At 36.6% G+C, this 559,333-nt stretch overlaps 16 protein-coding genes and 1 long non-coding RNA gene across 25 annotated transcripts; 6 read left to right on the top strand and 11 right to left on the bottom strand.

The window, feature by feature from the left end:
• Window positions 1-6,217: 6,217 nt before the first annotated feature.
• On the bottom strand, window positions 6,218-106,710 carry gbe1b (glucan (1,4-alpha-), branching enzyme 1b). Its single transcript, XM_055027793.1, has 16 exons — window positions 106,527-106,710; window positions 94,345-94,514; window positions 90,603-90,718; window positions 87,410-87,535; window positions 84,046-84,181; window positions 79,765-79,855; window positions 78,225-78,434; window positions 65,627-65,742; window positions 64,107-64,234; window positions 63,754-63,852; window positions 56,573-56,683; window positions 56,313-56,484; window positions 39,049-39,233; window positions 33,168-33,298; window positions 19,955-20,072; window positions 6,218-6,897 (listed from the first exon to the last, which is right to left on the bottom strand). The coding sequence occupies exons 1-16, from the start codon at window positions 106,622-106,624 to the stop codon at window positions 6,835-6,837; spliced, it is 2,070 nt and encodes a 689-aa protein (XP_054883768.1). The 5' UTR covers window positions 106,625-106,710; the 3' UTR covers window positions 6,218-6,834.
• Window positions 106,711-131,709: 24,999 nt separating this feature from the next.
• On the top strand, window positions 131,710-276,418 carry cadm2b (cell adhesion molecule 2b). 3 transcript variants are annotated; one of them, XM_055028763.1, is made up of 11 exons: window positions 131,710-132,003; window positions 225,910-225,936; window positions 241,093-241,242; window positions 252,872-253,024; window positions 253,437-253,574; window positions 258,838-258,996; window positions 259,300-259,390; window positions 259,557-259,735; window positions 267,470-267,496; window positions 272,921-273,043; window positions 273,142-276,418. In XM_055028763.1, exons 1-11 carry the CDS (start codon window positions 131,943-131,945, stop codon window positions 273,258-273,260), a joined length of 1,227 nt encoding a protein of 408 aa, XP_054884738.1. In that variant the 5' UTR covers window positions 131,710-131,942; the 3' UTR covers window positions 273,261-276,418. The 3 variants fall into 3 exon arrangements, with proteins under 3 accessions (XP_054884738.1, XP_054884740.1, XP_054884739.1); XM_055028765.1 differs by lacking the exon at window positions 225,910-225,936; XM_055028764.1 differs by lacking the exon at window positions 267,470-267,496.
• An 8,437-nt stretch (window positions 276,419-284,855) lies between these two features.
• On the bottom strand, window positions 284,856-288,551 carry rwdd2b (RWD domain containing 2B). The gene is made up of 4 exons (XM_055028250.1): window positions 288,217-288,551; window positions 288,065-288,132; window positions 287,211-287,579; window positions 284,856-287,126 (listed from the first exon to the last, which is right to left on the bottom strand). The coding sequence occupies exons 1-4, from the start codon at window positions 288,427-288,429 to the stop codon at window positions 286,874-286,876; spliced, it is 903 nt and encodes a 300-aa protein (XP_054884225.1). The 5' UTR covers window positions 288,430-288,551; the 3' UTR covers window positions 284,856-286,873.
• A 397-nt stretch (window positions 288,552-288,948) lies between these two features.
• Window positions 288,949-294,682, top strand: usp16 (ubiquitin specific peptidase 16). 3 transcript variants are annotated; one of them, XM_055028248.1, is made up of 18 exons: window positions 288,949-289,132; window positions 289,269-289,356; window positions 289,437-289,627; window positions 289,710-289,813; window positions 289,901-290,013; window positions 290,551-290,783; window positions 290,860-290,955; window positions 291,040-291,170; window positions 291,260-291,347; window positions 291,500-291,581; window positions 291,688-291,779; window positions 292,202-292,255; window positions 292,349-292,519; window positions 292,625-293,279; window positions 293,388-293,482; window positions 293,569-293,655; window positions 293,734-293,875; window positions 294,276-294,682. In XM_055028248.1, the coding sequence occupies exons 2-18, from the start codon at window positions 289,296-289,298 to the stop codon at window positions 294,395-294,397; spliced, it is 2,517 nt and encodes an 838-aa protein (XP_054884223.1). In that variant the 5' UTR covers window positions 288,949-289,132; window positions 289,269-289,295; the 3' UTR covers window positions 294,398-294,682. The 3 variants fall into 3 exon arrangements, with proteins under 3 accessions (XP_054884223.1, XP_054884222.1, XP_054884221.1); XM_055028247.1 differs by having other exon boundaries at window positions 289,214-289,356; XM_055028246.1 differs by having other exon boundaries at window positions 288,949-289,160.
• A 32-nt stretch (window positions 294,683-294,714) lies between these two features.
• On the top strand, window positions 294,715-301,099 carry LOC129358959 (transcription regulator protein BACH1-like). The gene is given in 6 exon segments (XM_055028249.1): window positions 294,715-294,848; window positions 296,545-296,802; window positions 297,959-298,238; window positions 298,241-299,115; window positions 299,197-299,403; window positions 299,959-301,099. Coding segments are annotated over 6 exon segments (2,109 nt in total). The 5' UTR covers window positions 294,715-294,722; the 3' UTR covers window positions 300,322-301,099.
• A 4,316-nt stretch (window positions 301,100-305,415) lies between these two features.
• LOC129358933 (glutamate receptor ionotropic, kainate 1) lies at window positions 305,416-326,128 on the bottom strand. 2 transcript variants are annotated; one of them, XM_055028205.1, is made up of 16 exons: window positions 325,708-326,128; window positions 318,455-318,622; window positions 318,103-318,360; window positions 315,076-315,257; window positions 314,642-314,695; window positions 314,256-314,429; window positions 312,802-312,945; window positions 311,135-311,242; window positions 310,419-310,457; window positions 309,205-309,318; window positions 308,908-309,111; window positions 308,596-308,819; window positions 308,225-308,343; window positions 307,494-307,711; window positions 307,126-307,351; window positions 305,416-306,816 (listed from the first exon to the last, which is right to left on the bottom strand). In XM_055028205.1, the coding sequence occupies exons 1-16, from the start codon at window positions 325,790-325,792 to the stop codon at window positions 306,527-306,529; spliced, it is 2,607 nt and encodes an 868-aa protein (XP_054884180.1). In that variant the 5' UTR covers window positions 325,793-326,128; the 3' UTR covers window positions 305,416-306,526. The 2 variants fall into 2 exon arrangements, with proteins under 2 accessions (XP_054884180.1, XP_054884181.1); XM_055028206.1 differs by lacking the exon at window positions 310,419-310,457.
• Window positions 316,219-367,938, top strand: LOC129358957 (uncharacterized). The gene is made up of 5 exons (XR_008605852.1): window positions 316,219-316,415; window positions 316,774-316,849; window positions 358,527-358,687; window positions 360,646-360,866; window positions 367,849-367,938. It is a non-coding gene; the product is annotated as an uncharacterized LOC129358957 (long non-coding RNA).
• LOC129358952 (claudin-8-like) lies at window positions 327,806-328,828 on the bottom strand. Its single transcript, XM_055028240.1, has one exon. The coding sequence runs from the start codon at window positions 328,826-328,828 to the stop codon at window positions 327,989-327,991; it is 840 nt and encodes a 279-aa protein (XP_054884215.1). The 3' UTR covers window positions 327,806-327,988.
• Window positions 331,082-332,422, bottom strand: LOC129358948 (claudin-8-like). The gene has a single exon (XM_055028235.1). It carries the CDS (start codon window positions 332,405-332,407, stop codon window positions 331,319-331,321), a length of 1,089 nt encoding a protein of 362 aa, XP_054884210.1. The 5' UTR covers window positions 332,408-332,422; the 3' UTR covers window positions 331,082-331,318.
• Window positions 332,759-334,944, bottom strand: cldn8.1 (claudin 8.1). The gene has a single exon (XM_055028241.1). It carries the CDS (start codon window positions 334,808-334,810, stop codon window positions 334,034-334,036), a length of 777 nt encoding a protein of 258 aa, XP_054884216.1. The 5' UTR covers window positions 334,811-334,944; the 3' UTR covers window positions 332,759-334,033.
• LOC129358951 (claudin-8-like) lies at window positions 336,999-338,372 on the bottom strand. The gene has a single exon (XM_055028239.1). It carries the CDS (start codon window positions 338,312-338,314, stop codon window positions 337,415-337,417), a length of 900 nt encoding a protein of 299 aa, XP_054884214.1. The 5' UTR covers window positions 338,315-338,372; the 3' UTR covers window positions 336,999-337,414.
• Window positions 340,299-341,323, bottom strand: LOC129358954 (claudin-8-like). The gene has a single exon (XM_055028242.1). It carries the CDS (start codon window positions 341,275-341,277, stop codon window positions 340,588-340,590), a length of 690 nt encoding a protein of 229 aa, XP_054884217.1. The 5' UTR covers window positions 341,278-341,323; the 3' UTR covers window positions 340,299-340,587.
• tiam1b (TIAM Rac1 associated GEF 1b) lies at window positions 345,251-393,331 on the bottom strand. Of its 3 annotated transcripts, none has more exons than XM_055028193.1 (27): window positions 393,213-393,331; window positions 372,921-373,007; window positions 371,918-372,833; window positions 369,793-370,252; window positions 368,626-368,798; window positions 367,747-367,971; window positions 366,081-366,266; window positions 365,047-365,193; window positions 364,838-364,912; window positions 364,089-364,259; window positions 363,824-363,928; window positions 363,367-363,448; window positions 363,141-363,227; window positions 362,219-362,431; window positions 360,727-360,827; window positions 352,936-353,121; window positions 351,849-351,917; window positions 351,442-351,567; window positions 351,233-351,341; window positions 349,750-349,929; window positions 349,515-349,633; window positions 349,321-349,429; window positions 348,324-348,382; window positions 348,135-348,240; window positions 347,964-348,051; window positions 347,681-347,853; window positions 345,251-346,848 (listed from the first exon to the last, which is right to left on the bottom strand). In XM_055028193.1, exons 3-27 carry the CDS (start codon window positions 372,821-372,823, stop codon window positions 346,313-346,315), a joined length of 4,791 nt encoding a protein of 1,596 aa, XP_054884168.1. In that variant the 5' UTR covers window positions 372,824-372,833; window positions 372,921-373,007; window positions 393,213-393,331; the 3' UTR covers window positions 345,251-346,312. The 3 variants fall into 3 exon arrangements, with proteins under 3 accessions (XP_054884168.1, XP_054884170.1, XP_054884169.1); XM_055028195.1 differs by lacking the exon at window positions 393,213-393,331 and adding an exon at window positions 392,644-393,071; XM_055028194.1 differs by lacking the exon at window positions 393,213-393,331 and adding an exon at window positions 382,692-382,795.
• Window positions 393,332-394,353: 1,022 nt separating this feature from the next.
• Window positions 394,354-419,328, bottom strand: LOC129358936 (SR-related and CTD-associated factor 4-like). 2 transcript variants are annotated; one of them, XM_055028208.1, is made up of 18 exons: window positions 419,113-419,328; window positions 417,221-417,304; window positions 416,969-417,013; window positions 416,474-416,635; window positions 416,266-416,383; window positions 416,019-416,146; window positions 415,796-415,942; window positions 415,632-415,705; window positions 415,131-415,218; window positions 414,920-414,997; window positions 414,697-414,776; window positions 410,046-410,227; window positions 408,501-408,601; window positions 408,288-408,401; window positions 408,037-408,193; window positions 407,842-407,933; window positions 395,605-395,743; window positions 394,354-395,413 (listed from the first exon to the last, which is right to left on the bottom strand). In XM_055028208.1, exons 1-18 carry the CDS (start codon window positions 419,140-419,142, stop codon window positions 394,836-394,838), a joined length of 2,397 nt encoding a protein of 798 aa, XP_054884183.1. In that variant the 5' UTR covers window positions 419,143-419,328; the 3' UTR covers window positions 394,354-394,835. The 2 variants fall into 2 exon arrangements, with proteins under 2 accessions (XP_054884183.1, XP_054884185.1); XM_055028210.1 differs by having other exon boundaries at window positions 416,019-416,125.
• A 1,229-nt stretch (window positions 419,329-420,557) lies between these two features.
• LOC129358956 (melanocortin-2 receptor accessory protein-like) lies at window positions 420,558-421,698 on the top strand. The gene is made up of 4 exons (XM_055028245.1): window positions 420,558-420,836; window positions 420,918-421,014; window positions 421,123-421,190; window positions 421,611-421,698. Exons 1-4 carry the CDS (start codon window positions 420,662-420,664, stop codon window positions 421,640-421,642), a joined length of 372 nt encoding a protein of 123 aa, XP_054884220.1. The 5' UTR covers window positions 420,558-420,661; the 3' UTR covers window positions 421,643-421,698.
• On the bottom strand, window positions 421,406-438,503 carry urb1 (URB1 ribosome biogenesis homolog). Its single transcript, XM_055028192.1, has 39 exons — window positions 438,307-438,503; window positions 438,103-438,242; window positions 437,871-438,022; window positions 437,213-437,339; window positions 437,027-437,123; window positions 436,855-436,940; window positions 436,650-436,775; window positions 436,433-436,563; window positions 436,151-436,346; window positions 435,709-435,846; window positions 435,448-435,621; window positions 435,248-435,368; window positions 434,216-434,338; window positions 434,020-434,132; window positions 433,821-433,940; window positions 432,673-432,789; window positions 432,318-432,456; window positions 432,078-432,236; window positions 431,693-431,889; window positions 430,507-430,728; window positions 430,245-430,430; window positions 429,326-430,160; window positions 429,016-429,220; window positions 428,371-428,557; window positions 428,234-428,292; window positions 427,948-428,135; window positions 427,742-427,852; window positions 427,590-427,653; window positions 427,327-427,495; window positions 427,100-427,202; window positions 426,040-426,200; window positions 425,853-425,964; window positions 425,554-425,660; window positions 425,178-425,321; window positions 424,892-425,001; window positions 423,986-424,192; window positions 423,631-423,872; window positions 422,464-423,018; window positions 421,406-421,770 (listed from the first exon to the last, which is right to left on the bottom strand). Exons 1-39 carry the CDS (start codon window positions 438,431-438,433, stop codon window positions 421,580-421,582), a joined length of 6,741 nt encoding a protein of 2,246 aa, XP_054884167.1. The 5' UTR covers window positions 438,434-438,503; the 3' UTR covers window positions 421,406-421,579.
• A 19,249-nt stretch (window positions 438,504-457,752) lies between these two features.
• Window positions 457,753-549,358, top strand: LOC129358922 (protocadherin-16-like). The gene is made up of 21 exons (XM_055028181.1): window positions 457,753-458,185; window positions 466,182-468,002; window positions 525,275-525,463; window positions 527,874-528,105; window positions 528,192-528,428; window positions 528,984-530,012; window positions 530,706-530,893; window positions 530,991-531,087; window positions 534,281-534,438; window positions 535,695-536,544; window positions 538,916-539,155; window positions 539,732-539,854; window positions 540,866-541,075; window positions 541,173-542,039; window positions 542,123-542,236; window positions 542,326-542,537; window positions 543,190-543,341; window positions 543,591-543,721; window positions 544,011-544,297; window positions 544,417-544,558; window positions 545,302-549,358. The coding sequence occupies exons 2-21, from the start codon at window positions 466,203-466,205 to the stop codon at window positions 547,884-547,886; spliced, it is 9,843 nt and encodes a 3,280-aa protein (XP_054884156.1). The 5' UTR covers window positions 457,753-458,185; window positions 466,182-466,202; the 3' UTR covers window positions 547,887-549,358.
• Window positions 549,359-559,333: the final 9,975 nt, after the last annotated feature.

The raw sequence follows: 559,333 nt of genomic DNA, 5'->3' as shown, positions 1-559,333 counted from the left end.
GGTACAGCAAGCAACCTGTATACAGATACTATTAGTTCTCATTGCAGTTGCAGTTGGTTCGATTCCTGACCTAGTGACCTTTGCTGATTATCTTCCTGTCTAAATATTGCAAATAAAACTGAATGATTCTCATAACTGCAGAGAATGGTGTCCGTGCTGAAAGATCGACTTTACTCTTTTAAAAATAAAGATGCAGAAAAATGATTCCAAACAATCTATACAAGTGAGTCTGGATTTCAGATGTGGTCCTCTGTGGACACCTAATTGTTTTTTGCTAGCATTTTTTCAAACATTAACAGATTTTGCAAGATGACATTTAGAAATGCTCTGGAGGAAGTAAGCTGCGTCTAAGCAGATTTTTCAGGCACTAGGTGTTCCCTGCTGCTTGGACTGTATTATCCTGCAGAGAAAGGGGAGCTGTAGGATAGCGTACAAAGTGCAAACCCCTTTCATCACTCCATTCGGTGACATCTGCCATTGGATGAAACTGTGTTTGAGCAGCAGCAGTTTGCACAGTGAAAAACACTCTCTGACTGGTGCAGTCTCATGGGCTAGACAGATACCATCCCCTCGTGTCTGTCACACCTCCCAGTTTTGATGACATGACTCCTGTTTAGAAATTTATATTCATGAGGGCAAATAAGGAATGCAATTCAACAAAGTGTTACAACACAGAACCCCCGCTACAACCTCCTGTGTGAAGTCTCCTCATGCACTGTACTGCATAGTTTATACAGTACGACATGCATTTTTCATGGCACAGATTCCTACAGGGAGCGCAGTCAATAACACAAACACCTGTAAAATTCAGTGTTTCAGAAAGGTGGTTATTGCTCTCAGGTAAGCGTTGAGGCCATTGATGTATTTTCTTTGCAGCATGTTTGGAGCATTGTCTACACTGTCGACACGGTTACCCCATTTGTATTTCTGCACCCTCTCAGGTCAAACATACAGCGCATTGGAAAGATACTCAACCACCTCCAACCTTTTCACATTTCATCATGCCACAACTGAAAACCTGAAATCTGGTGCACATCAACATAATGAGGCACATAATTGTGAAACCGAATACAAATAAAAGGGGTTTTCAAGCTGTTTTAGTTGTACTTTGATACATTGAAATAAAATCCGAATGGATTCCAACTGGGTGTAATTTAGAGAGAAAGCAGCTTCATTAAGAACAAGAACAACAGTAGACAGGTCTGGAATGAACCTGTGAAGAAGTTTACAGATGAGTTTGATTATAAATCAGTAGTCTTTGGACCTCTCTGAGCACTTTGTAACATATCACTTGAAGAGAGTACAGACATGGATGCCCACCGAAAATGACAGGTGAACATCAATCAGTGAAGTAACCATGGCGACTCAGGAGCTAAAATGCTCTACATGTCAGGAAAGACAATCTGTTGGCAGTACAACTTTCAGTTGTTAATCTGGCCTTTACAGAAGACTGGCAAAAATACACCCAGTGCCACGAGGGAATTGTTCAAGTATTTTCATTTGTTTCAGTAGTCCAAAATCCAGACTATTATCCAATTGAGAATATTTCTGTCACAGACACTAATTTGGCTGAGTTTGAGCTATTTTACAAAAAGGAAGTTTTTTTTATTTCTTTTTTGTTGTGCAAAATATCGACTCAGGCAGGTTGAGAATATAGTAAAACTGGTGTGAACTTTAATCAGAGGTGGATTTTGATGTGGGCTAAATGGGAAGTTGCCCAAAGCGGTATAAGAAAGGGATGGACCTCCCAAGAACTAGAAAATTATATATATAGCTTATCTGCCAGTTGTGCCTTCAAGAAGTTTACAGTTACTCATATCTGTATGCAGTGGAATGTGTTTTCCTTGCTTGTTGCCTAGTACTGGGAGACTGGGTTGTCTTCTGCTGGGGGAAAAAAGAAAAGAAAAAATGGGTTCTTGCTTGAATTTCATTTGGTTGGGGTGGGTGGAAGAAGGAGGGCAGCATTCCTGCTAGAACGAACTGGGACAACTGTGAAAAAGTTACCGGGTTGAGAATATGTTTAGAGGACAAAAACACATTGGACAACAATAGCTGGAAACTACCAACTTTGCAAGGACATGCAGATTCAAGGTTGTTTTTTTAAATATTTGTCAATACTTGACAGTGCAGACAGTAAAAATTTGGGTGAGACCTGTGATGCTGCTCAAAAACAATCCAAACCAATTACTTCTTAGATGAGGCCATTTGATCCAATAGCTGAATCTTCTGAGAGAAACAAGAAAAATCCATAGAAAAGAGTTAACTATAGAAAAGAAAACAATACAGAAAACAATAAAAAATCCCCATAAGAATTGAATCTACACCTTTGTGAGACAGCCTCAACAAAAGCTATTGTGATCTTCCCTTCCCTCCTATTCATGCTACAGTTGCTATTAAGAGGCTTACACAGACGCCTGTGCACAAAGACTCATAATCTGGTGTAAGTAGAACAAAGTGTGGGGGGCCAGGAAATGGAAATTAAAATATTACAGTCTGATGAGCTGTCTTTCACCCTCCTTGCATCATGTCGTAGGGAATCACTTGCGGTGATTTCTTCCGTGCAGTCATGTGGCAGCATTTCACAGCTTTTCTTGTCACCAAATGGAAAATGAAAGTTTTATGTGCTGCAGCACAGAGTGTAAAGTAGATTCCTTCCTTTGTCGTCAGAGAGATTTCAGGGCTCTTTCTGCAGTCGACGGCAATATCCGAGCACACAAAACAAACACGCAAACTATCTGGGGAGAGATATTTTGATTGAAAGCTGCAGCATTGTTTATGTTTACACTAAAATGTGCAGTTGTTTTAAAATGCCTCAGGAATTAAAAGTGCATCATGTTTTAAATAGCAAATTAAAGATACATATTGCTAGTTTTAACTTGTAGATGAATATTTTGTCAAACATTCCAACTGCAAAAGACAGCAAAACATTGCAAACTGAATTTCAGAAAAATTATGAACAAAAACATGTTAATGTTTAAAGTAAAAAATCCTCAAACTGTAAAATGTAGGACTCTTACTGGTATCATGGTTTTAAAAAGCTGTAGTTTAGAAATCGCAAAAATTTACCATCACATTATTTCTACGGTTATATTGAGAAGCCTGGGAAAGTGTTGGAGTTTTCTCAGCAGCTTGTCTCAACTGTCACTGTACACTGCCAGTCAGCTGGCTGAAGGAGGTCACTCCAGTTTTTCTTCACTTACAAGAAAGACAAATTTAGAAATAGTCCAGTTCAAGAAACAAATGTTGGAAAATTTAGGACGATCCACCATTCACTCTAAAACTGGCATGATATGCATAGTATCTCTCTTCTAATGCTTGAGACACTTATAATTACATATTTCAAACACAAAATATACATCAGTGTGCACAGTGGAAACCACCTTAGCAAAACTGCAGACTAATATCTACAGCAGGGCTCTATAACATGTTAAAATTGGACAAATCCTCTAACCCAGATAGATTAAAGATGTGATTTGCCAGTTCAAACAGGGTTAAGTTTGGTTTTCTGTTATCAATTTTACATAAACTCTGCATTGCTGGTTTAGTATGCCAAATATTAATATTTTTTATTATTGTAGGAATTTAAATATTATTAATTTTTAATTTCTAAAGCTTAGAAATTAAAAAAGTTTTGTGTTTTTCCTAGGAAAACCATGGACTGAGCCACTTGGAGATGATTTTTGAGCTGCATGCTTCCACTGAGCCGCCATTTGAAGAGATCTGGTCTTGAGGGTACAGCCAATTAGCACCAAAGGAATTAATTGGCAGCTCTGCAACCAATCCAGGAAATAGCATTGCACCAAAGTTTTCCAGCTTCTCAGGCTGCATCTCTCAAAAAATAGGCATATTTTCTATTGAATAATTTAAAGTCAAGTTCCGGAGAAAAATGACTGGAGAATACTGATGAATGAACGGAGACTACGGAATGTCAAGTTCACTCTACCTCCTTTTCAATATAATTATTTAATCAATGTTAGATCATTTTGCAAGAGAACTCAAAAACCACTTGTTGCTTCTCTGTTTTAAATAACATAAAGGCAATTTAGATGATCCAATGTGTTACTTTTTGTAAATATATTATTGTAAAATCGGCATGTTTTTACTTGAGGTGACAATCTGATTTCATCAGCATGCCAAAAGTCACCCCCACCCTCTCACACATACACACACCTTCCTCCGTCCTATCTCAAGGATGCACTCTCTACTGCTGAACCCACTAGAGAGGGTTCAGCAGTCCAGACATCCACGTTATTCACATTGCTTTGGTTTGACAGACTGTGATTTTTTTTCATCTTCATTAGCAATGAAAGAGAAACGCTAAAACAGTTACAGTCTATCAGACATCAGACGTTCTTTAGAGAACAAAAGAGGACGATTGGTTGTGGCAGCAACAAAATGACAGTGACACTGGGTCAGATACAGGGTGATTAAAGGCTCTAATTCAGGTGCACAACCTTGTCGCTTATAATGTATGCAAAGTGATCCTCTGAGCAATTTAAGAGGTGGAGAAAGTTCTTTCTTTTTGAATACTTAAACAGAAGCAATGACATGTTCATGATACTTCTGACTAAATAGAGGAAAATCGTGTTGAATTTGAATGCGTTCTTTAAGCTGCGGGGAAGGCAGATCAAAAGCCACCATATGCTACAGTACACACCTTAAATGACAGATTCTGAACCAATTCAAAAGGTGTGGATCATAATAATCTGAAAATTTGCATTTATTTGCAAATATAAAAATATTTTTATCCCTTTATTCATTCAACTTGGAAGCCATCCAAAAGCAACATGGAACTCCAAAGAGATTCAAAATGAAGCGAATATACAGACTGGCAGGAGATCTGTTATCACAGTTATTATCACAACATACTTTGTGACATTTTGTAAGTGTGCGTGTGTGTCAGCAGTCAGCATCAGCGATGTTCCTCAGTTTATTTAAGTTAATCAATAACCTTCTCACACAACAGCTCTGCAGCGCTCCTAGAGCTGTTCGATAATCAAGCAAGTTGAGACAAAAGTCACAAAAGTCACAACTAATTGAAAGATTCACGTCGCTCTCTGTGTGAATTTCCCTTTTTTTTTTTCGGGAACGATCCCAGGGGAATGCGACAGCACCTAATGAGCACAGTGTACATAAATCACACACAGCTTGTAAGTCACACATGTGTGACTTACAAGTATGTGAGCCACACATGTAATACTGTCTTCTGTTTCACGCTGGTGTATGCCGAGAGATGGCGTCAATGTTTTGAAGTGGGATTCAGTTTGAGAATTCTACACTAAAATGACAGCAGAAAACTTCATGCAAAGGGAAAAATTGGGTAATTTCAGCAAAAGCGTTGCTGGTCTTTATGCAAAAACTGAACAAATTGATTTTTAAAATGGCAAACTGATGACTATTTATAAATGAAGTGGTCAATAAATCGGTACAACATCCGAGGAATATGAAGTGGATTTGAATGTCTCTTAGATCCAATCCAACATCTAATCATAATTTGCATGGTATGTGATTTATATACACCGTATTCATTAAGTACTGGCAGAGAACACACCATCCTCACTGTAAAATATGGCAGTGGCAGCATCATGCTTCAGGGATAATTGTATGAAAGGGGGAAAGTGAACTGTGATAGATGGAGCGAAATAGAAGGAAGTCATGAACAAAAAAAAACTTGATATATAAAAAAGACTTGGAGGTCAGGACAAGCTGCCACCTAAATTAACAGATGTCCAGATCAAAGCCTAATTGTGTGACAGAATGGTTTAGTCAAAGTCTGAGGCTAAATCCATCTGAGAATCTTTGGTAAGACTTAAAAATGTATTTTTATTGACATACTAAAATCTAAAATATGGCAAAATTGGAAACTTTGAAAAAAAAAAAGGGAAATGTTTCAGTAAATATGCAAACTTGGTGGAGACGTAACCCTAAAGATTTACGTACTGTAAATGCAGCTAAAGTGTTTTTACAAAGCATTGACACACAATGTATGCCACATTTTTCACATTACTATGTGCAACATTTTGAAAACAATGTGTAATTTTCCCAGAACTTCAAAATTACTTCGAATTTTGTCTGGTTCTGAATTCAAATTCCAACAGAATGCATTGAGGTGCATCACTGTAATATGTCAAAATGTGAAAAGGCTCATAGTGCATGAAAAAACAGATTGTTTATATACATTGAGTAGCTCTAAAAAACAACAATATACAAGACAAAATGATTTATCAATTCATTATTTAGTGCGGGAGACTTTTTATTTGTAGACAGAAATGTTGAACACAGACGGGTCACAGGTGGTTACATACACGCACATTTTGGTGTCTCTTTCTGTATTTTATTTTAATACAAAATGAATCCAAACAAATCACTTCTGTTTCAGCACATCTAACAGTCTGAAATACTCTTTATTTTCTTTGATCTTTTTTTATGTTTGAATAAATGAGTGCTGGCTCTGTCACAGTTGCTGGTCGTGTTTTTCAGATGACAAGCCAAATGCAACCAAGCCGAGAAATAGCTGCTGGCGAGTGTCGGATGGACTCGGCAGGGTTTTTGATTTTTAGCATCTCGCTGCTCGGATAGGTTGGACACTTCCCAAATGGACCGATCTGAAGTAAATGGGGTTACACACCGTCTAAGGTTACAGATGGTATTTTGAAAGCACACAATTTTAAGACGCCTTACTTTCACCCCTTCATTCAGAAAAAGGCTCAGAGACAAAAAAGTAGGTTTTGGCCGGTGTGCAAGGTTGACACTTTAAGATGAAGGTGATTGTTAACACTCAGTTTGAGCTTGGAATCTGTTCTCAATCCTGGTCTCTGTGGAGACAATCATCCTCTAATAACAGTAATCTATCTCCTCGTTGGCCAGGACAATAGCTGTTCTGCAGGGGATGTAGACCTGAGGAAGGAAGAGACAGGGAGAAAGAAAGAAAAGTGAGACAACTGAAGATTAACGATGTTAACAAGATCACCAATTTGGAGATTACCAAATCTTCAAGTTTATTGTATATGCTTTTTTTAGAAGTGACACATAGACATTTGGTAGTGCCTCATGATGAGGCGTAGACACTTTTTTTGTCCTTTTTAACCAAGGTTGAAGTGTCAGCTGGGGAAGGATGAGGAGGAGGAAAAAGACAAAGAGGTGTATTCACATGTGAGCAAAAAAGTAAGTCCTGATAGGAGACAAACGCCACAGCTTTGATCAAAGTGAACCGTCAAGGTTAGGAAGGTATAATTAATGTGACAGTGATGCAGCTCCTCGGCCTCACTAGAGTCGGAAAACTGAGCAAAAAGGTGTTAAAGCCCAAATCCCACTGCTGCTCCCTCCTCGACAACATTTCGGATATTTTTGGTTGGGGAATGCAACGCTGAAGCGTCTCACAAAAAAAAAAAAAAAACAATAACCCCAACAAACAAACAGATAAAACTAATACAGCAACGTTAATCAAACGTTGCTGAAGGTTGTGTCGGGAATGCAGACCCAGGGTCAAAAACCAAACCACCTCATGGCTTCCCACATTAGACTCAGTGCAAAGATTTTAGAAGTAGAGATGATGACTATGTTAAATTATTTAAGACAAGGGAAGGGGTGCAGCCACACATACACGAGAAGATTACCCACCTGCTGAGCGACCACAATGCAAAAGCACAATATTGAAAGGGCAACCGAAATTTGTGTGCTGCGTAGCATTTCTACCAATTCCAGTGACTTATTGCTCGATCGAAGCAGTTCTTAGAAAGATGTTGAGTAGTGAAGTTCAAGTTATTTCTGGCTTTCACATTTGACTCAAAACTGAATGTGCTGCAAGTGTAGTTTCTGGGGGGGAAAAAAACTTTGGCCTTAAGGCTACAGGAAAGCTTCTTTGTGTAAAGGCTTGACAATTTGTTATTATAGTACTTGAAGCAATTCAAAGAGGATTAGGGAGGTTTGGAAATTCAAGGCATGTTCTGTTGCTTTTTTTTCTGCTCCACGCACTATGACAGGAAGTAGTGCTTTTGTCGAACAATTGAATAACCTTTTGATAATGTAAGAAAGATTATACACTAACCAACCACTTAAGCAATTTGTGTTCACCATATTTAGGCGCATATGCAATGAGTTGCTGCTAAGTTATTGGCTGAAATGCAGTTCAAAGAAATTGAATAGGTATACCTAATAAAGTGGACGATCATATATATGTACATATATATACACACGCACCCGTTTCAAGATCTATCATAGTTACTGAACATGAACTGGGGTGGAGATAAAATTAATATAGGAATTTACACCAAAAGCTTATCTTAGCACATTGAAAATACCATAGTAAATATTTTATCATGACTTTTGCTAATAAATGGAGAAAAACTTGATAGCTGTGTTTCATGATATGTACTGCCTGGAGGAAAAATAAACCATTAACCTTGCAAATGTATCCTTGAATTATATTTGGTCTGACAATATGAAAGGAAACTGCAAAATATGTGCTTTTAGCTAGTTCAAATATGTTACAATATAACAAAAACATAATGAAAAAACAAAAACGAAAATACTTTAATTAACTGCTTCATCAGAGAGCTCCTCCATCATCATCTTGCAGGGAAAAAAGAATATTTCATATCTTTTTTTTGTCTGCACTTAGATCTTACATCCATTTCTTTAAACAATTTAGGGACAGCTGTTTTTAGAACTTTCAATTGTTCAGTTAATTTGGTTAAAATTGTTTTTTGTTTGTTTGTTTGTTTGTTTTTTTAATCCAAAGGAATTCCATTCACAAAAGAGGAATTGTGGATGAATTGGGATGCCCCGTCTTCTAAAATGTTAATTTCCAAATTCTCCAATCAATGCAATAACTGTTTCTCATTATCTCCCAAATACTGGCTGTGCATCTATTGTAAATATGGGCTTGTGTGAAGAAGCACAATCTGCCACTGGGCATAAACTGATATAAAAGAAGCTCTGTGGACGAGGCAGGAAAAACAAACAAAGCTTGTAAATGTCAGATTCCCTAAATATATATAGTACAAAGAGTCGGCCTAGTGAGGGCCTCATTTTCAAGCTGTGTGGCTAATAAAGCCTTTGATCAATTCTTTTGATATTCACAGTGTCATTTGGAGGCGAGAAGCCATCGTGTATCATTTGTCACTTCAGATTCATGCCAAAGGAAAAGCAAGACAGACATAAATGATGCGATATTTCCCCAACAGAACACTAAAAAAAGTGAGCAGAGTTGTAAACAGTTCAATCACCCCGCTGAACTCTCCCAGCCGCCCCTCAGCATCAGTAGATCTGAGCTCGCCGTGGATGCGTTTCTTTGGCAACAGTTTGTCATTGAGGGAGTCGAGCAGCCCGCCGCTGAAACACTGACACAGACATTGGTGCCTAATTAAACAGTCACAGTGGGAGAGTCTGCATGCAAAGGCACCACAGAGGGAAGAAAAGCCAGAATGAATCGCTGCACCTGTTCAGACAAAAGCTACCACTGCGCCAAACCTGGAGTATGTCAACAGCTTTTATTTCCACTAAACGGATAGTGTGACAAACAGTGACAAATTCTGAATGAAATGGAAAATGTAGAGAAGCGAGGAATACATTCAAATTAACAAATTACTTCAAACATACATTCTGACAAACACAGCTAAAGACTTCCATCTGCTGACATAACTCAAATGTTACAGGATTCCCTCCACAATCCAAAGATTCAATATAACGAAATACTAAAGTCCTTAATAAATAATTCAGTATTCAGTAAAAGCTGCTCAAAAAGAAAGTCTGGCATTTCTTCTAGTTAAACTGAGCATAAAACTGCAGCAATATGTCAAGAAGCATCTCATAAGGTGCATATAGCACCTATAGTACCATGCAAACATTTTTAATTGCTCTTAATTCAGTTTTTAATCTTTCTCTCTTTTTTTTTACAACTTTGTGGGTTTTTTTTCTTTTTTGTACTTTCTCACACCTGACTATGCTAGAGTGTTGTAACCTTTGAAACAAACCTACAGCAGATGAGTATTAACACAAACAGTTTGTGGTTTCTCCCGAATTCACAAACACAAATTTAATAGTATTGAACACTATTATGAATTAAATTATAAAAATAAGACAGAAACGTACAAAAAAATGTGAGTGCATATAAATCGACACACATATATATATATATATATATATATATATATATATATATATATATATATATATATATATATATATATATATATGTATATATATATATATATATATATATATATATATATATATATATATATATATATATATATATATATATATATAAAGAACACACACATAATGAATAGATTTAATTTTGAATGTAAATGGAGCAAACCATTTGTAGTCACTTCACATTCCAGTAGTTTTTTTTTTTTTTTTCTTTAATTGTTTACAAAACTTCTATCTTGACTCAAACAATAATCACTGGACTTGGATATTCATGCTTTTGGTTTATTTTGCTTAATTACTGGTGCATAATTGATAACTTACTTCATAAAAACCTTATCAATCTTTTTGATTGATTAGGTATGGACAGTCAATACAAACATTTAACATTGGGTTAAGTAGATTTTGCACCTCTAGACACGTTATTCACCAGGAGCCGAATAAAAATCATTACTTTATATGATAAAAGTTGCTGACCACTGTGCAAGTGCCAAGAACTAGTTTCTAACAAGATATTAAAAATTTGTTTCCTGCTAATGAATAACAGTAGAGAGTGTGTGTAAAACGGTTTCACAAACGCATCATCTGTGATAACCCTGCTGATATTCCATGCTAATGACTTCACATCCCCGGTTAAACAATGTGGGGGATTTATGAATCATCATTCCCATCCGCTCACTCCATATTCAAATGAATTACTCAGAAATATTGGACTTAATTCTCTTCAATGCATTACTGTTTTTTCGTCGGGGCAAACTGTCCTCTGGGATTTGTTTGAATATGTCTGCAAAGCCTCTGCTGCCTCTGATTACTCATTAGGAGTAGGTGTTTACTACTTCAGCTGCTCTCAAAGCACATTTCATTCCCACACTCATAAGGAACATCTCATATCTAAGCAACAGCAGGCTCTTCTAACCGTCGGATCAAACAGCATTTACTGTAGAACAAAAAAACGTATCTCCACTTTACTCCATCACAGGTGCACGATTTAATGAGATGTGAGAAAAGCAAAGTAGATTTCGCTTTTAAATATTGGATTAGCTGAAATTTTGCCGACACACTTTGTCCTTTTTTTTGCCTCCTTTTGTTTCGCGGATGATCTTTTGTTGCCTCATTGCGTGCTCACATGAGAGAATTTGGATTTTGCACTTCCCTCAAGAGCTGAGTCCAGCCTTTGGGCTAATACTCAATCTGATCAATGTTCAAACACACTGATAAAGGATTCATGAGGCGCTGCGCTGGAACATCCACTCTCCACTCTCCAGACCCCAGCTGCTTGTGAACGCATTGCCTGACTTTCTGTGCTCTTTAACTCTCCAGACATGTCTCTGTTTGGCTCCATTACTCACTTAACAAGAATCAACCCGCTGTAAGCACTTCTGTAGACAACATGTAGTTTGTATATTAGGCAGACAAAGAATCTGGCAGGGTAACAATTCAAAATCTGCCTTGGAGATTGGCTAAGCTTTGGATTTAGAGGATTATATGCTCCCAGGAAGGGTTACTAGATTGTCAAGCTAAAACATTCCATTCTGATGAATTTTATTTTAATCTTGAAAAGGAAAAAGTTGAAATCAATATACTATTTTCCATTCAGTGAACTTGCAGTTTGGAGTATGAATTACATAAAAATTCTAGTCATTTTGTCACATAGTGACCACAACCTAATTGCATTTTATTACAGTTTGTAATAAAAGTTAGCTCAAAATTGTTGAAATTACACATGGCTTACGATGGTGGAAGGTTTAGTGTCCATTTGTACTAAGACTTGTTCATTCTGATTCCTACATGTCAAATAAAGTGAAACCAAATTATTTCTAAAGTCTTTTCATTAATAAAGTGCATATATATATATATATAAGTTACATTTACATGTGTAAATGTAACTTTCTAGGCCACATGGAAATTGACAGACTGACCTTGTCTATCACCCTCAACACATCATCACTATGGAGAAACATGGTGCATCATCAGCATCATGCTGCAGGATGTACAGCACGGATGGATGGAACTATTTATGCAGCAGTAAAGAAAGAAAACATTTCTTTATTTCCCCTCTATGAAGTAAAACCCCTAAAACCACAGAGGTTTGCTTGGTGGCCAGTCTAGCTAACGTAACAAAAAACTTTATGTTTTCTTGAATTTTTGACTTATAATCAATTTGATGAGATTGTTATTGAAAAAGCATAGTTAAAAGTACAGAAAAACTTTATTTTTTTTTAACTATCTAAAAAAAAAGTTCAGCCATATTGGATTTTGAGAACTGGTGTGAAACCCTCAACCTTCCAATTCTGCTTTCTGACTTCAAAGGACCTTTTTCTTAAGTTTTCCAATCTGGATATTTAAACAATTTGACTGAAATAAACCTCCAAACAGAGATCGCTGATAGATTATTTGTTTTTCTTTAAATGACTGCTGAATCTTGCTAGCATAGCCTTTGTGCAGCAAGCTTCTTGTCGATCTACTTGGAGTCTGCATGTTCTTCCTGACCTGTACAGTTAATCACTCTTTTTTTCTAGAGGGTGCAGAAGATAGGCACAAGCAACAGTAACTGGATTACAGTAGTATAATAGACAGACATTGTTAACAGATAGATAGACATTGTTGACAGTTTTTGGACAATATATATCATTTTTTCTTTCACAGTTCTGCACTACTTTCTGTAGGTCGATCACATTAAACTACATTTAATATAGTAATGTTTAGGCTTGCAATTGATATGTGAAAAACTAGACTTTTGTTATGCAGTGCAAAGAGGTGTGAGAGGATTTAACAGCACTCTGTTGGATATTATATATGTATGTAAAAGTACGAAGAAGGTCCTTTGCTTGCTGTCACAGTTTTATTCTGTTAGTTCATACCTCCTCATCAACGTCAGGTCTTAGATCTGCGCCACGGAAATGAACGGCTTTTGATCATTTGCCACAAGCCTGCTACATTTCTCTTCACTTTCCTTCTCCTTCGTATTTCAGATTAATTTCTTTTTGAGAAACTGTCACAGGAGACAACCCCCTTTGATGCATGCAAAGTTTATCAAAAGGTTTCAGAGCAGCTAATTATTCTTCACACTTTCTTAGCATTACATTTTTGACATTAGAACACTCAAACAAAACTGTACATGTGACACAAACTCCGAGAAGGATAGCCGGAAATTTCCTCACTGAGGGAGTTTTTATTCTCAGAGTATTTAAAACTTTCTGTCAAGTTAAATTAAAAACACGTAATTGTTCAAAAGTAGTTCTTGATGTACAAAAGCCTCATAAAAGGCTCCCCAGAGGAGATCAAACTGTCAGTTCTCTTAGACAAAGAAAGTTGAAGGATTTTTATCTAGATAAAGAGAATGAGAGCATTTATCTGTATTCATTTACATATTGCCCTTAATGAGGCAAACTGCTGATCTAAACTGCCATGATTAACAAAGGTTTCACAAAAACATGGTTATAGACAATGGATGGATGGTATTATGTGTTCCTTAAATGTCAGCATCTTTGGCACATAGATAAAACTAACAAATGTGCAAAAAGTTTAATATAAAACAAACAAACAAAAATCTTGAGCTGGGCTGGGAGAAATTATATTGTAGCCTCGTGTAGTGCAGTGAAAATATGACAATTGAAAGATGATTTAATTCATTAAAAGGAAAAAAAAAAGATATTCACACTAAACTGTCCATTTGTGAAAGCATTAATGTTCTACTTGTAAAATAATAAATAAGCCAAATTTTCTTTATCTTTAAAATGAAACATCCAGGTCTGATTACCGTGAGACCCGTGGATTCAAGAAATTGCTGAAATTGTAGATATCTTACAAAGACATGTCAAAAACTAACATTGGAGAATCTATTAGTTGTTTACTTTTACGCTTAAATCAAAAGAAGGTCTAAAAATGTAGCTTTTCATGCAACATGTTAATGTGTGTGGAAACAACAATAAATGCAAGTTGGACTTAAAGTGTTATATGTATTGGAGTCACATTAGCACAGTATCTTACAGTAGACTATAATTAGATTACAGATGACTAATTAAAAGTATCAGTTGTTGTATCTGGTACTAAATGGCCTATAGAGGTAGGTATAAAAAACCCTGCTGTTTTACACATAAGGTAAAAGAGAAGGAAAGAACTACAAATGTACAAAATAGTGCTGGGCTTTAATGCAAATCTCCTCTCCAAGCAGCTTTAAAAAAAATATGGTTGCTTAAAAAGGTCACCTTATTTCAATGCACGGCTGCCATTCTGTTGTAGTTTTATTGAAAATTGTATTCAAATGTTTTCTTTAAGATTTCTCTGTTATAAATCAGGCAAAATTGCCACATCAGTAATGAAAGGCTATTCAACTCTACTCCATAAAACAACCCCCAAACATCCACTACATTTTGAACACATGTCACAATGAGGTCTTTATGGCCTTTGATGAAACAGTATGTTTCTCATTCAAACACGCTCAATGGTCTGGTCATTTTCCTGTCTCAAACTTCCACCCATCTTGTTCAGTCACAAAAAAGGTCTTTGAAAAGGTCCTTTATCAGATTCCCTGGGTTCTTTTGAAACCTTTCCTATTAAACACCTTGCTAACAGAGCAATCCATGTTGGGTTACCAAAGCCAAAAGCACAATGGTCAATTTCTTAAAAGGTGCACAATTTGATTTCTACAATTCAAACTCTTTTTGTGATGTTTTCCAATAAAAAACATCACAATAAAGTTTTCTGGAAACTTTTTTTTAGAAAACAAAGAGCTTCCAAAAACTTTCTCTCTTTTTTTCTTACCCTGACAGATGCTGGGTGATGGTAATGGCACTTTTTAACCACATGACTTCAAATCAAATCTGTTTTTTTTAAGAGCTCAATGTAAATGTATATATGTTTTAATTTGCTTATTCAAAACAACTCGTTATTTGTTCAGTCAGAAAAATGGCACTCCCATATTTTTGAATGAATATGTTTCTTATCAGTTCACAATGACGCACTAGTTTAAGTTTGAATAAAACACATTACGGTTTGTGGTTGTAATGTGGCAAAATGTGGAAAGGTTTGCAATGCACTGTGTGTACAATCTATAAGCTCTTTTAGGATCTATGTTGGTAATTTCCTTTGTTTGTTTTGAGGAGTTGGATCTGTTTTATTTTTATTGATTTCTTTGATAATGTAGAAAAGGATCCCACAAACAGGCCTAAATAGATTAGAGTAAGCCCTGACCAGATTTGCAAACACTGGGTGTCAGGGTTACATAGTGTTCTCCAGAGCCTACCAGGATACAAGGATGCTCCTGACTTTTCCTCCTTGATCTAATTATGTGCACTCACAGGCTGCAGTGTGATGCGTTCTTGGAAAATATAGAGTTTTTTACCGCTCTGTAACGAGGAAGCTTGAGAACAGTCAGACACATTAAAAAGGCGGGAGAAAAGAAGTTTGAGCAGACTTTGAAAGCATTAGTTGTTAAATAAAACATGGATGATGTGGGCACCTTACTGCATCCCCCGCAGTGGCTTTTGTCTGATTATTCTTGTCATTACCCAGTAGGTGTGAAGAGGAGGAGAAAAAGTAGCTTTATTCCAGACTACATTCTTATTGTCAAATCTCTATGAAGCTGCCTTTAAAGGAGATTGGGTGCCGAGTGTGTAGAAGGGTCCCCGCTTGCCTCCATCCTTTTCTCCCTGTCGGCTCCTTCCCTTTCTCTTCCCCTCATTCTCCCCATTAATTTGCTCTAGTGCCAAAATTAGCAGATGACTAGCTAACTAAACTTCACATTTTAGCCAGGAGGGACATGAGTGAAGAACTTGTGTTTAAATTAATAAGACTCAGAAAAAAAAGTTAACAGATTGGAGAAACTATGTCATCAAGTGATGAAACCTAAGCTAATATGATAGCGGATCAGAGTCTGCATGAAAAAGGAAGAACCTTTGAAATAAAGTCGACAAAATATCTCTGGAATGATGTGTTCAGGAATGGCTGAAGATTGCAAAAGAAATTCATGGCAGTTTGAAGTTCACAGCCCAACACCTGATATTGAATTATATCCTCCACCCATTTACAGCAACACTTTCAGTATTGATCCAGAGGTTCAAGTGAAGTTCAAATGAACAAGCAACCCACCAAGTGCAATGTCAAATAAGGTACAAATATAAAGGGACAGTTCCCTTTATATTTGTAAAGGCTCTGTTGAAGACAGAGCCTTTAACAGTGGCTCTGTCAAGAAATCAACAATTAATATATTAAGTGCAGCAAATACTGACAGCTAGCAGCTTCATCTGAAATTTGGTGTAAAATTGATGCAAAATATTAGCATGAAAAATTAAGAGTTTATCTGCCTTGAATGGCAATGCGGTGCCAATTTCAAGAGTACATAACTTTTCACCCAAACCACTATTATGTTTCTAAAACCAGAGTTTAGTTCAAGGGATTCGATTTCCAATTTTTTTTTGTCAATCTCCCAGATTTCTCCCAGCGACATATATTGATTTGTATTAAACAAAGAAGATTTGTGTACTGCAGTCATGATATTAAATGCCTATAACCTTTAGATAGAACTTTACAAATTCTGAACTTTCTCTTTAAATAATTTAGACACAACCATAAACTATTTAGGAAGCACAAGAACAACAAAGCAAACATAAAAAAACAAAAAAAAAATCTAAGCATCACTTCATCATTACATCTAAACTGGATTAAACATAAAGCAGGTAACCATCTGAGTACATCTGGACATCTGTGGAGCAAACATGACAAAATGTACACTTTTAAAAGCAATCCTATTTGATCGTATGAGCCTGAAGAGCTTCTCATGATGGAGGACCAGCGGTTCGTTGTTTCAGGTAGTTTACATCCCTGCATGGTGCTGTGCAGGTTTAAAAGGGATGCACATGAAAAGGTAAGTTTTGATGCCATGAATAATGCACATTGTTTGCTGGGGAGACTGAAAGAACCACAGATATCAGATTCCCATGACGCACAATAACTTCAGGGTAACTGCCAAGCTTGTGCAGAAGAAAATGCAGAGAAGGCAAATCTGATATTCACAAACAAAATCTAATGCAAAGGAGACCAGATACAGTACTTTTCTTCCCCCTGATGGATGGATCTAGCCTTGATGCATGTAGCCACATTTGATCATTTCTTTATCTGAGATTAAAAGCTTGAGAGGAAGCTGGTAAATTATGGGGCTGTTGTTAGGCTGAGAGTCCCAGACCAGGGAGATAGTGGCACTTTGCCAGGAAAGCAGCCCTCTTTCATGCCAGCACACTTAAACCTCATTAGAATGGCTTTAAAACATTCTCTCACTGCAAACCCCATTTCAGGCCAATTAAGCTGATTTGAGAAATCAAACATTCAAAATAAAAAAGGAGAAAACATTAATGTGCTGACAGCTATTTCATCAGACTTTGTTTCTCCTGGCAGCACTTACAAAATTACTTTGCAACGGTAAAACTGTGAGAGTAAAATAGTTAAAGAGATGCATATCCGCTCAGTAAGGGTGGGGTGAAGGCATACATGTTTGAGAAAAGAAAAGCAAGCAACCTCTCTCCTGCCAAGAAGAAGAAAAAAGACAGCAGTCTCATTCCGACTGCATAAGAATAAACCCCTTCATTAAAGCTATTCTGATTTATTGAGCAAAGAAGAAAAGGAAACAGATGATGGATATCAATGATAGCTGTCATCAATTAAAGTCACATCTTTTAAAACAATGCTGTGAATTTATTCTCAAAAGCTAAAAACACTCCAATCCTCGAGATTCATCAATCACATTAAAAGTTGCATGAGCAAGCTGTCAGGTTAGTATATATATTTCTACATAACACTTTAGGCTGTAGCCCAAACTTCACCGAGTGTCACTGCATAAAGCAACATTATTATTGTTTCAGTCCATAATATATATATATATATATATATATATATATATATATATATATATATATATATATATATATATATATATATATATATATATATATATATATATATATATATTCTCGAGAAGAGGTGTGCCAATCGATCGGCCACCGATCATAATCGGCCGATTTTTGTGAAAAAGTGTGCACACGCAGGCTCACTTCTTCTCTTTCCTTCACACTGCGCAAGCATAAGGCAACATATCCTGTCACAGACTTTAACGCTCTGAGTGAATGGGGAAGTTTGCGTGTTGTGACAGAGAAGCACGTCAAAATGCATCAACACAATGAATCTAATATGATATTTAAAAAACAAGCACTTGACAGAGTTTGTCTACATTGAGGCTCAATACAAGAAAAAAAGGACATCCGGAGCAGCCAGATACCAGGTGAAGCAGTGCACAGCTAACAACACTCATCCGGATTAGCATCATGGTCAGAAAGCTAAACAAATAACCAGAAACTAATTCAAGTCTTTGAGTCAGCGGTGTAAGACGCTTTTAATTTTGCCAGATCACATTTATACCTAACGCAAAAACTCAACAACCAATTCAGATTATCGGCAGAGATCAGCCTCATGTGTGATTGGTATCGAAATCAGCAGCAAAAAACCTGATCTTAGCATCCCCATTCTAGACTTATTATGGTATTATTCTGTATTCATCTGATAAAAGAGAAAATATTTAAAGAGATGGAAGATGTACAAAAAGTGCTCAAATCATCAACATGATGTGTATTTAAGTAAGAAAACCCATCTCTCAGTGTTTTGGATTTTAAAAGTGGGTCACTGGGAATACAAAACATGAAAGCAAACAAAAAAGCAGGTGATGGTGGCAATCTACATCCATACTGCTGAATCAGGATTCAGCATCAATAATGTGGTTAACTGGGACTAATGCAAAGGGTCAAGCAATTTGCACCCACTTAAAATAATTAAATGTACACTGCCTGGCAACAATATTTTTTCCCTTGAAAACTATATGTATTTTATTGAGATTTAATAGGAAAAACCTCATATTAGCACATGCTTACGGAGAGAAAAAAAACCAGACAGTTTTCTGACAGTTACATGTTTTTTTTTCAAAATTGCTTACAAAGACAAAATAAATGCGGTCTGGCTTTGGTATTTAGCCTCTTGGGCTATCTTAATCAATATTACTTTTCATAAAACAGCAACTAATTCTAAGCTCAGTTTTGTAGACTCAAAAACAATCTGACGGACAAGTTACTGACCTTAGCTTGGTGAAATCTTTATTGCAAATAGAATGAGGAAAACATTTCTGTATATATTTCTAGATTAAGATGTATTAAGGATCAAGAGTAAAAACAAAGAAAATTGGTAATAAAGGTAATCAATAATTAAATATTAATCCCACAAAGAAGAATTTAAGTAAAAAAAAAAAGAAGAAAACCAAAAATTCTGACACAGAACTGCTAAAAATCTAATATTTATGAAGAATTTGTCTCTCTCTAAAGGTTTAGTTGAGAGCAAAAGTTACTTTTCCAAACTTCTGTTAAATGTTTTTCTGGCCATTTCCAGAGCCGTCTCATCAACGCCCACAATTCCTTTTGATGCTTTTCAGCTGTGACCAACATTTGTTTACTGCTATGTGGTACAATAGTGTCTATCAACAGCACACTACGTCCTCATTTAGTATGCATGCTGACATTTTTGAGCCTGCTTAATTTTGCCTCTTCTTCAGTGTGAATATACAACAACCTCCCAAATCATACTCAAATTAGTATGCAGAATACGATGTTGATACAGCATTGGTTCCGAGAAAAGTGGCCATAGACTCAACAACAACAGCTCCGAATCTGTAATTGTAGAGTGCTCCAAAGCTAGGACTCACTGACATTCAACAAAAAAACAAAACTGTGATCTGATGAGTCAAAAGTATCATGTTGGAAATATTTACCAGCATGGAGTTGGAGCGTCCGTTGAAGGGTTGGGGCTCAGTGAAGAAATCAGTGTTGTGGTCGAGCCGTCCGTGCCCTCCATACTGAACCTCGTCTGAATCCAGCTTGATTTTGTATCTGACAAAGATCAGGGTTAAGGTGCAATAATGGTGGGAAACTAGCTTAAGAGCTTGAAGACAAAAGAAGATAAAAAAGGAAAGGTTTTATCATCGGTGCCGACTTGGTTTAGTAGTGCTCAGGTGGTGTATACTTTCTGAAATCCTCCCATCTATTAGCATTCAAAATGTGACAGTGAGAAACCAAAATACTAATGCTGCCTTACATGAACTGAATAAATTAGTTGATGCTTAACCATACAATCAGATAATTTTGTCAAATAGGCTGGATAAATAGTGTTTGATGATAAACTTAAATAGGTGGTGACAGATGTTTATTTTATTTATTTGAATATTTGACCACTTTTTATATCATAAATGGTAGAGCTAATTTGAACAAATAGATTTTTAAGTACTGATGCTGCTTTGAGGCATAAATGTGCATAAGCTTTAAAAAGGGTTGAAACTGCAGTTGTTACAGCAGTTTTCAACGTTCCACTGTTGCTTTTTGAGGTGAGGTTGAAAAATGTGGATAATCCTAATTCTTCATTCTTTATTTCACTTTGTTCTGGAATTGAAAGCATGATGGAGCAACCACCATGTTTGTTAAACTTCTCTGATAGACATTCTTCCTGCCATTGTCTAAGTAACAATAGCTTAATCTCATCTCCAACGTATCTGCTTTAACTGTGTGGAGAGCTGCACATTTTGTCTTTGGAGAAGTGCTGCTTCACTGGTCAGAACCCTCTAGATATATACTGATGTTATACTTGTTTGGGTAGCAAAGTTTTTGTTAAATCCAAAGATCCATGTTAGTGTTCTGCAGAAAGAGTGATTTAAAATTTGATTTCATGCCTGAAAATAATTAAAGTGTTTCTGTTTATCGTTATTTGCTTCAATTTATTGGTAGAATAAGGTGCTGCATATTTCTAACAGTTAATGCCATCATCAATTATGTCTAAAGACCATTGATGAACAGAAGTCTGATCTAGTTTGTGGAAGAAGACCAAGCTAACGGATGAACAGTTAAACTCTTTTTGTTTCATCTCCTTATTTATACTGGGTCTTTTTTTTTTTAGTACTCATGTAAAAAGAGTGCTTCGTTTAGAGCAATATTTATCCAGAAAGATGAGCATCTGCTAACTTCAAAGGACAACTGCACTTGAAGGCATCCATATGCTTTAGTTTGATATAATTCAAACAAGCACTACATCAGTTTTGTGGATCTAAACACCACAACTATCCCTATAATCCCCACATGAACGCTGTCTTAACTGTATGTCAAATGAAATGTGTTCTGTTAATTATACATGATGAGATTTATATTTGACATTTCATTCATTATCTGCTCTTTTGTGTCAGGAACAGGCTAAATAGCTGTGAAGGTTTGCAGGTATAAGACAGTTGAATAATGAAGAGAAAATGTGATGCCTTTGATCAGGTGTGGAGAAGCTTTATGTACTGTATGTGAGGAAGGGGGAGGAAGGCAATCCCACGTACTGTCACTTTTTTCCCCCTGTACTGTCTCTCCTCTGAGCATCTGAATGAGGATGCAGAGATACTGAAGAGCAGGCCGATGGCAGCTCCCATTATGAGGCTCCCATGAATTGTGTGTATTCTGAAAAAGGGACCACAATAGAAAGACACGCCATGAAATATGTAAATCACGCCATATGCTGAGGCTCCGGGATGTATCCACCTTTCGTAAGAGAGCCCAGTTCTGTCCTTCAGCTGGCTCATGCGACCTAGCTGGAAGAGCTATTTTCCAAGGACATTTTCAGAAAACTAGCACAAGAGTGCTTGGCATTAGAGTAGTTACACATCTTCTGTCTTAAGGAAAAGAATGGGTGTAAGAATCAGTTAAAGGATTGGTATAATGTCAGAGAAAATATATAGGAGACTAAAAACCCAAAGTGCCATAAAGTGAGACTTAAAAATTCAGAAATCCTTGAGAAGGACGATTACTGGTTGGACATTTTACTCATTTTCATTTCCAAATAATCCAACCAAAAGTTGTTGGCTTATTAATATTATGCATTTATCAGGCACATAGTGCCATTTTATAGCACAAACATGTAACTATGTTGCCTTAAGTTGATATAAAAATAGTATAAATATTATATTTGTATTGAAAGAAATTTGACTTCACAATGTGATGCCTTGAAATTACCCTCTTTTTTTAAAAAAATTAAGAATGTTTTTTTGGCAAAAATAATAATCTGACAGGAAGCAGTGGAGTGAGAAGGGGGTAAAGACATGCAACACAGTCACCAAGGACGGGAGTCAAACTCGGGACCATACATGAGGTGTTCGCTGTAACTACTGTGCCATGCCTGAGATCAGGGAAGTTTGACAGTAAAGCAACACTTTAAGTTGTTTCCCTTTCCAAACTTGCTTTGCTGTGATGGAAAGAACGAGAATTAAGGGGGCCCTTCTCTGGGTTCTGATACTAATTTTTTCCCTGTCTGGATTATAGCTTTAAAGAATCAGCACGGCAGCTCTTCTGTGATTACACAGGTAAGTGTTTGCTCTTAAAAGCACTGGGTGCACATGTCCCCATCATTGGACCTCTCCAGTCTTTTGCAGGAACTAACCACTGCATTTGGACACATTTCCCAGGTTCTGCCTCCTGTGGAGCTGTGCTCATCCACTAGTCAAGAAATCCCGATCAGGCCCTTGTTAAAGTCATTCATTTTTACTCCAGACTATTTTCCATGCTTTCAGCACATCAAATTCAAAATGCTGAGTGAGTTTTCAGAAATATATCCCACCCCTTGACAGGTACTACTTTAATGAAATAATCAATGTTATTCACTCTATCTGTCAGTAGTTTTAATATTGAAGCTGACTAGTCTGTATGTGTGCGTGTTACACAGAAAGTCCTGGGAATGAGGCACAGTTACAGTAATTTAGAGTTCCCTATCAAACTCTTCTGCAAGGAAGTGAGAACCAGCACAAATTGGTAGTTGGAAGTGTTTGAGCGATTACGTCTTTGTTAGTAGCTACAGACGGCTGCAGAGACAGCTTGCAGTTCAGCTGGGAGACTCTGTGATCAATACAGCCTTTGTGAATAAAAAGGAAGATTAAAGAACACAATCAGTTTTACCAAATGACTAGAAAGAAAAGACGGCAGACCAAAAGCTTGAAGATTAGAGTCATTGATGACCTGAAAACAATCATGGCATGACCACAATTTCAGCCCCAGCCACCACTCAGTTTCTCCGCAAGCTCATTGTTGCTTTTTTCTACCTGTATGGAGGTAATAGCATGCCACCATGGGTAAACAAGAGTTAAGTGAGCTCTGTGCACACATCGAAAGAATGTGCATGGCCTTTTAAGTGTTATAAATGCCATGTCAAGTCTTTTTATAGTCAATGTCACCTCACGTTCTGATTTGAGTTACATAAGAGAGGAACACATGGTCGAGTTAATTTCTATCATGGAAAAAAAGAAGAGACATAATAATGTAAAATAAATCAATTTTCTGCAGTGACTGACTTTAAAGAAGTGCTAACAAATTGTTAGAAATAAAGCAAGATTTTAAGCACATTGCTTCAATCAAAGAATACAAGCAGATTTATCGCAATGATTAAATGAGATTTTAAGTGACAAGGGAAAAATTCAACCTTTGATTGAATATATTCAGCTGAAAATCCCACAGAAATAAAAATAATAAAAAATAAGGCACAGTCACTTCTGCTGAAGGTTACGTCACTTCCACTGCAGCTTTTGTATTTCTGTTGCAGGTATTTTATTTGTGTTGGGCCTACTGTATTTGACCTGAGACCTCTGGGCCACCATACCTGGCTCTTGTCTAATGAAACAAAACTGAAGAAAACCCTGCACATCTGGTAAAAAAAAAAATTGTTTCAATTCAACTTATTCAAAATTAATAAAAATAAGAAAAAGGAATTGTCCACATTAACACCTTTGCTCGTAAATACTCTCCAGAGATAAGCAGAATAGTGAAGCGGCATTTTATCTACGCACCTTTTGGTGAACTTTTACCACATCAAGATGTATCAACTATCATGTAACCAATTTTAACAATCTGATAAATGCACAAACTTCCTGTTAAAATCCCAGTGGTGTTTAGCAACCCTGCACACATGTAAGTTTGAGAGGAAAGCAGACTGTAAATATGAATAAGTTTTAAAAAGCAGCTATTTTCTCATGGTTTTACTTTTAACTTAAAAAAAAATCTGTAAATACCTGCCTTCCCTAAAGGGCATGTGCACAGATGTCCCTAATTCAGGATGGCTGTGTCAAATCATATTTGTATCTCCAGAAAAAAAAGTTTTATAAATTGCTTCATTAAAAGTTCTCAGAGACCCTGCAGACAATAAATGTGAAAATTAAAAATACTTTGAAAATAGGGTCTTTATTTTTGATGGTGACATTACGCTGCTAAAACAAAAGCTTAATGTATTTTAAAGTTGAAAAGACATTAAAAGTGCTGAGTATGTAAAACTAACATTAAGCATTAACAATATTAATATTTTCAGATTCTGATAACTAATTTAACAAAGCTCCATTATTTTGTACAGCTGGTAAAAGGCAGGTTATATAATGATGAAAACAGTCAGAAAAATCACAACCACCTACACCAAGGCCAAACAAAAGTTCAGCTACATTATAGCAATACCTGAGGCTTTTTGTTACACTGACTTGTCAATTAAATCCTTCAGATTCAGATTTCTTTTCTTTTTTTATGGTCTTGTAAAATACACTTTTATATCCACAAATAAAATACCGTTCCATCTTAATTTTTTCTCATATTCCCTATTTAACAAGGCCCAGCATTCCAGATAATTTTGCTTCTAAACTTCAAATACTGCATCAGTTTGATTCAAGCTGGGTTAAAAAAATTAATATTTTAAGGAATCATAGAAAAATCTGAATATTTGAGTCTGTAGCCTTAAAGGCCAGATGTTATTATAATTTAGAGCCAGACACCCTAAAAAACAACTTGCAAGTTGAAAAACTTAATCACAATAAAAAATAAAATAAAAAAAAATAAATAATTCTGATAATTTAAAATTTAAACTTTCATAACCAAAAAAATTGCCTTTTGAGTCAGACTTTCAAAAGTCACATATGCTTTTTTCACGTATGGACAATGATATAAAATTTGAAACAATTTAATATATTTGTAATATTAATAAATAGAGAAGCCCGTCATATCCAAAATGTTACACATTTTGTAACAGTAAAATGTTTAACGGATGTTTGGTCACTGAATGACAATGTAGGAAAATGATGCGGTAAACAATTTTGTGACAAAGATAACTTAAGGAAGTTTGGTTAGTTTCGTGAAATTAAAGCGGTGAACAGAATCATTATCTAACGATAGACTAAAGACGTTCCTCACTGGACACCTTTTGCTGCTGAACAACAAAACAATCTTGGTTCTGAGAGAAAGAGCAACATAAATCTGAAGGAGGGAATACAAACAGGTTATGCCAATCTAATGATAATAACTTAAGCAGGACGTAAGCAGCCAGAACAAGGAGACAACTGTGGGTAAAGTTAATAAGGTAAGAGGCCATAACAAACTGTAGTAGAGAAACCAGCTGTGGACAGAGTTCTCGAGTTTTAATGTGGCCATGTGAGGATTCCAAGCTTCTCCTCTACATAACATTTTATCTGAGTTCTTCGTCCTCGCCAGACAATTTTTGAAGTCGAACTGGAAACCTTTCCATCAATAATGTCTTGGGTGAACAACATGTTATGCTTGATGTCTGAATTCAATAATATTATCACTCTATGGAAACATTGAGCTCCCATCTCAACTGCCTTGTGCTCCTTTTTTCTTTCACGCTTTTATGCTTGTCTTTCCAATTTCAGTCTTTAAAAAAAAGGATATAGCTACACGCTTGAAAAACATGAAAGATTTTGACGACATATGCCATTTAAAACACAAAAAGCTAAGTTGAAACAACCTTGCATATTTTGTATAAATTTATTCACTAACAAACAAATCAAATGGAATCTTCTTCCTTTTAAATCGTTTGTATGGTCAACATTCAGAGGCTACAGGCACTACAAGTTGCATATAGAGTAATTATGTGTGGAGTCATATTCATATACATTGGAGCACTTTGCTATGAGCAAAGCTTAGAAAAAAAAAAAAGATTATATTTTTTCCTTTACTTACTTCATCCAAAAACTGATCATTTTTGGAAATATTGTCTATACACTGTAGTGCTTACTTTGATCAAAATTCTAGTGAGTAAGTGACACCACATCTACAGTTGAATTATTCTACTCAGCAGCCCAGGAAACGCTCAGACAGAAAGGGAGAATGATAACCTGACACAATCGCAACTGCCTATTGGCACAGTGTAAATCAAAGACCAATCTGCCCCTACAGGTACAGCTTTCATGACGGAATCCAGCTGGGATTTCAAATACTCTAACCAGGCAGATAAAGACCACTGTCTGAAGATTGTGTCCACCATGAGATGGCGAGAAAATAATAAAAGACACTGATGGGAGACAGCCCACTGAAAACCTAACGGCCGCTGCATTTTAATGAGCAACGTATTTTGTTGAGGGGCCTTGCTCAACTTTTTTCTCTTTTTCGTCAAAAAGAAAGATAAAAACAGACACATATCAAGATAAGCCTGTCAGTGAGCATAAAGAGGCCAAACTCTCACTGAATGTGTGACTCCTGAGGGACACATTCTTGTGATATTTGTTTTGAAGTAAAAATGTACAGAGTTTTGGGTTTTAATTGCAGCTCATTTAATTCTGCTCAGAACTGCTACATCTCGGATTCCCTGAAGATTAAGCAATGAAAATGAACTACAGAGCCAGCTGCACGTATTAAAACCAATGGTAAAGGCTGTAATGTAAATTTTTAAGTTTCTAGCTGGGTGAATCAAGTGAAAGTCCTGACGTTGTGATGCTATGCTAAAGTTTTGCCTGACAATGGAGCTATTTACCTTACAGCTCAGAGTATAACACCTCCGACTCTCAACCTGACACATGCATTGCAGTAAAGCCTTTGATCAATCCTCACACTCTGACACAAAATCTCTGCAGTCACAGACTTTCATGCTTATTATCTCTACCTTCATCATTGTAATGTATATAGGATTCCTTTTTGCAAGGAAGGAAGTCACTATGTGACATAATGCCTAGAGTTGTCTATAAAGGACCAAAATGTTTTTTCCTTCTTTTGCAGACTGCATGATGCTTTGACTGCCTTTCTGTATGATGATTGACCTGGTTTGTAAAGAATAAGGACTGATTATAGTTTTTGACTTACTTTCATGCTTACATACATTGGTTCTCAAAAAAGGTAGTTTAATTACATGAAATGCGCAAGAGGAAGATGTGTAACAACACTATCAGCTCATGACAGCAGCTAAAAATGCACAATATTACGTTGACGACAGCAAAATGAGATTTTGGAGAAAAGAAGGTGTGAAAAAAGATATGCACAAGCTGGGTCTCAAAGAACTTGGAATTGTTGAAGAATACTCTGATCCAGGTTTAACCAGTCCATATATTGCAATGTTGTTTATCAATAAATGTTCTAAATATTTGACAAATTGTGTCCACCATGAGATATTCCTGACTCACATCCTATCAGAATCAGACTTATAGGTTACGTAAAAATAATTTTAGATCTAAAACTGTCAAAGCTATGAATACTTTAGGGCATAACTTTAGATAAAACAAAGCCCATAACAATGGCTTAGACTTACTTCATTAGAGAAAGTAATGCTGACAACACAGACTTCACTTTAATGAGAAATATTGTGACAATTTAATATCTTGAGATCTCATTACAACCCGAGTAAAAAGTCTTTAAATAAATTATTTTTTTATTGCAGTAGCATTATCTCACACTGAACAATTTTCTGCTATTCTCTAAAAGTAAACTTGGGATATGCATTTACCTTCCTTATCCTCCTCTCCACTGTGCACTGCAGCAACATAAGCTTGAGTTCTTGTTTAGCTTTTTTTAATTAGTTTTTGTTTTATCATCTCATTTTTTGGTATCGGGTTTTATTTATAGTTTTTTTCTCCACTCAGAACAGGGGCAGAGAGTAAAGGGCGGAAAAAACATGCAGAAAAACTTCTTGGTTTGGGAGTTTGTCTCTGGGCGGACGCATCGGAGAGTAATGACCTCTGTATATGGGATGCCAACGCTTCCCAGCTTTTTGTAGTTCTCTGCAGTTGTAGTTGTTAAAAACGTTTTAAATTATTGCTGTCTCAGAGACGATATTTTCAAAAATAACTTACTTTACTGATCAAATAAGGGCTACATAAATACATTGTACTCTTTTTCTAGTTTTGAGAAGCTGCTAAGACAAATGAGCTTGTGTCACACCATATCATACAAGCTATGCATTTCTGTTTAAAGATCTCTACACCATCTCAGCAACTCAAATTAGAAATGTAGCAAAAAAGTTTTGCTACATTTATATGATCGCCAACTATGATGGAAAAAAAAAAAGTTTCTCTGCAAGGGATTTTTTTCCACTCTGCACCTTTCCCAAATTAAAGGCTGTGTTTACCTAAAAAAAAAAATTCAGACGATTATGTAACTGCACAATAGGATGAAGGCATTGCAAGTTTTTTTTCCCTCATTTTCACCAGAAGACTTGCACTTTTTAACCAAAAAGTTTTTGTACACATAAACAACTCTCCATTTGGCGACACCTTTCTTACGCTGCTGAATAATTAACTGCAGAAGCGCCGCAGGTGAGAAATAACACCTGGAGACCTGCGTTAAAAAAGAAGGCCGCATCCAACATGTGACAGAAAGCAACAAAAAGAACATCAGTGATGTTTTCTTCTTTTCTGTGATAGGGACGCTCAGTTATTGTACAATACTTGCCAAAGGAAACATTATTCCTTGGTGGGTCAATTTTCAGCGGCACACAGCATGGTCAGCTTCATTTAGCTATTAGTTCCAGATATGGCTGCAGAGTAGAGCTCCACTGCGACATCCTGACCCTCATACAGGTAGAAGAAAGTTTAAGTATATGACAGCTGAGTGTAATGAAAAAGCACTTTTGGACTCTTTGAGCTTGTCTTGTTTACCTCCACTGCCTCTGAGTGGCACTTTCATCTGTCTTCTCCCCTAATTGGATCCTCTGCACACATTCCCATCGGAGGATCTGCATCTCCTCATACACGAGGCGCATTTACCTTGCTCACACACACAGCACATTTGCCTTTATGTGTTTACCGCCTCTCTGTATAATGACAGCCGGAGCTTTGCCCTCACATTTATTTGCATTTCCTCTCAACCCACACCCAGTGTCTGAGACCTCTCCTTAAACATCAAAAGAAGCACCAGGAGGAAAATATGTGGTTCAATCTAAATGAAAATAAATCCTCAAAAACGATGTTAGAGACACTCTGCAGCTTGGCTATTAGCGCTTTGCCCAAAATTCACCCTCTCGACATCGAGCTAATAGCACGAGGCAAAAAGTACAATTATCCCACATCAAACAAACTTACAAAGTATCAACCAATGCCAAGGAAAACTATTTACATCCCTTGAAGTTTAGTTTTGTTACATTAAAATCACAAATGTCAGTGTTTTTATGGGCATTTTATCCAATAGAGCACCAGAAAGTGTATAATTATGTAATGAAGAAAAATAAATACAGGGCTGTTATTTTTTGTACCTCTCTGTTTTTTAATAAATAAAAATATAAGTATGGAAAGCATTTGTCTTCATTCCTTGGTAGAACTACTTTCTGCTGCAATTGCAGATAGACCCCAAATTGCATTTTTGCTGCATCCTCTACATGGGACTTCTTTTAGGATTCTATCAGCAATCACTACATAAAGAACATTGCACAATGATGGATCTCTAGAACTCATCCAATGTTACCACTGACTTCTTGGTAACTTCAGTGCATGATTAAATGCTCTTCTTGTCTGACATGCATCATTTTCCTTCCACCTCAAAATACAGCAGATTTTGTTGGTCTATTCGATGCAATCCTCGTTGAAAATACTGAAGTTTGGGGTTGTGACAGAAATAAAACATGAACGCTATACGTTAGCATTTAATTAGTTTCTGCTTTATGGAGTGATACTAATCTAATTACCTTTAATCCAACTTTCAGAAAATATATTAAATGCCTGCTTGAGATCATTTACGTTTTCACATGCATTTTGAAGCTTTTGTTATGGCATCGTTAGAAAGGAGGAAAAAAGAGATACTTTTGCTTGCGACATCATCCTAACTCATCATGGATTAGATTGAGATTTTAACAGCCAGCATCCAGAAAAAAAACAAACTTGGGTTGCATTCTAATTCATTATCACTGTATTTTAATCACAACCAAAGAAGCGGCACTGCCTCCTGTCCACCAGGGAAACTGATGGTGTGAGATGTAGTCGGCCTCATAAGGGAGCAATGTCCGCGATGAAAAATAAGGATCTGTCAGCTTCCTGTCCCCCTACACATTCCTGATCATTACGCCTGCTGCAATAACAACTGGGGGACTCATTAAATTCCTGACAGCCAATGTTGCTAAACAGAGTCTTTCTGAATCAGTGGGCTCTGATATTATTTCTCTCTAACAGCATAACAACAATGCAATAAACAACCAACTCATATTCCCCCTCAACAATTACGACACAAAGTGCCAACCTCGGAGATGGGGGAGGGGAGGGTGGGAAAGTCATTAAAACCGTGCGTCTTTACAAGTCTCGTTTATTTTTAACAGGGCTCCCGCAGAGTGCTTAAATCTCTGATCCACTTCTCAGCCTAGAGTCTTCTCAGGGGACATTTTTAGTACCCTAAAATGTCTTGTGCCCCTGTCAAAATGTAGGAGTTTAATTAAGAGACAAGTCAAGCCCTTAAGATCATCAAGAGTGAATGTGAAGATTAAAGGGGATCTTGATGCAAATCTGAGGAAGGAGCACAAAGTAAATAAAATAAATCAAAATCATGGAAGTTTTGTCTGAGAATAATTAGTAGGGAAGAGTTTATAGTAATAGAAAAAAAAAAAACACAATCTTCATGTGTTCAACTCTTTTACATTTCTGTACATAATAAAAATGTTCCGCTCTTTAGGTTAGATCTGACAATATCTATAAGTGCAGAAAAAAACAAACATAGTAAAATCTAAATTTTACTATGTCTTTGTGGATGCACTGACAGTTCTTAATCTGTTGGGTTTTGCACACTTTAAGTTAGCATTTTCTATATAATAAATAAAACCAAGAATTAAAGGATGGTTCACATTCTTTTTCACATAACCGGTTTTAGCATCTAGCAAGGAACGAAACTATGATGATTGACACATTGTTGTTGCAAGCATTTCTTGGAGAGTGCTGACAATAAGAGAAGTGAAGTCTGTATCAGCTGCTACATTAGCAATTCTGTAGCATTTCCCAATGCAGCTGATATAAGTGGAATGAGGTTATTACTTTAAATGTATATTATATGTATAATGAGGCATCATTATCTGGGGACTTGCATACAGTTTTCACTAAGCCACAGAGTTCCTTAGGTGTACAATAATATTTTCTAGCAAGTTAAGGAGTCCACTTCTCTGTGTGTAGATTGTTCATTCGCAGCTTTCCAATTTTCTGTCCCCTTTTATTATCTTGGCAAAATACTGTTAGCAATTTTCACGGATAGGAAAGAAATACAATAAACAAAAAAGGTGTCACAAATATAATGCATTAAAAGAGGTAAGTCAAAAGCAGTGACATTCACAAGTCACTTTTTTCCAAACCCAATCCAGACCTCAAGTCCATAATATGAGAAGTGTCTCTTCATCTGTAATCTCTTTGGCCAAAAATACGGAATCATTGTAGCTTAGGAATTGAAATTATTATTGCTAAGTTCAGTTATATGCAAAATCTCTAGAATTTTCAGAGCATGCAATTAAATGTGTAAAACCTTATCAATTGCTATGAATTATTTAGAATAGAACTGGAAGATTTTACATTAAAATAATATATGCCCTACTAATAATCTGCAATTACTACCAAGGTATAGTATGTATTTGAGTTTTTATTAAAATAAAATAAAAAAACAGGTTCAACAATCATTATTGTTAAACTTCTAGAAGACACGGACATGACTCGATTGAGTTCAGAAATTTATTATTTTTTCGCAATAATATTGTTTACACTAGTCCTCCACATTATATAAAATTAATAAAAAAAAATTCCCTCCTTATTTTGAGTGCAAAGATTTGCAAGATTAGGAATCTATTTACCAAGTTTGTATTTAAAACCATTTCTTTCACTTCTGAAAAGTCAACCTGTCTGAAAGTGTACCAACAAATTATCAAATGGAGCATGACACAATCAGGGAATACTGAATTTCTAAAAGAAGTGCTTTTATTTTGGAAAAACTGAAAGTATTATAACGGCACTCACCTAACAGAGAAAGATGTTGAAGGCATGCTAAGCTTATTTCCCCAAGCTATTGAATACAGAGTTTAGCTCAAAAGATATTCATGAGATCATTATGAATTAGGTTATTAAAGGCAACATTTCACAGACATCCCTCATTAATAAAATAAAACTCACCCTTTATCAGGAGAATTTGTGCGTCTGCGTTACAGTTGCAGTCTGTATTAAGCGGCTGCTCACTCAATGCTGGGATTAAATACAAATAAAAAAAGGTAGACCCAAGCGTTACCATGACAACCTGTCATATGTTGACTCCACAGTAACTCAGAATGGACACATTAATTATTTACTCAAATGATTTACCCTTACGGTCTCACTCTGTAAGGGTAACTGCATGATATAAATATTGTTTATGATATTCTGGTCCCAGAAATCAGAAGTCAAGTTCAAAGGGCAAATCTAAGGCAAATCTCAAGTGTTCAGAGCATCAGTCTATTGTACCTGAATACAAATATAAATTATGTCCCGAAACATTGAAGGACAGAATGAAGACAAGCCTCAAGTCTTGAGAGCATGGGTTACATCTTGAGTCTTTTAAGCACAAGTTTAAGTCAAGTTTGACATTTTCTTTCTGCAATTCAACTAAGCTCCAGACTCCAATCACTATCTCTGGTAAGAAGTTAGTAACATTAGATTGTGTGAAAGGAAATTCAGTGTCTGAAAAGAAAGCAGCCACGACATGGCATATCAGAATAAAAAAGGATACTTTCCTGGTGCTTCTACACCCACTCTGTAGTCCTGGAAGCTCTTGTTGGGGTGGAAGTTGAAGATAAAGAGCACATTTGCCCTATCAAACACAATGACCTTGTCCCCTTCATGCTTGGCACTGACGTAGGCCTGGAGGAGGAAAAGCGAAGGGAAAATTAAAGTTAAGTATTTCTTCATGAATAGTCATTACCTCTCTCATACTGGATTTAAACAGTTGTAATGGGTCACATTATATCAGGGGAGCACAGATATGCAAAAAAGAATGAGACGCACTCCCACATCAAAATTTCAGGTGGCTCTCATCAGCGGAAAGCAGCGGCCCTGATGGTGTGAGGCAGACGCTGTCAGCTTTAGACAGCTGCGTGTGATAAAGGCGCCTCTCTCTCCTCTGGAGCAAGCCATGGCTAACGTGTCATTAGCAGAGATTATCAATGTCACCCAACCTCCTATTTTTGGTGCCTTGTTCCCCAAGCCAATTTCAGGGCAGCATATTCACGGCTGAACGAGATGATAAGCACCCCTGCAACTGGACCGGCAGACAGGATGGAGGTTAAAGAAATGAGCTGACAGTCTGGAGTCGCTCCATTTCTCCAAGAGCTCTGAAGTAATGCCAACTTCGTCTGGCTTACAGCGACTGCTTTGGAATTGCGAAATAAAATTTAGCTTGCACCTAGCAAGCAGTGGTCAAATAAACCCATGTGATTCAGTTTTACATACATGTAAAAAAAAAAAAAGCATGTGAATCATCCACGCTGCTGTTCAGACCAGTAGCAAATATATGTAGAATCTCTTGTTGTTTGCTTACAAAATCCAAATTATGCATTAGATTTCCACAGCAATGTCCCCATGAGATAAACAAACATATGTTTGCCTGATATCAAAGTGAGAAATTCTAGTCTGGAGTTAGGTCTCAGAGACAGTCGAGTTTCTGTTTTTGTCACCGCCTGCAGCGCCACACTGACCTCGAACAGTTCTGAGTCAATCTTAGCCATGGAAAGAGAGCAGGATAAATCCCCATTTGTGAAGTCAGCACTCTCAGGAAGATTTTCGTTTTTTCGGGCAGGGGAAGGAAATGGCTCAAAGAATGTCCACAACCCTTCAGTCTACTTCCTTTACTGTGACAAAAATTTGGTCAACTGCAGATGCTCCAAGTTTACCGAGAGAGATTATGATAGGAAACTTAGTAAGACTTTTTTAGGACATTTCAAAACATATCAGTTATTTTAACAGCTGTTAAAATAATAATGTGGTTTGATGCATTTGTTATTTGACTGTGTTTGGAGTAAAGCATTAAAAGCCCCACAATTTTGCTAATTTTCTCACCCAATCTGCATGATTTTAGGATTTTTTTGATGGTATGTGAAATTATCTAGAAAGGAGCTGATTATCTAATTACAATGAGAGATCTCCAGATGAAATGTCAGGCTAATGTTGTCATCACGATAATTTAACTGGGTGATTATCTTGAAATGCGACTTTTAGCGATCTGTTTCAATTACAACTTCATTATATCATGTTTGGATGGTAAAATTTTGATAATGCTTCAAAATAACACATCAAGTTTGGTTGCAAAAGCTGTTTAGTCATCTAATTTTTAAAAGTTGTCTTACATTCTTGACCTAACAGACAAATACATTGACTTCAACGAGATTCTCCTTAAAAGGACATATTAAAGCCAGATTAGAGTTTGAAAATGCACACAGGAACAAAGGCCTTCATTGTTTAAAAGAAAATAAAAAAGCCATGTGGTTTGATGAATTTAAAGTGGAACTTTTCAGCCGCAATGAAAATCATTGTATTTGTTTTGGTTGTATTCATTGGGAATATAAAAAAACTGGGATCACCATTTCAATTGTAAAATTTGAAAATACATTTTCAAGCGAGGCAGTCTACAAACCGGACTGTTCTGCCGGTTCTTCCTAGTTCTGACACCAGGAAGAATGGTGTCAGAGCTTCAACAGACTTTTGTGAGAAGTTTGAGGCAGGAAGCCCGAGAGGTTTGACACAAGTCATACAGTAAAAAGAAAATGATACCAAATACTGAGGACAATTAAGTAAACCATCAATAATAAATAACTCTGACATATTCTTCCTCTCATCATTGCATTTAGCAAAAAGAAATCCTTTTGGTAATTCTAACTGACTTAAAACATGAGAGACTTGGTCTGATTTAACTTCAGACGGTGAGAAAAAGGTCTCAGCCCGTCCAATGTGGATGCTAGAGTCCATTTTTCATGGTGTTCTGGTTTTTATTGGCATTTTTTTCCTTTGTTATAAATCCAGCACTGGTATTGCTGCATTGACGGGAGTTTCAGTTCACATCCACAGTTTGAGACTTTGAAGCTCTCCATCTCTGATGTTTCCACAAATCACAAAGACTCCCTGCATGTTTCCATTTCCCCTCAGTTCATTTGCACCTGAGACAAAGTGAAAAGAAAAAAAAAACTGCTGACAAATCATTCCGTGCTCCTCCTTTCAACTACAAAATGTCCTTGGATCACGCTGGCACTGAAATATTGAACCAGCTGAGCTATAGAATGTATCTAATAAATGCAATTACCTTGGCAATGTCATTGATAAGCCCTGCAGAGGATTCAGACTTATCTGGTTATTACAGCTGAATCTCTGAACATTATTGGCATTATCTGTGAATGATGTTCGACAAAGTCTTTTTCTGGTATCGTATTAGCCCCTGAATAAATGAATAAGACTTTTCTCAGCAGCTGCTCTGCAGAGTTTGACACAAAGGGTCAGTTACAGGAGCTACGGCAATAGAAATATTATCTCCCGCTGTAGTTTGGTCTTCAGATAATTCATTTAGTCTGTTATTTGTATGTGCTGTAATATTTCCCAAGAGTCCACTTTAATAGCACAATCTTAAAGCTATAAAGGTAGAATGTTTTGAATTATTCATTCTAATGTATTAGCTTATGAAAAGATTATTAGATCAGATTTGTTTTGCATTTCAAAACAAGCTATGTAATTCTTTTGATGCATTACTATAGGATTTTTTTTTATATATCTTGAGGGCATACAATACTAAACTAGAGTTGAGCAATTCTACTTTGGAATAGCAGGACAGTAATTACAGTGTCTACATCAGAGTTTAACACAGAGTATCCTTTACAATTATTTGCCCCCTTTATGACCTATTAAAGCAGTAATTATGATTTTTTTGGGGGGTATGAATATAATGTGAGAGAATATGTCTGCAAAGGAAGACAGAGGTGCGTAGTCATCTAAAACCTAATTAAATATTTACTCTCTTTTTTTTTCATTTCTCTCAGCGTTCCATACAAGAGAAGATAACATTCAAGTAAAGTAAATGTAAATTGATCCCCTTAAATAAGGGAAAAACTATAAGTATGCACTTAAATTACACTTAAATCAATAGTTATATTGTTTAGAATGGCAGGGACAGTGACTAGACTGGAAAAGGAATAAGTTTATTATGTAACCACGCAGGACAAAAAAAGCTCACCATTAGTCCTGTGGCATTCTGGGTCACAAAGTCTTGAGAACCTCTAGTATATTGGCTTTGAACATGTATTTTCAGATTTTACAACTGGAATGCTCTACTGGCTTTGACCAACAGACCAGTGGTCAAAACACCAGTCTATTGACCGGTGTTTTGTATGATTTTTTTTCTGTCTATTTACACCTTCAGTCAGTCACAGCAGAAGACTGCTCATCCAAAGCTTGACTTGTGTCTTTCCTTTCCACTGTTACCACATGTTTAATAATAATCGGAAAACTATTCAGCTATTCTCAGATTTGAACAATAAATCATTACAAACAGGTTAAAGTTATCAAGAAAAACATTCCAGGTTTCAGCATACTTCACTAAACTTTCTTTATAAGAGTCTCTGGCTCTAATTTCCAGGTCATTTCTGAAGAACCAAATGGCCCTGCTCTTTGTTCCACTACAATATGTCTTTAGCACAAGCTGTGTCTGCTCTGCTTCCCTCTGTTTAGCAACAATAGTAAATATCGCATCTGCAGTTACGTTTTCCACAGCCCAATAACCCTGCTGGGCATTAAAAACAGCTTCGGGGTCGACATTAAATTGAACTAAATTTACTTTGATTTGCAGTTTGATTTGGACAACTGCCCCGCTGTTTGAAGAATCAACATGAATTTCTTTTTCACTGCCTTTAGTCGGCTGAGGTGTCAATAAAATGACTAGGAGACATTTTGCTTGTGATGTACCACCCTGCTCTCCCCCAGATCCCTGAGCTTCACACACAAAAGCACCTAAAGGCAATTACAGTCATACACTGTTACTATATAATTTGGCAATTATTTTACACATGCCACTTGTTTTACAGATGGTGACATCTTAAAGGTGTATTGTGGACCTGTCAATTACTGAACCATTTTACACTGAAAACACAGAAAGAGCCAAGAAAAACAGCCTCCAGTATGTAGCAGGTCAGCATTCGTGCCAATGATATTTGTCTTCTTTGCCAGGAGCGTCCTCTGGGAACAGCATTTCATATCACTCTCCCAAAAGGCTCCTTTTCCTCTCCCTCACATCCAAAGTTCCGTCTCATTTACTTCCATGACATGTAAGAAGATGCACTGTTTAATGTCAGAGGAAAATTTTGAAATAATTCCTCTGATCTAAGCATGTGTGTAATTATGCTGTGGGATATTTCTCAGCCTCTGCTGCTTTTAATCCATCTGCAGGTCAGCATGAAACATCAAAAGGTAGATTTTGTTTTGAGGACCGTTTCCGAGGTATGTTAGGGGTGTTTTGTTTTCCAGTCTCATCTAAAACCTGTTAGATATGATTTTCATCTGTTTTATTTCTTTGTCTTCACACTACTTCAAGAATTAAACCTTTCTTCTCTCTCAATTATAGGTAAAGATAGGAGTTAAAAAATGCAAATGCAATCCATTTCTGCTCAAGAACAGAACTACGAGAAGATGCAAGAAAAACAAGTCATTTCACAAAACGAGCTCCATTTTTGAAGCTTTTCTTTCTGCATGCTATCTGAAGAATACATTTGTTTGTAGACAAATGTTTTTTAAGAGTCTTAATCTCTAAATAACATTTAAGCCTTTAAATTTGTTTTGTGTGTCACTAAAGGAGGAAATTCATTATATGTTATTACCAAACAATCTAAAAATATTCAAAGTAAATCACAACCAGAATTTTTATTTGCGTTTTTTCAAAACATAATTTTAAGACACACTTTTCTGACTCAGAGCCACAAATCTCTAAATTAAAAGGCAATACTGTACATGACTCATGATATTTTAGGTGGAATCATACAGTCCCATCGACACTAGCAAAAAAAGTCTACTCAGAAGAAATAGCTAATGGTACAAATGGTCGAGATTACAAAATAAATTGGTGAAAATGGCAAGGTTGTCTTCTCCCACCACAATCAGTCTTTGTTCAATACATTTTTTTTTTGTAGCAGGATTTTGAAACAACTAGAACCATATCTTCAAAAGAAGGAATAATCCAAAGCTAACAAGGACACAACAAAGTGTACAAAATTACCAGAATTCGGCTATATATGAAATTTTTTTATGCAAATGAATGTCACAAGCAGCCGTTTAACACTGGGGCAAATAATAGCCTGATTGGATTTTCCAAACAGTGTTTTAAACAACTGGACATGGTAAAGTTGTTTAAACACTTGTCTTTCTTCTCATCACTGAAAACCCAACCATGTTAATATCCATTTCTTGAATTAATGTTAAAGCGCTAATCCCTGTGTTTAGTGTTAATGCCTGTGTTTAATGTTTTGTACACATCACTAAACAGGGTTCAGATGCCTTTCTTCATGACATATTTTGTCAAATTCTGTGATTTTATGATTTAAGCCTGCATAAAAATTCGAAAGGTCAGTGTGTGTTGTCCTTACAGGTTGAGCCGCCAGCCAGCCGTACTTGTCTTCTGTGCGGTTCATGTCCCGGTCAAAGGCGTAGAGCTGACAGTAGCGGAGATGATCCATATCCACCAGGTTAAACTGCCGCCGGGCGTAGTGGTAGCTCTGATTGTTGCCTTCTCTGGGGAAATCCAGCCACTCAGGATGGCCAAACTCATTTCCTGCAACACAGAGAGTGTTATTAAAGAGCGCACGTAATGAAGGGAAAGGCGAGTTGGCTCGGAATTAGCATACTCTCGTGTCATGCTTTATGAGGTTCTTATTCCTCTGAGGTTTTGTGAAATTTTAACAAGAGCGAAATAAAAAAGGGATGAGATCAAACACACAAAAGTGGCAGAAAGTTTCTGACCTTTTTATCACCCCCAGAGGTTAAAAAATCCCATAAAGAAATGAAAAAAATGTGACAGTCTTGATGCAACTTTAGATCTTGTCCTCACTCGGCCCAAACTGAAAAGGAAAACTACAAAAAACAGAAACATTTAATTAGAGCTACTGTACATGTACCAAACAAAACCTATCCTCTGTATATATTGTAATAAATTTAGATATATTTTTGCAAAGCTGAGTAAAGATAAAGTCTGTGTTGCAAATTAGGAGATACCCTAAAGAACACTGCTGTTTACGTTAAAACTACTGGCACAAAGAAATAAAAATTTCCTCCAGAGAACAGCTTTGGGTTAATTCAAAGAATCTTAAGAAAACTCTTACATTTTCTACCACTTCCCAGGAGCTCATTGGTTTTTCTAAAAATCTGGTAATTAGGAGAAAAGGAAAGCTAAGCTTGTGAATAAAACCTTCAGGAATGGTTTCATTATTTCCTAAATCTAGATGCACACTGTGAAGGTATGCGAAACCATCCTGTCATGCGAAGAGATGAGATAATGAATCCGTCAGTGAATGTCATGAAACATCATAAAACATTGGTTGGGATAATTGAATTCCCAGTAGAGGAAGAAACAGACAATAGATGGAGGAGGATGCAACCACAGTAAATAAATAAATGAAAATGAAATAAGAAAAACACTGTAATCGGATGGAGTGGAACTGACGGGTACTGACAGCAAATTCTAATGAAAAACATTATGAAGGTGTTAAAGAAGTGGCAAACAATAAAAAAAAAAAAAAAAAAAAAAAATGGACTGCCGACAGAACAAGCGCGCTCTGCCGCCGTCGCCTCGAAATTAGGACAGCGAAATTGTGAAGGAGACAGACATGAGGAGGAGAAGAGAGTAAGGAGGAAGGAGAGAGAGCCATTTTTTGTGACATGTGCATGAATAAAAAGCCTCCCACACAACCTGAACGTGGAGTTACACCTCAACTCCAGCGCCTAAAATCTAGACTTCCTCCTTTCACTCTCTTCATCAGATGATTGTGTTCATCATATAGTCTGGCATCCGTGTGAATATTTAACATGAAATAGACCAAAGGACCTCTGTACACTATAAATAAATGAGCAATTTTTCTGAAGCCTAGACATTTTATTTAAGAGGAAAAAACAGAGACAAAATTATTTAACAGCAAAAAAATACTTTATTAAAACTGTTGTAAGATAAAGAATAGTATGGAATAATTATGTATGCCATCTCAACATGAACTCACTTCCCAGGAAACATTTTTATATTACATGCACAGTTTGTACATTTGTTTTTTTGTGCTACTTATTTGGACATTTTTTTTCAGAACTTGAATATGTTTTATACAGTCTTATTTCTTAGTATTTTTCAACAGAGATGTAGGATAAGAAATTTTAATTATGTAAAATGTTCTGTTTTTATACAGTGACCTTAAAAAAACATACAATAACAATAATAATAATAAAAATATATGCAAGTTGTTTTAGGCAACTATTTGGCTCAAGCTTCATGTCAATACAGTCACTGTCTCACAAACACAAATACTGCAGTTAGAAAACAGACATGTTGAAATGCGCTTCTCTGGAATACCAGTTACAAAGAGAGAAGTGACTTTGTTGTCTACATTCCACCAAGTAAAAGCATCGTCACAATAAATTCAAAGAGTAATCACGATGATGAAAATGTTCATGACAACAATAAATGACACGATAAACACCCTTCCATATTCGCTGTTGTCCATTATATTTTACCTTTGTGTGACTCTCCAAGCTTCCTTTTGATAGTCACTTTGCTGCTGGTACAACTGAATTTCCCCACTGAGTGAAAATAAAGGATATTTTCTATTGCAACAGTGCATATTCTTTCCCTCCAATCATCCATAATGCATTAGCTTTAGTTGACAGTAACCTTGTGTTGTTTTGTTCATGTGTGCCAGCGTTATTTTGTTAAGCATTAGAGTTAAAACTGTAGGTAGTTCAAAACAGGCATGTTTCTTTTCCATTTTCCAGAATAGCAATTTTATATTTCGATCCTTATTTTTTTTTTCTTTTAACATACAATTCAGGTAATTTTTCATGTCAACCAGATAGATGCCTCATCGGATTTAAAGTCTGCAGGACTCCAGTTTTGCCATCGATTAGCACACGTGCAAGACTACAGCACAACAAATCTGCAAACTGATTTTATTATTTCAATTATTATAATGGGCACATGTTAATTCAAATGCAAAGTCAAAACTCAACTGACCTTTCCTGCTTTCCTGCTAACAGAAAAGCACAATTGTTTTTTCTTTGTAATGATCACAGTGTTGGAGAACAAAAATTTAATCAAAAATGCTGGAGAGTCAGCAACTTTTGTGACTTTCCTACAATCAAACTATGTGGTGCACTCTTAATGTTTGGACTCGCACCAAACCATGAATTGCACTTGTTAGTAAATCAATGCGTAAATAGGTGGTAATTGTTATGGGACCTGGTCAAAGTTGTTTTTGCAGAATGAAGAAGCCCCACTCAATATAAGGCTGACGGTAATTACAGTTGGGCTCTAAAAAGAAAAACAACTAAGACAAAATATATAGATTCTACAAACAAAGGAAGGATTATACCATTTTCTCTTGTTGCATCAACACAAAATTAGTGAGCCAAGAGAATCCAGTGGGATTTTTCCTCCTCAGTTATAAATACATGTGGTCATCTCGGTGCCCATCAGATTCATGTCTGGAGGTTCTCACAGTATCTGGTAGGAAGGATGCTCTTCATTATAATAGGAAAGTCATTTCAGCTGTTCCCATAGCTGAAATTACATATCTACAACATAAAGACACACATTTGCCATCAGACATCAAGTCAGATTCAAGTTTTGCTGTTTTAGGTCAGTTATGATAAATTTATTTGTTAGTGGCACCACAGCGGTGCAGTTGTTAGCATGAATACAGTACATAATAGGCAGTGTGGCACGTGTCAGCATGCCTCATCTGCTTTGTTTGTCACAGTTCAAGCTGTTTAAATCTTTTGCAAATCATTGCTCCTAGTGTGTTGTTATTGGAAGTGATTATGCAGACATCTACAGTACATACAATTATAGTAATTTTATGTTTCATGATGACTTTAATTTGTCTCTCATTTGAAAGACATGGTCTCTTGTCTTTTCCACTTCGGAGAGAGGCTAAGGGAATTAGGTCATTTAAACTTTTATCGTCAAGGGAAGCCATGGGTGATGGATTAGAAAGAGGTTTCTAGAAATTATAACTTTAAATTACAAAAAAGGAGTTGTATTTATTTTATGAAAATTGTTAGTGATTCCAATAACTTGTGGTCTTGTAATTATTCAGGACATAGAGATGTTACTGCAAAAAATATTTTATTTGAAGACTTTCACACCTTTGTACCAGAGATGTCAATAAATAAAATGTAATTGGAGCTATACAGTGCGTTATTACATGCATATATTAAGACACAACTTAGTAATTGCTATGACTGCAGAAATAGTACAAAGAAAAGGGAAATACCAAATAAAAACTTTATGTATGTTATGGCATGTTTTTGAGAACCCAAAATAATAGAGCCATCATTAAAGTCTTCATTTTCAGACCAAAAGAGCCTTTGTCTCCTCACTAGTCAAACCAATATTCCATCCAACAAAAACATCCAAAATTGTTTCGCAGCAATGTATTTTCAACTGAGCAGATTGAACTAAGTGCTGATATGCACGGCTTGATTTTCGCTGCCCCTGCAATATATATTTGAAACGACTTTGAGTTATATGGAAATGACAGTGCTGTAGATTGCGCTGTGACAGACAAGCCCAGGCAGTGGAGGAAATTGTTACAGGCCGGTGGTGCAACTGGCGTATCTGTGCTGCACAAGGTACATCAGGAGGCTGGAGATGGAGACTTAATATGTGAAAGTTTTACAAAATTGATCTACTGGACGGCTGATATGGCTGCTGCATTTTGGCCACAGCAAGCACAACCCTCACCTGCCTGTGTCATTTCAGAATGCAAAATCAGTTTAGTGTAGTCTGCTGGTTTTCTTGTGAACATGTGCCTGGTAATTTCACTTACACCCAAATACAATAGAAATGAAGTTGCAACAATGTTTTTCAAAATAAGGGAAAATTTGTGACGCGTGTCTTCTCAAAATCCAATTTTCTCACCGTTGGTTTCATACTTGCATCTTACCTTTAGAAAAGTAGAAGTGCAGGTGATCAAAGAAGTTTAAAATCTTAAAGAACGATGATTGGTGCATAGTCATCAAGAAAATTACATCTCTGAAGCAAGCACCAGCTCTGCTCAATCTTTCAAAAAATTTTGAAAGTAATGCATACTTTCATAACTTCCTATAATGGCAACGGTTAGGCTTTCACAAGTTGCATACCGATGGTGCAAAATGCTGCTGCTCTATTTTTTTTTTTTTTTAAACTGGAACAAGTAAACCTGAACACATTTCTCCAGCCTTGGCTTTGTTTCACTTCACTGGCTCCTAGTTCATTTCAGAATCCATTTTATAATTCTTCCATTAGTTTTTTAAGTCTTTTAATAATTTTCCTCCTCCTTATCTTTCTGAACTGCTGGATCCACATATACCTTCTCATTCCCTCGTGTCAGTAAACCAGTTGCTTTTAACCGTTCCAAAGGCAAACTTAGAGATGACAAAGCTTTTGCTGAGGGAGAACCAAAATTGAACAATTCTTTGCCTGTCAGCCTGGCAGCTTCTCTTGTTGTTTTTTAAATCTTGTTTAAAAACACATTTTTATTCCCTGACTTTCAACCCAGTGCGAGACGCCTCCTTTGACCTCAAAGTTTTTACATTCGTTGCTTTTGATGCTTCTTTTTTCTATAGCATTATTTGCACACCTCTTGTTCTCTGGCCTCTGTTAGCCTTTTATGTTTAGCTTTGTTGTGTTATTATTACACTTTGGTCAATCTTGCTGTTATTTTAGATTGCATTATGAATCACATAGCATGGTATGTAATCTTTTGGCATTGTTGTGAGTGAAGTAAGGTCAAACTCCATTTAGATTTATTCAAGTTCTGAATGTAAAATTAATGTTTACAGCAAGTATATACATGTAATTTTGTAACAGAGTTACCACCTGTACTGTTATCATATAGTTTTATCTTGAAAACGACAGTTAAATCTTTGCTTTAAGCAAAGGGAAGTTCACGTGGGTTTGTTGTGATACTATGTGTCCAACTATAGTATGATATTTTTTTGTCATTCAAATATTTATTGAATTTTTATTGAGCATCAACACTGCAGTAAGCAACTTAAAAAAAAAAACAAAAAAGAACTTTTTTTCTTTTTTACATATTTCTTGAAACTGTCACTATGTCGTGACAATATGGCATGAGGCACGTAATCTGTGAAAAAAATTCAACGCCTCTGCCTTCTCCTGGTGCTAACTAGAAACAACCAATAAGAGCCAGGAGGAGGGTTTAGAGCTGTCAATCACGTGTCAGTCCTCAGCTTAGTTATTATGGCCAATGATGATGATGATGGCAGGCAAACCGTCTTCCTGTAAAGGTAAGTTGTTTCTCCGCCATTTGCACATTTAGCAGTGAGAACATGAGGTAGATGGACAGTGCTAAGACCCTCCTCCTGACTCTGATTGGTTGTTTTTGCTTGTCTTGGCAAACCAGGAGCAATGGCTCTCTTCAGACGACAATAGTAGCTCAGGGAGGAGGTGAAGATCATCTATTTCATAACGTGCTACCACGTTTTAACAAACATGTAAATAACAGATATTTAAATAAAAGTTACATACTGCACCTTTGAAACAAATCAATTTCTGTTAAAATAATCTCATTTTACATTTGGAGAAGTAAACACTCTTGAGTATCAAGATTGTGATCACAGAAGGTCAAGATAAAGTAACTTATCCTTCTACTACTGAGCTAAATTTATTTTAAATTAAGAAACATGAATCAACGTATTCAGTAGATATCGCAATAGATTTGATTTCTGTGTAAAGAACACAAGAAACTCGTCTGTTTTCCTCTCTTCAAATCTGAGAACTAGAGTCAGACAATACTACTCTGTTTACTCTGCATAACAACTTGAAAATGCAAGGAAGAGAAAACTATATTCTTTTAAAAAATGATAATACTTTTTCTAATCGAATAATGCCAGTCAAAGTAAGCATTGTTTTCTTTGGCCTGAGAAGGTTTTTACATACACCAAAACACAAAGACAGGCAGAGAATAATGCTTTCAAGCTCTGTTCTAGATTCTCCACTCACAGTAATACAATAAAAATGAAGTATACAATCACCTCAGGGAACTCTGCCAAAAAACATACACTCAGATGTCAAACATCAATATGAGGTGTTTAATGCATATTTCATAACTTTACTGCATCCTCTATCACACTGGCTTGTAAATATCTACAGTATGTTTGAGTTCCTACATTTCCCAGTATTACTTTCAGCATGCCCTAGGGAAATGGGTCTCTGTGTTGCACTGAGTTGCACATGGTACATCTCGAAGTGAGAGCTACCACAAAGGCATTGTCCTTTTTTTAGAAAGAGAAGCAAGAATAAAATGGATCAGTTCTGTGGTGTGTAACTCAAACTACAAAAAAAAAGCTATCACAAAGTGACTTTACATAGCACTGATGAAACTCCAACAGAAACGCAAGGCACAAATGCATTATACAGGTATTCAAACATTTTCCATAAATATGAAGGCCATCTGGGGTCTATTCATTTGTGATGCAATTCAGAGCAACTTCTGAACATGAGGTCCTCTCAAAATTGCTAAATTATCAAAGATTATGTACTATTGAGAAATCCCTATAAGACATTGCAGCCCTACAGGTCAAGGAAGGAAGCATGATACCCCTGCACATACACAACTCATTTTACTGGGATTTTATTTATTGTCATTGACCAATAGAAATGTGAATGTTTCATTTGTCCAGCGAAATAGTTAAAAGTCAAAATGCATAAATTACTTAATGGTAACTAAACATTACCTCTCTGCTACAAGACTTTGTATTTTAGCAAAGCTATTTCTCTAAAAATGCTGGCTGAATTGGCATGCAGTGTGCTGCAGGTGTTTATTTACCCGTGAGAGAAAATTTGGTGCCATCATTATCTGGGCCAAAACTTTTTTTCCCCCTCTTGACCTGTAAATGTACTGACATTCTCATCTGTTTTCATAATGCACACATGCACTAAGATACCTGAAAAGGTTTCAGAAGGATTATATCTGGTTGATGTACACAATTCACAGCTCAGTGAAGCAATTTTACTGGTGATCAGAGCAGGAAATAATGCAATCATACAGCAGGAACAAGAATGTTGATTAGTGCATCTTCCATCCCTACATATTAAGTCAAGATACTGCTATGTAGGCCAAATTTAACAATCATTAACAATAATCTCTTTCCAAACATTTATCTCAATAGTTAAAAAATAAAATGTATTAAGTGGTGAATCTTCAGAGTCAAGTATTCTTATATTTACTGTACGAGAAAAGAAAGACCTGACCAGAAACATGGATCAGCAAACAATAAAATCTCACTGAATATTTGCAATGAATATTATTTGCAGTAACTGTGGAAATAAATAAGAGGTTGGTTTTTGCACAGTGCTGCATTGCATGAAACTGCTGCATGAGGGATTTTCCTTTAATTAGTTAGTAGCGGTCCTTGTCATATAAATTTTTTTCTGCCATAAAAGGCAAAAGGAAGCCAGACACACACAACACGCACAAATTCAGGAAGAAAAACAAAAAGGTTTAAGACAGGAAAAAAAAATCATTTTGCAAAAAACACAAAGCTAAGATATAGGCCAGAGCACTGATAAGCAGCTCTTTAAAAAGCTACACTTCATTAACAGCACATGTACGCCGAGTTCTTTCGTCTGTTTCAATTTTCAGATGTTGTACTTCCTAAAGTCTAGCCAAGATGATTGCTTTGCTTCAGAAGTTGATACGCAACCCATGGAAGCCTTTGACTCCTTTTTTGATTTCAGCTTTAAAGAACTACATCTGACACACCTCCATTAGGCAATCATTTCCTTCTTCGCTACAATAACATGGCACAGTTCCTCCCATCTGCCTGCATTAATCACCGTAATAATCACCTTCTTCTGCCTGCCCAGAGCAGAAATAAAGCAGACAGTGTATTATGCTGTCCAGGAAGAAGCTGTGATGGATTCTCACCCTGATGTACACATAAATAAAGCCAACATTAGATATGACTAGCATTGCCACCAGCCATATAACACCAGGTGTTTTAGTGTGATATAAAATGATTGTTTGTGATCATTAAAATATCATTCTAGCTTTGTTGCATCTTCCCAAAACAAATACGTGCAAGTCTGTTATTGCTCAGTAGAATTTTGTTATCAGTTTTATTGTCTTTTCAAGCAAACCTGAGGAATTGTTTCTGACAGCTCATGTTCTTGTCAAAGTACTAAGTTTGTATTTATTTTGGAGCTTACCTACAAAGAAATTCAATAAAAAACAGTGTGTCTTTGTTTGTACTAAAACATCTTTTGGGACAAACCTAGACCTAGAATCATCTGACAACTTCAGGGGAGATACAGATAGACATTAAGATTGGGTAGCATTTTATCACAGGGTTAAGAGCCCATTTAAGTAAACATGTCTAAATCAAATTTAAGAATAAGGAGCTTTGTCTACATAGGCAGTGCTTTTGTGGTAGCAAAAAGCTCACATAAAGCTCAAAAAGTCAATTTTACTTAATAACTCCCTCTAAACCAAAGCCAAGAGTTGCCTTCAATTAAAATGAACTGGAACATCATTACTTTTTGTCTGCATTCCAACTTTTAATTACTTTTCTTCATTATGCCAAAAACATGTAATTTATTTGGTTTTGTCGTTTTATATTGTCATCATTTAAAGCACTTTGAGTTGCCTTGTTCCTGAAATGTGCTTTGCAAATAAACTTGCCTTGCTATGTTGTACCTAACATTTTCCATTGTAACTTTAAAATACAACACACGGCATAACAAAAGTAAACTGCTAATTAGAATTTCTGTCAATTTGTATTGAACATAATAGCTAAATGTGCGTTACTACCTGTTTTTATGAAAATGTTTATAATTTCCAAATCAATGCTCAGATTTATAATAAACTGAATAGAACATTTATTGACTCAGTCTTTCAACAGCTTTTTATTCTCATCTTACTTCAAGATAAAACTCTCCCAGACAGGATGCAAAGTATATAGCACTCCTTTATATGCAGTGTCTGGAGTATTTGCTTCTTCTTTACTTGACAAAATGAACTCCTGACATCAGCTGAATAGTACACATTGTCAGGACAAATATCACTTTGACAGGGACAAGTATTCCAATGTCCCCCGAGTTAATAATACTCTAAAACAACCTCTCCGATGAACAATTGAAAACTGCCTTAATAAAGATTTTTTGTTTTTTTTCAAACCAATGAAAATTTGCAAAATAGACCTGTTGGACTAATTAGATTTTTTTTTTGTCATTTTCAATAAGGATCAAAATAATTATGCTATTACAGGTAGAACCAGTTATGCCTCCACATAGTTACGTCAGACAGCATTTCAGCTGGCATGTCCCATTACTTGTCTGCACAGCCCTGCATCAGTTAACCACCTGACAGTGACACAGTCCCCTCAGTAATTAGCAGCACAAGAAGGAGCCAAGGATCAATGTGTTTTCCATTGGAGGGATTCTGGCAAAGGAAGATCAATGAGGGGATGAGAGGGCAAGAGTCACAACAGGTTTTAGATGCAGTGCAAAACAACAACAAAAAAAAGAAGCTGCAGATGTCATACTCAGATTATTATGAGTTGTTTTAGATTTATCTCATGTTTTTATGATAATGTCTCTTCCACTCCCAGTTTGCACATTAAAAAACTGTTCCTGGTTAAACAGCGGAGGCGGGACGGGCACACTCATCCGAATCCCCGAGCAAGCAAGAATAGTCAGCCCTAAGAGGGATTATACATTTGAAATGTATGAGAAAGAAGTGCCGGTTTTCAATTCACTCTTCAAGGCTGCAATATAATGGCTGCCTGTTGCACTGAAGTCCTCTGTGAATGCAAAGAGGTGGGAGAAGTTTCAGCTCAGAGACTTAGACTGTAAATCTGCAAGGTTATCTTAAGTCTCTGTGAGCTCTGAAAGTCAGGAAGTGAGAGCACTTTCATTTTGTCCCTGCTGATGTAATGATAAACCCACTGAAGCATTTCATTAGCGCCACGCCACTTGGTGCTTTAATGTCATTGACGCTCCAACATCTTTTACTGTATCCATCCAGCAGCACACAGAGTGGGAGCACTCCCTTTGTCCTCTTGCTCTGTGGTGTTTGCTAGTGGTCATGAGTAAATGAATGGTTTTTCTAGGCTATGCACTTCAAATTGATTTGCTAGCTCAAACAATTTGCTCTTGCTCAGCACAGGCTAAATGACTCCGCCATTATTGATCCAGTGACATGCCAGGTCATCTTAGATTTACTTGATTTTCTTATGTTTTTTCCCCTAAAGTATTTCCCCAAACACTCTCGCAATGGCCTAAACTTGGAAACATTTCAAGAGCGATTTTAAGCATATATTAACTCTTCAGTTCTCTGATTTAATATTGTTCAGGATGAAATACCTATATCCTTATCTTAATAAGATAGCAGCATTATATTTGTAAGTCAGAATGCATTCCAATTAGAAAAAATTAAATTATTAGCTCCAGTTGTGCATCTTTACACTTTGATAAAATATACATCAGTTCTCAACAGTGCTTTAATTAATTGGGGAAAAAAGTGCCAGTATTTCTCTTAATGTCATCCAAATATGGAATAGAAACATGTGAGATGTATTTATATAGATCTGTCTATTAATCTGTAGGGCAATACTTTTCTTGTACATAAATGACCAAAAACAAAGCTAGTTTTTAATCAAACCCATAACTTGTTAAGTTTATAGCTTCATGGCTTTAACATTAACATTGACATGAAAAATAACAGAAAAATGTTTTTTTTTTTTCTTAAAACACAAAGAAGTGACAAATCCTTTGTTACTTTTATGGTCTGTAAAGTTTATTTTTCTCAGTATTTGGTCTGGCCTAGACCAGCCCATGGCACATTAGCAATATCCTCTTACCCATTATGTAAAAAAAATATATAAATAAATATCCATTTATCTATCTAGATGGATGTATATGTGACAGAACACTATTTTGTGTTTACTTGGATGTTTGAGCTTTCACAGTTGTACCATAAGTGTTTTGTGTTTGAGTTTTTGACTTTTGGTTTGATTGTTTCTTATGGATGATTGATGCTTCATAGTTTCCCAATTCTTTCTTTGAGGTGTATTTCATAGCTAATTGTTGTGTTTCCCTCCCTGAATATTTATTTCTCTCACATGATGTTCTGTGTTTCATTTCAGTTTTCTCTTGCCATGTTTTGTTCAGTCCCATACATTAATCATGAATAGGTCTTGCCATATATGTTCATTCTTTTTTATGTAGTTTTAGTTTGTTCATAAATTTTGTCCTGTGTTAGCACACTTTATTATGTCCTCTTTAGTTTCTCTCCTGTCATTAGTCCAACTCCCGTTTCTATTGTATTCACGTTCACCAGTAATAATCACTTGTGTCATTCACCTGTCTCATCATCCCCACGTTTCACTGGGTCTACCAATCATATAAGCCTCTGATTTTCTATTATTGTGTGATGGATTTTCTGTTTTTATGCCCTGAATCACATCTACTTCTTTGTTCTGTTCCCTGTCCCATTTTTTTCAGTTTCTGAGTTTTGTAAGTCTTGTTTATCACATTTTTCGACAATACCTCCCAAAAGAGGCTGTCTGCAAAAGCCAAGACTACTGGTGTCACATACAGGTTTTTGCTGCTTACACAGGTGGAGCTGTGGGGGGTGAACATACTGCTGGGGTAACACAGACCTGTTAACACCTGTTATAACACTGGAAAAAGTCCCAGTACACACTGACCTCTGGAAAATAGCGGGGTAAAATTTAAAAGTGCTGGTAGTGTGTACCAGTGCATAATAGTACTTGTTCTAGATATTCTTAAAATTCAAACATTAGAAAATAGAAAAGAGTGAACCCAAATGGTCTTGAAAAATGATCAACATTAATTTACTTAGGTTAATTCTGAAAATGCATCTTGTGCTTGGAGACTTCACAGAATGCTACCCAATCAAAAATCTTAAAAGCTCTGCTTTGCTGTAATTTTCCACAAACATGAGTCCAATTTGTGATATTAACTAAAGAAAGCAATGGAAGGCCAATCAGGATAAATTTATGTTTAATCATTTTACATCTGTTTGCAAAATTGAATAATAATGAAATGCGGGAATTAACACAGAAGTGGTATGAATAAAGGTAGCAGAATTATTTAGTTACATCTCAGATTTAGGAAGAATCTCAACATGCTATGATTCAAAGGGCCTTTTCCTTTGATTACATGTTAGCCAACATGTGAGTGAAAACCGTTCCGCAGTCCTGAAAGGGTGGGGATGACATTTACTTCAAGAGTAGTTCAAGCCTCTAAAAGTTCTTTCCAACCTCTTAAGCAATCATTGTGCTTTTGAAATCATCTATGAAATGCACCTTTTTATATTGAGAGGGGTAACATTATGACTTTGTCAGGGTGAGGTGTCATTTTAAAAAGGACACTGTATCTATCATCAGATACAATTTTTGTAAATGCTATTAAATACATCTTTAAATGTAATTAAAGTTGTAGAAGTTTGAGATTAGTTCAAATGGGTGCAACTTCATAGTTTGTTTTATGGAAATTCAGTGGACTTAATCAGATCATTGTCAAATAAACTTTGAAGGTATTCATCACTCATCTCTTCATCATTCTGAATCTGTAATGATTAACTGAAAATGAATGTGGCACAGAAATCCGTGGGGGAGTCAAAGCACCAAGAGAGCAGCAGAGAGTGCCTTTCAGCAACGCTTTCGCCAAAGAATCAGATATAATTACTTTCAACTGTCCTTCAGCAACCCACATGGGGTCAATCCTCTGACATTCTAATCATTAAAAGCTGTCCAGTTAGAGCTATCCAAAGAGAAAAGCTGTTTTGATTGTCCTCTCTCCAAACCTCCTCAACGTGTACATCCAAGTAGCAGAAAATCTTACAGTAACACACACCACCACCCAGGGGAACAGAGACTTGTGCTGAGATCCAGTCAGGTAAAAATATCTGTCTGAACTACAAAGTTCAGTCAAGACCAGGGGCCCAAATCCTCTGGCGGATGGAAAGAAATCTCCAATCTAGGGTCCATTTCTATCTACAATATTGTCCCTCCATAAAATCTCATGCAACATACTGCCTTCAGTAGTCAGACACAGCAATAAATCCCATGGTTACTCTAGAGTAGAGTTTAGATTTATGACTAAAGTCCAAATCAGAAAAAAAAAATTCAAGCTTGATAAAAATTGAAAATTGTTTGCATGTTGATTGAGTCAGGCGAAGGTTTCTGCGGTGTATTTAATAAGCCTACAATAAATACAGAAAGGAGAAAACGACAATACGCAGTATAAAGTTGTTATTAAATAGAGGATTTGGATACTAATTCATTTGAGGAAGAAAGTCAGGTGCAGAAGTTCTTTAAACTGCACAGGAACACGGCACTGCAGTAAATGCACTGTAAATGTGAACGCAACTCCGCTCCTATCACTCACACACCCCAAGTAATTTGCAATTTCTCACCCTGTGGCTACTACAAGCCAAAATAGAGACAAAATGGAGCTGAAAGGTTTTAGCAAAAGCTAAAAACTGTAGAAGTTACACTGCTGGATTTTGTCGGATAGAGATTGTACACAGAGCCAATGTGCAGAGTCTGGTTTTTTAGGTTTGATCTGAACTCTCCTGCAGAGGAGTATCCATGGAAGTTTTGTGGTTTACAAATGCTGCTATCATGCAAGAGTGGCAAATAGAAAGTCATTGTTTAATTGAGTGTTTCCCAGCAGGAAAATGATCATGAACAAAAGTTGTAATGGAATGGTTCCTGTGACAGAAAGACCAGGTCCAAATTCTAATCCCAACTTAATTCCCAGATGCACCACACACAGAATAGGTAAAAATTTTAATTTAAAGACTTATAACATTACACACCACAAGACTTGCAGATTTAAAAGGAGCAAAAGTTGATTCTCCTAAGCATTGTCTCAAGGAGACACACCTTTTTAAATGTGTATTTGCTAAAAACCAGGAATTATTTTTGTTCAACACAATTATGTTATAATTTGTGCTGGTCTATTACCTAAGACTACCACCAGATTTAAAATTTGGTTAGTAATGAGACAAAATATCAAGGAAAGTTCAAGGAGTGTGAATATTTTTGCAATGCATTCAAAGGTGCATTACAATTTACGTTAAATCTGAGTGTTTCAAAATCAAGGAACTGCATTCCTTGCAGTCAAGGTCAACTTCCCACGGTATGTAATTAATTATGACTTTATTATCTTTACCAGCAGGAGCAGATAAAGTCATGCTCCGGTTCAGATGATGAGTTGCAAATGAGGTGCATCTCAATAGTGACTGCAGAGCGGATCCATTTAGGGAATAAAAACAATCTATCTGATTTTTGTCCCATAATTCATAATCAGTTCAGGAAAGTGGGGTCAACTCGACTTCAAAGAGGTTCTTGTGATTCCAATCAGCTCTTCCACACACACATTTTATGAAAAGGAAACAACAAATTAGACAAGTGCATTTTCTTTTAAATTATTATGGGACTGAATAAAATTCATCTTTTAATGCAACGAATCTTGAAATTAAACAACTAATGACAAATACAAAAACACTAATTAAAATACATTGCTCACAAAAAGAAGCACTCATATATACAATCTCCATATAAGCCGTTGAACTATTTATTCTGAAGGAATGTTTGTTTGCTCTTCCCTGTGCAGCAGCTTGTCTCAAACCGCCTGCTTGCCAGTGAAAGACAGGAGAGTAAATGTATTTTTCTATCTGTTCATTGAACACTTAGGGGAGCGTTGTGTCTGCCTGGGGGCAAATGCTCAAATGCAGCTGGATTACAGTGCATGACAGGGATCCAAAAGCATTTTCCTCGCCTGTTTTAATAGAGGAAAAAAAGTGCGAGCTGCCATGTAGTGACCTTGATCACCTCTTCAGCATTTTAATGTCACCTGAACAACACAAATATGTGCCCTGATTGTAAAACATGACCTAATTAGGGAGGGCGACATCAAAGTTCACTGCAGAATGATTCGTTGTGTCGGCTCACACAATGAATGAGACAAAATGCAATAACGGTGCAAACTTTAAATATTTACACTAGATGTATTCTAAAACTGATAAAGTGTTGTTCCTTCACCTTTAATCTTAAAAAAATTGTCTACAATAACACACTGAAAACATGTTTTGGATAATTTAGGAAAGTATAAAACCCTTTAATTTTGAACACAATAGATTATATTAAGTATTAAGAACCATTGCTATTACTCAATTATCATCCTTGAGACAATCTTGCAAGTTTAGCTGATTTAAATTCAGTCAACTGAACAGGATTTGGAGCTGTTCAAACTTCTTGTGAAAGTTAGCATATCAGAATAAAAACCAAGCAATAAAGTCAAAGAAACTGCTACCTTCAGAATTTGATTGTTTAAAAGCACAAATTGGGACAATGGTACAAAAAAGATGCAGCATCACTGTCCCAAAAATCTCTCTTATCTCCATTACTAATAAATACAAAAGTGTGAAAACATAGAGATGCTCCGTAGATTAGAGAAGATTCATTTCTAAAGAAAATCAGGCCAATTTCATTACCTGGCTGACACCAGTATTACTGTTAATTATGTAGGCAGCAGCACCTTGTTTTGGTTTATCTTTAGTTCATTTCTTAAAAAAATGTTAGACTAAAAAAAAATATTAAATGCTGCCCTTCAGTTTTTTTTTATTGAGTAGATGTGAAAATCCACAAGCCAGATCTTTCCCTTCAGGACAATAGTGTTGGTGGTAATGCAGTTCTTTTTTTGTGTTTTTTTTTCAATCTGTCAAATTGTTCTTGCATTACAACATTTCTTACGTAAGAAAATCACCAGATGACAGTAACTTATATGGCTGCAAAATTGTGCAATAGTTGCATTTCGAAAAGTATTCAAAGCTGTACAAATACCTTGATTTTTTATTTCAGTTTATATTTTGGCTTCAATCGATCACAAAAAAAAAAAAAAAAAAACAACATCAAGGAAAGACACTGAATAAGATTATTCAGACACAATTCATTCAACAAGTACTTCCCTATCTTATTCTTTAGGCGCATCAAAAATGTTATGTTTCTAAATTTAAAGAAATCATGGTAGATAAGCAGACTGATTAAACATAGTGATTCTATATTTTAATTCTCAAATCAATCACCATCCAGCTCACAAACCTCAAATCAAAAAGTAAAAGAAAATAAATACAAGTAAGCCTTATTAATGCCAACAGATGCAGGGAATTTAAGCATCTATGCTACTGAAGCTTCACAGACAGTGGGATTATCGGAGAGCGGAGCAGGTTGAGAAATTACTCTCTGCTGTAGAAAATGATGCGGGGAAGAGCCGTGCAGAGTAGAACTGTGCTGTAGCATGTAATGGGAAGCCACTAGTAAATGTGCATGTCAGACAAGCTATTATCATGCTGTGCACAGGAAGTGCTTTTTGAAATAAAAGTAATCAGGCCTCATTCTTTATAACATGGTGCAGCAAAAAAAAAAAATTGTTTGTCTTATCAGTAGTTATTTTCCAGCATTTTTTAATTGGACATTCCCTCTATTTGCAGCAGTAACACAAATATCCTCATAAAAGACACAATGAAAACATGCCACAATTAGATTTTTTTTTTCAAAAAGTGCAACTCATACACCCCTGAAACTAAAGATTCTCTGTGTTACATTGATGACTCACCCATAAAGTTCAGGTATCCCTCTCCACCTAAGCCATGTGTGAGGAGGCGGATCATCTTATGCAGCTGCATTCCACGGTCGATGATGTGCGACATGGGAACCAGGGAACTCATATTGGTGTACATCTCTTTGTCCATTAGCCAGAAGGCCAAGGTCTTATCACCAACTAGGGCCTGAAAATGTGTGTGATATTTCATTATTCACAGCAGAAATAGATGCTGACTGCATGCAGTGTAAAGTGAGATAGGATTAAATGAGTACCTGGTCGTGGCTTTCTGCATATGCGATGCACTTCTCTCCATACCGCCTGTTGGTCAGCGTGAAGACAATATTGCCCATGTCCCACTCTTCATCCTTTAACTCCTTCAGGATCTACACAATGACAGAGAGGGCTTATTGAAAAAGGGGTATGATCGATGTATAGCTGAAAGATCTTTTCAGACTGACTGATGCCTTCAGCTCAGTATTTCAGTTCCGGCAGTCTTTCTACCTTTCCCAAGTTTTCTCTGGGTTACACTTCTTACGAAGATCAATCTCTGTTTTGACATCTCTATATCCGCACTGTGAGTTATGTCTACCTATAAATGGTGGTAATGGAGTTTTTAATAACTGCACTACAGCCCATGGGTAGTAAGGCATCAGCTCTCCAAACCCAAGATGGGCAAGGTCAGAACCTCTCATCCAATGGAAGGATTCAACAATAAATCCAACCGGTGGCACTGCACTGGCAAGTCAACATACTCGCTTACTGCCAATTGAGTCATTTTCAAAAGGTCAGGTGAAGATAAGAGGTCATGAAAGCATGCATTCAAGGCACGTCTTTCAAGACCGCATCAGAATAAAGAATTTGTTCAAACGCTGTATACAAAAAGTATACAAAAGCAACAACAAAGTAAGGGGGTGGGGAAAAAAAGATCATGTAAGCACACAGAGAACAAAAATAATTCAATCAAGACAAGGAAGTCTGGAAACCCACAGAATCATTAGGAATATGACAAAAAAAAATGTCCTCCAAGAATCCTTGGCAATTGACATGCAGCTGTCTGAGAGGTGGGTGACTCGGCAAACCCATTTCAGAGACAGGCTGAAGTCTGCTCAGTGGAATTGGCAGTGACAGCTGATTGACACGTCAGGAAACCTTTATATTACTCTACAGAGCCATAATCCTCTGAGTAAAGAGAGTAAATTGTGCCGATCAATATGTCTGAGATGAACTGACTGGTCCCCCTAAATAAAGGCAATACGCCTCTCTATATCACCATCTGTTCACATTCAATTTTCTTCACCTTTGCCTTGTGTGGCTATAGTCATTGCCATTGCCACCAAAGATATTTACTGAGGCAATTCTTTTTATACTTGCAACAGAATCTCAGAGGTTTTAACACCTTGGAGAGCTGACACATTTTCAGATCCTAGAGCTACACACTTAGAAACGCTTTAAGATAAGATCAATATGAAATATCAACACTAACATGTAAAAAACACAAACAATCTGACTATTTAAAAATAGGCAACTAATTGCTTGTTCCATGTTTCTCTTCAGAGCAATTCTATACCAAATATTGAAATTCTTGAATTAGAATAGACTAACAAAAGACTGGCTGTTTTTGGATTGACCAAAAAATTAAGACACATTTTCCAAAAAGTGAATGCAGCAAAACTAGGCATGGAAAGCTGTGAAATATAGTTCCTATAGAAAAAAAAATTAAATGGCTAAAATCGATATTGTAAATTAGTTTGTAAATTATAGTGTCAGTATGTGTCTATCCTTCACAATTGTTCCATTGAAAATTCACAATAAAGAAAGAACCACAAACTGTTTAATAAGCCATTTTAAATAACATAAATAAGCTTATGCCATGCATAAGCTTATTTATTATGCATGACATAATAAATGTCATGCATTTATTATGTCATTTCTGTGTTTGTAAAACAATACAAACACAGAAATACAAATTTCTGTGTTTGTATTGTTATAAAGTACATAATATTTCTACTCACAACATTGAATTATTAATATGTAGTTATACACAAAAACAAAATACACAAATGTAGTTAAAAAAAAAAAACATAACTGATAAAATTTTATGTCTTCTCAAGGCCTTTCTTGAGCAAATGAATCTACCAGCAGTCCCCGAGAGATCATCACGGCTGCCTCCACATGTACGTACAATCAGACATTTTACACTTCTTTATGAATCATTACAATTCAATTCAACCGCAAAAGTGGTCTGGGAGCAATTAATTTTGGAGTGGGACTGTCGGAGCAGAGACAGAAGTGAACGGGTTGATGACTTCCCTACCACCAGCTCACCCGCATCAGCCCCGGCCAGCCGAGCTTCCTGGCACTGCTGACACTCCACTTCATCAATGATAATGAGCAGTGCACAAATCTTACTTTACAAGCCTGCTGTCAGGAGCCAACCAGAGTGCCCAGATTAATTAGACAGAGCTAGAAATAAAATAATAATAAAATAAAAAAAAGTCTTGCCGTGCAGGATGAGGTCATTTTGCTGCCACTGGCATGCTGTGACTGATTTAAGAGGCTCTCACACAGAGCTGGAAAGAATTTAATGGCAGAGAAAGGTTTAGCTTTTAGCCCCATTTTCCATTTTTAGGTTGATCTGAGCAGCAGTTTTTTCTTCTATGCGGACATCTCATAATACCATACAAACACTGCCACTCCTACATTGTGAATGCTCCGTGAGCTGTTATACATTGTGACATTTCAGGTCAAACACATTTAAATATAAAACCAAGATACTAAAAAACATTTTTAAAAATTTTTTTGTAGAAAATATATTTCAGTCAAAGAAAAAATGCTATCTGCCTCTTATTGAATGAATGAATATACTTTATTAAACACAGAGGGAAATACATTTTTTTAATTAATTATTGGCTGGAAATGGTGTTTTGCTGAGTTTAAAAAAGATAAATTCTATGTCCAAGCATGCAACAGAACATTTAATTTTAATGTTTAGAAATATACTATTTTAAGTTCAGTTTCTTGGACTAGAACTCAAACCCAAGTAGATCATCAAAAATAATCTTCCTCTCAACTTTTAAAGTTTAATCAGGAAATCCGTGAAAAGTCACTTTAACTGGTTGGGCGACATTAAAAAAAGATCCAAAAAACTAGGCACCGCTTCATCCTCCAAAACAAACGTCCAAATAATTTCACTGCTTAACAAAAGGTTTTGCCAACAGAAACATCATTGGACTTTGCTCAGCTAAAAAGGCCCACTTTGGCTCATGTCATAGTTTCTGCTATAAAAAGCCTTGCCGAAAGCCTGTTAACGCCATGCAGAGGTGGCCTCAAAGTGCAATTAAGCTGGACAAAACTGAAAAGCTGCTGCTGTTAAGAGCAGGCGTGCGGAGGGCGACACCAGCCGAGCAGGTCGGAGCGAAAAGGCTGGCGATAAAGCCCGCGGCATGTTTACGTAAACAAGCCGAGCTCCATCATCGCTCGCCAGCAGCCTGAATTTTATTAAGTCATATTAATTGAAAGTGTTTCTGGCATGATGGACAGAGCGGAGTGACTCAGAGAAGAAATAGATTTTTTTTCTTTCCCTTTCCCTCCCCTGAAACTAATAAGGGGGAGCTGTTCAGACTGATATTTTCATTCAATTAAAATAAATGGAGGAACAGAAGCAAAAATTGAGACAATTGACTCGGAGGTCATTCAAGTTGAACAGCCGGGAGAAGCGGAGGGATGCCTGCGCATTCTCAGCATCAACCTCTCATCTCCTAGCCGCCACCATGGACCCCTCTTTCTCCTCTGCCTCTAATTGTTTCAATTACATCTCAATCTATTGTAGCTTGAGGGAAGGGTGCTTGTTAAATTAGAGGGCTTTGTAACATTATCCATTAGGAGTGACAGCATTTTATGGTCATAATCAGATCGAATCATCCCAACTTGTGCCACCGCGCCTTATCTGGTCCTTCTCATTAGGACATCTTAATTTTTCACAGTCTGTTGGTCCTAACAGCCTTCTGCAGCCAGTAAATGAGTCATATCAATCAGTCATGCTGAGGACAAAACGCAGCATGGGGGCCCCAGCAGAGGAACTGAAAGAGATTCATCCGTACACACATGTGAATCTATAAATAAGCTCGCAGCTCTGTTGCTCTGCGTCTTTGTTTCTCTTTCCTTCTGTTTCCTCCTGTCTCGCCCTCCCTTCCAGCTCCAATTCTCCTTTTCTGCAACATATACCTCACTGGAGGCTCCACTTCAGTCCATTCAAATCCCTCCCTAATTGACACTCTGTGAGAAGAGGCAAGGCTAGCCCTGAATGCACTTCACTGACTATACCACAGCATGTTCATATGAATGCTTCCCTGCACAGATATGGAGAACATTTTGCTCTGCCTCCAGCATCCACTCTCCTTAGGGAGGTTACAAATTTAATTAAAACATGTAACAATAAGTAGCATCAAAACAAACACCAAACAAACAAAAAAAAGGCTTGCAATGCAGTAACTAAATGCAAGAGAAACCTCTCAAAAAGGGTTCTCGGGAAAATTGAGCAAAGCCTCGAAGGTACAAGCTCTGCAGGCTGCACAGCTACTTCCAGCATCACAGAGGAAGGTCAAGTCGTGAACTAGATCTCTCACCTCCTTTTCTCCTCCCTTCAAACCCGACGCTGAGTAAAACCAACCGCTGTGAGAGACAGACTTGATTAACGATGCATTGACTCCCCCCATTGGGAAACACAAGAAGCCGTAGAGCATGCATGCTGAGCTGAGGTCATACTCTCCATCTTGTTCTCCAACCCTCCCCACCCCGAAAATATGAGTAAATATTTTAAAATTCGCTGTGGACCCATAGCAAAGAAATATGCTTTCCATAAAAACGTTACAACAGCCAACCTTTTTAGCTATTCTGCAATCAACGCGTTTCTTCAAGCGAAGGAAAACGGCCTCTACGTTCTTCAAACAAACACACTCACGGAATAATCTTCACTCATCCGGCAGCCAAACCCATACACATATGTCCCTATATAACTTTCTCCCCGACTATATTTTTATATAGTCAGGGAGAAACGCAACTACACAAAATATTTGGTGATTTAAAAACAACAACAAAAAACAGTTTTAAAGCGACAATAAATCGGTGGCATTTTTTTTATCAAAACAGCCTTTGTCAGAACACAAACATTCTGATAGTGTGTCAGTTCATCTAGAAACAGCAGGAGGAAGATTTGAGATAAACAGCTTTATCTGTGCATGAAGGATTGGGTGTGCATGTTAAATCCCTCCACCTCCATCCAGCTCCCTCCCTTCGCTACTTGGCTTTACCATCACAAAGTTATGGACCTGATGACTGAACAGTTATAAACAATGTTTTCCCATTGTGGGCTATTAAGCACTTTCACAGTGGCAGTTCGGACTGAAGTGTCCAACTAAAGGGTGCTTCAACAGTTGTTGTGGAGGATTTGTGAACGTTTGGTGCCCATTATTTCCCCTGCAGACAGATGCACTGTTGAGTGGTAACGTGCTGAATAATCTTGTAATTTTTTGACAGTGCTCCTGTCATGTAAAAAAAAAAAAAGAAAAAATAATATGTTTGATTGCAAAGGAAGAGCGGATCATTAATTAAAATAAAATTATTGGAATAAAGTGAAAACGTTTATAAAACAGGTCTTAAACCTACTTCAATAGTGGGCATAATAGTATAACTTAATTAACAAATTTAATTAGAAAGGTAAATTTCATAAATTTTATAGACTCATTAGACATATTTCAATCACTTGTTTCCATTAATTTTGAGAACTACATCTTGCAGGTGATAAAAAAGGAGTTTTGATATATTATTTTTGTAGTATTGCCGACATGTTTGCAAGGAAGACAGCTGACATAATAATTGTCCAGCAGAGAATGACTGACACCCTCAAAAAGGACAGTAAGATACTTAAGGTCATTGATATCGAAGCTAACTGTTCACAGAGTGCTGTTCTAAACATATTAATGAAAACCTGGGTGAAAGAAAAAAGTGTTGTGGAAAAAAGCATTGACTGCTGTAAATAATTGGTGCTGCAATTTTGAAATAAAGTGGAAAATCGGCTCAAGTTTCTAATCAAGAACAAATTTAATGAAAGAAAATCATTTAAAAATACCAGGTGTATAAATGTAGATCGAGCTGTACTTAAAACCCTGTAAAAACAATAATCTTTTCACTGCAAGCCATTGCTAAGAAAACAAAGTTTTCACATGGTTTCCAATACACAGCAGTTTTTTAAGACCAATCGAGATTTATCTGACCTCCCAATGGAAATGAATAAAGTTCATATTATAAGTCAATATGAACATATTGACAATGAATAAAGAATGTATTTTCAGAATGTTCCTATTCAGTGTCCTTTAATAACGATGCTCTTCACAATGTTCTATCTTATGAACACAAGCTATTATAAAAGGTCACTGGCTTCAGTGGTGTTCATAGAGAAAAAAACAATTTGTGCTCAAGATCTCTGAAGAGAAGCATGGGAAGTAGGCTGATCTGTGTAAAAGTAAAACAAACTGCATCTCTCTGAAGATTCTGCAGGAATGTGCAAAAAAAAAGGGAGATTATGATCTTTATGAATATACTGTTTAGATAAATATGATATTAATAATATTCTGTTTGAACAGTGCATGAGGCAAAGCCACATTAGGATACATTACAAGTTAATACATGAGATGACAGCCTGCCTTTCTACAAGTTCCAATAAAGAAGCCTGGAAGTTGACCTTTATGTTAAAATAATTAAGTTTATCTTTATTCCTCTTCCCACAAAATTACAGGTATGCAAAGTCAGAAATTACTGATCAAACAATGATGACTGCGTCTTTTTATTTTTTCATAACTGCATGCGTCACACATTTATTCACAGCTGTGTCTCTGCTGGATAAAAAATGTTAGAGCACAGCAGGGAGAATCATGGGAGAATAAAGAAAAATAAATTAGCAAAGCTTTGAGAAGAGTAAACACTTTAAGTTTCTTTCGGCCATACTCAACACAAGACTCCGTTTCACATCACCTGTTTTATAAAATCAACCTATAAAGTGTGAGACTTGAATATTTCTACTCTCAAAAGTACATCCAACCTGAATTTTCTTGAGTCTGTAAAGCAAACTGAGCAAAAATTTCAATCTCTACAAGTGGAAAGCTGGAAGTGAACTCCAAAACACTGAAGTCAAAGACAAACGGATTCTCACTTATAATAAAAATTGAAAGCCACGCATAATTTTTTTTTGCCTCAAATAATTATAATCTACTTTGTGTTGATCTTCCACAGAAAATCACAATAAAATTAATTATCCAAATGTGACAAATTCTTGAATGTTGCTATTGTAGAAATGTAATGTTTATACCATTGGATTTAACAGTGTTAATTTCTAGAATTTGTAACTGATGATTTGGTTTGTGCAAACAATACATTCAAGTGAACAAAACCCTCCTACCTGAATCCATTTGTCAGGAATCGCCATCGCCAGTCGATAATCGAAGCCCAGTCCTCCCTCCTTCACTCTTCTGCAGAGGGCAGGCATCCCAGACACTTCCTGCAGAGACGTCTTACTGTGTAAAACTACTTTTCAGTGTAAACCCAAATCCCATCACGACAGGCCGCATAATTTATGTGTTGAGCTAGAAAAATGCCCAAAAATTACTGATCCAGATCACTATTTTTACATTAACTTTTAATTACAACACCAGAAAAAAAAATAAGTAGGATATGCCTGTCTAATAAGTGCTTTAATTAATAATAGCTACAGGCAGTGCATTTTGCAAAACGTGGGCTGATGTGAGTTTTTACCTCTGCAATAGTGATGCAGTCCGGATAAAGACTATGGAGGATGTGATTGGAAAGCATCAGGTACACCAAAGCTTCTTCATCAACTTGTAGGCCAAAGTACTCATTGTAGTCCCCCGAGAAGCCAGTGCCTGAAGGGTAAACACCCACACAGTGAACACTCATCATGCTTTCCACCCCAACTTCCAAACTGACCAGATCTATTTTTCCAAGTGATACAACTATTTTCACTCCTTCCTTTGTCAAATGTTACCTCCAGCATATTGGACTGGATGCGTTAAACTAAATTCTCAGTTCAAGTGGAACTGCTTAATACTGCTTTTAAAAAAGTATTAATGCCCTTTGACCTTTTTCTCATTAGTAAGTTTTCAATTCTAACGGAACTGGATTACACTGCATTGAAAAAGTATTCATACATTTTGACCTTTTTCTCATTCCTACCACAAACTTTAATGTATTTTACTGGGATCTTGCGAGATGGACCAACACAAACTAATACACAGTGAAAGACAAATGATCAAATGTTCATATTATTTTAAGAAAACAAGCATCTGGAAAAGTTATGAGTATACATTTTTATGACGATTCTCTGAATATGAAGTTTTGCCTTAAAAAATCCAATTCCAAATTGGATTTTTGGCTGAACTTCTATTTTTGATTATTTTACGATATGAAGACACTTTTATCTAAAGTATCAAACTGTAGCACTGACTATAGGGTTTCTGTCCTGCTAGAAGTTCCAATCAATTCTGACCACCTTCCTTGTCTCTGAAAAAAACCATTCGCACTATATCATGTCGCATTACTATATTTACCTACAGGGATGTCGTGTTAAGTATGCAGTGATAGTTTTATATCACACATTGTGCTTCTGCCTGTAAGATGAAAAGCTTAGGCTTTGACATTTTTTTGACTCAAGCAACTTCCTCAACTTGTCTGCTTTGTCACCAACCTGTCTTTCAACAAACTATGGTTTCTTTCAGCAACAACTTTATATTACCACTTCTTCACAAAACATGCATAGACAGCATGACTAATGGTTGTCCCACCTGACAACCTCTAATATATGCCTGGTCTGTCAGTTTAGGTGGACAACTAAATAGTGATATCTTGTGGATTCAATTTGATTTCTGGGTTTTACAGTGAAAAGCATTCACTGTGCTTTTTATACAGTGAGTGGGAAAAGCACAGTGACTAATTAAAATCTCTTTAGATTTTAATTAGTCAAAAACTTAAATCAGGGCATCTTTTTCCACCCTATTTTCTACAGTCATGCATTAGTTTAAGCTGATCTTTCACAAAAAATTTCCAACCTAAGGAAGTTTATGATTGTAAAAGACAACTGTGAAAAACTTTCTATTATTCTTTTCTTTTAAAACTGAGGCATTTTCCTCAACTCTATGTTAGATAAGTCAGTTTTCCAAGTCTGCTTTCCAACTCTATGCATTCTGAAGTAAAAACTGCACCGTTGTTACAGAGGAAAGCAAGTCTCCAATGTGTATGCACAGATCAACCAATCTTACCGATGCCATGGTGATGGTACAGCATGGAGGTAATGCCGTCGAACCTGAAGCCATCAAAGCAGTACTCCTCCATCCACCAGCGCAGGTTTGACAGCAGGAAGCGCAGCACTTCCCAGCTAGTTGTGTGCACACACAAATGGCACAAACACACAAACAAAAACAATTCAAGGTCAGATAAGCAAGAGGCTGTGAATTATTCACATATCTCATCATGAATTTTAGTCACCAGAGATTAATTTTCCCCTGAAAGCAGGACATTCACATATTGACAACTGAAGCTCCATTATGTTGGGAAGGGAGTGGCGGTGACAGCAGACGCCGCTTATATTAACAATAGATGGAACTATGTCTTTCACATCTTAAGATGTCATGATGAAAAATTGGTGGCTTTCTGATTTCCATCATCCAGCAGAGCAAATATTATGTACATCTAGGCATCCTGGTGTATTTAAATTGATGGGATTACAATTCCACACTTGGACAGCAGAATTAAGCCCTCTTACTTGAAAATGGGACAAATCATTTGTCTTCAGGCTTCATGTATAATGGGTTACAGTGTTTGCCATTCAAGAGGGTAAATACCCTTAAAAAAAGTGTACATAAACTGAATAAACTACCTAAATATTAAATGCAACTTGCCATAGTTTACAGCCGTCAATGTGTCACGTAGCACACAAATGTGCTGTGGCTGTTGGCTGCAGGCTGGAGGAGGTGGATTCCATAAATGGCCTCCGTCCTCTATCCTGACTGGAAGAGTCGTACAGTTCTATACAGTCACTCAAGGCAAAGTACACCGTGCACCTCAGTTCTTTCCATTCGGTGGCGTATCGCCATGGAAACATCAGCAAAAACTCAATATTTGGTCGTCTCCATGCAGTGCGCGTAATGAGCACCAAATGAAACACTGTATTCGGATGCAGCGCTGTAGGGCAAAAGCAAAGCACCAAGGATGTGAGACGAATGACACATTCAAGATGCTGATTAAGTGTGAACCGCTGCCTCTGCTGAGGCTGAAAGACCCAACTCAGATCTACAGTGTGCTCTCAGTTCCCAACAGTAATTATACTGACGCGTTGAATTTATTTATGGGTGAAAACATGCAAAAACATATTGTTTTTAGTTTTTTTCTTTATAGTTTTATATCAAATGCATGCAAAATATGTTTATTATTTACACCTGAATTGTGTATATAATTCTAAAGTATAACATGAAAAAAGTTTAGAGAAAAGTACTATTAAAAATTACATTTCTGTATGTTTACCAAAACTCAAATAATATACTTTTTCTATTTTTTATCAGCAGCTTATGTCACCAGTTGCAACTTACTGATATTTTTGGTAAAATGTGTAAGAAAAAAAACAAAAAGTCAACAAATGAATCTTTTATTGCTGTAGTTTAAATTTGCATTGTCTTTAGAGTACAAGTACTCAACAGGGGGGAAAAAATCCTATTAGAAATTTCTGGGTCTTTCGGCTGATTAAAAGTAAAACTATTTCTGCAGCAGTCCGTGTCTGTTCTCATATGGTGTCAATATGAGAATATTGTTTTCCAAATATTTTACTACATATCGCATTACAATCAGAGTATCATATATTGCCTCATACCATGAGATTATTGTATTGCTTCACCTCTATATGCAATGATTCAACAATTTCTCCCTTGAATGATGCTGAGTTAAAAAAAAGTCAGCTCAGCAATAAAAAGATTAATTTTTAACAAACTCAGTAATATTTTAAGTTGTAAAACCTTCAATAAAACAACACAAACCTAATCTTGTTCTCAATACTTTCACTTTAGAAAATGTTTCAATTCATCCCCATCACTCACTTACTGAGGAATATATTCTATATGTCACAAGAGAGAATCTGAGTTTCTTTAGAAAAAGAAAGCCATGACAAAAAATAGATTTAAATGTTTTCCCTCCTGTGCTCCACTCCTCGGGGATGACCAGCACCAGCGCTGTTTGACAGGTGTGAAGTCGCATGTTACATCTGCGCTTCCTTCTTCCCTGGAGGAGCAGAACAAGGGAGCCTGGTATGATCCGATATAGCAGCCTGGCTGGGTGGTCACGCAGACCCTGTGATAAATAGATTAGGTCCTCCACTTCGGTGCACAGAGCCAACAAAGGCTCAGACACAGTGTATCCTCACGGGATGGAGATAATAGCCAGTGAGAGCCAGGGGCCCCGAGATGAAACCATACTGCCACATTAAGGCCCACAACGCCATTCATCATCAGGTCCAATTACAGTGTGAAAGGTAGATCTCTATACCAGATGCAACACATCGCTTATCTATGCAGTTCCGTGAAGTTATCAGATGGTCTGTGGTGTTAATATAAAAGCAAATTGCACATTACAGCATCCTTAGATTAAAGTGTAGCAGTGACAGTGAAACCTAGTTAGGGAGCACTAATAGAGTAAAGCTCTAATATTGCTGCTTGTAATGAAAGAGAGGATAATCTGTCATGTTTTCCTGTTTTACCTGCAAGCACACACACACACGGAGGAGAAATACCTCAAGTTAATTCAAAAGAAAATTTTCCCCACTCAAATTTAATGATCGTTAACGGAGCTCATTTTTTTCCTCGCTCAGGCCGAAACTGTGGCTCAAATCAGAAAAATCTTTTTCTCTCCATTTGTAGCTCAGCTGGCTTTAAACTGTGCATACTTCTTGACCTTTTTCCACATTTGGTTGCCTTACAGCTAAGAACTTAAACACATTTTACGGTCATTTGCAGATATCCACAGGACAAATGTTTGTCATACACCACAAAGATGTGGCTTAAGAAGAAATACTTTGTTAAAAGAGAGCCATAAGAAGCCTGATTTGAGGTGTCATCTGCAGCTCTCAAATAAGTCTTGACAAGAAGCAAAAATATAACAGTTTGGCCTGCATGCAAAGATGTGTACTTGGTGGACAACCAATAGTATTCATGCTAAGAGCATTGTGCCCAGATGTAAAGGATGTTGCTGGGAAGTTTTTCTTTAGGAAAATTGGAAAGGAGGGAAACATTGATGGGAGAGTGGACGGAGATAAATGGAGGGCATTAATAGAAAACAACTATTAGGTGCTCATTAGGTTTATCTTTCAACAGGATCGTAAACATGCAGCCAAAGAAACGATGGAGTAGTTTGGATCAAACCATATTTGTGTGTTTGACTAGTCCAGTGAAAGTCGACACCTCAATCTAATTTTAAATCTCTCGCAACACCAAAAATTGGTGTGCACAAGGCCTAACCAGCCAAAATGATTGTGCTAATCTTAATGAGATGAATTATGAAAAAGGCTTAAAGGGTGCCAATACTTTCAGAAGGCACTGTGGTTAAAAATAAAACATTGAAACATGGGTGTTCAGATGTCAATTCTCCATAAAGGATTGTGGCAACATGTCTTCAAAAGGGAGAAAAAAGAGATTTAAGTTCTTGTTTTCCCAACGTCACAGGTAAGCTGCAGATAAGAACAAATAAATTCAGGAGGCTGACAGGTAATTCAAGAGGAAGTGTGATGCTCAAACGACGACACAATGACATGCGTGATGGATGGTGAGCATTTGTAGAAACAAAAAGGGACAAATGGGCTGCCTCTTCTGACGCATTTCAAACGTCCATAATCTCTTCAGCTGGCACAGGATGACGACTTTGATACAACTCTCAAACAGAAGCAGTTCACTTTTTTTGTATTAAAAGTTTATCAATTCGTTAATGATTCTTTTTATCCCCTTTTCTAATACAATGGTTCTCATTGATTATCTTTTTGTAATGTAGGTATAGTTACAAATTTGAGCGAGTCAAATATGTGTTGTATGCTGAACTAAAGAAACAAATGTTACATGTAACAGCAGAAATCATGTAACGCTAGGGTCCTCTTTGGCACAACTCTCACTGAGATGTCGATGCTTTGCTGAGCTTTGTGTTAGATATCGGCTGTTTTTCTGGCTTTCTTTAAACTGCCTGGCAGCTACCTGCTCTTGCTTGGCATCCTAAAAGGAATCCTCTATTGTCACTGAGAATATATGTCTGGCAACCTGTAATTAGGATCATTTTGTATTTGCTATCCTTTAGAAATCAGTGGCAGCTTGTTGTTCCTTTTGTACTTTTTTTTTATCCTTTTTTTTTTTTTTGGAGTGTTATCGAACTCTCCCAAAAAATATGCAGGAGGGGTTTTCTAAAAATAAAAAAAAAAGTAATTATTTTAATACTCTGTCCATCTGATTAAAAAGGCCCACAATAGAAAACTTTTTTTTTTTTTATAAAATCTACAAAAACTCTTAACAAATAGAATTGCTATTTGAACATTTCCTTTTGAATTTACTTTTAAATCCATAACCTGAGGCATAAATGTAAAACATCAGCTCAATAACCCCTCCTCTAACTAGGAAAGATAAGAGACCAACCCATAGAAAAAAAACATGTTGAATGATCTTTATGAATGAAGAAATGGCTAAGAAAAAAATGTTATTAGCTTAAACCTGGCAATAAGAGCAGTAATTAAAACAACTAGAACTGGGCCTGAATGAGGATCCAAGTTTAACCACAAATAGTGAAGGGAAAGGCTAAAAGGAATAAAAAAATAGCCACAGAACTGGAGAATAACAACCTTTTATTCTAAGAGTAATGCCCACATAATACCCAGATAACCAAGGACTATAAAATATGTCAAAGACAGGTTTCCATAAAATTTTTAATTAGTTACTTTGTTTAGTGTCTTATTGCTGCAAAATCTAGAGGAAGGGAGTAACATTCTGTTCTAAAAAATTTCATCACATATAAAGTTTTATTGGTAAATGGCACTTGATTTTTATTAACCTCCATAACTCCACCAGAAATATTTGATCTCAAAGCACATGCCTCGTGATTGTTCAAAGAATTTTCTGTTGAATAACTGAAGGCCAAGCCTTTGGTTTTATGGTTGCTGTTCTGTGGAACCAGGTTCCAGTCAGTAACCAAGACGGAAGGCTCACTATCTTCAAAATAAGACTTTACGGTTATGAAAGTCTTATTTTGTGGACATGTGGCTATTTGGAGTACAGACATTTCTGATGAACTCGTTGCCAAAGTATTTGTGGAAAATTCATCTATTTTTAGATTTTTCTCATAGATAGTAGCCACAGTCCTAGTTAACATTTTTTGGCAGGCAAATCAGTCAACACAGGAGTTTCCACTGTGCCCATTACTACAAGTTAAGGTATATTTTGTGTTTGAGCTATTGAAACAAAGAATTACAAGTATTTATAAACTTTAGGTCATTATGGGAGGCTGTAGTTCCAAATCCTAATCAATCTCAAGGGTCCACTCTAGCCAGTTTCATCTCAGATATTGTGAAGCAATAAATAATGCATTTTACTACTCTAAAATATGTTTTGTTGACAAACTGATGTCAGAGGTTGTTTTATTGTTCAGTTGTATTTGTTGAGTGCATCATTTGATTGTGTATGTCTTGAAGATGACGTCTAAGATGCGTTCAAATGAGCAGAGGCAAAAGGCCAAAATGAAGCCAGCAGACCAACAACTGACCATTTAGAAATGCTAAAACAAATTACACCTCAGTATTGTGTGAAGCAGCAGGTCTGACAGTGACATGACTACATCAACCCAATTTTCAAAATACAAGCACAAAATAAGGTCTTTATTCTCATGTTAAATTGTGTAACAGGTGTGTAATTTCTATAGCTAGGGAATGTGTTTTACACATCACTGCTATGAGACTTTATTCTGTTTTCCATACACATTTCTAAAGGTGGGGTGCAAGCGGTGAGGGTGTTAAACTACATCTTTCCAGCACAAAGTAGAAGCACAACAAGCAGCTTCAACAAGCCACCATTTACAACTACTGCTAAGCTCAGCTAATTAGCTGAAGACTAACAGAGGGGAAAACCACTTTTCTCTTTCAACGTGATTTCAGGGTGCAAAAGAAAAGGTGCTGAATACTAAAACTGGAATGAACTAACTTTCCAAGTTTGACTTTACTGAATGATCAAACAGAACTTAGACTTGATGTGACCCAAAGTTTGTCCAAGTATGTAAAGGTACATTGAAAGAGGAAATAGACCGTTTTTTCCTAATTGTCTAACATTTTCTGCAGACTGAAATTAAATTAATTATTGTTTTGAAGACTCCATTATCCACAAAATAAGTACTCTATGTCCTTCCACTTTGTTTGTGCTTTCAAGCCATAAAACAAACTGTCCTGCTGCCAATTTCAAAACATAATAGGCCTTGTTAAAAGCAGTTGGTTTGGGAGTTAGAAGCAGAAACAGAAGGAATCCTTCTCATCACTTTATTGAAAAAGGTAGACCTTTATTAACACATCTGAGTGGAATAAAGTCCACATATTGAAAAATCTTGTAAAAGAAATATTTTAACTGGGACCTCAAAGGCATGGCTGATCTCTCAGCGTGAGAACATGAAGAAGAGTTTAAAAAGTCTTAAAAAGGCTGGCCCTGGGCCTATTTTTCATATCTTAAGAAGTCACACAAAGATTGATGAAAACTGGATGCAAATGATCCTCCGAGATGTGGAGGATTATAGAAAAAGCCCACATCAAGCTCCTCAGAATGCTCAGTTCTCACCAGTCAAAGCACTGATCTGCAAAAAGGCTAAGCTCCTTTGGTTGCCAACCCGCTACTTAGAAAACCGTAGGCTCCATTCACTCGGTCATCATGTCAAGGTTACTTGACGTCGTCTTTGAAGGAAATGACTTTTGACTGAACCATGCATATTTCTGCTAACTTCTTCCCACTCAAATAGAGCGGAAAAGAGTCTAGTGTGGATGTAAATCATACATTCTGATTGGTCTAATAGCTTAAGTCAACAAGCAGGCCAATGTACTGTGAACCAGTACAGTACGTTGGCATGAATGTACAAACTTCTATAACAACTAATTCAACTTTTTAAGAAATGTACCATCAAGAAAAGCATACCAATTAAAGAAACGTGCCCCAAGCTACAAACTGCACAAACTCAAGCAAGTAAAGCTTTTTCACAATACGCACTGAAATTTTCAGTAGGGCTTGACTAGTGACTGACTCGAGTTGCACTGGTTCAGGAGAGACATCCAGACAGCCCCGACTCCAATCTATTATTTTGATAATAAACTTGAATGGTAACTCTGGTTATTCGTTTGTGTGTGATTATATATACAATCTATTTCACTTATTTCAGTATCTATGCTCAAACAGGTGTCTTAAGACTTTGTTCTTCTATGTAATGACTTGCAACTCTTGCTTCTCCACACTCCCTCCAATATTAGCACCTGGGATCCAGGGAACATTGAGGTCATTGAAGACAAACATGTTGAAATAAAAAGGTAAGGTATAATCTTAAAAACAAGCTTTCACTGCTTGCAGCAAGGCTTCATTGCTGTCCTGGAAAATAAATTCTTGTACCGAAAGAGCTGACTGAAACTCCAGCTTGACTTCTTAGAGAGAATCCAGGTCACATGCGGAATTTACACATTTATGCACTCTTTCTATCAGTAACGACAGGACAAAAGACAACTCAACTGAAAAAGAGGATTGTGAAACTTCTGTTGCAGAAGCATCAGTGAAGAAAAGAAAGAAAAGACCGAATGCCAAAAGAGAAAGGGCGCTTGTGCTCATACATTTTAGCTTGTTTGGACTTAATCAGTTCTGTCTTGATTTATTTCTTTTTGTTAAAAAAATATCTCAAATCTTAATTGTCAGGAGAAAAAGATATCTCTCTTTATTTAGGAATTTTTTTTTGAAAGCTGACAAAATACCACTCCTAAAAGATGTCCCTATTGATTCCAAGTATTTCACAAGCCAAGTATCAACTCGTCTAATACATTGAATAAATTAAGAGTTGACCAGAACTGGCCGATTTTCAAGTTGGACCTTGATTGGTGTCTTGCCAGTCAAGTCAAAAATCCACTCTTACTTTGGCCAGTGAATGTACCCAGGAGCACTTCAAGAATGAGTTGTTGAAAAGTCATAATGTACTCACAGTAGCAATTTAAATAACTCAAAACCACAGTGCTTTAATTAACCACAAAGTGTTTGAACTTAAGGGAGGTACAAGAAAATCTAATCAGTCCAAACAAAATACAAATTTTGACAGCACTGTGCACTGTAGGCAAGGTAATTATTCATGAGATTGTAATAAAATCACTTTTAAAAATGTATTTTTATATTTACTTACAAAATTTATGTTTCTGTTGCTTGGACAATGAGAAGAACTGAAGCAGAGCCTGATGGAAAATAATCTCCATAAGCTCCCAAAATACAGTCAGATGCAAAACAACCATATAATTTGCCAATCCCTCCCAAGCTCTAAACCTCATCTGTTCCTCTATAACACAAATATTTCCAGACTGCAAAAAGGTGAAAGTGACATTAAAGTTGCAGTTTTATAAACAATATGTTTTTTTGTTTTTTACATAGTTGTTAAAGCTGTCACTTAATAAAGTAACATGAAACACAAAGTTTGAAAAAATGTTTCCTTGTCTGGCTTTTCCCTGTAGTCCCACTGCCATCTACAGACATGCACCACTCAGCCAGAAACAATCAATCAGAGCCACTCTTTTTGCTCTTATGACCCAAGTCAAAGAAAAGATTACGAAAGGAGTGCAACTTTAAAACCCAGGTATGTGAGTGATTTTTGCGTAGCGATTCAACCCTAATGAACACTAAAGCTTAAAACCAGCAAGTGCATCCTGCAATGGTCTAGATGTTCTTGGTTCTTTTGTGTCCTTCTGGATGAGTTAATGTTGCACCTTGGGAGTAATTTTGGTCAGATGGACACTCCTGGGAAGGTTAATAACATTTCCATGTTTTTTCCATTTCTGGATAATGACTCTGATTGGGGTTTGCTGAAGTCCAAAAGCCCTAGAAAAGGCTTTCTAACACTTTCCCAAATTGTGATGACAGTTACAAAGTTTCAATTTTGTTCTCACATTTCTCTAAATGGGACATGGTATGTTGCTTTTTGAGCTATTTTAACCTACTTCAAGTTATTAGATTGTGGCCTCTTGACTGTAAAGGTCAAGCAGAAATCAGGCCTGACTTTGGTTTGTGAAACTGTCATTTGGTTTCTGATTTATGATGGTGAATTAATTTGACTGGTTGGCTTAAAAATCTTTTTGAAATAAATAAAATCACCATTTAAAAACTGATTATGTTTGTTTTGGAAACAGTTTATGACTATACCACATCTTCTCTCTAACACCCATGCTTACTTGTTAAAACAAAGTTTTGTACTGTTTGAATCCCTCCCCTGTAAGTTGGTATTCACCAGCAGCATAACTAATTCTAGCATTTCTCTCGCCTGGAACCAATGCCTGCAAAGCGAGACGTTTATAATGCTGAATGTCGATGCATTTGACTCAGAGGCAACGCAAGTTAACAAATTGGATGGCTGGCATCTATCTAAACAGCATTTTCCCAGGACTGCGTTGAATGTTTTATGAGGAAAAGCTAAAGTGGAACGCAGACTAGAACGATAAAAAAGAAGGTGTCTGGATGAAAATGCAGCAGCAAAGGCAGAGTAAAACAGACAGCAAAAATGGACATAAGGACGACAGTCTGCATCAGTCAGCCTCTGTCATCCTAATAAGAACATCATGGTCAGAGTGCTGTGGCTCATAGATAGAATGTTTGATTAAAAACACACCGTTTCACGCTGAGTTCACAGTTTGCCTCTGAGGTTCATTTCCCTCTAAAGTGAGTTACAGAATGCTTGACACAAACGACACGTCCAAACATCCTCTGACAAGTAAAGAAGACAAATGAACTGGTTATGACACTGCAGTGGTCCTTTGGGTTTTTACAAATGACTCTTCACATGCCTCCTAGTCGCAGCATATGTCTGCACCCTGTCTAATGAGGGCTTCTGATATGAGGACGGTTCAATAACTTATGAAAGGAGAACCTTGTTCTCTTATTATAGCCCACACGACTGACACTAAGCATTGTATAATGTATTGGAAACTACTGCACAGTGACACACACTTATTAAAAATTGAGTTCAAAAAGGCATTTGATAGACTCAACAGTGCCTCCCAAATGTGCACTGGGATTATTTTCTGGGTGCAAAAGCAAGAGAGACGTCTAATTAATGGGGCCAACAACAACAGCAACCACCAATGTTGTCGTACATTGGATTTTGGAAGCGGTAGAAAATTCATGAAATATCATTTCTTGACAAGTTCAATTTTGCCAATTTGGTATAAGAAGTGATTTTTCATGGTAGATTAAAATCAGCACCTGCCATGTCAGAGGTTTAATAGGTAACAATCAAAATAACCGGAAAATTCCCCCTTAACATCCTATTTTGTGAATTATGTGTGTCAGATAGACAGCTGGCTGGATTTCCTGAGCATGTTGCTGTGTGTTGCAACGTGCCATCTCTGTGATCACATCATGCTTCTGACCTTCAACATATCATTCTGCATCAGACAGTCTGAGTGGTATGTCAGCTCCCATTTGGCCTCATTTATCAGCCTGTTTAAATATTGCTCATGTTCATTTTACATCATGAACCACAGTAAAACCACTGCACTCATTTATACATCTGATGTAACCAGGGAAGTTTTTTAAATATCCCTCATGAGCTGAATGTGATGGGTAACATTAGGATGCTGCTCTTAATCTGCCCCAGCAAGAACATAAATGAGGAGTCAAAAATGCAGCAATCCAAAGGCTGTTTTCTTGCCTTAATATTGCACTAAGGCTGAGTTTATTCAGCAGGTGTTAATGCTCAATTCTGATCTTTTGCTGAAATTTGACATGTAAGGTTTTTTTTTTTTTTTTGCATGGTTGTTCATAATCATGAATTCAATCAAAATTCTGTGCACATTAAAAGAGAGATTGTATTGGATGCTGCAGATCTCAGGTGTCTCATGCGACCTCTTTGTGCACAACGCTCAGAGAGCTGTCAGTGTACGTGAAAGATGCACAGAAAGCAGCTGAAAGGTACTCATTAAAGTTTAAGACAATAAAAATAATAAAGACACTCTCTGCAAGGATTTACTGAAACAATATTAAAAAAAATGTATCAATGAATTGTGGAACAGTTACATCAAAACATGCTAGAGGCCTACGACCATATCAAACTGCTCTGAATTAAATCAACATCAGCAGGACCAAGACGCCAGTTAGTGTGTGTGATGAATCAGATATAGTTTTAGAAAAGCAAGTTTCCCCTGCAGAAACCACAATTTGAACAAAGTATCTGTCAGTGTCTAGAGAAACTGAAACTGTTGCATCTGGAATGTAATTAGTGAGTGAGCTAAGTAGGACATACTCACGAAGGGATTTTTTTCCCCAGTGTCCTGTCTTGGCATTTTAGGCACATTCATAATGATAGTAAGTAATGTAACAAAAATGGAAAATTGCCTGTTAATTGGACTGTATTCTTCAAAATTCAGAATCATCAGTCATAGCAATGAAGTATCAGTCTAAGAAAGGGACAGTCAATAAAAATTGGCTGTCCCAATGTTTTAATTAATAATTTAATTAAAACATTAAAACATCAATGTTTTAATGTAAAAACATTAAAACAGCTTTTACTGTTTTAATGTTAAATGTTATTGGTGCAAAAAAGCTGATGTTAGAGGAAATGCGGATACCAGACAGCTTAAGAAAAGAAGGTTTCATCAAGACATTGTAATCACAATATAACTCCACTAATTAGTGGAACTACTGTAATACTTCATAATACACATAATATTCAGCAAGTCATCTTCTTCATATGTTGACCTTACTGGCTATGTACCTTAAGAGCACAATCATTCAATACACGAGGTTGAATGTTGTTATAAGCAGCTAAAAAGCACCCACAAAGAGAAGCCTAGTCTCCCTTTAAATTTCAGTTGGGTTTTATTTGAAAGAAAAAAAGAACAAATGCAAAACAAAATCTGTTTTTTGGTCAGGCAGCAAAGTGGCTCTACACTGTGAAAAGAGGCTGAAAATTTGGGATATAATGGCCCTCAAACAGCCTTTGTCAGGCTGGATTACTGCTATTTGTAAGTGATATTGTTACCGTTACCCCACTCATCTTTTTAAAAATGTAACATTTTGCCAAAGCTTTATGTACAAGGTTTTAGTTGAGAAAATTCTTAATATAAAAGTTGTGCTCGTATTTCAGTTCAAACAAAAATGAATGCATGTCAACACCAAAACAATAGTTTTATGTTTGGTCTCATGAGCGATACGATAAGGACATATTCAAACCTGATGTGCAATTATATTAAAGGGAATTACTCACAGCATGTGAAAAACCCCCCCATTACTTTTACCATTTACATTTATTTATTACAAATGGCTGCAGTGTTTCCTAATTCAAGCATCTAATCCAGTTAAACAGCCAATATTAAAGACTTAGATTTAGTTTACTGCTTTAATTCGAGTCATATGGATAGAAGAAAACAACATAATGTCACTCAATGTCACTCATAAATTATCACCATATCAAAATTGTTACTCTACATTATGCATTATTTTAATTATTAATAGGTATTTCTACTTTTCAATTGTGAATAAAATTATATTTAGTAATTCTATTAAGGAATTGGTGCTGATTTTAATGAGAATGATTTGGTAATAAAGATGAATTAGTTACTGGTGCTGTGGAGTGAAATACCTGGCGTAGTTAAAGAGGCGGCTGTCCCACAGAGTGTGTTCCCCTCTCGGCGGTGAGTGGAAGAAGCAGGAGTCGGACCCGTCAAAGGCATTAAGGCCATCCTCCGTGTTCTTGGACGCATGACTGTGGACAACGTCCAGCAGCACCACAATGCCCATTGAATGAGCGACATCAATCAGCTCTTTCAGCTCATCTGGGGTACCATAACGACTACGAGGACAAAAGACAGACAAAGATTGAATAAATTAAAATATTTAAATTAGGATTTATTTTTTTAAATAGAGCTGACCTAAACTCCATCAAATCACTAGTAAGTCAGTGTCTAAAGGAGGAACATAAGACACATCACAACCATTATTTCCTGTATTACAGATCAGAGGACTAAAATGGATGTTTACAGCACTTTGTGCCAATTTGACTGAACTTTCAGTAAAAATAGACAAAAAATAAATAAATCTCTCTACATTTGTAAAGCTTTAGAGACGTACTTCAAAAAGACTTGGAATCAAAGGTAGTACTAACACAGCGGATGGAGTACTAATGTGGTACTGAACGTTGTATGTTGCTGAAAAGTTTGGGTTTTATGAATGGAAGTGTAGCTACATTAGTAAAAAAAAAAAAAAAAAGCAACTAAACAGTCATCTGTAAACATTCAGGCCGTCCTGCATATTTTATTCTACACATCTGCAAAATGTTTTCAAATATATTTATGTCATTTTATGTGATGATTTCTTCTTAAACTAGAAACACATTATAAACAGTCTTTGCATGAACCTGAAAGATTCTCTCTATCCTCCCAGACTTGTCAGTGAACAGGCAAATTCACCCCTTATCTGTATACAAATTCTAACGTTTTAAATTTGACTATCAGACAATCAAAGGTTGAAAGTGCAATATATACACTACCCTGAATGATGCAGTATAAACAGAAGGAATAAGCATCTCTGAAAGACGATAAAGACTCTGGTCTATCTTTATCTATGAATCCCCCCACTCTATGGATTAACAGCGAACGTGTTTACAGAGAGATTATTGATGGTTCCAGACTGCCTAACCTTGATTTGAGGTGACTGTGCTGAAGCGGCTCACTCAGTTTACAACAGAGTGCAGTTATAGATACTACATGGAGTGGATAAAACTGTATGAATAGGGAAACTCTGCGACAAATACGCCTTTGAGTTCTAATCCTTCATAGTTCACTCCCGGCTGATTTGTTAACACCTGTGGTTACTGAAGCAGGTCATGAATCTCTATACTGGAAGCTGAACAAATGTGGCTCAGAGGATTCATCTCACTGTATTTATTTATTTTATTTACTTTATTTCAGTTTTTGGTCAGCACATGACAGGGGAGTGTGGTTCAGCATGACAATTTCTGAATTAATGCGCAAATACTGTCTGCAGAAGGATATGAAATGTGCATATGGATGAGCTTCTGCATGTAATCCTATTTCCAAACAATAACCCGATACATATTACATCTATTGCTGTTTAAACAATGCAGACAAAATATTGCAACATTTATTAAAATTAAGCTGTACCTGGAAGCAGCAAAGAAACTTGTAATCTGATATCCAAAGCTTGCATAGTAGGCATGTTCCATGATTGCCATCAACTGAATGCAATTGTAACCTGAATGAAGAAGAAATTGAGATAAAAAAAACATTAACTTTTTATAATTTGCATTGCCTTACACAAGTATTCATTCCACTTTAACTTTTTTTATAGTTTCTGAACTTATAAAGTCAATATAAAGATAATTTATCAAGACTTTATGTCACCAATTAACAGTATCATTCACAGTTGTAAATTGAAGTTAATGATCTGCATGACACATTGTTTACATGCAATAAGACATGTGCAGTTGAAAACCAACACTGTACAACATAATGTACCAACATAGTGTTGGCAGCATCATGCTATAGAAAAGTTTTTCGTCATAATTGACAGGGATGTTGAATTACAGGAGAATTCTGGGAAGAAAAAAAAAATCTGACAATCTGTGTCTGTGAGACTTCATATATTTTTAGTTTAGGGAGCTTTACTTTTTATTTTATGTGATCGTCAACTGTTTTTTTTTTTTTACTTTAACAAAGTCAGAGTTGTGACATGTATTTGTATTCTGCCTGTCTAAGTAAATAATTCGATCAAGGTCATAAACATAATAACTACCGCAATAATTTTGTCCATTTTAAATGTAATGAAGTCAATAATGTAATAACTTATCACCGTAACGTATTTTGATTGTCTGACAGTAACTTAATAACAGTTCAGAAAATCTAATTACTGCACCTAATAATGGTCTCACATAAGCAGGACTGTAAGTAGTTCCAGATCAGTCTAATTGGATGGACATTATGGGGATACATATTTCTAAGTCTAGCCTCCAATTCTCAATAAGTTACAGGTCTGGACTTTGACTAGGCCATTTCAAAATCCTCAAACTGCATGTTTAGAGTAGTTGTACTGGTGGAAAGAATCCATCAGAGGTGTGATTTTCTTTGCCTTCAGATGTCTGAGAAAATCATCTTTGTTTGATAAGAATCTTAGCAAGGCTGCCACATTCAGAGGCTGTAACAGATTTTTATTTATTTTTTTGCCTGTGCAGTTCCACTCTGAGTCCTTCTCAGAGTGCGCATGCTAATATCGATTTAATTAACAATGTGCAGCCGCCTCAGTATCTCTACATGTCTTAGACAAAGTCTTAGACAAAACTTGACTATTTTATGTTTATTAATTGTTGTTCTAACCTTCATTATGTATGGACTAAAAGCACACTACCGCCACCATCTGGATGACATTATACAATAGAATTATAATGTTTATACATTATATTATGCTTACACAATATATTATCATGTTTGTACATCATAATTACGCTGTAACAGGACACTGTTCAAAAACTTTCTTACAGTACATCAATACACTTCAGTGGTTGACTAAACGAAATTTAATAATTATTTTTTCCTCCCTGCAAGTGACAAGCAAATGGCAAAGAGTTCCTGATGCAAATCAGATGTTTTCCATCTGATACGGCCAATTCTAGCTTCATTAGATGTAACCACACAGGTTTGTTAAGCACCTTTTTTCTCATAAAAATGTTGGATCAGTAAACCAATGCCGTTATATTTCCGGTCTTGAAACGGAGATGAGCTTGTTTCATCAGCAACAGCGCAAAATCTCTGCATCTCAATTTTTAAAGGACGATTTGATGGTGCTTACTGCTTTATGCAGCTTCCCCTCCAGCAGTTCAGAGAAAGTTTAAAATCAGGTCAAACTCAGTTCATGCTGCAGAGGCTGTGTGAGTTCATGATTTGGTGATTATATTGCAACGTTTTTTTGAAGCAGCTGTGCTTCAAAGTTATACTATATTATTAAAATGCATACATAACTTCCAACTTTAAATGTGAAGTATTGGCATCAATTAGCACTTTAAATTGTTATTTCATCAAAGCTCTGCCTGAATTCATGATTATTACATCTAGCAATACTGTCTCACTAAAGCATCTCGCCATCTTGTTTCTGGTTGCCACATAAAAAATATGGGAAAAATAAATCACAGGGGATTGAACAATTTTGCAAAGCACTGTATGCACAATTGGATCCAGATAAGAGTTGAATACGTTTTGACAGAAAGGAAGTGTTGCTTAATATTTTGATGCTTTTTTGTTACTAAGAGCATTGCATCATGTCTATTTGGACAGTTCAAGATGGTGGGGGGCATCAGTCCTGTCAGCGCCTCCTTTCATATGATTCATTTGACAGGCACCCGCTGCTTGAATCGTTCCCAAAACAAGAATGCAATAAATTGGCCGTGCGGCACAAGAAAGGAAAGCATTGCAAAACTAGTATGAAAGTGTCTTGAGTACTGTATGACAGTTTCCTTTTTTTTTTTTTTTTGGATGCACTTAGCTGCAATAATTGCAAGAGACATTTGAAACCTATAGTTTCTTTTCCTTCTTCAAACCCTGATTTTATGTGACCTGTGCCAGTCGAAGTGTACTAATGAGCTCCAGGCATTTCCTCTTTGACACCAGCTCTAGCACCTTTGTACAAGCTCAGGCAAAAGGGAAACACCGACTATTAGAGTTAGGAGGTCATGTACGACATTTCAAAAAGACCTAGAAAAACTGTGTATGGATAAGAGAACAACAGGCTTCTAAAGTGCCGCTGAGCACTCCAGTGGGAGGCCCCAAGGTTTTTCATTGTTGTCTGGAGCAAATTTATTTATATATATCTTTTCAGGCAAAGGGAGAAAGAGAGAAAACTTTACCTCTGAAGCAGTGTGACAAAGCACTGGGGTGAGAGGAAGTTTCTCTTTTTTATATTTATATATGTACACTCTCCTCAGTCAAGAAAATGAAATGGCAGGCAGAGTCAGCCATCACTGGAGACGATGAAATTTAGCCTCCTAGTGAATCCTATTGTGCAAAATCCCTGAGCTGTTGCAGGTGGATTCTTTGACAGCATTTAATCTGGCAGTTTCTTTACCCGCTAAACAAGATGACACAAGCAGGAAAACAGCATTTATCACAAGTCTCCTGGTGTGCTGCACCAGTCATACTGGCGCCTTTTAATAAAGCGACGGCAAGAAGGTATGCGCTTACATACAAAATAATGCAAAATGATACCAATGGTGAATTTAACTATTGATATTTAAAGTTTGGTTTAGATAAATGCACTAATTGGTTGTTTAATAAGGTACAAGACCCAACATATTAATAAAAGTACAGCTAAACTACTGTTTAAAAAGATTTATATTTGATCTATGTCATAATAATGAGCAATAGATTTTTAGTTTTACTTTCCACAAAGTTTGTCCACAAATTTTCTGACAAGGTATGGATTTGAGACATGAAGACTTTTCAGAGCTTCTCGCAATAGTTTGCGGACAATTGGGTCCATTACATCAGATAGAATTTATTGGCTGATAGTTTGAGTTATTGCTTCAATATTTCCACAAAACACCATTTGGTCACGACGCCATCTATGTTGAGAAGTGAACCAGTCACTCATGCAGCCAAATATCCACACAACATGATGCTGCCACCACCATACTTCACAGCTGGGAAGCTGCTGTCAAGGCTTACAGGCTTCCACCTTCTTCTTTCAATTGTAGCAAGAGTCAGTATAGCTAAACTCTTCAACTATAGCTTTATTATACACAAGAATTAAGGTACTTTATCACACAGTCATTTTTGAAGCTATTATCTAATTCATATTGTTGATGCTGGTGAAGCAATGGTTTCTTCCTTGCTGAATGACGTTTTAGCTCATATCTACAATACATGTTTCACTGCAAATAATGAAGGTCCTTTACCAGCTTCAGCTAGCATGTTTACAGGTATATCCTTTAAATCACCAGTTTTACTGTGACTTAAGATCGGAAGGCCTCTTTACAAAACACTACCTGATGGCCAGAGATCCCTTTAGGTCGTGTCAGTACACAGGATGCTTAGGTGACTTTTTGCACAGGGAATGTGACAGGTCTGCCACGGAGAAATACTGCTCCTGCAGGAACTGTGGCACTCACTGCAGTAAAGCTTGTCTCCTGTGTTATGGGCCAGTGCTGATAGAAATACCTTCAGCTATTTATATAAAAAGGACAAACAAGAAAAAGTGGGAATTTCTTTGTTTTCTTGGCAAATCATAGAGTCCAAATTGTGTATGTGAAAAGAGGTATACAACCACTGTTTTACATTCACCTCGTCGCTGGCTGTACAATGTGTGATGCTTTTTGGATGAATTTAAGATCAGTCTGAACCACATGAAGACAACATAATAAATAAAAGACCTAAGAAGGGAAATAATCCCTGTCTTACCTAAATCTTTTATTCGAGGAAGCACGTTGTGTGTGAAGTTTTTGTACGAGGCGACCTTCGGCTCTGGGGATGCGATGCCAACATGGGCTTCGTAAATTCTCAGGCTCTTGGGTTTCTTTGGGCGAGGATGGATGTGCTGCAAATGCCAAAAACAGTATGATAAACGATGAAAATAACAGAGTACACTTTCAGAGAAATAAAAATACAATAAATGAAAATGACATGTGCATCTTTGCTTAAACATTTTTACAAGGAATGAATCACTTTAACCTTCAAAAAATATTCACAATGTTTGAATAACTTCAAACTTTGTCATGTTACAGCCACAAACCTTCATGAAAGTATTGACTTTTTATGTCAAAGACCAATACAAAGTAGTGCTTAATTCTAAAGTGAAGGTAAAAATTATATCTCAATCTTCACAAATAAAAATAAATGCAAATACATTTTTAAAAAGTATGTTGTGCGTATGTATTGAGTACACCTTACTGTCATATTCCAAATAAAATTGCATAAAACCAACTGCTTTCAGAAGTCAACTAATAAATTGGTAAATTACGTTTATCTGTGTATGGGTGAACCGCATCTGTTCTTTAAGGCTTTAGATGTTTAGCAAAGACATAGCATCATGTAGACCACAGGTGTCAAACTCCAGTCCTCAAGGGCTGGTGTCCTGCAGGTTTTAGATGTGCCACAGGTACAAAAAACTGGAATGAAATGGCTTAATTACGTCCTCCTTGTGTAGATAAGTTCTCCAGAGCCTTGCTAATGACCTAATTATTCTATTCAGGTGTAGCAGAGGCACATCTAAAAGATGCAGGATACCAGCCCTTGAGGACTGGAGTTTGACACGTGTGGCTTGTGGAGACATATATTTGCTTTGGACAAATTGTCAGAAAAAAATCTTCTTGTTTTCAGCTTATGGCACTTTGGATTGGTCTCAGCATATTAAACCCTGTATTTTGAAAAATATGTATGAATACCTTTGCGAGGCACTGTCCCAATAGTTCCCTTAATCTCTAATAAAAAAAGGCGAAGGGCTTGTTTTATATATAGACAAAATTTCCTGAGTGCTACCCACAGGGCCTTCAACCCACTAGCTAAAGTACATGATTGAGGCACTTGTAAATAAAACAAATATAGCACCAGTGAGAAGCCCCAACTAATTAAAATGGTGCCAAATAACCAACGATAAGGAAAGCAAGGTGGACGCTAATAGCCTCTTAGTGTTTGTCCCTTGTTCACTCTTGAGCTAAGAACATCAAGTAGTACTGAGAAACATTGAGAGCCTTTGAAAAATCTATTTTTATCTATAAACTATTCAAGAATAAAGCAACAAGCTCCCATGAAAGGTTCACTTAAAATGAAGGAGCATGTTATTCAATGTAAGAGCAAGGGAAACACATCACGATCTAGTTTCAGATGCACAAATTCAAAATGATGCATTTTGATGTGGCACCAAACTATCAAAGCCGCAATGAGGCTTTTAACAATGAAATGGAAAAACAACTAATTAATTATTAAAGATTAGCTTTTAATCTAATTTTTAATAGATTAAAAGCTATTAAGCCAGAAGCGTAAACAGTTACACTTCTGGCAGACGGCACTTTAGACAATCCTGATAAAAGTTTCAGAGCAGGGAAGAAAGTTACAAGTTTTAGAATTTCAACCTGCTAGCACGCAACAGGGTTGAAAGTTGAGCATAAAAACACAAAAAGAAGAAACAAGAATAGAAGTAAAAAGATGCAGAATAATCAAATTATAACAGACAACATGCAACCCGAGACTTACGATAGATCTGCCCCCAAAGAAAAACCTAAAAAAAAACTTTTTTCTCAAAGAAAAACTTTCTTCTTTCTTTCAATGTCCAATGTATAATGGTCCCTTGCAAAGTGTAAATGAATACGTTGTGGACAGGGAGAAGACGTGACCGTTTTTGTTCTTCAAGTTCTTTCACAGATGCCATATTGTAGTTAATGGGCTCCAGTCAGCATGCATGGGCCTTAATTTGGGCTAAGGATCTGGCTGTGTCTTTACCGACAGCCCGTCAGATCCTTCAGCTCAGTGCAAGTGAAATTTCTTTGGTCTATCCCATAACTTTCTCATCCAACCGTCATCAAATTTCTTTTAAGAAATTTGAAGTGACTGTCTTTCTGTGTCCGACCTCTGCATTGACGGCATGTTGCAAGAGGCCTTGCTTGTGAAGCTCTTTAATGCAGCCATGTTCAAAGACAGAAAGTAATTTTTGCCTTTTTCCCTCAGGGTGTGAGGAGTGTGTGTGTCTGACAGAAAATGACAAAAAAGCTAGATTTATTAACAGATTTTGACATTTTACAATTATAGTCTTAAACTTCATTCAGAGGTGGATTTGCTGTAGATCACTGCACACAAAAAATTTGGCAATCAAGATGTAGTTATTGTAAAATATTGTAGTTCCCAAAACTACAATAGTAACTTGTCAGCTAAATCTGACAAGTTACTTTGCTCCCATTGTTGAATAAACCTTTCATCATAAACCCTCCTGAGAGGGTCAAACTGATGTCTAATGGCTGAATTACATACATTTTGAATAGACCTTCCAGCTCTCTACTTTGCAGCACAAAATGTATAACTCTGTATCTTTCTCAGAGAAACCAAGGCGAAAACTGCAAAGTAATAACAATATTTTGGTAGTTCCCTGTCTTTTTAAGATTTGTAGGTCAATGCTACTGTATTCAGACAGGTTCTGCTAAATTGCTTATTTGATTCTATATGTTATCAGGCCTGGATGTGGCTAGTGAAAATGAAACAAATAATTTGATTATCGTAATCACGGCAATTCATAAATTAAAATTACTTTTCACAAAACTCCAAGTTGGCTTAGATGGCATAAAGATAAACTAAAGCATTTTTTATCTGACATTGTCTGACATCAAAATGTAATCTCATATTTTAAAGTATGACAAAAACAGTTCAATTGAAAGCAACTGCATGGACAAACAATTTTTAAAGGCATGTGAAAAGGTTTTATTATTTGATATTATAAGACAAAGATAAAGAATACACAATAATTGGTCTAGTGACTAGTCAAATTTGGTCTGGAATATTCTGAACTCAAAATATTAAAACCCAATTTGTGATCTGAGAAACATTTACAAGTGAAAAAAAGGATTATTGGTTTCTCCCATTATATTGCCAAAGTCTTTCTCATGTCGTTCTTGTGAAACAAGTAAGGTGAATCACCTCATATTGTGGATTGGATGTTTTGTTCCACTCACTAGTCATCAACATTTAAATAAAACAAGATGCCAAATACATAATTAAGACAAAAATAAAAGTAGCAAAGTAAATAAACAATTTAACCATTCATAAAATTCTTGCTTACAACATAAGGCTGAGGGGGATCCCAGTGAACCCAGTCATAGATGACAGATTTCTCCTCCCTGGTCACATATTTTGCCCAAGGCGAGATCCTGTAGAGGCGCCCACCATCCTTAGTGTGAACTACCACCTGGGGAAATAAGATAAATGAGTGTTATGTTAAAGCAAGGACACCTTGAGTGATAGAAAGTGGACTCAAAAACAGCCACTACAGTCAGTTAGCATATGGTTAGACTTTGCATTGCCTGATGAGATGGAATGATAATGAACAATTCAAACCCAAAATGAGCCCAAGATTTGCAAGACGTAAAATGTTCAAAGTTAAACACTTAAATGCAGATAAGAACAGAAAATCTTTGAAAGTAATCAAAGGCTTCCATCGCTGAGGCTCCTGCGCATATCTTCCTCTCGATGTTTATGATTTTACAGCCTGCACTTATTTACGCCTTCCAGCCATGAAATGCTTACATCATAAAACTGAGACATTTGTCTCTTTCCATTACACAGAGAGATTGTGCAGACTGTTCAACCAATAAACTAAACATTTTTTAGAAACCTTTCATCATAAACACACACTTCTGTTCCAGTTCTCTACTTTGCAGCACAAAATGTATAACTCTGTATCTTTCTCAGAGAAACCAAGGCGACAACTGCAAAAGTATTGACCAGAACACTAAGTGAACCTGGATTTGATGGTGATTATGTTGCATTCTATTTTCCTGCATGGGGCGACACTGATTGGTTTAAAAAAAAAAGCAACTTACTGGCTTATCTCAAGAAGGGATTTGAGCCAGGGAGCAAATTAGAAAAAAAAACAAAACACGACAATTCCCCCAGCCCCCTCCAAAAAAATCAGGACGTCTAAATCATTATTCCTTGCCTTTCATCCATTATGTCATGCAATTGGGGTTTGGATGGGGCTAAAATAAACACACTTTGGAAATCTGACAAGTTACTTTGCTGCCATTGTCGAATAATAAAGGAGAAAAGCAGTGTGGGAGCTGGGAAAAACCCACCAAGAAATCGACGTATTACCCACAGTATGTGTTCGCCCTATTTTGTCCCCTGCAGAAACGGGCATTAGAACTCAAGTAAATCTGGCCGCTGTTGTGAAGTAATGACCGCTCCAATGCCACCTGCCTGTGAGCCGGTAGCCAGACTCCCCTCTAGGGTTTTTTCATTATGGGCAGGCCACCTAGGAGTTAGCTGCCTGGTTCCCAGTATGACAAGCTTCATAGTTTATAGGATTAGGAAAAGATAGTTAGATAAATGGACTGGCACAAAGCCTGACAGAGTACCGGTCCTTCAGACAAATTGGCCAGAATTAGGAACATTAGAGAAAATGTTGACTGCTGGGCAAACTGAAACACTGCCTGAGCCAGAAAAAAAACCAAAAAAACTTGGAGCTCGGCAGTGTGCAAGAAGTAAAGTGAGGCTAAAACATAAAGATATTTGTTTCATCACTTCAGCTGCTGATTTGCTGTTTGCATACAGTCACTGTTTTTGACGGAGGTTTACAGAATGACACAATACAACAAACATCTTCTAAGACAAGACATGCGATTTGTGCAGAAGTCTGCAGATTTACTGTGATCCTGAGAGGGTCAAACTGATGTCTAATGGCTGAATTACATACATTTTGAATAGACCTTCTTATGTAAAACAGTTTTATTATTTTTTTGTAAACACCAACAACCCTTTGGCATAATTGTAGCTGGACTTTTGGCACCAGCTCATTTAAAATCGGTTCGTAGATTCTGTTGTTGAGAATGAGCTATCATCTTTTTTCAACAGGGTTAAAGCCTTAATGTTTCATCTTGTGTATTCCAAATCCAGTTGCAATGCACCATTGTCCTTTTGGAAAACCAAGTTATGTCCAAATTCAATAACTTGTTGCTTCAAAGTGAAGTTCAGGAATCTGGGGTTGCTTCTCTGTCACCTGCATAATGGGAGTGCTAGCATAGTTGTAAAGACACACCCAGCTGTACAAATCAAATATCGATTCCTATAAACTTTCTTCTTGTCATTATTGTCAGGTGTTCAAGCAGTTGGGTTATAAACTGGATTGTTTTGGGTGGTCCTCCACGAAAATTATTTCAAACACGTGTTGACTAAGGCTTGGAATGGACACGGCAAGAGACTAAGGTCAAGATCACCACGTTGAAAACGAACTCATGACTAATCAAAGTGTGTGTGTGAAATTTTGAACCGATGCAGACAAGAATTCTCCTTATGTAATTGTTGTATAATCCACCTGGAAAAAATAAATTAAGTATGTCACTAAAAGCCAGAAATAAATAGGACATTGATGCCACTAATAAGTACGTTTATACCTCAAACCAGCATTAAAATAGAATTTTTGCATTTTCTATGCCAAAGCAACCCCCACAAAGGGACAAAACCCGTTTATGAAGAAAAATTAGGCCTCGAACAAAGGGGATGGGAGGGCAAACCGCTCTCCATGAGAGTGATCGGAGGTAGGCTTTTGCATCCACGAGGGAGAGCTGTGGAACTAATTCCAAAGTGGAGCTCACAGCAAGACTGCTATTCATCGGCAGCAGGGGTGCACAAGGAAAGGCCAGGTGCCAGCATTTCCATCTGCTTCTTATCGTCCTTAGACTGACCTCTGCAGACAATGGGAGTTGGGCATGCGGTCCGGGGCGCGGGAGTGTGCCAGCGATGACCCGTTCCCAAGGAGAGAGTCCATAGCGATGCCATCCTCTCCTCGTCTGGCATCACAATTTTTGGGTTATTTCTCATGCATGCTGAGACAATACATAAGGGGAGGTGCATCTTTTGCATTTAACCCTGAGGAATTATTTACTGAAGCTTAAAACTAATCATGTACTTGGACTGTGGGGTGCATTTTGAACTGGGAGGGGGAAAAAAAGGAAGAAAAGAAAAGAGAGCACAGCCCTGAGGTATTTCTCACAGTGCGCAGATGGAAGCTGAAATCATAGCCATCAGATGGGGCTCTTCAGGTGTATCTGCTCTCCACTGTGCAGTCTGTGTACATATAGCAATCTCACTTCTGCCCTGTGATTATGACATGTTGTTGATGGCGACATGCCAGGTTTCCCCTCAGTTCATAAGACACCGCACACGACAGCTTGAAAGTGACAACTGTCTGCTCCGTCACGGCGAGACGTCACCCACTGAGGGCGTGAAAAGAAGCATGAAGATGTTCTGTTCTTTACCTTCAGCTTGGTGAGATGATCCACAGCTGGAGAGTTGTCTGACTTAGGTGGAATAGTCAATTCCCACTTGCCAAACTCTTTCTTGGAGTAAGGGTGAGAGAATTTGTTCCAGTCATCTATGGGGAAACAAACAGTATTTAAACACTTAAATTAAGTTTATTTACAAATTTCAATATTTTGATCAGGTCCTGATGACAAAAAATGCATGAGTTAGATAAGTGGATTAAAGAAAGTAACTGTTTTTCTTGGTAGGTCTCTGCATTTATTAAGAAACATGCAGCTGTGATTCTTCAGATGACAGTAATTAAAACCATATTCCCATTACTCATCTCTATCTTTTCCTTTGTGATCACAAGAATGCATAACAAATTTTACACTACAAACATTCCAAATTTAAAAGTCATTAAAAAAAATTTCATATTATTTTGAAGAGAAACACAAAAAATAGATTCTTTTAAAGCCTATTCATGCAATTGGTGTTTATTTTCCATACCATCCAATATTTGAGTCTAGAAACATTTTAATGTTAATTTTAATATCAGAGTAAGGCAGTGCAAAAACCTATCTGCTGTGGTTAGCGCACCTCCTCTAATGCACTAATAGCAGAGTTAATTTTTCATTTTTGAAAATATTTAGCGCACAGCTTCCTCTAAACTACTTTTTTCCAAATAAATCTTAAAGCTTAAATTTACTTGTCACTTTTCCAAAACCAAGTAAATCCATTTCTTTCGTGAAAGCTAAATTCCACGCTGGTATTTGCCTGTATTATTTACAGAACTAATGCTGAATGATCATTTCCTTGGAGTTGGCACAATCAACTTTTTAGTTAGCTGTGTCCACCACTGACTAGTGGCAACAATGGTTTTCCCATCCCACAAATGGAAATGGGTACATTAAAAATACATGAGAAAATTTCTTCTGAAGAAAAAAAGTAACATTCAGAAATTTTCAAAATAAAAAACTGCAACTGGAGTGTGTCTAAATAATGCATGCTGAATGTGAATCTCTCCATTCACTCCTCACATGAAAAGGGGGAAAAAAAGTCATAAAATATTACAATTCTCCAGAAACTGCACAATTTGGCCAAATCATATTGCCCTTCCAGGAAATAAAATTCAAAAGAGACAAAAGAAAATTAAGGTACTGAAAAGTGCAAACACAAGTAACAGTTCATTTCTGTTCCACCTTTCTTTCTGACTTCTATGATCTATTTTCACAAAAAAGCGCTCTTACATAACCCCTTGCTGTTGTGTTTGATCTCTCTACTGATCTTTGGGTCATGTGACTATTGCAACAGAGAATAAAGCAGAGGCCCCCAACATCCAAAAAAGAAGAGAAAAAAAACGATCAGACTACGTCGTAAATTCTATATTTAAAGCCAACACCATCCCCAGTTGTCTACAACTGACAGAACACAAAACATTTATTATAAAGTGACCACCCTGGCCTGTCAATTTAAGATGTTTTCATTCTGCAACGCATATCTGCTTGCTATTCATGAGTGGATACAAGGCAAGGATAGAAAATGAATCACAGGAGATGCTCTAGAAGTGTTGGGGCGCAACCCCAGCACTTTTCACAGGTAGGAAGTCATATTTTTTCACTATTTATTTATCTCCCTTAGCCTAAACTCGACTGGGAAAAAAACCAAACAAACAAAAAAAGGAAACAGTGTATTATGCGTCCAACCTGCACCATATTCATGACTAGGGCTGCTGGGCTGTTTCCACATTTGCTATGAAATTGAAATCAAATAATATGACTGAGCCGTGTCAAAATGTAATCTCTCACAGAATTGAATGTTGGAATTGAGCTGCTGCCCAAGGTCCTGGGAAGATAATTAAAAAGGAGAAGGAAGTGTAGGAATACAGAAAGAGGAAAGCACAGACATGGAACTAACTAGCACAAAAATGAACAAAAAACAAATTGATACATTTCCACTTTTGCACACAGAATCAATCTGAGGGTATTAACATTTCCACTAATGCCAATAATATCGTTTTCACTGTAGCTAAGAGATAAGAGTTGTAACGTCCTGTTGCCTTCTGGGGAGAACTTGGTCTTCCAATGTGGTTTTAAAAATATTCCAGAAAAAACTATCTTGAACATTAAACTTCTGTTGAAGACATTTTTTGGATGTTAGCCATCACAGATTTTCTGAAAAATATCCTCAAAAAAAGAGGAATAAGTTTCAAATGATTGCCTATTAGCCAAAAATCATTTATCAATTTAAAAAAATTAAATAGATATGACAGATGCTCCATCAAATAAGTATTTTCAACAGAATAATGTGTTTTGTTATCGAGAGTGATGCACAAATATACTGTCATCTTTGATCAGGATGTGTAAAAAGTCCCAAATGGATAGATTTATTTTTGCTGAGCACATTTTCATAAAGTGTCATTGTTAATTTTAAAAATGTTCATTTAAAACAATTGTCTTGCACAATTTATTAACAAAAACACTGGTGGGATTACTATGTGTACTTTCTCCTCTCATCTCCTAAAGAATATTTTTATTCTTTCAGAACATGATATCCTGTCTGGAAAACTGAATTTAACCACACCAGGAAAATTATTATTAAATGCCGTAGTTTTCCTGAGCTGCAAACCATGCATGTTTTCTGTCAAACAAAAAGAGTTCGAGATTATTGGTTTAGTCATTCAATCGTTTCTAGTCTCTTAACTGCGTGCTTGTTTCTTTCAGTTCCGTGTGATAGTCTGATGCCTTTGCTCTGCTGCTCTCCTCTTTGTCGCATCTGTATGTCACTGCAAAGTCCCTCTACATTTTGCTGTAAGAGCAGCTGGACAGATGAATGTGTGCCTCTGTAACGCATGCAGAACTGCAACTTTGAAGCAGCTCCAGGTGTAAGCACACCATTGAGTGTGTCAGCACACCATGGGCTCTGGGTGCTTTTCTTTGTGACCATGACTAGAGCCATCAAAGCTCTGCACAATCGATGCAGTGACACACCAAAGAGTTCTGCTGAAGCCTTGACAGCTCTGTCGCAGGACGCAGTCACAAGTTGCAGAGGTTGTGGGGGAAAGTCTTGGTTGAGTAGCACCTTCTGCCATCTGTCAATGTTTCGAGATTATAATGTTTTGTTGTGAAAAAAGGAAATGGACAAAGAGCTCTCCCACCACTCTGGAGAGAATCACCAGAACAGTAAAAACAACTGAGTCATGAAAGAGCTCATTCATTTTAACAACACACAATTAGCAAAGGCTTAATCGTGCTTGTTAATTATTTTTTTCATTTCTCTGCAAGCTCCAGAAAAAAAAAATAACATCCAAAAGTATTGACCTAAAATTATTTTCAAGTTCAAGAACTGGGAAAAAATAAAGATTTCCTTAAAAACATAGTGGTTGCACTCTTTCAACAACTTTCTAACCAATGATGAAATAACCAGCAACTGAAATATTAACATAAATACTCCAAATTTAACGTCTTGAATATGCAAGGAATGCATACTGTGTACTCAACATTTCTTACATTCCTTTCACCCTGGAGGGCTGTTTGAACAAGACAACGCCCTCTTAGTGCTTTATGCTGACCTTTTTCTTACAGATTTAATCAGCTTAGAGGTTCGTGTTTTCTACCTAAATCACCATAAAAGACACGCCATGATATTTCAGGATATATTTAATATAACAGAAAACAATACAAAATTTCAATAATCTGGTGTTAATTAGAGAAAACAAGTTCATCTGTTAGGCAAAAGAACAAAACTCATACTACTTACTGAATTCACCAGTAAGAAAAAGGGCCTCAGCAGCAGGAGCCCATTCTTTGAAAAACAGGCTGTTGTCGGGCAATCGGTGCACACCAAAGCTGCGATAGCTGCGTGTGAACTGGTCAACACCTCCCTCTGCCTCCTCCAGCAGAAGGACCTGCTTCCTTAGCATGTCATACCTTTCAACCAAACAGAAAAGATAAACTCATGAAATGAAAATTCAACATCACATTACAATTCTTATGGCTACATTCAAAGTTCTACAATATAAAAGAGGGAAAATTCAAGGCTTAGTTCCAGTATTTTGAGTGTCTTCATTTCTAAATGTTCCCGAGTCTTTGGGAGACAAATAGGTGGTTGGCTGGTGACCACAATCAAACAATTTTCAGGTGACCAGCTGGTCAGAAATGGAGAAATCTGTTTTTTTACCAATCAGTGCTTGATGTTAAAAGTTGAGCAACCAGCAACACTCTTGAGTGTGGAAGTTTTATTGCAAGGAGATGCCACAAAGCTTGCCATTTCGGGTGTCAATTCATCAATCAGATTCTATCTGATTGATGAAATCAGAGCAAGCACAAACACATAACTACAACCGTCTACACAGAAACTTACTGCTCAGGGGAAGCTTCGAGAATCAAGTTAAAATAGCCTCGCAGTTCTCTCTTTATTGGCAGAAATCCCCAGAATGCACAGAGAGAATGTAGAAACTTCATGTAGAAAGACCCGAGGCCAGCATTTGAGCCCAAGGCATTCTTACTGCAAGGCAACAACTGCTCCACCATGCAGAGTTCGACAGAAACCATTAAGGGTGAAAGTTTAATAGTCTGTTTAAGTTTCTTAACTTTGGTCGTGAAGCATGCTGGATTGGAAACCTTTGGCAACTTTTTGGAGACATAACTCATTTATTGTTTTGCCTGAGTAATGACAAAAAAAGAAGGCATTTGAACTATTTCCAACATGATGCAAATGTTTGACTGGTACGGTGTTTGCATATCTAAATTGTTAGCAACAGTAAAAATAGATTTCCTAATTTTCCTTTTAATCGTCAGTGTAACAAACAATTGCAAAGGCAAAACAGCGTTCAAGCGTTCCGCAGTCATGCATGGGAAAAGTTCGATTTCCTTTATCATGATAACATTTCTCGAAGCATTTCAAAAACATTCGAGCACAAGCAGCTCATGGTGCCTTATTTTTTTCTGCACCTTCTTTTTTTTAATCTTTTTGAGGTTCTACCTCCAGATGAAAACCTGCCTCTCTGCCTTCAGAATGTATGACTACAGGCATTTCCTAACAGATAAACGTCTGTCTATTACCTTGAACTGCAAAAGACAGACTAACTAGTTTACAATTTATCTCACTTTCGTTTCTGCAGGCAAGCTGGTGTCCATATCAGATTCCCCGGCCACATAGTGCCTCTCTCAGCCAGGAGAGTTAAGTGTACTCTGTCCCCTATAGCCCTGAACCAAAGCTGAGGCTCGCCTGTGAATGCCCTGGGGTTTAATGATGATTTCTCAGCAGCTGCTTCCCGACTTAAGCATGCTGGATGCAGGCAGTGGTTACCAAATGGAAACCTTTAAAGTCTGACCAATGCTGCCACATGCCTCCTATAGCACTTTGTCACAATTTTGAGAATATGCTGAAAGGAAAGGGAGCACAAAAACGAAGTGACCCAGAGTTACAATATTTAAACCCATAAAAATTCTGTCAATGACTTTAAATAAGGTAAGTCAACATAATTCAGTCTTTTATGAAAACACTGTCTTCGACTAGCAGTGTTGTAAACATGTATTGATTTATTCTGAAACATTTAATTGTTTCATATAAAACCAATGTTATATCAGACAAAGGATAACTAAAGTACTTATGAAAAAAATTAATTATGAATTCATTTCTGTATGGAAAATCTAATTAAACATCCTGGACCTATGTTGAACCATAGAATAACTAAACCACCACATCTGTAGGACAGTTGCGCTTCTACTCTGGACACACCCAGGTTTAAGAAATCAGTTAAATTGAACCTGTCTGAACAACATGAAGTAAGCCAGATGAAATGATAAAGCAGCATGTTCTAAACTAAAGAAAGCTTCAAAAAAAAGATATAAAAATGAGAATATCATTTTTGAAAGCTTTACGTCCCTTTTGAACAAACTCGTTTTTTTAAGGTCATATTTAGAGCAGAAATGGGCAGAGAGAAGGGGGAAGGTCTCAGGCCTAGGACCTTTGCTGAATACCTTCAGCAAATACCAGACTCATGTGTCACTAACAGCCTCTGTAAATGGGGCACCCAATCTATGTTTGCATTCACAAAATGAAGAAAAATATTCAATTAAAGCCATGTTGAACCTTCCCATGTGTGGCAAACAACTAAATCAACACCTCATTCAGGAAGTCAAAGAACAATGTAAAACAACAGCTAAAGGTCTGCAGACATCAAGATAAGATCAGAGTTCATGATTCAAATGCCAATGACATTTCGGTTCATGGTGTCATTATTAATGACATCATGAACTCTGCTCAGGACATCCTGGTACACAGCAGGATGGTCCAGAAATGGTCAGAGACAATAATATGAAGCATACCACAATGTCCACATCCAAATAATTTAAAGTTAAAAAGATTAATATGTAAAATAGGTCTTGGAGTGGTCTAGTCAAAGTCCAGATTTAAATCTCATCCCGTTGTATAGTTTTTATTTTTGCTCAAAACCCTCCAATGTGGCCAATAAAAAAAAAATCTTAAAAGAGCAGTGGGTAAACATTTCTTTGCAGTCTTATAAAAGATTAATTGTCACTTTCATACAAACTTCTGGGTTTAGGGAGAAATGATATTTTTAGCTACTTTCAGCTCATTGTGATATCTTTCTTCTCCTTCATAAATAAAATAAATGTTAGAATGCTGGTTGTTTAATTTTATTTTGGGTTATCTTTGCCTTATATACTATATATTTTTGATGATCTGAAGCAATTAGGTATGTCAAAATAATCATAAACAGCAGAAATCTGGAAGCAGGCAAATATTTTTCATAGTACTGCATATTCTGTTTTAATCATGATGTGAATCAGAACACAATGATATAGAGAGTGAGATACATGACAAAATGTACCTCTGAAATTTATTCCTTCAACATAGTTTTTTTTATAAAATGTCTTGACAAATTATGTGTTTTATTATTACAAAATTCATGCAGCTTCACATGAGACTCTGAGGCAGCATTTGGTTCGATGACACCCGCACATAAAGCAGCAAAGAGCAGCAGCTTCGGCCATCTTATCACATATGGCAACCCATTTTTTTTTTCATGGGAGTGCTGCTCCTGAATTCCAAATGCAGTGAAGTCGGTATTAAAACTGCAGAATTGTGGTTCACCTCATGACTAGTTTCTTCTCTCTGCATTCACCTGAAACCTTCCCGGTTCTCTGTGGATTTTTATTATGTGTTGACATTTTATGTTATCATACAATCTGTGAGTTATTGAGGCACTACAAACAGAAGCTAAGGGAAGGTTTTCAGACCGACCCAGTCCTGTTTTTCACAGTGAGTAAACCTTCAGCTTCAACTTGAGTGAATCTTTCTTTAACTGCTCATTACACATAATTTGAGCATGTTGTAATCCATTCATCTATGTAAACAAACTATACATTATAATCCTTCCTCTCAACAAGGGTGTCCAAAGTGTGGCCCAGGGGCTCATTTGCAGTTCTTTTACAATTAAATCTGTCAATATGCTTTGCAAAGGAAAATACCAGTGCTTATTTATCTAGTAGAAGATGCTGAAAACCTTTTTAAATATTTAAACTATAGCTGCTTTAAATTATGGAAGGTGAAAAAATATTGACTTTTGTTAATATTACATAGAGCAAAATAGGAGTTCCTAAAATATTACAAAAACTTGTAGAGGAAAAGATTGTAGTTGGGGCTTTGTCAGTTCACCTTTTCATCAGGGAGTTTCACACCAGAAAAAAACAAAAACTTCTGTTGAAAAACAATGGATAAAAGTTGATAAAATATTTTTTTTTCTAACTTTTTTAATCCCCATTTCTAAACCAGTCTTTTTAGATGGCTACAGAAGGTAAACATTGCCTTCTGCCTGGTTCTAAAACAAAACTATAAACTAGAGGGGAGAAAAGTTTAAATAGTATAACGTAGTCCAAAAATGAATACGCTTTCAAATAAATTTAGATTGTTCACAGCTCTCATATTCAATCTCAAAAAACTGCTGGATGCCACAGCGGAGCAGCACAATCTCACTCCAAAAGAAGAAGAAAAAAAAGTGGGCCCCTAAGCCAGCACTTTATAGAGCCCTCCTCCTCATGGAAACCGACTGATCTTATCCTCTACTTCTTATGATGCTTTTAAGTCTAAGAATGTGGTTTTTAAAGCAGAGAAAACTTTTGAGGTTTGCCTACTTCGTACTGCACAGCAGGGGCTCACATTCAGCAACATAGTGAACTGGCTCCCACAAGAACACAAGTGCTCAGGTTGCAACATGCAAGAGGAAGACTGCACTTTCTGTTAGGAAAATCTTTTCACTGCTTCACTGACACACTACAAATACCTGATTGCTGCTGAAATTCAGTTTAAAAAAGGGGTCAACTTGTTAAATGCCCAACTTGAGTGAATCAAGTTGTGTCTATTGCATCAGTTTTTTGTTTTTTTTATATATTTTTAAGTAACCAAATGTTTGTGTAAAGACCCATCAGGTCTTTACTTGTTCATGCAGATTTCTTGTGTACCTTAAGGTCTGACAATTCCAAAGGACAGGGACACACAGCCTCCTTTTCTTTTCTTTTTTTTTTTTTTTTGCAACAAACATTGACAAAAACAAGAGACAGAAATGAGGTGCAGGTTTGTTGAACTAGGTAGTTTTAAACCCAACAGGTTAGCTCAGCACTGTTGGGATTGGAAGAATAGAGTATCTGGTAAATTATTATCTGAAATTAATGCACATCAAATTTGAACATGATTCTCTTAGGTAATCGCGCATTAAACATTCCTAACAAAATATTTTTAAAATATAAATATTTTTAAATGTATTTATTGTTCGAACATTTTTTTTCTTTTACTTGGATTATAAAAAAAATATCTCTCATCTCAATGCCAACTATACAAACTTTAAGCAGATTTGACACTCCCTGCCATTTAACTCACTGAACAAAATACATACAGTAAAATAAAGTTAAAAGCATAGTATTACTGCTATTTTTTGTAATAGAATTTTAAAGTAAATGCATCACAGTCCTTTGCAAAACTATCAATTGGGCTTTTTCATACCACCAATTGTAAATCCAGAGCATGCAGCATATTATTCAATCCAGATGATGGATTGAATAGGGGACGTCCACAGCTTGGAATAACCTATTTGCTTCAAACTTCCTTACAAATTCATTCCTAACCTGTCTGATGTGTTCCTTAGTCTTCATGGTGTTGCTTGTCCACTAATGGTCACTAGCCAGCCTCTCAGAGCTTCACAGAGCTTAATTTATTCTACGATTAGATTACAAACACATATTCGATTAGATGACTTCTGAACTCCATTTAGAGGCCTCAGTAAAGAGGGCTTAGTTCAAATAAATGCAACAATTTGGAGTGCTTTATTTGAACAAAAGATGTTTTTGAAAGAATTGGGTTGGACTATCATGTCAAATTAAAAAATAAATAAGTTGAAATTTGAACCACAGAGTTTTAGTTTTTATATTCTCATCCCTTTAGTGACGAGAATAAAAAGTTATAATATCATGAGAATAAAGTCTTAAAATCACCAGAATAAAGATGCAATATTACCAGAAGAAAGTAATAACAATAAAAGACAAAAAGCTGATAGTCATCAATATCAGGATTACTGCAACATGCAGTTACAGTCATAAAGATGCTGAAAAAAGACACTTTCATTTTTATGGCAATAAAAATGAAACCGAAAATATCATGACACAATTTTACATTCATATTGCTCAGCCTTACACAGAGGGGTTTAATTCTTCTCCAGACCCAGAAGATGTTCCTTCTACAGAGCCACAGAAGTGTGAAAAACAAAGTGAGCAGAGAAAGATCCAGTCTGGGGTGATTTGGAGAAAAAGTGAAAAGCTCCTACCAAATCTGGCAGCAGCCGTGGAGCAGTTCTGCTGTACTATTTGTGGCCGAGGATCATTCTTTGACTTTACTCTCTGGAGATTCTGTCTCACTTACACTTCATTAGGAAAACTGGCCTGTGTGGGCTTTGTACCAGTTCTGGTTCAAAGTGTCCGCTGCTAGTTCTTGAAGTGAATGTAGGACAAAAGCTTAGTTCCCCACTGACAAAACGAGCCAGCTTCAAAGAGCTTTGAATTAAATAAATACGACACATGTATTTACCTACAACAGCATTGGGTGGTTCAGAAAGAGTTGAATTATTTATGAAAACATCTGTACAGATGGAAATTAAAGTCTTGACAGTTAAGAAAAATGGTAATTTTACCTAAAATTACTTTCATATTGGTGGCAAAACAATCCAAACTGCAAGATGAGGAAGATTTTATACAAGAATAATTTAGCATCAGACCTTCATTTTCTGATTTTGGTCATCCATCTAATGTCACAAAGCAGCTTACATTTTATAACCACAGAGTAACAAGCTCAGAATTTAGACATATTTAGAAGATTTACAGTCCATTCACCAGTTTTCATGTAAACAAAAGCCCTTTTTAGATTATTTAATTTCCTTTTTCAAAGAGAAACACTCATTTTGGTCGATGCAATTTTCTTTGAGGTCTACCCTGAAGAATAATTTAATTTTTAGAACAAGGACACTCAAATGCGGAAACATGTGCTAAATATGTTTTGATGAAAAGTGTTGCTTTAAATATAGTCCGAAAAAAAGGAATTGTTTCTATCTGTGGGAAAACATCACAAACCTTTATCTGACTTTTGATAAAGTTAAAAAAAAAGTTTATTATTATTATTTGCTGTCCTTAGCATTGATTACAGCATAGTATGGTAAAATTGATAGATCTTCTGCTCTGATTATTTGACTTGTGCATCCCTTGACGTCCCCACTCCAACATATATGTATGACACCCACTGAAATAAACCACAGAATAAACCCATAAACCCACTACATAAACATATTTAGTGTTTTGCTCTAAAGAATAACAATGTAATATCTCCAGGGGAAGCCAGCCTATCAAAAGCTGTTTAACACACACGCCAGTCCTAGCTTGGTAACTCTTTAACACAGTTTTCTTAAACAGAGGGATTGGTTTAGCGCTAAGTGATGGCCGTCTTTCAGCCAGCCTTTCAATGCCAAACAATGAAAGGCGAACTGCTTAGTCTATGTTAGTTTATGCCCACTCCAGCACCTTTCCTGGTGAATTATAAACCTTAGACAATGAAGAATGGAAAAAAATAAAAAAATAAATAAACAATACAACTTTTACAAACCTTTGTATACCACACAGGGCTGTACATTATAATGTACATTAAGAAGCTGCATTTTAAATTATGGCAAGCATTTTATGCTTTTGCTACAAAATTACAAATCTCAATGAGCTAAAAATCGTTTATATATAGGTCTGCTTTGAGATCAACTACCCCATACAGAGTCCTGTCCAGCAAAGCTCCCACAGCTTATTCTTAATTGTTTAAGTGGTCTTTTTTTTAAAATCATTTTACAGTATTTGTGAACACAATCCATTATATTTATATGCAAGTTCTTATTGCGACTTGGATAAAAAATAAATAAAAAATATTTCTTAAATAACTTGAAATCCAACTAAGTTTAGTTTTTTTGTTCTTTTCTTTATTGGTAATTATTGGTAATGAGAAACTTATTCAGTAAAGATATAGAAGTAATCGCTTTATATTTCTAATCAAATTCAGCATTTTTTATTTTATTAAATAGCTTTGTATTTTAACAAAATTTTCAGTATTTAAAATACCATCTGTATCAATCTTTGGGAAAGAGCTGAACTCTGTGTCAGGTTAACACACTCCTGGTTGCAAAATGTGAAAACCTAAATATAGAGTGATCGGTTCTGTCGTGATGCGTTGCGTGAGTGATGGTGACAGCTGAAGCACAGTGGTGTCGAGTCCATCCAGATCACATGAAGACACACATGAGAAAGCTGTTCAACCGCTGATCTTAGATCGTATTGGGGTTTACGTCAGGTCATCAGTAAGGAGTGTTTGAAATAACATCCTTTTGGCTGAGGATCGAGGAAGCAAAGGAAATGGAAATAGCTTAGTATCTGAACAGAAGTCCATTGCCAAAAAACGAACTTTTTTGAAGTATTGTGACAAAGTGGTAACTAACTGATGTCACTCAACTCAAAACAATTACTCTCACTGAAATTGAACTGGCAGAAAATGTATTCACTTTTTACAGCCAAATTTAATCAACCAATCAATTCACATGTTCCTTCTGATGTGCTTTTGTGTGTTCATATAATTACTACAGTAAGCCCTCGCCTATTTGCTGTTCAGTATTTGTCAATTCACCATTTACACATTTTTCCCTGTAACAACTCCAATTTGTTCATAAAAAAATTTGCCTAGCCGTGAAGCACACAAGCAAAAAGCTGAAATATGTAAGTACAATGTTATTTGGCACGCTATTGGCTGGTATTTGCAAAGCAGCCAGTCCAGCAGCAGAATTCATTTTCATGGCGTTGACTGGTTGAATGGAGACAAGGAAGATTGCATCCATTAGCTTTTTCTTAATTTTTCTTGGGATTTTATCTGTTAATATGTGGATGTGATATTTAACCCCTTTGAATAATAGGAGTCCACTTTACTTAACAAAACTGTGCTAATAATGAAAATAATAATCAGTTTTGCTCCAAACACACTGTATTACCATTACAAGCAAGTTAATATTAATTGCTAGGTTTTTAGGTTTTGCTGAAAGCCCTTTGCTTGTATTTGGAGTCCAGTTATGGAGGGAATGTTAAATACAGTATGTGAAATAAACCAAGATGAAGGCAAAATGTAAAAACTTTTTGTGGTTCATGATTTAGTAACTTTTGGACCCACATTGATCAGCAACACCTGAAAAATAAAAACACATTTGTCTTTAGAACACCTTTTTATACAGATCAGTGTAAAAAGGTGTTCTGACTGCAAGATGCCCAGGCCCAGAAACTGCAAGACATTTCTCCTCCACCACTGTGCTGAGAAGTCTGAGGTTTCTGTGGTGATTCGCCTCACCAGACAAATGACCTAATTACAAAAACCTGGGAAAGACAGTGACCAGTCCAAGCAAACCCAAAGGCAAGTCTTCCATACTCTAGATACTACACAAGCTAAAAGTGTACAAATCCTGAACTTGAGATGAACTGGTCCAATTTTAAGTTTCTGAACTCTAAAAGTGAAGAGACATGCACTTTTTTTTTTATTGCGTCATTTTAAGATATAAATTGTACTGCAGTTAAAAAAAAATCACTTCTCAACCCTTCCTGCAGAATTGTGCAAGAGGAAGGTTAAATATTGACACATGTCAACAGAACTCTGCACATTCTAGCAATAGCATGCAAACAGCCCCAGCAGCAGGTTTTATAATCCCTTTCAAAAACCGCATCCCAGTGAAATTAAACAAGAGGAGAAACAAGCAACCACAAAAACTAATTGGGATGAGAGAGTTCTCCTGGAATCATATTAACTGTGCAGAACGTCTCTGTGTGACATGAAAGTTGATTAGACCTGAAAAATGGGCAGCTCTGATCCCTGGGTTGGTGGTGAAATCCAAAGAATCAATCTTTGTGGTCATAGGTCTCCTTCTGATAACGCTGCTAAATTCTTGCCACTGGGACTCAGCATGCCACAGCAGCTCAAAAAAAAAAAGAAAAGGAGATTTTGATTTCAGCTTGTGTTTGTGTTATGGTGTTTGGTCTCTGGGGATGAGAACACTGGGAGCTTATCAAGAATTAACCTTGACACAGCAGCAATTCTATATGTAAAATACTTTATGTGCAGCGTTTATCAGCAGGACAGGTGTTGGAGACATGTCTAGTGTGCAGTGAAGCCTAGAAATCCCAAGCTGTGTCTTAGATGGAACTGACATGCTCATCTCTCTGCGAGGCTACAGCCCTGATCGCTGGCTCCAAATACTAAGCAGGTGGTCCCTTACCTGCCACATTAGAAACGAGATCTGACACGGTAATGAAAACACATGAAACTATGTGGTCCCTTAGTGGAGTTTTGAGGCTTAGTTTCACTGAAGGATGACCCAAAATGAGCAGATGCCTCTCTGGGTTATTATTACTGTCATCTTCTGACTGAGAAACGGGACATCATCAGAAGAGGGTGATTTAACATGAACTGGAAATTAAGTGAAACAACTTCAATGCAATGAGATGAGATAGAACCATTTCTATTTAATAAAGTGTCTAAGGTGCGATAATAAGCAGCACAGAATTAAATATCCACCACAGTTTTCGCACAGGTTTTTACAGACAAGCAAATGGTGAGCAATGAACAAATCATTTAATGTAAAAACGTATCAGTAAAAATGTAATAAAAATTGTTTGTAAAGAATATATTTATTCACAGTGCTGTTTTAAAAATACATTTTTCCATTGTTAAAGAAAATAAACTCACATCTAATTGTATTTCTGCTAATGTAAAACTTTGCTAATGTTCTGGTCAACATAACCTATAGCATGAGTTGAAGTAAATGCCAAAATGTTTTCTCCTTTAGAGCGCACACAGATGTACATATTAAGGATTTATGATTAATGTTTTTAAAAAAAGTGCATTTGATCTTTTTTGACTTCTCTTGTTATTTTGACTGATTTACATCTCTCATTTCATAATTCATTGTGATTCTGATGCTTCACATTGAATCATAATTTGGAAATCTATAAAATAAAAATGAAAATTTGCTTATCAAGCAACAGTACTGTCATGAAATATGAATGCATAGTGATTTTCAAATCTATTTATAGAAAATCCTCATTCACCCTTTGCAAAAAGTCACGATTGTACCAATCAGTAGAGCTAGTCACCTCTAACAATTTTAACCCATTGGATTAATTTCAAAAGCACACTTGCTTTTAAACAAAAAATTCTAACTAACCAGTCTCATTAGGTAGAAGAATAGTTTTTAAGGTGAATAATTTGAGAAGTTGGTTTTGACACAAGTTTGATGGGTGTTAAATGGGTTGAGAAAGGTAACACACAATTCTAAGGCAAACATTTCCAGGGATTTGCAGAACAACAAAGTTCTATTTTTCATGCAATTATTCAGGGCTATCATAGTGAAGAGGGACTAAATACAAATGCACACCACACCTTTCAGATTTTTTGTAAAGAAACAAACACATGCAATGCTTTACTTTCACACTTAAACACTACTTTGTGATAATTAACCAGCAAAAATAACAGCAAAATATAATGCAATTTGAGAGCTTGACAGGAGAAAATGCAAAAGTGATAATAAACAAAAAACTGCAGGACTTTTTAAGACATCTGAGAAAGACGAGCAACTGACGCCATGAAATAATTGCTAAATATTGCCAAACAGCCTGTCAGTTGAGCTTAATCCAAACAGTCTTCCACTTCATGCATGAGTCCAAGTCTAAATTTGTTTCAATGTCAACTCTGGGTTAAAGGGAGCAAATTGTGTAACACACTCTGCAGAGGTCAGTAGGAATGCAGGATCTACTACACTGCAAGTGTCTGCAGCTGCATACTCAAAACTCTGCACAGCAATTCGATGTTTTCGTTCACACATAAAAAAACAAAACAAACATCAGACACACAGGCAGCAGGGTGAACTTCAGCGCCGCCTCAGCGCATCGAATGACTGAAGCACGTCGGACCCTTAAGCTGTCACACACAGGAAGTTTAAACGACTTGCGTTTTCCTGCTGCAACCTGTCACGCAAAATGTGGCTTTTCTGGCAGTTTTTCATGACTTTCCTATGGGCTGCAATCATATCTGAATGCCAGCTGGTAGGACCAGAGTGATGAAGAGGGGGAGGGTTGAAAGGTTAGCCCACTGTGCATGAGTGGGAATGGTGCTCTGTGCTTCTCCTCATTCGTTCCGTGGCCACAGAAGGAGACGCTCTATTGCACAACGATCGAGTTTTGAATGTCAGGTGTGTTTTATGTGTTTCAAGACACGGATGCAAGGTAAGCGTGGCTCTTTCCTCGCTTTAGCGGGGGTCTTGGCTTTGACACGCTGTGCACGGAAACCGAAGTGTGAGTCGGTTGGTTTACCTCCTCCTGAAGTCGTTCTCGTACTTTTTGAGGTGAGGGTCCGTCTGGAGAAGGTTGTTGAATTCGGGAATTGAGACATTATCTTCATGGTCTTCCATGGTTTCTGCAGCCAGACGAAACCAATCGAGCACCGACCGCTCCGGTGATGACAGTGACAGAAAGGGAAAGAGAGGGGAGGGGGGGATGTGTTTCGGGCTTCGAGCAACCGGAGCCCCGCAGCGAATCACGCTGCTCCTCTGCCTGAGCCCGTCCCACCGCACCGGGCCGAGTTTACAACACACCAGAAGCCTGACAGCTGATCCGTTTCTGATGTGCTGCTCTGTGCCTTTAAGGAGCCACTCCAAAGGAATATAAGTCGATGTATTGACTCCTTTGCAACGGATCTGATTATTATTATTATTATTATAAACTACAGTACCGAAACTTTAAAAAGTCATCCAGCTACAGATAAATACGACATACTTAGTAGCAAATTAAACATTGTTACACATTAGCATAACAATTCAAATTGTATCCTCAAGATTGGCATTGAACATCACAGAATAGGAAAATTACAAAAGTGTAGAATAGAACAATTATTCACAGGTGCATCTTAATAAATCAGAATATCATAACTGATATCAACAATTTGTGTCAAAACAGTGAAATTCATTTATTGGGACCTGACATAGCAGAGCATAGGAGAGCGTTGAAATGCCTCCATGCATTTACTCTACACCTCAAAATGACTGCCGTTCATCTGCGCACACCACGCTATAATATCGAACCTGCGGCTGCTGGCGGGCTATTACTGATATTGGCATATGGAGTAACCACGGCGACGTAATTGGCAAAAAAAAAAAAAGCGAGGCAAATTCAAATCAAAACAAATTCTAAGAAAAAACAATTCTTAAGTTGTAAGTAGTGTAAGATAAGTATTGTTTCAAAAGAGCATAAGAAATCCTATGTTTTTTTTTAACAATAATATTTGTATATCTGTTTCTAAGAGATGAGTGTGTAACTAAGTGCCACGAAGTTAAATCTTGTCTAAGAAGAATATCAAAAAAATTTATGTTTCATAAGCAAATTACCTATTAATTTGCTATTGAGATTAGCGGGTTTTTTTCTAGTAACACACTGCCACGAAATACAAAGATCTTTACTTTCGCGATTAATGTCTGTTTTATGATATATTCACCACCAATGACAAAAAAAAAATGAGTCACTGTGATAAAAAATTCACCAACTGCACAGTTTTTAGTAATATTTTAAAAGACCAGAAGAAATCTTACATTTTTTGAACAATAACAATATTTGTTGTTAATCTGTTGCCAAGAGATGAGCGCGTTTTCTCGTAACCAAGTACCACAAAGTAAACATCTGATTTTTACTTTTGGAAAATTTACCAATTGTACATTTCAGTTTAGCTTATGTTTTATAAGCACTAATTAATTTGGTGTTAAGAGATGAGCAATTTTTTTCTGGTAACAAGCTGCCACGAAGCATAAATCAGATTTTTACATTTGCGTTTGTCTGTTTAATAATATATTTACCACCAATGACAAAAAAAAACAAAAATCACTTTTCTGCAAAAATTCGTAAGATAAGTAGTATTTCAAAAGATCATAAGAAATCTTATGATTTTTGAACAATAACAATATTTGTTAATCTTTTGCTAAGAGACGAGTGCGTTTCCAAAATTTACCAGCTGCAAATTTCTTGTGTGTGAGATAAGCAGTATGTCAAAAGAGTGTTTTATATACAATTTGGTGTTAAGAGATGAGTGTTTTGGGTTTTTTTCTTGTAACAAAAAAATCTGATTTTTATTTTTGCTTTGAATGGCAGCATTTGGGCTAACATTTGCATTTTGACTAATTTCAGCTCCAAGAGCCAGCACACACATCAAACAAAACCATTTACAAACTATTTGTAAATGATTTGGTGTGTCAAGCAGTCATTGGGCGAGAGGAGGATACACCTTGCACTGGTAAACAGTCCATCACAGGGCAACACACAACTCAAACAACCATACAGGGAATACACAATTAAATTAAAAGGCATTGCACCACTGGAAGAAGTTGGTGTTTCATGAGAAAACCCTGTATGCACGGCGAGAGGATCTGAGAGCAAACTCTACTACAACTGTTGGATACTTGCAGCTAAATGTGATTTGGAGATATGTTATGATCAATTGAGTGCATTTATTATTTTATTTATACCCCAATGAAACAATGTTTCATCTAAGACTCAACTTGATATTCTTTAAGCTATTAGTCTAATAAAGCAACCCCATTCAGCCTCATTTTTTAATTTAATCATTTAGAAATATTGTACATATTTTAAAAACAGACATCTCAATGATGAAATGAGGAAGCTACTTTGCAACATTGATTAAATGTCTTTACCTGTATATTTTTCTAGTTCCTGGTATAAATTAGTTGCTAAACAGTACATTATAGGGTATTTTACACTTATTTGTTCAAATACATTATTTATTTTCATCTCTGTAATAGGAAATCATTATGTGCACTGTCTGTTGTTAATCTTTCAAAAAAAGTTCTGTTTTTTTTTTGTTTTTCTATTTAATGATGTATTCATGCCCATGTAATGTATGAACATTTCAGGACTTTATGGACGTATGTCATGTGCAAAAGTAATGTGAAGAAAAATTAATGTAAAGAAAAAGAGAAGAAAGCCACTCTGAACCACATTTAGACACTTCTAAGTTTATGTAATAAAATGTTGCTGGAGATAGATTTAAAGAGTTAACATTTTCCTTCATATATCTGACTTGTGAGCCATTTCATGCATCCGATAATATCTATGGAAAACCAGCAACATTGATTTGTTCAAAGTTTACCTTAAGAAATGTTTGTTCAGTGTCAAAGTTGACCATTATGTAACTGGGTAAAGTGGACTGTAACATAGAGCTGACATGGACGCCTGTTTAGTACAGAATATCATCTACAAATCCATTGAATAAATGGTCTTAATATGTTTGTTCTTAAAAGTCAAGTCTTAAAATTCAGCAGCTACTCTATTGTCCCTTCCTCCTATTACTGTTCTGAGAGGCACATATTTCCAAACTGACTGCTCAAATTATTCTAATCTTATTCTTTATTGCCACAAACCTCTTCAGAATTGAGATGACAAAGTTATTGAATTCAAGATGATAACCTTGCAATAATTTAGATGAAGTCCCTCTTTGGAGGAGGCTGATAAATATGCATGCTGCCTGAAGACACAGAGCAGCTCCTGAGGAGTGTTGTCCTTGTCACAAAATGAAACCGTCCTAGCTAAAGGTCAGAAAGTGAGTGTCATTCTAAAGAGCCATCTGTTGGTAATAGATGGAACAAGGGTGTAGCTGTCCGCCACAGAAGGTTGTGCCAATAAATGCTGTCTCTTTGATTCACGGCTAAATAACAAATGTTTACAAGTAAATGTGAAAAAGCACAGAAGCCAAGGACAATGACTGACAAAAATGTTAGATTTAGCTGAAGGATCATAACCTGAGAAGATGTGGCAAGGAAGTGCTGATTTTTTTTTCTTTTTTTTTTGTTACTGAGAAAAACTAAACTTTTCTCAGTTTAGTTTTCCACATATAATAAAGTCTACAATCCTAAAAAGGTACATATCTCTGACTTCAGATGTCTCAAACTTAATCAGCACCTTTTACACCTTCCCTTCTTACACAGAAAAAATATTTAATTGATATTAACCCACATATTAAAGCTGACTGGCTATTATTTTTGTAATAGATTATTTCCAATAATTAAATAAAACGATAAATCCAACATTTTAATATATGTTTAAAATGTCCTTTATTAATGATGGTAGGTGCCTTGCTGTCGTGGTGCTGCTGGACCGCATGACTTTTGACTCTTGATCAGTCCGTCCTTCTGTCTTGTTTAGACCACTAGGTTTGGATTCCTATCTTAGCACTTCAAGGATTTAAGTCTTATTTAAAACATTTAAATAAGGCATTTGTGTGTTTTCTTCTGGGACTCCTCTGTCTGTTGGGTGCCACAGGGTTTCATTCTTGGTCTGCTCTTTTTCCTCTTTAGCTGCTGCCACTTAAAGCAGCTGCATCACTTTTCCTTTTACTGCTACGCAAACGATCTGCAGACCTAACTGTCTTTGAAACGTCACAATAGTGACTTTGAGCACTCCCTTTCTGTTTGTAGAGGTACAGCCACTGCATGCCTCTTGCAGTGGCTGTACCTATGCTGAGATCAACTTAATTAAAATAGCATCCACATCTGGCCTCCACACTTGCACTAAACACCAGATTAGAACAGAATGCATAGAATTTAGGTCTGTTTTATTGATTTTTCACCAGGGGTCAGATGATGATGTGTTATTTGGTAGACGTTCAAATATTATGATCTGGATAATTCTCTGTGGTGTTCCAGTGAATCTTGACACCATTTCCAGCATCCCTCCGCCCTCAAACCAAGAAATTATTGCTTTCCAAAAATGTTTACAAAACATTTTCGGAAAGCAGTTCTTCAGCATTTCTCTATTCTAAAGAACTGAGACGTGCATTTGAGAATTAGCCCCATTGGAGTTGATGTTTTGAGCACATCCAATTCGTGGTACTGAACTGTACACCCACAGCGGCAGTCAGAGAGGCATATCAGACATGCAAAACACAGCCAAAATGCCATATCTGTGTGACTTAATAGGAGCTGACACAATCCACCTTCTCATTCAACTAAAGTGACACTAGTACACAAACACGCTACACTGATGTCATTTGTAATAAAGAAAATATAATTAGTTCTTCAATACCTGTAATTATTTATGAAAGCATTATTGTTCGCCCAGGCTGAGAGAATTACTTTCCAGAGTGTTCAGCAAATATGAGGCCCCTCCAAGGCAAATAAGTAATAGCTGCTAGAAGATTTAGCAGGCGGATGTCAATAAGTGTCATAAATATTTCAAAAAGTACTTGCTTTCATAAAATAGTTATATGAATTGACTCAAAAATAATACACAACTAAACAATTATTTATTTTGGAAAACAACAGAGACAAGAAGTCAAGTGTTATAGGCCAAAAGAAGAGAAATATGAGATGAAATTGAGATGGTATTCCTTGCTTTTTCTATCTTTCTGAAAAGCGGTCAAAATACAAACTACACTCAAGTTTCACCACATTCGACCTTTAGTTAAAGTTTCCTTTTTCTAAATGTTAGCAAAACACATCTTTAATTAATTGAAATTCCATTTACAGACAAAAGACTTCTTACGTGTAAGGGATGAATCCCTGCTTTCAAAAATCGTTTCAAACCCAGCGGTGACAGTTTGATGTGATTAAAAAATGCAAAACTCTTTGAAAGGACAAATGTGAAAGTAAAAAAATCTGTTAGGAAGAAAAAGGAAGAATATTCAAATTATTCTAAAATCAAATAACATTCAAAAGTGTTTTTTTTTTTTTTTTGGTATTTACCACAACTGAACATGTGCTGCACAACAAGACCAGATTTACAGGGAAAGCCATCGTGGAATGGTCTAGACGTGTTACAATGGCCTCGTCATATCTACAGAAAACTGTAAACATGGACTTTTAAAATGTTGCTCTGCTACATAATTAGTGGCTGCGTATGGCACTATAAGTAAAATACCTGTCCCAGAACTATCCTTTTTTTTTAGCTATAACACTATATGTACAGAGAACATGATTTGAGGATGTCTATGAGTTGGCATCCCAGATGTTCGCAGCTGAATATTTTATTCAGGGAGCAGCTTTTCCAGGCACGCAACATCTTCAGACTCCAGCTGTCATACAGAAGTTGAGTCAGCTCCTCTGTTTGTGAGCTGGTTGAAAAAAACGAAAAACTACAGGATGCGAATCACCACAAAATACATCAGTTGAACTAAGCATAGGCATAAGGAAGTGGCTCTGTAATTGCAAACATCCGGCAGCGTGATTAGTTTTCATTCTCTGTATCTCAAATTGCTTCTGAATTGAAAAGCTGTGGAACAGTTGGACATATTACCTAAATCCTCATTATGTTTCTGAGTGGTTTGTGGTTTACAGTGCAAGAAAGTCTAAAAAAATATGCATGTAACAGCTTATTTTTTCTGTATCAACTGCTTTAAAATAGAATGACATAAAACTGCTTAAAGGTTTCAGTGACATGTTAAAATGCTTTGTTAAAGTGTTCATACCCTTAAAACCATAACACATTTTGTCAGCAATCACAAACTTTAACAAATTTCATAGGGATTTAATGTGATGAACGAACTCATCGCAGTGTATTATTATTAATTCTTCACCTGAACTCATTATTCAGTGTGTGCACAGCAGGAGATGTTAAGGTCTGATAGGAATGCAACCAGAATTTCTCTGTCTTGGCAGTGAGTCCCTGTGTGGAAGGCCAATCAACATAAAATCAAACCTAATTAAATATGTGAATTACAAACTGCAGAGGTCGAAGGCCAGGTCAACAATGACCACCATTGGTGCTGCTAATCGACAGGGTGATGGTGGAATTTGGACTACTATTGGTCTACAGAGGAGGAAATGGAGATTTTCTCATACAAAATTTCGTAATGGTCTGATGATATCTGGATTATTATTTATCTCATCATCACTGCCAAGTTGTTCCTATATTTTATCTTTAAATGTCTGGAAGTGAATAAACTTATTTGTTTCATTAACAATAGATCCACACTTTATTTCTATTAGTAATACTTGGTGATGATGATCTTGAGCTGACTGAAAATACTATGATTGTGACCATTCCCCATGAAGATAAAAAAAATCTGTCAACTAATAAACACCTTTGTTGATTGTTAAATATAGGAGACTAATTTATTGATTGATTAGAGAATGATATTTATTTACAACACAAAATGGACTGAACTTATATTATACTTTTCTAGTCATTCTGACCACTGAAATTGCTTTATACTAGAGTTATATTCACCCATTTGCACTCAAACATTCATACACCGATAAGTAGGCAATGCGGGGTTAAGTGCCTTGCCCAAAGGCACATTGACATGTGGTAGGAGGCAGCTGGAATCACACCCACAACCTTCCGATTCCAAGACAACAACTTTAGCCACAGTTGCCCCACTACCATAACACCAACACAATTTTCCAATCACCTTGCTAGTTATGCGCTGGTCAAGTAAAATCCTTTCAAAAACACAACTGTGAAGTTTGGGAGTCAATGTTATTAAATGATGTTAAAAAATGAGGAAAAGTTAATGATGTATGAGTACTTTTGCGTGGCACTGTGTGTCAGTGTGATGTTGGTCTCCATTTGCTGGTAATAAAATCAGATGTCAGCCATTAGTGTGCTGAAATACTGTGATCTGCATAGTTTCTTTGAAAGGTGGACAGCCGTCCTCAATGAATGCCACCAAGTGAGAAGGTTAACACAGAGCAATAAATGGAACCAGAGAGATTGGAAATGAAGCTAATGAGAGGCGATAAGATTCACTCCAGTCTTCAATTTCAAGCATGGAGTAGCTGGATCTCAGAAAGGACAAGAGACAGACACGAGGATGGAGATCTTTAATGGGAGACATTTACAGAGGGCAAAAGAGATACTGGTGTGTCAGGCAGAACAAAAAGCCCACGCTGACAATAATTTCTGATTCTGTGAAGTATTACTTTGAGGAGTTTAAACGTTCCAAATGATATGTCATGCTGTTACATGCAAAGACTAATCTGAATAATTCAAAATCGTGGATATGGCTAATGAAAAAAAAGGAAATAATGCCCCAGTGAGTGGTCTTCGTTGACGTCATACTCACTGATATAGGATGAGGCCCCACAGAAGTAAGCAGAACTCATAGTCGGATTGAGGATTTTATTTTTTATTTTTTTGCAAAACTCATTTATGAATTTCAGACTCGTCAGCCCCCTGAGAAGAAGGGAATTGTTAACACCTGACCTCACAATATAAAAGGGCCGAATGGTTTAAATCAAGCAGAAGGGGCTCTGGGGACGGCGTCAAAGGAAGAGGGTGAAAAGGGACGAATTTCAACTTGGTCTCAGAAAGGGGAAGTCATGACTTTTTTTAAACAGAAACAAGGACAATAAAAAAACAAGGTTAGGACAAAAATAATTACACTCGCCTTTAAGTTTCAGGGAAATCACAATTTTTGTATGTGCTGTGGATTTGACAAGGTTGCACTGCACAAAGTAAGAATAAAGCCTCCCTCGCAACGTGTGATTAATTGCAAATAAAGTAACATTTGAGGTCAATCTATGGAGCAACATATTGTTCAGGTAAGGACAATCGTTTAAGTGTTGTTCAAAACTAGACAAGAAAACAATCTTTTCAAGTACAAACTGTAAAAGATGGAGATTATATAAGACCAGAGAGTCAGAGCTGTTTTATACAACAGCAATGTAGATATATCATTGCATATTGCTTCCTCCACACTTATTGGAACCCCTAGTGAAGTTTGTCAAAAGAAATATATTCACCTTTATTCCATTAGCATAATCTCTTTTCATCAACTGTTCAAAAAGTACATCATTACGACCAATAAATAAGGCAAGGCAGCTTATTATTATTTACTAAAGCTAAATGCATTTCAGTAAATATAAGATGTTGTTGTTCAATAAGAAGTTTATCTGTGGTTCAGCGAGCAACAGTTTCCAGCTGGCCACAGGGGTCAAAGCTCAATCACTAAAAGCTTCCAACATAAGACGCTTCCATTAACAACTGACTTGTAACTTTTATACTGTCACTACATGGTGATACTTTTAATAAATATTTAAATAAAGATTTTGACAATAAAAGTTACCTACTGCTGATTTAAACAGGAGAAATGGCAAACATTGTTCAATATTACTACAACTAAAGTGTGCAAATGCATCATCTTACCTGGTCTCCTGCTGCTCATTTGCTTCTCCTCGAAGGGGCGAGTTGACACAGAGCCAGGCAGAGAAGCAACACAGGCTATATTTGTTTATAAACTGAAATGAACTTATGCGTTTAATTATCTCCATGTGCGCTCCATGAAAGCGCTTTTGCGGCCATGGATGCAGAATAATCGTACAAAGCAGAACAGGTCTGTTCTTAGTGGCGTCACAGAGTCTGTGATTTCTGGCCCACTTCTTCGAGGGGGTGACTTTTCTAAAATGCTAAAGTAATAATCTGTAATCACTTTAAATGTTTTCATTGCTAGATTAACAGAATTACAAAAAAAAAAAGAAAGAGGAAGACGAAACAGCTTCAAACGTTTCACTTCAGTACTGTACAAATTTAAGGAAAGAACATGAAAGGATTCTGGTTAAAATCAGAATGACAAAATAACCATATCTGTAAAAACAGCTTTGGAATAAAATATTAGGAATTCCAAATATACATGTTAGTATCAGCAGCAGAAACACTAACATCAGATGTCCTCTAACTAGAAACAAAAAGAGAGGGATATTTGACCAACGACTGTCAGACAAAGAGAAGGTGTTTAACAGAAATTACGTATTTCAGTTGTGGTATATTTTAAACAAATTCTCCTTCTTAACATAGGATTTATTTACCCTTTGAGCAAATGTGCCAGTGGTGCCACAACAACTAGAAACCAAAAATGTCAGTATGTGATTTTGGTCTGATCTGACCATAAAACCCTCAAGTCTCATTGAAATTTACAATAAATAATAATTCCATCCATCCACTCATTATATAGACTCACTTGTCCTTTCTGGCTCTAAGAGGAGATGGCTCCTAACTCCAACAGCCAATATTATACTGCAACAAACATTTTAATTTTAGGCCTTTTTTTATTTTTACCAGAGGTGCCAACCAGTGCAGAAGGTGCTGCTGTACTGCTACAGATAGACCAAAACACATGCGCAAAAATACAAACTTAAAATTGATCCACAGAAACATCCATGATTTAAAAGTGGTTACATCTGGGTTTTATATACGGGACGAAATAGAGAAAATAAATGCTGGAAATGTTGTTGTAAATGTATCTGCAGAATCAGCATTGTGCTGCATTTGTGCTAAATATTATACAGCTGGTAAATTAAAACCAGCTGTGTATAATCTATATAATCTGTATCACCAAAAAAAATCTTTGTGATGTCATGATGGGATTAGAATACAACATTCCTGATAATACATCATAAGGAGGTCAAGTTATGCACCAAAGACAAATCAACCTAGTTTACCTGGTTAAAACTGAGAGTTTAAGAATAATGTTGACATATTTCCATATGAAAGACTGAAATGGCAAATCAGGGATAATAGTAGCATTCTTTTCTTTGAAAAGAAACGTTTTAATGAAACTGAAACTCAACTAAAGAGCTCTAATTACATCCTTTGCATCAAAATTAAGAGTCATCAGTCTAAAATTTTTTATTATTTAACTAAATATATGATAATACATGGAAAAACATGAAACTGAAAAAAATCTCTGGCCAGAAACCCAATTTTCATGTTTTGTAGATTTGATTGACCAAATAATGAGCCCTTAGAGCAGCTGCGGCCACAATGGTTAAGTACAAGGTTTGTTTCTCTCAAGGTGATGCAAGAATTATGATAAGTCTTTCATTAAGAGGCAAAAAGTGGTTTAATAACCATCCATTCATGTTCTTTTCTTGCTCTCACACTTTAATGACCTCTTGTGAGGCCTGAGCCCACATTTGAAATTTGTCGAGCTGCTTTGAAAGAGGTCCATTACAGAATCATATATGATTATCTCCACAAGTCTCAACTTTACAATTTGCACAGGGTGAATAATTTGTCATTTCGTCTTCACGCTCAGAATCACTGAACACTGCCATGCCAGCCACTTCAAATTTCTACAGTGTTTGGCCTCCAGGTTCGCAGACAGAGTTTAAGAATATGTGGTGAGAGTGTTTTCAATTTTAAATCAGAAAAATCATCAGTTAGAAAAATACCTCTGTGTATCTCCTTTTGGTTTTTTATTCCTGTTTTATTCCTAAGGTTAAGAATGTATTTGCAAATGTGCGCCCACATACACTGAAAGCAAAATGTATTTTTAATGATTTTATGATTCCGAAGGAAAAAACAAAACTTTTCATACTTTTCCAATTTTTTTGTGTCTATATTCCCAGATATGTGATGAAAAACAGAAAATTTCCATCTACTGTACTGCATATCAAATCAATACCAGGTCAGGCCTTCTTTTGCATTAAATGCTGCATCCATGTGCTGTGGTATGGAGCCGATCACTGGTTCTGCTGATGTTCCAAGATGGCGTCTTGCTTAGATGTTTCTTATCTTTCTCTTGACAACATTTCTTGTAAATTCTCAACAGAGGAGAACATTAAGGGCTCTAAAATTTCCTAAATGGCTCCACGGAGTTCAAACTTGATAAACACAACGGACTAGAAAATTATGACTGACTGTAAAAATGTCACACTATTTTTTTTTTTTTATTAAAAAACACTAATCCTTAAAAAAATGGAACTGAAGCCCTCTTCTACATTTTACTGTTTTGTAAGCATGAGCAGCATCTCAGAATTATAAATTAATATTCTGTGTATAAAAATGGTAGAAAGGCCCATTTCTTTTACCTATTCTTCAAAATGGGAAAGACAAAAAAATATGTCATTGAAAAGCTATAAGGTCTATCTGTAACCAAGAAAAATATTTCCCTGATACCATGTTGCCAAATTTAAGTCAGTGTTACTTCTCTCAAAACATTAGTGTTATATACATAACTGTTTCTCATTATCGCATCGCCTTTGCAATCATTGTTACTTTGTTGGAAAATTTGAATAAAGGGTTTTAAACCACCAGCTTGCAAATTTTTCCTGTTGGTTCCAGTTTATTAAGGATAAAAATAGTTTCATCAGAATTAATGGCAGACATGCACTGACACATTTCTATACTGATTCTGGCAGGGTATACAAATTGTATCTCCATACCACTTAGTTAGGAGATATGAGTGCATATAAGCCATACACAAACTCTATTGCCTAACTTTGAAGAGCTTGACATTATATTATTATCACTTTTTAATATTTCACCACAGTAGTCATTGTCAGACGCTGTCACTGTCAGATGTGCCAACAGTGTTTGCCAATCATACAGACTGATCGAATTCAACTGTCAATCAGAAGCCAGTCAAGTTGTTTTCTTGACTTCAAAAAGCTTCTTTTGGAAATCATGACAAAAGATTCTCATCTTAAATTTAAAATCCCTCTGGGTGACAGTTGTTTAGACAGAACAACTGGTTGTGATTTAGAAAAAAAAAAGAGACAAAACACTTTTGAAACATTCGGTATGACTTTCAAAAGAACATCTCATTGCATAGAAATAAATAATCTATTCTCAAAATGGGGATATGTGAGGAAACATTTTTGCATGTACGTTTGTCTGTGCGGGTGTGCATCTTTGCTAAAAGTGAATAATGCTGATGGCATCGCTGTGAAGATGAGGTGAAAGCAGCCTATTATATGTCAGTCTGCCTTTGCCTCCCCCTCCTGGTGCCCTGATAGGGCTCTTCTCATTCAGACCTGCTTTGGAGTAATGCCACAGATGGTGATGAGCCTGTGTAATCCCCGTAGATTTCCACGGTTTATAAACAGCAAGACAAGCAGCAGGTCCCGCCGATCTGAACAAACACTTCCAAATCAGGAGGTGTTTATCATGCCTGTTTGGGGTGGAGGTTGTAATTATTGCAAACAAGAGCAAACATGCAAAGAGAAATGGATTTCACAGATCTAATTGATTGTGGGAGAAACAGGAAATGTGGCTGCTGTTAAGCCATTGCATTCCCCATCAGGTGATTGTAGAGAGTTTAAAATTTATCATATTTTACAGCACCTAAAGTATTTTCAATTTCAAATGAGGTGCAATCAGAGTGAGCAGTTAAAAGTTAATTTCCAAAAAAAAATATGACTAAATACTGCATTTTATAATGGTGTAAGGCAGCAATGTTGATCAAGGTTTTATTTAAAGCAGAGAATACACATATTTTAATTTTGTTTCTACACACATTTTTGCACATTGTATTATATTTGAAAATTTCCCAACTTAAATGATTTGCTTGGCAGAATTTTACGTTTCCAGAAGAAACTTTTATTGGTGACAGATTGACGAACAAGACAGAAATGTGTAAGCACTGCAAGTTAGGAGGCAGAAAGCGTTGCAATGAAGGCCAATAGCCGGACATCAGTGGGTACATTGAACTGCGTCATATTAACAGTGTATCAACTGGAGAGTAGTAGAAGTGCTGTAGGCCTACGCCATGCAATTCCTCAGACCCAAGAAAACACGGAGAGCTTGCAGTAGATTCGTATTTACTTCGTTCGAAACCAAGTTTACTTAAGTGCTCCAAATACACCGTGAAAACTAAAAGAAAAGAAAATAGATTTGCATAAGTCATTTTGTCTGACACAAAACGTGAATACGTTCATAATCACGCCAACTTCTCAAACTCTCTAAACATGTACCTGCAAAGTTTATGGCGGTAAGGTCCGTGTTGTGCTGCCTTCAGCCGTGTTCTAAAGAACGTGCGCTACTGTCCAGAATCATAAAGATGAAGAATATCCTCCAAAGTCCAAAGTGCTGACTGACAGGGGACTAGCAACACTTCCTCTTATTATATTGTTTAAATGAAGGCACTAACTCAATGTGAACCAAACTAGAGCTCCCCCTTCTGGGTACTACAGGTAGCAACCTCCAATTAGCATATAAACATGGAACGGGCATTTACACCTTACATATTAGAAGCACTGTCCACAGAGTCAAAGAAGGTCAAGAAATCAGAAAAAGAAAGATCAGTTTTTTTCTGTTTTTCTCTTCCCATTATGTTTTTAGAATTATACAGCACAGTATTTGTTATTTCTAGGCAAGGTCATGGACATCTGGTATCCATATCCATATTGGGAAAGTCCTCTTTGTTTGTGTGAAGCGCTTGAAGGATGAGTTTGCCAATATCTAGAAGGATTTAATGATGAGACCTCCTCTTTATGAATTGATAAACACAGAAAAGCAGTAAGCTAAACATAACGCTAAAATGACTGTCTTTATTTATACATGGATTTATTGAGTGTTGATATAATGTCCTTGCCTTTCTTTTGATATCAGTAGCATTTTGCTTCTACTTATGTTAGCAGTGTGTGTTCACTTCTAGCTCCTTAAGGTAGAAACCATGCTGCGTGTCTTGAATAGTTTTATGACACAAAGTTGACATTATTTTGCCATTCTTGTCTTGGGAAGCAGATGACCCAAATGCTGTCAGTGATGATTCTGTGCCGGTAAATAATCATATCTCTGCTCTCGGACTACAAAAGTCGCCAAAGGGTGGTGAGTTGAATGTTCTGCTATCTGGATGGGGGTGAAGTGCCTCAGTTGCATTTAAAGAGACAGCATCAAAACACACCTGTTAGACACACCTCAGAGCAGAGGTAGAGGAGGGGCCTGTGGAGCTGCAACAACCAGGAATTCAGACCAGAGCAGTTCCACTTTATACAGACAACAACTAAAAGATTTAGAAGGGGAAAAGAACATTTTTAAAGCATGATATGTTCACTTTAAATCAAAGCTGTCAGTTTGAAAACCTGAAACATATGTTCAAGGTTTATACGCATACTGTTTCTTGGAGTAATAATACCTGAAGGATGTTTTTTTTTTAATGGTTGTTTTGTGTCTGTTGCTTTACTGTGGAACAAAGGTGTGAAAATAACTAATTTGACAGTTGTACATGTAATGTTGAAATAAATTTGCATATTCTTTCTGTGAAGTGCTTTGAAAAAAGATGTATGTTAAGCACTCTTTTGTTTTTGTGTTTCACCTTGTTTTAATGCAACCAGAGAGTTGTCTAAAATTAGCGGCACAGTTTGAGAAACAGCAGGTACAGCGCACCGTGCTAATAGACTCTGGAGGTGAATAAGCCATTAACTGAAAAGGCTAATTCACCTCTAAACCAGATGTCTTTGTAAAAATGGAAAAGAGTGGAACTGTAAATACAACACTGAGAGAGGTGTTGAGAGACATATTTAAAGTGTTTGTGCAACTGCTTAGAATTCAACCCTGACTGCAATTAAATTAAACTGATCAGAAATAGAGTATGAGCATCAAATATCAATAACATGAAATAATTTGTGGTTTTCTAAAACTAAATGTAGAAGTTGAATTCATCACATTGAAGTTTAACTCATTGCATTTAGTTGTGATTCTCTACTTACTATGGAAAAAGAAATGTCAGTTTGTCACATTTGGTCAGGTTTCAGCAAAACAAATTTCAACATAGTTTAGTGTATATCATAGAACACAAATAATCATATAATTTTGATGAAAGCATGTTCTGTACAGTTGCCCAGTCAAGGTCCAGACCTAAAGTCCAGATAAGAGACGTATTCCAAAAGGCCTTCATGTATATTGACTATTAAACCTCGTATCCTCTCCTTTCCACTTCAGTTAGTGGGAACATTGTGTTGGCCTATTAAATAATGTAACATTTAACATTACAACATTAAAAGCTTATCACGGGTTGTGAATTTTTTAAAAAAATTAAAAAAGTTCTGTATCTTTCATTTGCAGATCAAAGCAAAGCGCAGAAAAATCTTCAAACGAACAAGTGAATCATGCTGTTTTTGTTTGTCTTTTTTGAGCAAAAACATAAAACTTGGTCCACAAAAAAACATGAGGGTACTTTCAAACCCAAGTTAGGTGAAGAAAGTTGAAGCTCAGTCGACTTTTAATAGTTGATTGGTATATTTTCCTTGAGCTAAAATATCATTATAAACATTTGGATTTTTGTGCTTCCAATAGCCTGAATCTGTTTCCTTTCATACCATCACTTATTTATTTCAGTTTATTTCACTTTGATGTGAGCAATGCTTGTAATTGCATGTACCTCAGTCATCATGTTTCCTTGATGAAATTTTTATCTGTAAATAAATTATGCATTAGTACTGCATAATGTATTGATGGAATTCCACTTTTTCTACAAAACAGGACTTTTTAAAGTTTATTTTCTTAATTTAAATTTCTCTCGGTGGTAACCAAATGTCTGATGCTTATGTTTTGCAAGCTCAAGGAGCCCCATTTTAAAAACATCATTACAACATTTGCAAACACTAATGATCACCATGATGCATTTTAAACAGACCTCAATTTTATAGAGGTCTTTAAGGGGTTTTGCAGTGAATGCATTGGTCATTTGCTTAAAACCTTAGATGGGCAGAGGAACTCCTAAAATACCTGCAGTGGATTCCAGCCATTACATCTAGAAGAAACTATAGGAGTAATATGATAAAATATAGGCAAAGTCCAACAGGTACTTTAGCAAAACTTCTGACATCTGAAAATTTGTGAGTGACATCTTGAAAAGTATTGAAAATAAATGGATACCTCAATTAATTTAACAAATAGTAAATGAGAAGGTAAATGAAGCTTTTTTAAAGTTTTTATTTTACTTCGTCATTAGGATAGTGGTGTGTTTGAGAACTGACTTTAGTGAGTAAATACTTTCTGTATCCCTGGTCACTCACCATGATGTAAGAACTGGTTTCTCATAGTCATTCTTCAAAATTAGAAACACAGGAGAGCATGCTTTTCCATAATCCAGATAGAAGCATGTTCATCTTCTTGAGTTGGAGGAAGGGACATAGGAAAATATATGCTCTCCTATGCCCATATATCTACTCAGATCAATAATTCAACAGCTTACAAAAACTAGAACTATGAGAAACTAGGATAGAAAAAGGTTTGCCACCAAAAAAACGAAATCCCCAAAGCTCATTGTTAGACAACTGGAGCAAAGATATGCATCTTGGTGGTGACAATGTGTTCATAACAACAACACATACACTTCAGATTTCTTTTGTGTTTGAGAGGTAAAGCAGAGAGGAAAAGGTATCAGTACCAAGATGTACCAAGTGGAAAGGTGATATAGAGGCAGAAGCTGGCACATTCAAAAGATTGGCAGCAGGAAACAGATGGTCAGGAGGAGAAAGGAAACATGGCCAGGATGTGTAGTTATGCAAAGATAAGCAAAGGAGGTGCAGGGAGTGCTGATAAGCTCTGAGACACTGGCATCCTAATTCTCCGTATAATAGAGCTTTACAAGTATCAAAACTTCTGGTAGAAGCAGGCAGCAAAAGACGTTGCAGAGTGTCCCAAGTTATATCTGTTCCATTAGATAGCAGCTGTTACAACATTTTTCTATCTTGATTCTCGGAGCTGTTTGGGCTTCATATATGCTAAATTCAGACTGATATAAATTCTAGAAATGACTGATACAAGCAACAGGGACGCCATACACACCCCTCCTAAAATGTCAGGTTTTTGCGACATTAAAATTACCCCATGATAAATCGTATAAAAAACCTTTCCCATCTTTAGTGGGACAAAAATATTCTATACACTTCATCTGAAAGACAAACTCATTTTCTTATTTCTAATCCTGTCTTGGAAGCACCTTTTGCTTCTCACTTCAGCTTTTAATCCATTCATTAAAATGAATGTGATCAACCCAATATAAGGCTGCCCTAGATGAATTTGCATGCCATTTCCTCACTAGGATTTAGCTAGAGCCTTAATTTGCAGATATTTTGCAGATCTCAAAACGATCTCACTGTACAAAATTATCAGTCAAGAGAAGGATCTAAATGATTCTACAGAAGACCATGACACATGAAACCAAATTGGAGCTTTTTAAGCCATAATTCTAGTATGTTTACCCAAAACAGTATATACACTGTGAAACATTGTACAGTATGTATCGCACTCTGAGTTAATTATGCTAATTTCTGACCCAATCTTTCTCTTCCGACAATCTTAAGGATTGTCATGATGCCTCTGAAAATAATCTCAGGAGTGATATAGTCTGATAGGATAAACATTGGGACCATTCCAACCTCAAATCAGGGATATCCAACATGTCGGCGTGATATCCCAGCCGTTGTGGTGCTGCAAGGACAAATGAGCATGAGACTTAGAGCCAATCAGAAAGTGAGTTGACGGAAACAGAGGGGAATCCAAAATACAAAAGACAAAACAACGGTCATGGCACAGAAGAGAGTCCGGTGTACGTTGACAAAATCTTCTTGCATTGTTTTATTCAGTTAAAAAAATAGCCCATGAACTATTGCCTCTTCCTTGTCTGCCATTTTGAGAGGGTTAGCAAAACATCTGACATCTGAATATTTGTGAGTGAAATCTGTTCACGTGTGGTGTGTTGTTTTTGCCCTGTGGCTGCACATTACACACTGTAGGACCACTGTAGGAGTTTTTGTAGACAAGATCAGGTCAGAAATCTCTCAGATTTTGAAAATAAGCCAACAATTTGTAAATCTTTCCATTTGAACCACAGGCTTAAGGTGGAAAATGAAGAGTGGTTTCATGTCAGCAACACCTTGAGTCTGAGCATACATCCAATTCAGCCAAATAACTAAACACTGAAATGTTAAAGTTTTTAAAGGCCAAGCCAGAGTCCAAACTAAGTCAGATAGAAGATCTGTTGGTTCATGTGAAGAGGCCTGAGGGGAGCAGATGTCCACACAGTTTGACTGATTTAGAGATGCTTTGCAAAGCAGAGACGGCAGATATTGCCAAGCTAGATGTGGGATGCTAATAGAATCCTACCAAAGAACAGATAGATATTTCAAAAAAGGATTAGTGGAAAAACTTTTGCATTTTTTTACCCCCCAAATCTGTTGTTTTAACCTCCGTGGGCAAATTTTTAGAATCCAAGCTCTGCGTCGCAGATTTGAAACTTTGACCTGATTCGGTGTGTTGCACTGATGTTGCTGTTTGAAGAAGCGTGCTACATTCTTCCAGCGTGTAAAAACAGGAGCATTTGTGGTTGAATCCTCAGTTCAAAGTAAACGCTGAACAGCTGCGCACTAATGATCTTGCTTTATTAAAACTCAAAATGAATCCTACGAACTGCGAAATTGACCAGCGTGCTAACAAATCGGAGACTTGGGGGCTTCAAATCTCTGTTTTAATCTTATGCAATTCCATAACTAAGTGGTTCTGGCCCTGATAATTGGCGAGTGAAAAATCCACCACGGGCAGCTAAATCCTAAAATCAGCCCATTTTCCATGCAGTGGTCTGTGAGAACACCAGCTGCCGGAGCGCCATCATCTATGCGAGCCCCAGCACAAAGCACTTCACTCTGCGTAGGGCGCTGGGTTCTGTTAGTGTCGGTATGGATGGGGAGATGGAGGAGGGAGATTGAATATGCATTTACGCTGGTCCCAAAGGGATGGTGCGTGTCCTTGAAAACATCCTTTTGTTTGTGAAGTTAAAACAAAAGGCCAACATTGGTTCAGTTATTACAGCTCTTTGCTTCCAGCACTGTGCTGTAAAGATGCAGTCATTACCTCAGATCTTCCCTGACCTAAAGATGACTCATTCTTTAGTGGAAGCCTCAGTAGATAATAAAATACATCTTGATTGTGTTATCAAGAAGATTTAGTTTTTCATTTGAAGTTGTTGAGTCAGGGTAAATATGAGAAAAATGTCACTGCAATGTGAACCATTCACCCATCCTTGTAAACATTTCTTCAGTTAATGATGCTGCAGCATTCCTACATCACCAGTAAAACTGTGCCACGCACATCCGGTAAAATTTATAGTCAGTTTAATCTGTAACTAAGTAAATAATTAATTTCTTCATATATTGTGGATTTTGCTCTTTGTCTTGAAGAAGAATGAAGTCCAACTTAAGTTCCACAGGGTGAGGGGTGAAAAACAGGTCAACAGTCCATCACGGAGACAAATTAGGCAATCATGCTCACTGGCACTCACACCTTTAATCAATTTGGAAGCCCCATTTAACCTAACCTGCTTGTTTTAGGACTGAGGGGAAAACTGTTGGGAGTACATGCAAATTTCACACAAAGAGGTTCCTACTAAGACTTAAAATGGAAACATTCTTCCTGTGAGGCAATTTGCAGAACACCATTCATACACAAGGTAATTGCTTTACTGGGAAATAAAGGAACAGATATTAAAAAAAATCAAATGGCATGAAAAGGCATGAAAGATGCAAAGACACACCAAAACTCAGAAATGTTGAAATAGTGATCAGTAGCAAATAATTATCCAATAAATTATTTTAAAAAAGTTATAAGGTCAACTCTGACCTTTAGATGACATGCTTTTGTAAGCAGCTACTGCATGATCTTAGTCCTGATTTAATGAAGCCACATGTCATGTTTTTTAGTGCCATGTGCAGGTAAAGGGAGCAGATAAACCAAAAGCTGCCTGCGCTGGTTTAGTTGTGGTCCTAGGAACACTGAGTTTACAGATCTTCAACCTCAGGGGAATTCATGGTTCATTCCTAACAAGTAACTCTCAGATCTATTTAGGCCTAAGGCCATGCAGGGCTTAATAGATCAGCGAGATTTTAAAATATCCTTTTACAAACAAGAAGCCAGTGCAGTAATATAAAGACTGATTTGATGTGATTCCTTATCCTGGTGTTGGTCTGGGCTCCACATCTTAGAGCAGCCACTGATTCTTTGGTTTGTTTTTTTGACATATTTGACTTTCTTTCTTACTTTTTTATAGAGACATAAAGATACCACTACAAAAATCGAGCCTACTAAAAATAAATGCATGTCACAGTCTTTTGTGTCCTGTTTTGAAGGAAAAGCCTTTAATCTGCCAATGTTTAAAGAAGGCAAGACGACTGATTTAAACAGGATCTCCTGTTGCGATCCTAGATCTCAGTTACAAGAAACCAAAGTCTGTTTAGAAATAAACTTTGCAAGGTTGTCAAAATTCAGATATCAACTCACGTCAGCACCTGCATTTCTTGCATTCCTGTGTTTTTAATCTTACCTGAAGCATACTGAGCACTGATCTCTAATCTTACAACTTTAGAACTTGGGGGGAATTATTAGACTTGAAATAAAAGTAGTACCTGATGCAAATGTTAACTTTGTTTGATCAAATCAAGTCTGCCAAATAACTCAATGTCCGCCATTTAAGATCTGAACCAATCAAGCACAGCACCAGACATTTTCATCTAATTTACAGTCGGTATTTTATCATCAATCTTCTCAAACACAGGGTTGTGTCGGGATATTGGGTTGTTTTAGTTTGCTTTGGGTTTGTTAATATTTGTGTTCCTTAGTTCTTTCTATTAATTCTGCCTTGTTTCTATTTTTACTTCTGTTCCTTGTTAGTGATTCTGTGTATTTCTTGTGTCTCGCCCTTTTTCTTAGTTACTGTAGTTTTTATTGTTTATGTCCAGTTATTTTGTTAAGATTCATTTCTTAGTCCCCAATGTGGACTCCCTCACTGCCTGTGTCACTTTTTTCTCTCCTCACCTGGTACCAATTAGTTCATCAGCTCAGGTCTTTAGTTCAGCATTGAACCTCTCAGCGCCTCATTCTCAGACATCCCTGCTCGTTCCTACCGTCTCTTTCCTATTTTACCCAGTGTGGTCCCTGTTTTAACCATTCTTGCTGTTTTTTTTTTTTTTGATTTTGTCCTCTCTGTGGATGTTTTTTGTTCTGTCCTGTGAGTTTGTGTTTTCATTAAATCTTCAAATTCACTTTGCACCTCCCACGCATCCATTACAATGTCCACCAATCTTGACAGATTGAGATCTAATGGTGTCAAGACGGACCATCTAAATTTACCTATTAGAATTTTTTAAAGGTTTTATTGACTCTGGCTGTCTTTATTTGAGAGTATTTATTCAGGAAAGTAGGTAATGAGAGAAGGGCCAAGACATGCGGCAAAGGTCACCAGGCCGGGAATCGAACCTGTGATTGAGGACTAAGGCAGCCTATTAGAATTTAAATCATTTCATTTACTCAGGTGAAACAGAAAGGTACTGAAATGTTTAATATAAATATTACAGGTAGAAAGTGGTATATAGTTAAGTTTCCTTAACTGTTTAGATGACACAAATGCATAAAGCTGCATGGCTGTTGGTTATTCTTCAGCTTTTTGGCAATGCAGCATTTATAAGGTGAGACAACTGTCAAAATGAGACCAGTATATTTACACTTTTATTGGAAAATAGTAACCACAACATGCAATACACAAGATGTCTGGGTGATTATTTCTAATTTAACAATATATACAGAAATGTTCATACAGTCCTGACTTGCAGTGACCCATGAATAAAGCAATAAACAGATGAAATTGTATTCCCACTCGCCATCAATAACAAGCATTGCTCCTGGGGTAAGAAAAAAAAAAAAATCCAAGAAGCATATAACACTCTCAGCACACTGTCCAATTTCAGACTTTACAAAGCTTGAGAGAGCAGCTGTTATTTCCCAGAGGAACACTGACAAGAAAAAAGAAAACATGTACGTGTCTGACACATTGAATTATAAAATTCTATTTCCAAAAAATTTTGAATAGCTTTTTTTTCACTGCAGTGCAGGAGTTAGTTGACAAAAAGTTATCAAACTGTGTCCCAATACAATGTTTTACTGACAATCATTTATCTAGAAAATTCTGTCACAAATGTAAAATGCATTGAGCAATATGTGTCTGGAATAGCTGCTTAGATCAGTGAGGTGGTTGAAATCCTATCGTTCATGGATTAATGCATATTAATGAGTCACCACTGCTTTTCCTTTTGTCTCGCAGTTTGTTTTGATTTCTTTTGTACGTTTCGGAGGCTTCTTCTGAAATAACTTGAACCATTTTCAAATTGTTTTGTGTCACAATAGGTAGTTGGGATTCTGATGTGCGTCTTGTAACCTCGTTAAATCTGGTCGTGCACATGACGGAGAATTTCAAATTATACAAAGCAAGGAACAGAATGTGATGAAAGACCCACAGAGAATGTGCTCCCCTGCATCACAGATCTGTGTCAGCACCCCAAGCTTTTCTGCTGAACACAGATAGTCAATAAATTCCCGGTGTTAAGAAGGTGCATGAGTTGAATTCTACTGTCAAAGATCTAATGAAATGACGAGAAACTGACCTTCAGGACACATGGGATTGATTCTTAACCCCCATCCTCTTGGTAATTGGCTTTGTATAGTTCTGCTTCGAATTATAAGTGAGTTGTAAAGATAATGCATGTCAGACAAGAGCACTCAGTCCTTCAAGGTTTACAGTTTAGAAAGGCATCAATAGCTCCACCGGGAGAAGAGATGTGCATATAGTTCCAACTTTAAAAAGGCTAAAATGCAGCCTCAGCACATCTAAGTAAAAGGTTCCCTTTCGGATCATTTTGATTAAAAGCATAATTGATTACAACATGAAAATATACTGCGTTCATTTCTGTTTTGCCGATGAAGATTAGTGGTCCGACCGAATGTTTAAATTATGAATTTCGCGTCTGCTGTTTTCCTAGTGAGAGAGAAGCCAAGGCTGTAAAAAGCCTGGACTACATTTTCAGCCCCACATCTTTTCTCAGGTTGTTCGCTCAGGTCAGCGATTTGATTTGAAGTGGGAGTGGCATGGAGGACCACTGAGAAAAATTGAACCAAATTTGCCAAGCAGAATGTTAAACCATGTGTAAAATCCTTGCGATCGGCTTAGCGAACGATCCCTGGCTGAAGCTGCCATTTCCCCTTCTCACCTCTGTCTTTGAGAACGGCCACACTCATTTCTCTGCGCCTCTCGTGGGAACCCTTTGAAAGAAAGGAGGATGTCCAGGAGCCCATTTACCTCCCCTGTGTATGTGCAGTCATTCCTGACATGCACCCAGACTCGGGGTTACCACCTCTGGAAAGCAACTGTCTTTTCACACAACATGAGCAGGTCTTTCCATCATCACCACATGCTGTCCCTTTCAGACCTCTAAAAACACATGACATGCAGTAATGCATGAGGTGTCAGTTTGGTTAAATCTAGTTACTTGTGTTAATTCCTGTCTTATTTGCTGTTTTGGATCTGAAAGCGTTAATTTATAGTGCCTTGTAAAAATGTTCACAACCTGTTCCCATCTATTGCCACATTCCAGCCACAAACCTAAATGGGTTTTATAAGGATATTATGTACTAGACTAGCACAAAGGAGCACACAGTAGTGAAAGGAAAGTTATGCTCTTAATATTTTCTCTACATATTGTAATGAAACATGTTAAACCGCCTTTATTTTGATTGCTTTAAACAAATCCGTTGCAATCAGTTGCATTCATCAGGGAAATGGAAATAGTATGGAATGATGGCAGACCTTTGTAGCAAGCAGCATCAAATTTACAAGGGTATGAAATTCTGCACTATTTTGGTGCCCTGTCCAGAAAGAAAAAATATTTTACTAATACAAATTACAGTACATTAATAGAAAGTCCCATACATCATCAGATTTGAATTGATGCATGGTGGGTTTAGTACATTCCATAACTAATAACTCCATATTGTTCCCAAAGAAAACAACTAAAACCTCATAATTTTCAAATATTTTAATATTCAAATATTCATCCAACTATTTTTGGCCTAGGATTTTAGATGAAGTAAAATCTATGCAAAGCAGGCATTCATTAGAAAAATCTTTGCTCCCCATATCCCTTCAAAAAAAAAAGTATGGCCCTGTGTCTTGTAAGCAATCGGGTGAAGGTAGTACCACATGGTTGTCTCTTTAAACTGAGAAAGGAAAGCATTGGCCAGAGATGGATGGAGACATGGTCAGAGCTAATGGGATGGTTCAGATCAAAGATTGCTTGAATTTTAGAATGGCTCAGTCAAAGTTCAAACTAAAATCCAATTGAACAGCTGTGGCTGGTTTTGAAAAATTACCATGATTTGCAAAGTTGGTGGAGGGAAAACAAAACACAAATCAAGCTGCAACAGAAGGTTGCACAAGAAGAGCACGCTGCGTTTTTCAGATTTTTTGAAAAAAAAAAAAAACATTTCCATAATTTCACAATCCTGAGTCAAACACTAAACTGACATTGCCACAAAACGCAAGACTGAAATTATGATCATGATAGAACTCATCTGGACTCATATGATCTTACTATGTATTTCACTTATTTATTTATTTATTTATTTTATTTTATTGTTTTGTGAAGAAGACATTCAGCTACATAGTCATATTTCTGCAGAAGCTTTTGGAAATCTTTGCACTAATCATTCTTTTTTTTTTTTTAACAAAACAAGAATCTAATAAAAAATACATTTTAAAAATCGGTCCCGCGTTCGAAACCGATATAACAAAGTAACCGTGTACTCTGCTGAAATTGTTTACCGGAGATCCGAAGTATGTCTAGGTGTTTTTCATTGGCGACGCGTCTTCATTAGTCAAAAGGCGTGGGCGGGACTCTAGCTCTCTGCAGCGAGTCAAAGTGAGAGCAATAAAGGGAAGCAGGAGCTGCACTTTGCCGACGAGCATCTCTGCCGTCCTGCTTCTCCACAGTCATCACTGCCCCCTCTGATCAGCGAGAACACACAGGGACTCCTGCAGAAACGGCAGAGTTCGTCAATGTAACTCGGGTCAGTCAGAAACTGCGCCGTTCAGCTGGATAAGTCCAATCTTGGCAGAAGAGAGAGGGGGGGAAAAAAAGAGAGAGTGGAGTGTTGGCGTAAAATTGTGCAGGAAAAGAGAAGAATATGATGCTCAAGCAGCACTTGATCTTCATCCTCTACAGCCTCTGCGCGAGCGTCTTTAAAGGTGAGCCCCCTTGGAGGGATGTTGCTGTTGTGCAGACGGGCGTGGTGGTGCGGGGAGGTGGAGGCTGCGTGGAGTGTAAAAGATCATTTGTGTTTTTGTGACACGTGAGGGCAAGTTGTTCTATTCAGCGCAGACACGAGAAAAGGGGGAGAGTTGGCTCGCCTCTAAAACGGCGCAGCTCCGGCTGCAGCAGTGCGCGGCTGCCGCTGTCTGCCTGTCAGAGCCAAGTGTGCTGGAATGCCTGGAAGTTGAATTGTGCGGCGCAGTGAGGAGCAGAATGCGACTACACAAGTTTCTGTGTCGGGGGGACAACTTGGATGTCGCCTCAGTGACCGTTAAAAGCTGCGGATTAGTTCTCTGAAGCCTTCTGTGTCTGTGTTCATTCAGCTGGGCATGTGTCTCCTGAAACTGATACAGGATGCAGGCGAGGTGGCTGGTGTCTTGTTTGCTGAGTCCGGTGTCATTGAGTAGATATTTACAACCACAGGCTGCGCTTAGGTTCATTTTATGGGATTTAGCAAATCCATGTAAAACAACGAATTTGTGAAGATTAAAAAAAGAAAAGAAAAAGCCCTCTATGCATTTCGTTAGGTTTTACATTGTGGTCACTGTTTGAAGTGTAGCCTATACGTGTGCATCTCCAACAGTGACGGTAACACATTTTAGGACCAGCGTCGTGCACTGCTCTGCCGCCGGAGACGCAGGTGAGGTTGCGTGACTTGAAGCCAATCTGCAGCTGGGTTTAGACGTCGCCTCATGACAATAGCCGTTCTCCCCGCAGACCGTCCCGCTCCTGGACATGCCTGCGCAGCCACCGCCCTATAGGCGACCGGCGTTCTGAACCCCCACCCCTCCAGAGGAGCTGCTGCTGGTGCCATCACAGTGCTCCACATGACAAATGACCAAATTAATCCGCCTTCCTCTTTTAATAATAATAAAAATCCATAAGACATTAATGACATTGTCAGTGCAGATTTAGTGTAAGGTATTGTATAATGAAAGTGATTAGAGAAATTTTAACGTAAAAGAATGAATGATTTATACCAATTCCACTCAGGATCACTGTTCCCCTTATTTGATCCTGAGAAACAAAAAGTTGATACCTGGAGGATCTTTGTTTACTTGGAAGTCCCGCATATTTATTTTTTTAAAATACATTGAATTATGGAATTAACATAACATAAGTTTTAGATTTTCAGAAGAATCCCACCACATGCCCAGGGGCACCAGAAAGTTTTCAAAAGGGTGGTCAGATTGGACACCACAAAACCAAGACCCTGCTGTTAAACAGGGATGAACATTCAAAAGTAGGGCTATGAAAGACAAAACAAATAACCACATAAATATATAGATTAATTTCATCATCAGTTAATCAAAATATTGCAACTCACTAACGCTTTTACTTTCTTTAAACTCTTTCTTCCACATTTGTAAAATATTAAGAATAAAACAGTGTTTAATCAAGGGAGGCAGCAGTCCTACAGGAGTAGGCATTACCCTGCCCCCACCATGTCTGATTTCACACACATGTAAATGCCTAGAATTAGTCCCAGTTAAGCTTAAATCTTTGAGAGTGGATTGGCAATAAGTCACAGTCTAGATCGACCAGATTGCTGTTAAAAATCACAAAATATTTATATAATTTGCCTTAATGAATGCTCTGTTTTTGGATAGTTGCTGTCAGCAAGTCTTGCCTCATCTAACAGAGCTGTCCAACTTGAAATGCCATCATCTGTTATGCACAGCTGTGACCCGAAAAGACATCCAACCACATCCACAGTCAGAGCTTGCCTAGAGACATGCCCCTTTTGGAGAGGATTATGGTTTGAGTTAAATAACCTTGGATGATTTATTAACCTCAAAATGTTCTCATAACTTCTAACTGAAAATGCTGTCTATCTGTCTGCGACCATGTCTGTCCGTCTGCCCGTCTCCCTGTCTGTCTGCCTGGTCTGGAGTAAAAATAACATGTTCTTGTTTTGCACACTACAGACAAATCAAATGTGCCGCAGTTTGGCTTCTGAAAAATATTTGAACAAGTGAACTACATTATAAAACTAGTCACTGAAATGCATTTTGAAAATTAGAATCACCTGTTTAGTTCTTCTCTAGTAACACAATCTCCTCACGGAGCTCTTGTGCAACAAAGTGCAAATAAATGTACAGACAAAGTGATCTGTGATTGCTGACAGAATGAAAACATAAACCACCCAGGTCCTGGAGTTTGATGCAAAAGTAGAAGAATAGTAGATGAATGCGGACCTTAAATATTTGTTCAATGAAAACCCATGATATGCTGGGAGTGGCGATACTGTATATGGTGAAAAGAATCCACTGACTTTATGATTAATAATGCATGAACATTACAATAGTCTTAAAGGGTTAGGAATACTGATATTAAAAAGGTTACTCAGCAGTGTAAAGACTAGTGAGTGCAGCCGTTGCGGCAGGTAAAAAGGGATCATTTTAGTTTTTTGTCAGGTAGAGTGAAAGATCTGTCTTGTAGTTTTCAAAGCTCAACAGATAATAAAAACGGCTATTCATTCTTCATATCTGAAAAAACGATGGCTGGACTAATTTAACAGATAAATTTAATTTAAAATAAGCCCCATTTGTGGGACTGTTTTTATCACCCTTACAATGCAGCTGGTGCTGTCCAGTTCCACTCAATGGAAATCCCTCACCACATTAAACAGCCTGCCCTTTGTATTTCTATGCAGTAGTTGTCTTTGATTGGTATTTCAAATGTTTGGTATTATACAGCTGTGATCAAATTTTATTCTCCTTTGTCTATAAAAACATTTTTTCTAAACAGCCACCAGGAAGCACCAAAAATTGCTATGTCCTGCACATCCTTTTGTCTTTATGGGGCTTATTAAGATCAAAAGCTTTAACAAAAGTTGTGCCAGTTTTGAGGTTAAAAATAGTCAACAGAAAGCTAGCCTACTTGGCACCAGATTTTGGTTCATGAGAGGAGAGAGAAAGAACAGGGCATAGAAAATGTGTCTTGTCCAGAGGCTGTTCTGAGGTAGTGCCCACTTCAAGGGCTACTTAAAATATTTAAAATACGAGGGTAAAGTTTAGATGCATGAGGTGCCAAGGCCAGTGCTCCAAAAGTACAAATCGTATGTTACTTTGTAAAGATGTGAAAAGTCAAACAACGAACCAAAAAAATAAATAACAAAATAGTCGTTAAACAAAGCTTTGCATTGAGAAAAGGGCTGCACAATCAGCCAAACATGTCATCAAAATTATTTGAATTTTTAATCTGCTTCAATTGCGGACTCGTCTGCAAACATTTGAGCAATTCAATGATATGACTTAGGAAAGAACTATTCGGATTTTTGTTTAAGTGAAGCAGTTAGTGCTCTGTACAATCCTGCGGGAGTAAAAGCTTAAAATATTAGCAGTAAAATGTATTTCTCCTACGGCCAAGTCTTTTTCAAGCTTTGCTTTTAGAGTGCATAAGAAAACTGCTTGTGCCTCTTCTGGATAGTTCAAACTGTTTATACATCATTTTTGTGAATACATGTATCTTTTTCAAATAAAGTTAAAGGGAAAAATGAGAAAAAAAATCTTAAGTAGATTTTGCAGTGCCTGTTTGGGGAAGAATATATAAACAGTTCTATTCAGGGACATTATAGAACTATTAAATATGTTCATCATTCATATAGCTAATCTACACATAATTAAATAAATGATAACAAACAATTTTGGTAATTAAGACTTCTCTTTTTTCTCTCTAGTTTGATTTCAAATAGGTTATGTACAATGTATAACAAATGACTATGAATTGAGAAGTTTAGTGGAGAAAAAAAATATCTCTTAGATCAGTACACTTTATGGTCTGTAGCATCTCCTGTTTCCTCTGAAGTCATGAGCAATTTTCTGAGAAACCATCCTCTCTAACAGGCAAACAAACAAATGGGACTGAAAACATAACCTCTTCAGCGCAGGTATAAGGGAGCGGAATCTACTGAGCGTTTACGGCCTAATCGACAGTTAAATTGCAGTGCACCAGATCACATACTGCAGCGATTCTGTAGACAAGACTTCAGCCTCAGCAGCTCTGTTCATGCACCATAATGTTGTGAGTCATTTCACACAGACTCATCCTATTTTTTTCCCCCTTTGTCGAAGAAATACGCTTGCTATTTTTGCTTATGTGAAATGCTGAAATCCTGTTTATTACTTTAGCCCATGGGGTGGGTTGCTGTCTAAATGTTTAAAATGACTGTTTGGCTATATATACATATTTTGTTGCCAGGTGAGGGTTTTCAATGAAAGGTGCTGTTGTTGCACCCATACATGCACAAGTGGGAACTTTACCAGTCTGTGAAGTGTTGAGGTATCACAACACCATCAGAGCATATTTCACCAAAGGCAGCTAATGAAGACAGCAGACAGACTTGTCATCTTACCTGATAAGAGAGTTATCAGGTAAGATGGCAGGCAGGCTAGTAATGCTAATTAGCCATGTGGTGCAGCCATACCCAGGCTCTTCGCAAACCCCTAGACTGGTTGTAACATGAATGTATGTCTTATGATCTGCACATATCTTTGTTGGACTGAGTCTTTGTGATTTCCCTCCTTCTCAAGTGTTTCATCACTTTCCGTCTTACTGAGCCCAGAAATCTCCCACACCACCAGGGGAACTTGTCTTTTGTTTGAGCACGGCATCTTTCATCATGGTTTATCTCATCAGACACGTTGACTAGAATAGCCTGGCAGGTGACATTTGGGTGTGCCTTTGACTGTGATGTGTGGGGGCAATAATGAAGTTAATGGAGGACAAATAAAAGGTGAAAGTATCAAATAAGCAGATGTTTAAAAGCAAGGTAAGGCGGTACACAACGGGTATACCTTTATAACACAAATTAAAAATTTCCTTTTTGCAAAATACAAAACCAGGAAGGGAAGGTTTTTTAAATATTTGGGTGTGTGTAAAGTTTGCCAAAAAGTTCTTATGAATTGTGATTCAAATTTACTACAATTCAGAATAGATCTAAAATGTACCTTATCAGTTTTTTAAAAAATTAAAAGAAATCTGCTGACTATTGACCTCCATTTTGTAACACCACAGGATGTGATGTCCTGATGTCACCATGAAGCCGGTAATGAAACGTACACAACAATAGAAAGTACCAAAACAAAAAGCAAAGATTTGGACTCACTTAGTCCCTGGAATGAGGGAACTTGATGTGAGTTTCGCAGTCTGCAAAGTTTGTAAAATATAGATTATATCCCATGAATGCACTGAGACAATCTACAGAGGAGCCAATCTCCCATACAGAGCTGAGCGGTGTGATGCGTGATTGGTCAGAAGTTTGGGGACGTGTTTTATGTAGAAACGCACTTAGAAAGCAATGTCGATATTTTGCTGTAATTAGTTCAATTCCACTATCCAGTTTTTGAGGTTTGTACCCGCAGACAATGAGATTATTTTTGCAACCTTGTTTGAAATTATGCACATTCGCACAATTCTTCACTAAATAACTTAAAAAACTGTCAAATAGCTAAAAACTCCTGGATGGAAATTGTGATGTCGTTGTCCACTGACAAGGCTGTCTGTGTGACATTCATTCTGTGTCTGTCTTGTAAAAGCAAAACAGAGAATGACAGGAGGAAGTCGGAAAGACTCTAATGTCTCCATTTGTCATTCTGTTTTAGACCAGAGTAAATCATGAGGATCCTTTGCACACCTATAGATTAAAGCAAAAATCATAATCTTTTTGAATCAAACATTGATTTTAAATCAAATTTTGCCACCAAAAATTAGAATAAAATCATATTGTTAGATACTAAAAGATTTACCCCTATGAGAAAGATCCACACATTTTTTGAGGTTGTAAAGACTTCCCATTATATATATATATATATATATATATTATATATATATATATATATATATATATATATATATATATATATATATATATTTTTTTACTTCATCATAAAAAGAAACTGAGCCAAAACTACTGTCTGCTCTTAGCAGACTATTGTTTCACGCAGCCTTCATAGCACAGACAACTATGAGAATGAGCTATTTTGCTCTAGCAGTAAATTACAGTTATACATTAAAATGATTTTTTCCCCTCTAAATCCATGCTTAATGCCTTCTTCATATTTGAACAGACTGCTTCAGAGCACACCATTTGATTCATAAATCTATTTGGGACCAGATCTACTTTTACAGGTTTAGAACTGGAGTGACACGTATACTTCATTTTCTCTTGACGTTTAGCAACTGGTGTTTTCCCACTAAAAAGCCTTTCTTTAAAATTAAAAAATGCAGCATTAAGGTATTTCTAAAGTCAAAGACTGGCTGACAAAATATCACTGACTTTTAATCATCTTAAGTATTAATTTCGCACATTTTAATTTAAGCTGGCAAAGAAAGTTTTGCTTTATTTGGTGATACGACTGAGATATGCAGTTTGCACACTCACACTTTAATCAGCCTAACAACAGTACAAACTGTTCAATCTGCAGAAAGAAGTCAAGAGGATCAGAATTAAATCAAGCGTCGCCTCTTAGTGTTCTTGTTTAAGCAACAGTTGAGTGGTTTAGAAGCTTATTGTTGAATATACTGAGAAGCTGTCACTCTCACCATTAGGCTGCTCGATTCAAACAGGATTTTAACTCTTCTACAATCACCATAAATATAAAAAGTACCGACTGTCTTGGTTGTTCACTTAAACTACCATATTGGGCATACTTTCAGACTAAAACTGGTGTACCAGACTTTTTTTTATTTCTTTTTTTTTTGCTCTTCTCTTTCTCTCTTACTTTTGGAAAGTGAGTTCTATTGCAGCTCGAATCTGATTCCAGCCAATGTGAACTACAAAATGCCAGACTGTAAGACACAGGGAGCCTGTGAGATGTGTGGCTGAGCACATCTCCTGTGGGTTAGAAAAATCAGTCAGCAGGAATAAGCTGGCTGAGTTGACGACAAGGTATGGTGGAGAAGGGAGGTTTACGTTCAAGGATACCCTTTCCCCACTGCTGAGGGTTAGCTTATCCCTGCAGAATGTCTCCCAGCTGCCAAGTGCTGGCTCTGGCTCTATATGCAGCATGCCACTGCAAATGATAATCCAGTAAAAAGAACCAATATGCTGCAAAAGAGTCAGTGTTGCCCTGTTGGCTCTCTGTTGACAGATATACATCTGTGGGGATAAACCCCAAACTGGAGGCAAATGTGCTCAGACAAGTGGGGAAGGGGCTTTGAGATTAGCTGTTCACCGCCTCAGCGTCTTACTGTGTGATGTCAGACCCCCCCTTGCCCTGCTCTTTGTCATCCCACGTTTTCACACTATGCACCATTTGAGTGGCTGTAAGCTCAGCAATGAATCTAAAGGAATCCAAAGGTATTACACTATGAAAGACTATTTTTGCCCAATTCCTGGAGGAAGATGGTTAGAAAGCAGCCATGAAGCCTTTATACCTGATACCTCTTGATAAGCTTCAGGCTTTACTTGACCCTTGTGAAAAGTAGCTAAAGCAGTGTTTATCTCAAGAAGGTTTCACAGATCATCATTGCGCATCAAGGTAAAATGACATGTTTGCCTGGTAATCTCAATTAGTTCAGTCAACAATTGTGTTGCAGCAAAAGATTTTTATATTTGTGCTTGAAATGATCAAATATACATGCCAAGATAAAACAAATTTTTATGCAAACCATAAAACCATACAGTAAAATTCTCTGCTATGATTATATTCAAGTCATTTAAACTGTTAATAATAAACGTCATTTTGTTATGGCATGATAAAAGCACAATTTACTCTGACATGTTTAAAGTGATTTGAAAAATGGAAATATCAGAATATGTGAATTTTCGATGCAGGTCCTGGTGTGAAGCTCGGTAGTAGGCGTGTGTTCTGTGAGAGGTTTGTGCGTTCCCGACATTACAGTATTGTGTCTGAAATGAAGCCTATACTTCATTTCATTGCTGTTTGCAGAGTTGACCTTTACCATTCTCTCTTGGCCTTCATATCTGTTGAAGTGGGCTATTGCCCGACTACGGATGAGCCTGTGAATCTCATTTACTCTGTGCAATGATCTCCCTTTTCTCCTTTTGCTGCAGTCGCTGAACAAAGTTAATATTTTTTCTACTGAAATTGCATCAGTATACTAGTCTTTGACCCAACAGACCGGTAATCTTTTAGGTTATTTTTATCACAGTGGGTGTTGTGCTGCAAAGAAGTTAAACAACTAAAGTTGTCTGTTTTCAAGCCTGAAAACAGTTCTAAGAAAAGAGGTATGTCTTTGAATTTATACCAAAAAACGTTTAGAACATCAACATCAATGCTTGTTTTTGAATTGTACTGGATTGATCTGTGAACGGACAAATGATGCTGGATGTTGTCTTTTTTGTCTTCTTCCTGGAAGATTTCCAACAAGAAATCCAAAATGACATTGTAAAACTGTTTTGCAATTCCCCCTATTCTAAGGGAGACAGAAGCATTTCTTAATTTGTTTCCGAGTGCTCCTTCTCTCTGTTTGTGAGGTGTCAGTTTTCTCATTCAACGCCACTGCATCATCAGATGCAATTTTGTATTTTTTTTACTCTCTGGGAAAATGGATGTGTGGTGTAAGAAAGCATTTAACGTGTGATCTGCAGGAGTCTCAATGAATACGAGTTTGGAGCTTTGTATTGATAAAGACCAGAAGATAATGCATCATTGTATCAATGTTATGGCTTAATTTCAGATTGTGAAACAGACACAATAGAAGAAAGTTTAAATGTGTTCACATGAACACCAAAATTACACAAAAGTTACTTTTGTTGTGGCACAACAGAAAAATGCTGTGTTTAGGTAGTAGTTGTTATTTGTGTCGAGAGAAATGTTTTGGATGTGTCAGAAAACTGTTCGACAAGAATATTTTCTTGCATTCACTTCTGTATAGGTTTGAATAAAATGTGCCACTTCTCAGTTATCACAGCATTTAATGTTGCTTGCAGCCTTTGTGGTTGTGCTCAGTTGAGGAATGGTGTGACATTGCAGCAAAGTAAAGTAAGCAGCTATACTGCTCGAAATTTAACAAAGAACATAGCTCTATGTTCTTTGTAATTCTCAATTCACATTTGTTTATTTTGTAAACAATAAATATCTGTTTATTGAGAATGATACTAAATTTGAATTAACAGCTAGCAGATTTAGCAGAGATCACATAAAAGGTTTTAAAATGCTTAACATCTAAATTTAAGATTTATTTGGCAAGCTTATTTTGTGTAAAGAATAATATTCATAGCTTGTTTTGTTACCATAGCCACAACCTGATGGAATGAGTTTAATTATTGTGTTTGAGCTCAGTTTCTTCACAAATACTTCTTGGCAAATAACCAATTTGCTTTTAAGCTTGGCCAATCAAACTGGGCCCCCTCTCTCAGATCCCACCAATTCCATGTTGAACTGCAGCTATGGTGGTGATATTCTTGGTGGTGAAGCGGGGCCCCTAAATCATATTCAACTGAAGGCCCCATGCCTCCTATGAGCCAGAGCCACTGTTCACTGGCATCTCTCTGAGGGGCGCAAGAGACAAACAGGGAAATTTAATTGATGCGGTACTAGTAGGACAAGGTTTTTCCATTCCAAGACAGTTGTTTATTTTAATAAGTGCCACAGAGACTTTTCTAGGCCAACCTTTATAGGACAGATTTTTCTGATTTCCTTCATTGTCAGCCAGCTGGCCCTGTGGCCCTTGTTCACATGTTTACAGGTCCACTCTGTAGCCCCGAAAACAACAGCGTTCTACAGGACTGCTGAGGAGCGCAAAAACAAAACCGCGGGGCCACTAACCCAGCGGCTCACCGGGAAAATTCCCATATGAAAGTCTGCCCCTGTTCTTCACGCTGTTGTTTTAACATGAGGATGGACATGCAAACATGTTTATACGTCTCTTCCAGCAAGAACGTGGAAAATGTATCTACTGAATAATGCATCTTTTTCAGTTCTAAAGACTTCACCAACAGCAATCTGCATCTGAATGATAATGAAATGCTTGAAATGCACCAATCAGACGTTTGTGTCTGATTTGCGGTTGTTGCCTATCTTTGACATGCCATTGCTGATCTTAGCTATAAATAATTAATTATAATGAAGGGCATTCAAAATAATTTTCCAGTCGTTTTGTCCTTAACGATCACTAATAATTTATGTTAGAAGTACAGGCAACATTTTTTGAAGAGACAAGATGCAGCAAATCAGTTTAAAAGAAAACAAGAAATATATGTTATGGAGAAAAGTTTTAAGCTTTATTTAGCACAATGTAATAGATATTAGTATGGTTAGTATTAATAATCATCTCCTTTCCCTGGAGACTGGTTAGGGCTGGTCAAGCTGAAAATCAAACCGTTCTGGTCTACTGTTTATTCCTTGGTTCAGCTTTAGGTCAAACTGTAATGACAATATTTGTTTTGCTACTGCTAAAGTATTATTATTATTATTTTTTTATTGTTTCATTGCATTTATGGACAATCTCATAATTGTAGTAAAGCGTTAAGTACAAATATGAAATCTACATGTACTTAACTTTGCAAAATTACATTTTACACTTTTTTTTTGTACCAAAGCAGCATGATAAAATGATGTGAAGGTTTATGATTATTTACCCTTTAACATGAAATTTGTGCAAACCTGATTCAGTAATGTCAACAATATTCTATCCTAAAGTTTTAAAACATGTGAATCTGTTTCCTTTATCAGCTTTTTTTAAGTACAGTATTAACACAGAAAGTCCATCAGTTTCACATAGGCAGCCGGATTTTGCATCACTGACTTTCTGTGCTCATAAAGGCCCTTCAGTCAAGCAGTCAGGGTGGATGAGCTCCAGATAAAAAGACTCTACTGCACTATCTTTGGAAAATTGATAGCTCGCTGGAATAAGTAACACATTTTCAGGGACTTGTAAGCAGCAAATCATAGGCAATGTAGTTCCTCATTGCAGGGTGAGAATTTGAGTATCGGTATTAGGATTTGATATGCTTGGCAGTTCTTGACACGGTATAGTAACAAGAAGGTTTGGCAAAAACATTGAATACTTCACGGCCTTACTTGCAGAGTATGTAAGCAATGTTAACCGTATCAACACTAGGTATGGGTCGGCATCAGATTCTCACTGGAGTAAAAGCAGGTTAAACTTAGACTTAAAACAAAATCTAAGTAATTTAAAACACGTTGCCAACCAGCTTATCCCTCCCGAACTGCTGTGTTCATAAAGTGCCATCTTAATAAGTAGTGACTAGAGAGTGAGATTCATTGTTACACAATTGTGTGTCAACCACTAATATTTCACAAAAAATAGTCTTTGCTGTAACTGTAAATAAAATAGCAGCCTTGATTCAGCCAGGTGATCAGTAGTGAAGAAAATACTGATCACTCAACAACTTGTTCTGCACCTAATTAAACAAACTTTTAGCATTATGAATGACGCAATGTAAAATTAACAATTAACCTAATGATTCTAAAAATGTGGACCTGAAAGGTTATTGTAAAGAGTTTTTTTTTGTTGTTTTTTTTTCCAACCCCCATTGCACAGCTTATAGGGATCTGGAAAGCATTCACACCTAACAAATAAGGCAAGTAACATAATGACCACTCATTTTTTGTGGAATATAGCTTCACTTTTTCATACCTGAAGCTTATGTGGCTTATGCCATCCCAGTTGGACACAGGAGCCAGTGCAGCCGTACACCATCCTCTGTCCTAACAACTGTGTTGGCATACTCATTATCACGACCTGTCAACTGTTGTTTTAAATCCACAGGATATTCTACATTACAGCTGCTTCTTACAGCTGTGTTCGCCTCTGGGCCTGTGTCCCCAACCCAACATCTTCAGCCTTGGGCAACCTTTGGTTTGTTTTCTGTTTTCTCTGCAGTAGCTTATGGATAGATATTTTTAAAAACAAAAACAATTGTTGTAACTGTTGAAGATATGTCAGACTCATGCTCTTCAGCCAAAAAACATCCTTTAAACTAATGTCGAGAATTCTGCTAGGTAATTATTGATGTAGCAGGCTATGAGTCAAGGAAAATCCAAGCCTGTATACTTTTTGCTCTATCCTAAATTTTGTCTTTAATAATGCTACATGTCTCTGTGGGTAACAAATACACACAGACATAAATTATGCTTTTACTTCAGTGAATTGGGAGGACAATTATTTTTCTCCAAAACCGGTTTAAGTGAGATGCCATCCCTATAAAAAAAAAAAAACTAACTTTAGGATAAAGACTCAAAAAGCACAAGCTTAAGCTCTTGCATGTTTATACCCTTTTATTGACTTCCTCTTTAAAGGCTTCCCACAAGTCTCAGCTAAAGCTGGAGTTCAGATACTGAATGCAGGCATATTTGCAAGTGAAGGTGGGGATAAAAGCGTTGAAACTCATGTCCTCATAAAGAGAGATCAGCAGTGTGTACGGGGGCTGCATACCGATGCAAGAGATGCCAATGCTCAGAGCCAGAGAGCATGCTATGCTGAAAAAAAAAAGCCTTAAGCTAAGAGCAGAGGGATAAGGAAGGAGAAGGTGAGAGGCAGAGGCACACAAACTGTGTAAATCCAAGGATGTGTCATTATGTAAGTTATCTGCCACTTCACTTACCTGCTGTGATTTGAAAATGCAAAAGGGGTTATTGCAATTATATGTGAAAGGTTAACTATTTCATGTGGCATTATGGATCTACCTTCTGAGCACTTATTTCTGATCTGAGTAGCCTGATGTGATTGTTCCTTCACAGGTGTGTGCATACATGTGTTTACAGACATGTAAGATCTTGGGAAATTAAACATCTTTTAGTGAGTTATTTGCTTGTTGCCAAGAAAACCTGGAGAGCAGCAAAGACTTGGAGCATTTTCTTGCAGCAGTATTGTGACATTTAGAGGACAGGTACACAGCAAATATCTGTGATTTTTTTATTTATTTATTTATTTATTTTACTCTTAAGGGCCAATTTGTACCGGATGCACTCAGAGACAACGGCAACAATAGACCTCTTGTTATTCTTATTGTGTCATGTTACAGTTAATATCCACCAACATGAAAGTGTTCTTTTACACATGCATTTTGTAACAGATGCATGATGAAAATAATCCTTTGGAGTTTTGGACAAATTTTAGACGAGTTTGTGTTTTTGTGAGTTATCTAGCCTGCGTATTAAATTAGAAATGAAAATCAAGATGCACTGATTAGACTTTGTGGAGGATTTATAATCTCCGATTTCAGTCAAGCTTTGATAGACTGATATCAATTTGAGGAATTTTTTTATTTCTCTTTAGGAAATATCTGAAGACTGGTTTTGTCCAGCCTATCAGGTTACACTACTGGCTAGTATAGATGTATAGGTATGCAGTATATATTGGCAGAGGCATTTACTTGCCTGCCATCAAACACTAAAGAACTTGTGTGATATATGTTTCTAAATCTGTAGCATTTCATATGATCTAGATCTTCCCTGTGCAGACATAATAGCTCTCTTGGGAAAGCTTCTCTCAAGGTTTAGGGGCTTATGGGAAGTTTTGTGCATTCCTCCAGAAACGCAATCGTGAGGTGAGACACTCGCGTTGGACAAAATGGCCTGGTTTGCTGTTTCATTAAAGATGGTTTTATGGGTGGAGGTCAGGACTCTGTGCAGGCTAGTCATGTTCTTCAACAGCTGAAGAACATGCAAATGTTGAATAGACTACTTCTGCTTAAACTTGTATTTCAATTGTCTTTACAGCAATTTATATTACAATATATTGTGGAACATGCACTTTTTGCCATCCATGACTTTTACTCCTTTTTTTTTATTAATAATGGACTTTGAATTTGTATTTAAAGCCCATGTTGGATGCTCATAATTCTATTAACAAAAGCATATCAGAAAGGATCCATTAAAAAAAGCAGAAAATACACTTAAATAATCACTAAATAGATTCGTACTAATGATGCAAATCTATTTCGCATCACTAATACGATGCAAAATCATTTCAAAAATCAGTTTAATCATTTATTTTTTGAATGATTAAATTATTCAAAGATGTTAACCATTAGGCTACTCTTTAATCCACTTTCTTAAAGTTTGAAAGCTAGGTTGAGGATATACCCTCTGATGCGTAGAAAGAAGTAATCTTGTAATTACTTCTCACTGTTGGATTTGAAATGATCTCTATCAAAGAGCCTAAATATTATTTTTTTTCATCTTTCATGTGTTACAATTCTTAGAATAAATTAGGATAAGTAAAGCTCAAAGTCTGCAGACCAGTCAATAAATAAATCTGTCACTGGACAGAAAAAGCCTGAACACTGTGTTACCATTCCCTCTAGATATGAATAATTTGCATATTGAGAAGTTGTTTTACCTTCATGAGTAGATACAACTTTATTGTAGTTTTATGCCTATCTATTGCTAATAAGTTTTGAATGTATTTGCATCAAATACCAAATTTCAGACTGTCTAATATGAAGACATTGGAAACAATATTCTCAAATGTAGAAACTGCACCTGCTACAGAAACAGAGTGAACTTTGGTGTCAATAACAGGCTTGCCTTTCCCATTGTCAGCTATATCTGCTATATTTCACAAATCACAAAGAGAAAGACATGGTTTTTAAGGATTGTACTGCTGAAATAGCAGGATATGAAGTTGAGATGGAGGCTACAATAAGCCGCTATAATGGCCAGTCTGGATAGACCCTGGACTCTATGGACTCTGGGATGATTATACATTTAGTATCCTCAAGAGTGAGGACATCCAGTGTGCATCAAGTGACCTTAACCACTAGAGCTGTATAACATCCCCCAGATAATGACTATTCTGAACCCCAGGAGCAGGCCTCATCACCCCATAAATACAGGGAACATACAGACTCGCAGTGGAAAGCTACGCGGTGTAACTTTTCAAATGCACTCGAACTTGTTGAGGGGAATGTGCTGCAGAAAAAAACAGAACTGGTTGGCATTCAGTGGTTAATGAGAACTTTGTTGTTTTGGGCGCTGTACTTTAATTATTCTGGTCTAAATGACAAAGGATTTGCTAATAGTAATACCTACAGTGACGTACTGTATACAGAGCATGGACAATTATCTTGGATTAAAAAAACTCTTTTCGGCAACTTTGAGCAGAATTTATGTTTTCTAACAAGATAATCTCTACAAATTATTGTGAAATATACATTTTATTAGTTCATCCAGAAAAAAAAAATTGTAAAAGCTAATTTAACAAGGTCCTGCTGATAAGTCAGTGAACCTGGAGAAGATTTCTTTTACAACAAATGTGATGGAGCTGATGTGAAATGTCTTTTTCAGGTTGGAATTAAACATAAAAAATTTAGAAGCTCTTTTTTTCTCAGGGGTAGCATAGTACAAAAAGGTTTCCCGATTCAATAGTTTCACTCCTGCCCGAATTGTCACTGTGGGGCCCCACTTTTCACTCAATGCAGAAGTGGGCCCTCTGGACACAATTGCTCTCCGTGGTGCTGACAAACTAACCACTTCTGTTGTGCAGAGCTCCAAGCCTCTATGTCGTCTATGTATAATCTGAATACAAACTCAGAACTGCAGACTTTTTTTTTCCATATGTGTCATTTTGACTAACATATTGTGTGCCTTGCAAAAACTGTTTATATCACTAACTCTTCCAACTGTTCCCTTGGTTTAACTACAAACGTCAATGAATTTAATGGAGATTTATGTGGCAGATGAACAGTGGCACAAAAAATGTGAAAGTAATATTCTGAAACATTGGACATTTCTATTTTGCCCATTTTTTCTTCAGTACTCTAAAAAATACAAAATCTTACACAGCTAATTACCTTCTGAAAGTACCAAACTAAACTGAGTGTGTGCAATTAATCATAGTATCAATTCAACATTCATTTGAATACGTATGAACTGAACTCACTCAGACTTCTGTTAAATAACATAAGGGAACAAACATCTTCAGTAAGATAAAAGAACACCATACACAGGTTAGGGGGGAGATCGTGAAGGGTTTTAAAGGTCAAATTTTAAAACCATCTATGAATTAAACAAAACTGGAAGCAGTGTTTCACAGGTTGATAGTGACTCTGGAAGAGCTGCAGAGATCTGAAGCTCAGGTGGGAGAATTGCTGGCAGGACATCTTTATGGGCTGCTTTGCCTGTTTTGGTGTTTGTGTCAGTGTTATGCTAAAACAGTGTTTATTATATTTTTAAATGTAACTTTTAATGTAAAATATCTGTTCTTTAGTAAAGTAACATTGAAAAAGTGCTTTGAACTTTTCAGTGCAGAAGTCAGTGTTACTTATGAACTTCTTTGCAAAATTTGGGAAGCTCAGATCATTTCTTAAGGAAAAGATTTTCTTCTGAAAGACCTAGTTGTGTAAGTCTGGTTTCCTCTCCACATGGTGAGTGTTATTCATTCTGTCAAACAAAATGTTCTTACAAACAAATAAATAGTGTTTGTAGGAAATAAAGTGACTTCACAGTGTGGTGAACTGTAACTTTTTAAAAAAGTATTTTCTCAAAAAAATGACATCAAAAGTCAAAATAGATTTTGATTTTCAGCAATAATGCTCTTAAAGTAGTGAGATTAAACACAGCTTTATCTCAAAGGGGCCACAGCTCAAAGCAAAAGAAGTTCATGTTTCAAAATTCCATGTCATTAAATAAAAATAGGGTTGGTAAAAATAAGCCAGGTATAGGGCAGTTTAATACAAATATGGTTGCTTTGAAAAAAAAAAAGTATAGATGTTTACACAAATGTTTAAGTATGTAATAAGAAGTGAACAGACATTTTTCCAAATAGCCGTATTTGCCTTTTTTGAAAGTGAGGTGAAAGGGGGGGAAGAGCGGGGTGGTCATTTTTGAGAAATCTGATCCGTAGGCAGCAACATGTTGGGGGTGAGGGGACACCATTCAATTTTATGTTTCTGGTATCCCATTAAAAGAAAGGACTGCAACCAAAGAATATAACCAATAATCATTTAAGCTGAGCAAATGAATTAAGACAGCTGATGTTTCTTTCTGTTTTTGAAAAAGAACAATTCTAGAAAACACACTTGAAAATTGCAAGGTATTCTAAATACTTCACTGGACAGATTCTGAATTACTCATGCTTTTTTGTGGCAGCAGAAGAGCAGCAACCGGAAATGTGGGGTTTAAGATATTTTTGGCTCTGCACAGGCTTTACAAATTTATCCCAGACCTATGAGCTTCAGCTGAGAGTTTTACATTTAGAAGTAGCACTGAAAATGAAATTTCTTCACTGAAATACTGACTTTAACTCAAAAAATGATGCAGAATATGAAAGACAAGGAATCGACTGACTATAAGTCCCTTGAAGATGACTGCCAAGCTAGATAATGATATGACTTTTCAATATTATATAACACATTATATAGATTAAACCCACACAGACTGATGTTTCTCTATCTATTAATTATAATGTTCTGCCTGCAGCTAATGAAAAAAAAAAAGATTTGAATCACACCAATAAAACAAACTTTTATATTTCAAAAATATGATCTCAAGTGGAGTGTTACACAAAATTTAGTTTGGTAAGCTCTATTTTAGGGTACAATGCTATTCCCTCATCAAACATATAATCAGATTTATTTTGACTCGTTCATGCACATTTAAGGAATCCTTGATTCTCCAGTGGTAGCCAGTGGCATACCACTGAACAAAAAAAAAAACTCTTTTAATGAAGATTAACTTTAATACCTGCTTAAAGATTGCTGTTTTCCAAAACTACTTTTTGTGTGACAAGCAAGCATTACAGGAACACATAATTTATATATAAGTATAGCAGCTATGTATCTGGATATAAGCATATTTTATCTTGTTGTTGTTATTTTAATTAGTATCAACGTTACTGTTTAAGTGTTGCAAATGCTAGTCCTAAAATAGTGTAATTAATTAATTGCCTTTTTGACAATTGTAAACAGTTGTTATTCTTCATTTAAAACAGGCCCCACTAGGACATAAATGGATTTTTAGTTCTCCAATCTTCAGACTGCATTTCATTTAAGTGGTTTGAGTTTTCATTCTAAATTGCATTACTGGGCAGAGAAGTATTTCTCAGAGCAAAGTGGCTGCATGTAAGTGGAATATTAAGGTTGTTGACTGATCCTTCCAGTAACAGACACCCAGCTGTTTGGTATGCCTTACAAAGGTGTGACATTTATGGGGAGATCATTTCATTCGCATTATAAAACCTTAACACATTTTTAACGTGTGTAACGTCAAGAAGGAGCAATTCTGTGTGCTCCTCATTGTTTGGCCTTTAGAAATTGGTAAAGGGTTTAAAGTTCCTTTCTTTAAAGGGGAGTAAGTGGGCGCATTATTACTGTGAATTAATGGATACCATGGGAACGGCACTTGCAATATGCTTTCTTTAAAATGCCTTTTCTGAGAAAAGTTTTTTTAGGTATTGGCTCAAAGCTTCAGATTGCATCACATCTGAACAAAGAACAATCACAAAGTCATTTGAATGAATTGTTCTCTTGAAATATGCCACCATTTTAATTTATTTATGTTTTTTTTTAACTTTTATGCATTAGTTTATTTTGGTTCATTGTTTTAAAAATATATAAAATTTACATAGAGATTTTTTTTTTGACACAGCTCACACGCCTTTTAGTGAATGAGCAGTGATTGAAATTGATAAATCTGTAAATCCGCAGAAGGTAAAAATGTGAATTGTTTTCATAAATGATATTCAGCTGAACATGGACAGAATGCAGCAGATCCTCAGAAGTCTCTCTTAGAAATTCAGGCAAACTCATAAACTCACTCCTACACATCGACAGAACATGTTTAGCTTTATGAAAGTGATTAAAGTTATACTGTAGAGAGTGAGATGCATTTTAATCGCTGACTTTATCTTGAAAAGTAACAAATATGGTTACTTCATTAGTGACACCAAATTATAACAAAAAAGATTTTAACACTTTTGTTTTTCCAATTTACTGATTGTCTAACCAAACTTATGAGCATCTGAAGTGAGTGTAATTAATGCAAATTCATCTCTTGCTGGTACAGTTGGCTCTCTAAATTCATCCACCATGCTGAGTTAAGTGTAACAGCAGTGGGTCGGTAAGGCGCTCATTTGTACATCATGATATCATACGAGATTAATCACTCAAGTTCAGAGGGGAGAGGAAGTTTTTTTCATTTACCATCAAGTCAATTTACTTTATATTTAAATCAATTTTAATTTCTTAGTACGATCTGTGTTAATGGAATTTCACAACATATTTTTTTTGAATTTACATTCTAATTTAGGAGCGATACTGTCATGTTTTGGTATGCAACATTTTGGCATGATGATGTTTTTATTGTTATTTTGTATGAATGGCTCCTGATCAGCACATGGTTGAATGAACTAATTATTATCAACTGACAACGCACTTTGTGTGATAAATGCCTTGTATATATCCCATTCTGATGTGAGTTTTAATTTTCTGGAAAAATAATTTTGTGATGAAACAATCCAGCATCCTCTTTAATGCTTAGTCATTCACACATAATCTGTGAAATATGTTTTTTTTTAATTGTTTCATTTTATGTTTTTAAACTGTGAATCAAGAGGCTTTTCATTTGTTTCAAACAAATCTTTTATGAAAGCATTGATAAAGCACAATAAGTATTGCTCCTTTTCATTTATATAATTCAGTACGGGAAAGAATTATCTCAGATAATAATTGTTTTTGTGTTAAATGTGAACATTTGTTTGAAATTGGCTGATATATGAACAGATATTACAGTTAAACCTTTGCTTGTAATTGTTGACCTGCTTTGCACATCATCTTTAGGGAATTTCTACTTAGTTTTGTTTACATCGCTGCTAATTTTCGTTGGTATTGTTTCTACATGATAAAGACTGGCATTTAACATGACTTGGATTTTTTAGAAATGAATTTCCAAGATCGAGTTTGTTGGAATAATCTCTTATGTTCTAAGAAACCCTGATTCTGTCATTTTCTTTTGTGAAAATAATTCATACAAATTGTTGGGTACTTTCTTCATTGACTTCATGCCATTGAAGCTCAGGCTGAACAAATAATTACAAACTGCTCTTTCGAGTCAAACTGATATGTGAGCGAAGGTAACAAACTTGATTGGATTTCATAAAAGGCAGTATTTACAAAAGTTTGAAATAGTGAGCTTAGAAACCAACTCATGCCGTTTTTAGTAATCAAGTAATCTATTGATTAGTCTTACGATTGATTGAGTAATCGGAAAAAAAAAAGATACAGTAAAATATTGGTAAATCTAATATAACTGCAGACAGTCCAATTTTTCACATTTAAGCTTCCCTAAGAATAACTTTTTGTCAAGACTCTGGGTTTTTGGGTTGGTTTTGCTTCTCATTTTATTTAATTTTGTGTTTTAGTTCACTTTAGTGTTGCCCTTTATAGTCCTTTTGATATTATTATCTGAGGTATTTAATAAATAAGAAATGTCTTATTGCTTTCTTTACTTTTCGGTCTTTTATAGTGTTTCTAGGTTATTCTTTAGTCTGAGTTCATGTCAAGCCTTCTTTTATGATTATAGTTTAATTCTATTTTGTCGTAGTTATTTTTTATTTCAGCGTCCCTGGCGTGTTTCTAGTAATGTTTATTTCCAGGTTTGATTATGTTTTTTTCTGATATCTTTCTCTCTTAGTTCATCAGGTTTTCCTTACTCTTAGTGTCTTTGGGTATTAGTAGTATTTTTCAGTTGCACATTTCCTCCCTTTTGTGTTCCCAGCAGATCGACTTAGTTTCCCTGTGCCACCTTCTCCCCACCCCTCAGCCAGCTCATGTGCCTATTACTCACACCTGCAATCACTCTTTTCATCTAGCTTGATCATTGTTTCGTTTACTTCTTCCCAATACTTAAGCCCTTCTATCCCAGTCACAATTTGCCAGTCTGACTCGTCATCCTGATTGTTACTACCATGCTTCCCTTCCTGGATTACCTATTGTTGCCTCATGTTTCCAGTTTGTTTTGTTTTTCTGGATTTTCTTGTACCCCTTGGATTTTGGAATTTTTGTTGGTTGGTTTTCTTCATTAAAACATCAATTTAGATCTATGCCCTCCGCCACACCACATCGTGATGCTTTTCTGTAGTTTAGATTAACCTGTAACAATAATAGCTCACTTTTCAAGTTAACCTGAAGAAAAGTTATTACATTCAATTCAATAACAAAGAGGCAGGCTCACAAATGTGCTTATAAAAATGTCTATAGTCCAGTTTTTTGTTTATGCGTTTTTGTAGCGATAGGATTTGACACCTTCGTTCACCACACAGAATCATCTACCAGCTATGTACTGCCACGAAGCACATCGCCACCCATTTGTTGAGACCGGGATGATATGAAATAAAATTTACGATTCGTCCATAAAGCTACACTTACATTAATTATCTAATGCATGGTGTGCAGTCTATCCGCTCACCTGTATAAATACACCTGGAGCACACCTCCCCGCCATTCGCTCTGAACCACCACCAGGCAGCAGCTCCGGAAGTCACTCCATTCGTCACTCCCGTTGTTATTACAATTATTATTCCCCCGAAAAAGAAAAAACTCAAAGATATACATAATTTTCCTTCTTCTGTTATTTCAGTAGAACTAATTAGTGACAGTAGAATTGTTCATTGTAGTGTTCTCAAATTTTCCTTTATGCATGGTAGGTACAATATTAAATTGAGCATGAATTTCTTTTTTTATTATATTCTGACATGAATATAATAAAGGAAATTATAACAAAAGAGATTTATGTTATTTACTGCTAAGCCACTAAAATATAACTGATGTCTCTTTTTGTCAGTTATGGTACTATTGATTTTGACACCTTTTCTCACTTGATCAACTACTCATTAGAATGTACGATAAACAAAATCGGGAATTGGAAAAAAAAAAAACACCGTAGATGTTCAAAGTTTAGCTTTCAAATAAAAATCCCAACTTTTCCATAAATCTAAGATCATTAGTTTGAAAAGTTGAACAACAGCAGCCCCACATGTTCAGCAGTTATGTAACTGGTCTGAACATTCATTAGCCATGTAGTAAATAAAATAGTACTGAAAGGATTGTCGTGATTAAATCTCTAAAAAACTCAAATATATTAAGTTTTAATTGACAGGCTTTCTCAAACATATTGCAAATTATACACACTTTTTTTATTTCATATCACAATAAATAGTTGTTCATTCCATTGCTCCATCATAAGCAACAACTGAAATCTGTGTCAAAGGGCACAGAAGGGCTCGAAGCATTGTCCATTTTGTGTGCATGCTCATTACTGCCACTGTTCTGCACTATAGGAATTTGCCTCTCCTTTTATCAAAGAGTGAATTATCAAGCATGACATAATCAGCCATAATTAGACCATCAATCAAGTAAATTAGTTATGGATTATCTTTCTGCAATTGACCCTTTTTTTGTGATATGGCTCCAAAGTGACACATTACCAAGATTTAAAAACCGAGATGCCACCGCTCTTATGCTTTCCGTCTTGCCTTTTTGTAGTTTTATTTAGATCCACTGATTCCCAACTTCAACAAAATGGTTTGCCTTCCAAACTGCTGCTGTCTTAGCAGTGACTTGTCTATATGCTTTTCAAACCTTAGATTGAAAAGATAATTGATTAATTGTGGCTTTTTACAAAGGAAATTAAACAAATTACCTATTGGAAAAATTAAATGTGATATATCATAGTTGAATGAGGGGATATTTATACAACTAGCAAATAATCAAATGTTACAATTTCAACTCTCTTCCTTCTGTTGTGACAGGCCTTGGTGTGTTTAACCATTTCAGACACTGTCACACAAATCTGCGTCATTCAGCCCATACCATCTGATCAAAGGTGATGTTTAACAGTTTTTGCCTGTTTGACATGTCCAGAATGCGTGAAACCAAACTTCTTCTAGTTAGGCTTGAGATGCTTAAATGAAATTGACGTACAGTATCAGTGGAGACCCCAACAAAAGAGCTACCAATGTGTGGAAGTGATTTGCACTGAGTCGCTTGTGGGCCTTCAGCGATAGCTGAGTGAGCTCTCAGACAGGCTTCCAGACTCTTTGTTGGAGCAAGCAGAAAGTCTGCCGTTGTGACATCTTGAGACGCAAAGCTGTTCAAGAGGTGGGACAGCTGTGTGTGTTACTCTATCCTCGGTACACACCTAAAAGGGTGTGACTGTTGCTTGAAAACTCACTTGATCATATCGGAGAGCGAAAAAGAGATGAATGAATAATGTAAGAGTCGGTATGTTGCAGTTTTCATTGTGATATTATATCAAAGAAGACAGGGCAATATAGTACAATGCATTGCCAAACAATTATTGCTGAAATTATTAATCATATTAATTATGAATTGGTTATTAAAATAATTGTCAACTAATTTAGCAATTGATTAACAGATGACGCAAAACATTTTGCTGAAAGCACAACATACTCTGAGCATTAATTAAGACAAAATTGAACAAAAAATTTAATTATTTTGCATTTGAGAACTTCTGAAGAGGCATAGTTATAGTATCACCTGGTTCAAATTCTGTAAAAGAAAAAAGAAGAAAAAAAAAGACTATTAGGGATTTTTTGCTATTCAATTATTAATTGGTCAATAAATAAAATAGTCAGAAGATTAGTAATAAACTGTACTGATATTAAGTCGAGCAGAAAGGGCTAAGCTTGTCACACGTTGATGTCACCCTTTGCTACAAATGATCAAGTGTTCCCAAAAAAAATGATGTTATTAGATGTTTTTGTTATTTAAAAATAATTTTAATTGTTTGTTTATTTGGATTTTTGTATGTGTTTCTAATATTTCATTAAAAAAGCTTTAGTTGTTAAGTGAAAAATATGCGGATTGTGTCATTTTCGTTATCCGAATAATTGATTATTAATATGTTGAAACATGATACGGTGCAGTACAACACGACATAATTCAATACAGTATAAACAATACAAAGTGTGACAAACTTTTGTTAGGAACAGGAATGCATCAGAGTACTAATTTAATTTTTAGATACAGCTATGTTCAAGGTTAACAACCCATGATTGAACAAACAGAATAGGACATTTCCAGGATCAACTGTGACATTTATTAGGCCAAGATTTCCTCCAAGCTGAGCAGACCATGCTGAACTTTATGTGCAGCCCGCTGGGAGTTAAGGTCAAAGATATCATACACAAAGCACAACACTTGAAAAGAGCCCTGTATTCTTGTTTTCTAAGGTGTCAAAACCCACTGTTGAGCCAGTGATGTCTCAGAGAAACACACAAAGTATCTTTTGTTGTCAGAGCTTTAAAGGACCAACCATGACAATATTGACCAATGAAAAATCTGTTTTCCTGAATACATTTCTTTATTTCCTCAGTGGAATTTAAAGCTTATCTGACAGAAAGTCCCAAAAAATTCATGAGTGACACTTCAGACCAGTTTTAAGCATGTTTTTATATTTTCTAAAGAGTAATCAGTTGTTGAAAAAGATATTTGCAAGCAGAACTTTTTGATAATTCAAGTCTGGTGAAGAAAATACAACCTAATATTTGTCTCCTCTTAGACCTCAATTTGAAACAAATAACAGTGCAAAAGCAAATCATTTCCTTTAAAAAATAACCAACAGGGATTTTTTTATACGTCTGCAATGCAATTTATTTCAGATAAAACCTGCTAATGACAAAGACTGATGACACTCAAGAAAAATAGCATTTCATACCCGACTTTCTTCTCTAACTGTGCAAATTTTGTTGTGTGACCTATTTTCTGTTTCTCCCTGTATTCATTGTATCATATAGTAATTGTGGAGTAAAGTGTCTGCAGTACTGAGTATTTGCTGCCCTCTGTTCCAGTTGTGTGTGTGTGTGTTTGTGAAGGAGCATGCAGGGAAGGCTCATGCTGAGGATATCTGTCACTCCACTACTCCAAAGAGCTTATCACAGAGGGAACACTTTATGCCTCAGCAGTTATATGAATTTGGATTCTTTCTGTGCAGCGTGTCTGTGAAATACAGATTTCTAAGGGATGACACTGGTGGTCTGAAGGTGTAACCTTACAGTGTCTTGCTAAAGCATTCAGAGTCACTGAATGTTTGAACTTTTTGCCATGTTGTAGGCACAAAGTTCAGTGCACTAGTAGGGTAATGCCTCACAGTTTTATGTAAGAGCACAAAATTGACCCCCGTCATGCTCAAATATTAATCCCCTTGTTTCTCATCTTCTGTTTTCTTAAAGGTCTTTGGATGGGGCATGATGTATTGCTTTTTGAGATGTTTGAACTTTTGAATTGTAAGTTCAGAAAGGTTTTATTTTAGTGAATGCTTTTTTTTTTACAGGTTAGGCAGTAATAAGGCCTAATCTAGCTAATAAAATTCACCCAAAAAGATGCGGTTAATCACAGTTATTCATGATTCAACAATAGTGGATATCATGTTTTCACATAAGGTCAAGTTGATTGAGATATATGTAAAATATACATTATTTGGTAATTACTATATTTGTTTGATCAATTTTTTGTCTGAATTAGAATTTAGTTGACAATGTGAAACCTTCAGGTGTGACAAGAAGAAAAAAAAACGTAAGAGGGGCAATTCTTCATAAGCAAACTGTTCATATTACAGTACGTTTTACCCTATATTGGTTTATAACATAAAAGTCTATTTTTTTAAATGACAAAATTGAGAAATGGATACTTTTGTAAAATATTCTACTGCTTTAAAATATGAAATATTAGATTAAAACTGGTTTAATATATGAATATTAAATTCTCCACTGGTTGTTGTGAAGGGAAATGGATAAATAAATTATTTCAAATACACTATTTTGTGCATTTAACATGTTCAAACTTTTGAAACCATTTATTTCTCTAATTACTGAACTAAATAAATCTTCATTCTTTTATTCTCAGTGGAATTGTGCCACAGCTATGGATGAACTGTTTTCTATGTATCGGTTCAGCGTTCTCACAGTAGGCATTAATGTCAAACACACAATGAAGCAGATGGCAAAATGATGCCTCGAGTAAAAGTCCTTTCAAGGCATCTGCTAATTGTTTTTGAAGATGAATAAAAGTTGATGCATTATGCAGACACAGTTGTGAGACAGAAATGTTCCCATTCTGATCAATATTTTTAATACATGCTGTCCTTTAAAGCAGACATGGACTGGAGATTGTTATGTCTGTAAAGACAGAGGTTTATCAAAAAATTCATGGATTAGTTTTCTAATATTTATTCTGTAGAACAAAGTATTGCCAGGAATGAATAACTCTTACAGTTCCTCTCATTTTTGTTCTCTTCTTTAAAAGCCATAAACCATTGAAGAGTAGATTATGTTCTAACCAGAAATAACTAAACTGTTTCTTTTGAGATGTTGAAAGACTTTTAATTTCAGTTATCTCCAATAGGCTGTATGAAATTACCTTGACCATAGCCTAGCAACCATACAAAAATAATATGAAAAATAAATTAACTGGAAATTTAGTGTCTGCAGGAATGTTAAATAATAGTAATAATAAAACATAATTCATCCTAGGATAACATCAGTGTACGTACCTACATGTATCCAACAAAAATATTGAAAATAGTCACATAATGTCAAGCAAAAGATATTACAAAACCTGAAACTTTTTGTTTTTCACATTTTGTCCCTTTATGCCAACAAACATTGTATTGTACTGGGATATTGTGTGATAGAAACCTCAAAAGTAGTGCCTAATTCTGAAGTAGAAAGAAGACTATACCTAGTTTCAAATTATTTTACAAGATTTAACATGTTAAATGCACATATGCTCTGGGGGTCATATGTATTCGGCCCCCCTAAGTAAAAACTTTATAGTACCATGTTTTAACAATTGTTCTTTTTGTTGCACTTCATAATTATGAACTACTGCCTCATGTAATTGCACAAAAAATCCTCTAAGGTTTATTATTGGAAGGCAAAAAAAAAGTGAAAAAAAAATCAATTGTACATTGCCTAAAATCTATTAATTTTAGAAAATGTACATGCAAAAGTCAGAATAAAACTATTAAAGAAAGTAGAACACTTGATTTCTTGTACTGCAGGTTCTTCATTATTCTGTCTTTCTGTTTTAGCCTTCTTCCCCATTTACTTGCGGTCCAGATAAACTACAACAATATTCATGTAAGCACTGAGCAGTCAACGCTTTGCCAATAAACATAAAACGCACCGATCAAACATGGTGAATGATTCTGACTCATAAGATCATTGTGTCAGTTTGAAGAAATGTCAGACTTTATATATGCCAGTGCAGTTGCAACACTTATGCTTGATAGATGTTAGGCAAATAAAATAAAATAAATGTCCAACTTGATCTTGACATTCCTGTTTTTTTTCTCCCCCATGCTGTTTAAATTCATTACCTGCCTCACATTGATTTGCCCTCTGTGTGCCCTGGCGATCCCCATTCTAATTCGCTGAGGAAGATATTCAGTCATTGCCCTTTTTAACAGCCCAAAGTTTCCCGACAAACTTCGCGGTAATAACCAATCAGCCCCAGAGTCTGCCGTTGTGTTGTTGCCTGGAATTTATTTGTCCTCCTATAAATTATTCAGTATTTTGCATCGACTAACTGCCATACCTTTAAGGTTGTGGATCCAAGACCTTGGCACACCTTGCATGTTAATATGGCCAAACACACAAGGTGAGAGACAAATCAAAAATGACCAGGGTTTTATTTGGATTTTTTTTTTAACAGGAGCAACTTCTCCCATGCCTCTACATTGTTTGCCATTTTTATCTAACAGAGCTTTCTGAATATATATTTTTAGGCTGTACTGTAAACTGCATGCTAAGCCTGTTGATATCTGAATGATGCAGTAACAGCTTGTTGGGCTGAGCATCAGATTATTGCACAGTGGAGGCCTCCTTTGTTGTCGGGCCAACATAGTGTGAGGTACTGTGGTCTGTCACCATCAGAATGTCAATGCAGATCCCCAGTCCATCTGTCTATAGACATCTACTGTGAGGGCACACCCCATCCCCTCCGACACCCAGTGCAATTACAAGTGCCTGGCAGCGTTACGCAGCTTGTAGCTAAGCTAATACACGCTCCCAGTGAACCTTGCTGCTCACATTCCATCTCAGTATTAGTCAGGAAATTAAGCTGAACCCATGCATGACAGCAGTATTGTTGTTGAGGGCACTCCAGATAACCATCATTCCTCTAACCGTCAATACATTTTTCGGCTTTTTCTTTTTTATTTTATTAGAGAAAGGTCAAGACTGCTTGGCCTTTTGTGTTGTGTTAGTTGGTAACGCAACTAAAGAGAGAGGTGTTAGAGTATCTAATAGACTTGAAAAAAAATAATTTATAATTTAGATCTCACACTGTCTGTGTGAGATATAACTTGACTTTGGAAAAAAGCACTAACTAAAATACATCACTTGTATCCTATGCTGTTCCACTATCAGCTATTTAAAAAATGCAAAGTTTAAGGGATTTTACATTTACTTATGTTCTGTCAGTGGGCAAAATAAGGTATTCAGATTTACAGATGTTGAAATGTGCATTTCCTGCTGTCAGCTGTGGCGAAGGTGAGGTTGTATATTACTGGTAAAGTCATCAAAGGTTAATGATTGCCTTGGGGGGGAAGGATCTTTGCAGAAGACTAGGCTAAATATTCAACCTGGTGCACTTTCATGTCAGTTATAATTGTGAATGTGATAAAGGAAGGTGAGGCGTTGAGGTATAAAAAGTTCAAGGAAATAACACTTTGTTGTTTTTCCACGGTGTTGCACCTTACACCTGATACACAGCTCCTCACATAGTTACGTTTAAAGAAATTATTTTCTAAAGAGTTGAGTGGTGGAACAGTGTTAGGTATGTTGTTTGTGTCATTTGTTCTTATTTATATTGCGTGAAAAGGTGAACGATAAAGCATGAATATTTGAAATTTAAAACAACTCCCTGTCATATAGAAACAAACAGACCCAATCCATGTGTAATTGTAAAAATATACAAAACATATTGGTTAAGATACAATTGCATATTATGCAGTTTGGTGGAACAAAGCAGTAAAGTCAGATGTAAAGCTGATTCATAGAAAGTTATTTATCAAAGGAAGGCCAAAGACAAATATGCTGACTGGTCTATATAATATACTGACTGGTCAAACATAGACTGAAATATTCTACACAAATTATAAGTAATACACAGTTTCCTGTGCAGAACTGTCTAAATCACAAGAACTAAATATTACAGTATATATCATCTTGTGAGCCCAATGTGCCTATTGCAGCCCATTTAACGGCCTGCTATTATAGAAATTCATGTTTTGCATGTTTCTGTACTACCAAATGGATAGGTTCAGCTTCTAGAAGCAGTCCAAAAGTAAAAACAAACAAAAGAAAAACCCAAATATATAAAAATGTCACATTTGCGAAAAAAAAAAAAAGGTAATTGGGCTGAATTATTGTGCTGATGGACTTTACCTGGTGGACTTCATGCATGGCACACTGCCCTGAAGCAAAGTATAGTAATCAGTTTGAATTAATAATAAAATAAATGTGTGTCAGATCTGCAGCGTTTAATCCTTCAGTGTTTGTGGCTTGACGGCTGTTCAGGCAGCTAAACTTCTTCTGCTTCTGGGTCAAAGCTCTACTATGTGCATCTGCTTGTTTTCATTTTCACGTGTCTGAGGTGCTAATGTAAACACAAGTTAGGAGGGCTGGGCCTGCAGCAGCTCAGCTGCATAATTGTGATGTAGTTCCCTAATGAGCTCAAACTGGCAGAACTGATCGGGTAAAATCTCAATATCTGAGAATAATTTTATGTATTAAATGTAGTGAACATTTTTTGTATAGCTCACGTTTGTATTATAGTTTGATTCTATCCAAGCGTAATAGTGGACTTTTAAAGAATTGATCAGACAAGCAGATAAGAGGCTAATGGTAGCTGAGGTAGCTCTGGAGGAGCTGCAGCGCTGAATCACACTTTTAGACAGACTTTAGCCCACTAAGTGTATACACAGGGTTTTAATCAGGGGGTCCAGATCAAGGCATATTTTTAATAGAATGGCTCATGTCACCATGTTGTGCTGGGTTCAATTCCTGGTCTTGAGCAATTTGTTGTATATCATTCCTCTCTCTTGTCTCCCTGCTTCTTGTCCATTTACTGTTCAATAAAGGCCTGTAAATATTGGAAAAATATGGTGACAAAATTAATCATTAATATTTCTTATTACTATTAATCTAAGCTTGAGATGTTTTGCAAAAAATTAATAAATGTTTTAGTCTCTAAATGTGTAAAGCTCTTCAAGACAAATCCCAATGGGTCCTTAAAGCATAAACTGAATTCAAATGCATGTTATGCTTTTATTTACTTGTAAAAGATTTTTGAAATCATGTTTTTTCCCCCTCTGCTTCACAGTTATACACTGCATTGTGTTAATAAAGTAAATAGAAGTTTGTGATTTTAATATGACAAAATGTGAATACATTCAAGGGGTATGAATTGTTTTGCACGGTACTTTAGCAGCTGTACCAGGAGACGTAGATATAAAGCTTAATGAGTTACCACATTAAAAAGTATTCTTAAATTTAAAAATTAGTTTGAACCTCATATACAAAAGACTTAATCTTAAAAAACTGTAACTTGTATGTGTTAAATTTACATGGCAAAAAGAGAACACGCATCATAAATTAAAATTAGCACTCCGTATGATGCAAGAGAAAGCAAAATACCTAAACAAACTAACCTAAGACAATTTCAGAAAAAAAAGGAATTGTTCCCTAACAAATCTAAAACATGTCTAAATCTAAGACATGCAAAGTTAATTGCAAGAATAACAGCGCTGTCTGTTGTAGTAGCTTCTAAAATTGAATTTTAGGTTGCAACTGTAGTATTTCAGATTTTTATTTTGAGTGGCCATCACTGGAGTCTGAAATCTTTGCAGTCTTACCCCCAAGGAATTTTGTTATCTAACCAGCCTCCGTTCCTGTGTCCTGACATTAGCATCTATTTTCTTTAAACCTGCTCTTGCAGGTTAGTGCTGATGTTGTAGCTGCAAGCAAGTCATCTTTTTTTCATACAAATTTATTCCTGCAGGGATGTGCTAGTCCCACACGATCAAACCTCACTCTCTTCATACGGCAGATTCAAAGTAAAACAACTCATGCGAACTTCCCAAAGCGCTGATCACCGAGCGGTTGCTCTGGAGTGGATGAAGGTTACGTGGTTTGCTTAGAGGCAGCCTTAAGGTAATCATGAAGCAGACTTTCCCAGATGGAAAAGAAGATTCCCAGATTGGATTTAAATGGCTTACCTTCTGTTCATAAGTCTTTGTTGGCTTACTGAAATTATGTGTACATACAACTTCAAGAAAAGCTGGGAAGCTTTAGCCATTTTGTTTCACATATCCCTCAACAAGCACTAGTAAACAAAAGCTTTCTGTTTCTTCAGTTATATTTATTTTTTGTGAAAAAGTACAAAAATTTAAAATTTTGTGGCAAAAAAAATAGAAATATTTCATAGGAAATAAAATCCCTCTTTGATCCATGCAGCTCCTCCAGAGGTACCATGAGCCTTTTGGGTGTTTTCCTAATGATCTTCCTGCTCGGCCTGTTTGCTTAGAGGGTTGATCATATCCTCTCAGCTTTGCAGTTCTTCCATAATCTATTTATGGTCTACTAAACAGTGCTCTGTGGGATGTTATCTAACAAACATCTTAAAAGAACAGCCTAATTCATACCAAAAGCAATTCTCACACTCTGTATTTAGTTCCTTCTGTATGCAGTTGGTAATCACAATTGGTTGTGCTGCATTTTTTAGGGGTATCACTGTAATCGTAACTAAGATAAAATTATTTTTATTTGTAAGAATTTTTTTTTTGGTCAGTCCCATATGATCCCAATACATATTACATGCATTACAAAGAAGTAGATGTAAAAAAAAAAAAAAAAAAAAAAAAAAAAAAAGATAAAAGATTAGTAGGTTTAAATAACTTTTCAAAGCATTTCTCCATATAGAATGTGCCGGCACTTGGGATGTGGCGCCTTTGCATGCCTTGCATTGTCAGCTTGGTAAATGTGTTAAATGAGATAATCAACATTCAAATCTAAATAATCACTGAGTGACACAAGAACGGGGCAAAGAAACGCACTTACTCTGATAAAAGGAGCTGTCAGAAAGGATGAGAGAATTATCAGTCCAGTCTAATCTCCCTCTTTCAGTCATTACGCATCAGTATGTTGAGTGTCTGCGTCCTCTTGCACAGTTCATGTTAGAATCACTTAAATTCAATCACTCTTTGCCAGTTTGGATGTAAGGAGCCTTATAACAGACAATTACGCTGTAAAATGTGACATTTTCAACAACGAGGAAAATTGCAGCGGCTATGTCCAACCAGCAAGCCTGAATAGTTGAATTTGAAAAATTTATAAACAATCTGGAGAACTTGAGAAACTAAATGCAATTATTTATTTTTTTTGCAAGTACAGCACTTATCTCAACATACCTAACCTTGAAAGCTTAATGGATTGAGACTTGCTTTTATTTTTGTTTGCAGTGGGTTCTTTCTGTTCATTGTGCTGCTCTAAATGTGAGTTGAGGAGTTTGTGCAGCTAAACAACAAAGTTTGTTAGAACAAACACTCGACATCTTAATAAACCTAGAGATACTGCCAATGAGACATGGCAGTATCTATTGGCAGTTTCATATTTAAACAAGAGTGACCTCCAGACATATGATGAGAGTTGGTGTCTAGCTGAAGAGTTTTATCCAACCACCAGTAGCCTTTGTTTTCAACAATATAAGTAATTAACAGTATTGGATGTCTTTGACTTGATGATGTTATCAGCTTTGAATTTGATGCGATGCAAAGTCAAGCCAGCCATGTTTACCTGAACAGCATCATTCAAATAAATATCATTCATGCATAAAATAATTCAAAGAACTTTAAATAAAAAATATTTGGCCTTTATGGGAAAGCTTCAGTATACAGTCCTGATTTAAATAACTTGTGGGTTCCTGGATAGTCAGGGAGATAGTTTTTGGACTAAATGCCACCTTCACCAGTTTAGTTCTCTTCCTGAGAACACTAAGCAAACATAACAAGACCCAAGATTCAGACCCAACAGGTCTAAATGTTTGATACGAGACAAGAAACTCGGTGACTGACGCAGTTGTGATTTTACTGAAGGTAGAACAGCTGTGAAATCGAACACAGTCAAAGTAACAAAATGGAGGAAATCAAGACGCAAATAAAACACAATGAGTACAAGAAGTGAGATTACAACAAATAACAAATGTTCCAATCTGATTGTGGTTTACATTGGAACCAATCTTTTTTTAATCTCCTTTATTTTACTAGGTGAACCCCTTTGAGATCTAGACCTCATTTTCAAGAGGGATTTGGCCAGAAGTCTGCAATACACATCAAGCTGGTTACAAAATAAATCTAATTGATCCATATGCACTAGTGTAAAAAAAAAAAAGAAAACATTTCAAAAGCAGTGACACTGTTAAATAGAATCTTGTTCCCTGTTTTCATGAACCGCTCAAAATAAATCCAATGAAATCAGTTCTGACATCTTGAGTTCAGACTGCAGCTGATTCCAGACTCTCGGAGCCATCTGATACTGAAAGTAACTTTCAGTACCTTTTTTCTTCAGCAATACTTTCTTCCCCCAAGAGTATTACTTCCAACTGGGTGGGCTGACAGATCTGCACATTTGTTGACTACAGTTATGTAATTGTTCTCCCTACACTTTCAAGGATGTATCTCACTTGGCAGTGACTGTAATGATAATAAAGCAACCTGATTATTTTAAGAAAATTAGTGTGGATGAATATGTGCTGAAAAGACTTTGAAGATGCCACCTTGGATCCAAGTTTCTTCAGTCAAGCTGCCTCACTCAATTTTTTATTTTTTTTTTATGCACCCGTTCAGCTGTCAGATAATTGCTTAGTAAACAACATGCTAATGAACGAGCCACTTTTTTTTCTTCAATTTGTCATGCTTCTTTCCGGTCAAAGTCAACTGAACTGTCAGGAACCTATGAGCTCATTTCCATATTGTTTGCAGTTGTATAATGACTCAAAATTAGCTTCTAATTAAATCCAAGGAATTCACACTTGAGTGCAGACAAGCGTCTGTGTTTGTCTTTGTGCTTCAATGTACACACTTTTGTGTATTTGTGTGTACAGTGTGGCTCCATCAACTGAACTTCATTTTGTTTTTCAAAGTAGAGTAAAAGAAAACTGGTTGATAGACTGAAGCAAAAATGAGTCATCCAGGATTCAGTTTGCTTTAAGTTAAAGCTAACAGCTTTTGGTGGAAAGAGTATAAGAACCATGTTATTATAAATAACATGGGTTTTTTTGTGTGTTTGTGAGTGTTTTGCGGTTTAGTGCAACTTGCAGGAAGTTTTACAAAGTGTATGTTCGAAACTGCTCAATGGTTTGTTTTCAAAAACTCTGGTTTGACATAGAAATATTGTTGGTCGCTTTTAGTTGCATTGATTCTGGAAGCCATGTTTCTACACCCCTGGCATTTAAAATGTGCTTTGTTTCCACTTTGTCTTATCCTGCCTGCTCCTGCATGGTGCCTGGTCTGAAAAATCACTTATCAATAACTTCTCTCTGGTGGCACATGTAATCAATCAACCACAAACCCTAAAAGGAATAGATCTAAGGATATTTTTTTTTCCATACAAAATGTTTTTGTTGTAATTCAACTGAGTTTTGTTTCTCTCTTTTTCTCTTTTATATAAATGGCTTCATTGATGTGTAGTAACTACACTGTAAGATCATCAAACTAACTTGCTAATTTACTGCATAGTCCTGTAAACCCTATACATGGAAGTGTACTGTATGAAGGCAGATGGTTTTGTGTTTCGGTGGTCGTTAAAGCACACGTTCTCCTTGCTGATCAGTTATTTAAATTTGCATTTAAATGTGTTTGACCTTGAAACGTTGCACATGCTGCCTACTCTTTGTTGCTTCACACCTTTAATTGGCTAATTATTTTGGGTTTTGTGCTCTGCCTGCTTCATTATATTTGGCTATGTGTGTGTGTGTGTGTGTGTGTGTTTTCTCTGGTGTGTTGTTGGCGTGAGGTCATTAGGCAGGAAATTTGTAGGTGTCTGTTTTTCTCTTCAGCATTTTTTTCTTAAGTGATTTTAAATTTTTCTGAAATTTATTTTCAAACCAGTCAAATCACATTACTTCTTACCACAATGTTCCTTAATTATAGTGAGAAAATACTGTATGTTTATATTTAATTTTTTAGAAGTACAGCTAAAATAGTCTAACAATTTGTTTAATAAGTAATATTATCAATGTTTTCTGACACAGCTGGCTCTTTCAGGACATTCAGGATCTAGATTTCATATTCAAGTGGCTGAAATGAGCATTCTCCACAGAGTGGTTGGACTCAGCCATAGAAATATGGTGATTAGCCCATAAAATGTCAAATTAAAAATAATCTAATTCACTTAGTGATTAAAAATGTAATCAAGTAAATTTTAAGAACACATATTCATATTCATTGAGTTAAAAGAATATTGAAAAGTTAATTTATTTCAGTAACTCAATTGACTAATTGAAACACATTATACAGATTCATAACAAGCTAATGAAAACATGACATTCAGGACTGGAATAATGCACAAGACCAATTACAAAAACATTTTTAATACAGAAATGTGGGCTTCATGACAAGTGTGTTTAATAGGAGATTTAAGGTTATTTTCAAAAGGCATTACCTGTATTACTTATTTCTTGTTTCAGCAGCAGACTGAAACATACAAAGCAGCGAGTGAGCAAAGGCTATCACTGAAATGAAAGCGCATTAATTGAGGGATAATAATTATTCAAATTTATTAATTAATTGTTGAGTCGGTTTATGGCTACAGATTTGATTTTAATTTAACATCTCGGCAGGCTTTTCAGTCAACCTTGCAGGTCCTCTGCTTCTTCCCATCATGAACACACACAAGCAGCGACGATCCCCTGTACCCTCGTATGCTTAAAGCTGTCGCATCAGAACAACAGTTTGTCATTTGGCTCAGCCTCTCCTGGGCACAAACCATGACCCCGGTGAGAACTGCCTATGTCTCCGTAAGCTTCCCGCACCGATGGGCATACCCTTGTTTGATGAGGACACGCATAAACAATCAGGCTTGTTTTAGGTAACATAAATATTCTAAACAGATGGAAGTATGCCTCCCGAGGATCACTGATGAAAGCCTTTGTAATGATGAAGAACTGCTGTGAAGGAATTTGTTTGTCAGCAGGCTTATATTTTATGTTTCTTTTCATGCCCATCATACCTCATTAAGATGAGCTAAAAATATGAAAAAACGTATTTCAGGTGGAAGGAGGCATAAAGCACAGATTCTTGATCAACTGTCTGAAATATTAATACAACTTCCAGTCAGCAGGAACTTGTCTGTAAAATTAAAAGATTACTTTAAACCTAAGTCTCTGAAATGATTAATTATTTTTGGCTCAATTATAGATTCAATGCAGACTGAGTGATGTATATCAAGTGTTCACAGCAAATGAAAGAAAAAAATCAGTTTCTTAAAGAAATAGAATATCACAAAAAAAAAAAAAAAGATTTTTATTACGGAAATGTTATGCTCTGGACATGTTATGACCGGTACCAGTAGGTTCCTAAGTGCGATCCAAGTGCCATTTGTGGCACTTGAAATGATTTTATGTGACTCTTCACTGCAGTTCATAAATGGTACATATTTGATCCACCAGCCCAGGTAGTTAAAGGAGGTGGCCAGATTGTGTAGCTTTCTACAGCGAGATTTCTCATTAATTTAATATCCCAAAATGGAAAATGTTAGGTGCATCTCAAAAGAGAGGTACGATCGATACAAGTGGGGAAATTGCTTTTTTGCTTTTTTAAAAAAGTCAAAGCTAAAAAGATTCTTTTTATGTTGAAGATCAAGAATGATTTGCAGATTCCTTTAAAAAATCTGTCCACTTGGTTTCATTAAAAAATAATGTCATTAGTAAGCAGGGTCCTAATGGCAAAGTTTCTGTAGTTTTAAGTAGAAAAAAAAAAACATCTGGTCTGTGATGACTTTCAACTCGGCAGTTTTGGCTTACATAGCAAATCGTTTGGACATTTCTAATCTATACAATGATGGATAATGATTGTATAGACTTGACAATTCTAATGTAGAAAATAATGGACACCAGCTACAAGAAGAGTAAGCCCAATGTTTATTGATAAAGAAGCTCACTGTAATGTAGTTCAGTAATGTATTATTATTATTGGAAAATTGAGTGGAGGGAAAAGTGTGTGATAGAAAGTTGAACTTGATTGTATGCTAATTTACTTGGAAGATTGGTGACAGCATTCAGCTGTGTTGCTTGCATGCTTTATTTTTCAAACTGATACAAATAAAATTTAATATTTTCATTCAGAGAGAAGGCCATAGGACTCATTGCTGCCAGAGAACATTGGTTTTAATTATTTGTGCAGCCACACTTAAAAATTCTTTAGAAACTATTCAAACCAGCTTCACATCAAGCTGATTATTTGCTCCTTTACATTTTCATTTTGTAGCTGTAAGGATTAAAAAAAAGATTTTATTTGATAAGAGCCATCTAACGAATATTTGCCAATTGTCTTATAATTTTTTATTGACTTGCATCAAAAACTCATCTTCTAAATGAGCTGCTGAGCGAAAAGTGTTGTTTTTTTCTGTCGGGTTTTCAGTTTGTTAGCCTGATTAAAAAGACGATTCTTCCCCAAAGATTTATTACAGCTCTTTGGCAATGCAGACACAAATTTTATCATCAAGCTGTTGGACCACTTTGATAGACTTGTCTGTTTTCAAACCAAGCATCTGCATCTTGTTTACTGTCCATGGTTTTCACTGTACTGTAGCAACTGCGAATGAGACCATCTGGTTGTGTGTCAGAACGTGGAAACATTAACTGGTTTATATTTCAGATTAACAGGAAGACTCTAAGAAAAAAGTAACTGCATCTTTAATAAGCCAAAGACGGCTTACTTTCTATTTTTGTGTCTCATTAGACCAAAAACCTAACTGATGTTGCTATAGCCTGATATTCAGTATTTGCGGCATATGGACCTCTAAACTTTTACTGCTGACTTCACAGTTGAGTAACCAGCAGTTAAATTGCTGCAGCGGATGATAGCATTTAGTGGCTTAAAGAGAAATATCCTTTGATGTGTAGCAGAGGGATCATACCAAGTAAAACACAAGTAGTTGGACATCAGATATAATTGGATTCGATTCCATACTAAAAAAACTTGCTTTTTCAGCGGTCGATTCCCTTATTTTTGTGTTTGTTCTGTTATGATTTTTTGAGTTCTTGTCAACTGATATTAGTCATCAGTCAGTGGGACGTGGAGATGTTCAGTTAAATTATGTCAAATTTTCTACAAAAACATATTTCAGACTCATAAACCTGTAAAACGCAGGACCTAAAAAGAGTGAAAAACAGAATGACGAATGACAATCAGATGTAATACTGTCGGTCACCTATTTTAAAGATGAAGATTACATAATCTATATGCAAATAGTACTTTTTTTTCATTCAACTGAATGCAAGTATAAGATAAAAAGTTGGTAGCTTTTTAAAATTTGGATCTTATGAAGGAAACATGATTTGGCTCATGGAGTCTTCATGTGAACTCTTTAAAACTTACTTTGAATTGAGTTTGTCACTTAAAAAACAACATGTAATGTAATTGTTTCCTATTAATTTAGCTTTTTTGTTGTAAATTGCTCTCCAAATATAATTCAATTTAATCTCTAATGTGTACTTTGCTCTGATGACTTCACACAAGGCATGTGGCAGTATATCTTTCTTTTGCATAAAACCATTTGAAATTTATGGGTGTGTTTTTTCTCTTTTATTTGCATATTTCTAATTAAATTGTTTGGGGCAAAAATGGCCTAGTAAAAAGGAGTTTGTACTGTAACCAGTAGATTGCCAGTTTGAACCCTGGCTTAGCCTCTCTGTCATTATTTTCCCTGGGTGTATATTTTAGGAAAACATGGCACTTATAAAACACTTGGAATGAGGATCATGGCAACAGATCATTGTGGAAGTTATTGAGTGAAAATGTAAAAGTTTTAAGCCAAATTACTGAAAAAAGTTAAGACATTCCATTAAGGTAAAATTTCCATCAATAGCTTCTGCAAAATTGCCATATTGCGTGCATCTTTAACCAAAGGTAATAACTAGGGGTGCACCGATTGCAGGTTTCTGGCCGATAGCCGAGTAGCAATCTTTTAAAAAGCTGAACCTGCCAATTCAGAGTTTGGCCAATACCAATTGTTTTTGTCTGAAATGTTGCTCAACATAGCAAGAAATTTGCTGAGTTGGCAACAATGGAGTAACTGTTGTTAATACTAAACATGCAGACATAACTTGGTGGGCCAGTCTGTCAGTCAGACCTTTCTCAGAGAGCAAAAGAAGACAGTGGTTGAAGACAGTGGTTGATTCTTAGACCTTTGCGAAGCTGGATGAGATCGGCGGCTTCACATGTAAAAATCGGCCGATCACCGTCCTCCAAAAATTAATCAAATCTGCACTGAGAATCGGCTGGCTGATAAATCGGTGCGCCCCTAGTAATAACCAGACAAACTTACGGACTCAAAGCTTTAACATACCTCTCATTTTTGAAGTTTGGTGGTAAGCTGTAGTCATACATTTCGGGGCAAATTAAACACACATTACAAGATAAAGCTAGGCTAATAAAAACATCTTACATAGGTCTAAATGTTAAGAAATGAAGTGACTTTTGTGGAATGTGACATCCACAGAAGTGTGAATTTTACTGTTTATGACTCTCAGGAAGGCATATGGAATTTTTGCCTGGGAACTCCTTCATGGTCATTATTATTTGTATTTAAGGGATGATTGACTGATTAGTTGGGATCTGCAGACCCAATTGATCGTCACTGTAAATGTGTTTTCTAAAGAAAAAACTACTTAGAACCTCATTTTGGTTTGATGTTGTTTTATTGCAGCAATGATACACATACCATTTCTCTGAACTAAGGAAGATGAGGTGTACTATGTTCTCAGAGGGCTTTATGTGACCAAGATCAACAACATAAAAATTATACATTGCCCCTGAAACATAAACAGCAGCAGTTATTGACACAAGAAGATGCATTCAGTGTCTCTTCTCTATAATTGGTCTGTAGCCCTTTTTAATTGTTAGCTGATGTATGGACTACTATGGAAATTTAACATATTTTTCTTTTTTAATGGAAAAAAAAATGCAGCTTTGGCAGTTTCATAAGGGTTATATGCATTATTAATAGTCTCTTTTTCGTGGTTGTAATTGAAGTAAATAAAAATGCCTGAACAATCTGGAGCAGCATATTTGTGAACCTTACTCAAGTCTTGTCTTGTGCTCACACAATTTCCCATAAGCAGTGTTTTTATGTACTAATGCACATTGCAGCACTAAAAATGATGTCTCTTTAATATCCAGGGATTAGTAAAGAAAATCTAAATGTTAGTGCAAACTCATATCTTAAGCACTGTCCTGCAAACATAAAGTCAAAAACTTAGCTTCTATATCTGCTTGCAGACCAATATAATTTAGAATTGCAGACATCTTTGGGATGTTTTCTCCCAAAGAATATGTCAAAGAATAAATAAGAGCAGCATCAACGATAAAAAAAAAAAAAAAAAAAAACAGAACACAAAAACAAAATAGAGATGTTTTAAGTTTACCTCCTAAAATATGTCCATATTTAGATAACATGAGAAACGATACACTTTTTGAGAACTAGTGAGTTGGAGAGAAATAATGATTACATAATCGGACTTAATGTACGACATGCTTTTAAAAAGTGCAGAACATTCACAGATTTCAGATTATGCAGATCATCGTCATTGCTGACAGCTATTTATGACTGAAATATTAATACACTTGTTAAACATTACTCAAGGTATTCCAAATTTTCCTGTATAAACAATTTTTCTTTTTCCATTATTCTCACAGTCTTGGAAAATGTGGAAGTTCTTAGTATTCTAGGTCCACATAAATATTGGAAATAGAAAATATAGTATGGTCTCTTCCCCTGCATCAAAACAGGAGAAAATTATAATCAATTTTGTGGTATATTTTTTATTATTTACATCATTTATTCACCTGTCAGAAAAGACATGTTTCACTTTGAATTTTTTTCTTTGGGGCTAAGATTTTATTGTTTATTTTGATTAATTAATTGCATCAAATTCCCATCAATGTTGCACCACTGTTTTTTTTCACAAAAATAATTCTAATGATATTTTCTAAGAGAACATAACAAAATAAACAAAAAAAAACAAAAAAAAAAACAGCCCTTCAGTAATTTAATTTTATAGATTTACAGAATATTTTTACACAATGCATATATGTCATTGAATTTGTACTGCTTTGATGGATGAGATTCACCAGTTAGTCTTATAGATTTTGTAGGGTTCAGCAGTGTTATTTTAACAATCTCTTCCGGCTTTCCCCTTTTTTTTTTTTGAGTGGACGGATGAAGGTAGGTATGGGCACAGTGAGGGCAATGGAGTGTGCCTTGCCTCAACCCTGTCACTTTGATAGAGTGAATACATTGTGAGAGATAATGGAAACTTTCTATTCAGCGAGGGCTGGAATAAAGAAAGCCTTCCTACTCATTCATCAACATTGATTACTGTACAGCCCATGGCCTGGAAAGAGCATGGGAGCACCACTTCTCACAAAGACTCTGCTGAATTGCAGGTACAGAAATAAAAAAAAAAAAGAAAAACAACAAAAGTGCAATACTTGCCTTTTAAGAAACATCACCCCAATTTGTTTAAGGTGAAGCTGTACAGCATCTGATACATTGAGCTCTAGGGTTATGAGGAATGTTGTTTCAAGTAATGTGTACTATGTTGTATAAACAACATGGAATTCCCCTCTGATATTGATAGTCTAACAGGGTGCAGTGACTAATCTTTTGTTAAATCTATATTTGCTGCACAAGAGGCAGAAGTTAATGGTGCATTAAGTGAAATCTAACACAAGACTGGTGCAGGTTTTGAAAAGCTCTTAAAAAACAAAACAAACAAAACCCTAAAAAAAAACACCTTCAGAAATCAGTGTGACCGTTAAACTGCTTCGTCTTTCAATTTAGGGTTTTTGACATACGTTTTGCAAATTTACTACAGCTGAATTCCTAGAACAATTTTTTTTTTCAATTTTTTTTTTACATTTCATGGTACTTCTGTAGATTTTCACATTTGCAGTCATAAAAATATAACTAAACAAAATTGCCACCAGTTTGCATTTTTCCATAAAATACTGAGAAAAAAAAATATACCATGGTTTACTGAAGTGATTCTCAAAGCCCTTTGAGGAGATGCTGACTTGGAGAGACCTTTCTGAAATCTTTCAGTAATTAACAATTTAGTGTTTCCATAGCATCAGGACAATGGATAACAAGGTGTTTCCTGCTGCCCTCCTCTTATAATATTTAGGGATGTCCTATTTTGATTCTTGGTATTGGCCTTAAGATCCAGTTGAGGCATTTTTCAATTTTCAGAATCAGAGTAGTGAATTGCACTCCTCTCTCTCTGTGTTGTTGTCCTACTGGAGTTACTACTAGTTATCAATAATTTTGAACAGTTTCAAAACAGAATATGAAGGTAGTTCAGTTGCACTTTACAAGCTCAAAATGGAACAGTGAAAAAACTACTTCCAAGTTCTCCAGCTTAATTTTACACTTAAAAATTAAACACTCGGCTGAATAGAAGTTCTCCATCATAGCTCTGAAAGCAGGTACAGTGAAGCAACACATTTTTAGATAACTTGTACAGAAAGGACACGAGTTTCCACTAGAAAGCAGCAAAGAGAAAAAAAAAATTCACAAAGGTTGACTAAATTTGTCGCTCTGGATGACCAACTCACCATTGTGGCAGAGAATATGGGTTTCTTTTTCAGCTGATGACAATACAGTATGACCTTCATTTCTGAGAGCTGACACAACAAAACCTGAGCTGGAAAAAACGTCACCATCACCAGCTAGTCACTTTACCTGAGGGGACTTGTATTGGCTTGACTATACTGTTCAGAGATTTGCACGATGTCTCTGCTTGACTTTATGACACAATGGAGGCGCACTGTGAACTACATGGCCAATCATTTTGTCTGTTTCAAACTGCAGAACCTATTAGCTAGTAAATACGGAGATGCTACAAAAGGTGGGAAATTGACAAAATGTGTCATCATTTCTTGCATTAATGTAAGAAATACAAAAAAACAATAGATTAGATAAACTCAGCCATGTACTGCTTCATGCACACTGCAGTCAGTTATGCACAAGAGACTCTAAAAGTGCAGCATGACAGAAACAGTTCCTACTGAGAGCAGAACGCTGATTTACTCAGGCACATTTTGTAGAACTACTAAGGTGTCAACTATGTACATTACATTGATTTTGTTAGCTTTACCTGTGCATGTAGCACATCATTAAAGTATATTTGTGCTATGAAAAATACAGTAATTGCAAAGAGAGTCCAAGTACTGTGCTTGACAGGGCTTGGAATGACATTCATTCCAGGTACTGTGAAAAACATCTTGACTGAGACATTCCTGCAAATTACTCTTATTTTGATAAATTTGAGTTCTAAGCCATCAAACAGCTGTGATTTTTATTTGATAATTAACCTGAAATTATTTGATGTGTGTTTTGTTTTTTCCAGCTTTCAACTTGATGACATTTATACACCTTATTCACCGCATGATTCATTCTTGCAAAGATGCTTCTCTGTTGCCGGATCTCAAACATTAACCCTTAAACTCTTCAGTGTGTGCAGGTGAAGTATTCAAACGTCAAGTGACAATTGGGAGTCATCCAAACACATTTTTCTTCTCCTGCTGCAAAAAGCCTGAGCAGCAGCAATAATTGTCGTTATATTATTATTTGCTTGAACACACTCCAGTGGTTCTTGCTTGTCAATATTTTCCCAACCCACCTGGAACAGATGCTGTAAATCGCTCACATTATGCTTGAGAGCCTTGCGTTTTGCACCTCATTTAGAATCTGTTCTGTTGGTGTTACTTCGGTGCCTTGCCATAACTTTGAGGTTGGTTATTGCCTTAAAATACTTTAAGCTCAATGAAACCAGTTTAGGTCTTCATTTTCATGAGCTTAGAAGTGAGAAATCTTTAAATCTTGCTGACCTGAAATATGTGTGTGATATTTTCAACATCCACAAGTGGAACCATTGGGAAGTGATGGTGTTTTACAGTGGCAATATAGTACAAAGTTTTATTTTACATTTTTCCAGTAAGTTGTTGGTCTAGATTCAAATATTATCATACAACTTTTATGATTTTTTCAGGGTTTTTTTTTCTAAATGTTATGGCTAATTGTGTTGTAAAATCCAAAAACATAAATACATTTTAGTTTAATTTTCTTACTTTCTAAATTAAAATGTTTCATTTAGTACATGTTCTTGAAATCTTTTTGGAAATCTTTTTTGAGCTGCAGGGGCGAAAGTGATTCTTTGAATTGAAAAAGTGCTAACCTCTACTGTCTGGTTTGAATTCCAGCCAGTCCATTTCTGTGAAGAGGCTATACTCCTTGTGTCTGGGTGGTTGTTTTGCTGTGTTTTTTTCACCCAGAGTCTCGAAACATACATGTAAGGTTTGTTCTTTTGTGGAAGCATGCAAGCTTGTTTTCGAGGAAGTCAGTTTCTCAAATTATGGGAACCAAACTGTTCTTTCAAAGGTACAAATAGTAAAGTACAAAATGGTACCAATTTTCAAAGGGTAGAAACAAAGTTTCTACACTGTTTGGACAAAGCATGCTCTATGTTTTCCCTTTTAGGGCCATTTCTAGATCCTTGATCTCTAGAAAACATCGAAAGAGAAAGTGAGTCATCATTTTAGAAGCAAACAATCAGTGGGCAGTAGTGGGAAAGCACAAATGTCAAACAAATGTTTACATTTTTATTCTAGCATCCAGTGCCTAGTTGAAGAACAAACTGTATTACAGCTGTCATTCTAAAAGATATAAAATTGAAGCAGCAGCAAAACACCATAAAATCACTGCTGAGTATAAAATGCACGGCACAGGAAGAGGGTTATTATAATGACTTTACATCAACAAATGCAATTACAGTACATGTAGCACATCAGAAGGAAAATGAATGATATTGGACTAAACAAATATCTCATGTTGTATGCCAGCTCCTGTACATTTCAAATACTGCAGTACTGTGAAAGGTGGAGGCATCATTGGTTGTTAGGATTAAAGCTGTCCCCCGAGGTTACAGTCAAACCCATACATCAGTCTCTTACCTAAGCTGCCAAGGGTCCATGTGAGGCTGGACCTCCTTGTGCACTTGGCTCATCAAGTCTTTGAAAAGCTTTTAAAATAATCTTTCAGTAAAAATCTTCTGATAGTATATTTGTGATTATAAAGAAGTGAAATCAGGTAGCTGCTCATTTTTAATGAAAAAAGGCACACCTAATGTGACAAAATGGCAGGACTAAAAACAACACAAGGTGGCTGGTAAATGGGGGTGTGAATGTGAAAATGAAGAGTGAACTCTGTTACTACAGCTGGTTCCTGCATCCTGGTTTGGCTGCTTTATGTATCCTCTCCTGTTCTCAATTTAATGTTCATTGAAACCACCTCATGCTGCAATTACAATTCTTTAGTTATATGTCTATATCAGATTTGTTCTCATGGAGACAAAAAACTCTTCATTCTTTGTTGCAAACGAGCTCAAGCTCCATCAGATTTGACAAGAATTGCCTGTGAAAATCATTTTTCAAGACTTGCCAAAACTGCTCAATTAAATCTCTGTAGCTCCTCCAGAGTTACCATTGGCCTGTTGGCTGTTTCTCTAATGAATGGTCTTGCCTGGCCTACTACACCTTTTGGTTTCCAGAGGATAAACTGAACAGTGCTCTGTGAGATGGATTTTTTTTGCCTACCTCTGCTTAGACTTGAACTCAGTTAATGAAAATTAAAGAAAGCACCAGTCTACTGAAAAATATTGTCTCAAAGTTGGAGTTTTTTTTAAAACCAAAATTTACAGACCATATTTTTTTTGTTAAAATAAAACAGAAATTGTCCTGGTGTGTCAACATTGGCCCATGGGCCTTTGAGCCCTGGGGACCTTGGAGGCAGTCAGAACTTTTCTCTTTATGGAGACTTTCTTTTTTTTCTAGGATCCAGGGTTCAGTGAGAAGGTAGGGTAGTCCAAATCTAGCGCGAAGAAGCTTTCATGCTAACTTACTCATGTTTGACTGAAAGTAAGCATGAACCTAAAAATTTGTTCCATAATGACATCGGTTGTAAACTGAGCCAATATAATTTACTTAAAAATGACTAAAAGTACATTCGCAATAATTTTTTTTTTAGAATTACATGTTTGCAATACACATGTGTTTTAAAAGGCAGTGAAGAGTTGCATCCTCTGTAGTATTCTGTTAAAGGGTGTAGTGCAGTCAAATTTCATCATCCTACTGCAGGCTGATTTAATATGTTGGATACTGCCAGGAAAGACAAGTATGTCCTTCACATGGAGGATTTGATATGATCAGCTCGTTTCCTCAGCTTGCTCAGCATTAACCAAAGAAGTTAATGCTGAGCTGAGGTAGACAGTGATGGATCTGGAGAGCTTGCTGGCAGTTTTTAATAAACTTATGATTTTATGTTAATGGCTTGAAATTAATTTAAGTGTTTGTGTCTGCATACAACACTCTCAAGTCACAGTTGTCAATTTTATCTTATACTTTTACCATATCTCCTATGAATGGAGTAGTTATTTTATTTTGATAGCTGCCTGAAACATCAGATTTTTATTGATAATTTAAATTATATATATTTTTAAAATCAAGTTTAAAAGGAAGAACAATTAGACAATGTGGCTTTTTACCACACAACACAACATAGCATACAGAATGTGATTTCTAGGCTTTGGGTTGGCCTGGAAACAAGGAGCTGTAATTGATGGAGCAGGTCAACTCATCCTGGTTGCAAGCTGGTTTTGTCTCCTTAGATAGTAACATAAAACAAATGCACCACAGAGTTTCTAATAGCATTTGTCACAAGAATAAGAAGTAGGATTACCAAACCTTCAACTAAGAGTAATTCCATTAATACCTCCCACCCCGAGTGGATTCTATTGTTTATTAAATATAGGACAGACTCAGTTTATCAAAAACACCTTGAAATGAGCAATTACAAACATTATAGATGGTTATTTCCAAATAGGATTTAAAAAAAAAAATCTATAGGCAGCCTTGCCAAGTATTCATTCTTATGTTTTTCTCAGTCGTATCAGTTGGGAGCTCCTAATTAATGTGGGAATTACATTGCAAGATGATGCAGGCTGCACAGGTGACTTCCAGATTAATCTCAACTCTGCTCATCACAGTACTCATAAGCATTGTTTCCTCAGGTATAACAGAAGGTAAACTGCAGTGCTGACTTCTGTCTAATTAAGTTTGTTCACTGTAGTGGAATCTAGGGCTCTCCTGTGGTGATTACCTACTAGAAATGAAAGTTCTGATACTTTCTTCTATGTCAAATTATGTTGATTAGAAACAAAAGCGCAATAAATGCAGGTTCAAAGAATGACTTACTAAGCTTGGACCGCTTCAGCTCTCCCATTATGTGCCAAGTGGGACACACAGATTAAATCTGCTGTTGATTTGTGGGTTTATCAACAGTCACATTGCCCATGGCGAGGCCTCCTGTTGCTTGAAAAAAGCACTGCTTGTGGCCATGTTTGTCTTTCCTGAAAAGCTACCAGCCTCCATATTAGAATTGGCATCCAGGCCCTGATGTTATTTTTAAATGGCTATTTTGTAACTGCAATTAAGGAGGAATAAGTATAGCTCTGAATATCTATGTTACATAATAAAAAGATATGTAAAATATTTATCGTAAGAAAATTAATTTAATTACAGAGTAATGTGATTAGATCATCATAAATAGCAACATTGACAGATAATTGATAGTTATTTGCAGCTTTTAGACAAAGATTATGCAACATATTTTTAGCAAATGTAAATGGAGAGATGCAACGCCTTGCAAAGTGTTCATAGCCCTTAGACTTTTTCAGTTTTAGAGTGGCGGCTACTTCATTGTATTTGTTTTTGATATCTTTGTGTTGTCTGTGATAACAGAAAAAAAATTCTATCAATCTTACTTGACAGATTGATAGTAAACTTGTGAATAACCATTCACAAGTTTTTACATTAATGAAGACTTTTTTATTTGATCCCTTAAAATCTTGAGATGTCAGTCACAACAATATGGCCACACAAGTCTCTGTATGACGGTGTTATGCGCATTCTAATGTAAATGGATCAAGGCAATGGATACTCAGGAAGTGCCACATGTTTCAAAATAAGAGCACATGAACATCTCTCAACTCCCCTGCTTCCAAGGGAAAACAAAACCTGTAGGGACAACACAGGGGAAACAAATTCTGTTAGGGATATTTACCTTGGCACACTATGAAAGAGTTGTACCAAGGTAGTTATCCCTGAAAGAAATTGCTTCCCCTGTGTTGGTGCGTACTGATGCTGAATTTTGCCATTTCCAGGTCTCTGTTTGACCGGAGCAACCCACAGAGAAAACATCGCCCCCTCATTTGAAAATAAGGACATGAAATAGAAAGAGTACGTGATAAAGACAGATTTGAGAGGCAGAAATTCTGTGAAATATGTAGATGTAATTTATGTTCTAGCTGATATGGTAAACAGTGCTGAAATTTAGAGTGCAGTTTGGTTTAATTCATAACTTCCCTTTTCTGCACTCATTTCACTTTGTTTGGTAACAAACAAAGTAAAATGAGTCAAAACTGCCTGAACTGATAGTTGGTAAAAGGCTGGGTCATCTTTGAGATATATCAAGTTGAATTGACTGAAATATTGAATCGTGGAGGACCTTTGACTATAAATGCAAAGTTTCATATAGTAGGTGGATTTTATTCGATAAAAATGATTGCAAAGGTAAAGCCATTTGTGTGTTTTGGTAACCTTGAGAAGGTCATCCATGCTTTTATTTTGTCCCGCCTGGAATGGTTGAAACATTGAGGATATTGGGCCTCTGCAGTAGCTGCTCAGAGATAGTGGAGTAGTCTGACATGACGCATTGGAACCTCTCCTACATTAGCTATTTGTATAACTCATCTGAATTCATGCATTTTCTCTTGTTATTCTTTTGTTTTTAATTAATATACATATTGCACAGATATTGATGTTAGGTGTATTTCATTAATAACTGACTTGACTTTTGTGCTTAATGAACTCTTTTATGGAATTAGAATGACTTCCTACTGTTTTTATCTGTAGCTTAATGCACACATTTAATGCCAAAAGAGCTCAAATTCATGAGCAAAAAGCTAATAGCTTTTTCATCAGTTGCAACAGTGATCATACTTTACACAACTAATTATGGCAACAACAAAAAAATAGAAAAGAGTTCCTTTTATTTTTCTAAACTAAATTTTGTTTTACGTGGCAGATTTTTTTTGTTTGTACTTAAAACATTTTAATTAGTTAGCAGATTAATGAAATTCTGACTTTTTAAAAGGAACATAGAATAAAGTTTAACAACTGTTGATGCACATCAGCAAAGAATGTGTCTGATCCATTAAACTTTCAAAGCTTTTATACACTACTCTACTTGGGGCTTTAATTGGTTTTCATGAAGGTTGCTACTTGTGTTTTAGCACGCTTAGCGTTATTGTTTCTGACTGAGCACACATCACACAAGGTCTTTCATAAATCTGTCATGCTTTTGTTGATTGTTTTTATTTGCAAATGTTTTCTGAAGGGTATTGCTAATATTACCTCTTGTTTTATCTGTGATCACTCATGGCTCAAATATGTTTTTTCTCCAGCTCTACATAATTATGTCCTAATAAAGTAATTTAGGGAAAAAGTTGTTCATGCTTCTAAATGTAGTCTTCCTTCCTAAATTTAGGATGGTTTTTAGCATCCTATATAACTTTGGAACGTCATGTTACTGCTCTAGACGTAGGGATATGAGCGCCATCTTGAGGGGCCATAAACATAACCGACAAAAACGAGTGTCTCACAGATATTTTGAATCTAAGTTACTTAAAATTATTTAGCAATGGTTCGAACTTGCTGCATTATTGGATGTGATGTCAGATCACAAAACTGAAACAGTAAAATATGGAAAACGGATTTTTGTTTCACTGTTTTCCTGCCTGTAAACAACACGAGGAGCCTAAGCTATCAGAGCTAACGAAAAGGAGACGAATGTTCCTGGGTACCAGCGGTGAGAAGTCCTGATATTACGTTCTCCAACATCCCAAGATATCTACAAGTTTGCTCCAGACATGTCCAATCTGGTGAGTGTCTAAATTCGTTTTGTTGGTGTTCTATCAGAATTTTTTGCTATGATTTTCTCCGGGTTACTCATGTTCAGTTATGTTGAGTTAATTTAAGTGGGTCGACCTTGTTTAGGTCAGGCTTATATTTTTTATGTAGCGTAGTCCGAATTTTGTCAGTGAACATTGAGGTTATTCCATTATTGTGAAGTAAACTATTTTACTAGTGTTATCAAATTTACAGTATTAAAACTGATGTGTGTTCCGATATGTCCTCTTCAAGGCAAACCCGCGTATTTAATGTATTAGCTCAACCCAGACTGGGTTCTGGATTGAGAACTGAGTCACTGAACAATGTCTTCAGTCAAGCAGTGAATCTGAGTCACTGCGAGGTAAACACCACAACATTGGACCGACATGCCTCAATTAAAGAGGCGATACAGCAAGACCATGTTGGATCAACAAGTGGAGGAGCAAGTTACAGACACTGTTTTCATTTACCCCAGTAGAAGAGGCTAGAGAAGAGGAGCAAGTTGGAGAGGCTGAGGAGAAAACCCCACGAGAGGAGCTCAGTAAGGCTGCACACTCTGAAGAGGAACATGAACCGTTTGAGTTGAAATATGTCGAAGTTGATATCCAATATCCAACTTAAAAACAACTTCACTGTGGTCAGTAACACAATGAAAACGGCGGAATAAAGTTTGTTTTGGTCTGTGGTTTTTAAAGATGGCGCCTAGCAACTGTGCAGTGACGTTGGTTCCACAGCTCTATTGTTAATGTACCATGTTTCAGCTGGAGAATCACATGAAACAGACAGACCAGGGTCTGCAGCGGCCCAAACCGTTTCCCTTCCACTGTGAAGGTTTTACACTAAACTGTCCCCTTTGGAGCAGTGAGAACATAATACAACTGGAGTGAAATCAGCATGTTAATATTTAGCTTTTTTGCAAACATTGTATTTCATGATGAGTCTAAATCCATATCACTCAGATAATTTGTTGGATTTCCAGCCAGTGCAAAATTATTTCATATTCAAAATTCTAGCCTTAGCCGAAAAGGGGATATCAGCCAATGACGGAAAACTTTTAGCAGATGCTCCACGCCTTTGTCAGTAATGTTGTAATGTTTTGGGTCATATATGTTTATTGATGCAGGCATCCAAAATTTGCTAAATCCTAAAAAACAAACAGACATGGAAACCTTGAAGTTGATGTCTACCTAAGTATCAGTATGAATTTACACGAGTTAAGACATTTATGTGGGTATTCTCCGAGAGCCCTGCTTGCTAGTCTTCACATGTGCAAAAGAGCGTTTTGATCTTTATCTACTTTAGAATTAAAGTGGCCCTTTATAAGCTGAACAGATGCACATAAGAAAAGGTTTTAAAATGGCTTTGGATGAGCTCTTTTTATGTATCCCACTTGGTTTGTGCTGTAAATCTTTAGATTTTAAGTACTTATTCATTTCATAGAGCTGATGTTTTGAGCTAAAAATATTTAAAGACACCTGCCTTATAAGATTCAATATCTGTGGTAATACAATTCAATAAGCAATAAGAAAAAATCCATCATGGTCAGTAAATCTTTTTATGGTCCTTAATGGCTGTTTCCTGAAGGATGCACTGAATTAAATTTAATTATTTAATAAAATAACACATCTAAAATTCCCATCAAGTTTATCAGCTTTAAGCTTATGTATTCTTAAAAATCGTTTTTCTTCAATTATGCTTACATTGTCAGAGGCAGTGGGGAAACATCTACTGATGTTCAAAAAATTAGATCAGGACAATAATAGGATTCAATAAATTTCTCTGCCCTCTATGGCAGACATTTTAATGGGAGTTGAGACCCTACAAGACTGTCAGCCAGATGGGTCAGAGCAACTTAATCTCCAAACAATGTCTTCAGTGAAGCAAATGGCCTAATTAGCTTTATAATACAGGACATTTCACTGTTAGTTATAATTGCACTTGAAATAGAAAAGGTGTTGAAAACAGTATCACATCTTGTCAAACCAAATATTCGGGAGCATGATAAAATAGCTGTGAAATTAGGAATATTTTGATGAATATTTAGCATTACTTCAGCCACATTTAGAGATACCCAGGCAATTAGTGATAAAAGACTCTAAAATAAAGTTAATGCTCTAATAAAGGTTGACAGAAAAAAACAAATTAAGAAGTGATAGTCTTCTCGGTTGACCTTCATTTTATTTTGTAAAATTATATTACAAAAAGGATATTTACTCCATGAAGCATGTCAAACTCTAGTGAATGCTATCATAAAATTTGCTCATCTGGTAAATTTACATGGATCATTTGTTTTTGAGATGCAACTCCCCCTGTCCCTCTTTTTTTTTCTTTTTTATTGAAATCGAGTCTGTTATGACAGTCTGTTCTGTTAATACCTGAAGTACAGTATACTTGACACATTGTGGGCGGCAGGAGACAGAGCATACCACCCCCATGTGATGACCTTAGCAATCAGCAGCTCTAAAGTGGGTTTGCCGTTGTGCTTTTAGAAAAGCTGTGATTGTCTTGGACAAAGAAGAAAATGCATGATTTTTTTTTTTGTTGCAAATGGTTTCACACTAACATTTTTTTTTTTTGTCTTATAGGCAAATTCTCACTTTAGCATTAGAATAAGTTAAGTTCCCCACCCCACACCCCCAAGTCAAAGAAAAATACAAGCTCAGCAAATACATAGTACTCGATAGAAGCAGGAAATCTTTAGAGAGATGGTTATTTTCATCCCGGAATTACATTATTACAAACCAGCAGCAAGGTATTGTTTCTTTATTTGCATTTTTGGGCATAATAAACAGCTGGGTTTTAGAAAGCTAGGTTTTAAATGAGGATGTCATAATTCTTCCAATAAAGATTTTTATCAATTAACATTAGGTATTTTCAGCTACTGAAAGTTAGCATGATTTTTCTTTAGATACAATTCCATCCATTTCAGTAAAAAAAAAAAAAAAACATAACAAGAGAAAACAACACATTTTTCTAGTGCTGCATGATCTATTATGACTTTTTCATTACCCAAATCACTCACCAGCTAGATGTAGGAAAAATTTTCAAGTTGTGCACTTAAATATAAAAAAAAGAAAAGAAAAGAAAAACCCAAAACCCGGACCTTAAAAAAAGTTGTCATACTAAGTAAATAAAGACTGGTTATATGGCACCTTTCACAGATAGAAATTACATAACTGCTTCTGATTTGTATCAAACTCTATGAAAGAAAAAGAAAAATGAATAAATAACATACAAAAATACAATATTTAAGAGATTTTTAATAAGTTCGAACAATACGGATGAACCTTGGATGAGAGCTTGAAGCCAATTCAGATTCAGACCAAAACATCTCTCAATTTTAGGCCTTGTTTTACTAAAATGCGTATGGAAGAGAAGTTCTATAATTTGTGTTAAAATAAATTGCCGCATAACGAGCTATCCTGATGATGCTACTTGTAAATATATTCATCATTATCTAGTTACTGAATACAAGGCCAAACATCTGAACATTTGTTGTGGCTCCTGACTGAGAACAGAATGCTCTGAGTACATTGTGACAATGTACATCTTCAACTATCCACTAATGAAGTACTTTACAGTTTATCCAAGGTTATGTATGGTTTTCCAAAAACAGCAAATTATTGACTTTATGCTGAGTAACTTCATCCTACATATGAACATATGGGACACTGGGAATTCTCCTAATAGTTATGCAAATTAACCTATTCAGTCATCTTTCATTTAAGAATTATTTGTATTTACCTGCTTGTTAAGTGCATTTTAGAGAAATATCTGATAGAAGATGTTTTTTTTTTTTTAGCTGACAGAATCACTGTTCAGAAAGTGTCTCCCTCTAATCCCAAGCGGTCTTTATCACTTGTCCGTAGCTTTTATAATGTACTTGTGTTTTATTTAACAAAAAAATAAATAAAAATAGCTAGCAATAAGAAGTATAATTCCTTTCATAAGTATTCACAAAGCTATGGCATTCTTAATTTATATCACATTACTGTCACAAACTCCCGTTGAGATTTTGGACCACTGAAAAGTAGTCAAACTAAAAATAAACATTTCCTTGTCATTATATAATGTCAGCTTTTTGCCATAAATGGCTTTTGAATTTAGTTCAACTTAATAAAATCACACTAGTGTGCATTTTTCTTCAATCTCATTTTTTCTTTCACCAACGGCAAGATTTGTGAAGTGCCCTTTACACCCCCCCCCCCAAAAAAAAAAAAAAAAAAAAAAAATAAATAAAACTGCAAAACCAGGACAGAGCAAATAATGTTTGAGTCAGGACCAGATGTAGTAAAGATGCCTAATTAACATTTGAGTTGAAGGAAAAGATGGGACAGCACTGATGTCACTTCTCTGATTCTGCAACACGAGCATCTTTATAGCACATAGTTGCAGTGCTTCAGCACTTTTGTTTGGTCACTTTATACGTGCTGCCACAATCTCCTCAATGTGTGTCATTGAAAAATATTTAAAAAAAAATCTTTATATTCTTTGCTAGAAATGCATTAAGGCTGAGTGATTTGTCCCCAAGCAAAAGAGCAGCTTTGTAGTGACAGAAGGTTCTTTTGTAATTATTGGCTAAACAAATCAAAATAAAGACCGCTATTGTGAAGGAGCACATTTTAATAGGGGATTGCATTTTCATTTCTCTTTTAAATTACATGTCGGTTACAGACAAGGTGACATCGTGTCACCTCGTCTCTTATATACTGAAAGAACATGCAAGTCACATTCATTGCCCCAAGGCATAAATGTAGGTGAATGATTGTCTCTTGTAGCCCTATGATTAACTGTTGAGTCTTGTGTTGTGTTTCTCCGCCTTTTTCTCGATGTGTACTGGGATTGTCTGTGTGACCCTGAATAACAATAAGGGGGTGAATGAATTATTTATTTTATATTGTTCATTTCCCACTCTGATTGAACCAGCGACGTGCTATGGACTAGATCACATTAGGATGTGGTTTATCATTCTTGCAGTGAAAGATGGGGCTGCCTTCACGATCTCGTTAGCCAAAGCAGTTTTCTGAGTAGTCTTCAGTTGACTTTAAACCTTTTGAGGTGATGTTTACATGTTCAAGGAGTTGTACTCCAATAGGTGTGAAGTCAAAGATCATTTCTGTAGTTTTCCTAAAATGCTTAAGCTCTGCAGTGACTCCAGAAGGATTGTTGCAGCAGATTCTTTTTCACATTTACAAGTTACAAACCAAATTTTTTTCCAGTATTTTTTCTTAAGACAATACATGACAGTAACACAAAGTTTGGTGTATTTTGTAAAGTGGAACAAAAAATTAACATAAAATGATAAATACATTTTATACATATCAAAATGTTTTGATCTATATAAAAATGTAAACAGGGAGGCATGCATGAGTATTTAGCCCCCCTGAGTAAATACTTTATTAAACTGCCTTTAGCTGAAAACTGTTTGAGTGATGGAAATTAAGGGCATCAACATCTATAATATCAATTGGATTTGTCTCTAAATTCTGACTGTGCCATTCTATCAAATAAAAATGCTTTCAGTCAAATCACTCCATTGAAAGCTGGTTGAATGTTTAATGTTATTATGAAGCTGCGTTTAAGCTTCATCCAGCTTCCTGTCATCTCTGAACACCACCATGTTTCTCTGTGAAGATGATATGCATAAGATGCAGTGCTAGTTTTTGCAATACATAGGATTGTTAATGTAGGCCAAACCTTTTCACCTTTTTCCAGATGCTCACTTTGTCCCTTTCATGGCTTCTGTTAAATGGTGGACAGGAGTTTTTGTTAAGCCGTCCTTTCATAAAGGACAGATTTGTGGGGTGCATGATTGTTAGTTTTCTTATTGACATATTCTCCTACCTGAGCTGTTGATCTCCACAGTTCCTACAGAGTTACCATGGTTTCTGATTAATGCTTTCTCTGCGTTTTGGTTCAGGTGAAGGGGCATGTCAAAGTGGATTTGTTGCTGCGTCACATCGTTTCCATTTCTGGGTAATGGATTAAACGGTGCTCAGTGAGATGTTCAAAGCTTGGGATATTGATTTCTTAGCTAACCCTCCTTCAAATGTCTCTGTAACTTTATTTCTGACCTGTCTGTGGTGTTTCTTGGTCTTCCAAATGCTGTTTGTTCACTAAAGTCCTTTAGCAAACCCCTGAGTGCCTTCAATAAACAGCTGTTAGCAAATTGAGATTAATATATGTACTGGTGGACTATTTACTAATTAGAGAATTGTGGAGACAAATTGTGGCAGAGGATTTTATTTAGCGGTCTCAAAGCAAAGGAAGGTAAATACAGGTGGGAAACACTTTTCAAATTTTGGACGCTGCACATGCTTTTCTTTTCACTTCAGTTAGATGCTACATAGTGTTGGTTTATTTTGCAAAATCCCAATAAAGTATTGCACAATGAGGTTTGTTCGTGTAGGATTGCAAAATGTGAAAGACCTGAGGGAACATCAGTACTCAATATTTTATTTTGAAGGTTAGTTTACTTACCTTTCTCCCTTTCTTAAAATTGTCTTTTTTTTCCTAATAGATCTGTTCTTGAAATATTCATTATGTTTAAATGAGTAAACACTGAATGAATGGAGATCTTGGCTTTTTGTTTTTCAAAATGATATCTCAGTTTAGAGCATCATTTGTTCTTCCAAAAGCAATTTATTTCATTTTCCAGGGCAGTTATAAAATTTCTATGACTATCATGTCTGTATGGCGATTTCACAGTTCTTTGTCAATGTTCCTTTTTCCATTTGATCCTAGCATCTTTAGTTTATTATTTATTAATGTAAATCCATGAAACAAAATCCATTTGTTTTGACAGATGCTTGTTCTCGGGCTGTGGCCAAAGCTCAGCTTGATTTTTTTCCGGACTGTCACGCAAAGACTTGTAGTTTTTCTGCTTTGTTGTCGAATAAATTTGTTCATTTGGCACACTAATAAATAATCTCTCTCCTCAAGGGGCTGCGATTGTTTAGCTTATTTGGTTTGGATATACGCATTTGCCTGGTACAGCTTTTTGGCCAGGCTGCTACTATGGCTGTAACGTTAAGCTGCAGCTCTAGATCTGTTTAAAAATGTCTTAAATATCTAAAGCAGCAATTGAAAAGTTTGCTAAAATAATTTCTGTTCCCTTTTTTTAAAGGGAGGTTTTATGTTGCTCCAGGCTCAGTATTTGAGTTTGTGTTCCAGATGACATGTTTTCACTAGAGGTATTACTTGTGGGAGATTTAGGCAACCAAATCAGAAATCCTAAGAGATTTGACAAGTCTTACCCTTCATGCAATAGCTGTTAATTATGTGTTTAATCGTTTAGGGTGTGTTTAATTTCAATCTTAATAACTCACCCTTTTCCCTCCAGCATTTAATAAATGCAGCGGATTAGCAGTCATGTTTAAATGTATATCTCTAAAAGGTAACATCAGTGTCATTTCTTGGAGGGAGGGAGTTGGAGAGTTTGAAATGGATGCTTGGCAGAGATTTCTCATCAGCTTAAAATAAATCCAGAAATCCTTTGTACAAGGTGAAAGAGTAAAAAGTAGGAGCTTATTTATTTACAGTTCCTGTAACAGCCCCGAGTGATCCGATTTAATCCTTTCAGGTAGCTAATAAGCTTTTATCACAGAGGAGGTGTGTTCTTTTCTTTGTGAGAGAGGGAGTCATTATCAAACTGCTTGTTCTTAATGCCAACTGGGCTGTGTTTGTTCAACTGTTAAGCATCAATTCATGAGGTCCTGACTGCTCTGAAAGGTTTTTATGGGCCACTGAGGCACAAATAATGTTGGGTGGGACAATCAATTTTTCTTAACAAAAATAAACTGAAAAAATTGTTTATTAGTGCAGCCAGTATTATGCTCTTATGGGAAACGTTATTATACATTTTAACTTTTCCATAGTCACGACACAACTATGAACTTCTAGAATATAAAAAAAAAAAACAAAGTAACTTAAAATTGGAAAGGAAAGATAGTTTTCTATCTTCATGAATAAATATCTGAAGAACACTTACCTGGAAATCAGAAAAGTGTCATAATTTGTTTGTTTTTATTACAAAGAAACCAAGTGCAGGGTATTTGCTGAGCAGAAAACTTTAGTAGAAAAATCAATGACGAATACAATGAAAAGCAGTGGAGAACAATGAAGGAGAGCTATTTATATTGAGGAAAGAGTGACATAGGAACCAGAGGGACTAATCAGGAGGGAACAGTGCATAGCTGAGGGAGAATGTAGGCAGAGGAAGTAAGGAGATGAATAACAGCTGTGCAGGGAAGCAAACTGGGGGAAGGTGAATGAGAGAACAGAGGGAACAGAGGCAAAGAAATATAAAATAAATTAAACTAACTTGAACGCTGAGGAGAAGGAAACACTAATCTAAGGAAACAAGTATCAAGCATAAATGAACTACTACAAAGAAAAAACTACAATGACTGAACTTAAGTAAATAACCAAGACAGGATCCAAGTAGAAACATATGAAAACCAAAGTTCAATAGTTTTAAAACCATTTATTTTTTCTTGCACATCACAATTACCCAGTCCTTTTTGATCGATCACATGCAATCCCAGTAAAACAGATTAAAACTTTTGCTTAAAACATGACAAAATGTGGAAACTTTAAATGAGTGTTAGTACTTTTACCAGGCCCTCTGCCCCTCCCCACCACCTTGCACTGCAAAGTGAAAATTAAATTTTCCAGTCCTTAGGAGAACCTAAAGAAATTCCGCTCCAGTCCTGTTTAGATCCAGCAGCGCCTCATCGTTTCAAGCTTTGATAGTGTTGAATGGTAGCAAAGCGTTTTATCCACACAGGTGTTTGCAGCGGCAATCAGTAGTTAACACTTCACACAGCCCTGCTCAGGCAGCTGGCTTTACCTCTGAGGACTGCTTCAATCAAACAAGGTTTTCATGTGTCAAAGAATTTGAATAGTGACCTTTGTGACTCACGATTATGCCAGAGATGTGTTCTGCAGGTTGCTACGCTAATCTTGGCTGGAGTCTAAACAGGGAATTTATTAGCACTGCCGCGTACATGCATAACAAACTCCCATCTCAGCCACATTTTCAAAGCTTTTGAGTATTCTGGAGGTGTCGGCAAGGATATTTGGAGGTGAGTTTAATTAGAGCGCAACTCCCCTCTGCAGTGCTGGCAAAAGAATGCATAATAGCTTGAAGACACAAGAAAGCTGCTCTATAAGCTTGTCATGGTTCTGATTTCTTTACTCTAAGTCTTCATTCTAGTTTGTCTGCAGCAAATCATTGCTTTCATTTACAAGTGAAACAATTGTCTTGCAGAAAGTAATTTTGTCTCCGCATCATGAAGCTGGGTGTTGAAACTAAATAAATTTATTCGGGGTGGAGAAGTATTCTGGCAGAAATTTAATACTTATTTTACCATAAAATTTTGATGTAGTGCCGTGTAGAAGCAAACCCTGGGAGCTCAAAGTGTTTGTTACAAAAAGTTATGTTTCTCTGACTCTCCTGTGATTGCATCAAAATGGGATTGTTACTTTGCCAGAGTATTTATCTTTTTGCTTTGTGGATAACAACACAGGGAACCTAATGACTGATCCCAGCAGATCTTAGTCAGGTGTTGTCTCCTAAAACATTGCACAGAGGAATATAAGAAATGAACTTACAATAAACTTGTTTACTTAAAAAAAAGAGAATTTTAGGTGAAACAATAAACTGTTTTTGTGTTGAATGTGATCAGGTAAGTTAGATTGTGTTTGTGATGAGGAATGAATTACATTTTTGACTGTTAACTGAGAAACGAGTGTCTGTGTTGCAAGGATCTGTTCTATGGTCAGTTCACACATTCACCAATTCATACCCCCACTGCATACACACATGCACTGCCTTTTCATTTCTTCCTCCTTCCATTTTGTACCAGCAAAAGGCTTTGCATAATAGTTTATATTTCTTTGTAGGTATTTATATGAACTGTGGAGACAAAGCAAGCTGTTTCCAGCTTGACAGAATGACTCAAATCTTAAATAAAATTTATTATTTTTTTGAAGACATTGTCTCACACCATGACTCCATTTATGCTAGACTTGATCCCAGCATAAGTACTTGATTGTGTTTTAATACCCCTTCTGGTAAAACAATATTTCAGTACAGCAGGGTCTGAAAAAAAAAAAACAGAAAATTACTTTTAAATATTAGTTGTCAAAGTCAGTATGAAATGTTCCCCCTGATGAGTACAAAGGGTTGAATTGTAGGTACAAAAATATCCTGCGAGAGACACCTTTAAATCAACAAAGGTGTAAATTTGACACCTGGGAAATTACTGGCTTTATGTTGCTCAAATAAGGTTGATAAATGTCATTTTTAGGGCTGTACAATATTTGGAAAACTTGAAATTGGGTAAATATTATTGACTATTTTGATGACAATATTCACAGATATAAATGTGATATACTTAAAACCCAGTTTTCATTTTATTTAGTTATATTTTTTAACATGTCTCCATCAATTCTCTTAAGCTTTGGAACCAGTGACCGAAATTTATTTCAGGTGTGAACATAAAAGTTTAGTAAAGTCTATCCAGTCAGCCTGCATATTAATGGTACTTGAAATGTTATAATAAACCAAATATTGAAACAGCAATAATAAAATAGCAAGGAGATTTTGACTTAATGCGTTGTTCAGCTAAAGTCTTTTGGCAAAACAAATCTTATAGCTGAATCTTGCAGTGAGAAACAATATTTTAAGGCACGTTTCTGGTGTTATTTATTTATTTTCTTGTTTCCTTATGATCATGATAAAATTATAATAATTATAATGAATCAAGGTGCTTGTAATGAGGAATGACTTTCTATCAAGGACACTAGTTATGCTTCCTTAACTGTTTTTAGAATATTAAAAATGCCATCAGGCAGTGGAGGTAAATATAAAATTATTAAGTACAAGCTTTTAAAACTATGTAGCTGTGAAAATGTTAAATTATGTAAATATTTTGACCTTCCTTCAGTTTAATATATAAGACCCTGATATACAATGCATTATGAATTATCTTCTAAGAAGGACTTCTTCCCCAATTTGTACCATAGTTTCATATCGCTGCTGTTGTAAATTTAACCAGACATACTTTTATTTTGTCCTTATAGGTTGAGTTTCGAATTCATAGTCTTCATTTATATGAGGAAAAATTCTAGTTTTCATCTATTTTGACCATGCTTTGACTATTTGTTTGTATTTCTGTTTTCTTGATACAATATTTTTGCTTGATTCGATTGATTGTTTAGACTTTAAAGTTTGTTTTAATAGTTTGTGATTTTCTCTTCATCTCAGCATTTTTCTTCAGTGTGTCAGATCAATTAGTTTAACTTTGTCTTAGTTCAATCATCATTCTTCTGAGAATATAGTTCTGGGAGTCAGGTTTCCCTGTTTACTTACTTCTCCTCTGTGATTAATTTTGGTTTCTTGGCTTGATAAAAGGTCAGTTTGTTCCTGGATGTGTCACTTGAACATGATGCTGATGAGCTTCAAGGAAAATCATGAAAGTACTATGTCCTGTTTATATAAGTGACTTTAAAGGGGCACAAAAAGTAATCCCTATATAAGCCAAAAGGAGCTCTGCTCTACATTTATTGGTATGTTTGGTAAAGATGGTATACATGTTTAGTTATTGCTTTATTTTGTTAACTGTTGAGATTTACCTCCCTCATGATATTCCTAATCAAAGAGAGAAGATAGTCCTTGTTTTTCATTTCTATTTGTTTTGGAATTTATTTCAAAGATATGGACAGCTTTAGTTGCATCACTATGTTTTGTGGCCTGATTTATGTCTGAAGACCCGTTCACATGTCTTACTAGGATGCCATGTTCTCTTCTCTTTCCAATTATCATGATAAACAAGATACTATGTCACAATATATTCAGATTGCAGAGATACAGGCACAGATTACAAGTTTCAAAGTTAAGCTACATCATAGGGTTTTTTCAGCATGTAGGTGTTAATTGTGGATGGACATTTAACACCCAAAATCTGTTCTGTAAAGCACTTTGATTGCTCAAAGTAGTCAGTGAGTTTTGTCCTTTTTTTGTCTTTCTTGTTGATTCTGTGAACAATCAAGAACAGAAGAACGACCTCTCCACATTTGTCCATCGACATGTCGTTCTGGTATAAATCACACAACCATCTGTGATGGCTGATCATGGAAGCTGTCAGCCAGAGAACTTTTCAGGCAGTCCAGGTTCATCGCCAACTGCTTCCAGAAAAGATTGATGTCAGTGTTGCACTGAGGGATTGCTCTCTGGTGCAGTCATTTGGCACAGAGACTGAGGATCACCCATGGCAGCATAATGGTGACATGACTCATCACCAGGAAATTATACAGGGAAGAGATAAATGGAAAACATAAGGCTCATTTTCAATTGATCCTGTTTGATTACAAAACTGAAGTTTTGTAATGAGCATCTAAAGAAAAGAAATTGGAGCCTTTAAATACAGCCTTTTGTTAAATGGCAGATTTGTTTGATGTTTGAGAATGCACCACATGCCAGAAGTTCAATGGAAAAAAAAAGATCTAATTCTTTTTGCATCTAACATCGGACTGCAGTAATTCCAAGTTGAAAGATAACCAGAGTTTTAGCAGAAATATGTCCATTAAAATGAAATAATGTGCAGTTTTCTTTGACATCAAGGAAGTTTATCACACTGCGGAAGTTAGTCGAGGACTGCAACATCAAAAAGAAATTTCAAATGCTGCAGTAATTTCTGTTTATGGCATCCATTATATAGTATTGGAAAGGAAAGTTATGTGATTACTTAAAAAAAAAAGTCACAGAAAATAAAAAAAAATAATTTTGTTCGAGTTACAAGATGACTTAGACTTGACTTTTTTGTTTCATTTTTGTCATACATCATGCATCATTTTCATCCTCTTACTGTTTCAAAGACTTTATAAAAAATAGGGTGTGCCCTTTGATTTATTTTTTTCAGTTTTATGCAAAGACAAGTTGTCCCTCCAGTCTTTTTTTTTTTTTTTTTTTTTTTTTTTTTTTATGAGTGAATGATTAGCTCTTTAAACAAATCCCTCTACCTGTTCCTATCAAGGAGGATTCAAGGTCATCCATCTGTCTGGCTCCATTTTTCCTGCACTTTGTTGTCGAGTTGCTTTTCCAATATGTGAGGAGAGTCATTCCGTTCAATACGCCGCCTGCCTCGGCAGTATTGCTCGGCACAGTGATAAATCACAACACAGAGAAACAGAACTTTATTTGCATTCAGCTTCCATCCACTTTTGAAGCTGGAGATTTGGAATTGAATTTTTTCCCCCTCGCAGCTCTCTTTTTCTCCAGTAAGAGGCTATGATCTGAAAGCTTTCAGCTCTATAACTTTTTTTTTCTCTTTTTTTTTGTACAATGAAACCCAATTTATACCATCTATTTTAAAATACAGCAAATATTTGCATATGTCCCAGACACAGCTGTTTTTGTGGAGAAAACCATGCCGGGAAAATCAGTTTTAGTGCCATAGTAACAATGTTAAATGTTAAATGTACAGGTCAGTGTAATTTTAATTAGAGGATAGAGAGGCTGAGGTAGGCACAGGTGATGAATCCAATCCTTAGACTTTGGAAGATGCACTGTAGGTTATGTGGCAGAGTGTTGACTGGCTTCCACCAGGCTTTGCAGTCTGCAAAGGGGGAATCTATCATGTCAAAGAGGCCATAGCCCCCAGCACACTCCAGATTGCTCCCTCTGCATACATACGCTCACACATCAGCACATTCACACAACCGTGCCTGCTCAAGGGCTGGCCCCTTCCACTTGACCGCTCTTGGTGGCAGAGAGAGGGTATATACTCCCTGTGACAGTGGCACTCTGTCGTCCTCCTGGAGATGAAGCTCAGCCTCTCCGTCCTGCCTGGGCGCAGAGGGCTGGCCCTCGCACCGAGCCCTGTGCGCTGTGACCTTCGTGTCCTACAAGCAAAGGTGGGAAGCAGACAGAGCCTGGAACGACACTACCTATCAGGTTTAATGCCAGACGATGTTTCATCTGTTTGTCCGCACTGAACGAATTAGAGATAATTTTGTATTCATCTGTGAGTCAAATGAGTCAACAGTGTCTGCAGTGTAGAGCCAGGCTAATCTGCTTTGCTCGCTGCTGTTTGAAAATTACTGACAGAGTGCTGATAAAGCCAAAACAAATTCAAAGCTCAGGCCACTGTTTCATTGGAAGATCCCAAAAGATAGCTCCCCTCGGATTTCATTTTAGCGGGGTGGAAGCACAGGGAGCCATGGTAATCTCTTTTTTTTCTATTTTTTTGGCCCCAGGTCATTTTGCTTTAATTTTTAACAACAAAAACAGATTAATCTTAATAATTAGTAAACCAACACAGGCTAAATAGCATGTACATAAACTCATGCAGTGAGTGCTGATTTGTCTGTGTGCATAAAAATGTTTGGGATTTATAAAGGCTCTAATTGTAGTTAATGGAAAATAGTCGCCTCAGGGTTTAGTCATCCCTTTCCCAGTTTGTACCACCAAAATAAGTTTAGAATTGTTTCCATTTTGTCCCTTCCAGCATGCACTTTGTACTCATAAAAAAACAAGAAACATTAAAGCTGCAATTAGTAACTTTTACAAAGTAAAAACTGAGTAGAATAAGACAAATAATCTGAAAAAAAAAAGTCAAGCTCCTCTGACTCCTCCCAGTAGCCCTACTGCCATGTGCAGAAATGCATCACTCTCCCAGTCAGAAACAACCAATCACAGGCCCGTGGACTTTAATTGTCCACAGGTTTCTCATACCTCTTTCCTGCAGCTTTAACTCCTAACAGTTAAATAGTTTTATGAATTATGTAAATAGTCAAATAAAGGACAGTCTCAGGCGCAGTTTAGCTATATAGTGGACCTGTCCCTTTTCCAGGTTCAATATTCCTCTATCCATGTGTCCATGTTATTTCTTTTCTGTGGAACTTCAAATTGTTTGTGGAATATCTCCCTCTAGGCAGATATTTTTTCTGAGCATATCTAAAGTATTCAAAAGAAAATGAAGTTCGGGAAGCAGTCCTACTAGACATGCATTTGCAAAACACCTCATCCAGGAGCATTATTCATTTTCCTTGACACTCCCTGGTTATTCTCACAAGAGAAGAGATAAAGAGAACAGTGAGCCGAGCTATTTTCCCCTGTCCACATTAATGCCTTTTTAAGTATATTTGATGTTTGATCTACGAAAACAGGCAGTTACAGGCGTTGGTGAGTCTGACAAAATGTACCCCAGTAGACCAACAGCAGGCAAAAGTAGATATTTGGTGGTCAAAGCACTAAATATGCACTGTTGACAGGAAATGTTGAAAAGACCAAAAACTGGAAAGGTACAAAATAGTGAAACGTTAAATAGACCAACACCCAAAATTCCAATTGAAAGTTGTTTCCAAAAACAAGCAATAGGAACAGTGATTCCTGTCAGTTAACTTCAAATCAGGGTAGCCAACTGCAACACTGGCGAATTATTTGACCTATGAATTATTTTTGCCCCCCTCTACTTTCATTTAACAACTGTAAACAAGCCATTATGTACTAAATGATTTCTATTTTTTGGTAGTCAGGAATTTTTATGAATGATTGAAATACATAGATAACTAAAAAAATGTGTGGGTGTGAAACAACCAAAGCTTCAGACGTACACAATTACAAAGTGATAAAATTATTATAACCCTTTCATCATATTCAAATACCATGGCTTATGGTTGTTAGTGTGGAGATTCTAACATGGAATTTGGTATATAAAACACACTTTCTTTTAAAAGAAAGTGTGTAAAAGTGTTATGCAAAAGGAAAAAGAAAAATATCAGTTTCTCTACATTTGTCCTTGTTTTGGCAGGTTAATGAATACCAATGGGACAATAACAATAGACTTCTAAATGGAAATTTCTACAGTTTCCTTTATCAGAAAATGGCTTTGAACTCAAAAGACTGTGAGACCATGCAAATGGTTTAAAGCTCATTTGTTTTTTATTTGGAACAACTGTTAATTTAAATTCTTGCAATGCGGTGGTGAATTGGATAAGGTTTTATTGAGTTCCACTATTATCTAATTCTTTCATTATTCTCACTGTTTTTTTAATCAAACCTATCTACCTTTAAGAAATGAATCTTAATTTCTTAAAGGTTGGCTGAAAATCAAAATTAATTTGATTTTAAGCCACAACTTTTAGGTTCCCTGGGAATTTTTCTTACACAGACCTAAGTGTGAGGATTTGAAATGTGCGTTGGGAAGTTTCCTGTTCTTTCACTTCACACCTATGTGCATCTCATTCTTTGCAATTATGTTTGGATTTTTTTCATCTGTTGACTGCGTATATGGTTCATTGCATAAATAAGATTGAAATAAACAAACCAGTTACATTGCATCACAACATGCTATTTGAAAAAAAAAAAAAAAAAAGATCCAGAAACGGGTTAGAGCAAAGGCAAGAATGTCCCACCAGCAGAAGTATGTAAGCTACCATCTGAGTTAGAGACAGAAGCATAACCCATGTCAGACGTAGTGAAAAGGCAGATAACAGGGATAAGTGTTAGTGTTAGAAAACCTGCCCACACACCAATAAAATGATGGTAAAATAAAGTCATGAAATGATAAATCAAGAATTTTTAGCCATTTTTCATTTGTTATTTTCTTATAGTGTTAGTGTAACATATATTATTTATATGAAAATTAAAATGACTAATGAGTTAATGAAGTCAGAAAAACACTTGGGTTCGACTACTGGAGGGTGTGGCAATTTGTAAAAACACACTGACGACAAAATGGCGCAAAACTAGTGAAATATATTGATTATTTTTGTGCTAAATAAATTAAGGAAACAAGGATTTTATTTTTAAATAAACCTTTAAATAAAAGTAAATAAAAGTGAATCTAACAAAAATGGAAAACTTATCTTTGTCACATTAGCTATTATTCTGATATTTGAATACTCTGTTAAAAATAACTTTTGTTTACAGATTAGGTGTCTTTTTAAAATACCAGCCTTTAAACAGTATTTTTAACATTCTTTTCATTTCTATTGAAAACATTCATATTACACATTTTATTTGTCTGATGGAATATTCTAATTTTAAATCACATTTTCATTGACCATAAGTGGACAGTCATCATAATTAATTAAATTAATGCAATGTCTTTCACCTATGATAGAGTTCCTAAAATAAATGAGCTTTTCAGTAATATTCTATTTTATTGAATGGGTCTGCAAATCCAGTAAAATAAATGCTGAGAATCTCAAACAAATATTGACTTAACAATAAATTCCAACAGAGTAGATTGGCAGAACGCACTGTTTGGTATAATTAACTCTTTAAAGAGTTTTTAAAATAGCTTTCTGCTGTTTCACCCCAGCTTCAGTGGCTAGACAGTTTTAGCAGAAGTCACAAGTCACTTATGTCATTAAAATCACCAGTCTCACATTTGTTGTTTTATGCTCTGCTGACCTTCGCGTCATTAAATACATTAAGCCTGGCATGATTAGATCTTGAATGAATGCATTATGCGAACAATTGATTTGTTCTTTTGAATAATCATTCTAGCCCTTCTTAAATTTAGTCAATACAGTGGGAGGTAATGAGTGGCTGTTGGAAATGCATTGGAGGTCCTTCGACACCTCACTGAGTCCCAGATTGCTTCAGGCGCTGACATCCATTCTTGCTTAACCTAATGAAGCATCGTACGCTCCTGTGGCAGACTACTTAATCTCCCAACCATGGCTGTGCTGTTTGAGAAAAAAATGCTATGCTGAAAAGTTGGAGGTCAGAGCACAACTCCCCATCTGAACACACCAGTTCACCCAAGGTGCCATCTGTTGACACGTTTCACACCATTCGGTCTTATGTTAGAACCACAGGTCATTAATCAAGGGCTCAACTCCTTTTATTAATTAATTAATGTTTAGTAAATATAAACTTGTTAGTTTTATGCTGCACAGATTTTTAAATTGAACAATCACAGCATGAACTATTGCACATTATTTTCCAAGTAATTATACTGCATGTACCTTTATTTTATTTCAAGTTTTCCCAATTCAAAAATGTCTCTATTCTGCAAGAGGAGACACTTTATACATATTTTATTAAGTTGTCAGAGGCAACTGGGCACCCTCTTGTGCTGAAAAGCTTGCATGCCACACAGACTGTGGCTAGCTAGTGTAATTTCCACAATACCCAATCAGTAAGTGCATCTGGACCATCTATCGGTGAAATGTGCAGCTTGTCCATGTGTCAAATTCAAAAGTTTAGGTTGTTTTCATTCTTACCCTGAAGGATTGCCTCATAGATGTAAACAGCAACCTACAAGAAACAGGCATTTTGTCATGCATACACTATTTTGTTCAGCTTATGGAAATGAGGGAAGAAAATGCCGTACGGTTACCACTTTCACTTTACTGCAAGCAGGTGCCATCTTCAAATAGTCTGCTGGCTTGTCTGTTTCTATGCCTGCTTGTTTTTTCCCTTTATATATATATAAATTTTCCTTACTTGTTGTTTTTGATTTCAAATGGCTTCATTTTCTTCCTTTCCGTATCATTGGACAGTTTAAAGAAGTCCATAAATTACATTGAAAAAAACAAGAAAAAAAAAAACATTTCTCTCATTATGATTATGGCAGTTTAAGATTGATATTAAAATCTTTTTTGTTTATTTATTTTTTTTTATTATTCTTGTAAGATACTTCTAATTAAAAAAGAACAACAAAAAATGCACACAAAAAACTTCAAACACTGTATAGCTCAGAGATTTGATTAATGGTTACCATTGCAAGTGAAAGGGACTTTTGTTCCTAATTGCAGTTGCATTTTGGATGTAATAACTTCAAAGTCTGGGCAAATAGGCATCAAAGCATAAACATTACAAGCTCTGCATTTCTAAAACAACTAACACTGTCACAGATGAACACGAACAGGCTTTTCTTTAATTGTGAAGTCACTGAGTGCTTCACCAGATTTCATCACACCGCCATGTTTATGTTGGCATGTTGAGGGGTGAAACATTGTTATAGAAATGCATTACCACCCCTCATCAAACTGAGACCAGTCACAGGCAGGATTATGTAAATGAGCCCTGATATGAGAATCAGTATGCCCAGGACAGAGCCAGCAGTGCCAAGATGAGCTGGCTGCGAAGCTTTTACTCTGAGCCAAGAGTCCCTGGCTCCAGCAGTGGAGAACATGTGTTGGTCTTGATGTTACAGTTACTTTGCATTTTTGCTCCTGACAGTCTTCATCACCCTTTTGGAAATCATAGAGGTAATTGGGAATATGTCAGCAGTTTAACTCTTCTTGGACAAAGCTTTGTCCCCTGCTTTACTGCTTTACAAATCCGGTGTAATGGACCATTTTTTGAACCGTTGCAATATAAATCAATAAAGTGGAGTCCATCTGTGAACTTTTCTGTCCTCTTAGCACTTCAAATTGGCTGGTTACATTGGCACAAATACATAAAAGGCTGGCTAACATGCATTTGTTAGCAGAGAATTTTAGGAGAAACTATGTTCCTGTTGCTGGAACTGCTACAATCACTCTCCATTGCATTTTGTCACCTAAAGCAACTGGAATCTTGAAAATAAAAATGTATGCTAAAAAACACCTAAGGAATACTGAAGACAAATAAATAAATGGAGATTTTCAGACATGAGAATATTAGAGAGTCAAAACAGTCTAATTCAGCATTTTACAATAACATTAAGTATTCTCTGCAGAGTGAGACTAATCCTGTCAGCTCAGGGCGAGAGCAGTACCTGCACATTAAGGCCAAGTGCTGCTCATTTCCCCACACAATAAAAGACAGACATCTTCCCTTGTGAACACCATCAGGCATATTTTTAATATTCTTGCCATGAGGAGGTTCCTTCATAAGGAGCATCAGCATCTCTGAGCGTGTGGCTGTCCTGGGGAGTGAAGCTCCACAGAGCTGAAGATAATGGCCATATTGCCCGCAGCTCTTCAAGAGAAGGCATGAGTGTTGCCCGGGGCCACTGTCAGGAGAGGAGGGCAGTGTGCAAAATTTGTCACAGCTCTTGTTTTAGAGCCGCTTTGAGATCCATATCCTACTTTCCAAACTAAACTATTGGACTTAGGAATATCATACTTATAATGGCTGCTATAAAAAAGCTCTGATGTGTTCTTTGTGAAATGCTCTTTTAATGAGAACAGCTGGGGGCATGCTCCACTTTATAAATTATACTTCATGATTGCCTCAAAGATTTTACCTAGCTTTATTCTTGACTCCGTGACCTGTATATTTTATGTCAAATTTGTAGCTTTCTTGAACGTTTTGGGTGCGTCAGTGACTACTTATTTAGCAACAGCATTATATGTACTGGGTGTGGCATGCATCTTATTAAGCTTAACAATATCCCTTAGGACAGATACATTCCAGGAAATACTTTAGGCAATGGGCCTCTGCTAGGGGATGAATAATGCCTTTGGCTTTAAGCACTTTGTCTTAAAACCACAGATCACAGCCTGCAGACCCCATGGCCCTGCAGACCACCACTGGGCAGTGGACATTACTAAATGACCAATGCCTCCTATGTAATATTACATTCTCCCTTGAGATATGCTGCTGTAGCAGAAATGCTGTGTTTCTTTTTTTGTTGCTTTGTTAATGTGCTATTCCACAGAATTCAATGTGAGGTTTATTCTGTGTATTTTAGCATCGCTCATCCTTGTTCTTTGAAATCAGATTAAACATTTGTAGAACAGTAATAAAACCTGAAACTCTGAAAAGCAATATTTTAAAGTACCTTTTCGAAAATCAACCCGAAACTTTCTTTCCCAGTGCTTAACTTCCTGAATCTGTTATTTTTGCTCTGCCTCTCAGTGATGTGCATGTCCTCTCTGGGATCTGAAACCGGGCTCATTAAGTAAAATAGGACCACTGACACTAAGAGGTTCCTTTTTGTAATATTTAGTGGCACTAGTAGCCTTTATTTAACTATTCAGACCGGAAAGGGGTCAGAAAGGGAAGCAGGAAGGTATGCAGCAAAGGTCCTTGGATATGGAGTTGACACCCACTCTATGCTACGCCACACTGCACCCAGAGTGTTTTACCGCTGGACTGCTGGTTCACTATCAGGGACCTGGGAACAAGGATTCAATCTAAACTTTGTGGAATAAGTGCAATAAGAACAACGTTTACTATTTTCAACGTGTATAGCTGTTTGCCCATTTATAGTAAATAGCATTAGTTTTGTCTGGCAAGGCCAAAGACTCCTGGCATGGGAAACATATACGTAGCAGACATTTTTTTTTTTTTTTTTTAATGAAACCAGGGTGGGCCCTTCCCCCTTCCTTTACCTTGTTATTTCATTGCAGAATCCAGAGTCTGTGGCTCGCTGATTTAAGCGTATGTGGAGCCTGAAAAATAAACACTCTTCAAAGCCATTTGTAAAGATTAATATCAATATTGATTACAGAAACTTAGTTCTGAAGATTAACAGCAGCAACCTCCTAATATTGTGTATATCATTAACAGACTTTGATGATCTAATAAAGATCAAATTAAAAAAAAATCAAATTCTATCCCTTAAGTTGAAGCAGCAACACACTGGCAATATGTCAGTTTCAGTGAATGTAATTTTTCATAAAACTTACTGTGTAAACACAGTCAGGCTGTTGGGGTAAAATAAAAGGTTCTATCAAAGTACGTTTTGAACTAAAGGGTCCAGATCACATAATCAAAATGTGCTTTTTTTATATAAGCAGAGTGGAAAGGCAGAAATATCTTCAATGAGATTATAGATTGTTAGTGATGAGCACTCCTGCACAAACATGCTTTTAAGATCATTTTAAATTCTGTCAGCTATTTTGCCTGTCCCCCTAGATTTTTATGTTCTTTTTAATGCAATTTTAATTTTGACGCACCGTGTTTAAACAACTTGTGATTTTTCATCTTTAAAAGACCAGACATACAAATGAACTTCACTTAGTAACCAGTGCAAAGGCTGTTTTCCCCATTGTCCTGACATTAACAGATTCCTAATTGTTTCCATGATCAGATATTAACAGCAGTTTGCTTGCAGAATAAATTATGAATTAGATCATGCAGAAAAGAAACAGGATATGTGACCAGTGAAATGTTTTTTTCTTCTTCTTGAAGCCTACTAGGACTCTAAAGAAGCTGAAAAATAATCAGATTTAAAGGGTATCAGCTACAACCCTGTATTCTTAAAGCCAGTAGGCTGCTGGTAGATTTGTTAGTATTCACTCTCATCAGAGATAAGCTGGTAGCCATTTCTGTCAGAGCTGTATAATGATGATAATTCTTTAGAGTGTCATCTTATCCCTGACTGCTTCAATGGACCAGTTAATTTAAGAGTGTGGCTTTCTGTCCTTATACAATAGAGTGGAGGATGTGTGTCTGTGACCATATGGATGTTTTTGATGAACTCCAAGGATATGAGTATAGGGATATGTTAAAGTGGGGTCACGCACTGTAGACTTTAAGAAATGTGTTGATCTGTTCATAAAGGACACATTGATTCATGGTAGTTTAAAAATGGTCATAATGCTTAGGGGATTTTTGCATACATACACGACCTTCCAGATGTGTGAAAAGCTTTAAAAAAATAAATCTTTCAGTGCAGGAGCATAAACTTACACAGATAATGTATTTCATATGTCAAACCTTTAAATTTAGTGTTACTTAAAGAAAAATGTGAATTTAGGAAATTTCTCACTTTTACCTCTGGTACTTTTTTTAAACCTGATTGTCGTACCCAGGAACATTTTATTAGTAATCTGTTATTTCCTGTTTTCCTGGAGTACAAATATGACACTCAAGTAAGGCAGATATGTGCATTTGCTTAATAATGTAGCTACTAGCCTAAACTTAAAAACATCCACTAACAAAGACATGATGTCAAATTGTAAAATCAACAGGACTTTTAACTAATATGACTAAATGAGGAATCATGTCCAGCTTCTCAGATTACATTCAGGAAGATGGCCATGGGGGTAAAAAGCCCCTCAAAAGTGTTGGAGCCTCCATAAACCTTTTAGATGGTTTTGATTAAGAACTCTTCAAATTTTCATCAGGACAAGAACATAAGAATGGCTCATAAGACATGAAATCAACCATTTAGTCTTCACACTTATAAACCAAATTTTGGGGTAAACCAAAGAGAGAAGAGGATAAAAGAGGAACCAGATCTCAAGACAATCGAGAAAGATTTTCCGAAGAAGAACAAATCTGCCAAACTATATTGGTACAACCTGTACCTTATAGTACGATAACCATTGATTTTGGATAACTTGCATTACATAATTTGTTGACATCTTATTAAAGAAGTCATTTGAAGAAAGAGGTGTAGAGAATTACAATTGGGGTAAATTATCCTTTTGTACAGAAAGAGTACTTGTTAGAGCAAGAAATTGGCTTTAACTGTGTTGGTCTGCTAGTTTCACCATATAGGTTTTATGAGCAGTGTGTTTGCCTGGTGAGAAAGAGGAGTGGTTGCAGTGAATCACTACTGTGAGTTTTGGAAAGTCAAAGCTTGATCGTTCCAGTGAAAGACAACATTCATGCTGAGCTGATGTTACAGGCTACTGGGACTCTAGCATTTTATTGTGTGCTTCCCTTCTTCCTGCACTTCCTCCCCAAAATTGTCTGCTTCCCTCCTGTCATGAATCGTTGGTTTTTTGCAATGTTGGTAAAACTGCTTCACTCCGGTGGTTTCTTGTGTGCCACTGGAACTAAATGAATAGAATACAGTCAAGAGAAGATGTGATATATGATGGAACATAAACTTCTTTAGAACCAATCTAATATAATTGTTTGCATGTTTGCATTTTGGAAAAGAAGTCTTGTTTTATCACTACTGTGTCTTCTAATATTTAAAACCATTATGTTACTGACAAAAAAAAAACTAAGGAGTGTATGTGGCACATGCTCTTACAGCATTACGCCATTATAAAAATGTACATGTTTCTCTCCAGCTCTTTTATCCCATCACATTATTGTGTATCTACTCCTCATTTCAACTATGTAAATACAAAGACCTTTTAACAGAGCATCACCCACAAGTTGATCATCAACATAGCCAGTCTCCCACGTGTTTTCTGGATATGTAGAAAAATTCTAATGTATGAGTACAACACTTTTTATTCTCTATGTGTAACACACTTGATGCTGTTACTGTTTGAAGATCAAAGCTGAGTTTTGCAATAGTGAAAGTGATTCTAAATCATGTCTGAGGAAGAACACAGGTTTAAGAAGCTTTTCATTTTGGTTGTGAGAGTGTGAGAGAGAGCAAAACTTTCAGCAGTTAACAGAAAGGCTTGGAGGTGCTGGTAGCATTTTAGAAATCTCAGTCGAGATAAAAAATTGTATTCTCTAGAATATAGATGCATTGCTAGCTGCAGTTAAAGCTAATTTATAAAGCTCAAGTCAGTTTCAAATATCAACTTTATAATAGGGCTGAAATGATTCCTCGAGTGATTCAAGTACCTCGATTATTAAAATTCCTCGAGGAAAATTTATCTGCCTCGAAGCTTTGTAAAATTAGATTTTTTTATTTAGTGCACCTTGTTCCGGCTGAGTTACCACTTGCTTTGCACAGCGCTCTCGCTTCCACTTATTGTTGACGAAAGCTAAGTCTTAGCATCATAAAGTCCAGTTTTCAAGTTTGGCCTGGGAGGATTTTATTGATTGATGATAATGTCTTTGTTGTTTTTTGGGGGGACCAATAAGCATTGTTAAAATGACTGGCGCGATGCCTGGAGTTCGGCGGCTTTTCTTCTTCCGGAGCTGCTGCCTGGTGGCGGTTCAGAGCAAACAGTGGGGATAAATAGGTGAACGGATAGACTGAATGCTGCAGTCGACTGCACATTAGATGACTGACGTAAGTGTATTTCAGGACAAACCTGAAAGCTACAGGTTCCAGGATGATATGAACTTTTTTTTCACAAATGTGTGGTGGACCGCATCGTGGCGGCACATAGATGTTTCTGTATGTGACGAACAAAAATGTCAAATCCTGTTGCTGACATGAACACAAAAGCCATAAATTTCTGGGCAAGGTGAATGAATGTTCATCTATTAAATTGACTGAAGATTAATACATAAATGAAATGCTGGAGTATAGACGGATTTGTGAGCCTGGCTCTTTATTATTAAAAATAATTTCAGATTTTTGTGGAACATTTCTTCAGGTTAACTTAGAAAGTGAGCTATTATTGTTACAGGTTAATTTTCTGAAGTACAGCTCAAATATGAAAAAAATATGACTGATGTTGACATTTGATAGTAACTCTGCTGGTATGTGAGATTTACCAATGTTTTATTTTATTTTATTTTTTTATCTGATTACTTGATTAATTGTTAGAGTAATGAATAGATTACTTTATTACTAAAGTATTAGTTTTCAACAGCCTTACTCCATCATATTTTATTTTAAGAAACAACTGTTTTACAATGAATGTCTTCTTAAGTTACAAGACCTCAGCTCTGCTCCTGATATGATTAATCACGGGTCACAGTGGGAAGGCTGGAAAAATATTATAAATGTTGTTGCTTTTGGTTCATGGAAAAACTGAAACCAACTGAAATTATTGTTGTCAGGTTAAAACTTTACAGAAACTGGAAATCAGTCACAAAACATTGATCTGGGCATTTCTAGTTCGAACTTATCACAAGAGACAATTTCCAGCATGTCTACTTCAGTACTTCAGTTAAACATATGACAGTCTGACACAGACTGAAACCAAGATTGTATTGCACTTATTTCACACAATGAAAAATGACTGGCAGTAAGCTTAGCAATTTTAGTTGTCGCTCTGCATGCGACTCCATGGTGTCCATGGTGTGTTTGAGCATTGGGAACACAGGTATACTAGATGTGGAGAATCAGCCGACTGGGAAATCGTGTAAGTGCACAGCACTCATTAGATTCTTAGTAGTTCTCCTTTTACTGGGAATATTGCCCTAGATGATAATTTCATAGTATTTTTATCTGTTCAAGCTGCTGTTGTCAAAAATAATAGCACTGTGGGGTAACGGCCAAGAAAAGTGTAGTGACTGCAATTTTTGTTCTTCCAAAAGAGGAATAATGAAGTTCATGGTCTGTGTTCCCCATAGGAGATGTAATTTGTGTATCTATCCTCTGACAGTATATGATGTGCATTTTTCCCAATAGCAAAATTTACTTTGCTACTTTTACCTGACCTAATTGGACATTTTTCACATAACATTGGTGACAGGTGCAAATGTACCTAAAGAACTAGTAGCAGAAGAAAAGTTAAATGTTATTCTCAAAAAGCATTAAAAAGAAATGTTGAGGCCTTACAGTGGAGCATGAAATATGTTATGCTAGCTGTCGCTGGTTCGTGTTATATTTCCAAACTGTCAGATAAACCACACACAACCATGAATTAACTGAGACACCAGGAGCCCAAGCTTTGCACTTTCTCTTGGGCTCTGCAAGCTGATTGTAACATTCTAGTTTTTCGCCACTCGTGGATAGATGAGCCGATGCTCTGTCAACCATGTCAACAAATCATTATAAATCTGTGGTGCACTTTTGATCATTCTGCTGCTGTTCTAACCTTCACTTTTATTGCAGTTCATGTGTAAAATGGTGCTGGGGCTGCAATCTGCTGTCCAATATCAGCTGTCCTGTAAAACCAGAGTAATCTGTCTCTGCAGCTCTGTTAAACTGCCTTCATCCCACAACAGAAATGTCAGTTACGGAGCCAGAGATGTTATTATTGCCTGGTACCATGTAAACTAAAGTCACGCTTGATTTCATCTGGCATATCATCTGTGACCAACCCAACTTTAATACACAGTTATTACATTCGGAATATCAAGATTCACTCATCTTGACTCCCCAATGTCATTGCCATATGGGTCTGACATATGGATGTGAAATCTTGTATATCATACAGTTTTTCTATTCTAAAAGGCATCTTAGAAGGCACATAAGCTTTTCGGATTATTCCTAGAGATGTTCCTTTATGAGCCAATCTTCCAGAAAGGTATTTTTATTCATTAATGCTGAAAACTGACTGGTTGTTGGAAATATGATGATAGAACATAATAGTCATTTACAGTGTCTGCAAAAGCAAGATTTGGTGCATTTTATTAGGAGTTTATGTGACTGACCAACAATAAATAGCTAATAATTTTGAAATTAATGCAAAATGGAACATGTTTACTTCAAATAACTTTTTATAGATAAACCAAAAATTGAGATGCGTATTTGTATTCAATCCACATGAGTTAATATCTTGATCCAAGTCTTTTAGATAATGTCTTTAATAGAGACAGAGATACCGTACACATGTAAAAGAAAGTACGCCAGTCAAATTAGACTAAAATTTAACTATGCAACCTTTGTGTGATGGAGAATTAACATCACACATAACTCATCAATCACCATACCACTGCATATCTAAAGTCCGGTTAGTACTATGCTGTCTGAAGGCTTTCCTCCAGGAGGGGAAAGAAGAGTTTATGATAATATGGACTGAGCTAAATTCTGGAAAAAAAAACTTGTTCAAAGCTGCAAAACATGTGAGAGTTATTCAACTGGTCAATGGATCTGAACAGTCATCCAGAGCTAAAATGGCCCACAGACAAATCTAAATCCATATAGGAATCTGTGATTAAAACTTTATGTAGATGTCTACTGATGCTCTCTGTCCAGTCTGACTCAACTTGAGCCAGTTTGTCCAAAAAACAAGTTTTACTACACTTCAAGCCTACTAGGGAAATCCTCTAAGATTTTTCATATTTTTATTTAAATAAAATTCTAATTCTTTGAAATTTGTGAGACAAACTGTGGGTGTGAGAATACTTTTCAAGCTGTTGCATTCCTGAGAACTTTACAGTTAATTTACAAATAAGATTTGTTTTTTTAAAGAAAAAGATTTAATAAAATCAAAGATGTTCATTATAATATTTCAAATTTATTGTTCCACAAAGAGCTTTTCTCAACTTATATTTGATCTTTTTAATTGATTGAAATTGGCCGAGGTATTGATAGAACTCAAGATTTCCAGGGTTTTCAAGGTTAATCTCTCCTGGGTCCCAACTGCAGGTAATCAATCCCCGCAGAGTGTTTTCTCTGTCCATCTTGTGAGAAGTGGGATAGAGGGCTCTGCTGGGGACATCACTTAGCGAACACCTCACCCAGCTCTGCCCTCTCTCTAGTGGCTTAAATGATGCTTCACCAATGTGTGTGAACAGCCTGTATCCCACGCAATTCCCCCATCACTGAAAGCACATAGAAAGCCCACATGTTAGCCTGAGGTGATTGTATTTCAATGGTAAATATGCTGTTTTTTAATTAATAATTATTCATTGTGTTTGCTTTGTAGCATGCACAAGAGGAACCTAAATTTAAAAAACCCTTTGTAGTCAAGGGCATTCAGAGCACAGATTCCTTGGGATGATGGTTGAACTGACAATGCTGATAAAATTGAGGTTCTTGTTTTCTGTCAACAAGGTGACGTGCAAATCTGATGATTGTTAGTCTATGAAAGCCACGATCAGCAAGACTGTGATAGATATCGGTTATGACAGTGTAGAACTACACACAACACAAGCAGCAGAAATGTGACGGAAAGACACACTTGTTTGGACAGTTGCTGAAATCAGATGACACAGAGGTCTAACTATAATAAATCTGAGAAGTTATTTTCGGCAGCAACAGTCAATAGTTATGTATTTCCTGGTTCTTCTGGAGTGAAGAGTAACGGGCTGAATACGTAATAGAACAAAACCAAAGCAGTCTAATATAAGCAACAACCCCTACAAGACCTATTAGTATGAGCAGCTTGAGCTGAACATGAAACTAATTCCAATTTCCCTCAGTATAGCTGCGCAGGGAATACGAACTTGTGGCAACATGAAATGAAAATAGTTGAAAGTTACTCTTCAGTGTACAAAGGATGAAACTATTTTGTACAAAAAGGAAAAGTTTCCATATGATTTTTGCAAAAATGAACATTCTGAGTCTTATCTAGAAGCAATGTCTTCACCCTTAGACTTTAGCAATTGGTGGATTAGAGAGCTATAATTATCGAACATGGTGTGAGAAAATGGTATTTACTGGCTTTATCTCAGTTCATGATGTCAGCCTGACTCGATTAGCTCCTTTAGTCAGGAGCGAATGAGGTTACGGGCCTTATCAGGTTGGAATGTGCCTGCGAGCTGTTTGCTATTTGCCTGTTTACCTTTGTCAGTCACCAAGACCTTCTTATTGATGGTCCAGGTCTGGAAGGCTAAACCGATATTACAGTTTTTAATGGCAGCAGAGCAGATACTGTTCCCCTCTTACAACTCAGTAAACCTTGTTCTTCCTGCCTCCAAGGAAACATGCCTTTAATCAAGTTCTGGACGATGTGCTGAAGAGTATCTGAAAAGCCGTGTTAATTAATGAAAAGGAAAGACGCGCAACTGTGTTCAAAGGCAATAGCTGCTTTCAATTCAGCTATCCTGATGCCTTTGTGTTTCTCCGCTTAAACTCAGTCCAGGAAACATGTTAAGAAGACAGATTCAAATAGTAAGCTGGTAAAAAGATGGGCTATTTTGCTGAAAATATCTGATGCAATTTAATAAAAGCAAATGTTGAATAAAGAAGAGTGGATGCCAATTAGTGAGGAGGCTTTAAAATTATCTAATACCAACATCCTGGAGTTGAACTTAAATACGAAACACATTTTATGTGTTTGGATGACAGTAAATCCACAGTATTCATATACAAAAATAAAGGTTCAAACAAGGTTTAACCTAAAGGACAAATGGTTCTGTAGTTTCACGTGTTTCTAATAAAAATATAAACTTAAACAGGGAGGCAATTTCACAACTACCTTTCATACAAGAGGTCACATTAACTATAAGGGAGAAAATATGCTTTTATTGCATTTATTGTTCTGAAATAAATAGGAGAACATTTCCCTTGGGCACAGAGGTCATCTTCATACATTTCTTATTTAATAACTGTGGCATGGATTTGTGGTCAGGTCATTATTCTTCAGGAACTTCCTTCCCAGTTTCAGGTCTTTTCGTCCCTCTAGCTGTCAATTTTGAACTGTCAACCTTGGCTGCACTGGATTTTATTTAGGGGCATCAGAGAAAAAGTGAAAAATATATATTAAAGGTGATTTCAAATGCATGTAACAATTTTTTGTTGAAACCGTCTATTATTCTCTTTTAAATTCACAGTTATGCTCTAGTTTAATAAAATAAAGTTTGTGGTTTTATTTTGATAAAATATGCAAGGGCCTTCGCAAGGCCCTCAGGGCTCTTAATAATTGGAACATAAAGATGGTGAGGTGTCAAGGAGAATGTATGTCTATTTTGTCTCGGAGACAGGATGCCCTGAGAACACATTTTAGAGAAAACTTTTGATAGCGTGCCCAGGTGTGAGAACATTAGACCTGCTGGTGTGGTACAGGTGTGTGAGAGAGGATGGCTCAGAGGCTCATAATGAGAGGTGTGGGAGCAAGACTCCCCATCTGCTGCAATGCACAGGAATCTGATCCAATAAAGTTTGACGCAATAAAGTTTTATGTCAGATGAGAAAATGTGACCCCCCAATGTGATGCATTTTGTGTAAATACATTTTAAACATTTGCGCATGCCTTTCCTTACCTTTTTGTTTTATAAATTGAAACTATAGCTTAGTCAGTTTGGTTTCTAACTTAGGCGTATATGCAGGGAAGTTTTTCTGCAAAAAACTTGTTTCTCTTAATTGTGCAAACATAAAAAACCCGGTATGTTATAATATAGACCAACCAGCCATCCATCCTTACAGAATCACAGGGGGCTGGTGCTTATCTCCAGCTTTCATTGGACAGATTGACAGTCCATCACAGAGCAACATAAAGACACACATGACAAACAGTCATGCATTCACTCACAATATGTAGACTATTTTAAATTAAACATCATTGTTGTGTAGATAAAGGTGTGAAAGGTGTCGTAAAGCAATGAATCTTTTAGAGCATGCATGCCCTTACTACTTCTTACATTTTTAGTGTTGCAGTAGTAATACTTTTAGTCTGTAACTATAAATTTTATTCATTTTCAAACTGATTTTGTTTTTGTGCACTGTTCCCTTTTCGGAGTCTGTGCTCTTTTCTTATTCTATCTTCCTCATAGAATCCTGTGTTATAAATTAATCAATAAGAATATAAAGTTTTCTGAAACTGTACATAAAACTCGGATTCTCTCATTCTTGTTGCTTTGTTTATTTGATTTTTGTAAGGGGAAAAAAAAGTAGTCTTCTAAAAAATTAAGAATGAATGATGGCTCTGGGAACCGGGGTACTCCGAAGGTCCCCTGGTGCCATTGATGTTTTGTGAGGAGATTTTCTACTGTCAGCCAAGTGGTTCCCGTGTTGCTGGATCATGGTGTGTCTGTTATCAAACGACAAGTGATTCCCCGTGTAGCCGACTTCCAAACCTGTCAGGGAACTGCATTCAGTGTGGCAACTGACTCGTTTCCAGCAGACAGCTCGTCTTAGCCACAGCAGGGCGTGTCTCTGGTCAGGTGACTGTTGCCTTTTTTTTTTCTCCTTCGATACTCAATTTTTCACTAGATTCTCTCTAGTCTGCAGGTCAATGTGTTGCTGACTTTTTCTCTGCCTTAAACATGACAGTGGTTTCATTGCACCCAAGCTGTAATACGTATTCAGTGACTATCACAGTCACAGTATGATGATTTGTCCAATTGTGAGCAGAAAATGTTATTTTGGAGACCCTATAAACCAGAACCCAACTCAAGGATTTAAAAGTCTCATGTGGTCAATGTAGTCAGAGATTAATTGTGAAACAAACTGCAAATAGAAAAAGTGAAATTCTGGCAGCATTTAAAATTCATTTAGTCATTCACATGCATGTGTACACACAACCTTGCTGCAAAATGGCATGTACTGGCACTTCCATTTGACCAAGCAATTGGTGATTGGTTGTAGGCTCTACTACTACAATACTGTGTAAAACATAGATAGAAGCAGTCAGGTCCTGTTTTACCAAACTATACTACTATAATTAAGCTGTCAAAATGATTTTCTGAGAACACCGTCACCACATTAGTAAGTTGCCTAAAGTTACTTCTCTAACTTTCTGGCCTTAAACATCACTCCAAGCTAATGATACACATGTAGAGTTTACAAGGAAAATTAAAACACTAAACATGGAGAAAAGGAGTTGATGGTGTAGCTAAGTATTAAACATGTTGGAAGAAGCTATGGATGCAGCGATAATGTATTAAATTTATGAATGCACTCTGTGGATGTCAGAGGATGTTCTTTTCGGACAGAGGTCAGATAAAAGTAAACATCAAGGTAAAACCATGCATTTTCTTTCTTCAGTTACCTTAAGGCTTATGCTCACAGCCACATTGTTGGTCTGGCTGCAAACTCAGCTTGATCCATTTGTCATTGCAGTACCAGGATCTGTGCTGTATAATCATTACTCAGGCTTGAATGTTTCCTTTTCTAAATGCCAAAAGAATATCATAAACCTTGGGCAAAATTTGCTTTGAACTGAGAGATTTTTTTTTTTTTTTTTTGCAAATGAGAAGAAATACCACCTGTTGAAATATTCACTTTAATAAATCTTACCTTCTTCTGAGCTGCAGGATTTCAGGGAGAGTAATGTTTGCTACATCTTTTTCCATATTGTCATTATACTTCCAAACATTTAGTATATAAATTATCATATTTGAAAGGTATTTCCTCTCCACAGAATCTGAAAAAAACTGGCTAGTTGTGCTCTGATATTACCTAATGTTACATCAGCATCTAAATCTGGCAATGGGAATGATTGTAGAGGGGTGTCCCTCAAAAGGCTAATTTTATTTTGAAAATTAAACAAACATGCCAACAAAAAGTGAGTTTTACAGTTTATGAATTTGGAAAACAATTGAGAGGTTTATTATGATTCTTATTTATCACGGTTTTAAGACTAACCCTAAAATTTAAGTTTCATCCTGTAAACTGTGTTATTTTTTGACATAGGGAAAGCCATGTAATTGTCTGCCTTAAGGAAAAAGTAATACATTTGCTACATAAATAAATTGACACTGGGAATAAATTTGATTCCCAAACTGAAAAGGGAAGTCATTACGTGGTATTTGTCATTCCCTCGTGCCAATGTTTGCCATCTTCTTTTTTTTTTTTTTTTTTTTTAAGAAACTCTAACAATTGTTAAGTGCTAAAGGCCAGAAAATTAGCTGCAGACATGTTGCAGGTCCCTCCATCTGTTTTCTGTACTCTCTTGTCCGGTCAGGACTAAAGTGTGGCTATGGATTACCACAGTCATGGGAGGAAGCTGGCGAACCCGAAAAGAATCCACACATGCGTGGAGGGAATATGCAACCACCACCATGTAGCTCAAATTGCATAAACAATATCTAAAAAGTAAATAAACTGAGAATAGCTGCATATGATATTTGTCGTGGATGCCATGTATTTTATTTGGATATAGTATTTTTTATGATAGAGGGATAATGAAGACAATTTTCATGACAGATATAATAAATGGCTACTTGGCTTTGATGTTAAAAGTTTGCTACTGAAGAATTGCATGAAACATGCCTCCTTCAGAATGGTATTTTGTAATTATCAGCAAGTTTTCAATTCAGGCTCATGTAATGTTGGCAAAAGCCTTTGCGAGCCCAAATGATTTGCAAGGCAGGTTTGCGTAAGGAGATGGAATATTTTAAGGATGACTTGTGTAAAATCAAACAGATTAATCTCCAGAGATTGACAGTCTTTGGGACTGTATGTGTTTGACATGGAAAACAACTCTTTTGAATGATAAGTACCTGATTTACTATGAAGGTGATGAAGCACATCTTAGACCTACCAATATCAACATGTTCTCTTTAGTTTTCAGGTGTTTTAGAGTTTTGGATCATCTTATCCTATTCAGTATTCTAAAAGTTTTTCATTCTCTAGGAGTAGGAAGATGAACATGTCACACTTTTCAAGGTAAAGAAACTTGCCTCAACTGTCTATTCAGTACAAAAAAAAAAACATTTTAATCAACAAGCATTTGCTTTAAAAATCATAGAATAAAATTACTTGCAGAGCTCAACATGTTTCACCACTAAAAGACGCATTTCAACTCACAGTAATGCTTTTTGTATCAAAATAATTTCAATATCATTTTTTAAATCTAGTTTTAAAAATTTTATTCTGTTTTTTGTTTTTTCTCACTTGGTCAGCTTAATGCAATTTTCTCATGTCTCGTTATCCCTTGAAAATAATTTCATCTGTTTGAAGGTCTGCTCTCATGATCAATTTCAGATTTCTACTCTATTTTTCCTAAAGGAAACTAATTATCAAGGTTATGTGTTTGTTGGTGTTTTCCAAACAACAAATATTCCCTCAGGATCTGTTCAGTGAAGGAAACATTTTTCAGATGAGATTTTTTTTTTTCTATCAACTAATTTGAAGCAAAATATGCAGCTTTAACTGATGGCTTGTCTTCTGATCATTATTTGCATTGCAGACAAGTTACATTTTTTTTTAGTCTACATTTCCTTCATGTTTCACATATAGATATGTAGTTGGACAGCCTCTGCAAGATGCTTGGCATGAACTAGTGTACAGCTGTTGTGTGAATTCCTGCCGTTATCTTTGGCGGTGGCACAAAGACTTGGAAGGACTCAGGAATTCTGGATCGCCTTAGGCAGAGACTCTAATCAGCATGCGTGGGGCTTCAGCAAGGCATCTGGGCAGTCACCTAATGTCAAGCAATTTTCTGTAAGTGAAGGAAACCTGATTTGGCGCAGAGTGGCTGAGTAGATGGGCTCTCTAAAATTACTTCGAAACATCTGAGTTTACATCAAATACAGCTTAGCTGGACTGAAGCATAACCTCCTGGCATGCACAGCATGGCATGCACACTACACTACATGTAACAGGTAATGCTTATGGACAGAGACTACACTTTGGCTGACCTTGTGTCTCACTTGACACAGCTGAAAAACGTGCTTGAGTTACTATATCACAAACCTGTAAAGTTAAAAACCAATGTTTTAGTTTGACAAATTTCTGCTTTGCCGCTCAACTGTTTTGAAAACAATTGTAGCAGAACTGCAAGGAAAAAGAAAAGTGTAAATTTCACATTAACCATGTGAAATTTGGATTAACATAAGAGGTGTTTCACACTTGTTTTGGCAACTAATGACATAAAATAATTGTGGTTTAGGTGATTCAAATGAATAATATCAGCAGGAGGCCACTTAGTGTTTTCTCTTTGATCAGTAGCCACAGTTAATCATAATGGAGCAATAGTTGCCCCTAAATGGGGATCTGAATCATAATCAATGGAAATGGGGTATTGTATGAACCTTTCTTGGTAATAATGCACAATTACTTCAAATTAGAAATGACATTTGAACAATGTTAGAATTATTTGTCTCAATAACTCCACAATGTACTAAACAGAAATAAAGAAATTTTCAAAAGTATGTACATGAGTATAAAAGTTATTTAATTAGGCGTATGACAAAATGATTCACTGTCTTGTTACAAAAATATCAATGTACAACAGATGGGTCTTCCATAGTCTATAGTTTCTTTTATCAGTGATTAGAACTCTTCACGTAGCAATATCATCTGTAAACCTCATTCTATCTATGTATTTCTAGTAAATAAATCCTTATCTTAATTTGGAAAGTTCTAAAAAGCAAGCAACATTTCTATTCTCATTTAGCCATGTTCTTGTTTATTAACCTTTTAGGATGCATTTACTTTGATTTAGGCTGAACATCTTGGTTAGATTTAATAAAAATAAAAAAATTAAATAAAATGAAATATATAAATATATGTGTGTGTGTGTGGGGTGTGTGTGTGTGTGTGTGTATGTGTGATCATCCGTGCGTATATGTATATATATAGATATAGTTTGCGGTTTGACAAAGACTAATTAAAACTTTATACTTCAACTCTGTTAAACAAATGAATCTAAAATAGACTTTGAGCCTTCCAGCAGTAAAGCCGACTGGTTTAACAATTAAATTATAGAGGTAGCATGACCTGTTAATATTAACTATGTTTTCAGCAGCCATTTTAATTAATGTTGTTAGTATGCAATACAGTGCTGACAGGGCCCTCATGTTTCCCTACAAAAACAGTTTTCAAAACAATTTATTTCTATTTTACATACATAAGATGGCTAGTTTGGACAAAGCAGGTACAACTTGTGCACCTTCTTGTTGTCATTTTCAGAGCCACCACCATACATAACTGCCTAGGTTTACCACTGAAATTATCTTATGATTTCCCCTTAAGGGCATTTGGATGTTAGCTGACAAGAAGATGAAGTGCTTTCCCATCAAATGTTTACTTATGGGCAGATTGTCCTTGGAGAGTTTGCTGTGGGACATTGGCAAAGGAAGAGTAGTGACCTCAGTCATGGCCAGCTGAGGGACTGAGGTCACCTCTCACTATGGGAAGACAAACCTCTCAGTGGTTGGTTAAACTCATCACGACAGGGACAAGCAGCACACAATAGAAATGTGTTTGACAGATGATGATGGGATGTTGTCACTTTTTTTTTCAGTTCAAATACATGTAAGATGCAGGCTGAGAGCTCATGATTTACACCTCTGGTGGTTGTGCTTACCACTACCAGATCTTTCTCCCTTGCTATGGTTCTCCTTTTCCAATTTTCTTTCTTATCTTTAAGTCGGTGATGTGCTACTATCTGTTTTGTTATTGTGGTCTTCAACAAATTACATTAATCTGCCCTGTGCTTGTTCTCCTTCAGTCATAGTCAAGGTTTAGTTCATTCTTTAAAATAAAACTAAAAGCATTAAATCATTGTGTTTTTTCTTCACTTTTGGCATCATTTTAACTTGCAAATAAGTGGATTTTTTTTTTTTATTGTATGTTTGTGATAAGCAAAGATGAGGCAATTATCCTTCAAAATGTAAGTCAGTCTGGTGCGTTTTTAAGTGATGTATGTTTTTCAGTGTCAAGTGAAAAGTGCTCTTCTTGGAAATTATTTAATACTTGGATGTGTTCAGGTTCATTAGGAAATAGCATTTTTCTATTCTTAATCAAAACAACAAAGAACCGCTTAGTCCAAAGCAATATATCAAAACCATTAGTCAAGCCTATTCAGGGTTATTAAAGGTAATGTTGTTATTGCTATGTGCGACTCAATTTGACTGATTCAAATTAGACCCTAAAAAAGTACTAACATATTGAAGGTGCCAAACTAATTGTTTGTTTACTCTGTGACATCCCTTTGATAAGTCAATTTCAAATGGGACTTTGAAAGTTCATATGTTTTGAAATATATAAGTGGACATAGACCATTATAACATTTTTTTAGTAAATTAACTAAAAAAAAGATGAAACTCATTTTATGTAGATTCATGACACAGCTGTGTATTTCAGGAATTTATTTCTTTATTTTTTGAAAAATAACAGCTAATGAAACCAAAAATTTATTTTTTCAGAACATGAGAACAGTTCATAAGGATAATTAAACAATGGGCTTTTAAAACAGAATGTCAACTTCAGTTTGTGGCCCCAATAAGGTTTCAAAGAGACCCAGTTTTGTTTAACAGCAGCCTGCAACTTGTATCCAATGTCAGTTCTGGTGCCTCTTATATTCAAATGATTTTTTTTCTTTGTCCAAATGACTCCCAACAGAGGGCACTGGATATCTCTACTCAATTATTTCTTTTAGTTTGTTTGGTTGGTTGATGAGACATAACATATTCAACAGCAGTACTTATGATTGAATCTTAAATGTCTGACACATTAAACTATGAGATCTTATTTATAGTATATAAAATCTCATAGAGGTGTTTGGGTATTTTATTGGTTCTCAGTAAAAGTTCTCTTAGGAATGTCAAAAGGTTTTTTTCTTTCTCAGTAAAAATTATCAATATATCTGCTGTGTGCGAGCAAACACATTCTGTTCACAGGAATGAGATTCTTATCACTGTCTTCTGAGTTTGTCAACACTATTGCAGGGAAGTTGTAGATTAATAACTTCCTACCCAAACAAAAACGGGTAAAACCAAAGACTTGGGGAAAAGATGAATGAGTGCTAAACAACAACAAATTCTCCATTAGATTGGCATGCATCAACTTTGATGTTCCTGGTTTCATCATCTGATAAGAGTTTGGTCACAAATTACCAAGAAATGACCTATTTCACAGATAAGCATTTTGTCCTTTTCCCACATGTCAGGTTGCCAATGACCTATTTTAAAGTCAAAAATAGTACTTTTTTTTACCACAAGGTTTCAGTATAACCCCCAGCTATAAGTATTATCATGAGCAAAATCACCCCTATTTTTACTTTGGTTTGTATTTGCTCTAAATTTTAAACACATAAGGCATGAGAAAACGTTTTCATCTAACTGGCAATAAATAAAACATTTCATACACACATGGGCATGCAGTACTTTACCACAGATGGGGTATTTATAACCTCTAAGGGAATATTCCCAGCATTTATCAAGAATGTACTGTGGATAAACACACAAGCATGTCTTTGATGAGCCTGTTTAACACAAATGCTTTTGCAATGTACATGTCTTTAGAAATATGATAAGAATGATCATCAAAATTGTTATCTGTTAAACTGAGTGTAATGTCACTCTAAAAATTGCTCGGTAAAAATAAAACAACAATCCAATAACTGTTATTTTGCTGACTCAGTCCTTTATTAGATAAGAACTGATTCAGGCCTTTGTTGATTCAGAAACAGCACTGTTGGGTCCGACACGTCATACTGTGTTAAGTTTTTTATCCAATGAATAAGTTCAAGCAGTTTCAAAGGACCTTGTGAGTAACTATCTATTGTTGAGGCTCAGTGAACTCAATTATTTCACATTTTTATTTGATGATAAACTTTTATTGCAAAAAGGTGACATGCCATAGTGACTGCTGAATTTATTTTATGACCCAATGAATGATTATACTTTAGAAGAACCCTTGTCATAAAAGGAAAAAGCTGTGGAAGCTCTTGCATTTCAGTTTATGCTTAGTCAGACAGTTTTAATTCTAGCTGTAATTCCTAAAAACAGCTTTCTCCAGCTCTCCACACACATGGCCACTTCAGCCCAGCCTGTAGCTCATATGTACTTAAGAGTCGAGCTGGATTCAAAAATTTAATGGAGATCACATTGTTTCAAACTCTCTTGTGCCCTTTGGCATCATGACCAACTATTGTCCATTTTACTTTAGTGAGTCTCCAAGAGGCTAAATATCATATAGGCATGCAACGTGTGCATTCATGACAACTGGAAAATAGAGTCAGCAAAAGTTGTATTCCAAACAATTCTTCACTAAAAGTTTGCTGCTAGTATTGATGACATAATAGGAATACTATCAGAAACTATACCATCTGCATTGATTTTTCTATGTAGCATGAGCAAACATTGGTAGACAGTTCAAGAGAAACGATACTCAGCTTTGAGTAAAAGCAGCCGAATAAAAAAGAAAGTCTGATTTATTTTTGAATGACAGATCAGTCTGACATTTAAAGGGGAAAACTGTCATGAAGTTAACAGAATAGATTAACTGAAGTTGCTCATTTATAACATATTATCTAAGACTACCAAAGAGCATGTTGGAAAAGAATAACATACAAAATTGTTTTCTCTTTTTTACTTTACAAAAGATGCAATTACTTATACAGTCGTCTATTGTATATGTCCACAGAAGGTTCCACAGACTAATTTAGGACAACACACAGACATATTGGCTAAAAATTATGTACACACACATGCCGTCACAGCCATATGCAATTTAGAGACCGATCAACCTCACAGTCATATTTTTTGAATGTGAAAAAAAATCTATCCTTCCAGCAGATAAAGGTTCACATCAACAGCAAAAAATATCAGAGCCATGAATAAGACATCAGAATGTTAGGATCTAATATTTTTGTTTGTTGCAAAGAACCATTATTTCAGCATGAGTAACATATTCTGAAATAATGTGTAACATGTTTTCATGAATGGGCATAAAACAAGTCATCAATTTTTAATTCACGTTTGATGAGACTTATTAATTTTTTCTGGAATGCAACAATTATTTTCATCATTTCATAATAATTCACAATCTTCTGCTTATGTCAACATAGTATTCTAATATAGTTACAGCTGTATAGTAGCAGTTTTATTATATAAAAGCACTCTTAACAAGAACTACTTCTGAGTTTAGTCCATAGAAGTTAGAATTGAATTAATTCATTTCATTCCTGCCCAGAGCCATCAATATCTACAGCAACTCTTTGAATAATTTTGAATTAATATGAGCTACAACATTTAATTTCCCTTTGGGATTAATCAAATATTTTTGAATTTGAATTAAATAAAATTTGTACTCACCACTTAAACATTGTGAAAGAAATTTGCAATCCCAACATAAAGCAGTTCAAATTCATTCAGGTGAAGTGTTTTAGATTTATATCTTATGATAAAATCCAGGAAAAGTTCTCTCATTTCAGTGCTTTAGGTGTTAGAAAGCAAAAAGCGTCTGCAATGTGTCTTTTGTAAATTTGCCTAAGACAATTTTGTTTTTAGTGCAAGATGCACAGTTGCTCCATCAATCATTGTTATTGCTTCCTCATATTACACAGTTGTTCAGCTGCAACTGTGTGATATAAGAACTTTGTTGTGAGGCAGTATATAAAAACTCAATGCCATTACCATAAAAGTTTTTAAGAATATAACTTGCTTGTTCGAAAACACAGAAGTATGACTTAAAATAACAACAACAAAACACAAATCTGAGCTACAACTTCTGTTGGACAACTAAAGGTGAACCACCAGTAAATTTGCTTCGTAAATTACATTTTACCTCAGACTATGCAGTGTTTACTTACTACTTGAATTATCGACAGACAGACTCTTTCAGTAAATCAATTATGTAATGCAAAGTAAAGTCATTTTGCACAGGTGCAGCTTGCACATCTGAACTGAGAGTTAAAAGCCATCGTAACACATTCAGGTGCTGTTTTATTCCTCAGATATATCCAATGTGAAGGGACACAGCAGGAAGGGCTGCTTGCTCTTCCCATTGGATTGGAATGAAAGAGCTCTTAGTTTCAAACACGCACTGAATAGTTGAAGCACTAAACTTAATGCCTCATCCAACACCTTTCTAAGAACATTTTTTTTTTGCATTTGAAAAAGCAGTTTAAAAATTACCTATCCATTTAAATGACAATGTTCATCTTCATCATATTTAAGGATATTTTCTACCTGAGGATGTGAATTGTCTGCTGATTTAAAGTTGAGAGAAAGCTGTATGACCAAATCACATGCAGAGTTGTATAACCTATGGGACTTGCTCTGATCTCTTTTATTGATGTTTTCTTTCAGATATAATGAAAGAAAACATTTGAATATAACACTGACGAGTTTGTCCTATCATTCATTTGTTCATGTTTCTACTTTGATGATCAAAAATATATGAACATAAAAAAAACAGTGATATATTTAGTAGAGCAGCAAATTAATTAATTCTTTTACCGAAGGAACAGTTGCTCCATCACCATTGTTGATGGTTGATAGAGCAACCATCAACGTTGGTTAATGGTTGACAGTGACTGTTGCAAATGACTGAAAGCAATAGTGATTTGCTTTCACTATTGATTTGTGAAAGTAAATCAATAGTTCAATTTGCTTTCGCAACCAGAAAATGGTGTAAACCCTTATTTTCCCAATCCCCCTGCAAAAGTCATTTGTGTAAAACTGATTTGATAATGATCTCAACATTTTCTTTAACAAATTGTGTTTTTTGTCACAAAGTGTTTTTAAACAAGTTTTGTTTAAAATCATTGTAATAAGAGTGGAATAATCCACAGAACAAAAGTTTTGTAAGTGTCAAACTGTGTTATAAAGAATCTTGATTAAAGTTAGAAATATTCGCTGGAAGTTTGATCTGTCTACATGCGCAACGTTGCGTAGTAGTGATTGTTAAATCCAATCCAAAATCACCAAAGCAGCCTTTTGGATTAGTAACAAATCAGACGTCAACTTGTACGTCATCAGTTTATATTTTTCTTGAATTGTGCGTACCGCTGGGGGTTGCCCATTCCTACATAACAAGCAAGAAAGTGCTTCTGAAGCACAAATGGCAAACTTGCTGCTCTGGACAAAAAAGCATATTGCTCCTGTAAAAAAGCGTCTGTTATAAAGCACTGTTTGCAAGAGGAAAATATTTGAATTTATTTGCTTCGTAAATTACATTTTACCTCAGACTTTGCAGTTTTATACTAAAAACACTAAGAAACATGTCACTTAACAGAAAGGTAAAAAATTTACTCCAATGCTTGCTTAAGAGGGCATTGGAGTAAATTTTGACATGTTTAAAATAGTCTAACAGTAGTGAGCATTCAAATCATTGATTGATAAATTAAAATCATGATAGCTATTGTTTATTCAGTTCCTCAATAATCTCTTAATAAAACTTCTGTTTCACAATAAAATAAAATGAGTCTACAATAAAGGATTGTCAAAAAAAAGTTTAAGTGTTCAGTTCTACAAAAAAAAAAAGCTGGCAAATCTAACTTTGACTCTTTGTGACAGCTTAGTTTTTTTTTTTATTCAAGCCCATATGACCAAAGAATGCACTAATTGTACACAAAATTCTGCAGACATGTTCCACCATTATTCACAGAACTCTTCAGCTTCTTTTTGCTGCAGGGAAGAAGGTTTCTCCGACTTCCACTTCATAATACCCAAAAGGTGTCAAAGCTTTTACTTTCTTTTTTAGAAACTCCTGTCTGATTTCGGTGGTATGCTTTGAATTGTTATTGTGCTGGAACTTTCTTCCTTTCTCAAGCTTCAGGAGAATGGAAGTCATCTTGTCAGCTCATATTTCAGTACATTCACATGAGCTCTTGGTGATGTCTTTAAATTTCATGTCCCAAAAGCTTTTGCACTTTGCAACCTTCGTATTATTAAATTATGGTAAGAGTTCCTCACTTCCTAGACCAGGAATTCCAGGTCAAGTTCATGCCAAATAATCTGAGCTGAGCATATTTATCTTGTTCTCATTATAGTAAAGGACGTGCTCCCAATATTCATTAGGCTTCCGTCATGTTCTCTAGCAAAATCTAATTTTGCAGTTTGGACTGTAGAAAAAGCAATTTTTTTTCTCTTGTACCCCATCCACTGAGGTCAATAATACAGCAACCCATGCATTGTATAAGCTGTCACAAAAACAGAATTTTTCCATTTATAAGCCCTTTGACAAATTGACTGCAATATTATGTGAATAGTTCTCCACCCTTTGAGTAAGAAAATCTACAACCTAATTCACCATTCACATGTAGATTAAATGTATTTATGTTTGTAGATTATAACTTTTTCTTCATTTAGTTTTTATCATATATACAATAAAAAATGCAACTGACCATTTATGAGTTTTTTGCAATAGTAATGGGATAATATTTATGTTTCTTGGCTTTTTGTAAACTATGATTTCATTGTTTCATTTAACATTAATTAAGCCCTATTTTCTGCTTCCGTTTCTACTATTCAGTCATGTTGTTTTCTGACTATGGAAAGTAGACCAGCAAAAAAAAAAAGCACACAATGCTATCAATAGAAAGTCTTGATCCCACCTATCTAACTTATTGTTTTCTTGTTTTATCCCCTCATGCTATCAGTGGCTGGGACAAAAAGCAAAGCGAAAGGTGAGTTATTGTTTCCATTTTCTTGGTACATGATTTATGTCGCACACAGTTTCCAATAAAAAGGTCTGGATCAACCTTTTATCTCCCCCAAGAGCCCAGAGAACATTAACATATGTTGCTTTGAATGAAGCTTTCTGTGCGTATGTTTTTTTTTTTTCTTCTTCTTCTTTTCTTTCAAACATTGATTTCTTCTGAAGAGGTATACTAAGCCTACTCCCTCATTCCCAGATACGGGCTGCTTCACATATGTATAGATTCACACTAGGGAGCTGCCCACGTCTCCCAGTCATTCCTCCCTGTAAAGAGCTGCCGTGCAGCTCCAGTGAAGCAGCTGGGGCGTGTTCCTGATTCAAGGACAGCTCAGAGGAGAGGAGTGAGAGGAAAGTTTCTCTGTCTTGATCTCCCTACTTAGTTCCAAGTTATATTAAAGTCTTTCTGGTTAGAACATTGCTTTTCACGCTCTTGTATTTTACCTCGATGACTTGACAGGAAATTATTATGATCCGTCACCAAGATAATTGTTGCTTTGTTTCAGTAAAGCAAGTCATTTTGAGACAGATGTTGTTTAGACAAGCTGTTGGTCAGATATTAGATGAAAAATATCCTCATTATTTTGTACAGACCATCGTTTGAAAGATAGAAAGTTCTGAAATGATGTGTGTTATTGATATCATTAGGCAATTCACGATTATATGTATATTATATTTTAGCAACATGCTAATTTAAAGTGTTTTACGGCTTAAAATATTTAAAACATAAAATAACAAACAAGTAAGAAACATAAAATTATTTCAAATGCCAACATCAAAATCTCCAAAAAGCATATAAAATAAAGACTAAAAATCAGGTTCAGTTTAGCAAAAAACAAAAGCTGAGTTCCATTTAAATCAGGAATTTCCAGCCTTGATTTATTGGAGAATACAAATTGAATCCTGCTGCTTCATGTTTGGTTCTGATTCCAGGGATACAGATTAGATGAGACCCAGAACAACTGAAGTGAACAACTGGGCTAGCTAACTTCAGTATTCACCTTTTGACCAAAGAGTTAGTGAAAAAGTCAACATAGACAGACAATAGTGATAATTAAAATGCTAGATAAAAGTTTTTTACTTTTTTATCTGATAATCTAATGTAGAATTAGATTAAATTAAAATTACAAAACATTACAGAAAGTTACTTGTTTAAAAACCCACAAGTTATTTTTTGCTTATTCTATGGTAGACATTAATCACGTTCATCCATATTTTAGGTTAAAACCTCATCCAGTATAATAATTTAAGTGCATAACCCAGCCCAACTCTGGAATAGTTTGTGTCTGTCCCTCGAGACCGGTTTTAGATTATCTGAATTGTGTTATTTTATTCCGCTATAGGTAGAATCTGCTTAGCGGTTAGTACAGACTAGCCCTGTGGTCAATACTGTCAAATGTTGCACTGAATCCTGGGTGAGGATTTGCAGTGTGAAATTTATTCACACTGCAATAAATTTCACATGGGGACTCCGGCTTCCTCCATCAAAACATGTGCGCTTGCTCAGTTGTCCACTCTAAATTGGCTTTATTTGTGACCGCATAGATGGTTATTTGTTCTGTGTGCGTCTGTGTTGCCTAGAGCTATCCATGTGTACTCTGACCTTTTTTTTTTTTTTTTTTTTTTTTTTTTTTTGGTTTTAGGCAGTTAAAAAATTATCAAACTTTCATTTTGCAGCAAAATGCACAAAGATAAAAAATGGACAAGTTTAAACAAAGCAAAAGAAAGTAACCACAGGCAAAACTGGAACAAGAAAAAAAAAGTAAAAGTAAAAACAAAAGCATAACTGCTGACAAGATGTAGGTGATGTATGTGGTTAGCAAAGTAGAACCAAAGGCAAAGAGAGATCTGTAAGAAAACTTAATTGAAACAAACTAGGAAACAGGCATGTAAACAACCCAAGATACACAAACATAAAGTATAAAATCTCTGTAACCTCAGAAGAAGACAACTATACTGATAACACAAATATTCGCACTTTTACAATCAATAAATGTTTTCTAGTATTTTGAAATTCCATGCTGATTCTTTTTGGAAGTATGAGGCTTTTGTTTGTGTGCTTTTTATGTTATTTTTCCCTTTTTTTGTATTTTGGAAGTGACTTCAGCCGAACCTACTGATTAATGTTCATTTAGATACATGTAGTCCACAGATTTTATTTTACATTCTTTTCCAAAGTGCAGTGCTTCCTAATTACAGAAGCAATTAGGGTGGTCGCTTTTAATTAACAGAAGATACACATTCAGCATTTGCACTTCTGAAATCTAGTGCAACACTTTTTCCAACAGCAATTTCAGCACTCTAATTATGGTTGATGACTTGTATTAATAATTATGAAGATAATACCATGTATATAACAGCATGTAGTGATTAATAGCTTTTGTCATGTTTCAGTCTTCATGGCGATGTAATTTTTTTTCACAACATAAGGAAAAGGGTTGGAAAAATAGACAAAGAAAACTCCCGGAAGAACTTCTGATGCGTTTTCCCACATGATGTCATTATAATGGAAAACATGACTCTGAATGCCTCTCGGAGGACTCAGCTCAACAAATGAAGAAGTGCTTTGACCAATATGAATGCACAGTAAAAGTGAACCACTCATCAAAAAATGAAAAAATGTATGAGAAGAGTAAACTCAGCAAAAATATTGTGTGAAAAAAAACTTCTTTCTGGATACAAATTTACAATTTACTCTTTGCAGTAGAAAGTAGCAATGCAGCTGGTGAGGCTGTCGTCTTCTGTTTTTGTTTTTGTAAATCAGACCACTGAGATGAAAACGGAGGATATCTCCTCTGCCTTGGAAGTGTTATATTGTTTAACTATTTAGCATTTACACATTTTGTCATATTTAAACCACAGCAGCTAATGTAGTTAACTGGGGTGTTATTTGATGGAAAAACACTAGGATGTGGATTATTTATACGTAGTGGGAAAATAGTTTATGATTTTAAAAACCTGACAAGCCTAAAGCCTGAATGAAAACAATAGAATGAGCGCACATCTCGAAACTCAATTTTTAAGTTTTTTGTAACATGCATTAAATGAAGTCGAATTGGTTCATTCACAATGTGTCTACATTGTCATCTCCACGTGTTTTGAACTTGACATAAGTTCGGTCTTTGCATCTTTCTAAGATAGCTTTATTTAAATTCACCAACATGTCTGACAATTACGTTTTTGTTGGGTTAGCTATCATGAGAACACTGGTGTCCTCATGGGCCCTCTGGATATCATGTAAGCGTTTTGGGGGTAACACTTAAGAAACATACAGCTACCTCACTACACCATCCATATAGCAACATAATCCCAAAGCCAATTTGTGGAGCAACAAACAGACTATGGTAACTAATACGATTTGAACTTGTAATTTCTCTTGGAGACAGCGCCATATTTCTGACCCACATTCTAAAGCTGATATATTGCCTTTCCTAACTTTCCCTTCTTTTTTTACCTGTAGAAAAAAAATACTCCAAAGACTTTTTCCCAGCAGGGATATTTATTACCAGTTCTGTCGATTTAGCACACCTACCCTTTCTCCCGGCCTCCCCCACTGTGGGAAATCACAGGGGAGGACGAGGCTCAGAACCACCTCTCTGCTGGGGAAGGTTCACTTTTGCACCGATGGCATTCAGTAACAGGCTCTAAGTGCTTTTTGTTGATGGCGGATAAGGGTGACAGACAGCTCACTCTGTCCTGGTGATTTCCTTTGTGAAAGACTTCATCAGCTCAATCAAGTGACTGCATCATTTAAAATAACACTATCAGCTCAGACTATGATTACAATACTGGGCTGATACTCAGTTGTATGCTCACTGCTGTGTTATCTTGTGTCTGTGTTGTCTGCAGCTCACAGAAGCATTGTAGGAAATCACTGTAATCCCAGTTGAGATAAAAGATGAGCAGAGACTAATGTGTCCTGATAAGATTCTGCAGTGAGACTGATACTAAATGTTTTATACTACAAGTAAAAACATAGGAGTTGTTTGCACAGAAGTGACACAGAGCGCAAGACAAACACTGCTTTTTCATTACATGGGCTTTAATGGTTACTCATAACTGACCTGCATATAGTAAATAAACACCAATCCTTGTTGTATTTACATTTTGATGGTTTGTGAAAGAGAATGACATTACCAGTCTAGGCTCCAGTAATTACAGCTTTTTAATGCTTTACTATAATTGTATATGGATTTTCTATGACTGAATGAGCTTCATTCTGTAGGGCTTGTTTCGCAAGAATTTGAAATGTTCCCTGTTGACTTTAAGTAGAGACATTATCTAAAGCTGACAGTGCTCAAGCTGGTTGTGTTAGAATTCACCTTGGACGGGTAATTTACAGATTATCCTGAGTTAATGGATCAGAGTTAGATTTAGTGTTAATTAGCTGCAGACCCCACAACAGTTGTTTAAATCTCCCTAATTCACTGGGCTGATTGCTTTTAAAATTGCATCATTTACAGAGATCCCCAGAACAGCAGGTTTCCACTAAACAAGGGATGCTTTTCTGTTGAGGTTAAACCAGTGGGGCATAAATTACACTGCCAGAGTAAATGATTGTTTTAGGTGACAGATGTGACCTTTTAAGCAGCAATAAATTAAGTGAAATATGTTATAGCCCATGTTGTTCCTGTTCAAGAAAGGTCACAAAACAAACAATCAAATATGACGAGACTCGGTCACGAGCCAGCAGATAAAAACAGTCTTATCATCTCTTAAGTCATTCACTCCCACTTTCTTTTATCTGCTTACAAATATAGTTTATTTTCATACCAAAAACTTAACGTCACATCAAAATCAAATGTTAGATTTAGCTTCGGATCGCTTCTCTATTTTGGACTCACAGCTCATTCAGGGGAATTAAATGTAATCAGCACTCAGATTATTTTAAATTGTTATTTACAAAATTAAATTTCTCAAATATGTTTTCATTGAATTATGAAGTGAAATTACAGATAAAAATACAATTTGAAGACATCAATATTTTTTCATTACCCTCCTTATTTCATTCTGACATTTCTCAAATGCATACCTGTTTGACATTTTGCTCCTTTTTTTCTTTTAAATATTTAACAGAACATATGAATACATATGTCCCATTCTCATTTCAAGAGTTGTAAGATATTATTAGTGTATTGCGAAAAGCCAACAAAATATTCTGCTTTGTGAAAAAGGTTTGTCAAGCAATTTTTGCTTTAAGCCATAGTTGTCATTAGGTGGGTTTGTGATTCTTTGTCAGACATTTTCATATCATGCGATTATTTGTGCCTTTAATTTGTTTCTAAGTTGGCTGTTTCATATTCAGATAACTAGTTTGTCCATTTTAATGTATTTCACTACATTACCTTGAAATACTCATGGGAATCTTTACCGTTTACTGTCTTCCACATCCAGGTGTTTTACAGATGATGCTCGGTGCTGTGCATCATGAGTTGCTTCACGTTATTTCACTATTTCTCACGTATTTTCTGTCATACTTGCTTCATTCAGGTGGAGTTTATTTGTTTCAGAGATCCTGTTTATTAAATCTTTTCTCCTTTTTAATTAATCTTTGAGCTGCCTTTAATCTTCAGGTTTTTCTATACATGAGTTTTTTTCTGTGAGAATTTCTCATTATAAGAAAACCACCTGATGCATGCACTTTGATGGATGTTGATGAGGAGTTTTTCATTGACATGGAAAGAATCCAATCATTTAACCCTGGATGTCCAGGCTTTTTTATGCTGATTTCCTTTTATTCTCTTGGTTTTCACATTAAAAATGTGAAGGTCACAAACAAAAAACAATTTTATGCTGTAGTTGCGATGTTTATGTTATACTTAGCGAAGCATGACCAGAATAAGTTTAGAGGTTTAAAAGATGAAAGTAAACATTTTACATTTTACATTTTACGCCTTGGTCTGTTAACGTTCTTTGTTATTTTTCTTCTGTTTAGGACATTTCCTTGGCCTCAGTCACCATTCTTCTTCCCACGCTTGGGAGAACAGTTTTTTAAATGTTGCCCAAGTCAGTTATTGTGTTAATCTAAAATCCTTCAATGGCTACATGTGAATCAGTGGGGGACGCCAAGGGTGGTTATATTTTTAAAATAGTTCTTGCTCGCTGACCCAAATCTTTATTATGAAAAACTTTGATGTAGTTTGGACTGCGCTTTAAGATACTGATACAGTGCTCAGCATGAGTGATTGCAGCAAAGTGAAAAACTCAACGCAATCAGATGACTGCATTGTTTCATAAGTAAGATTGAATTGGAATATGTGAGATTGATCGTGAGGCAGTGAATTGGAGTGAATAGGCACCATGTAAATAAACTGAATTAGAAGTAAATTCAATAATTTGCCCTGTAAAAGTGTTATACTCAAACTTTTTTTAGGATATAGCATTGGTCTTTTACACAATATAGATGTTAGTCTTTTGTAATAGACCAGCAGAAGTCATACAAAAATTGCAGGATGCATCGCTTTCAATTTGTTCACTAATAAAAACATCTAAAGAATGGGAGCATTTGTATTCATTCAATGCTTTGCAGAACTCTGTCATGAATCAATCTCCTGAATTTTTAGGATTGTGTCATACATAAAAAGTGGGAATTGGTGTTTGGTAGTCAGGAGTGGTACAAAGGATAGTTTAGTCATGTATAACAATCTTTGTACATACAGTAGAGTTCTGAAGCGTAATTAAGCACTTCTACATGCAGCACTTTCCATGCACTTCACTTCACATCACTATCCGACAAGAGAACCACTGAGGTGGAAGTTAAAGTGCCTATGATCCCGATATGCTCAAGCGAAGGCGCAGCAGCAGAAGGGTGTGACAATTTGATGATATTTGGATTGTGCAAACAACATGCCAGGAGGTTGTAAACACAATGGACGATCAACAGCAAATGATCCTGCAACAATACAGCAATTGACAATGGCTGATGAGACCCATTAACATCTAGCAACAGATGTGTTTATCTTAGTTCCTCAGTTAGGTCCATGATAACTCTCGAGGCAATAGTCTTCATCGTTAAAGTGTACATTGACTTGCTTTGATTTTTAAGACAAAGGAACCAAACAGTAATTTGAATTCTTGCTTATGTTCAGTAAGTATAATAAAAGTTCTCAGATTTTCACAGGATTTATCTGGGTGCGTTCGTCAGCAGTGGAGCATTATCTAAAGCCTTGCTGCATAAATTTAGGTTCAGAATTGTAAGGTGTGAGCCACCCACCTTTCCTGCTGTTGTCAAATATTCTCAGTATCATGCTTAGAGTGTGGGAGAGGCTGCTTCTGAAATTTTTGACATATTTTTCTCTTATGCTTATTAAAAAGTTCAAATACTTATACCTCTGTCACCAACAAGAGCCTTTAAAGGCAAGGTAACATTATTTATATAGGAGATTCCAGCAGCAAGTCAATTTAAAGGAACATGTTTAAAGTACAAAAAAGGAGGGCATTGCAGTGGCATGACAATAGACGAGTAAGAAAAAAAATTACAACAGATTAAATGTATGATCCTCCAGTTATTATTAATCAAAGACAAACCTTTTAAATCTAGGGTTTTAACCTCGATTTAAAATAACTCATGGTTTCAGCAGCTTTGCAGTCTTATGGATGTTTGTTCCAGATTAGAGGAAGTGGGCTGAAATAGTGATACAGTGAAAACAAATCTTTGATGTATTTTGATACTAAGCCATTCAGTGATTTATAACCGAACAGAAGTATTTTAACATCTATTCTCTGAGCTCCATGGATCCAGTGTAAGGACTTTAGAAGAACTCTATTTTTTCTGGTTTTAGGAAAGATGAGAACAGTCGTATTCTGGATCAGCTGGAGCTGTCTGATTGACTTTTTAGGCAGACGTGTGAAGACACTGTTGCAGTAATCAATCCGACTAAAGATAAACCCATGCACGAGTTTCTCCTGATCTTGCTGAAACATTAGTCCTTTAATCCTGGAAATGTTCTTCAGGTGATAGAAGGCAGACTTTGTAATTGTATGTATCTGAGAAGGTTCAGCTCTGAGTTCATCATTATACACAGATTCTGACTCTGGGTCTGATAAGTAGTTTCTAGATGTAACAGTTATGTAAAATTATGGTGGATATATACATTTTTCAAGCTGGTTTACATCAAACATTTAGAAACAATGGTTAAGATGAGCTTCGTGCGTCGTGAGATTACAAAGTATTATATAACACCCTTCCTATAGAAGTAACAAGGACATTTTCATCTCCAACAGTAAATGAGATATAAGACATTAAACAAGTGAACTATTATCCTTGCAAATACCAACAACAATATCAACACAACATTAAAAATGTCTTTTCTGGTGTGTATTCACTCACTATGACAACCAGCTGTTCTACAGAACTGTAAAGATGACCTTCGTTCACAGATGCATTGATGGCAGTAGTTTTTTGGACTTTAGAAATAACTGGTTTAGCTTCAAACTTAGAAATGCACCAGAACATTAGGATACGGCTTTTTGGTTGAATAAAAATAATCCCACCTTTGTCATTGTGCTGAGTGAAATCCATTTCAAAACTTCCATTGTCATCAAGATCTGTTTGTGCATATTAAGCTGTTCAGTATTTTATGAGTCATTGATAGCCTAAAAACATATTTTAAAGGACAGAGGGATTAAATAATATCTCAGAATGAACAGCTGATTTGGTGTTAAATTGAAAATATCCCACGTGATCAAAATTATGTGACGGGTATTTAATGCAAACTGTTATGTGAATCCAGCGCTAAAGCAAAGTAAAACAGCAGGAACAAAAATGCCACAAAACAAACAAACTAAAATAAAGATACTCCACCACAATGGACGTCTTTTGTTTACTTCCAAATAATGTGCCATCTTCTCTCATGAGTGAGAGCTGCCCCCACTTCAAGTTCATCACGTAAAAAGCTACATAATTAAGTTGCTAGTGATCAAAAATTGAATTCCACTTATGAACGCAACACTGAACACGTTTATTTTCTCTATGTTTTGCTGAAAAAAAGAAAGAAAAAGGAAATCACATTCTAATGCTTTCATTTGATCAATCAGGGCTTAAAAGGGTTTTAAAGTACTAAATGATCCTTTTTAGAAATTTGACAAAAAAGATGAATTGTGTAAACGGGTTCTTTCATAGAATTTTATCACTGGCAGGCGATGTAGTTACTACATCTCATCAGTATGCTGAGTGGAGCCCAACACATCCAACACCTCTATTTGCAAAGAAGCCTCTGCAAAAACAAGCACGAGAGGTGAACTTGCTGCTTGATAACTGCCTGGAAATCATTCCACGGGAAAATGAATCATTGTTATTAATCCCTAATGAATGAGGGCATTTCTGGAACTATATTTTGAGTTATTTGTTTTCTTTCACCCCTGCTCAGTTTACAGTTTATTCTGCAGTGGTGTGCTTGACTGCACTCCAGCCATTCATCAAGCCACCGCTTTCCATTATTTGGTGCAGTCAGCTGAAACTGAGAAAGGTTTTTGGGGTGGTAAGCCTCATTCTTCCTCCACTAACTCTCTGTTCTCCTAAACAGAGATATTCTTCATACTGTTTCTCTTATGCAATGGCTCACTGGTCATTAGATGACTCTGTAAATTTATTTACACAGCTGGGTTTCATTATGCTTACATTTTCCAAAAATGCCCCACAAAAGTCTAATAAAATGGCACAAAGAGAGAAGCTATAAAGCCATCCATGTAAAGCCATTCGTCAGTTTTTTCTTACCCCTCCCTTGAGGTGTAGTCTCACATTTTCTGCATACAGAATCAGACCACAAAGCAAACAGAATCAATAACATAAGTATCATATTCTTTGTATCTAATATTGCCCCAGCTCAGATTTCATCAGGCTATGGTCTGAGCTGCATTCTGATAAGAACCAGAGCTCATCTGAGATGAAATGAAACAGTTTATTGCTAATGTACACTCAACTGCTAGCCATTTTAAACATCTGTATTCATTTTTTGCACACTGCACCTGCTGCACAGACTTTATCCCTCGCAGAAAGAAGAAGCATCTACATTTGGTCTGTGCCGTGTGATAGCAGACATCTGTTTCTATGGTTCCTCTAATCATTAAATGTTTTGTTTACAGCGAAGATGCAATCTCCTCACCCGATTTACATTTTGACTTATTTTAGCTGTGCAGTAAATATTTGATTCATTGGAAAGCGTCACCTGATTCCGTATGAAAGTTAATGTCACCATAGAGAGATGTGTCAGCAGCATTCTAAATGTGTGAAGCACAGCAAACAGCTTGACTAATCTCATGTGAGCTGACATTGTGACTGATGATCAGTGTGCCGGTGGCCCACCTGAGTGTGGACTATAATCTCTTAGTTCATGGTGATATTGCCAGGTTCAGCTTTTACTGGAGTAGCCTTTTTCTACTTTAATCGAATCAGATGTATATATATATATATATATATATATATATATATATATATATATATATATATATATATATATATATATATATATATATATATATATATATATATATATATATATATATATATATATATAGTACAACTTTTAATTGTTGGTGACAAATTTCATTGTGGAAACTCAGTTTCAGGTGAGAGTTTGAATATATCAGATTTCAAAGACTAATAGCAGGAGAGAGAAGAGGCACTATCAGAAAGAACAACAGCGAAATGACATTATACATTGACTTTTCTTTCTCACTCTGACTTTACAATATTTAAAAGTTAATAGTTGTTATTTAGAAAGCAAGTTATTAGTATTCAGTAGCTAATGGCTACTGTCTTTTCTTGAGAAGTAAATTCTGTATCAGGCAATGTTGCCTGACACTATTTTTTTTTTATTCTGCCAAGCTGAAATGCTGTTTAGTGTATCTTCCAAAGGCACAACCCATGAGATCAGGCTCAAGATTGATTTTAGCATTTTATCTTTTTGGATCATTGGGGAAGCACATGTTTAATACAGAAGAATTGTTATTTTTATACTTATGATCAATACCTATGCATATTTGAAGTAAGTACTCATTTATGGAGTTCTTGTTTTCAATATTGTGTTGTGCTATTTTGTAGTTGATAAAAGTAAAGTACTTTATTAATTTAATTTGTTCAGGAAATATTGTAGTAATTTCATTTCTTTTCCATACATTGTAAATTGCATCACAAAAAACTGTAGCAATTTTTTACCGTAAAAAAATTAACTATTACTTTATTGGATGTTCAACAGAAACCATTTTAGATGTGACACTGAACTATTTTACTTCATAGTTTAGAATTGCAGCTTGGAAAAGAATGAATGAGGTTATTGCAATTACTGGCCCTTTTCCTTTAGAAATGGGGTCAGAAGTTTGTTTCTCAGCTGGACTGGGAACACCTTAGGATTCCCAGTGAGCAGCTGGTCCAACTGACCGGGGAGAGGAAGTCTGGGTCTCTGTGCTCAGGCTGCTGCCTCTGCGATCCGGCCCCAGATTAAGAGGAAGATAATGGATGGCAAATATCAGCACTTTTTTTAGATGAAGCAATACATCACAGTTTGTATCATTTCAGCCTTGTCATGATATTATTTTTAATATTAATTTCAGCAAATGTTTTCATGAATTCTAAGATCCGGGTGTTTTCTGGATCTTCCTTTTCTGGAAAGGTTTTTTCAGGTAGTCATTTATATTTGTTCCATTGTGACGTCACCAGATAAATATTTAAGCATAATCTGCTTAAACAAATCAGATTCCTGATTCATTCCTTAGCCTCACATTCATCCACTCATCCACCACTCTAGTCTTGTTTTCTTTAATACACTCATTGACTCCTGATGCGCCCGTTTATTTTTCTTTTCGATCCTTGTACTTTTTTTCTTTTGGATGCATTTTGCTTTGAGTTTTCCATTCTGATGCTTTGATATCCTGTTTGATCTATTTAAATGCTTCCCTTTTACAATCTGTCCATTTTGTTGCACTTCCTCTATAAAGGTACAAACAATCTAAAATGAGGTTTTTTTTTCATCCTTTCTACTATTTTGGTTGACAGCTCTCTTTTTAGGTCCATGTTTCCTGTCAATCATCCAGCTGTAACAGGTTCTCAATGTCTGCGAGAAGTTTAAGCATGTGCAGCTATTTAATTTAGAAATGAAAATCATAAGACGAATAAATTTTACTCTCTTCTGACAACAGAAGAGAGAAAATTCAACAAAAAAGCAACGAATAAGTTCCACATTTCAAGTAGTTAGATCTGTGCAGTTGGAGCAGGACGATACTCCCCCATTATCATTTCAGAGGAGACACATGTGGCCATTTCAAGCTGAATTCTGCCATATGTGTACGACCTAGTTGAGTTCTTGAGACGGCATAGACCAAAAATATATGAGTCACCTTTATCACACTCATCAATTCATTCAGTGACCCTATGGATAGGGGCATTCTCATCCTGGAAGAGACCACTCCCATCAGGATAGAGATGTTTCATCACAGAGTAAAGGTGATCACAAAGAAAAAAACTGTATTGATTTGTCCTGACCCTACCTGTGAGCACAAGTGAACCCAAACCATGCTATAGCAAAGAAGCTCTGCGTGATTCTGTTTCTTTCCTCTTTAATTTGTCACCTGTCTGTATGTAGGCAGTGGAGGTGATGATGAGTCTTTGAAGAGATTTGAGCAGTTTGGAAAATTGCTTTGGAAGCCAAAAGTATGAAAATGTCTATGTTTTCACTCAGGTTTGTAGGGGCAGTGAGGTAGATATGCAATTCCTTATATGATGTTAAATATTTTATTTAATTATTTTTTTACAAATCAGTTCTCACCTTGATATTAACAGGATTTTTTTGTCAAAAAAGGCTTGTTTTGTTGACCATGACTGATTCATAAAAGCAGTAAAAGTAGTAAAATGTCCAAGAGAGTGAATATTTTTAGACTTTGATTTAGCCATTCTGATCCATGGTAAAAATCATGGATCAGATTTTTACTATGGAAAAATCTGATCAATTTTTTCCTGGTAAAAATGGATCAGAACAATAAAAGTAAGTCTATTGTTCTGTTGGAAGGTAAAGTTCTGCCCCAATGAATCACAGAACTTCCTCTGGGATAATCCTGTATTTTGCTTTACTCTTCCTCCCACCGATTCCAACTGTCTTCCCTACCTCCTAGACGTTGATGCTGCTACTACAATGTTTCATGGTGCAGATGGTGTGTTCAGGGTGTGATGTGATCTGCTTAGAAATAATTTTATGACATTCTGCTTGCCACTTTTCCATATGGTCAGATTGGTTGAGTGTGTTACTAGTAGTTGTCCTCTCAATAGTTGCTTCATATAGAGACTTTAAAGATCCTCCAGATCGTTAAATGATGGTATCGTACAAAGATTATCATTGTGGCTGATTCTTTTATAAATGCTCTCGTTTTATGTCTTGTAATTGTTAAAATTATCCCATGTTTTTCATTTATGAATGAAGACTAGGGTGATACTCTAGAAGATCTTGAAAATATGAGTTTTTGGTTTTTTTATATATATATAATTCTTTTTTGAAGTCCTCCACAGTGTTATCCCTGAGCCATCTAATATGTTGGTTCATAAATGTTCTCTCTGAGACTTGTTAGAAAATACACACAAGTAAAATCTATTTACTAAATGGATTTCATTTCTGAGTACCAACGTGAGCAAACTTTGTGTAATCCTCCTTCCACTTTAAAATGTTTAATCTTATTAAAATCCTTCAAGGTTTGTGGTGCTTACTGGCAAAGTGTGAAAAGTTTGTGCAGTATAAGATTTTTATTTATTTTTTTTCAAATCTCGGTATATTCAAATCTGGTTTGCCAATTAGTGTTTTTCAAGGCTGTGTGCTATATGATTATGCAGTGTAGGAGACAATTAAGTAGTTAGTGATTTAATATAACTTTAATGCATCATCAATGTTTGTAAGCATGTAACTGAGAGATCGGTATCTGTGAAACATGTAAAAATAAAAAAATAAGTAAATACTCTTACAGCTTTAATAGCTTGATTTATATTGGAGAAATACATAAAAAATAAGAAAGATTACTAAGAAATCTGTTTAAGTCTGTGTAGGTATTTAAGTCCCTTAAATTCTTGATGCTAAACAAATAAATAAGCGCATAAAGAGAGTTAGCAGGTCTGATGGAAAGATTTGCAGTCACTGTTCATGGTCAAGCTTCCCCTCATCTCCAGCAGACGATCAGCTTCATCAGTGCAATCTAGGTCAAGGAAGATCTACAGATCTTTGGCTCTCCCGTCGTCCTCTGCACCCAAGTGTGAGTGGGACTAATGAGGCAGACAGCTGCTCCCCAAGCTGAAAGTCCCTGCGGTGAACTGTAGCACAGACAATGTCACCTTCAAATCCAGGGACATAGGTGTACCCACTGACAGCAAAGCTGATCTACAAAAATCCAGAGGAACATGTAAATCTTCTTAGCTTGTCAGTCCTAAACAGCCTCGTCACAAATTCAAGAGCTCTAATGCAACTGTTGCTTCCTGACATGCTTAAGAAGGAGGATTTGGGCTTCAAAAAGAAAAAAGAAAAAAATCGCCTCCTTCAAAAGAGTTTAAGTTTAAGATGTGATTCTGTAGCTAGGAAGAGTTTAATAAAAACGCACAAAGGATAAAAATACTCCAGCAATGTAATTAGGGGGACTTTTCTGAGACGACAAGTACAAATGTGGAATAAGAAGGTAAAATCCTGCAAGGCTGTGTGATTAGGTCTCATTTGGATGTATTCGGCACACTGCAACAAGCGGCTGTTCTGGGGCACGGCAGTCGCTCGGATCGAAGGCCCACGGTGTCTGGGATTATGTGTCAATTTACCACCCAGCTGCAGATCCACACTATGCAGCAGAACACAACTACCTCTAATTAGGCCATGCTACCAATTAGGTACTTGCAATAAGGCAACACAGAAGGCAGTCTGGGTGACTAACATTTACTATTGTCACGAGAAAAACTAACATCAGTCCTTTAGAGGCTATGGCTGTTTAAAGCATTGTGTGATATTCTGAGGGAGAATGTTGTAACTAGAAGTTATGTTAAGGCGTAAAGAAAACTTTGATTTTAGTTTTGAGTGAAAAAGTAAATAAAAAAAAAAAGATGTTAACATGCAATATGTAACTGGTTCTTGTTTTAGCAATTTTCTCAAGCTGTGTTTTACAAATCCCACAGGGAGCCAGGGTCAGTTCCCCATCACTCAGAATGTGACGGTGGTGGAGGGGGGCACAGCCAACATGACCTGTCGTGTGGATTACAATGATAACACTTCCCTCCAGTGGTCAAACCCTGCACAACAAACTCTGTTCTTCGGGGACAAGAAAGGTGAGTGATATTTCCAAAGATGAGGAGGGAAAAAAATGATGAAACGTTAAGCTAATGGTAATTAATGTTAAATTGCATCAGCCTCTTTTCAGATTATTTTTTAAAACTCTGAATGTTCGAATATGTCTCGTCTTCTCAGTCAAAGTGTGCCTGTGAGAACAGTTTGACTGAATACATAACGGATGTGATAAAAGGGAAACGCATTCATTACTTCTAATGTCGAAGAAACTTTTCATGTTTTTTTTTTATCTTGTTGATGTACCAGGGGGCAGACTAAGCAGGAATAGACTGTTTTTGTATTGCACTTTTGTAATCACGCAGCACTCACTGTGTTGTTTACAACATTGTAGTGCCTGTGGATGTTGAGATGATTGGTCTTAATTAGTGTCTATGCTGCCCTAAATTTGTATTGTTGTTTTGATATCACTCTGATCTGGAAGTAGAGTGTTGCAACCTCGTGAAACATGGCCTCAGCTTGGATGAAACATAACGCACTCTCACCAGCCAAATCCAATTTAAAGGTGACAAAAGTCTGGATTTGATAAATTAGAATTGGGGTGAAAGGGAGTGTTACAGAGGACTGGTCTTGTAAGGGTCTGGGTGCTCATCTATCAGTGTTTCTCACAGCATATTACCCATTTCATTTCTCCTGTAGCTGCTAATACAATATCATTGGTTCAGTGATTGAAGATGAACTTTCCCTTTGAATAACAATTGATGGGGAAAGGAAGATGCCACAGCAAACCAGGAGAACGAGAGTCCATCTGGTTTGAAGAAATACTTTCCTCCCTCACAACTGATTGGATTTAGTAATGAGGTCTAAGGTGTTTTATTAGATGAAATTGCTTCCAAATACAATTAAATGAGACTTAACTGAATCTTAAACAGATCCTCTTGTGTGAATAGTGTGAGTGTGCCCTGAGAATGTGAATTGAAGTAGAAATCAAAGAACAGAACCTATTCCTCTGCTAAACATATTATTCTATGTTATAGATTCAGGTAAGTTCATCTTATAATTCAGATAATTTAGTGCTTTCTAGAAAATTTGCTTGCGTTGTGCCATTGACTTTGAACCAATCTTTCAGACCAAGCATGCATGTAGCGACAGTGGAGAAGGGAAGCTCCCCTTTAACAGGATGAAACGTCCAGCAGATCCTGGCTCAGTATAAACAGTCACAACTGACTGGGAGTTTGAGAAGACAAAGCTGTATGAACATTAAAAAGGAGAAGAGAGAGAATGGGGAAGACATGCAGCAAAGGTCTCAGGGTCAGGAATGAAACCCATTCATGTTTTTACGTTAGAGTGTATAGAGAACTATAGCCTCTGCATGGGGACTCGCTCTCCTTTTACAACACGCATCGACCTTTGTGCTCCATTTTTAAGGGAAAGCTTTTATTCTTACAATGTTTGTTTTATGAGAAGAGGCTTATTCTAATATAGATTTTTCGCGGTTGTTAAAATTCAAGCCTCAGTCCTTGACTACACATGTTTTTCATTCATGCAATGTGGTTTTTAGCCTCTTTGAGTTTGGTAGAGAGCTGAAATCTAACCAGGCATTTTTAGGAGCAAAATCTGTCTTTCCTGGAGGCAATTGTGCTCTGGCCACTCACTTTGCTGATGCATCCTAAGCAAAAAAAAAAGGGTAGGAGTTGTGCTAATAGTATATGATTTGAGCTAAGACAAGCATATTTTGAATAAAAGTGGCCCACGAATGCAACCTTGAGAGACCTCGAGTGTGATCTTTGTTCACTTGTCAAAACACACAAAGTTGTCCCAGTGTACAGAGGAAGATCCGAACCAAGTTTAGCACAGTATGAGATAATTTTACCCACTTTTTAAGTACATCAGGCACCATGATACAATCAAAACTAGATGAGGGAGGTTCCATAATTCCTCCTAGAAAAAACTCATAATCTTTGATATGAGCTTGAAGAATAAAATGAATGACGCCACTTTGCTCATTTTCTTTAACAATTTTTATTACAGGGCAAACTCCTTTTGCTAAGCAATGACGATGACAAAATGAATGCTGTTAATAAGAGTAGAAGTTGACAGAGCTAAGTGTGGGAACATTTCCTCTCTGTCTCCCACAGCCAAATTAAAAGCTTTATTGGCACAACAAATGCGATGCCTCGGAGGCTATCAGGAAAAATGGGAGGCGTTGAACGACACAAGATTCATATGTAGAACAAAGTGGGACACCTGGAAAGATACTTCTGCTGTGCCAAATCACCAGTTAATTGCTTGGCATAGAGCTGCAACTGTCCTCTTACTTGTTTTGGCTTCACTTGTCGAGCCAGTGAAGAATGCTGCATTTAACCTCATGCTGACTTTCATTTCAACATGAAACTGTTGCGTTTGAGGCAGCCCTGTTCACTTTCTGTGATAAAAACCTGGTCAAGGATTGCTGTCACTGAGTAGATTAGATTATGGCAGCAATGATGCATTACCCTACTCTCAGTTTTAAAATTTTAAACTATCTGTATATGCTAGATACATATCAATTTTTCCTGTTGCTTCCAGTCCTTGTAGTCTATCTCTCCATGTTGTACAGTTGTTTTGAATGACTATAACAGTCCCAAGGCGTTCCCAGACCAGCCAAGAAACGCCTTGGAACGCCATTTAACACGCTGCTCTTTGCCATGGAACTAGTTTCCATTATTTCTGAAGTCATATGATAACATAAGATAAAATTTGATCTTTGACTTGTCTAGAATTTGTTCGATTTTGAACTAGGTGGCTATTTTGAAAGCACAAAATGTAGCTTTAATAACAGCTTCTACAACTTCACCAATAAAATAAATGGCCAGAATTATGACTTCTCTTCCTCAAATAAGCAAAAACATTATTTGTAGTTAAATAAATTTACATTTTCAAAGATTTCCCTCTTCTGCTTCTAGATCTGACTTGGAATGACAATTGCACATCTGTTTACAATCATTTTCACATGCATAAAGTGCAAGTGTAAACATTGAGTTTGGAGGTGTGGCCAGCAACAGCTTATTTGCATTACAGTGACAGAACCCTACACAGTTCATTCTGAATAGAGTTCAAAATGAGCAGAACTGATTGTTATTTTCGTCATCTGAAAATAATTTCTGTGCAAAAACTGTCCTACATATATTTTGTATTGCTCATAGACTCATGCCAACTTGTTTGGTAGGAAGCATGGTAGGTTCCCTTTAATAAACACAATACTGAATAAGTTACTTTAAACAGATTTAAATTTGAATTCATATTTTTATCAGGTCAGATCATTTTTTACTTGAGGAATACAACTTCTCTGGAAAAGGAGTTTCAGCTGCCAGCAGTTGTGCCAGAGGCTGAAACTGCTGGTGACAATAATGACTGTCAATCAATTTCTATTTCGATTGTTTTGATGTTTTTTGAATTATTATTTTTTTCATTCTAATATCAATCTGCCAGAGATATAATACAAATGCGCTGCTATATTCATCCAACCCCTTCAAAGACTATTTTTTTTTCACTGGTGGTACATTCACTACAGTATACCTCACTCTTTGAGCAGTATTTAAAAACAGACCTTGGATTATGTATTGTGACAGTCTTGGAGATCCCAGTTCAATGCACAGTTGATAAAAAAAAAAGAAAATCTTACAGACTGAATAAGAAGTCTATTATGTAAAGGCAAATTAAATGCTTCCCTTTGGATAATGTCTTGCTATGGTACCTGAATCATTTCTAATCAAAACAAAACTTCTTAGAAATTTAAGGAATACCATAAATAAGAAAGTGGCCATTAAAGCTGAATGTACTAAAGAGGGATCATTTTGGTATCCCAGAATTAGCTTAGCTTTCTGTAATTTGTATTTTTTTGAAAGAATATTAACTGACCTCAGATGTCACATGAGATTGTGGCTTAGAATTTCTCTGCATATTATCTAACGGTCAAGATATTCCTCGTCTTATATCATGCCAGCTTTCTCCTTGGGCTGCTGAGTCTCATCCATTATGTATTTCCAATTCTATGTTGAATGTGACCACCTCAGAGGTTTCAGATCACACTATGGCAAATAGCTGGTTCCTGTACAGACTTGAGAAAACCGAGATAAATTACCGTAATAGTTAGGCCATTGCTTCCCTCATACATTAGGCCAATTAGTGGTCACCACTGCTTTGGTGGGTTCCGCTAATAAAAAAAATGAAATTCAGACCATATGGTTTTGTTGAATTATCCCTACTTTAAGTCACCACTGTTATGAGTTATTATTACTGAGCAGTACAAATGAGAACAGAACTGTCCTCTGCTGTCTTCATTATGATTTATTTCACTCTGGCTTCTGCAGGGAAAGGATAAAATGCTCGTGAGGCTATAGAGAATGGTAATGACATTTCAGAAGGCATACAGAATCTTTTATCAGATATGGTGAATATGAATAATACACTCATTAAAAACATTCTGTGGGATTCAAGTGGAAGGGAGATAACTAATTTCATCAACATCAGGTGTTGCAATGTGGAGATGTCTAGCTATTTAAACATTACATGCATTTTGGAGATTTATGTCAAGCCCCAAAGTTACATCAGTGTTCTTTATTACATTGTCCATTTCTCTATTTCAGTCCCATCTTTTCTTAGTTCATGGTTCATCATTCATGACATTTAATTGGGGAACTTGGAATGAATCATAAAGGTCACAAAGCAAAATTGATCTTAATTGGCTTCTTGTAATCAAAATGCTGTTATGTGCTAAATGAATGCTCTAATGTGAGCATTAAAACATTCATTAGCCTGAGAGAATGAAGGATAATTACCAAGGATGCAATTACAGGCATGAGCACCAGTAAAAGCACATTTAAATCGCAAATCTAGTGAATACACAACATTCGTTGTTGATTTTAAGTCTTTGAAAGATTTTTTTGGTCGTAAGAAGCCACGAGACTCTTCCTTAAAGTGGTGTTTACTTTTCAGTTAATGTTTTTACAAGGAACAAAAATGCTGGAAAGGGCCTCATGGCCAGGGCTAATGTCTTCCTTAAAGGACTAATGGGCTTTTAAGTATAGTATTTTACTTCGAGCTTCACTGAAATGTGAATTTTCTATTATGGACCGTACACTCTGCGCTGAGTGCTAATGTGAAAAACAACAAAACACTCGATCTTTTCTGACAAATAATTTTCATATATTATTTATAATAACCTTTGAAAAATAACTAAGAATTCTGAAGAATTCCATGTTTGCTTGGGGAAAAGCCAAGTTCTTGTTGTGTGTCTCTTTACTTGTGTCTCAGTTGTAAACATAATAAAGTTAAATAACATTCAAAAGTTAAATGATTTGAGTAATTTCAGAAATGAAAAATGTACTTTCATTTGACCACCAAGCAAGCGTCCAGTCTTTTTCTTCTTATGCTTGACAAGATGCTAATGACTTTTCTTGCCCAGAAGTGGCTTAACAAGCCTGTATCTCAGACCCTCCTTTTTAAACTCCCCCACAATTTAAATAGGCTTTTCTTCCAAGTCTATTTGGGCGCTCTTCCGCATTGTTTTCTTTCACTTAACTTTCCAGTAATACCAGGATGCCACCGGCTTGTTTTGCGAAAGTTTTATTGCTTTCCGTCTTTCCTGAGGGTTTATGGTACTTCCTGCTGCACATCTCTAAAGGCAGCCATCTTCCCCACTATAACACAGGCCTTTTCATATCCATAGCATAACATTTATGTATTAAGAAACTATTATTTTGTGATGTATGCAACATGTAAATTTTCTGAAAATGTTGGTTTTCAATAGCCATAGAGCGTAATCATCAAAATTATCAGAAAAAAAAGCATTTGGAAAATATCAGTCTATGTAATGATTGTGTAAAAACTGGATTGCTGAAATAAATATAAAAAAATCTGCCTCAAATTGTACAGTTAAGCTTATATATTAAGGATCTGAGAAACACAAAAATATTTTCAGTCTCATTGCCTTCTCTCTGAATAAGGTGCATGTATAGCCATAAAAAGGTTTCCTTCTTCTTTGGTACAACCGCTTCAAGCAGTGAAAATTAGTCTAATTTGAGTAGCATCTGCTCTGTGGGATTTCTGAGCGAGCAGGCAGTGACAATGGCCCTCTGGAACAAGACTCTTTCCTTCTGTTAATTGTAGCCACATGTGTGGTGCGGAAGAGCCCCCTGCCTGCACCACTATATACTTGGAACTTGTCCAAAATCACCCACACAGCCACCAAGCGAGCACAGCCAGCAGCAAACACCCTCTAATTGCAAAGAGTGGAGCCCATGGATGGAAAGCAGGCAGGGGGTGCTTGCCAGGATTCTGTGTTCTTGCTGAAGGACAGCTAGTGCTTTCACATTTCGAGACTAGCTCAAAGTGGTAATAGGCCATGTAAAAATGGTGACATGGGAACACAGATGTAAAATATTTTGACTGAACCTGACAACTCTTTGTTTGGCTCCAAGTCTAATGGATGGACTTAAAATAAAGTTTTTCTGACTAGGCTTTTAGAAAATGTTTCATATTTCAGTCGGTGGAAACAATTTTTAACATTTGTATGCTAAAAATAAAATGAATGTCATGAAATTTTCGATATTCTTGATTCCATGTCTCCGGCTATCATAAGACAGACCCGACTTAGAAATCTGAAATACATGTCATTCCTACTGTATTTCATTATTTTGATATTGCAGAATATTTTTCTCTTGTTGACTAAAATAGAAAATGTTATATGTTTAATGGTTTAAATTGAAAAAAAATAAAATACAGTGAACCAACAGAATAATGCATGATGTTTTGTGGAATTAAACTGATACGTGAAAATTATTTTTCAGCAAATAAAACCCTAACGTTAAATTATGCATAAGTAATGTAATACTTTTGACATTGGAAATGGTGTGGTCTTAGTGTTTGTTTTCTGGCACAGTAATTTTATGTAGGCGAAAAAACAAAAAAATTTGTTTAGTCTCTGAACAAACTCTTGCTCACATGTTTGCTTTGTCCTCTCCTGTGTGCTTCATTGAACAGCCAAGTGCAAATAGGTGGACTTTCACCTAAATAAGTTGCAGTTTGTTGTGTTTAATTTTATTTTAGGCTTAAAGAGTGAAAAGGACTTCATATAAATAAGCCCCACACTTTTCACACTGGAATAACTTAATTTGGAAAAGATGATTTCATTCTTCCTTGTTTTGTTTAAAAATCTAATTTTATTCTGTAACAAAATGCAAAAATGGAAAACAATCCCAGGGGCATTAATGGTTTACAAGGTACTGTGGCAGGTAGAGCCAAGTTCTGTTGGGAAAATAAATAAAATATTACATGCAAACCAGGGCAATAAGTTCAACTGATCTGAGACAACCTTGGGAAGGCCTCCATCACAAAAGATGCACTCCTGCCATGTCATTTAGATGCCACGCTACAAGGCGGGAGCAAACACAAGGCCAGGGTGCAGATTTATGTTTCTGCCTAAGCAGAATGAACAGTAGCAGAGCTATCTAGGGTTTAGGGGGAAATGAACCTTTTCATCACATTGAATTCCCAAAGTACCTGGAAAAAAAAAAAACTTTGTCAGCCGTGGCATTTGGGTCTGATTGTGACGGATCTCCCCACACCCTGGGTCCTTTGTTAGGATTGGATTCCTAGTAGTTTGTTGTCCTGGTCTTATGATATTTGAGTAACAAGCAATATTTGTTCTTGAGTTGTACATTTTATTCGATCAATATCAGCTTTTCCTCATTTGGTTTTAATGCCATTGGCTTTTCAGCAAAATAGCGTCGGTCAACCATCGTTTTTTAAGCCGTAGGTTTCTGTCTTTTCTTGGGTTTCGTCTATGAGATTCAATATTTCAGCACCTGACATTTGGATATATTTCAGTTCTGAATAGTAATGTGATGTTCATGAATTACAGAAAATGAGCTCAATCCTTTTAGCTTGAAATGTCACTTGAAATTATCAACCGTCTGCATTGCATTGGGTCACTCTTTGGTATTTAAAAACAGACACAGCATCAATTGAACAGCAGACATTGATAATGGGCCTTTTTAAAGTTGGTGACAGAAGAATATGAGAAATTTTAGCTTTATTCTTCCAATGACAGCCCATACAAAGAAACTGAAAATAATATCTTACTATACCAGTAACATTCTGGCAAAATTGTATTTTGTAAGCTCTGAGACCAATGCAGTTCTGTTGAATTTTCACAGTGCCTTCATTTGTACAACTTAATGTGCCACCCACTGCTTTCAGAAGTTCAAAAAAATGGAAATAGTGTGTGGTTATGTATACTCATAAATTCCACTGTTCTGTGAAAGCCTCAGATATTTGTTAAAAAACATATGCAAAGTTTTCAATAGGACACTGTTTAATCTATCTTCTGAAAGTTAAAAGAATTTGACACAATTGGAAACATAAGTCAATCTAAGGCAAAAAGCTGGTTAAGGAGAGCATTAAGCAGAGGGACAGCTAAGAAAACCATGGTAACTCTAGGAGAGCTGCAGAAATCCACAGCTCAGGTGTTGAGAGTACAATACAAATCTTACATTCAAATAATTGTGTTTATATCTGTAAGAGCAACAAGAAAAAAAAGAATTCTTTGTTGAAAAACATGAAAAGTCATGTTTGCATGTAGGGACATAGTGAACTTCTGACAAAAGGAGCTCCAGTTAGATTGGACCAAAATGAAACTGCTTGGCCTTTGTGCAAAATGGAGTATTTGGTGAAAATCTAAAACTGCACTTCACCTTGAACCCACACTCCCCACGATGGATGACTACTTCTTTGGGGATGCTTTTTTTCATCACATTGATAAAAAAAATCTATGTGATCTCTGGTGATCTCAAAATGTTTGCCAGAATGTTACCAGATAACTGGTTTGAGATCACAAGGAATGGAAGAAAACTCAAGACTGAGGCAAACACCCCGAACATATCCATCCACAACTGGACTGGTATGGTATGGATCAGGGCATAATTGTGTTTTAGAATGGCCTACTCAAAGTCCAGGCCTTAGGCCACTTGAGATAAACCTTGAAAATTGATGTGAACAGATGCTCTGCACTATTTGCAAACGCAATTTCAGTCTACATGTGCAAAGCTAGTAGAGACAACCCCCGAAAGACTTGCAAGTGTAACTGCAGTGAAAGGTGGCTCGACAAGTACTAACTCAGGGGAACTGAATGCGAAGGCACACCACAACGTGTTAAAACATGAATACTTCTTCTAGGCACTGCATGGGCCACTGTGGAGTACCAAAATTACAAATAACACAACATTGAACCTGCGTGTGTAATTATCAAAAATGGTACCTGTTTTTATTGGAAGAGCAAACCAAGGGGAGTGTGCTCTGCATTGGGGAGTTGCACTGACATTTTAATCCTTGTTGACAGCACTAAAAAATGTGTTGAAACAGATATCATTTCATGCTGATCACACCTACTGGAAGAAACTGCAAATGTTTCTTGCAAACGCTTACAAGTTACTGGCAGTTCATCGCAAAACAAAAACAGCACCTTTCCATCAACAAATCTGTTGGAGAACACAGAAAACATTTAGCAGCATCTCAAAAAGGTGTTTGTGCTTCTAGGAGCGGGAAGTTAGGAAGGAGAAAGCTTGGCTTGTTTCTTTCTGCCTTTCCTCCATGTGTTACAGAGATAGAGGGATATAGGCCGGGACAAGCGTATCATCTCATTCACAGGTTTGATCCTCCCAGGCCATAATTCCATATCTTGAGTTGCTGTGCAGTGTTTGCTAAGACCTCATCACCTCTCCAGCTTGTGGATCCACCAAAGACTTTGCTGTTTTCTGCCGAAGCCTTTGGGCAATTTCAGGCTGCATTGTGAGAGTGCTTAACTACAAACAACAGCTTTGTTTCAGAAGGCTGCTTGCTACAGCAGTACTATCAAATGTTTGTTTTAAACCCCATAGCAAGTAATGAGCTGCCTGCCCAATGGCAAGACTTTTTTTTTTATATAAATTTGAATTATTGCTTGAAGATTTAATTTATTTACATTGCTCTTTATTCTTCAAAATAAAAATTTTAATCTCCATTAAGAAACTTCTTCCAGGCATTGGTCTTTTGGTCCCCTTTAATGCATGTCATTATATGATAGCAATCATTATATGTAATTAAGCATAAAGAGCAGCCTTTCCAATAATTATCTATTTTCTGTGTAAAACCTAATAAGCATGTCAGCCCGTTACATTTTGCTGCAATTTACATCTCTGCTGTTTTTGTATCTTTGAAATCAAATGCCAGCTGTGACCTACCACCAGTCTTAAATCCTAATCAGCATCCTTCCTGCTGCATTTTGCCAGATTTTCTCTTTGGAGAGCAGCACAACACAGTTTAAATTACCTTAAATGGGGGGAAAAAATCCCAGGAGGGAGCTGGCCAGGCCTAAAGGGACTGAGGATTAAGAATGTGTAATTTATTCAATGAAGCCACTTTGCCTCCTGCCCTCTGTGGTTGCTCACTTGTACTCATACAGAAGAAGAAGGTTATTCTGAATTTAATAGTGTAAAAAGGTATGAAAGATACAGGCTGACCTTACTCAGCTTTTCTACGCTTTTGTATGTAGCTCAATGAGTGATGGACTCTGGCAAGGATGTAGAACATTAAAAGTAGCTACAGATTTGCTCAGACTTAAAAATCAGTTTTTAATTTTAATTGTTTTTTTTGTTTTTTTTGCACCAATAGTTTAATAGAGAAAATGTTAAAATAATAACCAGATACTCACAAATATTTTGTAATTAATTGCAGTTTAATTAAACCAGACTATGTTTTTCTGATTTAGTTCGGTTAAGAATATCAAAATTATTATCAAAGACAAAAACAATTTCAGTAGGATTTTTTGAAACCTAAGTCAACTTTAGAGGTTTATACATGTTTATTAGAATTGTCTTTTAAACTGTTTAACTTGGATCAAATATTTTAGATATGCTTCCCCAAGCCTCTCACGATATTCGCTGGGATTTGGGCCGTTTTCCTCCTATAAGAACTGGTTTAATTTTTAAATCCAATGTTAAATATTTTCACAGATTTTGACAGGGATATTTTTCTGGGGCTTGCCAGATATATCTCGGCACACATTCCCCAGTAAAATGGGTCTGGTCACTGCCATGATTTCACACCTTTAGAAGAACATTAAAAATGAGTTACAAAGCATCAAAAATTGAAATCACAATCATGTCTGTGATGAATGCATGGAAAGTTTGTACTGGAGCTGTAGCTATTGCATGGCTATGGTTCTATAGTTTAGAGTTTTTTTTAAATAAATTTGTCTTTTACCATTTTATTTGGAGACTGTTGTCTTTGACTGTGATAGCAAATGACACAAGCAGAGCCAACTGCTATAGTTATAAATAAAGATCAAGAATGTAATTGATTATTAAAATAAACAAAACTTGAGCAGTAAGGTTTTGCTGCTGTTGCACTTCAGTCCACTGCTCTTACACTTTCTGTACTCTCTATGATTGTAAATAAGCTTGTCAGCCAAGAAAGCTAAACAACTATTTTTGAAATAGGTTAGGACAGAGTTTGTTCAGCATTGTTCTAGTAAAGGTTACAGAAATCTTGCACAGTATCTCTACAGCTGCAGTTGCCAGGTCTATATAGGTTGCCTAATCAGTGAGATGTGTCTTTTTCTCTGCTCTTTTTCATTCTGTTTCTCCTTCCTGTCAGCTCTGAGGGATCACAGAATTGAGCTTGTACGAGCCACGTCACAGGAGCTCACCATCAGAATCAATGACGTCAGCCTGTCAGACGAGGGCCTGTATACATGCTCACTCTTCACCATGCCTGTCAAGACAACCAAGGCCTTCCTCACTGTTTTAGGTGAGCATGACCAGTTTATCCACTTGCTTCCTCCTGCATTAGATTTTTCAAATGCACACTTCAAATTATGATGTATTGTGGTATCTGTAACCATGATATACTGGAGTATATCTGAGAAACAACTAGATTTTAAATTCTATTCTTTATGCAGGGAGCAAGGAAAGTGTTTTAAGGTCTCTGGGCACAGCATTTTGGAAGTTCTGCAGCTGATAAAAAAGTTCTACACCAATTCAATAATCTAACTAAATGAAAACAAAAGCATTCACCAGTTGCAAAAGAATTCTGGAAATGATGCATGTGATGTTATCAAAGGACGATATGGATAACTAAACTTAAATGAGTAGCAATTAGCAAATTAGTGCTCCACATGTATTCAGAATGCTAATCTTGTTTATGCTTCGATGCACCACAGGAGTGCCAAGTCGGCCAGAAATCACAGGATTTACCAAGCCAGCCATGGAGGGAGACGAAATCACCCTGACATGCATCACATCAGGCAGCAAACCTGCTGCCAACATTCGGTGGTTCCGAAACGACAAGGAGGTCCAAGGTAAGCCTGTGATATGGATTTAACAGAGAACTGTATCCTCTCTTACAACCTGCACTCTCTAGGAGACATTCATACTGTCAAGTCATTCAACTGCTGCAATTCCTTTGTGCTCATATTCATGCTCCGTTACACTGGTCTGGGCATTGCTGCTGTCCTTGTAAGCTGACAGATGTCACAGAACTGGCCACATATGGGAGATTTTAAAGCACATGATGTGGCCCTGTTTTGTGGGCTGTGTTTTAGAATGAAAATTGTACAATTGTGTGTGTTACGGATTTGGGGCAGAAAAAGTTACTTTGCAGTGGCTTTGGGGCAATTTCTAAGGATGTTGACCCCTGCACATAATCTGTTTTTTTTTTTGATCAACCTGCACAAGCTGCAAATTATGTCAAACTGATTAACTGTCAGAATTCAACTTATAGGTTTACATATCACCTCTGTATCAATAATAAATAATAACTGAAGTTATTTGAAACAGTTTCTTATGTTTATTCTTGTTTCTACATTTTTAATGATGACCTTCCCACTTGTGGATGAAGATTACTATTCTATCTACAACATATTATAGTTGATTAAGCATTATTTGAATTTATCAGAATACATGTCATCATATGTCATATGACCTTGAATTTTAACTCTTATAGGACTTGATCTACTAAGGTGAGTGAATATTCATCAATGCATATGACCATCTGCAAAGCCTGAAAAGAAATTAAGCAAAGTTGACATTTGAGTAGCAGCTGCAAATGTTCTATAGCTGTAATGCAAAAGTCTGTGTCTACAAGATGCATTTTTTTGCTTCATGGAAATCTGGTTTAGCTTGTAATCAGATTATGTATTCTATAATATCAAATGGGAAGAAATGCAATAGTAGAGCTTTGTTTACTTAAGTTGCAAAAGTTAGTAAACATAAAATAAAAGATGCAATTCTGCAGCTGAAAAAAGTGCAGAAAGAAACCCACATGCAAATTCAATACTAAAAGATTCAACACCAGTTGGTCCCTAGCTTAATGACAGAGCTGGTGCTGTACAGAGATCTTTAATACAATGGAGCTTTCTGTGGAGGTTCTGTGTGACAGTTGCTCTTTATTGAAGATTTGCACCAGAGAGCTTTTTCTTGGTGGTTCTGTCTGTGTCTGGCCAACATGGCATGATGATTGATGGGAAAAGAGCTGGAATATGAAGTTTTCCTGTTGGAATGACATGCACGTAGCTTCCTGAAAGGGCAGTGGAGAACTGGCTCACAGCAACACAACCAGACACGCTGTCCATCTCCAGAGGCACTCAGATGATCTCTTTTGTACTTCAGAGTTATAAAATGCACTTTAGGATAAATCATTTAACCCCAGAAATCTATACTAGTATATGGACATACTTTTACTGAATTTACTCCACATCTAAAGAATGAAATGGCATGTATGTCTGGGATAAGTAAACCCCATAACTCTAAAAATAATCAGGCTCCACGGGTCTGCATCAGACCGGTGTCTTGTGTACAGATGTTTTATTAGTTTTATTTGGGTGCACTGGGTTTGATGCCGCTGGGGCAAACAGACTTGTGTGCACCTCACAAAGAGTGATAGAGAACATTGCAAAGACTGAAAGTCTTGACATAAATACCTAATTTCCATGTCAAAGTGTCAAAGATGGGGAATGTCAATCGGTGCTCCAGGATCTAAATCCTTTGTAGGCTTTGCGTTCAAGCTTTCTTTGGTGTGCATATATGCTAGGAGGAGCATGTTTTGCCACTGGTTCTTCTGTGGAAGATCATTGCCACCAGTGTCTGCTGTCAGTCAAACGTTTCCCTGCAGGGTGGGGGAGACCAGCCTCTGTTGCTCCAAGACGATTGCAGGTGTAATAGCTAAAAGATGTCATATTTATTTCATGCTCTGATGATTTGTTTTTCAAAAATGTATATTAGAAGCACACAGCCTTACAAACCTCAAAGTGCAACTGTCATCCAGAGTCAAGTAATTTGTTTACAGGGAGCTGAGCAATACAAATTTCTTGTGCCACTGAATGACAGCTCTGCTTCAAATTGTAATCTGCTGATTAAAAATCCACCCACCATCACTCTGTTTGCATACACAAAGTTTCCTTTCCTTTGTGACAAACAGATGAATTCCAATTATCTATTCAAGGCAAGCAAACTTCTTAAGACATTTGAATTCAGATAATGAGAAACCATGTTATCACGAATTTTGTATGAAATTCACCTTTGATCAGTTGAGCTGCTTTTTTGAAAGGAAAAAGAGAGCAACAGTGATATTATGTGGTGTACGAGGCCAAGGAGTATAACTTCAGTTTATTTATTTAGATTTTCTGAAAGAAATTAACTTAAAGTAGTTCAAAATTAGGAGGTAAGAGAGAAATAAAGGTTTCAAAGGTTTTACAAATAAAAAGTCTGACTTTCATCCAAAGGCCAGCCACCACCTTCCTTTTTCTGAGTCAATAGTTTTGCTGCAAATCTTTTGGGATATGTTTCCACCAGCTATTCTATCTAGAAACCCACATTTTTGTAACCTTCTTACAAAATATTTAAAAATTGGACTAATTGGTTGGAGAGATGATCTGAACAATAATTTAAATGTCAAATCACAAATTCTCAAACCAATTTACCACAATACTTTGACATTATAGCATTTGGAATTTCTTTCTTCTAAACCATTTTATTGGATCGTTCAAGAAGTAAATAGATCATCCTGTAATAGATTTTTTTCCATCTCCTCTTCAACTCAGAACCGTTTTTTGTGTGTGTGTGTGTGTAGCTGTCAATCATCCATTTATCATTTTGTATAACTTTTATACAAACGTTATATCGCTTTTGTATAAAGCCAGATGGAAAATTAGTCGCCATGGAATTGGGAGTTCTGGATTCTGGATTCTTTCCTGACACTTCACAAAATGTCGTAGAGCAAGACAATGTACCCCAACTTGCCTTTTATGGACAGCAAAAGAAATACTGTACAACAAGATCTTTCACAATTAGTTTTGGTCATAACATCTTGGACGTCTTTTAAGTCAATCGCTGAGGTGCTAATGCTCTGCTTACAAGCATGCTTAAATTTGCCAGACTGTCGGTCCTCTGGCCTCTTGGGCGTTGGTTGAAAGCAGAAGCACCTGGGCATATTCCTGTTTCTTACGAAAGCTGGCACGACATGCTCTCTGGCGATGCCAGCAGCCGCCTTGAAACAGGCTGACAGCTTCTCTGTTGCAGCTCCAGTGCTGCAGGCGGCTTGACAAAATGAAAGTAAACACTGCAGAGATTTCTGTTTTATGCCACAGAGACACTTCCTTTACCATCTCTGTGCAGAAATGCAAAATTCTGAACATTCAACTTTAGATAAAAGTCTTATCATTTTGCTCTTTTTTAACTGTAGAGGCTTTTTGGGACTATTGCTATTACTTTTTCACTTGTGTGCTTTTTCAGGTCCTTATTAACTATAATAAATAATTTTCTGAAATTAGGATATTGTAAAGGATATCAAGTCTTTAAAATTCCAAATTGTTGTTCTGAATAGACTGTATCTGCTTTGGGATGTGATGGAGCAGATCAGCCCAAGTTATGAGGGTATTACTGGCATAGCTTTCATTGCAAATAGGTGTTAGCCTTTAAAACTCATTTGTGTTTTTTCTGATGCATATCACAAAAAAAAAACGAAGCAAGTTTTTATGATGTGTACACCCCCAACTAATATATACACCCTCTAAACAGAAAGCAAGTGCAATTTTCCGGCAAAGGCATAAAGATGAGTGAAAGTAGTGTGTTTTACTGCTCTCTGGGCCACTGAATAAATTTGAATGTGATCACAGTTATACGCTCTCTCAATTAATAAATGTCCTGTCATGACTGCGTAATGCGTTCCTTTGTGTTTTTTGTTACGTCAGACTCCAACCCATTCTCAAGCCATTAGCAAGTTTATTCCAGAATTTCCCGGTATGTAGCTTTTCCCCACTGACGAAAGACGCCCCCACGGCATGATGATGCCTCCTCTATGTTCCAAGGTGAGAGTGATCCATCAAGATGTTAGTTTTACACATACTATTTTGCAAGTTGTCAAAAAAATGCTTTGTTTCGCAAGTTTTCTCTGTCCACTAAGTCTTCATGCTGTCCTCATAAAAGAAATTCAATTTTGTGTTTGTAATGTTACAAAACACAGAAATAACAGGGAAACAAAACTTTCCTTGTTAAATTTTTAAAAAGGGAAATATTTAATTATATTTGAAAACTGTCAGTTGTGGAGAAGAACGTTGGAGTGTTATTTTCCTCTCTACCTCCTTTGAGGGAGAGAATCTCTGGCCTCTGAAAGCCGAGGCGAGAAAAAGAGAATAGAGAAGAGAGAGGAATGTGAGCGTTGACTCGGTTGGTTGAGTGTGTTTGCTCCTCTAGGACCATCTCTCAAACATCCCACTCAAACAAAAACACACACTTCACCAGAAGACTGGGGGGAATTTTTGCAGTTGTTGTCACACTTTCACATATTCTTTTGTTTTGTTTTAGTTTCATTCGCAGATGTTCACTCTTAAACAGTTCTAGATGCTGGTTCTGGTTTTGGTTGACTTTTGAAGATTTCGTCATTGTTCGTGCATCCAAGATTGAAATTTTACAAATTTCTGCGTAGCCTTCACCCAACACTAACTCTGGTACTGTCACAGATCTCAAAAACAAAGAAAAAAATTGACAATTAGTTAGGGGCTGTAACTCTTCTGACTGATTTGATAGGTCAGATTTTTCAGTTCAAATGTGGTGCTAACATCGAAGTTGGTGTAATACAAGAAGAAGAACAGGAGGCATAGGTGGATTAAAAAGAAAAAGATAAGGAAGAGAAAAGGAAAAACAAACAGATGAGTGGATAGAACATGTTTTATTTTTCGGCAGGTTGTTTTTATGCTGGCCTGCAAATAAATGGAAATGCAGCCGCCATCAGAGCAATGTGGTCTCTCAATTAAAATAAGCACTGCTGTGATTACTTAATATGCTTCTCATGGGTTTTGTCAGGAATGTGATGCCATATTGGAGGTCCATCTTTCTGCTGGATGAAGGCCCTGAACGTAAAATCAGTCCTACAATAAAAGACTGTTTGTCTATCACACACAATCAAAGTAAAATCTATTGATCTTTGTTGTAAAGGGACAAAATGTAGAAAAGTTTAATGTTCTTAGCACTTTTACACAGCACTGAATTTCAATATAAACATACGCCAATAACTCAAATTCAACAGTTACTCTTTACATTAATTTGCATGTATTTCTCTCACTATAGGCACCACAGAGGTCAATGCTACAGGAAAATCCTTCACAGTAAGGACTAGCCTCCTTTTCCAAGTGGACAAACGGGATGATGGCGTTGCTTACACCTGCAGTGTGGAGCACGTGTCTCTGTACAAACCCTACATGACAACTGAGGTCCTGGAGGTTCACTGTGAGTATCATCACCCATAAAGACGGATTAGGTGTAAGTGCCGAAAGTTAATACAGAGAGGAGAATGTCAGATTTTACATTCATGTCTGCATGTGTGGCTTTGCATCTGTTATAGATTAGTGTAGGTTTAACTTGCAGGTAATGGATTGCTTCCAACATACAACAAAGATAGAGACTAAAGCTAAGGCTACCCAGAGGATAAAGAGCTAACTATCTTTATGCTTTGTTAGTGTTAAAGCTTGTTTTGTACACAGTCATATTACAGTATTGAATCTTTGTCTTTTTTTTCTGTTTTCTTTGTAGATGCTCCTCAGCTGGAAATCACACATTCACTGATAATTCCACTGGAAGGACAATACTTCAAACTGGAATGTGTCTCCATAGGCAACCCAATGTAAGTTTGACTTCATTCAAAGTTACAATTTGCAGTTGCTCACTTTTAAGAGCTGCATTTAAGATGTTGTTTCTTCCCTTGCCTCTCCTTTATGTACTTTATTAATTAGAAAACCTATATAAAAAAATACAACCTACAGGATTTTCTTTGGTGTTTTCTTTCCCAGACCTGAACCAGTGCTCTGGTCTAAAGATGGAGGAGAGCTGCCAGACATTGAGCGTATGATTGTGGAGGGCAGAGAGCTTACCATCACGACACTAAACAAAACAGACAATGGCACATATCGCTGTGAGGCCAGCAACCATGTGGGAACCAGCTTTGCTGAATATATTCTGTTTGTATATGGTGGGTACATAACTGAAGGCTTGTTTTGTTGTTTAAGATCAAAAGTTTTGTTTCATGACTTATTATTGTTTCATGTCAATAATTTAGTGATTAAAGGGGAAAAAAACAGCAGTATAGCAAGTCTTTACCTAGCACAAGAAAAACAGAATAAAACTGTTAGAAAAAGATTGCTGGTAAGCATTATCTCCCATTTTATTGATGGAAAAGATTTCCAACAACAAAAACAATAAAATGCACATGTAATATCTTGAGAAATTCAGACAAAGTATTCTTGGTCTGGTTAAAACTGAACAGCAATATTGAGGTTTGATTTAGTAGTGTATTAATAAGTGTGATATAGTAGGATGTCATTTCACTTCTACCATCTACTCAGTCTATTTCAAAGTGACCTAATTACTGTTCTGCTTCCTCCATCCACCATGTCATATGTGAATAACATAATGAAATGTGTGGACATTCAGAGTTTTTCACCAGCATCTAAATCATTGTGAAAAAGTATTTATTCTCTGCCAGATTTGTTCTGCTTTTGCTTTTTTGTCACACTTAAAAGTTGCAGTTCAATTCAGGTCAATTGTAACAGGAGATAATCTGAGTAAATATAAAATTCAATTTTCCAATGTTTATGATTAAATAAGGGGGGGAAAGGCTACATAAACAATTATGGTCCTTTGTGAAAATGTAATTGACCCAAAAACCTAATTTTCTCATTGTGTCACCTTTGACATAAATAATTGCTATCAAACGGTTTTTAATAACTGACAATCAGACTTTTACATCACTGAGGACTTATCCGCAATACTTTTCACAGAGTTGTTCAACCCGGACATTTTGGGGGGGGTTACAAGAATAAAAGTTTTTGTGTAATGTAATGTCACAGCACCTCAATTGGATTAAGTTGAGGCTCTTGCTAGCATACTCCAAGTATTTTTTCTTTTGCATTATTTACCATTTAAATGGGGACGAGACTGGTGATTGTCCTAGTGTATATTCCAAGTATATTTGGGCTTGATGTCATGAAGTGACTGTCAAATATTCACTCTTAGGATGATGTAATAAAGAGCAGAATTTATCAGTTTATCAATTACAGCAATGTCTTAAAGCAGCATCACACCATCCCTCTACTACCACCATGTTTAACTGGTGGTAAAAAACCTTTTTCTCTCTCTTAGACATATTGGTTTACATGTCAGTGCAAACCTGGAGTTATATTAGTGGCCCAGAAACAGTTTACCACTGTTTAGTGTTTTTTCCATTTGTGAATAATCTCTCTCAATATAGTTCACTGGAGTCCCTGGGTCACAGAGATGGCTTTTCAAGCCTTTCCATTGTGATAGATGTTATCATCTATGCTTGAATATCCTTAGATATGGACATTGTTGCTTTTTGAGATCTTACTTTGTGTTATTAGATGGGCTATAGTTAAGTAGCTTCTTGATTCTACATGATTTCATTCATGATTTCACAATGAGGTGTTATGAAGTACTAACATTTGTGTGTTGATTAAAAACATTTAATTATGAAAAAAAAAAAAAAACCTACAAGAGGATAAGCATTTTTTAAATTCAGCTCTGTCTCAATATGGATTGCCAGTAAAAGAATTTTGTGCCTAAAATTGCTAGAAAATTTCATTCAATAATAAAATTTGATCATTCTTTAATCGGGACATACCTACATTTTGTATTATAGTTTCACAAAGGCATTAACCACATGTTTAGAGGAGACTTCAAGCCACAAATCATCTGATTACTTTGTATTAATTGAGTGGGGAGCACAGGTGTGTTGATGTCGAGGTAAAACGCAAAGGCTGTTGTAGTTACTTCATTATTTTAACATAGCTATGGGAATGAACATAACACAAGTTGATAATTGTATTATTGTGTAGCTCACTGCCAAACCTTGAACTATCGGAGGATGAAAGTATCAAATTTTGCTTAGTTGCAGTTCAGGAAAAGACACTGTAATCCCAAGACAATCACTGGGTTGAAAAAGCAAACACTGTGTTGCAGGAAATAAATCATCACTGCTTTTCTGTTGTGTTTATAGGTTTTATTAAATTAATCGATGAATCCAAATTGGAAACGAGAGCACTGTGTTTTTGAGAAGAACTTCTTCAACGTAGGGGAGTTTCTCGCCTCACAAGTCATTACTTGATCCATAACAGGATCTTTGGGAGATTTAGAAGGGCTTTAGGATAAGAATAAAGAAGTGGTACTATTTTTCTTTCAAATCATGTCATCTCTGTGATTTGTCATTCAAAGAGTATGAAAAGAGGACAAAGTATGGTCTGTATTGTCCTATCTTACCTGCTGCCCTTAGGTCAGTTTTTTGTCACATTTCAAATCTAAAAGGCTATTTAAGAATTTGTAGTATTATTTCAGATTTTTTTAATTATTAAATTTACTAATATTGCAAGGTTTTTATATGCTCAGAAGCTTTTCAAGTCTTACACAATCAACTAAAGAAATGTGAAGTTCATCTCTTAGTAACCCTCGCACACAGAGGTTCTAGTCACTTGGAAAAATGAAAAATTGAGTCAAGCAGGTAAAAGATGGGTTTGACAGACTCATTTCCACTGATGATGACACTCATTCTTCAGGGCTACGTTGTGATGAGCTAAATTCTTGCCAGGTCTGTTCGGATCATCTCAGCCTCTAAACCTAATTTGCTAATGACAGGGAAGCCGAGGAGCCATAAATGTCATCCATCAAGCACAATTTATCACTGTCTGAAAATACTGCCTTTAATACACCATCCCAAGCACAATAAGAAACACAGCATACAAGACTTTAAAGCTGTATAAAAATTTGTTTTCCTAAATAAAGAGGAAATCCCTGTGAAGCTGTAGCTCATTTTGTTTATGTTTTACCCTCATATCGTTGTTTTTGAATATACAATTTCATCTTAATAGACTTGAAAGTGTGTTAAATAAACTTTTCTACTCTTAAAAATATTTTCCCCAAACATACTTGTTTTTTTTTTTCTGTATGTTTGTCGCATGTAAATGTCTCAAATCATCCAAACAAATGTTAATATCAGACAAAGAGAAACTGAGTGAATCTGAAACACAATTTACAAATAATAACTTGAGATTGATAGGATAAAATCAGCCTTCAAGCTACACTAAAGCCCATGTGGAAAAGTAATCTAGTGTCTGGTTGTGCCATCCTCAACAGCAACAACTTCCCTCAAGCAATGGCGATAACTGACAAGGAGTCTTTTGAATTGAAGTGGACAAAGTCTGGAGATTATTTAACTCAGCAGCACTGGAGGGTTTTTAAACTTGAATGGCTTGTTAAGGTCATGTCTCCTGTGTCTTGCTGTGTAACCCAATGGGAAAGGGCTGAAGGTCATGAACTGATAGCCTGATATTGTTCTTCAGGACAGGGGCCGACTCCATGGTTTACAGATACAGCAAATTACCCATTTTCTGAGAAGATGTTGTCTCACTTTAGACTACTTCATATTCTCAGCCACTACTTAAAGGATTTCTTCTTTCTACAGATCAGCTAATAATTGAACTGAATGTGAAAACTCAAGGGGGAAATGATTTACATAGGGCAAGATTGTTTTTTCTAATAAATGAAATGACCATTTGAAAACTACTGCTTTAACATTATTATGAGAATGAATAATGTTAATTCTCTGGAATTAACATTAGTTAATACAAAAACAAGCAAAAATAAAATTAAAGATTTATTTTTTTGTGCTAACCTATAAAATTGACTCCAGTAACTTTACATTTTCAAAGCATAACCAACCTTCCCTTTGCCAATTTTGAATTTTTGTAATGCAGAGATTCCATCATCAGTTTACTCAGAGCGGCATTAACATGGACACTTACACCCACCCCAAAGCCCCAACTCTTCATGCACTCACAAACATGATACTGAGCACACACTTGATGATTGATGAGCTAACAACCAAGCTATGAGCTAGAAAATAGACTTGTTTCAGATGATGAATTCAACGTGCTCTCCTTTTTGCTTTCCCGTTTTATACACAGAACTGTTTTGTTACACTGTTCCAGATTAGTTCAGATATTACAGGAGCAAGTTATCACATTATTTATTTAATATTCACAAATGACTGCACAAATAGAAATATATTTGCAGAGGCGGAAAATAGAAAACTCGAGCTGTTTGGAGTGTTCTTATGCTGAAGGGTTTTTTACCTGTTCAACAAATCAATAAGCATGCACTTGTGCTTCAATGATTGCCAAAGTCATATAATCCATGTGCAAGCTTTGGTTTATATCTCTGAATGTTATTAGTGTAGTAGTGTTTATGCATGACTTTCTCATTTTGATCCACAAGAGCACTCTGCAGGTAAAATATGATAAATGCTTACCTTGACAGTCAAAACAGCTTTTGTCTTATAATGGGAAAACATAAATAATTGAGAAATATTTCAGATGCAGTTCATTTTGATAAACAAATCATAAACTTTGTTTGGAACAAACATTTACTAGTAAACAGCCAAAGGTTTTGTTTTTATCTGATGCTTTTAGTGAAATGAATTCTATTTGTCATTAGGATTTGTCAAACATAGTGAAGGAACATTTGCAAGGCTACTTTAACCATTTGAAATTATTTGCAATATGGAATCAACTGCAGCAAAGAAAATCAAAATGTTGAAAAAGCCCCGGAAAAATAGCTTATATGTGTGTAATGAGGAACCTGTAGTAAATCTAAAAAGCATTATGTCCAACACATGGTTTACAAAGAAACTTTGCATCCACAACTTTATATGCTAACTGCCAGCACAAAGAACTTTTTAAAAAAGTACCCTTTTTCTATATTTTCTATAAATAAAAATGTAATTATTGTACTGAAAAGTGACAACACAGGGTTGTCAAAGAATATCTTAACCTTTAGCCATGTTAAGGATGGCTGTTCAAGCCATTTTGTAAAAATAAAAAGAGAATCTATGGCAAGACACAAATGTGGTTTTCACAAATACTATTAATTCTGTTTCAGCTTAAATTGATTTGCAAAGAAGAATGGGGAAAAGAGTTTAAACTTTAGATGTATAAATCTGATTTCAAAACAATTGTAGCTATAAATGCAAAAAAAAAAAAAAAAAACTAATTTGACCAGGGAGCCAAATAAATACATGCCACATTTTCTATTTCTATTTTTTCTACCTTACAGTAGATCAGTCACTAGATCTTCTTCAAATAACATTTTTGGTTATAATATGCAAAATTGTGACAAAGGTTTAAGTGCTAAGAATAGTTTTGTAACAGGACAAATAAGCAACAATGACAAAACAAACATTAAAAATGTATAAAGTCCAGTCAATTGATTTTCATTATTTTAGAGAAACTGAATGCCTGCGCTCCAGCACAATAGAAACGTAGAGACACAGAATGTCCTAACGGCATAAGAAACTTTCATTTATCAGAAGAAATGTGCATAAATGAGTAGTATCCAAGCCAATAAGAGCCTTGTAAATCAGAGTCATCCATTCCAGGAAGGCATGACAGCTTTAGAATATAGTTCATAGTCTCCAATGTTGAAACTTAATTATTAGGAAAAAAATGTCAAGTTGGAATGTTCTTAGCACAACATCAAAGCTTTTTCACTTAAGATATGTTATAGAGACAATGATAAGCAGGCATATGACCTAAAACATATGCAGCGCATTCAAAGAAATAGGCAGGTAACGAGCCCCAGGCACAGATCAACTGAACAGTCACTCAAGACCATAAAAATAGAGTGATGAATCTGTTCTCTGCCTATGACTAAGGAAGACTATGATATCTGTGCTGCTATACAAAAAAATAAATAAATAAAATAAAAATCATTATACACTGAGAGCTGTAATCCAGTTCTCAGTTGGACTTTAGAAGAGAACCAGAGGCCCAGTGAAAGCTGCTTTCTGCACAAATTATTACTGCATGCAGCAAAGATTTGCCCTGTCCTGTTGCTTTTTTGATCAGCCTTGGAGATCCCAGACCTTCAGTCGCAACCCAGTATTTAAAAGCTATGTATGACAAGATGTAAAAGCCTGCCTAAAGAGAACATCAAGGCAAAAAATTTACAAAATGACTCAGAGGGCATTAACAAATAGATCAACACTGTAGGATGAGCTTAATGCTGTGTTTAAAGATGCTGCGTGTGGACTACAGCACTGAACATGCAAAGATTTAAAAATGTTGCATTGATTATAAAATAAAGGTGATGTAATATATATATATATATATATATATATATATATATATATATATATATATATATATATATATATATTACATCACCAAAGGCTTATATCACCAAAGACTTAAATGAAATATGAAATTGCGAAATTTGAAAAAGAAAAAGTCAGGATAAGCTGCTATAACCTAGAGAGCATTGCTGGGGTTGTAAAGCTGTTCTGTTTTCACATTGAATGGTTACTTTCCAGGGAGCACAAGATAGATATCTTTTTCTGTAGTGGCTGTGTGGTGAAGGCTCTGCCCTTTTGCTTAGCATAATGCAAAGTTGGATTTGTGGAGCTCTTGCAAAACCAATAAATTAGTTTCAGAGGTGTTATTGTCAATTTACTATAAAAAATTCTTGTACAGGAAGTGGACTCAGTAAAGTCAGTGGGCAGCGACTATGAGTTTATCTTTGAAAAAAAAATCGCCAAAGATGCAGGGCTACATATGGATGGGTGATGTACGAGAAACTTAATGGCTTGTTTGGTAGATACCTGGAGGAGAAAAGACTATATTGAAGATATAGGAAAGTTACAGAACTGACTAGAAAAATGTCTACTCCAGCAATTTAAATAGCAATGAAGTAAAAAAAAACCTTAGAACGTTGTGGACATCGAAAGAGCCACACCAGGTCCAGAAAAAGAGGTGATGGCTAACCATGTGCATGGCTAACTGTATGTTATCTGAGTGCCAAACTGGAACATTGTGGGTTCTGTCAGACTTTTCTTCAACCCGACAGACAAGGTCACAATTCTCCCATTGGTTGGTTAAAACTACCACACTTCTGTCTGAATAGCACAAACCCAAAATTTGGATTCAATAATGAAAAGTTTTCTCAGAGATTAAAGGCCTGTGCATTCCGCAAGAACCAAGAAATGTATCCTTTCTCACAGAGCTGTAAGATATGATACTAGCATGGTTTGGAAGTTCTCACAGTTTGTTCTTGACACATAAGCATGGCAGTTATTTTTACTGTTGTTGCCCCGGGCAGTTAGTTTTACTGTTGTAACCCCTGACAATCATTGTGCAATTGGTCAGAAATTTGTGTGCAGTAAATGGTTGACTTTGCCTTCCTTGGTGTACTTTAATTGAGTGTCTCGTGAAGTTTAGAATATCTTCAGCAGAAGAAGCACTATTGTTCTTGCCAACTTGAATGGGTAAACAAATTTCTTGTTTCTTTTGGAGTGTACACAGGCTTTACATATTCCACGAAGAGAAGGAGAAACTCGTGAATTAAATTCCTCATTGCTTATGTTGGGTAGAATACTAATCATGTACTTTGAGTTATGTAAGAACATGTATATAATATTATCTTCTGTTGTTCACCTAGGGGATCGTTTTTCTTCATTCTAGCTCAGCACGACAGCAAGCTTTCCTTCTTGTCACTTTTGCACTCAATTAAACAAAACCCAAGATCATGCTAAGCTATTACGTTTTGCTTTGAAACTTGTGGTCACCTTTTATATCATGGCCTGAGTCATTTTGTTCCCCTCATCTTTTCCTACTGCTGTCACTGTCTACAACCATGGCAACAGCCAAAGACTTTCCAGGGCCTACAACAGGTAAATATCCCAATGGATGATCATTGCAAGCCAGAATTAGTGTGTGTGATGCTGGTACTGGCTCTGGGTCAGGACACATCATGGCCTCACCCTGCATGAGCCAAATCATCAACATGCATGGATGCTCGCTCTGCTGACACTAGACACTTTCTCTCTATTCATACCACGGACTGCATAAGTTATAACACAACATGTTGGTATTTTGGTTTGCCTTTTTCATACTAAGTTATACCTCAGAGAGGACAAAGTGAACCTTTGTGTGCTGGTGTTGTTAAGTGTATCATTGAGAATACAAAAAATGGAAAGGAAATCCATAAATTATTTGTGGAGTTTGTTCATGTTATTAATTTTACAGAGATATTTCTGTTGACTATGTGTTAGTTTCTTTTAGTAGAAATCTACTTGATAACATTTATTGCTTAATCACATCTGATATGAGTGCTGTAGGTTCAAACTAAATGAGCAGTAAAATTAGTACAACAAAAGGGTTGTTTTCTCAATGCCACTCAACATCCAGATCAGCCAAAATATTGCAAGGTGATTTGCTGGTTTCTTTATGAGCGGCTAAACCAAAGTGACTGCGGTTTTTCCAAGAGATGCATAGAACCAAAAGTGGCTGGTGTCATGCCACTCCTGCTGTAGTAGCATATGTCGACTCTTTTGTGATCATCCGCGACTCTAGAATGAGATTTAGTGGCATATGCCAAATCAACAGCAGTGACTCACTGTTCTCAGATGGAATGCTGCTCATGTCAGATCGACGCCAAGAAATTCTCGGCGCCTCAGACTGTCACATTAGTACTGCTTGCTTGGTGCTTAATATACATTGTAAAGCAATTAGCCGAGCTTTATTGTCAATGGAGTGCTATGAAAAGTACTTGAGGAAATGTAATAGCACCATAATTTCCGTTGCTAAGTAACATCGTTCTGAAAGGCGGTATTTTAAGGAAATGCTTTTCAAATGTCTTTTAAATAACAAAATGAGTGAGCTATCTAATCAAGTTAACTGAAAAATTAAGCAGTATATTAATATCACTTTTACATTGTAATCCTTTCAATAATATGATAAATTAACAAAGGCATTTTCATACTGTTAGAACATCCTTAAAATATCAGTTAGAAGTTGCATGAAAACCTGATGTTAGCAGAGAAAAAAAATGTTAATATTTAAATTGAGGAGCAAAAATTCAATTCTTGGAGAATGCCATATTACTTTTGGACCTGAGATCAAGCAATACTAGAAGTCTGATCCATTCCAAAACCAGTTTTTATGTGTTTGGGATCAATGTCTTATTGGTGCACCCACTTATGTGAAGGTTTTTATCACCTGATCCAAACTCTCATCCTCAGATAAAAGGTGAGGATGTTTAAGAACACTCCAGGAGCTACTCAGACTCAAGGCACCTTAAACTAAAACCTGCAGGAGTGTTGCTTTTAACGATGAATCAAGTTTAACATCGCTTTGGACTGAGAGGGTGCCAATCAGGAAAGAAGCTCCTGCACCACAATTTTAATTACGCGCAAATGAAATCTACAGTGCCTTACGTAGACAAGTCAGAAGTCCTGAAGAGTAAAGTTTTATGGTTATAATTAATAGAAATTAGCTATTTGATGAGATGAGATGAGATAATGAGAACATTTAGAAGTTGAAGTAAGATTTACAGCCTAATAACACTGTCAAATGTGGTGACGTTAGTAGCATGGTGTTGGTCTGTTTTGAAGCCAGCCCTACAGGTCCATAATGTGGAACAAAGAGAGACAAATTATGTAACAATAATAAAAGAAATTACCAAAAAAAAGACCTCTATAACATTGTAAATAATAATCAAATTGTGATTTATGTTTGTATTCTGACCAAAGTTTCCTTGTTTACACACCAGAGTTCAGATGAAATTACACACCTGCTGAAAGAAACAAGTTACACAAAGAAATCTGCTTTTACCTGTGCCAATTTTTAAAAAATGATCACAAATTCAAACTTATTCATCCAATTTCTGTTTTTGAAAACATTGAGGTTGAATATTATACAAGACTAAATTATATATGACAAATTAACATAATATCATCCATGCAGACAGTGGGTGTAAATAAACATTGCATTAATTACAAAAAATCAAAAGTGCCTTTTTGTCGAACTGGTAACTGAGCCAGCAAAGTTGCCCCATCAGCTGTTTTGTGGCATTGGCACTCTTTAGTTTTCCATTGTGGCTTTCTGTGATGTATTACATGTCATTCTACTGCTTTTGTGGCCCTTTTCTTAATTTTGCCTTTCAAGTCTTGTTTTTTTTTTTTTTTTTTAGGTCAGAATAGAAATAAGAAAGGATTTATTGGTTACATGTTGACATTTACAGAGCATGTTTGGGTACATGTGGTTGCCTATTCCAGTTTGTATTTTGTAAGGAAGTGCCAAACAATAATTTTCTCAGTGATGAGAGCGAATGTGAACATGTTACATGACATTTGCTTATGCCATCACTGGTACGAATCATTATACCCATCAACATCTAACCAAACTCAGGTTACTTTGGAACGTGATCATTGTCTCAAAACCTGACGTTGTAGCTCATGAGTCCCTGTATTGTATTTAAAATGCATGACACACAACTTCATCCTTTCAAGTTTCGTATTTTGGGATGGTAAAAATTTTTTGTATTTACAGGGTTTGTTAATATAACCGTCATTTCCCAGGGTCACTTTGCAAAACTGAGCTTGAGCCATGGCTATTTATCAAATTGAGATAATGAGAACACAAGAGGTGCACCATAAAGACACAGGCGCTCAGTTTATAATAGGACAGACACCGGGGCATCATACTGAAGCTTGAAAAAGGCTGTGCTCGTTTTCTGCTCAGAAACCTAAATGCTCATTCTTTTCAGAAAAAATTTTTCAATAAACAAGAAGTATACAATGAAAACCTTCAACTCTGGCAATGTAAAAATATTTCTTCTTTATTGTAGCTTTTTATAGAGATATGTGGATGTATCTGAAATTATTTGCACAGTTCAGGAAGATTTGTTGATTGTTTAGTCACTAGTTTAATAGGCACACAGCAATTTTACAAACATTCTTCTTCAGTTGAGTTCTGGTTATTACATTTATGACTGCAATTTAAAGTTTAATTTGACTCTTCAACTCAGTGATCGTATATAGCCCAATGTCCACCCAATACAATAGTAGTAATGGCAAAAATATTCATAAAGTGAAGACTTGTATAGTAATTTGTTCAATGAGGATGAGGAGGCCAGGAAAAATGTTGTCTAGGAGCAGTAGCTTGTACACCCAACAATCTGGCACACAGTTGAGGGATTTCAAAAAGTGCTGTCGTGGAGAATTACCATTTGTGTCAGAAATTGTATTTCAAAGCACACAAAAAAAAAAAAATACCAGCATTCTGATTGTTGACATAACCTCATTGTTTCGCCAAGTCTCACGACTCCACACAAAGTAAGTTTATTTTATCCACAACAGTTTATCTGTGTCTTACCACTCTCCTTTAAGGCTCTCTGCAGTTAGCTTACCTTAAATAGCTGCCATTTGTCCATGCAAATTTAAATAAGCCTGGATTCATTGATTTTTTCCCTTTAACCCTCTGATGCATGAGTGACTGACTGGGTCTTTTTTGACCCGGGTTACAATCAATGTGTTTTTAATGCTACTTTTGCCATTTTGATTCAAAATAATGTTTTATATAATACTTTCTACTGTGTTTTATTTCACACAAGAATTATTTTATGTTTGAAATACTTTCATTCTTCACTGTTTAAAACTTTTTTAGAACAATTTGTGAGAATTTGCAGAACTTTTTTAAAACAAAATGACAAATGTCAATAATGGACAATGTCAACATTCATTATGTGTGTGTATGCGTGTGGGTGCGTGTGGGTGTGAAAGAGCACATTTCTTAAAACTAGCTAGCTAACCAAGCTAGCTATCATTACTATCTGTATTCTATCATTCTATGTGTATCAGGCATGTGAGTGTATGTATGTGTGTGCATTTATTCATCCATAAATATGAATAAATGCATATTTATGGATGCATCCATCCATCCATCCATCCATCTACCCATCGTCTTCTGCTTATCCGGGGTCGGGTTGTGGGGGCAGCAGCCTAAGTAAGGAGGTCCAGACTTCGCTCTCCCCAGCCACTTGTTCCAGCTCCTCCAGGGGAATCTCAGTCGTGAACAAGACCCCGAGATACTTGGGGCAGGACGTTCTCCCCGACCTGGAGAAAACACTCTATTTTTTTCCAGCTCATTTATTTATGCATTTATTTATATAGCTGTGATTTTTTATTTTATTTATTGAGATGATAAAAGAAAGAATCCTGAACACAATGATCAACAGGTTTTGCATGTCAATCAACACACTCTCTCTAGGTTTTTTCATCAAACGTGTCAGACACACACAGAGACACGCACACAAATAATACACATGCATAATTAAGTATAGGCAGTAATGTTAGCCAGTTGGTTAGATAACTAGAGTTGGCTAACTTTGAAGAAGGCTACTATGTTGATTTGTGACAATAACTATGTCACAGTACTCACGATTGATACGCACATATACATTTATAAGGTAAAAAATAAAGAAAATATTTATATGTAAGAGTTCTTGCTGTGTAAAATATTGTTATTCAGGGATAACACTTAGAACTCAGTGTGTATGGTTCACAAAAAAAATGTTTTCCTGACAGTTACAGTTAGTAAGAAACAAAGATTCCCATTAAATTACATGGGAAATGAATTTGGGTCACTTTTGACCCACTCTTGGAAGAATGGGGTAGTAATATAAAACATGACATTTCTTCAAATGAATAAAAGGTCAATTTAAAATTTTAACTGCATAATATCAGTAACATATTTTTTGAGGAAGACCTGAAATATGAAATGATAAAAAATTTTCATTACAAAGACATTGAAAATAGATAACCTCACCAGGTCAAAAAGGACCCACTTGCACATCAGAGGGTTAATTCCTATTGTTTCATAATTCTAAGGCAAAGTTGTTTCCATGCAGCGTACTGTTTTGATACAAAACCAAACATCCAGTCGACAAATTCCCAATTTAATATTTTATTTTTTTTACATCAAGAAAACTCTTTGAGGTTTCATAGAGAGTCATTGGGTCCAATTCCATTACGTTGCTCTCACAGAACCTTCCTATTATAGTGGACGTGACAAAAATGCCTTTTGGTTTCAGAAAACTATGCTCTAAAAAATGTCCAACTGTTTTCAAGACTTTTAAGTCTTTAAGAAATATTAAATTTCTTAAATATATTATAACCTCTTTAAAATTGACATTATTTTCAGCATTCATGCTGCAGCCAAGCAGTTTTCTAAATGTCAGAAACTCTTAAACAGTGACATCTTGCTATTGATTTTGTTCCCTCACGTCCATGCCGTCTCTCATTGTTTTCTTTCAGATCCTAATGCTTTAGGACAACGTGGACCTGACCACGCTTTAATCGGCGGTGTTGTTGCAGTCGTGGTCTTCATCACCTTGTGTTTGATAATAGTTCTTGGAAGATATCTGGCTAGACATAAAGGTAAAAGAGGTCACTTGCATTCTTTTTGTATTGAATAAAAAGATGCTGTGAGGTTTTCCACTGGTGGGTTTTTGATGTGTCTGCGTATATATTTACAGGAACATATCTAACACATGAGGCCAAAGGAGCAGAGGATGCCCCTGACGCTGACACGGCTATTATCAATGCTGAGGGAAACCATGTGCATGCAGAGGAAAAGAAGGAGTACTTCATTTAGACCTCTGGCTTCTCTCTCCTTCGTTTCAATGTTCAACAAGAGACATGCAATTTCAAGCTGCCTCAGTGTTACAACATGATCTGGGTTTACTCATTTATCTTTTTCCAGAAAATTCATGCTTGGTTTAACTTGACTTTAAAATAGCGTTCTCTTTTTGTAATCAATACAAACTAAAGGTTGGATTAGATTTTAGTTTTCTGGTGCCTAAACGAGACGTTTTTCTGCATTTCTTTCATTGACTGCATTAACAGGTTTCTCTACTCTCTTACATAACTGTCTGCAGAATTTTTAAACACAGAAGGGACAGAGGATGTGCTTGATTTTAAGACAGTCAAGGTTGAGTTTTTCAAAGTGTTTTACTGTGAGAACAGAATAGCTGAAACACATCGGTTTATGAAACATTTACACAATCTGACTTTTCTTTCTGATTTAAGCAGTTGTCTTGGATGTTTCCTGGATTTTATCCTACCATAGCCATAATGTACAACATAACATGACAGACACTTTGATATAACAAAACATACAAGCACAATCTATCCGATTGTCCCAAAAAGATACCATCTCCTTCTTATGAAGGTGTATACTCTTACACCTATTAGTTTTCAGTTGTCTTTTATCTAGTTATTTTATACTATGAAAGTTGGAATTTCAAAGCACAAAGTCTGAGGACTAAAAAAAAAAAAAAAAAAAAGAGGGAAAATACAAGAACTGTATCTTGTCTCAGGATTCAAAATGAGTCTAGATGGAGTAATGGAGTCTGACATGTAATAAAGATTTTGGTCATCATAATGGATCAGGAATATTAGTTTTTTTGGTTGGCTATTTAATGTAAAATCCAAACTGAATGAGTGAACTTTGTGGGGCTTTATTATTTATGTTGAATTTTATTGAACAACAACTATGCTTAATGTGTGGATATTGCTGTAAAATACTTTGCTAACGTGAATATTTGTGAACAATATTGTTGAATCTTGGGATCCCTGGCACATTACGTTTTGTATATTAGCATATACACTATTTAATGTATTCCACATTTCATGACTTTTTTCTATGTTTATCTAACCAGTTTGTTTTGCCACAAGCCATGTATATAGCTGTGAAACAGTATATGTTTCCTTACAGATTTTGTCTGTTTGTTTTATTTATTTTATTTTGGCAAATGTTTCAGATCAGACAAATTTTAAACTTTGACAAAGAAAACTTCAAAGATGACAAAATATTGTTTTTAGAAGCTATCCAAACCAACCTGGCATTAATATATATATATTTTAAAAATACGCTATATTATTAGACCAAAATGCATTTTAATTCAATTTTACTTGCCACACTCTGGTCTGATTACTTTCAGAGCCATAGAATTGATAAATAACTTCAATAACCTGTCTGACAACATGAGGTAGGCTAAAATGTGCCACAAAACCACACATTAGGACTCAGTCCACATAAATTCAAAATCATTTACATCTATCAATCTGAAAAGGGTAGCAAAGTAGTTCTTGAGGCTTTGTTACTCTGACAAACCACAGCGAAAGCCTTTATCTTTCACTGGGAGAAAGGAAGAAAATGTGGAACAGTGGTGAACCCATCCAGGAGTGGTCAGCCAAACAAAATTACTCGAAGACCACATCTACAACTAATCCAGGAAGTCACAGAAGAACATCGAAAGTACTGCAGGCCGCACTTAGTTAAGATTGGTCTTCATGATTCAGCAATAATAGGATCAAAAAGGCAGAAATAGTTATCGAATAGTAATGGGATCAAAAGATAGAAATCCATTCTGACAAAAAGAAAAAGAATGACACAAAGACAAATACCAATTTCATATTTGCCAAAAACTATCTTGGTTATCATGGAATCCTTTGGGAAAATCTTTAGTGGACTACAAAAAGTGGAGACCTACCGCATTGTGATGGACTCTGGCTGCTTCCAGAGAAGGATGACTCACTCTATGAAACCATGAAGCCAACTCTCTAGCATGGCAGAAAATCCTCAAGGAGACTAATCAGACATCACTTTGTTCCTATAAAAATCTCTTTTGGAGTGGCCTAGTCAAAGTCTGGACTTAAATCGAAATGCAGTTACGCTGAGTTTGTATTTACTCAGCTTATCTTTAAAAGGCTCTTCGATGATCTGAAACATTCCAGTGTGTCAACAAAGCAAAAATAGAGAAGATCTGAAAAGGGGAAAATACTTTTTCACAGCACACCAGATGTTTTCAGAAAAGGGAAAAGGAATGCATTCCATTCCTGTCATGCTGATGAGAGTTTTCACACTTTTGAAGGTTTCTTCAAACAGGGATTCTAATGAATTACTTACAATTGAAAAAAAAAGATGACTATATGTATTTATTATTATGACTGATTCAGATTTATTATATGATACTATATTAATTAGTATTATTGTTGTTAACACTGAAGTAGTTGTCTGACATTACCTTTTCCATTTTATAATTCTGTAATTTGTCATAAAGAACAGTACAAGGATCACCATTATGGCCTTTGAGTTTGCTGCAAACAGTACATGACATGACATGACATGTTGAGGACCTGGTGAATCAAACATCCTCAAATTGTATATAATCATTGTATCAACGAAATCGAACCACATTCCCAATGACCATACATGTTATTATATTGGTTCCGTATGATGCTATAAATAGTCATTTTGTACAAAGATTGAATTGCTGTAATTACTTTGCTTTTTATGGAGGGTGTCTGAGGTCTGCTTTATCTCTCAGTACTGAATATTCATTTTTCAACTATGCCACTGTAAAAAAATAAAAATAAAGAAAAAAAAAGAGGGACAAAGTGCGAATTAAAAACATGAACAACATGAAAATTGTAATTTTGTTGTGACTAGATTTGTTGTGTGAAAAGAAAACTCAAGATCAAAGATTTTTACTTGGGAATTACAGAGCTTTTACCTGCAGTCATAATATCAGTCTTTACATCTTCAGTGAGTGAAAGTGGCATGTTTTGATTGACACTTTAGCTTAGGCTAAAGCTGCACTGCAATTGCTATACAATGGAACACTAAATCTTGCTCAGTCTGCCGTGTAACATATGTATGCAATGTGTCTAATTATAGAAAGATTGCTCAAATCTCCCACTTCCAATCATCTAATGAGTATTAGAAAAATAAAAATCGACATGATTTTCTTCCCGTTTCATGGGGTTCAATATTATTAGAGATGTCAGCAGGCTGCCTTTCAAGTAGTTTTGGATTTTATTTGCTTTGACAGCTTTGACAAAGTAGAGAAAGCACTGAACCTTATGTTCAGTTAAAACTGAACATAAGGTGCTTGCTTGAAGCTTTGAGTTATGAACTTTTGGGATCTGTACCTTTGGACCCAAATAGAATTTTCCTTGATGATATATTGGACTTGATTAAATAATAATCAAATCATGTTAAGTATTCATGACACAAACAACTGAAGTGTTATTTAGGAGTTTAATACTATAAAAACAAATTCCCATATGTCACATATAACTGCAAAACACAATGTGTTTCTTGGGTATATTATGTGATAGACCAGAACAATCTAGTGCATAGTTGTGAAGGGAAAGGAAAACGATACATATTCACACTTTTCAGCTGTTTAGAAAACAACTGAAAAGTGTGGCATGCATTTGTATTCAGCCCCCTTTACTCTGACACCCCTAATTCTCTTGTGTAGTATGACGTATACTGCTGCCTTTGTGAAAAAGGGCTTAATCTCAATGGTGACCTCAAGCTGTGGGAATGTTTTTAGAGTTGATGGGAAAATGTACAAAGTTAATCCAGCCATCAGAGCGACTCTCACCATTAAGACATTAATTTTTTTTTAAAGGCCTTATAAACCTTTTGTAAGGTTTATGCCTTGCCTTTGTCAAGGTCCTTGAACTTTCTCTCTTTCTTTTTTTTTTTTGATTACTTTTTGGGCTTTATTGATTACAAGGGGGAAAAGACTCTGTATGTGTTTCACTTTTTTTATTTTGTAACCTCAATTTTAACAATGTTGTGTTTTTTGTGAATAGGTTCAGGGTCTTATTTTAGTGTTTGTGTTCTGATTTTTATTTAGACGACTCTTCTGTATCCTGTTTAGTTCCACTGTGTGTTCAGTCTGTGTTCATTACTCACTTTCTTTCAACACCCATGCTGACATGCACCGTGTTAATTAACTCACCCGTTTGACATTCCAGCAATTACTCCTCTCTGGTATTTAAGCAAATGTTCTTTTTTTTCCATTCCTTGCTTGATTCTATGTTGTATTTACATCATTTCTGGTTCATCTGAGTTTTTTTCCTCCGTATTTTTTTCTCTGAACTTTTATTTATTAGGTTTTGAAAATATATATTATGAGATTGAACTGAACAAATTGTTCATGTGTCCCCCCAACAACAATCCTAATTTGAGAATTTTGTGTTGGTCTATCACATAAACCGCTACCTCCAACAAAAAAAAATACCTTAAAATGTGTGGCTGTAAGATGTGAAAAAGCTCAAGAGTATGAATGTATTTTCAGGGCACTCAAGGACTTTTGGTATCCATAAATGTTCTCACAAGCAAAATACACATTTCGTATTATTTTTTTAACAATTAAAATTCTAAAAATAAGTGAACAACTATTTGTTTTATGCACAGCACATCAGCAAATATGTATGTGAATAAAGTGTAATGATCTGTGTAAGCAGTCTAAGAAATCTGGGTGATCAGAGGTAAATTGAAAGCTGATTACTGAACCTTAAAAACTGATCTGAAAGCCAATTGGATACTGGCTGCAAGACATACCAATAAAGCAAGAATGAAATAATACACCTTTTATGGTCTATTGTCACTGCTTCAGTGACACAAATTGCCATTTTGAAATTTGGGGATTAATTTGGAAGTGTTGTGCAGATTACAGGGGTCACATTAAACATCGCAACATCCTTGCAGGGAAATCATCCTTGCAGGACACAAGACGCAAGTCATAATGTTCCTCCATTCTTCAGCTCCCATTGACCTTGAGCATAATGTTGCTTCCCAATAGACTAATGTCGCCATTATCAACAGACTGTCCGGCCAACCATCTGCCTGCTTCACGCAGCACAGCTCCCCCTCTCCTCTCATAGACACCGCTCCCAGTGCACACTTCATAATCATTACCAGCAAAAGCCCAGCCAGTTCAAATAAACATCAGCTCCCTCTATTGCACTCCTTCTCATTATTAAAAGCTCAGTGCTTCGTTAAGCTATGTAAATTGTGTTAGACTGTCTTGAGTAATGCCTTGCAGAAAATAATGCTTAAAATCCATCATAATTTAGTAATTGGATATTGAGACAGGGGAACATTTCTGTGCAATCACAAATAGTGAGCTGGCAAATGGATTTTCTCCTTACCCTTGAAATTTGAGAACCGTACCCTGGGCTATGTGGGAATCACAGCATGACCTCTAAGGAGGCCTTGTAAGTCTGACAAAAGTGAAGAAACTGATCCCCACTGTACCCTGTGGGCACAGTCCACAAAAGTCATCCTGCTCACAATAAGCTCTTATCTTATCATTGCAGAACAGAAGAGTCAAACAAAAAACCTCTTTGGGGAAAAATTTGTATCTTAAAAAGAAACATTAACATTTGCACACATTATGTATGAAATACTTTTTTGATTTTGAAATTACATGAATAACATGAGTTCCTGTTTTTAAATCCTCTTTTAGCATGCAGTGTAATTTAATCCTCTTAAGCATTTAGTCACATTTAGTCTGTCGAGTCCAAGCATGGGAGGTTACTCTTTATCCTTCAGTTTTATTCTAGATTGGTAAAAATCCAGAAAAACTGTTTGTGTCCGGAATTTTAAAGATGAATTGGAAGCTACATGCTTAACAGATGGATATGGTGAAGAAGCAGTTTCATCTGGACCCAACTTTAATTAATTTTCAATATGAATGAGTTTAGGATAAACTCATTCATATTGAATGAGTTTCTATCACCCGAAACACACATCTACATACCTGACAAAAAATGTACATTACATGTTTATATATGTAACTTTATCGGAACAATTTTGGAACTATTTTTTCTGTAGAAAAACTTTTAGGAATTTTTCAAACTGCAAATGTGTCACTAAATATAGTGTCAGTGGCCCAACAATGCTCTTTTAGTGACATTGTAGATCACTAAAAAAGGCAAAATTCCAATTCTGCTGATAATTTTTGTGAAATTATTGTCAGTTACATAAACATGGCATGACAGACTGCACAAATATTTTTGATATCTACATTTGAGGAAAGCACAAACTCTTTTAGTATATGTCGGTGCTTTTTTCTGGAATTTTGGGCAATTTTATCAGTGAGGATATTACTATGACCTTCAGCCAACAGAAACCTAAAATGAGATTTTTCAGCAAATTAGAAAATGATGTAAGAATTAGTTCAAAACGGAGATGTTATGTTCTACACAGCTATGGCAATGCTTGCTTTCTTGATAGTTGTCAGTTCAAAGTCTTCTTTTCTTCTCATAGTTCATCATTTGGAAAACAAAGTCCCATAGTTTGGAGGAAGGCTGGAGTGGCTCAAAATCCAAGTTGCTTTAGGTTTGATGACGAGGCAGCACTGTCGCCTGCTTTTATTTATCCCAATATTTTGGGATACATTAGGATTAAATCCATCTTTCCTTACCTTACAAAATCCTTCCCAAGATGATTTCAACACAGGATTAAAGGATATTTTCTAGAGATTTCTCTGTTATTGATCATATTTTCCTGAGACTTTGTAGATCCTTCAAAGCTCTAGTGATGTGCTCTACAAGCATGGTGTTAAATGATCTGGAACAAAGAACCCAAACTTATAAATCCCAGAGGGTGCATTACCATGCTGTTAGTTTGGATGAATGTGTACAGTCAGAAACGATTCCTTGATTTGCTGCATGAGGGTCTCCTTTTTGTGTGGTAGAGGCTTCCCTGCTCGAATGAGGCCACACGCAGGCCCATGGATTGATGACAGAAACGGGGCTAAGCATGTATTTTATACTCATTCATCTAAACTGACTCTCACTCTCTGTGGTTCATCTTTAAATAGCCTGCTCAGGGATGGTATGTCTGCCGTTTGATTTATTCTGCACCGTACCTTCAGACCTAATTAAAACCAACTGTCTGCAATTGTTAGGGTAAATTTAAAATGACATAGACAAAATAGCACAAAAAGGGTTGCTCTATGTGGAGGTGGTGGAGGGACTGAGGGGTTCTCTATGTGTAGCATCAAGCTATGCAATAAACAACTTGCCATCTGTTGGAATCTGAGCGATAGAAGTTGCTTCAAGTAACTCGCTGGGGTCTTCATAAAGTTGGAATGTTATTGAATAATTGTTGAATAACTGTTGAAATATGTGTATACTGAATTGTCATATTTTGTCATTCAATCAACTTTGCTGATAATTTTTTACATCTCTTTGTGCATAAACAAATAAATATCAATTAAAAATCAGCAAAAAGACATCAGGACTTTGAACAGACTATCCAAATTTACATTGACCAAAACGTTTCTTTCATTTTCTGAAGCAATATTCTTGAAGATTTTTGAACAATAGATTAATTATGCAAAGATGGTAGAATATAATTCAAGCATTGATTTGGTATTTTTATTATGATTTCTGGTTGTCAGTGATAGCAATGACTTCTGTCAGTGATAATTTAGAGAGTTGTGTCATCTGCTGGTGTAAGTGTTATATAAAGTCCTAAACCAGTGAAGTAGTATATCAGAACATTTCATAGCTCTTCATGATTCCCTTGACTGATAAGCCTTGTGGAGATTCAAACTAAAATATCCAGTAGAATTTGGCACCTTTCCACACTGCTAAAGATTCGGGTAACTGTTTTATTGACCATTGTACCACTTTGCTTGATTGGCCATAAAACTGGCCTCACCTAAACCACTCAGAAAACCTTTGGAGTCTTGTCAAGAGGACAAACAGAGACACCAGGCCCAGCTATGCGGATGTGATGAAGGCCATCTGGCCTCCTTTAACACATCAGAGTAACAGGCTGGTCGCCTTCTAGGTTTAAATCCAAACCAAGCATTTCAGTGTTGTGTTTGCTTCTTCTCCAGGTGCATGAGTGGGTTTTTCTCTTGATACGTTCCCTCCTTTCTCTATCTTAGAACAAGCATATTAGGAAAAAACTGCCCACTCTAAGTTACCCTCAGGTGAGAGAGTGTTTGTGCATGCATGTCAGTCCTGTGTCTCTGTGTTGGATTTATGACAGACTGAAGACTAGGCTAGTTTATCCTCTCTGGACAACCGAAGGTAGGAAGCAAAGCTGATCCTGAACGGACAGACAGACGATAGGATGCATGGACGTCTATCTACATTTTCTCTGCTATGTTCCACTGTAGGTGTTTTCCAGACAAACTGGCAGCTCTTACTGCCAACAGAATATTAATATGTAAACAGCATGTTGAAAAGGTTCTGACAAACTGCTGTGCCTGCAGGATGCCAGCTGTCTAGATGTGGGTGGGAATCAGGTGGTGCCATTAGCTTCATTATCATAGTATTATCATAGGACGACATGAAATTTAATCTTTGTGATTCAACATTTGGTTCTTCATCCACTAAAAAAAAATCCTAATCATGTTGTTCAAAGATAATCATAAAAAGTTAAGCACATGCAGTTAAAACTGAATAGTCAAAACTTATTCAGAAAGCATCTGATCCTTTTTTCTTGACTGTAATGAGCTGCTGAGCTGCTCACCTCAGCTGACTCTTTTGTATTTTCAGCTGTAGGTTTGTGGTGCAGTTTGTACAATTTTGGAAAATATACCGGAATAATTCAATAGTAGAGCTGCAATATGTTATTATTTTTAATATTAATATTTTATGGTGCTGTTCGAAAAATAGTTATCAGGGCTTGTCCTTAAAATGTTAAGATGTCTCACTGATCCAGGAAGGACCCAGAGGTTTCTAAAGGGACTTTAGATGTATCAAGGCACTAAAGGATCTTCCAAAATAAGCTGGAGTGTGGCTGAAGGGAGAAGGACTTCTGGGTTCCACAATCAAAACCCTCATATCAGATATGAGGAAGACACAAGATGGATGGAAGCATGGGGTGCAAAGTGGTGTGTAAGTCAGCACGGCTGCCTCTCAGCAAGGACTCTTTCAAATTTCCTTTTTGATGTTTAGTCTGCATATTTTTCCTGGGTGCTCTGCGTTTTCTACACATACCAATTTCATCTTCAACCAGAAATTCTAAACTGACTTTTTTCTGCCTTGAGACAACATGTGTTGTGAGTTGGTGCAGTGTAAATAAATAGAACTGACCTAAGTAGGATATAAGCATGAATGGTAATCACACCTTTCTCTGCAACAATCCTATATGGAATGGGGAACTTACCACAGTGCATTGAGATAGAGAATCCAGAGAAACTGGGTAGAGAAAATCCTGTAAATCTTAAAATCAAAAATGTTTAAAATGAGAAACAAAGACACATCACAAATATCTATAATACCTGACGACAGTAGACAGAATTGATTTGTAGCACTGTAGTGGATAATAACTGCTTCAGGCAATCAAAAAGCAAAAAATGGCCAGTGGGATGTGTAGTTTACATTTTTTTCAGAAGAGAAACCATGGCTATGTGCTTTATAATGCCAGTCAGTGGAACAGTGGAACAGTGGAGTTCTGGGACTACTCAAGTCAGAGAGCTTGTTAAAAAAAACTGATTAAAGAGAAGTGAGACAAGAGAAAATGTTTAATTTAACCATATTTGGTATTCATAGGGTGACAAACCATACAAGGGTTCACCTTGAGGGGTCATCAGGAGGGAAGGTCCAGAATTCCAAAGAGAGACCAAGTAAAGTTTTAACACAGCACTTGGAAATACAATTGATTGCATTGTTAATTGCTTTGATCATCAAGTTTATTTTGGCTGAATTGAAAATGGTAATTCAACACATAGAGAATTGACAGACTGTTTTTCTTTTAGGAGTTCTGGAGCGCAGCCCCTGTGACATAGTAATGGATTTACAACTATAATCAATGTAGAACTTCAAGCACTGAATACAAATGAATACATTCCTTCATTCTTTCAGTGTACTCCATCATTACAGTCAAATCAAATGTACTTCTGGTGTACAGGCTTTATACTGATATAGCGCTTTATGCCTGTACACCATATGGGTAATACACTGTGTTCATTTCCCATGACACATCACATTTTGCATGTATATACCTTTTGGAGGCTTTGCTATTTAATGGTCTATTTCCATTTGAAGTTGTGCTGTTATTTCAATGTACATCAAGTATGTCTGTGTATGTTCAGTCTGGGAGAGCCCAAAACCAACACGAACTGCTACTTCAACCATATAGAACTTCAGTCTCAAAATTATTATTATGAGACTGCTATTTTATGAACCTTTATCTTTAAATTGAGAGCATATTGACACAGAAGTTGTTGATTATATTCTTGGAAATGGATTTAAGAGGTGCTGCACTACTAATGATCTTCCTGTGTGAAGCACCCTGAGAACAAAACATGTGAAGCATTTTTTTTTTATGGAGGGTAGACACGTCATAGAAAAAGAACAGAGGTGTAGTAAATAAAGGTAGTGGATAAAGAAAATAAGATTTTTTTATTTTATTTTGTAAAAATAGATAGTTATACCTAGGCTGAAGATGCTTTACATGCACTGTTCTCTCTCATACTGGAAAATCTTTGGTGTTGCACCACCTCCAAAATAAATATTTTTTTATAAAACTGCCCAATGCAAACATGACAGCTAAAAGATTTTAGAAACAGCTTTCACATAATCCTCCATGACATTTCTTTTACTTTTTGAATCATTTTAGGATGGCAGAAACCCAGTTTTGTCTGAACTCTTTTGGATGCTATAAACTTAAGCCCCCATGTCCAACTAATGGGGAACATTGGGGCTACAGCAAACATTTTACCTGTCTAAAAAGTTTTATTTGAACTTGTAGCACTGTAAATCCTGAAATATTCAGTAAGCATTTCACAAATATTGTTGGATGGTATCAATCTCAATATTTGATATTAACTGATGCATTACATTTAAATTCTTGATTTCTATTAAGTGAACCTTCAAACATACTTTACATTCAATTTATGCTTGCTATTCACAATCAAGCTCTTATTTCAGATAAAAATATTACCATGTCACTGAACAATGAAATACAGTGAAGCGAATAGGTGGGGGGAAATAAACGGCACTGTTGCCCTAACCTTCACCTCCTGCACCACCGTCTCGCTGCAGTTTTGTGATAATGATGCTGAAGTCACAGAGGCCCATGAAAACTGAAATGCCCCATAAATTCCCACAACCGCAGAGCCTTGATCTACTGAACCATCTCATTGACATGGAGCTTAAATTCACATTGTCTAGGTAAGAAGGATAATCATCCCACTCCAATATCCTGCCATATGTGGAGCAGTACTGCGATCATATAGCTTGTTAAATAAAGGTAACTGAAACTTTTGACTCACAGTAGAATAGCAGTTACATTCCTATTGCTGAATTTGGAGAAAAAAAAATCTAATTATCTGAACATATAAATGCTTTCTATAAATAAATAAATTGCTCCTGTGAGCAAAGGACATATAGAATAGGTTACTTAATGACCCAGATGACCTCTGCAATAAAACACCACAGAAAATGTTCTTTAATTTAAACACTAAAAAGGTGTTTATCTCAAAGCCAATTTTAACTTAACTGAAGGCAGTTGTCCCAGAGCTATTACTGTTGAATATACAGGATAGTCATTACCTTTCATGTATCATTTATTTATTTTTGATTAAAGAAAATGTGAGAGCTCCTTAAATTAACCGATAGAGGTCTAAATGTCAATTTGTCTGCTTAACAAACCAAGCTTGATTTTCTGAGTCTTTGTTTAGGAAAAGTTTGGATGGAAGCTTTAGGCTATAAACAGGCAGGTTTTGCTGCATTTTCTGGGCAAAATAAAGAAGAGGACTGGCCAATCTTAATAAGCCACAAAAAGATGTCCTGAGATGCCCAGTGTTTGGAGGGTAATGTTTATTTAGTGAAAACTGTTATCTAAAATTGAGTGAGGAAAGAAAAGAACATAAAATGGGTAGTGATGGGTTTGGTATCTTGTAGAAGAAAACAGTAAATAAATGCAGGGGTAGTCTGAATTCAAACTAGCAGGTTTACTTACTGTGCAATACTACCAAATCTTCACAATCACTGATAAAGCCTACTGTGAAAAATTTTGTTTAATATCATATTAATATTTAGTTATTTCTTTTTGTTGTTAGAAATATTTGATCCTATTTCCCCTGGTCATTCAGGATAAAATGAAGTGCTTGGATAGTATTTTTTTTTTTAATTAAATGAAAATAATCATTTAAAAACAGCATTTTAGATATGCTTGTGTGATATTTGTTTGATTTTACAATTTGTTGGATGATCTGAATTATTTAGGTGTGACCAAAACAAATTGAAGAACACCACACCAGAATACTGAAACCACAAGGAATCATGGCCTCAGACTCAGAGGAGTTGGATTTCATCTCACCTGTCTCTCATTTGCTGTGAACTTTTTCACATCAAACTGAAGATCAACATACAACCACATCATCTGCAAAAAGCAAAGATGAAACCCTGATGTTCCCCAAACAAACATCTTGTTCATGACGATGCTTTAAGATCTAGTCGATGAAAAACCAGATTTGACAACACAGGGCAACCCGAGCAGGGACAAAATCACACCAGAACAAAATTTGCCTCGATGCCAAGAATGCAGACAACAAGACCAGACAGCTTGACTCAACAAAATACCTTGAGTCAAGTGGTAATCATAAATTCAATATTCAAGTATAGGTTACTTAATTTAGATATCTGTCTGAAAAGGGCTAACCAGCACAAATATTTCAGATTAAATAACTGGATTGTTAGCCATAAATGAAACGTATAACTTTGATTTGGATTAACATACTATACAAAACAAACGTTTAATAACCACATGGATACAGTTACAAGTGATTGATTTTATATAATCCAAGTTCTCAGAATTCAATGTTTGCATTTCCATTATCTATTAGTGCCATCTGCTGGACACTTTTAGTTTGCAAATTGAAACTTTGCATGCATGTAAAGATGTTAGTAACTGTGAACAACAATTTAATTTAACAGGACTTTTTAAAGTCATCTGGCATTTAGTAGTCAATCTGAAAAGGAAGTGCTAAAACACACTTTCAGTGAGCAGGTAAAAATCTGGGTAATGGTGCCTCTACTTTGAACCAATTGTACTAAAAATTATCTTTTAGAAGTTTAAACAAATTAACATTGTAAACTGAATTTTGTAAATTGTTCAGCAAATATCTATAAAGACATTTTATACAGAAGTACAAAGAGATTTTGCTGAATGCAGTTTGTTTAAAAATGGAAATCATACATGATTTAGAAAATAGAAATTGATATTAAGAACATACTGGGAATCTGCCAGTGATCCATCATTTATTTTTATCTGTTTTCTTTCGTTTTGCCAATTTTTGAAACAATCTCTAAAATTTCAGTGATTATTTCTGTATTTTATCATTGGCGCTGCTTTAATAAAACAAAACAAATTTTTAAAAAAATTATTAAATTATTTTACTTTAATCACAACCTGTGCATAGATTTGGACTACTACCTGCCTTCAATGCCAAAATAAATCTGAAAGACATCACAGCAGCCCTTCTCATTTAGGAACTGGTAGAGCTGGCCAAGGTCCATATGATTGCCTCTATTCCCATGAGGGTCAAACATGGCCTCCTCAAAGCCTGTGAATTTGCGCAGGGAGTCGAAACTCTCGACAGTGTTGCTGTCATCGCCTTGGCGATTAAGGGTGATATCCTCTCTGTGTCGAATCATGATCTTCTTCCATGTCAGAACCTTCACTCTGAAATAAAAAGGGTATTTTTAACAATGGCAATCTTTTTTCTGTTACAAAATTCTCAAAAAGTAGGTGTAATGAAAAAAGCACCTGGACCAAAATTCCTCACAGGCAGATTGAGGGCCTTCAACACACACAATGCCAGGCTTTCCAGGCATGCTGAATCCTGAGAGGCCCAACTCTTTTGACCACACCAAAATGTTCTTCCTCTTTGACTTGTTGTAGATATGATGACTGTAGATCCACAGTCGACTGAAAACTTCATGTGTAGTTTGAGAAGCAGACTCCAACTTAGGAGCCGGTGCTGTGGATAAGCTCTTCTTAATGAAATGTTCCAGGTTTTCTTTCACCCAGTCCACTGCAGCAAGCACACATAAGTCTCCCAGGCAGTTTTTCAAAAGGTATTTATTGAGATCTGTCTGGATTTCTGTCTGCTGGGCCCTGCTAAGAGCTGAACACCTAGACCATCAATAAAACATTTGATCAGTTAATACATACATTTTGGAAAACAGATAAAAACACACAGAGTGCTAGTGTGAAGTAAAGGGATAATTCATTGCAGGATCCTAGTTCTAAAAATATTTAAAGATTCTATAGTTTTTTCAATATTTCTTTGCAGAAATACAGTCTATCATGCAGTTTCTCTTTATTGTGATAAGAATAGTGATTTATTCTGAAAACGCTTTATTGTGGAACTGAAAATATTTGCTAATCCCTTAAAACGACAATATGGCTAGAATTGTTAAATTATTTTAAACATGTTTTCCACTTTTGGCTTCATGAGAATTAATTAGTTAGAAGTAGACTCTTTACCATGACCTGTTTGAGGCGTTCTTTGGTTTTTACGAGGCTGCATGTATGTTGTTCTAAGGTTAAGTATTTGGTCGTTTTTCCAAAACCTTTAACATTTATTTTAATAACCAGCACCTAAAAGACATGCCTACCTTACTGTTACTTCAGGTAAAACACTGGGGTATTCAGACGGATAGGCACAGGTCAGAATAAACTCCGCCTAAGAACAAATTAAGATAGAACAGAATAAATAATAAACCTTTATAAATTAACAACTTTTAGATTATCATTACAAACGCATTACCTCATTCATAACTGAAGAGTCCAGTCTCTGTTTGATGAAAAACTGGGGTCTGGAGGGAGGAGGCTTTTCCCCACAAGCCGAGTTTTCCACGTAGCCCCTGAGTTCAGCCAGAGCCAGCTGGTCGGTGAGCTCCAGCTCGTCCTGACCGGGAAACATGCTGGTCAGCAGCTCTACCTCAGCGAGTTGAGACTCGGCCCACTCCATGTAAGACATGCTTTAAAAACAAACTGTGACGTCGACCTACATTTATATGAACCGGACCTCAAAATCCCAAATAATGTTCTAGTTAACTCCCGGAGAATTCAACTCGAACTTTTACAAACGGCACACACAGGAAGTCGTCGGCCATTACTAACGGTCCGTCAGCGCTTCCGCCATATTGTGAGTCGCTTATTGGTTCCTTTTGGAAAGCAGACGCGCATTTGCTTCTTTCCCAAAAGGAACAAACACATTAGTTTACGTTAATCTGATTTGAGTAAGAATTTATTTAACAAAAAGATATGCTCATGTTGTAGTAGGATGTTGATCGAGGAGACAAACATTTAAATAGTTCTATTTGCGTGCTTAGCCTACCTACGACAATCTATTCGCTTAATTTGACTTAGTTCCAAGGTAATATTTACTCATATTTTAAACCATACTGTGTGCGTATGTATGCGATGCCACTCACAATATGGGGGGCGCCATTCACGTATGATCCCGGAAGTTCATGTGGTGGTTCATGTGGATTCCGTCACATTTTTGTTCCCCTCCTGGCCGCATGTGTGTTATCTGGTGTTTTTGAATCAAATCGGTCTGATCCAAAGTTATATGTATTTTGTATGCATCTTATCGTTCCTGCTTTTATTATCGAAAATAAGTTAATGATGTCCGAACTTAGGAGCCCAGCGGAACAAAGAAGACGAAACTGAAAACGGTAAAGGCTTTAGCCTCTGTTTGCAACAGTAAGTTGACTTTAAGAGTTTATTGTCACGTTTGTTCTCTTGAAATGTTACAGTGTTGTGTGACTCGTTGGGACGTTGTTAAGTAAACGTTGTCTCTTTGACATTCAGCAATAAATTAATTGGCTTTGGTAAAGAATGGGAAAGAAGAGGGTCAAAGACAGGAGCGTCAGAGAGGATGAAGACGTTGAGTTCACAGGTACATTTTGAAGTCCGATGACTTGCATGTTTTTTAATAACCTTCTGAAAAATATAAAAATGCTGTTTTTTATTGCATAGGTCCATCCTGCAGACATATCAGAAAAGGCACTGACAAAACTCTCATAAAGAAACTATCTGATGTTTCTGATTGGACGAGATGTCAAGAATGCAAGCATGACGACAACAAAGAAAATATCAGTACGACCAAGTCAGAGGAATCTGAAGAGGAAATAGTTCCATTATGGATGTGCCTAAAATGTGGACATAGGGTGCGTTTATAATAGGTCTTTATTGATTTTTCTTTTCAGTGTATGGATCTTTTTAGATGACTATTTTCTTGTTTCTTACTAGGGATGTGGGAGAGATTCTGAGAGCCAGCATGCCATCAAGCATTATGAAACTCCACGCTCTGATCCACATTGCCTGGTGGTCGGTTTGGACAACTGGAGTGTGTGGTGAGCATGTTTTTTAAATGTGATGAATGGGGACGAATATAATGTGTTAAAACCACCGGTCTTTTGTTATATTTTCTTTTCTTCAAGGTGTTACATATGTGATGACGAGGTCCAGTACTCGGGTACAGGGCAACTTGCACAGCTGCTGAACATCCTGAAAAAACAGATTTCTACAGACCCCATGAAGAGACCTCAGAAAAGTAGGTTGTAGTGAGTAACTGGGGTATTCAGACGGTTAGGCACATATGGGATATGGGATTAAATGTTTTTATTGTTATTATTGCTTTAGTAGATTTAATGTTTAAAGGACTTACTATAAAAATAACTTTATTCCCCACCTGAAGATTTTCTTTTAGTTTTAATGAAGATCAGCTTAGTGTGTAACAGCTTTTTTTTTCACATTTAAAAGTCAAATGAATGAAACTATTTGTTCATAAACCTGCACAAAGATTCTTGCTCTGCAGCAGAAAACCAGAATTTCTCTCCTTGTGACATAATAAAACCGACTGGCCTTGTGTAGGTTACAAAGGTTACAAGGTTACAAAGGTTACAAAGACTACATCTTCACTACATTGCTTTTTGTTAAACTCATCCATCTCTTCTATAGGGATGCTTCAAAATTCTTATTGAGACAAAGCACTTGTTCACAGAGAGAAGGACAGGAAAAATCAAAAATTTTCAGCCCAATGAAATAAATGACATGCACTTTGTATTTCAAAATTGTTTTCCCTATTTAGGAGTGAAAGAGGATGTGGATCTGATGGAAATTAAGCCAGAGACAGAAGCTGTAAACACAGAGAAAAGTGAGGACAATGAGAACAACGATGGCAGCAATAGGCGGAAGAAAAACATCAAAAAGGAGAATGCTATAAAACCCCAAAACCACAACACACCCAAAGAAAGCTGTAGTGTTCCAGTGAAAGGGCTGAGCAATCTTGGGAACACGTGTTTCTTTAACGCAGTCTTGCAGGTACGGTTGTGCCATTAGCATATTTTAGTCTAGAGAGTAGTCAGAGTTAATCATTTTTATCACTCTCCATTTGCAGAATCTTTCTCAAACTCAACTCTTGAGACAAATTCTCAACAAAGTAACAGAAGAAAAAATGAGCCTCGACATTAAACCCGATGCCTCCTTGAATCTGGTATGTTTTCACTGTGCATAGCCACTTACTCACCCAGATTTTAGACCGTCATTAATAAAGTACATTTATTCACTCTGAGTGCAGGAGCCCATACTAGTGCAGTTAGACCAGCCTGGGTCACTCACATTGGCTATGTGTAAGCTACTCAATGAGATCCAGGAATCCAAAAGGGGTGTGGTAACGCCGCGTGAGTTGTTCACACAAGTTTGTAAAAAGTAAGTGTAATTATTATTCAAGTTGGAAGTGCTGAACTTTGCTTTTGGTTCTGTCCTTGGATGTTCATCATTTCTTCTAATCTCTGCAGGGCTGCCAGGTTTAAAGGATTTCAGCAGCAAGACAGCCAGGAGCTTCTCCGCTACCTGCTGGATGGGATGAGAGCTGAGGAACTTAAAGTATGCATGTTTTTAAGGGATTTCCCTTTATATCACACCAGAGGTTTTCTCTTTTTTTCCGACCACACCAGACACAGTCAATATTAGTCCAATAAAAATGGATAAATGCTTATGATTTTGTTCATAATTTATGTCTAAACTTGGTTGTGCAGAGAGTTAGCATGGGAATAACAGAGAGCTTGAAACAGTCGAGGAAAGTTACAGATGAAGAAAAGATAAAAGCTGCAGTTAAAGGTAAGCTGATTAAACCCGGTGTAGTCTATCCTGCATGCGCCAAAATTGATGTTTTGATTTGGTTTAGTATTCTTAATTGTGTTTCCTTGTGTTCTATTTTTTTAAGAGTACGAGAAAAACGGAGTTCCTAAAAACTTTGTGGACCAGCTTTTTGGCGGTGAAATGACCAGCACAATAATGTGCCAGGAGTGCAAAACTGTGTGTACTTGTAGCACAGAACATATTCACATTTTTTCCATAGTTTACCACAAACTTGCATGTATTTTATTTGAATTTTATCTGCTATGCTAGCTAACACAAAGTAATCCGTCATTGGAAATTCAGAGGAAAATTGTACATGGTATTTAAATTTTTTTATTTAAAAATATAAACCAAACTCAGCCATATTGAACACTATTTTTCAAATCTGCCATGTTTGCAATTTCTTCTATTGTCTTATAAACTCTGACCAGCAGGAAAACCCTCCCACTTTGTCCACTTCAAAATTACATAGTGTAATGTAATTCAGATAACATAAAATCCTAATGAAATATATGGAAGTTTTTGATTGTAAAATGACAAAATATTATCATCCCTATCGCTGTACACAAAAACAGTCTTTACTCCCTCACTTTTTTCAGGTGTCTGTTGTCACAGAGATGTTTTTGGATCTTTCCCTGCCTGTTTCCGATGAGGTGAATCAAATGTTTTCTTGAGGCCATGAGTTGATATTTGTCCTTGAGATGCTGTCATTAACATGCTTGTGTGTTTGTGACAACCTCTTACAGGCGTACAGAAAGAAAAACCCCAAAAAATTCACTGGTCCAAGGACCAGTGAATCAAGCCAAGATGAGAGAAATGGCTCTGATTTGATCAGCGGGAATGACGATTCTATGACCGGGGGCAGTAGCAAGTACCAGCAGAAAAAGGCTAAAAAGCAGGCAAAGAAGCAAGCAAAGGTACTTCATTAATTGCAAATGTGTCATTTTTTTGCAGCTTTTGTGTAAATTAATCTTTCTGGTGTGCAATAAAAATGGAAATATATATTATGTTCTTTTTTTTAGCATCAGAAACGGCAGCACAAGCTAGAAACCAGGTTAACTTTTGGAAATTTGACATCTCCAAGCAACGCAGATGGTGACCAAATTGATGTTACTAAAGATGCAAAGGACACAGAGAACGCTGACCATATGCCACATAAGGAAGACTCACTGAACGAACAAGATCCTAAACCTGTTTGTGAATCAGAACAGGATCAGAATGTCGAGCAGGAGAACGAGGAAGACAAGGATTCACCCACTGACGATGTCTCATTAGCTGAATCGTCAGTCAGCAACCGTTTTACCGTCTTGTCAGAGGAGCAGCACTCGCACGACAGCACTTCATGTAACGAAACGTCCAACACGGATCTGGAAGGAGAACTGGACACGCAGTTGGCAAATCAACTGGAACAAGTGACTCTGAATGACGCATTCATAGAGGATCTCGATTCCATGGATCCAGCCATAGAGAGTGAAGACGAAATGGAATACACAATAATAAACCAAGACCCAGAGTTGGCCTTCAACACCCTGTCCACCAGGACAAGCCCAGAGAAACAGGAGTGTTCAGTGCAGTCGTGCCTTTTTCAGTTCACCGAAGTGGAAACTCTCACACAGAACAATAGCCTGCTGTGTGTCGCTTGCACTAAGCGGCATAAGAAGGGTGAAAAAACTGGAGGTACATAGGTTTACGCATTATACTAACATGACCCACAAATATTTTGTGTTTTTAAAAGTAACCAAATGTAGTATATCCACAATTTTTTGCTTTTATTTATGGTTTTAGGATCTAAAAAGAGCATCTATACTGATGCCTTGAAGCAAATGCTGATCTCCTCCCCACCATCTGTACTTACCCTTCATATGAAAAGATTTCAGCAGGTACAACAGCTTGATGAAGTATTTAAGCCTTGTTTTGTTTTTGTTTGTTTTTTTTAAACACATTAACTTTTGTCTCTTTCTTGCAGAATGGTTACAGCATTTGTAAAGTGAACAGACATGTTCAGTTTCCTCTGATTCTGGATCTGGCTCCCTATTGTGCAGCCAAATGCAAGGTTAGTGCTGGAAATATTTCTTTATGTTTTGAAAACAAGCAGTTTTGCAATTATTGACAAATACTTTGTTCCTCACAGAATATTTCTGAAGGAGACTCTCAGATTTTGTACAGCCTGTATGGTGTTGTAGAGCACAGCGGGACTATGAGGTCAGGCCATTACACAGCCTATGTAAAAGCTCGACCCGACTCTTTAAAATCACCATCAAATGGTAAAGAAGGTAGGTGCAGTTGTGTATGTTAGTCGGTAGGACAGATAATTTCTGAAAATAACATTAGTGCCCTTGAAATTCTCCCACATTTGAATCACAGTCTTCTATGCATTTTCATGGGGTTTTATGTCATGGTTTTTATATTTAAATGAAATCATAAAATTTAAGTTGAATTAAAAACATACTCGAAACCTGGCAGCAAAACATTATTCTCCAAAGTAATAACTCCCAGGGTTGAATACAAATATGTCACATTTTTGACAATATTTTTTTCATATATTTTTATTTCTACAGTAATTCAAAAACCACGAATCACTTTCTTACAGTAAAACTCTACTGTTTTCACATAAAGTTTCTCTTTAATATATACTTTTGTATTACTCTCAGTAATAAACTATTTCCCTTTCAGGAGACACAGAGCTTCCCAGAGGATCCTGGTTCCATATCAGCGATACGAGTGTTCAACCCGTCAGTGAAAATAAAGTTCAGAGCTGCCAAGCCTACCTCCTCTTCTACGAAAGAATCCTCTGATTTAACTGTGCATCTATACTCAGGAAAGACCAACCGACTTGCTGCTTCAACCCAATGGACAAGAAATCCCATCTAGGACTTGTATACATTTTGCATAAAGAATAATTGACAAAAAAAAATATTTGGGTCACTTTGTTGTTCTGCTAAATATAAGTCATTATATTCAGCATAATAAACATCAAACCAAATGAGAAATGAGGGACGAATGATAATCTACAAAATCTATAAATTCCTGCCTTTATTTTTATGATAGTTTCTCATGTAATTAAAAGCTTTAGAACCGGAGTGTTTTCTTTGGGGAGTCGTTCTTTGACATTCACTGAGCATGCGCAGCAAGAGCTGTTTGGTTTTCCTGTTTCTAACGTCACATGATAAGAGGAAAGTCCAGCTTCGGTCGGCCACAATCTCTCCCAAATTTACTTATGTCAGTGTCAGTCATCTAACATGGCAGGTCAGTGAATGTTTAACTCTCTTCTAATTAACATCGTTCGTTTGGAGTTATTAACGGACGCTCCTTTTTTTAAGTCAACAAGAGAAAGGAAGATGCAGTTAAAGCTAACGGTGTGGCCCGCCTATCGCAAATAAAAAAAAACCAACCTCATTTTTGTAAACATTCATGACTCCATAAATGTCATAAAGAGTTTGGTTTTGAAAGAAAATACGTAGGGATCTGAAGAATTAGAAGATATTCGGCGCTTTCCGCTGCTACTCTCACTTCTTAACTTGGCTAAGCATGAGTCAGCATTTTCTTGCTGCTGAACTTGTTCAAAGCTTAAGTGTTAAACTTTAATCCATTTTGTGGGCAGGGAAGTTCACATTGATAACCCTGCAACTAATTTCAAATACGTATGTTCACCATAGTATTGCCAATAACAGATTTGTTGTGTAAAACTTCTTTTCTATTGTATTTTTATTCTTATCTGAACATAACAGCTGTTTGTTCTCTTTGTATCTAAACAGGTGCCACTAGCAGAACATAAGTGCGTTGTATTTTTTTCACACTCTTCATTTATTGCCATAAGCTTATTTTTACTTATGATGTAACACATTATGTCGTAATATACAATTGAAAAAAGTGAATAGATATCAAAATGTTTAAAGCATACAGATTAAACGTATTGTGTGAATAAAACATAATGTTTTATCAATCCACCCGTTTATCCTTGGAGGTGATGGACTAAAAATGCTGATTATAATTATGAAAACGACCTCAGCTAGGAAAGTCATAATGCCTCTTAGCCAATAGCATTTATTGCTTAAAACCTCTTGCCATTATCAGTAGTTGAAAGGTTACTGACTTTTTGCATTGCTTACTTACATACAAAAAACATTTCCCTGACTGACAAGGCAATGATAAAAAAAAAAAAGAAAATCGACACTATTACATTATAAATACACTCCCTGACCAAAGAAAAGTCATCAAATAGTGCCTAAGAAAATAGCCACTATTTAGCATCTCCTACAACATTATGCGCCCAAAGAATTAGGTCAGGTGAATGCCTGAACATGCCGAATGATCATGTTATTCCATCAGTGGAATAACATGATAGCAGTAATCCCCAGATGACAATGCCAGCATTTATGAGGCTCGAATTGTAAAACAGAAGTTCAGGAAGCATCAGAGATCATTTTTACACATGGTTCAGTTCCTACAGAGTCATGATGACTATTGTTACAGTAGGAGAAAATAGAGGGAAGCTTGCCAAATTTCTAAATTTGGCAAGAATTGTCTTCTAAATAGACAAAATTAAGTTACTAAATAGCTTATAGACAACAAAGTGAATGTTTTGAAGTCACCATCATAAAGTTCTGATCTACTCAAGTTGAAAAAGTATAAAAGGTTCAAGCAGTTGACAGTTAAAGAAGTTACATAAAATGTAGAAGACGGTTATATAAGAACCTGCAGTTATTCTGAAATTTATCTTAAAAAGATCATTTTCAAACTGAACTAAAACAACAGAGAATTCCTACTGATTTAGTAATCACATTTCACACACATGGCTTGTTATCAACTTGTAATATTACTTTATTCTTGCCTAATAGAATTTTGGCCATACTTCATTGCATGTGAAATAATAGTAAAAACATGATGCATGTTTTCGTCTTGTTTTTAAAAACTATTACAAAAAGCTATTTTTGCCTCCCAGGTTGAGCCTCTGAGAACCATGACTCTGCAAACTCCTCGCACATCAGCATTCACCTTTCAGTCTGCGTTGCACAGTGCCCACGTTCTCCAGTGTCTGAATGAGCAGAGGCAGCAAGACATCTTGTGTGACGTGACGTTGTTGGTGGAGGACCAGAGTTTTCGGGCCCATTGCTCGGTCCTGGCCTCATGCGGCGAATACTTTCGCAGTAGGGTTACTAGTGTCACCAGACAAAATCCCATCATCACTTTACCTGAAGAGGTGGGTGCTCCAGCATTCACCTAAATGATGTTATAAAACTGCTAGTTATGGTCTGTAGATTATGTTAAAGCATCATCTGTTTGAAGTTTTTCAGAATTTTATCATGTTACAACTTCCATATTTGTACTTTATGTGATGGACCAACTCAAAGGGTGGCTATTTATCCCAAGCCTTTTGCTTTTTGTGGTGGGTTACAGTATAACTACGCACTTCCAAGACATAACTGTCCACCAACTGACTTGCTGAGAGTGACAAGAGAGTTACTGAGATAAACTTCCAATTCTGGGGAAGCTACAAATATCCCCATCTCCCAGAGTTTGCCTTTTCTGTAAAAGAGGGAAGAAGAAAGGCATTATGAAAACAAAGCAGGAGGAAGACTTATTCATATTGCAGTTTGTATGTTCCACTAATCTGAAAGAAACTTCCAGAAAACTGAAAAACTGCTGAAACAACATCGTTTGTCCCAGGTGCTGTTAACACCACCTAGGACATTGATCAATATATTTGATGATTTGATTTGATGCAATGTTTTTTGCTTCTTTCATAACTGAGAACTGTATTGTGTTGTTGTGGTGTAAAACACTTTGAACTGCCTTGTTGCTGAAATGTGCAATACAAATATACTTGACTAATTTGCAGTTTGCCACCAACCAGGTAGGAGCCACAGAACAGACACTAAAGAAAGTGTTCTTTTCAGCTTACTTCTGCTCTAGAGACCAAAAGTGAACTTAGTGATTTTCTTGCAAAATTCCATGTGGCAGGAATACAACACTGTGCATCACCCTAAACAAACCACCCCCACAATGAAAAATGGTGGAAGCAATCTTACAGTAAGAATTTCCTTCAGCAGAAGCATCAAAACTGGTTAGAGTAAGATGATTTAAACTAACATGTGAAAAGAAAATGGTCAAGACGTTGCAGAACTGTTCACTTATGAACTGCTTTGTGTTGGTACAGCACATAAATTCCCAATAAAATGCATGGAAGTTTGTGGTTGTGACTTGACAGTTATTGGAATGTATTTAAGAGCATGCTATGCTTAAGTTTATAAAAGTTAAATACAGCTATTTTTATTGTAATAACCAGTGCTTCTTTACAAGGTTAGCCAAGTTTTATTTCAGCTTTTTATGGTTTGACAAATGTTCATTTTCCACAGGTGACCGTGGAGGGGTTTGAACCCTTGCTTCAATTTGCCTACACATCAAAGCTGCTTTTCACCAAGGAAAACATCCATGCCATTCATACCAGTGCTGAGATTTTAGGATTTCGCAACTTGGAGTCAGGTTGCTTTGATTTCCTCATTCCCAAGTTTTCAGAGAGTAAGAAAACCTCCCAGGAGGTCAGGAGTAAGAGCTGCTGTCGAAGCTCGGAGCATGGTACCAGTTTGGACTCTTGTGCAGAAGGTAGCCATGCAAAGTCAAACAGCTCAGCTCCTTCAGGGGTGATGAGCAAACCGTCTTCCCATCACAGTGCCCTCAGAGCACACAGGGTCAGACAAACAGTGGGGAGGAACACTTTTGTTTTGAGAACTGTGGGCCGCAAATGACTCCCTTATCTTTGGAGTTAGCAAATGGTGTGTGCCCCCTGTTGTCTCTGCCATGCCCAGCCCCTGACAAAGCCGATCATTCCTCTCATTTTTGCGAAAAAGACATTTTACAGATAGGAGATGTAAGTGATAGAAATGAGTTGAGGAGTGTGGTAGGGTGTGACGCTCGATGTGAGCTGTCAACACCAGGGGATGAGAATCCGCCTGAAATCACTGAGCCGGGAAGCACAAATAATGAACCGACTGTCGAGACGCTTGGTGCTGAAGCCAGCTGTGCCCCAGCCTCCTGTCCACTAAAGACGTCAACAGCGGAAGGTTGTACTGCAGTATTAGAGCAGGGTGAGGTTTGTCTTGAGCAGGGAGCTGCTGGCGAGTTATCAGGACCTGCCTTAAACCCCCACAGCCCAGAGGCAGCAAATGGAGAACGCAGCCGTGTAGAGAGGGAAGTGGCCGAACATTTAGCCAAAGGGTTTTGGTCTGACCTGTGTCCAGGTCAGTCTCCACCGCCATCCTTTGATTCGGCAAACCAAAACAATTTAACCAAGGCCTCAGACTTTCACTGGCTCAGACAGTTGGATCTGAACTCCAGTGTAGGTGACTGTCCCTTCCTACGGGACCTCGATGCGGATGACGAGCCAGGTACACTTGCTGACAACTTTTCCCAAGCAGAGAAGAGTCCCTGCACGTCCTCTCCACTCAATTCTGGGGATGAAAGTGAACTGGAAACAGACGGGGACACTGAGGCCAATCACAAAAGAGCAGCAGAGGTCATCATAATAGACAGGCAATTTTATTTTCAAAGTTTAAATAGATAAAAGTAAATCTAACATCCCATCCTTTTCTTATAGATTCAGCTCCCATTCCCGGTGGAGCAGATCTCTGAACTGAGCAGAAGTGCATTCCAACAGCTTGTTAGAGACCATCGCCTGACAAAAGAACAGCTTGAGTTTGTGCACGACGTCCGCAGGCGAAGTAAAAATCGTGTGGCAGCACAGCGCTGTCGGAAGAGGAAGCTCGACAGCATACACCAGCTGGAATGTGAAATTAAGAAATTAGTAAGCTTACTTTTATGTCTTCAGCTTTCTTATTATAAATAAAGGTTTTAGTCATAACACTTGATAAGACCATGATAATTCACATTAAATAAATAGTTAAGGTCTGGTGAAAACAATTATATTAGCTCCAATAGATGATCCTCTTGGCATCTTCTTTTGGCATCAATCTAAGATCAAACTGCACTGATAGCATCTGAACGTAAATCCTATTTCAAAAACATTTTTGGTTTATGCAAATGGTACTTTATGAACTTTTAAACCATTGTCACATTGCTTTGAGTCATTATTCACGCAAAGCTGATCTTATATATAAGTAAATTGGTGGACCTAAACCTTTACTTTAGTTTGAGGATATGTTACTTTATTGTTTTTAATTCTGTTAAAATCAATAAATTAACCAATGCTTCATATTTCCCTGAATAAATCATGAAGTGTTTCTCTTTTTGAAATTTTGTTGTTGTTTCAGCACCTCAATGACTGAAAATATAGACCAATTGTGGACAAAAATGGTACAATTAGTGCCTATCTAATCTGTGATTTATTTTTCTCTCACAGAGAAGTGAAAAAGAGCTGTTGATTCAGGAGCAAAAAGAGCTGAAGAAAAATCTTGCAGAGATTAAGCAGAATGTGTGTGGCCTCTGCAAGAGCGTCAACATCGAGCCTGATCAGGACCAGTTGCAACTTCTCGCTAATCTGTCTTCATCTGACTTTCCCGTCTCATCGCCCAGCCTTGTAGCAAATAACATAGAATCACAGCTTGCTGTTGAAATGGTGAGTTCCTCTTTAGAGTGTGGACAGATTGAACCATCTTTAGTTTCTGTTCAAACTGCTGTGCCACAATCCTGCACAGAGGACACAGGCTGTCCTGTCTCTGCTCCTTTGCTTAGTGCCTGTTTGGACATGTCCAACAGATTGTAATTGGGTCACAGTTTCTGTGTTATTCTGAAATTTACAGGACCAAAAAGCAAACGGTTAATCATCGTTTTACAATGCAGTCCTCTTTTTGCAAATGCTTCTTTTTTATTTCATTGACTCATGTTCTGCTTTAAAGGAGGAACTGAATCCAAACACAAATATGTATCATTTCATTTTCTGTGAATCTAAATGGGCATTTCTCCACAATAAACAGAGAAATAAGTTTTTGTGATTTCAATAGTGGTGCACTGTTCTCAAATGAAGTCTTTAGAATGTTTCTAAGCTGAAGTTAGTTTTGCTCAGGGAAAATTACAGCCTGACTGTATTTAAATCCCACTTTCTAGCTATTTTCCAGACAAAATTATTATTCATTGTGCTTTTTTATAAATTAAACATGCACAAAAAATTAAATGTCCAGCAGATTGCAAATAAATTTTTGAGCTAAACTACCTTCTGAGCAGCATCATGCAATTGCACATGCAGACAGATTTTCATCCTCTTCAATTTTGAGAAATGGTTCTATTAAATTTAATTGTGTTTTGTGAAAATGTTAGAACTTATCTAATATGAATAAAAATGTATCTTATGCTTCAGTATACTATCAATTCAACAAGATTATGTTGTTTGATAAAAAAAATGTTTATTGCCTTAAGCACTGTTGCACATTAACCCAATACTGTTGATGGCATTATCTTTAAATGTTAGTTCTTCTGCATGTTGAGCATTGTTTTTATAAAATGGTTTTATGAATTACAAATTCAAATAAACATTTTGTTAATAATCAGTTTTTTTAAAATCATTTTAACACACCACAATGGGGGATTTTTTTTATGTTTTCTGTACATTTGCAAAATTTGGCCAGCAGATGGAAGTGTAGCTCTGCCTCAAAAGCTTGACTTTATCGATTAAATACAAAAGTCTTCAAATTTACTGTTTATTTTGGATTCTTCATACAAATTACCATTAATAACCTTATTTTGCAGGCTATTATTTTTGAATAGCCTGCAACAACTTATAAGTTTGATCACATAAAGGCGAAGGTATTACACTATAGTCATCATTTTCTTATGTAAACAAATTGACCAAATGAACATCATATGGCCTTTTGCTCCTTTTGAAACTCAGATCACTGAGCTGAGGTACACACACTCTCACTAAAGTCCCCTGTCATATGGAGAAAGCAAAAAAAACTTTGATTTTAAATTGTACAAACCATGAATTCATGTGCTTTTTAATCTACAAGGGTTGACATGGCTTATAGATGCTTAGAACACGAATGTGTTGTTATTTAGAAATGCATATCCTTCAATTAAAAAAATCCTGTCCCTAAGATACAGTCATCAAAACATTATGATGCTCACAAAGTATTGCCAAATCCTTTGTTGAGTTTATTACGTCAATCTGGCTCTTCTGCAGAAGAAAAGTGTTTTCACATTTTAGTCAATGTGAAAGGAATTTATCATACAAGGAAGTTTTAAATAAGATGCAGATTACCACACAAGTGTTTTCTCCTCTCCTGAAGCACCATTTTCTGACAACTTTTGGATGCGTTCCTGCTGCACCTGAAGCAAAAGACTGAACTACATGTTATCAGATTTATATTTGCTGCAGTATGGATCCATCTAAAAGTTGATGACAAAAACTATCTGGCGCACAGTTGTTTTAAAAGGATGGTAAATATTGTTCAGGTGCTGCATAGTTTTATTTTGTAGCACAATCAAATAACTGTTACCTTCAATTGTTATAAAAAATGCGATGCATATAAAAAACATGACTCAAAAGAAATTTGACTTTTAATTTGATGCCATGAAATTGGGCTTCTATCTCCTTAAGAAGCTCCTACCCTTTCCCTCAGGAAGTCATCACACTTCTCATGTGGTTACATCAGTTATTAGAAGCGCTGGACTCAGAAGTAGTTCCTATGATGAGCTCAGAAAACTCGTGGTTCCAACAGATGTTTGCTTACTGCTGCTGCCGCTAGTCTGATGGAGTTGAGTGGAAGGGTGCTCTGTGATGTGGAAGTTTGGTTGGGGATTATAGCTCCAAAGAGGAGCCTTATGGCAGCACTTTGTGAGATCAAGCATTTAGGTACCCACAAATGGTTGCTGTGGGAGAGTCAAGAATTCCTAAAACATGCATTAAAAATCAAAACAACACTCCAGGTATGTTTTTGATAAGGGAATAACATAACATTGTATAAAGCTCATACTCCCCCTTTAAGGCACCAATTGTTCTTTCAAACTTTGTAATATGAATTGATAGAAAATTTAATTCAAAGTCATTGCAAATTTGTCAATATGCTTTTGTCTACTGATACTTCATTTTTTAACATCAGTTGAAATATAATGGCTATAACCTGTGGATGGTAAAGTAACTTTAATAACCTTTCTGTGATGAATTGCCAAGTTTAAGTACTGCATTTAGAACAACAAAAAGAAACAATGTTGTCATTCGAAAAAGACAATAGCAACTTCCAAATCAGCATGGAATAAATTAATTTGTAAAATTGTCTTTGCAGAAAGAATAGGGCTCTAATGCTCAGTGTTTGTGTGTTTTAAATACAGTTTAGATCTTGGAGCATTGTAGTGCAAAAGTAAGATTATCCTGTTTTTCAAGCTAAACGGGACGAGAGACTTGATTTGAGGCGGAAGCAGCTGTGCAGCATGGCAAGGTCAGAAGCCCATAATCCGCGGCCTCATTCATGCAAGATTAAAAACCTGCTCTGAGTTCTGATTAAGAACGCAGGGTTAGAAGATTAAAGACCAGCAAACAAAATGAAAGCAGTTAAAGCCCAATCCTGGAATTCATCAGAATACCAGAACCTTAAACAGTCATATCGTGAGATTAATGCAAAGCCTGCTGTATCTGTCTTGATGAATCTTCTGTGTCAAAGCCGAAAATTCCTCTTTTACTCTAAAATCCAAAAGATCTCTTTGTGTTGGCATTGTTTTTCTGTCCTTCACACCATTTCAAGCTTCAAATTTCTAAAATTATTATGACATGACTCAAATTATTACGGAAGGATTTTTTGTGACATATATTTATTGTTTAAATAGATAAGTCTACTTATTTCTTAGTCATTTCTGTATATTTATTCCTTAACCTCTAACAGACTTTGCACCTAGGACTGGAAGTGATGGAAGTAATAAAATAAAGCATTTCAAAGTTTTATTTTCTCACTGTGAAAAAATTGTTTAAGGTTATGATAACAATAAATAAATAATTTTTAATGTGACATACTGTTAAATAAGGTTTAAGTTGATTTTTTTGTCAAGATATATCAAAACGTATGTTTTTTTATTGCACCAAAATTGCAATGAAAGAATAACACCCTTGCCTTTTCCTCCACACTGGCAGTTAGCCTGTCAAGTATCACCACAACAAAGACAAAGGAAATTGGTTGAAGCTGATAAGAGTATCATTGATCACACAATGTAGAGAATACTATACAGACATTAACTGAAAATCACTCAGAAAGAAAGAAGAAATTCCTAAATCTACACTTTTTCAGACTTTGCAATGATGCACGGGAACCCTGTAATTATTATTAATATAAATAATAAATATTAAACAAATTGAAGTACTGCTATTCCTCACAATAAAGAAATAAACTGTGAACTGTGCAAATTTATAGCATGAACATTTCTCCAGCATGGGTCAAGATACTGTAAAATGACACAATACTTGAATCAATCCCAGTATAAGATCCATGACCTCCTCACAAAGTCTTAAGCCGCTGAACTACTGTGTGCTCGCTGATTACATACCGAAGTGACTTTGAACTTAAGTTTGATGGTAGGGCTCTGCCCCATTCACAAGATTACACAAACGAGGTCCATAATACTGTAATCTCAAAGAGAAATGAGAGAAAGCAGGGGACATGCTGACCCTAGTTAGCTAGAAGCCTGACATGCAACAGTCAGATTAACAGCTGCTTGAAGTGGGACAAATTACACACTTGTTGGTGTTTAGACTTGACAGTCATCCTGCAAACACTACATGAACAAATTAAAGAGAACACAAGTGAAGCATTTTTTAGAGGTGATTGCAGGAGTTGAGATTATTTAACATGACAAAGTTTCAAAATCTTTTGGGGAAACGCAAAAAGCCATACAGACAAGGTTTTTTTTTAATCTTTTTATATTTTTTTCTTGATTCGGAAATAAGTTATTGTTGTTTTTATGTTGCCACAGAAGAAAATGTCGCCTCATTGTTATTTCCTTTCCAAATGTAACCAACACAAATATTGTGTATTCAGCTGCAAAAATTTGACTGCTCTTTATGCCTATGCCTGATTTCAGTTTGCATTAACTGGCAATTTCCAGTTAATGCAATTAGTTGCATTAACTTCATTCTGATGATTAATTGCCAGTTAATGCAAACAGAAATCTTCAAAAACTGGCAGAAACAGAACAGCAGTTCTAAAACCAGCTTTATTCTTGATTTTCAGGATATTTCAGCCATTCATTTGAGGGAGTCGGGATGCTTGCTGTCAATTCTGCTGATTGAGCTAAGAGCTACAGATTATATTGAATTGAAATCATCAGCAAAACTTTCATCTGTCCAATGTTATGATTGCAAAGAAAAGCTTGAACACATTATTTGGTTGCCTATAATGTTTCAGGTGTTATGAATTTACATTCTGATTGCCTGTTGGATGGAATTTGACTGCTCTTTATGCCTATGCCTGATGTATCTTGATTACCACGATCCTGAGAGTCCATATTCTCAGAGAGTAGTATTCATTTTTTCACACAAATGCCTGTATTTTCTTGCTTTAAAAACTGTATAAGCAATGACTTTTTAAGCAAAAAATAGTAGGTTACCTTCCCAGCAGACTGACTTGACACAGAAAATTTTCAGTCAGATTAAAGATGACAGGTTGAAAATAAGGTTAAATGTCTAATGTATTTCTAAATGGCAGCATTCCTTTAACCACAATTTTGACAATGCACCACAAAACATTTCAGATATCCCTTGCTGGAAAACTGGATTAATTCATTTTTCCCTGACCTGCTTTAGTTGTAGCCAACACCACAGAGAGTTGATTTTGCCCCTTTTCTTTTCCTTCACCAAAATCACCAGCAACTTTCAGGCAATCTACTTATATCTTGTTTTTATTTTATTTTATTTTTTTTTTGAGAACTTCAGGTTTCATAAAAACATATACATTACTTTTCCTTTAACGTCCGGATAATGTCTGAAGTGATTGCTATTAAATATTAAACTTTCTTGAAACAAAATCTTGTTATAAAGCTAAGGAGGAATATTTGAGAAATTATTTGTAAGTGCAGTGACAGATCTGTGATGTTGTTGGTCTGTTTGTTTCTCTTCCAAGGACCCAGTGAATGTTGTTAGAGTGTGTAGGATCAAGGACTCCTTAAAATACCAGGACATTTTGAATGCAAATCTGGTGTATTTCGCCAGCAATATGAAAATAGCTTGTCATTTGAGCATTTAACAAGATGAGTATCCAGCACACATACATACCTATTAGAGTTTTGTATTAATACCTCTTATTCGTAAAAAATGGAACAAAAAAAAAAGGTTGAATATTAAAAGGTGCAACGTTCTCATACGACTTTAGTCATCCCAAATTAATTTCAACACAACAAATATTGAATAGGCATGTTCATAAACTTCATATTTGACAAAAAAATGTAAACCAACTTCTTGAACAAGTATTTCACTGAACAATCATTCATAAACAGTTTGAAAACAACAGTGAGCGAATAAGTCCATTTCTGTGCAATGCTGTGCTAAGATTTAAATCCTCCCAAACACACAATTTTTGAAGCTACTATGGCAGAAATAAAATGTTCTCAAGCCTCTCCATTCAGACGAAATGTGACGGCATAACAATGATGCTTCTGACATGCAGAACAATGTTACATAGCATTCCAAAAAATATGGCCGGCCCAGATAGTCAAGTATCACAACTCAGATCATTTGTTTTCAGATAAAAGGATTCTAATAAAAACTTTCAATCAAGACTAACATCTTTGTGTTCGCTACTTTAAAAACTACGAAAACACACAACTTTTTGTTAAAAACATATTCTTTGATTGTAGCAATGCAGTTTTTAAGTCTAGGTTTAATCGGACTTAGAATTTTCATTATTGGCTTTCTTATAACCACAGTCCTGCAAAAGAATATGATAATGCAAAGTTATAGCAGGTGCATTAAAGTCTTTGAGTCCCATAATATGTTAATATTTGTTGTGCCACTCACATTGGCCAACACTCACCTCCTCAATGTCCAAGTTTTTTCTGGATTTGTAAATAAATTCTCCAATTGCAACAAAAACTGAGAGGACTAGTCCGGCTGCCAACACTATAAAGATTCCTCCTATGTTCTCCACACCCAAAGCACTGGCCTCTTTGCTGTCCTCCTCTGGACATCCATTCCCTCTCCACCATTTCTCCTTCATCATATGCAACTTTCCTTCTTCCTGAAGCTGCAAGATGGCGATGGTGATCTTATCCCTGTAAGGGGAGCCTGGAGCAGAACACAGCAGAATTATGCTGTTATAATGCCTTACTTTGCATAATGCTTTTTATTGGACAAACATTCTATAGAACCTTTTATAATCTTGAAAACTTGTCACATTTTGTCATGTTACAAACAGCACATAGCAGCATATAATTGTGTTGGTCTATCACATAAATTCCTAACATAGTGCATCGAAGATTGTGGTTGTAATGTGACAAAATGTAAAAAAAAAACAATTAAAGGGGTATGAATCCTTTACTACAGCAATGTGTTAGTGTCCTTTTTCTTACAGGTTTTATTAGTCTGCCGTCTTACCAATTGGAGTTCCCACACCGTAGCCCTTAGAATCTATCAAGCCTCCAATTTGCGTGAGGTTGCAGTTGCGCTGGCTGATATACTCGATGCTGGTAGACTCCATCAGAAGAGCGTAGTCTGTGGTGAGGACCCGCTGAATCCCTTCCCGGTTATTTTTCACCAAAGCTGTGTTTTTTCGGCTGCTCATAAATGCCCACATTTTCTCATAAGTTGAGATCTTAGATTTCTGTTAAAAACAAAATTACAATTTGTGTACAAGTGAGCAAACATTTCACATTCGTTTCAATAATAAACTACCCAGCTGCTGTACTTAACTTTGTATCTAGACACAAATGAAGCAAAAGGTTTTAGCATAAATATAAATGTACCTTGAAAAAAGTCATGGTGGATCCATCTCGCACTGCACCATATTCTATCTTTGTTTGCTTGGCCAAGTCATCTGCAGAGTCAATCGGTGAGTCCATTCTCTCCACAGTGAGGAAAGCAGCCAGATTGGCAGTGTATGAGGAGATTATGATCAGTGTGAAGAACCACCATATTCCTCCTACTATCCTTGTTGAAAGAGCCTTAGGCATTAATTCAGACCCTGGAGGAGTAGTAAGACATATTAGATCATCCATCCACAATTAATATAGTGATGAAACCTGGAGTTTTAGCAGTATTATGCACATGGTTAAGCTGTGAAAACTAAATAAAAAATATCATGCATTTCCCTCCAAACTCATTGGCACAACGTAAAAAGCCTTATAAAATGATTATGTTTTGCAAAAGTGCATTTCTGCTATTTTTTGGCAATTTCATACCAATTAACCTAATATGTATATTTTTTGGACAGTGGGAAGAAGCCGGAGTACTCAGAGAGAATCCACAGCAAAAACACCTTTGCAGAAAGAAACTATGTTGAGATTTGATTCCTACATGGCTTGAAATCAAATCAAGCCATGTTGATTGAAACAACTCAAACAATTTAACAGTGCTACCAACCACTCTACTGTGCAGCCCAGCATTGGAAAAGTTCATTTTAAAGCTTTTAATACAACTTTTCAAAGGATTTTCATTAGGATTGAAGTGTGCAGTATATCAAAAAAGTTAAGCATACCTTGTTGCATAAGTGCTCCAACTCCAAACCAGACACTGTTGATTAGGGTAAAGTTGTTTTCAACCACATCTGAGTCTGGATTGCAGGGGTGAGGGTTGTACCATTCATATGGAGTGAATCTAGAGGTCATGAATTAAAACAGAATGAAATACAACACAAAGCAACCACAAAACATACATTTCTCTGATTCTTTATTGTTTTGTGAAACATTCCATTGCTAAATTATATGCCAGCTGGATATTGGTTGCATCCTCATGATTATATCTCTAAAAATGCCATAATCATAAAAACTGTTTTTTTGAATTTGCATAATTAGGTTACAACTGAACTCATAAATTAACTGATTTCTTTTCAGACTTGTGTAAGAATACCTGGCGATGACAAACAGCACACAGCTGACTCCAAGGCATGCCAGCAACACATACATCCAGATATCAGGAGACAGTGGGTTGAGAAAGGAAAACACTCCAGGATTTGTGCCATTTGGTTTGTGGTAGAGGATGCTGATTCCTAATGTCATGAAGGGCTTGGAGAAGTCTATCACCTTTTCCCTGACGTAGGTAATGGTGAGAGGGGCCACAGCGAGGTCAGCCACCTGGGTACAAAGAAAAGCTGCACATTCAGGTAATGTTGCAGACTTTTTGTCATTCCTATCGGAAAAGATATAATGGAGTAATACTCACATGATCAATAAGTTCACGCACCATCCCGTTCCACTCCCCCTTGTCATTCTGTGCTCCATATTTTCCATCTGACACCAGTTTTACCTCATAGGAGAAGCCCAAAATGTTTGAGAGCTCTTTGAGTAGGTCGAGACAATAACCTTCAAAGCGATCATTCCCATATAGCGGTTTATCCGATTTTTTATACATGACATAAGGATTTTCCTGGTAATGGACACAAAGTATGCACTACTTTAGTTTGAAAGATTCTTATGGTAATCAAATGTTTCCTGGTGATAAACGATTTTCTGTTCCTACCAGAATAGTAGTGACAATGAGGGTCCTGTTGGCCATCGAATCTGTGACATTTGTGGAGGAGTCCCTGTTGGTTTCTGTTAAATTAAGGCCTGTCTGGGAGTTCCACATACCAATCTGTAAGGAAGAAGAAAACAAAAACAACTAAACCAAAATGAGAGCCATGATCTATGACTAAATCAACTAACACACAATCAGGGAAAACAACGCAGGAGAAAACAGAAACACGTACAGATACAGGTACAATTCCAGTCAGAACGTTCGACGCGTATTTTCAACATGAGTCCTATTTTAATTTTGAGTTTTTAATTATTTATTTTGAGCTTTTTTTTCTTCAGGGTGCAATTACCACACAGCATACAACAGTAATGTTATTTTGTGGATTTTCTCTTAAACGTGGTCAAAATTGTAGCCATTAGCAAACTTATGACCTGAAAAAAACTTGTGGTTCCTTTGGGGCATGCTAAGTGATAGTTAACCAAATATTAGGGGGGCAGGAGAGAGTTGGGAGGGCATTCAAATTGTTGAAACATTAACCTTTTGAGAGGGTCCTGACCTCTGCCCTGTTGAAAATGTAAGCACTATGCTTAAAAGGTGGGTTCATAGCTTCAAAACCAATCAATTTCAATGAAAGCCAGAATTATACTAGCAGCTTGTTGACTGTCTCTGAAAATAAATGTTAGAGCTACATTTAGCCAAATATTAATTGGGGCGTGTGTTTGTGCCTAAATAAATAGTTTTGTTCCTTTCTAGATTAGAAAAAACATTAGAATGAATTCAAATGTCTGCACTCAGTATTACTGTTTTTTTAATCAACACATCTGTGTTACATTATTAGCCCCCTCACCCCCCTGCCCCCCACTCCACTGCCCCCCACTCCCCACCCTAAGGGGAAAGGACAGTTATTAAATTATTGTGACATTAATCCCCATGATGAATGATTGAAAACTTCTGACCAGAACAGGTGCTGTTAGCAACAAAATAAATAAAAATTAACCAGAAGAAAAGGTTTGGATTTTTTTGCAAATTGAAAAATACAGGGAAGGAAACAGAACACAATAACTAGGAACATAACACACATAGCAGAAATGTTAAACATTTCTTTCCACCAGTTCCCCAAATCTTTTTATGAAAAAGAGAAAACATCACAGAAAGCACAGGGATAATCACTAATTATTATTAATATTTTAACCTGCCAAGGCAGCTAAAATACAGACCTTTTTCCACACTTTATTCAGGCGGCTGCCCGTCATTGACTTGCAAAAATAATGAAGAGAAAAAAATTTAATCACAGAGCCCTGAGTTTCACTCTAAATACAAGAATGGATGTTAATTCTAACTTCAAGGTAGGTTTTCAATTAGTTCTAATGTAATTTTTCACCTTTAATTGTTTGAACTTCCCTAAAAACTTTTAGGTGTTATTATTCCATTAACAGATAACTTACTGCACTGCCATAATGTAGAGCACTATTTTTAGTGAGCTTAACGGAAGGTCAAAATAATCAGAGGTCCAATTATTTGCATCAATATAATAATGAAAATGTTTTATACATTTCTTCATATGAATCATATTTTGAACACGACTTATCAGGGTCTTTGTTTTCATTTAATAATTACTGAGCAACAAAATGGTTGAAAACTTGTTAAAAAATGTTATAATACAACACACACAAATGTGTTGTCATAGTGTCAGTTCATTTAAATAAAATACATTTATTTCTCAAGTGTGCTGTGGCAAAGTATTTGCCTCTGACAGATTTCTTTTGTTTTTGCCTTTTTGTATTAGAGCATCAAAAAAATTTAAATGTCAGACAAAAATAACCGACTGTTTTCAAATGAAGATATGACTTGGATAGGGAGAAAAGCCTTGCAAATTAAAACTCTGACAAATGCTGGTGTTGTTCACTAACAGTACATGTGTCAGAGGATTTACCTTCTCCAAGCCATCTTCCTTTAGGCTAATCACATCTAAATCAAATTCTTTGCGGAGACCATCTGTCTTGTTAATGGCGATTTGTCCTGTCAAGCCGTCCCATTGTGTCTGAGGTAAAAGAGAGAACAGAAAACACAAACAGTTTCTCTTTTGTTTTATGAATAACTGAAAAATAAATCAAAAGGCCATAAAAAAAATCAGAGAATTTCATTTTAGAGAATTAATAATTAAGCACATTTATTGTATTTCAGTTGATATTTTTACATATGTTGGTTTACCTGATGAAATATAAAATATCTCCATCTAAAACATTATTATGTTGAAATGAGCTAAAACAAGTGGCCTGAGTAGGAAGCTTTGCTCAGACATATTTGAAATTAATAGATGATAAAGGGATCTCATCCCACAGCAAAGTTACATCTTTTTACAAAGAGGAACTTAAGCTTCAATTTCTCCACATTGAATTAACATTTTGAAAATGGCATTCATCTCGCAAAGATTTTGAACTCTTTGATTATATGTTCATCATCAAATCATGTCCTGTTTTGATGATGAATACATAAATAAAGTTTTACACAAAAAACTCAGTGTTTGTGCAGTTTGGTATTCCAGCTGGTTTCCTCCAACCACCTGCAGTCATATTCAATAAAATAGAATTTATGCCCTGATAAATCAGATTAAAGTTACCTTTTGCAAACAATATTTTTTAAGCACATATAAAATATACTTCCCATTAGGCCTAAATTTCTGTTTTTAAAAAATAGTTATTCTATTGGGTTTTTTTCATTAACTAAATGGAAAATCCTTACAATTTTCAATTTCCAAGAAAAAAAAGCATTTATTTCTTCTGAAAGAAAGAAATGAATGCTTTCAAAAATTGATATGTGTATAATTAATCTACATCATTTTTCACTGTGAAAAAATTCTGAAATAAATTAACTTTTCAATAATATTTTAATTCATTGAATGTGTCTTTACTGAATTGTTCTTTATGAGAGTCCTTCAGAAGAATCAACTGTTATACAAACAATGTTTGATGGTTTTTAGTAAGATATTATTTTCAAGTGCTGGACTGAACTTGGAGCCATGAAGCTACGGAGAAATAAATAGACTTCTAAAACTATTTTTCTGTTAAAAACACCAACGTTAAAAACGCTGCTTTGGTTTGCTTCTATCTGTCAGTTTTATATCCCCACTTACAAATGAAAAGCTATATCATGCTTCATTTAATACATTTTAATTGAGATGAGAAGTCTGGCTTCTACAGTTAAATTGTCATGAATACCATAAGATAGACAGGATGTTCTTTAAACATTCTTTAATTATATTTGTCTCATAGTGGTAGTATCATCTGGTCTTAAATCATGTGGGGAATTTTTTAAAAATAATATTGAATAGAGTAAGAACAACAATAATATACTGTGACATTTATCAATTTAAAGACAGTTTAAGAAGAGTAAAGGGTGGTTGTTTTTATTTAGTTTTAACCAAAGTACTTTAAGCTCATCACTGTTGGATGGATGGATGGATGGATGGATGGATGGATGGATGGATGGATGGATGGATGGATGGATGGATGGATGGATGGATGGATGGATGGATGGATGGATGGATGGATGAATGGATGGATGGACGGACGGACGGACGGACGGGTGGATCTAACTCACGTCCTTCACCAGGTTCATGAAGCGCGATCCGAAACGCCAGGGTTTGTGTCGGTGACACTGCAGGGAGCTGACGGTGATTTGTGAGGTGCGTTGTGAGGCAGCAGCTACCATGTAAACAGCATCATACATCAGAGCCGCCTCAGTCTGGAAGAGAAACATGTCCATCATCGTAATCCGTCTGCAGGATCACAAATCACGCACTTATCACATCAGGACTGTTGATGCATGTGCACGACCTCATGGGGTTCTTCGAATCAGATGCAATCACACAGAAAACCACAATCACTCACAGTGAGTACAGTTTGGTGTTCAATTTTCAGACTGTACACACAATCAGAAACCTGTTGCATCCACTGCATCAAATACAATAAAATTAATCTCAATAAAACCCTTTTGCCTCTCCAAAATTGCTTTTATTTGCAGATAATTTCTTGCTTTATGATAAAAGAAAATATTTTGTTTCATTTAACATAACTTTAAATATTCTGCCAAAAAAACAGATATTGTGCAAAATGAGTTTTTCTTCATGTGAATGATATTTCACATCATACTTTTTTTTAATCCAAATTAATTGCTGAAAGCCCCAGGGCGTTTCATATTATAGTTTTTTTTTCTGTAATCTGGTCTTGAAATTATACTGTAAATATATTTCTGGTCAAAACTGTTTTTCTGAACATTAATAGCTTATTACATTTAGGCTGTTGTTGATTTTCTTTAAAATACAGCTAGACCTGAGGGGCACATGTTTACATTTACTACACATGTTCTCTAATCTACACATCCTCAAAACTATCTACAAAAGAATTTTAAATATATACAAACCCTCCACAAATGTGTTGTTACCACACTTTTTTTTTTTTGCATCAACAAGCATTTGGCACAACTCTGATTGGATATTAGATCACATTTTTTGGCATTAGTAGGAGAGTGCTTTTAAATTAATTTGTTTTCTGGCACAGGTTTGACTTTTAAATAAAATCTACAAATTTTTAGTACAGTTAAGGTGTGAATTTGGGCAGGCCATCTGGAAGCTGAATGTTAGCCTTTTTCATCCATTTAAAATATGTTTTCATGTGTCTGGAATCATTGTCCTGTTGGAACAGCCAGTTAGGTCCATGTTATAACTATTTGTCTTCTGGAGAAAATGTTAAAGGTGAGATAAGACAAATATTCCCCACTATGAAAAATAATAAAAAAATAATCAAATCACAGTTGAAACATTTGCATGTGTCAACTGTGGTGGTGTTTTTTCAAAATTGTATGGGTTCCCTGTAACTGCCTGAGGAGCATTTAATGAATATGTGTGGGATCTAAACATATATTTAAATATGTAATCATTGACCCTAATCAGGGAAAATAAACAGTTCTAATAAATCAGTAACAAAAGTCATTCCCATGTCTATATTGAATGTCTGTAGGCTTCTACCCAGATTTGTATGTCAGATCAAACTTACAGTCATCATTCCTTCCATCATTCCAGTCTCGACTTTGGAAGGAGCCTGCAGTCGCTCCATGGCCCACCTCTCCAGCACCGAAGCCACTCTAGGATTGTCCACGTTCAGCAGCCTAAATCCCGTCATGTTGACCCCACTGTAGCGGTAAGGTTCCAGATCAAGAGCAAACAAGTCCTGTAAAATTCAACAACTGGGTCAAAGCTGAAGAATCAATACAATGTGCATTTAGTTGAAATGAAAAATGTAATGTTTTCTTTAACTAAAGGCTTTCAAATTATAGAAAATGTTTCTCTTTAAAAATATTCAAATTTACTAAATAGCCATAAAACAAAGCGCTTATATGTGCCATAAATCAGCTCATTTATTATGGACTATTTTTTTCTTACCAATGTGGTGAAGAAGTAGTGATAATATTCAGTCATCATTCCCATAGACAGGATCTAAACAGAAATAAAAAAGTTGTTCAGTTTTCCCATTTGTTACACTGTTTACAGGCATGAAGTGAGTATAAAATATAGTCCTTTTTACTTTTTGGATCAAACCCAAACCACAATTTTGGCAATGCATTCATTTACTTTGATTCACTTTGTGCTATTTACAAAGTTTTTATTAACATGAGTTAATGTCATAATTTTGTCCCTTTTCCAATTAATCTGTGCAATGTCTCTTCCTGGATTGGAAATAGGAAATCGTATTTTGGAGTAGTAATCTTGCTCAGGGTCAATATTAAACCCAAAACCACAGCAATGCATGTCACCTATTTTTGAAACGTTAAATGAAACTTATATCTGTACCCTGTGTATTTATAACATTTGATTACCTGCTTTAGGACATCAGCTGATGTTTGGTAAGAGCAGTCAAAGATGACAAAGAACTCCTTTCCCTTCTTCATTTCTTTCAGCAGGGGACGGGCATCTTTACTTCCTGATGGCAGCTGCCGTATCTTGATTTTGATTGTATATCTGGATGGAGCTTTAATCAACTCTTGCAAACGAATTAGACCTTTAAATTAAACAGCAGACCACAATTATTGGACTACATACATTTCAGTGGCGCTAAACTAGCAAGTTAATAATATTTATCAGTCCTATGGTGTCCTATTATTCAGTTTTCTATATCTTATTAGGACAAAGTGTCAGGACAACAAATTTTGTTGAACGGAAAAACAAAGAATAGACATATTTTGCATTTCATCCAAAAAACATAGGTGGGCATTTATATTTACAGCTGCAATCATTTAATTATGTCTCTGCCAGCTTTGTATATCTAAAGACTGTTGTTGCCCATTTCTCTTTGCAAAATGTTTCAAACTCAGCCAGAGTAGCTCTTCCGAACATTAATTTTGAAATCTTGGCACATATTCTCTGTTGGATTTCGGTCTGGAGTGTGACTGGGCCATTCTAACAAATCAATATGCTCTAAAGTAAGCACTGTTTCAAGCTCTGGGTGTATGCTTACAGTTATTATTTTGATCAAAGCTAAACCTTTGCCTCAGTTACATGTCTGAGGAATAGAATCAAGTTAGCATTTTAGTACCACTCACATGTTTCACAGTATGTGAAAGATTGGCTTTTTTCTTTCTAGTTTTCCATAAAGGCTTTATTTCTTGAGTGTAACAAGACTGCTGTAAAATGAATGTGAGAGAAATACACCTAAAGATATGCAGCCCATTTTATTTGGTGTGTCAGTTTGGCCCTAGAGCACAACAGCAATGATGACACCTTTCTAAAACAAACATATTTCTATTTGCTTAACAATCCCGTGCAAATTAGCAGATGCTAACATCTCATTTTGATTGTAAACGACCATTTTTTAGTCAATTTGTCAAATGTAACTTTGACAGATTTAATTATTGCAGGTCTTTGGTTTGTCCTCTAGGGGGCAGTGATAGGAAATATCAACCAATACGTTTAGAACCACACAGTAAAAGAAGCCGATGTTTGAAGTCTGTTTCTTGATTAGTTTTGTTAGGTTAGCATTACAATGGGTAAATTCAAATTTAAATGTTAACGATACGATCCGTTTTTTGTGCAAGTAAAGCCATAAAGGATGTCTGTTTGTTGCCATAGTTGACCGTTGTACAGCTAATTGCTATTCTTTTTTGTAAGGATAGCATTAGAAAGTTGACAAAGAAGCGAAAAATGTTTGACTTCCACGTTGGTAAGTTCTTGGTTGATTTTGAGTTAAAAACTTATTTGTATCAACTGAAATATGCCTGTAAACTCCACTTTATGAAAACATTAAAATAAATTATGCGTCTTTCGATATCGTTTTTATAGCCTATTTAAAATGTTATATTAATTTCGGCACAGTTACTTCGTCTCCCTCTGGTGGACACGAGGTTAAACTACAAAAGTAACTTAACTGCATTCGATTTAATAAATTAATACTATTTTCTGGTAAAACTGAGAAAAAGTGGGTATCATGAGCCCATCATGATTAGTTGTGCACAAAAAAAATTCTTTTGCTTACAAGCTGATTAAAAAAATATGAAAATTGTGTTTGTGATTATTTTCAGAAGCACATTTTGTACACCGACAGTTCCACGAAAAGCTGGGAAACAGCATTTGAAGAAGAAGCTGTTTATTTTAAAGGTAGGAAATATGTTTTGTTCGCTTTATCTTTGTGTTGTGTAATGCAGGAAGGAGTTTAAACATTTCAACTTTATTTGTAGTACCTACTTTTATTCCCTATGACGAGATGTTGATTTTATCATATAGTTGTGCTTTTGTGGTCTGCTGGTGAGTGACAAATGTCTGTACATAGCAATAGTGGAGTGGAGTCACTCACAATGAAAGCTTATGTTTCAATACCAGCAGGTTATTGCCCGAGAGTTACAGCTGGAGAGTGATAAGTTTGATTGTTTTTCATGTCCAGGTGCATTTGTCAGTAGCCAATTATTCTAACTTGTTGTAAATCTGTTATTCCTGAGACCTGTGAGAATCAGTGAAATTATTTTGCTGTTTACTGTATTTTTATAGTACATAATAATGGTTCAGAGTGGGTTAATGTAATTCAGATTTTAAATAATGACCAAAAATATAGATTTTTATTTCATTTTGGAATATTTTTTGTTTCAGAAGTAACCTGAAAAGACCATTAATAAAACTTCAAAAAACTGTTTAGGAATTATTTTCTCCCCCCCCCCCCACTCCTATTTGTATTATAAGTCAATAAATAATAACATAAACATAAACACATAAATATGAAATGAACTAATATATGACAACCACCCATTGCATTTACATGCATTTTATTATTTAGCAATTATTTTGCTATTTTCATACAGACAATAACAATAGGAACAAAAATATTTTAACAAAATTACTTCACAAACCTTTTTTCCAGTATTTAAAAAAATGTTAATTAAAATTACCCACGTTGACTGATATCAGCTCACAGATTCTCAGCGAGATTTCACCGGACCACACCAACACGTGTGTGCTTTATTATAAACCATTCCTTTGTGGACATGGTTGCATGTTTAGCATCATCATCCTCGTAAAAACTGAACACATTTGCCTTAAGCTCAGTCTCTGTCGGGTTTCCTTCCGGGGATGTCCTATTAGTTCAGCTCAGAGGTTTACCTCCTCTGCAATTTCCAAAGAAAATTTGTTGAAATTGACTTCATTTAGGTGTTGTGGATGAGTAGAAATGCACCTTTCAGATTGGCAAAAAAATTAAAACCATTGACCATTTTTCTTTAAATTGACAACTGTGCTACTTTGTCTATTGCATAAAAATCCCAATGAAATGCATTGTTTGTGGTTGTAATGTAAAAAAGTACAAGAGGTATGAATAACATTTTCATACCTCTTAATTTTGTGCATATGTCATTTTGACTCACCAGTGGCATCCTCATAGACCACAGTGACTGCTTTCCACTTGTAGAACTGCACTATGTCTAACACAGCTCTGCTGATGGAGGCGTATTCAGGGTGGAGGTTAATGTAGAAGCTGTCCTTGTTGTCCACTGAGGGGTGTTTCCATCGGGTCTGGATGTGAGGGACTTCCAGTGCATTACAGATAGACTGAACTGCACTGACAGATGAGCTGTGAGATGGACCGAACACAGCCCCAACTCCCAGAGCCAATTGGTCACATGCTGGAGGAACACATGGAACAAAAAAATAGCCATCAGGGTCAAATTCATAGCTCTGTCTAAACTATAAAAAGATTAGGGAGCGAATGATTCTTACCTCTTCTGGAGGCTTCGAAACTGTCAAATAGATTTATTCTCTGGATGTCATAGGTCAGCGTGGTGTTTGGCATTAAGGTCCGGTTCCTGTTTATGTTGGTTACAGCAAATTTAAAGACCAGTTCTTCAACGCTAATTGGTTCATTTTCAAGGGTCTCAAAGATGCCCCCTGTAATAGAGAAAATATAGGTTGAGAACCTTACAAAAATCTTATTAGGTATATAGTGTCACCATTGTTACCAACACAGTATTTACATTTTGTACCATTGTGTTTGTTTTTTCCCTCAGTTTGAACTGAATTCTCACAATAGCATTGTTTCAGTGTCATGTTTATTTCTGCCATGTAATACCTACTAAGAGTCCTGCAAGAGATGACTGGATTTAGTTTCATTCGGCTCAGAGCTTGACCCTCCCTGGCATGAGCTTATTTACATAACCTGATTTTCACAAACTGACACAACAGCTTTCGAAAAAGTATCAAAGGGTTGGCCAAGGTCAGTGTACCAAAAGATAATTTTTTTTACAGTCCATTGGAAGAGAGAAAACATCTAGGAGGTTATTATCTCCAGCACTATGACAGCATTGGAGATTGTAAAGTTTGGAATATACAAACTTTACATATACATACAAATAAAGCATAAGATATACATATAACGACAATGTTACTCTTTTTTCATGCATTTAAGCATAACAGTTCTTCTTGTTGTACATACTGAATTTAGTCGTGTTGGCAGCATTGTAGGAATCTCGGACTCATTGAAGGGATGCTTATTCCGCTTTGGAAATACATACAAAGACTGCTGTTTCAAATATTAATGGAATGCATCTGAAAAAAGGCTGGATTGGATTGAATTTCTTTAAAAAAAAAATTGTATTTCATAACATCAGCAAAGGTTTACAATACCAGAGATGGCAAACCAGTAAAAACAGCAAATCAGCGCATCTCTAGCCATAATGAACACATTAAAGAGACAGGAACTTTACTCTGGATATTTCAGTGTAAAAACCAATGAAAGACTGCACTTTCCCCCCAATCAAAACATTCCAAATGAATTTACATCATCACATTTTGTAACCACTAAATATTATTTCTTAACTTAATTGACATCCACATTGTTGTCTTTATTTTCTGCAGTTATCTTTCATCAACTGTGACTGTGTGCTCCTCTGCCTCAGGGAGGAGGGGGTTGTTCCAGTGTTTGGGGGGGAAAAAAATCATTCTGAAAACTATCCAAATCTTAATCCAGCCTGCTGCCCCAGAAACATGGCTGCCCTGGCACAGCTGGCAGTATACACATACGTAACTCCGGCCAGGCATGAGCACTACATAAAATATGTAGATAAAAAAGCTCATGAAGAACATTGAGATTAAGGCCAGGGAAATGTTGGATTGTCACCACTTCTTGATGGTGAATTATTTTTAAAACGTATAGGCCTTTGAAGGTGAGTTTTATAAAAAGACACTGGAGATGCATCTCTAGAATTGCATTGAAAAGTAGATTTTTTTTCCCAGTAATTCAATATAGACTCATCACATACAGAGTATTATAGTTTATTTGCTTATTTCAGTTGATTTTTATGGCTTACAGTTAATAAAAATCAAATTGTTTCCCAGAAAGTCAAAATATTACATAAGACTCATAAAAAGAAACTTGCAAACATTAAAAGGTTTACAAATATTATGTTATGGCTTACATAGTCATGGGAAATACTCCTCATTTGACAGTTTAAAAAAAAAAAAAAAGCAAGTAGAAGAAAAAGTTGTGGAAACATAAAGGTGCATAATCAACAAGCATAAGGACAGCTTTGTGAGTATAGTGAAGCCAAGCCTAAAAAAGAGTTTAAGTAGATTCTAGTAGATAGTAGGTAGGTGGATTCTGAAGCCGTGCGTTTTTCTGTGGAACGTAACTCCACGTTATTTGTGGAATTTTTAAAGAGCATATCAGAAATATGCAAAAGAAAATACAACTTGGGAAGCTGGCATAGTTGGGGACAATGCTTGTTGACTTGCTGTTGACTGATGTTTTGCAAACCAATCAATCTTGGAATTCTATTTATTTTCCTTGGTGCTAATTGGCAATTCCCCCATGAGTGGGGATATGGAAGACTGATATTAGCTTCTATTGGAGACTGTTTCCTCTGTGCATATTAAGCGTTTTTAGAAGATTTCAACTGTCTGTAACTGACTGTGGTTCCTAAACCTTACAAATATTGGTGGCCCAATATTTTCCAATTTTTGGAGAATTTGAATGTTTGATTTTCACAATTTTAATCTTATAGACACAAGACTCTCATTTAAAACTACTATATTCATTCCCCACAAAGTGACACGTTTATATGAATAAAACAGGGACTAAAATATGGTAATTTAAAGTCAGAATTGTCAGCTTGTAATTATTTTTCAGAATAACCTCAGACAATAAAGATTCAGTTTTGATGTTGAAACTAGCCTGACTTTAACACAGAGGACACAGACGTAATAGGTCATTGCACTGTTGAACACTCTTTGAAGAATTGCCTGTGAAATTGTAATTGATTTTGGAAGGAGAGAGTCCTTTAAAAAAGCTCCCCTTGAGATCCTGATTGTGAATGACCTTTTTCTTCGGTGTAGCATAGCCTGGAACCCCAAACTGAGAGAGCCTTGTCCGGACTCCCTGGTCACTAAAAGCATGCTTGAAAGTGCCAATCCTAATTATGGTTACCAAGCCTCAGAGAGCAGCTGCTGGGATCTGTTAAAGTCCTTAATTCTCTGTCCACTGGAATATACAATTCTCAGACATACATGCATATGATGCCTATCATTCTCTAAATGAAATGTGGGAACATACTCCAGAGATGGTTTTTTATGTGTGTAAAATGGGAAATAGGCCTGTTCTTGACCATCTGGTACATTTTGCTAGTCGTGTGTGCCAAGGCTGCAGCTTTAATATTGCTCCAGAAACAAAACAATCCAAGTGGTAGTTCCACAGCGGGATTTTTCCTCATATTTGAACATTTTAAAAATCATCCTTTATTAGCAAGGAGTGAAAATAAATGCTAGTATTCAAGTATATTCATTCACATTTTTTAATTGCAATCCTCATTTAAAGAATCTCCCTTAGATTTTAGCCAAAAATGTCTTATTTATAACAAAACATTTATTGCCAAGCACGGCTGATACAATAATAATTATAAAGGCCTGAACATTTTCATATTTTTGTTGGACAAATCTGATTTGTTTTACTGGTTTTCATTTTTTTTGCTGAAGCTCAGTGGAAAGGCACAGTGAGAGAAGGTAAATTATTTTCTCCTTCATTTCCACTTGTGTCAAGAACTTTTGATTTTTTTTGCTAAGTGTAATGAGTTTCTTGATTTGAAGAGTGCAAAAGAGAAGATCAAGAGCCATGGTTATTTGTCCTCAACATGAGGAGTGTTGGGCTAAGAATTCAACCCTGTTCCACGTCACCACATATGCAGAAAATGTTCTCACTCTGCAGAAAACCAAATAACTAGGTCGGATGACGCATCATGAACATTAGATGGCAACACAAGAGTTCCCCTTTATTGTGAAAAACTATTTTCAAATGAGCTTATACATGCATGGTGGTGAAAACCTGGAGCTTTTGATTATTAGACTATGCAAATTATTCTGCTTGTATCAACCAATAATAATTATGTTTGTCTCTGCTTCAGGCTCCCTCAAATGCACTCCAATGAGATTGGGTAAACTTTGTCCACAGAGGCTTTTCATGATTGCCCCTGATTTGTGGAGAGAATATTTATAATGTGCAAAAGTGATTCAGAATTTTTTTTCCCATATCTGGAAATTGGCTAGCTTCAAAATATATCAGTGAAAACTACAGTAGAAATTAGTTTTCTGTTGAGTAGAAATCATTCACACCACCAACAGGCTCAAACAAGCTTACAGAAGTTACAATAAGCAAATACAAGCCCAAATAAATGTTTAGTTATTATAAGATTGTGACAGATATGAAGAACAAGTGACACTATAACTGACCTTTCCAACTTGTGCAGCGTAGCTTTTGATTTTAAAATGATTTGGTGGAGTAGATGCAAATCTTTGAATGTAAGATAGAAATTTGGTTGCATGTAGGATAAAAAGATGCAGTGGACATCATTTTATAACCCAATTTAAGGTTTTAGCTACATGGCATGTCTTTTATATATTATGCAATCGAGTAGAATTGTTCAACAATGTGGTTTTTGTCAGCTGATTATTCCATTTTTTTTATCAAAGCTTTTGTTACAATAACAAAAACTTATTAAAATTTGAATTTTACCTGATACAAAGTAAATGCTAAATCAACGTAAATGCTGCTGCTTCTTGTATTTATAGAAATTGTGATTTCCTTTTGTTCATGTATTTAACGAATAGATATAATGCAATTTTTCAGAATTTGTCCTTTTCACCCATCAGAGCTGATAAAGGAAAAGTCTTCAGCTTCCATTTTATGACCAGTTGATTGATGTACAGCGCTTTGTCCCAAAAGCTGCAACATAAAAAGACCATCATGATACAGACAATTTTAAATGTCAATTTCTGTTATAATTATTTAGTTTAATAAAAATCATGTCATAGTAAATATTTCACCCTGTCTGTTTAGTGTTGACAATCTGCAATCTGCTCCCTTTCTCAGCAAGTTATTACCAAGAAAAACAAAGGGATAAGAAGGTCACAGCATCAGGGATAATGAACATCTCTGACCTATTTTTGGCTTATTATCTGAGTTTTAAATTATGCTTTCTTGCATGATAGTAGTAATGGGTAAGAAGGACTTGAAATTTTGTCACTATGTTTGATAGTAATTTATATTTTTCAAAAAACAATATAAATTACTTGTTCGTTGCTGTATTTGGCTACTTTTATCTGTTTTATCTGTTTTTAGAATTAAAAAATAATGGTAAAAAAAAGTATAGGTGAAATATTGCAACACAGAGTTATGATTAATAAGCTCTGGAAAAATCTGTTATTGCTGCCATTAATAATTTTATAGATAATATTTAGGATCATTGCCCTTCCATTTGTTTTCTAATGGACCAAATAATGAATGCAAGCAGGTCACTAAGATAAAAGATTCTGCTCTGGTTTTTTGGCAGATTCTGATAACCTTTAGGCAATGCTTGTTATGGACTGTTTTTCCTTTCTTTTATAAGAAAATAACTATCATACCAATGAGTTTTAACACTCTGTAAGATTCAACTGGTGAATTTTCTAAGTTACCTTGAAGAACTCGATTTTGTGACTCAGAAATATCTCTTGAAGGGGAGTCTTTTTCAGCGCAGAATTACAATGACATAGTGTTGTCTTTTTCTTCTCCTCACCATTCTGGGCTGCTACCCAGTGAGAGCTCCTTCCCCCCCTCCCAGCTCTTCAACGCCACCACTCCAGCATGGGTTCATGCCAGACTGTGAATGAAGGAGGAGGTCCTAAACAGTCTAGTTTGCTCGTTTGATGTGAAGCACTGAGGTTTCTCTGTGTACAAGATAGTTGCTCACAAGCCCACGAGCAAAAATATTATCCCCATAAATAAGCAAATGTTGTGTCATCTCCATAAAACACACAGACATCAAAAAAATACATCTTAAATCAGGAAATATAGTGGACACCAGAAGCTGCTGCCTCTGCTCTCCCCACCGATGAGATTTATGTGCTGCCTAAGTACCATATTTGGGAAAGAGACTTTTCTGCATAAAGAAGATTAGTGTTAGTTGTTTAAGGGCTTGGGGGGAAAGATTTACCATTATTACCAACCCCAGTGAAAAGAGTGAAAGCCGGTCATATTCTAAACACTTGCCAAGTTAGGAAAACGTTAATTGAGTCAAGCCACACACCATATGGGGGAGATTAAGAAGTGTGGGGGTCATGCAGTGAATGACAAAGATTAGGTGACCTCGGAGAATGATAGACGATTGAGAGAGATTAACAATACTGAGCTCAGCTGGAGAATGAGGGTAATAGCGAAGGCCTGACAGCCATGATAATTATGCAACTTCACAATTATACAAAATTAAAGTCTTTAAAAGTTAAAGAAATTCAGAAAAACACAAGTGGTGCCCGTGGCAATAAAAGCGGAGAGCGGGGAGTCCCGAGGTCTAAATTTTAAAAAGCTATATTTATGATGCAATCTTCTAATCCATTGGAGGAACAAAAAACTAATGGCAGAGAAGAAAAGAAGTAGTAATCTTTAATTTGCTTCCAAACACCAGCTCATTGTTGCAGAGTTGCGTCAGAAATCAAAGGGGAATAATGCAATGGGAGCAATGGGATGCACTTGAGGCTAATAGAGGTTGAAGGAGGTCTGGCCCAAGGTACAAGTGAACTCTGTGACAGCCGAGGGTCCCTTGGTTGCTTTAGAGCTCCTTACACCAAAAAATTGCCAAATGTGCCGTTAGTTCACTTTCATGTGAAATCCTTCATAGTTTGAGAATTATTTCCAACACAGTCCTACTTTTAAGCTGAGTTAATATTTTTTTCCCTGAGTTGGAAAAACATTTCATTCACACCTTAACTGAGTAATTATATTTTTATCTGTTTGAATGTAATTGAAAAAGAAGCACAATCATGGACAAGGTAATGGTGGGTAAGCGATGATGCGGTGGGCCCCAAATTGAATTAGGCTTACAACCTTGAGCCGCTTTTCAGCGTAAAGGCTGCTTACTTTTCTGTTTTGTCTATTTCACACTGCTATGCTACAAAAATATGTTTTTTTTTTTTTTTTTTCTAGAATATGCTGTACGATTCAACTGATGATTAACTAATTCATCCATTTCACTGCAGGCTATAATGTCAACATGATGGCATAGGAGCGAGAGAAGGGCATTGGCAAACAAAAATGGATTAGCATGATTTTGAATAAAAAAAAAAATTATGTCACAGACCAGCCAACAGCTGTACCTATAACAAAAAAACTGCTAGTTATGCTACAGTGTCATTGTCTTTTACATAAACATTCATATTTAACTGGTATAAAATCGTTAGTGTTTCTGAGTGTTAAAATATCACATTATTGACAGCAGAAATGTTTTTACTGTAGTTAGAATCTGTCTTTATGTAAGTGTTATGATTGATTTTTGTTCATTTCTCCTCATATATAAAACATGCAATGTAATAATGCCACAAAATGTCCTTTATTACATTTTAAATTATTGAACAACCCCCAGGCTTGTTAAAAAAAACAATGAAAAGTCATACACTAAAAGAGGTAATGAGTGCACAGTGGAGATTACTTTTAAAAATGACTCTATATAACTTACCAATTCTCAGGACTTGCTGCGAAGTGAGCCGAAGCTCCCCCATAAAATACACCAGTGAAAATAACAGACCCGTTCTTTTCACCATGGTCAGTCCTCCAAATTTGAATTTAACATTGAGATCAAGTTGTTTATTTTGTCCTCAGTAATTCATGCTGATAACTTGCCAGTCCTTGTATCCATGGCGAAAATAAACTGGAATCCATCCCTCATCCATTCCTCGCACATTGTGAAAAACAAAACAAACCCAATAATAAAACATATGTGTCACAGTTTATAGCTGCAGTTGCCTCTAATCAAAAAAAAAAATCCCATTCTAAGGTCTGTTATATGGCTCCATTCTTTTACTTTCCAGATTCATTCTCAAAGCAAATTTCTTATGTTTTCCCGGTGAACACTTGAGTTGTAAGCTGCGACGGAGGAGGAGGACCGTGCACTGTGCTCCTTCTGTCAATTGTGAAAGACTAGAAAACTCTTTGTCAGAAATTTTCAAAATAAAAGTTAGAGAATAACATGTTACGATACAAAAGGAGTCAAATCCTAACTATGTTTTGAGATAATATGTCAGACAATATCTATTAATTATTTTAATTTAATTCTGAAAGACTAAGTCAAAGTCTACATTTCTTAAATAATGATCTATCTGTATCATGTAATTTTGGAAAATCAGCAAAATATGAATGCTCTCTAATTTTATTCTTATCTCTATTGTGGACATTATTCTGTTTTTTTGTTAAGTGTATTTATAGTTGAAGATATAAATTTGGATGTTTATTTTTGGACATTCAGATTTGGAACTTTTTTTGATTTTCAGCTCAGGGTTGTTTTTTAGAACTTTTTTTTTTCTACCTCTACTTTTTAAATTATGTTAAGACTCTAATTATTAGAGAGACATCTCTGCATTCACCCTAGCTCAGTTTAGTGTTTATATTAATGCTTTTATTCTGAAATCAAGGTCTGTCTTGTTTCTGTTCTAACTGCATGTGCCTTTGGCTGATTTGACACTGCCAAATACCCCCACCACTACCACCACCTCCACCCCACACAGTCGCTCGATTGAGGGCACAGCCAAGCCGTTGATCTCCAAACATGGATACGTCCTGAAGATTAACTTCAAATCTGGCAACATTCGACCTCAACAACATCTTTGCTTTGGTACACCGAGGAATGATTAAATCTTTGCTTCAGTCCTGATGGAAATGCAAATTTAATCCACAAACTGCATGGAGATGCTCCCGATAAGATTAACTATCTCAGACTGCTTATATGACACCTTATTTAAGTTAAATGCAATATGTTAGTGTTACTTTATTTCAATCTGTTTTATTCCTTAAAATGGTGATTTGAGAAAGAATTTTGTTAGACCCATTGGTCCTGATGCATATTTTAGCCCTTGAAGCATTAGAGCTAAAATGCTTGTGCCTCATTTATAATTAGATGAAAACATAAATACATGAGGTCTATATATTTAATTTAACCTGTGGGTAATTAAATAAACATAAGATGAAATCATAATTTTCTGACTTCGGCAAAAATCCAAATTTACAAGAAAAACAATTTCATACATACTTGAGTAATGTATAAACTTGTTTGGTATTTCTAAATGATTCATCTTATGTGTAGTTTCTATCTAGAAACTAATCATGGAACAGAGTGGATGATTGGATGATTATTCCTCTAACACTGGTTTCATAACATTTAGAGATATAAAACCGTGTGTCCAAGCTCACATTGCTTTCTTTTGGTGTCATCTAGTGGTTTAAGTTTAGAAGTACATGGGTGGTTTCTAAATGCATAATTATTGTATTTTTACATATAATTATGTATTCTATTAGAAGAGTTACAGTAACTTAGCTTTCATAGTATGATTTTATAGTATAGTATGACAGTATAATTTTAAAGTACAGAATATACTGATTGGGTCAAATGTATTGTTCAGATTATAACCATAAATTCACAGTTTGCAGATGCAGTCTAAAATAATGTTCTATATACATTAAATTACATCATAGATCATGTTTGCTTACAAAGGAAACTGAAATCTATACAAAAGTGTTTCATAAAGATTCAGAAACGGTAAATAAACATAATACAGAATAGTTTTGTAAGACTGTCAGATCATGAATACAACTGCTAAATGAACAGGAATGCCATAAAATCATGTGTATACTTTAATGGTAAGCAAATGCATAAATCACCCCATATTAAATCATCTTGACGTATGTTCAGATCATGTGCATATTTTTCCCTGCCAAAATTTATAAAAAAGAAACAGTGGCTTCACTTAATAATAGCAGTTATATGCAACTGGGTCACACAAGCCATTAAATGGTGTGCTGTTTGGGGTAACATACAGTGAGAGCCCAGAAATATGAACGCTTCCAGCCTGGATATAGGATGTCGACTGGTTCACCAGGGCTTCACTGTTTGTCATTTCTGGAGCAACATTGTGAAGTGATATAGGATGTTGTACATCTAAAATGTTGCTGTTGTGAGAATTCCTAGTTGACTTGAGGGTCGAGACAGGGTGATAGCTTGTCATAGTGGGTTTGTTGTCTGAGGGGAAACATCGGCAGGTAAAAAGCAAGGCTGAGTCAAAAAGGAACGTCCCAGTAACCCAACCGATGTACAGGGCTCCTCCTATTTCTCTTTTTTGAGTATCAGTCAGTAGTGGATCATACAAATCCCTTACGATGACATGACCAGTCCATGACACGGGTATAAAAACACAAATACAGGCTATGAACTGCATTGCTCCAGCAACAATTAGAATAATTGTTTTAGCCCATTTGCTACCTTGAAAGCAGGAAGTGCATTTCATCCCTGCTAAAGCTACCAAGAGCCCTAACCCTGACAAGGCTACTGAACAGCACATCAGGCCTCTTCCAGCTTGCAGATCAGGGGACAAATGCAACAAGGAGTCATACACCTTACACTGCATCCTGATGTTTGCCTGACTGTAGCAGTTCATCCACAATCCCTCCCAGCGTCTCTCCATCTCAGTTTTGTTTTCTCCACTGGAAACCGTGACCTTCCACATTGGCAAGCTGGTCGTAGCAGACACACCAATCAGTCCAATCAGGCAGGTGCAGATTGCAGCGATCTCAGAAAAACCTTCAGTCATTGTTTCGTATTAAAAAGTCCCTTTCTAACATTTACAGCTAATTTTTTTGTAATCCTTAGCACAACGTTTGAGAGTGAAAGGACACGTCTTGAGGTGAAGATATGTTTAGTGCAATGAGAATCTTTTCCACAAACTTGTTTGGTGTAAAAACCTGCTTGTTATGGGAAGATGCTGTGCAACCCCCTGATTGGTTCAGGGAGATTTAGGTAAATACAGCACCTGTATGTTTTGTGTTTATGAAACACCAGCAAATGGAAACATGGCATAGCACTAGTTTTTATTTCTTTCAGTTCAAAAACCATCCATAACCTCAGGAGCTCTTCTTGCATTTATATGTTTTATAGAAGTTGCTCTGTTAGCCATAAGTTTTAATTTTAGTTTAATTTGTAATGCTTTTTGAACAAATTTTACTGTTGACAAAACATTCGCCTCAAGTATGATTATTTGCTCTACTTAATTGGAGGAAAATTGCAGTTTGAACATTGGAACTTGACCTCTTCAGTTCAATGGAGTGCCATTAAATTTCCACCAGCTATGGAGACCACTGGCTCCTTCCCACACTTGGCTGTTTCCCTTATTCACTTGGCACTGCCTACTATGGTGGAAATTGTGATGGTGGATTTTAGGTGACCCTGCCCAAAATATGGCATGCATTAATATGTAGTTCAATTTAGTATCAATTTTGAAAGAAAAACAAATCAAGTGGAAAAGAATATAAATCAGTGGACGACTATTTGATAGCCTTACAGCAATTGTCAGAACAATGGTGTTCTGACAATCAGGTAAAGACGATATGCTTATCATGTTTTTACATATTAGCTGCTCATGAGGGAATAGCATTTGAATATTAGTTTCTTCAGCAGTAGAAACAAATAATCATAGTGCCAAAGTAAAAAAATGACAACCATAGGAATGAATTAAGAAGGTCTGTTTTTTTCTGTAATTATGTCTGTTACAAAACAAACATTAGCACACAGTAAAATAGACAACTCAAGACTTCTTAAACACAACTCACTTTCCTTTTTTTCCCCACTGGGGAGCAGAGAAGAGCTTTGAGTTAATGAGATAGGAGGTTCTTAGTATGTTGAATAGGACCGGAGTTTCTATTCAAGATTCACTCAATGTTTTCTGACATTTAAAATGAAATATTGACAAACTTTGATATCTGTTTGTACTATATTAAGGTTGCTTGAATGTATTTTCAGTGTCAATTTTATACATTTTTTCCTTTTTTTTTTATAAAAGGTGGTGAGAAAGACGAGTATGTACAGCGCTATCCCTCATGGATAATGGTGAACTCCTCCTCCACAACATCTTGATGGGGGAGAAAGAGGCTAATTCCACTGCATTTGAGGTCTGAGGAGATATTTTGTCCTCACTGCCATTAGGGTGCACAATACCTTTGATTGTTGATATTTTTATTGTATTTTTTGCGCTTTTGGGCTTAGACTTTCCTTGTGGAATGATATTTCTGTCTGTGAATCTATTTTAGTTTTGTTTCAGTTTGAGTAATAACCAGGGAAAATTCTTCATTCATCCTTCATTCAGCTCATTCGTTCTGTAACACCCCGTGGTTGTCGTAGAAGCACCAGCTGTTGTGGCTTCGACCTTGTAGAAGTCCATGATGACGAGGTCAAGTATCCTGGACATGTTTAGGGCTGAAAATGCAAAATATATACAATCATCTTTCTGAATATCCAGTCTCTTAGCTGGTTGTTCCTCACTCAATGTACATCAAAACAAACTAATCAGCAAAGGCCACAGCACAGGATATAAAACCTCTTGCAAGTGGTCTATTGAAGCTAAAGGCCAGCAGTTTCTTTGTTGGATTTTTTTGTGTCATATCAATGTACCAAATTCAGATCCTTTTTTTAACCTTTTTTGGGTGGCTGTGCAATAGTCAACAACAGTAGACACCACTAATATTTTGTGATATTGTAGACATAAAGTGCTAACAAAATGTATGTTTTTAATTTGTTTTACATAATTATTTGTGTGTTTCAATAGTTTGTTGTCACCATTAGATTTTCATTTACATTTTGGACCTCAGGTCAATCTGTAAGAAAGAAGTGAAGCATTTACATATCGGAATATCCTTTTAATAAACAGTCCAAATTTACACATAAAAAAAATCACACTATTGTTTTTACATTGATCCTAAATCTCAAACATTTTAAATAATTTCCAATAATAAGTATTGATCAGTCTGTATTCTTAAACTTATGGCAAAAAAATTACAGTAATAAATATTGATTCATTTTATTCTTACTACAAATTTACTATATACAATAAACCAAAACAATCAAAAAATGTGAAAAAGTAAAAAAGCACAATACAATAAACTTAAGTTCCCAAGAGCAGGTTTAATACATTGAAGAAATAAACCCATATCAGAATTATGTTGATCTTAAGTGGTGTACAGTTCAGGACAATTTCTTTTTTGTGAACTTTTACATATAAGCTTACATAAGTTTACACATAAACTTTACATCAAATGTACACTCCATTGTGGCTGAGGCTACGAGACTCTGGGTGAACCATGGATTTCTTATAGGCTATGAAAACAGGACTTTGTGCAACAGGATGAAAGCTTGACTGGAACGATGAAGGTGTATTGCTGGTGTAAGTTGTTGTATACAGAGTGGGGTTTTGGGTCACATATAAAGAGTTTCCTGGAGCGTATATGCTCCCAGTGTGGTTAGAACTCCACACTGAAGATTGATGAGCCATGCTTCTTTGATAGAGGATTGATGCATTTTCAGGAGGACCAGGATTGTAGATAATAGTTGGGTTCATCAGGGCTCCATTGCTTATTACTTGATTGACATTTTGTGGTGGGAAAAAATGTTGTTGCCCAACCAAGCTGTTGCTGTGAAAAGAACTTTGTTGTGCATTTGACTGGATGCTTGGAACGCTGGAGATGGGGTGATATCTTGTCATTGCAGGTCTCTCCGCCTCTGTCCTGTAATTCAGCAGTTTAAGTGGCGGATGAACATCAAATGATCCTCTTTCTGAGGGTATCCGTCTACAGATAAACAGTAAAGCTGAGGCAAAAAGTAAGGCTCCAGTCACCCAACCGATATAAAGAGCTTCTCCCAGCTCTCTCCTCTCGGCATCAATCAGCAGTGGATTGTAAAAATCACTAATAATGACATGACCAGTCCATGACACCGGTATAAAAACACAAATACAGGCCATGAACTGCATTGCTCCAGCAACCATTAGAATAATTGTTTTAGCCCATTTGCTACCTTGAAAGCAGGAAGTGCATTTCATCCCTGCTAAAGCTACCAAGAGCCCTAACCCTGACAAGGCTACAGAACAGCACATCAAACCCCTGGCAGCTTGCAGGTCAGGGGGCAGATACAACAAGGAGTCATACACCTTACACTGCATCCTGATGTTTGCCTGTCTGTAGCAGTTCATCCACAAGCCCTCCCAGCGCGTCTCCATCACAATGATGTTTGCTCCAATGAAAGCGGTGACCTTCCACATAGGCAAGCCGGTCGTAGCAGAGGCACCGATCAGCCCAACCAGTCCAACACCCATCGCTGCGATCTCAGAGATGCCTCGAATCATTGTTTTTTTATATCAAGACTCCTATGTGTAAGTCCAAAATTTTTATAATCTTGTAGGCAGAAAAAAAGAGAAAAAATGGGTACTGTCAATCTTTAACAGGATTTTTGAAGAAAAAAATGTATTTAAAGTGAAGGTCTGTCCAGGCAGTGAGGCTTTGTCCCAACTGTTTGCTGAAAGAGGCTGTTTGTTATGGGAAAGATGCTTTACCATCACCTGATTGGCTTGGAGAGATGCAGGTAAAGAGGATGTGTTCTTATTTTGTGTTTACAGGTAAGCAGTTCATGTGGGTAGAACACTGATCATTTAGCTCAAGCATAACTTCTGAGTAAAAATAATGCACAACTCCAACAATTAACAATGTAAAATTTTTATTTAAATGTGATAAATGTCATATAAATCAAACAAAAATCAGTATTCTGGAAAAATAACAACTGTGACAGCTTTCTGCTTCGTCCACCGGAGAGCAGAGTTGAGCTTTGAGGCGATGAAATAAGAGGTTGACAGTATGAAAAAACATATATTTTCTGTCATATTAAGACCAATGATATAAGATTACATTTGAAATTGTATTTGTTTGAAATAGCAGAACACACATGCAAGTATTAACATTTCTTTGTATTTAAGGAAGGAAGAAAGAAGTTGTGCTTCTTCTAGAAATTTAAATGCTGTGACCTTTAAGCTTGATCATTTACACACCTTAGAGAGAAAAATATATTTCTAAATTTGAAGCTTAACAAACAAAATAATAGGGTTAGACTAAATTCAAAGTGACTTGCATATTCTGGTCATATGATCCCTTTGTTTACTTGGCTTGCTTGAGTTAACTTTGCGTCCACGCCCATAGTGAGAAGTGTTATCTGAGAATCTCTTGTGCTTCCTTTTCAGTAGCTCCAAGGAAAGCATTACAGAATGCCTATCTTTAGTCAATATTCAGATTAAATAGACTTGAATTTTTATTTTTTTTTACATAGCTATTAGTCAGTCACTCTTTTAACTTGTACTTTCTAAGTCATTATGGGACACCTGCCATTGTTTGAATTTGTAAATAACACTGGGTGAAACTGGTACCGGAAGTTTGGGGAAAACAAAGGCCTTATTTAGGTTTGTAATTCTGGTGAAGTTTTGGCTCGTAGAACAAAATTTCAAATGTATTTCTGTCACTTAAACTACATGGATCATACGCCAGCAATAAAATACATTTCATCAGTGAACACACACACTTCAATTACATCACCAAATGGTTGAAGACTGCATAAGAGATATACACAACATACTGATTTTTAAAAAGAGGATGGATTTGTATTGTCTGTTCCAATCTTCATGTCTGATTCCTCAATAAAACTGTTTGACAACATACAGATTTTCAATATTTCGCCCCATTTTAACAATACAAGTATAAAATTTCACTTGCACAAACAAATATACATAAACACGAGTGGTTATCTCTTGCAACCGTCTAACCTATTTTAAACTGTTTTTTTGGGGGGGTGGAGGGTTTAAAAAAATATAAGTACAGTTAATTGAATACATTAAGTGTATTGACATTTCACCTCTAAAAATTTAAAATAAGTGTTTTTACCTTGTACCTCCATGCCAAGAAAAAAAAAAAAAAAACATTTTAAGGGTTCACAGATAAGCAACTCCACTGTGCACAGAGGGGTATCTAGATTCGTAGCTGTAGACGGTTGACGGATGTCTTGATAGCATTGAGTGAGGTTCGGATCGAGGGATAAACACAAGCTGCTGAGGCTGTAGAGGCTGGGGTGGTGGCTGTGGGGTGTAGGCCCTGTACCCTGGAGATTTTAAGTACATGTACTTCTCTGGTTTTTCGTCTTCAGACTGTATATTGCAACAGATAAAAATGCACCCTCCAGCAAACAAGAAAGCAGCCGCCACCCATCCAATATAGAGAGCTTCTCCGAGCTCCCTGCGCTGGGCATCGATCAGCAATGGGTTGTAGAAGTCCTGAATGATGACGTGGCCTGTCCAGGACACAGGAATAAGGTCGCAAATGCAAGCCATTAAAATCATGGTTCCTGCAATGATGAGGACCAGTCTCTTGGCTCGATCGTTGTTCCTGATGCACGCTGTACACTGCATCCCGACCAAACTGATCAGCAGACCAATGGCAGCCAGAGCCAGAGAGCAGCACATTAACCCTCTTGCAGCCTGCAGGTCTTGGGGTAGGGCCAGCAGAGAATCGTAGACTTTACACTGCATCCGTATGTTGGCTTGGCGATAGCAGTTCATCCATAAGCCCTCGTAGCGAGTCTCAAACACGATGATATTCTCCCCAATGAAGGCTGTGACCCGCCACATTGGCATTCCAGTGCTTGCAGCTGCTCCAATCAGACCAATCAGGGACAATAAAAGTCCCACTATTTCCAATGTTGAGTTGGCCATCCTGTATCTTGACACTCATCCAAGTTCATAGGCGTAATAGCAGTTGGACAATATTTGGATATAGCTAAGTGCAGTAATTTCTTTCTGTTGGGAGGCAGTTCAGTCAGATGGAGGAGGAGCAGGTGGTTGTTCTCTTGTACAACCTCTTCCCACTGGATGTTATAATGGGAAGGGGTGGGAATTTGTACCTGTAGCTAGGAGACAGAATCCTTTGTGTTTTTGACCTCTGTACACCAACACCAGTACGCTGCTACTTTGATTATTCAGAGGTGTCCATTTACATTCTTGGATATCTCTTTACAAGAAAGTATTGCGGACTTCTATGCAAGTCAATGTTTTTTTAATAATATGTTAGCATTTTATCTGCTGATTTCAGCAGGTTTTATCAGTAAACTTGACTTCCAAAATTAATTTAAAAAATCTTCCCTCCTTTTTTCCTAGATAAAATGCCCTTGTTGCTGGAGAAACAAGGGCTCCAGCAACAAGGAGCCCTTGTTGCCGGAAGCCCAGGTAAAATGCATTTTCCTTATTTCTGGATAAACAGAACAGTTTTGAGCTCTTTTGAGTTAGCTTATATGTGGAGGCTTTAAAAGCACCAACTCTACCCACACTGCATCCTGACCAAACCTTATTGCTTCACATGCACACCCCCTCTCCTCTACTCCTCTTACTACGAAGGAGCAACACACAACCAGCTCTCCATCTAACAGCTAATAAGTTTCCTAAGCATGCTGAATATTAAACTGTTCAGGACTGAGAAAAACTCAACTTAAACTGACCTGCCAAGGAAGATTCTCCTGGTTTCTAACAACCTAAATCTCAGTGTCTCACCCTGTTTTCCTTCCCATAAATTAGTCGGGCTGAGAAGCCCAGCAGCCAACTAGAAACGCATAATGACTTCTAATGGAGAAATTATCTCAGGCAGGAATCAACAAAGAACAGGCAGCAGTCCTCAGAGAGGATTGTCTGTGACCCCTGTTTACTAAATAATGACAGAAGTCCTTGGTGAAGAAAAGAGTATTTGCTTTTGCCTTAGTTATTTGCCTTCGGCATCTATTGCCTTAGCCAGCAACAGAGGCTCAAGTCAGTCTTTCAAAGTCATTGAGGTTGATTTCTCATACACTAAACGGCTGACTGCAGGTCATAGATTCACTTTTTGATTTGTTGCAGGGCCGTTAGTCCGTCTTAATATGAGCATTAGGATGGACTAGTGCTCGTATCGGAAGAAAAGCCGATGCTGCTTCTACAAGCCCTGTCATTCCAGGTTAATCATAATGGCATTTATGAAAATCACATAAAACATTGTATTCAAAAAGTCCAATTTCAATCCTTCTTTTTAGTGTCCCATGGGAGTAAGAGCAAATCTCCCTCACTTTGAGAACCTATAAGTCTACCCCTAATTCTTGCTATCTAATAAAATCCACTAGTTCTTTAAATAATCTGAAAAATATATTTAAAAAAAATTAAAAACCGTGGCCTGTCGGTGACTGTCTGCTGAATATCTGTCATGACAGCAGTCCCTCCCATGATTGTGTAATCTTTAACATTTTTGTTATGTTAAACTATGCCTTAATAGAATTTTAAGTGTTTTTCAATTAATAATGTATTTTATATATTGTTTAGCTATTTTTTGCTGCTTTTTAAATTGCTTGTTATATTCTTAAATTGTATTTACACCTATTTATGTATTTTAGTTTTAATTATTTGGGAGATTATTTATTACATTCAGGTGATGGTAAACATGAATTTGTTTTCATAAAAGTTTATAAATCATGATGATATTGTGTAATACGACAACAAAAATCTCAGATTTCATACTTTAGGGCTTTTGTAGAGATAATAGATTTCAATATAGCTTCGTCATGTATTTTTAAGTTGACAGAATGTGTTCTTTCTGAATTGTATTGACAATTTCTTCTTGTCTGTCATGTCAGACTGTAGCTGAAATCTGGAAGTTTCACCTTTTAAGTTATTGAGACATAACCTTTCAGTGCCTTTGCTTTTTTTAGATGTGCTTGTAAAGCCTGCTTTTACTGGTTTGGGCACATTCCTGCTGGCAATGATTAAGATGACACACCCGTAAGTGAAACAACAGGACTTTCGGCAGGAAGATCTAGATTCCCAGACAAACAAAAGCTTTTGAAGAAATGATTGTTGGGTCAAAGAAATAAAACTGATGAAAACAAGCAACTTTTATTATTTATTTTATTTTTATTTTGTATAGCAACTGATAGTTTGTCAGTATTTGTTTTGAACAAAGTATATATACACAATCTCACAAGTAAACAGAAGTTACCTACAGGTTTGAAACAAAGCTAGTTCATAATTTTAACTCAAATGAGTATGCGTGCAGATTCTGTAAAGACATCGTTATCACATTGATGCATTACACCCACACAATAGGTGCAATAAAACAAAGACAAGCGTTTCAGCAAAGGTCTTCATGATCAAACTCAATCACAATCATAAAACATTTCAGTCTTAGCAATAGACTTTTTAAAGTAATTAATGTGCCTTGTGTAGTTATCCCCGGTCTTTGTCACTCCATCATCCTTTTCATTTGAGCAGTGTTTTTCCGGTTTAAAAATCAAGTCCAGAAATCACCTAGTACTGACTCGGAGTATATCCCACAGATCTTGGTGGTGGTGCAGAGTATGCAGGTTGGTAGTTGTATTGTGGTTGGTTTGAGTATGGCTGGTATGTGTATACAGGTTGATAGATACTTCCAGGGTTGTATATGACCCTCTCCTCTTCTATATTGGTGCGTGGAGCATGGCGGCACAGCAGGATAACTCCAGCTGAGAAAAGCAAACCAGACGTCATCCAGCCGATGTACAGAGCTTCCCCGAGCTCTCTTCGTTGGGCATCAATCAGCAGTGGGTTGTAGAAGTCCTGGATGATGACGTGACCAGTCCAGGACACTGGGATCAGAGTAGTGACACAGGCCAAGAGGAAGAGGCAGCCTCCACTCACAAGGACAATGTGTTTTGTTCGAGCACGGTGGTCCACCATCTTGGTACATTTCATTCCCACCACTGAAACAACCAGGGCAAAGGCTGTGAGAGCCACAGAGGTGCACATGAGGCCTCTGGCTGCTTGGAGATCTGGTGGCAGGAACAGCAGGGAATCGTAGACCTTGCACTGCATCCTTATGTTGGCTTGTCTGTAGCAGTTCATCCACAAACCTTCCCAGCGAGTTTCCATCACAATGATGTTTTCCTGAATGAAGGCTGTTACCTTCCACATGGGCAAGCCAGTCACCGCTGCTACGCCGATCAGTCCAAGAAAACCAATGATGAGAGCCACAATCTCACAGCAGACTTCATTACGGCGTTTCCTCTTCTCAGCTCTTTTTTTTTCCTCGTAAACAGAGTCCTGGTAATCTGGGTTGTCTTGGTAATCTATGTAGGTCTGAGGTGGCTTCTGCAAATTTGGGTCATAGTAAGACTCAGCATAGGACATTGGTGGCTTGGTATAGCCACTGTAGGCTGTGTAAGAGGCCATTGCAGGAAGCACCAAAAGCCAAAGATGCTCTCTCTGGCTTTACTCTTACAGCTCCGGAGGCAAGTCTGAAGGAAAGAATGATGAACACAACATATACACCCACAAAAACATGTAAATGATGCAATGCAGTCTGACTGGTTCATCTGTCCTGCACCCATCAGATAGGTGGTAACAAAGGAGTACTCCTTGTTCAATTGCAAATGAAACTGCTCTGACTTTCAATCAACTGTTTAGTGATGTTTTGTTTTGTTTTGTTGTTTTATATGAAAAGTGCAAGATAATACATTTCTTTTTTTAAATATTAGCTGGAGAATGAAAACAAAAATATGTAATTTACACAGGATTGGGACAGAAACTTGTTTGTATAATTGTACTCATAAAGATGTTTTTATAGGGACGTCTAAAGCCGGTCACAGATCGCAAAGCCTCTACATTTTATATGTAGAGTGAGCAGGCAAGAAGGTGTTGGATGCAGAAACATGAGGAGGATTGTTTTCACTTGCCAGAATTTCTCAACTGTTTGCAAACACATTGCAGTGTTTGTGATATATTTGTTGTGATAGCTTCAAATTAATCATTTTCAGGTGCAAAAAAGTAATAATTTTGTTACTGACCTTGAGATGGTTCTTTCTATTAGACCTCTTTGACCTCTCAGAACTTTTTAACCTTAGCTTATTTGACGTTAAAGAAGCTGTTTAATTTGCCAAGTTTGTTTTGGAACTGTAGCCCTGATGGTGGCAACCAATGTCAAAAACTGAACTCAACTTGCCACATAATTTTATAAAACTCTTATCAGGTTGTAGCTAATCAATTTTGTATGAAGCAATGGTGGTTAATAAGTTTGAACCCCAGGAGAGGATCCTGATAAATATGAGCAAACAATAAGTGTGTTCATTATATACTCAGGCTTGACGTGTGATTCAATGATACAACTTCATATCTACCAGTTTCATTGTACATCAATAATCCAGTCTGGATAAATGGATTATATTTTCTTAACACCTAAAATATTTGACTTGTACTGCTGTAACTGTAGGTGTCTTAAAATATAATTTTTCCTAATAAATGAGTAATTAAGGGCACCCTCAATTTCAATTTCATCTAATCTTAAAATTTTGTCTCAAAGGGTTTTGTTTGTGATGACATGAGAAATATTTTTTAACATTTATCATTTCTTCATAAAATAACCTACCTGACAAGCAGCTACTGACATTCCAGGAAAGTTACATCTAATGCCTAATTTATAAAAAAAATATATATATAAAAAAAGAATTTAAAAATATTGTAGATAATAGTGACTGCTCTCTGAGGTTAGATATGTTTGGTCTGCTATGTTTTATGTAGATATGCGTGGAAACAATTAGACACATGTTTGACTGCTTCAATATTATTCAAATGCAATCAGCATTACTTCATCCTCTTTTAATCACATGTATTTGTTTTCATAACATTAACATATAAATTACGCATTTTTAGAATATATACTTTTATAAATGCTATTTAGTATACAGTTAAATTCAAATCTTAGTAAGCTACCTCAGATAATAGCTCTTTTGGAGTAATTAGGATTAAACTGAGGCCTGTTTTTGTTTTATTTCTTAATTTAGACAAAATTTTCCTTTTGAATACTCTGGCTTTTATTTGTAAATACATAAATAGTAAGTTTATTATTGTTATATTAATTGTTACATTAAGCATGTAAGTATTATATGCTCAATGCAATAATAATAATATATGTTTTCATGTTATGCAATAAAACCTTAAGTTTACTATGTACTATTAAAATTATTTATTTTAAAATATAAATGACCTCTCTTCTTTGAGGAACATTGATTGCTTTTATTAATAGCAATTACTAATAGAATGCTTCAGACTGACAGCTCTAATCCAGTGCAGTCAACTAAGTTGGTTAAATGACTGCTGACTGACTCACAAACTTTTTTTAATGTACACTGACCTATGTTGAGATGGAAAAGCAAATTCGTCAAGAGCAGCTCACCAAAATTAGTTTATTAGAACACAAAAATGTCAAGGACATGCAGAGAGATAAGTGCATTTGTTAAAAATAAAAGTAAAAGAAAAAATACTCATATTAAATGAATACTTTTTCATGTACAAAATTGGTTGAATGGTAAAGAACATTTGTAGCCAGTACTGCTTGTAAGAAAGTAGCCACACCTTCATTTTGATGGGCATGTGCAAGTCAGCTTGTGTAGTTTTTCTTAGGCTATGCAATTAAATACATTCAGCAGAAAGCAAAAATGTACAATTATTTACACATATTCTTGAAATTTATGCAAGCCGGATCCTGTCTGGGCGAGATATACAGTGTCCTCTTTGATGGCACTCTTTTCCTCCATATTGTATACATCTTGGTAGAGGTCTTCTTCTTTGGATCTTCGTTTGCTGTATCGGACGAGCAGGATAATTCCATTTGCCAGTAACACACCAGAAGTTCCCCAGCCAATGAAGATGGCTTGTCCTATCTCTCGTTTCTGAGAATCCAGCACAGTTGGATTGTAGAACTGCCTGATAATCGAGTGACCCACCCAACTGACAGGAATGAGTGTGGTCAAAAACGAAATCAGATACAAACATCCCCCGACAGCCAGAATGATGTTTTTGCTCTTCATGTTGTCGCCACAACAGTTGCTCCTCTGGATTCCAAAAGCTGTGACAATCAAGGCAATGAACACCAGGGCGATGGAGACACACATAAATCCTCTGGCCGCCTGCAGCTCGGCTGGGAGAATCAATAGTGAGTCGTAGACCTTGCACTGCATCTTGATGTTACTATGTCTGAAGCAGGTCATCCACAGGCCTTCCCACAGTTCCTCCATGACTATAAGATTAGCCCCAATGAAGGCAGAGACCTTCCAGGTAGGCAGAGCTGTAACAGCTATTGTCCCAAATAAGCCAAAAAAGCCCAGGATCAGGGCTACAATTTCCAGCTTCTGTTTCATGGTTTAGTGTAAGAAGTACGTTCTCGACTTGTCTTTCTTGTCTAATGTAGGTACTACCTAGCCTGTCTGCTTTACAAGGCTCTAAATCTGATAGTGTCACAATGCATGCGATGTCACCCTGCTGGTTGGAATTATCTTAATCTTAAAATAACAAGTGTTTTCAGTAAAGGGAAACTAAACTACATTTGTCTTTCTCTTAAAAAACAAAAAGCCAGCACACTTGTCATGCATGACATGAGCAATGTACATGTGTTAAAAGACAATGGATAACCTCACAGGTCAACATTCTAGCGGCCCAGATATTCAGTTGTGACTAAATCTACAAGTATAACTTTCTGTTTCTTGCCCAGTTAGTTTACCCTTCAAAAACATAAAACATTAAAAATCAGGTGGTCGACCTGATTTAAAGGTCAGGTCGATTTTTAAATCGACCTTTAAATCGATTTAAAGAAAGAAATCTTTCTTTGCGAAAGATTCCTTTTCTTTCACAAAGAATTCAGAAGGGTGAAAGGTGACCAGCCAGAAACTTTTGTTGCAGCAGGAATTATAGTCGTGCTTACAGTGTCTGTGTTTGAGGATCCACATCCTGCTTCTATGCAAATTTATTACTGCTCATCAGACCCATCGTGAGGCTTCTAAACCTCAGAACAAAGCAGAGATGTGTGGTTTTATCATCAGGCCATCTTAAAAAAAAAATAAAAAAAAAATTACTAAGTCAAAAATGAATAGAGTATTCATACTGATGAGTGCATGTAGGTCCAAATGGATCAGTAGGTTTTTTTTCCAGTGTTAACTCACATGGAGGCAACTTTCTAAATGACTGACTTAAAGTGTGAATATATTTTCCTTTTGCTGCTCTCAGGGGGTAATTGTTCAAGATTTTTCTTAAAATGGAAAACTTGGACTATTACTAATTGTATCTATAATACTCATATATTTAGCGCAGTACTCTAAAGTGTTGTGTCTGTTCAGACTTCTGTATTTGTATTTCATTGCATGAGAATACAAACAGCGTATTTAAACAAGAGTTTTAGTTTGCTTTAACATTAAGAGACACTGTTTTAAAGCAGTGTGGAGTTTCAGGGTGGTGAAGATGAACCACTTCTTCCTTCAAACCTTATTTGGTTTAAAAAGGTGACACCCAGTCAGTCGTTTTTCTGAGAAGGAAGAGACACAAAAGAGCACCACAGGGAAAAAAATGTGGCTTGAGAGGTCATAAAACAGGAACAGAAACTGAAAAACCTGCTGAACAAGTTCTTAGGGCAATACTGTCGTCATCTGCTTTGAATGTAAACAGATAGCATCATGATGAAAAACCCATGGAAACAAAGTTAGATATGAAAAGGCAGGCTGTGTTATGAAAACTCTGTTATTGCTAAAAGTTTAGTCTGTGAATTCTAATTTCAATCCTGATTTGATCGGAATGAAATAACTAATTTCAACCAAAAAGAAATGAATATGAATGAGTGAGCAGTATGTTGTTACTCTATTGGACCCTTAGTGGACAAAAACAGCAAAATTACAGCAGGCTCAATGCGCCCTCTGGTGTATGCAAATATGACTGCAGACCAGTGTTTACGTTGATTAAAAACTACGCTTTCCAAGTACAAATATGCACAAACTGATTTTGAATTAAGTTTGCAGTACTTGAATGTTTTAGTTGGTTGTGTAATAATGACAAAAAAACAAAAAATGTTTTTTCCTGATTTCAAAAATCTTTTAATAAACCCTTCTCAAGGTAAGAATTTAATTGTGAAGGTTTGAGGTTTCTCGCAAAGCTGTCAAAAATATGTCATAAATTTCTATCTGACATTTTCTGATTGAACCTTTCCTTAAAATAGGTTCAAAATAATAATTGTTTATATTTGATATAAAGAGGAACTGAAAACAAAACAAAAAACATTAAGGTATTATAATAAAAATGGAACAAGAAAAAAAGAAATGGTATAAAATTATATTGAACAAAAATGTGCTCATATTTTAGTACTCAAATACTATAAAACTTCTGCATTTTCACTTTTGCTCATCGATAACCCAGTAACAAATCTTACATCACGTGTTTTTGATCTGTATCTATTTTGCCTCACAAAGAGACTATGTACATTCCTTTGATAGGTATATCCAAAAGTATTTTTTAGAAAATTATATTAAGTATTTTTTGATGATCAGATTGAAATAAGAAAATCCAGCCCCATTCTAAAATCCCAAAAGTAATGATGGCTACAAACTCCTGTAGCAAACTGAGTTTTATGGTTTGTATCTCTCACACACATGCGCTGCAACTTACAAACATGTTCCCTCTGGACTTAAAATTCTAAGAAACAAATTCAGTGGATGAAGTTTCACTTTGTTTAATCTCTTTCCCAGGTACTAGTTCCTATTTCTGAATTCCTAGTAGTGTGACAAAACAGAAACGCCCAACAGTGTTAGTTCCTGCTTTATTACATGAGGAGGGAGTGCTTTGTTACACTGGGAGGGAAAATCATCCACTTCACTCCTCTATTGAGTTTTCTTTAAAGCGTACTTGTAATAGAACAACTCCTCCTTTTTGCTTATCACAGTTGGCTTATAGTAAACACTATACATCCTATGGTCTAGTTTAATGTCTACTTTAATAGATAATTCCCTATATCCAGTAAAATTAATGCAAGTTCCCTTGTGAACCTTAGCTCAGAATAACATTCAGTTGGAACGGAAGTAGTTCAAATGGAATGAAACTGATGACAAATATAATGCTGTGTATACTCAAGCCTTCAAAGTGCAGATCCATTAGAATCGAGTGTTGAACCTAAAGCTACAAAGCTGTATTTTAATGACTTAAATTTTGTTTTATTATTTCTCTGTATTTTAAGGGGTTAGCAGAATTGGTAGTAGAAATGTCGAGGAATGAAAGTGGGTGATAAATAAAGCCCATAAAACCACCATCTTTTATTGTGTTTCCTTAATAGCTGTGCTTACATAAGTTGTCTTAAAATTTGTCACAAAGATGCCAAAATGCATTTGAATTACCTAAATTTGCCAGAAGCCAGGCATTAAACTATTAATTAAGTTATAGGTCATAATACACAAAGTTGCTATGGCGCGTTTTAAAATTTAAAGAGAAATCTTTATCATGATGGAGTAACCTTGTAAATGACTTGATGAATTTTTTCTGATGAAATTTATTGCCAGCTAGATAAATAATTTTTGTAAGAATTTGCATAAAAGTGTAAACACTGTAAAATGGTCTACCTGTACTTACAGTGCTAAAATATCAATGTAACAGGGTAGTAATACTAGCATCTAAAATTCATTAATAGATAAACATTGATATTCAGAATGATTTCAAAGCAAATGTGTTATGTTGCAGTTATTCCATATTTAATGGGGAGTATATTTTTTTTATTAAACTGCATTAAGAAAATAAGAGTACTAAGAGTTTTTCTAGTAAAATTATCCTTATTAAAATGTAGGGATTGATTGAAGATGTTTAATTTTATGTAGTACTGATAAACTCGGTTCTAGCTCCTCAATACTGGGATTGTCTTTGGCATTACAGTGTTTCCTCTTCTGTTGTGCAGTTGTATACAAATGCTTTGTTGCATGCAGTTAAGCATTCATTTCAGAAAACAACAGTGGTGGTTTTTGCAGGAATTGTACCCTGGGCATGCCCCTGCTGATTGCTGATCTTCAAAAGTCTGACTTGCTAATTTTTAACTGAGGTAGATAATTTTTTTATTTATCTGAGAAGTTGATAAATTGGCAACATCAGAGTGACTGTTATCTCAAGTGCAGAGCTGAGCTGGTGAGAAGACGGGACAGGACTGAAGACACTGATTTTTAGACCTTTGTGGAGGCAGATGTGATCGGTTTCAAATGCTAATATTATCCGGCCACCCGAAATGAAGAAATTTGGGGCATATTTTGTTGTGCACTCCAGACAAAACTTAATAAGCTGTTTAAAAATGGAAGCAAATAAATTAAAACACAACAGTTTTGAATTAGAAGTAGGAAACAAATGTATTTATTATGATATCAATACGTTTTATATTTACACAAAATAAAAATGCAGTCCTAGAAGCATAATGAACTTTTTTAATTATAACTTCTTTCATTGGTCAGACATCTTGCCAGTCCTTCACCTTGATTGCATGAGCAACTTTGGACTTTCTTTGTGGGAAAAAAGAATTACTAGCAAATTATTTTACACACAAATAAATAAAACCATAGCTTTGAAATCAATTACTAAAAAAATAAGTAAACACAGAAAACTTTCCAAAGAAGGAGAAGTGTAAAGTATCTACAATATTGTGTGCATGTGATATGTCAGTGTGTCTGAGCTGCAGTACTTCAGGTAGTACCGTTGGTAAAATATAACGTGATTTCACAGTAGTAAAAAAAATGACACAGCAAATACAAATTCAAGTAAAAACAGCATAAGGTTAAAAAAATTAAAACCCCATTGCTTCAGTGACATTACGGCTTTCACATCATTCTGTTATTAAATGTAACAAGAGAGCTAAAACTAAAGATCAAAATCATGACACAATAGTATATATGCATGTGAAAATGTACAGTAATCTATGCAAGACTGTCATCTGGAATTTATTATTCTATGTGTTTAAGGACAAATAATATACAGCCCTTAGCTATAATAATATCTTGAGTCACAGAGATGAAACAAATATAAATGTTCTCACAATACCCAAATTTGGCAACAGCAGGCAGGACTACAGAATGCCGCCCAAATGTGCAAACCATGCCAATCAAAGCAAGTGATTAGATCCAATGATTGTACCATTATTTCACCCCTACAAGCAAACACTTGACCGTTATAAAACAGCATGTGATTTGGGATACAGCTCCCTCATTCTGGGTTAATTATTGCTCCACAAATGATCTTACCTGTACAAAAAAGCATTCAGCATAAAGTAAGATAAAGGAGGGTGTACTGTTTCTTTTACTAGCTGTGTGATGTACATCAATGCTCATGCACGGTTTGTGATGAGTGATCGTTGTGTGGCAAACGTGGGGAGATTCCTGTCTCCTTCGGATCTTATGTGGGGCATTCTAGAGATGAATCTGACGGCTCCCTTCTAACCCAAACCTCAGCTTTCTCTGCTTGATTCTTATCCTCGGAGTTGTTGGTTACAGAGCTCTTCCTCTCTGTGTTGGATATCTTCTCTTCATCTGGTGTGTCGCTCACAGTTGGAGACGGCAGGCTCTTACTCCCATCTGTTTCTGCACCCTCCAGGGATAAAGCCATCAGGGGGCTCTCCAGATCAGCCTCTTCAGATAGAGCTCTGGGTGTTTGGCAAAACTCGTCGTCATCATCGCTTAGGATGTCTGTCTCCTTCATTTCTTCCTGGTCTTCATACTCTTCTAGGTCAAACTGCTCCTCCACCCAGCGGTCTGTGTCTCCCGCGAGCTCAGACTGCTGCTCCTCCTTCTGCTGCAGCGGAACTGACTCGGTTTCCTGTGGTGAAGTGAGGTCCTGCTGTTCCGAGTCCCCATCAAAAACAATATCGGTGTCTATGGTGAAACGATTGCGCACCAGCTTTCTCCTGCCTAGAGTCCTGGTTGGGGCAGATGCTGTTAGGATAAATAAAATAAAAAAAGAAAAAATTATTAAAAGTAAGAGTTCTTATAAATACTTTAGTCAGTGGCACTGAGCATTTTTATTGAGCCGTTGATTTACATAAAATTCTTCTGTATTTTCATACACAAGTCTTGTAAAGTATACTCGTTTTAGATCCGCCTGGCCATTATGTAGCTATGCAGTTCTGCTCAATTCCCATCTCCATTCAGTGGTCCGTCGAGAATTTCTCCCATTGAGTTTGATTTCTCTGGTAGAATTTCAATCAAGCCAATCAGCAAACAGAAGGTGTTGCAAACAATGATGTTGATTTTCTGACATGTTTTTGAATTGTAGTCTGCCTGTGTGTGTGTGGTTGTATTTTGGCAATAGAGGAAGTGAACAAAGCTTTTTAATCTATGTTGCCCACACTTTCAAATATTGAATTTACATTAGAGTTGGAGTTTATTTTATAACCCATCTCTTTTAAAAGTTCCTCAAACTTAACCCTGACTTGTTTGGTAGGCTTGTTGGTCTTCATGATGCTGTTTGTTCACTGATGTTCTCTGACGAACCCCCGAGATAGTTTCTTGCACTGGATTTTGTTTATAAAAGTTACAAATACCCTGAAGCTATTTTTTTTTTAATATGACAAAAATGTTGAGTAGATTAAAGGGGTATTGTTAGCTTTTCAAGGTAATATATTAACTAGTTGCAAATTGTTTGGGTGCACAGTTGAACACATAAATGAACACCCTGGATTCCACTAAAGATCCTATCTGTGTCAGTTTGGAAGGAATTGGGACACTTTAAGCTGTAGGGTGAATGAAGCCACCGACTGGCATTTACCGGCTCTATTTATGGCTGGACGGGCTCCTTTCAGGGCACAGAGTCGTTTTCCTCCAAATGGCACATACTGTTGGTTGAGGGGTAAACTCTCTGTTTTTAGGAGCTGTCGGCGGTGCTTTTCCCTCAAGATGGAGTGGACTGTCTTCAGAAATTCCTTTCTGCTCTCTGGAGAGCTGAGAAAGGAGAAAGATGAGTTGCGTTATTAGTTTGTCATTGTGTTAAGAGCAGCAGATGGGCTTAAATCTGAAGCTAAACTGCGCCTTCTTCAGAAGAAAATCCTCACCTGCAACACAGGTGAAACGTCCTCTCTGGTCTTCCTTCTGACTCTGATTTTGTGTGAACTATTTCACACATAGCAGAACTCTCACCGTCTGTGGGATACAAGCAATCTGCATTATTCACAAAGAAACATGATGAAATTAAAATACAAAGCTGTATTTAGCGGATCATCTACCTGTATTTGACATGGATCTGATTTGAAGGGCATGTGTCGGAATCATGTGACGGAATCGGAAAGGATCTTTTTCTTCCGAAGATACAGAAACTCGATGTGAGCCGCCCTTAAATTAGACAAATATAACATTTATATTAAAGCTACTTCTAAATGTTGCTTGTAACTGTGCCTTTTTGTGTGAAAACTTACAATTTTCTTCTTCTGCTTGGACTCTTCTTTGCATACAAACACCACCGCAGTTTTGAAAACTGAAAGGCGGAAGAAGATGGTAGACATTAGTTACTTCCAAATAATCACAAATTATTGTGCAGAAAATAAATATATTTTTTCAAAGCAGACTTAATAAATGGAATCATTTGGAATATTAGTTTTTCACTAACACAGTTAAGGAGTTTTGAACAGTGAAGAACTGCACAACAGTAATAACATTGAAAGTTTTTCACATTGTGACATATTATGATCACATATTTCAATGTTTGAGATTTTGTGTTAGACCAGTGCTTCTCAAAGTTTCTAACTCTAACTTACAAAATAGAAAAAGTAAGAATTCCCTGACCCCTTTTACTAAGTTATTTAAAAAGTGGTAGAATGACACAACCAGCATCAAAGCCAATATATTGGTACACTTAAGTTCGAACTGCTGTTTTACCAACACAAAGTAGTGCAAAATTATAAGTTGGAATGAAAAAGATACAGGATTTTCAAAAGCGTATCCTGTTTGTTTTCATCTTCCTTCACTCTTGTACCCTTTTGTGTGTGCTTTGTATTTTTAATGGAAATGGAAATGCAGACTTCTATTTCTATTTCTTAAAACAGAGTACATTTTTGAAGCACATTTTATGTTTGTTCATTGATTTATTTTTGTGATTATTTTCAACCCTACATATGTTTTTAAATATTTCATAAATATGTTTATTAAATATTGTCATTGTCACTGCATTTAAATATGTTTTTGTTACTAAATAAACCCCAAATATCTTCAATGGGTTACATTTTCTTTTCGGAACTTATGGTAATGATCATAATGAATACTAAATGTCAAAGTACTAGTGATAAATGTTAAATTCTGGGTTATATATTACTGTTAGCCTATTTTAATAAAGTACCATTTTCTAGTACCTTTAATGCTGAAACAGTGTAGGAAAACAAAATAGATTGATTAAACTGAATATCATCATTGGCATACCAAATGTTGCCATCTGTGGTTCTTTCTTCCATTTTCCCAGAGACATAGGCGGGTTGATCCATGTCACTGTGTTGTGAAGCAGCAAATCGCCCATCGATAGATCAGCCACCTGGCAGTTGTGTGAAAATAACATCATCATCTTTTTTTTTTTTTCTTTTTGACAGAACAAACAAGCTGCACTTGTCCAAACCTACGTCTTTCTTTTCACTGCTTTGCTCAGTGATTAGCTGGTCAAACACTGCTCCAAACTCCTCATGGATCTTCTGCATTTCATTGATGTGGCTGGCAACCTTGTTCATGGCCTTTATAGCAACTATATCAAGCAGAAAACATGTTTTCAGCTAAATTGTTGTGTCTGTTCAGGGATTCATTTTAGTTCTGTAATAAAAATGATTTTATATCCTCAGTAAACTCTTGACATTGACTTACCATCCAAGTGGTAGTGTTCCTCACTGTCCGGGTCTGTCAGTGAGTAAAGCTCCCTTAGCAGAAGGGGGTATTTTAGCACCCTCTGTATGGGTTTAATCAGATAGGATTCCAGGGTGGAGGAGTGCTGCTGCTTGGGGTTCCGCTCATCAAGAAAGGCCTTGAAATTAGGGTCAGTTTTGGCTGCAACGACAAAAATAACATTGTTTACAAAAGGTTGGAAGAGATCATGCAATCCCTAGTAGTTTAAATACATACTCTTTACATGTGGTCAGGTAAAATACTTGTATTCAAGGGATGTCAAAACATAAATTGCCAGTTTAGATGAAGAGGGCAGTAATTATTTGGAACATAATAGAAAATAACGTGGTCATTTTTAAATATAAGCTTGAGTCTACGACCTGCCTCGTTCATTACCCAAATAGCTACACTAAGCCCCTCAAACAGGGCTGCAGTGGGGGATACAACTCATTAAACAGCACCCACTCTAACCAGACAAAGGCAGCCTGATGCAGGTATGTGCACAGAAATGAGTGGAAACAAAGCAGCATAACACACAGGCTGAAGTTAGTGGCAAGTTACTGTTGATCACAGATTCATCCAGCAAGACCTAAGGTGAGGAGTAGCAGATACTTCATTCTGTATGATAGGTTCAAACAGGACATGTAATTCCATTGAAAAAATCAAATTCAATGTCACGGACATGCTGCTAGCAACACATAACAAGAATTTTGATGTTTGACTCTGCTTTATAGCTCCACTTAGCAGTTGAAAGTCGTCGGCTTTAATAGGTTTTTCTACAGTTGTAAATAATTAAAAGCAAACTTTTGATTAAAACTTTGTATGAATGCAAAATATGCTATTTTTTTTCAAACAGCACATTATCTTGGTTAATTATCCTAATAATTTCAAAAATGTCTCAATCTACTACACCCAGCAGATTGCATCAAGTCATGGACTTGAAAGATAACCAAGAAAAAATGAAACAAAGGCCTTTGTTATTGATCCAGAGACCACACATTTCTGCTTGTCTCTCTGAAAATCAAGACCACAGGCTTGCCAAATATAAACCTTTTTTTTTTTTTTTTTTTTTTTTTGTGAAAAGCGAGGAGGAACAATCAATAAGCATATTTAAACTACTTCATTTTAATACCGCCGCCACCACCTGCACAGCAGAAAAGCAGTTGACTCACTGAATATGAATGTGGCAAACAAAGCCATCCAGTGAAGTTAGAAAGGGAGTGGGTGTAGCAGCTTCAGAAGAGTCTGTTCAACACTTCTAATTACATATCATACAATATAGCCAGGCTTTTAACCTCAAGAACTTCCAGCTGGAAAGTATACTGGGGTCAGATGGACAACTGCGGCTGACAATGATGAAGAGCAGATTTATAGAGAATTGCAATACACAGCAGATGGTTAAATACACACTGTCCTTTAAGCCAAGCTGGAATGTCAGCCCAGAGGAAAAAAAACATGTACTCACCCTTCACGAGAACCTTTGGGACCTTGGTGTGACTGGCACAAAAAGCACTGTAGATCTTAAAACGGTCCGCATAGTACAAGAAAGAGCCTCCCAAAGAAAAGAGTATTTTCTGTGAAAGCGTTCAGAGTCAGAAAAAAGTTAATAAATCTTCTGAATGCTTGATGCTGTTTATATTCCAGGATTATGTCTAAAAAAAAAAAAAATTGTACCTTAAACTGATCCACACTCTCCAGCTTCTCCAGATCTGGAACCAATCTGGTTCCGTCTTCCAGTGTTTTTAGGAACTCAACCTGGAATTCCACCATTTCTGGCAAGTTGCCAAATAGAACATCCAGCTGGGGGTAAAAAAATTAAAACATTTACATCATCTAATATTTTCAAATTTTTTGTACTTTGTAACAGTTACAAAAACTCTAACATACAATGTAAATTTTAATATTGCAAATGCATGTAGAAATCTCTGTCTCTCTAATTACTATCCATCCCTCTTATTCTACAAGGCAACACTTCATATGATTATGCAACAAACCATTAATAGAATATTTCACCACCACCGGCATCTATCTAAAAGCCAAGCTACTCTTAAAAGCTCATGCATGAGAAACATTTCACATACCTCATCTTGTGTGAGGAAATTCTCTTTCTGCAGTGGGGTTAAATATCTCCCAATGAGACAATTGAGATCCTGCAAGGCAAGAGTTAAGTGTGTTTAACAGGTTTAATGACCATGTATCACTGTGCTTGACTGCCCAGACCTAACACATACAAAAGGAAGACGAGAGACACCAACACCAACAAAGCAGCAAGATAATGGCCACTATTAAAGCACCATGTCCATCCTTAAAACTTAAGGATATCTTAAATCTTAATACCAAAAGCCTGACCTTTTGTATTACCGTCACATTAATATAGTAATAATGCCAAAAAATCCAAACATCTAAGTATTGAACGTGTATATTGTAAAATACAAGAACAAACCTTTCTGAAGGGAGACATTTTATTTTTAATTTTATAATTCAAATTTTATAAGATGGAGTACTGGGTTTTCATTAGCTATAAACCTTTATAATAAAAATTAACAAAAATATTACTCTGTGCAACTCAGCAGGAGTTTCCCTTTTTTAACAGAATTAATGAAGTAAATTAGCCTTTGGACAACTTTCTAACTTATTGCAATGCATGTGTATAATAAATTGACAGCAGCATTCATTCCAAATAATTATCACTGAAAGTCCTCTCTGGTGTTTGTTTCTCTGGCTTTTAAGTCCCTGTGGTGTTTTTCAGCAGCAATTAAACATACAACCATAAAGTGCACCAGACTAAAGTAAATTAGAACAAATCACCAATTCCCCTTGAATCATTTGTAATGTGATTTCTACAGTAAGCCCATTTGTGCCCCCTAGACTAAGAATCATTAAGACAGTCTTGACATTTTCCCATTACATACCATCTCTAACCCAGTTATTCCACCAAGCCATTTTACACAGACTAGAAAAGATTGGAAAATATCCAGACGAGGACACAGCTGTGTCCCCCATCACATCTCCAGGGATGCGGAGATAAATATGGATCGGTTATATAGAATAGACAATATGAAGGCGGAGCACATCTCAAGACGGATAGAATCTCTGACTGCTGCACAGGACAACATATGCACTCACAGACACCATCTGCTTGGAATGAGTCTGATGATCGATACTGACTTTGACATAGGTGCGTTCGGTCTCCACAAGTTCACAGATCACTTTGCGGAGCTTGTCGGCGTCAGACAGCTGTCGGGGAGTTGCTGTAGGCGGGAAGGGTGAGTCCGGGCTCGGCGAAGAGGACACGCACTCTGAGGGATTCATGTCATGGAGACTGCGACAGAAAGCGGCGACCTGCTCTGTACTCTTTAACGGAAAAAAGAAGACAAAGACAGGTAAGTGTTCAAAAACAGGCAAAAGTATAATCCAAATGTGAGGACAAAAAAGGAAATATGCATGAAGCAACCAATCAGCACCTTGGAAGAAAATGTGTAGGCATCACCTTCTACTTACTGATGTGCACATATTCATGACTGTGCAGAGAGTGAGCCTAGAAAGAGGCAGAGAGGCAGCTCTAAAAAAATCTTTTGCACTAATTTGGTCTATTTCTGTCTATCACAACTATGACTTTCCGACCTCCTCTTTTTTGCTCACTTCCCTGGGTGCTTTCTTCCTGCTGATGGATTAGTGGTGTAATACTCAACTCTTTCACTGGATCAAAATATACACACACTGTGTGTCCACAAAGAGTATGAGTTGCCATGGTGACTGGCCCTGATGTGCATTAGCCTATTATTTTGGACAAAAATAGACCCTCTCAACAAAAGCCGACATGGCTGAACAAATAGTTACTTTGTTTGCAAAAGGCTACAGCCTCGGCAGCCAAACAAGAATAAATAAATAAAAAACAAGAAATGCTGGGTTGTAATATCAATACAAACACAAAAGAGAACGCACAAAGACGCTCCTTCCTTATCCATTACAACTTGATTTCATCATATTGTGGATTATTATGACACAAAAGAGATCACCTGAGAAAATCCAGCTGAGAAAATCCAGCAGAGCAATCGGGGGCCATACAAAAGGCACAGCCAGCAGGAGTACATTAAAAACCATGTTAAGGAGGGCAAAGATGTCTCTCACTTGTAATATGGGCAGTTTTATAGACTTGAAGGAAGCAATTTATCCTGTCACACCTACAAATACATCTGGGAAATAATAATGATATGGACTTCACACAGCTGCAAAAGATGGATGCTTCTAATCTTAATTAAGATCAAAGTCGCGCCCAGTCAGCACATCTCACAATCTCAACACCATCTCCTGTGCATAAAATGCTCGCCAAACAAAACTGACATTTATTTCTAAAAAGGCCTGTTTCATTACCTGCAATTCAGATCAGAGATTCATATTTGTTTTTAATTCAGCATTCAGTTATATGTAATGACAGAAATACTTTCAAATATCATCAATGCCAGACACGTCTAATCTCACACAGCTTTTATAAATTAAACTGATTGTCAGCATTGTTATCTAATCAAGCAGACATTTATGTGAGGCACGAAAGACAACCGTTTGTACCGCTTGAAAAATTTCCAAAAATTCTCAGACGGCTTGCACACCAACTAGGAAGTGGTGAAATGGCTGTAAATGCATTGTCACAAATGCATTTTATAACACTTCAGTAGGTAATTTACTAACTTTCTGGAGCAAGCATCTATCAAAAATGTCCTGACGTGAAGTCATTGGTGTCTTCAATTGTGAACAAAGGACAACAAAATAATTTTTGAGTGGGTTTGAGTATTTGAAAACTGAAAACAGACTGAACTTCTATAGGTCATTCGTACCACTGAAAACACTTTACACACACATTCAGACAGCCAGTTCTTTCTTTGCTCAAATGCCAAAAGAGCAGAAGTGTCTTTAAAAGCTCATCAAAAGTCTCTAGACTTTGGAATAGTACATTATTTCACAAAGCAAGGACATTTTTGTTTTATTCAAGCTCAACCTTTTTCCCTTTTCGTTGTTTGTGGATGTATAGCAATAAGAGAAACCATTAAAACTATTAAAAACAGTACATATTTATATCAATTCTGTAATAAGCAGCAAGCCATTGAAGTGAAGCCAGAAGTGGAGCTAGATGATCCTTTTTTCTAGTTTCTGGTAGTTTGTGAGTGTACCACTTCTTACTGCACAATTTGATCCGTCTTTTTATGGGGTTAAATTACACAGAACTGACCTTTTAGGTATTGCCAAGTGTTTGAAATCCACGAGAATTTGGTTTAAAACAAAAGGAACACATTCACAAATAGATAGCATTTGGTATGGCATTTGACAAAATGTAATGTTTATTTCTTGTTTCACAATTGGTTTCTGTTTTATGTTTTTATGGTGGAAAGCACTTTGAATTGCCTAGTTGCAAAAATGTTCCATACAAATAAAACTAACTAGATATTCAGCAATACTCTTGAGTGTCATAGGTTTACTGAGATGCAAGCAGTAAAAAGTGCTAATAATTTTTACTTCATTTTACATAATGCAGCAGTCATTTAGATCCCAAATCTGGAGCATTTTAACACATGACAGTCAGGACCTTTAACACACATTAGAAGTTTTGTGCCGAAGTGTGTCGAGATGAAATAGATTATTAGACTCAAGAATTGTAAATGTCATAGGTCTTCATGCTTCTGGACCACAGGGAGATGAGCCTTGTATCATCGTGGACCAGAGGCAGCAGGTGTGGTATGTTTGATAGAAAATAATAGCTTGTTTTTTAGGTGGTGGGTTCATGTACTGCTTTTAGTTTTCCTCACGATGCTGTTTAAATCTTTTTTTATTTTGATCTCGGGCACACAGAATCTGTGTCTAAATAACAAAAACAAAGAAGCCATCAGCAGTTTAGAAGAGCCTATCAATCTGAGATGAAATAAATAAGAGTGTTTTAGGATCTGTAGTTCAGAGCTCCTCATCACACACAAGTGGAGTCTTATAATTGCCTTTGACTGCCACCTTCTGCCTGTGCTTCAGCTCCAACTGCCCTGCTTAGTTTTGTTCTTTAAGGCATCTGTGACCATAAGAAAGAAAGAAAATGGAAATAAATTCAATATGATAACTAATCACTGACACTCATTTTGTATTCGGCTGTTAAGTCATTGGTGAGGAAGGATGTCCAAGAACATTTGTGCAGCGCTAACGTAGAGAAATAAGCCAGACTTTTTTTTTCCCACTACTGTACCACTTCTCAAATGGTGAGAAGAAACATAACAACACTGACATATATTAAAATGATTAATTATGATTTGCTGTTTTAATGTATGTAAACAGAGCACTATAAAATATTGGCAAAGCTGACTTCAGTCTGCACACACAACAAAATGGCATGACAAGTTATTAATTATGACAGGTTTTAGTCGGAACAGCCGCCTTCGTTCCATTATGCGATATTAAATTGAATATGCCAGGGCCATTGTCTGTACAAGACTCCTGTTGATCTTCAGTAGGATTGGAAATCTTGCCAAAATGATTATTAAGAGAGGTCAACAAAGCATGGATGTGTGTGTGCCCAATTTGGCACCACGGCTTGGCATAGAGAGACTCTGAATGCAATGACTGTGATGGAGAAATCCTTTATTAATCTGGCCTTTATCAATATGGCACTTTATATCTGCATAAATGTTCAGAACAAGTAGTACCTGTGATCAAACTCTCTTTGAATATTTAAGAAAGCAGTTCAATGATTCACAGCACAGAATACTTGCCAGATCATTTGACATTCTAGTAGATGAAGTGAGTTAAAATGAATCAGTACTATTTAGGTTTTATGGGTATTATTAAGTAGTCTGCACCAGTTACTAATATCAAGATACAAGAGGTTTGAAGTCTCACTTACAAAACCACAAAAATTCTCATCAAAACCAGAGAAAGTACTAAGCAACCAGAGTTTTCTCCAGCTGTATGGAGCAAAACGCTGCAAAATGTTCCCTCCTTCCCCAGACTACAGATCGAAATGAGCTTTTACATGCTTTCCTTACTTACGGGAAAGACAGAAAATGCAAACATTCATGGTGTTGAACCATCACCATCAATATCATCAAATAACATTCTTAAGACATCTCAGATTATTACGACTTAGTAATGCTAATAACTTAGACGTTTCTCTGAAAATTTGAATATTATAGAACATATTACCAATAAAAAATGACTATTCAAGTTTTTTTTCTGATTTTTGGACTGTTGGCAATGACACGTATGATTGCTGACAGTACAGAGAGTCCTACCAAAAAGGAGGCTCTGTCACAAAAGGTTGTTTACAGAGTATTGTATGCGAGTCTGTTAGTGGAAAGTTAAGTGGAAGAAAGAAAACTATAGTATAAATAGGTGCACGAACAAGCCCAGGATTATTAGTCCAAGTACAGTAACAGAGTTTGGGGGAAGTATGGACTGCAGCTGGACTCAGAGGATACAGGCGATAACCTACAACTGTTGAATTATAAAACCATTCTTACTCTCTGTATAATGAATATTTATCTCAGTTTCATGTTTGTGTTGCATTCCTGACATAGCTTTTTGTTTTCCAATTTATAGAACTGCCCAAGTATAGCTCATTAAACAATCAGTGCCTTCTCCAGGAAAAATATGCAAAACGCCTCAAAGTCAAATCATCTAGATGACCGCAATAGCCATATAAGAACTAGGTATAAAGTCATCTGATTCCTCCTGCTTGAGTTAATTAACAGTACAATTTAACAAGTTTCACTAAGCCATGCAAAACAGTCACAGTCTGGTCATAGTCCTCACAGTTTAGTCTAATTAACACCATTGCAGTTGTGATCTTCTAAGCAGTCAAGAGACAGACGACGAGGAAAAAACAACAGAGCTTTTAGGATAAGTACGAACAGAATGCAAATCAAAGACACTGTCATGGGTAAAAAAAAAAATTAAGTGTGAGACTCCAGTTTATTGTCTCCCTGAGCTTATTAAATATGGATGAAACACATAAAGCAGCACAGCGCTGATGAGGTAGAGAGAAGGTTACATATCTGCTCTGTGAATCTGACAAGAGATTGATATCACAGCCCAAGACTGCGTGGCAGAAAGCTCCCCAGCAGTCAATCACCGCAGCAACGCAGAGGGTAGTTTCTCAAAGTCATGTCAGGTCCAAGTTTCACAGGAATGAACTCCTGCATGTAGCCGTTTATTTCCTTATTATCTTGTGAAGAACTCCTGTGATTATGGGGCAACTATGCGACACATCGATGACTCACAGCTTCCTGTCTTTAGCAGTCGAGAGGGGGATTTTAAACAAAAGCTATGAAGGTGTTTTCCTCCCCTAACTAGGACAAAACAGCTACGACCGCAGCGACAGCAACTCAGGTAAAGAGATACACGATAGAGATCTCACCAGATGAAGCATGTCATAGATGGAGTCTGCAGAGCGCTTTCTGTGCTTGCTCCACTTCAGGACGGACATTGCCCAGTGCCAGTCAGTGGACAGTCAGCAGCAGGTAAAGTGCCCGAGAGATAACTCCAGGTTTTTTAAAAGTCAAGCCTACTCTGTGCCTCTAGAACACATCTCTTTGCCCCCTTTTGTCTTTCCTGTTTTAAAAAAGAAGGTGCTGTGGACCTTGAGTGAATCTGCACAGCCTCCTCCTCTCCGCCCACCAGCACTTACAGCCTTCCAGCTCCCCCTCTTTTGCGCCTTCACAGTCTGCTGTAGCTCTGTCGCTAATACTCTCCTGTTTTCTCTCTCGGTCTCTCTCTCTTCTTTACAGGCTGGCTGAACTCGGGCACATGGAGTGAGTGTGAGGATCTGTCCAACTTTGACAACATTGCAAATGAGTTTTAATAATCCCTGTGACTGAACCCAGAGCAGAGCAGTGCAGGAGGAAAGGAGTCTCCTCCTCAAGGGTTGCAGTGCAGCAGGATTGGCTGGGTGAGCAACACAGCAGTAGAATATAAATGTAGGGTTTGATGAAGAGGAGGGGGGTGAAAGGAGCTGCAAGCAAGCAGGCTTTGTAGGAACAAAACAGATAATGGGGAATTTTATATATAAACTTTTTTAAATTCTATGAAATAGAAGCTTAAGTAGGCTATATATTCCTATTACAATGATTACTTTGACATGCATTTCATTTGTGCTTGTAAAATGTGGTTACCAGATAGATAATTTGAACATAAAAAAAGTAACACTAATATTAGGTCTGAGAAAAGACACTTCATTTTTGTGTAAGCCTTAACAGCACAGAAGAGTATTCACTACATGGGACAAAATCAGGATTGCTTCAAATTCAGTAAGTGGAAATGGAAAAACTGCAATTAATACTCAGAAAATGTGAATATAATTAAGCAAACATTGCCTTGCGAAAGGGCTCGTATACTGCATAATTTTATGTGATAGACCAACACAAAGGAGTTATTAAAAACATGTGGTTTGAAGGTTTTTGATAAATAAAAATCGAGAAGGGTGAATTTTTGTTTGACTCCTGCAGTGTTTCTTGGTCCTAATGGTGCCGTTTGTTTTAACAAACCATGAAGTTTCACAGAACAGCTGAATTTTTAGAGAGATCATATCAAACAGCTTGCCTCAACTTATTGGGTGACTTCTGAAGATCCTCATCAGTGTATCAGAGAAAAGAGCTTACCATATCTTACAAATTTTTGTTTGGAAAAAAAATCATTTTCGTTCTTTCACAATTAGGCTTGTCATGCTAATACACTTTGCTGTACAATAAGTAGTTTTGATGATTAATGTAATAAAAAATAATTGTTTAGAGGTTATTCTCAAGTGATATATTGATAATGGCATAATCCTGCAAGCTCACGCCGTCAAAGACTAATAAACTTTAATTTAATACTGGAACTGGGAGATATTTTAAATATCCAAAATAAAACAAAACAATAAAAAAAAAATTTTTTAATATTTATTTTTCTATTGTTTAATACCAAAAAACTACTATTAAAAACTACTTAATACTAAACCATAAATATGATGCTCTGAAAGAAAAATTGCCCATCAAAATATTAATCAGAATGGAAATCAACAAGCTCATTTTAATTCATAATCCAATTGAGTAATTTCTTATTGCAGCAGGCTTATTCACGATTATGTGCTATGTTTTGTTTGTCCATCGCAATCCCATCCCAAGAATCCCAATAAAACAATGTAAAAAAGTCAGGGGATGTGAATACTTTTGCAAGCAACTACACACTCTGTTTAGTCATATTTATTGCAGAAGCACAAATATACTAAGCATAACCTTATTTGGATTAAGAAGATCAGACGATGCTGTCTACTTAGAGACTTAATCAGGTAGTAAACTGGTGTGATGACGGATTAGAAATGTTGTGACCAAGAAGATACTTGGAAAACCTTTTAAAGTCAGTTACGAAGAGAAGATTAGAGATTGGCGTCTTAATTAAGCCACATTTTTTCATCAGCATGGAAAAAATTTTGTCATTACCCGAAAGCAAATTAATGGCAATGTTACTTCTTCATCTTGACAGTTATGTTCTTCTGCAATTTGTGTTCCTTGATGAATGCACCTCATTCATCCTAATGGCTAATAACTGTGCATAATAAAGACATTAGAAATTAAGCTTATTAAAGACAAATATCACCAGCATGTTTTGTTCAAAAAGCTTTAAGTTTATGTACTTTTGTTGAGGCATTTTTAATATTGAGCAGTTATTAATGTTATGTTGTCTGTATTTCTTTTGTAGCAGTTGTCAAAAGGAGGCCCAATACAAATTTGCACTTAACAGTAGCACCCATAAGTGAATGTGAAGAAAAACTGCAGAGCTTTTGTAAAGTGCTGAAATGAGCCAGTAACAGGTGGTGACTCAAACTGTGCAGCAGCAAATGTTCATAAGAGGCTTTTTTTTTCATAACAGAAAGCTGAGAAGGGTTGCTGTGAAGGACAAGTAGGAAGCATCAAAACAAGATATGCTGTCATGCATTTGCTGCAGTCTTACCTTTCCACACTCATCAAATTCGCTAAAGATCTCTGAATCGTCATCCAGGCTGTCTCCAGAGCTCTCAAGCAGCAGTCCTACCCCATCGTCCAGAATCTCCTCTGCATCGAAACAAAAACACAAGCGCTTTTTGTTTCCTGGTAAAGCATTTCACTATTTTCCCATGTTAGAATGATATGTCTAAAGCCATGGTTGCTTAAAACTAAAAGTCTAAAATGTGCCACCTTTAATTTTTCTAATTTATTCAGAATTGTTTTGGGACACATTCTGTGTCCTCTTAGTATTTCCATATATTTTGCAATTACAATGTCTCGTCATCCGTGAAAGTGAACAGCTATTCAAAAGCTGTTAAAAATGCTGAGAACGAATTAACTTTGGACAAATTTAGTACATTTGACAGCTAAGCATCTGTTCATTTTAGGTGAACATCATGCATCACTGTCTGTCTTTGAGAAACCATTACAGCCACTAACTCTTCCTGAAAAAATGTTTTATAGTTGTGTTCATTTATGGCTCATTTCCTTTTGGTGACACATATAGTATTTACAGTATTTTTGTTATTGCTGTGGGAATACTAATTAAATTAAAAGTCAATTTAACCCTATAGGCCTCAGACTTTTAATATCATGTCTCTATTTCACACACAAAAGAAAAATCACATTTTTCAGTTTTTTTTTTACCCAAACATTAGAGATTTGACCCTATTGTTCAGTTTTTGAATGCTATTGGGAAGGGGATTTGTATTTTCATCCTCACTTTAGAGTCAGAAACTACCACAACTTGAAAATCTTTGGCTGAACTGGATCTCTACGAAGATCTCTGATTCACTGGACCAGATTATTAAAAATAGATGGTTTCAGTTTCGGTTTTTGTTTTTTTCGGTGATCATTAAAGTGTCTAGAACATGTGTTCATGCACGATTTTTGCAACACTTCGACAAAATGCTAAATTTATGTAACATTAATTTAGTATTTAATGTTACATTTTTATAAACTACAAAAACAAAATCTAAAAATACATTTTCATCTCAAAAGTACTCATATGAAACAAAAATGAACGTTAAATATTCCAAGGTTATAAAAAGGAAACAATGTGTGGAGACAGAAAGCTGAATGAAGGAGAGAAGAGACAAAAACAAACAGAGAGGAGAGTGTAAAAAGTACAACAAATAAAGTGATAATGGTAAAATAAGTAGCCAATTCTTATTTTTCATAATTTTAAAATTTCTGGTACCATTAATATGCTTGCTGCATAGAAAGTATAAGCGCAACCTCAATGAAAACCTGTTAAGTCAGGAAAAACACTATTTAAAACTTCTTTAATGTCTAAAAAGAAATAAAAATAATTTCCGATGGAGGTTTTTGTTTATTTTCTTTTTTTTTTTATTTTATCTCATATGTATGTTTATGTACAAATGTGTTTTAACATTGCAGAGGAAGCTATTTTTACTGCTACTTGTGTTCAACAGGCTTTACTTAAAAGCACTTTTTACCTTGACTTTGGGAGAAGATGTCAGTGTAAAGGTCTTCTGCCGCATCAGAGCGCCGTGGTGGAAGGTAGCAAAGCTGACGGCGGTCCACTGAGGGCAGAGTGTTGACCGTCAAAGCCAGAGACACTTGGGAGAATGCAGCCTTCATGTCTGAGAAATTGAGACTGTGGGAGTCTTTCCCATTCAGCTGGAGAATTTCATCTCCGGCATTCAGACCTGTTGAAATGTTAAGAACAAGATACACTTCAGATTATTCCCCTTTAAATTATTCATGCAAGACTTAAACTTTATCTGTCTGCAGTGACAGATACAAATATAGTATCTCCAGTATTGTTTTACATTCCTTGACATTTTATATGCAAACCATTTACTTTCCCTGAGTTTTAGCTTTAGGTGGAACCATCTGTCTTAAAAATAAAATGGACAGTTTGGAAAAATTGAAAATATGACAACATAAAACAGGTCAATAAAAACACTCTTTTTGTCACCTAAACCAGGCCCAGATGAAAATCCACATGGGCAATCTGACACCCTTTCAAGTTAAAAGTGTCTAAAGAACTGCCAAATAGCAATGTGTCAAATCCAAGATAAAGGACATGAATGGATCATAAATCATTCCTAAATAATCCTTCTGGATTTTATTCTTTGACATTTGAATAAGAATCTAGAAACCAAAAACCAGCCCTGCATAAATCAAATCTTTGCCCGACTTTTCAAGATTGCGGAAAAACTCTTTTATTCTCATTTATGGAATAACACTGGCCAAGTTATAAGTTCATCACTAATCTGCATGAATGTGAAAACAGTAATTAAAAAAATAATTAATAAGAGCAGTGAGACATCAATTTTTCTTTTTTTTTTTTACTGCTCTTTGCCATCTTTGCAACAAATTAACTGCAAGATAGCTATTCTATGAGAAACAAACCTTTGGCAAAGGCTAAGCCCCCAGCCTTCACATCAGTGATGTAGAGCTGCTGCACTCCATCTTCTTCCACCACTGAGATAGAAAAACCTGATGGAGAAAAAGAGGGAAAACCAGAAGGGCTGAGAAAGGAACACGACTCATGTCAGGGTTAAACATGATAATTTTTTCTCATCCAAACAAAGCGAAAAATATAACATTTTCATTCTAAAACAAAAACTGCTCTCACCATAACCAATCATACAGGATTCATCTCTGTCAAACTGGATTACTTTAGTTATTTTGGAGCAGAGTTCGATTTCTTTGTACAGCTGTGAAGAACAAAAAACAGTTATTATATAAATCCTGAAGCCATGTCTAACTTTAGTCCCAGTGTTGTGGGCGGGTTATCGATGGCAGAAAAATGGAGCATTCATTTCCTTCCTTCTCACACAAAGCAGCACTAACAATATCTTGACAGGGATGATGTAAATACAAGAATGTATCACTTTATTGTAAAAAGGTCTCCATATTCTTGTTTTGGATCATGATCTCCCAATTATTCTCTTTTTCTTATGAATGAAGTATTTTGCCTTCTGAGTCCTCATACAGGCTAAACTTCAAGGTTTATTTTATTAAGTTTAACGTCATGAAGGCTTTTGGGATGTGAGGAAAAAGATGCTTTCCAATCAGGCAGTCAAATATACCAAGTCATAGATGTCCTCTTCTGGCTTGGGAATGTAGAATTGCGTTTGGTTTTCCACAAAGAACTTAAGCCGCAAGTAGTGTTTGGTTGGGTCAAGCTCATGGGTCTGCAAATACAAGAACAAGTTGTGTTTAAATACCAAAGTAAAATATTTTTTACCTTCATATCCTCATAACAGCACATATGCGTACAGATCCTTGACAGAGCAGACTTAGCATAAAAAAAGATACATGTTCAAAGTCATATTTACGTCATAGTTCTGTTACCTTGCATATAGACTCCAGAACACACAATGCAGACTCTCCTGGCTGGATGGTGGTTAACACAGGCTGGTCATTTGGCAGACAAACCCAGGAGGGAGTGAGGTTTTCAGGAACCCACATGTCGCTATCAGTGTTTGGTCGAGCGAGGTTTTTCACAGTTCCGTCTTCTGTTTTCTGACAACACGGATATTAGAAGGCTGGTAAATTACAGTCCTTTAATTAACTGTAGTCCTTTAATTTCATCATCTTGGTGGAACCTCGCTTCCACTCTTTTCTTAAATAATTATTTTTACTCAGAGTTCATTTTAATTTTGGTAGTTCTTAATATTTTATAAATGCTCCAGTATTTATTCTGAGTAGAATATCATCAGAAATCTAATTTATTTCAATATCTCAGTTTGAAAACTGGATGAGTGAAACTGATTCTTTCATTGGTATAAAAACAAATGCTTGTGAGTTTGGTTAATTATTAGCAAAACTTCAGTTTTGAAAAAAATTAACATATAACTTGAGCCCAATATCAGTGGCCGGCACCACAAACTAAAAAGTTAGTGGTACCAAACACAAACCACTGATTATAAACATTAGAATGTAATAAATAATCTACCAGAGAAACAAGTAGTTTTTCATCAATGTGAAGGAGTTTAAAACAAGCTCCTTTAGCCTGCTGAAAAGTTTGGAAAGACTGAAGTACAGTATGCCTGACCTATTTCTTACAGACAAATTAGTGTTAACAGAGAGCGAAAGCTTACTGTGTTTTCTTTCACAGAATCAACAAATATGCAATCTACTGGTTTTCTCTCTGGCTCTTCACCATCAGCAAACACCTGCAAGGCCAAAAAGAGAGAGGTGTAGTGTTACCTCAGGCAGAATGGTGAAGGGCTGTTTTTAAACAAAAGGGCAAAGGAAAAAGATATGTGCGGATAACTCTGCTGTGCCAGTAATGTAGGATCACACAGACCTGGCTGACTGTAGGGTGGGCTTTTGTTTTCTTCTTTGAGGTTGTGTCTACTCCCCAGAGGGAGGAAAACCTGCTTTTGCGCTTGCTGCAGGAATGAGACATGGCTTGCGTTCTGCGTCTCACTCCAGTCTCTGTGCGGGCTGCCACCTGCAAAAACAAAAATACATTTTTTTTTTTATTATGTTCTACAAGCTCTTAGTGACAAGACACTAATAAATATTTATCAGAAGACATTTAACTCACAGGCATCTAATTGCAGTACACATACAGCTAAATAGACTCTTACTCATATAGATGTTTGTGAATGTAGGGATAGGCAAATGAGACAAATAAAACAGCAAGCCAACTCTTCAAATCACAAACTGCTCCCGAAGAGCCAGAACACCCACCTGCCCTAGAACGCTGCGTTGGTGGTTGCAGAAGAAAAATAGAACTTGAATGAAGTCTAAAAATCAAATTGACGTTTCTCTCTGCAACAGTTCGTTTTGTGTTTGGAGAGCATAACCCTGCTGTAGCCGTAGGAGGGTGGCACACAACTAAATCCTGTCAAATGGTGACCACTGGTAAACTCTAACACGTAAATAGCCATCATGGCATGAAGAAATATTATTTGAGGCAATCTTTTGTGCCAGGTGAGTCATCAAGTTAACACTGTGCTGCCAAACTATATCATGAAGAAAACCGTGCCAATGCTTTCTCAAAAGACATCCTCCAAATGAAATATTCAACAGTATTATGTTGAATATCACAATGAAAATATTGGTTGTAATTAACAAACATTCTGTACCATGAAGTATCATGATGCACCCTGATCAGGTTTACCCATAAAAATGCAAAACATCCTTCCAAATGGCCCATAATGCAACTGGTAAACAACAGTTTGAATTGGTGACACTACCGATGTTACAGTCAATCCAAACAGTCCTTTACAGTTATTTACAATTTATAGTTTGGCTTAAATGCATGTGCACATGTAGCAAAAACATATATTATGGTTAACTAAAGTCAGAATGAAGTATCAAGAGGATAACTACCAGTGCATGAAAGGAAGAGACTGAGAATATTCCCAGTCTGCCCATGGTTAGTTTGGTGGGGCGGGAGGCAAAGGCCAGGAGGCGTTTAGGGTTGGGCAACTCTCCACCTTGCAAGCTGGCCAGGTAGCACCGAAAGCGAAACAGATCCATGTGGAACTGCTCCAGGTTCTGCTCCCACAAGAAGATCTGTGGATTGAAAGAGACATAAAAGCAAATATATTTAATTATTTGTCAACTTCAAATTAATATAGAGAACTTTTTCTCTTATTGAAAAGTTCTATTAGTTTACTCAAAGCTGTCTGTACTCTCTGGACCAAACAGTTAAATGTTTACTGGGCCAGTAGAGCGGGAGATTGTGATTATTCACTGGGCTGTCTCGTCCCAGTCACGGTTCTGAGCTGGTGTTTGGAAAAGGTCTTCGACATTGCCATTGCCATGGGAGAAAGTTCTGTTTTACTGCCAAGTAACCTAGAGATGGAGAAACAATGCTGCGCATTCCACTGGCAGATAGAAGCAGGAAGAGTTTCAGTTTTTTAAGGACCAGTCCTATATCCATTCAGCTCTGCAAACTTTCCAACCCGACGCTGCCAAGCAGAGCAGCTCCAACCAGGCAGTCCCTGACTGACCGAACAAAGGCCATTTGATGTCCCCTCTCTGTAAGCAATCCTATTAGACACAATGTGAGCTTCTCAATTATTGGAGAATGGAGCTCTGTTCAGCAGTGCCAACAGCATACAAAGTTCAGAAAAAGTATGTGTGCAGCACCACCAGCTGTTCAGACAATAACTCTGAAAATATTTAGCTCGTCTCTCTCTCTGCATGCAACTCTTCTTCCCTGCCCCACTTGTTGTGTCATGATAAATCTCTCCAGCACTGATTGGGAAACAACTACCAAAATACTCAAATTGATAATGCACTTTCTTCCTCTTCTTTTACGTTAGATTGAATGCAGCTTTTACTGAAATGTCATCCAGTATGGTGTTACTTGGAAACTTTAACATTCACAATCATGACACTTATAAAAAGTTTGAGAACTACCATTCATGTGATCCATCATTATCACTGATGGATCCATTTAAGATGTAAAACACTGTTTTCTCATTAAACAGCGTTTTATGAGTAAACACTTCATGAAAGAAGTGGAACATTATTTAAACCTAATTTTAACCTAAAAAATGTTATCACTTGTGTTTTAGTCAACATACATTAACATCAACAAAATAAACCTTTTCTACTTTTAAGTATTTCGAAAACAATAGAAGTGAATCAAAACATATTTAGCATTTTTAATAATAAACCTGTTATTTTGTTTTTGTTGCAACTCTAATACACCCTTTCAGTTTAAATCAGTTAAATCCAAAATGATAGCGTGGTAAATATAAAGTTATTTCTTTTGGAAACATTTGTTTCACATATTAAGTAACAAAAAGGGGGGGAAATTTCATTGTTCCATACTTATATAACACTCTCATCTTTTTTGGCATCATCAAAAGAAATAAATTATATTTCAAACAGAAACTGTCATGTCATTAACAGCTACAAATCTCAAAGTGATTGTAAAAGCTTGACCTAGATATAATGAAGGATTTGAGAACAGAAAAGTTCAACACATCAACCGATGGGATAAAACCCAACAATCCGGCAGAGTGAGGGGTATGAAACCTACTTGATCCAGGATTGTCTTCCTCTTCTTGGTGTCAGTGACGGCAGACAGTTGCATCTCTCCCATCTTTTTCATCTTTTCATCCATGTCGATCTTCTGCTCCAGCTTCTTGATCTCAGCACGCAGCAGCCTAACGGTGTCTTCTCTGTGATGCTGCCGAGCGACGGCGGTGGCGCATGCTGAGTGGATGGCTGTGATCCAGTTTTCTAGCTCTGTCTGGCTGCAAGTCTTCACGGAGGCAGAAAGTAGAAGTTTAGAGGTTAAATGTGTTGACATGCAACTTCTTGCAAAAGTATTCATGTTCCTTTTATTTATTTTTGTATATTTTTAGTCACGTTAAAACCATGAAGGTTGATTTTTGTGATAAATCAAAGTTCAGCACATCAGTTGAACAAGTGTGTAAACTGTAAGTGAAACTCTACATTTTAAAAAACATAATAAAACAACCAATTTTCCTTTTGGAAGTGTATGCATTTATTATTTGTCCAAATGTGTCATTTCTGTTGCATCCTCAGATGTTTGTTAGACAACAATGGTTAACCAACAGCATCATGAAAGCCGGAGGACACAGCAGACGAATTAGGAACAAAGTTGTGGAGCTGTCTGAATGTCTCGAGCTTTCAAATCTCACAGATGTCCAGTCAATGACTCTGAAAGGAATGACACAACTGCAAACCTAATATGATGTCAGTTGTCTTAATTAAACTGACATTCTGAGTAAGAAGAGTGTTAATCATAGAAGTAGCCAAGACACAGATTTGATGAAAATCTGAGTAAAGCTCAGATTTTGATTTGTTAATGTTTATGGAAACAATAATTATTTAAATATGTTGAACCTTCATTTTTCAATGGCTACCTGGTGACACAGAAACATTTTCTTACCTGGAAAAGGTATGCATCCCCCAAGGAATTGCTGAGGCAGAACACAAAGTCCTTTTTGGGGTGCTCAGGCACAGCCTGGACGATACTGTTCTCCACCCATATGGCATGCTTGGGAATACTGTTGTTGTCTATCCCTGACCGGCCATCAGTTTCATAAAAGAAGAGCGTGCAGCCTGGAAAACCAAAAACTTGTTTTTAAGAAGCATACTTGCTGGTTCCAGTCTTCATTTTCCATGAAAGCCTAAATCGCTTCAGCAATTTACTTCTGCTCTCCAGTGGCCAAGATTAAGAAGTGCAGCAGTGCTGACTTGGACAAGGCCATGATTTTTGTTTTAAAATACTGTCAAGCAACACAAAGGTAAAACTGCAAGTTTATATGAAGTGCTATTCATATATAATGCATATAATGCACCTTACCTGTACCAAGGTACGCAAAGGTTTTAAGTCAGATGTGTTATTATTAATACATCATTTAAACCAGAAGTTTACATACACTATGTAAAAAGGAAAGTACAGCTTGGCTACGATTTCTACATGTGTGACTGTGCAACTTTTACCTCTTCAAACTATTAAGCACAATTATAAAGCCAATGTCCAACCATCACACTGTTCAGTTAGGAAGATGGGTTCTGTGTCAAAGAAATGGATGTCTAAAATGTGCATTTCAATCACAGAACAACAGCTAAATGATTCATAAAGATGCTGGCTGAAGGGCCATTCACCAACTAAGAAGCCATTTTTACTCCAAAAGTATAGTTTGCAAAGACACTCAGTGACCAATAATGACCATTTTTACATTGGCAAGAATGAAGCAGAAACTGGTAAGTCTCAGGAGTGACAAGTCCAAACAATTTGTGGTTATAAGTGATTGGAACTGAAAAGTTGTGTGAGTGTAAACAAGGTGGCCTATGAAACCTTCCCATTACTAAAACTAGTGTCTTCATTGAAAGATATCCAGAACATTTGACCCAACTGAGGCAGCTTTAAGCTATTCAAACAAATAGAGAAATAATTTGAGAAATTCAAATCTAAGACAGAAAAAAATTTGTACTGATTCAATGTCTAAAGAATGGAGAATAAAAACGGATGTAAACCTATGGTCTTGGTTATAATTTTAGAGTTATTTCGTAATATGTGATGCTAATGCTGCACTGTGGTTGAACTTACCTTTTAGGGAAACCCAGTAAGTCTTCCACTTGCGTCTTGTGGCAGATTCAACTTTCTTGTTCTTTTTGTGCACAAGGAAGTTCTTTACAGCAAGTTTTCCGGCTTTACGGACCATCCCCTGGACGACACTTAGCAACAGATCAGACTGGTAGGCGGAGCTCATGGTGCTCTGCTCATCGCTAAGGGCGGAGCCTGCTTCCTCCAAGCTCTCTGTCTGGCAGGAACTCATTTGGAGTTCTTGACGGAAGTTCTCGTACACACCCTGCACACCTTCGCTGGCGCCACCTCCGCCACTGCTGCTGCCGCTGTCACTGCCAACAAACACGTTCCGCCCGTGCATGGAGCAGACAGAGAAGGACGCCGACATCGTCTTGTAGCGTCGAGGTTGGTGCACCGCCTCAACCATCACCCCGTCGATCCCGCTGTCTTCATATTCACTGCCATCTCCGGCCGTGACATCCTGGAAGATGAAACAAGGCAGGTGAGACAGCATGGCAACCGCCTGTTCTTCATCACCAGGAACACAGGCAGGAAACAATAAGAAATCATGAACGATAACGCAGCAATATCTCCAGATACAGAACAGACTTGCTTGAAAAGTAAACAAGTTTTAAAAGACCATAGACTATCATAAGCTAAAGATGGCTCTAGAAAGTCTAATGCCCAGATTCTGCTTAAAATTAATGAACAGCAAGAATTCTTCTGCATGAATACGGCCTGCCCTCCCTGTGGCACCAAAAGGTCTGCTGTCTCCTCCTCACAGGGCCAAAGGCTCCTGGGAGATAAAAGGGGATACACAGAGCCTGGTATCTCCATCTGGTCACATGACCTAATCAGGCGCGCTGGAGCTCCATTCAGCAAAGCTGACGGTATCCTGTCATGATAGGGGCCACCGCACACGTTTTACTGTTACACTCTAGCACAGGCCTTCCCTCATTATCATAACAAAGGCCCTGGGCATTTCTAACACAGTCACTAAATCTGTGCTCCCTTCTCTCCAGTCTCCTTTCCCAGGAAAAAAAAAATAAAAAAATGGTTTCATCAGAGGTGAAATGCAGAAACTTTGTGGGGTGGGTTCAAAACAAGAAATTCTCAGGGTCAATGAGGATTATTAATATTCATCAAAAATAAAATGATGCCATGTGTTGTCTTGACTATAACTGTGGTCATTAACAGTTTTTGTTTTGCTTTAATTAGCAAATTATGACAAAGTATTTTCTTTCTTAGAAATTTAGCTAACTTTATTTGTATTTTATTTTTACTTTATTTTAGATGCTGCTAAATGTTGATATTAAAGACAACCAGAGTAAGAACAAAACACAATTTTAAAATTATTTCATTAAGTAGGCTAAAAATGTATCCATATTAACGTGATCCCAGTAAATGTCTCCTATACATAGTAACTTGTTCATCCTTTAACAGCAACAACTGTCATCAAGTATTTGAGATTGGTAATCTTTTACGTCACTGTGGAGGAATTTCGTCCAACTATTCTTCATTTTGACTACGGCACTCCAAAAGTGTTCATTGGGGTTTTGTTGAGTCATTCAGAGGTGGGCTTGGTGGATTGGATCATTGAATTACTAGATGACAAACCCTATAATTATGGCAGGTAGCATTGATTCTGAAGAAGCAAAGTAGCCCCAGACCATCACACTACCACCACCACTTTTGACAATCACTACTTTATTTTTCTGAAAATTGCCACAATCACAGGAGATAAACATGTGGAAAAGTTTCACTGTTGTCTCTTTTGTCCACAGAATATTTTACTAAAGTCTTTGGGATCATTAAGATGTTTTTTTTTTAACCTTTGTGGTCCAAAAGAATAAAGAATTAAGACAGTTGTGGTTTATTCTATATTTTTGCTTGAGTAGACAATTACAACTGCAATATTAAGTATGCTAAAGGAACACATGTACCTTTTCCATTCTAGGAAAATGTAAAGGTCATGTGACATTTTTTGTAAATACCTTGATGCGACGACACCTTGCTGTGTTTACCTAAGCATATCCTATTATGAACAGTTGTTTCATATTTCATGAATCCACGTTGTATTTCAGAAATGATAAGCCAAATATTAAAGCTGTGAAAGGTGAACTCACAGATGAAGCAAAGGTCTCACCTGGATGGTCTGTGCTCTCCGGCCCTGCATACTCTTGCACATTGTGGCTTGGAGGTTGCTCAGGCCTTCAGACAGGCAGTGGGAACGTCGGCAGGGAAGAGTGTACGCGCCGTATGAAGTCCCATCCTCCTCTGATGGTGACAGCCTCTTACCGTCCTCTCCCTCTCCCACAGATCTGTTGGTGTCTTGCCACTTGGCATAGCGGCCGTGGGTTCTGGAGGCTGGGCTGGTGTCACTGTACAGTTCATCCAGTGAGTTTGCTCTGTCGGCGGAGTCTGTTGGGCTGAACTGCATGTGGCCTTCACAGTCAGGGAAGTCTCTCTCATTAGCCATGTCGATGATCTCCTCGGTGCTGGTTAAATTATCTTGACTGACATCAGACAGGGAAAATTCTAGACTGTCATCTCGCCAGGTGTCTGCAGATTTTGATCTCTTTTTGAAGCTGATTGTCTCTTTGGAGCACTCTAAGGTCTGCTGAATATACTTAACCTCATTTGTGTACACTTCCTCATCCTGCGTCTCTTCCGCAGTGGGACCAGGTAGGGTTATGTGCATTGTATTCATATGCACTGAGGGATTGGCCAGATCATTATGAAAGGATATAGGGCGCAAACTCATTGCCACACGATCCACCCAAATGGGGCTTCCAAAGTCAGGGAAGTTGTTTGTTTCATTGAATGGTTCCAAACCATTGTCAGCTAGGGACTGTGGGATGCTGGGGGTGCTACTTGACCGAGTGCTTGTCTCAGAGTTTCTGTGCTCCATTTTTCCTGATGAAGCATGCCGAGAACGCCTTGACTGTTTGTTGGAAATGCGTAGAGACCGAGACATGTGCTTCCGTGACAAATAGCCACGTCCAGTACTGTAGAGGGCATGTTCCCCGTTTTGGCTCTCAGTATTCCCCATGATTTAGAGTCTAAATAGAAAAGAGATACATTTATTTTGTGCTCTATTTACACATCAAACTAAGAGACATGGAAACCGTTCAACATTTTTGGCATACCTGCAGAACTTTAATGATTTTTCTGGCATCTTGTCACCGAATCTTCAGACGACTTGAGACCTCAGCAGCTGTCAGGTCCACAAAACCCTGAAAAAATACAAATTCATGTTTGTTTTTGAAGAAAACATTCTTTATTTTATTTTAGTAAGTAAAACAAATTCATAGAAACATTAGAAGAAATGCAAATTATACAAAACTAAAAGAATTGTAGTTCAGAAAAAGAACAAAGGAGGCGGATTGTCACGAGTGAACTTACTGTAAGGAACAACAGAACAGGTAAATTGTTTCCAGTCAGGTGTAAAATTACAAAATATCTTGATTTAATTAAACACTAATTTTATTGAATTTTACACTCCTAAACTTATCTTCCCATATTTTTATACTCATGTACAGGAAACACTGTACATGAGTGTTTCTAAGTGAAGAAGAATCATTGGTGGCACATCACCTCTCACCTCCATTCTCCATTTAAATTACCATTGGGTTCTTTGTAAATAACCCAGTGCAACTGTAACAATAGTTTAAAGGTTCATAAAATAGAAAATGCACAAATTGTGTCAATTTGAGGTTTTTCAAGGTGGCAGTTTCTCAAACTAGCCATTAGCTTCACCCCAAAAGCCCATTTACTCTGGATTTATCCTAAATAAAGACTTCTATTGCAGATAAGCAGTTGCCTTACTTATAATGTTTTGATGCAAATGTCAGCAAAAATCCTAATTATATCTTTCAGCCAATGAAAGCAAAAATATAAATATAAGAAGTGATGTCTGCATGTAACCTGCTACACTTCCTAGGAGATAATAAGGGGTCATTCATTTCAATGAGGGTAAAGCAAAAGCAACTTCAACCGCTTTATTCAGCTAACTAACCTTTTACTATCTGATCAAGTTTTGGTTATATTAACCAGCTAAAACTTCTTATTAAACTGCAACTATATGGTAGAGTCAACCTCTTTTAAAATACACCAGAGAGTGCAGTGACAGGCTGAGTGAACATGAGTTATTTAAAGCTGAAGTGAACCAACGTGTTGTTCAATTACCATTTGTTCTCAGAAGCTACCCCCTGCTGTATAGAGGGACTGCAGGCAGGAGGAGGGTTTTCACCAGACCACTTATTCAGACTCCATCCACCGTCCTCAAGGCAGGACAACTCCCTCTGTTTTAAACCCAGAGTCCATCAGCAGATGGGAGTGAAGATTACTCAGGGATGTAGCTCTTATCCTCCCTTCATGTTTCTTTCTCTAGCTTTAGGTCTCTTTATGGGTTGGAGTGTTTTAGTATGAAATGTGTGTAGCTGATGTATGTAAGTAAAAAAAAAAAAAAAAAAAAAAAACTGCTGCTGCATGCACTCAAGCTTGCAGTGATGGGAGTGTTACATAAACTCTTGCTGACCTTGTTTTTCTACCTTGTTGCACCCATTTCTCTCTTAATTATGTTCTCTGATCACCACTGACATGGACTGCAATGGATAATGTTTTAGATTATTAATGTAATCCTCCTCCTTTTATATAATTCACAGGAAAACAAACAAACAGGAACAAACACAAAGTGTAAGTGCCTGCAACATTACCCTCTGTGCTACATCAGGGCTGTACCATTTCCTGCCACAATTTCTTCATATTTTATTTGTTTGAATGTTAAAAATTAATGGTTCTGCAGATGTCATCTGAGTAGAGAAAAAGAATGTATTTTAGACCTGAAGTCCAAATCTGTGTCTGTATATGAAGGTTCAGCTACATGAAGAGGATCCCTAAAACTGTGAAATTGTTCAAGAATTAATGCTGCACCAAGATTTATTCGCTTGATAACAAGTTCAACAGCAAACTGCACACACATGTTTTTTCTTGTGGCACAGTACAATTTGTTGTAGCTTACTAGTGAGTGTATTTATGAGAAAGCAGAACTTATTCAAATGTCAACAGAACATTCACTGATCACTGTCCCAGATATTCTCCTATAAAAAGATAGTACAGTTCTCTACAAAGGCTTTTTTTTGGCAACAAAACCCACGACAACTGTGCATGACTGAACCTGCCTGCCTCTTTAACCCGACATAATTTGCAACATATGAGTGCTTTTGCTTTTTCAGCCTGGATCCACAAATTAAGGTAACAATTTTAAGACACAGAAAAACATAAATCTGGGATAACAATATCTCTCTGACTTACTAACCTGCAATAGAAAACAAGTAGAGTATTGTTCCAATTTTTTCTAACTCGACTTTCCAATCCCCTTTATTACAATTTACACACACAGTACTTGTGTGTGTAAACTGTGTAGTTGTAACACTATTAAAAAAAACACTCCAAATTAAAAAAGGTTTCCACAGTGCAAGGGCAAACCAAACTAGACAGGAATAGATCTGTTTCTCTTCTTGACTCTACCCAGCACAGAAGAAATGTAGCCACTAGTGAGAATGTCAATCATTCCACATTGATGCATGTGCAGGGAAAGCATGATGCCACTGGGATTGTTGGACACTGATCCTGGTCAGTTCAGCTGCGTGTCATAAATCCTCATAGGGGCTCATCAGCATAACTGTGCTCTCCACAGAAAACAGGCTTTAGTCGCATCACAAACTGCTACCCCTGTCTTGGAAAAACAAAGTACACGTGAACATTTATGGATTTTGCTTAAAGCTTCATTGGTGCCCTGGGACTTTTAAGTTTCCTAAACATGAGGTAAACAGTGATTCGCCTCTCATTTCAGTGTAGGTACAGAGAATAGCTTGACTCATAATTTGCTTCTGTAACAATCCAAAAATAGGAACATAACCACAAGACTTTTTTTAATGCATCTACATAACAGCAACAAAACCACTTCTAGGAAAGTAGAGATTGAACAAAGCTACCACCTATTTGGGAAGGGGTAAATACACGGAAAGGATTATGCTGCCTTTAGGTAGGCAAAAAATATACATGTATCTGTACCTTATTTAACTATAAAAAATTTTTTTTAGGTGTAAAATCTTGCAAAAAGACAACGTTGGTAGTACTGCTGAGTTCAAATTCTGGCCTGGGGTCTTTGCGCATAGATTTTGTATGTTCTCTCTGTGCATGCAGGCGTTCTCTCAGGGTACTTTGATTTCCTCCCACAGATACAAAACATCAATATTAGGTTAATTGGTCCCTCTAAATTGTGTCCAGGTGTGAGTATGTAAGTGGTTGTTAGTTATGTAAATTTTTGTGTTTCAGGTTAAAACTTTCTTGTTTAAAAATAAATACACTTCGCACTGGAAGCTTGTTGCATTTGTTAGGTGTTGTTCAAATCGAACCTACTTTTCATACATCAACTAAAGCTGTTTGGAGTCTGAGCTGCAGCCTTAAGGTTTTTTGCTTGCAGTTTCTCAGGATGCTGCCCTTCAGTGGGAGCTTTCTGGGACATTCACGCTTTGGAGTATTGCCAACTCTCGTAAATGCTGTATCCACAGAAATCATTCTCTGCAGAACGGGTGCCTCTGAATTGTCTTGGACTGGCTTTATAATCCATAGTGATTCTCCAGGATCAATACTGAAGTGCTTTTCAAATGCGTTTTGTGAAACTGAATGCTAAAGATCAGCAAACTACAACAACATCCGGTCGCACTTAATAATAATTAAGTAAATCGATGCATCTAGTAAGCTGCTCCCAGCTTCTAATTAACCTCATAATTAAATACACTGCTTTTCCATAACAGCTTAAGTTTTTGTTAAATAAGTGCTTAAGTAGCTTTCCATTTGGAATTATCTTTATGCATTCCCTGGTAACACCACGAGTTGTATGATGTCCTTATAAATAAAACATTTTCTAAACACTGGCCTGAGGGAAGGGGGTGTCATTATGTCAGGTCTAAGCTATGTGAAGGGTAGATTTAAGGTCCCTTTGTAGCAAAACAACACTTAAAGGCACATATTATGACTGAGAAATTCCTAGGCTTGCTGGAACAGGAAGAGGAAACTGTCAAAACCCCCATTTAACTTTGTTCCTTAGACACTCGGGGACCCAAAGCCAACTCACTTTTATCTTCTGAGAATGCCCCCAGGGGCAAAATCGGATCTACCAACAGCTAAAACTGAACAAAGATTCTTCAAGTCATCAACTTTAAATATGCAGTCTAAATAGTTTAGCCACAAAGCCTATAAAAGATAAAATGTCATAAAAAGGCGACAAAAAAAAAAAAGATGTTTGCAGGGACGAGAGACGTGCCTGACGCCATCTATGCTGTTGAAAAGAATCCATTGGGCTCACTAGTGACAAGCTGAAACACAAAACCCTGTAATCTAAACACAGCAGGCTCTTAAGATAATAACACAGGTATGTATACAGAACAGGGGTGGGGTTGGCAAATTAGGGCTGCACTGAAGATGCATCATATTTTTTAGCTAGTAAACTCACATCCGTATGTTTGCAGGAATAAGTCCCAAATAGCAAACATATGGCTGCTTTTTTTCAATCGGTTGTTGTTTACCTGCATATAAAACTTTAATCCTAGTATTGTTTAGGCACAACAGTCCTATTCTGACAATAATTTTCCCACCCTCCTTTTATTTTATATTGTCTTTATTTAAACGGAAATCAATTTTTTTCTATATTTCTTTTTTTTTGCATTCTGATCATACTTACAATATAGAACTATACAGTTAAAACCAGAAGTTCACATCTTTTTTTCCTCACTATCTGAAGTTGAACCAGAGCAAACGTCTCCTGTTAGGCCAGTTAGAATTATCCAAATTATTCCTATTTATTAAGGTCCAAAATAATGACAGAACAAGTTGTGGCTATTGATGGCTGCCTGCTCAGTGTTGGGGCCAGTGGGGTCTGAGCTCTGTGGGGTGTTATCCACTAAGCTGACAAGTGACCATCTGGAGCGTCAGTGAATGTCTGGCTGTGTTGTATATGGTGTGGTACTCCAATAGCTCAGTCAGAACCTGTTAATACCGTTCTCCCCCGATTTAACAATAGTAAAATCTGTGGTGTCATTAATTAAATATTAAAAAACCTGTGTCATATATTATGATGATACTGTACATATAAATGTACGTTAATCAAGTAAACCACATTTGCTGGTTTAAAATTAATAGCAGGTTTTAGGATTTACAATGATAATAATGCCATTATACATATTGCACTGTATAAAAATTTAGATGCAATAGTTTTCACTGGATAATCACTGGAGATAAAGACTTCCTGTGTATCTTTTTGGACACATTGTTACATTTTAACAACTTGAAAGGATGACACGTTGCACTTGCAATGTATATTTGACTACATCTTATTTCAAAATGTACTGAGATATTTATCATTTATGTTAGCAAGTCCTAGTGAAATGCATTCTATAGTAATTCATTACAGACTGATGTTTCCAAGCATTTCTTTCCAGGAGTTGTGATGATTTTCTGCTTGCAGCCAACAAAACATGACATTTAAGATTAGACTATTGAATCAGAGTAATATAAATGATTTTATATACAGAAATGTAGGCTGAAGGAAAAGTATATTTATTACCTGCTGAAATGTTTTCCTTTTAAAAGGCCAAACCAACTGGCATCATCGGAACATGTTTTCTCGTCATTAGGTTAGAAACTGTGCTTTTTTTTTTTTTTACATCATTTTCCACCAATAACGTCCCATTGAAGCAATTGTTTCCATCTTCTTTTTGGAAAACTTGAATGCGTTCCATTTTTTATTTTATTTTTTTTTTTTGCTGCAGCTTATAAATAGAAACATAGTGCCCCTTTAAAAAGGCTGCAGACCCCTGTTTTAGACCAAAGAAAAAAGTTCTGCTCCGAACAAACACACTGGGATGAAGAAACTGAACAGCAAGATAAATTACATAATTCCTTTTTGTCAATTAGTTTGTTTTTACTTTCAGGAACACCGCGTGAGTTGTTAAAGGTGGTGTACACATGTTTGTGTAAAGCACCGCGTGTTGTTCTTCCATCCGAGCCCATCAGAGTCTGGAACCAACACCAACATAAAGTCATTTCATACAGGAAAGAGTAACTACTTTACATTGCTTTACAATGTTAAAGCTTTTGCGCGCCTTTACATTGCTCTCAAAAGCTAGATGATAGCGTGGCTGTTAGCAGGTTTTTAGAGCAGTGTAAAAAAAGGTCCTGTGTTCTTTAAAGTGACATGGAGTCCCATGCAGAGCTGCAGCTGTTGTTAAAACAGCCTAATGACATCTTGGTCCCGACCAGTGTTTCCTCTAGAGTATCCCTGCATGCAGAGGTCACTACTATCCCTGGCAAAAATATGAAACCACCACATTGCAGGATGTCCATTCAGCTGTTTTACTTTGTACTTAAAAAGAGCAAGTATGACATTTTTGTTTGACAACTCAACATTCTGGTTTTGTAAATCTAAAAAATAAAAAAAGACTAGTGATCAACTTTTTTCAGATAAAAGTAGAAGGAAGTGTAATTTTGCAATTGAGTTAGAAGTTTAAAAATAGAGCTCTTCTGTTTTGCAACTCCACAATTTTCAGGCAAAACAATGCAAAGAATAATTTTTGTACTTTACATTAGAATAAGTAACATCATTAATGTAGAAACTTAATGCAAGACAAAAAAAAATGTAGGAATTCATAAATACTTAAAAAATGGAATGAAGAAACGCTAATATCGTCTGTTCTTGATATTTAACATTTCACTTCAGTATCGGAGGTGCCAGTTCCAGGCTGTCTTCTCCACTGAGCTGCTGCTCAAATGCCAACTCCAACACACAGACTCACAGTTTCTCATTGACAGCTTTTCAAAGCACCTCAACAGCTGCAAGTTGAAAGCAGTCATAAACCACTAGACCTCAGACCAGCATTAGGTTCCAATATTAGTACCTTCTCATGTTTATTATTTTGCCAGGGAGGAAATTTGCATTTTTGAATCATGAAGGCGCCAGAGGAATTTTTGGTAAACAGTCAACTATCTTGTCTTTCAGTAAACAAATATTCATATGCAAATCAGAAAAAGAAAAAAAAAACATTTAAATCTGCAGTCTAACAGAATGAAACCAGTGACGATGTAGGAAATAAAAGGGTCTCATTTTCCTGTTTACATTAATATTGTGAAACAATGCCCCATGTCATAAATGACTGAGACTGGCTTCATCTGAAAAAGGTTTGGATGGAAATATTAATGAGAGTGGAGCCAGATGCATAAAATGTGAGATTTGAGACATAAACTGATCTCTCAGGACAAATACGCAACTTCAACATATAACACTAATCTCAAAAGAGAGAGAAAGAGTCAGGATGTTTTTTCTACCTGGAGTTTATCAGGATTTCCAAAAAATAAATATTTATATATTTCATCATTAGGTCCTGAGTCCTTTTCAGACTCAGATGTTTAAAAACAATCGAAGAGGGAAGAAGCTATGGAATATTAACACGAGGTTAATATGACATCTGTTCTTGATAGACGTCATACGCAGACTACAATTTTAGCAATGCTAGCTGCGCTAACAGAATTTGACATGTCCATCTCTATAGATCTTCTAAATTTGTATGCCAAAATATTTCCAAAAGGTCTAAGATTAAAGTGTAATCAAAACAATGGAACAATACTTTCCATAAGATTCATTCATGCTCTTCCCTTGGGCATTTGCAAAAAGCCAAACATCAGATTCCAGGTCAGTAAACGGAGAAAAACCATTCATGCTTTCAGTCTGAGTGTATTTCCTTTTAAACTTCACTATAACTACATGCTCCACTCAAAATCACAACTGGGTCAACGTCAATGTTCATATTTATGATTCCAATATTAATGAGCAGGGAATTCATGTTCCAGGTTGTTTTACAAATAGAAACTAGAGACAGAATAGATCTATTCCTGTAAGATGCTGCAGTGGGAAAAAATGCTTCTGTCAGTTCCCTTCCTCATAGTGAATGCAAAAATCACTTTTCAAAAGTAAAAAAAATCCGCAAAAAATAATTGTGCTATCTTTTAATTCCTGCATAACGTCTCCAGCTCAACATCAAGGCGATATGTTCCATGTTCAACATCTGTAAACTATCTTTCTAAATCCCATGAAGTTGTCTTCAGCACACCTCAACAATAATTTGCCTCCCAGCTTTCTGCTGTGATGCACTGTTCCACAGAGCAGAAACAAACAAGATCTCGGCACACATGACTGCACAAAGCAAGGTAGAAAATGAGTCAATTTCCTCTGCAACTCTGTTTACAGTTCCTATAACAGTCCTCTTTACTAAACTGCATGACTCGACGTCAGCGCTTCCCCGTATGTTACCACTTTATGAAGGTTAATACAAGCATAAAGGAAATAAACAGCTAAAAATAAGTGTGTTAACAAATCTGCATGCATGTGAAATAACATTGACTGTTACACTGTGTAGAGAGAGATGTCTGCATAGTGGCTGTGATCTTGCATTCTGCTTCATATGGTCAAAGCGTTACAAGCTTAGTTCTGAGAGACCACATGATCCTGACAAATGCTTGTGGCTTGTAAAGCTACAATATAGCCTTTGTTTAACTGTACAGAGGCTTTCCAAAGCTTAAGACTGTACAAGCAAGCTCCTCCACACGTTTGCCTTTTCTGGAGACAATTGTTGAAAGAGAATAAAAGATAATTACATTTTCTGCATATTATTTTTGAGTACAAAGCTTTTCTTTTTCTTTCTTTTTGACAGAAGATCTGTTTCAATATTAAGGTAGCGCTAGTTGATTCAGAAGCACTGTTAAGATTTACAACCCAGGCCGTCAGAATATGACCTCCTGTCCTGCTGAGCCTTGAAAGGCACATACATTACCATAACTATGACAGCAGATGACCATTTCTCGCCCTTCTCCCCACCGCAGGAGTCACAGCGCCTTTTAAGCACAATGCTCTGATTTTAAATGAACTCGGACATCATGAAGTCTGCAGCTACCCCCCTCCAGGATGTGCTCTGGGGATTCTCTCTGACTTTGACCACCTCTCACATTTGCAATTCATCATTTGTCTTTCTCAGCATCACAAAACCACCAGTCCCAGCACCAGCAACTGCTTTGTCATTGCAATTACAAAGACGGGCTGCATTGTTAGTTTCCTGTAGGAATAGAGCGCAATTAAATATAGGTAATATTTTTTGCTTTCTACTGGCGTTCTACAGGTATAAAATGGTGGAAAACGAAGGTCCCTTTCCTACGTCACACATTAAGCTGGGCCTGAAACGCCTTCTTTACACATTGGGTCCCCATGTAAAAGCACAGATGAGGAATGGGAGGTTGTAACTGATACACGGTGGATACGCGTCTCGACTGGCAATGACACCAGGCACAGAGTCAAATTGCCATGTATGTGTGAAAAAGGGGGTGGAACGCGCAGCACACCTCTCTAACCAGCAACACTTTTGTCAGTCGCAATTTTAGCTCGCGTCTGTAAAAACACAACGATTCGGCTGTGAGCGCCTCTGTTTGGTCTGTGAGAATAACCAAACAGAAACAGCTGTGGTGTCACAACGACATCCATTTACACCTAGAATGTTTAAGGAGTGTTTGAAATGGACTGAGATTTTTTAAGACCTCAAAATATGGTCACAAAATAGAATTTATGAATATATATATATAAAATAAAGTAAAAAGTAGAAAACGCAAACCAAATACAAAACGGTGAAGAAAGCAGCTGGATGAATCTGCTTGAACAAAACTGTCAACTTGCATTTTAAAACCTTAACCTGCATATTCAACACAAACTCAACATGAATCACCTGTGGAGAGTTTTTTTTTTTTTCTCTCTATTTGGAGCACAAAAAGTGTTTCGAAAAGCCAAACAATAACCAGAGATCGTAACGACTTACCTTATTATGTAAAACTAGGTGTTGTTTTGTTTTCTGCCACACAGAGCAGTGAAGTCAATTGGAAACTAAGTTTAAGATCCTCTGCAGTGAATTCCCAGCAGAATGACTACTATTTGCACAGAGGAGTTGGAAAACCCAAGGAGGGAAAGAGGGGGAGTGACTCTTTATTAGCCACCCACCCCCCAAACACACTCCAGCTGATCCTTTCCTCCCTCTCTTATTCTATAATTTCATCTCCATAAACTACAAATCTATTGCCAGCAGGAATGCTCGTTCTCTCCCTCTATAATTTCCCTCTAAAGGAAATGTGATATTTACAAACTGCTGACTTTTAAATGGTGAAAATTGGGGCTTTGTTAGTTTTTCAGAATAACTCAAAAAATAAGCTAGACTTTATGGCCAAAACTATAAATCTGCCTTTGCTTGCACATGAACCTGAATGACATCCCATTCTGTAGGATTAATATTTTGCTGGCCAACCCATTTGCAACAATGACAGCTTCAGCTTTCAAGCCCAAGATACGCTGCTCGCATCCAACTCTTCAAGTTCTGATGCGTTTTCCCCGACCCACAGGCTTCGGCTCAAGAGTCTCTATGGACTGATGGACTTGCAGGATTGAGTATTCACACGAGAGAACATGCCGGAAATCCCGCCAGCACAACAGTAAACACAAAATGCTCAAACAAGCTCAAAGAAGATTGCCATTTCATGCTTTCATTTATTTTCTGTACTTCTGAGCTTCTACTATGGGTATGTACATTACTTTTTTGCTAGTAAAATATTTAGTTTGTATTTTTCCACAAAGTGGATGTTTTACTTTTTCATTGTGTCTCACTTCCCATTTCACTTATTACATTACCATCAAATTGCCTCATAGTTCTAACCAAGGTAGACATGGAGGCTATTTTGGTCAGACATTTGGAGACACAGTCACAGGGAATTGCTAGCGGTCTGTGAGGCCCCATTAACTTTAATGTGTTCTAATTGCTTATTTTGGTCGAATCAGATGCCAAGTTGGATCTGGTGCGTCTTGCTCTTTATTGTCAGTTTTATTGTAAAAACAATCCATTTTGACTACAGCTTATAAGCCTGTTAGTTCAAATCATGTTTGAAAAGGAAGAAACCTTTTGGATGAGAAGTAAAATGTGGAGAATTAAGAAAAGAAATCGAGTTGCTTTATACTTAAGCCGTAGCGTAGAGGAAGGAAATTAGGTAATTAAAATATTATTCCTCTCTTACTTCAAAAAAAGGGTTTTAAACTTAACTTAAAGCTTTCTGCCACTCAATAAACGACCAAACTAACTTCACCAGATAAAGTCACATGTTGGAAGCAACTGCGTAGCGTGTTTTTGTGACACTTTCTTTGCCAGAAAATATAATAAAAATTTCACTTCAAGATTTTGTTGCACCCCAAGAAAGTAATCCTGATTTGACATCCTTTCTTAAGGTTCAAGAATAGGCTTGGTAAAACTTGATTCTGGAAGATGAAAAACGCTACTCTGTTGTCATGTATAATTCTGAAGACTTAGGCAACCCAGTGGACGACATGAGAAGAGCACAGCACATCTTGTATGGTAATCACGTCAGCTCTGACGCAGGTTTTTTTTTTTATGTAATAGAACTGCAGAGGACACAGCAGAGAAAAAAAAATAGATGGGGGGAAATGTAACAGTGAGGGGAACATATCGCATGCTTAACAGCAGCCTGCATCATGTGCCCCAGAAAACAGTTTGGCATACACACCGAGCAGTGAAACATGCCCCCCAAGCAAGTGTGTGTGAGAAACCTCCAGCCAAGGAGGAAAGACAACAAAAACGATGAGATTATGTGTCTTCTGTTCAAACTGAGAAGTTGGAAATTTTGACTTCTAAGTTGAAAGATAAGTCCAGTTTAAAGCTCTAAAGACAAAATTCTGACTTGAAAAGTCTGGGTTCCCTGGCTAATGCTGAGATCACCCCTGTCATGGTTCTGTGGTTCTGTGTACTTGACCTCCACTAAATCAGTAGAAAGCCCAAAAAGCTGATTTTGGACATGTGGATCTATTGCCCTGGATACGACTGAGGCTGTGCCGGGCAAACAATTCTTCCAAAACCGCTGTGCCTCATCACTTCTTTGTCTAGTCTTCATCTTAAATTTGTATTTTATTTGGAAATAGGACATAAAAACTGATTTTAAAAAATGATGTAGGCCCTATTTTTGTTTTCTAGAGAAAGGGGGGGTTGAAGCAATAGCAAAGTTGGCATTGACACCATATTCCCCTATAATCTAGTCAACATGTATGTTTTATTTGGGGAAAAAAAACAAGAAAAATATTTTCCATAAGATTTCATTAAATGGTTTCCAGAGAAACCATAACAATATTGTTGTGACTGACCGTTTCGTTTACATGTCACCAGAGTCACCAAAAAGTGGAACTTTTTGGTAGAAACCCACATTAAAGTGAGAAGTATTCTGCAGGTGTGAAAGCGACCATTCGCAGAACGCACAGCTGCAGGATGACATTAACGTTCAAAGGACGCACGAGATTTGACCACGTGCTAAAATCCCAGTGCCATCTAGTGCCCTGGCATGGCAACTACAGCTGGTTCCAGGTGGCTTTGCAGTCTCATCTAAAGATGGGTGAAGCGCTGTCTAAATGTGACACTTGTTCCCAATCAACATCAGAAGATACCAGCAGTTTTCACCCAGCAAACGTATGTAAACAAAGTATAAAGCATTTATTTGATTCTGGACTACAGCTGCAAATGCAAATGTCCATGTCAGTTTGGCAAAATATTGTTATTCTGGACAAGCTTTGAATTTAATAATTTAAGTAAAATAATAATCAAAACATACAAGACTGATTTTCCATTCTGAGCCAACCTTCACGTGGCTCTGAAGGTTTTGACCCTGAAAAAATAACTGAAATGCCCTCATAAAGACAAAGGTGCCCTGTTCAGAAAGGGCTTATATGAGATGAAGCTCTGAGCAAGATTCCACCAAACTAGGGTCAGGACATTTCAAAAATACAAATTATACAAAAACATCCCTATTGATACTTTCATACTTTTTAATTAGCATTAAAATGGGTATCTTGTGATCTTAAAAAGGACTTGGAAGCACATGATAAAGCATAAAAAATGTTGGTTAATACATTCTATAACCTAACCCCATGCACCTCTCCTTTAACAAACAGAACATTGATTGAAATAAAAATGTATGAATGATATGGGTTAACGCTGATGCCTTGTTGACTGTCACCACCGGCATTTCAGAAATGTAGATTACTTGTGTGAAGCTCAGCTAAACATAAAACTGCTTATGTCACTATTGACAGAAGGCTAAACACTCAGTCTGAAACTGATGTAGCTGAACATCCAACGCATTGATTGCTCTGGAGCAATTTGACAGGTGATGCTACAAATACAGATGTTTAATATTTTACATCACTGGTACTGTCCAAGGACCCAGATGCATCAAGCTCTTTAATAAATCGCCATTTAATGCATTTGCAGGCAAGTAAATCAAATGATTTCCACTCCCATCATTGCTAATGAATAGATGCAGACAGTCAACATAGGTTCCCTCTAAGTGCTTGTTTCTTTCATCAATTTTTCTTAAAGGGATGAGGAAATCTTTAAAGTCTGGTTCTGTTAAAATGTTATATACTCTGTGTAAGATAAATATCTTACACAGAGTAAATAACTCTCTTGGCATTTTTATTCAGTGTGAGTCCAGAGTATTTGATCCACAAGGTTGAAGCTAACGGCTTAACAGAACGGTCCAAGACCAAAGGGGATTTTATCATCTTAAAACAACAACACAATAAATAATAAGTTATCAGCTTTACGCTGAGTTTTGACATAAAAAATGATTTACATGCAGCACTTGTGGTATTCTTGTGAGAAAGGGGCAACATTTTTGCTTTTTACTTTTACATCATACAGCTCTGACTATTTGATAGTTTCTATTCTCAGGGAGTGTGTCACACAGGAAGAACATTGTGGATGTACTCCCTTCAAAATCCAACTCCCAAGTAACAAATCTTTGACTTCTGTGTAAATCAATACCCAATACCAACATACCAATGAGTTATGGGTTCATAAAATACAACACAATGTTTTTGAGATTGGCCTTGTTTTAAAATTACAGAGGTCCACTTTGGTCTTGGTCCCATTTGGACAAGATGTAATCTCCATCTATCAGTCTTTATAATCTCCACAGAAAGAGTGAAATATAAGGGTGCAGTGAAAATTTCTATTTTACAAAATTTTACTGGATGCATCTCAGTTTTGCATAACCGCAAAGGTTGAATTGCAAGCTTGTATGCGTCAAGCAGTCTTTATATCAAGATTTGTGTCCCAGATAATAAAAGGGTACACATATCTCCAGGACAAGTTTTACGGCAATGACCTTCAAACAACATAAAAATGACAGAGATATTCTGAATATCCAGAAGATACACAATTGGGAGTATAAAAATGTATTTGAAAACCCTAAGACCAACCGTTTTAAATAATTCAATAATTCAACTTTTTTTCTTAGATTAAGGTCACTTACATTCAGAATTATTTTACATGAATCCTAACTTGTGTGCTGTCTTTAAAGTAAGACAGCACACAAAAATGTCTAACTATGACTGCTGAGACTTTTTTAATGCCATTTTTTGGGTTACTGTGTAGGAATCTGACACATAAATTATTACTTTTTTGTTCTCTGGAAAGGCTGTTAATACCACTAGATGTGGTAAAAGGCAGCAGAGTTCAAGCCTTACTAAAGACAGCAAAGCCCATGTCCAACTGGCTAAATCACAGTCCTGTTGCCCAAAAGAGCTTGAATAAAGGTCAGTTAATAAATAGCCACAGCGTTTTATCATAACAACTGTGCATAGGCCACTTGATGCAATATTATTCAAAATGATGTAGATGTAATATCAAATTCTTTATTACTTACTATTAATTTGAAGGCCATGCAGTAAATACAAACAATGCTGATCGCAAACAAGTTTTATTTCAGTTCATAAGGTCACAATAATCTTACAAAATGCATGTTAGAATTATTACCTAAAGGCCATCACCAACAATAGGATGACAATTCAGTTCTACAAGTGGTGGGGGAAAATAAAATCCATTAGAATGAAAGTTCAAATGTTTTTTTTATTTTCCACACATCCTTCTCTTTCACATCGCCCTCTTCCACACCTATATTCCTCAGAGGAAAGAGATGGTCCATTGTACCAAACAGCACCCTGCACAACTGATACGTGAAAAAAGAAAAATGTAAGCGCTGTGCAAGGCATGAAAGAAGTAACCAGTGCAGGGTAGAGATCATTAGCGGATGATCCAGTGGTCTCCAGCTGAGAGTGGAATCTCAAGAGTCAACATCAAAGAGGACGGTATGGGAGAGGAAAATAATTTAGAGTTCAGAGAGAAAAAAGCTCAGATTCATTGGACAAGACTGAGCCCATACTAGCATAGGTGGCTGCTCTCCAGAGTTACTTATGAGGGAAGCTTTGAATATATTAAAGTGCAACTTCGCAAGCGGCTTCATTTCGTCAGCTATATGCTGAGTTAGTTACACAAAACACTTCACCCATAATTTACCTTAAGTGAATCTGAAACAGGAGAAAATAGATACATTAAGTATTTCTATACCACAGTGTTGGAATAGGACTGGATTAGGATGTTTTAAACTGCCCTAAATGTATCATTACTTATTATACTTCCTATTTAATGAAACACATTAATTATTCTTTCAAAATGTTTATATAATCAGAGTTTCTTCAACTTAAGACAACCGAGTAGGTCATCTGTCATCTTTCCACGAAAACAAGTTTAAACGGGTTGTTTTTTCAGACAAGGTGTTCTGTTTCAGAAATACTCAAGAGATCGATTCGTCAAGGACAGGATCAGATGAGCATAAAAATCTGAATGTTCACACACCCTGAAGGTTTAGAAGTACAAAAACTCTGTTTTCTTGCTCTCAAGTCATTGCTGCAGCAGGATGTTACATTTGGTAAACGGGATGTTAAGCAATATTTGCTCCAAAGTTTCTAAATTAATGTGAATTGAATCCATTGATCTTGTGATGGAAACAATATCCACCAGGTTTAGTTCAATTAGCTTTGATGCTGACTTGCATCCACCAAATAGACACTTAAAATGAAATGTTCTAAAGAGAAATTATTCAAAGTATGCTACTTTAATAATAGTTTAGCTCCTAGTCAACCCAAAAATACTTAGAATGAATTTACTGCAGTTAGCCTAACTCCAGTCTCCACAAAGTGACTCATAGTCTCAGCAGTTTTGTGCACTTACTATCCATTATTCATCCTGGAACTACAAGACTGGATCAGCCATGTGAAGCTGAAGACCATCACCATGCGCAATTTTGACAGCAGCGTCTGCGTTTTTGCTCCCGGCTTCAGAATAGGTGAAACTGAGATGTGATGAGATTTCTGAACAATTATTTATCCCCATAAAGAAATATGAGGGTGTTTGGGGATAAGTACTTGAGTCCAATATATGGTTAATTTCCAATAGCAGCCCACAGTAATTTATCAAAATACTGTTAGAGCTCTTTAAAACTGGCTTTAAAGCTCAAAATACAACTCAATCCTTGTTTCTTTCAAGAATGTGCTACTTTTTTTTCACACTTTGATTATAATTTCTGGCTGAATAATTCATGATGAGCCAAGCTGGAGGATCAAAGAGCTGCAAATGCATTTACTTTAGTACTACTTTTGGATCGTATGTTGCTTTCTCAACTTTTTTTGCGAACATTAAATGCATACATCAAAGTCGTGCTGTTATGCAGAAATCGTTGGCCTCTGGAAACCATCTGGAAACGAATCTTGCCAAGCCATCTATCAGATAATGTTGACAGTCAGCACATTACCATTCCATAATCTAAAATATGATGCAAGATAACATCTTCTTAGAAAAATAAAGACTTTATATTAAGCAATATCTGTGCTATGAAGAAGGGGAGTTTCCAATGTTTAGCAGTGAAAGCATAAAAAAACAAACCCATTTAACCTTGGGCATACACTGTAAGACTGAATGCAGGGAATTCCTTTCATTAAACTGCAGAAAAGAGAGCAGCACATCAGAGATATGTACTAACAAAGACATATATCCTGTCAGGCAAAACGAGGAGAGGTTGAGCTCTTCTCTGTTAGAGAACACAGCTTAGATGCCAGCAGAACAGTATTGGAAAGCTTTCATATTTGTCATCAAAAACACAGCTAGACAAAATGTGATCATGTGCTAAACATGAAAGAAAACGGTTGTTGTGTTGACATACGAAAACACAACAAAAGGTAACAGGTCTTCAAGGAAAGAATTTTAAACAGACAGTGAAGTTCATTCAAAATGTAATGGCACCCTAATGCGACTTATTTGGAATCAGGATGTAAATAATTCATTTAGTTAGAAAATCTTATTCGTTATAGAGTGTGATCTTAAAAAAATATCACATATGGAATGATTAATAACAATAATAAATCAAATATTTCTTTTTTTGTTAAATCTATGAGAATAAAAATAACAAAACACTCATAAGGCTCAAAGTGTATGCTTGGTCCAATAGATGAATATTTGCAAAGTATTGACATAAATATCTATAACAAAAATGTAAATCACAATGTAAGAGGTTTCATTGTAAATAAGGAATAATTAGGCTCTTTGGATTGCAGCTTTAAAAAAAATTGGATATTTGTTTTTGTGGGTAACTGTTGGTGTGCAATTTATTAATTTTCCAAATTTGACTATCTATATTTTGTGCAACTCAAATATTTCCAAATAGCTAAATCAATATCTGTCGTAACAGAGTGTAAAAGAATATTGATGCCTTTATTTCAGCCAGCAACAGGTGGGAGAGGGGTAGGGCTGTATCATTCTGAGCTCCATATAAACAGAGGAAACTGTGATCAATCATGCATGTTCTCTGGCATCACATTAAAAACACTTTCAATTGTAAACTGTATGGCAAAGTAGATTTTGACTGAAGCCAGTCAATGCCTAATGCAAGCTAACAATATGAAGAGTAATATTCTTCTAAAGCTTGTGGAAACTATGGGAAACAGAAACCAAAATATTCAATTGAATTGATGTTATCACAGTATGCTTTATTTATTATTCACTTGGCATAAAATATATCAGAATGTGGTTAATATGTACTTTGCAAATGAAAGAAGAGTTATGCACCAGTGGGATGGAAATGAATTATTCACAAGAGCCCTTACGAGGATTAGATTATGCACATATCAAGAAAATACTGTTTTGGTAGCACATACATGAAGCACAAAGTCACAGATTGTCTGAAAAGCTGACAAATTACCATATGAATGTGCAGACATTCTTTTGTGAGCAGACAGTTGGTCGAACATTGAAGATCCTTTAGAGTTACAGCGTATGAATGCAAGCCAGAGAAGAGCAAAACTGGCTGCTGCTCAACCACACAAATGGGGACAAACAGAAGGTCAGCTCTCTGAACAGGCATGTCACACAGACGGGTTTATGTTACCACCTTTAGGACACGTCCCTGAACACTGAGGTCATTCTGCATGGGGGGTCTGTCTCACTTTTCCACTTTCAAATGCCGACTGCTTTTGTTCAACCTTGCATGAATTCTGAAACCACAATTTTGTATTATTACTTCTTGAGTAACTAGAAATGCCCTACAATTTGAATTGGTAAAATGTAAAAAGCATAGATGCACATCAAGCAAAAGGCCAATCTAACCTTCTGCTTTTTAACCAAATATTTGTAAGACCATATTAACTTAACAAAATCTCCCACCAGGGTAGAAATATTTGAAATATGCGAGTTATTCACGTAAAACAACATTAATTTAGCTTTAAATGCACTTTTTAGGGTACCTGTGTCTGCATCACCTGAAACGTAGTTTGAAACATGTCAATATTTCAGAATAGAACAGAGTAAAGAATAGTATAATCTGTAAAACTAACCATTAGTCCCAAGATAATTAATATAAAATGAAAATAAAAGGGGGCTTAATATTGAGCCTTGGGAGACTCTTTTTAAAATTCTCTAAGGAACTGAAGTGTATTTACAGGGAAAACTTGAATTCTTGCCTCTTCATTAGAGGCAACGTCCCTGAATGTACAACATCTCACTGAACAGATCGACATTCAGGGCAGCATATTGCTGCTCCGACACCAACGCACCAATAATGTACTTTATCAGAAATGTATCTTCATTCATAATAAAAATCTGGGAATAGTAGAGAATTTGTATAGGATGATGATCACCATCTCAGGGGCTCCACTCTTTAAAAAGCCAGTACATAAAATATATTACATATCACATTATTATAAAACTTGGAAACAAAGTATTTCCCCCAAACAATACGGAAATATCTGATGTGTCACCTCTGTTAAGCTTTGAGTGTTTAAGTTGAATTGTACTACTGACAGAAGAGGCACTGCTGCAACAACCAATTCTATTCACTTTTCAAGTATGCCTGCAACTAAAACAGCATTCTTGATCATTCTGGAGGAGAGACACTGCATTCTGCAACAGATTTAAAACACTACCCTGAATTTGTGGGTCACTGTGGTGGCTCACCATAAATGCTTGTGTTGGCTCACCACAAATACAAGCTGCTGACAGAGAAACTGCCCCCCAGCAATGAGTGAGGTTGTCTTCAGTGCAAAAGCTGTATTTCTCTTAGCAGACTTAACTGCATGGCAGTAACAGAAAAAATGCATTAAAGCTGCTCCTAAACAGACTTGTGATGAACAAATATCATTATTAGACTGCATTCTGCTGAAATAGCTCACAACATGATGTGGAGCACAACTCTGTCATCTCCAGAAAAAAAAAAAAAAAACAATGAGAAGAGGATACCGCAAAGAGCGGATTGTGACGCTGCAACAATGCATGACACCATAAGGTCACTGGAGTAAAGCAACAGCCCCGGTGACAGACCACCTTCCACATGACTCACCTGTATTTACGCATTTTCAATACGGGCAGCACCGGGTTAACAGCAAAGCAACAAGAAACGCGCTAAAAAGCCAAATAATAAAGACCAAGCCAGCATTTTCCCGCAATAGATCATGAGAGGTGGAAGATGGTTTGGCGACCTGAACGGAATTAATGCTGCCTGCCCTGCATCTCCAGCAAATGCTCTCCAATCATGCAGCAGAATTGATATTCATATGTCTGGACATGCATGCGTTAAACCTGACGTGTCTCGCCATTCGGGCACATGCCCGCTGTTGCCCCCCCAAAACAACCAACGGTGACTGGATCGGCCTCATTGGACGCCAAACGCTGCGCACCCTGAGGGTGAAAGGCGCATCCTGTCGGCTTGCCCACTGGACCGCACCGCATCGCACTTCAGTGCGCCAGCGTCTCGCCTCCAGTAAACTTGTACTGAGTGACGCGCTCATGCGTGCACGCGGCGATGGGACTACGCAGACGCATGATCGGACTGTTACCGGGCTTATGTTTTCCTCCCTCTCATTAATAAAGGACAGCGTACTTCCCGGTCCCCCTCACATGTTGACGTACCTGTCTTCACCTCCTCTGGGACATGGCTGCCTTTTTCCAGACGCTGAAATATTCATTCTCCCTCATGCCGGTTTGATCTGCGGGTCTGAATGCCGCCGCCGCCGCTCCTCCAAGGTCTGTGTGCGTCCACGGACCATGCGTGTTGTTTCCACATCATTGAGAGGGGCGGAGCCCACGACCCTTGGAGACGGCGCGCAACTGGATCATGACAATGCCACTTACTTACTCTTTGAGCCAATCAGATGCCAGTCCAGGCAAATCACCTACTGCTGTTTGCGTCCCTTTAGGTCTGGGTATGTTTTTCCAAGATGAAAGTGCAACATTTCTGCTTTTGAAAATTCTGAAAAAAAAAGGTTGATTCAAATTTATATTAGTGCCGGGTCCATGCGTCCTTTCAGTTCCTAATTTTATAAACGCAACAGGAAATTTGACAGTGAAGATAAAAGAGGGGAAAAGCTGATTCATCACAACCCCATGTTACTGGCCGCCTGTGCAAAACGGAGATCACAGTTTCAAAATGTAATAATGCTCAAGTTCATCTCCTTAAATCTTAATATTACCAGAGATTAAAATGACGCCAGTAATTCAAATTAAAAAGAACAACTTATACAGATGTTTTCCACAAAATTATATATTTTATTTTGACTTCTGAGGTAATTTTGCTCAGTAAATTTAAGGTTAGGGAAGAAAAAGGATAAACAAGCAATATCCATGTTGAGAGGAATGTCCTGAAAACAACTCTTGAAGAACTAAAGACAATACACCATTTGGGGATGCCTGCAAAACTTTTCTTAATGTGTTTAGTTTCACAGTATTTTTAAGGCAGATATTCAACTGTATGTGTACTTGAAAGTGTTGCCAGTCTTCTTCATGCTTATATTATATTCTGTGGTAGTTTTCTCTTGTTGTCTAAACTCTACCAACATAGTTCACATATATGTCTCTGTAATGAGAATGATTATCATAGTTATATACTTATGTATATATAATTGCAATTATTTTTGCAACATACTGCGTGCATCTGTAAGTAAAACAAACAAAAAAAAAAACCGCTTTACCCTTTTTCAGGACTGACCAGTTTAATTTAAAAAAAAGGTGAATAGAATTAGAACTGTAAACACACACACACAAAAACATTAGCAAATGTTGGACATTCTTTATTCATAGTCCATATTTTTACAAGTTGTGATCTCAATGCGTCACAGAGGTTTCAAAAAGTATTTGGGTTTATTCCACTCTCTACTGGCCGGAAATGAAAGCTCCAATTTTATTATTATTATTATTTCACAATGAAATATATCAGTTTCTAAAAAAAACAAATAGGACATTTTTTCTTCAGAAGAGAAGACTTGACTGTTCAAACATGTATGTCAAAGTCCTGCAACAGAGTTGAGCATATATAAACTGAAATATACAAAAAGTTGAATATATACACAATATATATTCAGTTTACAGAGCAAAAACTTAAAACCAACCAAACAAGAAACATCTCTGGTAAACTTACAGGAGGAGCTTAGGGATGCAGTGTTTTGTTAGTGTTGGAAACGGAGAAAGGGTCTATGGCGCCCCCTGGTGCTCAAGAGTTGTTTTACAGACGCTGCTTTAGTTTAATCAAGCTATTCTCTACCACCTCCCTCTTTGAAACGGTGGGCGTCCAAATCCTGGTCTAACGGCTCGGAATTGCCCCCTTTCCCCATCGTCCATAATCTCTGGTCCCATTGATGGATGTTGTTGAAAAGGGGGACCCCGAGGAGGGAAGGGCATGGGCATTCTGAATCTATCTGACAGAAACATCGGCCCTCCTGGCATCATTTGCGAGGGCATGCGGTGCATGTTTGGTGGACCAGGAAAGGGAGGCATATGAGGGTTTGGCATGCCAAGGGGAGGCTGCAGGGGTGGCATTCCCGGTCTGGGGGGACCTTGCATTCCCATTCTGGCAGGACCCCGCATTCCCGGGCTGGGGGGACCCTGTATTCCTGGTCTGGGTGGACCCTGTATTCCCGGTCTGGGAGGGCACTGCATTCCCGGTGTGAGGGGACCCTGGATTCCTGATCTGGAGGGACCATGCATGACTGCAGGATTTGGCAGCATCATAACCTGTCCTGTTGGAGAACCCAGCTGGTTGTCAGAACCAATAGCTGAGGAGGGATCGTTGCCTCCAGTAAGACCTGCAGTGGACTCCACTGGAGCTTCAAAATTCCCTGTGGTAAAAAAGGGAAACTGTAATTGTTTCCACATAAGGATTATCTTATGTGAAAACAATGCAGAAAGAACACATGTGGACAAGAAGTTTCAAGAAGAGTAGCATTTGTAGATCACCAATGCATCCAAGGGTAATATAATGCTTAAACGATAGTGGAAATATAAAAAATATTCTCTCTGTATAACTTGCCTCCTACTTGATGTGCGGCGTCAAACTCTGTGTGTAAGAAAGGACCTCCTCTCGGAGGTAATGACGTTGGTGAAAGGATGATGGGGGCTGGAAAAGCAGGCGGACTTCCAATCGGTTCACACTGCGGAACTGCGGGCATCTGGAAAACAAATCAAACATGATGCCGTCTTATCAAAATCACTGTTAATTAGAGTTAGTGTGAACTACACTTAAAGAAATGTTGAACAAACAACCTGTTATTTAAAAGTGTGATGTAAATTCATCTGAGGGAAACAGCATGAAAACTGTTCTTGTTAAGTTTTCGTTGGAGACAAAAGTAGAAGTAAGCATTGAAACAGGTCAAATTACTAATGAGTTGGACATATAGTAAAACTTAAGGTGAAAAACTAGTAAAAAATCATTTTACAGTTTGAGCCATGTTTTACTCAGATGTAACAATTCCTTTTACAGTACAATGACTTATCAGCTCCTGATATCCAAGTCCTGTATATGCCAAAATACATTGCAAAATGGCAAAATCTTCCCATCATAGACTTTTTCTGGAATTCCTTTAATGAGATTTCAGATCTAATTCCTGCCTCTCCTCCATCTTTCTCCACCCTGATAGTCAAACTAATTCACTTTTCTCTCACTTCAAAGAAAAATACATTTGGGTGTTTCAAACAATTTCAGTCTCACAAAACCATCATAGACCACATAGACATCAGGAGTAAGTTAACTCATAAAAATGAGTACCAGAAAAATATAAACACAAACATATGATTTGACTTTATTTCTGAAGGAAGAGACTCTAATGAGCAAATTACATATTGAACCCTAAAGCGTTATTGCAAATGATTTCTTCTGTGGTTTAAATGTCATCAGAAACAAGAACAAATAGGAAATAAAAACATTCTTGACAGGCAACGTCTTGCCTTAATGAATGTATCCTTTGGTTATTTTATTTTTTTTTACCAACCATGAAGTGTTGATTGGTGTTTGATCTCATACTTTTGAAGATACATAAATCATCAATATCCTCTGGCAAAGGGAAACAATTTTCTTTCCATACACATTTCTGTCATATAACGAACAAGACTAGTTCCTATCAGTTAAAAGTGTTAGACAGTAATACCACATTACAAGTCAAATTAATTTAAGATGTGTCACATCAATTCTTTACTCATCTGGCAGAAACATGGGTTTATACAGAACAATTAGATAATGCAGATGGCATCATATCTAGTTAACTTGACCCAATATAGAAGTAATACAATCAAATATTTATGTCAGTTTTTTGATTCATCACTGTCCACACCACAGATGATAACGACAGGAGGAGATGACCTGGGAAGTATTACAGCTGTAAAGATTTTGCATTTAACTAATCAAAACATTCAATGTTTATTCGTAAACTCTTAAAATACTAACTTCTCATTGTAAATATGGACCACATGTACAATTGTATTAATATTAATAAATCATGAAAATAGGAAAGGAGGTGTCTTATAGTATGCTGTAACTATTTCACTTTCAAATTGAGTTTTGTTTATTATAGTTACATGAAGTAGTCATAAATTCATGTCAAGACCTGGTAAGCTCATAAGTTCATCAACATAGTTAAGAAAAAAGAAAAAGAAAAAAATGTGGAAAAAAAGCTACAAGAGCACAGAACTCTGAAATTCTAAATTTATAATTATTGAAAACAACATTTAAGAATAATATATGTATATCCTATTCTATTAAAAAATATATGTAACATAAAATAACCTCCTTCAAGTAAGTATTCAGCAGATGGCTACAATTACAGCACAGAGTCTGTCAAGTTACGTGGCGATCGATTGTGAACACCCATTTCAAATTCTGTCAAAAAATCTGGATGTGATTGATGTCTGCGCTTTGACTGGGCCACTCCACAACATCCACCAAGTTGTTTTCAAACTAGGTGGCAAAAAGCTAACTTTTTGTGTAGCTTTCGCTGAACGCTTCGATCTTCGAATTATAAATAAATGTTCTCTGAAGCCACAGTTCTCTTGCAGATGGAAACAAATTGTCCTCCAACCTGAACTATACAAGAGCCATGTTTGTTCCATTTCTACGAGATGGATTTGACTAAACTCCAGGGGATGTTCAGTACCTTAGAATAGTTTTGTATCCATCCCCTGACTTATACGTCCAAATAACCTTTTCTCCGATTTACTTGGAGTGATCTTTGTCTTCATTGGCAGCCAAGAATACCGGTGAATCAGTGAAAGGAACTTTGAAAAACAGTTTGACGTTTTGAGACTTACTCACTGAACTCGAGATCTCCATTCCAGTCATTGTGAGACTACAAGCACCAACTCACTGGACCTCTGATGAATTAGGTCAGTCCCTTTGAAGGGGTGAATGTTTATGCACTAATTTTTTCATTTTAAATATTTGGTCAATATTTTGTAGAAATCAGTTTTCACTTTGACATTAAATGTTTTTATTTTTTTTTGTAATTTTTTTCATATAAAGAAGTCAAATTCTGTTACAAGCAATAAAGAATTAAATATTCTTACTTTTTGTAAGGAGTGAACATTGTTTTGCAAAATTATTTACCATAATGGTTTTTTATCCAACATTAAAATCAAACACTTCAGTGTATTTTATCTGTTTATCGTGTTGATTGTCCTGCATTGAACTGAATCTGACGTCCCATCAACTCTGATAGTGGTCCTGACAGGTTCTCCCACCTGAGCTGTGGATCTCTGCAGCTCCTCCAGAGTTACCATGGGCTTCATGGCTCTTTCTATGGTTAATCCTGTTTGGGTGGATGGCCATTCATATCTTGATAGGTTTGCAGTTGCATCATATTTCTTTCTATCTTCATATGACACTGAACAGTGTTCTGTGAGATGCTTAAAGATTTAAATATCGCTTCAGGACCTAATCCCCGACCTGTTTAATGTGTTCTTTGTTCTTCATATTTATACTGAGTTCAGAACAAATTCAGGTGGATCTTTTTATCTAATAGATTACTTCTGAAGGTGACTGGTTACACTGGATTTGGTTTAGAGGTTGCACAATTACTGTAGCTCCTGTTTACATTTGCAAGGATTTCGTAGTAGAAAAATATGACATCAATATACCGAAATTTTTTCCACATACATGCTGTATTATGTACAATTACACTGGAACACAACATTACCTATTTGCACACCCTAAAAGTAATCCCAAAACTTTATTGAACTATTTGATTTAGTTTCAGTATTCTGTTTTCTTCATTAGATGCCGCCATCAATTAAAGTGAATCTGGCTAACCTGAAATAAAGCTTAGTTGTTCCAGTACAAATTTTATTTGCTCACTGTTGTGAATTTGAATAACAACTAGAAGCATACAGTATGCATTTCAGAATTCAATTTTTTTTTTAAATCGGATTCAAATCTATCCAAAGCGTTTCTTTTGCCTGCATGCTAAATTGTATGAAGGAAGTATGACAAATTTCAGTTAGCTTAGAATTTTAAGGCAACACCCAGAACAGTTTGGCTGTTTTCTTATTGTTTGCTTGCTTGACACAATGGAAAAGTCAAAGGAATCTTGTCCAGATATACGGAAGAGAAATGTCCCACTTTCATAAAGCACAAGGAGAAGGTTCTGTGCCCCAGAGAAGACTGTGTTTTGGTGAGAAATTTTCAAATGGACTCCAGAAATGCCAAATGTCTTATGAAGATGCTGGCTGGAACAGTGTCATTATATTATCTGGAGTGAAACATGTCCTGTTCTGACATGGGTGGATATGCCACTTAGCAAGAAGAAACTTATTCATCCAAAAGAAATATAAAAATGCCAGACTGGAAACCTTCGGAGCACAGAATCAACCAAAAAACAAAAAGAAAAGCTGCTAATCCAGCGCAACTATGTGCACAATACCATTAACAATTTCCAAACATTTTGTAAATAAGACTGAAGAAAATATCAAATAACTGTTTTATTAACAAATTATGACAATTTCTGCCAATGCTTATAGGCGGTTACTGTGGAAAGTTAGTGATGCCAAAATTTCTTGTTTAGTTTGTCCCAGTGTCCTATCCTCAAGGATCCTGAACATATCATGATGACTTTACTTAAGTAATAATGCAAGGTCTTTGAATTATTACTTAAACCATTTGGATATAATGGTTTCTATATCAAAAGGGAAAAAAATGCATTAATTGTTTTACATACTTATGTCTACCGATCTTATAACACTGGAATAATAACTATTATTTTGAAAATTATGAATCTGAGGGCTGATTGTGTTTTGCTTGGAGTGGTTGATGTGTTATTTTTAATAAGGGAACAATGTACTAATACAGTTCACTTCATTTGTATTCTGACGTTCCACTGTAAATCATCACCAAGCAAATTAATAACATGCATTAATTGTTACTCTGGAAAAGATTCCGGCCAGCCAGAGCATTGTGTACCAGAAGTCTACAAATATGAACTTGGGCTGCTGATAATATATTCCATTAATACACCAGGAATTCTATTCTCAACAGTTTCCATCCATTAAAACAATGACTGATTCTGTCTACATCACCAAAACACTACATTACACCAATAATACATTATGTCAATAGTAGCATTTGAAATTACAACCAAATCTACCCTATATGATATCTAATCTGACTAGGATTTATTTAGTCATTGGACAACATTTTTTGTTTAGTAGTGTTTACAGACACTAATCTACATAACAATTTAAAGAACACAAAACTTTTTTAAGAAGTGGAGTATTGAACTTAAAATACTCCACATACAGATTACAATGTAGTTATTGTAAACTGCATTTACAATACCAGATCTTGTTTTGTAAAACAATGTATGCATCATACATAATCCTAAACTTATTTAGGCATATGGAACAAATGGGAGTTTATACAGCAGTGAAAATCAAATTAAATTGGTTAAAATTTCTATTTCCTTGTCTGAATTTAATTGACTGTAAGATGGAAATAGCCAACGTCAATGTCCAAATTCAAAAACATTGCCTCACAAATTTCTCATAAAATTAAATAGAAATATTTTCCAACTTACAACAAAAGGGAAGACAGGTAATTGTTTTGTTGTTGTTTTTTACTATGCAAAGCTAATCACTTGAAATGTTCTGTATTTGAACCAATAAATGGAGAGAAGAAATTATAGCCAAGAAACATTTAAAAGGTTCGGCTCTTACCCTGCTTATGTGTACTCCGTCAGCAGAAAAAAGGAACAATAGCTGCATTTTTCCCGCTGCTTACTTCCTCAATGTAGTTATTGAGACCTCAGCAGGCAGACAGCCAGGCATTCAAACCTTCAGCAGGAGTCTGTTCCTAATAGACTTTAACACTGCGTTTAGTTGGCTACTTCAACAACATGCAGAATTAACATATTTTATTATGAGATGATGATAAGAAACTTCAGGTAATGAGCCATAATTCACCTTTTTAAAATGATCTAGGAAACATAACATTTTTCCTCCTACTCACCTTTGTAAGGTTAAGTTGTCCATGATTCTAGTTCATAGATGTTGGGCTTTTTGTAACTGAAAGAAATCCTCTTCTTGAAAAGTTAAGCTATTTAAAATGACTGACAGCATATCTGCAGAGATTTTTCATTTCATTCAAAGTAATTGAATTTCCATTTTATTGTAAGCACTATTGATGTGCATGAACAGTTCTTTTGGAAACATTCTACTGGGCTCAGATTAGTTATCACAATAAAAATACATGTTCAGGGATTTTAATGAACAAAAATTACTTTCCACTCCCCTCTTCGTGGAAAGAAAACCAGGCCAGCTTGTCAGGCTTTTTCCTTTTTGCTGAAACTAAACGTCAAGGAATATTTTTAAAATCAAGACTTTAAGCACTTTTGGGTAGCAATCTTTCTATATACTCAAATTTGATGTTAATCATACAACTAAATGCAATCCATAAATTTACAAATACCAAGTGTGCTTAAAGGTTTTCCCTGTATTCAGAAATTACAGCATCTTAAAAAACAAGTTTATCTCTTAAGGCTTTCCACATTTTGTCATGTTATATGTCACTGACTTCGATGTATTTCATGACGATTTGTGATAAACCAACACAAACTATTGCATGAGTGTGATATGAAAGGAAAATAATCTATGGTTTTTACAATTTCTAATACATTTTTTTAAAATGTGGTGTATGTATTCTACCTGAGTCAATAAATTGTGGAACAACCTTTGAAAGTGTACCAATATAGGATTTGCTGCCAATTTTTGTCCAGCTTTCCACTTCCTCTGGAAGAAAAACATCTCCACAGCATGATGCTGCCATCACCATGTTTCCTGGTGGCTTTAATGTGAAGCTTTCATTTTCATCCACACACTTGTTTCCATTTGTAGGAAACTGTAAATCGGGCGTCTTATAGCTTTCTTTCAAAATTGCATTTTTGGCATCATTATAGTAAGGCCAGATTGGAGAAGTGCATAGCTGACAGCTGCCCTCTTTTTCTATAAACTGCTCTACAACTTGATCTGTGACCCATTTTATTCCTTGGTTCTCATGAGGCCATTACTGTGTCCTTGTTTTGTAACACTTCAAAAATATTGAAAAGTTTAAGAAACAAGAATGTCTTTAAAAGATGGCGTCAATGTGGACTTTCAAGGCACGGTACACTGTGCTGAAAGAAGGGAGAGGAAACCTCTTCAAATTCCTAGAATGTCAAATTTTAAGATAAATCCTCAATGCCAAATATAGTTTCACTAGCAAATTTCAGCTGGATGGTCAAGAACTAAGTATCTTATATTCCTGACAACTAAGCTGTTCTCCAGCACTTATCTTCAGGATATTACACAGGCACGTTGAACTGTGTTGCCTAATGAATACTTATCACGATAGACACTTAAGAAAGTCAGTGCCACAACCCAGATAGAATAAACACAGGCAAGCATGACAGCCAAACTGATCCAAGAAGCAAATTCAATACATTTGTAAAGTTTTACAGGATTGCTTGTATCACATGAAGGTTAGCAGTGGTCAGTAAGATATCCATAAGATCCAGGAAATTGTTTGCATCAGGAAATTACTGGAAAAGACTGTTTTAATGCAAGCACTGCTGAAAGTAGGGAAGTGTTGTTTATCACACAACAAAAAAAGAACCAATTAGTAAGTACACTCTAAAGGAGGTAATGACGTGATTTGTCCCAGGTTGTATTCAAAAGAGAAAATCGTATCATTTTCACTTGAGCATGCACAGACTGATCCAATAACAAGAAGAGGTCTCAGTACAGGTCCAAATGTAGGATAGCACGAGGACACACTCAGACCAAGTTAGCTCGAGGTCCTTACAGACGAAGCCACATTCCTTTGGAAGTGTGTCCAGATCCACATCGAGGAGCAACCAACTCACCTGATGTGATTTCCAAAAAACAGCCCTTTTTCTCTGTTGTTGTCCAGAAAGAAGTCCTGCAAACTATTTTGAATCCTGGCGCCAAAAGCCTAGAGGCAATGCTTGCATGTTTACACTTGTGAAAACAGGTATTTTAATCTAGAAAATCCTTATATCGAATCTAAATCTGGTCCAAGTCAGTAATGTGTTTTTGCACACGTAGTGCTTACGTTTCCTATGTATTTCAATCGGTTTACTGCTCTGAGCAGAGCATTCGTTATCATGAGCAAAGCAGTTTGGATGGAATTCCCCCGTAGGATTTCAACCCGATTAGTGAGTCCAAAAGGAAAACTACAATAGACTCAAAAACCTGTTTTGTCATAAAGAGTTGCACATTGAACTCCACAACAGCAGAAGTCCAAAACCCTCAAGTTACTCTTAATTCTCTCTCTTTTCAGACATGTTGCCAAACAAATCCAATTGATCCAGAACACAGCTTTGAAAACAAAAAACAGACAGTAATATCAGCTCATAGCGTCCAAAGAAAAACAAAAACACTTGATAGATATGATATGCAAAAGTGCTGATTTTTACATTTGCTTCTAAAAATGTGTACAACACAAGAAAATGACTTTGATGGCTTAAATATGCTCCAAAAACCATAATCTTAAGGGAGTGTTAACTTTTTTTATTTCTTTTTTATATATCTAAAGAATTTATATGTTTAATTGTAAATACAGAGTGTCATATAAAAGATACCAACTTGTCCCAATTAGAAATCTAAACCATAAAACAAGTTCATGGAAATCTTTCAAAATGAAAAGGATGACTGCATGAACAGTTTTTATCTTTTTTTCCCTTCAAGCTACCATATATCTAAGAAAAAAATCTTCAGAAGACATATCTCAGAAGAATTAATCCTTATGTGCCAAAAAGGGTGTGTGAAGCTGCAGATTACAAAATTAATTAAATACTAAGTTGCTTCCTCAGAGGCTTTTCAATGTTTCTGTACATTTTGTACATGCTCATATGGCTTGTTCACCCCTCTCTCCCTCAAAAAAGTTCTGTGTGGAACTAAGTCATAAACTTAAGACATTTAAAGTATTGCTACTTGTTGGAATTAATGTTATCTTAGCAGATCATTTTGTGCAATGAGGAATTTAAATAGTCATGGTTGGTGTACAGAGATTAAGATTAAAATGTTCAGGTGATTGTGGTGTTTTAAATGTGCAATGACAAAATGTTAGAAAAACTCCTGCTTTAAAGGGGCAGTATTATGAAAAATTGACGTTTGTGAGCTTCACATCACGTTATGTTATTCCCTCATCAAAAACATACCTGGAGTGCTGCCTTGATTCTTTCACACACGCTTGAGAAATCCTTTAACCTGTTGCCACCATTCAGCTGTGCAAAACGCCCGGGTGAACCTAGTGCTGCCTTCGAGACACAGCTCCTCCTCGGAGCTGCAGTGTCCAGGCTTCCGCCTCACAGACCGGGCCATCCCACAACTCCCCCACTCTGATCCTTCAGACTTGCCAGCAACAATTAGCAAACACCTGGAGTTACTGCACATCTGCTGAGCTTATTATATGAGCTATGCTGGTAAAATCTTATTAAAGGATTAATAGAGGATTAAAAGTGATGACTTTGTGAGGGCAGTGTTGGAAAGAGCGCACTTTCTTAAAGCAACAGAGGCCCAATTTCAAGGTGTTAAATTACAAAGTAAAACTGCTTTTATGTCATATTTGCTAAACATAGCATTTTTTAAACAACTGCCTGGAAAACACATAATACTGCCCCTTTGATAGCTTGTCTCTGATACCGAACAAATTAATTTGTGTATTTAGTATTTGTTGATGTCAGCTTCCATTCTGACTCCTCAATGTGACTGGCACTGTATTACATTTTGCATTTTTACAAAATGTAAGCATTTTGTATAAATGCATACATATCAAGTTAGTAATCTTGGGTAACTTATCGAGCTGACGACCAATTTCACAGTACTGCTTAACCACATTCTTTGAGGGTTACCGGATCTCTCAAAGGTAACTAATATGTTAAATCTATTAAAGGATGCTGCCAGTTTATTAATTAATTATTTTCATGGCTCCCAAAATTGACTGATACAACATACTTTGCAGTCATATTTGGAGCTCAGCCCTTATTTTGGGAGGGTCAAGTTTCAAAACTGGGATCTTGTTGCCGAGAAGTAACAACCCTAACTCTTGTCTACCTGCACCACATCATGTTATGTTATTCCTGCCCAGCTCCCTGCTCAATCTAAATTAAAACGTAGTTAACTGTAATACTGAAAATTTGGACATTGCACTACTTTTTCATTGTCAATTATTTTGAAGTCACAAACAGATTGAAGCTTTATTAATCAAGTATTAAATTAAGGTGGAGTTAAACTTTGACTTTTGTTTAGCAAAAACATTTCTGGGCTCTTAATACATATTAAGGCCACACTAAGAAAATAAACAAAAATTTACTTACAAGAATAAAGTAATACAATTCGGAGACCAAAGTCATATGGGAATAAAGTTGTAGTGTTACAAAAATAAAGTCATAAAAGCGACAATTCTCCAAATATTGCGTTCCCCTCATATTGCGGATTTATTCTGGTAAGCTATTATTCCCATGTTATGGCTTACATATGATTTTATTCTCATAATGCTAAGCCCATTCTCAAATTTATTCTCATTATTAAAACTTTATTCTCATCACACTTTATTATTATAATGTTATTTTCTTGTTTCTTTCTTGTTTCTAATACTCAGTCATAATTATGATACATAATAAAAATATGTTTAAAGATGTCTCTAAAGTCACCTGATCAGGTACCCAATAACAACCAGAAGGCTTGGCAACGCATTTGTGAGCTTACCTGGTTTTCCACTCTGATATTCCTCTTCCCAGTCACAACTTTATGTCCCACCAGCAGCCAACAGTTTGGTTTTGAAGATCTTGTAAAGCTAAAGTGCTTTACACTTTAGCTTTTGGAAAATGTACTGGAAAATGTCTCCAGTACCTTACCTGGAGATGTTTTCTCCAGGTAAGGTACTAAGCTAATCAGTTCCACAATATATGGAATAATACTGATTACCAATTTTATTTGGGTCATTTGATGCTCATTAATTTAGTTTGTTCATTTAGTTTTTTTTTTTTTTTAAACAGCTTATTCTAATTTAAAAATGCTTACATTTTACAAAGCTAAATAATAAGTTGGAAATCTATGTCTTTCAAGGTATAGGGTAAGTACAGAATTTCATTTAAAATTCAGATATACAGAAACATTTTAATGCATGTTCAGCAGATTCTGCCATCTCTTGATGTATAATGGTTAATAAGTATTATGTAATTCACAATTAGCATTAAGTACATATCTATTTAGCCAGAAAACTGAATGCTAAAGAAATGCTGGTGTTAAATGAAGCTTGGTACTAAGCACAGAAAGGATAACAAAAATGCCTCCCTTCACACATACCACAATAATGAAAGTTTTTAATTACCATTTTTATTTGAATAAGATGTTACAGAACAAAATTACTATATAGATATGCAAAGACTTAATGAGAAAGAAAGAAGTAAAAAAAAGCACTTTTAAAGGTAAGAGGAGCCTATCTGAATCATTGCAAGGTAGTCTAAGACCAAATTGAATTGTTTGCTAAACTTCAGCACGAATAAAAACATGACACATTACACTTTAATTCAGTCCTTCAAAATACCATAAGAATAGCAGAACTACTACAGTTGGCTTCAAAATTATTAATGAACCAAAATGTAAGAGAATAAGTAATTAAGTAATCAGCTGATTTTAAAAACCATAAATGAACATAACTGAGGTTAGCTTTCAACAACAACTCCACGAGGTGCAATACAAATTATTATTTTGTAGCTAAACAATCAGTGTCACAATTATTAGCTACCCTTGCAATGCAACTTTATTTATACCACTCTTAGTTGATTGTAGTGTGTAGAAACCGTTAATTAGTAATAAATAACTTCCTGTTTCCTTGCAATACAAATTATTTAACACAGAGGTCCATTTCTAACGGCTCTTTGAACTATTAAAGATGAATATCCAGGTTTTGCATTTGTACTAAAGGTTAAAAGAAGAAAGTGAGACAAATTTCAGGCTTGGCATCATATAGTTTTCCTATGCCTTCAGTAGAAGACAAATTGTATAATTAAAAGATTGTATAACGACTAACTATAAAATGCTGCCCCAGGGCACAGAAAATATGAACTTTTTCTTATTTCTCTGCAGGTGCTGGTCATTCTTTTGCACTTCATACCTTTCTAGATTTGTGCATTTCATACTCCTCTTTTTTTCTGTACAAAATGGAGCCATGTGGCGAATGTTTTATACTGACATTATTCAACATATTTCAAACCCTGTGTGAAACTGAGTGACCTGATGTTCTTTTTTTTGTAGATTAAAAAAAAAAATAGTTTGCAGAGGTAATCCTCCAACAAATACGATGTTCTCTTCTAAATTTATGTGACACATAAAAATTCACAAGATCTTCCTCAGTTACTAAGGAACTAGAACGGTGTGTCAGTAATGTCATTATATCATTCACATAGTGTACCAAAGTTTTGTTTTAAAATAATTATAATCTCCCACAGTATTTGAATAACTACTGACAGAACTGGTCATTACCAAGCAACATTTTTTTATGTCATATCTCATCAAAATTAATCTTTATCTTTCACTTATTTCTTTGTATTTTAATTTTGAAATGCATACAAAATGATTCAGATAGGCTCCGTGTGTAACCAATAATATCTTATTTTTGTTATTACTTCAATGAGACGTATTGTCAAATAATCTCTCAAAAAGTCAAAACAGGAAAGAAAAGTTTTAGTACTAACAAGAAAGTGTTTAAAGACTGCAAAAATGTTACCTGAACATGAGCACTGACAGCCACATCTGGTACTATTTCCATTGCTCCATTTACAGCTACCTGGCTCTTAACCTCTTTGGCACTATTCCACTCTAGAGTATCAACAAAGACAAGGACAAAGTAAGGAAAGTAAGGAAGTTGTAAAACCTTGTGGTATGTGAATTGAGGTCACGCTGAAAAATGCCATGTATTTACCTGGATTTAGGGTTTCTGGATCCAGCATGCCACCCTCCTGATAGCTCTCCAACTCTTCAACTTTGACTTTGCTCCAAGGAATATAAGTAACCCCTTGCTCCACATCCCAGAACTTTTTGTGTGCCGACTTTATGCCTTTGTTTAAAGCCCAAGCAATCTGGGAGAAAATTAAATGATAATGTTGCAGTGATATTGTTACGCAAAAGAACCTTTGCAATTGCAAAACAAATCTAAATGTCTAAAGCACACACCTTAGTCGGTTTCTGGTTGGCTTTGTACGACCCTTTACTGAGTTTTTTTAAGGCCATATAAGCGTCTTGTCTGTGAACCATAACAATATAGGCACAACCTCTCGGAGGAATCATCTGAACACAAAGAAAAGGTTCAAAGTGAAAACAAAATTAGCATGATCTGTTGGACAAAGAAGGTGATAATTATATTTTGAACAAACAGTCCAAACTTACATTGATGGACTCAATCTGACCAAATTCTTCTAAAAGGGACATTACATCAGATTGCTGGGTTTTCTTGTCCAGCTGTCCAACCCAAAGTGTGGTACTGCAAACTAGAAACAAAAGAAAACTGAAACTACTGTGGGGATTAAAATTAAATATAGGGTTTGACAAAAAGTTTTCACAGTGATTTTAATACTTGAACTAATGGTTCAATATACCAAATACACTTTACTAGCATGCACAGTTGAAACAGTCTACTGTGGATGCTAATACCTACAGACTTATTTCCAAACTTGGTGCAGTCAATCAGCGTCAAGGAAAATAAATGGCACCCCTCAATTGGTTGCCTTGCAAACACCAGCCAATAATGTGTCAAGTACTGTGTGTAGGTATTTCGGCTTCCCAATATATGTTTTCTTTCAACTATATTACGTATGCTCAATAAATAAAATCCTCAAATAGGTGTGCTAACACATTTCTTGCATTTGGCAAGGACTGCTCTGGAACACCAAGAACTTCACAGTGAGAAGTCCAATTAAAGTCCAGAAGGTTTCATCACATCCAAGACGCTCAAATCAAGTATCTTTCTAAAGACTGCGCTGCAGCTCATATAGCCACCAGTATAGAGATAACATTGACCACATTGGTGACAACTCAATATAAACTTAGAGTGAGGAAAAGTTTCTTTTATCAAAAGCCTGTCGTACATTAGCCACTTATGTTTTAAAACAAAACCTCAAGAACAGACTGAACATCTTCAAGAATTACATGGGCTGCTGCTCAAGTTTTTGAGATGAACCTTCATGCCGATTGTTGGAGACATTTGGAAAAACAAAGACTATTGCTATGGTTCGCATGTCTTGCAGACAACTAAAGCGATCACAAAGAATCCAAGTGTAATGTTGTCACTTATGAAACTGGGGATACTATTCTGCCACATTGGTTTGAATACAAGTCTCCAACAAAATCAATCCACACAATTTGGTGATTAACATTTTCCTTTTCAGTATGATTAATTGTCAAAAGAAAATTGGCAAAAGTAGTTCAAAGACTATGACACTGAAATTCAGAATCAGAAGTCAGGAAATGTCTCATAACTGAGAACATGCTCTCAAAAAAGCAAGTGGATGAATACATGCTGACAAATTGTGACAGTTTTCACTACTCCAATCAGATAAGAATAACAGAATAACAGAAGTTATGAAGAAGGGTCAACAATATAAATAATTCTTTAAAACTATTTAAGGTTTTTGCTAAATTTAAGCCTTTAAACTTTGTTTTATTTTATGTTTAGTACATCAAAAGAAAACACAAAATATTACAAACGTCAAAGATGCCATGCATCACTGTTTATGTCACTGCCAAAACTTTGTCCATTACTGTACATTGAGGCAGAGCAGACTTCCTACATAAACACATCAGACAAATTATTTTACAACAATGAAGAATTGATAACACCTACTTCTAATACTATGACCACATGTGGCACATTTGCGACTGACTTAATGCTGTACAATATATTACTCAGTGACTTGTTTCTGTATTGGTACATACCACTGAGAGTTTGGCTCTTTAAGCTGGGAAGACCTTTCTGTCTGCGTTCTCTGTCCTTCTCTCTGTCACTCTGGTCCTCTGAACTAGCTCGAGATCTCCAGCGGCGTTCTCTGGAGCGAGAGTGTCTGTGCCTTGACCACCTTGAGCGAGATGAAGATCTCGATCTTCTTCTCCTTGGGGATCTAAGGTACAAATAAAAGACACAGTTTAGGTGCAACAGAAAAATACATTTCTAAAATGAAAATTTACCCTTTTTATTATAATCTGATTAGTGGCAACAGAAAAATCCTGACAGTTGAGCTTGTACTGATGTAGAATCTCTTAAGTCAGGATGTGCTTCTAAGCAGAATTTGATGGTGACTCAACGGTGAAAAAAACTCAAACTCATTAAGAAGGCTCTGTGTTTAGAAGCCCCTTCATAACACATTAGAACTGTAAAGAGACAGAAGGATGCCATAAAAGCTTAGATTAGTCTTGATGAAAACCAACACATTCCATGGTGGCAGCAATTAAAAGCTCCTTTAATGCCAGGCTACAGCATATGCGAGTATAAAAGATCCTTATTTTCAGCAAGTGTGTAACGTGGGTCAGTGCTCCTAAAAGATCAAGGCAGTAGAACCTTAGTCATAAAGTCACAAATGAAGGTTTATTTGCAGTATTTTCAGTGCATGTTTATACATTTCTTGTGTGCAGTTTTGATAATGGAAACCCAAAATGTAATGTCTCAGAAAATGTGTAGTGTCAAATTGACTCGTTCATATAAGAACATCAAACAATGTGCAGAATAATTTTTTATTTTTAGTGAATTTTTGTATGTATGGGTAAAAAGCTCATGCTTTCCATCTCTCCTCTTTTCTGTTGCATATGCTGGCTCTGAGTTACTTGCCAAGTGTAAAGTCTGATTGTCTACTTGTAGTGAAGCCTAATCAATGGGAGCACTCTGATTGCACAGATGCCTGGTTCTGTTTTTCCTTTAATTAAAATCAATAGATGTCAAAGAATTTAAAGCAAACTATAAGTGTGACATGTGACCTCCCACCTTAATATTCAACTGAAATGTAAACACGAAACTTGCAGGTAAAGACTGGTTTATCGTGAGCATAAAACACCCAAACACAAAGCTCAGCAGTATTATATATAGTCCGGTGCAACATGTGCTGTTCAGAGTTCTACACTGGAGAAACTAAATAGCAGCTAAACAAATGGGACTGCCCAACACAGGAGAGAAAATATTGCTTGAAGAAACAGCAATTCATCTACATCTCAAAGACAAGCGACAATTGGAGGACAGCAATGTAAACATTTTGGATAGGGAACACAAGTGTTTTGATAAAAGTGAAAAAAGCTGTTTAAGTTTAGCATGAAAAATAAACACTTAACATAGGAGATGGCCTTAGATTTAGTCTTTCTAACACTGACTGCAGTTTTAAGCAATTCACAATCTTGGAAAATGTTGCCAAAACAACTCAGATGGCATCATTAAGAACCAGCTTGGATATTCAGGCAACAATCAAACATTACCATAAATAGAGCCTTAATTGCCTCATTAGTGATTTTGTTGGTCCCATTACTGTGATTGTTGTGCCCAAACATGTCTGTGCTGTGATTACTTAAAAGCAATAGATGTTCATGTAAAACCTTTTTACCTTAATTTCTTTATGACATTGTGAGATTTAGAATTTTTAAAGACTGCACCCATATGTGAGAATAAAACATGATTAAATCACGGAGTTGTTTAAATATTTTGATGACCCAGTGTATGAGCTGTACCTCCCTGAATGCAGCATGCACTACTGCTGTGAAAATACCTTCTCACAAATGAAAATTACTCCAACTTTCAGGAATTTATTTTTTTACATTTGAGCTGGTTCCAAAGTCTTCTCCAGTACCTATAAAGTTCACATTCATCCTAATATATTGTTTCAAGTGAGTAACTTGGTTTAAAAGTGTTTATGCTGCCATAACATTTTGATTTGGACACAGTACATCACTTCTTAACAGCCCACAGTCAGACAGTGGAACCTGAAATACTTCACTTAGTCGACATATTAGTAAACAAAATGGTTGTCTCACTAAAGAAGAGATCATGTTATCTTGGGACATCTTTAATATTTAAAGTTATTTCAGAAAGTTTTTTATGTGGAGTTAAGTATTTAAAGACTTTAGTTTGTGTGATTTTGATGAAGTTTTTTTTATACTAGAATATTTTAATTTTACATAAAGCCAATAAAAAAAAAACATTTTAAGCAGAAATGTCCATCTTCATAAAATGTCTATGTAATGTCAAAACATATTTTTAAAATTTTTCAACTTTAAAAAAAAGGAAAATGTAGCTCTAGAATTTGAGTTATTTGATTTTGATTCAATTAATGAAGGTATTTTGGGACTATTTTTGATATATGTATAAAAATCATTGTTAGGGGAATTAAGGCGTCACATTTAGTAAAGACTGCTAAAATCCTACTTTGGTCATGAGCCAAGGATGTGATGGCCAGTTGGTACATCTAAATAATGAATGCTTACTGAATGAGAAAAGCTGTTTTGAAAGATGAGGATCACCAAGACAAATGGGATCTGAATGTCTAAATCCTCTCAAGGATGAACAAAATACCTGCTTTAGATTTATTTCATTCTGCATTGTCTGTAAATATAATATTTGGTAGCCAATGTATTTAAATTCAAGTCATCCACTACCATTACTATACCTGTATCTACAATAAGCTGCAGCACACACTGCTGAAAATCTCCAAAATATTTAGTATTATAAAATACTTTCAACATCGATCATAAAAGTAATTGAACAATGTGTCAGACGTCTAATTTCGTCTTCCTACAGTCCAAAAAGCAAACTAATAATCTTTTAATAGGACGCATTTCAGGTGCTCCACTGGTCTTGTACCTCAACTTCAAAATCACAGGCAAACCTGAATCACAGTTATTCACCCCAAGGGTTAAGCGTGCAGTTTAGAGATGCATGGGAGTTTGTTCTGCACTATTGTAAAATCACTCACTGGACGAAAGTGGTTATGTGAGAAACTCACCAAGTACTTGTTTATGTTGTTGTTTATTTTTTTACTTCCAAGCCAATGTCTAAAACTAAGTTGTGTCATGTTATTGTTCTCAGAACGGAATAAGCATAATGAGAAGTCCAGTTGGCTCTATTTAAGATCCTTCATCAACATGTTACAACCATGTTCTGACATGTTGTATTATGTTGTAAATACAACATAAAACATGTTGTTTATGTTGCATTATATTATTTGGAAACAAATAAATTGTTTCCAAATAATTTGCTGAAAAAAATATTTGGAAAAATATTTGGAATAATAAAATGGAATGTCAGATTTCAGCATTATATTAAGTTCGATAAATAATGCTTAGTTTTTATATTAGCTTTCCCTACAAGCTAATGTCACTACATATGGTGTAGAAACTTTTTGTTTCTGATGCACACTGAGCAACAGCTTTGCAAATATTTAAACCTATTAGTAAATCCCTTGGAAAACAGACTGAATCAACATTTGCATAAATTGAGAACATTCTTAAAGGAAGGGTTTTATGTGTTTTCTAGGTTTTTAAGAGCATTGGACTGAGAAGTAGTTTGCACAATGAGCTCGCCAGGTGTTTGCTAATTGCTGCTGCCACTAGTCTGAAGCTCAGAGGCAGAGCTTTGGGAAACAGGCGGTGCATAGTATGAGAAGGCAATAAGGCACTCCAAAATGGCTGGCAAGGGAGATTCAAAGATTTCTTTAACATGCATCAATGAGTCAAAGCAATAGTCCAGGTATGTTTTTTGATGAGGGAATGACATCATAACATGACAATAAGCTCAGAAAAAGTCAAAATTGCATAATACCTCTCTTTAAGCAAGAACAATAGGTAAACAATAACCAAATAGAACTACTCCCAGCGAAACAGATGAAACAAGACCTAATCAATTTTGTAACTGAAGTGATTGGCATTGCCAACATTAACAAAAGCACGCAGAACTTCTTCATGGGATGTCTGAGATAATAGGAGAACCCTCGGCTGTTCTGCTCCACCTCGTTTGTTTTTCCCAGGTAAACTGGGATTTTCCTCAGTGTTCTTTAAAAAGCTCTCCCCGGGTGATAGCACTCAGTATGACTGGATTAGAGATCACAAAAAAAAAAAAACGTAAATGGTTCCTTAAACTGAAAATCTTTGGATGCCTCATACTTCTTCCAGGTGTTACAACAGTAAAATTACTCAATTTATTGCAAAATGTGGCAGTAGCATCTATAAAAGCCTCTCTGAAACACCTGGACTCAACACTCAACTCAAAGGTCAGTGTCTGACAGCTTTTAAGTAAAACCTTGCTGATCAAACTGAGTCTTAATATGGTCTTCTTTGCTGATTTCATAAAACCTTAAGATCACTTCCTTCTTGTGGTACCAGCAGCAGAAAAACATTTGACCAATCAAATATTTGCACACCTTTCAGTAAAACCACTCCTATTGCAACATAAAATTCGCCTTTTGCTTTATTACTAACAGTTGAGCTGATAATACTACTGCTTATCACAGCAAATTTAGTACATGTCACAACAAAGACCATCATTAGCTAAAGTTCACCTCCCAACCGCTAAAAATTCTATTATTAATGACATTTATAAGTGACAAACAGTTATTACCTAGAAGAAGATCTGGATCTCGCATTGTAGTCTCTGTCTCTCCCCTCCTGCCTCGTGGAAGAATTTTCTCTTGAGTTTTCCTGTTAGACACAGACAACAAAAACACTTCAAAACAAAACTTTCCCCTATTTAAGAAGCCTAACTATTACAAATTGTACTTAAAGACCAATCAACAAATGTTTCGTTTCAACTAAACATAATGTCTTAAAGTTGGCGAGCTTACCCATGATTCAGACTCTTTCCCAGAATTAAATCCATCGGGTGTCAAATTTTGCTCAACATGACTCATTCCTCCACTATGCTGAGAAATAAAGAGAAAAAAACCCACAAATTATGAAAAATACCCACAAACACCCAACATTGCTGTAAAATATTGACAAATTTGAAATAAGTTATTATTCTAAAAATTATTTATATATTTTTAACAAATTTACCTTTGTGTCTCTATTCCGACCCAACATATCAGGGTCTGTGTTTCGCATCTGAACGGGGAACTGGTTTGACATATTTTCAGGTATACCTCTGTCAGGCCAAAAACACACATTAACATATAAGCATGCCAACATATATTGACACTGAAATTCCAGACTTTCACAATCAATAACTCATTCAACTGCAAAAATGTTTTAACATGTAAATACAGTGTTTAATATTTCCTTTTAATTGTGCAAAAAGCTACAAAACTGAAAAAAAAAATGAAAAATTGTTCAAAATAAAACCTTGTTGTCACTGGGCTTATTTCATGTTTTGCTGTTTTGATTTTGAAATGACTCTACACTAGAAAAATTGAACAAATAATCTCAGAATGTAGGCTTTCAAAGCAGTTGTTAACTGAATAGACAAAAAGCTATATGTGCAGAAAACAAAAACTACCAATTTTCGTCTTTAACTTTGATAATTCCTGTCCCCCTCACAATTTTGTCCTTAGCACTCACTGTGTCTGAATTTTGCCTTCCGACACTGCCATATCCTCAGGTTCATCATCATAGTCAAATCGGTCAAGTAGTTTCTGGAAAAAACAAACAAACATAAAAGTGTAAAAGGGTAAATGACTGAACTGAATTTCAAAAACATTTGAAACACAGAGAATTATGAATACCTCAGCTAAAGAACCTTTCTTCACAGAATCAAACCTTGGGTTGGGCTGGGTTACTGGCATCTGATGTTGGTTTGTTATGTTATTTGCAATTGTAGATGTTCCAACTGTTCTTTCAGCCTGCTGAAAGTTCTGGAGCATCCTCTGCAGCTGGTGATCAAAATGAAATCATACTAAACAAAATCTTGGCTCACTTGATGGAGATCTAAAAAAGTTTACAACTTACCTCCTGAGCATGAGAGGACTGAAAGAGTTGTGCCACAGCAGCTAAAGCTTCTGGAGTGGGTAGGACAGACGGTACGTCTGAAGCATTACCAGTCAGAGATGTAGACTCTAGTTGGGGGTTAACAGGAACTACTCAGAACATGAATATAAAATTATTTAATAAAGGAATATTACTTACCAAAGTATGAAAGACACTACATTTCTTTTAAGTACATTTATGTGTGTTATAATGTTTAACACTTCATTACCTTCTGTAGCAGAATGTGGGACAACAGTGCCATTGGCCATATCCATAAGAGGCTGAAGGATCTCCATATCAAACACACCATTCTTCTGCCAGAGATTTAGCACTCTGATAATTTTATTCTGAAAAGACAAAAAAATTCAGACATTGGCGTTTTAAAAATATCTCAATCATGTTACATGATCATCTTACATTTAAATTACAAATAGTACCTTGTCATCCTCCGGACAGCAGTAAAGGTTTCGGAAAGTATCTGAGAAGTTCTTCAAAAACCGGGGTCCAAAAACATCCTTTTCAACACCAAACTGATGGCGTGACTGCCGTACAATGGAATCAACCACATATAGACCAGGAACCTTCAATTCTGGCTTGCACTAAAAAAAAAGAAAGAAAATGAGAAAGAAAAAAAATAAATACATTTTCAAATATTCTCAAGATAAAGTTTAAAATTAAGAACCTTTTTTGTCGTCTGAAAGCAAAAGGAAGCACTTTACTGTGTTTGTTCAATATGGAGTGAGTGCATACATTCCATCTGAAACTACTTTTTTCTTTTTCTGTCTTTAATAAATATTTTATGTCAAACACACCTCTATAGCATATTTACTATCTCATAGATAATTGTATGTTCAGGAGTGTTTATAATTTTTGAAAAAAAAAAAAACAACCTACAGGAAAAACAACCAGAAAAAATAGACAAATGTACATACCTTCTTGATGAACTTTTCAACAATTTGGACAACATGTTTGTACAGCTGAATAAAAGAAATTTAAATAGAAATCAGTACCAATACACACACAAATATATATATATATATATATATATATATATATATATATATATATATATATATATATATATATATATATATATATATTTTTTTTTTTTTTTTTTTTTTTCATGATATACTATGTACACCATATCATAGTAAGCATTTTTTATGAGTATTTTACACATTTACCTTAATGGCTTTAATAGCTGATTTGGTAACAGACATCATTTTAGCCCGGGATATTGGAGGCTTCATCTCGATCATAGCGAACAACTGGTTGAATAAAAGAGATTAGATTAGGAATGCAAACAGTTAGTTAGCTTAATATTAATTGACACCATTGGTGATTATCTAACATCCAGCCATTATCCAACATCCTTATCCTTGCAGGGTCGCAAGAGGGCTAGTCTCTATCTCTAGCGGTCAACGGGGTACACCCTGGACAGGTTGCCGCTTGCCAGCCCATCACAGGGCAAAACAGAGACAAACAGCACAAACTAATTCAAATTTAGCCGGAGCATTCATGGGGAGAACATGCAAACTCCGTACAATAAACGTTCCGCCAGGATTCAAACCCTAGGTGACAGCATGGTTTCTTAGACTAGTTCCAATGGATTAACTAAAACATTTGCTTAAACCTTCTTTTAATGCTGTAGTTTGACTGCCATCCAGAATATTGAGCTGCTGGTCATCTTTAAAGCTGCAGTATGTGACTTTTATGAAGAAATATCTTTCACATGTATAAACAAAGTTGTATGTACATTGTATTCAATGTAAGTATTCTAAATGTTGTTGATAGGTATTTTCTCAAGCTACATAAAAAGAGAACCACATTCAACGTTTGAGTTTTCAAGCAAGTCTTTTGCAAAAGGAGAAGACACAGCAGACCACTTCCTCAAGGTGTCTGCCATGCGTTCTGACTCTCTACATCAGAACTGGTCTTTTATTACAAAGCATAGCAGGAAAGGAATGTGGAGGGAGGACAAAGGAAGATCCTACACACAGGCCATGTAAGGAGTATCCCAAGATAAGAAATGGCTGCAGCTTCAAGGTCTATATGCAGCTGCAGCTCCAAAGTCTAACAAGTTCCTTTTCTCAGGGAAGTGAATACTAAATCTATTAAAACTACAAATGTAAGAATGATAACAAAACATAATGATTCTAACAGTTGTTTTTACTTTAGTGCAGAAAATAACTGAACCCTTAGGACTAATATTATTAATCCCTTTTATTCCAGGAAATAGATGATACAACTATAACCCAATCTTAATTTATCAACACTTTTTCTATACAATGAACGTTGCTTCTGCACGCTTACAATCCTAATCAGCTGATCTCTTATCACCACCCCCAGCGCTAGAAAACTAAAGTTAAAACAAAGCTTCTAGCACAAGATTTTATTAACGCCAGGCGTGGGAACATTAAAACAATGTTTAAAAACAGTCAAAAACAGTATTTATGGCCTCAGGGACAATACTGAGGCTTTTGTGTCGACAGACATGCAAAGAAGTGTGTTTAAGTAAGATTCAGCAATCGACGAGAACCAGCTTGGTGGAAAAGGTATGTAAACACACTTAAAAACTTATGCTTGAAGGAAGGTCTATTTTATTCACACATCCGATCTGTGCAATTTGGTTTGTGCATGTACGACAAACAAATTAGGATATAACGTTTGGAATAATTTCGTAACAAGAAAGCTACATTAGATAAAAACGAGATAGCGATTTAACTATTCATCTCTCGTTCGTTTCTAAACAAATCTTCTTACAATTTCTTATTATAACAGTACTAATGTACCCGAGGTAATACTACCAATTGTATTTAAAGGCAGTCGTTTTCTAAACATTCGCATTAAGTTTGTGTAGGAGTTTGTTATTATCTGTAGCCCAATATTATTGGCCTTACTAGCAGTATCCAAACATTAGAACTAGGTTACAGAGACATGACGTTCATCTTAAAAATATCGATTAAATTTAAAATATGGGTTGACAGGTTCTATTTTTTATGGTAGGTCTGACCAGATAAAGAACGGATAGAAGTTAGCTTAGCTTAACGGTTTAGCTTTGGGAGTAAAAACTTACCTCCGTGTTGAACGCGTTCACGGCATCCATAACTGCTTGTTATTAATGCAAGCAGTTCGACTCACACATTTATTTAACTAAACTAACTACAAATAACTATATATAGTAGTGTAGCCAAAAACATTACAACGAATCGGTCAAATGGCTTTCTAGTATCCGAATTCAGGAAAGGCTAAGCTAGGAATCCCACCCTGGACAAGAGTTTAGCAGCAGAAATGTATCCAGCGGAGCTCCACAGGAAGCGGAAATACGAAATGGGAACAACATCCTTTCTGGAGTGAAAATACTTTTAAGAAACTAAATTTTAATCTTAGGTGACCCTCGAAAAGAATAAATTCAGATTTAGAAAGTATTATATGGTCTGTTACAAAGATTTACAAAGTTGTATCACATACTATAGGTTAGTAAAGAAGGTGTTGTAAGGTATAGTATGTATAGGTATAGTATGTTTTGACATGCATTGCGCCCCCTGCTGTCTGGGTGTGATAAGCTTGACAGTGATATGTGGATGGAATAAGTCTGTAAATATCAAACTTTTGCTGCATTTGATTCTAAAGAAGATTATAATTTGTTTCAAATGTAGCAGAGAAAAAAGGGCGGTTTATGTCAATACTAAATTCACATTTTGTAAGGAAATGTTTCAATGACTGAAATTGAATCAACATTTTGAAAGATATCCCTCTCTTTTTGAAGGGATATCAAAGAGATTACATTTCTATCACATTTTGCTTTATTACAGTTTCACTCAGAAACGTTGCTTTGTTATGTGTATTATATGCTGTAATGTTGTACATTATATTATTAATAATCCTGTTCATATTTTTAACACGTTTTTATTTTTGTGTGAATCTCTCTACCAAGATGCTGCTGTGACAGTTGAATTTCTCTATTGGGACAATACAGGATATCTCCATCCTATTTCTTATATAACTGCCAATAATAGCTTGTAGAACTAGAATATAATATTCGACAGGAATCAGAGACAAAGACCCTAGAAAGTGTTCATTTGTGCTTATTCCTGGCGTTTCCAGAATGATACTAACAAGTCAGGACTCAAAAAATATATTCATTTTATTCCAGATGTCGTTTACCGGTGAAGGAGATAAGTTGTGTTTCTAAATTTGTATTTATTATTTGAGGGCTTTTTTTGTGAAAACTTGGTAAATTAACGGGAACGTTACAAGGTGGTGGTGCCTTCACTACTGTTGGATTGTTTAATACTAAAAGAGACGTACAAAGATGTAAATCACAACATCAGCAGATTCATTAAATCTTTTGGTATGCTTTAAGGATAAGTAGTAAGAGGAGGCCAATTATCCTTTACTAATAATTCATTAAATTAAATTTTTTTTCCCCACAAATTTTTTACTTAGTTTAATCGAACTACTCATACGCCCTCGTGTGTCAAATTTTAAGTACTACACGCACCTCCAGTAGTACTGTTCTCAGACCTGTCAGAATTAACAGAAGACCACTTAAACACACGAGTTGGAATAATTCCTGGATTGCATGAATCAAAAATTTTTTTTCTGGTTCTTTTGTTTTCACTATGTTCGGATCGACTTCGGCTCTTCACTCTAGCAACAGAACAGCAAGCCATTTCTCCAGAAATTACACGATTGTTCCGGGGAACTCCACCAGTGCTCCTCTGTATGAATGGGAGTACTACTTGGATTATCTTGATCCTGTTTTTGTGGATGAGAGCCAGCTGAAATACCATAAATGTAAGTTTTAATTAACTCCTGACTTTTTTTCCTCTTATCCTTGTAAAAAAGATTTATAATAACAATGTCCTGTCTTTTCAGATTCAATTGTGATAATACTCTGGGTATCTCTGGCTGCTTTTGTGGGATTTCTCTTTCTCATTTTGAACCTAATGTCTCTCAGTATGAAGTTGCCAAAGTAAGTCTAGTTCATCTATTGGAACAGTGAAAATGAGTAAGGGTTTTTTACCCTAATACATAATGCAAATTGATCTGTTTCTAAAATATGCTATTATACCCACTCCAGGATAAACAAATCTAAAGTTAAGCGTCACCACAAAAGCTCAGCTTCTTCACCACGGGCTGATTCTGGAGGTTAGTAGTAAAACTTGTTGGCAAATACAAATTTATTTTTAAAAAAAGGCACACTTTAAAATTACCATGTGTTTAGCAGTGTAGAAAAACATGCAAGTGATTAATTGTTCCTGTCCTATTACTTTCAAAGTACAAGGCTGTTTACACAGATGTTATATAAGCATTACATGGCAGTGTGTGTACATGAGAAGTATTCAAACAGTAATAGAAAATGGTCAGGTTGTCTATTTTATTGTGGATAAAAGGTTAGAAGTTGCATAAACATATTACGAATAGAACTCTGCATAGAGGTTAACTAAACAACTAAACACATAAAAAAACTATAAAATTAAAATAAAAGTCTTCCAAACTCTAAGGGTTTGGAAATACAAAAAAATTCAAGCATTTCATTAACTTTTCATCTCAATTATTTCACTACAGATGGCTCCGATGGCGGTTTGAATCCTTGTTGATTTGGACCCTTTTTGTCTTTTGCACTGGGCTCTGGTCACCAACGTGACGTGGGACAGGAACAGGTCTGCTGACGATGATCCACTCCACAGCTCATGGATGTACAAAGACAACAAAAACAGTCCTGGTTCTGCAAAGAAGAAAAAAGTTCATAAAACCCCAGCTCATCACAAAAGAGTAGCATTGTGTGTGTGATTTTGCCATTTAGTAAAAAAAAAAAAAAAAAAAAAAAAAAAAAAAAAAAAAATTCTTAACTCCAGTTTTTTATTAGTTGGCATACTACCTGGTGATTTAAGAGAAATATTCATGGCCACACAATTATTATTAACTCTTGATGCTTTATCAAAACAGGTCCATCTTGTAAATGAGATCTTGGATCTCAATGAAACAACATGTATAAATAAAGGTAAAAATATGTACATATGTACCAAGTTTTGTCTTTTAGACCAGGAAAAGTTTGCTTGGCTTCTATTATGTCTGTTGAGGTCCATTTTACACGCCCTTGTGTAACAGTTGGAATCAATGAAACTTAAAATGAAACTAAATCAATAAATACCTGTATTACATGTAAAATTTCTTGAGCCAACTAATTTCCTTGAATTGGATGTTCTTTTGTCTTTCACGCATTTAAGGCAGGCAAAATACTTAGTTTATTTTTAAGCAGAAGATAAACACTAGTAATATGTGATGATATATTCCTGAAAAAAAAGTTATTTACAACAGTTTATGACTTTTTAGACACCAACTTCACCAGGGGTACCACTAGCACTTCTGCTCTCATTTAACTTATGGACCGTTTCAGAATAAGCTGTCTGGTTCTCACCATGTCTAGACTGGTCCTGATCGGACATGCAGGCAGAAATAATGACCCGATGGAGGTCTGGAAGCTGGCCTCGCATCTCCAATAAGTGGATCATAGTGTTGGTGAAGAGCTGGCAGGTTTCTGTGCTGGCGTGACCCGGAGCTTCAAATGTGTTATGGAAGAGCTGAAGGAGGTCAGCTTTCACCCCAGCATCAAGCATCAAAACATCCACGATTTCCCTTTGTTTGATCACAGCCTTTTCAAACCAGGTCAAGAAGTCCTTTGTTCTGTTTTCGTCGTATCCGTCCTCTACCAGCCACCTCAGGGACCATTTTGTAAGCAGGTGTGCGGTATCACAGGCCAAGTGCCTGGAATCCAGTTTGCCTCCAGGCTGAGCAGAGGGTGGTTCTAACAGTTGAAACACAGGCTGCCAGTAAACAAACACACTGCTGAGGTGAACTCTGCAGCCTGCCAAGAGACTCTCTTCTTGTTTCACAGTCCTGCTGTCCTCTGAAGCGTTCCCATCTCGTTGAAAGGTAAGGCGACCTTTATTTCGCACCGTATACTTCCCGAAGCCTGAAGATAAAGGAAAACATTCAGTTTTTATTTAAAAGAAATCATAATGCCACAGCATGAAACAATGACTATCTAGTGTTCACTCCTGCTTTCATAGCCCTAAAACCTTTTTCACATTTTGAGTGGACATAGAAAAAAATGATATATGGCAGTTGCAGAATCATGTAATGAGGATACTTTTCTACAGGATTCTAGTGAAAGATGATGAGAAGCCAATTTTGGAAGAAAATCAATTAAGAGGCTAAATAAACTATCTTACACAGCGTGTATTCAAATAGGGTAGCTTTGAAAAGACCAATGGGCAAGAATTGTATTCTTTTTATGTACAAAGACTGGCATAACCCAGAAGACTTGCAGCTGTTACCCGTTTGTACAAAGAACATACTCAGGTGGTAAAAATGCTTGCCACACTTTCAAATTTTATGACTAGAAAAAGGCTAAAGTAATAAATCAAGTCTCTCTTAGAATTCATCATCATACACTACTTTGTGTTGGTCTATCACAGATAAATCCAGATAAAGTACATTTAATTTCAGGTGTAAATAGAGGTGCACCGATAAATCAGCCTTGATTTACTTAAAGCCAATTCTCATTACATTTTTCAGCACTTACCCATTAATTCCTTTATTTTGTGCTTTTCAGACAGGGCTTGTATTTGGGCAAGAATGGTGCTGTTGTGAGACAACGAAGCCCAGCAAAAAAGCAGGGAGAGTGTTTCAGTAGAGGAGAGCGGCTGTGGATGAAGGGTGAGTCGGTCTGCTTGTTTGTTTACATGGAGAGCGCTGCTCTGATGCGCGAGGACGGAGCCAAGAGTCTGCACAAACAGGCTCAACTGAGCGGCCTTCACACCCAACCTGCAAAGAAAAGATCACACAAACACTGGCATCCATGACCAAAAGACGCTCTGTATTTATGCTGTAACTTACACTTTCACTGCTGAATGTATTTGGTAAGTATGAAGTTTTACCTGAGGTGTCTGCTGATGGCCAAAGCCACACAGAGAAATTCACTGATGAGTGGGAGTGGAAGACATTTCACTAAACACAGAGGTTCTTCCTCAGTGGACAAAGTGGCGCCATTTCCTTCAACCTTCTTCTCCTTCTGCCCAAGGCTGGTAAACCACAGATTATGAAGCAGATCAATGACCGCGGATACTGTCTGCTGGGTCAGATTCCTCCAGGGACAGAAAAACAGATTACTGTTACAAACATAAAACAGACCATAAACAATACATAGCACTTTAATTTCTTCCCATTTTTACACTTAGAACCAACATGTACAAAGAAAACAAGTGGGATTCTCAAAATTTTTTACAAACAAAAATTTGAAAATGTGCCAGATTTTTACTGAATTGTTACTTTGTCGAAACACAGGTTGCATCTTTTGAGATATATTTCCATTAAATTTACAAATTTAAATACTTACATTTTCAATCACTCTTTCACTAAAGTCTTGCCACAAATGCTCAACTGGATTAGGTTGCAGACTGCAAATATAATTTCTTATGATTTCTTTCAACAGTGGCTTTCTACTTACCCATAAATAATGGCTGTTCTGTTTGATCCGTATCTCATTTTCCAACAAGAGCTATGGATCAAAAACATCCCTGCAACGTGATTCCTGACCTGTCTGCTGTGGTTGTTGGTTGGTCTTTAACAAATCTCTTGGGCCTTCAAATAACAGCTATGACTACACAGATTAAATTAGCTTAAATGGTCCTTTCACTGCCCCAATTAGAAAAACTTCAGAGGGAGTGAATGTTTTTCACTCCCTCTGAAGAACATTCACTTAATGCACCTCATTAAGCACATTGCATAATGAAGTGCGTTATGCAGTTTAATCCCCCAAAGTATTCAGAAATATGATAACTTACTTCTTATCAACTACTTGCATCATCCAGCTCAGCAGTCCGCAGCTCTTGGTGAGGTTATAAACTGCTTTTGGCACATGGGCAGCCTGACACAACACCTTGATTATCTGTGCCTAAGTGAAGATTTACATATCAACATCAAATAATTTCTTTACATTTTACAGAGCCAATAATCTTCAGGAATGTTTTCCCAGCTACCAAATGGTTCAATATATTAAACAAAAATCAAAAATCATGAAAATTGGATGAAAAAAAGGTCATTATGTACTGCATCTGCAGCAGTGTGTACCTGGATGTATTCACTACACAGGGGGCTGCTGCTGAAACCCAAAAGGACCTGAAAGATATTTTGATGGCTGCACAGTTCATAGCTGTGTCCATCACTTATTCCTTCTTGCAGCAGATTCAGGATCCACTCACGCTCCACTTTGTGCTAGAGGAGAAAAAAAGGATAAGTCAACTCCCACAGCTGCCTTAACCCATTCCCAGAAAAAGATAACATCTCATTGAAAAAGGCTGAGCTGAACAAGCAAACATATGAAGGTTACATGCTGTTGATGCAGAAAAAGTTTATTTAGTCCTTTATTTATTCCAGAAATATCCAACACCTTATCCATCATTAAATAAAAGTGATTTAAAAAAAAATAAAAAACTGAATAATTTACCTCCATGTCAAAACCATAAAACAGCTTGAAGAACTCTGGAACTCTTCTCAAGTCTAAACTTTGGTGTGACAGCAAAAATCTGTTTAACACCACATACATGTGGTCCTCTAAGGAAACACAGAGACAGAAGATAAAGTTCAATAATCCTGAAATAAATCGTATTAGTCCTACACAGCAATAGCAACAAATAAGTTTAAAGAATTAGTCATGACCTAATTTCATTAGCAGATGTTTCAGGAAGTAATGAGGGTCCAACAAGACAGATCAGGGACTAAATCCAAAGGTTCAGGGATACACACCGGGTCTGAGCATCTGCTGAGCCACTTTGCTGATATAAACAGCCAGGACAAATGGAAGCTTCTGATTCTGCTTTGGAATTCCATTCTTGAGGTTGTCCATCAAATACAGCAGCTGTTGGAGAAAAGAAAAAGTTGTCAAGATTTATGAGGTCAGTCCCAAACCCTCACGGTGTTCATCACCACATACCTGTCTCTTCTCTCTGAAGCGAGCGGCCTCCAGATGTTGGTAGAAACAGGCCAGTACATGGTATGCTGCAGCTCTCACGTTTGGATCAAAGCTACTAAGAGCCATCACGGTTACTCCAAGGGCGTGGCAGGACACGAATTTAAAGCAGTCAATAACACATTCTGCCATGGAGTAAAAGAAGGATTGGATTTTGTATTAATGTAATTTTGTCCATGTTGTATTTATCCAATAGATCCCATTCTGTCAACATGGAGAATGTACTCTGTAACTTCTGGTGTCCCTCAAGGATAAGTTGGAGCCAGTATTATATATATATTCCTGCTGCTTTCTTTTGATCAAATTTTACATTTGGTCAAATATGATATTGTTATACAGAAGACAGTCCTGACGACACACAAGTGTACAAAATATTTTCAAATGCTGTGAAGTGATCTAATGGTAAAAAGCTAGTACATTTCTAACATTAAACAGGAAGTCTCACATGGTAATATTTGCTCCTTTGAGTATCTCTCTCAACCTTACATTGCACTCATTGTCATTTAATCTTCACACCAAGCCAAGAACTTTGGTTGTTATTTAGGTTTAATAACCTAATTAGGTAAAGAATTGTTTCTTGCAACTCAGACACATGTCCGATTTTAAAGCTTATTCTTAAAATTGTACATTGGTTTCACCCTGGCATATATTTTTCTAATGCTAGAGTTCTTGCGTTGTCTGAATAGAGAGAAGTTCTTTGCTCTAGATCAGTCAGTAAAGGTAGTTAGAGCTTTTGTTGTCAGCTGTTGAGCACCCTTTGTCAGACAAGTGTGCTTTTATTTTATGTTTAAAAAAATACCTTAAAAAACATTTATTTTCTCAGTTTTTACATTTCTTAATACCATGACACTTCTAATTTGTAGCGTAATACATTTTATTCTGATTCCACTGACTTAAACATATTCAGAGTAATTTTCTTACTCTTTAGATGGCTGATTGAAGTTCAAATTGGTTAACCAATATGCTTCACAAATGAAGTTGATTTGATTTGCTAGAAACGACAGCTTGTATTAGAACATCTCACCTGGTCGCAAGATAGCACTGAAAAGCGGCAAAAGGAAACATGGATCATACAAATCCCCCAGGTTCTTCACTGCATCTTCACTGTGCAGTATCTCGGTACCATCCTGAAGGAGAAACATAACGAAAAATCACATTCTAAAACCTCTTTCGCTTAGCGTAAACTCATCTCTCACAGCAATCTTTTCTGAAATGGTACATTTACAAAACAAAAAAATTAGAGATATGTACCTGGGGGATGATTCTGCGCTCCCGTGGAAACCTTAAAACTGTTTGGAGCATCTTGTCGGCTTTCAGCAGTGCCAACACATCGTCTGAGCTCGGTTGCTTCCACAGAGAGGCTCCCAGCGTTTTTCTGGTTTTGTGATGCTCTACAGCCGCAGGGCCCCAAAGGAGCGATCTGCACAAGAAACCTCACACTCAGTAATTGGATCAAACAAGTGTGCTTCTTTCTGGGCGCCAAATAAAATACTAAAATAATAAATCAAACTCACTGAAATTTCAGCAAGCTGACTTGGTGTCTTTCATATTGCCGAAGAAGCATTAACAGTTTTTGATCTGCAAGGCAACATATGTGAATAGATGAAAGCACATAAAATCAGAAATTACATGCTGATCCAGCTTTGAATTATTATTATTTTTTCACCTGAAGTTGAAAGTGTGGCTCCATAGGCTGCCAAAAGTACAACAAAGTGATTTATGTTGCACACCGTTGGGCATTTCTCCACCAGACATAGAAGTAGTGAAACTAACGCCTCTGAAAAGAGAGTAAAATGTATATTTATGTCTAACAATAAAATAAAGAAATGAGTAAATTGGCTGCAAATGATAGGATATAATATGAAATTCAACCTTTGACTTGATACTCGTTAGACTCTTCACTGGAGTCCAGCATAACTGGTAGGAACTGGGAATGGCTTGAGGTCATCAGATGAAGAGAGGATAAAGGAATCAGCTTCTTTTCGTGTTCTGCATTTCCATACATAACTTCCAACAGACTGCTCAGGGTGTTGAGGAAATGCTGATTACAGTAGCGGTACCTATAATATTTAAGAAAATCATAAAGTTATTGGTAACTTTATAAATTCATTGGTGATGATGTATTTGATGGAAGAAAGAGTTTGGATGTATAGATTACTTCAATCCATTTTTGACAAAACTGTTCCAGTCAGACACACTGATATCTTCAGCAGATTTCTGTATGAAAAAATATAATTGAATTACTTCAAATGAAAAAAAAGTATTTAACTGTATGAAAAAGGATATTAAACCCACCAGGAGTTGTTGCAGTCTTTTTAAGATTCCTTCCTCCTGGTCTGATGGAGAGGCAGTCTGATCTTTAGAGTGGCAGTAAGAGGCTATTAAACACTTTAAGGCGGCAGCAACAACTGATCTCCTCCATTTTTCGTGCTCTTCTGTGCAGTCAGCTAGCTTTTCTGTTATAATGTCTACTAGATTCCATCTGAAAAAAAAAACAAAAAAAACAACTGTTTGCTGAGAATAGCTAAAAATGTTTTAGTACAGTACAGTCTGACATTTTACACTGAAAGATGTTAACTTATTGTCCTGGGATTTCATGATAAACCAAAAACAAAGATGATCAACATTTTGAAGAGAAAGGAAAACAGGTTTTTATGGGAAGGTGATAAAAATAAACCCAGGGTTAAAATAAAACCCTAGGAAGAACTGTTTGAAGATTGGCCAATGCAGGTAAAGGGTTGAGCAAACACATGGGAAAAGACAAAGAAAAATGTCTTTGTTAATTTGTTCCACCCAGAGCTCCTGAAGTTCACATGGTTCAAATTCTGCATTGTTATTTATTCGATTAATAGGTCGATCCTCAGGATAAACAATAGAATAATTGATTACATAATTGTTCACTGCAGGCTTAATGTGCTTTGTAATTTCTGAATACTTTACCTTTCAAAACCCTCTGGCTTTTGAAGAAAATCCGGAAGATTGTTGATCAAAACTTGGATGTCGTTCACATCTGCAGAAAGTTTGATCAGACTAGCAGCAGCTTCTACAAGATGGACTCCATGGTCCTCACTTAGGTTTCCCAGAATACTTTGAGAAAACTTTGAAAGGAGTGCTTGTTTCATGGCTTTTAAAACCTCTTTTTGCACTGTGGAGGGAAAAAAATGGGACTTTAATTAATGCATATTTAAATGTAAGAAAAAGAAATGACTTAGAAAATCCTCAAATCTCCATAAAATGAATCAGAACACACCCTCTTTTGGTCTTGCTGGGTCTTCTCTTTGCACCACCTTTAAATAGGTTTTGATCAGCGGGAGGAAAACCTTTGCCTCTGACAACACCTCCATATTGGTGGGTTCTTCACACCACATTTCAAAGCAGAGGCGATGAGACGAGCTGTTCTGCAGCAGCAAAGAGACGACAGCCAGAGAGTCTGGGCGACAGCGCCACAGGCAGCGCAGCAGCACATCTGTGTGAATAAGCCTGGCATTGCCTGGCTTGCTGGACAGAGCCTGCAGCAGGAAGGTGTCCAGCTCAGGGCTGGAGCAGGACAGAAGAAGAGCGCCTAAGCCGTGGAGGTGCGCTTGTGTCAAAAATGTGTTCTGGTTCTGAGAAGAAGCAGAGTAACACCTTGTGAGGATTTGCAGAGCTACATGCCCATAAACGCTGAGCTCAGATTGTGGCCCTTCAGTGCTGGGACAGATGAGGCTTTCCTGAGGCAGGAGAAGCAGCCTCGACACCAATTCTCTGAGATTACTAGAGTCCATGTAGCAGTGCAAAGAAAGGAGTGCCTGAAAAGTCTTAGTGTACGTCTTTGCAGGGCAGGAACCCCTTTCAACCAGTTCCTTCAACGCAGCCCGTTCTATAGCCGCCATATAGCGAGAAATAAGCTCCAGATGATTGAGTTCATTGAGAGCAGGAGCACTGATCTTCAGTAGGCTCAGGATTCGCTCGGTCAGCTGAGCACATAAGCGCTTCAGTGAAATAGGTTTCAGAGAGTGAGGAGGCAACGCAGCCAGCTCCAGAGCCAGAAACCACTGCTCCAGACATGGATGCTTGAAGACGGAGCCCAGAGCTGAAACAACAACCTAAACACAGATGATTTATATTAGAATAAGTTCATCTTAAAGCTGTTTAAATAGTTTCTTTAAGAGTTTTTTTTCCCCCCTAACCTCTTCTTTATTGCATTCTATTTTCTGTGACTGGTTCAATTCCAAGAAGAGGTCTGATCCCTCCTGGGAGTTTTCTACGGCTGGGTCTGCACTTGTAGTTTCCTCAAAAGTTTGTAGTTTGGTTATTACATCCTGGAGCATTTCCATCAGGGTCCTAAGAAACGCATCTCCGGGTTCTTTGGGGAACTAAAACAAAACGATAAGATGCACTGAGTTTTTTTATTATTTATATCTAGCACTGAGGCTTATTTTATGCTCTTACCGTTCCGAAGCTTTCCACCGTGGATTTAATGTAAAGTAAAATCTGCTTGATTAATATTGGAAACTCTGACAATGACATGACAGCTAGAGCTTTTTCTGCATCTTGTCTGAAAGAGTCCTCAAGCAAAGCACCTGGTCCCTGAATGTATGCAGCTTTTATTAAGGAAGAGTATGAGATTGGGGCTGCCAGATCCTTGGAAAGACTTTCAGAAGACTTGAACAGCTTTGAAAAAAAAAAAAAAAGACATTATTCTCATTTTCTGAAAGCAGAACAACTTGCAAAAATATTCACACCTCTGGAGATTTTACATATTTCATGATGTTACAACTAGATCCTTAAGGCTTTTTTTTTTGGAGGGGCTTTTATAATGCTAAAACAATTAAACCTCACAAAGTGGGGTTTAATTGGAAGGACACATGTCCTCTTTTACTCTGATTTCTCTAAAATCATTCACTGCAACTATTTGCTTCCAGAAATATCCTACTTCAACTTCTAACAGGAAATGACCATAAACATTCAGCCACAGACACAATGGAATCACTTAGATAAAAGCATATTTGTGTGCTATTCTGAGTTCAAGTTACCTGGGAGCTGGATTTGAAGTCAGACAAGAGATAACAGCTTTCTAATTAAAAGTCAAAATTTCTACATGGTGTCGGCTAAAAAAAATTGCTTGCAATAGCTTTTGCAAACATCCTTTTAAACTTTACTGTCTATAAACAATTACATGTTCTCAGTTTCAAGTTGGTGGCGCTATATGCAATATTGATTTTAGACTACTGTTGATGCAAAGAGCGGCCATTTTGAAATAGGAAGTCGAGGTTACATGTCCTCGGAGGGAGTTAAAGTAAATTTTTACAACTGGGAAATTAGAATTTCCAATTCTGAGCACAACTGGAATGCAGGATGGGAATGTCCCAGTCAAAGTTGAGACCTACATCTAAATTTGAATCTGTAGCAAGACTTCATAGTGACAGATGTTTTCTATTCCATAGACAGCCTCTAGATTTACAATGCTGGTACCTTAATACAAATGAATGAAAAACTTTTGACATTTTTTTTTGGTGGATTTTTTTGTGTTGGCCTTCCACATAAAATCCCATAACATGAAATCGGTTCAAATGGTACGAATATATTAACAAGACACAGATATTTCCTCTAGAGTGTATTAGAGGCTCAGACTCACCAGTTCCTCTCGGCACTGCTGCGGCAGCCATCTGGAGTAATACTGATGCAGCTCTGCGATGGACTGATGAAGAGGAGGGAGTTGGGAAGAGACTAGCTCTTTATCATATTGCTGAAGGGCCAGACAGAGAGGCAGAGGGTCTCTCTGACAGTGCAGCAAATCAGACAGCACAGCTGACACGTATTCACACACAACTCCTGATGGAGGCAAATGCAGATGGTTACCGTCATCGCAACATAAAGTGTGTTTTTAATGCTTAAAGGTGAATTTTACTAAGAAAATGTGCAGATTTGATTTTTATAAAAAGTCATAAAACATTAATCTTATCATAATTTCCAATTGTGTGTTTCATTAGAAATGAGATCGTGAGGTCTTTAGCGTTTACCTTTGTCTGCAGGAAGTTTGTTCCGAGCTTCCAGAGCGGCAGGTACCGCCGCACTGAATGGGAAGGTTTGGATGATGAGGTCTTCGCTCAGAGATGGCCCGAACTCTTCCATCTCACCCTCACTGCCCTCCATAATGACGTCCAGCATGTCTACAACATCTGAGGGTCAAAATAAAACAAAAGACTCTTCAGATAACTGGCTGAAAAAACAAGTTCTGGTTCTTCTGCTTTCATGTTCACCATCAATGTGCGAGACTGGAACACTTGCTGCCTCCCCCTCCTGGATGCTCAGATTCGCTTGGATATTTGCTGCTTCCTGAACAAAACCAGCGACTCTGTCTGTGTAATCGGAGGAGTTACACACCAATTTGACCAACACCTGGAGGAGATAAAGAGGAGTTTGTAATGATGAAGCAGTCCAAACGTAATCTTCTGGAATGATCCCGACCACAACCTATCAAGAATTTCTGGATTATACAAAAAACTGAATCAAAGCGCATAAACTCTAACAATTCTGATAAGAAGCCAGCAATGGAACAGAAGCTTGTTGTGCACAACAAAAATTGTTTTTTGACAACCAGCTAGCTAGACTTACCCTCTCCAAGAACTGGATCACTGTCTCTTGTTGGTTTGATTTTATTTTTGCCAGCTGGTCCAGCCAGAGGTTGAACTCAGTGAAGGTGTACTCAAACATCCCAGTGTCCCTCAGCACCTGAATAAATTCCAGGGAATATAGATGTCCATATATTAGCTTCACAGTTAACAGACGTCTCTGTGCCATTTGCACTTTAGGAACATATCAAATGGCATAAATATACAAAGTTCTTCCCACTAGCAAAAAAGCTCCAATTTAAACCTTGAAGTCCTGATTTACTGTTGAACCTCCTGAAAGAATTTTCTGCCATCAAATTTAATAAAATATCCTTTACTAACCCAGACTTACCATCTACAAAGTTGTCTACTTGGAAAAAGAAACTTAAATATGTGCAGAACTCTACATAAATGTTAAGACCCAGTTTTATTCATCAGGTCAATACAATTATTTTAAAAAATGAATGTCAGGCAATACAATGTTAGTCCCTAGTTAAAATTTAAATATTCTAAGAAGTTTATTTCAAAATTAAAGGGACCTACAATTATTAGCATAATTACCATTTTATTGTGAAAAAACATATATTTCTTTATAATATTACAAAAATCAACAATTTTGACAATTATTTTTTTAGGTAGAAAGCTTAACAATGATCTAAGTTTTCTAGCCAGTATGGCCCAAGACAGTAAAAGAGGCTAAAAAATCCCCCAAATTCTCTGCTGCAAAAAGTGACATCTTCCAGTCACAGAATCTCCATTTACAACCATCACCTACATATAAACTGGTTGATTAGGAAGCATACCTTTTATATCACACAATCACAGACATAAACATGCGAAACGTATAAATTCTACAGGGACTTTAACAGGAACTGTGAGCTTTGAGTATAGCGGATGATACTAGCTATCAACAATCCTCTTATTAAGGAAGCTGGTGGTCCTTTCCAGAAAACTGAAAATAGGTAATGTTTTCCAAGGAGTCTGGACACATTTCACAAGTTTTTCTCTGAGACTGAACAGAGCCTAATTGAATGTAATATCTATACACACTGATGGTTTTTCATCAAAAATAATGTTCAGTGTTTAATATTTAGGCGCCTGCAGAAATATCCCACACTGAAAAATAGTGGCAGTGTCAAAACTGCTTCTTACTTTTAGAATTAGCTTCCGTGTGGTGGAGCTCAGGTGGCTGCTACTGCTGGACACAAACATTTTCAGAAGCAGGTAAAGGACAGACTTCTCTCCAGACGATGATTCTGAATTTGTAACGTCCTGTGAGAAACATTAACACAGAGTATAAGGACAAATGGCTCTCAATGGAGATTAAATTAAATAAATAAAACTTCATCACCTGCAAGCGAAACCAGGAAAATTTGTTTGCAGGAAGATCTAAAGTCAGTTGGAGTATTTGATACTGTAAGACTGGCGGTATCTCCTCTTTAATGCCTTTCTCAGACACAATTCCTGAAAAAATAGGTTGGAAAAACTAGTTTTATTTTAACATGGCAAATAAGAATAAATACCAGACTTCAGGAGCAATACTTTACCTTTCAGTAGTTTGCTGAAGTCAAATTTGCATTGTGTAACAAGATGTGGGACCACTTTCTGGTAAAGACATATGACTTGAAGGATAAAGGCCTTCAGCACAGTGACCTCAGCCGTCTCTGCAACTGTTCAAGAACAAAGAGCATGAACCGGTCAGCTGATGGTGACTCACATTAGTCATAAATATTAGAACAAACAGAGTTCATACACTTTTCACACAACAATGTTATACTTTTCAAGCATCTTCAAAATAATTTTTCAAACTTTTCCAGCACTACACTTTGGAGATAAAAAAACCAAAACAAAACAAAACAAAAAAACAATACAAATAAAGTACAGAAGACATCTTCAAGTCACTATTTTATGAATTTATTTATTACCGTTACTAATAATTTTTGAGTTGTAGTATTCTACATCAGGGACAAAACAAACAAAAATGTGGTAAAATTCTATATTTTGAAATGTCTCCTTCATATAGACCAATTACACCTGAGTGGTTCGAGAACCAAACACTAATTTATGCAAAAGACTTCCCGACCACAATAATGTTTAACATATAAAATATAGGACAAACTATTTTTTTTTTCAATTACACAGGTCAATAACTCATTGAGCCATTGGGAATAATAAATATTCATTACACTAAAACAATCTTGTTAAGGTGATTTAAATTCAAATTGAATGCATAAACACAACATACAAAGAAAGTCACAAAAAATATCTAAAAACTAAGTTTGCTGGCATTTAGAAAGTATAAATAAATTTGGCAATTCTAAATGACCTGAAAATAGGCAAGTTTGGTCTAATTTAATTTTAGATAGTGAGGAAAGAAATGAGCTTATTTGGTGTTTATTAGGGCTTCAAATGTAAATAACATTTTCCAGATTTAGCCTTTTACCGAGCACTTTCAATGACTTTATACAAAAATAAATCACTTTCCAAGCCTTTAAAGCACCTAATTAAAATACAAGCATTTTCAAGAATTTCAAGCACCCAGAAGAACCCTGAACAAAACAAGAACCAAAGATTCCTACCAGGAACTTCAGTTTTATTGTCAGCCAGTTCTTCGGTTTTTATCTTCTTCTCACCATCTGCCTTTTCTTTCTTGCTCAGAGACTGCCATGTTGAAATTATCAGTGTCATATCAGGCAAAATCTGGAATAGAGAATGAAGAATAAATAATATGCCAACCAACAACAGAAAACCTAATAAAGCGTCTCCTTAATGAGCTTACCTTGCCAAGAGTCTCCCTGTATTGCTGCACAAGTTCCTCCATCATTTCAACAGTGTACAGATTCGACTGGTGCAACACTGACTTGTCCAAAAGATACTCTATGCTCTTATTGGCTTTTTTCAGAATGAAATTGATCATGGACATAGTTGTAAGCTGCACTGTTGGGTTTGAAAGCTGTGGATTAAATTAATACATAGTTTGATATTTTCCATTTTCATGTATGAATATACATAATTTATAATATGAAATTAAGTGGCTTACATTGAGACCCTGTGTAAAGAATGCTTTGTTGCACACAGGAGGAAGAGAGATGACCATAATCATGGACAATAAACGAGGCAGAGGAATCATCTCACCGCTGTGAAAGATTGTAGAAATCTCTGGCTGGGCCTCATAAATCTGATTAAGAAGAAAGACAGAAGAATATTAGCAGCAGCTTGTTTGTTTATTTGCATCTTTTAGTGCATTTCTAAAACAAGCCCAAAACAGCAATTTTTTGAAGCAACACCACCAAGATACACCCATAAGAGCACAGCCCCAAAATCCGTAATGTGCAACATAGTTTGTTTTCAAAATGGAAAAATTTTGGGATGAAATGGTATGAAATTAAGATGTACTAACTGCAGATTTCAGGCTGATCATTTGTGTGGCTTTCAACCCACACAAATGTTTCTAAATAAGAAAATAAATTAATAATAGTTACCCTTTTAAGGAACTTGACATTGTCATGCCAAGCACTTCTGATCCGCGGGGTGTATGAATATTGAGTCTCCTTAAAAAATCTGGACAAGATGTCGGGACTTTCTTTAAGTATATTCACCACCAGCTCTGCAACCATCTCATCCTCAGTCGCCTGTTTCAGTCCAACCAAGAACTGAAGCAAGACGAGGTTGCCAGGTCTGCACAAGTAAAATTTTACAATCAGCATTCTGCTTTTTTAATCTTTAAATTAGCAAAATATGTGCCTAACACATCAACAACTGACCTGCCAGAGGTGCCAAAGCTGGTATCGTGGAAGCTGATGCCGTGCTTTCGAGAGCAGCAGAGGTCAAAAAGGAATCTGTGGACAAGATCCCGAACAACCGATATCCCAGCAGCATCCGAGTCCTCTGCCATCTTATGAATATGAGATCACATACAAGTTATCAGGCTGCACTTAGCTGAAACAGTTTTTTATGTTATCAGAATGAATGTTAACTTACTATGTCATCATCAGCGGTCGCATCAACAATCCCATTCCACTTGTACAGAGATGCGATATTGGCCAACACAGCAGGGGTGAAGAAGCGCACTTTCTGCGTTTTACTGATGGCTTTGTTTAACACAATCTAACCACAGAAAAATACTTTTGACACAAAGCTCATAATCAGGAAATTTCACTTTAAATGTGGGATCTGATGTACTTACTCTTGTCTTCAGTGTTGACAGAATCAAATTGACAGTGGACAGCCTGTCCTCCTTCAGACCTGTGTTCAGGATGTGTGGCAGGAGTTCTAACCCGACAGATGAGCAGATCATCAGCATACAAGAAAATGATAAAAGTATTTTATACAAATAGTGATCTACATTTAAATCTTACCTTTAACCTCTAAAACCTGTCCAATGATCGTACTATCTCCAGATACTAAAAAGGAGAGCACAAACTGGATGAAAGCCAGTCTGACATCAGGTTTACCCTGCAAGAGGATTCAAAAGACACAATTCAATTTAGATGAAAAAACTCTGACAGGTAGACAGAAATGAAAGGACAACACCTGCACCATACCCTTTTATCTTTTCTCTTTGCCAGTCCAAAAAGTGTTTTGATTTGAACATGACTGAAGACTTCTCTGGCAGCTTCGGCACCCTGAGACACCATGGCAGACAGCAGATTGAGGCACTGACGGACAAATCTGTTAAACAAAACATGAGATTATTATTGTTGCAGAATTGCAGTGGATTGCAAAAATACCCTGACTCCTTAAAATTTGCCACATTTTTTTACACTACAAAGAAAAGCATCGTAGAGAAGTTAATAATAATACAAAGGCTTTATTTCTATACTAGTAAAAATCTAAAAAGTCTGGCCACCATTGAAAAGTGTCTGTGAACATAAATTTTCAAAACGTATTCATTGTAAATTATATCCAGGTCTGGACTCATTTTAACACAAACATACTTTGATTTAAACTATGAGATCACCTATAAATTATCAGGCTGACAAATTGGGCCAGATTTCTTTCATTTTGGGCAATTAGACAATGCTGCACCTGAAATCGATCTTGTCCACCGATTTTTCTACTTTTGCAAAGATCTAAAAATCAACAACTGCCCCCTTTTAGTCTGCTTGATGTTGGATCATACGACAATTACATGCAACGGGGATATTTGTGTTTTAAATGTAATAACAATCTGGCCATTTTAAACATACTTATTGTACAAACCCGTGATTCAGTGAATGAAAAGAGCCTTGCAGGAGCTTCATGTGGTTAGAAGCGATTTTTTTCACTATTACATTTCCGACCATGTTGAAGTGGGAGAGATCACTGGCTGTCCTCAGAAGGATCACTTCCAAGCTCCCAAAAATCAGCATCATCTGGACAGAAGCGACGCTCGATGAGCAGGACGAGACAAACACAAAACACGACAGTAATTCTATCCTTTGAAAAAGCTTACCTCGGTCTCCAGGGGCTTTTCTGCTTCGAGCAACTTGAATATTTCTGCACACTCCATCGATATTTTAATATAACCCTCGACCACATCATACAGATCGGAGCTTGGTAGCTTCTTTGCGGTTGATATGAATCTTTCCAGTCCTACAGGCAACAATTAAGGAGTTAAACCTGATATAATGTTCACAGACTGTCAGAATAACCTTACCTTTCATGGCTGTGGTGGGATTTTTCAGCATGGTTTTGAACACAGTCCCGTTAAACTCCGGAGCTTTCTCCTTTTTCGCCGGAGCCTCCGGTTCCACGGGGGCATCGCTGGGGCGCTTTTTACTCATTTTGATTAAAACAATTATTTGCCTCTATTCAGGTAACTTTTCATCCCGCTACTTAGGCTTTAAAATGCTATCAAACAAACCCACGTTGAGGCGTAAACAGAAAAAATCCCATCTGAGATTAGTGTTCGAGCTGAAACTCTTGCTGCTGAGTTTTAGTTCCGCGTCATTCACGTGGACTTCAGCAAAATTAAGCTTTCATCTTTCGAAAAAGAAAACAACAACTTTTTCCATTTCACACTTCCTGTAAAATAAAAATAATTTATTTCACATAAAGATTAAATAGTATTTCGGCATTTTATAGAAGAATAGTAGAACTACAGGAGGTGGTACAGTGCCTTGCATAAGGATTTCATTTTGACTGTTCATGCAAGTTCACCTTGAAAGAGCTCCAATTATCCTAATATTTTGAAATGCCCTTTGCGACTGGTGATATGAAAAATATATGGAAAGCATGGTGGTGGCAGCATTATAAAGTGGGGTATATACACGGACACAGAATGTAAGTCGAGTTGACGAGAGGATGAAGATAAGTACAGGGCAGTACTGAAAGACAAGAGCTGTCCCACTCCTTTTATTACTCACTTATTTTAATGTTTGTATGAAAAAATAAAATAATAAATGAATAAAATATAAAGTAATTATCTTTGACTTATATTCCCTTATTGGTTTGTCTGACACACTATTTCTATAGTTTGAGACAGCGCCAAAGGTATTCCATTGTTATTAATTTATGTGCTTGCTTTGTTTCAGTTTCAACGTGTCCTGCTTGAGTTTCCACCTTGTCCCAGTAAAAAAACAGTGAGAAACCATACATTTAGAGCATGTAAACATAGTTCTGGCTAAGCTTTGTTGCCATTTTGAAGGATTTGTGGTTTACAGCTAAATTTGAGCTTCTTCTTGGTTTTTCTTTCAACCGATGACTTCAGGGGCCGACTGACCAAACTTTAAGTGTTATTTTGAAACGATGAACAGCAATTTGTGTTCAGCAACACCTATAAAAAGAATGTTTTTATTTTTATTTTTAAAGTGTCGTTATTGTGGTCCCACAAAGAAAAGTAGACCTTCCTTTAATGCAATTTGGCAACATTGCATTCGTACAGATACAGCCTTTCCAAAATGCTTTTCTCTATTTGATAGTTACTGAGAAAGTCATGACTGATGTAATAATTTGAAAGACAAAAATATGACACTACAACAAAGTGAGATCTGTTTGTGGTGGCCTTAAAAACTGTTCCATAATGCTGTGGATATACAATGAGAAGTTCATTCTTCTATCAATTATCTAACACTTATCCCTCTTGGGAACCTGAAGGATGCTGATGTGGTCAACACCCTGGAAAGGTCACCAGGCCATCACAGACAGTAAGGAGTTAGTCTGTATATTTTCCTACCTTCAGAGCTTAAAATGAACCCTAATAGGTATCATTGCAATGCTTTGCTCTTGTCATTGCAATGCCTTACACTCGTTAAACTGTCTTTTATGTCTTTGATCAAGTCAAAAAGGCTAATTTCCTGCGAAGCATTGTAAATTATCTTAGAACTTTATCTCCACCAGGGGTCGCATTTGCCAGTTGCAAAGCTTAGCTATGATGCACAAACCCTCGTCCTGAAAACAAAAGGCCTTAACAATGAGCAGATGTTTGGTTAATCCATTGGCTCACTTGTTAAAATTTAATCCAGTCAGATAGGCATGTTCACAATAAAAAAATACCATGGCAGGATAATGTAATTTGTTGTGAAGTTTATTTGTATTTAAGTCACCACTTTGCTGCATATAACGTATGGCCATTTAACATCTATTGTGAGGTCAGCCTGGCAGAGTCTTCTATTGTCTGGAATGTTACTTGGGTTTCAGAAGATTAAATTATAACTCACTGCTGCACATTCTATAAAACACATCTGCCTGTGGAGTAGAAACCACTAAAAACTACTTAAATGGCCTTTCTGGACTAAATCTTCCTAAATATTTCTGTTATGACAGCATAAAAACATTCCAAGTCTGTTCTTTTAGTTAAAACAATTTAATTATGGCTTTTGCAAATATTGTATCTGACAATGACCATTTGTAACTCTCTTTTTATATACAGTATTTCAAATATTTGGCCAACATCTTCTCACAAAAGCTCAGATGTTAGTTGATATGTACTAATCTGTGTTGTTCAATATCCAAAGGAGTTTAAAAAACATTTACCTTACAAATAAATCAGATTGTATCTGTCTCTGCTTAATTTCCATATTTAGTTTTCCATAAGACCAGGGTCTACAACAGGTTATATGTTTTCTTTTGGTTATGTCTTTTGGACTAATAAGCAGCATGATCGTAACATGGCTAGCAATAAAATTGCAATATTTGGTGGAGTGGGGATGGAGGAAAGTCAAATACTAAAGAAAACAAGGCTCAAGTTTGATGCTAAGATGTCAAAATAATTAAGTGGCTAATAGGTTTCTTAATAAAATTGATCTTGTTAAATTTTATTTTTCTCCCAGTCAGGTATGTATGGTTTATTTTTTTAGCTGATTTTTTTTTCTAATTTGACCATGAGCATCATTTCTCCTTCTGAATTTTATTAACCTATTTTCTTAATTACATAGTATTCTGTTTCTCTCAGTCATTTGGGTCTGAGTTATTTGTCCCTTGATGGAGAAATTAACAATACATAATCTTTGTTTGTTGCCTTTCTACAGGAACTACCACTGATATTGTGACTGTATTTAAGTTCTGCTCCTTTCCTGGAGGAAGCCATCAACAGAGTTCTTACAACTGAGGGTAATCTGTGTTTTTCCTTCCCATAAATAGTACCTTTGGTTCCATGCTTCTATCTTTTTTTCCATGTCTGCTTCTTGTCCTCTCTGCGTATAGCTGGTCACAGCAGATGGCTGTCCTTACTGAGGTCGGTTCTGTTGGAGGTTTTTTTTTCTGTTGAAAGGAAGTGGTTTCTCTCCACTTTTGCCACATGTTTGCCAAGGATGAGGGATTAATCCAAAATCTCCAACTGCAATAAATCAGTTGGCTTTCAATCAATAGAATCACTTATAACCTTTGCAGTATTATATAAACTAAATTTTATTGTATTGTATACACTCACTCCTGGCATCTTTCACATCTTACTTGTATTGGACCTCTTGTATGCTTTTCTTTTTCTCTGTTATTTAGTGATTAAATGTAGCTACTTATTCTGAGCATTTCTTTCATGTAACCTATTGTCCTATATTTCCATGTAAAGCAGTTTGAATTACCCTTACCATAGCACTTTACCATGCTCAAAGGTGCTATGCCAATGCTTCATTTTGTCTTCAGGACAGCCTCAATTCTTCATGGCATAGATTTGTGAAGAATATTTCAAATATTCCTCTGAGATTTTGGCTCATATTGACCAGAAAGCATCACACGACAGCTGCAGATTGAATCTCAAATACAAATACTATGCTGGGTTGTGATTTGGCGATAGTGAACAGCATTAGAGCATGGCGTACTTGCTTTCAAATACTAGACATCAGGGCTAAAATCACATGCCATAGAAAAAAATTTAAGCCAGAAAGCCTTAGTCTAATATCAGTCTATTTATTGGTTCTCACTGGTTCTTTACCCTTTTTCAGACCATTCTATGCAAACCTGATCAATGGATGTGGATGAAAATCCCAGTAGATCACCAGTTTTTTCCAGTCAGACCATTCCATTTGGCACCAGCAACCATGCCATGTTCAAAGTCACTTGAATCCAGTTTCTTCATCATTTTTGATATTCTGTTTGAACTTCAGAAAGTCATCTTCATCGTATCTGGATGCCTCAATGCACCGATTCTTCAGCATGAGATTTTATAACTGTGTTGACAATCAACTTAACAAGTGTAACAAATAAAGAGGTCAAACAATTGTAATAGGATTGCATTGGAGTGCAAGTGCTTCTACTAATTGGATTATTTTGAAAATTGTATTGATTTGAACCGAATTTAGACTGAAAGTTATGATTGCATATCAACTGAAGCTATTTGTCTAGTAAAGTGCCCTAAAATCCCATTTGTTGTGAAGTGGGTGGTAAAAGTAAAAAATGATAGGCATCTTTACAAGGCTATTATATGTACAATTTTATGTTATTGTTAACATTACTAATAATTTAATATCATCCTCACACTATACATATTAGAGGAAGTGGGGGAGCCGCTGTCTACTGGTTCATAAAATGTAGATTTATTTGGGGAGTTTTGGCATCATATGAGCTCTTTCCTAATATAAGTTCCCTTTGAACCAAAATGGTGGGTGTACAAAGCCTGTCACGGCTCTGACAGGGATGGTTAGGCCTTTATGGCTCCAGGATGTAGGAGTAGGATATTCCAGAGTTCAAAGTGGTTAAGCCATGTGTGATCCTGTTGGGGCAAACCCTTTCCATTTCTGCCAGCAGAAGAAGAAAGGGGTTATTTATTACTCTGGTTTTCTTAGTTCCAGCTTTTTGCTATACCAATTATTACGATATGGATCAAAAATATAAGTCCAAAAGTTAAATGCAACAAAATACTTTAAGGAATTTTTTTCAGTTCTTCAAATATTTTATTTAATTTTATTTAACATCTATTACTGAAAGCCTTACTGAAGAATGATTTTTATTTTTTTTTCAGCTCAAGTGTAAATCACAAGCCTTTAAATGTATGTTGACTTCTTCTGTTACAATGCCAGTAGCGCAACTGGGACTGGAGAGAAGCTCTGGGTGGCTTCCAAAGAGCTCTTTTCCACAGCTGAAGCCACTTTACCATGGCTGTTTTCACCACAGCGAACCACAGGCCCTTCTGTGAGGTTGCTGCGCTTCCGTTGTGAGCCTCTCAGAACATTTCAGGCCCTGCTCGCCATAACAGTGCAGCCAACGCCGCTGATGGATCAAAGATCACCTTCTGCTTAACAAACAGCAACACACTGCCTATCAAAAACATCTGGGAGTGGTTGGTTGCAGCTGCTGGTGTGTGCCCACACCCTTGAAACAATCAGAGCAGATGAGAAGATCATCTCACGTAAGGTACAGATGTTTCTGTTAGTCAGAGTCATTCACCACAAGACGCTTTTTGAGGTCCTATTAAATTTAGACTGTTTGTGCTGCACCCAGATTGGGTTTGGTGCCTTGGGTTATGCCGCTGGCTTGTGGGTTGTCGCAATTCAGTACGATGATTGAAAACAGTGCTGAATGCAAAGTGCTCAAAGAGAAGAGTGCAGAACAGTGTTTTCTCTAAGTGGGTTGGGGTAAATATTATCAATGATAACAGAGGGATAAAATGCTGCACAATCTTTTGGTAGATTTCAACCAACAGATGCAGAATTTCCCAAATTAGAGGATTATTAACCCAGTGAGATTTGTGATGTTTATTGATGTATAGTTCATTGTAGCTTTGAATTACTGTCAATAAAAGCATGCAAGTTTATTTTTCCATGCTACCTTTGTGTGTGACAAATAGAATAAAGTAAACTGATTATTATTGAAAATGCTCTCTTCTGTGTAAAGAAATACATATTTTTTCAAGTTACTTGCAATATAGCAAAAAATAGTGTTGAATATAAATCGAAATATTACTATTTAAGTTAGCTTGGGTGTCTTTAAACCTTCAATACAATTCGAAGAAATATATTTGAATTTAAAATGAAATTGCAAAACTGAACAACCATGAAATGCAACAACCAATGTGCATGAATTTTTATTTTCATCTAATACTCAGTTGAACAGAGATATTGACAAATAATGCAGAATTTTTTGACAGGACCCAATGACATGGCACACTTTGACTTCGCAAGTCTGTCACTTGAAAAGTTCTCCAAATCAATCAGTGTTGAGGAAATTTCATGTCCATGGCCAACTTTAGATATCCTCTAGTTACTTTCAAAGGATTTGAATTAAAAGCTATGTATCCGGTGAAACCATCCTTGGATGGTTTTAGATATTCACTAGGAGTCACTGTGATGCAAAAAATGTAATTTCTCTTGAGGTTTGTGGCAGAAACAGTGTTTTTTTAACTATTAATAATTCATATAACTCACTTTCAACTCTATTGTGAAGAAAGGTTACCCCAGGGCATTATGCTGCCACAACCCCTCTTCACTGTGGGATGAGGTGGGTTTTTTTGTGTGTGGGAGTTGTGACCGAAGAATCCAGGAATAGTTTCATCATAACATAACGCATTCTCTCACAAGGATTTGGTTAATTTTAGCCAGGCTTGGATGTTTTCTGTCATGTTGCACAGAATGCAGAATGTGCAAAATTCTGAAGCTCTGCCGTCAAACCTTTGAGTCAAGTCAAATTTCATCTCGTCTTTTCACAAATTTTGGAAAAATTCTAAAGATTTTATAATATTTTATGAAACTGATCTTGTCTGTTTTTCCTGCACAATGTATTGTCGTGAGTATGTGTTGCACTGTTTTCCCGATTGATACATTTATGCACACTGCAAACTGTGAAAGGAGGCAAGTGAGAAATTGACTGATAAATTCTTAAACAAATGATTTCCCATGTAAGCCTGGCACTGCACAGACACCTAGAGAGCGACTGTAGCGTAGACACAATCATGAAGTGTAAATGACGTTAGAACCAGACCTTCTCAGGTCTGGAGAGAATCCTTCACTCCCACAGACTCCCTGTGGTGATTAGAAAAACACTTTGGTGGACATTACACCCTGTTTTTCTTTTCCTCTGCTGTCTCTGCCTGCTCTCTCTCTTTGCACCCTATTAAAACAACATCCTTGGCCCAGTCTGACCGAGCATGACATCTGAAGCAAGGTTCAGTAACCTACCCTCACCATGACCCTTCATAGCTCATTCATAGGTATAAAACGGCTCCATTCTGTACATCAAAGAGGGGTCTTCTGTTTTTACTGGCTCTAAATCTTCCTCAGGTCTCTCCGGCAGCTTGGACATAAAAACAAACTATGAGTAACCTAGATTGTGTGTGTATATATATATATATATATATATATATAATATATATATATATATATATATATATTATATATATATATATATATATATATATATATTATATATATATATATAAATTTGAAAAAATAAATATATATATATTTTTTTTTTCAAATTTAAATTGTACAAGAACTATTTATGCAGTCCTTTCTCTCCAGGATGAGTTTGTTCTCAAAGTGGATATTCTTCTCACTGTCAGAAGATTGCTGAAGGCTGCTTTATTATCTCTGACATTTAGGTCCAGAAATGAGGCAGTGAAATGTGAGAACGTGTAGAGAAGGAAGTTAATAAGGTTATCTGTGCTATAATGGCACTTTGTGATAAATCTCTCTGAGGCTTTTCAGCGAGTTGTTATAATTGTTAATCAATCCCTTATAACTGCACAAGTGAATGGAGGAAATACGGGTGAAATTGCTTCAGACTTGTGGCTTTCACTTCTAATTGAAATATTAGTGGGAAAATGAGTATAAATTTCAATGACAGTGTAAAAGTCGAATTCTCATGAAAGCTGTTTGTTCCAGACATTTCATTTGAATTTCTCTGACGTCATATTTTTATGACTCATTTGGTATTTTTTTGTTTGGATTTATTTGTTTACTCACAGTGTTCAGCACAAGTACATAATGAAGCACTTAGTCAAATGTTGGGAAATAAACCTTCAAAACTTGTCTTCTACAAAAAGGCCAAGGCTGCCTTTTCAACATGTTGATCTTTCAAACAGCTGTAGTCAGGCTGCTACTGAATCGGTTTTGCCATTTGAACCATTTCTGAGTTATTTGGTTGAAGATTCTTAAGTTGATTTTTAAGGAAACAATCGTTTTGCTTCATGAAGGTTGTGATTTAAATCCTGAGTGACTCATCAACAAGGTTAAATAAAGGCTTATGAAATAATTTCCACATTAAAAGGATTTTGTGGGTGTAATAATTTGTAATCTTTAATGCTCCATCCTGATCATGGGCTCTGTAGTAATTTTAACGTGCTACTGAATATAGTGGTTGTGAAAACCAGAGCATATGTGGCTTTTCACAAAATAGCATGTTTAACATCTGTGCATGACTAATACTAAAACACGACATACTGTTGTAGAATCTTCCCATGGGTGCCTCATATATTACATCTACTCCACATCATCGTCGTGCTCTACCTTTTTGTCCAAGCGTGCCATTGATTTCTCTGGCATGGCTGTTTAGAATTGTTCTTAAACTTTTGACAAGCATTTATTATGTTTCCCAAGATGGATTTAATTTGTGCAACAGGCTGTATTTCATGCTTTGAAGGGTTTCACAGATAACTGACTTGCTGTCCAGACCTTCAGAGACGAATGTGTGTAGTCAAAGCTGGGTCTTCGTGGCCCTTTGATGTCAATATATTTCCAAATACTTGTGCAGCATCAACATAAGCCCCTGCTCTTAAAGGGACAGTGTTTTGTAAAGTATTAGTTATAATGTTAGTCTCTCATCTGAAACATTTCTGGGGTGTTGCTTTGATTCTTTCATCCGTGTTTGAGAAATCCTTTATTCTCCCATGGCAACCATTCAGCTGTGCAAAAAAAGGTAACAGTGACTTGATTGCGCTATAAAATGACACAATGAGGCAATGAAAGATACAGTGAATGAATATATTTTACCCCAAAAAGGAAATTAACATTTCATACTTCTACTTTAAACCTGAGGAGACCTTAGAACACAATATTCAATTCATCCATAGATTCTCGCAATTATTTGGGTGAATGAACCAGATCCTCACTTCTCTGGTTTCCAGCTGTCATAAGGTAAGTTGATGGATACAACCTGGACAGAGGCTTTCTGAATGGATGTTCTCCCAGTGCGTAAGTAGATTCCATATCGTTCAGTTGCACATTAGATTGAATGGCCTTGTTTTGTTTCCAATGGGCTATTTAAGTTTAATTTGACATGTTAATTGGTCAAAATTTGTGTATTTCAATTGTTTTTGGAGACTTGATTTAGGATCTTGCAGCTTACTTTCATGGTGACCTTGGAGGGATAGTTAGGGTTGGGTCTGTTGGCTGATGTTCTGGATGACAAACCTCCTTCCCAATGTTAATAATGTTTGCATCACCTACTGTTGTTGTTCAATGTATACATGTGCAATTGTAGGCATTTTAAGTGAAAATAAAAGTTTATCCTTCACCAGAAATGATTAGCATAAAAGCACAATTAATGAACATAAAGTTTTTTTTTTTTATTGTTAAGTTGATAATATATTGAGTTTTTTTTTATATATTAGAATTTATATTAAATATTTGTGCAAATATGTTAGAAAAACAGATTGTAGTTGGAACTCAAAGTAGGCACATCTTTTAATTGCGCGACAAAATGAAAACCAACCAAAGGCATTCACTTAAATGATGTTATTAATGCAAATTGGTTGCCTAAAATGGAAAAAGAAAGTGTTGTCAAATTTTATGCAACAAGAGCCAGGTGTCTGTTCTTTTAATTCTGCTCAGTAATAACATCCTCGGTTTCTTGCCAGTGGCTATTACATATTTTAACTCTAATATAAAACAGAATAACCAACAGCTTTTTGTGCTATTCTTTCACAAAATCGAAAACCATTTCTAAATGTTCCATTCTGTTTCTCGTTATACAAATGTCTGCTGAGGAGGATGGCCATTTAAACCACCAGCATGACCATTTAAGCATTTGCGATCCAACACTTGATGTAGTTAATATTATTAACTGCACATCTGTTATTTTTGAAGCACAACCTCTTTGCAAAACAAAATATTTTAACACATTAACTCTTCGTGTCTTTCATAGAACTGTTTAGCTTCTTTACAATCTAATTTACTAAATGTTTACACATCACTATATTTACTTTTTATCAAAAAATCCTTGTTTATTCAGTTTAGAGGAAATGAGAAATGGTATGATTTTTATTATCTGCACTATAAATAAGGAAGAATAATTTACTGGCTTTAGGTGGGTGTGGGTCAGTCATGTTTCCTGTGGAACCAACCAAAAAGCTTCACATCTGCCAAGAAAAATTATCACAGCCACTGATTCAGGACAGGGAAAATAGTTATCATGGTTCTAAATTATTCCTGTTTATCCTGTCATCCGTGATGCTTTCATGATTTAGCAAAGTTCAATAAGGCTACCATGGCAAAGACATGAAGGAATTCCCTCAGGTTTTTTTTTCGCTCTGACCCTGACTGTGATTGCTCACTTTAGTGCCAAATCTTATTGCTCAGAAAAAGATGGAACGAATAGACAACAAATCTGAACGTTCTCAAGTGACAGCACTAGTAGATGTGAAGTAATGAGATTACACCCCTTTTTTGCTGAAGGTTCTTTTCCTTCAAAGAAATGTTTGCTTGAGTAATTTAATTGTTCTGGAAATTCCAGGGCATCGCCCTCAGAGCTGTGCATTCCTTGTCTCCAATACACAATGCATTCCTCAGGAATAAAGATGATCTCCATCAGAATTGGTCAGACCCCCAGGAAAGTCTTAGGAATTTCGTCTAGCAGGAAAACAAAATGTCAGACAATGTGATTGATAGTGTATTAATTAGAGAGCAGTGTTGGCCGTAGGTGTCTTTGTTATAAGCCAGAATGCAGAGTGGCCCAAAAACAGTTCAATCTGTTTTTAGAAGAAATGAATCTGCGGAATAAAGAATATTTGGGATTCCAGTGTTGCCGTATACATTGCAGCTGCTACCATAAAAAAACAAGAACAAAAAAGCCTCTCAAAAAACCCAAATGATATTCTTTATTTGGCAGATATTTTAAAAGGGTTCCATATGTTTACATTATATTGCTTTTACAAATTTCATGCTTTTGAATACAAAAATGAGACTTCATTAATGGGAGGATTTGTGACATCTTCAAACCTCTGACTACTAATGAATTAGGTGATAATTTCCTACAATAAACTCATCGTCCAGTCATAGAACTGTGATTGTGTGACTAATATTTAATATTAGAGATTATTTAAAGTTGTTTTGGTTTGATCAGAACAACTATATCATATTTAATAAAGATATGGTGAGAGCCACCATACATAGAAGTATAGGGTAATATAAAAACTTACCAATTATGACAATATATGGAGAGACAGTTAAGTGTACAATCGGACATTTAAGGAGGTTTATGGAGGGAGTCCTGAGGAAAGGAGTTCTTCAATTAGATGCAAAGAAAAAGGATAAGAGTCTAAAGGTTGGGTATTAATAAGAAATAAAAAGTAGTTCTATGGTGCAGTGAAGTTGTATTCTAGAATCACCACTTAATTACAGAAAAAAATTGAGAATTCAAACTTTCTGTTCTTCAGGTATTTGCAAAAGATAGTGTGATTCACTGCATTGCATTAAATTCTATAAACTATTACTTGTTTGACCTGATGAGAAACTACAGTAAACTCTTAATACATTAAATGTAAAATAAGAAGAAAGAACAGAGGAAAAAAAATATATACATATATATAAAATCATTAGTGTATTTCCAACTAGGGAATGTATGGGTACAATTTAACTGCAAATGGTAACACCTTTTTGGGTTATGATAAAGATGAACAATGAAATAATGTAAGGTTAGTTTGATGATGATAATGATACATAAAGAAATGTACTGTGGTTGGGTAAGTCTGTGCTCCAACAGTGTAAACCAGAAGTATGGAGCACCAAACGCGTGCCGCATTTTGTAGTTTTTATGAGACCCAAAAGCAGGCAAGAGGTAATGCAGGATGTTTTTGATGTGTTACTAAAAGGAGTATAAGGACCTTTAGCAAAAAACCATGAGGACACAAGAGGAGAAATCAGAGGGAGTCCATTAAGAGTGGAGGATTAAATATGAGGAAAGAGTAATTACTGTCAAGAGATGCAGTGTGGAGGTGGTGAGGCAGATGCTATGAGGCCCAGGTAAGATGAATGATGGTGGTTTAATGACTAACAATTCAGAAAACACACAGTCCAAATACCTGACAGCACGGCTGAGCGGAGACCAGAGTTAAACACCGGTAGCGATCAGTGTACACGAATGGACACAACGTAGAGACGACTTATGACAAGGACCCAACAAGGAACAAAGAACACAGGTGACACTAAATGCACAGAAGGTAATCAGGGAACAAGACGCATCTGGGAGCAATCAAGGGCGAGAAAGGACAACACAGAGAACTCAGGACACAGAAACTCAAAATAAACCCACAGAAAAACACAGAACATGTCAATTACTGGAGCAAGGAAACAGTGAGTCCAGCTAACTAAATGGACAACAACACTTTGGGGAGCATGACTACAAGGAGGAAAAAATGACTGATTCGGAATAAATACACAGAAAAGAAAACAGGAGAAGTCAAGATCCATAAAAAGAGCTAAATCATTAAAAGTTGCAAAACACAAGATTCAAATGAAAAAAATAGAAAACCTCAGAAAAAAAATTCCATAAAAGTCCAACGGATCATGACACCACGAGTTTCTAAATGAAGGTTTGGATTATTTGAAAACCCCTACAAATATAGAAAAAGACTACAAATCCATCCAGCCATCCATAACTGGGTAAGAGGCACACAAAACAGGTTGCCAGGCCATCTGGGGGCACTGCAAAGTTTTCTTGTAGTAACACATTACAGATGTTAGACATGCTTAGCTTCGTCTCCTTGTGGCAACTATAAACAATATAAAATCTGTTGACATCCAGTAAATAGGAATGAAACGAGTGACTCATACACAACAAGCAGCTTACTGCTTTGTTGTAACAGAAAACATTGTTGTCAAAAATAATGTATGAAACACATAATGTCACTACGTGGTGAAGGGACTTTTTTTTAGATTGAATATTTACAGTCATTTTGAGGATCTCTGTCAACCATAGCTCTGTTTTGCATTCATAGAGTCACACATATTTGAGTTCAATTTGTTGCACACAAACAAATCATTCCTCTGAAGTGTATGCTGTCGAGGAGAAGGAGGGCTCTGCCAAATTTAAATTTCACCTCTGGAATGAAATTCAGCGAAGAAAACAAATATGATCCTTTGAAAACTAGGCTCACTCTTTCCTTGAGATAATCCTGAATTTATTCTGTTTGTCTTCTATTTCAGTGTGGAAATAGAGGAAGGACTTTAGTATCCACACTGATAAAATACCTCCCTTCCCCAATTACTATTCCAACCCTGTGGAAAAAAAATAAAAAAGCAATATACTTTTTTTTTCCAGACTTAGGGCAGACACAGTATTTTTATTTTACTTTTACTTTGGCACTATTAGTTCATGTGAATATCACAAATATCACAAATTTATATATATATATATATATATATATATATATATATATATATAGAGAGAGAGAGAGAGAGAGAGAGAGAGAGAGAGAGAGAGAAAGAGAGAGAGAGAGAGAGAGAAAGAGAGAGAGAGAGAGAGAGGCCGTGCTCATTCTATGCAGAAGCAGAAATCGATCAAATCTATTAATTAACCTCATGACTAAAAGCAAGGAGCTCCTAGATCTGTTTTCACACAAATGAAAACCATCTGTGCACTCAACACCATATATCCTCCTGAAAGGATCACACAGTGTAGGTCTATGTAAGAATAAGTTCTTACAGTGCATACAGTGAATATGGACAAATATGCAGTGAACTGGTCTCAAATTTCTTAAATTGATTTATACAGCTCGTTTCAAATAACCTATGAACTTGTCCCATTTCCATCTTTCAGAGGTAACATTCACAGAAGTTGAGCTCATATTACCACACATGCAAAACAGTCTGCAGGAAATGTTCTGACAGGGCTTCTGGTTAGTGTTTGGTCTCAGTAAAGGTCTACATCATACCTCTTGTTGAGATAAGTACCCGACTCTCATAAATTCATAGCTAACCCATGTCATAGAAATACTTCCCAAAATGTTTTGATCCCAATAGCTGGCAAGTTCAATCTGTCCTTATCCACTTTGAAATTAAAATTAAGAGATTGACCTGTCTGAAATAACAGTATGTGTTGTGCAAGATAATTTGTTTTAGTAACTGTGAATTTTAGCTAAAATACTAATTTTAATTATAAGTAATACTAAGTAATTATAAAATAAAATAATAAAATAAATAACAATAAATTAGACAAACTATTTTAAAGGTAATTGGAATATTGAAAATGGTATTTTATCTAAAAATAGTAATCTATCTATCTATCTATCTATCTATCTATCTATCTATCTATCTATCTATCTATCTATCTATCTATCTATCTATCTATCTATCTATCTATCTATCTATCTATCTCTATCTATCTATCTATCTATCTATCTATCTATCTATCTATCTATCTATCTATCTATCTATCTATCTATCTATCTATCTATCTATCTATCTATCTATCTATCTATCTATCTATCTATCTATCTATCTATCTATCTATCTATCTATCTATCTATCTATCTATCTATCTATCTATCTATCTATCTATCTATCTATCTATCTATCTATCTATCTATCTATCTATCTATCTATCTATCCATCTAACGTCCTTAAATCTGTTACTCAAGTGCTGCTCACTGTGACTGACAGCAAAGATTAAGAAAGAAAAGGCAGTAATCTTAATCAGCAGTCTGGGGGAATATTCTGAAAAGCAAGAAGGGAATTTATGAAGCTCTGGTAAAATGATTGGACCTGAGTTGTGTACTGATTATTTCTTATATTTTTACCAAGACAGGGAAAGTAAGGTTGATCCCAAGTCAGATGAAAAATTTCATGGACAAGTAAGTGAATGATGAATCTTACTTCTTCCGTAAGGCTGGCTAATCTAATACTATGTATTACTAGAGTTGTTGCTGAGGACAAACAGACAGGCGAGTTATATCATGTTGCGTTCTTCTAATGGACCATCGACAAACTCTAGTGGATTGAGTTGAGATTCAAAACAGAGAATTTGAGTCATGGGGTGAGCCATGAATAAAGATTAAAGCTCCAGGTAGGTTGTTTGAGGATCCTGGGAGATTAAGATAAAGCTGTGATTTTTTTTTTTTTTACTAGAATCATAACTTGTAAGAATCTAGTAGGATTGACACAATGAAGACAGATAATCTGGCTGATGAATAGGATCAGTGACATGAACACTGGAAGCAGCACTGCTCTCAGAAAACATTCTTGTTCCTTTAACTCAGCGCTAAGTTTAAATATCTGCTACAAACACACACAATTGTCTTTGTGAGAAATTAAAAAGTAAAAGTAAGTAAACATGAAACATACAGAAATTCAAATGTTATCAAGGACAACTGAAAAAGTGATCCTGGTCATTGTCTGTGGTAAACCAATTCAAAGGTTTTTAAGCTGGAATCCTTTTTGTTTTAAATCACAGTAACTTTTACTGGTAGACTGAGCTTTTCTGCTCTTAACTTTATCACTGATTAAATTTGATCTGTTTATTATTTCTGCCATGGCCTCTGAGCGGGGCTCAGTGAGCCAAGCACTGTGGTTTTTGTTCCAATTCATGGTTTAATATCTCTAAAATAGGCATGACAGAAAAATTACTAGGACTACAACCTTGTGATGTGGACAGGGTCTAACCTCAAAGTAGAACTGCAGATTTATTCTTCATTACCACACCTTAGTTTTTATTCATGATCTGTTATGACTCACAGGAGCAGTGAAATAAGTATCTATGGGCACTGAGCTACAGTCAGTGCATTATACATGTGCTCATACATTTTCACAGAGTCTGCACTAATCTACCTGAACCCATAACAAAATGAATCAGTTTGACATTTTAATTTCAGTACATCTTTTCATCTTTGAGCATACATCATAGTGGAAGACAATTCTCTCATCCTCACGTTTTCTGATAAGAATGGTAACAGGAAATTTGACAATACATAAGTCTTATGTCTATAAGTCTATAAGACTTACACTGAAATGAATTTGCAGACAAAAAAATTAATCTTGATAAGTGCTTTCAGCCTTCCTCAAAAAAGCCTGAGAAAAATAATCTCATCTCATTTATTACTTTAGCTTGCACTGGAAAGCAGACTTAGCAGTGGTTCTTGAATGAATGGCACCCTGGCGAGCAACAAAAGCGACTCAGTTTAATTGTGGCCTGTCCAGGCATTTTGGGCTTTGAACTAGAGATAATCAAATTCATTGCATATTTTTTTACAAAAAGCAAACAAACAAAGCACTTTGATAGTTGAAGTTTACTTTAGATTTCAAATCCAATTCAGATACTAACTTTAATCATGGCACACTGCCATATTTTTTCATACCATGCACACCATATAAGAGTGGCCATTCCACCTTGACCGGAAATAGAAATAAACAAAATAGAACTTATTTGTAAAGCAGGAGATTTGTTTCTTTTTTTAACTAAATGCTATTGCTGCCACCTGGCTGATTGGTATGCTGGGTAGGGAACCACATCACTCTCATCAAAAATTTTCTCATTAGTTTTTGTGTAGACAGAAAACTGAATAAAAAGTGTTTTTTGTCATTTTTTACACATTTTTGTGTAGCCCTACCTTTGAACACTAACTTTTATTAAATCCTGTAATTAAGTTAAGCAGACATTGCATTTTTTATGCATTGTGCTCTATTATCCTTTCTGACCACTGTCAAACTTTATGTACATACAAGATGTATACTAAAACAAAATCTAATTTTCTGAATGGAAACTGTGACAGTTTTTGCAGGTAGAGTGGATGATTGTCCCTGTGGAAGCAAAGTACTGGGCTATCAGGGCTTTTTTGGAAGGTGCATAAATGTCTATGTAAGTTTGCGTGCCCTGCTGTCACAGTTATAATGAGAAGCTGGCACCTCTGGAAGTCATTCCACTCTGTGATGGAGAGGTTCACATAGTGGGGGTAGATGAATGGGCTGCCGGTAGGGGGAAAAAAAAGATTTAGCTGAAAAAAAAATTGTGTGCTCTGGCAGGGAACACATTGTCCAATCACTTTTCATTTATGGCTTGGTTTTCCTATTCACAACATACAAAACAATACCTCTGCATCATTGCTTTAATTCATGCGTACTGTCATTGGATTTGTTTACTATAAATCAAACTGCTTTATTTTGTTTAACCAAGAGTAAGTATGATGTTTTTTTCTTTGTGATCACGACATAAATCCTGAAGATGCATCCAAACGGTATCAGATGTTCCTCAGTATGGCACTGGCACAGCGGATAGCACTTTGTTGTGCTCTCATTTACCAGGTTGAAACAAAACATGGCACAGGTTCAGTCTGTTTTAATGCTTCCAATGACTGACAAGGTAGCAAGGCACAGTTTTGACTCCCGCACTACAAGAGATAAAAGTGGTCTTCCTCCAGGGAGCTGACAGATGATGCAGCCGATGCGCCTTTCAAGAGTCACAAGATCCCAGGAAAAGTTGCAGGCTTTGTTTCTTTTCTAGACTTTAGATGAAAAATACCCCCAGGGGGCTCCTTGACTACTAACATCTGAGGGAAAATGCTTTGTATATGATGTCTGGGCCTTCTCGTGATGCTGTGTTTTTGTTGAGGATATTAGGGCAGTAGTAAATTAGCCCTTGGAAAAGAGCCTAAGTGTCCTTAAGCCAGAGCCATTATTTTACATTAGGAAAGCTACAGTTGTTTACATTGTGTCTGATAAGTTTCTTGAAGGTTTTTCTCTCATGTCAAAATAATTTTATAGATTGTGTCACCAATCTGGACAGTTTTCAAAATAGACAATCACATTGTGCTACAGTTTTTCATCACTCATAAAGCATTGTTGTAACAAACTTAAAGAGGACCTATCATGCCAAATTCACATTTTGCACATTTTTATACTTTTTGGGGGGTCTCAATTGCATCTAAAATTAGCCAAAGCACTTAAAGCAACCACCCAGACAGTTTTTGGCTACAAGTTAATATTTTTTGGTGTCTGGAAAATGAGCTGTTTCAAAAACCTTCCAATTGTTAAATCACAATCAACTAGTACCACGGCGTTACTAGAAATCCCAGCCGAGCACCAGCCCTCGCCCAGCAACCCAAGTGGAGCTCCAGCATGTTTGATCAGCCAGCTTCAGCTGCAACAAAAGAGCAGTCATTGATGTACTGTGGTCACTGGGTGTGCTGTGTAATGACAGCTGGAAAAGACAAGTGTTTTATGTTGCACGTACCATCCAAAAACTATTTGCTGCATACTTGTTGATTGGGGAGGAGGCTTACTTTTTTGCTTTCCAAAAAAGTATGGTTGTATAAATGTGCATCTGTTTACAGCCATTTTAACGAGCGAGTATAAACTTTGAGTATTAGGATCCCAGGATTTCAGGTTGTTTGTGATATGATTTCATTCTAGTTTATTATTATTTTGAAGGTTATCAAGGTTACAAAACAGTTTAAGGTGATACAAACAGTGGAGAATAGTGGTGAAAATACACAGTGAAAACTCAAACCGATTTGTACCCAGTAAAGTTTTGAAGGCTTGTCATTATGGCTTGGGAGGTTCTCTGAGTCAAACTCTCACTCAGATATGTAAGAATGATCCCGATGCAACTATAGTCTTTCAAAATCTATGTGAAAATCTGTTAATAGTTTACCATCTTCAACATTATTTATTAAAGCCAGCTGTTCGGCTCGACTCATGTGATGACATCCATCCATACACAAAGTGGAATTGTTAGCTTATTTTCTTCAGTGTGGTTTTGAAAAAAAAAAAAGTATTGTTTGTGCATTCCTGATGTTGAAATCCATGCATCATCATCAACACAATGTGCTTGTTGTTGTCATTAAGCACTTAAGTTTTTTTTCTCTTCAGTAATTTAATCACTGGATATTGAGCTTTGATTTTAAGTTGAAATCCAATATTCACTGTCATTTGAAAAGAGGACGTTGGATCAAAGTTACGGTCCAGCCATCCTTACTTGGTTCCTTTTGCAACATATTTTCTCCTTCTACTAAACATTTATGTAGTATGACTGGACACAGAAGTATGCAAACACCCAACTTCGTTTGCCATGGCCTTTTGTGAATGGCCCTCTCTGTGAAAAGTGTCAAACACTACAGGAAAAACTGCCACATAGTCTCCCCACGATTGTGTCATAACATGTAGCCTACTTTAAATAATATTTCAGTCATAAGTCTGGCTCTGTCCTGCTCACATATTATTGTTTTATTATTATACGTAAGCCATAAGTATCAACATAAATCAACACTTGATATAAGAGGGGAAAATACATAACATTTGAACATCTACAATAAATTAAGTTTGTAATAATACTTCTAATATATTTGGACGCAACAGTGTATGTTGGTATTGAAATAGAAGCACACGAAGTGACTTACAATTCTCTTTTGGATAGGTTGGTGGCACCAGAGTTCAGCACAAACCTGGACTGCCTCCTTGCGGTGTCTCCTTAAAGCAATCACAGCCGCAGCAGCAGCAGCAGCAGCAGCGCTGAAGAGGAGAGGAGCAGGAGGTTGCAGCCCGTCACGTGTTGAATAAATCAGAATTTGGAGACGGACGTCCACTTCTCGGCCCCCACATTGCTTGGTCTCAGTTAGCGCGCAGCAGCCGCAGCAGCGAATCTGCAGCCGCACAGAGAGGCTGCCGCAGAGCAGAGAGCGTCCCCTGGATGAGGAAAGTTTGCCGCAAGTTTGCATTTTCACTTTTCGTGAAGAAGTCCGAAAGAGGTTGTGAAGGATTTCTTGAAAGAAACTAATTCTGCAAAGAAGATCTCCTTAGGCTGACCCACTGAAGAAGGAGACCCAACTAGTTTTTTTTTTTTGCTTTTTTTTCTGGGATGGATGCAACTTTCACGTTGTGCTTCATAACGGGAAACTTATAAGAAAGAGTGTGGATATATTGTAGTTCTGCATGAAAAACAGCACAGAGGAACAGATGAATGTGAGTATCATTCACAGTAAGGATCTTCTCCCTCCCTGATTAGATGGGCTTGACTCTCAGTGCAGTCTAAATATCTGGGAATAGCCATTGAATTGCTGTCAATGCTTTTGTAAAAACTTAATAAAACAGGATTAGGCCTATGTCAACTTTTGTTTTGTATTTAGGTGGCTGAAACGTTCCTTTTAACTCGAAAAAGTTGTGTATAATAGTTCCTAGATTTTTCTGAAAAGAGACATTTTTGTTTGCCCACTTCTAACTCTTTGTAAGATTACAAGAGTCCCGCACATAGTCTACACTTTGAAGAGCGGCCAAAGGAAAAAAGAAGGAAAAAAAAAAGAGGGAGAGATTTACAGCCCGTTTTTGTCGCTTGTGATTAAAGCCCCCCAGGGACGAAAACATTCCTCTCGAACTGTGCAGCATGAAGTTATTGTCCTCTGAGCCGCTGCAGCGCTTTTTACGCCTCATTCCTGCGCCAGTTGAGCCCAAACCAAACGGTTCCACATGACGGCACAATGACTGTGACGGCAGACTTATGTTCATTAGCCGTGAATGTGCTCTTCCTTTCCCTCAATTAATAAATTCATTAAACCTCCACAGGCTTCCATCACCTCGCACCCGAGTTGTGGTTGTGTCGGTTGCTATGGAGCAGTTGGCCACGACAAATATGCTGAGTTGTGTTCATACAGATAACAAAACCTTAGCACCAATTTGAGTGCAGAACTTTATGTTTTGCATGCAGACTCGGCTTAAATCACACTGGAAAAGAAGAACGCCAGCTTGAATAAAGTCAGTGTTTAATAAAACTTTCTGTTCCATATTCAGTCTCTGGAGATTTTTTTTTCCACTCCAGAAACTTCTTTTAAATCCTGAAAGTATTAGAATTCTAAAAAGTACTGAAAGGAATTGTTCAGGATTGTGAACTTAGGTTTTGTAAAACCATAACAAACAAGTAATTAAAAAAACAAAAACAAAACAAACAAACAAAAAAAACTCCTTTAGCATCTTCATTTGAACCAAATAGCTGGTCTTAGAGTTGGATTAAACAGTTTGGGAGGAGACAAGACACCTACCAGACTTGTTCTGTCTTAAAACAATTTTCTTCTTAAAACCTCTATGGCACGGTTTTACAAAGAAAGTTCTTAAAACCGAACTTATGCTCTCAGCAGTAGAGCATAAATACCTTATTTAAAGGCTATTATTCCTTGAGACAACAGCCCTCTGGTTCAACTTCCAACTCTAGACTATTTGCTTCATAGCCGTCCTCTCCTCTTGCTACTTCCTTCCCCATTTGGCTTGGTGTCAATAAAGGCCACCTGTGAACAAAATCTAAACGAAATAGTCAACACAGTTTAAGCAAATGCTAAGCATCAATAGGCTTCATAGGGCAATTACCTCCACTGATGTGATTGTTTCATGGGAAATAAAGGTCGGAGGCTATGCAGCACTAATGATTTTTCAGTGTGAAACACATGCTGATAGTGGAAAACCTGTTTTTACCAGCCAGAGCAACTTTGTGATATAAAAGCAAGGTGATGTAAAAAGGAAAATTATTATAGTGGATTAGGTTTTTTTTAATTTTTACATTGCCTTCATTTTCTTTGAGTGCAAAGAATTTGTTTCACACAGGAGGGTCATTTGTGGAACACTTCGGCCAACCTCAGTTTCCTGTGTAAATAACTATAGGTTCCTGTGTAAATAACCATGTATTTCAAATGTGATGACTTTTCATAAAGTAGTGTTTACATAAACCACAATGATGTTTGGAGATCAGGTTGGACGTCCACTTTGGTCCTTTCCCCTCTCTAACAAGTGTATAACTTCAGCTCCTGGAAGCATCTTATCTGGATTGATAAAAATGAAAACGCCAAGGGAGTTATCTATCACAGGTAGACGTTCGGATGTTTATTACAGAACATCACTTCAGAAAACACTGGACTATCCATTCAAGTATTCTCGCATACGCTGACCTTTTGTTTTAATTGTTGTCTTCTTGCATCACTGGTACTGTAACTAAATGCACATGTGTTTTTACTGATGCAGTACTGTATGCTGCTGCCAGTGCAGTGACAAAAAGTTTCACTTTAAAATATATCATTATTATTTTAGCTAGAACATTTTAAACAAATAGTTAAACAGACCCATGCTGCTCTTGATGTGGTAAGAAGATGATTCTTCTTGTCACGCACCCTCATATACTCTGGCTAAAGGGCTCAGAGGGGGGAAAAAGAGAAAGTGTGCCTTTTCAACACAGTGTTTGTTATGACCAGGGGAGCACACATGCATGTGGAGGCCCATGATGGCTTTTCCTGCTCTTTTTACATGCACACGGAGCGAGGTTTCAAAGACTAATGTGAGGCACAGAAACGCAGCACTTAGTTTGGCCAACATTCATAGCATTTTAGTTTGCTTTGTGCTAAGCCTGTCATCCTCATGTCCAGGCAATCTGCTGTTCTGTCTGTGGTTTCCATTATGGCTCCTCTGAGCCTCGCTTGGCTGGCATGGGTTTGAAACCACAGACTTTTTCTTTGAGTTAACTGGAATTTTGACATGCTCATTTCACAAAGTCTGTCACTATAGTTGTCCCTCGTTGTCTGATGATAATAAAAATTTAGTTGTGTTTATTAAAGTAGGTCAGCTGTCCCATTGCTTTTGAGGAATATTCTACTGTATTTTGATTTATGCTGCTCGACCTCAAGCTGTTCTCTGAGTAAGTGAAATGATCTTGGTAAATTACAGACATAACTCAAGATTAAGAATATGTATGTTTGCAACTTTATATGGACAATCCTGAAGTACATATTACTAGATCAAATGTTATATCTTGGAAGCTCGGTCTTTTGCCAAGCAGTTGTTTTAGCTTCATGCAGCAGTTTCCACTATTTCCAAATTCAAAAAGGTTTTTTTGTAAGTGTCGTTTTATCACATTTGGTGTCTGTATTTGCTCAAGATGAGAGACAGAGGTTTGCATTTGTTTTTAGTGAAACATGCCTAACCAGAGACGTGTTTGGTTTTACAGCAGTGCAAGACGTAAATCAGAGAAACCTGAGAAGTCAGGTACATTTTGGCAAATATGCTTTCTGAGCAAAATGGAACACATTTTCCATTATGAGGTGTGAATAACAGAGAGGAAGATGAATCACAACCCTGATGTTTTCAGCATTCAATTCAGTTCATCTAACAAAGTGTTCAGAAAGGTATTTGCTTCAAACCTACTGCTTTGGTATTGTTTGGTTGACAGGCTTAGTTCGAAGGATTTAGGAAGAAAAATGAGGCCACTGCTAAAGTTATTACTAACAATTTTCAACACATACAGCACTGTGCAAATGTAATTATTGCTTTGGATTTTTTCCCACATTTTGTCACAGTACAGCCACCATCTTCAATGCATTTTATTTGAATTTTTTTTGTAATGGTTCAACACAAAGTGGAATGTAACTATTCAGTGGAAGGAAAATAGAGCATGTTTGTTCTAATTGGTTTTTAGAACAAGTTTAGCTTGCATTTGTACTCAGATCACCATGAGTTAATATCTGTAGCACCGCCTTTCACTGCAATTACAGCTGCAAGTCTTTTCTCTACTAGCTTTAGACAGCTAGAGGCTGCAATTTCTCCCCATTCATCTTTGTCAGAGGAGAATGGAGTCAATGAAAATTAATTTTTAATTTATTTTTACATTAAAATTCATTTCCATTTTCATTGACTCTATTCTCCTTCTATTGACTAGTGCATTATATATGTTAGTTCCTTTCAATGATACTTTACAAGGAAAAAACAATGCAAGAACAAACCAAAAATAAAAACAGATGCTGAAGAAAAAAACAAAAACAACAAAAAAAAAAAGAAATTACAATGAAAAGGCCAACTAAAACAAACGCGACTTGAGTTGTGATTTAAAAGTAAGAAGGGGGTCAATATTGCGGATATCAGGAAGTAGAGAATTCCAGAGTTGGGGAGCAGAGAGAGAAAGGGCTCTGCTCCTCATGGTGCTGAGGCGGAAGGAGGGAACAGTGAGGTGGGTAGAAGAGGAACAACAACGAGAGCATGAATGAGTGGTGATGTGCTGGAGGTCAGACAGATTTTACAACATTGCCACAAATTTTCAAATAGATTTAGGTCTGCATTTTTATGGGACGAGTTTAAAACATAATTACGCTTCAAGCTAAAGTATGCCATTGTAGATCTTTCTGTCTGATTAGGCTCACTGTCCTCCAGGATGGTGCTGTCTCAAGTCTTTTGTAGTCTCAAGAACCGTTTTTGGGAAGGGTTGCCTTGTATTTAGCTTGTGCTCATCCTGCAGAAAAGCATCTTAACAGCATGATGGTACCACCGTGTTTCACACTATGACTGGTGTTAAGGCTTAGTTTTAGCATCCTGCCACACAGAACTTGCATTTGGGTCTAAAAGTTCAATAATCTTAGCCTACCAGAGCACCTTCATCCATGTTTACTGTTTCTGATATATGGAGATAAGTTCCAGTGGAAATTACTAAACATAATCTGTGGATCGAATGCAGTGGAGAATATTGCGTTTTTGTGAATGAGAGCACTTTTACCAAGAGTTTATTTTATAGAACTGCTTCTTGTCACCATTACATTAATAAAATATTCTAACTTTAGAGTTTTGTTTTTCAGAAACTAAACTTATATCGCTGTTATGTTTGTGCGCCAGTGTTTGTTTCTCCCTTGGTGTACTTGTTGGCATTAGTACAAAAATGTGTTTTCCTTTCTTTCTATATATTTTTTTAAACCACACACTTTACTAAACTTGGTATTGTGCAATTGTCTTACCCAGCTGTGTCTGCTATATCCATTAGGCTGAACTGCTCTGCAGAGGTCCACTGCTGGAGCTCAACTAGAAAATGCATTATTTCAGTCGTGGCATTTGGTCAAAGATGTGGGCCCTAAAATGCTCCCTTTTGTGCTTTGGATGTTGAAGTTCATCCCCAGTGTTGCTGTAAAGTAAATCAATACTGAGGCTACAAAGTTCACGCAGAGTCAAGATTTTCAGGCTGTCATGGATGTGTGCTTATATATTTTTGCCAAGAGGAGAACTTGCAAGGCAATCCAAGTGATGGAATGTAACGGTGAATTTCTAGTGCTTGACTTTTAAGGTTGTGCTATTTGGAGTGTATATTGTCTTCTAGAAAGAAATATGAATTCGAACTTAATGTAGGACATTAGGATCAAAGTTAGTTTTGTTGCTACTTACATCCACTTGCAACACTTTATCAAATTACATACTTTAAAACAAGACCCTATAGGTTTCTCTCTGCTCACATAAAATGGAATTTACTACATTAAAAGTTAGCATTTTCTGTGTTGTGGGCTTTGAATTATAGCAGACTGAAATTAGGCCTGGAATCTTGTGTACATATGGCCAACATCCAGAGGACCTCAATTATAATGCTGTCGAGCCAGAAAAAGGGAAAGAGGTAGACTGCGTGGAGCCCTTCAATTCTGCTGTAGCCTACTACTCTGTCACTCAAACACACCGCTACTACCGTGGCTGAGACAGATCACCACACTGCGCTCGCAGACACATGGGAGGGATTTAGTGGGTACACTCACACTCATAAACACACACACACATGCACATGCTGATGTGTTGTGAATGTTTCCATGTATGCGTCTGTTAAACCACTGGGGGGAGTCTTGGAAAGCTTTCTTGAGAAATTTTGCTGTTTAGAAATTCAATCCTGTGTTACGTTCATCTTTATACGTTTCCTCCAAGCTGAAGTAGAACTTTCTTTGAAAATAAGGAAAGTAGTTTAGAATTACTTCAATCCAGACAGAACCGCACACTACTGGGAAGCCAGTTTCTCCATTTGATTCGAAAGACATGATAATTTTCTGTGTGCCAAACACTTAGTGGTTCAGGATTATTCAGCAGATGGTGACTATCTTGTTGAACTGTTTCCACACAGCTTCACAGTGTCTCCCATTCTCAGTTACAGATTGTCTGTGGTGGAGTGAGTGCAATGCCAAATTCTTCGTGGATGCTTTTTGAAATGAAAAATCTGTTTTTAAAATCAGTTTAAGGTAGCAAAAAGTGTTTCTTTTTTTTTTTTACTGAACATGTATCCTCTGCAATTCAACTGATTAAAAAAGTTTGTTAGAGGGAAAATGTGTACTGAATATATTGTAACAATTTGGTTGCATAATTGTGGAACCCTAAGCTTATACTTTTTTTTTACCGGGAACCAACGAATAAACTTTTTAGTCAAAGTAATATTTTAAAATTTAAAGATATTGTTTATATAAAAATACTGGAAGTAATGTTTAAAGCATTGAACAAAACTCTTCCTTCAGGTATTCAGAAATTATTTAAGTTAAGAGAGAATAAAGAATATAATATGGAATGTGAATGAAGAAAAGCAGGCTAAAAACCCAAAACAAACAAAAAGAAAACACCCTGTATTTATAAGTAATCTGATTATCTTCAAATGACAAAAAATAATCTTTTAACATGCATCAAAGGGTCTTAAGAGGGTCGTTTTCTTAAGAGATTCCACTGTTCTTTATCAGTTTCAAGACAGATTGGTCCTGCTTTGCTTTCTGTTTTTTGCTACAAATAGACATTATATGTTCTTGTGTCTCACTTTCCCCACACAACTCACATCTTCCTGAATCAGTATGATCTGACCAACTGAGAGATATTTACGCTCAAAAGTAAATAAGGTGAAACTGTGTGGAGCTGTTGATTGAAGTTGATTTCAGGAAATATAAGAAATGGCTTATGAAATACCAAAATAAAGCTGAACACAAAACCAGAGTCACAAAGATCAGGACAATTTTAGCATTCTGTCTCCATTTTCGAAGAGTCAGTTAGCATCCCACAACTTAAATTGGCAATATTTACCCACTCTGTCTTACAAAAAGTTTTCCAAAGTAGATTGAGGACATCTCTTTCCCACAGGCCTCACCAGGTGACCACACTGATTTTCCATTGGATTTTGTTCTGTAGACTTGTTTTTCTTTGTTGATATCATTTTGTTGGGTTTTGTCAAATGCTTGCACTCACAGTGAGGGTGAACAATAAACTCATTCTTCATCTTCGGCTTTCTGAAGGTATATTTTCAAATCCAGAGGCGCACCATTATTTGTACCAAAAATATTGGAAACAGCCCTGTCAGTTCATTACACATTTACCAAATAATACAGGGTTATTTTACACCAGTACATTAAAGACAACGTTTTAAAAGTTTGTCTTTAATGTACCATGCTAAATATTTTTGTGCCCTTGTACCTATGGTGGTTCTTTGCAACCTCTTTGCAAACTGTGGCTTTAGCTAAAGGATGGAAATGAAAGTCAAGTTTAGCTGACTTTTGCAGCTAAATATTATTTATGGTTGTTTAGATTCTGTATAATTGAAGGCCTGGTGGAATATGGAAGGCTGGACTTCAATCAAAATGTGGTTCAACAAATTATTAGTTTAAGGGGTACACACTTATGTAATCAGGTTATTGCAGCTTCTCTTTTTATTACATTTTCCTTCTAACAGATTTATTGCTTTTTCACTTAATGCAGGACACATGTCACATTAAAAGTGGTGTGCAAACTTTTCATATCCACTGTAAATACAACAGAAACACACACTCCCTGCTTTACATGTGAACATGCTCCTCCAGAAAACATGTAGGTTTTCCAGGCAAATGCAATTTTCTCACCTTCTTTGCATAAAACACCCCCAGACTCCCTTTTTTGGGGGGTGTGTGCTGTGGTCTTGGTTTTGGCTGCTTCCATAGAAAAGAAGAGTTTTAAAGAAGGAATAAGGTGCTGACTTATTAGCTGAGCTAAGACGTGTTGGAAAATTTTATATACTAGACCTTTTCTGTATTATGGTAGAGAAATCAGCCAAAAAACATATGAGAAGGTGTTAAAGACATTCATATTTTTTCTTAAAATACCTTAGAAATATTAAGTAAATATTTTTTTGGTTCCTGGTGTTGTGACACTTCGATATGACTCAGGTTTCCCTCTTTTTGTGTTTTTTCAGGCTTAAATCGAAGAAGCAAAGATGAAGACAGCTGCCAAGGGTTTTGGAAAGTCTAAAATGGATCCTTTGCACTCTGAGGGGTGGTTCAGCAGAAGGATAGTGCTAACAGTGTATGTAGCCTTGGAGCTTTTAACACTCCATTCATCTTTTGCCCTTGGGACCCTTGAGCTGCAGCTAGATGAGGAACAACCAGCTGGCACAGTTGTGGGTGATATCAGTGCTGGACTTCCTCCTGGTGTCACGGCTTCCTTGTATTTCATCTCTGACCACGAGGGCACTGGAGTGGGCAGCGATTTGGACATAGATGAAAGCACGGGTATAATTAAAACCGCCAAAGTTCTGGACCGGGAGTTGAGAGACAGATATAGCTTCATTGCAGTCACCATGACAGGTGTGACCGTTGAAGTGACTATCAACGTAAATGATATAAATGACCACGCTCCAAAGTTTCCCCGAAAAAGAGTGACATTTAAAATTCCCGAGCAGACAGCCATTGGTACAAGATTTCCTCTTGAGCCAGCTGTGGACAGTGATAAAGGACAGTTCACAACACAGGGTTATCTTATCAAGGATGGAAATGTTGGCCAGGCCTTCACCTTGGAGACAAGGAGGGGAAGCAGTGAAGTTCTCTTCCTGGACTTGGTGGTCAATGGCATTCTAGACCGAGAGAAAAGATCAACCTACACGTTATCTTTAGAGGCCTTTGATGGCGGTTCACCGAAAAGAACTGACCAAATTACTTTAGATATTATTGTACAAGACATAAATGACAACGCTCCTGTTTTTAACCAGAGCCGCTATCATGCTATCATATCTGAGAATCTCCAACCAGGAAGCAACATCCTCCAGGTGTTTGCAACAGATGCTGATGAGGGTGATAACGGGTTGGTGCTGTATGAAATCAACAGGCGGCAAAGTGACCCCAACCGGTACTTTGTTGTGGACACTCGCTCTGGGATAATCACTTTGAACAAGCCGCTGGACTTTGAGATGAGAAGAGTCCATGAGCTTGTGGTTCAGGCTCAAGACAATGCTACCCATCCCGAAGTGACCAATGCCTTTGTAACCATTCATGTCAGAGACTACAATGACAACCAGCCCACCATGACTATTATCTTTTTAAGTGAGGATGGATCTCCTAGAATCTCTGAAGGCGCGCAGCCAGGCCAGTATGTAGCCCGGATCTCAGTCACCGACCCAGATTACGGAGAGTATGCCAATGTGAATGTATCGTTAGAAGGAGGAGATGGAAAATTTGGCCTGACAACAAAAGACAGCATCATATATCTTGTGTGTGTGGACCAGATTCTGGACCGGGAGGAGAGGGACACCTATGAGCTGAGGGTGATGGCAACAGACTCAGGCACCCCCCCACTACGGGCGGAGTCCTCCTTTGTCATCCAGGTGACTGATATCAATGACAACCCTCCTCTTTTTGATCAGCCTGTGTACAGACAAGTGATCCCCGAAGTGGTCTTCCCAGGCAGCTTTGTGTTGCAGGTAACTGCAAGAGATAAAGACCAGGGGCCAAATGGAGAAATCAACTACAGCATCCTGCAAGATCCAAGTGGCTACTACAGCTGGTTTAGTATAGACTCCATCACAGGCATTATTACCACTCTATCCCAGCTGGATTATGAAAAGAACCCCAGTCCCAGTATAACTGTTGTTGCCACAGATGGTGGAAAACCTCCCCTTTCTTCCACATCAGTGGTTAACATCTTACTTCAGGATATAAATGACAATGAGCCTGTTTTTGAGAAAAATTTCTACAATGTGTCCATCAAGGAGAACACAGCTCCGGGGACCTGCATTCTTCAGGTAGGACATTTTTCTCTGGATTTTTATTTTAGAATGTAGAGAGATTAATGTTAATCAGAACTCCTCCAGTTATAGGCCGAGTTCAAAAGGTGCTGCCTGAAAATCGCAGAAAAGATTTCTGGAAAGACAAAACTAATGTAAATTCATAGAATCAATAGCAGACAATATTTCAGTGAGTTTATTGAGACCGTTCATTCCTCTGAGGCAAATTATTTTTATTGGGAAAGTTGTTGAAATTGGACGGTCTTATAGAGGATTTACCTGCAATTTTAGGCCAAGATGATCCCCATTTTGGCTGTCCTTTCTTTCACCTCTCAAAAGGTTTCCAGGGTAACAGGGGCAGTTTAAAGTATCCTGTCAGCTCAGACACAAAAGGGTTTTTCACATACACAGGCAGAGACAAATTCAGGGCTTTATCTAAAGAATTATATGTTATGTCACTTTTCAAAGGCAACTTAATTAGCCTTGTTCATTGTGGAAAAAAAATGGCCACAGACAAGAAGATTAATTAAAGTTCAGACAAATTACACCTCTCTATTCAGCTGTAGTTTTGTTTCCTTAGAAATGTTGTTTTTTCAGCTATGTCTGGAAATTTTAGTGGAAAAAGGCGGATATTACAATGGGAAAGAAACTCATTGGGCGTTAATGTCATTGAAGTAATTTATATATTTTTGAGTTGCGTGTTTTTTTTTTTTATAAGAGCAATGGTACACAAGTTAATTTTGTAACAATCCTGAGAATATAATTTTCAGCTTTTACAACACTTTGATATGTAGTTTACAGACCTAGTGATTTTTTTTCTTTAAGAAGTACAGTATAAGAACATACATAAAACATTTTGGAAAAAGTTGCTTTTTATCTGAAAAGCAGATTACTATTAGTATTGTGGGGGCGCAGAAAAGGTTTTATTGTTATTTTAAAAGTCCAACTTATCAGGGAGTGTGTGCTTTTTATTAACTGACTCTCACATCTTCTTTTGACCATGAGTGTAATTAGCACAACTAGCATAACAAAATAACAGTGTCTTTTTGTATGTAGAGGTTTCCAAAAGGCTGCCATGAGTTACCTGAATAAAATATGGTTTTATATAAAATATTATGTTTAGCTCTGTTGCTTTATAAAAAAGTGTTATTTTTTCTCACTCTCACAGCCAAAACCTGTTAGGTTGCATTGTGCCGATTCTTCTGACTTTCATTTATAAACCTCAATGAGATTTTTGAGGTGTTCTGAAGCTGGTTGTAAAAAAAATTAACCAAACCAAATACTAAAAATTTGTTCTTGATCCATGGTCACTATGTTCACTGCTGCTCCCACACCATGCAAAATCGGTTGGCTAAATGTGAGGTTGACACTGAAAGGCATTGCTTTTAGGCTTTTTTTTTGGCATGCCTGGGTTGTTGCAGTCATGTGTATTTGGCGGACCATGTGAGAACAGACTGCTCTTACTCAGGGTGCCAGCTTTACATCCAAACATCACAGCAAGACATCAGATGACTGCCTTTTTTCCTCAGTAGACTAAATTCACAGTGTCTGTCCCCTTTCCATCCACAGTTCTGGTCCAAAAAGCCCCTTTACAATAAGGGCATTGTGATCATTAATTCAGAGGTTTGAAGTTTCTCTATTTATTTTACTCTGTGGGTCACCAGCACAGCAGTTTATGATTATTCCAATGAAATCTGGCTCCACAGTTCTGCGCCTGTGCTCTTCTGTCACGTTCCACTATACATCACTTGGTTTTTAAATAATTTTATTATCAGATCAGGGAGGTCCAAAGATAACTGAAAATAAGTTAACAGCAGTCAATTTTGTAATTCAGTAGAGAAGATCGGCTGCGTAGAAAACATTTCATTCAGTGGGTAAGTCAAGTATGACATGGAAAACCACATTTTCCAAACTGTCAGCTACAAACTGAAATGCATTACGAGGCATTACTAATTTAAGTCTACTTTTTTGCTATCCTGATTCTGCCTCCTTTTGCAAGTTTTACAAATAGTGTGGAGGTCAAATGATATTATCACTCAACAAATAAAATGATATACAGGGACCTAACTGCTTATGCAATTCTCATAATGTGGTATTCTTAGTCTTATGTCCTGTATTAATTACTTCTTTTTATTTTAAGTTAAGTTTTATTTTTATGCTACTCATTTTAGATTATGTTCTCTGCAGATTGCATGCATGTATCAAGAGGAGACATTATTTGTTGTGCACTATATTACAAATGTGCGTATCCATTAGGAAACTAATTAAACGAACCAGTAATTACTGCATAGTCATGTGACAAGATGTTGGCAACGTCAGTCCTGAATCCATAAATGTAGGATGAAAGCCAATATTACAAAATTTTATGAGTGATAATGAGGGAGACACATTTTTAATACCCAATCACATAAATCTGTTTAAAATTTAAGCATCTGACACTGTTATATACAACTTAATCACCAGGTAAGCAATTAATCTATGTCTAGATTTTTTGGGGGCACGTTGAACAATGAATTACCACTATCACATAACTCGGTTCATTTCAGTTTCAAAGTAATCAGCCAATCTATCAATCACTTTTAGTTTTTTCATCACACAGTTTGATCTTCTGATATACGTACCAGGCCATGTGTGCTTACAGACAATTTAGCAGGGATTATGAAATCAAAGAGGTGTAGCTTACAACTCACACTATTCACCTGAGCAACGCCTAAGAAAATGAATTTGAGATTTAGCCTGATAGGAATTTTTTCCTATAGCAGAGCTATGTTGCAGTCATCAAACTGGCTTTTTCAGTTATAGTCAGTGTTTTAAAGAGAAGCAAAGTGGTTGTGAAGCATCCTAAACATGTTATGCTTATTTCTGAAATCAGATAAACAACGGTTAACCGCATAGTGCTTTAGTTCTCTGCACTCCTATTGTGATAGATGAACTCTTTGTTTTGTTTCACATAGTGATTAGGAAATAATTTCCTAATCATAGTGATTTGAGGTTTATTACCTCCTGTGGTGGATCAGGTGCACAATATTGGTGGGTCCACTTGATTCATTTGTTTCCTGTCAGTCCTTTACAGTTAACTATAAAGAACATTCTCTAACAGAAAGATAATCTGAAAGTTGCTTCTGAAATGCCATACATTCAGTATGTGCATTGCAATAGGAAACAGTGTAGAATAAACTGAGGTTTTCTTGGCTTAAAGAGTTAGTCATTTTTTTTTGTTTTATATACTGTTTTATCATATGTTTAAGTAATAAATCTTTTCAGTTGGTTATATCAGAATGTTTCACCAGAGAATAACTTACAAATATCATTGCAGTTTTGAGTTAACATAGAGGGTCTCTGCTAAGAATTGTACCTCTGTCTGGTTTTTTTTTTGTGGGGGTCCTTTGGCTCCAGCAGAAAAGCGAGAGGGGTCTCTTGGCAGCTGTGGGGGAAATGAACCCTGACAAGCGCCTGCAGAAGTGGCGGAGGTGACATGAGCAGGGGGGCTTCCTTTTCTGGCTGCTGGTCTGTCTGCCTCTTAAATTCTTATCTGATCCCCTTTCATTTTCCATTAGTGGGGTGTGATGATAGGCCATAATAAGTTTTTTGTATGTCACCTTTCCTACTTTCATTAGAGAATGGATCTTTTTTCATCACTGCTACTGCTGCTCCCTCAGCAATTTTAGGCAAACTCTGATTGCAGTAGTTACTGGAGAAAACAACTTTCCTTTGTTGGAGCTGTGACTCAGAATGATGCTTAAAAGTATATTTTGTCTCTGCGCTTTTATGAAAATCACTGTTCTCTTAAAGGTATCAATTGTGTTTTGAGACTTTCAGGTTTGATTTTCCTTTCTTGGATTATTTGCTATGGCCATAACTTTTTGTCGATTTTTGGGATGCAAAACTGTGATACTTCTTGTTTTTATTTTAGAAAAGTGTTACAGCTAAGACTTCCCCAGCATTCAAACAGCAACCCTCAGACATATTCATTATTCGGTGCTGGATTCCTTAAAGCCAGCCTAGTTGAAAGAGGTACCTCAGTGAAGTGGCACTCTAAATCACTTCTCCATTCCTACCAACATAAAAGCAGCCGGCCTACGGAAGAAAAAAACTACTCATAATTGCTGTGGAGAAAAAAGTATGACTGATTGAATGAATGTCTTTTCTTTCATACCAGCCCCTCATGGTTTCTCCACTCTTTTTACTACACTGGCCACCTGCTGGCAACTACCAGCCAAAAGCGTAAAAGGCTAATTTCAATCCTTAAAAATCATTTCCTCACACTAGTGTTGGCTAGTTAAAAAGGTGGATTATGTTAATTGAAAAAAAAAATCATTACACTTGTTGTGCTGCAATCAGTACAAAAGTATGCACAATTTAATCACAGAAGCAGCTTTTGTTTATCCTTCCTCATAGTCTTTAAAAAAGTCTGCAGAGATGAAATTGAAATTGAATTTATAAATGTTCTTTGCTTTTGTGTGCTGCTTTTAATAGACTCATTAATTTACATTGAAAACTAAAGTGGAATTTAAACAATTACCTGATAAGAAATTTGGTTAAGCAATGCAGTTGCCCTTTAGAAACATAAATTAGTTTCTTTGTCCTTATTTTGCTTATTTAGACAATTACCTCATTTTTAATTTCAGCTCTAAGCAGTTTCTCCTCTCTCACTGTTTAATCTGTTTTGCTGAGCTTTATAAGGATTGTGCATCAACACTGTTTATTATGATCTTTATCCAAATTAGATTTCTGCAAAAGGACCACAAAAATGTCGGACACATTTTTTCTAACGGAACAGAAACCTGTCCAACTGTAAAAAAGGACATGCAAGCATAAAAACTCCATTTTACAATAAAGATGGTCCAAGACTTTAACTTTCTGAAAATAAGAAAAGCTAATTATGGAGATGTGAGGAAAATGCCAATTTCAGAGTTGTATTTTGGTACAGAAAACATGCAATCATTTCTCACCAGAAAATTTTCTGGCCATTGTGTGTGTCAAATGAAATGTTCACTTGTCAGTTTTAATGCTAGACATGCCTGTCTGACTGAGATACTGGTTTAGCTCGAAGCATAGCTGACTCTGCATTTGGTTTTACCTCTGTTTCTTTTCCCTCCTCATAACAACCAAGCTTCGCTGCGGCTCTGTGGGATAGCAGTATTTTCCAGGAATGTCAAAATTGCAGGAAACTGGATGTACTACTTTATGTGTTGGTGAATGTAATACTTCCCTGAACACTTAGTCCTGAGTTGAGCAGGGGCAGTGATGTGAACATACACAGTCATGTACGTCTGAACAGAAGGTGGGGTGTTTAGGCCAGTTTCTTCAGACAGACGGCTTTTTTTTTTTTTGTCTGTTTAGACATCTGTGAATTCACTATCAGTCTTGCAGCAATAGCTTGGAGAGAGTTGTGGGGAAGGTTTTGAGGAAAACATAAAGAGCAATTACTAAATACAGAAGCTAGTAGAAAATGGGGTTTAATAAGATCAAACCTAAGCTCTGAATGAGCTGAAAGATTCTTTTTTAATATTGCAGTTTTATGGTATGATGGTAATTTTACAAAATTTTATGGGCGGATTCTCTTTTTATACTGAAGTTGGTATTTTGAAGGTTCCAGGAAGTAGAGGTGTCCATTATAAATAAAAATAAGGCTAGTAAGGCTGATGCTTTTTAATTTAATTTGATATATCATCAACCATATGATCTTAAGCTGTTTTTGTGGTTTTTCATTTTAATTATTTTGTAAAAACCTATGATAGAATTTGGACCAAGTTTCTGGGTGTCTACAAAATACTTTAGTATCATATTAACATGACTTTAGAACATCTAAACTAATTTGTGTGCGTTCCTTTTCTAAATAAAGTGTAAATCAAATTTCCATTTGAGTCAAATTGAGGTAAAGTTGAAAAACAACATAAAAATAAAGTAACATTTAAGAGGGAATCTAAAACTTGTGTATTGATCTTATCACGCTCTTATCACGCTCCTATTGATCCAACACTGATACCAAGTTTATATCAATATTTTGAATTAATTTCCATATGTCATCAGCATAAAAAATTGTTTAGAGGTGATTCCAGAAACTGCTTTTTAAAGGGCCTTGGTGAATGCAGTTCAGTGTATCTGAAAGATCAAATCTAATGCATTCTGTTTACTTTGCATATAAACACAAAACATGCTGTGTGAACTTGTTAGTTGTTACCTATCACTGTGCAACTCAGCGTTCAAGTGCAGAGGCTATGGTCATCCACATGTGGTATTTCCATTAAAGTGAATGTTCTGGAAGATAAAAATCAGCTGGAAAGAGTTCCTACTTAAAGCTGGTAGGAAAAAAGTAAAGATTTTTTAAATATATGTCCAGTGGGATATGACATTTCATCAATACAGTCTGTTTCCCATGTCGCCTCCTACAGGTGAAGCAGACCTCCTAGTATGAATACTAGTTTTATCTGAAAGAGTGTTGGTGTTCTGAAAGAAAAGAGTCTGAGAAAATGAGTGGAAACACTTGACAGTCCACTGGGGAATCTGATTCTGGCAGCAGTGACAAAGCTCTGGCCCAGCTGCAGGATCCAGTTGTTGATCCCAGTTGTAACATAAATCTTCTGACGGTGAGGTGTTCTGTCTCATTGTCTGGTTGTCACTCCTTGCCTTGTCTGCTTCACCAGGTTTCTTATCTCTTCCAATTTCCTTTTCCCACATTGTTGTGTCTCCACTGTGATCCTGTTACGCCTCTTTGCTTCTTCCTGTTGTCCCTGTGGTCTGGTGACATCAGGATGAGGGCAGGTGATAGCAGCACATCTGCCTGCCTGCGGATGCTTAGTCCTCCTCTGAGTGACCCAAGAAGGCTGACTTGTGGGTCTCAGTGCAATTTGGGTTGGGCTTCCACAAGAATAAAGGTTGCCATTAGGGTAAAACAGGTGCATGTGTTTTCACTGTGTTACGTTCAGAAATGAGAGGAGCTTCTTTGCTTGACCTTTTAAAAAGGGGCAATTATTCACTTTGCCTCCTTCTTTGAGACAAATTAATGGAGAGGGGGTTAGACCTTGAGACTGGCTGTGATGACGGCTGCCAGGCCTTCTGTTCTCACCACCCCCTTGGTACTACAGCACATGTGCAAGGCACTTGGCACCACTAAACAAGCCGGGCATCAGGAAGCATCATCTGCTCATGATATTCTCTGTTCAAAAGCAAATCTGCGCTAAATCATCCATCCAAGCCCCTGCTGTCCATCAGAAGCCGCCAGACTGGGAAGCAGATGCGGAGTGACAGCTTGCCAGGTAACAAAAATCAGTAACCACCTAAACTAGATCACACAAAACAGGGTGAGGAGTTTTATAAAACTGCGTCTGGAGTTGCCAGCATGTTGAATCTTCCATTCATGGCATATTTGCATCTTCCTAGAGGGGAAAAAAAAGTCTTACATTACACATCCTTAAAATATCTTAACCACTGAGCAAATGTCTCCATATCCTGAGCGACTTTTTCAAAGAATGCATTGGTTTCAAATGCCAGCAACCTCAACACCCCCAGTTGCTCCATAATGATTTAGAAAAATGTTTCTCAGCCTAACAAACTCATTCATGTGTTGAAGCATAGAGTTACTGAGCATTTTTGTGCTCTCAAAAAGGCCAGCTTTGGTTTATAACCAGATCTAATTATCCTGGGAGGAAAAGTGAACATTGAAATCTTTCAAAAACTTAGTTGCCAAGCAAGTAGGAATGGATATTGAATTGGCATTTTGGGTCAAATTATGTGGGGATCAACATTATTCTGGCAATGAAGGGTATTTTGCGGACGATTAATATTAACAACATGTCTCAGTTTCTGTGTGAGCTCAGAGACCAGAGCACTAAAATGTATGCAGTTTTTGTTTGTATTGAACCAAAATGGGACTACGGATTACATATCATCTCAACTTTGTTACACCTTTTTTTGCCAATGGCTTTTGATGTTTCGACCCTTCCACAAGCCACATTTTGAGTTATATTACTTCAGCAGCTATTAATTTAAACATTCCTTGTCAAATTGCCCATTTTGGTTTAAAATTCCCCGAACCAAATGAAAATCCCAGTGAACAGTAGAGAAATTGAAAATAATCCTAAGTAAAACATTTTCTGGTTCTTTTACCTGGCCCGGTTCTACAATGTTCATTTATCCAAGCCTTGTAAAGCAAAGCATGTGGGAGAGACTGATACACCGCACAGATGTGGAGAACTGTGTGAAGAGACCCTCTACTTTTACATTGTGGTTTGCCACTGTTGTCTCTATTGGCTTCAAGCAAAACTGGACTGAAGACTTTTTTATCCAGATTCCCATTCTGTGTGTGCTCGTGTAGCACGGACTTCCTCTTTAATCTCACATGCTAAAAACTAGAATAATCCAGCTATTAGTTTGCATACATTTAAAAGGTGGAGGGGAAATCAGTTTGAAGTAATCATCAAACATTTTTCTCCTATAATAATGCATCCACATTGATGATTAGTTGTAATAAAAAGTCAACTGTTTGGCTAAATAGTAATTTCCTCTGAGTGCTCATCACACAAAACATTTAAAGATTTAGCAGGGGAACGAATTACCACAGGGTTATCTTCCTCATCAATAACCCTAATTTGGTCTGATGTTACTTGATTTATGTTGCTGCTTCTTTTGATTCTTGTGTTGAAAAGCAAAGCTTGTGTTTATATTGCTGTGCAAGGCTTAGTGTGCAGAGCAAAGTGCAATAATATGCGACTTCCTGGTGTTATTAACTTGAGCCGGTATGCTGAATTTAAGATCTGTGATTTGTTACAGATGACCAGGTAAACTTGTGGTTTTAGTCAAATCTAAATGTCTGATAAAGTTGCACAAATTTCTTAAGCAAAGATTCAGAAATAGATCTTAGCTATGATGTTCTGCACCAACCTTTCATCAAAATTCAGGCTGAGGACTAAAATGTGCCCACCCAATCATCCCAAGCAGGAGCTATGACTATTTGTGCTGCATTGCAGCACAATAAATGTGTCCTGAAATGTTACTGTTAGCTGTAAGTCCCCTAAGCACGTTGTACATAGGCTTGCTTCCAGGCTTTCGAGCAAAGCTTATCACCCTCAAAGGATGCGTAAACAAGGTTCTTAATAGTTTGGCATCCAGATACACTGTGTACAGTCAGCTGTGACATTTTAAAAGTATTCTCAATACACAGCTCAATGAACAGTAGTGAACAAGAAATTGCTGATGACTTCAGAAAGCCAACGCATCATTCCCAGGAATGAAAGCAATCCAGACATCTGGTTTGAGATGCTGTCTCCATTCAAACCTAAATTATACATGATAACTTTCATCAGATCCTGTTGCAAACTCACAAGCCTCAAATCTCCACATAAAGTTTCCACAGAATATTGTATTGTCTCCCACTTAAACATTAGCTGATCTGATTGGATTGTCTCTTCCTTACAAACAGGTCGCCTCCCTGATTATGTCTCTTCTAAGCCCAAATGAGAAACACCACTTCAGAATTATTCTGCAAGCAAATCCTTTTTTACAATATTGATTTTCTTATATATTGCTAATTAGGGCTGAAGAGTGAACATATGCAAATTATATTGGATTTTTAAACCAGCACAGATCTGTGGTTGGCTACAGTTAAGAAGAAAGCTTTAATTTACGGAACAGCTTGGGATTTATTCTTAGCTTTTTAGATTATTTAGCACTCTAAAATTTCGATTTTGCAGTGCACTTTAGGGAAAAAATTTAATTACGAGTAGGGATTACTCGTGCTAAAATTATTATGAATAAATACCAGTATGTGCATACCAACAACATGGTTTTGTTTATTTGAAAAAAAACTATTACATAAGCATATGCATCTTATTACTACTTTAAAACACTAAGGCAACTACTATTAGCAACATAACACCATCTGAATTTAGTAGCTTGTTGCTGCAATATGCTACTATATACATGTTGCAATACATGTTGGACCACACTACATATACCACAGAATTAATCAGTCTACATTAAGGGATGCACCAGTAGATTTTTCTCTCTTGGAATTCAAAAAGTTTGACTTCAAAGCTCAAATGGAAAACACCTTTTAAAACTAGAAGTATACGGTTTCTTTCATTCATCCATTGAATTATTCATCTTTTATACACATCCATACTTCATCCTAGGTAAAAATCATTGAGGGAAATGGTCTGTGGTCAATGGGAGAGAAGCTGAATACATAAAATGATTAGTTCAATCAAAGAGCCAACAGAAGCATTCAAGACAAATACTCATAACTTGGGACAAATTGGAAACTTATTTTATCTAATATGCATGGCTTGGTGCTTACTTCAGTAAGAAACCAGAGAACCACATGATTTACAGGCAGAACACTCTAACCACACACAAAGAAAGTGAGGACATTCATGCTGTGAGGCATCAGTGCTAATCACTGCCACACTGTGCTGCCAAACTGTTTCATCAAAGATTTTGCAAGATTTATAATACCTGTTTAATCAATATAATGACCAAAGTTTTGATTTAAGATATATTTGAAGTTCACCTTAACACACAGTTTGCTCACAGTTTCTGTGAGCAATTTGCTAAGATTTCTGAAGAGCAAAACAAACCTTTTGTATAGCCAATTGGAGACTCTTGATTGCTAAGTGACCTCAACACCTAATGCATTACAATTTCATTGAAAAGCTAATTTATGGCACTAATTTTCGTCAGAAAGTTTTTTGAATGTGGAAAATCACAAGATTGTATCCTGCTTGCTGATTGGCTTCTGAGGCATGCTTTCTGAATGAGGACATCCTTACCATATATGCGTCATCCATTTGCTTTCTTTTTGAGACAGTATTAGTACACAATAATGTAAAATTGTCATTTTCAAAGCAACATTTACAGTATTATTGTTGGTGTCATATATCGCCCAGCTCCGGTGTTTAATCAGTGATTCTGACCCGAGTTCTCACATTGTCAATCTCTTCAAATGTCTTAAGACTAAACAAACATCTCAAAGCTGCATTCATTAACACTGCTTGTGTACTTTTTCGAAACGAGAGTTTTCCTTCCACACAACTTTATTTTAATAAGGTCATATTCAACCCCTTTAGAATGGGGCAACGTGTGTTCTTTTGCAACTGTCAAATACTGTCTTCTAAAAAAACTGTCAATAACTGGCCATAACATTATGTTTATGAATTTAAAATATTTCTTTTCATTCATTATATGTGACATATGACTAGAATATAACTAATGGATCTATATTATTTTTGAGCTTCAGTACTTAAACTGAATTTGTGAAACAGATCAACTTCTCTGGAGAAATCTAATTTATTGGGTTTCGTCTCAACATACATGTACCTCTACATGTGTTGGACATTTTGATGAAACCCCTTTTTGGAGTGTCTGCTTAAAATTGAATTGTATTAGCTCCATGTTTTCACACATCCATGTGCCAAAAGTATCAACAAATCTGAATCTACTTCTATTTATGCAAATCCTTTCAGATGAAAAGCTGTGCATGATGTTACGTGAGGTTATGGAAATGCATTGTGTTGCAACAATGAGACTGTACAAAGTAGTTATTTAAAAGGAAGACATTGTCGAACAGAGAAAAAGAAAACTGGAGTGTTCTAGATTTGGTTTTCAGCCAGTTCAAAGCCGCACTCTTCCTCTGTCAACGTTCCTGTCAACACTGCTGCAGCACCATTTTTTATTTATGGCCAATTCCCTTCCTGGGATATTTTAACCTCAAGCGTACTGTCTGATTTGCAGGTTTTCTGGTATCTATTTAATTTGATTCTAGAGTCATATTTCATTTCAACTGATGATCGTCTTCGCAATACTGCAAGAATAAAAAGAATAGATTTTGCTTTTCGGAAGCCATATTTAAGATTCCACAAGTCCTGTGTAGACTCACTCAAAGTTTTCCGTAACCTTCCTTTACTCTGATTTGATTTGTAAAAAAGGCATTTTATTTGGGAAACTCCACTGGACCTCCCATCTCCCGCAGTTTTGTGAATTACTCGTAAACAAGCTGTTTAAGTGTGAAGTCACCCGGTGCCCTGGTTCCGCTCTTTATTCATCATGCTGACACACATACATAGAAGTATGGTGAATGTGTTTGCTGTGGAGTGGGGGAAGGGCTCCGTTACTGGTAAAGGACTGGGCCAATATCAGAAACTCTGCAGGAAAACTTTTTTCACTTTGATTTTTTTTCCCCACCAGTTAAAATTTTAGTTTTACTTACTGTTTCACACATGAAACTACATCAATTACACAAGATTTTGATGATGCTTTTAAATAGTCTAATTAAAATAACCTCTTTCCTTCCCATTGACTCCTTTTTAGAAAACACACAGCTTGAGTTGGGCGATATTTAATTGGGCAAAACTGAAGAAGAAAAAAAAAGATGCACATTAAATAAGGGGCAGAAAAAAAGGCTAAATGAGGGTGTAGAATGACAGAAGCAAATGTGAAATGTAGAAGAAGGAAGAGTGAGAAACCAAGCAGATGTTGTGAGGAAATAGTAGGCGAGTTACCTCATGCAGTGTGAGTGCAAAAATGGTGTGGATATGAAGCTATAGCGGTGGTTTGTTACCATGGCAATATTGAAAAAACTGGGGAGAGTAGAAAGTAGCCTAAAAAGAGACTCCATCGATTTCATGAGCTAATCATTATCCCAAATTAACTGGTTCACCATTGTGGTTGCACTGGAGCTTCTACATAGGACAGCTCCTATATTTCCTGAGGAAAGGCAATTTATTAAACCTGGGAGGCTGAGCTTTGTGCAAACATAGTTCTTTGACTTCTAGTTTTTCCAAATGCTGCAGTCTGTTTAGAGTTAAGCTGTCCCATTTTTTAGGGTTCATCCCTTTTTAATTTTTGAGCCGTGTTGTTGTCTCAGCTTTCACATGACATTATCAACATACGTTAGAAGCCCGGAGAGTGTGTAGCCGAACCTGGGATGTTTGTTTGGGGAAGGAAACATCAGGATCCGCTGACTGGAAGGGTTACATTTATCCTGGTCTGTAAACACGTAGTATAAACTTAGCTATCGGATGAATGTATATTGTATATCTGCTGAGAGTTTTATTTCAAGAGGATATGAGAGTTGCAGAGGATTGAATATGTCAGCATGTTCAATCTCATAAGCCTCCAATCTTCACATGTGGACTGCGGTTGGGCCCCTGCATCCGTCACTTTGGACACAAATGAGCGAAAGTTCATGTGGACCCCCTCAATCTAAACCCCAAGCTTTGCTTAGACATCTCTGTCCCTACTTTTTTCTGTTCACCCTCTTGCTTCCAGACCCCTGGTTTCTGATAATAGATAGGGGTTGCCTTAATGAAGTGCCAGCATGATTAGATTCAATTTGTCCTGTTTTTCTTTTTGCAAGGGAGGAACTATCAGTCTGAAAAACACTTCCCAGAAGAAACATCCTTATCCCGCACCTATCGTTTGGTCTCCTGGCGCAAAAAGCAGCCAGACTCTCGCTTATCATTCTGACTCTCTCTGCCACAGTTTAGCCATGTGGGGAAGCAGACACAAATGGTTTATGTCAAGCCAACCAGCAATGTCACGTTATAACCATAAACTTAGATATATTTTATGATTTAATCGTCCAACACAACATAGCGCATATTTTTGAAGTGAAAGGAAAATGAAACAATAAAGTGTGGTGTGAATTTGGAAATCTTTTGGGAGTGTCTCTACTGCTGCTGCATGTCTGCGGAATGGCTTTTGCCAAAATATTTCAAGCTCTGTCAGATTGCAGGAATAGCATCAGTTTTCAAATGATTCGTCAGATTCTCAATCAAATTTACGTGTAGACATTGACGGTACAGACTCCTGATTCTGTCCGCAGATGGTTGAGATTTCATAGTCTTGCATACTGATTGCCTACATTTCTCATGACATTTATTTTCGACAGTCCAAATGGTTTGATAGTTTGATAATCTAGTGTGCAGGAAGACCCCACCAGGGCAGCTACCAATCACCTGCTGGTGTGGCACAAAGTGGTAATCTGACTGGCGCACTTCCTTGTGAATGGTTGTGCTAACTCTTAACCCAGGTCATTGTCTCATATAAAACAGCTCAATGTGAACACCATTTCTCACCAAGTAGTTTACTGAACGACTGTCTTTGCAGTCATAATAACTGAATTTTGCGTGGATGTCTGGTGAATGTCCGCTTTGAGTCCTTCGACAATTTTTGTTTCAGGATTCCCATGCCTTTAGGTAAATTTCTCTTCTCATCAACTCTGATTAACTTTCCTCCACCTGTTAAACAAGAAAATCCCCATGTTATGATGCTGCCACTGCCATACGTCATGATGGAGATATCTTGAAGGTATTTATGTTCCACTTCACATAGTGTTATGCAAGTAGGTACAATGGATTTTATGTTGATGCCTCAGAACAAGACGGGTTGAATACAAATCAAATCCACAACTGTTACAATTATCCACTACGTTGTGTCTATCACATATAATCCAAGTTAAATACTTAAAAGTTTGTGGTTATAACATGACAGAAAGTGATAAGGTTTAAGGGTGTACAAGACACTGGTTTTGTACACCAGTGCCTTGAACCTAAAATGCTAGGTTCTACACGTTCTACACTGATGGAAACTATCTGCATGTTAGAAAACAAAAAAAGAACAGTCATCTTTTCCAGTGCTTTCTTAGTTTACCTTTTAGAGGTTTTTCAGGTTTTCAGTTGAGCTGACATGCAAATAATTTATGTGATAGATGAGAAATTGAAAAACATAAATAAGTTTCATGTTTGAAGGGAGTGAGAGAGACGAAGAGCAACAGTCTGTGTCAGAGTGTTCTGTTCTCAGTCTGGGAAGGTGAAACAAAGCTGCAGGATTTGGCAAGAGTTTATGCAGCAGGAAAAGGGTGAATCAGGATGAGGCCAAAACACACAAGCTGAAAAGATTTTTTGGCCTGGACATACAAAGACAAAGCTTCAGTCACAGCAGATACATACAGACCAGCAGGAGAAAAACAAAAATTATCTGAAGCTTAAACACTGGACTAGAAATTGTTTTATTTTTACAGTAATACTTTAAGTTAGAATGATTTAGTTTAATAACACAGCACCAAAATGTACCCCACATTTTGGTGGTGTTTCTCCACATAAATACGGAGAACCAGCAAACTGAGTTCCTTGGTCTGGAGTTGAACCCATCTTGCAGCAAGGCAACAGTGCTAACAACTGTACCACTGTCATTTTGCAATCAGTGTTTTAATACGATTTAAGTGTTTCCCACCGCCTATATTTATGATTACAGCCCATTGGCTGACCATGTGAAGCAATAGGTGGGGGAGGGTTTGAGCTCAAAGATTTTATGTCCATTGAACTGATGTTTCTGACACTTTATTAATTCTCTTTAGGGTATTGTGTCATCAAAAGAACTGCTAGTTTGTACTGTCATCATATTATTGTAATGTTATCTGAAGTAACACCAAGTTACTTCAAGTAACACAAAGTTAAAATGATAGTACAAGCTAGAAGTAAATCTGCATGCATGTACAACTTATGTTTTAGTGTTAAATATATAATGATGCTGTTTTTCATGGTTCCAGGTTGTCTTTGTGTAGTTCTACTCTGTAAATGGTGAGAAAATAAATATCAGCATCTTCAAATAGATTTACCCACCACACCAAACATTAAATAGCCATAGTTCTTAGCTTTTGAACTTTGTCAGTGTCCACATTTTATGATTTGTAGTAAGCTTCAGTAATCTTCTTCTGGAGTTTCTCAATTTGGTGTGGGGTCTTCATAAGGCCTGGGTGGTAGAGTAATATGGATTATTGGTGTGATGTCAGAGTTCTTTGACTGGAAAGAGAGACTTGATCTGCTCACAGAACCGTGTTCGCGCTGGACTTTATGTTAGTTTCCAGTCTCTGCCTGAGCCTGGGAACCATTAGATGTGGTTACCGAAGGAAACCAGAGAAAATGAGCACCGTGGTGGTGGGGTGCTCTCTGGATGACAGAGAGGAAACGGTGTGCTCATTCAGCACCTAACCGATTCACAGCATTTGATTACTTTCCAGGCTCACCAAAAAAGACTTTATTATATCACTGCCTCTATTTGCTGTTTGTTAATGTCATTAGATCAACAAAAACAACCAATGGAGAAGGTGTGTTTTTCTCAAGCTATGCCAGACTAGATTGATGGATAAACCATTTTCACAGTTCCACGCCTTTGTGCAAAGTAAATTATTCAAATGAATTCAGCTCTGCCAGGACAGCTGACAGCATAGTTTATATAAAACTCTTTTTTTTGGTGGAGAGTTACAGATCTCTTTTAGCCATGGTTGTTTAGTAAGTAATGGAAGGTTGCTGAGAATAAAAAAAATTCAATGCATCAAATCAATTGATGCATCTAAATGCATCAAATGATTTTATTTAATTGACACAGTACTTAAATCAAAGGCAAATTAATAACTTCAAATCTCTTTGTATGCTTTTGTTTTTTTTTTTTAATTCAATTCTTTCTCATTCTATCTACATTTACTGTAGTTACTTCCAATTTGGAGTCCTAATGAAGGGATTATGTTCAAATTCATTAGTATCCTTGTTGTGATGTTTCTTTTAACCTAAAGTGCTAATGTGAACTAAAAGTCTCTTGAGAAGGCTGGTCTAGACGCCTTTTCAGTCCCTGAGCTTGCTGTTGCCAGGCTGCTAAAATGCTGCAGGATTGCTCTTGTGTAGAATGGGCCATGGTACAAACATTGCACTGTCTGTGTCTGCAGGAGCTGTTGATGTGGGACAGCTGCTTTATGATGGTAAACTCCCTTCCTGAAAGTTGGCAGCCCCCTGTTGACTCACGGGCCGAACAGCACTGCATGCAAATGAACTCAACATGTAGGATTAGCTGGGTAAATGTGGGGACCTTTTCCCTCACAAATACAATCATGACATTTAGTGCAATATAATGCCAACAAAGACTGTTCACTCTTTTCAGGCCTTATATAACCTGCATGATAATTATGGATCTCACAACAGAATCATTGCAGAAGGTCAAAGGTTAAAGTTACTTTTATTTAAAACATAAAACATGACAGTTTTGTTTAGTTTCAATGTGAGTTTTTTGTACTGCAGTGACACTGCCAAACCAGTGATACAGAGCTCAAACTGTATTGGCAAGCTCCTGCGAGACAGAAAAAACATGGGAACAGCAAGATCCAAAAATCAAGCAATTTTGTTTTTTGTATGCCTTTATTATGCATACATACTGACACACAATTTACAGTGCAGGAAGGCAGGCTGAACTTGAAAGTTGAAAAAAATGCAAGAGTGGTCTGGTGGGGTAGATGAAAAAAAAGAAAAAAAAAAGAACATGGAATAAAAATAGCCTCATGATGGAGATGGTGTCTCAATGAGACAGCCCACTAACCTCAGAGGCGCCACAATCCCTGCCTTATCCCACCCCAGTAAAAAGGAGGGGCCTCACCACAGATCTTTCTCACCACTAAGACTCCCAAAGATTCCAGTGTCAAGCCACCTCTCCCGGTTTCTGGGTTTGGGGTGGGGGCTCTGTAGTATCGGTCTTAAAGACAACATAGCTGCTACAATTTCTAGAAGAACCTGCTGTAAGTCAAATGGAGCTGGTACCAAACGTCAACAGGCGATGGGCTGGATTGCATCTTTCGTTTTCTCTTTTTACCTGTGCTTCTTGATAAAAGCACAACTTATTAAGAAAGTTATATTGTAACTTATCACAAACATTCTCTATGAATCAACCCATAATTGTGGCATCTGGTGCTGGATGATGCTCCAGACATCATCCGGCACCCAATGATCCATTTCACACCTGTTCTTTTCTGAAGTGTGAGTGCTTCTGATAAAACTATCAATACCTGAGGTCCTGTAACCTGTTCTGACTCTGCAGTTCAGAAAAATACATCTGATGTGTTTTAAAAGCACCAAGACAAGTCTGTAAACAGCCAAACAGCACTGTGTCCATTCATGTTGTCTAACATACATTAGATGTTTCACCCATAACAAACCCTGTCATAAAGCATTGCTATTCTTCAAAAAGGATCGTTTATCCCACCAGGGCTATACATTCTCAGTTGGAATATAGCCAAGAAAACTTAAGAATTATATTTTGTTTTCACAAATAAAATAATATGTAATTTACAAACTGTTTTCAAGAATCTATGATTTTGTATGACCTCCTGCCTGCATTTGGGTCTTTACAAACACGACGATTCTCGGTTTGAATCTGAAAATGTAATGTTTGAAGGACTGAAATATTATCATATAACTGTAAAATGTTAGAAGCTATTCAGATTCATTAGTTTTCTCTGGCTGGGCATCATCAAGACCCAGGAACATTTAAATCATCTCATCTCTGACATCAACAAATTGAAATACTGTGTGCAAGAACAATGGTATGACATAAATGAAACTGGTTCCACTTATGGAGGTGGTTTAAAAGCACACTGTTACTAACTATATCAAAAACAGAATCAAATAAGGCAAGAAAGTACATAAAACCTTCCAACTTTGGTATGGAAGTTGGAACAAATGCATCTGAGCCAAGTACTGTCTTGGTAACTAAAAGCATTAAAGTCTGTGATGGTGTTCATATCATTTTTTTACATTGGTCCAATGCAGATGTTAATTTTGTGTTTCCAGGGGTCTTACATTTTCTCCAGGTAATTATGTGCAACGTGCCTTGGCTATCAGTAAGTCCTGATAATGCCTTTGTCAGTCATCCATTTATTTTCCAGACTTGCTTCGTCCTGTTCAGGATTGCCTGGGGGCTGGAGCCTATCCCAGATCTCTTCGGGTGAGACATGGGGTACGCCATAGACAGATTGTCAGTTCATTAAAGGCCCAACACAGAGACCTATCAGAAAAAAAGCAACCATACACACATAAACAGACAGACAAAATCCTCTAGTGAACTATTAATTCATGGTGTTTTTCCATTCTGTTTAGTACAGTTCATCGCAACTGTACTGTGTTTCATTTTCCACTGCAGACACTATTCTCTAGACGTGGGTGGGTATCAGCTTTTTATCATCATTGTGAAGCTGCGATGACCCAAACACAGAATGTTGCTTTTTGTCCTCATGGGCAGATTACATGGATTTTTGCAAATGCTTTTATCCAAATTATTCAAAAGTAAATCGGCATTTGTCATTTTTTCTCAAGATAACAGGTTTTGGTCCAGAATTTTTCACCTGTTTTGCAATAAAAATATCTTAATAAGCTTCAAACACCAGTTCCTTTCAACTAGGAAAAAAAAGATTAATCTGCAACCCGATATACCAAAATATAGAATGAATTTTATTAGTTTTGCCACAGTAATACCAAAGAAAGCACGATAATAGTTACAGTATGTTGTGCTTACAATACAGGCTTAGTTTCTCTGTGTGAGAACAGAAAAATGTGGGCAACTAACCATTTTAGCACTATATCTACAATTTAAAATAGTTTTTGTTACTATTTTTTTTTTTTGGTGCTAGTATGTTCTTAACCAATAAGTCAATTTACAGAGCTAGTTTTTCCTCCCTTTTTTTGCTTAGTTTTCAGATTTTATTTTTAAAGTGTAAAAATTGTATATTGGCTGTTCATCAAAAGTAACACAACAGGATTCATACTACAGTTGATTTGTCTTAGATGTTGTATCCTTTAATGTTGTGGATTTGGAAATATTGGCTGCCGTTTGTAAATCTAACAATTAAGGTAAGGGCCTATTTATTCCTTAAGGAAATTTTTGCTGTTCAGCAAAGTTAGCAGCATAAACCATGCAAAATAAAACTTGTACTCTATTTTTTGTTTTGTTTTGTGGAAATATTCGAGAAATTCTGTATGTCTTTACAAATTTTCTGAGTTGGCAGGTCAGCTCTTTGGAATCGGAATCAGAGACCTGAAATTTGCTCAAGACTTTGGATCGATCCGTCTCTTGAATCATTTGTTAACCTGTTCTCAATTGAGAGGGTTTATTCAAGTTAATTTTCAGTGTAGAAAGAAAATTAAAATTTAAATATTTGATCAATATGCAGTGCAGTAGAATATACATGCTGTTTCTGAAACAGCATGAGACCATAAGCTTTGACACCAGTTTTCTGCTTTAGATTGTCTTTGCGCAGCAAGTAAAGTATGCTTTATATAAAAACAACTGATCCTAATCAGAAAGGCGGCACTACCATCTGGGAGATATTGACTGACAAAGAAGAAAAGAAAACTTGACAGCTCAACATGTTCACTCATCTGGAGAATATTCAGTGGGAAAATATTTTCATAAGTGTTTTGAATTTTATATATTAGGTGGATTAAAGGGACCGTATACACATATTTAAAAAATGTCTGAATGTCTGGCCTGAATTAGTTTTGTCTTCCTGGAGCATGCGTGTCTTCAGATTTGTCACTTTGAAATTACACAAGGGAAATCGCAAACATGACAGATATAAAGATACCATAAAATAGTTTGTTCCTCTGTTCTCTTAAAATATATTTACTTTGCAAACATGTGAGATTCAATCTGCAAATAATTAAACCTTTTTAAAATTTCAGTTTAAAAGTTGTCTCTTAAAAAGACGTTAGGACATTATGAACTCACTTTCTAGTTTCTAGCATACATTGTTGCTAACAGATGTCAGTCTATTCAAGGCAGAGAAGTTATTTTTTTCTTTTGACACACAAGGATAACCTTCTACAGAGGTCAATCATGCCTCTTGGACTTCATTATCTAACAACGAAGGTGAAATGAGTTCCACAAGAAAGTCATACAGTTAATTTATCATTTGTCCTTTTAAAATGTTAAAGCCCAATTACCTTTAGTTTTACAGAATAACCTGTTTTAAGCAAATGTTATTTAGTCTCATGATCAGACTGCTTGGAGCCAGGTTTCTTCTCCTTCCATGTCACACTGGTGTTATTTAGTTGATAAAATAGAAACTGTAGAGTTATAGATTCACTCAAAACCGCAGTTTTGCACTCTGAGAGCTTTTCATCTGGTTGCAATCTGCTTCTGAGCTTTCAGTCACCAAAAAGCCTGATCCATCAGCCACCGTCCAGTGCTGCAATGAAATGAGAAAGGGAGTATAAACTCACTGAGGTATAATCTACTTTTAAAATGGAAAATACCAGTTTAAACTTCATTTATGCATAATAGCTTTTAGGCGGACAGGAAAATAAGGAGATCAGTTCAAAAGCCCCCCTATTTATTTTTGGGAGGAGCATTAACTGAAACACATTTTCTCCTTTCAAACGTGTTGCCTGTTCATTACTTCTAAAATAACAGTGGGATTACAGTTAAATGTGGTTATTTCATACGCACACAGCCAACTGGTTTTAATTGGTTCCTCTTTCATGTTTCATGAGACAGTCACCACACTGTGTTTGGGCTTGATGTAGAAAATGAGCACCAGATTGCATAAACTCAAGTGCAAACAGAGAAAATGGGACCTGTGTGCATGCAATGTAAGTGATTGTTGCCAGATTATATGCGCCATATGTAATCCTTCAAGAGACTAGACTGAATATCCTTTTTATGAATTCCACCCAAAGTCATCACATAGTGAAGTCGTATTTTTCTGCTGGCTAACTGGTTCCATGCATTTCAATTCAGATTTTTTGACCCAGTAGACAGATGATAGCAACACAGCAGGTCATAATAGGACGGGACAGCCGCCAGCTATGTATCGAACTTAAACCAACTTCTATCTGCTTAACTTTAGAAAGTAAGACCTGGGATAAAGGGTAATATTAAGTGTCTGTCTGAATAGATGGAAAGCAGCCAAATATGTGATATGCTTCCTCCTGCCCGGAGCAGTAGGCATATGGCTAAAGCTGCAGTGTGTCACATCACTGAGGTCAACGAAGGGCTTCGTCGTGGGATGCCTGCTCTTACTGGACTTAAGAGAAGGAAATGAGAGGTGTCCAAATCAAGCCAGTTAAAACGAGCCAGACAGGAAAACGGCCTGGCATCTGCTATTTTGGCCTGTGGCTTTAGATGAGTCTGAGTTACTCCTACAAAATGAGATCTAGAAGTACAGAAAGAGCAAAGATTGCAAAAAGATTTGGAGGAATAAGAAACTAAGCAGGAGACAATTAATATCACAAATCAGAGAAGATAATCAGATGATTACAGCAACATGTTTATAGGAACCTTTGTAAACCAAAGAGGTATTGAGAACTTTTACAAAGTTATTTCAAAAGTCTTCTATGGATTATGCTGCTTTTATTCCCATTTCTGGTGTAGTTATTAGCCATTTTCTGTGAGATGTTGCTAATCCTCAATCATGAGCTGTGAGTAGTTCAAGAACTACAACAGTATCTTAACCCGATAGGAAAATACTCATTAATTCCATGAAGAACACAAATACAAACACAGCTATAAAAAGTGCAAAGAAAAATAAAATAAAGCGTTCAGACCAACTTTAGAAAGATTAGTTAAATCAGAAATAAGGATGAGGGACAAGTGGTCAAAGCAAACTGAATCACTTTGTCACAGAAGACCATTCATCTATCCATGAATCCATTTGTTGTCTACATTTTCTTTTCCCTGAAGCATTGCATGGCCTACACGCCATATGAAAAAGACTTGAACGTATGAATGTGTGAAAGACAGGGTTACAAAATCAATAGGTTGGGAATTAATCACAAGACGGAAAGTAGTCAAAGCTTTTAAATCCTTGATTGACTTTTTTATTTGACTAAACAGCAACAAGAAACTTGTGATCATAAAGCAGACTGAGTTTATCAGTTGCCTTTTATATATCATTTACATGAAGGGTTTCACCTGCATGAAAGGAGGACCAAGTGAACACAAAGCAGCTTCCTCTCATCTCTGACAATCAGCATAAGTGTTCTGTCTTTGCTCTGATTGAAAATCTTGTTATCCCGTTGCATCTCCACAGCCATGTAAATTTCATAAAGGCTTCAATAAAGGTTTCTACACTTGAAGAAGTAAGTCGTTATTCAAAACATGTTTGCTTGCTAAGAGCAAGCTAAAACTCCTAGCAAGCAAACATGTTAGCAAGCAATTTTGAGAAGCATTTTTGAGAAGGTCACATACATACAAGTTCTTTGTGTTTTTGATTTAAATAGTCATCATAATAAGATATTTAAAGAATTGCCTTTCTGTAAAGATCATGAATGCAAATTGTGTACATGAGAACTTCACACTCCAGGAACAGTCATGATAAAAACGGAAGTTTCCTTCAAGTTAAAGCCCAAAATAAATGAGTTTTGGATCTCAGTTGTTTAACTTCATCATTATTTGACATCAGCTGCTTAAACCACCATTAAGTAGGAAATCTCCGTTTTAAATTATCAGAGTTCGCTAAGAGCTTTCCTCCCCTTTCCTCTTGTCAGGGCTCAGTCACTGAGATATAAGCCTGGTCTCATGCCAGACTCAGAATTATATCTTTCTCTGTGTTTTGTAAGCTGGCTCCACCACTTCCCGCATCCTGCAAAGCAGTTCTTAGGTTGTTTGTGAAATGGAAGTAGCACGGTGCCCCTCTGGGACAAACCTGAGCATACAGGGTCTGCAGCCCCCCTCACCTCTCTGTTCCTGCAGATTCCCCAGTGACACAGTAGGCTTGCACTCCTGCTCTTTTGACTTTGTTTCTAAGTTTTGTCTAAAGGAATGACTTGTTTTCAGGGCTGCATCTTGAAGGGGTGGGCCTCTTTACGTTTTTTTTTTTTAAACCCAATAGAAGCAGATGTCACACTGAGTTAGTCCAGTACTTTGCTGAGATACGGCTAGACCGAAGGAAAATATTTTTTCAAGATTGCTCTGAAGTGCCAACGTAGGCAAAGCTAAGACATCTTGCAGACTAAACTTTGCCCATTCCTCATTTCTCTGTGTTTCTGGTTTTCTTCATGTTCTGTCGGCATCCTGGTAAAAATTCTGAGACAGACATGTTTTCAGGTTGTAATTACATATCATTTACACAACTCCTTTAATGTGATGTACCACTGTGAAGTTTATCTTTATCTCCAGGACTCACCAGGAACAATGTGGGAATAGTGTCACCAAAAGTGTCGTTTCACTTACTTTGGGCAGTGTATCGCCAGCATCTAATTTCTCCAGTGCAGTGAGTCACTCAGTCCTTACAGAATAATGATATTGTAGTCATTTTCGGTGATACCATCCACTTTTTTCAGCCTCTTTTTAAAGTTATCTGAATCTGTCACCTGAACCTGTCACAAAAATGTGTGTAATGTTCTTTGAGACCTAAGGTCAAAGCGAAAAAAGAGAAAAATGTGCCTGGGCTTACTGTGTTTATTTTCCTCTTCCTGATGTGAATAAGACTGTCATGATACCATCATAAACATGACATCACACCTGTTATGAACATGAGTAAGTCTTCATGAATATTTATGATTGTTGTCATAAAATGTGAGTAGGTAAATAATGACACTTTTAATACAAAGTTGACATTTATGAAAATGTCATTATTTACCAAATGACACTTTATGACAACAGTCATAAACTTTCATAAAGACTTACTTATTCATGACAGGTTTTATGTCATGTTTAAGACATTGCCATGTCAGTTTTATTCACAACCCGTCAAATGAAGTGTTACCCAAGTAGCTAATGTTGCCTCTTCACTCAGAAACTGCTTCTACACCGAAGAGTTTGGTTGTCAGTTGGACCTGACAGCATTAAGGAATAGTGTTGTGGTGTTAAATACCAACATTTGACATTTTATTTTGCACTGTGCAACAAGGACATTTGCACACTAATAGATCCCTCTTGCCTGGTTGTCTTTGAGGTTTGATTACCTCAAAGACTATCAAACCCATATGTTACCCATCAGCTCCACTAATCTAAAGTGCACAATTGTAAAAATTGGGCTATTTGATTGTGGATTTTACTGAGTTTTGTGGTGTGATAATCCTGCAGTTGATCTCCATTTCAGAAATAACCCTACCCTCATCATTGTAAACTCAAATCCTTATAACAGATGGCACTGAGTAATCTGCTGTTTTTTTGTTGTTGTTGTTTGTTTGTTTTGTTTTGTTTTTTGCCTTTCAAAACTGGATTCTTTATAGTTTTAGTAAATTAGAAAAATATTGTAGTATTTGAAGCATTTCAGAACGATAAAATTAAAAAGCCTTTTAAGTAGGAAGAATTTAGGTCAGACCAGTTTTTCTGTTTCTGTCTTGCAGCAGAAGATCAGAGTGTTTAAGGGTATAGGTCAGGGGTGAAAGGATGGCCAACAGTAGGGTAAGCAGCTCTCCAGAGCCACCACTCATAAATTAGAGACAAACTCTTCTAAGCTGTGCTCCAGGATTCTCTGTCAAATAATTTTTTTCCAAATGGAAACAAGAAGAAATGCAACCCTGAGTGGGTCTCTCTGCAAGTTTACTACCTCTGCTGCTTTCTCCACTTTAACTTTTATCTTTCAGTTTGTGCAGTCTGTGTGATCTGCTAGATCCATTAGCCTGAGGAGGCCTGAGGCTCTTTGTCTGCATGAGTAAGGCAAACTGTTTGCAGCAGTTGTTATATTGGCACATTGTAACACACCGAGAATTAAAGCAAACACTTCAAAAGAGAAACTAATGAGAAAAGTCTGATTTAAAGACTGAACGAAGTCAGTCATATTCTTACTGAGAGATCAGATTATTTCAGGTTTAAATCTCTAAAGAAGTTTCAAGCCAAATGTTCTGAAATTTAAGAAACAATTACCTAACATTTTATGTCACAATTAAAACTGCAGATAAATACACATATTCTCAAAAATATTTAAATGCCATTAATGAATTTTGGACCAGTTGCCTTCATTTAGACTTGTGTTAGTCTCACCCCCTGACTTTATGAGGTTAGCCTAAGAGATAAAGATAAACATGCTGGACTTCAGAAAACAACAATGAGAGGCATTATCCATAAATTCAACAATATGAAACATTGAAACATTTGTGAACCTTCTAAAAATAGCTGTCCTACTGGAATATCTGAAAAGCATACTGAACACTCGCAAAAAGAACCATATTGACATTTTAAAGCATGGCAGTCATCAAATCCATCAGTAAAGGTAAGAGTCCATGATTCAGCTTAGAGAGGCTGGCCAAAAATGTCATTTCTGATAGAGTTTCAAAGTACTTTTAGCCAAGAAGAACATAGAAGCTGCTCTCACATTTTCCAAAAAGCATCTTGATGGAAAATCTTCCCAAAACTTTTGGGAATATATTCTGTGGACTGATGAGACAGAAGTGGAAGTTTTTGGTAAGAGAACATCCTGTTACATCTGGCATAAAACTAACACATTTCAGAAGATGAAACAGGACAGATAAAATCAAATATATTGGTGGTGATTTGATGGTTTGAGGCAAAGAAATTGGTTTGAATGAAACACATCATATGAAACTGCATTTGTCGTCAATGTATGTTACTTTTATCTGGGATTAAAATCAGTTTGATCAGAGCAATGTAAATGTTACAAACACAAAGTTTAATCTGTAAAGTGGTAGATATTTTTCACAGCACTGTAACATGCGTTCTGTGCAGATGTGTTACTCAAAGGGATGCCTGTATGATGAAAGAGACAAAGCAGGAGTTACAAATCATGAAGCAACAAAATACAAATTTGACCTTTGAGCTCCTTCCGCATAACCCACATTAGCTGTGAACTCAGCCACTATTCTCCGGGACGGTTTTGTTGTTTTAAGGCCACACTAAAACATGCAAGAAGGGATACTTGTTCTGACCTTTTACAGATTATTCATGAGAAGTTTACTTGAGTTCCTTTTCTCCATCCTCAGTCCCCCCTAAAACTCTAGTGGGTATTATTGTTTTGCTCATGGCGTCATTCGCCAGGTCTGGTAGAATTAACCAGAAGCTCGGCGTCAAACCATGAGAAAGGACTGCTGAGAGATTGGATTAACTTTGGAGCACCACATTGCTTAATTAATGAAAATGACCCAGCAACTAAGTGAAGCCATTGTCCACACAGTGACAAAGTCCCTGTCCGTCAACGGTACCCTTAACAAGATTTCTCAAAGTACACCAGGCGTTCTTAATTTGTTGGCTTAGATCGCTACAGAACAGTCCTGGCTGCTGAGGATTTGTTTTCCATTTGCCATGGTGATATTTTAAACACTTGCCAGAAAAACCAGCGTTAAAAAACAGGAAGGAATTCAATTTTGAATTTTATGGCACAATGTTGTCAAAGAATTACATTTTTTTTTCATTGTACCTGACAACCATTTATTAGTGCTGATTATAGCATTGTGACATGAATTTATTGTCCAGTTGAACAGCCCCTATTGTTCACTCGCTAATGTGTGACTACCTCCTTCTTTTCTCTTCCTTTCACTGCTTTTCAATTTCTATGGTAGAGGGATGTAAATGTAGGTGGGTGTTATGAGGTTGATGACCTTACTGGGTCTTCTAAAAGGTTCAGCAGATTGCTTTGCATTCCCCTGAGCTAAATGGCTCTGGAAACTATTACTTGAAATTACCTCAAATCAAAGGTTTCTTCTTATTATCTCAGCAGGATCAGTCAAAATAGACTATTTTGTGACTGAAGGCTGACGTGTTAGAATAACAACATTAACATACATTCTTCCCCAACAACCAAACATTTCATTGGATCAGGCAAAAAGCATTCGAGGTTGTAAGATATGCCACTAATCGTAATAGTTTCTTAAAGACACCTTTGTGAATAGAAAGGTGTTAACAATTGAATTGTTTATTAATTGTTATTTTTGATCAATTGTCCCACCTGAAATCATACACAAGCCAATTCTCAGTGACATTTATATTGCAGTAAAAAGCCATAGTAATACTCTTGTCTGGGCAAGCTGGCCAAAAATCTTGGTTGCAGTGATAACAGAAGAGTAGACAATTTGTCTTTGAGTTGTTGTTCACCTTCCCACAGAGGCCCACTTACGAGTAGCTTGGGACTCCACTTTAGCTCAGACTGAGGTTTCTGAAAAATCAAGAGATAAGCAAAATTTGGGGCAGCAGCAGCACAGTTCTTCTCCCTGTAGCTTTTATTTTAGTACAGCTTAAAGCCTCATTCAATTATGTTCAAAGGTTATCATACAAAACCCAACAGAAAACAATCTTCACTAATACATCCGAAGCAATTCTGAGCTGGAGAGGGTTAGTGTTCCAGATCGAGTTAAAAGCACCAAGATATCCAAGAAGATATTTGAAACCATGAACATTGGGGGGTTAAAGAACAATAAAAAGCAATAGACACTTTAATGGAAGAGGAAGTTTTTGTGACTTAAGTTTCAGGTCAGGTCCTGAAAGATCAAAGATGTACTGAAATGTGTAGTATTTACTCAGGTGCTTGTTCCAGACACGGTAATTTTCCAAATCTCTGACCCACCGACCAGGAATTTAGTTGGTTCTGTTTTCTCTTTTGGAACTATAGATTAAAAATAACATATTTTTTCTTCAATGGCCTAAATTGAAAATGTAACTGTCTAAGTAAAACAATGTTACTAGAAAAGTAAAACAACAGCCTGTACTTACCGAGCTGTCTCTCCCCGTTACTTGTTCTTGGAATGCGGTATCTGTCAGATTGTAGCTCAGAAACATTTTTCTGTACCTTCATCTTCATTTGCACAACCTAAAATACAGATTTGCACTTAAAAAGATTGTCAAATATCTCTACAAGATACAAAACAAATGGTAGCCTTGTCCAACTGATATTTACTGCTACATAAGAAAGCCTTGTAATTAATCATAAAAATAAATATTTTTAATAGAACTTGAAGCAGCACCATGTTCTCAGTGTGAGGGAGAGCAGTCAGAGTCACGCAGCTTTGCAGTCAAAACAGCATTTCACAATTCCGTTTCAAAACAAAGATAAATGAGTATCATTACCAATCATTTAAAAATTACGGCCTGAATGAACAGCTGACATGCCTCTGGAGAAAATACAATTTAAACAGTTTTATTGAACTTAATCCAGCACGACTTGTTAACATTGAGGTATGGCACAATACGTGATTGGTAAATTTGTTTCTGATTAATCAGGTCTCATGACGCAGGAAGGTAAGTTAAGTTTGAAATAGTTAACCTAATTAATTAAAACTTAATTAAGTGAACTAAGACATACTAAGATTTCTACTTCTTAAAGATACTATTTGTCCCACTACTATATGCAAAAATCAACTATAGATTTAGATTCAGGCGTTCTTAGCATTAGCATAAAATGCTAAGAAATCATGTTTGTAGGCAAAACCCATGTTATTGCAGATATAAAGATTGCGGCAGTCATTATGCTTATTTTTCAATAAAAAATGCGGTATTGAAGACATTCTTATTCCCAACATGTCACTCTCTGACATTTGGTAGGAAGCTCTTCATTCATTCCAGTCGTAAATGTTCTGGCTGAATTAATTTTGAACATGCAGGGAATATGCCATCAGAAAACACTGGAAATAATGAGGAGGCTCCTAGGGGATAGATTTTTAGTAGCAGCCAGCTTTTAAAATTGCTGTTTCTTATTTCCTAATTTTCTAAATCATTCACCCATCATCCTTCCTTTGAGGTTTCATTCATTTTATTTCTGCTCCTTCGCCCAAAGTACTTAACCGTAAGTTAAAGTACATAAAGTACTTTATGTAGAATTCCCATTAAAAATACAAGCCACCACCTGAACACCTGTTGTACCAAAAACAGGATCAAAGCAGAACTTTATGTAATTCACAAAGACATCTCAAATGGACACTTGCTGCCCAAATTGTACAAATATCAGTATGATAAGATAGATTGATACAGTCATATGTAGACAATTTTTGATCAGCTTTTCAAACGATCATAAATTACTGAAAGTCATAATAGTGAGAGAAATAAGTGTAAATAATGTATTTTTAACTTGAATCAGATTTTTAGTGTAGAATTTCAAATGGAAATATTTCATTATCATTTTGGATTTTGTATTTGTGAATTTAGAACATTCATACTTGTTTGTAATTCAAAAATGCCATCCTTAATTTTCTTTAATATATTCTTTAAGTTTTTACAGTGTTCCAGCGTTTGATCCATTTCAGCCTGGGAAATGTGTAACAAAGGACTATAAATCAGTATGCAATAAAGTAGAACATTCAGGCAGCACTGTGGATAAGAACATCTCTCTTCTATTACTTTGCCTTCTACTGTATGTCTGGCTTAAAAAGAAAGACGTATGGAGGATTAGTGCTTAATATTGCCTTTAATTATATTGGAGGAGTGTTGCTCTGCTTGGTGATTTCCCTCCACTTGCGTTGTGTGTTACTGAATCCTAATCTCCAATATAAAGATATGTTGTGGTGAAAAGTCTTATAAGACCATATGATCCCAAAGTGTGTGGTGCGTAATTCCAGCCTGTGGGTTTTAACTGGATTATAGATTTGACAGTGTGTATTTGTCATGATAGTCAGTTGATTTTACATATTGTTGGTCAGAGACACATAACTTAAAGTTAAGTGCAGTTACGTATCACCCCATTCTAAGTTGGTTTGGCTTTGTTATAAAAATACTTTTTTTGCTTTTATGAAGGTGAATATCATTTGACATCTCTTACATTGGATTTTGCAATGCAAAGATTGGACAGACTTTTCATCTATTGCTTCATAAAAAACTTAAGATTGCTTTTAGGAAGTATTTACCAGTTCATTGATGCAGAGCAATCACCCATCTTGGAAACCTTTTCTGAACTGTTTTCCAGACTGTGCACATTTTTTTCCTACTCTACAATCTGCATAAAACCCTGTTAAGAAGACACTGTTGGATAGGTTTTATTCCTCTAATCATTTTCAGCTTAAACACACTGGGTTATTGTTTAAGATGAATATAAAAAAATCCCATAAACTCTAGCTGCATAAGTCACGTCAATGATTTCTATTTTAAAACGAATTAGAAACAAATCATTATCACTTAAAACACATATAACATTTTTCTTCCACAACCAGTTGGGACAACAACACCTCTCTTCACAGTCATTTAGGAAACTTATGTGCAAACCTAAAGAGTGTGACAAGTGGGAATGAAATTTTTTTTGAAAGGAACTATTAGAAAAAATAAGAATTGTTTGCTTCTAGTGGAACATGTGGTAATTCTCTTGGGGCCTTAGATGTCAAAAAAAAAAAAACTTGTCTTGTGACAGGTTAACCAGTTTGAAGAAAGCAAGAAAATAGTGCTTATATAGACTGTAAGCATTGCGATTTTTTAAATAAATATCAACCATGAATGAACATGAATCACAAGTTAATCACATTTTTATAACCTAGCTTAATGGTAGTTATATAATTTTTTGGAGAGGAAGTATTTACAGGTCACAATGCCTTCTATTGGTCTATCACACACAGAAGGTAGATTGAATTTAGACTTCTTTTCTGAATCATGGCTACATAAACTCAGATATAATGATATTTGTTTCTGTTTTTACTTATAAAAGTATCAGACTTATGCATTTGGTTGTACTCGCTGTGAAGTCAGTAGACCAAGGTAAATATAAAACTCTTAATCATTCATGAGTCAAGCTTCCTATAAGTCAAACCTTCCCATGGATAATGCACCCTGTTCACTGAAGTGTCAGTAGAGGAAATCAATTTATTGCTCCTAAATGTAAACTCTTTTTTCTCTGCTCTTTTTGATATTAAATTTAATAGACCAAAACATAAGAAGAAAGCCCCTGCTGTTTGTCTGCTATGTCTAACTTTGACAGTTGAAACGCCTTTTAGGATGCTAAAAATGGTTCATGCTGAGGTCAGTAATTGGTTGTGAGAGTGACTTCCCGCCTGCTGTTTGAAAATCAGTCACACAGGAAAGAAGACATAAACAAAAATGGGAATAGTATACATCTCACAGCCTTTCTGAAATTTAATGCCACATCAGTATTTTATTTTATTTCCAAACGAGGGGATAGATTATTATTTTGTAGGTCAGCATTCAAAGACCAGCAGTAATGATTCTGGTGTTGGGGTAATTTCTACAGATAAGTATAGCTCTTTGTTTTGTTTGTCTTGATCATTCTTGAGCTGAGGGATTCTATGCATGTAATCATATATGCTCTCATTCCATTCATGATTCTGTTTGTAGATCCTCACTTCCTGTAATTTTCCTTTCAGCTCACACCTTGCATCTAAAATCCCTTGTGCAATTGAGGGGAAAAAAGACAAAAACATTGACGATAAGAAAGTCAGAGTTCATTTTAAACAACAAAAGAAGACATCCTTTATCATCGCTCTCTTCAGAGCGTTCTGTTGTTTTTTGTTTTTGTTTTGTTTTTACAATACACTCCATACATTTCTTTGTTATTGAGTACTTAACCAGAATAATGGATGTAATGTATTACTTAAACATGTAAGATCCTGAGAGGTAGTGTTACCTGCTCAGTTCCCATCATCCTTCTCCATTTTCCAGATTCATTAACAGAACCAAGGCATCAAACATCAAAAGGTTTTATCTTGCATCACTCTCCGTGCGGCTCCGTAGGTCACCGGATTACCTTTTATTTTCGTTTTGTTTTGTTTCGCTTTAATATCTCTTCTGATGTTTTCTTTCTTCGGGTATATTTTCCTCAAACTCAGTTTTTGCCTTTAGTTAGTTTATCCCCCAGCCTGCCCCTGTGCACCCCATGGGATTATTGGACTATCTTATTTATTCATCCCAATGTCTGCAGCCATGTCCTCCGCTTTGATCTGACAACACTGAGTGAGATTTAAAGATCCACTGCTACTTGCTCTGGATTCTGGGTGTATCCTCCAGCCAGTCTACAGCATCCCCTACCTATTTTTGCTGATCATAAGCTCAGGACAAAGTCACTTGACTTTGTTTGCTAGCATCAGCTCTGACATTGTAAACTATTGCCATCATTACTGGATTCCTTAGTTTAGCAGTCTGGATGATGGTAACTAGGAATTGAAATGTTTATGTCTGTAATTCAGTTCAACAAGTGAAATTTACATAACCTCTAGATTTGCAACAAAGTGATGCAATAGGTTAAAGAGGCATGTTATGGCTTACACAACTTTGAGGAAGATTGCTGACTCAATGTTTTTCCCAAAAAGCAGAATTATATTCTGCATAAGGAGGGCAGGAAACTAAAAAAGATATTTGCCAAAGACAATGCCCAAAAAGGGCCATTTCAAGCATATTAAAAGAAAATTGAGTAGAAGGGGGGAAAAAAATGGTATAAATACCATTTATAACAGCAGCCTTGAGAAGAATGTGAAGCAAAAAAAGAGTTTAATGAAAGGGTGGAGAGGCACAAAATCCAACCTCTTTTTAATGACTGTGTGAGTGCTTTATGGTAAGAAGATGAGAGATACCAGAACCAACAATGCAGATGAGTTGAAAACAATCTGGCATTCCTGAACGCCACAGCAGAGTCCTGGACTGAACATCTCTCTGCCATGCTGCATTAATGCAGGAATTCATGGAAAAGGAACGCTGACCAAGTACTGATTGCATTTAATGGACAATACATGGACATGTTTTCATCAGGCTGACTTTTCATATTTGTTTTTTTAAAAAAGCTCTTCATATGTAGTCGTACGTTATATTATAATTCTATGAGAAACTACTTTGGGTTTAATTTCCTGTAAAATCAAAACAAACCGAAAAAAAATAATTCTTTGTATATTAAATAAGTTATTCCTTTTGCATTTATTTGCCACAATAAGTTGATGCTTTTATGTTAGAAAAAGAGCTAAGCGGGATATACCAAAATCAATGTTCCCACTTTGTTTCCTAAGCAACAAATCAAAAAAATTACAATGCCAATTATGGGGGAAAATTTTTTTTAAAAATTTGAAAAAGTTCAGCTGAAACTGGTGTGCTTAGATGCAAAATGCTCTGGCTTTGACCGAGAATAACTTTTTCTTTTTAATGTGCGATGAAAAATTTAAGCTAACATTTAGATTTTATGAGCACTTGAGTAGCGTTTCTCTATTTCTCAGTCCCCTGCACCTCTTTAGAAGATTTCCCCACTACCCTGGGTATGATACGAACACTTGAGTTAGGACCCATGCAGATGCTGCTGAAGATGTTTTTACAGCCGACAGTGACATCATCACATTCAAAAAGCACCTCATAAACTCTGCTGAGGTCAGGTCTGAGAGTGCTGACGGTCACCTCCTCATGTCATTGTCTATACAGTAACAGCAATCCAGCAGACAATGAACTGCTATATATATATATATATATATATATATATATATATATATATATATATATATATATATATATATATATATATATATATATATATATGTAATTAGATCCATACTAATAATGAGTTTATGGGATGTGAGCAGGTAATAGATATTATTTGACAGGGTGATGCTTTCAACTGGCATTGAAACATCAATTAAAGAAAAGCTCACTAAAAGTCAGACTTCAGCATGCTAAAAGCCCTCATTATGCCAGATCATAATTGTAACAGTGAGAGTTTCGAATGGTTAAAGTGTGTTTCCAGCGCTACACTCCTTTGAACCTTTCAGCAAAGGCCACACAGTGTGCAGCATAAGAAGGGAAATATCTGTAAAACTGATGCTTTGATCTCCAGAGCAAGTTTTTGGCAAAGAAATAGCTGTTTCCCTGCAAAACTGCTTAATGGGACTTTGAGAAAATGCTGTAATCATGACCCTCAAGTACTTAAACATCTTGTTGGTGCTACAAAGTAACATAAGCACATGGTTCGAATAAATGCTGATATCATTCTGCATTAAACATTAATCACAGAATTTTGGGGTCATCGTTTGCATAAAAGCAAAAAGATGTTTTAGTGCAAGAAAACAGTTTTCAGAAAAGATTGTTTCTGTATCATATATCTTGCAGTAATGTATCAAAATCACCAGGAAGTACAATAGATGATAAAGATGGAAGAAGATTTTTAAGTGTCCTTTCTAAGCATCTTAGGAACACAGCATGATGCGATTGTTTGCCTTGGAGCATTAGTGACAGATTCGCTGCAAAATAATGAAAGTAGAATAATTCTCCTGTTGCAGCAAACTTTATAGATTAATAAATTTATAAACCATTTATTACACAGCAAACTTGCTTTAGGCAGCACATTAGGAAGCCGGATAACCAAAATAGTAACTTGGATTGCATATATTTATTTCAAAATTAATGATAGGTCTTCCTTTTTTCTTTGCTTATTATTGTTATTATTTAGAATACATTATAATATCTATCTATCTATCTATCTATCTATCTATCTATCTATCTATCTATCTATCTATCTATCTATCTATCTATCTATCTATCTATCTATCTATCTATCTATCTATCTATCTATCTATCTATCTATCTATCTATCTATCTATCTATCTATCTATCTATCTATCTATCTATCTATCTATCAATCAATCTATCTATCTATCTATCTATCTATCTATCTATCTATCTATCTATCTATCTATCTATCTATCTATCTATCTATCTATCTATCTATCTATCTATCTATCTATCTATCTATCTATCTATCTATCTATCTATCTATCTATCTATCTATCTATCTATCTATCTATCTATCTATCTATCTATCTATCTATCTATCTATCTATCTATCTATCTATCTATCTATCTATCTATCTATCTATCTATCTATCTATCCATCCATCAATTAAGTCCTGCACCGAGCTTTATATTAATCCAACTTTCCTGAAAATTTGAGGTTTTGCCACATCCTATAGCTGCAACTCAACCTGTAAAAATATTTACACTTCATGATGAGCTTTTTAATTATTCTTTGACAATTGCTCTGCAAACTCTAGACATGGAAAAATCTGGCATTGTGACTTGAAAACCACTAAATACTACATGATCAGTCCAACTTTGGTCATGCAACTGTTGTTCTGAGTTGTGTAGTTCCTTTTTCTGAACTTTTGGCCTGTGAAATTAGTTGTAATCTTCTTGAGGGCTCCTTGATCAGCTTATCGTATCACTACACACAGACCCTGTTTCCCTTCCAAAGAATCTAGCATGTGACATCTGAATCCTAAACCTGTTAAATAAGCTTAGATTTCTTAGGCTATGCTAATGGACCAAAGTTGGAGAGATCCCATGACTTACCAATAATCCACAGACCCCATAACCCAGTGGCTTTTTGGATTAAAACTTATTTTCATTGTGGTGTTTTTTCTCCTCTGCAATTAACTCTAAAACACCCCACATGGCTTCGAGTTTCCTTATGAAAACCACGGTTAATCCCTCATTACCCCAGTTTTTAGGTATTCAACAAAATATTTTTAGTGTGTTTGTATGTGGTCTTGTTGGACTGATGGATTAAGCAGCCTGCAGCTGGGAATTTGCAATAAAGTGCAGTAAATGCATAAAATGCCTTTCTTCAGAGGCCCTTTGCAATGACCTGTACTATTTATGTGTACTCAAACGTGTCTCTCACATCACGTATGAAAGTCGAAGCCCCTCACATCAGCTCCAGATTTGTAAAATACAGCAAATGTTTGTAATTAAAGGGGATGGACTCTGTGTGCTGATGTAATCTGTTAAAGAGAAGAAAAACATAGTACGGTTGTTGCAGAGTGAGCCGTAGACAGCCCCAGCCTGAGAGGATACTTGGAATGGGTTAGGTTTTTTTTTCTTATTTTCAGACTTTGCTTTCTGTGATTTTATGCCTTAAAGCTTTTCCCAGTTTCCTTTCTTTGCAAGAGGGTACTAACTTTACTCTTTACCTTGCACAATGCTCCCATTCACCCATTCAGACAAGTATGACTGACAGATTTAAGCAGCTGTCCAATATTATTATTATTAACAAAGTCCTGGAAAATAAAAGGCTTGATTCCTAAATTTGTAGAACAGATTGTATCGACATACATTTATTTGGATTTCCATTAAGTCCTTGGGGAAACTAGATCCACGTCATTAGCACAGAAAAACTTAATGTACCATTATCCTTGATTGCCCAGAGCTGGTGGTTGGAAATAAGGAAGATCCATGTAAGTTTTGTTCATCATCAGTGGAAACTATTTTGTAACTCATCTTACTTGACTTCTGTATTTACTCACAATTTTGTGACTCATGCACCTTGAACTTGTTTTACGTTTTGTCAAGCTACACCTTCAAAATTTGGTGTACTTTACTGAGTGACAGAAAATAACTGAAAAAAAAAACAAAAGAAAGTGTGTCATGCACTTGTATTGAACCTCCATAAATCAGCATTTGTAGTGCATGTTTGGGTTATGTCTCAGCACAGATGAAAGTTAAACATTTTTACATTTTTTGCAGCCATTTTTTGTCATACAGCTCCACAAAGCAATTTTGTTCAGGTTTGGTTGAATCTAACTCAACTCCTTTTCTTCTAAACACTAAAGAGGTTCTTTATTACTGCTAAAAAATAAATAAAAAATCAGCCCCTCAGCATGATGCTAACATTGTATTAAACTGTATTAATGTGTTCTGGATCATTTCTGACACACATTTCATTTTGTATGTGAACCAGAAAGTTATGGCTGACCTTTCTGATGATGCTCCTTTCTGCTTGATGATGTTCTCCGTGCACAAATGTATTATTTCTGTAGAAAGTAACTTATGCCCTTATGAAATTTTTGGTTTTAATTATTAGGAAACTTCTAAAGACAATAGGCTTCACAGTAATTTTTATTCATGAATATCAGAGTAAATCATGGTGCATACAAACATTTTAGAGTTTTGTTCACAAATATGTGTCTTGGTCTATTACATAAATTAATTAAATATGCTGAAGTTTGATTCTCAAATTTGAAAAATGTAAAAATCTATTTTGCTAAAGATAATGGAATGTGTTTTTCAGAGAGTTCAACATCCTCACTACTGTTGTTGAAATGCACAGTGAACCCTCAGTAAACCTCTCTTTGATCTGGTCAAGGCCTGCGTCCCGCCTCCCTCTCTGCTGTTCTGCTTCCATGACCTCTCTTGTATTATTACACTGAAATATGACCGCAAGTGTTGTTATCACCAATTGAAGATACACCTTGGCTTTTGCACTAACACTGAACTTGAAATATACTGACAGTTTTATATTAGGAATGTACTTTGCTGAAGTACAAAGCAGCCAGATGCTTTGACCAATTTGTCACAGAACAGGTGCTGAGAGAATCTGTTCAAAAATGTGCCTGTGATATAAAAACCATATGAGGGTAAATCTGCCGTCAGTTTAGAAGTAAAAGGACATGCCTTGCTCCGAGAAGGACATTTTATCACAGTTGGCTTTGCTGTCTGATATCCTAAGAGCTACTAAAAGAAAACAGGAAGAATATGAGATGTGAAAAGTATTCTGAAGTTATAAAGTGGTTTAGTTCTTATCAAGAAAAGAAAAAAAACATTTTTGGATATCAAGATATTTCCTTGACTGGATCTCGTATGTGCCTAAATCAAAGTAAGGGAAAGTCTGCTGCCTTCAAGAAGTCATTAAAAGGAGCAATTTATTGCTCCATCGCAAGCTAGATAAATGTTGCATTTTCTCAGCTTTTCCTTTCCAAAAAAGCCACAAGCAAACATTTAATTCTTGCAGTTTGTAGTAGGCATTTTGTTCGGTTTGGTTTATTTCATGACCATTTAACAAGTTTTTTTTTTTTAGATTTCTTTATAAAAGAATTTTAGAAAATGCAACTCGTGACATTTCCAGTTCCTTTTATTTGCTGATGAACAGAAAAACAGAAGCAGACTGTGACCTTTCTCTCTTTTTGTGTCTGGTCGGCATAGCATTTTTTCTACGCCCTGTGACACATTCCAGTTCTTAAATAAATCTTTCTCCAGGATTAAAACTCTGATTTATTTCTGCTGTTGTCAAAGGGGTCTGGAGTCAAAGTGCTCAACGGAGTCACAGATGTTAAGATTTGGGTTCTCGCAGCAGGATGCAACACATTACCCCATTCAGTGCCGATGTAACACAGCCTTAATGGGCTCATTAGTTTAGCTGTTATGGGTATGTTTGGAAGACAGATGCATAGCTATAAATAATAATGTCAACTGAAAAACAGCATTGATTCCCAGGGTTAGTGCCTCAGTTAATTGGATTATTTAGCAAATGGCTGGCTGCACAGCAATGAAGCATGAAGTCTACCTCACAAATTTACTGTGGATGAAACCAGATATTTACACTCACTGTATAAAAAAAACAAATTTTCTCATTTCCTGTCATTAAATTAGACTAAGCTGACTATTTTAAGTCATTTATGATTACCAAATTATTTATGCTTACTGAATTCCAGAATGACACTAAAGACAATTTCCAGAAAATCTTTGACAACGTTCACTAACTTAGGAAGCTTACATACATTAGGATTATGGTGCTTTTGAATGCTCTTGTAACAGCCTAGATTGATATATTTTTAAACAGGCGATAAGCTTTCAACTTGAATCGAAACACACCAGTGAAACATGCTGTTGACCTTTGTGATATCAAAGGAGAATCAAACAAAATCTATCAGGATATCAGCAAGAGAATTATTTAGCTCCACAAGTATGGCTCATTCTTTCATATAATTTTCAGATGACTGAAGGAGCCACATTCATCTTTTCAAACAATTATAAGCAAGTGGGCACACCAAGAGAATCTCCAGCACGCTGTGGTGAATTTCTTTGTCAAACACTAATGAAACTGGGGCAAACTACCTTGCAGACAGAAGAAGATTGGTGGACAGATTATTGCTAATCAGAGAGTTTGCATTGACTTGCTAGGCAGTTCACCCTGCTGCTTGGGTGTGAAGAGATCTGACACTTTGTCAAATGGGGGAAAAGAATCAGTGGCTTTTTTCATCATGACATTTACTGAGTTTTACAACTTACTCACCAATTATGTTCTATATGGTGCAGCTACTCTTGGTATTGCTTCTGCTCAAAAGCAAGAAATCTAATTTAAAAAACAAAAAAAACAAAACTGTTTCTTCTGGACAGCTATGTTGCTCCAACATACATTTAATCAGTTAAGAAAATTTAAATGACCTTTGCCTTGCTAATTGTTTTCAAACAAAACAAATAATATTACTGATTTATCCAAAAATATAAAGCAATAGCTTTAAATAAATTCACCTCTTTTTTTGGTGACATTGTTTACACTGTCAGCTGTTTGATATGCTAAACAAATAGCTTGATTCACTTTCACTTACTGTGTTGGAATAGCTTTTCTTTTTTCAAAATGTAATTGATTTTGAACAAAAAATGTTCCTAAAATGATCTTGAACACAAACAATAAATACAATTAATCTCCTTTAACAATATACATTATATATATATAAAACATATGCACAATACATATTAAAATACATATAATAAAAGATTTGTTACAACAGCTAAAAGAAAGAAAATTTGTTTTTAAGTCTTTAATTATTACAATAGGGAATTTTTTTCACTCCCTTTCTTTTTGTGGACATAATATTTTGCTAAGAGCAGTTCAGATAGAATTATTATATCACATAAAATTAATCTCTGCTTGGATATAATTCATTGAGTGATATTTTCAAGTAGTCTTTTCAGTTCCAGAGAGTGAAAGTCACAACATGGAGAGACACACAAAGAGCTGCTGGATCTTCTGTTTCCCTGTAAATGTCACTGTAAAGGGTGAAATATGTTTAAGGCTGTGCGTCTCGCCAGGTGTAGGGCTGCCATATTCACAGACCGTAAACTAAAAACAGGTATCAGCAGTAGAGTTTATATGCAGACTGCCAGTACTGATTGTTTAAAAAAATGCTTTGATCAGATTGTGACTTCCCAAATACATATAGAAAACTGAATATTGGTTTCACTTGGTGCAACCTCTTAATTTGATTAGACTCAGAGGTATGATGCACTCTCTCCATAAAGAGTCTACAATCAAACCAGCCCAAAAGGTAATTTCCTCAGGGTGTTTTCAAATGATTATTCATGTTGTTTACATGAAGTCTGCATTCAGTTTCCTTCTTTGGTTCTTATAGTCACTTAATCTCTGATTAGCTTGTTCAATTGGATTCATCATTTTCATTACTTATAGAGCAGCAATCTCCAAACAGAGATGAAAAGAAATGCTAGTGGTGTCTGGAAATGAGATTGCAGCATAACCAATAAAGCGTGAAATCCAAAATCCAAATGATAGACTCTCAGTGCTGCAGAACCATAGCGAAACATATTAAGGCATTAAATGGTGGGTTGCTTTTTGCTTGGCTTCCTTGTTTAATAAGTGGGTTACTGTCTGTGGTGTTTTTGAAGGTTGATTGCCGGTCTGAGATGGCCTTTAATATCATTCCTCAGAATATCAGTAAAGTCTTTTATTATAACTCACTGGATCATGGAAGAGCACAAAGGTTTCTGGGGAGACGTCAGGTGCCAATTAATCTGTGATCCACATCACTTCTCCCTTCTTAATGGCACCATAACTCACTTTTCCGCTGGCCAACACATGAAAGGAGGGTGAGATGAGGAGCACACTGAAGGTTAAAACAGAGGTGGCACTAAACTTTTTTTGTTCTCTGTCGTTTTAACCGAGAGCATTTAAAAAAATATATATATTTTTACCTGTCAAAATATAATTACATTAACATAGGCTATTTAGCCGCATTTTTATGTGGTTTAGTCAAAATTCACCAGTTGAACCATGAATCCAGATCCCATCACACATAAGAAAGATAAGGGCACCTAAATTTCCTCCATAGCTAAAACCACCGTCTGTGGGCCCAAAAACGTATAATAAATTAAATGAAACGACTCCACTTAAATTACCAGCACTTCACCTGCTGCGGTCTGAACGCACAGCCTCATAAATTCCTCTTGGTCACATCTATAGAGAAATCTGTGCAGGTTCATGAGTCAGTTGGATCTGCGTTTCAGGCGTGCGCTTTTACAAGGATTTTTTTTTTCTATCCTTTTTTTTTTTTTTTGCGTGGTTTTGTTTCTGGAAACGGACAGATGTTATGTCTGCCGCGCTCCTCCGAAGGGCAGGAGGGTCATGTTTGCATAAAATCTATAATTCACAAGTCAAGGGTATGAATTATAATCTGTCAAATGACGGATGAGCTTCAAATTTTTCCGTCGTTTAAAAAAATAACCGGTCGAATACGGTAAATATTCCATTAACGGGACCTCTGGGCTGCGACAGACTGGCGACCTGTCCAGGGTGAACCCCGCCTCTCGCCCGGACCGCAGCTGGAGATAGGCACCAGCACCTCCCGACCCGTTAGGGAGAAGGGTGCTTAGAATGGATGGATGGATGGATGGATGGATGGATGGATGGATGGATGGATGATGGATGGATGGATGGATGGATGGATGGATGGATGATGGATGGATGGATGGATGGATGGATGGATGGATGGATGGATGGATGGATGGATGGATGGATGGATGGATGGATGGGACCTCTGGGTCAAAATAGGTTGGCTGACCTCACATGTTAGTCCAATTTTTTTGCTGCATTGGATTGGATTTGGCATGCGTTGAACCCCTTTCTCTGTATGGGACACATTTCTCTCAGTCGTGAACATGCAGGCATCAAAATGCCCATTATTACATGGCTTGTGAAATATCTAATGAAAATTAAGCTTTTGTTGAATCTGCAGTACAAAACTATTAACAGAATGTGATTTGCAGACTACATGGAGAACAACTTCTGGCTCAGAAAAGTTTTATGACTCCATTCTTTTCATCCACAAATAGTCTTGTATCATTGCTATTTAAACTACATCCACATTTCTTACTCCTCATCAACTCGTGTGTAAAAACAAGGATTTGAAAAACTTGCAGATGAAATTTTTTCTCACCCCTTTATTTTTGGATTTACTGATATAAATATATTGAAAGTGTCTTGAGACTTTCCTCCAGGATAAAATGAGGCTGTTAAATCCATACGCTTCAAACATATGCATAAACAAGGCATATTATGTTTACATTAATAAACATGTCGAACACTGAGACCACCTGAGGCAACAGGCCCTGAAGCAGCCAAACCCTTGCAAAGGTTGTGATGTAAGTTTTGTCTGGAGAGAGCAATGCTTTTCTTTTCTTTTTTTTTACAGTCACAGGTCAATCAAAAACAAAACAGAACATCTAGAACATTTAATGACACACCGCTGTGTTCATACTTCATTTCAAGAGGAAAGACAGATTTTTTTTCTGCAAAGAAAGAAATGAGAGTGGTTTGCATAAGAGCTCATTAATTAAAGGCCCAGGGAAAAAAACAATACCTCTGATGAGCAGAGCATAAAAACTATATTGCAAAATACCTTTTAAGATCAAAGTGTTGCAAACAACAATAAATAAAAGACAGGAAAGGCATTACAACCCATCAAAATGGATCAGCCTTGCAACAAAATAAAGCATAAGACAATAAGATAAACATCTCAAATCATGACAAATGCCAGAGGAAAAGAGAAATATTTTTAGATGTTATTTTAAAATAGAGAAAATATCTTTATTGTGTATTTTTTTTACTTAGTAACTGCATCAATAAAAGTAAGGGCCTCTCTCAGGTTACTGTAATCACATGTAAAAAGAGGAGCAGCTAATAAGCTGACATTAGAGATTCAAGTCTCAGGGAGGTAGGATGGAGAAAAAGATGGGAGCCAGTAGAAACAAATAAAACTTTAAAATTAATTCTAAAATGTATACAGGAAGTTGAGTGAAACTAAAATATTTTTATATTTATGTGTGGTGGATGACAGACTTACAGCCTAATTTTCTATGCACTGCAGCTAAGCAGTGGCCAAACTACTCACTTCTACATAAAGCACATTACAGCAATCTAGCCGAGTGGTGACAAAAGCATAGATCGGCATCTCAAAGTACTTCCTAGAGCAAATTGGCTTTATTCTGGCCAGCTGCCTCAACTGATAAAAGCTTAATCTGCCCTTATCTGAATGTCAAGTTTAAGATCTGCTTTCATTTTAACTATGAATTTTGTTGCGGTTGACTTAGTCTAATGAGCCAAGGAACTTATATCTACAGGGGCAATCTCAACTGTGCAACTAAAACACCCCAGCATTTCTCTCTTCCTCTTGTTGAAAGGGTTAAAGTCTTTAAGGTGCTTTTGTAATGAGGTAACAAAATTATTTTTAGTTTTATTTTTGGATATGACTTCCATTTGGGTAACAGTGGAATGACATCCTTTGGTACGCTAAGTGAACCTTATAACCTCATCACAGTATTGCGCACCATGTTGAAAAATATTTCCAGTGTTTTGTTGTAGTGATTCTTTCCTCTTTGACAACTATTTCAACACATTGAGTAAAAATGTGTGCAGTTGTACCACTCGCACTGAAGTGAGATGTTGTAGTACTCTACCCACTGTAATCTAATAACACTTTTATTGGGATTTTAAACACCATGCAAATGCTTTGAGCAAGTTGATGAAGATCAATAGTTGAAACTGAAAGTAAAACTGACAATTCAAATATTTCTTGATTAATTAAAAAAATTAATACTTGATCTATAACTACGTTTCATTCAAGACGGTCGGCTGATCCTTAAGCATTATAGAAAAATCATATCACATGCTCTAATTCAGCAAACAGTGTAATTTAACCACAAAAAGTGGCCCACATATTTAAAAAAAAAAAGTTTCTTATGTTTAGATTCATGTACCAAACATGCATCAATGCACCGTTATACATGGCAGGATAGAAATCAGCGTAATGGTAGCTTTGTAGACTAATTAAATCTGCAGTTGTGTACTTTTGAAATTCCAAAGTTGTTGATAAAACATTTTTGGCTCAAAATCAGTTGTTGCTCCTCACTAAGTGGACACCTCATGGATTCCTTTCTCAACAGCCCTCCACATAACATTTACACACAAGACATTTTTCTGCACAGCTGGAAAAGTAATTAATACTGAAGCATATCTCCAGACACTTGATGATAACAACTTCGTTCTATGCAAGCCTCCCTGCTTTGCAAAAAGCAGGAAATGTAATCACTGAGCAGATTCTGGCTCATAAATAAGTGCTCTTGGATAGTGAGTGAGGTGAATTCGAGGTGTGTGTAAGTATACTTTCAGGAAGTCCTTGCCAAAGGTTTGTTTTGTGTAGCCCAAACAGATTCTTATCTTTTACATAGATGAAAAATGTTTTATTCAGACTTGTGCATGTTGCATTTAAGAGCTTGTTTGGAAGGACATGTTTAGTGTGGAAGTCCCCTCTGCACTGAAAAACAACTAAAGTGCTCACTGACTACCTTATGTATACTCAGAGGAGATTGTTTGAAATGAATCACATGAAGGAGAGGATTGGACATGTATACAAGATAAAATATAATTACTCTATCACCTAAATATTTTGCTGAGAGCTAAATAAATACCGTGGGGAGGAAATGAATCCTGCCTATAACTTTGGAGGCTCAAAAGAAAGAAAAATATCTCATGAATCAAATGCTGATACCCACCAGTGATGCCTAGAAATTAGGCCACACATGCCAAACGGGAACAATGTGCTGACATAAGAGGAACTATCCAGGTTTAAGGAGGAAAAATTTGTCTTTCATAAAAAGTGGAAAATCTGCTCGTGTAAATATGGAAAATCCTATGATCTGATATTTTTTCCCCAGCAGGATTAAATTTGGGATTCAATGCATGATGACGACAAGCCACCAGTATAACAGCTGTTGCATATTACTGTTTCTAAATCCATCTGGATATCAGTACATAATTTTCTGTCATCTCAGGATGTGCTTATGTTGAATTGCAATTATACGAGTTGGCGAAATGAAATAAAAAGATCTAAACAGACAGTCAGCTATCTGGACAGTGTCCAATGCTACAGCATGCTGTCTCCGTGAGTCTAAAGCACGTCTAACCTTCAGCTCTGGGCTCACAGTTTAAACATAGTTTACAGGAGAGATGCAGCTCATGCCAGAACACAGCCTGAGCAGTTTTGGTTTGTTTGTAGTGTTTATCAGCCAGTGACAGAGTATGTTTATATTTATCGTTCCAGTGGACCTCCATGACCCTGTAAGTCCTGGCTCGCCCCTCCATCCCCACCTCTCTCATCCATGCCTTGTATTGCAGTCTCCAATTTCGAATAATCCAGTTTTTTTCTTTTTTTCAGGGCTGATAATTTCAGTACAAGTGTAGCTCTGTACAGCTTGTGCTGGTATGTAATTAGCTTTTTTTTAATTAGCAGGCTTGCATCAAAACACTTCTATGTTTTTGCGGATGTTAAAATTTATTACAGAGCCAGAAAAAAAAAAAGGATGATTTGTGGAAAAAACAGGGGGTGAAATGAGATGAATAGATTTAGATTTTTGTGACTGATACAGATTCAAATTTTCAGGTCTCTCCTGTTGATTCAGATTTTGACCAGATTTTCTGTTTGTTTTTACTAAAAGGAAAATGTATCTTGCATGTCCTTAATATTAAAAGGTTTCTTTTTAATGAAAAAAGTACATTCATGTGTTCATACTTATACCCATGTGAAAATTCTAGATTTACTTACAAATGTGGAAACAGTGACAGGAACTTGACCTACCACTTCCAGTTTGTTCAATATTAGATTGGTGCAACAATAATAATACATTTAAAACACCAAAAGTTAAAACAGAGTTAAATAGAGGAAAGGATTCAGTATTCCCTGGTGTAGCTTTAAAATGATTGTTTTATTTGTTATAATTTAGCATTTTAAAGACATGCACTCACTGGCCTCTTTTTTTTTTTTTTTTAGGTTCACCGGTTCAATTACATGTTAGCCTTTAGTGAATCAAGCAATGCAGCAGCAAACTGAAACTCAGCAAAAGTGTCTGGATGGATGATGATTGTGACATGGTTATTGGTGCCAGATGAGTTTGCCGCTGATCACGTGGAATTTTTTACACACAACTATTGCTCTATTATACTGAAAATGACTGAAAAAGACAGCATATTCAGTGTTGTGCAGTGAAAAATGGCTTTTTTGCTGTCAGAACAATGACAGCAAACTTGTTTGAGGTAAAGAAGTTCAACAGTAGCTCTAATAACCAAAATATGCATAAAACCTTCAACGAATGCACAATATGTTGCAGAAGACCACACCAGATGCCACTCTCGTCATATCGATACAACAAACTGGGGCTAATAATTCAGATATTCTCACAAAAATTGTGCGTGATAGATTGAAAAACTTTGCCTGTTTGGGTGAATCTCTGCAGGGGCGACGTTTAGATTGTAGGGTTGGAATTTGGTGTAAAAAACGTGAAAGTATGGATCTATAAAAATAAAAAAAAAGTGTTGTGTGGGATATTTTTCTGTTTCTGAACTTCATAATGAGTTCAATGTAGTCAAAAGACCTCCACGATGAATATGTTTTTTTAAAAGTAGAGCATCTTCATAAAGTAGGGTAAGAAGAGATTAGAACTAAGGATAGTCTACAAATCTGTTGCATCTGTTTGATGGTATAATGCTAGTATGGATCTGAATCAATGAAAAATGTTTCCAATACATTATTGAATCTGTCTCAAAGAATCGAAACAGTTCTAAAGGCAGAAGGGTTTCCAACCCAGTACAAGCAAGGTGTACTTTACTAAAGTGGCCAGTGAACAGATATATTTGCTCCAGGTGTTATAATGCAATATCAAGTCCTTCCTTTATGGTCAGTAAAGTGGAGCAAAATACCTGCTTGATAAGTTGGTGCATACTGACACTTAAGCGAAGCTTGACATCTGATAGAGGAGAGCGCATTCAGTTTGATAGCAGGAATGTAGCAGTCTTGGCCAGTGCTACTAGGAAAGGAGACCACTGAATATTCTCTTGTCATTTAATCAAAGAGACTCATTGATTTATGGTGCCCAGGTATACTCTGACTCTTCATCTACATCTGCACTTTGTTTGTGCATGCCAGACTCAGTAGGCATTCTCCCACCCACCGCAGCAGCTGTAGCACTCGCCTAACCCACATCAGTGCTCTTGTTTCCCCACGCTGTGGATGGTTCTTATTAGCTCCCCTCCCACCTACCCTGTCCCTATTCACCGCCTGCTTTGACTCACCAGACCAGGCCTCAGCCCTGCTATTGGATACTGTGAAAGGGATGAGTAGCTGAAACAGAGCCAAGTAATAGCCTGACAAGGCTGCTTTCTTGGTATTCATTGAATCTACTCAGCATGCTTCTAATATCACTCCACATAGTGATACTAAGCTTTAAGTTTATAAGAGGTTCCCTCAAAGGTGTTTGCTGATCCTTCAGTCAGTCTGACACGTCTGCTTTGTGTTCATGGCTGAAACAAGTCAAGTTTGTTTACTCGATTAAAATTTAAAATATAAGTCCAAAACAGCTGGATAGGAGTTCTCGGGAACCAGATTTAAACCCAATAAAGGTTAGATGTAAGGTTATAAGGTATTAACCTTTTGATATATTCAAGGGATTTAGCAGAGTCATTTATCTTTAGCATAGTCAAAATCTTTATTCCACTGGATAAATATTTGCTGTCTACCTTGAAAAAATATGTGGCTGTTTGTTATCCTGTCTGACCTTTGAAAAACAAAAAGGTTAATGTCTAGAGCAGAAGCGTCTCAGAGGGAACATCTGTCATTCCAGGTGGTCAGGGGTTAACGCCACATCAGCAATACACTTAACATATCCAGTTGAGTTTTTGTCATATTTATCTTTAAAAGCATTTTTTTTAAATCAACATTACAATAATCCTTCATTTTGCTGTGCAGCAGTCCTGCAGCCTTTTTTTTTTGGTGTACTTTTCAACATAAAATCAACAAATAAAACTGTCTTTGCTGTGTAACTCAACACATTTTCTTTTTATAAGTCTGGTGTTATCGGTTTATGTTGTTGGATCATGACTTATGTCAAATGTAAACTGACTTGATGTTCACCAGAATAGTTTAGAAAGATTTCATGTTGCAGTCATCTGGACTCTTTCATTCTTCCATCTTGAATAATCTGGTCCATGTTGGTAGATATCCCATAACAGAGATTTTTAGTACATTTGCGCCCGTGCATCCACTGTTTTTATGCTGCAGAATATTTTGTTGTCACTGTCGTAGGAGCGTGATTTTTTATCAAACTGCATTCACAATTTTAAACCTAAAAAATCTAGTATTGCATCTCTGCTTGAGTTTGTGCACCGGTCTCTGCAGAGATCTACCAGCTTTGCCTCATATATCTTTTCTCTCTGCTCACTTAGCTTTTTTACGATTCCCTTTTTCCTTAAAAGGTAAGATGCCTAATAACTTCCAGATGCAAGGTCCTGATGAGAAACAGACTCTAGAGTTTTAGAAGAAAGCCTAATGAAAGCTTAAAAAACGCAGACCACCTAACTTTCAGCAACCTGAACTTTATGATAAGTCCTAAATTACAAAGAATGCCAAGATGTATTATAAAGCTATTATGATTTAAGATATGGATATTGTTTTTGCTTTGCCTGACTTCTTTCTCCTCATTGAAATTTAGTTTTGTAACTATTTCCAACTCTTCTATATTTTCACAGTGAGTTTGAGGCTCGTGCCTTAGAGATTGTAGACCTTTACTGTAACTCCAAACTCCAAAAGATTTTCCAAGTCCACCATGTTCCAGAATGTGACATCTCAAGCAGATAAAACCAAGATACTTTACTTTACTCCATCCTCCTTCCTGCTATTTGCTGGAAGTTGTACTATATCACAGACAGAATAATCCACACATGCCTCAACATATTTCAGGAAAATATATTTTCTTTTTTAAATAACTTGTTATATCCCTGTCCTGTCTCTGACTTAACTTTGAAATACCTTACTGATACATAAACTGGATAATTGCATCCACAGCAAAGAGTGTCATTGTTTGTGCAATCTGTGAAACAAGACATGGTGTACTCATTGATATGGAAAAGATGTGATTCACAGATGTGAAAGACTTTTACAGACTTTCATATCTGTAAAGGTCTCGTGTTTTGACATGTATGAAATATTTTCGGACAATAGCTAACTTTGAGTCTTCTTTCTTTAACAGCAACTTCCTCACTGAAATTGTTGTTGTCAGAACAACTTAATGTCGCTTACATAATGTGCATCAATCAGAAAAAAAACTCCAATATTTGAGTTTCCTACCAGCCAGTCTCTGGCAGAAAATTGCATAGTTCTGTGATGGCAGAGTTTTAGTACATTTACAAATGCATTTCCCAGAAATATTTTGAAAAACTCTCATCTTCACAGGGAATTTTGCTATTGTAGAGTTGTATAAGACTACAAAAATGTACATTTTTGTCTTTTTACCATGTCCCAAAATTAGTTAGATCTGACCTCAAGTTTATGCAAACCACACACCACAAATTTAAGTTGTAACACAAAACATGTAAAGAAACTAAATTACTTAATAGATACTTACAAATTTAGAAAACCCAAGCTTTTGAAGCATATAGTTTTACCTTGACAGTATAGCTGAGATCTTGGCAAGGCTTTGGGGGGGTTTATGTGCAGTAGGAGTGAAGAGGAATTTCTTTGACAACTTAAAAGTAGTTCTTCAACACACTGACCTGAACTCTGTCTGAGGTAAGAAATACAGAAACACTGTTATGATGTTTCTGTTTATTTTTTCCAGCAGTGTGCTGGTTACAGAGAGCGATGTATGACAGGGAAGAGCTGGAAATGTAATACTTTCCCAAGTGAGCAATCCAGCTGCAAGTTACTATATATTGCCTCCCTTTTGTTCCTCTGCCAAACCTTTGGACTGAGCACCATTCTAACCTGCTATCCTTAGCCCTTCATAAATGCATCACTTATTGTACAGAAAGATGAAACGTCCCAGTTCAGGGGTCCATTGTTTACTTCATATTAAAACATTTTTCCTTCTTTTGTCAGGAGGTAGCCTTATTTATTCTGGAGGACAGCTGATAGAATGCAGTTCCAGGGCTGTAGGAACTGCTGCAATAAAAAGTAGATATTGCTTTGCACAGCTTTTCTGCAGGCTGCCAAATATTACTCCGTCTAACAAATCACCTACTTTGTGTCAAGATGTGAACATTTAGCAACAAATATTAAATGTTGTCATGTTTACCCTGCAGCATGTGCATCATATTTTATTAGTGTTCATCTGCAGTTCATTTCTGTTTAAATCATTACTTTAGCCTAGTTTCACAGTGAAAGACAGATTTGGAGGATGCGATTTGGCAACTGGTACATGTTCTAAAAATCTGTGTGATTAAGATAGTTATTGACTTTGACAGTTATACTATGCTTCATGGGGATACCCTAATTCACCCAAATGCACATATGGACAGATAATTAACTTGTTCAATCTGGAATAGATTGTTTATGTTCCAGTCATGCAGAGCTGCTGATGTTTTTGCATTTTGCAATATTTAATTTGTACCAGTACTCCTGTGCTTACATCGATTTTGAGCATTTTACAACATAACTTATTTCAAAGTATATTACTCTTAAATAGATAGTTTTAGAGACTTATTTTTCAGTGTTTGCCTTTAATAGCATTTGTCTGGCATGCCTTGCAAGAGAGGTCTGCTATTTTTTAATGAAAATCAGAGAAGTGTAAGCGTGCTGCTGTGTTTCAGTACGCTGACCCCTTGTTTGGCCCTCTGAACCTCAGTTTAGGTCAACATTTAGCCTCTTCCAACACATGCAAATGATAAGGTGTCTTAGACAGTTGACTGTGTCCTGGTTCCATGAAATTCACTCTGGATATTTATGGTCCCCAGGGGTAAATTCTGCTGTTTTCCATTATTCCTGCCCTTCCTATGAACTGTTGTTTCAACAGGTTCCTAACCTATTTAAAGCCGGACTACTACCAAAACAAAACAAATTTAGTAAGGTTTGAAAAGTAGTAATAACAATAACAATATGTTTTAGGAACTTTTATCTGAACACTTTTATCTGATGTTGCATTAAAAAAAACATGCCACAGGACTTTGTTGTAACAGCTCGAGGTTTTTTGTTCTGACTTTAAGTTCAGTTAATTTACGAGGCACTATTTCACAAAAATGTCAACTCAATGCATAATTCAGATCAATCCAGTTCATTCCAATACACTCCTATTATATAATCAGACATGGTTCAAAATAGACAGACATTTCAGAGTGCATTTTGGCTCATATGGTCTTGGAACCAACTGAAACTTTTCCACTTCTTGAGAACATCCTGATCCGATGACACACAGTCCAGTTTAATCCAACTTAAGAACTTACTTAATGAATTGTGCAAGTTAAATATAATTTTGGCAGATTATTTTTCTTTCCATCTCAGGCATATGACTGTGCTGCTTTCACCTCAAGTTTACATACAACTTCAAATCCCTTTCACAGTACAAAGCTTCAGTTATTGACAAGAGGTTTTAGCCAACTATTGAAATCTGTTTTCAAGTCAAACCTCTTTGAATGTATACGCCACAGAGCTGCCAGTGGATAAAATGACAAAAATATTTCAATTTTAATTACCTAAGCATTCAAATTTAAGCTACAAGATGGTTTCAAGACTGAAACTTATTCACAGCTCTTTGAGGAAATGTACATTTCTGTGGATAAGTTTTTTTTGTCAGGGCTTGTTGCTTCCCTTTACCACTGGGTTTGTAGTTTTTATCTCAACCAAATTACACCCAAATTTCTCAGCTATAGCTCTGAATTACAAAACAAGTGAATACCACTTGTCGTCTCTAAAGCAAAAGCTACTTATGGCTCACTAAATTTTAAGACTTGGTAAGAAAAGTCTGGACTCATTTAAGACTTTTATGGACTAACCCTTAAGATTACTATGACTTATTAATGTAGTAATCCTGAGCACAACATATTCAAATTTAATGACAATTTATCTATGTAAGGGAGTCCAGCCAATTCCATTGAGTCACTAACATTTCAGCAACCTTTTATCCTAAGCAATCATGAAGTAACTACCTTTTTAACAGAGAGAGTCAGGTTCAGTATGGGTGACTGTCTGATGCTATCACTGGGTGTGGAAACAGGAAAAAGACATGGAAAAAAACTCAGATAGGTTAGGCTTACAGTACTTTCCATGGATAGAAAAGCAAGGAGTGCACAATGCACTTTGTCACTTGCAGAAACTGCACAGTCTAACACGTCGAAGCGCCAAGCCAATTGTACCTTCTGTAGAAAGAGCACTTGGCAGCCATATTTGCAAAAAGAGGACATAAATGGAATCACTGCTGTTCTTGTAAGTTTTATTCTATAGATTGTTACAAAAAATTAAGTCACATTGCAAGTTTTTTTATTTTTTTTTTCCACAAAGTAGACCCAAACTTCTCTGGGCAAATTTGATGGCACACCCCTATAGACTTCTGATGTTACCAACTAAATATTTCACATATGGTTGGTCTGAATCCAAACAATATTTCTTGAGCTTCAAACGTGTGTTATTTTGACATATTTGTCAACAGCTGCGTGGGCTTCTTCCTTCCACCGGCACGTTGCGGTCTCTGCCCGGCTCTTTCGTGTGGTGTTAAACATGTCCCAAACATTCTGACCTAAGTATCTCCTCTGTTTTAGTAAGTAGTGAAAGAGGCCTTGGGGGTAGGGGGTGGGAGGTACTGGGCTGATTTTCTTCACATCTGCTTTTCTCTGAAGTGATGCCAGGACAATAGACAGGGAGGAGAATGCATGGCTTCACACCAGCTGTGACAGCTCAAAGCATCTCTCACTCCAGATTTCTACAAGTCGCCCATTCGTTTGATTTTATTGAACCCATGCCTTCCTCTTTGTTCTTGCTGTCTTTTAATGAGCTACGTGTCGTGTCACCAGTCTTTCCATGTTGATTAGTCTTGGGCTGCATTGGTCCCGCAGTCACAGGGGTTTGAGATTACTACCTCACAGAAGCTGCTTCTTCACTGGTTACATATATTTTACAATACATAAACATGTCAGATAAACTTGTTGGATATATTTATCTTTTTACCAAATTGCATTAAATATGTTTTTGAAACAAGGAGAGGACCCCTTGTTTCTGCACCTTCCCTCTCCACTGCACTCATTGGATACGTGCATGATAAGCTCCATAGACGTGAATGGTAATTTCTCAGTTGGCAAACATTTACACGTCAACTCCGTCATTTGCAGCCTATTTGGATTGGCAGTGGCACTGTCCTGATTGGCCGGTTTCAATGAGGGCTTCGTGTCATGGATTTGTTTGACTGGGCGCTCTAAAACACAGGGAGCATGATTAAAAATTACGTTGGCTTTATTTTACCTCTCAGTGGATTCAGCTTTGCATCATTTATTTGAGGACTTTTATTAACGAGTTTGTTTTTTTGTCACACACAGTAGCTGCAATAAAAGATAGAGTAAGTAGGAGTAACTGATTGAAATTTATATGAATCGGCAGAAAACATGAAGAATTTTAGAACCTGCCTTACCTTGTGGTAAGAACAGAAAAAAAAAAACAACAGCCTTTAGATCTGCTTACACACATATGCTCTGTGCTGAAAGTCAGCTTCTTTTCATTGGACAGTCAATAAAAAAATTCCTATCTGGGAAGTTTCTCGAATTTGATTGCAGCAACCCAGTTATCTCAAGATTTCCACAAACTTGACTTATGAGGGGAAAAGTCAAAAGCTGCCTTTCCCCCACTGATAAGACAGCCCCATCATGCCTCACTCACAGCCATGAAGTGTAGGGAGAATACTTCTGGCTGCTGCAGATGAGGTAAGGTTACTTCTGCTTTCAAACATTGAATCCAGTGAAAACAGACCTCGTGTAAAACCAATGAAGTACACTGCCAAGAAAGTGTTAGGGACTTCTATTGGACACTGAAACAGTGCCTTCATATCTATGTCCAGTTAAACACCAAAGTTTATTTTGATAATGGTTGTAGTCTTGGATATTAACAAAATAACTTCAGAAAGACAAATTATCAGGAGTGAATTTGATATTTTTCTGTGAAATTAATGTGTCTCTCTGATCTGCTCGAGGGAAGCAAACTGACCAATGGAGCTGATTTCAACATTGAGGCTGTATATTGACCTTGTTCTATGCAGAAACCAAATTTAGATGTTTTTTTAGTCCACATTTAGATAAATGCAATACCAGAAATACCAGAAGGTACAAAATAGCACACTTCCATCCAATGTCCTATTTATATTCCAAGACTAATGTTGAAAGTGTGGAAAAAGACATAACTTTTCAGGTTTGTCAAGCAAAAAAAAAAACAGAGAATAAAACAATAAAAACAAGCATATTTACATATTTTATGGAATTGGTGGATGGAAAACGTGGTTTTATCTAAAAATGCATTTTTAAGTTGTGAACAAAATGCTTTCTGGATATTATTTAGGATGGTGTTCGGTTTTCGTTTTTCTGTATGAATCATCGTTTCCACCCAGAATAAATACACACCTTATAGAGCTGCAGCACTTCTCAACCTTTGAAGTTAACTCTCTGAGATCCCCTCACAACATAGAGATGATATCGCTAAGGCAGGTGAAAATGGAGTTATTTGTTAACAAAACAGCGTATCTTTGTACTGCAATGACAATAAAACCTATTTACTTCTTGCAACTTGACAGATGTCTTGTCACATAGCTGAACTAGTTAAGACAGGGGTCCTATGTTTAATCCTCCGGGCAACTTAAGCATTGTTTTCAATATCTTTTTTAGCATATCGTGCTTACTTGCATATTTATAGCAAGCTTCACTTCAAGTCTTTCTGAAATTCTCCTTCATCTGCTCAGATATTCTGACTCATCCATATTATGTCTTCTGAAAAATTCTTAATGCCAGAGGCTTTTTTTTTAAGCTTCACTCATCTCTCAGGATTTATGCTTTGTGGTTTGAGAAATTATAATTCTTTTTTCTAATTTGCTTGTGGTCTCTTGTGTGCTTTGAAAATGGAAGCTGGCATTGCCTCCTAGAGAGACAACTGCTAAGTGTGTCAGTAAGATGACACTAATATGTTTCGTTTAAACTCTGAAAAGAAGTGCGGCTGTGTATCCCACTTAGTTTGTTTAATTTTTAAAAATAACATTAGTAGTTCTTTCATGTGTCAATATACTTCATTTAGATTATTCAAAAATTCATATTTGGGTTGATGAGGTGTGTTAACCTTTCTTATGAATGCCTAAATTGGACAAGGACTTATAGACCAAAAAAGTTTACATTTCGAAATGTTTTTTTCTGGACTATGGTTGCAACCTCAAAAAATGTATTCAGGAGACAAGAACTGTCTATCATGAATGAATCATAAAAATATGTTGATAGATATCCAGTATTTGGAGGGTGTATTTAACCTTTAATGATGGGTGACATGAGGAGCTTGTCATATAGCTCAGTGTTTGCTATGACAAAGAAAAAACTTATCCCAACACATTTTTGTAGAAAAGAAAAGTTGTCAAACTTCTGGATTTTTAAAAATTTAATTAAGATTCAGGCATCAATATTAAGATATGGAGTGATCATAAATACTCCTCCCCACTTCAAACACACACACACAAACACACACAACCCAAAATGTAGCAAAACATTGAAGTCGGCTGCAGCCTCCCTGTGTGTTAAAAATGGAGTAGCCTTCTTGCATTGCGCTCAGTTTCCTCTCTCCTCGTGTGGTTTATTATTCTTCTCCTCGGTTTGCATCGCTGCCAGCTCTACAACTCTCTCACTCCTACACACTACTCACCCTCTGTTAGGAGTTACATTGAAGAGTGTGAGCCATGCTCTCTGCTGAGCCCCCGTCTGCCATCTGCTCAGGAAAGAAATGGAGGCTCAATGACTGTAGCCAAACTCATCACCTCAAATGAATGATTTCCAACTACTCACAGTCATTCCAACGACGTCTAAAAAAAAAAAAAAAATAAAGTAAATGTTTGATGATAAGCAAGGGTTGCCTTATTTTTCTTGGCAGTTCTCCTGATGAATGTGCCACTGGGAGCCGGAGTACCCGAGCACTTCTTCCCATTAATGTTTTCCTCAAAAGCTCCATTTATTAAACATGGAAGGAAGGTGAAATCTAATCAACTTGTGAGATTTACCCTCAAAGTAATCTAGAGCCCACACTTGCTAACAATTACACCACCGATACCCAGGGGCCTGATCTGATTGGTCTGTTTACCTTTTGCTGCGCTGGGAGATCCTGCAGCAATTAAATCCACTTCCTGGCTGACGGTTTGTGAGTTGCTCTTACAAGACTAGTGATTCCACCATTAGATGTGCAGCATTAATAAAACTACTCATAATGTAGAGCAACTTCTCATTGGCCAGCCGACCCTGTCACCAGACAGACACCACTCATAAAGCAGGCTGTATATCCTGTTGGCAGCTTTCTCTGAGAGCCTGTGGAAGTCAACCAACATCCTGCCAAAATTTTTCTTTTCCTCAGAGTCAGATTCTGCCAAATGTCCTGTTTGGCTCAAATAAACAGCAGAGAGTACACTAAAGATGCTTTCTCCTGTTTTTTGATTGACCGTCCCGCTAGGATCCCTCTACATAAAAATGCTCGTAATATATTGCCACTTTAGTGTATCATTGCACATTAATGTGCTCATTTTAACGTGCTGAGCAGCAATCTTTAATCACTGACATGTTTTTGTTACTGTAGGTGACTGCGACAGATGCGGATGGCGGCTCCTTTGGCTCGGTCTCGTACTCCCTCGGCTCTGGCAGTAACAGCGCTGTTCCCTCTCATTTTACCATTGGCAAGCAGACGGGCCAGATCTGTACTAACGCCCCACTAGACAGGGATCAAGGGCCGGACAGTTTTGACTTCACTGTGACGGCAGTAGACGGGGTAAGCCATCATCCTTTGAAATTATCCTGCATGCCACATTGTAACCCTATAAACACAGCAGCCATGCTTTTTTTCTTTTACTGACGGGAGAGCAAAGACAGAATCAGCAGTGTAAAAAAAATTATCTAAATAAAATAAGGGAAAAAAAACCTCCAAAATCAAGTGCCAGGTAAAAAATAAAAGTCTATAAAGTTCTCTATGGTAGGTAGACTTGCTCAACCATCCTGTTCACTGGCTGCCAAAAAATACTCAAAGAGGGAAAGGTTTAAAATGAAGGAAAATGACTTTGGGTATGTTAAAGTAATCAGATGGAGAAATACCTTGACTGTCAGGGAGTAATACTTTAACAAGCTGGACTGCCACCTCCCTCGGTTTTGCCACCTGGTCCAAATGAAAAGCCTGCACTGTATTCTTTTCAAATATAAAAACAATGAAACAGTCTCAGGTGCTTTGGGAACACACCCCCTGTATGGACCATGAGGCATTTCTCTTTCCCAAGAGAAGCTGTTAATCTCTGTTCATTCACAAATCTGGCTTTACAGCTTTTGTTAATTTTCACCTTTAAAGGGCTAGTCCAGGATTTTTGAAAGGAGGTTATGTTGAAATAAGCAGTCAATGCTATACAGTAGATATCCCTTTTAGTTTTGAAATTAATTTAAATACTAGATTAATTTTAGTTTATAAAATTAAGCTGAATAGACTTTTAGCATTTTAATCCAAATCCATTCTCAACATAAACTATGGCAGTTTGGGCCATAGTTTATGCTGTTTCTTAAACCAAAAGCTATCATTAAGTTTGCATTCCACAGTTAAAGTCTCTGGACTTTTCTATTGGAAAGAACAGAAGTTGGTACACTTCCAATAATGTTACTGTGTGATACTAAAGACAGAACATATAATGTAAAAAAGAAAAAAAAAAAAGGAAAGTTTTATACAGGGTGAAATCTGGAAGCACTGGATTTGCTGTTTGTACCAGTAAAACTTGATCCATTCAGAATAAAGATGAAAATTACTTTTGTGGATAAGCTCCTATGAGACTCTTTTTCTGTAGTCTTTCCCGCCGTGGAGTGGAAATATAATTCAAGTGTGAAATACTGTTTGAAAAATAGAACTGCAACAACAAGCCAAAACTAATCCTTAAAAGTGTCTTTAGGACCTCATTACTGAGATAATTAATCTCAGCTGGATTTACAATCATGATAGTAAGTTATTATTCTTGAAAAAATACAATTGTATAGCTTGTGGGTTAAATCACATTCTCACCAATATGCATTTTTATGAATACTATTTTAATGATCGACCATTATTTCTCAATATGTTTTTTCTCTCTTTTTAATCTCTCTCTATTTTACTGTTCCAGCTTCTAATTAAAACCAAAAACATTATCCTGTGAATGTCACTTAGGCACTATTTTTATTCACATTTGAGACCTGCTTGTAAGGTGAATGTTTTTAAGTTTATATTCCAAAAGAAAATATATATATATTTTCCTGCTCAGTTTCTCCACTGGAAATGCTTTACATTTGTGGATTTCACACAGGAAGTTCATTGACGGCACACTGCCTCCAACCATAATTTACTATATAAATGATAATATTCTGTGCAAGCCTGACGACAATTCTGTGACATTTTTAAGATTGAAGTTCCTTCAAACATCAAATGTCTGTTTTGGTCATGGTCCCTTTCAGCTTCCCACTACATTCTGCCTTTAGGACTAACTAATCTGGATTTTTACTAAACTAAAAGGTCAATAGTTTTGTCTACAGCTGGTAATATACAAAGTAATGTTCTGCTTCACAACACAAAACAACTGTTGGGTGAAATTTCACACAAAGCAATTCTTCACAACATGAGAATCGATATGAAGAGGGACATGGTGCATTAATGCATATTTTTATCAACATGAATGTAAAAGCACCTTATTACAGAAAAGGCTGATTTCCACATGGACAATACAAAACTGAGCCTGCCTCCAGTCATATATCTAAATATATTTGTTATTGAGTTTGTTGTCTCATAATTTATTGACATTAATTGGAGGATTTTATGATGTTTTTGTCGTTCTCTAACAGTTTCCATATGAGCTACAGTACGAGAAAATAGCTTTCTCTGTTTTCTACTGTTGTTGCACAACTTTCCCTCTAAGCAACTACAAAACATCTGAGTGGGGGGCTTAGGAGATATAAAAATAGTTATGGTAGTAAAATAGCCTAAAGTGAATCAGTGATGAATAATTTTAAACATTTATTATGATATCTTGTGGAGTACAAGGGTTAGAACTCCAACAGAACCTTTAATGTGGTTTTTGTTCAGCAACAGTCTGACCAGAACCTTTTCTCTTTCATGTGTGTTGTTTTCTGCTCATGGTTTGGTGGACGTGTAACAGTGGATCCTTCTGTTTCCTCCGCAGGGTGGACTGAGTTCAGTAGCCTACGTGAAGGTGGATCTGGTTGACATTAATGATAACAGACCCGCTTTCTATCCACTCAGTTATGCTGTTAGTTTGAGCACACAGAGTGCCCCTGGGACATCTGTTGTCAGAGTGATGGCCTATGACCCAGACTCTGGCGAGAATGGCAAAATTACATACAAGACGGTACCTGGAGGAGCCTCTCCATATTTTACTCTCAACAAAGACACAGGTTGGAAAATGAAATTTTTACTGTTCATGCCAACACATTTTCTTTTAAGCACATAAATTAATGTTTTGTTTTCAACCATTTCGTAGGTGTTATCTCCCTGTCTCGGTCGGTCCATGGGAAAGCCAACTCCATTATTCCCATGGTTATCTCCGCTCAAGATGGTGGAGGACTCTTAGCCTTAGATAATGCAAGAGTCAACATCAGTGTGATGGCAGGACTTGTGGCACCACCTGTGTTTGAACAGGCTCAGTACCACCTTACTGTATCAGAGGATGCCTTGCGTGGGACAGTGGTAGGCATCGTCCAAGCCACCAGTAAGACAGGTGAGAACTAGGAAAGACATCTGGACTATTCTCAACTTGTTCATTATAATATCTTTTTGCACAAAATCATGCCTAGACAATGAGTTGGCCAATCCCCTGCCCAACTCAATCTTTACACTCGCACATGAAAATGCCTATAAATACATGCGCGATTGTATAACCGTACATCTCTGAAATGCAACCAACAAGAATGTAGCAAGTAGTTTCTAGATGGTAAGTCAACAACAAAACACTTATCTTTTCCAGCAGCTATTGAAGAGTGCATACAGCGATAAAACCAGCTGAACAAACATACAGGAGCTCTGCTTGGGTTGTCACTTGGCTTGGCTGTGGTTGCTAGTTAAGCCCAGTCACAATCTTTGAAACGACTCCCTTCTAGACACCAAAAATATGCACTTGTTTCCCTAAAAAGGCTAGGTGATTTTTTCAGCACTTAGGCTGTTTTTAGAATTATTTGAAAAGTATAAAAATGTGTCAAATCAAAATGGTGTCCGCAACTGCTAAAGTTTTAGATTCAAAATTAAGTGTTGTTTTGATGTCTTTCTTTCACTGTAGGCAATTCCAAGAGCATCACCTACACAATAAGCTCTGGGGACCCAGCAGGCTACTTCACTGTGGATTCTGACACTGGAGCCTTAAGGACCAGTCTGCCACTGGATCACGAAACCCAGCCTATTCTTGATTTAGAAGTCCAGGCCCGTAGTGGCAACCCTCCAGCGTTTGGCCAAACCCGTGTTCACATCACCATAGCAGACATCAACGACAACCCTCCTGTGTTTTTGCCCTCGTCCTCAGAGTCCGTGCTGCTGCCGGAGAACACAGAGATGGGCACAGTGGTGTATCGGATCCAAGCAGAGGACAAAGACTCTGGACTCAATGGACAACTCAGCTTTGAACTTTCCTCTCCAAATGGAATCCAGAGGATTTTCAGCATAGAGCGCAGCACTGGAGAGATCCGATTGGTCGGCAGCCTCAACTATGAAACTAACCCCCGTTATGACCTCTTGGTGATTGCCAAAGATAAAGGCATGCCCCCACTTAGTGCTACCCTTATGCTTGTGGTTCATGTGCAAGCAGAAAACGAGCAGGGTCCTGTGTTTGATACCCTCACCTACAGAGTGGAGCTAAAAGAAGGAACCCCAATAAACACTCGCTTCCTGCAAGTCAGGGCCATGAGCAGAGACGTCCCAGGCTTGGGTCATTTGAGCCCTCTGATGTATCACCTTCGTCCAGATGGAGATGCTGCAGGATTTGGCATTGCTGCAGACAGCGGCTGGCTGTTTGTAAAGAGCTCTCTAGACAGAGAGCAGAAGGACATGTTTCTTTTAACAGTGCTGGCCAGTGTGACCCATGGAGGGCTAAAGAAGACTGGAAGTGCCACAGTTCGCATATCTGTGACCGATGAGAACGACAATGCTCCTCGGCTTGCCCAGCAGAGAGTTTTCATGGCTGTGAGGGAAAATCTGCCCACGGGAACAGGATTTGGTCACGTATTGGCCACAGACAGAGACAGTGGGTCCAACGGACGGCTCAGCTACCGCTTCCTGCATACTGACCGCCACTTCCAGATAAACACCCACACAGGTTTGCAGAAAAATGTCTGCAGTCAATTAGTCGGGTGCTTAAACAACACTTAGGACTGCTTGGGTTTACTCCAGGATGTATAAAAGAGGAGTTTGTAAATCCATGCAAATACTAATCAGTAGGAAAAAGACATAAATCAGAAGAAATGTGCAATTAGTTCTAATATAGAATTTTAGGTGAATTCTTGATTATCTAGAACATTTGCCTTCAAGGACACTCTTCAAGGTAGACTTGATCAAGCAGTTTCTAAGTCAGATCTTCAGGGTTCTTTTGGGAAAGAAAAACATAGTTTAGTCAACTAACTGAGAAATGTTTTAAAGATGAGAGTGTGATGTTTCCCCCTGATTATAGTTATAAATAAGTCAGATAATGGTGACAGCAGCATGAAGTATTTTTCTGGACTCTAATTGGCCCATTGAGCCTGTTGGACTTTGGGTAGAGACTCATGCTCTGATTTGTGATGAGTCTCCAGCTCCGTTCTGCACGTCGACAACATCTGCTGATCCTCATCCACTTGTAAATTTGGCTGTGTGTTTGAGCAAGCGAATGCATTCAATTCTCACGCGCTTATGTCTGTTCCTCCTGAGTGTCATTGATAAAAGCCTGCTGACTGCTAAGTCCCTCATCATTATTCCGGTGTGTTAGTCTCTCTGCATAAACTCCCTCTTATCCATCCCCCTTTTTCCTCCCCAGGTGAAATCAGTACAAGGATGACTCTTGACAGAGAGCAGCAGTCCAGCTATCAGCTGATGGTGGTGGTACAAGACGGAGGTTCACCTCCTCGCTCTGCGACAGGCACCGTCTTCATTACTGTACTCGATGACAATGACAATGATCCAACTTTCATCCACAGTCAGTTGGGCAAAAATGTCATAATACAGGTGATGCCATAGCTGAGGGACATAGATGAGCAAATAAGGGGGGAAAAAAAATCTCATATCTAAAATTACATCGGTGCATTTTGCTTTTAACCAATAGGTGACAGAAGGTCAATCTGCTGGTGCTGTGCTGGGAATTCTGCAAGCCCAAGACCCAGATGAAGGAGAGAATGGCACAATAATCTACTCCTTGTCAGGTACATTATGAATTAATTTCTTATAGATTTATGTATGATGATAAGCTTAGTGTCTTCAACAAATCTATTAACTATTCTATTTTATTTTGCATCTAAGCTAACAAATAATCTTGTCAACTCTTCATGTGATGATATATAGTCAGTTCTGCTTTAACATATTTGAAACCTTCCAAAAAGTTGTAATGTGGCAATTTTGCAGGGTAAAAACAAGAAATAGGTCCAACAAGTGATGGTAATCATAATTATCTGCAACTGTTTGGGTTTGTGTTGGAGTAAAAAAATGAGAAAAGAAATTTCTCACACATTCATTTGCCAACAAATGTGTGAGAAGGAGAAATTTCCTCCAACTAAGATGGCTGAGGATTTGCATACTGGTGGAATTTGGGCAAATGCCATTGGGAGAAGGTGGATGGAAGCTTAAACTGGACAATCGCTGATCCCTCAAATGGAACCTCATCAAGAATTGTGTCAGTTGTCGATATAGCCATCTGGGCATGGGGAAAGTTTAGTGCAATACACAATTATATTCTCAGCTCTAACTTTACTGCTCAACAAAAAAGCCCTTTGTTAACCCTGCCTAATGGCAGAATTGTCTTCTCAGGGAGCGAACAAATCTTAGATTGAACTTCACATAATGGAATAGTGGTTTGTGGTGAGAAGAATCTGTATTACAGATTTCTTTTTAGAATAAATGGACACAGTGTGTTCTGAGGCAAAGACAAAAAGGACTGCCCGAACTATTATTAGCAACAGGTTCAAAATCCAGACTATGTGAGAGCATGGATTTTGCATCAGTGGCACATGGAAAAGTTATTTACACTTTCATTAAGAGGCATAAGATTTTAGGAGACACACTTTTTTCATTGACACTAACCACATTTAACTGCTAGATAACTTTCAAGCAGTATTTTAACACGAATAATGAACATAAAAAAAACTAATTAAACATAACAACAGAACAAACCACAGATGGAGAAAAACATATACTGAATATCCAACAGTGTATGACCTGACTTGTCTTTAATATGAAAAGTGTGAAGATTCTTGAAACAAAAAGTGGATGCAAAAAATTGCAATGTTATTTTATCACATTCCTCCTGCAAACACAATGTGTGTTTGCAGGAGGAATGTGATAAAATAACAGCTGAGACATCTATTTTCTTGGAGGGTTTAGAGAAGAAGCTGCTTTTGGAATGTGTTGAAAGTCTGAAGTGAAAGAACAAATGTATTTTAGCAAATTAAATCAAACAAGAGACAGCTTAAAATATACTGGTTTCCTACTGTATGCAGTGAGAGGTAAAAATTGCTGCTTTTGTTGCATTTTCTGTTATACTCCTGAAAGTTTTTTGTTTAGAGAGGCTGCTTTCAGGAGCACAACATGCAATTTTGATTCAAGGGATTCTAAAAGTAGGTGAATGGTTGATGTTATGATTAAATTATTTTCTTTAGTACTATGATTTCTCCAATGTGGTGAAATATTTTTAGCATACTTGAATAAAAAGGCTTGTCAGCAGGGGTTTGATAATTCGTCCAACTCACAGGAAGATAGAGTACGTGACACTGGATTCATGAGAAAAAGATGAGACAATATTTTACCAATATGTCTGGGAAAATGAAGAAACCCACGTTTTTGTTTTTACAATCAGAGTAAATGTGTCACCATGCACTGTGTTTTAAAGAAAATCAAGTAACTGAATATATGTAGCTCCTCTCTTGTCAAACTGAGCACTTACAGTGGTTTAAATTTAAGTCTCACTCATCCAATCACTTTCAGGTCAGTAGGAAACTTGGGGTTAAGTGCTCGCCAAGGAACACGTCGATATGTGGCAGGAAAAAGTTGGAATTAAAACCCAAAACTGAATATATCAGTTTCCTTTTTAAACTGCATTCCACAAAATGCTGTCAAATAAATGATTTGAATTCAGTGAGGTCTTCTTCAGTATTTTTCTAAGTGTTGTCAGCCAGCTTTTTATTAGACAAATCTTTCAGTACAGCAGTTAGCCATAAAATACTAACCTTCAAAATTTAAATTTCATCCATAAACACAACAGGATGTCAAGTTAAAAATGCTCACTTGGTGACCTTATGTGACCAGAGGCACAGATCGTAATTTGAGCCGTGATGTATATCTGGCTCATGCTCTTGACTTGGTACAAGATTTTAGTGACACTTGTCACCCAACAATGTCACATAAAGATGAAGAGCAGGAGCCAAATGTAGGAAGCAGAGGAGGCATGCTCATGAAAACGAACAGTTTTATTTTTAAGAAAGAAAATTAAAATACCTCACCAAAGCTGAGGTTCATGGGGTAGTCCAAAATAATGCACAAGGGAAACACAAGGAAACAGCTTATGAGAATTCAACACTGCACGAGAAAGCCAAGTAATATTTTTAAAGGGCAGCTTTATTGGTGGGCAGGTTAGTTAAGGCACAGATGTGAAGCAGTTTGGGTCTACACATAGCTGAGACACTGAAGGAAGTTACTGGGTAGATCTGAGAACACAGACACTGAAACAAGTAGCTGATACAAGCCTACAGAGAAAGTCAAATCCTACAGATTGTCAACCAAGAGCTAAAAAAAAAAAAAAAAAAAAAACAGGAATTTAGGAACTAAGATCAAGCAAATGCAACTAATTATCAGGGCATATTAAAAATAGAAAATTAAAAACCCAAAACATCAAGTTATAGAGTATACAACAACTCTATGAGGGATGTTTAAACTAAGGAATGAACAGAATATGAAAAGACTAAAGTCCTAAAGATTATGAATGTACTTTTCATTAAACCCACATTTTTGTGGTGAAATGTTTTCTATTGGTCTCATGTAATATTCTGATCTGAAATGTTATAGTTTCATTAACTAAAAAAGTAAAAAAATCTTAATTATAAATTACAGAAATACAGAGTTATAAATGTAAGTGTGTGCTTGTAAATAGTCAATTTACTTAGTGAGTTACTGAAATACATTTCTGATAATGTTTCTAATAAATTGAAGACATATGTGAGAAAAAACACAAATTCTCATTATATTCCCGCAAGTAGCGAAACAAGCTAGATTGTGGCCATAATAATTTGTCATATTTAAAGTCCCGATTACAAATGGTTGGCTTCATTTTAGCATGTCAGGTTTTTGTATTCTGTCTACCTACACCTGTCATCTCCTGCTAACTGTTACATTTTGTGTCTCTCCAAGGTCCCAGAGCTGAGCGATTCTCTTTGAATGCAATCACTGGCGAGCTGCACTCATCATCCTCTCTGAGCCACTCAGAACGGGCTGAATATACTCTGACAGCGACAGCCACTGACAGAGGACTACCCCCGCGCAGCGCCTCCTGCTCTCTCACAATTCAGGTCAGACTCCTACTGGAGCTCAGCCAGCGCAAACACTCTCACTACACACCTATTTAATATCAAAGAATGGACCCAGGGCTGAGAGGATCCATGTCTCCGGGCCCCTCAGACTAGCTGCCGACATATCAGCCTCACTTCTGACAAGGTCGCCTCCCACCCTCCTCCCTTTTCTCCTCTTGTGAATTTTCTAAAGGGAAATTTTGATCTGAAATGGAAAAGTGGGTCTAAATTAAACACTCCCAGCTGGGTTATGATGAGAACCAGCTGTAGAATTCTCAGATCAAGGTCATACCCAATGACTTCAACACTTTTTTTTTTTTGGTACAGTAGCCCTTTTTACAAAAAGTAGCAGAGCTTTACTTACACTCAACATAAAACACAGCACTGATGGTATTTAAAGGTAATATATAATGCGGAACAGAAATGGAAACATATAGAGTCCTGGAAGGAACTTCAATTTATGGGTTCCTGGAAAATAAAACTAGCATATCCATCAAATACAAGTCCAGTTTCTCTTTCTTTTCAAATATTATAAAAAAAAACATGAAAGTCATAATTATTGGTTAACTCAATTGAGCATTGCTGTGTTTTGCATGTCTGTTGGTGCAGTAATAAAATTTCCCTTTAGTCATTCTTTTAAACTTATTTATTTTTCAATCTGAACTGTTCTCAAGAATTTATTATTGTTATGATTAGTTCGTATTAGAATTTGTAATAATTTGTAATTTGTACATATTTAGTCGTGAAACTGGAATTAAGTGTGAGAAGCAAAAACAAAATCTTACAAAGTATTCTTGTCTGGTTTCTAGTATAAACATTTCATTACTCTTTAAATCAGACAAAACTAACAATCACTTTTAAGCAAGATATTTAGTTACACATAAAATATTTTAATATTTGTAGAAGAATAAACAGCCCCTTTAAAAAGTACAAAGCGAGCAATTTATTTCCCAGAGCCAAAGTCAGATCCTTTAACTATTTTTTGTCTTTGATTGTGTTACTTTTATCATGTATAATTTGTCCTGGCAGTAAGACAAAAATCATATTCAAAATTATTAAAAGTGGCAGCTCTTTTATCCATAAAACAGTTTTTGTGACCGCATTCATTAACTACCACTGAACACATTCTAGGCAAGTGAGAGGATTTTGTAAAAGTTGCTGCTCCTTGACCACGGTTCCAAATAAATGGAGCATCTTTTGACATTCTGTTTGCTTTGGATTTTATTTCAAAATACTCTGGTTTCCTTCAATTGCAGGTTATCAGCAAAAACAGTCAAGCCACTAAAACGAGCCTGCACTCCATTTCATTCAACTCTGTGGAGGAGGAGGCCAGTCCTGGCTCTGTTATTGGATCAGTTCGCCTCCATGACAGAGAAACTGCAGAAGAGGGCAAGGTGACCTATACAGTGATTGGGGGGACAGATCGGGATGGGACTTTTGTTGTGGATCGCCTCACTGGTGATGTGTATCTGGCTCGCCCTCTTGACTACGAACGAGACACGCGGTACAGCCTGAGAATCGAAGTAGATGATTTCTCCCAGGTCCCTCCTAAAAGCACGCTTGTCAACTTGGACATCAACATAGAAGATAGCAACGACCACTCCCCTGAGTTTGCTGAGGATCCCATAACAATTGTCATCTCTGAGAACATGGAAGTTGGCTCTTCTGTCTACACTTTCCAGGCAACAGATAAAGATGGCAGTGGGCTTAACAGTGAACTGAAATACTCCATTCTCCAGCAGTGGCCAAATACCCCTGGCCTTCTGATTCTTGACCCTGTCACTGGTGTTCTTTCTTTGGGTCACAAGCTAGATCATGAGGTGACATCCACCATGATACTGGTTGTCAAGGCAACAGATTCGGCCCTCGATGTCAGCAAGAGGCGTTGGGGTTCTGTCACAGCAAGGATCTATGTAACCGACGAGAACGACAACCCACCGATGTTCATATCACCAACAGCAGTCAGCGTCATGGAGGACCAGCCAGTGGGCTTCGTGGTCCTTTTTCTCATGGCCAGAGACGGGGACCAAGGGGAGAACGGTAGAGTGACTTACAGAATCCATTCAGGCAACACGGGCGGGACGTTTAACCTCAACCCTAATACGGGTAAGTTCAGTTGATATCAACAATGATATTCTAAGTTTCCTTTTCAGTGAGCAATAACATACGATGCATCCCTCCTTAGTCTGTCTATCTTTGAAGATATACATGTAAATTCTCAATTCCATTTATTTTAAGCTGACTGTTTATATAGTTATTTATATAGCATCAATTCACAACAAATGTAATCTCAAAGCACTTTGCAAAAAATATCAATATCACTTTATTTGTGATATTAAATAAAGTGATGTAACACATATTTTTTTAAAAACCTTTAACTAATTTGTTTTATTTCTTACAGATTCTGCAACATACACACAGAAGCAGTAACAGATCCCTTACTTACCAAAACACTCCTACTTTACCTTTCTTAAATTATCTCCCACAGTGGAAGACTGAATAGAGCAGCCTGCCAAATAATAAACACACACACACGTGCACACACAACAACCCATCATCTGTTATTGTAGGTCTATTCCCATGAAAGACCAAAGATCCTCCTGCCCAAGCTTCTGGGAACCATTAGAGAAGGGATCAGTTACGCATATTTGTATGCATGTGTGTGTATGTGAATGTCTGCGTGTGCACGTGTCCAGTCACATTCTGTGTGTTTGTGCACTCGCATTACACTGCCCTGCCACTTAGTCAACACTGACCCTGAGCTATTTGGTCCTGTGGGCTTTGTTGTGGTGTTTGAGACACGTGTCGACATTTGCTCCACCTCTCCTTCAACTCCCCACTGAGGGGGGGGTGCTGATTCTGAATGAAAACATTCAGAATCTGTCGTCCATGTCACTTCTTCAGCCCAGTGTGTTTTCATCTTGACGTGTTTTCATGCACACTGGTTATTTGTTTAAATAATGACAAAGGTAATTCACTGAGCACCTGGGCGGCTTCTGTTATAGGGTTGACTGACTGGATCTTGGACCAAGTCATCACAATGTTACAGTGACACTGTTAACCCCGTTTAGAGGGAGCCATTAAGCCAATTATCAGGAATCGTTAGGAATCAGAGAGTGTAGCACATTTTCATCACTCTTTGTCAAAGGGAAATGATGATTAATTTCATTTTTAAGACTATGTGGAAGAGTGCACAATTCTATTTGAGTTCAGGTTCATTTATAAAGCATTGACCACATCATCTAAAACCATAAAGGCCACTAAAATTATATACATTAATGAGTGAACAAGAAAAAACAGAGGCTGGAAGGCTGCTTTGCCAACCCCTTAATCTTTTACTTTTTCTATTCTCTTTTGGATTAAAGCTGGAATTCTGGTTCATGTACTTCAAAATGGATCAGTTAGAAGATGAAATAAATAGATTACTTCACATCTAAATCTGTCAGGGAAGGATTAATTTCGAGTCTCACTGACTCATTTTGTAGTCAATGAGTCTACAAAGTAGATGGATAATAAAATTACTCCTAGAATGGGACCTTGGGGAACTCCACAAGGAGGCTGATGGAAAAATAAGACTCTGCAAAGGTTTCCTCTTTGAAACAACTACACTCAGAGAAGTAAGAAGCACTTGCATGCCTCAGTGCACCAAATGGAATGTTTAGATACTGTGGGAACATGTAGGAGGCAACTGTGGTGTCTAAAAGCAACACAGTTAGAATGTGGCGCCATAAACCTACACAGGTGTAATATATTGGGATTAGAATGTCCAAAATCCTTTCTTGAATAACCCACAATCTTTGTTTCCTCTCACATGTTATCAGTGTCTGGAAGCAGGGAAGGATCAGAGAGGAGTCAAATTTAGGTGAAAAAAATCCCAGCCCTAACTTTTACCAGCTTAAAGCTTAGGGCCAAGTTATCTTATTCCAAGCAAAACAAAGTGAACGAAACATAAAGAAGTTAAATGCAAAACAGTCTTTGCCCCCTCTGCCTTATACAGTTACATCCCATTTAATAGCATGAAATTGAAATTGAATCAATGCAAGCTCTAACCTCCAAGGGCAGGATAATGAAAAGGCGAGGGCGCCCCTAATTTCTCCGGAGCACGGCAGGCCTAGCTGTTGCGTGTCTAGAGTGTGTGTTTACAGCTTCTTTCTCGATGGCTGTGGTATTCCTCAATGGAAAATCTTGTAAACTGTGGCCAGACCAGTCGGCTGTTACAACAGTGGTGGTGGTAGCACTCAGGTAGGCAAAGCTGTGTATGTGGAGGATATTAGCTTTGATTTAGCCTTCACACGGCAACTTTTCACACTTGCCCTCTAAATAAGATGCAGTTACACAGTCCTAGAAAGCGGTTGTTTTTCCTGCCTTTCATGACACACTGAAAGTTTTGTATACAACAGACTCTGTGAAACAAGCTCTATTATTGGAAAGGGTTTTTTCTTTAGCAAAAATTGACTTTTCATTCATTTGTTTCCAGGCTCTCTTTCTATTTTCAAACCTCTGGACCGTGAGGAACAGGACGTCTTTAACCTCACAGTAATTGCTGAGGATCATGGGATACCTCAACGCTCATCTAGCCAGATGCTGTGTGTCCATGTGATTGATGTTAACGATGAAGTGCCCTGGTTTGAAGAGAGTCATTATGAAGCCCAAATCTCTGAGAATAAACCTGCTGGAACAAGTGTCTTAAAAGTGTTGGCCTCAGATCTGGATCAAGGTGAAGACATAGAACATGGAATCCTACTGTATGTGATTTGGATATTTGGGGTTGAAAGTATTTGGGGTTTAAAGTGTTGTTAGTATTGTGTTAGGAATCAAAAATGCATATTCACATTCTTCTCATCATTTTATTGTAAACAGAAAACCTTAATTTGCACGGAGAAAGTAAATAGCATCTATTTCTACTCTAACTCATGCTTTTGTGATCACTATGTTGACATTAACAATTGTTTCCAATTATAAAGGCAAGGAGATACAGAGAAAATGCATTGGCCCAAACTTAGAAGCACATAAAACAGAAAAGCAAATTATAAACTTTCTACTTAAAAGCAATTAGTGAAGTAAACAAGTGAGGCTGCCAGACTGCTTTCTTTTAGCACGCAATCTGGCATCCATGTAACAGAAGGGAGGCTGCGATCACTGCCAAGTGCTCAAACAGCAAATTTCACAGCAAACAAGAATAAAGGCTTAAAATGAGACAGCAATAATTAACTTCCTTTGCAGATTTTAGAATTGAATGTTTTCTTTTTACAATGTCTCTATGAATGCGTTGTGACTGCATGTTTCTTTTCAGGAACCAATGGGCTCTTGACATATGGTGTCTCACAGGGAAGTTTCACCATCAACCCGGTCACAGGCATCATAACGACTACGAAGTCTTTGGATAGGGAGCTTCAGGAATATTACTCTGTGACAGGTACCGTCCATTGTGGGGCTCAAACTAGCACAGAAAAACATGTTCTTTAACTGTTTCTTGCAAAACTATTCACTCTCCTTTAACTTTTTTCACATTATTGAAGTCATACGACAAGCAGGAGAAAATACTTTTTTTTCTTTTTTTTTTTACAAGTAAAATAATGGAGGTGTGGAGGGCATTTATATCAAGCTCATTTCACCCCAAAATAATCCAAATGCAGCTTAGGACCATATGAAATCAATTTATTTGTGAATAGAGTCCAGTCCACTTGTGTGTAATTTAGTCTAACTCTAATTACCTCTGTTCTCAGAAGGCCCAGTATGCAAAGAGCATAATAAAGACTAACGAAAAAAAGAAACACACAGATCAGTTTAAAGCAAGGTTTTTAGATGTCTATTTTCCACAATTTAAGCACGCTAAAACGTATCGCTGTTTTAAACAACCAAACAGAAGACATTTGAACTTTTGTTTGTTTTTTTTTTACCCAAACTTAGTTTTACTGTCCCTTTTGCTAGAGACAGTAAAACTGGCCATAGTTAATTGGAAAGAGAGAGGAAATTGTCTTAGAGTCTTAAAAAAGCTTCAATCTTGGTGAATGTTCACTGACAGCACAGTAACTGTAAACATACAGCCAGAGCAACAGTGGAGTGATTTTGAACAAAATCTTTTCAGTGGTTTAAAATAGGCCAATAAAATCCAGATCTGAATCCAACTTTATAAATAGTTCCGCTGTTTAAATTGCTGCTGATACTTTGTGGAGTTTTTTCACCAAGTTTTTACCCAGCAGGGCTAAATACAAATGCAAACTACACTTTTCTCATATAAACTGCAAAAGAAAATACAAAAAGACATATCCCATCCCCCAAACAAATATAAAAAGATGACAAAAATGTGGAAAGGTTTCAGAGGTTTATATATTTTTGCAAGGAACTGTAGGCTTTAAAGTTCTATCAACAGCAGATTGTTTGGTATTTATTTGAACTATATTGTGTGTTTTTAATGTTCTGACAGTTTACGCAAAAGACGGAGGCCTCCCGCCCAACTATGCTAAAGCAACAGTGAAGATCAAGGTCCTTGACGTAAATGACAATGCCCCTGTTTTTGGACGTCTCTACTACAGTATAGAGGTGCCTGAAAATCTGGATGTGTTATCTCTGTTCACCTTAAAAGCCACAGATCCGGACGCAGGAGACAGTGGAGAGATTAGCTACAGAATTACAGGTGTTACTATGTCTTTAATTGCCTTTTTTGTTGTCCACGTTTATTGTTTATTGTGACAATATTTAACTGTCATTATCAAATGTTGCTCTCTTTGCAGCTGGGGATCCATCTGGAAATTTCCACATTGACCGTAAATCAGGGGTGCTGTATACTTCAAGGCCGCTGGATCGAGAAAAGAGACCTGGGTATACCTTAACAGTTGTAGCTCAGGACAAAGGCAGTCCTACGCTCAGTAGCAGCACCACTGTTGAAGTGACAGTTCTGGACGTTAATGACCACAGGCCACAGTTTGAAAGCAGCAGCTTTACTGCCGACATTTCAGAAGATGTTCCCATTGGTTCCCTGGTTCTAGAGGTCAGGGCCATTGATTTGGACAGTGGACCCAACAGTCAAATTTTCTACTTCTTGAGCCAGGGCTCTCAGAGCATGTTCATTATAGACCAGAACACAGGCCGTATCATCACAGCAGCACCACTAGATAGAGAGAAAACTGCCTCTTACACTTTTGAGGTTTGTGCCACTGACTCATCCCCCGCCAACCCTCTAAATTCAACTGCTGAAGTTACAGTCTACATTCAAGATGTGAACGACAATGCACCGTTTTTCATTCAGGATCCACTTATTCTGAACATCTCTACTAGCAGCATATCTAATCGACGAATCTTAGCTACAATGAGGGCTGAAGATAAGGACTTTGGTGCGAATGGATCTGTGTTTTATCGCTTCGCCAACCCTGTCAAAGGATTTACCATCAACTCACTAACAGGAGACATCCAGGCAACAGAAAAGCTTCAAACTCTCACCCAAACCCAAAGGACTTTGATAGTTCAGGCCATGGACCAAGGAAATCCTGCTCAGTCTTCTTTGGGAGTTGTTATCATTTATATTAGGGAGCAAAATTACAGAGGGATCCGCTTCTCTCGTACAGCTAGAGACGTCAGTTTGCAAGAAAACGCTGCTAAAGGTTTGAATAAATCCTAATGTATCATGATGTAAACAAGATGTTAAATTGAAATGTTTCAATATTGTGTGTTTTTGATGTTTTAGGCACCGTAGTGACAAAAGCTGAAGCCCAATATCCTGATGGCTCTAAAACTGGGATCATCTACAGCATTTTCAGTGGAAATAAATTGCAGTCTTTTGGGATAAACTCTATTACTGGTATGTTTACTCAAGGCTGCAAAAGGTGCAAGGAAATATTTTCCAGTTCATTGATTGACTTCCGATGTGAATGTTCTCTCGTCAACCAGGTGAAATTTGGGTGCAGAAATCCGAAGGACTGGACTTTGAGGAGACTCCAAAACTCCGCCTAGTGGTGAAAGCAGAGACAGCATCTTCCAGCTCCTACATGGCTGTCAACTTAATTCTACAGGATGTGAACGACAATTTACCACGCTTCCAGCTCCAGAACTATGTAGCATACATCAAAGAGGCGCAAGGTCACAATTCTCCTATCATTCAGGTACCGTAGCCCCTCTTTCTGATGTTTCTATTGCTGCATGGAGTTTAAAAGTGAATTTCAGTCCTTAAGCAGACTGGACAAGTTTCCTAAGTCTGAATATGGAATTAAAGTTTGATCCCAGTTTTGTTTCATCTTTCCATACTTGAATTGCAGACACAACCTTTTTGGGGAAATGGTCTTTTTACATTTATCTATGTTGAGTTGATGAACCTTCATTTGCTCATCCTAAACTTTTTTGATCAGTTCATATTTAAAATAATTTAAGTTTGTCCAGAGCACAAAAGAATCAAGCAGTTCTTTATCACACTGCTAGACCAGAAGCCATAAAGCCTAACCTGGTGAAGGTTTGGAAGCCAAATGTTCATAATGTAAAATAAATAAATAATTGCTGGAAAAACCCAGGAAACAAAATTTGGAAAACAAAAATAATTTTTCAAACACAAACTGAGTTGGCACAAAGGGTCAGATTAAAAGAAAAAAAAACATATTCCAATTCTGGAAGTGCAAATAACTATTCATTCTTAGTACCATAAAGTGTGATTCCCAGTTGTAATGAAAAATTGACATCAAACTTCAAGCTACGCGAGCACAATATTTGAAAATATTTATTAAAAAAATATGTTTCCCTCCAAAATGAACATTTTCATTTCAGGTTGCTGCAGATGACCTCGACCAGGGTCAGAATGGTCAGGTGACATATTCCATCAGGTCATCATCCATGAGTGGTTTGTTCAGAATTGACCCACTGACTGGCAGCATCACCACTGGCGCCATCATGGACCGGGAGATATGGACACAAACAAAGTGAGTTTATTGTCAGGCATCACCTCTTCATTCTGTGTTAGACTTGTCATAGTTCAAGTGTTTTAAAGATCATTATTGTTATTTAAGTACTTACTTAAATTTTAAGGTATATTGTGTTCTTGTAGTATTTCTTGTTGAGTGAAGGCCAAAAAAATGGTTTGTGGTTGCTCTTTGTCTTTTTTGCTATGATGGTTTATCCATCCGGGTTCAGCTGCAGTTCAGATACTGATATTCATTTTGTGGCACCAGGCTCGTTGTTGTGGCAACAGACCGGGGAACCCCACGGCTGGCTGGCTCCGCCACCCTCACTGTGATCATCGTCGACCTCAACGACAACAGCCCCATGATTCCTCTTCCTCGAGAGATCCGGGTGCCTGAGGGTAAGCATCTCAGTGGAAGTTAGTTCAGTGATCTTATCATAAAGCCTCGCATCATGCTCCCTGGCAGCTCGCTCACTGGAGCTCAGTGTTTAAAAATCAGACCCCTTTTTATGAAACAAGTTATTGCCAGTGTTTCTGCATTCATTTCCTGTGTCTTCAGTCAAGGCTTTTCAGAACCGGATATTTCTTCATGAAGGAAAAAAGAAAGTTTTTCATTATAGACTCTGCTTCATTTCATGATGCAACCCAAATGACTTATTTTCTTTTCCCTTATCCCCTATACATACAGACACTCTTATTGGGACAGTTATCACTCAGGTCACAGGAAATGATGTGGACTCGGGACCCCCGCTGTCCTATACACTCCACCTAGATGCTGACAGCCAAGGCATGTTTGGAGTTCATCATTATGGGGGAGGAGTGTCTTTGACAGGGTCTCTCAACTATGAAGAAAGGACGTGGTACACCCTAACAATCCGCTCATCTGACTCTGAACATCAAAGTGAAGCCAATCTTACTGTGCTAGTGGATGACGTGAATGACAATGCCCCTGCGTTTACTCAAGATTTGTACCAGGTAAAATCACCTTTAAACATGTTTAAACACACCTCCGTATCAAATCTGTTGGAGAAGCAAATTGTTGTTTAAAAATCCTTTAGACATCAGTTATAGATTTGCATTGTGCTTCTGAACAGGTGACTGTGTCAGAACACCTTGGAGCAGGCAGTGCATTGATCACCTTGACAGCCACTGACCGTGACTCTGGTGAGAATGGAAGAATTACCTACAGAGTAATGTCATCCACTAAGAGTGCTTTCTTCATTGATCCAAGCAATGGTAAGCATAATGTGTGCATATTATAAGTTTATAATAATCTTCCACATACTTTAACTGAGTCTTGTGCATGTTTAGAACAAGAAAGCAAACAATATATATATATTCTTCATATTGTAGCTATCATGAAAATGTTCAATACGCAATAATTTTGGTAAGTGTGATGTGGACATAGTGTGCAATAAACACATATATGCTTAAATTTGCAGTGTGTAACTGTGATGCTGTACTGTGCAATAAATTGCGCAGTCCTGATATTTATTATTGCTATTTTGTTTTTGAGTAGTTATTGCTAACAGCTGGAGTGCTTTGCAAAAATATTCATACACCTCTTTAATAATTAAGTGACTTTTGGAAAGCTGGATGGGAAAGCAGTTTGTGCTGATCTGATGGCTGAATAACGTATTTTATAGATTAAAATCAATAAATATTCTTATTGTTAAGCTTATGTATCCATTTACGTAATAATTTGGCAGCAAAATGTTTTTTGAACTGAAAATGTTGCTTATTTTGTTGAGATATGACTTTCAATTAAAATGTGACTAATTGCGATTATTTAATTACAGAGCCTGAAATTAACTCAATTAAAAATATTAATTGAGTCCCATTACTAATTCAAACATGGGATTGTAATGTGACTAAATGTGGAAAGGATCTTAGGGTATGACTACCACTGAAAGGCACTCTGTTGTTTACAATGAACAACTCTTTTTGATAAGTTAATTAAAAACATCCCTTTTTTGCAGGGACTCTTTTCATTAGCCAGAAGACAGAACTGGATTTTGAATATCCCACCATCCTTGTGGCAATTGAAGCACGGGACCATGGTACTCCGTCTCTATCATCCATCGCCACTGTCCAGGTCCAAGTGTCCGACGTTAATGACAACGCTCCCGTTTTCCACCAGTCGGAGTATAGAGCCACTGTCTCTGAAGATGGTCTTCCTGGATCAACTGTTCTCACATTAGAAGCTGTGGATGGAGACCTTTTCCGGGAAAACTGTGGTTTTGATTTTGCTATTGCCAGTGGCAACTCTGGTAATACTTTCCAGATTGAGAGCAGTGTGCATTTCTTGGAGGGCCGGGGATTCCAAACAGTTGGCAGCCTGATTCTGGTGGAAAAGCTGGACTTTGAAGTGGTCCCAACTTATAACCTGACAGTTGTGGTGTCAGATTGGGGGATACCCCAGCGAAGCGCCAGCGTGCCCATCCTAATCAGTGTTACAGATGCCAATGATAACCCTCCGACATTCAGTCGAACAGATTACAGTGTTGTGCTCAGTGAAGGTGCAGCAATGGGGACGGAAATCTTGCATTTGTCAGCCACAGATCCAGATTCTGCCCCCAATGGAGAGGTGCAGTACTCTATAAGCTCAGGAGATGAGACAAATCTGTTTGAGGTGGATCGATGGACTGGAGTACTGAGGCTGCAGAGATCTCTAGACAGCCAAACTCAGCTGTCACATATGATTGTTGTTCAGGCTACTGATGGTCAAGGACATTATGCATTGACATCAGTAAATATTGAGGTCAAAGACATAAATGACAACAGGCCTTTTTTCCCTCTTAAATCAGTAACTGCAAGTGTCAGGGAGAACCAGCCCCCCAATGCCTTAGTTACCATGTTGCATGCAGTTGACCATGACAAGGGAGTCTTTGGACAGCTGAAATATTACCTGTTAGATACCTCTAAAGATAGACAAGAGGACTTCTTCATAAATCAAACATCAGGCGAAGTACGAGCACGCTCTACATTTGACTTTGAGAAGGTCAACTCCTTCCATTTTGTAGCTGTTGCCATGGATGCTAGCAATTATTCCTCCACTGTAACAGTCCAGGTTTATGTCACTGGGGAGGATGAATATGATCCTGTTTTCATCTCATCAGATTTCTCATTTGAAGTGCCAGAAGGAGCTAGGAAAGGTCAGATCATTGGCAAAATACAAGCAAGAGATGAAGACGGAGGTGTGGATGGAATTGTCCTTTACTCATTATCGGAAAATTCCCCTTACTTTGAAGTCAATGAATCAACTGGAGAAATTTCTATAAAGATAGACAGCAACTCTAGGCATATGAGCCGATCCAAAAGAGAGATACGCCTGATTACTCTGGATGTCACCGCTCACAGCCCTCTAGAGACTTCTCGCACAGCAATCGCCAAAGTTACCATTGACGTGAGCCATACATCTTTTGGCCTTAACACAGACATGAACTTGCTGCTTGTCAGCGTCATTGCTGTTTCACTTGGGACCATAATGATTCTAATAGTAATTGCTGTGGCACTATTTTTTGTGAGAATGCGACGCCACAAAAGGGAGCAAAGAACCCATAAAAGAAACACAATTTCAGGAACTTTGCTACATAATTTTGAGGAAACAAAACTAGCAGCAAGTGAAATTATATACCATCAGGCACTTCCTGGGTACGCATCTGATCAGAGTGGTAATGTTGGCGGTCCATACACTCGTGGGGGATCCCTGGATCCATCTCATTCCAGTGGCCGGGGCTCTGCAGAGGCAGCAGAGGATGACGAGATCCGAATGATTAATGAATATCCTCGAGTGTCAAGCATCTCTTCCTCCATGCAGGAGCGTATATCTGCCAGAGGTCCAGACTCTGGAATTCAGCAGGATGCTGATCAGCTGTCAGATGTTTCCTGTGAACCACCTTTAGACTGGTTTAAAGGAAAGAAACTGAGCAGCACTAATAGTACTTTAATAGCTGGCCAGGTGCCAGTGTATAGGGATGATCGGGGTGGGTATGTGGGTGTCGGGCGAGGACTCAGCATCTCCCAGCCTAAAGACTATACCTTCCCAGAGGACGGGAAGCCTCCTGTGGACGGTTCTCTTACAGCCATTGTGGCCAGTGATGAAGAGCTGAGGGGCAGCTACAACTGGGACTACCTTCTTAACTGGTGCCCCCAGTTCCAACCCCTAGCTAACGTTTTTACAGAAATAGCACGTTTAAAAGATGAAACTGCTCCTCCTCATTCCCGCAGGTCATTTCAACATAAAGCAAAAGCCGAGTCAAGGATTGACCCTCCGCCTCTCATAACCTCTGTGGCCCACCCTGGGGCCAAAACTGTACCTCCAAAGCCTGCCATTTCGAGGACTTTCTCTCACTTGGCCTCATTAAGAAGATCTCCAATCAGCGCTGAGGGGTCCATTTCCTCGGTCGCAATGTCTCCTAGTTTTTCTCCATCTCTTTCGCCGCTGGCAGCTCGTTCTCCTGCAGTCACACCGTTCAGTGTCTCACAGGGTCCCTCTGCCTCCTTGATCAGCACAACTGAGCACAGTTTTGAACACAGCGAGGAGGCAGATCTGCAGATTTAAATGTTAAACTGCTGGATTAAAACCCAGTCACTGCTGTTCAAAACTTGTGCTACTGTAGGACCATAGGCTGCAACCTGGAATGCTCAGTTTTCTTCTGTTCTGTTTCTCAAGAGAACAAATACAGTGTTACATTCAGACCAAAAAGTTGAAGCTGTGGTGCTTTTTAAGACAAAACATCATTTACAGGCCAAAAAGGATTATGCCTTTCTGTGTGTGCTTGTGTGTTTTATGTATTTTTATTTTGTTGATCAGTGTTAATTTGCACATTGAGATGGAGATTTATACATGATGTCAATATTTTGTACAAAGTAACTGTTTATATTTTTGTACTTACATGTGGTTTCTGTCAAAAACATTAAAGTGTCAAGGGGTAGAACACACCAGAATATATCTGTATATTTGTAGCTTGTACTGTATGTCCGTACTGTATGCTGGTGACATTGTACATATTCTCATCCTCGTGGTTCAAATGAAGCTCCTCATCAAGCTTTTATGAGTTTAGATTTTTGTATGAGATAACTGTAAATATTTGCAGTAGAAGAGACTTCTTTACTTTCCTAAATGGACCATCAGTCAGAAAAAAAGTGTTCTGTGATCAGATGTTCAATGGATAATAATGAATGTGAAAAGCTGAAATGTCCTTAACACACGCTTCTTTAAACTGTACAAAGGAAAGGAGAACATGACACCCATTTTTCTTGTTTGTAAGAGCAACGGCTTTAATTTATCACTTTAAGCCTTACTGTTTTTCCTGTTTAATTGTGAAAATTATTAAGCAGGTATGTTAAAAATGGAAAATCACTTACTCTGTCAGCAGCAGAACCATTCCAGGAAATGTAAGCAATTATGCTACTTTAACTTTTTTTTTTTTGTACTGGTAAAAATACAATAACAGGGCCATTCTTTTACTCTAATTTGGTCCAGATCTTTTTTTCTGGTAGGTTTTTGTGTACATTATTTAAAGTCCTTATCGTCAACTAACAAATTAAAGATTTTTGGATTTTTGATCTTCAAACAGGAATATTTCAGTTGATTTTACACAGAGATCTGATCAGGTTCATGATCATAATATGCTTTTGGATTTTACAGAACAAAACATGTTCAAGTCTATTTCTTTAACTTCATAATTCCCCTACTTATTTGCCAGTTTTATAGTTATATTATCATCTAGCATTTAACTGTAACCTTATTAAAACAGACCCAGAAAAATAGGGGCTTGTTAAATTATTTACAGTAATGTTAGAATATCCTGACCATGACGAAATAAGCACTACATATTTAACTGAATGAAGGCACCTTGCTTTTTGTAACATTTTTATTTAACAGATGTTGAAAAGAAAATTGTCATCTGCCTTCTTTTATGGTCAGTATTGAAGAGAAATCATAAGAGAAAATACTGCATATCAAGTCTAAACTTGTCCTGAGTGATGTTTTAAGAAAAAAAGTGCCTGATTAAAGTTCTCGATATCTCATTGTTGCCTCTGTTGCATCTTTCCAAGATCACATTGATGGCCTGGAAATATATAAATATATTTATTCCATCATGTTAACTTGGGTTTTTATGTGAGGGATTGGCAGGGATTGCAGTCATAATGCTGTTTCCATACACCAGAAAAACATTAAATTATTGCCAAAAATGTCTGGGTGTTTTTAGAACACTCAGTGTATTTTCTGAACTACTTTTAGAAGCAGCTTTGACCAATATTGAAGTATGAGAACATGTTAAATATGACAGACGTACACACACATTTTATTGATCCCAAAGGAAAATTATGTAGTTGTCCATAACTCCCATTCATACAAACCATAAAATGAAAGACCCACCAGCATAATAGGCCCCCTTTAAGTATGGTGTGTTCATTTGTGGTGGAAAAAATACTGTAAAAAAAAAGTTGTAAAATCATCCAATTTCATTCCAACTGATGGTTTTTCAATGGATATCTACTACTTAAGCTTTTATAAATTCTCCATTCCAAAACTCACTAGCCTCAATTATGACCAGCAAGAAAGAAGTGGCTCCTGAACACCTCACCGCAGGCTGCGTCCTGAAACAAATGTAAGAAAATACATTTTCAGCAAAATGGGATAGATTGGTTTACTTCAGCAAGGCAAAGTAAACAGAATCTAGTAGCAAGTTGAGGATACAGACAGGCTCAGGTTATGAAATAAGTTTCGTGGCCCAAATCTGGCATCAAAAGTCAGTGTATTTACAACAGAGCTCAGTTGATATGAGTAAGAGGGCAAAAGGCAAGTAATTACCCAAGCTTAAATTAAAGGCTGAAGTCTATCATTCGAATGAAGTCTATCATTTTTCCATCAACACAAAGTCAGTACACAAAGGTTTGCATTTAGCATGCAATCTTCAGTGCCAGCCTGTCTTTTTGCTCAAGCTCACTGTTGTGGCTTTCAGTGATTTGTCACTGCTGTCATGCCTCTGTTTTAAAAATTGTACTCCTCAAGGTTAGAAATCCATGAAATAATGATTTTAAAAAAAAATAATACAACCAATATACCTTGCCTTGACAAAGTACTTTTTTATGTTGTCAAGCAATCACAAAATAACTTCTTCTATTGGGATTTTATATGTAAGAAAATACATTTAGAAATGTAAACTGATGGTGAATTATATTTAATTTAACAAAGAAAATGCCCAAAAAATGTGGTATGCATTTGTATTCAGCTCTGTTTTACCTTGACACCACTGAATAAAATCAAATATAGTAATAAGTCACCTTATTAGTTGTAAAATGTTCACCTTGGTGTGTTTAATCTAAATACAGTTGCTCTGGGCAGGCCATCTTGAATGAATGAGCAGCACTCTGAAGACCAAGGGACAAGCCATCCAGGTCAAAGATGACGTCTTTCTAGCTTTGAATATTTCATGGACCACTGCCCACTTGATCATCCAAAACTGCAGAATATTGAACATTTGCCAACACATGATCGCTCATCTAAACGGAATAATAGAAGTAGGTAGCAGGCTCATGGAATCTGTCAAAATGAAAAGTATTAGTTGTGATTATTACTAACAGAAAATCTTAAGATCGTGGTAGGCCATGTCAAGAGGCGATGTAAAGGACACAGCAAACAACCAACCATGCCAAGTTTTTCAGATATGTAAAACAAATATATTCACCACTTTTTTCACACCTCATGATAATGGACTGATTTCTGTTGGTCTATCACAAAAGTATCAATAAAGTAAATTGATATGTGTGATTGTAATATGTCTAAGTGGGTGTTTGTCAGACACTGTGAGCAAGCTGTGGTACGCTATATTATAGAAAGAATACAGATCTGGTACCTCTATTGGTTTTACATTACAAATAAACGTTGATGTTTATTTCTCAGTAATATGAGCTAGCAAGTGAGGCAATGGTTTGGGACGCTTTCATGTTTATGACATTCATGCTTAAAGCTGTTTTCCACAGAACAAACATTCATTCTTTGAAATCCTTAAACCTGTTGGAGAACTGAGTCTTGTTACCCATGCTGATCAGTTACACACTTTGATCAAGAAATATGCTGCTCAAGTCATTTCATGCATGTTAAGTAATTTTGCTCCGGTACCTGCTTTGCACACTTTCAAATGGATGCAACATTGTCTTTTTGTTGCAACACAACGCGCACCACAACTTTAAAAGCTGCCGCAATTCATTCTAGTTCAAACCACATGTTGAGTTTGAATGTCTTGAATAAGCTTTTCATGGAAATTCAACTTTTTGAGAAATGCAAGTTTGTTGTGTGGAACAGCTTGGCTACACATTTAGATTCTCACATCATTTCCGATCACCTGATAGCAGACCACTTGAATGGCATTCCTGATTATTCCATCACTTTTTCTAAAACCTGAGCTGCTCTCTTTTTCTTTGGTTTGTTGTGACCTCATTGGACTTTCCCAGAGTATTGTTTGTCAGTTTAATGGGAACTTTTAAACAAATCTTTTAGTATTGGCAAATGGTGTGGGTTGGATGTGTATTTGACAAAGTAAAACCCAAATGCAGACTTATGAGCAGAGGCAGCAGGATGAAGAGCCCCCCCAAAAAACAGATTTTTTTGTCTTCTGAGAATCAAAACAGTTAAAACACTAAAAGGCGGACTATAACATCCTAAATCCACCAACAAACAACGGAACAAGACTCAAACAAAGAACAGCTCACTCATGAAACATTGATGACATGCTGGCAACAACAAAAAGAACTAAGTTCTTGTCAGGGCTAATCGTCTAACGAACTGCATGTGTGGGGAGTCAGCTAACAAAACAACAAACAGTAACAGGAGGAGAAAATAACAGAGGTGCACAAAGCAATATCATAATAACACATAAAATAAACTTAACCACAAAACAGAACATGTAAATACATTGGAAAAATCCAGACTTCCATACAAAACAAGAAAATCTCATGGATCATGACACATAGAGCAAAACCCAAAAACCATGACACAATGAACATAAAACCCATTGGCCATAACAAGTACGGTTTCCAGATGCTGCTCATCGTGGTCTCCTAGGGGTGGGGAAATGTAACTGTTTGCAAAATCAGCAAAAATTACTACCTGTCCCAAGGCCAGGAAAAGTCTTACTGTTCCCAGATCCAACAACTGACCAGTTACAACTTCCTTTACTGCAATTACACTTTAGTAAAAATTAGCACCAACTCTCTCATGTGTTGTCCCCACTCTCAATGGAAAAATAAAATACTGTGGATGAATCGGTGTATCAGTTATGCACCTGGAGAAGTAACAGGGTCTACAGAGTGAGTACAGTTTAGGATCAAGAGTACAGTGGCCAGATTTTGTTTTTGCATATATTTGTTGAAAGAAAACAGTCACAACTCTTACGAAGGTCTTCCAAGGAAGACCTCCTGCTATTCAGAAATAGGATTCCAGCTTTGCAGGAAAAATGCCAATAACAAGAAGGCAATGATTTTAACATGACTTGCACAGAAGATGCTTTGACTATGCATCATTCTCTCTGCCTTTTGTTTAAAGGTATTTTCTATTGCGGCTCAACCAAAACAGACAGACTTTTAAAAGCATTTAACAAGGTTTCAAGGGTACGTCTCATTTTTACAACCAAGGTGGTGTTCTCATTTTGATGACGTTTTATATGAAGAGACTTGTGAAAAGATAAAGATCAGCGGCACACATCCATCCCATACAAAGAGAGGGCATGGGAATATTCGCATTTGTGCTTTTGTAGGGAACAGACTCTTCTGTGGTGAAACCCAGGCTTCCATTCATTAAATGCATGAAGCTGAGCAGTGTCTTTCCACTCATGCTTGGATTACCTATAAACACCTCATACCTGAAGCTCGCACGGAAGTCTCTGCTTCTTGTTGTTTCAACAGATGGCCAAGGTCCAAAGCATCCCATCCTCAGCTTAACATGATCCTTTCTCCAAACTCTTCAAAGAGACCCCCACTACCTCCCCCCCACTCCTACGATCTTCCTGTCTCTCATGAGTTGTGTTTTTTCCCCTGCTCTTTCTTCAAGGTCTTGCCAGGCTACTTGCATGACTAGAGGGAGTAGGGGGAAAAAAAGGTTTCAAAACCCAATGGCACGCGAACCCCAAATCTATTTTTGGATAGAATTCTTTTTTTTTTAAGAAAAAAAAAAGCCACAGGGAGAAATAGGCAAAACTGGGGTGAAGAGTGTCTGTTTCTCATTTGGCTAGGCCTGCCTTCCATCCTTCCCCACTAGCGTCAGAACCACAGCACTATGGAGAAAAAGGGTGGCTCAGACTAGGGAGGAGAAGTGTTTTTCCTGCAAAACCGCGGCCAAAACTATGGACTCTCTTCTTAGCCCCTGTCACTTAGCAACAAGGCCAGCCTGCTTCCCATTACCACGCCATCTGCTTGTGTTTCAGGGTTGACTTTGTTTTGATTTGTTTCTACCCTTTTTAACTTGTCTTAAGTTCACCATTTTTAAATGGCTGCATTTAAATGTTTCTCTCATTCCACATTCAAAATAATACGCAGGTTCTGAAAATACTTTTTTACAAGAGATGCTTGCAAAACCTTTGAATAATGTATATTTAACTGAATGCAGAAGTTGAAATAGTTTCTGAAAATATCTTTGAACTAGTTGTTGAGACTGCAAAACAATGATGTCAGAGATCAATAAATTACAACCTACAGGAAAAACCCGTAAAAAATAAATCAGTCCCTCAGACGAGTTTAACAGCAACTCTGTTCACATTATTTTTAAATAAATAACATATGTTAAGTCCTTTTAGGGTAAACATTTCAAGTTAAGATGATGCTCTTTTCCTAGAAATTGGAAAAAATATTTATTGAAACGTATATTTTATTTCTCAATCAAGTTCATATTATAATATCTGTAATTATTCATTTTCTGGGGAAAATGTGCTACAATCTGTCAGTCTGGTGGGGAGAAAAACATTACAGACAACACATGAATTAAAATGAAGCCGTTTACCACAAAGTAATGACTCACAGCAGTATTTCAAGTAAGCAAGTATTTCTCATCACTGATTCACGTCAGTCTGTATTTTATAGACAATCCAAAATTGAACCCACTAATCTGTTGGTATCTCTTAAGAAAGCCTTCACAACTATAAAAGACAGCAATAAACACTTTACAAGCAACTTCAGCACAATAGGGACACAACACAATTTTCATTCAAAGATGAATTTATTCTGTTTCGATCCAAGTTCAAAACTAGACAGAATTACCCTTTAAGTATCAGCAAAACTAAAGAAAAACTAAAAAACAATTCTTTGTTTGATGACCCATTTTGTAATACAAAGCAGGGGAAAATTCATCATTTGTCAAAATAGGAAGAAGAATATTATCATTGTTATATATATGCCATGACTTTCAAACTTCTTGGACCAATCTGCTGTAGTTTTTACATGTTTATGATCCTGAATCAAATTAAATAGGAGCTGGTCAAATGTGATTGGATGCTGAGAGTCACTGAATAATCTGATTCATGAGTATTGAACCAGTTTAAAGATGCAGGACTATGGTCAAGACCTCTGCTATTAAGTCTTCTTATTTGATCCCCAGCTAGCAGCCTTACATTCCTGCAGATGCTAGTGGATGTTTCTACAATGTATTTTTATTATTTTTTTAACACTTTATGATCTGCGGCAGTGGCCTGGACCTCATGGTTTTGTCTGTCTTCTTTGTGTGGCAGCTGCTCAGGCTTTTTTTCAGTTTTTAAATGTAGACATCATTAGACTACATCTAAGCAATGCCTGAATTGTCTGTAGACATCTAGGACAAACTTGGTAGATTTTGAGTGTAAAAGTGAATACTTTTTCATCAAAATAATAACATGAACAGATTTGTGTCAAACCTTCGACAACAGGAATGGCGGGACTGTATCTCCTTAGAGAACGCTCAACTTTTTGGTTAATTCTTCAAAGAGGTAGCTTTGAATCTGGACCAGACTGTTATACTTTCATGGATCAATGGCAGAAGAATCTCCTTAAGGCAATCCGGTCATCACAGTTGAAGCTGGATCTAAAGTCAATGAAAACAATTACTGTTCTCCACCCAGTTCCTTCTTCTATCAGTTGACATAGCTGTTAGAAGATTTAGTCTTGTCATCTTTGCCAAGGTTGGAAACAAAGCCAATTTCCTACCAGTTTTAAGGTGAATGAAACACAGAAAGTCAGCACATTTGTATCTTTTATTTTCTTGTTTGACTGTTAACTACAATGGCACAACCCAATATTTAAACTCCATTTTATGACTTTCTGTTTTGGAGAGTGAGTCAGACACATAGACAGGAAAGTAAAATGTTGACACAAACCATATGGGTGTTAGTTTATTGACAAAACAAAACTAACAACCATTAAACTCTTTAGAAACTAATCATTGATTAAATGATTTTTTTTTTTTTTGTTGTTTTTGATGATTGTCTTTTCCTAATACTGCAAGGACAATTCTTCCATTGACAGCAGCCCATGGGGAAAAACCCATCATCTTGGCTTGAAAAAAAAATCACAGCGCAAATAGTCACAAGTTGTATGTGAGAGAACGAGAGAGTGCCACATAGTTAGTGACATGAAATGGTAACATAAAAGAGTACATGCACATTTTACATTTAGAAACTTTAGAGACCACAAGCAAGTATGCACTCCGAGAGCAAAGTGCTTTTTTGGAATAATATACTTCGATGAAGTGTTTAAGATCTATTCTGGTATTTAGGGAGCACATGAGGAGCTGCTAAAAAAAGCAGATTTATGATGTAGTTCAACTCAGAACCCCTGCTGCAGCCCTTTCGATCAGCCGGAGGCTTTTCAAGAAAGTTATTTGGACCCTAAAATAATGGAAAGTTGCAATCCTCCACCTTCCAAGTTTTATGGATGAATTAAGGCATTCTAGTGAGTTAAAGGACAGCTCCTGGTCAAAAATAACAATAGTGAAGGCCAAAGAAATGCAAAAAGAATATGGTTGTAAATTGTTTAGGTCACTAGAAGATTTGTCTTTCAACAGTTTAAATGATTTCTACCAAACAGTTTCCAATTATTCTAAACTATGTGCTAAGCCCATAGCCAAGTGGTTTTTTTTAACCATTAGCGGAATATTGGAAAGCTAGATTATTACTCTCAGTGGTCACAAATTATTCACATGGTAGCACATAGTAGAAACCACACAGCTTTTTGTTCTTGTTGTTCTTGTTTTATACAAGCTGAACATAACTGGACTGATGTTCTCATCTTCCATGAAGTGAGCTAAGGTTACATTCAATTCAAAGCACACATTTTCTTATGTGTGGTGATCCCTTCCTGTTAGCCCTTTGCATGTTGGTTCCACACAAATGCATCAAAACTATCACTGAAATCCCTCTATTTTCTATGAACTGAACAATTAATTTCATATTGATAAGATTTGAAGATAAACCTATACAATATTTGACTGCAGTGCATTAGGCCTGTTTTCTGTAAAAACATCATACCACAGATAAATTAAGTTTCCCAATTAAAAATAATGTATGTAAAGGATTATTATGCTTTCAACTGAATACATACAGTGCCATGAGAAAGGTTTTGTTCACTTACATTTTTTACACACTAAAAGACATTTTGCATAGGGTCAAATAAACTTGACCTTTTGTGCAGTAGAAATCGCTCCCTGGTTAAATTATGAATAACTGCAATAAACCACATTTTCTTTCCTATTTCACCGACCGCAACTATGGCTGGATACTGCCAAACATGCAGAATCAATAAATCAGTTAAACAGAACTGACAAGATGGAGTGAAATAAAGGATCTGAAAAAGCAACACGTCATGTTGACCTAAACAAATTCAGGCACAGGTGGGAAGATGGGAAAGTAATTGAAATTTATCAACTTGGAAAGGTTACAAAGACATTTTTAAGGTTTTTGGAACTCCAACAAACCGCAATGAGAGCCATTATCAACAAATTGACAAGATGTCACAAAAGGAGCCAGAGTAACCTCTAAAGCCCTGCTGACCTAACAAAGGGCCTGCACACACACACACACGCACACACACACACACACACATATATGTATATATATATATATATATATATATATATATATATATATATATATATATATATATATATATATATATATATATATATATATATATATATATATATATAGCATATATAGCATATATAGCATATATAGCATATATATACATATATATAGTATATATATATATATATATATATATATATATATATATATATATACATATATATATATACATATATATATATGTATATATATGCTATATATGCTATATATGCTATATATATATATATATATATATATATATATATATATATATATATATATATATATATATATATATATATATATATATATATATATATATACATATATATATGTATATATATATATATATATATATATATATATATATATATATATATATATACATATATATATATATATATACATATATGTGTGTGTGTGTGTGTGTGTGTGTGTGTGTGTGTGTGTGTGTGTGTGTGTGTGTGTGTGTGTGTGTGTAAATTTTACATTTTGATAGGAGTGTGACGGCCTTTGCTGTAATTAGTGGAATAATAAATTCTGCTCTCAAGATACTCCTGAAATGGTTTCTTGAGAGTTTCTTGAGAGTTAGCTCTGTGCTAACGACTCACGGCTGACCACTCCCTGCTAACGACCAAGGCTGAGTGCTAATGATGGCTAAGCGTCAATAAACAACTCAAATTAAAACAACAGTGCTAAACATTTAATTATTTCCAGATCAATAAATGAAGGTAGTTATGCTGGATTCTATGTTGATTCCAACAGTAGCTCCATGGCACCGTGATAATAGACTGTGCTAATTGCTATAGTGGCATTTAAACACCACTACTGTTTATTTCTAAGCATTTTCCTGAAGGCAGATTTTCACAAGCCGGTATTATTTAAGTCATTACTCACCCATTTTGTATGTGCAAAGTGCATCCCTCAATGTTCATACTCACATTCAATGAGTATGAACATTGTGTCCCTCATTTTTTCTCTTGGGCTTTATCATTGATTTATCTGTTATTTCCCACTGATAACCTTACAGACCTAACCTAGGACTAGTTAGAGTTTTCTTGCCTGCCGTCTTTGCCTCAGTGTTGGTTTATAAAACAAAAATGACTCAAAACAATGTCTCGGGTAACACATTGAGGTCTGTTAGTCTGCCTTAATAACAGTTGGATTGTCGGAGGACAGCTCTACTTCCGCAAAGGGCCAGAGGCGGCATCATGTCAATTGTTTTTTTTACATGTGATCAGTACAGTTTGGATTCCTTTTTCCCTTAATAAATTGAATAATCATTTGACATTTTTATTGATATGAACCCAAGTTAAATATGACAGAAAAGTAAAAACCTGTGGAAGCATAAATACTTCTTCACTGTCATGCAAGTAGGGAACACTTTATCTTAAAAATGTCAAAATACTCTCAGCTGTTGCGTTTTTTTATGGCTTTGCTATGATCCATGTCCTACTCAGTGAGTACCTTTTCTGTAAAATGTAGAATATGACAAAGCTTATATACTCAGTATTGTTGGAATTGCATGTGTTTTTTAGGCTGCCAGACCTCATATCTTTCCTGATTTCACTCAGCTAAGGAGAAGGGCTTCATTTGTAAATCAGCGTGTTACCAAATAACAATGTGGTAAGAATGGTGGAGTCCAAAGTATTTTGACATTTTTGAAATACTCAGATACTGAGTAAAACTGAACAAGCATGGCACAGAGTTTGTGGAAAGAATTTTATCTTATAGCCCCATGTGTTTTAACTTTGATGCTCTGAGTGTACAGGTACTGTACGTCCTGAGGGTGTAAAGATAATTCACCTTTTACACACCAGTATTCTTTAAAAATATTAATGCAAGACAGATTTTCTCTTATGGCCATGGATCGTTCAGTATGCACTGTCATATAAGCAGCATCACATAAAAGTAATGC

The sequence above is a fragment of the Poeciliopsis prolifica genome, unplaced genomic scaffold (assembly GCF_027474105.1).
Source record: "Poeciliopsis prolifica strain line A6 unplaced genomic scaffold, Auburn_PproV2 SCAFFOLD004, whole genome shotgun sequence".
In the NCBI taxonomy this organism is placed as follows: Eukaryota; Metazoa; Chordata; class Actinopteri; order Cyprinodontiformes; family Poeciliidae; genus Poeciliopsis; species Poeciliopsis prolifica.
The sequence above is the reverse complement of the archived record's forward strand: the minus strand, read 5'-3'. Positions and strand labels throughout refer to the sequence as shown.

Coding starts and splice junctions, on each gene's coding strand:
- gbe1b (XM_055027793.1), bottom strand. CDS start 106,624: ATGGAAGACCATGAAGATAATGTCTCAATTCCCGAATTCAACAACCTT. Junction 87,536..90,602: donor ATCATCTCACCAAGCTGAAG/GTAAAGAACAGA, acceptor TTATTTCCCCAG/GTGGTAGTTCACACTAAGGA. Junction 78,435..79,764: donor AGTTTCTTTGCTGCTTCCAG/GTACAGCTTAAT, acceptor TTGTCCTCGTAG/TCGTTATGGTACCCCAGATG.
- cadm2b (XM_055028763.1), top strand. CDS start 131,943: ATGATGCTCAAGCAGCACTTGATCTTCATCCTCTACAGCCTCTGCGCG. Junction 132,004..225,909: donor CTGCGCGAGCGTCTTTAAAG/GTGAGCCCCCTT, acceptor TCATGCTATCAG/TGGCTGGGACAAAAAGCAAA. Junction 225,937..241,092: donor GACAAAAAGCAAAGCGAAAG/GTGAGTTATTGT, acceptor CAAATCCCACAG/GGAGCCAGGGTCAGTTCCCC.
- rwdd2b (XM_055028250.1), bottom strand. CDS start 288,429: ATGTCTTACATGGAGTGGGCCGAGTCTCAACTCGCTGAGGTAGAGCTG. Junction 287,580..288,064: donor TTACCTGAAGTAACAGTAAG/GTAGGCATGTCT, acceptor TTGATGGTCTAG/GTGTTCAGCTCTTAGCAGGG. Junction 287,127..287,210: donor TGTGAGGAATTTTGGTCCAG/GTGCTTTTTTCA, acceptor TTTTTATTTCAG/AGTGAAGGTTCTGACATGGA.
- usp16 (XM_055028248.1), top strand. CDS start 289,296: ATGGGAAAGAAGAGGGTCAAAGACAGGAGCGTCAGAGAGGATGAAGAC. Junction 291,171..291,259: donor TTCACACAAGTTTGTAAAAA/GTAAGTGTAATT, acceptor TAATCTCTGCAG/GGCTGCCAGGTTTAAAGGAT. Junction 293,280..293,387: donor GAAGGGTGAAAAAACTGGAG/GTACATAGGTTT, acceptor TTATGGTTTTAG/GATCTAAAAAGAGCATCTAT.
- LOC129358933 (XM_055028205.1), bottom strand. CDS start 325,792: ATGGTGAAAAGAACGGGTCTGTTATTTTCACTGGTGTATTTTATGGGG. Junction 309,319..310,418: donor TGAATAAAGTGTGGAAAAAG/GTCTGTATTTTA, acceptor TCTTCCTTACAG/ATTGGTATGTGGAACTCCCA. Junction 307,712..308,224: donor TGGAGCACTTATGCAACAAG/GTATGCTTAACT, acceptor CTACTCCTCCAG/GGTCTGAATTAATGCCTAAG.
- LOC129358952 (XM_055028240.1), bottom strand. CDS start 328,828: ATGACTGAAGGTTTTTCTGAGATCGCTGCAATCTGCACCTGCCTGATT.
- LOC129358948 (XM_055028235.1), bottom strand. CDS start 332,407: ATGATTCGAGGCATCTCTGAGATCGCAGCGATGGGTGTTGGACTGGTT.
- cldn8.1 (XM_055028241.1), bottom strand. CDS start 334,810: ATGGCCAACTCAACATTGGAAATAGTGGGACTTTTATTGTCCCTGATT.
- LOC129358951 (XM_055028239.1), bottom strand. CDS start 338,314: ATGGCCTCTTACACAGCCTACAGTGGCTATACCAAGCCACCAATGTCC.
- LOC129358954 (XM_055028242.1), bottom strand. CDS start 341,277: ATGAAACAGAAGCTGGAAATTGTAGCCCTGATCCTGGGCTTTTTTGGC.
- tiam1b (XM_055028193.1), bottom strand. CDS start 372,823: ATGGGGAATACTGAGAGCCAAAACGGGGAACATGCCCTCTACAGTACT. Junction 370,253..371,917: donor GGAGAGCACAGACCATCCAG/GTGAGACCTTTG, acceptor TTCATCTTCCAG/GATGTCACGGCCGGAGATGG. Junction 367,972..368,625: donor GGGATGCATACCTTTTCCAG/GTAAGAAAATGT, acceptor GCCTCCGTGAAG/ACTTGCAGCCAGACAGAGCT.
- LOC129358936 (XM_055028208.1), bottom strand. CDS start 419,142: ATGGATGCCGTGAACGCGTTCAACACGGAG. Junction 414,998..415,130: donor GTCGGAATAGAGACACAAAG/GTAAATTTGTTA, acceptor TTTATTTCTCAG/CATAGTGGAGGAATGAGTCA. Junction 414,777..414,919: donor GGAAAGAGTCTGAATCATGG/GTAAGCTCGCCA, acceptor TGTGTCTAACAG/GAAAACTCAAGAGAAAATTC.
- LOC129358956 (XM_055028245.1), top strand. CDS start 420,662: ATGTTCGGATCGACTTCGGCTCTTCACTCTAGCAACAGAACAGCAAGC. Junction 420,837..420,917: donor CCAGCTGAAATACCATAAAT/GTAAGTTTTAAT, acceptor CTGTCTTTTCAG/ATTCAATTGTGATAATACTC. Junction 421,015..421,122: donor CTCAGTATGAAGTTGCCAAA/GTAAGTCTAGTT, acceptor TACCCACTCCAG/GATAAACAAATCTAAAGTTA.
- urb1 (XM_055028192.1), bottom strand. CDS start 438,433: ATGAGTAAAAAGCGCCCCAGCGATGCCCCCGTGGAACCGGAGGCTCCG. Junction 430,431..430,506: donor CGGTGGAAAGCTTCGGAACG/GTAAGAGCATAA, acceptor GTTTTGTTTTAG/TTCCCCAAAGAACCCGGAGA. Junction 428,136..428,233: donor TTTGTCAAAAATGGATTGAA/GTAATCTATACA, acceptor TAAATATTATAG/GTACCGCTACTGTAATCAGC.
- LOC129358922 (XM_055028181.1), top strand. CDS start 466,203: ATGAAGACAGCTGCCAAGGGTTTTGGAAAGTCTAAAATGGATCCTTTG. Junction 528,429..528,983: donor CCAAGCCACCAGTAAGACAG/GTGAGAACTAGG, acceptor CTTTCACTGTAG/GCAATTCCAAGAGCATCACC. Junction 543,342..543,590: donor GAGATATGGACACAAACAAA/GTGAGTTTATTG, acceptor TTGTGGCACCAG/GCTCGTTGTTGTGGCAACAG.